Source organism: Calliphora vicina, chromosome 4 (genome assembly GCF_958450345.1).
Source record: "Calliphora vicina chromosome 4, idCalVici1.1, whole genome shotgun sequence".
NCBI lineage: Eukaryota > Metazoa > Arthropoda > Insecta > Diptera > Calliphoridae > Calliphora > Calliphora vicina.
Genome location: NC_088783.1, coordinates 85,458,497 through 86,035,212, shown reverse-complemented (window position 1 = coordinate 86,035,212; position 576,716 = coordinate 85,458,497). Strand labels below are relative to the sequence as shown.

Below are 576,716 nucleotides of genomic sequence, written 5' to 3'. Positions count from 1 at the left end.
ACGAGAACATGTTGAGAATAAAGAAAAAATCAAAAATAATAAGCGAAATATGTAATATAAAAAATTATTCTCTTCATCCGACACGCTCATCAACCTAACGCCTTGAAATATTTTTGTAAATGACTTCGTGATTGATGAAAAAACACCATACACTATCAAAAAGTGACATCAAGCATGCTAAAAATCAAAATGTTTTTGATTTTCCATCAAGCGTTGTCGGTGTCACACATACAAACACATTTTCACTAATACTACCATAGTGCTTGATGAGTATTTTCAAGGCGAATTAATACAAGGTGGAGTCAGTCAAACAGCTGATAATTTTTTTTTTCGCTTTTTGGTTCAAACAACTGTCAAAGCTTGTTTTTATATTTAAATATCTACATATTCTAAGATTATTAACAAAATATTTATTGTTTACATAAATAAGTAAAGCCCTCACTATTCAATTATCTACACAATATTAAGTTTAAATACTTATTTGTTTAATTTTTCATTTTGGTTTTTTGACATTTGTTAAGACCAATCGTTGTTTTTGTATAAATTCGCCTTGAGTATTTTGATAGTGTATGGTGCGCTTTATAATTTCGTGCGAAAGAAGTGCTGCGTATGTTATTTCGTGTGGAAAAATAAGGTTGCCTGATGTATTTCACATGTTTTCCACAATAAAAACAGAGTACAACTTTTGCGAAATTATTTCGCATATATTTCATTCCAAATATTTCGCATAAATATCATCCAAATATTGAACAGAGTACCTAGCTTTATGATAAAATTGTTAGTGCTTTTGTTTGACAATTTTGTCTTGACAACAAATAAAAAAAGATGTAAAGTGGTGGGAAAACGTAATTTTTCTGTTCAATATTGAGAATTCTGAAGTAAGTTTATTTTTGATTATTATTATACCCTTCACCAGGATGCACAGCTGATTTTTATTTATCTATTTTGAAAGTGCTTGTGTTTTGCCAAACTGAATTTATTTTGAAAAAATAAAAAATTTTATTTTCAAAGAAAAAAATTTTAAATCAAAAAACATGAATGAAAATGTGAATAAAAAGATTTCATATAATGAAATTTTTATAAAGCACTATTAAACCTTTGTTCTTTTTTAAAAATAATTTAAATTTAACGGCCGTTTTTTAGTTAATATGCAAAAATAAAATTTGTTTATTTTTTATTTGACAAATTCAATTTTGACAAAACCTATGCTCTTGTCTGCAAGAAATTTTGTGTTTGTTGTGTTTGTTGTCGAAACGCTCTCACCTTCCTTATTACATCATGCCCTTCACCTTCGTCAGAAGGTTTGTCATTCCGTTTGTAATTTCCACAATAACATTTTCCGACCCTATAAAGTATATTTATTCTGGATCCTTATAGATGGCTGAGTCGATTAAGCCATGTCTGCCTGTCTGTTGAAATCAATTTTCTGAAGACTCCAGATATCTTCGGGATCCAAATCTCCAATAATTCTGTCAGACATGCTTTCGAGGAGTTTCCTATTTAAAATCCACAAATGGCTGAGATATGAGGAAAAAACCAGGACAACCTCGATTTTTAACCTATATCTGGATTACTGTCATTAATGTAGACAATATGGATATCTAATGATAGATATTTCAAAGATCTTTTTCACCAAAAAAAATTTAAAAAACAAAATTTTTTTTTTAAATTTAAAAAATTTTAATTTTAAAATAACAATTCCAAAAATTTTTTTTTTTAAAAAATTAAAAAAACTGAAAAAAAATATTTAAAATTAGTATATTGAAGGGTATACAAGATTCGGCACAGCCGAATATAGCTCTCTTACTTGTTTTCTATTAATTTTGTTGACTTTTAATAACTGGAACAAAAAAACCGAATATTAATGAGAGTCACTGCACATTAATTTTTATATTTTTGATTTAAATACTTGTGCACGACGAAGTTATTTACAAGGTTTATTCATTTAATTCGCTGTAATTTAGTTTTCTTATATTTAAATTGCTACTTGTAGACATTTCGATGAATTTCCAACATTTTACTTGCGTGCAGGGCAAAGATCTTAACATCAAACATAAATATTTTTCTACGCATTAATTACTACGTTTATATGCACGGCTTATTCGCAAATAAAAATATTGCAATTAGAAAAAATTCCCGCATAAACAGTGACTTAATTTTTTATTTGCGAATAGCTAACTCACGAAAACAATTCCTGATTAACGACACTATTTGCAAATAAGATTTTAAACATTCCCATATGTTTTAACGTTTTTAGTTATTAAGACGTTTTTTTAACTATTTCATTGCATTTTTGCATTAATTTCATTGCAAGACAAACAAGAACTTTTATTTTCAATTTTGCATTTAAAAAAATAAAAAATGTATCATATTTTATTCAATAATAGAGCTACCAAATAATTAAATTTTACCATCCGGCATCTCATAAAAACAAGAATTTTCCGTAACCAATGTGACATATAAACAGTGAGTTAATTAATTGCAAATAGGCTCAAAATCGTTAAAATGTTTAAATTTAAAACATAAATAAAACAAGTAAGAGAGCTATATTCGGTGGTGCCGAATCTTATATACCCTTCACCAAATTATACTTCAAAATATTTTTAGTTAAACAAAATTGATTTTTTTCCAGTTTTTTTTTAATTTTGTGGAAAAAAATTTTTTCGCGTTAAAAAATATTTTTCCGATTTTGACCCATTGTAGGTACTATGGTCTTATATACGTCGTTGCAAAGATCTTTGAAATATCTATCATTAGATATCCATATTGTCTATATTAATGACTTAGTAATCCAGATATTCGTCAAAAATAGGTTCAAAATCGAGGTTGTCCTTGTTTTTTCCTTATATCTCAGCCGTTTGTGGACCGATTTTCTCGATTTTAAATAGCAACCGAGCCGTCCGAGAATTTCGGAGATATTGATGTATGTATCGTGTATGTAAGTTATTTGGGGACTTCGGAAAGTTGATTTCAACAGACAGACGGACATGGCTTAATCGACTCCTCTATCTATAAGGATCCAGAATATATATACAGAATAAAATGTAGAAATTACAAACGGAATGACAAACTTATACCCTTCTCACGAAGGTGAAAGGTATAAAAAACTTATTCATGTAATATTGTTACTTGCATATTTAACAGAACACAATTTCTGCAACCATTGGTATATTGAGAAAGTATAAATTAGGAAAAAGATAAGCTCCTATTTCATTTGTATTTCTTTAATTGGCCCAATAATATCTCATTATTTTTGTGTGACAATGTCTTCATTGGGAAGTTTTGTTCATGTGTGTTATTAATTTTGCGGTTGATTTTTGCTGCAGTGTTTCAGTCAGGCATCATTAAAACGTTTAAATTTACAACGGTTACTAATGGAATACATGGTTGCTATCGTATTTAGCTAACCAGTACTCGCTTCATTCATTTTGCATCACTAAAAATGAATTCAGTTTTGTGTTGGATTTCCATCTATTCTGTCGTTTGGTTTATTTTCCTCTTTTGTATTTGTTAAATAGAACTATAAACGGAATAAAATTAATTGATTTTAACAACCTAAATTAACTAAGAGTATTTATTTTAACATTTTTTAATTGGGATGGAATTTAAATACATTTAAAAAACGCAAACATGAATCGAAGAATTAAAAAATCACGATAAAATGAACTCTGGAAAAACGTAAATTGAAATAATGTTCGACATTGATGGTGCAAAGTATTTTTTCAATTATATGTTAACAAAAAATTGTGTTGGCGTTTCTAGTTAACAACAAAAAGGAGAAAAAAGACAACACCGTAATAATAGAAATATATGTATATAACATAAATTGCGTTTGTTTGTTATCTTGTGGAGTGATAAAAGTGGAATACAATATATAATCAAAACAAAAAATACCTCTAATAAATTTCAAATGTTTTTAATATTTGGCGTTTTATCGTCAAATTGCTATACGTAATACATCCGTTGGAATAAGAATAAAACACAAATTGATCATTTTAAAAAGAAGAATACGAATCTGTCTTCTTTTTATTTTTATTTATCAGAAAAATGCGCTGTGTGTAATTAATATTTGTTGGAGAAAATAAGAAGTCTTTCTATGTTTCGTGCTGCTGGTGTTTATTTTTTGGGTGCCTTGACACTTGATATGTACCGCAAGTGAAGTAAATTCTTGTTGGCGGTGGTTGTGCAGAGTGCAGTGCAGTTCCTAGTGAACTTTTTATATTCGTACGTCATTGTATAGGCAACAACAACAAAGAAATTAAAAAAAAACGGAATATTAACACATACAAAAACACATAAACAATAATAACAACGTCGAGGAGCAATGAAGTCGTCGGGGTAAGTGTCGTTATATGTATTAATACATTTTGTACTGGCATATGTAAATTAGGGACATAACTTTTAAACAATTTTGTGACAATGTTAAATTGGTCTATTATTTCCCTTGGTGAATACAATTTTAAAATTTAGTAAAATTGATTTTAGAAAGTGCATCTTTTGCGGATACTTTCCTTTCCAAAATAATTAATAGGTATAAATGTATTATTAATTTCAGTTATACCCTTAATCAGTGATGTTATATACTTTTTTAAGAAGTCTTTACGTAGCCCGAAAAAATCCCTATTTTTCCCTACGCGCTCAAAAGATTGTCTCTACAAAAATCCCTACAACTTTTAAATGATAATTCGTATATCAATGCAAATAATACCCTTTGTGTTTGATGTATTTTATATATATATATGGGGGATTTCACGTCAAGTGAACCAACTTTTGAAACCAAGGTTAGTCCTATAGGATAGTAGTTTAGACACAATTTTTCAACAATATCGGTCAAGAACTCTCTGAAAATTTGACATTTTGGCCATACAGGTGTTATTTCTCATCCCTGTAACTAATTACCTATTGTTCATTGCAAAATTTGTCCTAAATAATTTAGAACTATTTCTTCAATCTTTCGAAAAAAAATTAAAAAAAAAAAAATTTTTGATTTTTTTTTTTTTGCAAAATCAAAAACTTTTATGACTTTTTTTCTCAAAAGAAAGCCTTGGTATTTTCCTCGAATAGCTTTTTGGTCGCTTAGTGGGATGCGAGTTGGATATCTATCAAAATAAATGTTTTGTAACTCAAAACATACAAACGTACATACAGTGAGCCTCAAAAGTGATTAAACACCAAAAATTATTTGATTTTTTTTAAGATAATGAAAATCCTAAAATCTATCCATCGATTAAATTTTAAAAGTTTCGGTTTGATGCAGATTGAGTTGAATAATAGATTCAGTCCTGAAAAAAGAAGATTTAAGTCGGAATATAATGATTTTTATGATCTTAAAAAATCAAAAAATTCACTGGTCTTTTTGTTTTTGGTACTTTTGGGTTTCCTCAAAGCGTGTCGAGGAGTCTGAAGAATACGAAGAGTTCATTCTGCTGAATATATGTATTATATTATATACATATAAATATAAAAAAAAAATATTTTACAAATCTACTATAAAATCAAAGCTGAAATGGCGGCAAGCGATCATTCAAAGACAAAATTTGCTATTTTGTAATATTGCCGAATCAAGAATTTTATTAGTATGTAGGTAGTCACAGATAACAAAAGGGATGCGAAATTAATATATTTTTCCCACATTATTGAAAAGTCCCTACATTTTAATGATTTCAACAAATCTGTAATTTTTTCCCTACGGCCATTTTTTTAGCAGAAAATCCCTACGAATAGGGATTTTTCCCTACGTATAACATCACTGCCCTTAATGTACATGTATTCCATTTACAGATTTCAATGCGTTTTATTCATTGATTGGAGAATCTGAAAGGTTAAATTAATCCGGAATATTTGAACGCGCATAAATATGCATATATATACAGTGTTTGACAAAACAATGGAAACTTTTCCAAATATTCCATATGTAGCCCAAAATTTAAAAAAAAATTTTAAAATAAAAAAATTTTTTTTTATTATTTTACTTGTATAGTTTTATTTACTGTGACGGACAATACAATAGAATCACTACATATAAATTTAAGTAAATTATTAAAACTACAGAATTTAGTTCAAAAATTTAAATTATTTCAGTATGTATTAATGTCTATGGTGTACACAAAAAATAAATAAAACTTAAATAAAAAATTAACACATTCTTATGTTAAAAACTATGACAAATATAAAAAAACTAAATGAGATACGCGACATTAAAATAGAATCAATCAGTCTAATACTTATAAAAATTAAAGAACATCTTAAAAACGCATCGTTTTCCGAATACATATTTTGTTGCATAACCATTATTTTTGATAACAGCATCACATCTTTTTGGCATTGAATTTACCAATCGTTCGCATGTAGAACGAGGAATATCGTACCAAATTTCCTGGATTTTTTGCCATAATTCTTCATTGTTTTTTACTTTTTCAGGTCCAAGTTTATCTTTGACTATTTTCCATAGGTTTTCGATAGGATTTAAGTCTGGGGATTGCAAGGGCCACTCCATAATATCAATTTTGTTATCTGAAAACCACATTTTCGCAAGACCTGAAGTGTGCTTTGGGTCGTTATCTTGTTGGAATATCCATTTTAAGGGCATACTCCATTCTGCACGTGGCTTCATAACATTTTCCAAAATATTCACGTACAGGTGCTTATCCATATTTTCCTTAATCCAGTAAATTGGACCAACGCCATACCAAGAGAAGCATCCCCATATCATAATATTTCCACCACCATGTTTGAACGTTTTTGTTGTATACCGAGGATCTAATTCAGCATTTTTTGGACGTCTGACCCATGTTTTACCATCGCTACCAATCAAATTAATTTTTGTTTCATCCGTCCACAACACATTTCGCCACTTTTTTATATTTTCCGGGCCACACCAATCCTTATGTTCTTTGGCAAATTTCTTTCTTGCTGCCACATGCATTTTAGTGAGCATTGGAACTTTTCTTGAAGTTCTGCCATGCAGACCAGCATCAACTAATCTTCTTTGAACAGTTCTTGTGGATACTTCACAACCAACCTCCTTCCGGATTGCGTCAGCGGACTTAAATGGATCTCGTTTGGATATTATAACAATTAAATTATCTTCATGATGACTAGTTTTTCGTGGTTTTCCCATGGCGGCTTGCGGATGGATAACGCATTGAAAACAAATTTCTGGGATCGTCCTACTAATTTAGCAATTTCACGTTGAGATCGGCCGGAACAACTTAAATTTTTAATAATTTTCCTTTCTTCTTCAGTGCAATGTTTTGCGCGACCCATTTTTTGATAAATATTTTATTACCGATAGCTAATATTTAATAATTACTATTAAAATATTTTCTCATTAACAAAAAAATCCAAAAATGAAAAGTCAAAGCCAACTTTTAATTTAATTTTTTAAATGTGATTCTATTTATTGTCGCAATGTATTCAACAAAATTTACGTTTCATATCATTTAATTTGAAAAGTAACAATGTTATTAATATTGTAATAAGTTGTAATTGTAATTGACAAAATTCAAAGGCAAAATAAAAATAGAGTTTAATATATTATATATAAATCATAGTTTTATATGAAATATTGGTAGTGATTCTATTGTAATGTCCGTCACTGTATATAAATTAACTGAAAAACAAAACATAATTAATTATATTCTGAAAAAGGGAACACAATTAAAAATATTCACTATTTCGCTACTGACAAAACAATGGAAACTTTTAAACTTCTGCAAGAAAGAAGTGTAAAAAGAAAATAATATTTAAAAGAACGATGTAAAACGCATCCTGTTTACAGTTATTTTATTTTATTTTATTTTATTTTTAAATTCTGGTAATTTTTCACAATTTCTTTTTCTAAGTTTTTCGCATAATTGCTTTTTTTCAAAGTTAACGAAAATGGCTAAAGTTAAGATTTGTGAAGACTTAAAAAATAAAATAATTAACGATTTTAAAGCTGGTTTAAAACAAAAAAGTATCTGTGACAAATATTCAATAAATAAATAAATCAGCAGTTTCAAAAATTTCGTGAGACCGGTTCTGTAAAAATTCAACATTTAGGTGGAAGACCTCGTAAGACTACTCCTAGACAAGATAATTTAATAGCGACAGAGTTCAAGAAATTCCCAAAAATAACTCCTCGAGAGGTTGTTAATAGCCTAAAATTAGAAATAAGTACCCGAACAGTTAGTCACAGGGCAAATGAGGCTGGTCTTGGTTGCTATCGTCCTGTGAAAAAACCACTCATTTCTAAAAAGAACCGTTCTGCTCGTCTACAATTTGCCAGGGATCATTTAAGCTGGTCGATACAGAAATGGAATACTGTCCTCTTTTCCGACGAATCCAAATGCAATTTAAGAGGCAGTGATGGGAGAACATTTGTAAGACGACCAAAGGGAAAAAGATTAGATCCAAAGTACACAAATAAGACTGTAAATTTTGGCGGTAGCAATATTATGGTATGGGGATGTTTTTCAGGACAAGGTATGGGCCCAATTCATATTATAAAATATACCATGACAGGTATAGGATACAGAACCATATTAAACGATGTTATGTATCCATACGCTGAGGAAAATATGCCCCTAGTTTGGAGATTCCAACACGACAACGACCCGAAATACACCTCTGTGGTTACAATCCAACGAGGTACATGTTTTGAAGTGGCCTACCCAATCGCCAGATCTCAATCCCATAGAAAATACGGGAAATTGTAGATCGTAAAATAAGGACCCAAAATTACACCAGGAAGATTTATCGGAGGCGGTTATAAGGAAATGGCAAAATATTTCAAAGGAGACCATTGACTCTTTAATTGGTTCAATGCATCGTCGATGTGTAGCAAATATAAGGGATACCCAACAAAATATTGAGTTATTGCAAAGTTTAGACCATATTTGTTAAAATTATACCTAAGTTTCCATTGTTTTGTCAATGCCGTATTAAAGAAATCTTTTAATTTTTTTTTCTCATTTTTAGAATTTAATTAATTATGTCCTTTATTTTTTGTTAAATTATGTTAATAAAAGTATACAAATAAAAATGATAAAATTTTTTAAAAAATTATTTAGGCCACTAATGAAATATTTGGAAAAGTTTCCATTGTTTTGTCAACCACTGTATGTATGTATATACAGTGCTGGTCAAAATAATAACACCACATTAACTTTAAGTAATTATCATGGGATATATTTTAAGCTTTATTATAAAAATCTATATATGTACTACATAGATATCAAAGTCGAAAAATCCAAACTGGTTTTAATAAATAAAAAAAAACTATTTTATTTCTTTAATTAATTAATTTCTTTATAGAATGAAATACAGAATTTAATTTACAAATAAATAAACCTGCAATAACTAAAGTTGACTTAAATTTCCTTTAGTTAATTCGATTTAAACCAAATATGAATAATTTTCATAAGTTATAAAATATCTTCGTAGACAATATTGTTTGAGAATACGGTGGAACTGCCCTTACGAAGCATGCCCTGCTTCCCATCTTCATGAATCACTTTCACACTAACATCATGTGGTGGGGATCTTGCTCTAGAAAATGCAACATACATTTGGCCAATGAAACTGATTTAGGCTAGGTATCTGCCTTTTCTACTATGTCAATACTCAAGTATGTATAATGCTCGCCCTCTAAAAGTTTTAACACTTGCTCGATGATTTGACAAACGTCATCATTTCTAGGGCAAATAATGGCAGATTTTGAATAATATTTTACTGTAGAATAATTAAATTTTTCACCAAAAATGCTATTTACAATTGAGTCTTGAACCATAATTTTATTTGGAATTTCAATAATATATTCTCCAAACTCCGATGTTAGCTTTCCATTGTCCATTTTTAAAAGCCATTCACTGTATGTGGTGTCCACTGCTCGGAGGTTGATTTTAAAGTTTGACCAGCAGCTCTGTGAGTATGTGGCACCACAGGCAATTTCCAAAGGGATTTTGATTTTTCAGTAATGTATTTAAAAATTTAGCAACAGCATTAAGTGGGTGAGTGGGTGCCATTGTTGACCCGTCACATATTATAAGTTTGGCTTTTTTAATTTGTTGGGCATCTTTGAGGTTGAAGTCTCCGTTAGCGACGCTGGAAGGTATAATTGAGAGTTATAGATACGACCTCCTTTCAAAAGATTGACGATATTCCTGTCGATGCTACAGACAATTATGGTCCTTAAGAAAAATTTAGGAAATGTAAAAGTACCATACAAAACAAAAATCATTTTCCTTTAAAATATATGAATTTTTCAGTAGACAATCCCCATTCAGTGTTAAACCCCCATTAACACGAAGCCTGGTTATGTCTTAACTAATAGTTATATTGTCAGTTAAAAATATGTTTGTATGAAAACTGTCAGTTTAACTATTAGTTAACACATAACCAGACTTCGTGTTACTGGGGGTAAGTTATGAAATATTTTATTTGAAATGTTGAAATATTACATCAGTACATGATGTTTAGATTAGCGGAAGTTACTAAAACCACGTACTATTGAAATCAGTTGAAATAGTCACCTTTAACATGTGATAATACTAATATTTTTTATTTGTCATTACTGGGAACTTAAAGAAATAAAATATGTAATATCGCCGTGTCCACATACCCATATGAGTACGACTGATGAATGTCTTGCCAAGTTAGATGTTGTGTTCTCACCTGTCAGAGATTTTATTGCGGACTGATTGTCAGTATACATTCGAATATCCCTGCCTGATATCACGTTGTAACTGAGCCAGTTAGGTCCGTCCATTTGAGAAACCGAAGTTCCTTGATAGAAACGGCCTGGAGATGCAATAATCAATATGACCTGGAAGATTATACTGGCGTGATCCTTTTTAGCATATTTCCACGCACCAATCGCATTTAGCCTGAAGGCCGTAGTGAATGCCATTTTTCTGGCCAATAGATCCACAGGGATCCAGTTTAATACAGTGAATAGCGACGTTGTTGTAGTCGTTCTTATGGCTCCTGTTATCAGGTTTGCCGTTCTCCTTAAAAGTGGAATAGTGGAATAGTTTCCAGCCACCACGAAAACTCTTTCACTTTTCACAGATGTTGGCTTTTTTTTTTAATAATTATAGAATTTTATTAACCAAGCCCATTGGGAAAAATAAGGCTTACAAACTACTCACTACTTTATCTTCAGTAATGCATTATAAATACATTCAAAATATGTTGTCCGATTGCTACTTGCTTCAAATAAAGCTAATTCCCGTCTAAAAAACTATCAGCACTTGATTTTAAATGTTTAGCATTTTCTTTAGCAATCTGTTTGCATTATCTAATTTGTTTTTAAAATTTTGATCCATTTTAATTTCGGAAACATCATCATTCATCAACGCTTTGAACGGCCTATTTGTGGTCAAATAGGCGTTCATACATTTGCTGTCCACAAATTGTTAACATTGTCTATGTTATATTATAATTGAGCTGATTATGTTGTGAAGTTTTTAGGTAAATTATTAACGAAATAAGCTTGCTGCTATATCTTTAATTAACTTTAAATTTTATTGCATGTGCCTCCCAAGTACTGACTAGTGTTGTAGTTATTCGCTGGCCATTACGAGAACAAAATTTAAATTATTTAAATCCTAGAAAAGTTTGACCTATAATAAAAAAAAAACTGTATCGAAACAAAAATTGCCAAAGTTGCACTACGATTCTCACATACAAGTATAAAAAACACTTTTTGGTCAAATTATTAAAAAAAATTGTACTATTTGATGTCAGGCTCTTTAGATATACATATTTATAAAAAAAATAATAAAAATTAATTTAAAGGTTTTTACATGATATTATATAACCATATGAATATTATGGTGCTATTATTATGACCGTAGCGGTATGTACTAGCAGTAAGTATTTATACGAGTACATATCGTATTTATTTCCCCCTGTAAAACATAAAATCTGTAGTTAATTGGGGGTGTTGTTGTTTTGTTTTCATCACAGGACGTGAGTTGAAATTCACAGTGATATTTAAACTTGTTTTCTTCATGGATTCTCTGTTTTTTACCTTATAGCACTGATTTTCATTTGTTACCTACTAAATAATGAGCAATGTTGCTGACTTGGTTAAAAAGGTAAATTTTAAATCATGCTTTACTAAATTTAGAATTCAGGCAATTATTCTAACTCATTAACGTTTAATTTTAAATTTGATTTCATTTGATAATAAGGAATTAACACAATATTTAAAACAAGTCACTGATCAAATCATATTCCTTGAGTTATTTACAGACTACAATACTGTGTATTAATACTTTTCAAATTTAAATTATTGTTAAATACATCCCGTTTGTTAGGAAATCATTTTGAAATAGACAATTCTTGTTTGCACAGTAGCATTAAAAATATTTTTTTATTGATTATTGATGTTTTTCTTTACATTTATTGATTTCCTTTTTTATATTTATGAAATGTTTTAAAACATTTAAGATTTTTTTTTGTTTAGACGTTGAAATTGTATTATGATACACAAGTATTTACAAATATTTTACAAATACTCAGTATTGTCGTCTGTATATACCTTTTGCTGCAAACAAATAAACGTCTGACTTTTAAAGACCTACAGCATAAATTTCCATAAGAGTAAGTTAGTCTCTCGGTTTTAATTTTGAATAATGCTCAGGTCTTATATTAGTTGATTTGTAAATACAATTTTGAGATTCTTCGTCTTGAAGACGCATTTAAAATTTTGTTAAATTGCTGAATATTACTAATTGCAGCTTAAAAACAAATCTAGCATTAATTAAATTCAACTGTAAATACATAAATATATAAATAAAGTTCAACTGTAAATATTATGGGTTTTCCTTCAGTGATGGAAATTTTATACGTTTTTGATTTTTCTAGCGATACAATTAATTTGATCCAATATTTCATTATTCACACAAATTTTGCTAAATCAAAATTTCAGAACAATTCAATAAAAATTTGAACTTAATATTGAAAACATTGTTGGTTATGACTTATGACTTTCGCGCTACCTAATACTTAACAAAATATGTATAGGTATGTTATTAAAGGTATTGATATTAAATGGAACTGTTTGTTTTAGATATTGCAAGATAATTTGCAGCGTTCGATTTACAATAACCAAAATATATTTTTGTGTTTTAGCAACACAATCACCTCTGATGGAACCATATTGCGATTATTATTTCTGTTAAAATTGTTTTGGTTGTGCAAATGTCAGTTGCATTTATATTTCTTATATTTAGGCAATATTGATGATACTATTTCTCAGCATTTTTTTTTACCATTTTTGGTAAATAAATATTGTGAGAAGTTGTAAGAAGTCAAAATAAACGCAATTTGCTTCCAAATTCAAATCACCAATCCAAGTTACTACCAAATACTTTTTGGTCGTAAAAACCGCTAATGGTCAACACTGTGTATTGTTTACATGGTGTTGTGCGTTGCGTGCTCTGATTGGGTAAATAAAGGGTGGTCCAAATAAAGGTATATTTTTGAAATCTAATAGCTTTGTTAGAAAGCTGTACCATATCGCCTTCGCCTGTTCAATTTTCCAAGGCCTTTGATGAATTTCTAATTTGCTTAATTATCTGTATTCCCTAAGAAATCGAGTTTAGTTTTTTTTCATTTAATTTGGTCCACCCTATAAACTACATATTTTCGTTTTCAAATACGTTTTCAGCTTTTTCCGTTTCCAAGAATACTCTACTAAATCTTACGAATAGTGATGTTGATAGTATCATTGTTGTTGGTTTTATTTCTTTTCGCTTTATAATTTATTTTTTGTTATTTATTTTTGTTTTAAACACATTTTATGCGTATGTTTTGATTTTGGTTTGACCTCAGTTTCATTTCATTTCAATTTTTTGTTTTGTTTATCTTCTCCTTCTACCTTTGAAGTGAAGTAAATTGATAGGAGATGTCTGTCTGTCAGTCATTTGTTTATCTGTCACCTTAATAGCTTCTTAAGTGCCTTTTTGCATTAAAAATTTTAATTTAAAATAAAGTTTTTGTTGATTGGTGTGATGACTGGCTTTTAATAGTGTTTGTTTTTATGATCGCAAGCAAATCTTAAGCCAACTATATAAAAATTAGCAATAAAAACAAAATTAATAATAATAAATACTACTAAAAACAAATCTATGTATTTAAAATTAACAAAAATCCAAAAATTAAAAAAGAAATTCTGAGAAAACATTTAAATTTTTGTTAGTCTTATTGTGTCTTTGTTTGCTAAAAAATATGTGTTTGTTTTGAAATACTTAAGTTATATATTATTTATTTCAAATAATTAATTATTCATTTTTGTTATTTTTCGGTTAAGTTGTTGTTTCTTTTTTTTTGTAAAAATTTTTTTGTTTTATTTCATTCTTGGAATTGTTTTTTTTTTTAACAATTTATCAGATATAATTTATTGTTATACATATTTTTTTTCTTAAATTCCAAAAACATTATTGTTAAATTGATTAAATTTTTTTATTGATGACGTTGTTTGAGTGCTATTCCTACAAGAGATTCCTGTCATATAATGAGATCGTTTAAAGCAACCATTTTAATAAGAAACATTTACATTTTAAATTTGAAAATAAATCAAATAAATAAATTTTGTTTCGGATATTTGTACAATTGTATTTGTGTTTAACAATATTTTCATATTGAATTTTTCGTTCAGTACGTTTCGGCAGCTGATTTCAATTTAAACAAATTTTGATTTGTTTACTTGTTTGCCTTTTTGTTTATTTACGTTGGCTATTTTTGTTCAACTAATTAGAACTGCGGCATTAAAAGTAAATGTTTGTAGGTAAGGTTGTATACTTATTGAATCTACTACAAGTGTACGCCAATATGAATACACACATATGAATGTATGTATGTATGTATCTACTAAATAGTGTATAGCAGCTACCTAACTACCTACCTACTTACCTTTGTACATTTGTAAACAGCATGTGTTTTTAAGAAATAAATACTTTCAACAATAAACATGAGGAAAGATCGGCAAATCATGATTTGTTTAAAAACCTCAGTATAGTGCATGCTTTATTCATTCTATATTATTTAAAAGATTTGAAAATAATTCATAATACTTTATAATTTGTCGGTATTTCTTAATATTTTTGGAGTTGAATTTGTGTTACGAATAACCTGCAGTTTTATTGTTATTTATTCATCTCTTGCTAATCTATTATAAATGCCCAAAGAATATAATACAAATTTTACCTGCAATTTTCACGCCCTTTCTTAATTGACTAATTGCTTTACTTCCGTTTAAATATCGACAAGACTTAGAAACAAATTTTAAATCCTGACATTTAAAAACACCTCCTGTGACTTTGTTTTTAATAGAGAAAGTACCAAATATAATTAAATTTATAAAAATCCTGTAATGCTTTTCTGTAAGAAAAATTTTAATTCTTCAATACCTTATTTTAGTCTATTCTACGGAAGCACGCCTTGTTTTATTTATTTTTGGTTGGTGGAGAAGAAATTACTCTATGTTTTTGGTAAAAATAGATTTATAAATAGAAATCTATAAAAAAAACTGCCTATTCAAGCACATGAAGCAAAGCATACAATCTATAAACAAAATATTATATTATTCCGTTTGCTAGTATTATGGAAGATCAATCTACGACTAAAATTGCCAATTAAATTAATAATTATAATTGTTAATTTACTCTAATTTAAGTTTTAGTAAACAATTCATTAAAAAAATTTTCATACACAATAAATATAAAAAAATTAATCACACATTAGTCACACATTGACATTCATCAATAAAATAGTTTTGAACATAACGAACTTTTTTTAATAGAGGATAATGATAACACAAGGGAACAAAATCGAAAAATAACATTAAAGACTTTTTAAACCACTATACAATTTTGATGTACATATATACAAATATGGTCCATATTTTAAATTTTATGGAGAGCTTTTTTTAAAAATGTTTAAGTAAAATTATAATTTTTTTAGACGTTTCTCCACATAATTAATGGTAAATCAAAAAGGGTTATTATTAAAATAAACTTAGAAAAATTGAGATTTAAAAAACCTTTAATCCGTTTATATATTGCGTCGGCAATCAGTTTAAATAATATGGTTAATGGAAAACACTGCATTGCGGAGAAACGCGAAATAATCAAAAAAACTAATATCGGATGGAAAATCTTATTGAGAGTTTGGTCGATTGGTTGGATATTCTAACAAAATGATTCACAACGCAATTAATTGTAAAGAAAATGCTGAAAGACGTGTAAAAAACTAGTATTGACACTGCTTTGCGTCAAAAGATTGATCTGCTAGAGGAAAAAGGTTCCATTCAACGCTGCAACCGAGCTAAAAGACGTCCTTAATATAACTGTGACAGTAAAAACAGTTCGTACATGTCTCCGAGAACATAATTTAAAAGCGTGAAGTCCAAGAAAGGTCCCTCTTTAAAACGCAAGACATACCTATTTAAAAAAAAATTATCCATAGAATTGAAAAATTTTACCATTTTTGTACTTATAGGTAGCCAGGGTGCTTCAAATATATATAATTGTTATTCAGTATTATTTTTGCTGTTAAGCTGTGTAATCGTATGTCATATTGAAATTGAGGAGCTCCAGAATAAAAGGTACTTTTTCGCACATTTAAAATTTTTGGGAAAATGAGTTTTATTTATTTCGCCCCTTAAAAAACTGCATGATCCTGGAAATGGTAACAATTTTCTTACTTATCAAAAGATACATCTAACTGCCATAAGTCACCACATTAAATGTTAAGGATGTTTGATATAAAACCATTTTAATATCGGAAAATGAACTTTTTGTTAAAAAGTAATGAAACAAAAGTACGTTTTGTTAAAAACAAAATTAAAAAGTATGTTTTTTATGCGTTTTTTTAACGATAATATTTTAAATTAATGTTTTTAATCCTGATATAATACAAATATTATAAAAATACCAAAAAAAAAAAAACAATTTTTTATTTAAAAGATTTAACTAAAAAGGAACACATTCACCAAAAGCTTTGGTGAGCAATCGGTGTACTTCAGCGGCACTTTTTTTCAAATTAAAGAATTAAAGCAAAACTTCTCGCATATGACGATTCGTTGGTAAAAAAATTCGACATTTTCGAACCAAAAAAAAAATTTAGTTGTTTACACTATATTGTTCAATTCTTAAGTGAGAATAAATGACAGATGTGTACCCTTCATAATGACATATAAGTTATCAAAAGACACGCCATCTATTGTAAATCCCGCATTTACAAGTCATACACCCAATAGAAAAAATACCGGAATTTCTTGGGATTTTTTAAAAAAAAAATTTCAACGAATGTAGAGTCTTTTAGGGCGAGATCTTTGCGGCTTAAAAACCACCACTTTAAGGAAGGAGTTACTATTTATGTTGACAGTCAAACAGCACTGAAGGATTATGAAGTGGCATTTGATCAACTGCACTAAGTGTCCAAAAGCCAAAATTGCTGCAAACATTATTTCCCAGGCAGCTAGAATCGCAATTTGTGTAATTATGAAATGATAATATGAAAAGTTTTATGAAAACGAAAATGAAAAGTTATTTTTTATTTTACCGTTTCACAGAACTGTTGCTAAAATAAGCATTTTAAAAAATTTTAATTTTTATTCTCATAAATAATAAAGGAAATTATGAAAATTAATTGATCACCCGATTAAAGTTGTAGAATTGCCGTCTGGTACCTGTCATATTTAGTCTAAGCAAAAAAATACTAGAATTGATTAGTTAAAAATATATGTGGTTAGAATATAGTATTGGAATATTTTTTTTGTTAATTGATGATAGTTTTCTGCAAATTTAATTTATTTTTTATATTTTCTTCACATTTATTGTTTGCTTTATTTGTATTTACAAAGTTTTTCAAAGGTTTTAAAATTTTTATGAATATCGACCGTTAATCAAAAAAAATAATTTGTATTATTTGAAAATCTAAAGCTACGTATACACGATTGTCAAATTGTCAGGAACATGCTCAGAAAATGGTTAACACAACCATGAGAACTTATGTTGAAACATATTGGTGTTAACCATTTAATGAACATTTTATGGCAATATAGCTTAATACAATTTTGTTTAGACAATGAAATTGTATTATGCTCAGAGTACGAAAATAAACAAATCGAAACGTTTGCTATTGTTTTGTTTCGTTCTTTTCAATGAGTAAAACAAAAACCAAACATTAACAATGAGAATGATTTTGCCATTTTGTTTTGTATTGTTTTTGCTCGCGAGCGCAAACTGTACATTAATATAAACGTACGCAGCTAGAAAAGAGTAAGAACAATATTGAAACATTCTGATAAAAAACGTTTAACAAATGTTTGGTAATTTATTTACTCATTATAATAAAGAACAGAGTACAAAAAAAAACAAAACGAATAAAAAATACGTTTCAATATCTGTTTTGTACTCAAATGTACGATTGTAACGGTAAATTAAATAATGTAGATGAGTGAAAAGCTCATCGTTTCGTTTTCTCTCTTTGTCACTTGAAAAGTTTATGTTTTGTTTTTGCTCATGTACAATACAATTCAAAAATTTTGTAAACGTTTGCGAAATGTTTTGTTTGTTTTCATACTCTGATTATGCTACTTGAGTTTTTGACAAATATTAATATTAGTATTGTCGTCTGTAATATACCTTAAACATATATATTTTTTAATTTCTAATAAAATACTTTTATTTGTTTATTTTCAGTTCATCAATATGGCTGCTATTATCGATTGTTGTAATCAATTCACTACAATGCATTTATTGTGGCATAAACAATTCTCCCGGTGGTAAGTGTGAAATAAAAAATATCTTCCATATGTCGGATATTTACTCAAATATTTGCAACAGATAAGATTCGTATAACAAAGTACGCATTTTATTGTTTTCATTAAAATGTTTTTTTTATTGTGGGCAAATATGACTGTATAAAAATATAAAAGCACACATGAATGTTGCTTTTGCATAAACAAATACACAGATATGTACGAGAATGTATGGATCTATTTATTTTTGTATGTAGTATAGTAGGAATGGGTGAAAATAAATATGTATAATCGTAATAACAAAATAATAAAAATAAAAAATAAAACATTTTGTTTACTTGCGGTTTTTAACACCTTTGTTTGTATGCAGGGTACTAAAATGTATCTACGGTTATTGGACAATGTACAGATTCTCAACATACCATAACGAACATACATACTGATATTATGTCTCACATACTTACATACTTACTCACTCACTCGCTCACTTTCAGACTGGACTGGCTGACTGGACTGACTGACTGACTGACTAACTAACTAAATAACTGGCCATTTGTTTGCTTAAAGTTTTATTTATTTTTATTTGTTTGTTTGCACAATGTTTCACTTTGCATACATATGAATGAATTTCTGAAATATATTCAGCCATCATGTATCGTTGTATTATTATTTGCCAATATGAATATTGGATATTGTACTTATTGTGTGGTTATTTATCTACATTTTTTTCTCTTTCGTTTTGTGAGTGCAGAAACTTTACCAGCGCGACTTGAGATTGAAATCAACAGCAGTGCTAATATAACATGTCGTATGAATCCATCAAAGTTTGGCGGCAATGTCAATAGTTCTTCTCTGTATTTTGAACAAGAAGATACAAAATATGTAGTGCCCAATGTTAATATACACGTAAGTTAAACATTATATACATAAATTTACACATCCATTTATACTACCTATCACTATCTATCTATATTTATATCAAAGCTGTATTTTTCTTTATAATTAAACTGATAAGATTAAATAAAAATACCTATAAATATGAAATAAGTCAAATTAACACAATTAACACTGTACCTACAAACCACACTGTGAAAAATTGGAAATGGAGTTGCGATCAGACTTGAAGGGCATTTAATATTAACTGCCACTTTGTAATTTGTTACAGTTCACAACTCTTCCAAATATCGATTTGACAACATATATACCAAATATTTAAATTTCCTTTAATAACATTTTTTAAAATACTGAGGGTATACATTTCAAAAAAATGGAAAGTTACACTCTGATTTGTTTACACTTTTACACAACAAAAACATGAACAAAATTCCACCAAAAAAAAAACACAACTTTTTTTTTTGATGTTTTTCACTGTTTTTTCTATTATTGTGTTAAAATGTATATATTGTCACCTAAATGACGTAATATCACTTTTCATAAGTTTACAGGAGAAGCAAAAAACTGTATAAAATGGAAACTACTTGAGATTAACATGAAACTAGAAATACACATCTGCTCAAAATAATAGATACACCTAATTGGAAAAAATTTAAATGGCGGTAACATTGAAAATTTCCTCGCAAGCGTTAAGAATACATCATATTATTAAAATTTCTATCTGGCAATGTCATGTCAGTCAAAAATCTGGCAACTATTTGCTTTCATGTTGATTTTTAAAAACGAATTTATTTGAATTACAAACAATTTTTTGCTCATAAAAATAGATACACATCAGTAATTTGTTTATATACAATTTTTTTTTTGTGCAATTTTTTGTTCCTATTTACGTGAAACAGTAAGTATAATTTAAATTTTAGCAACAATTTTATAAAAAATAGGACTCTTTTGAAGAAAATGGGACGAAATCATCATTGTACCGAAGATGAGAAAAAAATTGTTCAAACGATTCATTACGGGAAATAGCAAAGAGCATAGGAAGATCTTTACATTTTGTCCAAAATGCTTTATCTAAAAAACAAAAAAGAGAAACTCGCGGTAGACCAAAGAAAACCAGTCCAGAAACAGATAGGCGGATCGTCCTTATGGTTAAAAAAGACCCTTTCATATCATCGAAAGCTATTTCTGCGGAGCTATGTAACGAAATCAGTCCACAAACAGTTCGTCGTCGTCTTTTACAAGCTAAATTGCCGGGAAGAATTGCCAGAAAAGTGCCACTAATGCGCCAAAAAAATATCAAGACAAGATTAGAATTTGCTAAAGAGCACTTACAATGGTCCGGGTGTGAAGGCGAAAAAAAATGGAGAAATATTTTATGGAGCGACGAAACAAAAATAAATTTGTTTGGAAACGACTGCCAAAGAAATGTACGCCGACCAAAAGGAAAAGAATTCCACGTTAAATTTACAAAAAAGACGGTAAAACATGGCGGGGGAAACATAATGGTTTGGGGTTGCTTTTCATGGAATGGTGTTGGTCCGATATTCCGAATAGAAGATACCATGAATGCTAGTGGGTATAGAGACATATTGGAAAACGTAATGCTTCCATATGCATCGGAAAATATGCCATTAATATGGACATTCCAGCAGGACAACGACCCAAAACATAGTTCAAGATTAGTTAAAAACTGGTTCTTGGAGAATAACGTACCTGTTTTAAGCTGGCCCAGCCAATCCCCTGATTTAAACCCAATAGAAAACTTGTGGAGTGAATTAAAGATAAGGCTTTCGAAGGAAGTTTTCAAAAATAAAGACGATTTATGGGAGAAAACGCAAAAAATATGGTACGAGATTCCATTGGAGAAGTGTCAGAACTTGATATCCAGTATGCCCAGAAGAGTGGAGAAAGTTTTACAAAACAAAGGTGGATATACTGGATACTAGCTTTACTTTAATAATAAACTAATTTTTTTAAGATAAAATTTATTAGCTTTTGTTTAATAAGAATTTTTAAAAATGTATATATTATTATGAGCACCAAATTTTCCGAAATTTAAGAAATTTAATTTACTTTATAATATTTATTATTAATTATGAAATATTTTGTTTTTGTTTTTTACTCTCCTTTTAACTATAAATAAAAATCGACTGAATTTTTTTTATAATTTTACAATATACCATTATTTTTTTTCGTTTTTAAAAAATAAATTTTGGTGTATCTATTATTTTGAGCAGATGTGTATATTTTAGATAAAAAAATGAGTTTTTTAAAGTACACTTACTTTTCTGAATGAAAAATGACGTATCATCAATATAAACTTGCATGGAAAAGTAAACATTTAAATAAAATTATTGTATATTTTTTATATTAAATAAAAACAGTTATAGGTTTTTATATTTTGTATTTTTTTAAACTTATTTTAATTACTATTTAAATTTTCATAAAGAATGTAGAAAAAATTAGGATACTACCAAAAATAAGTTAAAAACCTATTTATTTATTAATTAATCACTTAAAATGTATACTATCATAAAAGTAATGGCTGTCGGCTGTAAGAAAATATTTTAAATACTGAAAATGTGAATTCTTCTTGGAAATTTGTATGCTGCCGAATTTGTAGTAAAATTATAGTATTCCCCGTATTATGAACTGTATGATAGTTACAAAATTATAACAAAGCTGAACATTTTACAAATTTTGTATGAAAATTGTTATAAAATACATTGTAGTTATAAATTTGTCATTGTCATAATTTGAACACTTTGTCCAATTTGAATTAAATTTTATAAAAAAAATAATAAATAAATAAATTTATAATAAAAAAACATTAGCTATGTTCAATAACTAAAAGTTGTTACTAGTTAGTAACAATTGTTACTGGAAAAGCGTTCATTAACTCAAAAAACAAGTTCTATTTTGAACTCGTAATAGTTAGCAGCTTATATTTCATATGTTTTGTGTTATTGTTTATTTATTTTCAATTTTATTTTTGTGGTGAAAAAATATAAAAAAAGAATATTCAATAAAATTGAAGAAAATGTGAGTATTTATACATTTTAAAAGGAATAAAATATGAAAATTGTGTGTATAAAACAATTGTTACTGGAAAAGCGTTCATTTACTTTTTACTATTTTTGAGATTTTAAGAGAGTAATTTTGTAAATTTTGACTTTATTCTCTCGTTGCAAGTATTTACTGGGAAAGTAAATGAACAGACCTATTTTCAAAGCAAGCTTTTATTTAAATGCTTTAAAAAAAGAAAATATACTTTAAATTAAATCAAATTATTTATTATATACAATTTATTAAAAGCTGGTCGCTATTAGCTTTTATATCATATAAATCGTATAATGTAATAAATAGTTTGATTTAATTTTAAATTTTTTTTTCTCTTTAGAGCATTTGAATAAAAGCTTGCTTTAAAAATTATTTTTTATTAGTAATTTATTTTCTTCTTATGAGAACACCTTGAAAACATAAATTTCTGCAATTATTAATACCAGTTTTCTGAAACTTCTCATATCATATCATATCATAAAGTAAAACAAATTTTATCATCAAAACAGTATCAACTCAAAATATAACCAAATTTAAATAAAACTATTTGATTATTTTTAACTAGAATAAACGCTAAAATCAAAATAATACCTTTTTTATAAAAATACTTATTCGATGCATTTCTATTTCAATTTTTGTATTAACTCAAAATAATACCTTTTTGTTGATATAAAAGTAGTCACTATTAGGGTTCTTATACGGAAAAAATTTCCCGGGAATATTTTTTTAAAGAAATTTTCGTGATATCTTTTATTGATTTTATACCGATGAAATTTACGAGTGTGACAATACCGATCAAATGCCATTTGGTCTTTGAAGCAGAAATACATTGATTAACCGGTTTTCGTTTTCTATTATTGAATACTCTAATTGTGATGGTACAAAATTTTTATAAGAGTCGTAATTATGATTTTATAGTTATAGTCAAAGTATAACAAGTAGTCCAACTCCTTGACAGCAGTACCTAACTCTATACATGTGTTAGTGAAAAAGTACCTAAGTCTAAATATGTGTTAGTAACAAAAATGTATATGTGTTGGTGCCTTTTGAATTTTCACCAGAGACACAGAGTTCTAAAAAAATGTTTAAATTTTAATTTATTTAAATTTTGTTCTATTTTCAATACCAAAAATTGAAACTCTGTTCTATATTTTAAAATCTACCACAAACAAAATAAAACGTCAAAATTAATAAAAAAAATATTTTTTAGTTTGTGCGAAATGGACGTGCTTCGGAAAAGAAAAAGTGCTAAATGTGTTGAAAAAAATTATAAAATAATGTGTGTTAGTGAATTTACGTGTATCAAACTATATTTATTCGAAAATTTATAGTTAAAATTTCGAGACTTTTGATGTGTATAATTCTCTCACAAGGGTGTTGAATTTACACAGTACCCGTATATGTGAGAGTAATTTTAAAAAATAGAGAGTTGGACTACTTGGTATACTTTGGTTATAGTTATATTTTAAAATAATGTCGACTTTAATAAAAATATGTACGTATTTGTACATTCAATCTGATCGTTGGTTGTCTCTTATTTATATAATACTCAAATATTTTGTTTACTTTTTGTATTGAAAATTTTTAAAGTTAATTAAACTACACCATTTCCAATTGTATTTCAGAAGTTTCTAATTATATTTCAGAAAATTCCAATTCAATTTCAGAAATTTCCATTTATATTTCAGAAATTTCCAATTATATTTCAGAAATTTCTAATTATATTTCAGAACTTTCTAATTGTATTTCAGAATTTTCTAATTGTATTTCAGAATTTTCTAATTATATTTCAGAACTTTCTAATTGTATTTCAGAATTTTCTAATTGTATTTCAGAATTTTCCAATTGTATTTCAGAAATTTCCATTTGTATTTCAGAATTTTTAATTTATATTTAAAATGTTTCTAATTGTATTTCAGAATTTTCCAATTGTATTTCAGAATTTTCTATTTGTATTTCAGAAATATCCATTGGTATTGCTATTAGAATTTTCTGAAATACAAATGGATATTTCTGAAATACAATTGGAAAATTCTGAAATACAATTGGAAACTTTTTAAGTATAAAATAAAAATTCTGAAATACAAATGGAAATTTCTGAAATACAATTGGAAAATTCTGAAACACAATTGGAAATTTCTGAAATACAATTAGAAATTTCTGAAATATAAATGGAAAATTCTGAAATATAATTAGAAAATTCTTAAATATAATTAGAAATTTCTGAAATATAAATAGAAATTTCTGAAATTGAATTGGAATTTTCTGAAATATAATTAGAAATTTCTGAAATTCAATTGGAAATTTCTGAAATACAATTAGAAACTTCTGAAATACAATTGGAAATGGTGTAGTATGCAAATGAATATCATTTACATGTATGTAATTTTTCTTGTAAATCGTTAATATTTCTATGGTACAAATCATACAATTATACTAATTTTTTAAATAATTTTAGATTTTAAACGACACAACAATTGTCTTTATGTTACGAAATGCGACGGAACAAGATCGTTATTATATTTGTAAAATTGGCACGAAGGGCATTGGCATTACGCACGTATCAGTTGGTAAGTCTATTTCTTTTTGTTTGTTTGTTTTTTTTTTACTAACTTTTCACAACTAGAAAGTAATAAATTATGTCATCCTTTAATAATTCATGTCTATTTTGTTTATCCTTCTAAACTAATCACCCACATACGCTCACACAAACCTACAGTCCTTTATAAAGAATATATAAAATATGTACAGTGACTGACAAAAGTTGTCGGATTTTAATTTAATGAAAAGTCTTTAAGAGATATTGGGTAATTTGTAATAGCAGTTACAAGGTGTCAATATGTTAACATGTTTCAGAATAAGACATAATTGGCAGTTACTGTATGTGTGTTGTAGTAGATATAAAATTAACTAACAAGGTATTTATGGTACATTAAACATTTATTTTCATTATTCTATTTAACTTTTAGGTACTGCACCTCTAGATATAACGGATTTCAAATGTCGTGGCTATGATTATACATATATGGTGTGCAATTTTACCAAGCCACATAATGTATTACTAACACAATATAATTTAAGTTATACGGCACAATCACCGGTAAGTCTACATACGTCATTACGCATCAAACATTCTTACTTACATATATGCATACACATCCATATGTGTATGTATGTACATATGTTTGTATGTATCTACACGTTTATGTCATATTTATTATAGCATATACATATAATATTTCATTTAATATATGATATGTAATGACCTTTGCTCTTTGGAGAGTTAAAGGATACTTATTACTATAATTAGTTAAAGTTTGGTAGTTTATTATTAATTCGTATGATTTTATTTGGTTAACAAAAAAGTTGAATTCTAACTGGTTATTTTTATTTACAAACTAATAATTCTTGCAACAATTAATCAAATATTAATATTAAAGTAAACATTTTATCAATACATAATACACATTTCCAAGTTTGCATAGTAGTGGCCCATCAATTTGTTATATTTTCTTTCTATCACTCTCTCCTCTATCCTCTCTCCCTCTTTGGTTGTTTTTATTTTGCACTCATATCACACACAATTAATTTCTTTAATAATAATAGTAAAATAAACTAGAATAATAAAACGGGGTGTATTTGAATTGTTTACATACATTTTAGATATTTCTTTTTGTATACAATTGAATGAATTAAATGAGTATACAGTATACACAGTATATCGTACGCTAAAATGTGTAATGGTTATTTCACTATTTGAAGGGCATAAGCATAAATTATCTAAATAACTTTGAGCAGTATTCAGTAATCATAGCCACCAGGCATCAAACAAAATTGGTTATTTACCAAAAAAAACAATACGAATGCAAAGATCACACTATTTTTGGTAGATCACTGTAAGCGAATATGGGGTTTCGAGTTATTTGGGGCTGGTTTTTGAATTGAAGATTGGAGAATAATTAAGTTTCAGTTGGAGTTTATTTTCTAGTTAAAGCGGCCAATATTGGCGGGATAATTTCTACAATAAATCCGAAAGTGCAAACAGCTGATGATACAATATTTGCAACACAGACACAGGCAATTTGCTTGTTATTATTCATAAATAACTCACTGTTTCTATATCAAAATGTAACATTTTCTGACTTTGCAATGCGCTGTGTAGGGCAATACTACGAAGTTTAAACTAGAATGCAAAAACATCAAAATGTGTTATCTTTAGATTAGATTTATCAGATTATCAATTGGCATTTAATCTTCTAGTCAAAAACCCGCCTTAAAGCCTTGAAATTTTGCTTTGTTTTCTAACACTTATTAAACTCTTTATAATGTACATTTAATAGTATTTTGGAAATTGTTATTTAGAACATTTGCACCATTCTTTTCTCATTGTCATAAAGTTTAGAATCAGTTTATATTAAAATTTATTATTGCCCCATGATTCATTTCAAATGACGATATACTTTAAGTAGACGTATGCATACATCAGACATAAAGTGTAATTACATATTTATTTAAGCTATTGAAACTTTTTTTCATATTCTGGGCAAAGTAGAAAGAAAATTGTATAAATTTCTTTTCTACTTCCTGCTCAAATTAAATGCCTTTTAATTTTTCTATTCGGTCTAAAGAACAACAATAGAATAAGAAAATATAAGTATAAGTATAAATCATTTAATATTAAATGCTTTGGCAGTTTTATTTTTTTAGATATGACGTCGGAAATAATTTTTAGATGCATTTTGGAAAAGATTTCATTCTTTTAAAATAAAATTTAAAATGATTATTGGCGTTTTTAAACGTGCTTTTTTAATTTTTACAAAATTGTTAGTTAATACTTGTTAAAAAAAATTAAAGCTAAAATTTAACAAAATATTTTCCAACTTTGTTATCGCATTAAACCATTTTCTGAAAACAATAAAATTAAGTGTTAAATTCGTTTTGTTGTTCTTTGTTTTTTTTTTTTTTTTGATAAAGTATGAAATTATAATATAAAACACATTTTTGAATTTCAAAGAAATTTAATAAAACGAATCTTTTTAGTTATGGAATAATGCTAATAAATGACAACATACAATAAAATTGCTCCTACACACAATAATATTACACAGTACAACATTTTTCAGTTCATTGCTTTGGGACTCAATTCTGACAATTGCACGTGAAAGTAGCCCCAAAAATAAGAACTTCTGCATCATTAGTTTTGTCAAGTTGGCTGCCGTATTAATTTAATGGCCATACGAATTTTTTTTTCTCAAGGTGGATTTTTATCACTTTTTCTATATTTTAGCACGGTTATATCTCGTATACCGTACGGAATACCTCTTTTGTGGCTGAAGCAAAGTTGTAGATATTGAATAGTAGAAAAAAAGTACGGAACATACCTACCCGAAAAAGGTGCATCCAGTGCCTTAAAAATCGCAAAAATGCCCATTTTTTTAAATTTTTTACCAATTTTTCACCTTTTTTGCTCAATAACTGGATTACAAATCCAATTATGGACTGATCACCATGAAATTAGGTCGTGTGATTTGTGTCTATATAAATGTTATTTATCATGAATTTTGTATGTATACCATAATTTTTAACAGATTTATTCTCTTTAAAGTGATTTTCGGAAGCTGGTCTTATATGGGAGCTATGAATAATTATGGACCGATCATAATAAAATTTGTTGACATGAATTTTGTATATATAAAACTTATTTGGAGCGAAATTTGTGTATATACATATATAAATTAAACATTTATGACCGATAAAGTCCAATTTCGGCAGGGCATTTGTATGGGGGCTAGGTGAAATAATGAACCGATTTCAGCCAATTTCAACAGTTTTCGTCCTTGCGCCGAACAAATTATATGTACCGAATTTGTTTATGATCAGTCCATAATTAGTCATTGCTCACATATAAGACACGCTTCCGAAAATCACTTTAGAGTGCATAAATCTGTAAAAAATTATGGTATACATACAAAATTCATGATAAATAACTTCTATATAGACACAAATCACACGACCTAATTTCATGGTGATCAGTCCATAATTGGATTTGTAATCCAGTTATTGAGCAAAAAAGGTGAAAAATTGGTTAAAAAATTTAAAAAATGGGCATTTTGGCGATTTTTAAGGCACAGAATGCATCTTTTTCGGGTAGGTATGTTCCGTACTTTTTTTCTACTATTAAATATCTACAACTTTGCTTCAGCCACAAAAGCGATATTCCGTACGGTATACGAGATATAACCGTGCTAAAATATAGAAAAAGTGATAAAAATCCACCTTGAGGAAAAAAAATTCGTATGGCCATTAAATTAATACGGCAGCCAACTTGACAAAACTAATGATGCAGAAGTTCTTATTTTTGGGGCTACTTTCACGTGCAATTGTCAGAATTGAGTCCCAAAATCATGTGTTGTACTGTGTTATACAATTTCAATGGAATTGATAATTTTGGACAATAATCTAAATATTTATTATCGCTTATATTTGTATTGAAACAATATGAATGAATTCAAAGTTCCATATTTGTGCCATTGTTTTGAAAAAGAGTAAAAAAACAACTGTATTTTTTCCTATTCAATATTTAATGTATTTCAATAGGTAATAAACAGGGCAAATTTTAATATGCACAACAAAAATTAGCAAGAACAAAAAAGCTCAAAAAACTGGACGAAATGTACACAAACATGCAGAGAAAGTTTAAATAAATTAATTTAAGGTGTTTTTTCAGTTTTCAGAATGAAATTGTCTTTATTTGGCAAAAAAAAAAATTTGTTACAAAAAATACTTTTGCTTTGAACAGACAGACAAAACGAAACTTAAAGACAACTAGCTACTTCCGATACGGACCGAAAATATATTTGTTTATTTAATTATAAGTTATCTTAAATTTTAAAATTAGGATTACTTATTATTTACAAAGCAATGGCAACGAAGGTCTTCAGCTAGATTAACTGTATATATACAATATAGCAGGCGCTGATCCTGGAGGGTGGAAAAAGGATATTACACCCCCCCACAAAAAATTAAAAAGTTTTAATATAAAAAACGAAAAATGTAAAATAAATTTTAATTTATTTAACCCATTATTGCCTGACCCTCGAATCCGTTGTCCGATTTAGATGAAATTTTATACAGACAGTACTTAAGGCATTTATATTGCCGTGAATATTTTTAATTTTTTTTATCTGCCATACCAGAGCCTGCAGAGAATCGGTATTTTTCTACCCCTTCGGCATATATGGGTTCTAAAATGTATGTTTTTTTTAAATTAGCTACTTAGAAAAGGGATGATTACGTTGCAGATTTGAGAATACCTAGCTACAGGCGCGGATCCAGATGTGGGTAATAGGAATTCCCCCTCCCCCCACAACCAAAAATTGTTCATATAAAAAACGAAAAAAAGAGAAAAATGTAGAACAAATTTTAAATTCCAAAAACTAACCATACAAACTAACCATACTAATGAGAAGACTGGTAAGTCTGAGATGGAGTGTATTTAACCCTCCGTTACTCGCAACTGATCTGGTTGATATAGGCAAACATTTTTTTATTGTACATTTTTTTAACACATTATATAAAAAATATATGGGGTTATTGGGAACTTCTGCATCACTTTATTATTCATATTCAACTTTTCTATGACTATTATTAATTAAGACCATGGTAACTGGGCGAAAAAATTTTATTGAGGTTGTGTCAACCTTTCACCATCTAAATATTTTATATAGTCATGTATTCTCATACCTTTAAATGTTTTTATTATGATTTTCTGAAGAAAAAGCTAAATTTTTACTTGAAAAATTAAATTCATATTTCATATGTTTTAGAACCCACATATGCCGAAGTGGGTATTTTTATACCCAATCCACAAAAACATACTTGTAGCTTAGGAAAGTGGGTCTAATCACTTGGATATTTTGTTTACTTTATTTAATCCAAGAAAAAGATTTTTGATATCGCTCTCCTAGAATTTTTCTAAAATTGCTCTATTTTTGGGTATTTTTCTACCCATTCGGCCTTTAATGGGTTAATTAGTTATGGGGTCTAGCCGATATGCGTAATATGCTAATTTTGCAGGGTTCAGCAAAAATTCATGCTTTTCCTAAGGTAATATGTTTGATGTTTAACGTTAGCGACGTCTTCCAGTCCTTGCTTAATTTAAAGTGGATTTCATTATTGATCCATTTTGAACCCTACCACTATAGGGGATATGTTTATCCACGTGGTAAGGGCATGGTATATTTGCTGGGCAGCCCAGAATACAATAGGCTCACAAAAATATATTCGCACAAATTAAGCATTTCTAAATTGTTCAGTTTATTATTCATATAATCCTTATTCATACATTTTTCTAATAAAAAAATGGGACCAGTTCAGGATGTTATGAATCAAAACAATTTAGCAATTTCTTAAAATATTATACAATAGTTTTTTTTATTCACTATATATGTATAAACATAACGATCATTTGCGACAAGAGAGTCATAACTCAAAAAAACATTTTAATAAAGTAAAATTAATTGACTTTCATCTAAACCAATTAACCATATATAGAAACAATAGAGATTTTAGTAAATTAATTTTGCCAGAGGTATATTTGTTAGTACTCTCCGTTTAAAAATCGCATATTTTGAGTTGTGACCCTGCTGCTGGCAAATGAGCGAGATGTAACTAAATATGTATGTATTTATTTAATTAACTATTTATTAACTTGTATTAGTATTTTGTTTGTTTTCAAATTGTTATTAACTAATAAATATTTTTTCTTTTTTTTACATATTTTTTTTGGGACTTTTGTGCATGTATTAATCTTTACAAATTTCTTCCTCACTATCCTTCAACAACACCAACATCTTTTTTAATTGAAACTAATTTACTACTCATTTATACTCTACTATCTATCTGTTCTTAATTTGTAATCTAACTAACCAACAACCAACGTTTTGACATGGTGCTAATTACTAACTTATCCATAACAACAACAACAATAATCTAAAATTTGTTGTACTGCATTGCAAACCGTATTTTGATCTGCTACTGAAAAAAAAAACAAAAAAAAATAAATATTCAAATGAATGGAAATCATGTTATTTTTTTAAATCGTGTGTACACTATTGAAATCTTTGATAATTAACAAAACTAACACATTTGTTTTTGCTTGCTGCACATGCCTCGTTATTTTATCTATTTGCCACATTTATTTAAATTTAATTAAATGTATACAATCCGCACACTCACAACTCACTCGCTTCACTGCATACATACAAACAAACAAACCAAAGTAGTTTCGAACATTTATAAGGGACAAGAACGGAAAACGTCTTTACCGTACAATTTATTCACAGAATTACATACAAATATGTCACTTGGAGATTCAACAAAATCAAGGCATCTGCAATTTGACCATGGATAAAAATAACTATCGGCCAAATTATGAATTTTACAATTTCACACTGAGAGGCCAAAATGAAGTGGGATTAAATGAACAGAGTTTTTGGATAAATCATTACGAAAGTGGTAAGTAAAAAAGGTTATTTTTTTTTGTATGAAAATATGTATAAGGTTTCGATGTTTGCAAACTTAAATTAAAGTTTAGATTGTTTGAGGAGACCAAATCTGAATCTTTTAAACTACTACTTACTACGTGTGCAAAATGATGTATGACACAGGCTTTAAGAAAATTAAATTTGAGACCACCCGGTTAGATAGATTTGATGGGGTGTGTACTATAGGAAATACAATTCCAAGGTGTGTCAAAGTTGACCACCTGTATAATTTGTATGCAGTTGAATAAAATGGTATTGAAAATTTAACTATTTTTATAAAATCTGCTCCCCTTTACGATTAAGTAAATACTTTACGATTTGGGTATGGGGTACGGGAATTCCCGTAAAATCATTGTCGGGAATTCCCGAAAGAGAAATTGAAAAAAAACTTGACTTAAAAAAATTTCCCGGGAATTCCCAAACCCTAGAAACCATAGGTCTAAAATCAAATCCTATCTTGCGCATATCGTGTTTTGTCCAATGATATTTCAGTATTAATTTTTTTTTAATAGTTTTTTTATTGGATAAAAGACGAAATGCGCAATATAGGATTTGATTTTAGACCTATGGTTTCTTGGGGAAAATTTCTAAGAATTTTCCGTAGATTACGATTCTGCTATACGATTTTTTACTTTTTGATCGTCCATTCAAATCGACCCAGCCTAATATACATACATACATATATGATGATGAAGCGCTCGTTCCAAATTTAGAAATATTAGTATTTCTCTCAAAGGAAACATATCGAGCCCTTAGCGCCAAATTATCGTAAGCGACAAAACACAAATTTTACAGGAGAAGGTTTTTTTTGATTATTTTGAAATTTATACATAGAATTAAAAATGTTATGATGCGATATAATATAATTTTGTTCAAGCTATTTGTCTATTTTTCAAAAATATTTATAACTTTTGACAATTACAAATTCATGGAATACTTTATAGAAAAATATGACAAAAAAATGTTTTTTATTGAATTTTTGCATAGATACAAATATTTCGAATAGAAATTAAATTTTTATTTATGAATAGTTTTTAATGAAATTTCACAGTTATGTAGATTTTTCTATTGAAAATGGAAAAATAAAAATTAATTTTGAAATTTGTAATCAGGAATCCCGCAATTCCCAAAAAAGTGTTGAAAAATTCCAAAAATGGTAATTTTTAGTTTTTTGGCTATAATATCCATACCAGGGTCGGGGTTAACCGGACCCTTTACAAAATAATTAGAAACATATTGAGCCACCTATAATCGGTTACTATATTTTGATATCGGATACGCGATTTGAGAATTTTTGGCCTAAAGTTTTATTTTACATAAAAAATAGGTGTTTTTTGGAAGGACCTGGTCCCCTCGGTAACAACAATTTTGAAATTGGTTATCCTTTAAAATATTTTTTGAAGACTAAGCTTTCAGAAAGTAGAAATTCCTTATACATCTTCTTAGAAATTTTTTGCGATAACTTAAAGGAAAAAAAGTTATTTTTTCCCAAAAAAATAGCTAAAAATTGCTTTTTAAAAATTTTTTAAATTCAAATGCATATAACTTTGGAATTAGTCATTATTTTTAAACAGTTCTTTTTCCATTAGACACATGCGTGCGTTGTTAGTCCAATAAAGGAAACTGGAGAGAATCGGGAAATATTTGGATACGCTGTTATCAAAAAACTGGAGTAGGATGGGTAAAAATATTGAAAATTTATTTTTAAAATGTGAATTTCTTCTAAGCTATAATAGATACGACGAGGTTTTTTGTAGTGCTCGATGAGAAGATTCTACTTGTATAATGTTTTTGAAATCGGAACTCAAACCAAGAAATAATATCGTTTTAAAAATGTAACATACCCGAGGTGTCCTACTTTGAGGGCCCTTGGTCGCGCCCCTGGTGGACCCATGAGGTCCACGTTCAAAACTTAAGCTCGACAACACTTCCTTCTTTGCGCACGTGAAATTTCATTCAAACCAATCTAACCATTTAGAAGTTACAAATTTATTTCCCTCTTTTTTTCTATACCACTGTGTGTTGCTTACGATAAAATTTGTTTACTGTAAAATATAAACATTGACATACGATAAAATCTTACCCCCTATATTTTTGATTTTATTAACAATTTTGATATTCTGAGAACGCTAAAACATCAGTCGGTCCATAAAATTTTAATTTCTGCAATAAAACAAAAATTTTAAAAATGTCGCTTACGATAATTTGGCGCAAGGGCTCGATATGAAATATTGGTATTAAGTGAAAGGTCTTTGAAAGGCAGTTTCAATGCTGTCCACAGTGTGGTAGATCGCAAATCTAACTGGACAAAATTAATAAATCACGTTGGGTTCACTTCTCACTTATGAATTATATAAAAAATGTGTTCAAATATATAAACGATTATTAAAAACCAACTTTTTTTTGCGATGTATTTTAGGAGTTTTTACCCATTCTTCAAACATTTTCTTTAGTGAAAGAGTGGAGGACATACTGTAAAAGTGAAAAAAATTTATGGCGGTCGCAAGAATTCGCAAGATGTTTTTGATTTACCCTAAAGTGAACACTTGAAAGATTAACTTAAATATAGTTTTATACCGGAACTATCCAGAATAAATGGCTTAACCCTCTAACCGGCCAATTTTATTTTGAGGTAAACAAATATACCAGGTTATTGTTTGAATAAAAAAAAACAAAAGACAAGTGCACGTTCATATTTATCACAATAAGTAAATTGTTTGTCCCTTTACATATATTTACCGTTATAACGGAAGAAATAAGCAAATAAAGCAGCATTACATACATTTAACATACTCCGCCTAAAGGCAGCCTTGCCGGTTAGAGGGTTAAACTCTACTTGAAAAAAATAAATATTTTTTTTGTACTTTCTTTCATTGTGGAGGTCATACTAAAAAGGGAAACAAAAATTTATGGCGGTCGCAAAAATGCCCAAGATGTTTCTGATTTACCTTAAAGTGAACACTTGAAAGATTAACCCAAATATAGTTTTACACCGGAACTATCCGGTATAAATAGCTTTAACTCTACTTGAAAAAAGCTTTAACTCTACTTTTACATAAAATTACGTTTTGGGTCCCGGGAAATTAAATTTTTTTTCCCGGAAAAAAGGGAAATTTAAAACTAAAGGCATGTTTCACGATGTCGAAAGAAAACTGATTCGAACATATTCGTATGAAAACTATTCGAAAGAATTTAAAAAAACTGAGTGTTTTTCATACAAATTTGTTCGACTAATTTTTCTTTCGACATCGTGGAACAGGCAGTAATTAAAAAAAACTTGAATAGATTTATATATAACATCTTTGTTTGATGAAGGACTTATTCCAAATTTAGAAATATTAGTATTTATCGCAAAGGAATCATATGAAATATTGGTATTGTCGGGAAATTTAAATTTAATTAAAAAAAACTTGACTTGTAAAAATTTTTAAAAATAAATGGAAATTTAAAAAATGTATAAATTATTAAGGATACAGTAGAAGCATTAAGCCGTAATAAAACCATTTTGCTGATAGGTGATGCTATAATGAACAATCTTTATGAACAGCTGATATCTATAAATTCTACGAAAATAAATTCTCAAAAAATGGTCCAGCAAAAAAAAAAAAAAATTGAAGTTGTTCAAGAAGAATGGATATTTTCATGAGTTCTTTCATTCATAACCGAAAGAGTCAAAAGATATTTCCGTAGATATTCAATTTCGATCTACATTTCTGGATATGACAAAGTCTATAAGGCCAGGAATTTTCCTAGGATCAGTAGGCCTGTATGTATGTTGGCTGACCAGGGATACGACATCCAGGCTATTATTACTGTGTGTATGTGTGTTTCGCATTGTAATCACCACATCCCAGTAAACGATCTAGAATTTCAAATAATTCATCAAACTTGTCTTTAGTCATCGGAAAATGTGGAGGACAATATATTGAACGCACTGTCAAATTTCCAAATAAACAATTCAATGGAATGGAAGTTTCTTGCATATATTCCTTTGAAAATTCATATAGGGCATAATGTCTTAAACGGCATTTAATTAAGATACCAGTACCACCATGAGCTTTACCGTCGGGTGATTTGTGTTATGGAATGAAAATCCTGGGATATTAAAGTTGTATCTATCTGTAAAAAAAAACTTGACTAAAAAAAATTTCCCGGGAAATTTTAATTTTTTTCCGGGAATAAAGGGAAATTTAAATTTTATTTAAAAAAAATAAACTTGAATAAATTTATATATAACATCTTTGTTTGATGAAGGGCTTGTTCCATATTTAGAAATATTAGTATTTATATAAGGAGAAATGAAATATTAGTATTGTCGTGAATTCCCGGGAAATTAAATTATTTCCTGGGAAAAATGGGAATTATAATGTTAATTTTAAACAATTTCACTTAAACAAATTTCCCGATAAATTTAAATTTTTTTTTCCCGGGAATAAAGGGAAATTTAATATTAATATTAGTATAGATTTTAAATCCCATTAAGGATACAGTAGAAGCATTAAGCCGAAATAAAACCATTTTGATGATAGGTGATGCTATATTGAACACTCTTTATGAACAGCTGATAAATTCTAAGATTTCTCAAAAAATGGTCCATGCAATAAAATGTAAATGTAAGAAGAGTTTTAAGCGGGAATTAGCTTTATTTGAAGCAAGTAGCAATCGGACAAAAAATTTAGATTGTCTTTATAATGCTTTACGGTTGATAAAGCCAACATCAGTGAAAAGCTAAACCCTAGTTACGACCCCATTTTTCCAAATTCAATCTAGTTCGAATTTTATTGGAATTTTTCGAATAGAGCTATATGTTCAAGACAATACCATTACGATTATCAAGATAAACGTAATCATAAGCCATTGGCATATAATTCAATTTTAGATAAACATTGTGTGTCTTAAATATTTATGTAGTTAACATCAGATCGGGAAGAAAGTAGGTTTCTAAAAAGTCAAATAATATTCAAACTAGATTGAATTTCGAAAAACCCGTTTCATTGAAATGAGATTTATAACGTATTAATTTAAACCAATTTTTTTAAATTTATATATTAGCATTTTAGATATGGCATTAAAAGCGTCTTTCAAAGATAACAATATTTCATATAAATAAGTACCTTTTTTAAAATTTTAGAATGAATTACAATCGAATAAAAAGACAAATTTATATTCTACATTGCTTTATTATACAAACCATAGATAAATGCACATAGATCGGAAACTCTCCTGTTAATGACCTAACTCAGTTGTCAAATACCTATGTGTCTACCTTCTACAATTATTGTAGAAGGTAGACACACATATCAGCTAAAAAATATGCGTAAACAACAAAAAAAAAAGATTAGTTTTTCCGCTCTATGTGTATTTTTCTATGATACAAACAATGAAATAATCCATTTATTATTCAATACAATTTCTATAACTAACACGTTTTTAGTTATTCCACCTCGGCCTGAATATACTTTTGAAAAGATCACAAATAATACGATCATCATAAAATGGAATAATCCGAAATATAGTTTTTATGCCGCCAAAGGTTTAGAATATGAAATACGTTTAAGGCCCAAAGGCGCAACATGGGTATATCCACCTAATTATGAAATTCGCAATAATCGATCGGAGTACAAACTGATTGTGCGCAATTTGCCATTTGCCTATTTTTGGTACGACATCAGTGTACGTTTGCGTGTTAAAAAATCTGCCCGTAATGATGACAGCTATTGGAGTGAGCCGTATATACAAACATTTCAAACACTAGCCTGTCCCCCGGACACAGCACCAATTACAGATGTGGGCAGCTTCTACATAGATGCCAGTGAAACAAATGTGCGCCTTTATTGGCACCAGTTACCGATCTATAAGGAGAATGGCCCCGAATTTAAATATGTTATTAAAGAAGTAAAACGTGATGGAGTCATTGTGTAAGTATCACTGTTTCAATAACATCTTAGACATTACTAATTGTATGATTTTCAAAATGTCGTTGTGATAAAAAAATCTCATGTGTATTTCATAAATATGCATTTATAATTCCGACATTCTTATGTAATATTGGCATCGTATATAATTATGGCTTTGAATATTTGTAGTTCATTGGAACCTCTACACTTTGATCGTACATCGGCCACATTTCCCTGGCTTAGGCATCATAATTATACTTTTGTTATCAAGAGCAGCAACGCCGAGGGAGAATCTCCCAATAATAGTACCATTTTTATACCAGCCTGGTCAAAGCACCACGAACGTAACTTTTCTCCGAAGTGGATACGAAATATTTATCATGCAACAAATCGCACCTCTACGCTCTCTTGGAGTCCTCCGCACAATCAGCGACATTTGATTGATTACACTGTCTTTTGGTGTCAATCGAAACACGCCACTACCACTGAGTGTGAAGTAAGTTTTTAAATGCATACGTGTGTAAAGTGAGTTCTAATTAACCAATTATTCGAAATGCTTTTTAGGATACAGTTCTATTTCAACATGTAGGCAAGGAGTCAACACTTTTTAACATCTCCGCCCAGAAAGATGATGAAATTCCATTAAATTTCGCTGTGTCGGCCAATTATCGAGACTTTAATACTGGCATGCATTGGACAATGTGTTCGGCGGATGTTACGAGTGAACTGGTGAAATTGGAGCCTGAAATAATCGATAAAACAAGTCGTTCCATAACAGTACAATGGAGCACAGATCGAGTATGTTCGTCCCTTGTAGAGGGCTACCACTTGATTTATTGTCGAATTCAACATTCATCTGGAAGTCAAATATGTAAAAGAGAAGATGATTCTGATGAGAGTTGTCTCGAAGAATCCACAACATATACAATTTCAAATACGGCGAAAAAATATACAATAAAAGACTTGGAACCCTATTCCAGGTACAAGATACAAATTAACATGTTTTCCAAACTGAAATCGGGTAACCTAAGTGATGCCCAATGTATAAATACCCATGAAGATGGTAAGTTGTTCATGTTATTCCACATTAAGTCATTTCAAATTCGAATGAAATATTTCTTTTATGCAGCTCCATCAAAGCCACACAATTTGAGAGCCTACAATGTTACAAGTAATTCGGTAGTTTTAATCTGGTCGCAGCCTAAGAATCACAATGGATTATTAAGAAAATACAGAATAGCGTAAGTACCACAGGCATTTGTTTAACTAATTACATTTGTTTAACTTTTTACATTTGTTTTAGATATAACAATGAACATCATACCATTAATTGTCAAACGGACGAAGAAAAATGTGCTCCAAAGCAAATGGAATATAAACTAGAAAATCTAAGCAGTTATACCACCTATAAAATTTATATTATTGCATACACAACAGCACCATCCAATCATAGTAACGATATAACTATTACAACTCTCGTCGGAAGTAAGTGTTGTTAAAATTTTTATTATTTTTACTCTACAATAAAAAATATATTTGTTTTTGATTTTGCAGTTCCCTCCAATCCACGCAACGTTAAGACAAAAGATAACGACCAAAACATATTGCAGTGGACCAGGCCGGAAGTACCATCCGGACGTGTTGAGTTCTATGAAGTCGCCATAACGGAATGGTATAAGGATCAAATAAAAAGACAACATATAACCAGATTCATAGATGTCAATGAGTGCAAATTTCATTTGCCAGTTTGCATAGATGCCGACCATCGGTTCACAAAAGAAGTGCGGGCAGTGAATGTCGTGCCATTAACAGAAATTGATCACTACATATTTGCTACGAAAAATGTATCAAACGATGATGCCACCAATTATAATAAGGAAAACGAAGACTTGAGATGTGACGGCAAGACTTTGAGTGCACAACAACTAGCCAAAATCAATGAATACCAGGACAATCACAAGTATGTTCAGTACAAATCTGTGTGGGAGAAGGGTCCTGTCACTAACTGTTCAGATCCCAAATTGAGTCGTATTACGATGTTGGCTTTGTTGATTGTCGTTTCATCACTGGGAGTCATGGCTGCCTTTTATGTGGCTCGTAACAAATATCAGAAAATGGCAAATATTTCGTGTGCTCTTCCACCCGGCCTAGAGGCAATGGCCTATCCGATTAAAGACAATGGCGATGGCGGTGATGATTTTCGTCGCAGTAAAGATCCATTTTACAACAATGAAAGTCGTCGTTTACTCTCCTCTATAAGTCACGACTCTGGTTATGCCTGCCACAATGGTGACCATAATAATGGCGGTGTCAATGGTATTGCGGCGTGTTCGTTGGGCAAAAGTAGCGGTTACATTGGTTCCAATCATTCCACAGACTACTGTACCCAAGAGACATTTGTGGCCGCCGACAACTTAAGCGATGATAGTTGTGTCATTGATCAGACGCCAGTCGTCGATGATGCATACATGGTTATGGAACTATTGAAACCCAATAGCAACAAGTTGTCGGCATCATCGTCTACCACAACATTCGATAACCTTATATCACAGTCGGAGAGCAATGGCAACGCGTATGTGCAACCAAACTTCACGGCTATAGCAGCACTCAGTGGCACTAAAAATACTGTGCCACCCATGACAGCCACAAAATTGCCTACATCATTTATGCCCACCGACAATGGTTATATCAAACAAATACCAACGTCTATGCACACACAACTCTTACAGTCTGAGAATGGCTACATTAAGCCAAATAATCTTTTCAACTGGCCCATGGATAAAATGCCTCAACAAACAGCTGTGGCGCACGCAACGCATGCTTCGAACACTATGGCAGGTTTGCCAATAAACAGTTCGGGTTATGTGGCGCCACAATTACTGCAAAAGGTTTGTATTACAATTTGATTGTCAGTAGAGATAAGATAGTTGAAACTTTGTGAAGGCATTTCTTCAAGAAGTTTTATGTATGTGCATTGAAACGCAATATTCGTATGCATTTGATTTGGAAAAAATGAAGAAATCTGACATTTTTTTTATTATTTACATTTTCCAATTGCTATTTGTTTAGTTGTTACCAATATTTTAGCAATAAACATAGTATCACGAACGAGACAAAAAATAAAACTAGTTTTCGGCTGCCTCTAGAAAAATGCAAAAATCAGCGAATTGGAACAAAATTGATAAAAAAAAAATAATTAAAATTGTGTTAGAAACTTTAGTATGATTTGTCACGTGACATACTATTTTTTCGTCATGTTTGTAATACCGATTAGTCAAGTAAATACGACTCAAAATTTCATAAACAACAAAAAACTTCGTATTTTTATTATGGCAATACACCATTTCCCCACACACGTCGAACATATCACATTAAGCTTTCAGAATTTCAATAAATTCTGTTATGAATTGTTTACTGACAGATATCGAAAATAACTCGTCCATATAACAACCCAAATTGACCCAATATGAAGTAATGCGGTCTGAGTAACAGAAAAGAGAATTTTGTTTTAATTTGGTATAAATGTTTTGATATACTTATTTTATATATTTAGGCCTGACCTCTACGAAAAAAATTAATTATAAATCACTCATCTAGATTATTTGTGTATGTTTCTTGTCTGTTTCTCACAACCCCTAAACTATAATGTTTAGGGGTTGTATGTAGCATCCTAAAGCACGCTGTTTATAACACACTTTAGCCGAGTTCTCAGATATATGCTGTCCAAAGTTTAAACTCCCATTCAATGTGTCAACTAATTCTGCATTCACTCCACCAAAGGAAATACGTAAATTGTCTCGGTACCCATTACCCAATCCAAAAGTCAACGACTTTGTCTTCCCGGGATTAAATTTGAGTTTATTAATGGTGGTATCATATGAATAATATGCCTAAATCATTAACATAAAATATAAATAACAATAGAGACAATACAGTACATTCTAGAACTGACGATTCAACGGAATTGCTTCCTGTCAATGAGGTAGGAATACATGAGACGACATGCGATAGAGGAAAATCCAAATTGGGAATGCAACTTACCTATCAGTATATTATAATTAATTGTGTCAAATCCAGAGAAACTAGCGTTGAAATATCATTTTTTTTTTGGGAAATCGGAACACAAACGAAGAGACAGGATTGTTTTTAAAATGTTACTTACCGGAGTGTCCTACTTTGGGGATCCCTGAAGTTATAGATTTATTTCTCTTTTTTATACCCTTCACCTTGGTGAGAGTTTGTCATTCCGTTTGTAATTTCCACAATATAATTTTCCGACGCTATAAAGTATATATATTCTGGATCCTTATAGATAACTGAATCGATTAAGCCATGTCCATCTGTCTGTCTGTTTAAATCAACTTTCCGAAGCCCCCAAATATCTTACATACACGATTCATACATCAATATCTCCGGAATTCTTCCGGCTCGGTTGCTATTTAAAATCGAGCTTAAGAGCAAGAAATATTTTCATTCCATTTTTCACATGATAACTTAGATTAAATGAACATACATACAAATTTGGACAGTTTTATTTTATTTTCTGGCACGGTGGACCTTTCTGTGAAAATGCACATATTTGATATTCTTAATTACGTTTATTTATTTATATTATCATATTTATTTGCAGGCCCTAATACCAGCTGCGAACGGTTATACTTCATTAGAGGCCTTGGGCAAATCCATGAAACCAACACAACCGACAATGTCACAAACATTTATTAATCCAGAAGAGAGCGGTGTAGGTGGCGTTTTGAGCTCAAATATTCCACCAATATCGGGTTACGTAACACAAAAGGAATTATCGGCCTTTGGCCAACAACAAAAATTTAATTGAATCCCAAATTTAATTAAATTTTAAGTATATATTCTGTTTGTACAAAATGAGATTCTATAACGATTAAAAAACAAAACAAAAAACTAAATTAAATTAAAAAAACATATTACAGAAAGTTACTAAAACAAATGAAACCATTGCCCACATCAATTGGAATGAAAACCTTGTACAATCTAATCATTAATAAGACTCTACTACACATTTACATATATTTTATTTTATTTTTTTATAGATATATTTGTTTGCCCTGCAACTACCACATACTAGCTACTACTAAAATGTTTGTAATAACAATAATAATAAGAATAAATTAATTTTATATGCATTAAATGTTGTATTATTATAAATCTTGTAATTAGTATAATTTATTTTAATTTTTAATTATTGTGTATGTATTATTACAACAACTGAAACAAACAGAAAAGTGCCTTTTTAAATATATACATACACACTCACACACACACACACGCATGTAGTAAATATACTTTTATTAATTTATGATTTTTTTTGGTGTCAATTTTCTACATTGACACTGCTGCAACAAACACTGATACCATCAATTTTATTTTGTTTTAATTTTAAACTAGATTCTATTCTGGCTGCTACTCATTCATACATTCAACCATAGTCGTATCACTCATATCGCCCTTACACATGCCTCGTATTTCAATTTTTATTTAACCATAAGTTTGTTAATATTGTTGTGCTTTCATCACAGTAACTACTTTTTTTTTTTAAACACACATTTCTATTATTATTTAATTTTAAGTTTAACAAATCATTAAGAAAACAAATAGAATACGATAAGTGGAAAAGTATGTACGTACGTACATACATATTTATATGTATGTCGTATATCGTTAAATTGTATTCTGTAAATTAAACCTATGTTAGGTATTTTTGTAATTATTATATATTTCTTTTTTTTTAAATATTAAGTTGACAGTAGTAATTGTATTGTATTGTTAATTTTAACATTTAGCTTTAAAACACGCAAACAAATACACACATGTGAATATTTTGTGGCCTTAATAAGAAAAGATGACTTTTCTTTCTTGTGTAGCTTTCCTTTTGTAAAAAAAGAACAAAGTTTACTACAGTATTTTATGACTTTTGTAATAAATATTTGAGTGAAAAATATTTTAGCTTTACATCATCATCTATATAAGTAAAACGTACTTAAATAAACATTTTTAATTCTTGTATATTACGAGTGTATTTAATAAACAAAAATAACATTTTATCTTCAAAAAAAAAAAAAAAGAAAAACGAAAATGTATTTATTATTTTTACGAACAAATTTATTTGATAGAAAAAACAAGTAGTCCGTAATTCGACTCGGATAAAGTTTAATGTATCAATTATTGTCGACAATCTTTATTTTTATGAATAACATGCATCATGTCTAGCAGAACTGCAATTTGGACAGAGACTTTTGAGTCGTAAATTTTTTCCGCTGCACCAAGATCTCCCAACGATATATAGAATTATAAAGTTCTTGCATGTAAAAAAAATTGCTTCGGGTACAGATTCAGCTGCACAAGTTTCTACTTAATTTAAAGAATGGGCAGCGCATGGCACGTAATCTGCTAAAGGATTAATTATTTTAATTCGTGTCTGAATATATACCTGACATATTACTTGTATTATCCATTTTTTTCTAAAGATTTTAACACGGCATTTTCAATATATTTAGCTTTGTGACCAGTATTTGTTAAAAATTCAAAAAATCTTGCAACGGCTGATCGATATGTGCAATATCAGGTGTGGAATCTACAATGATAAAAAAAGTACTTAGTCAATTGCACTTTAGTATAAATGTGTTTTAATACTTTATCTCGAATCAAGATTATAATTTCTTTGTAGATTGTTTTAGATCCACTTCCCGGATGAGCATATCATTTGAAATGTTCAAATAAAAATGGATCAAATTCGGCAAGAAGCTCTACTGTTCCTAAGAAATTTCTATTTTGGAAATCACCAATTTGTTCCGAATGTCCTCTTACTGCGAGTGATTTAACAATTGCAACTATTCTGTATAAAATTTTTCTTCAATATTAAATTTCTTCATTGATCTGTTTTATTAGACGTTGATCAACACAGCCTTGAACTACTGATCGAACTTTAAGGTTATAATCATTAGTTTTATGAAAGTCTGAATTTTCGCGAGATTCAACACATGGCATGGAGCCGGTATTAACAAGCTCACTTGGGTCCATGCATTGGTACCTTTGTGATACCCTAAGGATCATGCTCAGGTCCTTCACATGTCAGAAATGGGTTCAGTGCCGAACCAACCTGACGCACAAATGAACGAATCTATCTTCATGACATCCACATCTCCAAAGACAGAGGAGATGTTCAACCGTTTCTTCCTCGTCTTCATCATTTCAACTTCTACAGAAGTCATTGTATGGAGTGTTCAGTAGCGTGTCCCAAAAAAAAATTTTGTTGGGGCTCAAGCATAATTTGAAAAGTATTTTTGAGATTTTTTTTAGATTTTTCGGAAGAGGTTTAGAGGTCGCTCAAGTCGAGTTTTTCCAAAAATCGGGTTCATCGGCCTTTTTTTTGAGTTTTCTTCATAAGTTTGTTAAGACCCACGATTTTCATTACTTTTGAGGACACAGTTTGAAAGAAAAATGTCCATGATTTATTTCTCTGTGCAAACATTTTTAGTTTTTGCAATGTATTGGCTTACTAAGGTGCCCTACATTACAATTTTTCGTAATTTTTCCATAAATTTTGTAAATAAGGCTTTATAACTTTTAAAATTATTATGAAAATGAAAAAAACTAACAATGCAGTTTGAAAGATCAATTAACTCTTAATAATTTAGGGACAACAATTTTCTTTAAACAGTTTTCTTTTAAAATGTACCAAAATTTTTTTAGAGATTTGTGCTTGTTAAAATGATTTTCAGAAGTGGGCTTTGTATGGGAGCTATGACTAATTATGGACCGATCGTTATAAAATTTGGTGACATGACTTTTGTATATATATAACATATTTGTATTGAATTTTATTTGAATACGAATATTTTTAAGAGATTTATGCTAGTTAAAGTGATTTATAACTATGACTAATTATGGACCGATCGCCACAAAATTTGGTAGGCGCGAGTTTAGCTTATATAAAACTTATTTGTACTCAATTTGGTTTAAATATCTTTATAACTAAGATATTTATGAAATTTTATCTATTTTTAGATAGGTCAATCGTATGAGGGCCAGTAGAAATAATGGACCGATTCGAACCAAATTCAATATGCTTCGTCCAATTGGCAATAGAAAAGCTTGAATCAAATTTTATCTTTGAAATTGCGAATTGTAGTTTGATTACACTATGGTGTTTTAGGGTATAAAAATCATTTTGTGTACACAAAAGTTTTCGTTTGCGTCATTTTCATACAAATTTTAAAAGTTATAAAGCCTTATTTACAAAATTTATGGACTATCAGCCTAGCCCGTGATAGTCCCGTAAGGGACATTGACCTATGATGGTCTAAAACGGTCCATTTGAGCCTCGATATCGAGCAATTTGTCAGGTTAGACCATTTGAGCTGAGCAACCTCAAATAATTTACGCTGTACGAGTGATTTACAGCAGGATAAACCGACCAGAAGATCGATTTCATCAACTTGCAGTATTGAAATGTACACCAGTGTGACCTGGCACCCAGAATAACTACAGGTTAGAATGTCTCGTCATCTCGTTAAGAGATACCCGGCATTCATGTACTAATCAGGATGTCGAGTAGACACCAGATAGGGATTTGATAGCAGGCTTACTGTCAGTACAGATTCGGATATTCACAACAAACAACCTCTTATACTTCATCCAGTGTACCGCCCTTTTGATCGATGAAATTTCAGCTGAAATTACACTGTAGCCTGAAGCACACCCCTTCTGAAAATGGGGAATATAGAATCCACCATCCACCACAACCGGAAACTTGGAGCCATCTTATAGGGACATTTTCGGAAATGCATCACTGCGCTGCATCTGTTGCGCATTACCTTCTAAAATGCAAAAGTTGGCAACACTGCAAATATCTTGAGTTCTAAAAGCAAAAGTGAAAAACAAGAATCACAAAAATGGTTGATGCATTGTCTGCGCATTAGCATTGATTTGCATCAGCATCGCAAACTAATCACAGATGCGCATCAAATGCAGCGCTGTGATGCCCTAGAAAAGGCCCTAGATGACAAGCGTGTCCGTAGGAGAAGGGATGGAGTGCTTCGTTGCGCACCCGTAATCATTAGTGCAGAGATCCGCAGGATTCTCTCAAGCATCCCACAGTATGTGGATAGATTAGTATGGGCTTTACCACCATGTCAAAAAGCCATTTCGCATTCCTAGGGCTTATTCTGCAGGTCTTCCCAATGTCCCTTCTGTAGGCATAAATAGAGATAGCCGCCTTGGACGCTCTCGCATGGATATTCGGGCTCCAGGATAGCTTAGAGTTTAGAATGATTCCTAGATACTTAGCACTATCCGGGAGCTTAAGATCCACTCCGTTAAGGCGCCTTCTTGGAAAAAGCACAAGCTCCGTTTTCCCAGGATTCACACCAAGTTCACTAGCATTACTCCACTGGCTGGGTGTACTAAATGAAGTTTGTAGGCATTGTGATAATGTGTCAAGATGTTTCCCAGAAACGGCTACAGACAGCAACATCATCAGCATATGCAACAGTTTTGCACTTCATGGAGTCTAATTTCATGAGCAGTATATTAATGGCAAGATTCCACAAGAGTGGCGATAAAACCCCTCCCTGTGGAGTGCCCCGGTTCGCTAATCTAAAGATAGAAGCAGTCTTCATAGAAGAAATGATGACCCTATTGGTCAGAAGTCTACTTATGAAGCAGATAGTAGACTGATCTATATCTAGACCGCCTAGAGCTGAAAGAATCGTCTCTGGCGTCACTTGGGTCTAGTATGAGAAGCCTTCCCTCCCTTAGCGATGATGGTTACAGTGCATCTGATTCAGGACTCCGGAATGTAAGACCAATCTATGCAGGCCGAGTATATAGTGAACACATTACACAGGGTATGATTAAATCCTTATTCCGTTGCAAATCAGCCGGAATGATACCATCAGGACCCGGAGATTTGTATGGGTCAAAGCTACGCAGGGCCCATTTCAATCTGTTCTCGTTTATAAGAATCCCCCTCGGATAGGGGGACACTGCCAGGGAAGTGTGCGTCTATCAAAACCTCTAAACAGACCCAGTTTTGTTGCCCAGTTTTTCTACCTCTGCAGATACTAGGTCTGCATGAATCTGAAATCGCTCTGTCGAACGCATTAGTCAATTTGTTGACCAAAATTTTGATATCTTTACGTTCCCTATTGATCGGAGGGTCGAGGAGAAGGCGATAGAGAATGCATGTTGCCCAACCCAATCAGTCCTTCTCCTATTTCAGATGGGCAAAGCCCCCTTTTCACGAACTTCATTAACAAAGTCTATGTACATATGACCAGAGAATGAAAGTCATTCGATACCCTCCATTCACTAATAAGATCTGAGTGCCTAGAACTAACTAGCGTTAAATCAATAACCTCCCTTCTGTTTGTAACTACAAAGGTTGTTTCTGAACCAGTATATGTATACATATGTTAATGCAAAAAAATAATTCGAAAATTGTCTCACCCCTCACATTGGTAACCGATTCAATACATGCATTTGAGTTTTTCCAATCATTAAATCCGCCGGTAAAAGCTTTAATTTCACCACTTTTACCAAATATCAAACAAGAAATACAAAATATAGTTTATTTCCTGAATAAATCAACCACTCAGGGTGTTGAATCTCTCCGTTGTTTAAAGTATGTACTATATTTATACACCATCTTTGAAACAATCTAATGGGTTCAGATTTTTTGCAATGAGAGAGTTCTACGTTTCCATTACACAATAGTCCAAATAATGGAAAGTTAGTGGAATTATGGTATACAAAAATTACCATAATTATGATTCATACCTGACTCATAAACATTTTCTTTCTTCTGAAGACATTATTTTCTTATTTTTCTGAACTGACTGTTTTAAGTTTTTGTGAATTAGGAATCTGCATAAAGGTGAATGAAATATAGGGAATTTTCGGAACTGCATCCCTGCGCTGCATCTGATGCGCAGTGCGTTCTAAAATGCAAAAGTTGACAACAGTGCAAATGTCCTGAGTTCTAAAAAGCAACAGTGAAACAGATGACGCGTAAAAAACCATCAAACAAGCATCACAAAAATGATGCATTTCCGAAAAGGCCAAGAAAAAGAAAAAAAATTCAACTTGAATGTTCTCACTTGCTTAAACTTTGGTTGAATTGCTCCGCTAACGAAGTAGCGGGTTAAAAGCTAGTTGTAGTAATAATCTTGCAATTTCAAATTGGATTAGGGTGTATTTTTTTGGAAATAGGAACACATGCGAAGAAACAGGATCGTCCAAATTCAAAACATAAAATCAAATTAACCGTTTAGAAGTTACAGATTTATTTCTCTCTTTTTGTAAATAAAGCCCTTTATGCTTAATTTGCAAAATTATACGTAATGTCGGGTCTCACATTTTTTTAAAAAATCGCCAAAAATTCATGTATTATCCGAATAAGCTTAAATTTAAAATATAAATTGTCCTTGAGAAGATCTACAAAAAACATGCATACACACATATTGTTACGAAATTGTACTTGAATTCAAATATAACGATTTTAAGGGCTGATTTAAAAGTAGCATAATGCTTTCAAATAACAGTGCTGTAATAGCAAACTGTAACATATCTGTGGGCATTATTAAATAAAAGCTTTCAGTTGACCATTGATCGTAAGTTGGCAACGCTGTTTGAATTCGAATATTCAGTTAAAGAACATTGTAGAAAGTACACCACAGATGGCGTATGATCTGGAATATTCGAACTTTGATAGTTAAAGAGCAATCTAGAGTGCAGATGGCAGTGTTATAAATAGTGGCAGAGGTTGCAGTCGTTAGTGAGTTTATCAGAGACGCTTTTTGAATAAACATCAACTGAGTGCCTTAAAGTGTGTTGTGTTTTTCAAGTAAATTCGTGTACATTATAAATTGTGTCTGTATTTCTGAGAATTTATAAACGTGTATAAAAAACATTGAGTGGCTATTTAATTCTGTTGTTGTTGTACATTTTAAATAAATAAAGAGTTGTTACAATTTTTAAACTACTAAACGGCTTTTATTTGCAATTAAAAGTATCCGGTTTTTTTAAAGGAAATAAACTAACGTTTTGAAAAGGTTAAAACGTAACAATTGGTGTCAGAAGTGGGATTGCATATTAATAAGCATGAAGTTTGAAGAACTAAAAGTTGAACAACTCAAGAAAGAATTGAGTAAGTTGGAGCTACCAACAGCAGGTAACAAGGCAGAATTGCAAAAAAGGTTAATAGATGAATTCAAGCGGCGTGATTTTGACATCGGTACTTACGAATTTGAGTACAAAGAAGAAGAGATATGTACCCGTTCAACAACGAGCAACATGGACTTAAAAACAATGTTTGCCGCCATGATGGAGAAAATGAACGAAAATTCGAAACAGCTTGCGGAGGTTAAAACTGAACTTCTAGATGAAGTTCAAGTCAACAACAAGAAACTTCTAGCTGAAATGGAAGCGAAATTTCAAGAATCATCTAGAGTCACAGATGAGAAAATTCAGGAAATGTCTGAAGCTTTTAACAGCAGAGTGGATGGTATTGACAAGAAGGTGTCAGATTTAGAAAATGGTGTTGATCAAAAACAGCATGACCTAGAAACAAAGGTTAATAATCTTCAATGCCAAGATGGACCGGTGCGAGTTATTTCAGAAACATCGAGTAGAATAAAGGCTCCTAGTTTTGATGGCACCACACCATTTAATGTGTTCAAGTTCCAGTTTGATACGGTTGCCATTAGAAACATGTGGAAATACGAAGAAAAAGCTATCGAATTGATTTTGGCCTTAAAAGGAAATACAGCGGTAGTTCTTGAAAGCGTGCCAGCTAGCAACAGAAATTGTTATGATGACATAATGGAGGCGCTACAACGTAAGTACGGTGGCGAACATAAAAAAGAATTATACCGAATGGAATTGCGTGGTAGAGTGCAGAAACCCAATGAGACGCTACAAGAATTTGCGTTGGAAATCGAGCGTTTGCTACAGCTTACTTACCCAGGGGAAAATAACCCATTTTTGGACCATATCAAGATAGAGGCATTCGTCAATGGCATTCGCGATCCTGAAATAAAACTTGCGGTTTGTGCTACACCTAAACCATCATTTGCTGAAACAGTCTCATTTGCACTGGCGCAAGAAACAGCGAAAATAATTTCAAAGCCGCAAATATGTAAGGTGCGCAATATCGAGGTTGTTGCTGAAGATGAGAGAAATATAGTCAGTGAAATAAAAGAGGCAGTTTTAGAGGCTTTAAATGAGAAGCAAGGTAGAGCTAAAATCAAATGCTATAACTGCGGAAAAACTGGTCATATTCAGCGAAACTGCAAAGCATCGAGAAAACGAGTCAGATCTGTTTCGCCACCAAGAAACGAGCAGCAGGCGAATCGTGGTTCATCACAAGAGTCACCTTTAAACTAAAACGAGCTAGCGCTATGGGGCAAGCACTAGCTCCCACATCTGAGGGCCCCACAATCTCCATATCCGTAATTCAGCAGAAAAATAGCAACCTTACTGCTTGTGGGTACATAAACGGTCAGAAGCACGTTTTTACTATAGACACTGGGGCATCACATTCTATCGTCAAGCCCGATTTAGTCAAAAACACAATTGAACCCTTACTTACCCTTACGTGGGGTAAGTAAGCATCAAATAAATACTGGCGAAGCGAGGCCCATAAAGCAGGCGCCCAGAAGTATTCCTCTAGCAAAACGAAGTGAGGTGAAGGAGTTGGTTAACGAAATGGAGCGGGATGGAGTAATCGAACCATCTTCAAGTCCTTGGAGCTCGCCTGTTGTGTTAGTTAAAAAGAAAGACGGCAGCACTAGGTTTTGCGTCGATTATAGAAAGCTGAACGACGTTACTAAAAAAGACAGCTACCCGCTACCAAGAATTGACGACACCCTGGACACATTAGCTGGAACAAAATGGTTCTCCACATTGGACTTGCAAAGTGGTTATTGGCAGGTAGATATTGCAGAAAAAGACAAAGAGAAAACTGCGTTTAGTGCTAGTGATGGATTATGGCAGTTTAATGTGATGCCCTTTGGACTCTGCAATGCTCCAGCCACATTCGAGCGTTTAATGGAACATGTGTTGAAAGGACTTCACTGGAAGACATGCTTGGTCTACCTCGATGACATAATTGTCATGGGGAAGTCTTTCGATGTACACTTGAAAAACCTTGAAGAAGTCCTTAAACCAATAGCAGCGGCTGGACTAAAACTTAGCGTAAAGAAATGTGCATTGTTTTCTAGGCCTTTGCACGTACTACCGACGATTTGTACCGAATTTTGCCAGTGTTGCCGCAAGCCTACATGAGCTATCGCAGAAGTCGCGATCGTTCCTGTGGAGTGAATCTCAAGAACAGGCATTGCTTCAGTTAAAGGAATTGTTGTGTACAGCACCAATTTTGGCATATCCCATCCCAGAGGCGAAGTTTGTGCTAGACAGCGATGCGAGTGGATACGGAATAGGCGGTGTGCTTTCGCAGGTGATCAACGGAAAAGGACATAGGCTACTACAGCCGAATACTTTCCAAGCCTGAGAGAAATTACTGCGTAACGCGGCGTGAACTCTTGGCAGTATTAGAGTGTGTGAAGCATTTCCACAAGTATTTGTATGGTCAGCACTTCCAACTGAGAACCGATCATTCTGCCCTCAGGTGGTTGTTGCAATTTAAACAACCTGAAGGGCAACTGGCTCGTTGGATTGAGCGGCTTCAGAGCTATGACTTTAGCATCGAGCACCGGAAGGGTTTGAAACACGGCAATGCAGACGCGCTCTCAAGACGGCCTTGCAACGTGGAATGCAAGCATTGCGCAAAAGCCGAGAGAAAGGAATGTGTCATTGACGTTCGACTAATGCATATAGAGTCCAGTGCAGATTGGTCTGTATTGCAGAGAAATGATCCCATAGCGGATTGCGATGGATGTAGCAGGCCCTTTCCCTGTCAGTGATACTGGAAACCGTTACGTTCTAGTGGTTATGGATTATTTCAGCAAATGGCCAGAGGTATATGCAATACCCAATCAGGAAGGTAAAACTGTTAAAAGCGTATTTGTGAACAACTGGGTGTGTAGCTATGGTGTTCCACTGGAGTTGCACTCGGATCAGGGTAGAAATTTTGAATCCGCCGTATTCAAGAAAATGTGCGATTTATACGGAATAAGAAAAACCAGAACAACGCCACTGCATCCTCAATCTGATGGCATGGCCGAAAGATTCAATCGCACCCTGGAGGAATATTTAAGAAAAGTGGTCAGTGCACACCAGAAGGACTGGGATGAACACATACCAAAGTTTCTATTGGCATACAAGTCAGCTGTTCATGACTCGACCTCTCGAACACCTGCAAAAATTGTCTTCGGGACAGAACTCAAGTTGCCTGGTGTTTTAGAATTCGGTATTAAGCCCTCATCAAATAATGAAAACACTTCCCAAGAGCAAGATGACCTTCACGAATTCGCACGCAGACGAATAAAAATGACCAGCGACAAAATGAAAGCCAGATACGATCGAGCAGCGAATTCTGAGGGATTTAATGAAGGCCAACTTGTACTGCTGTATAACCCACAACGCAAGAAAGGACTGTCTCCCAAGCTACAAACCCATTGGGATGGACCATACAAGGTGATTAAGAAATTAAACGATGTGGTGTACAGAATACAGAAAGAAATGAGGCCGAGATCTAAAATGAAGGTCGTACATCTAGAACGACTAGCCGCCTATGGGAGAAGTGAATCTATGCCTATTCGGGACGAACAGGCTTAAGCGGGGGGCAGTGTTACGAAATTGTACTTGAATTCAAATATAACGATTTTAAGGTCTGATTTAAAAGTAGCATAATGCTTTCAAATAACAGTGATGTAATAGCAAACTGTAACATATCTGTGGGCATTATTAAATAAAAGCTTTCAGTTAAAGAACATTGTAGAAAGTACACCACAGATGGCGTATGATCTAGAATATTCGAACTTTGACAGTTAAAGAGCAATCTAGAGTGCAGATGGCAGTGTTATAAATAGTGGCAGAGGTTGCAGTCGTTAGTGAGTTTATCAGAGACGCTTTTCGAATAAACATCAACTGAGTGCCTTAAAGTGTGTAGTGTTTTTCAAGTAAATTCGTGTACGTTATAAATTGTGTCTGTATTTCTGAGAATTTATAAACGTGTATAAAAACCATTGAGTGGCTATTTAATTCTGTTGTTGTTGTACATTTTAAATAAATAAAGAGTTGTTACAATTTTTAAACTACTAAACGGCTTTTATTTGCAATCAAACGTATCCGGTTTATTTAAAGGAAATAAACTAACGTTTTGAAAAGATTAAAACGTAACAATATGTAAGTTGTATCTTTTAGTTCAAGAGATATTTAGGTTTATTTATTTTTATTTATCTGTAGCAGAAAGATTACATTGCTTTGTGTTCATTACAAAACATCATAATACCCTCTCCACTATAGTGGTGAACATATTCTTTGAACTCGTTAATGTATTTCTCAATAAATACTATCTATGCTTAAGTTAAGTACCGTTTGAAAATAAATTACTGAGATACATATCTATATTTTCATTGTACTTTAGCTCATATAAAGGGTGTTACAATAGGGACTTCCGGACTTTCACAGTTATTAGCGACCATATTGTTGAAACTATGTCTGTCGAATTGGCTGTCATTCAGTTTGTTTTGCCAAATCAACATTGGATGGATATAGCTTTCAAAAACACGTGCAAAAGATAAAATTGTTTTATCAAAATGCGTGTTCGACCAGAACAACTCTTCGCCCATTTTACGGATAAATGGGTATCTCAACAAACAAAATTGTTCACATGAGACAAATATATCCTGAAAAAGTCGCTGCTTGATGTTGATTTTGGGCTGGCGGTATTATCGATCCATATTTCATTGAGAACGACGTTGGCCAGGCTATCAACGTTAACGGTGAGCGATATGGGATGATGGTTACCAACATTTTTTGGCCTGAACTGGACACCAGGGACTTGCAATGGGAAACCACATGTCTCTAGACTTTTTCTTGTGGAGTTTTCTTAAGTCGTAAAACTATGCAAATAAGCCACAAACCACAGTGGCTCTCAAAGCCAACATAACCCATGACATCCGTCAAATCAGAGTCATGAAAAATTGCACATTTCGGAGTTTCGCACGATGCTATATTTCATACATAATGTCATCGATAGTTCTTTATAACGAATAACACACATTTTGTTTTATTTAAATTTAAAGATAGGAAGCGATTAATGAAATACACTTTACATGTATACTTACATAACCGTGTTTGTATGTTTGTGTTTCTCAGGGAGTTAGTAATTAATTTTTAATTAATACTGTGGGAAATATATATGTACAATATACATTCGAATGCGAGTGAATGAAATGTATGCCTTCATTGAGCTCTTTAATAATTCCCTCTTCAATCAATATAAATTTACAAAATGAGTTAGAGAGTAGAGCGGCAACAGCATCAGTGTCTATAATTTTTGTTGGTTATGTTACAGATAGTGTTTGTGTTGACGTTGATATTGTTCTCGTGGTCATCATATTTATTATTTAGTTTGTGGATTTTAATAGTTTAGGCTTCAATTTACAACAGTGGTAAATTAAAAGGCAACCAATCACAAACTATTCTAGGACTAAACATTACACACTAAACACTATTTCTTTATTGCTGTAAGTACTGCTACACCAGCTACAACTTGCAGATACTTCGAAATTTTTAATAACAAATACAAATGGTGAATTTATGCCCCTTAGAATTTAGCATTTGAATGTTGCATAACAAATTGCTTACGGGGATGATGTGGCGGTGGCAGCTAAGAACTAATGTAAAAAGATACTATTGGAAGAACTAGACTTTGCGATAGAATGCCAACATTTTGGGTGTCGTCAATATTGATCTTTCTGTTGATTATGCAAAACCTGGGGCCAAATCACCGCATTCGAAATCGAGTACTTTGTCATCTAAATGTAGTTAATGTGGATCACGACAGTCGTTATCGAAACGTATTTACTCGAAGTTGTACTCGATTGGTAATCTCTTATCGAAAAGAAACAAACACTGCCGTTTTGTGGTAAAACTAAACAAATCAACCAAAACAATGAAGTAAATTAATAAATAAATAAAAATATACGTATTTTTCTGATATTTTCTCAAAATTAGTGTAAAAAATATATGTACATACATATTTTATTTAAAATTGTAAAATTTTGGGCCACAATTGTTTTGTATTTTGTTTATGTTTTTCACAACCTTGCACATGGTACTTTGTGCTAATCAAAGTAAAAAACATTTTGAAATTTGCCACTGGCCGATGATGAGGAATACAAAAAAACATTTGGATACATTTTTATTAAAAGTATTCTACATTTTTTTTCACAATTTAACAATTAATCACAAATTTATTTATTTTGTTTTTCTTATTGTCATATGCTTCAGCAATGTATAAAATAGTAGTAGGTAATATAAATTACGATCGACTACCGTGATCCAAAAAATTACGTCCATCGAAAATAGTCTCTATACGAACGTGCACTCGATATCGAATGCCGTGATTTGCCCCCTATGATTTCGCTGATGGTCGAAAGAAACTTTCCCTTGATCAGAATCACAACGTCGTGCGCATAGGCAACTATCTTCCAACCCTTAGATTCAAATATCTTGAGAATAGAGTTCACCGCTAGTAACCATAACAGGGGAGGCAATACTCCACCCAGAGCTGTACCCCTGTTAACCCGTCATCTAGTCCTATCATCCCCTAGGTTTGTGTTGATACAACTCACCAGGAAGTCCTTAATCCCGAGTTCAACTAACGACTCTCTTATTTCCTCTATCTTAATTTTAGTATATTCCCTATGCTCTAAGCCGTGATCAATGCAACCAACAACGTCATGCAGCGCACTTTCCACAGATTTACTCTTGAGGTAGACGTGCTGAGCGTTTCGAATTTGGCTGGCATCTATATTACTTCTAAGATAAAGATCTATCGCTCAAGAGTCTTCAACAGAATAAACTACAGGCTGATAAGTCTAAAATCCATTGGTTTCTAGTGACATGCCTTATACTCTTTGGGTATAAAGAATACCTTTATATTACATAGCATAGCCGGAAAAACCCCGTCCGGACCCGGTGACTTATACGGGTCGAAAATATTCACCGCCCATATTAATTGTTCGCCTGAGACTATTTCCTCAATACAACTAGAAATGTGACTGAAAAATGTGTGTGTAGGTGCAGTGTCCCCCTGCTCGTCGTCCCTAATTTCAGTTACTGTACAACCTGGAAAGTGTGTTTTCATAAGAACCTGGATAACTCATTGACGTTATCAACGGATTCGCAGTATGATACCCATGAATTCCATATTGCCCTCTTGAGATCTCCTTTATACTTATTGAAACATACTTTATAGTTGTTCCAGTAGCTCGAAAGTCCTGTGAGCTTAGCCTTCTTGAAGAAGATTACCAGTTTGACCAGTATCGCCAAAATGGTTTCCACAAGGTGGAACCCACACTGTAACTATTGACCTTAAGGGCAACTCGGAGGCGTGTATAACTTCCAGTTTTTAGTTTGGACTAAGTTCGGCAAGTTTGCCAATTGAGGTCCTTAAGAATTTGAAGGATTTATTATTGCCACAATTAACAATATTTACACTCTTAGCCCAATCAGCACCTCTGAAGGATACATCCTCCGAATTGCCACTATAAATGGCGATCTCGTCTTTCAACCAACTGCCATAGATCGGTACTGATCTTCCCATCAGAATCATTCCGATCAATGACTGCTGCCAGAAAATTACTATCCTGGCTCAGAGATTTCTTTACCTTCTTAGTTGATGAGGACGGTTGATCATCCCCAGATCTAGCTTTCTTAATAGTCTCCTTTTGGGAGCCTTTAAAAGTTCTAACAGGAACACTGTCAGCTTTGTTCCCTTTACGGAGTACCTTAGGGGAACTAGCCGGAAGTTTCCCAGCACTCTTCACGTCAGCATCTGCATGAAGAAGCAACTCCCCTGAAGAAGACCCACCCAAAACTACAGTTACAGGACCGTAAATTCTTTCGAATTTAGCTGCGTCATGCCGATACTTTTGGGGAAGATACTTATCCTTTGAGGTAAGTGAATCCAGATCTCTCTTCTCCTTAGCCAGATAAGCTACAAAATATTCAGATAAGTTACAAAATAAATGGCAGAGATATATGGATTTATTTTAAAGTATAATTTAGTGATTCGGCACAGCCGAATATCGCTCTCTTACTTGTTTGGTTTTGTTTTAAAAATTTATCAAAATTAAAACAGTGGAATAGAGAATGAGTAATCATATTAAACAATATCCATATATAACAAGTAAGAAAGTATGGTCGGTCAAGCCCTACACTAAGTAAAAGAGCAAAAACATTTTTCTTTTAAAATTTCAATAATTTATATTTTTGAGTGATTTTCGGAAGTGGGCCTTATATTTGGGCTATGACCAATTATGGACCGATCGTAAAAAAATTTGGTGACATGAATTTTGTATATATAAAACTTATTTGGAGCGCAATTTGTGGAGATACATTTATAAATTAAACATTTATGACCGATAAAGTCCCATTTCGGAAGGACATTTGTATGGCGGCTATGTGAAATAATGGATCGATTTCAGCCAGTTTCAATAGGCTTGGTTCTTGGGCCGAAATCGAAAATATCTTCAAAATTGCGACCTTTACTCTGCACACAAGGTTTACATGGACAGCCTGCCAGCCAACCAGACGGACATCGTTTAATCGACTCAGAAAGTGATTCTAAGTCGATCGGTATACTATCGGTATACTTTAAGGTGTTAGACTAATATTTTTGGGCGTTACAAACATCTGCACAAACGCATTATACCCTCTCCACTATGGTGGTGTAGGGTATAAAAATATGTATGCAAAAAATATTTTTCGTAAAAATTTAGACATATATTTGGCAAACAAAAAAATACATAATAAACTATCAATGAACAAAAAAATATTTTTTTTGTTAACTTGTTTAATTATTAAAATTTAAGTTTTATTTTAGAGTTTTTTGGTAATTATTTGAACTTTTTTATTTATATAATTTGAAAGTAAATTTAATTTGGCTCAAGTTCGTTTATTATAATTGCTTAAGTAATTTAAATTTCATAAAATCTATCTATATATATAAAAGTGAATGTGTGTCTGTATATATGTATGTTTATTAATATTAGTTTGGGATCTATAGACGGCTAAACGACTGAACCGATTTGCTTGAAATTTTTACAGTATATTTATGTATGTCTGGAAGGAGCTATAGGCTACTTTTTGTTTTGAAATTTTAAGTGGGCGTGGTACCTCCCATACAAAGTTAATTTTAAAAATCAAATATTTAGGAAACTATAATATCTATAGTCCTCAAATTTTGCATGAGCAATTCCACTGTTTGTTTAAATATTTAAGGTTATAAATAAGAAACAAATAATGTACTAATGTACTTATTAAAATAGAAACTAATTTTAGATAAATTAAATAAGTATATTGTAAATCATAAGATAATATAATAATAATTAATTTAAAAGGCAAACTGTAGATTTTAATAACTTAATAAATATATTTGTTTAACTCTAAACTTTTTATTTCATTACGATACGGGTAGCGAAGCACACCGGATTTTAGCTAGTAACTTATAATTGTTAACGTTTCTGTTAAATTCTGAAGATTTCAATATTGAAATCAAAAATTTGTATTTTCTTAATTAAAATTTTTTTTAGAAAAGCGGTAACGGTATTTATAGGTAACGCTATTTACGATTATATTGGTAACGGTATTTGTTGTTATTTCGATAACGATAGCTTAACAGTAACGGTAGTCGAGCTGAAATGGTATTTTAGGCGTATCGATAAATGTTATAGGTTATGTATACGTGTTAATACGAGATTTATTTTCTGTAAATGTGTATACTATGGGTTGATACTAGAGTTTTTCACGGGAATCCCCGGGACGAGAAATCCCGGGAAATATTTTCCTTAGATTTATGTGATGTTTTCTGAACTTGACTAAACGACGCTTTCAGATGATTCATACAACAATAAAGATTTAACCCTAATAGACCAACACCAAGTTCATTATTCAAATTATTCCAAAAACTCGTGAATGTTCAAGGCTGTCACATAATTCTATTCGGATCGAAAGAGGAAATATTTCAGTATTTCGCTTTTCACAAAGAGTAAAACGAAAAATTTTAGAATAAAACCGTCTTCCGTGGAATTGAGTTTTAATTAACATCATTACATAATTATTGATTTAATAGGCAAAACATTGCCAATTCAAACAAAAAAGAAATTAAATATTTATTTTTTGCGAATTAACATACATAATTAATTGGAATATAACGAAGGTATAACAAAATCTAATGGAAATTGAAGCCATTTCAAAACAAATAACAAATGGTGACAGATTTGTATATAAACAAAATTAGAATTACATAGAGTTTCAAAAAAACCGAAAAATTTCAAAACCGCGGTTTCGGTTTAAAAAAATTTAAAACCGATCGGTTTCGGTCGGATTTGTGATAATTATTAAATATCAAATGTTATAGTAACAAAATAAGTTGATAATATACGAAAAATTTAAAATTCAAATTAGACGGGTGTTCAAGAGGTTAAAGGAAAATTGGTACATTTTCTTTTTAATATATTAAATTTTAATTTTTTAATTTTTAATATATTAAATTAGTTAACTTATATACATTAGAGTTGGCCGATATGCTTCTCAGTAAAGAAATAATCAAGAAAAGGAGAACTTTTGGAAACTCTATGTAATTTTTTCGTTCTTCAAAATGGTACTTTTTGCATTTTCTATAAAAAAAATGAAAAATGAAAGCAAATTTTGAAATTTGTAATCAGGAATCCCGCAATTCCCAAAAAAGTATTGAAAAATTCCAAAAAAATTTTATCGTTTTTTGCCTATAATATCCATACCAGGGGCGGGGTTATCGGAACCCTTTACAAGATAATTAAGAACATATTGGGCCATCTAAAATAGGTTACTATATTTTGATATCGACTATGCGATTTGAGAATTTTTGCCCTAAAGTAGAATTTTACATAAAAAATATGCGTGTTTTGAATGGACCTGGTCCCCTCGGTATCAAAAACTATAATTTTTTTTTTCATTTAAATATTTTTTGTAAAGTTAGCTTTTCAAACAGTACAAATTCATTATACATCCCTTTAGAAATTTTTTAGATAACTTAAAAAGAATAAAAGAACTTTTTTCCAAAAAATAGCGAAAAATCGCATTTTTAAAATTTTTTAAATTCAAATGCATTTAACTTTGGATTCAGTCATGATTTTTAAACAATTCTTTCTCTATTTGATAAATACATCTGTTGTTAATTCTACAAGAGAAAAATGGTGAAAATCGAGAAATATTTGTAACCGTGGTCATCAAAAAACTGGAGTAGGGTGGGTAAAAATGTTGAAAATTTGATTTTAAAATGCGAATATCTCCTAATCTATAAGAGAGAATTGATAGCTACGAAGAGGTAAATGCGGCAAGAAGATTCTATCTGTGTAATTTTTTTGAAATCCGAACACAAACGAAGAAATAGGATCATTTTTAAAATTGAACATACCGGAGGTGTCCTATTTCATTCAAATCGGACTAAGGGTTTAGAAGTTACAGATTTATTTCCCTCTATTTTTTTTGCATTCTTTTTTTAAATTAAATAAATAAACAGTCATTTGAATTTTAATTGTCAGGAAATACTTGGATAAATCTTTCGATGAAAACGTTTGTTTTTCATTTCTAAATTTTTAATTTTTTTATTGAAGATATATTAAAAGTAAAAACCGAAGAATAATTGTCGTTTTCGGTTTCGATTAATACCGAACACGAAACTCTACAATTATATTTTAAAACCAAAGACATTTTTTAGTTCTTTAACGAAGTCTACACGCAGAGAAAAAATATAGTTGTGCATGTTTAATATAACAATTTCAATATTGTTAGAAGTTTTTTAACTATTTACATGATTGTGGTAACCATAATCTGGTTAATTTATGATTCACATGATTGTATCAACCATACATATGGTTATAGTAAACAAGTATATGTTTGTGAAAACCATATTTATGATGAATAATTTTATCATATTATGTTGTTCTCATAATATGCATAGGGTACCATAGGGTATAGAGTGGTTATAGAACCGGTTTTCGAATTATTCGAAAAACCGGTTATTTTCCAATTTTCCGGTTTTTTTAAACCGGTTTTTTCAAAATGACGGTTTTTGAGTTATTCCACAAACCGGTTTTTTTGTCTCGAATTATTCGACAAAATCGAATATTTTTTTTTTATTTATTTAAAGAATTTGCAATTACTTTTAATAATTAGCTATTACTTTAAACAAGACTTTTCTTCTTAATGTGTGTTATGATTTCATGTTGAATGTCATTAACAGGGAAACCGGAAATATGCTCTAAAAAAGCGTTTTAAGCGCTTTAAATATGCAGTGAAAACTTTAAAATATGCTCTTAAAATTTAAAAAATATGCTCTTAAAAAAACAAACTTTTACATAATTTTTAACCAAAAAATATATTTTTATTTAAAAAAATCAATACAGTTTATTTCTAAAAAGGTAAAGTAATATATAATAAACAAAAATAACATGAACTAAAACAAGTATAACAAAAAATAAATACAACATAAAAACTATAAGCTATGAAAGGCCTCGAGAGGTATTTTTTTGATGATATTTTATATAAATATAAAGTCACTTCTTCAATTAAGGTTATTATTGCAATAAATTACAAAATATTGACTAAAATTTTCAAATAAAAATCGTTGTCTATTGGATCTGAAAATGTTCTTTCGACATCAGCTGATGTTATAGGAGCAAATTTAAAAGACAATATTTCTTGAACACTTAGAACGGTTAAGTTTGAATTAGAACTAAAATTTACTAGTTCTAATGCAAATTATCTTATTCACCAAATTATACTTCAAAATAAAAAATTTTAATATTTTTAGGTGAACAAAAAAAATTGTTTTTTTTCAGTTTTTTCATATTTTAAAACAAAACAATTTTCGAATTGTTTTTTTTATTTTTTTTAAATTTAAAAAAAAAATGTTTTGTTTTTTAAATTTTTTTGGTGAAAAGCCATCTATTTTTTAATTTTGAATTTTAAACAAAGGAAGTAAAAACCTGTAACACAACAGCGAAAAATAAGACAAAATTTGTTTTTGATAAAGTCAAAATATGCTATTAAGCAGTAAAATATGCTCTAAAAACGAAAAAATATGACATAAATATGCTTTTAAAACAAATATTTGCATTTAAGGGTAAAATATGCAAAAATATGCACTAACAAATCGATGCCAAAATTCTTAAATAGTTCTGAAACGTGTAAATATCTTATCCATGTGCTTATTAGACTCACCAGAAAAAACATGCATTTGCATATTTTGGTTTCCCTGGTCATTAACAAGTTATACATCAAGGGTCATTGAGCGTCATTGTCATTATTTCTGGCTCGTTTTTGTTTTTTTCCATCGAAAATTTTGCTTCTCGTTAAATTGGTTGATATCATAAAGTCATTGATACTGTACCACTACCATTGTCACTACTGATTTTAATAGCAAGGTTTAATCGTTCCAGCTTCCTCAATTCAAAAATTGACACAAAAATTAAAAACCGGTTATTCGAACCGGTTTTTGATTGAAAAAATCAAAAACCGGTTTTTAAAAATTACGCTTTTTCGAATTATTCGTAAACCGGTTTTTGGAATATGTCGAATATTTGATCACTCTAATAGGGTATAAAAGACCCAGAACAAATGTGCTATTATTCTGCTCTAATTTGTGAGTATTTTATGTATGAGTTTATACTCGTTTAAACGAGTATAAATTGTTATACAATTTTATATTGTACAATTTATATGAACGGGAAATTAGTTTATAGACGTGTGTTAATTTGGGTCAATAACAATTCAATCTATTCCGTGTAAATTGTTATTTTTTCAATCTGCCATATGGCAATAAACAAACATAACCTCACAAATATGTTCACAGACACAATTCGACAAACACACTTTTCATATCCGCCTGCATATACGTACACACTTCTTCAAATTAACTTATATTTGTATGTTTTGTACTACCCAGCGGCAAAAGTTCTAGGGCTTCACTTTGTGGGCCATCTAAAAGATATATTTACGCATTCTAACAGATGCGATACTCAATCCACTCTTCCTTCTAGCAGTTAATGTGATAAATATGATGTTTTCCTAAAAATTCTGAATTCATTAAGAATATTTGCCCTAATAAACCATCAGCTGATCTTTAATTAGGCTTCCATTTACAGGTTTTTTTTTATCGATGTTCCTATGTAGACATTATATGCATTGCGTGGCAGGACCTTCTATCAGCCATCTAACAGAGGCAAGAATTCATGGGCTTGGCTCCTAGTGATACGCCGTATAAAATTGAAATGATTTTGCAATGAGTGTCCTCGTGTCTGTAAAATAAGGCCTTTAAGAAGGCCTCTTTACTGCAGATGTATAAAGTCTATGAGATGAGACTACTCTGTGGAGAAGAGTAAAATTGATTTGTAATTAAATTTACTCGTTTTCAGAAATAAACTAAAGCTAAAAGCTACAACTAAAAAGGTTTAACCCAAATTAAATATGTATGTATATACATTAGAGTGCTTAAATTCCGAATTTCTAGAATTGTTCTATGTATTGTAGAAAAACGTTCTGTAAAATATTAGGATGATGATGATGGATGGCGCAACTATTGTTGCATTTTAATGTAAAATAATTTTAAAGTTATTAAATATGAAATGACAAAAAATTAACATATTTTGATAAATATTCATCCGTATTTACTTGTATGTGAGTTTTTGTCTTCTTAGCATAACGCGCAGTGGTTTAGAAACGTTTTTTGGAAATAATTCGGTATCTCGAGTTGATTACATGTGTTTAGAAGAAAAATGAATTAATGTACAATTTTAACGGATAAAGATATTATAAACAAATTTGGAACGAATTTCAAATGTCCTTAAATCAATGGCATTATAATTTTTCCTAAAACGGAGAAAATTTGTTCCAAAAACTGAGTTTTTTTTTAGAAAAGTGCCAACTGTGAAGTTATATAACGTGTGATAGTAAAAAAACGTTGTAAGTATTTAAGAAACATGTAGAGTTATACAAATCTCCAATAGTTCCCGAGATACCGAACTATTTCACAAAAAAATGTTTCTAAACCACTGTGTAACGTTGTATAGTATGCCCAACAAATTTTGATTTTTTTTTAACTGCAGTTTCAAAACTGCTTTTTATGGAAATGGGGGTAGTGCACTAAATTTGCAGTTTCCACTAAAAGTTAGTGATAGTGCAACATTTTTCACTATCACTAATAGCTAAAAACTTGACAAATGCTTCTCTTCAATCGGATGCCAAGGCAGGCGACCAATTGAAGAAGAAAAGAAAAAAGAGGAAGAGTCAGAAAGACATCCTCAAATCCCGATACACCAAGGCGCGATTTATTCTTGACAAGATTGACAAGAATGCTGCCAGCGGTGCTCCCCATGAGCGTGATGAGGAAGATCGCGCCAAATACCAGGCTGTGGTAGACGAGTACCAAAAGTTTTTGGATGCCGTACCCAGCACATCAAAGGCAGCAGCCGAAGAAACAGAGAGGTCCAAGCGAAATCGCTCTCAGGCAGAGGGAGAAAAATCGCCTAAACGGAGAAAGGTTGCCGAAAAAAAAGCCGCTCCGGGACCTACATCCACCACGACTACTTCCGCCAGACGGCCTTTCAATGAGGTGGTTAAAGACCATCTTCTTATGGCTCTGGCGACCGAGAAAGACGGCATCATGAATCCTGCGGTAACAGAATGGGGTGCTATCGAGTCCAAATTAGCTGAACTCGTTATGGAACACTTGTTCGCTAATAGGACTGGTACGGCACCTCGCTTTGACTCTGGTGAAATCCACCGGGGCTACAGGGTGATCAAATGCATGGACGAGTTCTCAAAGGACTTTCTTAGCAAATGCATCGCTAAGATTAGCGACGCATGGGATGGTTTAAGCCTCAAACTGATCCCTGCTCAAGAAATTCCAATGAGACCGCGTGCACGTATTTGGTTACCGAAGATGGCAACCGATGCACATAAAATGTTGGAGTGTTTAAAGCTTCAAAACCCCAACATCCACATGGATGACTGGTCCATCATCCGTACTGAGCAAGGCGATGGCCATACATGCCTTATCCTCGCCATCACCGAATCTGGCTCAGTCGAGCTTGAGAAGGCGGGCCTTAAGCTGTTCTTCGGAGTGAGGGACGCTAAGGTTAAGGTGTTCCGGCCCTCAGGTACGGGTAGCGGTGAAGCGGATGAGGTTGAAGCAGCAAACTCTCTGCTCACAGAAATGAAGCTATCCGAACTCCCACCAAAAACCGACAATGGCGCTCAAGGTAGTGCAGATTAATCTGCAGCACTCGAAATGTGCTACAGATAACCTTCGGGTACTCTTAGCCGAAGAGGACCTGGACATTGGGCTGGTGCAGGAACCCTGGGCTTCAGACCTGGAAGTGAAGGGGTTCCCGGCCTCAGCATATAACATTCTCTATGCAAGAAACAATGGTAGGCCAAGATCATGTATTATTGCCAAAAAATCTATTAACATTTTTCTTTGTACGCAGCTTAGTTCAGAGGACCTTACAGTAGCAAAGGTCGAGCTACCGTGCAACAGAAGCCTCACGATCGCCTCTAGCTACATGGCACATGAGAAGACAGCTCCTCCAGTCGTAGTGAGTACTCTACTGTCCTCTGTTGGGGCATCGGATGACATTGTCCTGGGATGCGATGCCAATGCCAGGCATTCAATCTGGGGCAGCAGTGAAACAAATGAAAGGGGTGAGTCTTTACTTAATTTCATTAATTCCAACAAACTAAGCATATGCAATTCTGGTAACACGCCAACATTCATTTTTCCAAGTTCGGACAATTATAATGGATGGGAGGAAGTATTAGATATTACACTCATAAATGATAGGTCTAAGGTATCAGTAGATAGGTGGAGAGTATCCAATAAAAGGTCATTTTCTGATCACAACTGGATTCTCTTCGAAATTAGACTTCAGAACTCGACAGAGAAAATACAATTTAGGAACCCAAGAAGGACTGATTGGTTCAAATTTAATGGGATCCTCAAACACAAACTTAAGAATATGCCAGTTGTAGTAGATTCGATCACTGGTCTTGAAAAAATAGAGGATAACTTTAGTAAAACTGTAGTCAAAGCTTTCGAAGTTTCCTGTCCAGTCACTAAAAGCTTCCCTCCATGGTGGAATTCGGAGCTATCTAAACTACGTAGGGAAACTCGTAGGGCCTTTAACATTAGCTATAATAGTAAATCATGGCAACCCTATCGTGATCTATTGAAAACTTACAAAAAAGCTATAGCAGAATTCTAGCCAAGGGGCAATCCAATCCTACCTATATCAAAAGGATGGATGACTCCTGGTCCGAATCCTCAGCAGAGTCACTTGACATCCTATTGAATACTCACTTCCCGGGCTGCAAGGATGTTGCTACGGATATTGGGAATGAAGGTAGGGCTCCATCCAATATCGATAGTAACATCATCTCCTATGACAGGATATCATGGGCGATTGACAGTTTCGCACCATTCAAGTCACCTGGGCCAGATGGTATTTTGCCAAAGATGCTACAAAGCGCAAAAAGGCATATCATTCCCTGGCTTCATAGAATTTTTACGCTCTGTCTCTCCCTCAACCATGTTCCGACTAACTGGAGGAGAGTCAAGGTCGTTTTCATTCCAAAAATTGGCAAAAGAAGTCATGAGAAGGCGAAGGACTTTCGTCCAATTAGTCTTTCATCTTTCCAGCTTAAAACGTTGGAAAGACTCATTGACGCTCACATTAGGCATCGCCTAGAGGGTACAACATGGCTCTCTAATAGTCAGCATGCCTACCTTAAGGGTCGCTCTACAGAGACAGCTCTGCATGAGGTTGTAAGAGTTATAGAGAGATCTCTCGAATTTAAACAATATACAATGGCAGCCTTTCTAGATATAGAGGGTGCTTTCAATAATGTAACTACTCTTGCTATTCAGCAAGCTCTTGCTAGCCTAGATGTTGAAGAATATATCAATAACTGGCTAGTTACCATGTTGAAATCAAGAATAGTCACAGCAAATCTTGGTAATAGCGTTAAGTCCAAGCAAGTGGATAGAGGCACTCCTCAGGGTGGGGTAATCTCTCCACTACTGTGGCTTATCGTTATTAACTCGATTCTCATTGATCTAGACAGAAAAGGGATAAAAGTTGTCGCTTATGCGGACGATGTGGTGATACTCGTATCAGGTCTGTTTCCGGACGTGATCAGTGATATTATGTCCACTGCTTTAGGGTTGCTCGACAACTGGGCCACTGTTAGTGGTCTCGGAGTGAACCCAAGCAAAACAGAACTTGTACTTTTCACGACGAAGACCAAGATTCCAAGCTTCAAACTTCCACGGTTGAAAAACTGCGAAATCCCCCTTTCAAATAATGCGAAATATCTAGGTATTATACTGGACTCTAAATTGTCATGGAAGCTAAATACTCAACATAGGGTAAAAAGGGCTACGGTGGCCTATTACACCTGTCGTAAGATGTTTGGTAGAAAATGGGGACTTAGTCCCAACATAGTTAAATGGATGTATACGGCTATAGTACGTCCAATTCTTACTTACGGATCTCTTGTATGGTGGACTGCAACTAAAAGGAAGTATGTCGTAGACCAACTATACAAAGTCCAGAGATCAGCCTGTATTGGTATAACCGGCGCACTAAGAACTAGTCCTTCAGAGGCACTGAACACTATATTGCACCTTGTGCCAATAGACCTTCACATAATGGCCACCTCTGCCTGTAGCGCAGCGAGGCTTCAAGCATCTGGTTGGTGGAGATCGAGAACATATGGCCACGCGGGGATTTTGGGCCAGTTGCCTTCGATCGTTCTCCAACCATCTGACTATATTACTCCATACACAGATTTTGATAGGGTATTCAAGGTCTTTATTCCCTCCAGGAGTGAGTGGGGTAGGGGTAATCTTGTGCGCGAATATGACACTAGGATATATACAGATGGTTCTAAAATGAGCTGTGGTGTTGGTTCTGGCGTCTTCTGTGACGAACCTGAGATAGGCATTTCGTATCGTCTTCCGAATGAGTGTAGTGTCTTCCAGGCGGAGATTTTTGCAATCATGGCAGCTTGCAATACACTACATGATCATAATACCCGCGGCAATATAGGTATTTTTGTCGACAGTCAGGCGGCACTTCTCTCACTGAATGCCTATACAATTTCATCTTCACTAGTTAGGCAATGTAGGAATTCTCTGTCAAGGCTAGGTCGTCTATCTGACATTACTTTGGTTTGGGTACCTGCGCACAGGGACCACTACGGTAATGAACAGGCAGACGAACTAGCCAGAATGGGATCTGCCTTAGATATCTCCAATGCGGTCTCAGTAGCAATTCCACTGGGGACTATTAAAGGTATCATCCTCAGACATTTTCTTACAAGGGCTGAGAATAGATGGCGCAATTTAGACACATGTAGGGTAGCCAAGTTGATGTGGCCATCTTTTAATGAGAAACGCACTATGCAACTGATAACCAGGAATAGGAAGAATATATCAAGGTTGCTGGCAGTATTAACGGGACACTGGGCGTTAGGCAAGCACGCAAATCGCCTGGGACTCCCTTTTAACGACCATTGTCGCAGTTGTAAGGATAGGGAAAAAGAGGAAACGATTTTCCACCTCCTCTGCGAATGCCCAGCTCTGAGTGTCAAGAGACATAAATTCATGGGCAACTATACATTGACCAACCTTAGTGAGGTAGCCGGGTTTAAACTCAATGACCTACTGAGATATCTCACGGCTACAGGTTGGGTCTAGTAAGCACACTTTAGTTACATTGCTATGTAATCGTCATTACATCTGACGAGTGGTGTGGTCTCATCAAAACGGGGTCCCTTCGACTCTACTTGATTGTTCGCACGTAGTGAACTACCACGTAAACCATAACCATCACTAATAGCTATTTAGTGGTGAGTTGAAAAATAACAGCCTCACTAATAAGCAATAGTGATAGTGGTACAAGAAAGTTTTTGGAATTTTTTTTTCCACTAACAGGATAGTGGAAAAATATAACCATTCACTAATGATAATGGAACTCAAATACATATCATTATATTGAATTATTTTATAATTTTTTATTTTTTTAACTTATTTTATTCTTTAAGTTTATTTCTTAAAACATTAGGTTATATTGCGATATACATACGTTGTTAAATTATATTAATACAAATTAAAATTGCTAAGATTTTGATTCCTGAAATTTACTTTACTTAAAAATTTAAAGTTTTTATTTCATTTTTTTATACAATAAAAAATAATAAAATGAAAATATTTTGCATATATTTTCAATTTGTTTGGAATATTTCTATAAACACTATTTTTTGAGATTTTAGTGCAAATAATATAACTAAAGCTTTCATGTAGTGAATTTTCACTACCACTAAATTTTTTAGTGGTAGTTAAAATATTTTTCACTCTGATATATCAAAATGTGTTTTTTTTTCTTCAAGTGGCCTAAGAAACGTTAATGATCTGAGGAATTTTTAATAAAATTTTAAATTGCTCAACTCTTTATTTCAAGGTTGTCAACCGATACCGTTTCCTCTAATACCGGTTCATACCGGTATCAATACCGGTTCATACCGGTATCAATACCGGTTCATACCGGTATCAATACCGTTATCATAACGGTATCAATACCTTTATCATACCCTTATCAATTGCAAATCAATACCGGTATCATACCAGTTTCAATACCGATATTATGCCGGTTTCAATACCGATATTATACCGGCATTGTAATTAAATTTTGCAAAAATTGTTGAATTACATAGATAATTTAACAATAACGCTGCTTGTAGAAAATAGTACTTGAACCTTGACGAAATGGATGGGAAAATTATTACGATCTTACTTTTTTGATACTATTGGTCAATTCACAAGGTCACTTATCATGTCATAATGTCCTAATATTTAACATTGTATTAAAAATGGTTTTCAAGCATAATAATAAAATAATACTATTCTGTATGCTATGTTTATTGTGATGTCGTAACCAAAAAGCAGAGATCTGCGCCGAACGCCTAACTGGCATACCTAAACAGGGGCGGCAAGCGTTTTTTAGTTGTCAAAAATTCTCATGCCCATACAATTTGTATATAGCATACCGAAATAACGCGGCGGCAACGCTATGGCAACGCTTTGCAATTGGAAAATCCAATTTTGACAGCGCGTTTAATAGTGAAGTTAGTTGCAAAACACAACAAATGTAAACAAATAAATAAAGAAGGAGAAACAAATAAGCAAAAAAATATATATTTGTTATTAGAAAATGGAGGTAAGTGTAAATATTTAAAATAGTATACATATATCATTTTCTTTTATATTTATATATTTTATATTATCATAAATATGGTTATTGTCTAAAAAATCAGGGTTGTTATATTTATTTTTTTGATAACTCTGTTTTTATTGTTTGACGTAGCGTTGCCGCTTTTTTAGGTATGGCATTTCAGCGTTAAAGCTAAGCGCAAAAAAACGTTCCGTCTTACGATTTTGTTTAGGTAGGCCAGTAAGAGTCGGTCAAGCGGAGGCGTCGAGTCGTGAAATATTAGGACATTATGACCAAGGTCTATTAATAAGGTCTGTGCAACTCTACAACTCTACAACAATTCAAAAAGAAAACCAGGCATTTTGTTTGTGTAAAACTATACTGAACTTGTCAAAAACAGCTGACTATAAAACGAAAACAAACATACATAATAAGTATGTTCGCGTACTTTCCAGTAAAAATTATCCAGCAACTTTAATTTAGAGCGTAAAAATACATTTACTCTCAATTTAAAAAAATATCCAAAAAGTACGAGAACATCAATTTGTAAAAATAAGTTGTATTTTATGATAAATCAATTTAAAACGTTTGTTTTGTGTTATTTTACATATTTCCTTTGCAAGACTTGTAAATTGTGTTAATTTTCAACTCTTTTGTTTTGTTTACATTTCACTATAGTTCAAAGTATCACTTTTTCCGTGCGAAATTCAAATTTCGAAGCTGTTATTATTCATTATTTTTTGCTGTCAACCTGTTACTAAAACTCCAATGCAATCAAATTCGCAATTGGTTTTTGTAAAATACAAAATACTGCCTGACAGCACGCCTTCAAAGTCAAAGTTTCAATACATTTTTAAAAATTTGTGAATAGTATCAATAATATATTGTAACTTTTAACCGTTAATTGTGGAAAGTGTGTGAATAATTTAAATAACGTTTAAAATGGAAAACAACGAGACGTCTAAGTACTTAATTTTTCTTTCCTACATATTTGGAAACTATTTCTCTTTATATTAAAAATTACAATTTTTAAACATAACCTTAAAGTAATTTCTTTTGATTACAAAACTTTAACTTTATAGAAGCTTTTAAAAAATGTTAACGTTTGTTAAACTTGAAATAAAGAGAAATAAATATATTGAAATGTTGTGAATTCATTTCACTTTATTTCATGTTGCGCATTTTTGCGCTTTCTGAGTAATTTAATTTTAATTTTTTAAAGTAAAAAAATTAACTTTTTGAAATTTGGCTAAAAGAACGCCCAAAAGACACAAAGTATGATGCTATTATTAAATATATGTATATTGAGAAGAAAATTAGTGCTCCTGTTATTCCTAATTGTTGTAAGAAATTATTGGATGAAAAAGTCCGCCTTTTTGTCTACAATTATTTAAAAGTAAAATGTCAAAAATGCAGAAGATATGAAGATAATTTTCGAAATGAAAACACTATATGGCTTAAAGGTGATATATGCTTTCAGATTTGTATCTTTGGTTACCAATGACATCCACAAGGTATTAATACATACGAAGTAGATGATGGAAAACACAGACGGCTGGTGGGCCCATGCGGTCAAAATTCAAAATTTAAACTCGTCAACACTTCTCCTTTGCGCATGTCAAATTTTATTCAAATCGAACTAAGGATTTAGAAATACAAAATAAAAATAAATTTTTTCTAATCAAAAGCAATGAATTTACTTTATTTTTCTCCTGATGGGTTAATGGTCGACAAAGGGTTAATTTTTTCTTAAATTGGTTGAAAATATAAGTATTTCTACCTATGGTCCAATTTTGGTATCAAACAGTAGAATACTTTAATAGTTATTAATTTCGCACGGAAAAAGTGATACTTTGAACCAGTCATGCCCAAGCCCTATACTCTTGGTACACTTTTGTTTTTGTAATTGCTCTTAGCTATAGGCTGTGTGTTTTGTATACTCACTAGAGCACTCAGCACTAGCAATACAGAATACACAAACAATTTTGTCTAATTATTTATACCCTTCACCTTCGTGAGAAGGGTATATATAAGTTTGTCATTCCGTTTGTAATTTCTACATTTTTCATTTCCGACCCTATAAAGTATATACATTCTGGATCCTTATAGATAGCGGAGTCGATTAAGCCATGTCCGTCTGTCTGTTGAAATCAATTTTCTGAAGGCCCCAGATATCTCCGGGATCCAAATCTTCAACAATTCTGTCAGACATACTTTCGAGAATTTTGCTATTTAAAATCAGCAAAATTCGTCCATAAATAACGGAGATATGAGCAAAAATCCGAGACAATCTCTGAAAATTTCATCAAAAAACACAATGTATTGCATGCTTTGACAAAAAAGCAACAAAACGTATGTTTTTGGATGTGCATGCTTTGCGTATTTTGTTTCTTTTGGCGTTGTTGTTTTTTATACAATTAAACGTATGTTTGGATGTGTGTTGGTTTCATTGGCTTGCGTATTTTGTTTTTTCTTTTGGTGTTTTGTTTCGTTTGGGGTTGTTGTTGTTTTTTGTGTTCTTGATAAATTTAGGATGCTGTACGCTGAAAGTGGGCAATGTACATACATATATACTAATTATAAAAAATAATAATGCATCCACAACAAAGGTGAAGGGTATATAAGATTCGGCATAGCCGAATATAGCACTCTTACTTGTTTTTTTTGTCATTCTTCACTGAATACACGCATGTTGAATGCAACAACACTTTCGTATGCTTTGCTGGTAAACATTGACGACTGCGATCATCCATGTAGATTTTGTTTATTGTATGATATTTTAAAAATGTGTGTGTTGAAAGTGAGTTTTTTTTTCTTTCTTCTTTGTATGAATTGGTTTTAACAACAACAAATATTGAATAAAAAGTAGTTTTCCTTCCCTGTCGGACTTTTATGAGCTGACTCAAAATCAAGTTGACTTATTGCTAACTCATTTACAACTAACTTCTGAAGTAACTCAATATTGATGCAGAGATGAGCTATTTGTTTTTTAAAACATCTGACTTCTTTTCGATAAGTATTCAACTAACTTTTGACTCCCTCAAAGCTGATGCAGAAATCAACAAACATTAAAGAGAGTAGCGAGATTAAATAGCAACATAACTGCAAAATTGTGCATAGATGAGCTATTTTATTATAACAACTGACTTCATCTCGATAAGTATTAAGCTAACTTTTGACTCACTCAAAGCTGATGCAGAAATAAACAAGCATTAAAGAGAGTGAAAAGCAAATAAGAAAAAATAAGTTCTATATTTTTTTTCTTCATGATCATGACAGTTAAAACTGTATATATTTGTTTTGTTTATATTTTTAATCAGTTTGTCTAGAAATTTGAGGAAGACCACATACGCAAACGGTTTAAAAATGTCGATTTTTATTAATTTCAGCACATTTCTAATTACTTTGTCTGGTTTCTTCTACATTATCTCGAACTGCATCTATTAAATTATACGATAAGTAGAAAATTAACGTAGTCACTCGAAAGTAATATATAAAAAGAAGTGTACACTTTGATGTTAACACTAACTGCGGAAACGGGTTGACCGATTTCAACCAAAATTTCTGGGTACTTAGATTTTTCTATATATTCAGCAAAAAAATGAAAACCAACCAAATTAATATTAAAATATAAAATAAAACAATGATAAAAAAATTTCAGCTAACCACAAGCTAGCTCATTGTGAGTTAGCTTGTGGTTAGCTGAAACTTATGTAGAATGACTTATTTAAATTAACTATAAGTTAACTTGTAAAAGCTAATCATTAATTAGTCAGTTCATAGCTAACTTATAGTACCCTCATACTTTATGTGCCACAAGTTAACTCATAATGAGTTAGCTTGTGGTTAGCTGAAACTTATGCATAGTGAGTGAGTACTGACTCGCTGTGATGACACTACATGGAAAAACTGAATAGGGATTTACAAGGGAAATGAGCTAGTTTTTTAGTCACCTGTGACTCATTTCTGATTGGCCATTAGTTAGTTTTAAGTTAACTCAAAGTCCGACAGGACATTTAAATGTATTGGTGTTTACTCTTCCATAAGGAACTTGTGGGCACCCCTGCTTTGAACTATATTGCATTGTTTAAATTTAAAATTTTTTCAAGAATACGGGGGTAAATATTTATTTAACACCCACCTTAAAGTATATCGATCGACTCAGAATCACTTTCGATTAAAAGTCGATTAAACAGGTCGCATTTTTTAAAAAAATTTCGATAAAATTTGGTACATATAATTTTGTTCACGCAAGGAAACTTCAGTCAGTTTCGGCCCCCATACAGATGTCCTCCCAAAATTTAACTTTATCGGTCATAAATGTTTAATTTATATAGATATCTTGACAAATTTTTACTTACAAAAGAAGCATTTTAATATTTTTGGTATACACATAAAATTCAACACAAATAACTTTTATATAGACAAAAATCACACGACCTAAATTCATGGCGATCGGTCCATAATTAGTCATACTTCCCATATAATGTTTTTGCTCATTTACTTAGTGTATGGTATTATTTCTTACGTTCTTAATTGTTTTTAATGAATTAATAAACAAAAATATTAATTACATATACACGAAGTTGCGTCTTTTTAAAATTTCTGTGATTTCGAAGTTGCGTCGTTTGTCATTTGATATGCGTCGTCTTGGTTTCAGTTTGCGACCGCATGTCTTCGAAGTTGGGTCGTTTTTAAATTGAAGATAAATTAATAAAATATTTATTATACAAAAAAAAAAATCAATACAAATGTATGGACAATCGTGCGTTTTTTTAACTTTTTGTTAGGTTTGATGCATTTTATTTTAATACCGGTATAAATACCGATATATTAGTTTTATACCGGTATACCGATACCGATATAATTTAAATACCGTTACCGATACCGAAATAATAAAAAAATTAATACCTATATCGTTATTCGTTTTGGTTGCCAACCTTTCTTTATTTATTAAAATGTACAACAACAACAGTTTCAATAGTGACTATGTGTTTTTAATACACACACACACGTTTATAATGTACACACTTCAATTGCACTTTATAATGTACAAGACAGTTGATGTTAACTCCGACAGCGTCTATGATAAACTAACTGACTACTGCAACCACAATCTCTATTTATACACACTGCCATCTTCATCCAAGTAGCCTAGATTGTTCTTAAAGGTCAATAATCGTATATTCGAATTCTAGAGCTTTCGATGTTAATGTTAGCAGCTTAAAAGATTAGTGTTGCCATACTTACAAACAATGCTAATAACCGCATTCTATCAACATTATTGATAAGTAGAAGCAGGCATTCGTTACGGACCGTCAAATTCAAATCGCTATTGCAATTTAGTAACACACTATTTTTGTCGTTTATATGTATATTCATTAGAACACGTTTCGATTCTTTTACATTAAAATGCAAAAATAATTATTTATTTAAATTTGTCTACCTTGTAAATGCAACAGCGAACTTCAGATCCACAAATAAATTCTAGAGGGGAGACGACCTGTACCTTAATATTTTTTCGGACATAGAATCGTGGATTACTCTAATGTACATAATATTTATGTTACAGCCTCATCCTACTAACAAAAGCAAAAACAATAACATCATAAATATTACATATATTCACATTGCGTCTTTGAAAGTAATGGAATCTACAGGATTGTATTAAAACGGATACAAAGTATAAATACGACGACGTGTATCATATTTTTTCCATCATTGCCAGCATCAACGTCAGCATCTGTATCTGTAGCAGCGTGCTGCAGCAGTAGCATTATAAAGTAAATCTTGTTAAAAAGTTTCCTAACATGAAAAGTCCTGACAGTTGGTTGTATTTTAATTATTAAATTCCAAATTGTTGTTGTGGTTATTCCCTGGGGATCACATACACAGAAAAAAGAAGTTCACATTTGGAATGAATTTTGTAATAAATATTATTAATCGAACTTGACTTTTTTTCCCAAACTTTTTTCATTCAGTTTAAGAACATGTTCATAAATATTATAAAATTGTTCATGATGGAAATTTTTGCTTTTTTTGCATAAATTTAATAAATTGCATTATAATTGCATTGTCTAATGAATTAATTCAAAACTATTTGCATAATAGCCATATATTGGCCAATATTTTAAGATGAATCAACTTTATATGAAAATTAAAAATATCATTAAACATAATAAAATATAAATGAACATTAAGCATATCATCGCCTTAAAAAAATTTAATCAATTTCGCTGATATTTGCTCATTTTGTAGCTGAAAATCATAAAAATAAATAATAAAATTTCCAAGGAAAATTTCAAACATTTTTCAACAACATAAAAATATAGTAAATGAAATTGAAATTATGTATATTTTTCAAGCCTTATACCATAGAATAATATATACATAGAAGCGCTACTGAGAGGGAAAAAACCTAAGTCTGTTGTCAAAAACCTAAGTCGTGAGAATGTATTAGTACAAAGTTTTGAGATTGTGTTGGTGCCTTTTTAATTTTCACCAGACACACTGAGTTGTATAAAAATGTTAAAATTTAAATTTATGTAAATTTTCTTCTATTTTCAATACCAAAAATTTAAACTCTGTTCAATAAATTAAATTCCACCACAAATAAAATGAAGTGTCAAAAATTAATATAAAATATTTTTTTTTCGTTTGAGCAAAATTAACGTGTTTCGGAAATAAAATGTGCTGTAAATTGTTAAAAAAAATCATAAAATAGTGTATAGAAGCAGTGTTGCCAATTTAGCCCTTTTTGGGCTAAATTTAGCCCTTTTCAATCTTGTTTAGCCACAAAAAAATTAATTTAGCCTTTAGCCTTTTTTCTAGCCTTTTTTATTTTCATTTAGCCATATATATTTACTCTAATGAACTGAAATTTTTGCTGTTGAAAATTAGTAAAATCAGTTCAAAAAAATTGGCAGGGATATTATGTGAAAAATTAACTAAAAATGTTGAACCAGTAAACAATTTAAGCACATACAAATGGTTGGACCTTCCATACATTAAAAACATGCCATAACTAATATAGAGAAAATGGACGTTATTTAAATAAAAATTGTTAATAAATATGTTAATGTTTTACGCGCGAGTCTGGGCGTTTATAAAATCATATATACGGTTAAAGAGAATACTTTTAACTTTATCTGGGCGATGTATTGAAGTAAATATAGTACTTTAACAAATATTTTATAACACATGACATGTAGTATACCGTTTTCAAAGACTACAATCCAAACAATTTAGAAAGAAAAATTCAGTTCATTATCGATAATAATTTAGGTATGATCATTTTTATCTGATCAAATATAGAAAATTAACTTTTTCCAAATCTAAATTTAATATTTATGTTTACATATTTTGGCTACATTAGTTTTGATATGTTTACTAACTAATGGCAAAATTTATGTTTTTGCCAATGAAATGAGAGGCATATTTGCCATATATTCTCCATCGAAGTTATCACAAAGGATTATTTTATACATAATTTGTCTTTCATATTAATAAATTAGCTTAGGAGCATTTTGCAGGCCAGGTGACAAATACGAGGCTTTAAAAACATCGGCATATGATATACGTGTGGCCCCATATTAAGTTATTTTAAAGTTAAGGATCAACATACAGGAATAAATATTCTTATTTTCTTGCATTTGAACGTGTGTTATATTCATACATTTTTGTTTGTCTATTCGGCATAGCCAAATGTAACATTCTAAGTGGTTTTTTGTGTCAAATGTATGTATTTTTATAATTAAAAATTTTAGCCCTTTTTTAGCCTTTTTTTAGCCCTTTTTTAGCCTTTTTTTTCTAAGTATTTAGCCCTTTTTGCTCACCATGAATTGGCAACACTGTATAGAAGTGTAATAAAGTGGTTCGGTCTGTATTTAGTCGGAAAATCAAAGGTAAAATTTCAAGTATTTTAATGTGTTAATTTCTCTCACAAGTATGTTGAATTCACATATCACAAGTACGTGTGAAGAGAGGAATTATTGTTACTCTCAGCTTACTCTCAGTTGCGCCTCTAGTTGTACCCTATGGCTTGAAAAATATAATTTCATGTTCATTTATATTTTTTTGTTTTTAAAAAATGTTTGAAATTTTCCTTGGAAAATTTTTTATTTATATTTTTGATTTTCAGCCACACAATTAACAAATATGCGCGAAATTGATTAAACTTTTTTAAGGGGATGATATGCGTAATGTTTATGGATATTTTATTATGTTCAATGATATTTTTTAAGTTTCAGATATTGTTGATTCATCCTAAAATATTGGCCAATATATGGCTACTAAGCAAATATTTTTACATTAATTAATTAGATCATAGAATAAACACATAGAACGGAAGGAGAGAGTAATATTACTCTATTTTCACACGTACGGGTGATACAATAACAAAATACATGCAATACATTCTCATGAATTAGGTTTTTGACAACAAACTTAGGTTTTTGGCTCTCAGTTACCTATCTAGTTGTTGTCTATGAATTAGATAATGCAATTTATTATAAAATATTATTAAATTTATGAAAAAAAGCAAAAATTTCCGTCATGAACAATTTTATAATATTTATGAACATGTTCTTAAACTGAATGAAAAAAGTTTGGGAAAAAAAGTCAAGTTCGATTAATAATATTTATTACAAAATTCATTCCAATTATGAATTTCTTTTTTCTGTGTAGATTTAATTTGAAAACATAAAATATGAACAAAAGCTTACACACAAAAAAAAATCCATAGGTTATATTTCCTAAAAATATGGTATAAATTTAACTAAGCGCAAGGGTAGAATGGCATTTGCAAAGTTTCTTAGTTAATATAACTAAAATTTTAGATAATTTCATACATACCCTTTTGCACCAAAAATATTTTCAATTGACAATAAAATAAATAAAAACAACATCGAAGAAGATACCAAACATCAAATTACTAATTCCAATAGTTATATTAATATAGTTTTTTGGTAAAGTGTATAGTTTGAATTACCTATTGGCATAGATAATAAAACTTAGTTTTTCAGTCTCATATAAAAAGAAATTACCTATGCAAGCGTAGTTAATATAGCCTCGATTATTTTTTTGTGTGTAATATTTAAGAAATTATTTATAAATGTTATGAATTGAAATCAATGAAATCAAATCATAATATTTATATTGAAACTTTTTTCTGTGTAGAAAGAAACTTTTGTAGTTTTATTTCATTTTTTTTTTATCTATGTATGGATGTATGTAAGTATATTCCCAGCAGTTCTAGGAGACAGTCCCAAACTAGCAGGGGGTCAATTAACCCTTTTTGATTACAATGGGACTGTCTAATAGCTGGTCCAAAATAGGCAACGCATTGCATTCACATACTGGTTAAATAGCGTCAGTTACTTTACTAGCTATCTAACTGGTTACTTGATCAGCTACATAACTAGTTATCATCTAAGAAGACATATCACAGACAGTCTAATGAACTATTGCTTGTAAACAAACCTTCCTCCGACAACTCTCCAATAGATTGCTTCTGGTGGCTAAATTAAACGTTTAAAGTGACTTCACTATAGGTTACTATGAGACACTTTTGTGACTATTGACTTCACTCTATGTTACATAGGATATCTGTTTACTTAAGCAAAAATAAAAATAAACTGTATGAGAATTACATCAACACAATTTGTATAAAACCAGTTTGTAAGAATTACTCACAAAACGTTTAAAGTGACTATACTCTAGATTACTTAGAGACACTTAAGTGGCAATTGTTTTCACGTTAGATTACCTGGGATGTATAAAGTAACCAATTGTCTTCTCTCTGCACTACAAATGAACCAAAATATATATTGGAGTCAGCCAAGTGATAAGACATTAGTGACAATTACTGCCTATAAGGGCAGTTGATGAAAAAATTCAAGTATTTGTCTTAAATAGCCAGCTATTGTATAAATAGCCACCACTGTATACCAAGGTGGACCCTTAATATATGGAAAATTTGAAAATTCATCTATTTCAAAAACGAAGGGCAGTTTTGTGTGAGTTTAGGATAAAAAAAGTTGTCAAAAGTTTGAGTTCGATCGGTTTAAAATTGGCGTATAAAATTGGAAAATGGAATTTTGTAGGATACCGTTAACCTAATCACAGGTATGACCGAAATAAGTTTTTTTTTAACAGCAGTTTCAAAACTTCATTTTCAAATTTTTAAAAATTTTGTTAAAGAAATTTCAGAATTTTTTAATAATCACATTGTTATTTATTGAGAATATAATACCGAATAAAAATATGAAAAAAGGTGTCAATAACCTCAATACCTTTACTAAAAGCGGACAAAGCACAGTGGGGGAACTGAAAAAGGGTAAATAAATCCGTAACTTCGATACGAATAGACCGATTTTAATAAAAATTCCCATGGATATAGAAGTGGTGTTGATAAGTTTAAGTTTTGAATATAACACCAAGGGGCCACCGAGCCACAATGCTCCACATTGGGGCATCTCGGGTATATCAAAAATTAAAAATGATGCCAAATTTTTGTTTGCGATCTGATTTAAAAGATTTTTATATACATATATATGGAATCTACTATCTCTTATAGTTTACAAGTTATTCGCATTTGAAAAGTAAAATTTTATGTTTTTACCTAATCTGGTCTGATTTTTGCTAATATCGGATCGAATTCTTTCCCGATTTTCTTGAAATATATTTTTTTAATTAACAACAAAGGAAAAACTGTTTAAAAACCTTTACTGAGTCAAAAGTTATGTGCATGGTACAATCAGTTACCAGGTACAATTATTGGAGAGAGTTTCCAATGTTCATCCCTAAAACGTCAAACTATGTATTTAATCTCTTAACTTTTTTTAATTTGTTACCGCGATATTTTTTAAATTTGTTACGTTTTAATTGAAATTATAAACACTTATTAAAAAAAAATATAGTTTTTATTCAATTGTAAGTAAATTTTTGTAATAAAAATTTTAATTCAATTATTTATTTTTTTTTTGCCATTTCCTTTTTATACTTTTTTAATTTTTTCTTTGTTTGACGTTATAGGGAATGTATAATTGAGAACATACTTTCTAATAATTGTACCTTGCTTATTCTACAATGGTTATGTGTATTCGAACTTAAAAAAATAAAATGTCGTTTTTTCACCATTTTTTTCGAAAAAAGTTCTTACATTTATTTTAAATTATACAGAAAATAAGAAAAATATAAATAATGTATTTATATTTTTCTGAAAGATAACATCTCGGGAAATATTATAAAATCAAAATAATATCAAAGTTCGTATTAGTGCGTTGTCCAGAGCCTTTCGAAGTAGACCAATTTTTTATGTAAATTTCAACTTTAGACAACATGTTCTCTAATCGCATAGCTGCTTTTAGAAATCCCAATTTTGGGATTTTTGAAAAGTTTTTTGGGTATTGTGGGATTGTCATTCACAATTCACAAATGTCTTTTCCACTTTTAGTTTAGAAGATACATATTTATTACCAGATTTTGTGATCGAATCCACTGTGTGTTTCGTTTCGTTTGGTTCATTGTATACATTAGTTTACCTACCCACTATTAAACTGTATCTATTCGTATGCTTATTTGTGTATTTATACAAAGATACTACATAAACAGTAGATATTTTCGTTCGTTCATTAGTATAAATTTAAATGAAACTACATGACGTATACTTAATTTAGTTGCATGTATGAAGAAATATTATCACTCATACGTACGAGTATGTTTGAGTTTACATGAATTGTTCGTCTGGTTAAACAAACAAAAATAAACACCCACCTTCCCCCATATGTTATAACTTTGTTTTTAATGTTTTATGAAGAAATTGATTTGTTGGTTTCTACTTATTTCAAATACACACAGTCTCATAAACATGCATAAAAGTAAAAAATAATTTATCTTTTGATTCATATTCATAGAAATACAGATTCATGATGCTTGTACGAGAATGTTTGGTTGTTTGGTTATTTGTTTCACAAATGTTTCTTTACTTTCTGTCTTTAAAAACATTTTCAATTTTCATTTCGTATGTAAATTAAAATTCTCTCATATCTAGTACGCTGCGGGAAAAAGATGCAGTAAAGAGACCTTCCTAAATGCCTTATTTTGCAGACACAAGTACACCCAGCCGCATTGCAAAATCGTTTAAATTTTACACGGCGTGTCATTGTGAGCCAAGGCCTTTCATAATCTCTGCTGTTAGAGGGTTGAGTGAAGGCCTACTTAAGAAGACATATTAGAAGGTCTTCGTTAAAGGCCTATAAGGAGACCTGCCGCGTAATGTCTCATCGAATGTATACATATTAACAATGTGTCTGCATATTATATATGTTTGTACCTTCACGATTTAAGGGTTAGCGTTGTCCGCTTTTAGTAAAACTTCCAGAATATATTTAGAGTTATCTGGCTTATAATATTCTGTATAGTATTTACTTCAAATCGAAAAATTTAAATCGCAGGTACGGAAAAACTGTAGGACATATTGACATCAGTTTTCATATTTTTATTCCCTATTACATTCTCAATAAATCACTGTGTGATGATCAAATAATTCTGTAATTTGTTTAACAAAATTTTTAAAAATTTTAAAATGGAGTTTTGAAACTGCTGTTAAAAAAAATTAAATTTGTTTGGTCATACCTGCGAATAGGTTAACGTTATCCAACAAGACAAAAACTCATATACAAGGAACTATGGATATATTTTAAGTAAAAATTAGCGTTTATTTTAATATTTCTAAAAATATGTTAATTTTGTTCCTACATATCTTGTTCAAGTGGCCTGAGGCACGTTAATGGCCTGGGGAATTTTTAATAACTTTAACATTTTTTAACCAAATTTTGTATTTTATATCTCATTATAACGAAAATTACGTACACATTTCGATTCTTTTATACTGAATTGCAAAAGTATTTAATGGCAGCATTTTGACCAAAACTGAAAAAATTCAATTTTTTGCCCTTGTAAATGTTCTGACGAACTTTAACCCTCGTGCGGCACTCCAATTTTTAACCTTCGTTTTTGAAAAATTAAAAATAAATAAATCAGGTCCACCTTAATTAACATATGTATATTAAAAACCCTGAAAATGAAAGGCTAATTGAAGATCAGCTGAAGCAAGAAAATATTCTAAATGAATAAAACGCAGAGAAAAAATATAGTTGTGCACGTTTACAGTAACCATTTCAATATTGTTACAAGTTTTTTTTAACAATATTATGGTTACAGTAACTATTTACATGATTGTGGTAACCATAATATGGTTAATTTACTATTCATATGATTGTATAAACCATATATATGGTTACAGTAAACAAGTATATGTTTGTGACAACCATATTTATGATGAATAATTTTATCATAATATGTTGTTCTCACATTATGATATTCATAAGCCGAGAGCAACTTCATATACCCAGCAAAAACTTTGCTTACAAATAAGCTGAAAAATAAGGGGAATTTGACGATTAGACTACTTATTTTTCGGCGGAATAAGTACTTATTTTTGTTCGCGATGTCCCAAAAGTAAGCTATATTTTTTGGCCGGAAATAAGTTGTTTTGTTAGTAGAGTTATTTATAGAATTTTGTATTTGCTAGTCTGCTGTTCTACTCACTACACCACTGCTTAGTTATTTTATTGTGCATCAAATAATGGTTTTCACACAGTAATACAATATTATTTTGTATGTTTCTAAAAAAAACATGCAATAAAAAAAATGGGCAAATTGAAAAAAAGTAACTGATTATTTGTTTTATTTCTTTTTTTTGTTTTTTTAAACTTTACTACTTAAAATGTAAGTTATTAAAGAAGACATTAACTTTGTAAGCAAAGTTTTTGCTGGGATAGTAAGTCCTTCATCCAGTGTTGCCAATTTAGCACTTTTAGTGCTAAATTTTAAACTCATTTAGCACCAAAAAAAGTAATCTAGCACCTAGCACTTTTTTTTTAGCATTTTTAAATTTTTTTCTAGCATTTTTTTTTGGTACACAGAAAAAAGAAATTCATAATTGGAATGAATCTTGTAATAAATATTATTAATCGAACATAACTATTTTCCCAAATTATTTTCATTCAGAATAAGAACATGTTCATAAATATTATAAAATTGTACATGACGGAATTTTTTACGTAAATTGTATGCTATTTTATAATAAATTTGCTTTATAATTGTATTATTCGAATGAATTATTTAAAAAAAAAAAATGCATAATAGCCATATATTGGCCAATATTTTAAGATGAATTATAAATAACTGCAACTTAAAAAATATCATTAATCATAATAAAAAATCCATAAACATTAAGGCATTCCATCCTCGTTACTAAATTTAGTGAATTTCACGCATACATATTTTCTCATTAAAAAATCATAAAAAAATAAAAAATTTTCAAAGGAAAATTTCAAACATTTTTGAACAACATAAGAATATACATACATAACTAAAATTGAAATATTTTTCAAGCCTTTCTAGATTTTTATTTTGAAAACATAAAAAATGAAAAAAAAACATACAATTAAAGAAATTATTTATAAACGTTATGAATTGAAATCAATGAAATCATAATATTAATAATAATAATGAATAATAATATTTATGTTGAAACTTTTTTCTGTGTATTTTAATTATTTTTCCACAAAAATATGTTTTGTTATTTAAAAAGAAATAACTCTGTTAATTAACTTTCTTAAAAAAAAGATATTGGATAACAAAAATATAGATGTATTATACGACGATTTCGAAGATCAAATTTTGTACAGATGTAGTTTTGGTCATGAATTCGAAATGCATGTGGAAAAATTCAAAAACACAGGTAAAATTCGAAAAAAAAGTACAAGAAATTAGAAATAATTGCATCAACTTCGTTGTTGGATTAATAACCCAATTAAAACAAAGGTAAGCTAAATACATATAAAGATGCATAAAAAATACATAAACTAACCCATTCTTTATTTAAGATTACCAGACAATATAAAAGTTTTACAAAATATAGATTTTTTTCAGTCCAAAACGTTTTAAGTTCCCAAAAAGGCGAAATTTTATCAATTTTAAAATTATTTTGTATTAGCGAGGAACAAATTGGAAAAAATAATTGACCAATATTCGAACATTCAATATATAAAATGGATTAATAAAAACAACACAGTATATTTCTGGCAAGAGGTAAAAGCATATAGAGATGCCGGAGGGAACAAGATATTCGAGGAAATTGCCAATTTGGTTTTACAACTTCTCAGTCTTTCGTGGTCTACTGCAGACGTGGAACGTGTGTTCAGCCAAATAAACATCGTAAAGACAAATATAAGAAACCGATGACATCTACTGACAGTAAATTCTGTTTTAGCAATTAGGTAAGACTTTATTGTTAAATTTGGTTTCTTAATTTTATGATATAATTTAATAACATTTTAGATACGGATTAAAAGGATGCGGAAGTTACCAATATGATGTCCCAACGAATTATCTGAAATTAATTGGATCTAGTGAAAGTTATGATAATAATAATAATAATAATGATGATGATAATGACGATGATAAAGACTGGAATTTTTAAATTCATCAAATTATTTTCGTGATAAAATATGAATTTTTCATTTTTAAATTGTAATTTAAAGACTTTTTGTTTTTTAAGAATTTACTTCCGATTTTTGGCGAAACTATGAGAGGTATATATTAATATATAATTTGCATTAAACTATTCTAACTATTTCCTTTTGTGTTTATTTTAGCTACTTTAGTCAAAATGTGTACCTTTTTTTATGAGCTCGACGACATTTTTGGTAGCAGAATTGTTGAAGCGGCAATTATCGAAGATACGGTAGAACCTGATCCAATTGAGGAAATGTTCGAGGTTATTGAGGTAGATGCCGAAGAAAACTCGACGTCACAACCCAATGTTCAGCTTCCTAGTCCAGCTTCCACCAGCCGTAAGGGTATATATTCCCGGACTGCATTATCGGAAATATTGCAAATGCAGTCCGAAATGTTCAACTATAAAAAGGAGAAAGGTGGCCAAGAGCTCAAATTTAAAGAAAAAGAATTGGCACTGAAGGAAAGAGAAATTGATCTCAGAGAGAAGGAGCTCACAAGCAACGAACGATTAAAAATAATGGAGCTTGAAATGAAGGAGAGAATAGCAATGGAGGAGCTAAAGCACAAATATAAATAAAATTACAACAAATTACATATACATAGATGCTGTGAATTTTAATTTTAATTTTTTTTCGTTTTTTTGTTTTTTATTTATGTTGTTTTTTATTATTAAAAAATCTATCTATATATATATATGGGGGATTTCATGTCAAGTGAACCAACTTTTGAAATCGATGTCTTCCGATCGGGATGAAATTTGCACCAAGGTTAGCTCTATTGGATAGTAACTCAGACACAATTTTTCAACAACATCGGTCGAGAACTCTCTGAGTTATAGGGGGTAAAATTTTGACAATTTGGTCAAACAGGGGTTTTTTCTTATCCATGTAACTTATTACCTATTGTTCTTAGCAAAATGTGTTCCAAATAGTATAGATAGCTATTTCTTCGATCTTTCGAAAAAAAATATTTAAAAAAAAAAATAAAAAATTTTTAATATTTTTTTTCCGAAATCAAAAACTTTTTTGACTTTTTTTTAAAATACGCTATTTTTTTTTATTTTTTTTTTTCTTAAAATAAAGTTTAGATATTTTCCTTGAACACCTACTTGGTCGCTTAGTGGGATGCGAGTGGGATATCTATCAAAATAAATATTTTGTAACTCAAAACATAAAATTTTTGACTTTTTTTGCAAAATCCAAAACTTTGTTGACTTTTTTTTTTCAAAATGGACCCTTTTTTAATCTTTTTTTTTAGGTCAAACAAAAGCTTAGATATTATCCTTGAAGACCCTTTTGGTCGCTTAGTGGGATGCGAGTGGGATATCTATCAAAATAAATATTTTTTAACTCAAGACTTACAATTTTTGACTTTTTTTTTTGCAAATACGATTTTTTTTCCAAATGGGCCCTTTTTTTAAAATTTTTTTTGTAGTCAGAAGAAAGCTTAGGTCCATTCCTTTAAGATATTTTTAGTCCCTTAGTGGGATGCGAGTAGGATATCTATCAAAATAAATATTTTGTAACGCAAGACATACAATTTTTTAATTTTTTTTTGCAAAATCAAAATTTTTTTCCAATATGGGCCCTTTTTTAATTTTTTTTTTTTGCTCAAAAGAAAGCCTAGGTCCATTCCTTTAAGATATTTTTAGTCCCTTAGTGGGATGCGAGTGGGATATCTATCAAAATAAATATTTTGTAACGCAAGACATACAATTTTTTAATTTTTTTTTGCAAAATCGAAATTTTTTTCCAATATGAGACTTTTTTTTTTAAATTTTTTTTGCTCAAAAGAAAGCTTAGGTCTTTTCCTTTAAGACCTATTTTGTCACTTAGGAAGATGTGAGTAGGATATCTATTAAAATAAAAATGTTGTAACTCAAGACATTCAATTATTGACTTTTTTTTTGCAAATTCGAATTTTTTTTCAAAATGGGCCCTTTTTAAAAATTTTTTTTTTAGTCAAAAGAAAGCTTAGGTCCATTCCTTTAAGATATTTTAGGTCCCTTAGTGGGATACGAGTGGGATATCTATCAAAATAAATATTTTGTAACTCAAGATATACAATTTTTGATTTTTTGGCAAAATCAAAAACTTTTTTGACTTTTTTTTAAAATGGGCCCTTTTTGTAATTTTTTTTTTGCTATAAAGAAAGCTTAGGCCTATTCCTTTAAGATGGTTTTGATCGCTTAGTGGGATGCGAGTGGGATATATATCAAAATAAATGTTTTGTAACTCAAGACATACAATTTTTGTGTTAAAACATTTATTTTGATAGATATCCCACTCGCATCCCACTAAGGGACTAAAAATATCTTAAAGGAATGGACCTAGGCTTTCTTTTGAGCAAAAAAAAAAAATTAAAAAAGGGCCCATATTGGAAAAAAATTTTGATTTTGCAAAAAAAAATTAAAAAATTGTATGTCTTGCGTTACAAAATATTTATTTTGATAGATATCCTACTCGCATCCCACTAAGGGACTAAAAATATCTTAAAGGAATGGACCTAAGCTTTCTTCTGACTACAAAAAAAATTTTAAAAAAAGGGCCCATTTGGAAAAAAAATCGTATTTGCAAAAAAAAAAGTCAAAAATTGTAAGTCTTGAGTTAAAAAATATTTATTTTGATAGATATCCCACTCGCATCCCACTAAGCGACCAAAAGGGTCTTCAAGGATAATATCTAAGCTTTTGTTTGACCTAAAAAAAAAGATTAAAAAAGGGTCCATTTTGAAAAAAAAAAGTCAACAAAGTTTTTGATTTTGCAAAAAAAGTCAAAAATTTTATGTTTTGAGTTACAAAATATTTATTTTGATAGATATCCCACTCGCATCCCACTAAGCGACCAAGTAGGTGTTCAAGGAAAATATCTAAACTTTATTTTAAGAAAAAAAAAAAATAAAAAAAAATAGCGTATTTTAAAAAAAAGTCAAAAAAGTTTTTGATTTCGGAAAAAAAATATTAAAAATTTTTTATTTTTTTTTTTAAATATTTTTTTTCGAAAGATCGAAGAAATAGCTATCTATACTATTTGGAACACATTTTGCTAAGAACAATAGGTAATAAGTTACATGGATAAGAAAAAACCCCTGTTTGACCAAATTGTCAAAATTTTACCCCCTATAACTCAGAGAGTTCTCGACCGATGTTGTTGAAAAATTGTGTCTGAGTTACTATCCAATAGAGCTAACCTTGGTGCAAATTTCATCCCGATCGGAAGACATCGATTTCAAAAGTTGGTTCACTTGACATGAAATCCCCCATATATATATATATATATATATATATATATATGTATATTATAATTCCTTTTACCTAAAGTACAAATAATATTTAAGATATGCTGTGAATACTTATGTTTTTTTTTTTTGTTTTTTATTTAGTTTTTATGAATTTTAATAAAATACATTTTAATTTAATTAATACACCAATATTATACTACTTTTTGATAATTAAGTAAAAAGTTATGATACCCTACACCGAGTATATGATTATAAACAGTTTTCTTTTGGTATGAAACTTTTTGTGTTGAATATAATTTGAATACCAAATTTTTTTAAATATTTATGAAGTGATTTTCGGTAGTGGGCCTTATATGGGAGCTAGGTTGGATGATTTGAAACATATTTGTGTTGAATTTTATTTGAATACTGACATACAGTTGCGAGCTAAAAAAAATAATCGCACAGTGGTATAGAAAATCAAAAAAGGAAAATAAATCTGTAACTTCTAAACGGTTAGTCCGATTTGAAATTAATTTATATAAAACTTAATTGTGCTGAATTTGGTTGGTTATCTATATAACTAAGATATTTATGAGAGCTTAATTATTTTCAGATAGGGCAATATTATAAATAATTAACCGATTCTTTGTTTTCTTGTTTTTATTTTGTTTTTATGAATTTTAATAAAGAAAGTATACATTTTAATTTAATACATTCGTAAAAGAATTAAACATTTTGGATTTGAATGAATTGAAGTAAACCAGATCTAGTATTGCTTTCTGGAGGTAAGTTAATTTCTGGTATTAATATTTCACTTTTATTTTCGGCGTTGAAATCTATTAAAATGTTATGTAAAATGCCACAAACTATAATCCAGTCGTTGCATAGCATCTTATTTTTATCAGACATCATTCTTAATTTAAGTTCTTTTAAGCTGCTGAATTTCTCTTTTAAAATACCGAAACAGTTCTCAATACGTACTCGATATTTCGAAAAGTGTTTGTTGTATAACACTCTTTCCTCTTTAGTGTGCTCGATGCTATTAGTCCTAAATGGCGTTAACAGGAAGGATTTTAGTGGATAAGCGCTATCTCCAGCGATCCATTGAGGTGGTGATACGAAACGTTCATGATGCTTTGCTATTGGACAATTTAAAAATATTTTTGCGTCATGCACGCTGCCTGGATAACCTACTGTTAATTGCCTTATTCGCAATTTGTAGTCACACACCGCTTGCACCTTAATCGCATATTGGCGTTTCCGCGAAAAGAATAGCTCATGATTTTTCACAGGTGCTTCCGCTAATTTTATTTCCGAGCCTTCTATATACCCTATACATCCAGGCATTTCGTCTTTTGTTGCGTACAAAATTTCAGATCGTTCTCTTGAATTGGGCCAAAATAAAAATCGTTTTTTTAAGTTTAATATGGCTTTGAAAACGCGATCGGTCACAATTTGAATGGTGCCTCCATCACCCACACCAAAGAGAGTGGCTACTTTTCGAATTGATAGCCCATCACCATAGGAGCCTAATCGATAAAGTACAATTTTCAATTGCATTTCGACTGGAAGTTGTGCTGTACTTGAACTTGTCTTAAAGACCTCATCGTCTTTTATAAGGTCCAATATATAAAAAAACTCTTCTGGACGAACGCGAACCATTTGGTCAAATTCCTTTAGCACGTTTTGTTGCCACTTTTCTGACTTTGGCACTCCAAAATGAACACTTCTGCGGTTGCCTAGCAAATTAGCCATGTGCATTAGAAACATTTCAGTAGTTTCTTCTTCATTGTCCTCGTCACCTAGAAAAAGGGTCATTTAAATCGAAACAAATTTAAGATAATCTTTATTTACTTGAGTCAGCCATTACCACCTCGAAAATGTATTTTTCGCACAAACCGGATATTATTTTAGATTTCTCACTTGGCATTGTTAAAGAAAATTTTTGTTATTGTTTTATTTTGTATCTGTCTTTTATATCAGCTGATTTAGATTTGAAATAGCACACTTAGTTATGAGGGGTTGTTCACAACAGTCGTATTTTTTCTTGTTATTATTTTAGTACTTCTGAAATTAGGACACCTTGTGAATTAGCTTAATATATAAAATGGATTAATAAAAACAACACAGTAAGCTAATTCACAAGGTGTCCTAATTTCAGAAGTACTAAAATAATAACAAGAAAAAATACGACTGTTGTGAACAACCCCTCATAACTAAGTGTGCTATTTCAAATCTAAATCAGCTGATATAAAAGACAGATACAAAATAAAACAATAACAAAAATTTTCTTTAACAATGCCAAGTGAGAAATCTAAAATAATATCCGGTTTGTGCGAAAAATACATTTTCGAGGTGGTAATGGCTGACTCAAGTAAATAAAGATTATCTTAAATTTGTTTGCATATTATTCTGCAACCACTTTTACACTTTTACGAAAACAAATTTTGTTCAAAAAATAATTGTAAACAAAAACAGCTGATTATCAGAGACCTGTGTCGAACACTTTTATCGGTGGCGGCGGCTTGTGAAAAATGGTATGGCGGCTTTGCATAATTTTTCCAGACTATAACTTTTTGACTGCGATTCTCAGTGTCGGCTCCCGAATATTATCAGCGACTCGGCGGCTCGGCGTATGCGGCTATTAGGGTTCGGCGCAGGTCTCTGCTGGTTGGTTACGACAGCACAATAAACATAGCTAACAGAGTAGTAATAGTTTAGGACATTTTTTGCTTGAATGGCAACAATAACATTTTTAAACCATTGTGAAATATTAGAACATTAACACAATATGACATGATAAGAGACCTTGTGAATTGACCAAGTATATTTCTGGCAAGAGGTAAAAGCATATAGAGATGCCGGAGGGAACAAGATATTCGAGGAAATTGCCAATTTTGTTTTGAAACTTCTCAGTCTTCCGTGGTCTAATGCAGACGTTGAACGTGTGTTCAGCCAAATAAACATCGTAAAGACAAATATAAGAAACCGATGACATCTACAGACAGTAAATTCTGTTTTAGCAATTAGGTAAGGCTTTATTGTTAAATTTGGTTTCTTAATTTTATGATATAATTTAATAACATTTTAGATACGGATTAAAAGGATGCGGAAGTAACCAATATGATGTCCCAACGAATTATCTTAAATTAATTGGATCTAGTGAAAGTTATGATAATAATAATAATGATGATAAAGACTGGAATTTTTAAATTCATCAAATTATTTTCGTGATAAAATATGAATTTTTCATTTTTAAATTGTAATTTAAAGACTTTTTGTTTTTTAAGAATTTACTTCCGATTTTTGTTTTTAAAAATGAATTGAACATTTTATTTTCGACTTTTTTTGAGAAAAGTTGTATTTTCAATTTCTAAATTCATATTTAATTATGAAAATCAATTTTAATGAAATAAAGATCTCATAGTTTACTATAAAGCCAATTTTTTTTTATTTATTTTTGTTAGCACTTTTTTTAAATTTTTTAGCACTTTTTAGCATTTTTTCAAAATCTAGCATTTTTTCCCAATAAAACATTATTGGCAACACTGCCTTCATCATATAAATGGTTGTCACAAACATACATGTACTTGCTTACTGTAACCATATATATGATTGATACAATATTATCGTTACCACAATCATGTAAATAGTTACTGTGACTATAATATTGTTAAAAAACTTGTAACAATATTGAAATGGTTACTGTAAACGTTCACAACTATATTTTTTTCTGCGTGTAGTTTTATATATGAATAAAAAACTCTTTCACGCGAACTTCACAACATCAAATGTTATTAAAGACTAAATTATTTGGAAGATTTTGCACATTCTTCTTGTTTCAAGTAACAGTTTATAATAAAGAGAGCAAAATTAATAGTTTTATAGAGAGACAACATATATGTAGGAATAATTGCAAAACCAATCATGTTTGAATATTAAATAAAGGTTTGATAGACCTTATTTTGTAATGCAATTTTGTGTATGACATTTTTAATAATAGAAGCAGAGTAGAATGAGTATCTCATATTTTATAATGTGTAAACAGGTCTTTTAGAGGGCCTATAAAGTGAATACCTAGAATTGTTTCCCGCTGGTTACAGTTGTATATTGTTTCTGTGTGAGTGTGCGTAATTGCAAATGCGTCTGTAAGTGAATGTTTTCATTGTCAGTTCATTTTCAACGCCAATTTTCCCAAGTTTTATTTGTTTATATTTTTTCTTTTCTTGTGTGTGTGTGTGTGCGTTTTTTTTTGCATGTGACTAAAACAAATATTTAATGAAAACAATAGATTTACGATGCCATTAATTTTAATTTCATTGTTTGTGTGTGAAAAGTGGAGCCCCACCAAACTGCTGTTTTTCTGATTTTTAATGAAAGAATTATTTGGTAAATACGGAAAAGTTGAATGCGAAAACACAAAACAAGTCAATAGAATAACTGAACTTAATAACAATACGAGTTATGGATTAATAAAATGAATTTTTCGCATAAATTAACAGAAAGCGAATATGTACTTGGAAATATATTTATGAAGTTTTAATTGAATTAATTTCTGTTTGAAAATTATACAATATAAAGAATTTAATAATACAATGATCTTTAGCTGGAGTCAAATGCCAGTAAATACTCGTACTCATAGGTTTAAACAAAACTGTTTTTTACTTCAAATTTACTTCTGTTCAACTACTAATCAATATAGGATATTGATTCAATATCATAAATATGTTGATTGTGCGGCATTCCTGATGAAATTTTGCACAATAGAAAAATTTCATCAGACATGCGCACCCATTGAAGAACGCTATAAATTCAAAAGCATTTATTCACTTATCGCTGAAATATGCTGGACATTGTATGGTAATGAAGTGCAATTGCCTAGAGCTAAACAAATGTAACTAATGAATACTTCATTTTCAAATTTGCAATCGAAGGTAAAATAATAGAGATATTAGTGATTTTTTGATAAATTTGAACTATTTTTTTTTTCATGATAAATTTTTAGGGTACTTTAAAATAAAATTCTTTTGTTATGTCCTATTTCTGACTTTCTGGTTGAATTTTCCGTTTTGTTGTATTCAGGGACTTATAGTAAAATTTCACGGATAATGTTTTGCGGAACATTTTAACCCCTTAAATCCCTGTTTTAATGGTGTTTTTTGCACTTTTTTTTAAAAAAAAGGACAAAAAATATTTTACAAAAATGTTCTCCGTAACATTTTACATTAAGTTGCTCAACACATTTTATACCTAAAATGTAAGGGTCACGTGCAGGGCTGCCAGATGAATTTGGGAAAAAATCGTCAATATCCCGATAAAAAAGAAAAAAATCGTCATTTTGAATTTTAAAAATCGTCAAAAAAATCGGAAAATTAAAAAGGTCAAGATTTCTAACAGGAATTTTAAATTTCTACTTAAAAAGTGAACAAAAACATCACATTTATCAAAAAAATTTCTTAAAATTGAAGTTCATAAATAAGGGATCACTAAAATAAAAAAGTAAAGCTCAATTTAATTTAATAATATAAGATTTCATTCAGAAGTTTTTTAAATAAAACACATAAAATAGAATTTAATGTCTAAATCTTTATTATAACCCGAAAGAACAATCTCTGACATTACTTTTTAAAGATAATTTCATTAAAATATAGCACCACGCTGTAGGTGGTCAATTCGGAAGGTAATAATGCCTGAGATTAAAGCATAAATTCGAGCTTGGCGGCTTCAATTGTCAATTGGGTAATGTCATTATATTCTGAATAAATTTTGTCAAAATAGAAAAAGTTGCATTAGAATTTTTCCGTTTTATTTCAGTAATTAATTTAATTTATTTTATTGGTTTAAAATCTAAAAATTTAATTGACAAAATTCAAAATCTAAATATTCACCAACAAAATGAGAAAATTCTTTACCTATTTCATAAAATAGTACCATATTTTCATAATGCAGAAAATCGTAATTTTCGAGAAAGAAATCGTCAAATCGTCAAATTGCTATTTTTGAAACCAAAAATAAATCGTCAAATCTGGCAGCTATGGTCACGTGGTTTCTTATGCCGATTAACAATAAGAATGTGCCAGAGTTGGGAAAATTAACCCCAAATGAAATTCAGATGTAAACTTTCAAAACGCCGATACACGTGTCTTTTTTTGTCTCCTCTATCAAAATTTATTGGTCGGACCTTATAATTTTTGTGTTGTACAGTGTAATTATTATAATTTAATTAATATCGTGATGAAATTGGACACAAAATTGTTTTATATGAACCTAAATCTTTCTACCAATTTTTGTGAGGATCGGTCCATAATTGACCCCCATATAACCCCTTTATCAGACAAATAAATTATTGTCAATGAATAATTCATATATAATGATGTTAACATAAATTTCGACACGTTTTTACTTATTAACAATATAATAAATACATATCGCCACCTAATATGCAAAATGATATGTAATCAAAATATACAAAATTGTTTTTTTTATTGATTAAAATTCACTATATCATATTACACACATATGTATGTGTACAAAATTTTAAACTTCTACTATCAAAAATAACCAAGATGTAACCAAAGTATATTGATTCAACAGAATGTTTGATTATTCGATTAATCGCAAGTCATCCCTAATTATAACATCAAACTTGTGTTTTTAATACCAATTTAATATAGAATGAACTTATAAAGAAACAATTACCCATATTTACACCTTTTTACACTTAAAACTTAAAGAAGTTCTTTAACCATATACATTGAAGCATAATATGAGTTGAATTGTCCCAGCAATTCTATGAGACTGTCCCAAACTAGTGATTTGAATTATAATTTAGGGTGACAACTAGTTACATAACTAGCAACGTGACTAGTTATTTTGCGTTTCCTAAGCTGGGGGTCAATTGGCCCTTTTTGATTACAATGAGACTGTCTGATAGCTGATCAAAAGTATTCAGCGCATTAGATTCACATACTGGTTACATAGAGTCAGTTATCTTACTAGCTACCTAAATGGTTACTTGATCATCTCATAACATGTACGGGTGCCAATTTACTAAAATAATCGTTAAAATAGACAGTCCAATAACCAATTGTTTGTAAACAAACTTTCCTCCGACAACTCTCCAATAGATTACTAATGGTGTGTGAAATAACTATTTTCTAAAGTCCAGTACAAAATAAACGTTTAAAGTGACTACACTCTAAGTTACTTTGAGACACTAAAGTGACAATTGACTTAACGCTAGGTTACATGGGATGTATAAAGTAACCATTTGACTTCTCTTTGCACTACAAAGACAACATACGTGTCAAATAACCAAAATATATAAATTGGAGTCAGGATATAGGATATGTTGACTACTTCTTTACTGCTGGGGTGCTTGATTCCTTATTTGTATTTGTATAATACAATTTTCATTTCACAATGACCATTCGCTCTATATAAATAATTACTTGACCACATTTATATAAAAGCTGATTTCGGGGAAAGTATTCACACTTGATCCATGTGGGTGTATCATTATAAATATCTACACCACCTACATAATTTAAGTGCTATATACGACAGAGCAGTTACAATTACAATATACGAGTATAAATAATCAATTCGACATTGATTATATTCTCAGGAGACCATGTAAACATATTATTTATTTAAACACTTTCCCACTGTTGTTTTTATTCTCGCTCCACAATGACTTCATTTTTGCCACACAATTCCATTGAAGTGTGTGTGAACATGGCAATAAATTTACTTTAAGGAAACTTTTAACAAACAGACTGACAAAAATGTGCAACATAAACCCGATATAACATTCTCAAACATTCACATATTCAACTGTCACACACTAACATTAAGTTAAACAAATACCAGCCAGTATGTATATTAGACATGCCCTTAAAATATAGTTGTACATATTTACCATAACCATTTCAACATTTTTACAAAGTTTTAACAATATTATGGTTACTGTAATTATGTATATGATTGCATTAAGCGTAATATGTTTAAGTTTTCATACACATGATTGTAGCAGTTAAGTATTAAGTTTGTGGCAACCATTTTGATGATGTATTGTTTTCGGATTAAGATTATCATACTCTGAGAACAACATCTTATTATATAATGAATCATCATGAACATGATTGCTATAAACATATATTTATTTACTAAAATCATATATATGATTTCTACAATCATGTGAATGGTAACATATTATGGTTACCGCCATCATATAAATAATACAGTTATTTCTAAATATCTTGAAAACTATTATTATAGAATGCTCTTAGCATTCTACATAGTTTGGTTGAAAATGGTCGGAATATATGACTGATTGTATATAGGGGATGCTGTAGCAGCTATCAATATGACTATTTAGAACAGAAATAGGCGGAATACGAACGATGTTATGTAAATGTAAATGTTAAATTAAATTGTATTCAGCGATTCACTTTTGTAATATATATTTATTGGCTTTATATTACTTGGAATAAATAAATAAATTGACCGTCGCACAGTGGCGCCCATAGAAAACGTGAAGTGGCAAAAATCAAAAATTTCATGTGCTGCTTAAAAATATTGGATAAACCTATTTTGCAGTAATGGATATGTATTTCATCAAGACCAGAAAAATTATGTTTTTATAAAAAAGGGAAATTTCAGTTCAGCTTTTAGTATATAATTAAGATTCGAATTTAGAACCCTAACTTAATTTTCAATGAAATTGCTTAATAAAATGGATACTAGATTAGTAATTATAATTAATTTTGATTCCTGATTTGGTTTATTTAGAGAATGATTCAGTTGTTTGTTTTTAGCAAGAATTTAAAACAATTTAACATCTGTGAACTTATGATGAAATCCTTTGTTAAAATCTGTATGTATATGATATTTTATTTTTTTGATTAACAAAAAAATTAAAAATTTGTATGACCTTCACCATGAGTGGTAAAGTTATATAAGTATGTATGTATAATAAAGTATATAAAAAGTCTTTAGTAATGGTATATATGTAGAAATCCTTTAAGTAATTGTTTGTATGAACGATTTCAATATTTTATAATTACACTGTCCAACAGCATTTTTAGAACAGAATAGCGACCCTATAATTCTGAAAGGGAATGTTGAGTAGACCATTTTTGTAGAACAAATTTATAGTCCAGCTGGTCTGAATTTTTTTTACAGTGGGTCAAAGTTTTAATTTTTTGATCGAAGGGAGTATTATACTAACTGAAAAAATGTTGTAAGTTATTATCTGTGAGAATTTTTATGATCCGAGTTATATTATGGAATTTTATGGGGATCATTTTTGTGGAAGATCTTAACCATCTAACTCCTCTCTTTAGGGGTCAATTTGACCTTGTTTTTGAGAAAATAAAAAAGAATTCTCTCAGATAATAACTTACAACATTTTTTTCAGTTAGTATAATGCTCCCTTCGATCAATAAATTAAAACTGACCCACTGTAAAAAAAATTCAGACTATAAGTTTATTCTACAAAAATTATCTACTCAACATGCTCTTTCAGAATTATAGGGTCACTATTCTGTTCCAATCAAAAAGTCTCAATTTGTTGGACAGTATTATTATCCACAATATCTATAGCTATGTTCATCGGTTTATCCGTCTTGAAAAGAATAAATTATTTTTGCCATGAAATTTTTTTATAAAAACTTTGTTTCAAAATTTTATTTTTGGAAATTTATGTAATAAATAAAGATATTCGTAATTTCATCATCGAAAATGAAAAAAACAATTTATTGTTCTTTGTAAAAAAATGTTTATTACATAAAATTAATTTAAACTTTTATTTTTGATTTTTCCTATGCAAATTCTTCATATTTGTGTGCCTATTTTCCCGTTACTCTTTTAAAGAACTAAGCATGCAAATTAAATGGTGTAATTGATCCCTAGAAAAATCGTACTCTAGGGATCAAAGTAAGAAACTTTGTCCATGGAACCATACCTCTAAAATGAATTCTGATGTACCTTATTTTGGCCCAAAGGTCAAATTTTGAAAAATCTCACTTTGACCCATTTAAAGTGCCCTAATCGAGGGACCCCAGGGCGGTTCCAGGGGATATGCCACTAGCATGGGTGGGTCGGCCCTCCACCTTTATTAGGAAAAGCAGATGAATAATTAGACCGGACATGCAAATGGCACCGCATTGTGAATTTGTCGCATGATGGTCTGCGCTTTCTGAACTTCTTCTCTACTATACCAAACTTTATTTACTCTACTATACCAAATTTATTGTGCATTTGATGAATCAGCTGATTTTGTTTACATTCACTTATAAAAAATAAAGTATAAATATTTTGTGACAATTGTACGCATATGTTCCATTCAGAGGGTACTGTATTTTATAAATATAATATCGTACTTGAGATAAAACGGAAGTGAGGTACATGTAGAAATATGCTAAATTTGCGAATCATGAGACGCGTTATGTTTTCTTTTAATTTCTTACACTAAACTAAATATTTTTCCTTTACAATCCGTAATATTTAAATAAAAACAATATTTGGATGATTTTATTTTTAAAAATGTATTTATGTATACAAAAACTAAAAAATTAAATTTAAAATATATATTCGGTTTCAATAAACAATTTGATAATAGAAAAAAAAACAATCAGAGTCAAATTCATTTCATACTACATGCTAATTGGGAGCTTAGTATTCGCCGCAATTTTACCCTAAATATGTAATACCAATTAAATTAAAAAATTAAATATAGTCAGTTTAAACTATTATTTTTGCCCTTAAAATGTGTAATAAGCTCTAAATACTTTGACATAGTAACATTTTAGTGTTTTTTCTGTTCAAATCATCTTGAAAAAAAGTTTCAAGAGTTTTTGTTTTTTCACTCGTCGTTGGCATTCTCGTGGAATTGTCCATATGTGAAAATTGTGTAACTTTGGAACAGAATGATTGGATTGAATGGCATTGTATATGGAAATATAAGAAAAATCGTTCAAACTATGTTTACCATCGTTTGTTCCAACGATATAACTTTCATTAAAAATTTTTGGAATTTAAATTTATACAATATGAAAAACTTTTTTTTAAAGATTTTGTTGAATTTAATTTTATTTGATATTTTTATCAAATAGAAATTTACTGTATAAAATTGCCCAAAAAATGCAACAGTTCGGCATTTAAAATTACATTAAAATAAAAATAATAATGAGATTAAGTTAAAACATTTTATCATCAGGTTAAATGGCAAAAAAATACATAAAAACTAGACTTAATAAAATGTTGTTTAAAAAGCCAACTAGTTGTTTCTATTTTTTAACATTATTTAAAATATCTGTTGAAAACTTTGAAATTAACAATTAAATATTAATATTTTACTACAAGTTCATGATTTGCAAATTTAAATTTGAAGTTGATTTCAAATAATGATGAAATTAAAGTGAGAATCATTTAAAAACAACTTAAAAAAGTTTTTATTTTATCTTATTATGTCAATATGTTCTCTTACTATTATTTACAACGTTTTCACTCACATTATGAGAAAATGAATTTAAAATTGTCAAATATGTAATTAAATTAATGTTTACTAAACCACAAACTCACATTTTAAATTACACAATCTTTAACTCGTACGACTATATAAAGGGTATTTCAATAGGGACTTCCAAATTTTGCCAGTTGATAGTGGCCATATTGTTGAAGCTTATTTTATTTATTTTGTGTTGCCTAATCATCACGGTCGGTTATAGGGCACAACAACATGTGCAAAAGATACAATTGTTTTATCGAAAATGGGTGTTATGTTGGCACTATTTTCCGCGCGTTTCGCCCATTTTACAATTAGGCCCATTTCAACAAACAAAATTGACGAATTTAGTACGATACTAATCCACATGAGGTCCAAGAGACCTTATGTGTGACACGTGACTCATGCTACGTGTCACATATTTACTTGTGGAGTTTTATTAATTCGCATCTCTATGCGAAAAAGCCACAAACCACAGCGGCCCTAAATACCAATATAACCCATGACATCGCTGAAATTCAGCCTGATTTATGAGCCAGAGTCATGAAATATTGGATATTTCGGATACGCATCACCCAGCGAAGCCGCGGGGAATCGATAGGTCTTTCATACGAATAAAAAATGTCGATGATATCTCACACACATTTTGTTTTATTTAAATAAAAGGTAGCGCTTAATGAAAGACCCTTTACTTAGTAGTTGCAAAGTATCTTATAAAATAATGAAATGGAGGAAAGTTAAGTTAAATGTGTGGGAGAAAAAAGAAATATAAATTATTTCCTTATTTGCATATACATTTTTTATGTTCCTTTTAATGAAGGGTTTTCTTGAGAATTTATTGAGTTTAATATTCTTTTTGACTTCAATTAGAAAAGCTACTTCAGTAATATCGTAAAAGAAAATAGTAAATGAAACAATTATAAAACATCCAAAGTAAGAACGTGCCTCAGAAAAAATATTTTTAAATTACCTACAAATAATTAAAAACATGAAAATTTGTTAGTTAATAATTTGTCTTCTTTAAAAGATAAATGTTTAATTTTGTAAATTATTTGGTGTGGTGTGGCCCATGTCAGTTTTAGTAGTGGTTCTTCATTGGACACCGAAGAAAATAGGATACAGCCCAATTATGAATAAAAATTCCGGTGGCATGTCATAGTGTCCATTGACATAATGTCCATGGACATAATGACACTCCAAAAGTGTCATAGTGTCCATGGACATTATGTCATTTCGCGTAGTGTCATAATGTCCATGTGTAATGTGTCGTAAAGTCCATGGACATAATGACACTTTTGGAATGACATAATGTCCATGATACTTATTTAAAAAATAATTTAAGTATTTATGTTTTAATTTAACTTCTATCGAATTTACCATTGTAAATTTAAAGTAGTAATAAGATAGCTACGATTTTTAGTTATTATCTGAATTTTGTGGAGTTCAGACGTCACAAATTTAAGATTTAAAAAAGTTGAAGTGTTAAAGAAGTATAAATGGATAATGTAAAATATATAAGTTCAATCAAAAATTTAAGAACAGTCCAAAAAAAAATATTTTTTAATCATTTATTTACAAGAAAGACTTTATCTAGCGAAGCCGCCTGCCGCGTTCTATGGAGGACAAAGTCCTTAAGAGCGGCCGCAGGCCGCCACACAGAAAAACTTTATTTGCAAAAACTATTTGGTTTCACAGAAAAAGGGTTTTATTATTGGCGCTCTTAGGAACTTTTTCCTCCATGGAATGCGGCAGGCGCCTGAGTTTATCTAAAAATGGACATTATGATGAAAACATTTAAATGCAAATACGTACATATAGTATATTCTTAAAAATTACTTAATTAAGATGCTATTTAATTTTGCATTAAAAACTAATATTAGTAGATAGATATTTTCTTTAGCAGCAAAACACAATTTCAACCAAAATCTAATAAACTACCGTGAATGCATTTAATTAAGCTTGTTAGAATTGTGTTCTTCATTGTTCTTGTTCTGCGTTTCGAGAGTGATTTAGTTTGCAACATCTTGATTTTTCATAAACTTTTAATAATAAACACTTTAAAGCATTTGATGGCGTTTTAATGAAGGCTATAATTAAAGAATCATTTACACAATTTCCATACACACGACCAGGCTATTCATCTACTGGCTTTAGAAGAACTTGACAAAACATTGATTCTGAGCAGAAATATAAAAGAATAATTTAGTTACATAGTTTTACACTTTGTTAAAAGAAGGCCCTGAGAAAGGAGATATGTGCATTTTATGCATATAAAAATTGTGATACATTTATTGAAAAATTAGGAAGAAAACATTCAATAAATTAAACATGTAAAAGTGTTATATTCGGATGTCCCGAATCCAATATAATACGGAAGTGTACTTTATATGGGAGCTATAACTAATTATGGGCTGATCTTCTTAAAATGCGGTTCGACGATTTTTATGTACATGACGACTACTTGTTTTGAATTTTAATCTGATAACGATATTTAAGTGATTTTCGGATGCGGACTTTATATAGGGGCAGTGTTGCCAATTCATGGTGAACAAAAAGGTCTAAATACTTAGAAAAAAAGGCTAAAAAAGGGCTAAAAAAGGGCTAACATTTTTAATTAAAAAAATACATACATTTGACACAAAAAACAACTTAGAATGTTACATTTGGCTATGCCGAATAGACATACAAAAATGTATGAATATTACACACGTTCAAATGAAAGAAAATAAGAATATTTATTCCTGTATGTTGATCCTTAACTTTAAAATACCGTAATATGGGGCCACACGTATATCATATGCCGATGTTTTTAAAGCCTCGTATTTATCACCTGGCCTGTAAAATGCTCCTAGGCAAATTTTTATATATGAAAGACAAATTGTGTATAAAGTAATCCTTTGTGATAACTTCGATGGAGAATATTTTGATAAGTGAATATATGGCAAATATGCCTCTAATGTAACGCAGAAAAAAAAATATTCTAAAAATTATACACGTCGCCGGACAGAATTGATTTTCATTGGCAAAAACATAAATTTTGTCATTAGTTAGTAAACATATCAAAACTAAGATAGCCAAAATATGTAAACATAAATATTTAATTTAATTTTGGAAAAAAGTTAATTTTCTATATTTGATCAGATAAAAATGATCATAGCTAAATTATTATCGATAATGAACTGCATTTTTCTTTCTAAATTGGTTGGATTGTAGTCTTTGAAAACATGGCATGTGTTATAAAATATTTGTTAAAGTACTACATTTACGTCAATACATCGCCCAAATAAAGTTAAAAGTATTCTCTTTAACCCTATATATGATTTTAAAACATTAACATATTTATTAAACATTTTTATTCAAATAATGTCCATTTGCTCTATATTAGTTATGGCATTTTTTTTAATGTATGGAAGGTCGAACAATTTGTATGTGCTTAAATTGTTTACTTGTTCAACATTTTTAGTTAATTTTTGTCATAATATCCCTGCCAATTTTTTTGAACTGATTTTACTAATTTTCAATATTTCATTTTCATTAGAGTAAATATATATGGCTAAATGAAAATAAAAAAGGCTAAAAAAATGGCTAAAGGCTAAATCAATTTTTTTGTGGCTAAACAAGATTGAAAAGGGCTAAATTTAGCCCAAAAAGGGCTAAATTGGCAACACTGTATAGGGGTTATAGTCAAATATGGGCCTATTCAAAGAAAATATAATTTTGTTGTTTCTGTTTACGTGAAACATGATACTGTTAATCTAAAGGCATTTATGTACAATGGGAGAAATCATGTACCGATTCTTACCATTTTCTACAGAGGTTGCCATTTTATCATTGGAGTCACGCGTGAAAAATTTCAATGTAAGTACTACCTGCAATATATTTAAAGAAAATTGCAAGAAAGTTTTGAAACATACACACTTTTTTGGAGGTTGACTCACATTTCGGTCTATAACTCTGTTTTCACTTGACCGATACCAAACACTTCTGATCAACAAAACATATTTGAGGAAAATAATATTTCTCTAAGTCTTTCCCTGTAGGTCCTATCGTGCCTTCAGCAGACATGTAATTGAATAAGGACCCAGAATATACTAAGGTGGACCTTCAATGTATGGAATAATTAAAAACTCATCTGTTTCAAAAACGAAGGGCAGTTTTGTCTTAGGTTAGGATAAAAAAAAATTGTCAAAAGTTTGAGCTCGATCAGTTAAAAATTGGCTTGCCGCACGAGCGTTAAAGTTCGTGAGAAAATTTACAAGGGGAAAAATGCTATTTTTTTAGTCTTTGTAAAAACTTTGCCATTAGATATTTAAGAGCACTTTGGGCCCAAATTACCCTCAATTTTTAAAATCACGAAAAACACAGTTAAATTGAGAGTCATTTTGACAACTAGTACTCTTAAGGGTTGATTTCCATGTTTGCACTGTTATTGTAAATCACCTTGAGGTATATTTTTCGCAACTTTCATTAAAATCAGCACAAAAATATATAATATTTCGCTATCATTCATTTAGAAATTCCAAATATTGCAAAATTTTACCTTTGACCTTCACGATTTAAGGGTTAATGTTGTCCGGTTTTAGTAACACATTCAGAGTATATTTAAAATTATCTGGCGTTCGTAACTGTAAGGAAATTGGTATCATTCGCCAAAATTTAAGTCGCAGGTACGGAAAAACTAATCCTAATTATTAACTATAAATTTCGTGGATTCAAAATTTACAATAATATATTAACTCCATTTTCTCAATCTCTGGTTATTTTTTATCGTGACGATATATCGCGATATACTGACAGTTCTTATACAAAAAAATATCAATTTGAAGTATATCGTTACGAAAAACGATAACCAGATATATGGGAAAATGGGGGTAAGATATTTTTTTTTTAATACATTAGACTGCCTTTTTCTGCGGTCTTAGATAAATTTCAAAAGTTCTGCAATTGCCTATTTGCAAATATTTAATTAATCAAACTTTACAAAATAGCTTTCTCAATGTCTGGGTGATCGTTTTTCTTAAGAATTTACTTCCGGTTAATATATTTTGTTTGAAAAAACTGTTAGATTATGTTAACTCTTTGAGTTTTGGTGGTTAGTTTACTAACCACATTTTCGATAGTCTTTAAAACATAGTTTATTGGCGTCTATTGCCATTTTGCTAAACAATTATATTTTTTGAAGTCATCGTTTATGATTTTTTGCAAAACTTTTCTGTCATTTGAAAATATTGTAAAAATCAGTTTTTTAAGAGACTTTCACGCATTCAATAAAAAAAACACAGAGTGTTTATTGTTCATCGAATTCAGTGTTACTTTGATATTTTGGTTGTTTGATCAGAAAATTTTGTCAAAATATTCGATTTAAAAAAAATTTATACGAAACAAAATTTTTTATCATAGTTATTTTTAATGCCAAACTATCCACTTCACTCCATAAAAAACCTTGGAATGGGGTAGTTTTCTCATGTTTTGATTAATTTTTTCTTACTTTTTATAATAAACTAACCTTGATTAAAGTAAAAAAGCAATTGTTTTGATTTTAAACTTATACGCAAAAAAGCGTGGCTAAAAGAGTTAAGTAAATAATTCTTTTAAACTTCTGTTTGGTTTTGGACTCCGTACAGGTTGTTTGCAGGGTGGATGAGAGCTCATTTTATACATATTCCAATGTTTAACTTTTTGTGTGATTCTAGATTTTCCCTGCAGTTCATTGAACGATGTAGTTTCGACACTTCACTATTAAATTCAATAAAAATTTTTCAGAGAGCGGACTTGAAGTCATTACTAAGCCTTATTTGTGCTGCTATCTTTTTGTGGTCATTTTAGAGAATTTTGTTTTACTTGAATTTATTTTCAAAAACTTAAGACAGATATCTGACTATTGTCACAAAGTATACAGAGGCGTCAAATTTGACAGTTCAAAAACACTATAATCAGCTTTTTTTGAAATTGTTTCGATAGAAAGAAAAAACAAATTTGCGGTTTAATACAGACAGTGCGTTAAAAAAAACAACTATATAAATAAGCACAAAACCAAACCAGTTGAAATTGTTTCGAGCGAAAGAGACAAATATATTTTTTTTGCCGTGTCGCCTCTGTATACTTTGTGCTATTGTTTCTTACTGAATACACTGGTGAAATGTAGAGCAAATGATAACATTTGACTACCAATATAGCAGCCACTGGTTTACAATTGGCACTTTTCAAACTGCAGGGTTGGTTGAAAGGATGGTGAATATTAAACAATCATAGTTGAACAAACCATTTAAATTTAACTAAAATTAAGTTATAACTTATAAAAGAGCTTCATTGGATCTAGTAGAAAGTTGAACATGCTACGTGTATTTAAATAATTTGCAGAGGGACTGATCTATTTTAATCTCATCATGCATTCGATAATATGAAACCCTAATAAATAAACAGATCATTACGATAGATTTGCTTCCAAAATACCATATAAATAGATTATATAGTTTATTTGGTGACATCCATTCAATTACGTATTAATTTACATTAAGATGTTACAAACTAAATAGAGCATTTGTGAAAATGTACCTCTTCCATTGTGCTGGAGACAAATTGTTGGTTGTCACTTTTGTTTAATTGTCTTTTAAAACCATCAACTAACAACTAACTGACAAACACTAGTCCAATCTGACAGTCACTCTCACCGACAACAAACCAAACTGTAGCAATTACAATGACAATCAGGAGAACAATGACAAAATGACTACGTAGTTGATGATGATGATAATGATGATGTTGATGTTTATGCCATGACGACAATAGAGACTGTAATGACTGGAGTACAATAGCCACAAGAACTACAACAATTAAGACGTTTTCCATCTTATCTAAATTAATTTTATTTAAACACAAAACAAACTGTTTTAAAACTAGAACATTTCTTATAATTTATCCACTGTGATGGAATGGAAACTAAAGACAAGAGATGCAAACAAGTGGGAGTCGTATAGTTTGAAATTTCATTAAAATATTAGATGTTATTACAAATAATAACCAGAACAATAATTCATTGTAATATAAATTATTATATGAAGAAGGTATTCAAATAGATACTTATGAGAGAGAAAGAGAGTGGACACATACATATATTGTTGTGTGGTTTATTCTATTAAAATTTAGAACAAATAAAATAAAAAAGTTTGTATAATTATAAGCAAAAGCTTCAAGCATGTTAAGGAGTTTTGACTTTATTAGTTTGAGATAAACAATGCACAGTGGTATAAGAAAAAAAAAATGAGGGAAATAAATCTGTAACTTCTAAACCCCTATTCCGATTTGACATGCGAAAAGAGGAAGTGTTGTCAAGTTTATGTTTTGAATTTGGACCTCATGAGCCCACCAGGAGCAGGGCCAGGGGTCCCAAAAGTAGGACACCTCGGGTATGTTCAATTTTAAAAATGATCCTATTTCTTTGTTTGTGTTCCGATTTCAAAACAATTACATATATAGAATCTTCTCATCGAGCACTACATAAAACCTCGTCGTAGCTATCAATTATCTTAGGAGATATTCGCATTTGAAAATTAAATTTTCAACATTTTTACCCACCCTAATCCAGCGTTTCCAAATATTTCCCGATTTTCTCCATTTTTCTTTTATAGGATTAACAACAGATGTATATATCAAAAATCATGACTGAGTCCAAAGTTACATGCATTTGAATTTAAAAAAAATTAAAAAAGGCGACTTTTCGCCATTTTTTTGGGAAATAAGTACTTTTATTCTTTTAAAGTTATCTAAAAAATTTCTAAGAGGATGTATAAAGAATTTGTACTTTTTGAAAAGCTAACTTTACATCAAATATTTAAATGAAAAAAAAATTATAATTTTTGATACCGAGGGGACCATTTTTTATGTAAAATTCAACTTTAGGGCAAACATTCTCAAATCGTATAGTTGATATCAAAATATAGTAATCCATTTTAGATGGACCAATATTTTCTAAATTATTTTGTAAAAGGTTCCGATAACCCCTCCCTTGGTATGTATATTATAGCAAAAAAACGGAAATATCCGATTTTTGAATTTTTCAATACTTTTTTGGGAATTGCGGGATTCCTAACTACAAATTTCAAAATTTGTTTTTATTTTTCTATTTTCAATAAAAAATCTATATAAGTGTAAAATTTCATTAAAAAATATTCATAAATAAAAATTTTATTTCAATTTGAAAAATGTGTATTCTATGCAAAAACTCAATAAAAAGCATTTTTTGTCATATTTTTAAAAAAAGTATTCCATGAATTTTGTAATTGTCAAAAGTTATATACATTTTTGAAAAGTAGACAAATTCCATTGATATATAACATGTGTAGCTTGTGTTTTTTACGTGGCAAATTAATTAGGGAAAACTTAACAACTGGCTGAGAATTGTACGTACCATGTGCAACAAAAAACAAGTCCAGTGTCACGATGTTATCGACACTGCCATCAGCCCACCCAAATGGATTGTCTGCTTTTCAGCAATCCCCATTGGCAGTTCACTGGTCTGTGTGAGTGCCTCATAAATGTGTCCTCTTGGCTTACTTTTACTAGGCTAATACGTTACCTTATCTGTAGAAATTACCGCATCATAATTTTAGAATAATATTCAAATTCAAAATACATATTTATTTCATGAGAGGGGTAAACTAAACTACTCTAATTATCTTATGAATATAGACTTATTTCCTAATGGTAATGTACATTAGTATTAGTAAATGGATCTCTTAAATAATTAAGCTATTATTAATTGAGAGATATGAATAAATTTAAAAAAAATACAAAATAACCTCCAGAATGAAACGAGGCGAGAAATATTACCTAGGCTAATTGGTGTCTAAATCACGTTGTCTAGTACCAACGAGGTATTTGGGGCTTTAAAAAAATAAAAGGGGACCTAAATGAAAGAACTCGATAAAAAAGGTATACTATATAAGTGTTCCCAAAGGGGTGTTTGTTTAATTATGGGGGCAGGTGACCTAAAAACCAATTTCGCCGTAATGTGGCCTATTCTCAGGCATTAACCACATTTGCAAATAATGTGGCGAAAATAATACAAAAAATATACGAATATATAAGAATGTGGTAGGTTTTCCATGCCGTTGACAAAAAGTAACTATCAGGACGTTGTATCGCGTTCTGCTGGTTTCTGACCGAGGCAAGTCTCCTGACGCTGCTTTGGTGTTGTTTGTGAAGGCCAATAGGTGGCTGCACACAGATGCAGTTGTCTTACGCCTGGCGCAATTTGTAGAAGCAGCAAGGCGATTTAAATATGTATATCGGTTCTCTAACTTAGGAGGGAACGCCAATGATCTCCGGCGTCAAAATTTATACAAAATGTCTTCCTTTAAAAAGTTAAAACCCGGGACTAAATCATTGAAAACCACGCTGCAATAACTGTGAGCAGTTGTCCTATTTGTTTTCACCGGCTTATTTTACGCCAGAAACAGTTGTCTTAAGCACGTGTTTGTTTTACAACTTAACTTTTTAATCTAATCGTGTTTCTTAATTTTACACCTGAAACAGTTGTCTTACGCACATGTTAAACTCGTCTACCTTTCTAAAGTAGTAAAGGCCTAATTAGTTTGAACGTTCCGTAACGATTCAGCTGTTTTGTTTTTAGCTTAGGGAAAGTTGTGTATGTCGTTAGTTTTTCTGTAACGTTGCCGTTCTGTTGCGGATGAATCTGTTGAAAACAGAATCTTGTCCGCAACGTTAAGTGACAGCTATAACAGCTGATATCATATACAGACTAAAATGCTAACAATATGAAAGCAGTGGTGCCAACATTTTTTGAAAGGGAAATATTTATTTTTTACAAGAAAATAAAAAATAAAATGTTTTCAAAAAAACATTGAAATTTAATAATATAAATATAAATTTCAATGTTTTATGCAAAGTATAACAAGTAGTCCGACTCTCTATTTTATAAAATTACTCTCTCACATATACGGGTACGGTGTGAATTCAACACCCTTGTGAGAGAATTAAACACTTCAAAAAACTAAAATTTTTAACTTTGATTTTCCGACTAAATAGATACCGAACCACTTTATTTCACTTCTACACAATATTTGGCGAATTTTTTAAGTATTTTGCAGGTCACTTTTATTTCCGAAACCCGCTAATTTTGCTCAAATGAAAAAATTTTTTTTTAATTTTTGACACATAATTTTATTTGTGGTAGAATTTAATTTATAGAACAGAGTTTAAATTTTTGGTATTGGAAATAGAACAAAATTTAAATAAATTAAAATCTAAAATTTTTTATAGAACTCGTGTGTCTGGTGAAAATTAAAATGGCACCAACACATGTAAATTTTGTTACTAACACATGTTTAGAGTTAGGTACTGCTGTCAAAGAGTTGGACTACTTGGTATACTTTGGTTTTATGTATGTAAAAAAATTTGTTTAAATTATATCATTAACAAGCAATATATGTATGTATTTATAAAAATTTTCACAATAATATGTCGACGGTCTAAATACAAAAAACACTAAAAATAATAACAAAATCGCCAAGTTGGTTTTTTGGTTATTATTTTAAAAACAGCTGATACGATCTTACGGAAAAACTAATTACAATATAACAGCATTCAGAACGGCACAGAACAGAAACGTTACAGAACGCAAAGACTAATGGAGCCTTTATTCTTTTTCTTTTCCAGTGCAACTCACTCGAGATGTACTTTTCTTCTCGAACTTGTTCGAATTTTTTCTTTTCCCTCTTCTTTTTAAAACCTTTCTTCGAAATGTCAAACTAAAAGAGTTACCATACCAATAATTTTATGTACAGAAAAGAGGTTGCCACAGGGTAGCAAATAAAAAAGTCGTGAACATGTGAAAATCGCTAGTCAGAAAACATTGACATAACATAATTTAGTTGTCTAACTAACAAAAAAAGTACGCCCTGTATATTTTTAAAAAAGCAGACAAAAGTATGTCAAAATTTTAAAATTTAAATTTTCAAATGCCTATTACTCAGATATTATAAGAGATAAATAGTATCGAAAATATACATAAAAATCTTTGAAATCGGATAAGAAACAAAAAAATGGCACGTGTTTAAACATTTTAAATGTCGAAGGTACCCTACTTTGAGCCCCCATAGCGCCGCCACTGGAGCATTTGTAGGACCCATTTTAATAACTTAAACTCGAATAGACTGCATGGCTACGTCCACGTTAAATTTTATCTCGATCTGACCAGCCGTTTAGAAATGCCAGATTTATTTCCAAAATAAAAATCGATTCGACCCCACTGTGCATACATATATGTTAATAATTGCCGACACTTTTAATAGCACGATCTCTGAAGAATATTTTTGGCATATTTACTAATACAATTTCTGATTGGTAAAGAATTAGTTTATTAAGATATACAAACGAAATTACGATATAGCAAGAATATTCAAAAAACAATTTCCTAAAAAATGTATTGTCTTTCTCTTTACTGCTAGTTGAACAGAACAGATCAGTTGACAAATTATTAATGAAATCACATATTAGTTTATTAAGATATACAAAGAATTCAATACTTTAATAACAATATATACAGGATGGGCCAACTTGGACTGAATGATTGATATGAAATGCTTATAACTTTTTACAGTTTTTTTTTAATGAATACATCTGTTAGCATTATTGAGAACTACCTAAATAGCACTATCAGCTATAATTCCAAACCGTGCATATGAGAGGGTGTTTTTATTTTATTGCTGATGCACTGCTCTAGGATTTTGGTTACCACAAATTCGACAGTTCTGTTTATTAACATATCTAGTTATATGAAAATGAGGTTCATCGCTCATAATGAGATTGTTCAAAGCAAAATTATACAATTTTTACACGTTCCTGAGTTGAATATGATGACATTATAAAATGTTTTTAAATTTGTTATTATCTGTCAGTCAGTCAAAGATGGTCCACCCTGTATTTATAAATGTATCTTGTAACAATTTCATACTTTAAATACAAATATAAAGTTTGTATCTTTAATAAATGTTATTTGTGCATGTACTTACTTATTTAAGAATAGATGTATGTATGTTGTATGCGACTATGACACCGAATCTATGTAAATGACACTTTGTTGTTGCGGAAATAAAATGGAATGGAATTAAATTTAAATTGTTTATTGTATATTAATTTGTCTATTTGCATTTAAAGTATTTCGTAAAAGTGTTGTTGTTATTGAGGGTGTGACTGTATGAATTTCTTTTCAAACAGCTTCTTCTGGTTTTACATTTTAATGTTTGAATTTTAGCTTTTGTACAGGACTTCCATTATATTTACATAGTTTTGTGCATAAATTATATAAAATGTTTGTAACTTTGAACATAAATTAAAATATTTTGTCAAATTTGTTCAAAAAACACAACCGCATATTCCCACTTATAGAATTTGTTTTGGGAAATATTTTGTTGTTTCCATTTTGAAATATGTTTGAAGCTACATACACACATGGACAAAAGTTATCGTCATATCACTTATTTTTCGTTCGATGAACTACCACGTTCAGAAAAAAGTCAGAAAAAATTAATCATAAATAGTCCTTCATTTTACGACACATTTATTTAATTTTAGTAAAAACTAAATTTGCAAAATGTTTATATACTACTAAATAAATAGCTAAAATCAAATGTAGGTTGCATTTAGTGGGGACAAAAGTGTTCGTCACTTCACTTGTTAGTGATATTTTAAACGCTTTTATAAGTAGGCTTGTTTGTCAAATTCAAAATTAGTCTTCTAACTTTTAAGTTTCGTTAGATTGATCGTAAAAAAGAGCTTTAAGTCAAAAATGAGCCAAAAAAGAAAAGAAACATCAATCGAAGAGCGGAAAATTATAATAAATGCCCACAAGCAGCACAAATCAATTAAAGAAATATGCGAATTAGTGGGTCGGCCCCGAACTACCATTTGTAGCATTATAAGTCGCCACAAAAATGATCCGGAGTGTGAGAATCGTCCAAGAAGCGGCAGACCTCAAAAGTTGTCAGTTCGTGAAAAACGTGAAATAATAAAAATTATAAAAAAAGAACCTAAAACACCATCTTCGGAAATTGCAGCAATATTAAAGGAGTCCTCAGGAAACGAGGTACATCCTCGTACTATACGCAGAGCGCTTAATGTGGAGGGTTACAATGCCAGAGTTTGTCGAAAAAAGCCTTTAATAAGCAAGGTGAATCAAGAAAAGCGACTTTCTTTTGCTAAAGAATATTTAAATAAGAAAAACGAGTTTTGGGACAAAGTGATATTTTCTGATGAAAGCAAATTCTGTGTATATCGGTCGGATGGTCGCTCTTTAGTCTGGAGACGGGAAGGAACTGCTCTTCAAGATAAAAATATTCAAACTACAGTCAAACATGGGGGTGCTGGAGTAATGGTATGGGGCTGTATGTCTTCGGGTGGGGTCGGTGAACTTGTGTTCATAGAAAATATAATGGACAAACATGTCTATTTAAATATTTTAAAAGAAAATTTGGCAAAAAGCGCACGTAAACTTGGCATTGAATCAGATTATTATTTCCAGCAAGATAATGATCCGAAGCACACTGCCGATATAGTTCGCTTGTGGATCTTATACAATACCCCTCACACCTTAAAAACGCCTCCTCAGTCACCGGACCTTAATCCGATTGAACACCTTTGGGACCATTTAGACAAACGAATAAGAGAACACCATATAACATCAAAGAATAGACTTAAAGAAGTACTAAAAGAAGAATGGGTAAAAATTGCACCACAAGTTACTAAAAAATTAGTACATTCAATGCAAAACCGTCTACGAGAAGTGATTAAATCGAAAGGAAAGCAAACAAGATATTAACTCTAATGTTTTTTTATGCATAACTGCAATTGACGAACACTTTTGTCCCCATGAAATGCAACTATTTTTTGTTTTTAGTTATTTTTAATCGCCATAATCATTTATTTTAAGTTTTTATTCAATTAAAATGAAATAAATATGTTCTAAAATCATTCCCAGTTCTTAAATTTTGTGTTCGAATATTTTTCTGCACGTGGTGGACCTCCAAACATAAAATATGTTAGGTGACGATCACTTTTGTCCATGTGTGTACATACATAATTAAAATAAATATGCATGTATTCTGCAAAATTCAATCTTACCCAGACAGATAAATTGATAAAATATTTGAATCTATATTAAAATAATTAGTGAATGTATTTTGTCAACAAGAGATTTATTTTATTTCCATAAAATTGTTGTGTCATGGTGACAATTTTCCTCGAAGAATTTAGAAAATTAAAGCTACTTGAGAGAGAGAGAGACAGAGTGTAAAAATAATGGCAAAATGTTGATAATAGTGTGAACAACTTGAATAAGGAATACTTCGAAAAGTTTAACAAAATGTGGGTTATGAAATTCTTAAAGCATACGATTTTGCGATTCCAATGCAAAAATAAGTAATTAAATATCTTTCATACAACACAAAAGTTATGGGCCTTTCTTACAAAGTTCGTAATTTAGCAATAAAATGGTAGGAGATGGCAAAATTAATTAATTACACCAAATTTTATTGAATTGTATTTTGTTCAATTTGAGACACAATGTGAGAATTTATGAAACAGCATTTGGATACGAAAAATTGCATTAAAATTTGGTTGATCATTTTGTATAGTGTAATATTATACAAATGATTACGAAAATTACGGTACAAATAAAAAATGTATTTTTGTGATGAAAATCGGTTCAAACACTGTACGAATCGCTAATATGATTAATATAGAATTTGGTTTGAATGCGTCAAAATTACAGTTTAAAGAACAGTATATAAAATAAATTAATTGCACCTAATCAATGAAAATACGAATCATAGAATGTAAAGTTTGGAATTTGGGAGAAAAACCATATGACAACTAACTGGCATCAGGAAACAATTTCAGTATGTTTTCTTTAATAGAAAGTAAAAAAAATTGTTTTGAAAATTGTATTTTCAGACGAAAAAGTATTAAACTTTAACTGTTCAGATGTATTATTTATAGTGAATTTTCGGTGGCGGTTTCAAAATGATTTGGGTGGCTAAAGTGGAACCATAAAAATATTGTTTTCCTCAACAAGAATGAAATAGCTTCACCAAAAAAAAAATAATAATGATTTCTAGATCAAATAAATCTTGATTTATGCAATATGGCTTGTCTGTAATGGAATCGCCACACAGTGATACATATTTTGAGAAGGCGGCCAGAAGTAATTTTTGTTTATGGTCACCGATTTTAAAGTTATGTTAATTTTTATTTTAAATTTTTATTTGTTTATTGAATCTGCCTATATCATTAGGCCTAACAATAAGTGTTTAAATCTTATAGCTAAAATTAAAACTAATTGCTCTCTAAAGAGAGCATTGCTTGATGCATGGACCTCATCTTAGCGGGGTGGTAGATCTCCTCTACAAAGCCTTGATCTGGTTTGGCTCTGTGCGAGAAGCCGAGCAAGCGGATTTGGGAGGAATTGCAGTTTCAGTATATATTTATCGCGGACTTTCTTAAACTCATCCTTCACTAGTGGCATTTTCAAGTCCCTGTGTATGTTTTCATTTCTTATGTACCATGGTGCACTCTGTATAAGCTCAATACTGGAATTACTGGCCGTTCCCCACAATTGGATTCCATATGTCCAAATTGGTTTTAAAATGATTTTATACAGGGTGACTTTATAGTACAGGCTTAACTTTGATTGGTCACTTATTAACCAGTGAAGACTAGATGCTTTTAACTTCATGTGAAGTCTCTTGGTTTCTATATGACGGCGCCAACTAAGTCTTCTATCTACATAAGTGAATACCAAGGTATGTAACATAATCGGACTGAGGTATTAACATTGTTAAGTGTGACAGGTGGACAGCATCCCCTCTTCAGTGTGAACGTAATATGTTTGCTTTTTAACTCATTTACACTATTCTCCATTTGTTTAACCATGTTTCCACACATCTTAAGTTGCCATCTAGTATACTAGATGCTATATATGGGTTTTCATGCGAGCTAATAATTGCGGTGTCATCAGCAAATGTAGAAATAGTCAGTTCATCGCTCGTAGGCAAATCAGAGGTGTAAATCAAATAGAGGGTAGGTCCAAGAACACTTCCTTGTGGTACTCCTGCTCCAATCCTATATTCTCTTGTCACGTAATCGTTGTACTTAACTGTAAATATACGGTCCGATAGATAAGATTCCAATAGTTTATGAGTAGATGGTAGCAGCAAACATTTTATTTTATATACCAGGCATTTGTGCCATACTTTGTTGAGCGACATCCAAAAATAATGCTGAACAATATTTCTTTAATTCAAAGGATTTTGGCGTTCCCGGAAACCAAATTGATGAACTGGGATTATATTTTTCTCATTTAAAAATGGTATGATTTTCTTTTGGAACACTTTTTCGAACAGTTTCGATAAGCAAGGAAGCAAGCTTATTGGTATATAGGAGGATGATACGGTCAAGTCTTTACCTGGCTTTGGTATCATTATTATCTGAGAAGTTTTCCAATTTTTCGGAAAAACTCCATGTTTAGAGATCGCATTAAATATTGTAGACAGCTCAATTATTGCCACACTCGGTAAGTTTTTAATCATAGTAAGTGTAATAGAATCATTTCCATGTGATTTTTTTTAATATTATATTATCCTTGATTACTTCGTTAATGTCTTCTGGGCTTATAGATAATATGTCATCATTAGATAATGTTGACACAAGCTCTTCAAGTTCAAAAACAGTTGTTGGCGAGTTTGGTTGAAAGACTGTACTTAAGTGATCGGCAAATATTTTAGCCTTTTCCTCCGTGCTGCGAGCACAGGTACCGTCAGCTTTCCTTAAAGGGCTTTGCCCCTCTACCGGTGGCTTGATATTTTTCGTTGCCTTCCAAAGGAAAAAATTTGTGTGTTTGGTATTTGTCAAACTTTGAATGTAATTTCTATGTCTGCGATCCTCTTCTAATTGAAGGGCTTTTTTTCAGATTTTTACTAGCAGCAGGCAGCCTCTGCTTTGCAGCAGGTGATCTATTTTGTTGCCATTCTCTTCTGAGTTTTCTCTTTTCTAAAAGAAGTCGTTCAATATCTGAGTTTGAAATGTGCACATCAGTTTTAGGAAATATTTGACTCTTTGAATGATTTAGTGCCGATACAATTAATGACGTAAAGTCATTGACACTTTTATCTACATCAGGGAAGCACAAAAAGAGAAATTGTAGTTTGTGTGCATGTATGGGTTAAAAATAAAAAAATTCGCAACAACATCAAGCAACGGAATGAAATATTTGTATTTTTACTCTCTATTGTTTGCAACTAAATGAGTTATTTGTATTTTTTACGCTCTTGCTGTGTGTTTTGTTTACTTTCGGGTTGTGTACGTGTAAATTCACGAAAATGTTCGTAATCTCAACACTATGAACGCCTACCAATGATCTACATCTTTCTCACACTGAATACAAAGATCTGTGTGGATATGACTGCTTATATATTTTTTATATTTAAGCCAATTTGTTTTAAAGTAATATGTTTCAGTATGAAATTTTGAAATATTAGTCGTCCCGTATCAGGGAATGATCAGAAGATAAGGGAATGATCAGAAGATAAATGGTATGACATTTCTGTAGATATTGAATTTCGATTAAAATTTTTTGTTATGGCAAAGTCTATGAAATCAGGAATTTTTTAGGATCAGCAGGCCAGTATGTTGGTTGTCCAGGGGACACAAAATCCAGGCCATTTTTAAAATCAACTAATGCTTTATAAAGCTGTCTACCTCTGGGATTCATTAGTCGAGAGCCCCAGTAAGTGTGTTTAGCATTATAGTCGCCACATGCCAGAAAGCGACCTCCTAGCGTGCTAAAGAATTCTTCAAACTTCTCCTTGGCCATTGAAAAGCGTGGTGGGCAATAGATCGCGCTTATATTTAAATCTCAAGCAAAGCTTTCCAGATGAATGGATGTTGCCTGCATATAGTCTTTTGCGAATTCATCTAGGGGATAATGGTTTAAACGATTTCTAATTAAAATACCAGTGCCACCATGTGCCTTACCATCAGGATGATTTGTACAGTAGAATGTGTAACCCGAAATATAAAAGTTATACCTATTGGTAAGATGAGTTTCCGAAACCAATAGCACGTCGATGTTTTTATTCTGCATGAAGTGGGATACCTCTGATTTGTGTTGGTTTAGACCGTTTGCATTCCAGACACATAGTATCAAATAACTAATTTTTTTGTTAAGAGGATTTGTATCATTTGGTTCTGCGCTCTTAAAAGCTCTTGTATTGTGTTTTGCATGGATGACATAGAGTTTGTCATATTTTGATTAAGAGAGGTAATATTCTGGCTAAGCGCGTACTTAAGTGCTTCCAACCCTCCCGTATTTTGGATAACACCAGGTTGCTGGCAACCCGTTCTCAAACCATTGGCATAAGAACCTGCTACATTCTTAGGCTGATCAATTTGAGTGGATTGTGAATTTAATTGAGTTGAGGCTGCTTGTTTGTTGACTGGTGGATAGATGTTTTCAAATTTGTAGGCAGGTACTTCAGATGTTTTCCCTCTTATTAGCTTTTGCCTCTCTCTTAGTCTGTTCAATAACTCCTTATAAACTGGGCACCCGCGGTAGTTGGCTGAATGATCGCCACCACAGTTACCACATTTTCTTCTGAGACCATTCTTTAGGATATCACATTGTGATGAAGAATGAAGGTCTCCGCATGCCACACACACTGTTAGCAAGGTACAATAATTTTTAGTATGTCCAAACTCTTGAAAATTGCCACATTAAACAGGACGATTTCTTTTAAGAGGCTCATTATTCTACGATTTAACAGATATCGTGTTGAGTAAATTGTGTGAGTTTCATTTCCCCTCATGTTAATGATTTAAAAGATATGATATGAAATATGTACCAGTGAACCTCGAGAGCTAAACCATTACAACAATTATGGTATATCACTGCGAACAGGGTGATCCCAAATGGATTATCTCAGTATTTTGCTGAAATTAAAACTTTTCTTAGTAAATTTAAATTTTTAAATGACTGTAACTTAAAGATTTTGAAACAAAATAAATTTTGTGTACTTTGTATACGTTGTGTCTAGGGCTTTTATCCCGGGAATTCCCGGTACAAATTTCCCGGGAAATTTTTCCAATTTTTCGCTACACGATTCCCGGGATTTTTAGTCGGGAATATCGGGAATTAAAAACTGATGAAAATACATAGAAAACAAATTAGAACTCTATTTTTTTAACCAAAAAACTGTGAAATGTTTTTTATAGTTTTTTATTAATTAACTTCAAAATTAATTCAGTTTAAACAAAGGCTTTTGAATAAATCTAAAAAATAAAATATTAAGAATGGATTTATGAAATGAAATGTGCACAATTTATGAATACGAATGTTAAAAAAATAATTGTTCAATTCACAACTGACGTTGTACAGTCGTATGAGTTGTAAGTCGTCTGAATGTACAGTAGTTGTACAAATGTTGTTGATAATTTCTATATAAATGTTTTGTACAACACCTACAACATTTTTACATATGTTTTTCGAATGTTGTATGAAAATTTAAGTGTTACCAAAAGTTCATATTTATACATAAACAAAAAAATTCAAATATTTTAGTGCAAAATACAGCCAAACGGTAACACTGAAATCAGTAAATTTATTTTATTTATGAAAAACGATAATTTGTTTTAAATATTTGTCAATTGTTTGAATTTTTTACACAATGCACACATTAGTTCGCTTTCATTATTAATTTTACATATTAATAGATTTTGGAATGTCTTTTTTATCATCTTCATTTGGAATTGCCAAGGCTTGACAGGGTAAACTTACGACGTGACGAAATTTGTGTTCACAACCACCATAGTTGTAACATACAACGTACAATATACAACTAGGTTGTGAATTGGACAAATGTATTTGTATTAAGTTGTACAATATCTTTCTATATGTCGGAATAGAGCTACTTAATATTTCGAATAGGAAATATATAAAGAAAATATTAAATATCGCATATCTGAAGAACCATTATAGTGAGAGTCTTCTTAGTAGGAGCCATTGTTAAAGAACACTACACTGATAATCTAACAATAACGCGGATAGGCGCAAATATTAAATTTCGCATATCTAAAGAAGTGTTTTTATATGGAATTTGGCTATAATATTCCTAATTTACATTTACAAATACATATGGAGCTTTTCCGAGGATCGGTGCTTTGCGTTTTTTGGACTGTGTGCACAATGTCCGCTTAAATGAGCCAAATTTTTGTTTCCATAAAAGAAAAAAAATAGGGACGTTTTTTGGGGAAAAACGTCAAAAATATGGCCCTTTTTACATGTTTTAACTTTGGATGTGTGTAACTTTTTATAGGGACGAGATAACTTTTAGTAAGTTTTTTTTATTATTTACAGAATTTTATCGTCAAAACAGCTGATATTAAAAAAAATCGACCCTCCGTAGGCTCGTCATATTTATAAAACGAAAAACATATCGAGCAAAATTAAAAAAAGTAAACCTAAATATCAATATTAGTGGATATTTTGTCTTGAAGTAAATGTAGACCTTCTCAAGGACTATCTGCTCATTTGGATCATAAAAGGATTTTTGGCGATTTTTTTTATAAAATTTCAGCAACAAGTTTGTACCCAATAATGTCAGTACTTTTGGATAAACAGAATAGAAAGTAAGTAACTTATTAAGTAAGTTTATGCACTAAGTATATTACTAAGGCGATTACGATCAGCACCTTTGAGCTGCCCCCCTGAGCAGTAAACGCTTCTAGTGATTCGTTAATGGAGCAAAGGATAATGCCAGAAAGAGTATTACATATTAATTAAATATTCCAATTATTTTCAATACTGCTCTTACTGTTAAAAGACTTTAAGAAAATCTCCATTTAAAAAACTATCATGGTCCAGATGGCATACCAGAAATTTATACAATGCCGGTGAAGTTCTTTGTCGGAATGGTTGCTATGTAATGTAATTCCAATTTCTAAAAAGGCATAGGTTATAATCATGAACGTTATCGTCCAATTTCTTCTAGCTTTTCTGATGTTGCGGGGGTGGCATAAACCATAATCTTAATAAATAATTGGAGTCTAACGATTTACTTAACGAGAGATTCGTTATGATTTGTTGTGATTGATAACTCCTTAAACGAGTTTAGGATTAATTCAGGTGTATCTCTTATCTAAATGACGTTCTACGTCGAATTTCCAACCCTATATGTTTTTTGCAGATGACAGCAACATTTGCAATTTATATTCATTCAATTATGTATATGCAAAGCCTGTCGGAGATTATGGAAAAAAAAAGAAATCAGAAGATCTTGATGTTCTGGACATGGATATACTGTGGACTATACACTTGTTCAAGAGGCGCATTCAAGTGCTTCGGCGGATTTTTTATACGAGATACTTTACAGAAGAATTTGATGGTTCTTATCGATGACAAATCTATTGATCTGCTCAATCACCACACAATGTGGGTTGAGTTTTACTATCAAGTGACAACCAATACCGTGCAATGTGTTCTGCTGATATTAGACAAATTGTTACAGATATCTGTCCTTATGTGGAATAAACATCCTGCAGAAGTTTTTGCCTTCATTTTCAATTCATGGAAGATCAAATCGAATGTCCACAAACACTATTCATTCAATTCTTTTATATGATCCAACACAATGTACAGGGGTCATTCTCTGAGTTCTGGTCCAAGAAAAAAGTTTTTATTTCAAAATAGACGACTGAAACACTTTATTATGAACATATATTTCCTACTGGTAGGAGTTAAATCATGCATACATACGGACATTTTGATTTAAACTAAAATTACATCCTCCCCTGTGTATAATAATCTATGTATGTTTTTACATCATTTACAAATATGATTCATGTTTTTGGTTTGTGTTTTGTGTATAAAAATAAACTTTAACATTTAACACACGAATTCACAACAAAACATTCTCATATCCCTGTGAATTTAAACCGCAAACAGATTTTATTACACATTTTAAGCCTGAATGGTCCGCGATTCCAAATAGTGTTTTTTTTTTTACATGACAATTGTACACATGTGGACAAAGGTTGTAAATATTTCATAAATCTATGTACGTACATACGTATGCAGTCTACATATGTTAGAAAATATTTACAGATTTGTAAATAGTAGTAAGTCAATTAGGATGCTACTCAAATGACATACTAAAATTGTGAGATATATGACCATAAAATTTGTTTAAAGTATTCGTATTACATTTTGTTTAAGTTGTTATTGAAAGTTACGTTACGAATGAGTAAGTATTGTTAGATACTTTACTTTAAGAGGTGGGCATCGTTTCTCAGAATAATTCTAATTGTAACTACCTATGTCATATTTTATGTTAGTTTTTAAATTAAATCCTTTATTAAACCATAATTTACCCCAACCAGACCCGACGATGTTAAAATTTTATATATTTACAACAATAAATAATTTGGTTTCATTCATACATCATGTTAATAAATTGATGTTTCATGTTGAACTCAACCGACTAAATAAAAATATTTAAACCACTATTACAACATTTGTTATCATTATGATAATGATGTACATAAATAAGTACGATGCATGTTTTTTTAACAAAAGTCGATTAGGGGTCGTACCTAATTTAGAATTTGAGCAATTTTGTATCCAAATATTGAAATATTCGGGTTATTTTCAACTTGACTGCTACAATAATCAAGTTTTTGGTTCATTACAAAATATCGCCTAAATTTCCAAAAATAAAAATTTTATAAACATAAATTATTTTCTCCTCCTGTAAGAGAACCCCTTGCGGCAATTAATTGCCGTTAAGCGTCAAGTTATGTCATTTTGTCATTTGATTGATTATTAGAGCTTTGTTGTCAAGTTAGAAAATATCTCAAACATTTGGGCGCTTATTTATTTATATACTTAAGCTGGGTTTCCGCATATACCGTAATCGATGCCGATAACTGAAACTGAAAAACGTTGGTGTTCGTCACCGTCTCGTTTCTGAATTGTTTTCGTTGCGGCATAAAACAGAAATGAAATTATTTTTTAATTTTGGATGTCGCACATTAAATAGAATTTCATTATTTTTGACAAAATCTATTATTTTTTCCTCTTCCAATAAAAACAATTTATTTTTTATTCATTTTGAATTTCTTTAAATTTGAAATAAAAAAATAATTAAAATAATTTCGTTCCTATAGCACCGAAAACAACCTACTTGATGTTGTTTTCGTTACGGCTCCAAATGACAGGTTTTTCGTTACTGATCAGTGCCGTTTCGTTCCCAATTTTCGTTACCGATTTCTGGAACGAACTTTTTGTCGGTGCAAATGTATGGAATTTCGTTTTCGGTGCCGATTACGGTGTATGCGAAAACGTAGCTTTAGATATTGTTACGAAAGTGTACTTGAATTCAAATATAACGGATTTAACGACTGGTTTAATGTTGCATAATGTTCCTCAACTGTTATTAACATATCTGTGGGGATAATTAACATACATAGCTGTGGAACATAAAACGTTGAATAAAAGCTTTGAGTTGATCATTGATTGTAAGTATGGCAACACTAAATAACATCGAAAGCTCTAGAATTCGAATATACGAGTTTTGACGGTCAACAACAAACTAGACTACTCGAGTGCAGATGGCAGTGTTATAAATATTGACAGAGGTTATTAGTTAGTTTATTATAAGCGTTGTTAGAGTTACCATCAACTGTGTGCCTTAAAGTGTGCTGTATTTTCCAGAGTTGTTACAATTTTAAACTGCTAAACTGCTTTTAAGTATCCGGTTTATTTAAAGGAAATAAACCCCCGTATTTAATATTCATTATGTGTAATTAATTCAGTAAAATAATTTATACCTTTCAAATTAGCAGTTCCAATTTAAGAACAAATTAAATTTGTTTAAAATTTTGTGAGTTCATAGACATATCAATAAAGAATCGACCAAAACATGAATTTGTTGATTTGAATTTAAAAAAAAACTACAATGCGAGTTAGCTTTAATTAAACTTTGTTTTAGAAAAACTTTAAATTAAAGTTAAATTCAATTAAAAATATAGATTTTTATTGTTGTCTTATTTACACAAAATATGCCTGCATCTGTGTATGTGTTAAAAATTGTGTTCTTTTTGTAGTTTGATCCCAGTTTTTTCATGTAATTAAACACTCGTTGCAAAACAATGGCACGCAAAAATTGTGTTAAATATCAGTCAGTGTAATGAAGAATTTTGTTGTTGTATTTTATGTTTTAGTCAAGTATGTTTTTGACTTTTGAATGACAGAAACATAAAAATAGAAAAATGTCTTTAAAAACTACATTGTTTGTGTAAACACAAGTTTAATTTTCCATTTTCTTTTGTTGTTATTTAAAAATGTTCAAAGTGTGTTTTTACATAAACTATTTAAGTTGTACTGTAATGTTCAAAATAATAGTACTGATACCAGGAATAATTTTTATTTACATAAAATTATAGTTTCGAAAATCTAATGACTGTTCATAGGAGCATTTTACCAGAAAACCTGGTTATGCAAATAAAATTCAACATAAATCAGTAACATATATGTATACTAGGGTGGAGCGATAATGTATGAAATTTTGTTTTTTGTTTTTTATTTTCAACGGCATAGCGATATAAAGTTGCCTTTTAATGAGTAAGTTAAACGTACAAAAGATTGCTTACCTCCATTGATGTTTTGAGATGCCTCAACACAATTGAAGATCAGAAAAATTAGATATTTTTCATATTGTCATTAAACAACCTTTATAAACTTTAATTTATGTTGAATATAAATATTTTTATGTCAATGTAATTACATCCAATAATTAAAAAAAAACAAAATTTTTACTTAAAAAATTAAATTCATATTTTATATGTTTTACAACTAGGGTTTGGGGTCCGGGAATTCCCGGGACTAAATATGACATCTCTGTTTGATGAATGGCTTGTTCCAAATATTAGTGGAGGTTTTGAACCCCATTAAGGATACAGTATAAGCATTAAGCCGAAATGAAACAATTTTTCTGATAGGTGATGCTAATGAACACTCTTTATGAACAGCAGTTATCTAAAAATTCTACGATTTCTCAAAAAAATTTTCATTCAATTAAATTAAACCTAAAAACTTCAACATTATAAGACAAATTATAATATAAAAACACAATGTTAAACATTTATGGACAGCAAATATATGAACGCCTATTTGACCTTAATGTTTTCTCATATGTTCAAAGCGATGATGATGAGGTTTCCGAAATACAAATGGGGCTAAATTTTAAAAACCAATTGGAATATTCAATCAATATTGAAAAGGAAAGCCTTAAACATTTAAAATCAAATGCTGAAAGTTTTAAGCGGGAATTAGATTTATTTGAAGTAAGTAGCAATCGGAGAATACATTTTGATTGTGTTTATAATGCTTTAATAACGATAAAGCCAACACATGTTTATAGCGAAAGAGTTTTCTCGTCGAATTTTGATAAATCAATTTTTTTAAAAAATAGTTCTATGACGGACATATAATATTATTTCTATGATATAATAGCGGTATTCTCAATGTAGAGTACTTTCTAGAGCAGTTTAGCAGAAAACAAAATACATTAGAACTACTTTTTTAGTGCTTCACTCTTTTCAAACTATTGAATTTGATATTTTTGTTTTGGGAATGAATTTAATTTTATTTTATTTTATTTTAAAATATGTATGTATATTTTATATAAAAAAATATAACAGAAAAATCAAAAGAATGAAGCTAAAAATTGCATTAAAATTCCCATTAACATATTAATCGACACCGAATTATACAGATACATTCACAAATAATTGCTCTTTAATTTTATAGTAACAAGTGATCTCCAAATATTTTAACAAACATTTTTTTGGTTTCATGTGAGTACAATTGAATTGTAATGTATTGTTTATCTTGTTTTTAATAAAATTATACAATTTTACAACATAATTTTTCTTTTGTTACAATGATACCTAAGTCGGGAAAAGATCACAGTAAAGTAGAATCATATAGACCCATTAGCCTATTGTCAAATATATGAAAGCTATTCGAAAAACTGTTCATGCACAAGTTAAAGCCTATAGTGAATCATTTTGATTGTATTCCAACTCATCAATTTCGGATTTCAATTTTCACAGGTTGGTAGAAATCATATCCAAGACACTTGAAGAAAAAAAATATTGTTCTGCACTCTTCATCGACGTTTCGCAAGCCTTCGACAAAGTATGGCATGAAGGATTATCGATAAAAATAAAACAATATTTACCAGTGAACACACACAAGCTTCTGGAAAGTTATTTAAGTCATCGAAAGTTCGTTCTTACTTCATAAGTTCACCACAGCCTATTGAAGCAGGCGTACCCGAAGGAAGTATACTGTGTCCCTTCCTATATTTGCTATATACTTGTGATATGCCTACAAACAGTCGAACCCACATATCAACTTTTGCTGATGACACAGCTATACTAGCCATTCATGAAAACCCCCAAGAAGCATCTTTACTTTTACACGACCATATACTCGACATAGAAAGGTTGTTAAAACAATGGAGAATAAAAGTAAACGAGCAAAAATGTATACATCTTACATTCACATTGCGTAGAGAATCGTGCCCTCCAATCCTAATAAGTAATAATATAATACCTCAACAAACTGAAGTTAAATATCTAGGTCTGCATCTAGACCGACGTCTTACCTGGAAAAAGAATATAGATACGAAATTGACTCAAATGAAGTTAAAATTACTACAAATTTACTGGCTAATTGGTAAAAACTCGAGATTGAGTTTAGATTGCCAACTTTTGCTGTACAGCTCAATAATAAAACCCATATGGTGCTATGGAATTCAATTATGGGGCACGGCCTCAGCTTCTAATATTGAAAAAATTCAAAGATTTCAAAATAAAATATTGCGAATGATAACAGCAGCGCCTTGGTATGTGAGAAATATTAACATTCATAAGGACCTAGGTGTCTCCCTTGTAGCGTATGATTTGAGAGTACGTAATGTACTAGTCAAAAGAATGGGCCTTTTCGGAAATGCATCACTGCGCTGCATCTGATGCGCAGTACGTTCTAAAATGCAAAAGTTGCCAACACTGCAAATGTCTTGAGTTCTAAAAAGCAACAGTGAAACATATGATGCGCAAAAACCCATCAGACAAGCATCACCAAAATGGCTGATGCATTGTCTGCGCATCAGCATCGAAAACTAATCACAGATGCGCATCAAATGCAGCGCAGTGATGCATTTCCGAAAAGGCCCAATGTACTACCTTAGTTATTTAAGAGAACTTATTACAATCTATTCACATGTTCTCTTATAAGTTTGCCAGGCGAGTACACAGTGGTCATCGTGGGTCAGTAAATAGATATAAAAAAACAGACATTTTAAGAGCATATCGTAATTTTACTAAGAGATTATCACTATAATCTCTTTCGTGCACAGTGCAACAAATTTGTTCACTTCGGCCCAAATTATTAAAATTTAACAACTCATTATATCAAATTCAATCCTTACATAAATTTTATTTATTACAATCCATTATACAAAAAAAAAAACTTAAGAGTAAATATAAATTTTAGTTAATTAGATTTTTTTTTATAACATAAGGTTTATAAAATGTTAGATTTGTTTAAATTCAATTTTTATTATTTTAACTTACATACATTTATTCATTTAGTTTGTTGGTGTTGATTTTAAAAAAATTGTAGAATACAGCAATCATGAATGGACAAAATAATATCCCTTCGGTGCCCTGCAGTTTCTATATATATGCAAATATCCCTTTTTATTTTGTGTCCACCACCTTCGATTAGCTGATTGAATTTGTTGAGTTTAGGTAACTATAACTAACTATATCGATTAATATCTATAATCAACACCGAGTTTCCTGTTCAAAAATGGGAATATTACAATTAAATTTCTGTCATATGTATCACTGTTTTTACCTCGGCGATGATTATCAAATTTTTACAATTATAATTAATGATCTTATAATGATTGATCTTCTTTATGAGACAATATCTTATTGTGACAAAATTTAAAGATTTACTTATTTCAGTTAAGCACAGTTTTTGTTTTTTACAAGTCTCGCGTAGGTATTTAACGCGATCTGTTCAAACTTTTATTTGCAATTGATCTCACAAATTTTTGTTTTGTTATTTCAACATTATAATTTATACACAAGAAGAATAACGGAACAAAATATTTTAAATATTTATAATTAAATACGCATTACATTTTTTTCATCTTAGGTATGAATGATCTTCTCAATATGCAAATATATAAATATGTATGGTTGAGTGGAGAGCGGTAACAAGTATAACAATTAGCACACCACGAGAAATATGAATAAGGAATGTTTGAAATAAAATTACACTACACCCTGATGAAAAATTAAATAAAAAAACAAGCGGAGTCATATTTGAAAAAGTTAGAAGTTCACCCAAACCCACTTGCACGAACATTAATGAGAAGTAATGGCTACATCCGACTAAGAAGAAGGAATCCAACAGACCTGCGCTGATGATAGGATCTATAAATTAAACATAATTTTTCGTCCAACTGTGGTGGGACGTAAATAAAAAATAATATTTAGATTTAAGATTTGAACAAATTATTGATAGTTCACATTAGTTTGTGAAGATACATTAAATAAAATATGAAAAAAAAACTTATTTTTCTAGTTCAAAAAAAATTAAATTTTTCATTCCCGTTTCCCGGGAAATTAAATTATCCGGGAAACCCCAAACCCTATTTACAACCCAAATGTGCTGAAGTAGGCATTTTTATACCCAATCCACAAAATCGTACCTTGGGAAAGTATATATAACATCAACCAAATGAATTTTTTTTATATTTAGGAGTTAAAAAAGCAACTTTTAACAGGTATTACTAAGCGATTGCGAAAAAAAAAGAAAATTCGCTCCACCCTAATTTATACACATATATGTATGACGATCGGTCCCTAATTATTGTAGTAATAGCCCCCATATAAATTTTAAAAGAAAACTTTTTATACTCATATAATCGGTGTCGTTTAATAGATGTACAAGTTTTCACTGGTAAATGTTTCAAGATACTATTATAAATCGGTACTTGGTAAGGGGTATGATTATACTTTAATATACAAGGAATGATTATTTCGTGCTTTCTCCTTTATAACCAGTCATGAAATGATTTACATTATTTTCAAATCAGCAAAAGTGTGGACAAGAGAGCTACTGCTATTATTGCTAATGTAACTGTTTGTAGGATGTTACTTTTGTTTTATATTTTTTTATTGTAAAAAGTATTAAATTGTCTAAATGAAAATAAAGTTTATTTATGTAAAATGATTAGGATTAACCTAAATACAATATATAATGAACACACAAAAACACTTATACACATTTAAGAACCTATTAGCTACATGTAGCTAATAGTAAAATTGTATTTGACTTTTTATTACTTTTATGAAAGACGCATCTATATTTATTTATTTCGTTACGTTTCATTTCGGATGACTTTTTAAAAAGTTATTTTATAACAGTTATTTTGTAACTTTAAAAATAAAAATCCATCTAAAACAGTTATTATTCAACGTAAAAATAAAAGTTCGCATGAAACTCTTAAAAAAAGAGTTTTAAATAACCATCATAAAAAAAACTCATTTGAGGAGTTTTATTTTTCCCGTCAGAAAATAAAACTCATTTTATGTAAATTGACACCAAAAGCTTGCCGCTGGTCAGATTATTACAATTTGTAAAAATTGTTATTAAAATAAAATCAAGTGAGATTTTAATTTGTTTTTGTTTGATTCCTATTATCATATTGTTGTTGTTTTTCTTTTAAACAAATAAATTACTGAAAACATTATATCAGATAGACTCAATACAGAAATATACTGAAAAAAGTAGAAAATAAACGAAAAGAGTTTTATTTTCTGAGGGGAAAAATAAAACTCCTCAAGTGAGTTTTTTTTAAGATGGGAAAATAAAACTCCTCAAATGAGTTTTTTTTTAACTTCTACTTAAAACTCTTTTTTTAAAGTTTCATACGAACTTTTATTTGTATCATCATCATAATCATAGTCTGACAAATACTTCTGAGAAAAAAATCATAGTCTGACAAATATTTCTAACAAATAAAAAATAACAATTATTTATGACAAAAAAAATAAAATTCAGAAAATAACAATTATGTTGTGATTTTTATTATAAATTTCATAATTTTTACGGTCCCTGTTAGGATATCTTGAGGAATATCCTAAAATACCTTCCATAGTTTAAGATGATTTTATTTTACTTATATTTTTTATGAGAAACTTTAACTACCACCGATTAATTTTGTACGGTTAACTGTTAGAATAATTTGAAATTGCCGATTAACCGATTAACCGAAATTCCTTTTTTTTTGCACTTTAAACATTTTTTTTTGTATTTATTTTTCCGTTTCAATTCAAATACAAATTTCATATTAAAATTAGATTTTTTTTGAACATTGAACATCATTTTGAATAAACATGATTAGTGAGTATGTATAATAACTGACATATTTAATATACATGTATTTGAAACTTTGTATTTACATGTATAGACGAAACTTTTTTTTAAATTAGTCTTTTATCATAACTAAACGAAACTATTAAATTAATCAAAATCTAAAACTATCCAAAAAGGAATATTCTTTATCATGCTTTTGATTTCTTCAACATATACAATCAGCGAGAGTTTTTTCCGAGAAAAGTTTTGTTAAATCTAAAGAAAAAAATCGTTTAAATTATATTCTTTTTATAAAAGATTATTTCAGAAGATCTCACTAAGACCTTAAAAAACTCACATATCGCTCATTTGCTGCAACAACGTCATAATTAAAAAAAGTCGTTTCGAGAAAAACGTATTTGAATGTTTTATAACATTTTATTTCTTAAATAAATTTTCAACAAATCATGCGATTTCAGAAATATAAATAGTATATGTTAATATCTTTCTAATCTGTATTTAACCCAAATTTTTACTTATCAAATATACGAGAAAAAAAAACACTCATACAAAAAATTAAAAATTAAATTAAGAACAGCGCGTATTTTGTAGTACTCAGTTCATAAAACACGGATTTTGAGTTATGACGTTGTTGCAGCAAATAGGCGATATGTTTACAAAAATGATCTCAAATACCTTATTTGCTATTTTTAATGTTTTTGTACACAAAATTCGTTGTTGTATTTTCAATTTAAAATGAAAATAGAAATTATTCGGTTAATAGAATAATTTTAAATTAACCGATTATTAACCGAATAAATCTAAACCTCGATTAATTATTTGCTCGATTAACCGATTAAACCAGAAACCCGATTAATTGAATACCCTAGTAAATATACGACCAATTGGCTGACTTCACTCTTTAAAACACTCACCTGGCGTATGGTTTATTTCTATTTATTAGAAATTAGAAAAATAATCATACGCCACCTTTGAACAAAACATCAAAATATGAATGTTTGTACATAATTTTGCAAACATGTAAAGGCTGGGTTAGCCGACCGTTGATGTAATGTAACCGTAATGTTGACTTAACGTAACACTTTAGTGCGATTATAGAACATTAAAAACGTGTCATATGTTTTTGACATAAACAAACAAATTTAAACAGCTGTTTGAAAGTGTTATCAACACAATTGTTTTAAATACTGTTCAAGCGATTTTATAATTTTTTTCTGCGATTTAAAAAAAATGTATTCATCATCATTGTGAAGTGCTTCGAAGTGACTTCATATATGTTTATATTAACCCATTAGGAGACAATTATAAATATTATTTATTACCTTGTCATACAGACTTTATTTATTAAAGGTCCGATAACTTAAAAATTAATTAATATTGTACTTTATACTAAGGGCCATTATTACAACATGCCTTTATGTTCGTAATAGTAATAGTTAACTTTAAGGGTACCTTTTTCTATTGCTTAAAGTTTCACCTTCACTATGTCGAACATAAAGGCAAGTTGTAATAATGGCCCTAATTTGTTAATTTAATTTGTCTATACAAAATATTAATTTAATATTTTCAAACTTATTACTTTCGATTATTATTAGTATACATTTTATAAATGCTTGTGTGAACTAATTTGTATAATATGTAAATATTACCATAACAATAAAAAAATTTTGTTTTTAGTAAGAATTGTGCTAAATTTCCCAATTATTGATAAATTCACTGACATTTATTGTTGTGGGATATGCTAGTTCCTTTGTCCCCTTTTACAATGCAGAAATTGAAAGGCAGACATTTTTCTCATTCTCTTTGGAACTAACCTAAACCTGTGTAATACACACTGTACCTCTTCAACACCTCGCTTTCAAACTTCGTCTGTCTACCTTTCAATTTCTGCATTGTAAACGTAGACTATGCGCATTTCACTGGTTGCTTAAGCCAGATCATCAGGAAACCTTTTCCCAAAAGGCTTTAGAAAAACTAAAGATATTATACAAATCAAACTTAGAGTGAATGAGAATTGCAGACACTCAAGCTTTATTTGTAAAAATATCAAAGCTTAAACAAAAAATCAACAATAAACAGTGAGTTTATCTTTTCATACATTTTGTTTTTTATTTATGTATTTATATTATTGAAATATTTAAAACATTTTTAGAACATTGAAAATATTGTTAAGCGTTCTGAGCATAAGTATTTTTTTATACAAGACTTTTAAAATCAACAAGTTGACAACACCGTTAGTAAATGTCACGTTGAAACGTAAAGAAATTCTGTTTTTAACAGGTTCAGACGTTACAGTTACGTTACATTTTGTCACTATAACTGCTTTAACTACTTTACACACAATAGAAACGATCAGCTGTTCCGTTCCGTTAAGGTTACATTACATTACAGTCGGCTAAACCACCCTTAAGCATGTGCTCAGTTTTGGTTGCTTTGATTAAACTACATTCATAGCCATCTGTAACTGCATTTCTAGATAAATCCGTAATAAAATAAACTAAATTATTGTTCTATTTCGCAATTGAGAAATTTTTTCAAACATCCGTATTTAGAAACAAGATTCCTGTATTTTAGACACACTCACATTCTCTATCTTCATCCATAGCAATCATTATTTAGTAACAGACACTACAAATTAAGTTTTCTAAATATGTATTTGAAAATTAAATAATTTTCCATTTTACCAGTAAATATTTCGAAACCACACGAATACCAAAATAATATTAATGTTAGTAAACAGATAAATTTAATGTAAAATTAATTTGACAGATTGAATATTTCAGCATTCGAATTACTCGTACATACATACGTACTCTAAATACATTAATGAATGAATGAATGAAAATATTATGCATTATTGGTTTCATATTATATATTTTTTGGTTGTTGAATGAATAATGAAATTCAATTTCATGTTTTCGTTGTTGTTTTACTTTCGAATATTCAATGATATTTGCATTTCAAAATAGGAAATTATTACTTCCTTTTCATCTCATTTCTTAATCGAGAGGAAATTTACATAATTCTTCAAGGAATTATAACAACTAAATAATGAATAAATGAATGAATGAATGAATCAACAATGAATGATGGAAGCAAGAATGAGTGAATGTTTTGGGAATGTGTTCACGGTTGTAAACAAAAACGATGAGTATTAGAAAATTTACAAAAATATTTTACAAATTACACACAAACACATCAACCATAAACCATTATTTTTTGAAATGCTATTAATCTTAAACGTCAATCTTGATTTTAAACATTACATTCTATGCCCGCATTGTACTGGTGCGAATAAGTACAATTTATGTATGAACATATTTTCAGTTTGACTTTGGTTGCCTCCACAGCCACAGCAGGAGAGTACGGGATGGCCTTAGAAGAAATCACCATTTAATGAATAAATAACATTAAATAACTGACTGGGTGGCTGCCTCGCTCACTGACTGTGCCATGAATTCATGCATTTTTCGTTTTTTTTTTATTTTTCGGTTTATAAACATTGCTGATTAACAATCCTTGAAGATGGGAACCAAAGAAAACAAAAAAAAAAAAGAGGAAAGTGTAATACTGGCTGTGAAATAATGGCTGTCATTCTTTGGAACACACAATGTGGTGTGAATGAGAATAGCAAAAGGAGAAAGCAACAGAATGTTGGTGAAATGAATCAAGTAAAATATTTGATTTTGCCATCATCAATCCATTGGAATTCGATTAAGAAAATATGTACATAGGTTCGTTTAGACAAAAGAACAACTTTTATATTTTTCAGCCACTGCACAATGCCACTTTGGCCCGATTTTAAATTACAAAATCGAACAAGCTCCAAAAATTTGATATTTTTGAAAAATCTTTTTCTATTTTCTTTCAAAATATTATAGATACTACTATGAAATTTTGCACACTTTGTCCTTGTGATAAAATACCAAGCTCTATTGAAAAAGATAAGAATCGGTCCATGATTTCTCCCACCCCCATATAAATTTCTTCCAGGTATATGGCTCTATGATACATAAATTCTTGCAAGAATAAGTTCCATGTAAAAAAAAGCCCACACAAAAACCGTAAATTTCCTCAACAATTTCGAAAAATTTTCCCAAAAAATGCGAAAAAATGGCAAAAATTGATTCATGAATATTTTGGAAAAATACCTATTTTGAAAATTGATTTAGAGGGTTAATATATTCTACAATAATGTTCTCCGTAACTTTTTACATAAATTTGATGAACACATTTTATACCTAAAATGTAAGGATCACATGGTTTCTTATGCTGATTAACAATAAGAATGTGAAAGAGTTGGGAAAATTTAACCCCCCTCAAATGAAATTCAGATGTAAACTTTCAAAACGCCGATACACGTGTCTTTTTTTTTTGTCTCCTCTATCAAAATTTATTGGTCGGACCTCGTAATTTTGGAAAAAATTTGATTTTGTTGTATAGTGTAATTTGTATGTATGCAAGGGACTTGAAGTACGGACCAAGGTTGTACAATTTTTCCGAACTTAAAAGAATTTTCTGTCGATAGAAATATTTGGTGTTGAAAAAGGGCAAAATCGGTAGAACCTAAAAAATTTCCGAACAAAATGACCGTCTAATCTTTAAAAAACGAGGAGACCAAGAATCGCTAATAACAAATTTATTTATCCAAAAATATGTTGAATCGTTAAAGAGTTTTGGATCTAATATTTTCTAGTAATAGGCAATGTAAAACTAATCAAATCGTGTGAACCAAATATATTGCCCAGCCAAGATAGTCTTGGTCATTTCCTTTGCCAGAGAGGACATTCTGGATTTTCTACAAGTGGTGTTATTAAACCACATGAGATCCAACTCTCTCAGCGCCCATTTATCTATCATTTACAATTTCGTTTCACACGAAAATATTTATAGCCGAAGATATGAAAATTAATTCCAGGTTTTTTTTCGCTTCTGTATCGATGAGTAGTCTGAGAGAATAATAAAGGTGATGTTCATCAGAGAACATTCTCTTCGAGCCTTCAGTATAGATTGAGATCGCGTTTCCGAAGGACCAAATTCGAGGCACAATCATCCCTTGTAGGTATTCTAATGATAAATGTCCTATGTAGTCTATTCGTTGTTCCATTAATGACCTGTCTATATTTTGTTGGATGGTACCGTGACCAATACTAGCATGCCTCAGTTCGAATGACTCTTTGAGAAGAGTTATCAAAAAAACATTTGCTACACACAAAAAACTAAATTTTCGGAACGCTATATTTAGAAATAGTCAAACTGAATGCTACTAGGCGCATTTACTACACCCCTTTAAAGTTGCATTCAAATATTCAACATCTGAACGTTTATTTTGTTGTTTACTACGCGACGTTCAGCTCGTAATAGGCCAAGCAAACGTTTTTCTGAACATAACATATTAAAACCGAATCCTTTCTACTAGCGTTTGTTCAGATTTTTAGAATCAACTAAATAATTCTTCGCTGAACACTCATTTAGCATAACTGAATGCAAAATTCAGTAAAGTTCTTCATATATACGTTCAGCATAGTGGAATAGTTAAACTAAAAGCAACAACAAATTAAGTTTGACCGAATCTCATTTGTGCGTTGATTATTAAAGTGAGTAGTTCATATTTAGTTCATACATTAACATTGAGCTTTGTTAGAGCAGTTCAATTCCTATTGCCGGAGTTTGAAGGTAAATTGTATATATATGTAAATATACCTATGTAGTGAATATTTAATAATTATTGGATAATTGTTTATTATAGAAGCAGGCATCTACATCCATTAAAAAAAATTGGACCCAGAGCAGAATTTCAACGATACAACGCTACAACACCAATTGTGAATTGGGCAAATGTGTATTTTAAAAAATTGTGTTACTGAATGCAGTATAACTTTTTTGTCATCTGTACCGCAATTCTGTAACTTTTTAACGACAAAATTTTGTCGTTAAGTAATCAAAATTCGTTAGTTAACAATATTTATCGTTAAGAGATATTCCGAATTAAATTTTACCGATTATTTTCGTTAAAATTAGTCGGTAGATAACGAAATTTGTCGGTAGTTTAACGACAAATAAAACGTTCTAGTTAATCCATAACGATAATTGTTTATGAGTTAGTTTTGTGACATAAATATTAGAAATAAGTTGTTCTTTGAAAGTACGGTTGGTCAACTATTTTGTGTTTGTTAGGTACTGACTGATTTTAGTTTCAAATATAAAAATTAACATGCTTTAATTATCTTTTTAAGATAAATTTGGACATACATATATTTGATCAATTCACAAGGTCTCTTGTCCTAATATATAACACTCGGCGGCTCAGCTTAACCAACTCTTCGGCATTCGGAGCAGGTCTATGCTGGTTGGTTACGATAACACAACCAGCAATAAAAACCACTGTGAAATATTAGAACATTATGACAATATGACATGACAAGGGACCTTGTGAATTGACCAATTATAATAATTTTAGAAAATAGTATTCGAATTTTCAGAACAACTTTTATTTGGGGCATAATATCCATATTTAACACATTTCTGGAGTGTATAATGCATAGATGTTAAATAATGATTACCAATCATAATAATTAGTAATTAGATTATTTTTTTTCGAAAGGTGAAGTAATGATTTAATTACGATTATATTCAGATTCGCACGATTACTAATTGATTACGATTACAAATAATCAAAAAATAATCAAGATTACTTGCGATTACGAGAAAATAATCAAAAAATAATTCGACTATTTTCAAAGATTACTTTTGATTATTTTAGATTATTTTCCAAAAATTTTGTATCTACATCATTTTATTTTCAAAAATTTGCATTTACAACGTGAAAAAATAAAAAAATAACTGGCCGCCCACATTCGGGCTCGAACCGGGATTTCTAAAGCGATAGAGCAAGACACATACATTTGACCTATCGAAAGAATTCGTATTGTCAGAGTTATATTGTGGAAATTTCTGGGGATAATTTTTGTGGAAGATCTTAACTCTATCTCCTCCGTTAGCAAGATGTTTTGATTTTGTTCAGAATTTTGTAGCAAAACTAGCTTATATTTTTAAAAAAAATTTCAGCACTCCATAGGCTCACCATTCTTACCATTTCAACATAGTTTGTCATTTATAAATAGATGTTGAGCGAAACATGTAATGTTAACCAATTAAATATTGTTAACATCACACGTTTGGCTCAAAATATTTCCTTATTAACCTCAAGTGAAGAAACAGTGTATAAAAAAGCGTATACAAATATATTTAGACAAAGTTCAAAATTTTGCATATTAAAATGAGTTATATGACAAAATTTTAATATATATTTGCGATTAATAAATTTTCCTGATATGAGCCATAGTCACAAAATCAAGCAGTATGATTTCTGTCTACTTGAAACTAATTTCTGTGGAATTTTTTGATGTTTATATGCGTTAATGTATTTCTGGATTGCGGGACTTATATGGGAGCTATGACCTTTTGTGATTCGATTGTCATAAAATATTTTTACGTGATGTCTATCGAATTTCATCTTTACAATAAAATATGAGTATTCTAGTTATTATCGCAAGTGGAACGTGATTTCTAAGTATTTGAGGGCTAATTTTGTAGAATTTAATTTAAATAACTCTATTATCAAGAGTGGACCATATATGGGAGTTATGGAATTATGGACCGATATTTAAAAAGTTTGTAGTATGGTTATTGAATACAAATTACTGATCGGTGTAAAATTTTGGTTCAGTACATATTTTTTTTTTATATTTGTGTAGGTTAATGTATATTCCGGAAGTGATTCTTATATGGAGGCTATGACCAATTATGGGCCGATCATTATAAAATTTGGTATAGCGATTTTTATATATGTACTAGCTGACCCGGTGCGCTTCGCCACCCCAATTAGAAGAAAGAAATAGTACTATCAAGTCTCACTTTGTGAATCTAATTGTAAATGTCTAATTTCATATTTCTGGGTCCATTATTATAGAAAATGCAAAATGTGTTCCTAATTTAAAATTTTTAGGTTTATTATTATAAAATATTCAAAAAGTACCATTGCAATAAGGAAATAGTACCATTGATTATCACTTTTAAATTCGCATTCACTAATCCATAACCCGTCAAGTTTGAATTTTAGATTTGTATATCATTTCCTATATTATCAACTAATTTTGTTTCTATAATACTTAAGATTTAATAAATTATCACAAAACCGGAACCGATCGGTTTTTAATTTTTTAAAACCGAAACCGCGGTTTTGAAATTCTTCGATTTTTTGGAAACTCTAGGTCCATTATTATAGGAAATTCAAAAAAGTACCATTAGAATATATAAAAAGTACCAAAAATCCCCCACTTGTGGTTTCCCACTCACTCGGGTCAATATAAGCTTAATTTCATGGCTTTAGGTTCATTGGTGAAGAAATTACAAAAAGTACCATTCGAATAAAGAAAAAGTACCAAAAAGTCTCCCCTTAGAATTCTCACTCACTTAGGACCATGTATGCTTAATTTCATGTTTATAAGTCCATTGTTATAGAAAATTCAAAAAAGTACCATTAGAATATAGAAAAAGTACCAAAAAGCAGCCACTTGCGGATTCCCACTCACTCTGGTCCATATAACCTTTATTTCATGTTTCAAGGTTCATTGGTGAAGAAATTACAAAAAGTACCATTCGAATAAAGAAAAAGTACCAAAAAGTCGCCCCCTAGAATTCTAACTCACTTAGGACCATGTATGCTTAATTTCATGTTTTTAAGTCCATTGCTATAGAAAATTAAAAAAAGTATCATTAGAATAAACAAAAAGTACCATGAAGTATCCGCTTGAATTTTCAATCACTTAGGACCATATACGCTTAACTTCATATTTCTATGTCCATTATTACAGAAAATTCAAAAAGTACCATTAGAATATAGAAAAAGTACCAAAAAGCAGTCACTTGTAGATTCCCACTCACTCCGGTCTTAATTTCATGTTTTTAGGTTCATTGGTGAAGAAATTACAAAAAGTACCATTCGAATAAAGAAAAAGTACCAAAAAGTCTCCCCCTAGAATTCTCACTCACTTAGGACCATATATGCTTAATTTCATGTCTCTAAGTCCATTATTACAGAAAATTCAAAAAGTACCATTAGAATATAGGAAAAGTACCAAAAAGCACCCACTTGTAGTTGCCCACCCACTCGGTTCCATATAAGCTTTATTTCATGTTTCTAGGTTCATTGGTGAAGAAATTACAAAAAGTACCATTCCAATAAAGAAAAAGTACCAAAAAGTCTGCCCCTAGAATTCTCACTCACTTAGGACCATATATGTTTAATTTCATGTTTCTAAGTCCATTATTATAGAAATTGCAAAAAAGTACCATTAGAAGAACAAAAAAGTACCTATAGTACAGTTCACACATTTTGGTACCTAAATATTATCCCCTATTCCTAACACTAACTTCACTCAAATACATATCAGCTAACTTTAATGTCGATAACTGAAATAATTTAAAATGTTAAAAAAGTACCATTAGGAGAAAAGTACCAATTTCCCTTTTCTTACTTGAACACCCTTCAAGTTTGAAATTTAAAAATATTCCATTTTGCCAAAATTGTTTATGCTACAGGCATGTATCAAAATATTAAAATCTGTGTTAATGTGCCCAAGAATAAATATGTTTTAAAAAAAGTACCAAACTGTTTACCCGGATTTGGCCCAATATACACCTTGGTACTCGAGTTCCAAATAACACCCTGTCAGTTAATTTTTGTATGAATCCAGGAACCAACGTTAAAAAAATTATCAAAATTGGCTTAATAATTTCAAATATAATGTATTTTCCCGATTTTATCCCCTTTTTGGTACCTTTTTTATCCCCATTGAGGTGGTACAATTTCATTCAAATAAATTTCTGTAACGTGGTGGGAGCTCATAATAAAATATTCGTATGTCTATGTCAAATTATAGAAAAACATATTTTATGAAAAAGTACCAAAAATTAACACAATTTTTATCCCTTAAAGGTTCGAATTTCCAAAAAGTACCAAACTTATATTTTTTATTTTTTGTTAGTTAAAGAATACGATTTAAAATTTGTTTCTATGTTTATTGGTTTAAAAGATACATAGGGTGCAAAAAAAGTACCAAAATACAGTTTTTACCCGTTTTCTCCCCTAAAAGTTTCGAATTTCCAAAAAGTACGAAACACCTGTCAGCTTATTTTTTAAATGGAGTAACATGCTATTTTAAGTTTTTTTGTATCTTTATTAGTTTTGAAGATATAAGGTTACCGAATTTACCCCTTTTTAACCATTTTTTACCCCCTAAACGTTCGAATTTCCAAAAATCCCTTCTTATCGGATCGTTTTGGGGAGGGAGGAACCCACAGTTAAAATTTCGTGATTCTAGCTTCAGCCGTTTGGGCTGTGCGATGATGAATCAGTCAGTCAGTCAGTCAGTCAGTCAGTAACGTTACTCTTTTATATATATAGATATTTAAATTTTTTGTTTCGAATTTTAACTTGATAACCATATTTTGAACAAATCTATGCATGTTTAGGTGATTTTCTGAAATGAACTTTATATGTGAGCGAGCTATGGCCATATTAATAAATTTTAAACAAAAATCTATGAGTTTTTTTTATCTTTTGGCTCATGCTGACCCAACGGTTCCAGGCCCCTTTCGGTTCCTTGCAGGTCATCCACAATATTAAAATTTTGTAAATAACTTCCTGAAGTCCTTATTTTCAATATTTCATAAAAAATATAAAACTTTTTTAACGATTTAAAGCCTTAGTGAACAAGGGGTTAAGTTATACTTTGGTGAAGTATATATAAGATTCGGCACTGCCGAATATACCTCTCCTACTTCTTTTTTACTGATATTCGCTGGGCGAGAAATACTAAAAATGGTGTAATGAAAAGTTTAATGTATTTTTCCCTTTTTTTGAGTCGGGAATTACAAAAATTGTTATTGTTTGTGTTATATTAAAATTATATAGGTATATTTTTTTTATGAAAAAATATACATATAATTTTGTTTTATTTGTTTAGAATGAAACATTTTTGAAAATAAAATGATTTAAATGCAAAATTTTTAATTAAAAGTAATCATTGAAAATAATCGGATTATTTTTAGATTACTTTTTATTATTTTTGATTATTTTCTCGTAATCGCAAGTAATCTTGATTATTTTTTGATTATTTGTAATCGTAATCAATTAGTAATCAGAGATTGTTCTGAAGAGAATTATATAATTAATTAAATTATTTTTGAAAAATAATCTAATTGATTACTAATCGTAATCCAAAATTAACAGCTATGGTATAATGTTTATCCCTATATTCAAATTTCCTAGTGAGCATTTTAAATCAAATTTGGAGATGTAAAGCGAGTATAAACTTATACAAGGCCGTATTCTAAGAACGAAATTCATTGGAACTTGTCGACTGCCCTTATAACAACACATATCTAAATTCTGAATCAATGATCACTTGTGGTAGCTTAGACATATGGATTATGTTCCTTTGTTTTCAGTAGGTTTCGCGAACATATTTGGGTGAGCTGATAATTGATTTTTATATATAAATGCGATTATTTATTCACACGACTACGAATTTATCTGCAAACACGAAAAAATAGTGAATATTTTTATGATTTTTTAATTTTAAAAATATTGACATTTATATTTTTAACTATATTCGTCGTTAAAATGTATTACCGAGAGATATCGTTAACTTCAAATAGTGAATATTAAATTCGTTAAAGCAACCGATATTTTTCGTTACTTAACGACATTGGTAGGAAAGTATAAAAAGTTACAGAATTGCGGTACTGAGTACAGAGACGAAATAATAAATATAATTCTGGCAAACTCCATCATTAACGGAAAAATGTTAACATCATCTGATTTTAAGGTAATTGTCGATGACATATACACGGAATTTCCTCAGGAAGAGTAGGTTTCTGTGAGTTTGTAGAAATAGTTGTTTATGTATGAATAATGCTTGTAGAATATGTTGAATAAATTGTTTAATATTAAAAAAAAAACATTTAAAAATCTTTTATTTAATTTTCTTAACGCAACTGGTAAAATAATAAGCTTACCTTCAGTAATGAAGAAATTGAACGCATCGGATAAAAACTAAACTATCGTTCAGTATTGCGAAAATTAAACGAATATAGTTAAAACCTGAACGCCCTTTTACTTTAGCACAAGCTGAAATCTATATAGTAAAAAGCTGAACGTTTTATTCGGTTTCCTAATAAATATTCCGAAAAACTATACGTTTGTTCAGTTTTTTACTATTTAATTTTTTCTGTGTAAAAGATATCGAGGGGAGTTATATCTAGCATCATCTCTAGACTGGCCTGAGGAGTGGAATTCATAGAGCCAGCTTGCTAGTCTCTGTACCTTGCTTAGAATGTCAACCGCTCTCCAACGCTCTACTACTTTGATGCCTATCGTACTGAGCCTGAAAAGGATTTCATTTAGGACAAGATTCCACAGAAGTAGAGAAATGACACCACTTATGTGTCACAACTTACCATATCCTACCAGTATCCATATTCGATATTATGGACCTGCTCCAATATATAGTTCCTACCCAGTTCCTTATCCTCTGTTTAACGCCTAATTTAAGAATGATAAATTAAAGATTACGTCTTGCGCATGATTTCCTATTAGATGGCATAGTTGTTCCTTTTAAAGAGTCGTCTGGTCTGTTTCATATGGACAATTCCACGAGAATGACAATCGCGACTGAAAAAATAAAAACACTAAACTGTTACTATGTGAGAATATTTAGAGCTTATTACAACATTTAACCCCAAGTGCTATTAAGGGTTAATTTTAATTTTTGTGCTGTTATTATACTAGACATCATGTTATACTTTTCTTGAGTTTCATCAAAATCGGACCAAAAATATATAACATTTCGCTATTTTTCCATGAGAAATTCCAAATATTGAAAAATTTGACTTTTGACCTTCTCGTTTTAAGGGTTGACGTTTTCCGATTTTAGTAAAACTTTCAGACTATATTTAAAATTACATGGACTATAATATTCTGAATAGCTTTAACTTAAAAATCATAACAGTAAGGAAATTCGATTCATTCGCAAAATTGCATTTTTTCCCCTTGTAAATGCACCACAAAACTAAATCGCAAGTCGCCACGGGTTACAATCATGATAGACAGACAAAATTTCATATTTAACTATAGTTTTATATATATAAAAAAACTAGAGGGTATGCGTTCCGAAATTCAAAAAAAAAAAATTTTTGGGACACTCTTGTGTTCATATATTAGGGTGTTCATATTATAGTGTTCATATTCATGTTCATCGCGAGTGCACTGTATTTATCTATAAAAGGGCTATAACCAAATTTTGGATAGTTTTGGAATAAAAACCTCACCCACAAAAACGGTTTTATAAAGTCAAAAATTTCTCAAATTTGTATTACTTTTTTTTATTCTAAAACAGCGGATTCTTTACCGTTACCACAAATTTTAAATATAGATTCGAGCCAGGTTGATATATTTTTTGGATAAAAAAAATTATCTCCAACTTCACCGCGTTTTGTGGATGAACTTTTTTTGACATTTTTTTAAATACCTTTTTTTTAAATAATTAACATAGTCTATTCGACTATGCTAGGGCCATTTTGAAATTTGGAAACAAATTAAAAAGGTTATAGCCCTAATCTACAAAGACTATATTCACAACCTTGACAGTCATAAAAGTGTGTGTGTGTGTGTGTATGTATTTAGTGGTATTCCTATCAAACAGACATTCTTAAAATAATTGAGTTTTGAAAACTTTTAAATATGTCTAATATTTGCAGTCACAATTAAATTGTTAATTTACCGCCATTCGTTTGAAATGACATTTAAATTCAACTTTATTTCACATCTTATTTGTTGAAATTAGAAATAACTTATAGTTGGAGAAAAGTAAGGAAACGCCAAAAACAATAACAAAAATTAATGGAAATAGAGAAACTATTATTTCTTTCGAAATATTTGTATACTTAAGTATTTTTATTAGAGTATGTTGGTAGTTTTATATGAATGAGTAGTAAGTAACTATGAAATATTTACATATATGTATTTAGGAACTAGTGAACTATTAAAGTAATTTAGTTTATTTAACACATTGTTTTTTCTATTTAATTTCTTATTATTCTTAATGTCAAAATAATTTAACAAACATGTGAAATATATGGTTAAATCGCAAAATATTTTCACTAGCTAATTTTAATAAATTATGTTTACACTATTACTCTAACACTTTGATCACTAATGCATTGAACACATTGAATACAGAAGGCTACACGACTACACGAACACAAATTCTGCTGGCTGGAGTTGTAGTCGTGTGACAGCTACTGAATTATTTTAAAGACAGCTGATTTATAATTCAGTGGTGCCACTTCAATAAAAAATAACCGTACAAAATTCCAAAGTAATTATGATTTAAACAATTATTTTGAGTAAAAATATATATATGGTTATAATTAATTATGTACCTGTTATTAATTTACATAATATGGTTATCAAAAACTTCTCTTAATTAAGTAAAAAAAGATATTTTTTTAAGCACTAATATGATTTACATGTTTTATTGTATTAGCAACAGTATTTTTGTTTTGTAGTTGACAAAAATAGAAATTAGCCTAATTCGGCTACAGCGGCAAAAACAATAGTGTGGCCGTGTAGCTGTGCTGTCGTCAAAAGAATCGTCTTCCTATAAACGTGTGTATTCTAATTTTGACAGATTGTAGTTGGTAGCCTGCTGTCTTCAATGTGTTCAATGCATAAGTTTTGAAAAGTCGTTGGATTAAAAGGTTGAGACGAACAAAAATCTCGACAATCTTTACTGTATTATGCCCGCGTATTTGAATATTTTAGTACACCTAAGAGAACCATATAAATTACAATACGACAAGTGTATGTTCCATCAACCATCTAAGAGTTTGATTTTTTTACAAAATTACACTTTTGGCCAGGAAATTAACGTGTCATCGAATTGTGGCTCAGAATGGTTATTCATTGCCTTAAACTCTGTAACTTTTGTACCGATTGAGATTTAAATATTGTTAGGTGACTCCTGCTACGTTTTCCATTCATTATTTTGGTTCTTTAGTTACTCATATGCGAGTATCGCAGAATTATTTAATCAATATTTAAGTTCTAGGCACATCCAAAGAGCCGTTTAAAGTTGGCAAATGTATGTGAAAATCGTTTGTTTTTATGAGTTTTATACAAAAAATCAAAGCCTTCCCTTCTTGTTATTCTTTGTTTATCATAATACATATGGGGGATTTCACGTCAAGTGAACTAACTTTTAAAATCTAGGTTAGTAATTCCGACACAATTTTTCAACAAGATCTCTGAGTTAGAGGGTGGTCAAAATTTGACATTTTGGCCAAACATGTGATTTTTCTCATCCATGTAACTTATTACCTATTGTTCTTAGCAAAATGTGTCCAAAATAGTTTAGATAGGTTTGGTTTTGGTTTAACTACATACACACTTTTATTTTTGAAGGGAAAATGGTTTATCTACAATGTATTTGCGAGATTTTCATAGCTGTCGTATATTTAAAATCCGTAAGAACGTAATTATTTTTAAACGAATTCAACTTTTCTGATAAATATTAATACGCATATTTGAAATATGTTTTCAAAATATTTCTATCTTCACACAGTTTAACGGAAAAAATGTTCGATAATTGGGATGGGAGTTTATTACTTTCGCAAAAAAAATCGGAACCATTTTCTCGCAAATGCCTTGTCTAATTACTAGGGTATTCAATCGATTAACCGTTAATCGGTTAACCGATTAATTTTGGACGGTTAACTGTTCGAATAATTTAAAATTGCCGATTTTCGAATAACAAATAAACCGATTAATTTGTGTCGATGAACCGATTAACCGAAATTCATTTTTTTTGCACTTTAACATATTTTTTTGCATTTATTTTTCCATTTCCATTTCAATTTCAATTCAAATACAAATTTCAAATTAATATTATATATTTTTTCGAACATCCAAGAAAAATTTTTAGTGAGAATAACAACTGACATATTTAATTTACATGTATTTGAAAGTTTGTTTGCATTTACATGTACAGAACTTAACGAAACTAAACGAAAATATCAAAAGTATTCAATATATAAAACAATCCAAAAAGGACACCAATGGTATAACGAAATATTTGATATGCTAGAAAAAACTAAAAAAAAACTGAGATATTGGATATTCTTTATCATGCATTCGATTTCTCCAACATCTACAACCAGCGCGACAGTTTTTTCCAAGTAGTTTTATTAAATCTAAAGAAAAAAATCGTTTAAAAGGAAAAAATTAAATTATATTCTTTTTTTAAAAGATTATTTCAGAAGATCTCACTAAAATTCTAAAAAAATCAAATGTGTATACAAAAAGGATCTCAATTATCATATTTGATATTATTTTTTGGTTGAATTGTTATGTTTTGTTTGTTTTTTATGTTTTTGTACACAAAACTCGTGGTTTTATTTTCAATTTAAAATTAAAATATACATTATTCGATTAATAATAGAACCCGATTAATTATTTGCTCGATTAACCGATTAAACCAGAAACCCGATTAATTGAATACCCTACTAATTACTCAATAGAAAACAAAAAAATTATTGATCAAAAATATCTGGAAAAGGGACACACTCAAATGGAATGTGACAGAGCACATGCAAAAATTGAAAAAAGTTGAAGGACCAATCCATATTCCTCATGATTATATCAATATAACGAATGAGGAGCGTAAAATTTTAATATTTACCGAATGGCAGGGTAAAATACAAAGTCAGTTTTAATACTGAGTACAAAAATCTTCCAGTACGAATGAAAAAATACCCAGGATATATACTATATCCACAATCACTTCACCAAGAATATCTTCCAATATCCACCAGTAAATGGAAACATCTACAGGAATTGAAATCTGTGATTCTGCCACAGCTTATCATTCTGTCTATGATAATCTTCATTCAAAATAAATGTAATTTATTTAATAAATATTAATAAAAATCCTAACACTAACCACATACATAGATAATTATTTGGACCTGAAGTAAGTTCTTCTTCTATTTTTCTTAATCCTCAAATTATTTAAAAGTGAAAAACAACAGTATTTAAACTTAAATTTTTTTTCAAACAAAATTGTTTTTCTACTCATTTTAATGCGAATAAAGGGTTTTATTTTATAATTTATATTTTAGGGAATTAGTAGAAGTAGTCAATCATATTGTGGAAGATCGATTTGTTAAATACTCACTAGTTAGGGAATTTTAACAGTTTTTTCTTCTCCTGAACAATTAGGTTTTTGAAGATAAACCATTTTGGATAAATGCCGTCGATATATTTTTCAATTTTAATTGTGATGTGATGGATATTTATATTTGAAATTTGAAATTGTTTAATTTGATCAACAAATGAAAAGTCATTTTAAATGATTTTTTTTTTTGAAATGAATAAAAAAATAAAAAGTTTTTTAAGAAATGAAGATTTGAACTAAATTAACTTTTAAACTATTTAAGATAATTTCATATAATTATTTTCATATCCAAAATACTTATTAAACAAATTTTGGGATTTTACCATATATGGAGTTGGCAATATTATTATACATATGTATATATTTGAGTCTATATATAGTATTTTTATGCATAATATATGTATACTCGTACTACCAAGTATAATTTTTTTCATTTAAAATACGTACTCGTATTATTTTTGAACAATGCCCTAAAGGGTGACAGGTTTCGACTTTGTTGTGGCTTTTGTTAAAATAATCGACAAGTGAAACAAAACCCTTGAGTGCATTTTGCAAAGAAAAGAAAATCTAATTTGTTTTATTGCTTGTGTTTTTTTTTATTTTATTATTTTCCGCCTTTTGTTTTTGTTATTTCGATTACAACCACTTCCGTTGACTTTAACTCAATTTATATGGTTGGCATCATAAATGTGCGCAGAGACGGATGGCCCGGTCCTTTGAAACTTATTAAAACTTAAGAATATTCAGTTAAATATACATAAAAACTAGTTTTTAACAATTTGAAAAGGAGACACAAATATAAGAGACAAGCATTACAACCAGGGCAACCAAAAATATGCAATATCATATTTTTTGGTGTGCATCTTAGAAACATAAATAATAGTTGGTTATTTATTCGTTTCAGATAATTTTAAGAATTTTGGCATCGATTTGTTAGTGCATATTATGCTCTCGACAGTATAGCATATTTTGCATAGTTTACTCATAAATGTATATTTTTGTGGCATATTTTCTATTTTTTATAATTTTTTTTCTAATGTAATTTATTGTTTGCATTGCAATTTTTCTTTTCTACGTTTTACTATTGTGGGCCTTAATAAACCCAACTTCTTAAGTATATAACAAAATTTTGAAAATTTAAATTAGCAACGAAACATTCTGAAATTAAATGTTAGAAAATAGGCTACGAAAAGTTGTTTTTAATAAATAATATTAACATTATATCAAATGTAATAAAATAATATGTATTTTAAAGCTCTATGTAGAATAATAACAAAGGAAAATTTAGTTTCAGTAGGAGCCAATTTATGGATTAATTGCTTATAATATTAAAAATTTGTAACCAAATAATCAAGCCATTATCAATTCAAAATATTGGTTATCAGTTAAATGGTTCTAAAGTTAATTACATTTTAGTTTTTAAAAAAGCATCACTAAATTTTGCTGATTTAGATAGAGTTTTTCTTTATATACAAATATTTATTAAATTTGTAATAGAGTTATTCATTTTAAAATAGAAGTAAACAGATATTAATTTATTGCAAAAGTAACATGAATTGAATCAAACTATTTTCACGTAGTGCCAAAGTCACTAAAATCGAAATTTAATCCTATAATAGCCAACATTAAATTATGAGTTCAGTACTCTATCTACTTTTTATTTATTTTTTAATAAATCTTTGAATTTCTAACAAAATCTTACTATTTTCAAGTGTATTTTTTATGCGCATAAAACACTTTTTTAGAGAATATTTTTGGTTGCCCTGATTATAACAAACATTTTCAGAAATGTTAACATAAATCAAACTAAACTTTATTGTAACATGAAACATTCTTTGTACTATTTTAAGAGTCGCCAATCATTTAAATGTGCGCTGGTACTGAAAAATATAACGACGATGCACAGTGCAGCCAAAAGTAAAAAAAAATATGGGGGTTTTTTGGGGTCCTGATTACGAAGCGCACAATGGTACTGAAGTAAATACCGCGAAGTTTTGAGGAACAATTATTGCAGGCTACCTGTGCAATGCACAGTTTGGATTTTCGGACATTTACATATCTCTTTGTTACAATTTACTATTTGTAAATTTACATTAAGATTTTAATTTTACTTATTGTACTTATCTTTAGCTGTATAATCTATTTTGTTGCATTTGATTTGCTTGATTCGGGTGAAGGCCTCATTCAAACTGAAATTATGAAGCGTATTTGAGGCAAGGGATCTTACTATAAACATTTTTCATCTCCTATGGCATTCTTTTAGCCAACCCAATGACAAAAAACCCTTTTGGTAGCACAAAGGGGCCTTTGGCAGCACTGTGCGATGCAACAAATATTGTGAATTTATTCATAAATGTGTTTATTTTGTTTATACGTCCTTGCATTTCTTAGTTTTTTGTTGTTGTTTATTTTTATTTTTTGTTATTGTTTATGAAGTACGAGTATGAAATAACAATTGGCAAACTAGCAACAATTTTAAGTTGATTAAACTTATAACTTTGTTTTGTTTCATTGAAATGGTGATACAGAAATACGAGTAGCACTAATACTTTTTCATAATAAAAGTAAAATTATGAACATTTATTATGTTGCACTATAGGTTAAAGACCTGTTTTGTTGGTCATATATATATTTGGTAATTTATAAATTTTTGGGCCGATTTTAATGAAACTTAAGAAAAATATAACATGAAGTCTAGTATTTACAATAACAGCACAAAAATGGAAATTAACCCTTAAGAGCACTTGGGGTCAAAATGACTGTGTTTTTCGTGATTTTAAAAGTTCAGGGTCATTTGGACCCCAAGTGCTATTAAGGGTTAATTTTATTTTTGTGCTGTTATTATAAATACTAGACTTTATGTTTTTCTTAAGTTTCATTAAAATTGGTCCAAAAATATATAACATTTTGCTATCTTTCCATAAGAAATTCCAAATATTGAAAAAATTTACCTTTGACCTTCACGATTTAAGGGTTAACGTTTTTCCGATTTTAGTAAAACTTTCAGACTATATTTATAATTACCTTATAATTACTATAGCTTATAGATAGCTTTTACTTAAAATTCATAACGATAAGAAAATTTGGGCTCATTCGCCAAAAAATTAGTTTTTCTCGAAAATCGCAAAATTTAAATAGCAGGTAACTATAGGAGGTTTTTTCATACTTTTTCATATTTTTATTTCCTATTATGTTCTCAATAAATCCCAATGTGATGATAAAAAAATTCTGAAATTTGTTTAACAAAATTTTTAAAAATTTTAAATTGAAGTTTTGAAACTGTCGTTAAAAATATTTTTTTTGGTTTATCCTATAAAGATAAAAACTCATATACAAGTAAATATAGATATATTTTAAGTAAGAATAAACTTTTGTTTTAATATTTTTCAAAACTTTATCAAAACTTTTTACCAATATAAGGAACTGCCATTCGGACACTAGCTGGGGTATGATGATATTATTTCCCCTGGGGGACATAATAGCTTAAATAGCTGGCCACTACTGTAGGTATTTATGTACCACAGAGCCATATTACGGGAAGGAATTTGCATGGAGGCTATGAGAAATCATGGATAGATTTAAACAATGTATATTTTCAACTTTAAAAATGTGATAAACAAGTTAATTTATTTACATATTTACACATTTACTTACATATTTGTATCTTTACAACTTGTGTATGGCCATAGTGCTTTACCATAATTCACAGGAAATATTTCCTCCTTAAAATTAGTACATATTGTATAATTTGTATTGGATTATTATTTATATGTTTTTTCCGACTGAACTTGCATCGTTGAGCTCTACAGGGTATTGAACAAATATTTTGTATTCATTGCTGACTGTTTATAAATAACAACGTTTTAATTTTTGGTTTGTTGTTCTTAAAACCTGTATTTGGTATAATAATCAGGACAACCAAAAATATGCTCTAAAAAAAGTGTTGCAATTTTCTTTTAATTTTTTACGTATTTTTACTATTTGTTAAATTTTAATATTTGTGTGTGTATATTTTTAATTTAATTGAAATATATGTAAACTAAGAACCCTTAATGCCCGTAATTTCAACAAATAGATAAATGGCAGTGCTTAGTTACTTATGGAGTAAAAATATTTGGTCATTTTTACCCATAGATATTGATTTGAAATTAATTTCAAGTTACCTTTTAGGTAAATTTAACCGCTTGGTATTTTACACAGTAGATATCTATTTGTTGAAGTTACGGGCATAAGTCAACGAAAATTCTATGAAGATAAGTCGATTATGGGTACTCTATTTTAGTATTTAAGTAGCTTAGACCAATTATCAAAATAGTAAAATATAGAAATGAAAAATTACAATACAAACAATAATATTATATCAGGAAAATAAAATAATGAAAAATAAAAGAAAATATGCAACAAATATATGCAGTTATGTTTTAAATATGCAAAAATATGCTATAAAATATGCAGTAAAGAGCAAAATATGCAAAAATATGCACTAACAAATCGATGCCAAAATTCTTAAAATTGTCTGAAACGGATATATAACTAACTCATATGTTTATACGACGCCCAGCAAAAAATATGATATTGCATATTTTTGGTTGCCCTGATAATAATAATTGTAGTGTCATATTTATATTATGTATTTTATTGATATGTTGGTATATGGGGTATTACCCCACCAAACCAAAGCAGTGCTATTGATAATAAAATGAAAAACAAATTTAACTTAATAGTTTACGCATGTTTTCTTTTTATAGGTATTTCCTCATATCTATGCAATTTATTTACAGATTTATTATATTTCTGGATATCTTATCTGGGCGTTTCTAGAGGGCATATTTTTTTAGAGACACTACTATCTACACTGTATATTAAATAATAACACAGAATTTGCGAGTTATCCCTCCGAAGCACAGTGGTCCAAATGCTCAATCTAGCCGGAAAAAAGTCTTTTGAAAAGCCGTATCGACATAAAACTTTGTACGTTTACATATACATATATTTCATCAGTATAAACTATATTTTATGAAAAATTTAAACAGTGATTTTTACTCTTACCTTTCTTATATTAATTATATCAAAAAATGTTTGTTTAATTGTTCTTATTATTTTTTGACGACAATTTCACTTGTACTATTAAATGTCGCTTGAGATATTAATTTTTTAACAAAGTAGCGATTACAGGTAGGCCTCCATTTACGCGGTTTGTTGGGCCCAAAAAAATAGCGTGTAAATCAAATTCGAGTAAAACGAGGTTCTAATTTAGAACGAAATGCTTTTGTGGGGGTAATAATTTTTTATTTCGCGTAAAACAATACATCAGTCACATAACAAAAAAGAAATTGGGACCTAAAAATCGCGTTAAATAGAAAACACAAATGTCCATACATACATATCGTCACCTTAAATGAAAGCGAACGTAACTACACAAAAATTGCCAAGAATATTCTATTATTATTGATTTTGTAACGTATCCTGTAAAAACAATAAAAATGTAGTTACGTTCCTTTGCATTTAAGGCGACGATATATACTTTAAGTAAACTTATTTTATTTGTACTTCTAAAAACATACTTAAAACAAAAGTAAAGTAAAAAAACTCAACTAAAAAAATTATTTCTTATCGAAAATTAAGGAAAAAATTTCAATTAAAAAAACAAAATATTCTAATACATAAAAGAGATCAAAACATAACATAAAATTCATAAAAATTAACGAATTAAAAGAAATCTGTTATTCGCTTGTGTTTTTTTCATTTCCTGTTGTTTGTTGCCGCATTATATAAAAATCGTGTAAAAAAAGTTGCGTAATTGTAAAAATGGTTGATAATTTGAGTTCGCGTTATATCGAATTCGCGTAAATAAAGTACCGCGTAAATGGAAGCTTATCTGTACTTGTTTTTGAAGCAATGTACCAATGCTTTAAAGAAAAAAATATGCCGTTATGTACTATGGAAACTTGTCAACATATTACCATACAAATAATTTGCTTTTGAAACATTTAAAAAAGTGACTTTTTTCCGGCTAGATTGAGCATTTGGACCACTGTGCGAAGTGATATGTCAGTATTAAATAATACATTTTGGTTCAAAATTTCTAAACTAAAAGAGTTTCCAGCTTAAAAATGTGTACAAATATATAAACGACTTTGGTTGTTAGCATATAAATTAATAAATAAATTAATGCAATGGTTTTTAATTTATATTCATAAAAGTATATATCAATTAGCAAAGCCCTTTTTTATATTTATACAAATTATCCGGTTGGATACTCTTTTAGTTTATGAGTTATGCACCAAATTGTAGTATAAATCATTTTTGTATATAAAATGTAGGCAGCATAGAACCACACCCAGTTCAAAAGTGACACAACTCAAAATTTTATTTTTTCAGAAATCGATAATAAATATATACCAATTGAAACATAATGAATGATATTAGTGTTATTTTAAGCCACAGTTACCAACAACAGAATACACTGATATCTTTTGTATAGATAAACAAGTGTATTGTGCATAGTTTTAAAATTCATTTTTCGTTTTTATATAACCCAACAAATTAATTTTGAGTTTTGGGTGTGCAATATGTCAACATTCTTTCTCTATTGACGATTGCACTAGTTAAAATGTCGACAACTTTCCTTTAAGTGTCAGTAGAGATACGTTAGAGACAACAGTTCTAGTTTATTTCTGGTGACATTGTTTATTGATGGTTGTTTTGATTAATCTGACATTCTTCCTTCTAGTCTTTGGATTAGGTCTGCTGTGTCCCTCCTTCTTAATCGATTGTGACCACGGTTAACTAATTCACCCAGTGGCTTTGGGTGAATTTCAAGTTTTTTTAAATACTTTTCTACATTTCTACACCAGAGGGCAACTGTGACCATTCCTAACCCTATAACCCGCAAGAGTGCCTCAAGGCATGCATTACAAAACACCAATTATAGCAAAAAGTAATTATATTTTTTTTTAAATTTAATTGTGACTTTAGTTACAGGTTTGTTAACATTTCCCTCGAAGGACGAAATGCATTCCGACTTTTAGTTTTTGTTCTGTCAGCTGTTTTGTGAGTGATGTCATCATTTTAGCACTTGAAATTTTGTGTGTTATTCATCGTTATTTTCATGTGTCAAATTAATGTTGCACGGTGTAAAAAATGATTCCATTTAAGCATGTCAAATGTTTTGTTTAACTAAACTTTTCAAAAATAGAAAGAAAAAAACAGAAAAATTATAAAAAATTGTTTACTTTGATTTCGTCTCACTAAACTCACATATTAGTTGGGAAAATTATTATTAAATAATTGTATTGTATTGTATATAAAAATAATAAATATTTACGTGTTTGTATGTCATTTAACTTAACAATTTTGAATAATTGGTAAAGTTAAAGGGAGTCGTCATCATTGAATTTGCCATGAAAATTATAGGGAATCACACAACATCAATAATTGTGGACGTGGTGGTATGCACCCTGAACTAGTTCATTACCTTAATTAAGGAACTTGAGCAAGTTCTATAAATAACTGTAAACCGTAAACAATAAATTTGGTCTCATTTCTAAGGAAGTATTTTTTTTTATTTGAATGTGCATTAGGGTGGCCCTTATTTTGCACTTTTTCGGTTTTTGATGCTCCCATGTCCAAAAATTGTTCCGTCATCAAAAAAATAAAATGTTTCAGGAATCAAAGTGCAGATTGAAAACATTAGAAAAAAAGAAGCAGCAAATTTAGAATATTGTAGTTTTGAATTTAATAAATTACCACAAAATTTGAGAAGTATTCACAGAATTTTGTTGTTAAAATCAAACTTGAAAAATTATTTGTTACAATATCTTGAATTAATTTTCATTTATTAATTTCATTCCAATCGCCTTAATAACGTTAATTTTTTTTAAAGAAATTTCATAAAATTACTTTCGATTCTAATAAACGATAAATGAGGATTAAAAATGCACATTTTAAACTGTAATGGGTTAGCGTGTACACTTTTTGGAAAATGTCAGATTTCGAGGAAATTTAGAATTTGGTCACAAATACATTACAATGATTCTTAAAAAATCATTTTCTAATATTTAATTTCAGATTGTTTCCTTATGTTGCAATATTAATCAAAAGTAAAAAAATACTTTTCAAAACAATTTCGAACACACATAAAGGGTGTTCCAATATGGACTTCCGAATTTTGACAGTTGATAGCTGCCATTTTGTTGAAGCTACATCTGTCTAATTGACGGTCATTCATTCAGTTTATTTTACTCAATCACCATAGAGTTCAACAACACGTGCAAATATCCCATTTTACGGATGAATGTCACGAAACCAATCCACGTGACACATAGAGAAACAACAAGAGCGGAAACTAGAAAAAAACTCAAACCAAAATTTTACTCAAAATAATCACACATACGAGTGTTGTTATTGTTTTCATATTATTTTATTTACTAATACATTCTCACCACTAAGGTTTTTGACAACTGAGTTAGGTCTTTGACAGGAGAGTTTCCGCACTATGTATATTTCTCTATGACGTGACATCCAAGTGAGTCCAACAAGTGATGTGCATTTAAATTAAACAAAATTTAAAAAGTATTTTATTTTTTTGAAAAAAGTACTTCTATTAATTTTTAGTTATACAGAAAAGAAAAACAAAATAAATAATGTGTTTATATTTTTCTCAAAGGCTACATATTGGGAAGTACTATAAAATTTCAAAATTTGTATAGCTGCGAGTTCTAGAGCCTTCCGAAGTAGATCTATTTTTTATGTAAATTTGCTCTAATCGCATAGCTGATTATAAAAAATGAAAACCACTTTTGTATGACCCAATATGTTCTTAAATATCTTCAAAAGTGACAAATAGTGAAAAATTTCAATAAAAACGATTCATAAACATAACAATAATTGCATTTTAAAAATTAAAATTTTCCAAAAAATCATCTACCATTTTTTTTTTTGTAAAAAGTCTTCTAAAAATTTGTTAATTCTTAAAATTGTAATACATTTCAGAAAAGCAGACACAATTTCCTATATGCTGATATATAAAATGTATATCTTATGTTGTCTAGAAGTTTCATTAATGACTTCAAAATATACAACTCATAGTTCTCCGATTTTTTGATAATGCAATAGTCGGTAATGCAGTGTACAAAAATATATATCAAACCGGCCCATAAAAAAGTATTGAAGGAGATGTGTCACAAAAACTGGTGGGTATATAACGTATTAAGAAAATTTTCATAAAGTTTAAAGTACAAATTTTAAAGTTCGCTTTTTTTTACTTGATATAATTGTATTGCTTCATGTAGTTTAAGAAAGTTCCTGAAAATATAATCCTTTTTTAACCGCTTTACATACAAAATTATTTTTTTTCTTACTAATTTTTCTGGACTCCTATTACCACCAGCATGAATACATTTGAATTCGTATTAAAAAAGCCAATCAATCAAAAAATTCAATAATAATATCCTCCGCTAGCTATCCTTTGTCCAGAATCTTATTTAATTTAATTTATCTTTCACAATACATACAATTACATACCTCAAAAAATAAAACTTCTATTTTATTGCACTAAAATTCTTTATTAACACACATTTCAATACAATTTTTTATTTTGTACACCCAAATCAACTTCATAGTTTTTTTCACATTTTTCTGCTCAATGACTATATGCGGCAAAACAAAACCATATATGCGGCGGAAATATTTTAAAAATAAACATTTTCGCTTTAAACATTTTTAACTTTGCACAATTTCGTATTTTACATTTTTCAACTTCGTATGGTTTGGCAGTCTACTTTTAGCGTCTTCCATATTTTCATTGTTTGAATTTTTCACTGCGCATATCGTTTGCAGTTTATGGTTTTCACGCTGCAATTTGTTTGCATGTATGATGTTTTTGTATATTATACACAAGCAATTTCATTTGTTTTTGCTAACCAAAAATATACATATATTTAGGCAGCAAAAGTTTTAAAAATGAAAAATTTTCATTTTGTCTTCTAGCTGCAACGTAAAATATTTTGTAAGGCAAAATATTTTTGGAAAAACTGAGACAATTATTTCTACCATGAAGCTTATGCATATATGGATTTGGAAAATAGTATTTATATTTTTAGTATGTATACAATGAAATATTATCTTGTTAAATATTTGTTGCAGTTTTCATGTAAAATTATGAATTTTTTTGCAATTTTTTGACTAATATAGTAGTAATTTTAAACTCTGGTTGAATCATCTTTGGGTAAATTACAATACACAGAATAACAATTCTTTTCAACATTTATTTTGTATTTTTAAATAATGTTATTTTGAGCGAGACTCCAATCATCAAATATAATTTGTAGCCTCTAAACCTTAACCGATTTTGCTCAAATTTTCAGTAAGTGCAAAATAAGGGCCACCCTAATGTGCATGTAAAAGTTTTAATAGTTGCTGAAATAGTAGGTAGGTAGTTAGTAAGTATGTAGTATAATTCATGAACAAATATGTAGTACTTACATACATCATACATACATATGTATGTATGTATGAAATATTTCACATTTATTTTGCACTTTCGCTTTATTTCATCACTCATTGTTTGTTTATTTTATTTTTGTTTCTGTTTTGCTTTCTTTTTGTTTTAGTTGTATTAATTGTTTTAATAACATCAAGGCCGCAGTTGCCATAAAATGCAGCAAAATTGTCACGAGAAATAATGGTTTGTTTGTTTGTATTTTCATTACAATAATATTATTATCAAAACTCACGAAATGTTTATGAAAATTTGCAAAACAAAAACTTTTCTTTATTTTTTTGCATGTGTGTGAGTTAGTTAGTTACCCAGCAGTTCTAGGAGACAGTACCGAACTAGTGATTTTACCCATCATTTAGGGTGGGAGCTAGTTACTTCAATAGCCACGTGTCTAGTCATTTTACCACGGGCATGTCCTAGGCAAGGGGTCAATTTCCTCTTTTTGATTACAATGGGACTGTCTAATAGCTAGTACAAAGTAGGCAACGCATTGGATTCACATACTGGTTACATAGCGTCAGTTACCTTGCTAGCTTTGTAACTGGTTACTTGATCAGCTACTTGACTAGTTATTTTAACACGTGCTAGTTATTTTAACTAAGCAGGGGGTCAACTGACCCTTTTGATTACAATGTGACTATCGGATAGCTGATCAAAAGTAGTCAACGCTTCTGGTGGGTAAAATAAAGTGCAGTACAAAAAAAAGTTTGATGTGACTTCACCATTGGTTACTAAGGGACACTAAAGTGACTATTGACTTCATGCTATGTTACATGGGATATCAGTATACTTCAGCAAAAATAAAAATAAACTGTATCAGAATTATATCAACACAATTTGTAAAAAACCAGTTTGTACAAATTACTCACAAAGCGTTTAAAGATACATCACTCTAGATTACTTAGAGACACTTAAGTGACAATTGTCTTCACGCTAGATTACTTGGGATGCATAAAGTAACCAATTGTCTTCTCTCTGCACTACAAAGTGCACACACGTGTCAAATGACCAAAATATATAAAATGGAGTCAGCCAAGTGATAAGACATTTGTGACAATTACTGTCTTTAAGGGATACATTGACTACTTGCTTAACTGCTGGGTAGTGTATGGGTTGCGAATGAATAGGCGCTTATACAAACACAGATGCAAATTACAACCCAGCAAATATTTTCTGTCGAAATTGTCACTGTAATGTAAAGCGGTTCGAGGAAAAACACTGACTGCATTTCACCTTGTATTCTAACAGGGTGGTCACAAATTTCATTGTCTTACGATTCGTTCATACATCATTTCGCAAACGGACCAGTAGTTTAGAAGATCTGCGATGATACCTAACTGCTAAGATATCTTAACTAACAATATATACCATTTTTCTGAAAAAAATGTGTTCTTTTCAAATAATATGCTACAAGTTTTTTGAATGATTTTGAATTCATAAATTTGACTAGGAGAAAATAAACAGTCAAAAGCGGCGACGGACAACAAATACTACCGATTCTTTCGCGAGCACAGCACAAGAAATATGGCCAGATATTGTACTAATGAAGACCTACTTTTTTGCGAACTTCATATCCTTATATGTCCAATATTCGATTGCACTAAATTGCTTTATTTTGTTGTATTTTAACAATTTAACTGGCAAAGTTAATGCATTTTCGTTAAATAACTGAACAATTAATATACCATACGATTAGTGCTGTCCAACATAAACAAAAACTTATACCCGCAATTTCAACAAATAGATATCTACGGTGTAAAATACCCAGCAGATAAATTTACCTAAAAGGTAAATTGACATTAATTTAAAATCAAAAAAAGAAATACCAAATATACTTACTCCATAAGCAACTAAGCACTGATAGATATCTATTTGTTGAAATTACGGGCATTAATCGTAAACCGTAAATGGAATATAACTCACATACACACTGTTCGTATGTGGTATAAAATGCCTTCATCTATTTTGTCTGCAATTTACAATATGAGACAATTCATCAAACATATCTGAATTTCCTGAAACAATTGTCATGCTTTCCATCGGAACCATAAAAAGTTCAAAAATTTTTAAAAATTATTTTAATCTTTAAACAGTCCACGTCGATGTTTAAGTTAAATTGTTTACTGTGTTTTTTTTTTATTTGTACCAAAAGTATGCTTTAATTCTCACCCAATAAATTATAAAGGTGTTCGTTCCATTCCAAACCACCACATACCCCCATGGATAGTTTCTCAAAATAAAACCAATGCGAATTTGAATCAAGAAATATATTTACAATTTGTTTTCATAAAATTGTTGTTGTTTTAGTATATTTATTTTTGTTTTGTAATTCAAGGACGTAAAGAGCGAAATACAAAACGATTCGGATAGATGTTGAGATAAAAATAATAAACTACAATTTTAATGGTTATAAATCACATTTGCCAAAACGCGGCCAAATTTTGTAAATTTCCAAAAACAAATTTGTTTTAGAATTTTCTGGCTAATGAAGAATAAACTTTATATTTTAATATTTAAAAATACTTATTAAAGTTATACTTATTATATATTTATACTCTTGGTGGCATCGGTTATAGAAAAGTCTTAAAAAACATATATTACTGGAATTAACAAAGCATAATGGAAATATTTGCTTCTATTTAATATGTACTAAGTATTTCTAATTTAAATAATGGCCAGAAAATTTCATATTCTCAATAATTATAATTTTCCATTTAATTTCAGAAATTTCCATTTATAGTTCAAGTTCTACACCATTTCCAATTGTATTTCAGAAGTTTGTAATTATATTTCAGAAATTTCCAATTGAATTTCAGAAATTTCCAATTATATTTTAGAATTTTCTAATAATTCTATTTCTAATTTTCTAAATTTTGAAAATACATAATTCAATATTATTTAACACATGTCATTTTTTTGGAACAAGGACAAAATTTATGGTTCATTTTTTCATCTACCCCCATTGAAATGTCATCTCGAACGAGGACGATAACAACTCTAAATATCATAAACACAATCAGCCAAAGCTTTTGAAAATCACTTTATCACAAAATCCAATAAATAAAAAAAAAAATAAAAAATAATGATATATCACTACGTCCAAGTTTCGTGATCCTGGGGCAAGCTGATTGTGGTATTATGATTTAAAAAAAATATTTTTGCTATATTTTTGACTTTAAAAAAGGACTTTACGAAATTCTTGAACTCCACCAATCATATCGAGGTATAACCTATATAATATATTTGTAATTACATTTTAAAGATGATCAGGGATCGATCCGATCAAAAATATAGAAACTTTGTTTTATTTAAAATAATTCTGATAAATTCGAATGATTTTATATTCACCCTTATCGTGGTTGGCGTAAACATCTTACGCTTACGACAGTTTCGTAATAGATTAAAGATAAAATGCAAACAGTTTCTTTAATCTATTATTAAACTGTCGTATGCGTAAGACGTTTACGACAACCACGATAAGGTTGATTATTCCAGAAATATATAAAGCATCTTAAGACATTTTCTTCAAAAGAAAGAAGTAAGGTGATATAAAGAGAAATAAAGTGAAAACCCATTCAAAAAAAGGGACTACATTTTAACAGAGACCCTTTGTACCTGTGATGGTGACGGTCATGCCCTACTGCCAATCACAGCTATTGCCGAAGCTTCAATAGTTGGAACATCACCAGTGTTGCCAATTCATGGTGAACAAAAATGGCTAAATACTTAGAAAAAAAGGCTAAAAAAGGGCTAAAAAGTGGCTAAAAAAGGGCTAACATTTTTAATTAAAAAAATACATACATTTGACACAAAAAACAACTTAGAATGTTACATTTGGCTATGCCGAATAAACAAACAAAAATGTATGAATATAACACACGTTCAAATGCAAGAAAATAAGAATATTTATTCCTGTATGTTGATCCTTAACTTTAAAATAACTTAATATGGGGCCACACGTATATCATATGCCGATGTTTTTAAAGCATCGTATTTATCACCTGGCCTGCAAAATGCTCCTAGGCAAATTTTTCTACATGAAAGATAAATTATGTATAAAGTAATCCTTTGTGATAACTTCGATGGAGAATATTTTGATAAGTGAATATATGGAAAATATGCCTCTCATGTAATTGCAGCAAAAAAAAATTTCTAAAAATTATACACGTCGCCGGACAGAATTGATTTTCATTGGCAAAAACATAAATTTTGCCATTAGTTAGTAAACATATCAAAACTAAGATAGCCAAAATATGTAAACATAAATATTTAATTTAATTTTGGAAAAAAGTTAATTTACTATATTTTTGATCAGATAAAAATAATTATCGATTATGAACTGAATTTTTCTTTCTAAATTTGTTGGATTGTAGTCTTTGAAAACGGTATACTACATGACATGTGTTATAAAATATTTGTTAAAGTACTATATTTACGTCAATACATCGCCCAGATAAAGTTAAAAGTATTCTCTTTAACCCTATATATGATTTTATAAACGCACGGACCGCGCGTAAAACATTAACATATTTATTAACAATTTTTATTCAAATAACGTCCATTTTCTCTATATTAGTTATGGCATTTTTTAATGTATGGAAGGTCCAACAATTTGTATGTGCTTAAATTGTTTACTGGTTCAACATTTTTAGTTAATTTTCGTCATAATATCCCTGCCAATTTTTTTGAATTGATTTTACTAATTTTCAACAGCAAACATTTCAGATCATATAATTTTCATTAGAGTAAATATATATGGCTAAATGAAAATAAACAAGTAAGAGTGCTATATTCGGCTATGCCGAATCTTATATACCCTTCACCTTTGTTGTGGATGCATTATTATTTTTTATAAATAGTATATAGGTATGTATATACATTGGCCACTTTCAGCTTACAGCATCCTAAATTTATCAAGAACACAAAAAACAACAACAACGCCAAACGAAACAGAACACCAAAAGAAAAAACAAAAACAAAATACGCAAGGCAATGAAACCAACACACATCCAAACATACGTTTAATTGTATAAAAAACAACAACAACGCCAAAAGAAACAAAACACAAAAGAAAAACAAAATACGCAAAGCATGCACATTCAAACATACGATTTGTTGTTTTTTTTATCAAAAAAACCAACACACAACCAAACAAAAGTTTAGTTGTATAAAAAACAACAACAACGCCAAAAGAAACAAAACACAAAAAAAAACAAAATACGCCAAACTTGCATACGTTTTATTGTTTTTTTGTCAAAAAAACCAACACACAACCAAACAAACGGTTAGTTGTATAAAAAACAACAACAACGCCAAAGCAACAACCATACGTTTTGTTGCTTTTTTGTCAAAGCATGCAATACATTGTGTTTTTTGATGAAATTTTCAGAGGTTGTCTCGGATTTTTGCTCATATCTCCGTTATTTATGGACGGATTTTGCTGATTTTAAATAGCAAAATTCTCGAAAGTATGTCTGACAGAATTGTTGAAGATTTGGATCCCGGAGATATCTGGGGCCTTCAGAAAGTTGATTTCAACAGACAGACAGACGGACAGACAGACAGACAGACAGACAGACAGACAGACAGACAGACAGACAGACAGACAGACAGACAGACAGACAGACAGACAGACAGACAGACAGACAGACAGACAGACAGACAGACAGACAGACAGACAGACAGACAGACAGACAGACAGACAGACAGACAGACAGACAGACAGACAGACAGACAGACAGACAGACAGACAGACAGACAGACAGACAGACAGACAGACAGACAGACAGACAGACAGACAGACAGACAGACAGACAGACAGACAGACAGACAGACAGACAGACAGACAGACAGACATACAGACATACAGACATACAGACATACAGACATACAGACATACAGACATACAGACATACAGACATACAGACAGACAGACAGACAGACAGACAGACAGACAGACAGACAGACAGACAGACAGACAGACAGACAGACAGACAGACAGACAGACAGACAGACAGACAGACAGACAGACAGACAGACAGACAGACAGACAGACAGACAGACAGACAGACAGACAGACAGACAGACAGACAGACAGACAGACAGACAGACAGACAGACAGACAGACAGACAGACAGACAGACAGACAGACAGACAGACAGACAGACAGACAGACAGACAGACAGACAGACAGACAGACAGACAGACAGACAGACAGACAGACAGACAGACAGACAGACAGACAGACAGACAGACAGACAGACAGACAGACAGACAGACAGACAGACAGACAGACAGACAGACAGACAGACAGACAGACAGACAGACAGACAGACAGACAGACAGACAGACAGACAGACAGACAGACAGACAGACAGACAGACAGACAGACAGACAGACAGACAGACAGACAGACAGACAGACAGACAGACAGACAGACAGACAGACAGACAGACAGACAGACAGACAGACAGACAGACAGACAGACAGACAGACAGACAGACAGACAGACAGACAGACAGACAGACAGACAGACAGACAGACAGACAGACAGACAGACAGACAGACAGACAGACAGACAGACAGACAGACAGACAGACAGACAGACAGACAGACAGACAGACAGACAGACAGACAGACAGACAGACAGACAGACAGACAGACAGACAGACAGACAGACAGACAGACAGACAGACAGACAGACAGACAGACAGACAGACAGACAGACAGACAGACAGACAGACAGACAGACAGACAGACAGACAGACAGACAGACAGACAGACAGACAGACAGACAGACAGACAGACAGACAGACAGACAGACAGACAGACAGACAGACAGACAGACAGACAGACAGACAGACAGACAGACAGACAGACAGACAGACAGACAGACAGACAGACAGACAGACAGACAGACAGACAGACAGACAGACAGACAGACAGACAGACAGACAGACAGACAGACAGACAGACAGACAGACAGACAGACAGACAGACAGACAGACAGACAGACAGACAGACAGACAGACAGACAGACAGACAGACAGACAGACAGACAGACAGACAGACAGACAGACAGACAGACAGACAGACAGACAGACAGACAGACAGACAGACAGACAGACAGACAGACAGACAGACAGACAGACAGACAGACAGACAGACAGACAGACAGACAGACAGACAGACAGACAGACAGACAGACAGACAGACAGACAGACAGACAGACAGACAGACAGACAGACAGACAGACAGACAGACAGACAGACAGACAGACAGACAGACAGACAGACAGACAGACAGACAGACAGACAGACAGACAGACAGACAGACAGACAGACAGACAGACAGACAGACAGACAGACAGACAGACAGACAGACAGACAGACAGACAGACAGACAGACAGACAGACAGACAGACAGACAGACAGACAGACAGACAGACAGACAGACAGACAGACAGACAGACAGACAGACAGACAGACAGACAGACAGACAGACAGACAGACAGACAGACAGACAGACAGACAGACAGACAGACAGACAGACAGACAGACAGACAGACAGACAGACAGACAGACAGACAGACAGACAGACAGACAGACAGACAGACAGACAGACAGACAGACAGACAGACAGACAGACAGACAGACAGACAGACAGACAGACAGACAGACAGACAGACAGACAGACAGACAGACAGACAGACAGACAGACAGACAGACAGACAGACAGACAGACAGACAGACAGACAGACAGACAGACAGACAGACAGACAGACAGACAGACAGACAGACAGACAGACAGACAGACAGACAGACAGACAGACAGACAGACAGACAGACAGACAGACAGACAGACAGACAGACAGACAGACAGACAGACAGACAGACAGACAGACAGACAGACAGACAGACAGACAGACAGACAGACAGACAGACAGACAGACAGACAGACAGACAGACAGACAGACAGACAGACAGACAGACAGACAGACAGACAGACAGACAGACAGACAGACAGACAGACAGACAGACAGACAGACAGACAGACAGACAGACAGACAGACAGACAGACAGACAGACAGACAGACAGACAGACAGACAGACAGACAGACAGACAGACAGACAGACAGACAGACAGACAGACAGACAGACAGACAGACAGACAGACAGACAGACAGACAGACAGACAGACAGACAGACAGACAGACAGACAGACAGACAGACAGACAGACAGACAGACAGACAGACAGACAGACAGACAGACAGACAGACAGACAGACAGACAGACAGACAGACAGACAGACAGACAGACAGACAGACAGACAGACAGACAGACAGACAGACAGACAGACAGACAGACAGACAGACAGACAGACAGACAGACAGACAGACAGACAGACAGACAGACATACAGACAGACGGACGGACATGGCTTAATCGACTCCGCTATCTATAAGGATCCAGAATATATATACTTTATAGGGTCGGAAATGAAAATCAGTATTTATGGTACTATACCTTAACTTACAAATGCAAATAGGATTGTAATCTACATTCATTACATTCTAATTTGCAAGTCGTTATAGGCGTATCATCAAGTTCGCTTAAAACACCGCTTTTAATGTAAACTAAATAGTATCTAGTGGCACATAATGATATTGCGGCTTACATTCTAAGCAATAGCACATCGATTAGGCAGCCCATGACACTTTTATGTTAAATCTAAGTGGGAAAATAAGCGAAAGAATCACTAATGACTGCTGCGAAATACTGTTTAGATAAGCGGTTACGTAATGTGAATTTTTACCGCTGGGCAGATAAGCTAGAAATATCTGGGTTCCGCTCCTGCGATAGATGGTTTGTGCTGTTCAGAAGTGGTGATTTTGACACGGAAGGTAAATATTGCCTATGCCAGACAAAAAAGTTTGAAGAAAAAGAATTGGAGGTAGTACTCCATGAAGATTGTTGTCAAACTCAACAAGAGCTTGCAAAATCATTGGAAGCTACTTAAGCAGCAATTTTAAAACGTTTGCAAGCAGCATTGGGAAATTGGATACCATACGAATTGAAGCTGAGAGACCTTGAAAGACGATTTTGTATGTCTGCAATGCTGCTTGAAAGCTATAATTTTTGTACAAAATTGGAAAAAATACCGCAAAAACCTCAATATTTACATATTTACAAAAACAAAAAACTCCAATCTTACAAATATATTCATAAAAAATTTAATAAAAACAAGTAAGAGAGCTATATTCGGCTGTGCCGAATCTTATATACCCTTCACCAAATTATACTTCAAAATAAAAATTTTAAATATTTTTAGGTAAACAAAATTTATTTTTTGGCAGTTTTTTTCATTTTTTTAAATTTTTTTTTAATTTAAAAAATTCCTTTTTTTAATATTAGCGAAAAAAAATTTTTGGTGAAAAAAAAATCGGGTTAAAAACTATTTTTCCGATTTTGACCTATTGTAGGTCCAACTTACTATGGTATTATATACGTCATTGAAAGGTCTTTGAAATATTTATCATTAGGTATCCATATTGTCTACATTAATGACTTAGTAATCCAGATATAGTTCAAAAATAGGTAAAAAATTGAGGTTGTCCTGGTTTTTTCCTCATCTCAGCCATTTGTGGACCGATTTTGCAGATTTTAAATAGCAAACTTCTCGGAAGCATGTCTGACAGAATTATTGAAGTTTTGGATCCCGAATATATCTGGGGTCTTCAGAAAATTGATTTCAACAGACAGATAGACAGACATGGCTTAATCGACTCCGCTATCTATAAGGATCCAAAATATATATACTTTTTAGGGTCGGAAATGAGACTTATATATACCCTTCTCACGAAGGTGAAGGGTATAATAAAAAATCACGATTATTAGAAGAAAAAAAGACTTTTAAAGGCCATACCAAACCATGTAAAGGAAAATCTTTTTATAAAAGTTATTTTGAGTGATAAATATAATTTGTTTAACTAAATATAAATGACAATTTGGATAATTAGAATATGTAGGCGAGTTATTTTCGGACTCTTCATTTTTCCCGGTATAATTAAAATTAAATAAGTTGTGTGTATTGAAAATGTTTTATTTTATATTTAACTTGAATATATATAATAAGTAGTACTGCCCTTAAAAAATAACTTACATTTTCTAAAAGAGCTTTAAACTTAAGCAATTTTTTGTAATATTTAAGCTGGGAATTGTTGTATTTGTTTAAGTTAAAATGGATTAAAATATCAGCAAATGTACACATGAGTATTGTACTCAGATAATAAATAAATCATACATTATTGACTGTAAAAAAACAATATCAATTTGTAATTTGAAAATACGCGACATAGAAAATAAATGTGTTTTATAAATACGAGTTTCTAGTAAGTATGTGATGTTTTCGATATAAATAAATACGATACATTATTATCTTTATACATATTTAACATTCCCATTAACTGATATACGTATGTACATGTGTATCTACATATCTATCTATCTATACATTCACACAAAGATACTAATATAGAAATTAAATGTACTAAATCATTTTGAAAAACAAAGAGCACTCTTTAACCTTTGAAGCAAAATAAGTAATAAATGTATTGAACAGAAAAACAAACAAAAAAGTGTTTAATGTACCACGTTCATACACAAGAGTGTTGTGCGTTGTGAAGGGAACAACACGTATCGAATGGATAATATTTTTATGCAGTACGTATTAATGGAGGCGAGGCTACTGACACATTACATTGGTTAATAAAGGCAAACAGGCAGATCTAACAGATACATCTATCCATACAGACAAAAAAAAAACAAACTGATAGAAAAATTTGCCAATATTAATTTAACGTGTTGGACCATAATGGATATTCAATGTAAAAAAACAACACAAATACAGAAGAGAATGAAAATATTTTATTAACTTTCCGGAATGAATATATATCTATACAGCGGAGTTATTAGAAATAGCACTAGGCATAATTAATATACGAATTTTGCCACCATTAATCATAAAATCATTAGACTTTTCTGTACCGCATCGTTCTGTTGGCTTTCTATAATAAATAAAAATACATATTTAAATAGTCCACAGTGGGGCAGAATCATAATTGTTTGGAAATAAATCTAAACGGCTGGTCCGATCGTGATAAAATTTGACTTGGGCGTAAAAAAGGAGTATTCGAGTTTAAGTTATTAAAATGGATCCTACAAACCCTCCAGAAGCGGTGCTATGTAGGGTACCTTCGACATGTAAAATGTTTAAACACGTGCTCTCCGAAAGAGTTGTTCGACTTTTTTTGCCTTACCAAAATCTGTTAGACCTGTGCCGAATCTTGTACACCCACCATCAATATGTGATCGTTCACAATATAGAGGAAATATTACATGCTAATTAACGCCATATGGGCAATTCCACGAGAATGACAACCACGACTGAAAAACAAAAACCCTTGAAACTTTTTTTAAGATGATTTGAATAGGAGAAAACACTAAAATGTTTTCAATTTAATTGGTATGTTTTAGGCTAAAATTGTGTCGAAAACTAAGTTCCCAATTAGCATGTACTAGGAAATATTGGTGCCGTTTTGATAAGCTTAAAATGCCTTTTCATCGTGCATGTTTAAAAAAACTAAAATTCTTTTTTTATTTTTTTACGATATTTGCGCCCCCTGTTGTGGGTTTTTGGAACTATTTTTAAGGATTCAAAGAACATCAATTGTATTAATTTTAGATGCAGAATCGACTGGTGAAATCATATTATCAATATATTCAACCGTTTTAGCTCTACAGAAAAATGTGCTCAAAACGCGCATCTTTAGGTGCGTTGGACCACCACAAGGAGTGAAAATTTTCCAAAAAAAGAACGCCATTATTTTTACTTACGCAAAAACCTTCAGAAAAATTACGATACCCGCAAATCAAATTCTTGAAATTAACTCTAAAGTTTATTGTTTTATTGATTGAACGATATGTATACTGTTTTACTGTAAGAGAAAAATCTGTCACATACGATATGTCACGTACGATATTAAATTTTATTTATTATAAAATCATTCAATTGTTTTTTTTTTTATTTAAATAAGACTTATTGTAAAGGAAAAATGTTTTGTTTAGTTTAAGAAATTAAAAGAAAACTTAACTCCTCTCACGATTCGCAAATTTTTGCATATTTCTACATGTACCTCAAAATTACTTCCGTTTTATGTCACTTATTTCGCTCGATATTTTGGACAACAATGTTTCGAAAGAACTTATTATTTTTTGTAAATATAGTACCCTCTGAATGGAACATAAAAACCAATTTAGTTTTCAGATACTCTTATTTTTGCAGAATCTATTCCACACTATAGGCGTACAAATGTCACGTGCCACAGTGGTTTAGAAACTTTTTTTTGGAAATAATTCGGTATCTTGGGAACTATTGGATATATTGTTACGAAATTTCACACGGTTTGAGCTAAGGTGTTTTCGAGTTGATTTACGTTTGTTCAGCTTCCTAGCGTAAATGGGAACCAGTACGTAGTCCCTCAAATTTTTTCACCTCGGATCTAAATTTTTTTATAAAAATTGCCAAAAATCCATTTATGATCCGAATGAGCTGAATTTTGAATATAAATAGTCCTTGAGAAGATCTACAAAAATACGCTTACAAGTGTAGGTTATTTCTATTAGTTGAAATTTTTTTTCTACAAAAGAAAAAATATATGGGCTTTTTTGGGAAAAAACGTAAAAAATACGGCCCTTTTTACAGGGAAGAGATAACTGTTAGAAAGTTTTTTTATTTTATTTAGAATTTTATCGCCGATATAGCTGATATTTTAAAAATAAATTTCGACCATCCGTAGGCCCGCCATATCTAAAAAACCATAAAAAGATCGACCAAAATTAAAAAAAATAAACCTGAATATCTCTTCAACTAATAGAGATAACCTACACTTGTAAGGTATTTTTTGTAGATCTTTTCAAGGACTATTTATATTCAAAATTCTCATTCAGATCATAAATGGATAAACCTCAGCTCAAACCATGTGAAATTTCGTAACAATATATCAAATAGTTCCCAAGATACCGAATTATTTTCAAAAAAAAAAGTTTCTAAATCACTGTGCGTGCGATGACATGGAATTGCCCATATACATAAATACATATGGACATAGTTTTTCTAAATAAAATCAAAGCTCTGATTTACAATTTTTTAAAGTTTTTTATACATTTAGTTAAATTTAATAGCATTTCGATTTGTCTTCGATATTTATACATAAATTTAAAGAAAAATGTTGCTATTTTACAACTGACACTTGTTTCGAGATAACATTCACTGTTATATATTGTATGTTAGACCGGACAATTTTTAGCAACTTTTTTTATACTCTTTACTGATTTTAATATATTGATAATGTCATTCCGTTTGTAACACGTATAAAAGTATATTCTGGGTTCTTATAAAATTCTAATACGATCTAGCAATATCCGTCCGTCCATTTGTAAGACACGATAGGGTCTATAGCGAAGGACATAGGGGGATAAAATGTTTCCAATAAGTTTCCATCGTAGACATGTCCATCCATGGGTCTGTTGTTGGCGCGATAGGGCCTATAGAGAGGGACCTATGGAGATGAAAAAATGTAGAACAGAATGTAGGGCCGTCTGACGTTTTTAAATAATTAAAGCACAATAGGGCCTAAATGGGTAGACCTAGAAAACCGAAATTTCACACAAATATTACCTCTTGATGGAATTTAGGGTACCAAAAGGGGACAAAAATAGAACAGAACAAAATGCCAGTCCAAGCTATCAATTAGTCTATTGATGATACGATATGAACTACACATCTGGCATAAATGTGCACAAAATACACGTATTCTCCATTTGTTTAACCATGTTTCCACACATCTTAAATAGCCATCTAGTATACTAGATGCTATATATGGGTTTTCATGCGAGCTAATAATTGCGGTGTCATCAGCAAATGTAGAAATAGTCAGTTCATCGCTCGTAGGCAAATCAGAGGTGTAAATCAAATAGAGGGTCGGTTCAAGAACACTTCCTTGTGGTACTCCTGCTCCAATCCTATATTCTCTTGTCACGTAGTCGTTGTACTTAACTGTAAATATACGGATAGATAAGATTCCAATAGTTTATGAGTAGATGGTGGCAGCAAACATTTTATTTTATATACCAGGCCTTTGTGCCATACTTTGTCGAAGGCTTGAGCTACATATAGCTGAACAATATTTCTTTAATTCAAAGGATTTTCTTATCTCCCCGGTTATACGATTAACTTGTTCGATTGTTCCGTGGCGTTCCCGGAAATCAAATTGATGAACTGGGATTATATTTTTCTCATTTAAAAATGGTATGATTTTCTTTTGGAACACTTTCGATAAGCTAGGATGCAAGCTTATTGCTCTATAGGAGGATGGTACGGTGAAGTCTTTACCTGGCTTTGGTATCATTATTATCTGAGAAGTTTTCCAATTTGTCGGAAAAACTCCATGTTTAAATATCGCATTAAATATTGTAGACAGCACAATTATTGCCACACTCGGTAGTTAATAATAGTAGGTGTAACAGAATCATTTCCAGGTGATTTTTTTAATATTATTGATTACTTCGTTAATGTCTTCTGGGCTTATAGCTAATATATCATCATTAGATAATGTTGACACAGGTGTCTCTTCAAGTTCAAAAACAGTTGTTGGCGAGTTCGGTTGAAAGACTGTACTTAAGTGATCGGCAAATATTTTAGCCTTTTCCTCCGTGCTGCGAGCCCAGGTGCCGTCAGCTTTCCTTAAAGGGCTTTGCCCCTCTACCGGGGCAATAGAAAACGAAATAATACACTTCAAATACATCTTTTTAATAATCATCATCATCACCGGGCCACAAAACGATTTTAATGAAATACTCAGGCGGCAAATTGTCTCACTCGTAATCGAAATAAATTTCGAACGCAATCATTATAATTCTCTATAAATTTTATTCGATATCAAATAAGAGAATACCAAAAATTAAAAAACGCACATTCGAATAAGTATACGATCGTGTTCGACTGCTGTAATTTTTATATGTTTGATTTGTTACAAAATCACATGGTTTTAACAAAAAGCAGCAAAAGCGCCACAAAATATGGAAACAGCGTCAAAAAATAACCTTTTTCGTTATATCTTTGGCATTTACAGTCTTAAAGTTTTTGTCTCGAGAAGACCAATATTTTTCTCTAAGGGCCATTGACCTCAAGTATCTCATAAAGGATAGACCTAAGCTTTCTTTTGAGCAAAAAAAAAAAATTTAAAAAGGGCCCATGTTGGAAAAAAGCCAAAAAAAATTTTTAAATTTTTTTTATTTTTTTTTAAATATTTTTTTTCGAAAGATTGAAGAAATAGCTATCTAAACTATTTGGGACACATTTTGCTAAGAACAATAGGTAATAAGTTACATGGATGAGAAAAAACATATGATTGGCCAAAATGTAAAATTTTGACCCCCTATAACTCATAGAGTTCTTGACCTTGACTTGGTTCACTTGACATGAAATCCACCATATATATACATACATATATAACTTATTTATGTTAAATTTGATTGGAATACCAACATTTTTAAGAAATTTATGCTAGTTAAAGTGATTTTCAGAAGTGGGGTTTAAATGGGATCTATGACTAATTACACTATATGCTAGTTGAAAAAACGTAAATCAAAAACGGTTTAGTTTATGGAATAAACTGAAAAAACCGAAATTCCACAATAAAATTTACCGCTTAACATTTTTTTTAATCTGCGCAGTGATTTTAGAAATATAATTTTTGTTTGGCAAAAAAAAAAATTTTGTTCTGGGAATATTTCGAAATTTTTGTTTTTAAAACGGCATAAAAAATTGGAAAATGCAACTACGCACTTAATTTTTTTCATGTTAAGTCTGACTTAAACGTAATTTTATTGCGGATTTTCGGATTTTTCAGTTTATTCAATAAACTAAACCTTTTTTGAGTTACTCGAATATATGTTGTGCAACCTCCTCCATTTTCGAAATAATGGTATATCTCGAAAATACGAGCTAACCTAAAAAAACGGTTAGCACCACTGAATTCAGCGTAGTCGAATTAGTTTAAACCGCTGGGTGCCCCTCTTGACAGAAAAAAAAAGTGTCAATTTCATGCACAGTGTTATCAAGCGATCTTTACAAAATGTGGTGGTGCGAGTTCGGCTTACATAAAACTTATTTGTGCTGAATTTCGTTTGGATATCTATATAAGTAAGATATTTATGAGAGCTTAACTATTTTCAGATAGGGCAATTATATGGGGGCTAGGAGAAATAATTGTCCGATTCTAACAAAATTCAATAGACTTCATTCTTGGAGCAATAGAAAAGCTTGTACCAAATTTTGTCGAATTATCTTTGACAAAAAGACACGATTTCGTTACATCATACTTATACTTCCGACGGTAAATGCAGACTTTTCTGTGGAGGTAATATCGAATTACTTCGTTAGCAAAAGTTTAGTGATTTGTTGAGAGCTAAAATTTTCTGACATTAGGGCTGTACATTAGGGTTGTAGGAAGAAAGATCTGGTGGATAAATATTAGAACGGTATACTTGAAGACAATGGCCGTTAGAGCAAAACATTGGTCTTCCTGAGACAAAAACATTGATATATCCCACTTTAAGATCCGACTGTAAATGCCAAAGATATAACGAAAAATGTAAAAAGGCGAAACCACGTCCCCCAAATTAAATAAAAAAAAAATTTTCGAAATTGTCTTGCAGAACTGCATTTTATTAGGGGGTGTACGGCCAATTTTGTTTTTGAGGTACGGTCTAGTGTACATGCCTAAGTGTTAATGATATAATCGTAAGTTTTGTCCAAAACTACATAGACTTTTACTATGTTCATTAGGATGGCGCCAAAAAAAGGTTTACTTCATTTTAAATCACCATTTTCAGGTTTATAAAATACCTTAATTAATAATAAAACTAGCATTTCTAAACGGCAGGTCCGATCGGGATAAAATTTCACGTGGAATGGCGTGGTTGCTATTTAAAATCGAGAAAATCGATACAAAAATTGATGAGATTTATATTTTTCTCAAAAATTTTGTTTTTTACCAAACATTTGATCTCACGAATTATTTTTTAACAACCAAAGTATACTTTGTTGAAGGCATATATGTAAGATTCGACACAGTTGAATATAATATATAACATATTATGTAGCACACTTACTTGTTAAACATAAACATATTTTTATAGGAATTTATTTGAATTTATTAGTTTATTATTCAGTACATACAAGAAAACATACAATACAAATATTGGTTCAAATTAGAGTTCATAATTTCCCCGACTTTTTCTATTGTCCCGGAAATTTTTTAATAACACAAAATTTCAATTTGTATTAAGTCCACCACAAAGAAAATAGTTTTGGTTGTGATTACTGAATTTGTTGCTAAACAAAAAATTTTGTAGAAATGCCCTAATCAACCACAACAGGTTGAAAATTTTAGTTGCTACGACTGTTATAGACAATTTCGGTTTAAATTCGGACTTCAAGAGTTTCGGTAGAATTAAATGTGGATTATTTTATATTGTATAGAATATCCCTTATTTTTAACAAACTTAAATAAACTTTATGGTATAATTTATTTTGCTGAATAGCACCGTATTTTGAAAATGTTTAACTGAAATATGTTTAATCCATATATTGCTTTTAATATACTCTGACGGATACTGTTCCTTCCAAGATAATTTATTTTCAGAACTAAAATTACAATTCATTTGATACATTAACAATTTCTCCATAAATTTTTTGATTTGAATTATTAAATATCAATAAATTTGGAATTTTCTTTCAAATCCAAAAAATGAAATTGTAGAATTTAAATTTTCTACTCTATCTACACTTGTGAAATTTCTATTTTGCAGAATAGAAATTAACGAAATTTACCAGTATTTGTTTGAGTATTTTCTATGGAATTTACATGCGAAATATAAATTTCTTGTAGCAAAAAAAAAATCAAAAATTTCCAAATACTTGAATTCACATGTTTGCAAGTTAAAAGAGAGCATTATTTATTCGACATTGTAATGGCTAAATTACGTGCATAATTCTTTGGTGTATAAATATTCACACTGTGTCATAACAATAGGTACATTACTATCATTGGTATTTGTTGAATATACTTCAAATGATACTTTCAATCACTTTATAAGTTTGTATTTTTTATTAATTTTTGTTAACAGTGGGCTAAAATAACCCAGCGATGAAATGAAGTATTAAGCAGGCCTTCTGGAGGGACTTATTTATCAGACACAAGGCCTTATTCCCCCATTCCATACTCATACATTTTTTACACTAGCCAGCCAAGGCCTTCTGCTTTAACTTCTTCAACAGGCCTGGTAGTAGGCCTTCTTTGCGGGCCTTTTATCAGGCCTTTTGTAAATTATTTGAATAACTGTCATTTCTAATTCTTACCTTTAGAAATGAAACAATTTAAAAATTATTTTATTTTTCTATAATAAAAACTTTAATAATGATCACGTAAAAAATTCAAGCAAAACTATTTTAAGTTTACTTTTTTTTATACCCTTCACCATGAGTGGCAAGGGTATATATAAGTTTGTCATTCCGTTTGTAATTTCTACATTTCTCATTTCTCACGACCCCACAAAGTATATATATTCTGGATCGTTATAGATAGCGAAGTCGATATAGCCATTTCCGTCTGTCCGTCTGTATGTTGAAGTCAACTTTCCGTGGCCCATAAATAACTTACAAACATGAGTCGCTATTTAAAATCGAGAAAATCGGACCACAAATGGTTCAGATATAAAGAAAAAATCGGGACAACCTCGATTTTTGGCCTATTTTTGATTTATATCTGGATTACTAATATAGACAATATGAATATCTAATGATAGATATTTTAAAGTCCATTGCAACGATGTATATAAGGCTATAGTAATGTGGATCTATAATGGGTCAAAATCGGGAAAATTATATTTTAACCCGAATTTTTTTACCAAACAAATTTTTTTGTCATACATTTTTTTCACAAATAAATTTTAAAGAAAAATTAAAATATTAAAAGAAAAAAATTTTGGAAAAAATATTTTTTTTTTAATTTTCAAAACAATTTTGAAAAAAAAATTAATTTTGTTTACCCTTAAATATTTAAAATTTGTATTTTAAAGTATAATTTGGTGAAGGGTATATAAGATTCGGTACAGCCGATAATACATAGGTTTCTTATTTGTATCTTTTCACTTTTTTTGTAATTGTTGTTTTTTTGTCTTTAGAATGTGATTTTTTTATAACGGTATTTTGTGCCTGTATGTACTACGTTTGTAGCAACAAGAAGATAGTAGTTAGACCTTCCATAAGGTCTTCCTGAGAAGGCAAGCGAGCATGAATACTGGATCTAAAAAAGGTCTTACAGAAGCATTATAGCTAATGGCCTCAAAAAGTTCGCCGCTAGGAAAGTTTGCTACTCCTTCGAGTAGTGGTTTATTGCCATTACATGAAAAGCAACATCAACCGGATAAATTTTAAAGATTCGGAATTTTAGAGGATTTAATGGTCCAATGGAGCTGTAAGGATTTTAGTAGGGATGTAGCATACACTATAATTCTTAATTAAAGGAAGATGGTAACTTTTTGTGTCTTGACAACTACTAAGTATATTTTGTAGTTTTAACAAAATCACAAAAATCTAGTTCTCTTCTGTCGACATAATGGCTTCCATACAATTTACTTCCTAAACCCGCGTTTATTTACCTTACGAAATTGCATGGCTCGAATGTTTACAAAAGTATAAGAGAAATTATTAATGTTGATATTCAACAGCAATATCACTGCTCGGTCTACTGTAAATAATTGCAGATATATGATCGAAAACTTAGCCGAAGCCTGTGCGTGTGAATTAGTTCATTTAATTATAGTACATATGTATATTACAGGTAATTATTACTCTATTTGTATCGAAAATGTATTTATCACTATCACTATTTGCATGTGTGTAGTTTTATTAAAACACATGTTCATAAGAATGTTTCACAAACATTTGTTTGACCATATATTACAAAAAGTTTTGTTGGAATTTCGTAATACATATGAACATAGAAATGGACGTAAGTAATGTACAACAAGTAAATAGATTATGTGAACATATTTTGTAAAAAAAAAAATTTAGTTATTTTTTTTATTAACTCACATAAATAAATAAATCTTTAAGACGAAGGAATAAGTCAAAAGTTTGAAAAACATTTTATTTCCCACTTACTCCTTTACACTAGTTGTATCTTTATATTTTTGTCTGTATATTTGCTTTCCTGCTGTTTCCTTATCTTAATTTGATTTTTAGCATAAATATTTTAGTCAATTTAACTCTTTATTCAAGACAAAGGAGTGTAAAAATAAATAAATATAAAAGAAACTTTAAATATGAGTATTATCTAGAAGCAAAACTAATGGTATGCATGATTTTTTTTTATATGCCTGAAGATATGCTACTTTTTTCATATACAAATTTATACTCACCACCCAGCAGTTTTTCAAATAATCAATCTCTTATATCTTATAGACAGTTATTTTCAATTACTTGGCGTATGTGCTCTTTGTAGTCAATTGGTTACTTTATATATCCCATGTAATCTAGCGTGAAGTTAATTATCACTTTAGCGTTTTTAAGTAAATTAGAGTGTAGTATGTACCTACTTTTTTGTACTGTATTTTACAAAGCAATTATTTTACCCACCAGATGTAATCTATTGGACAGTCAGTTGTCACTTAGTATCCTTTTGTAATCTGAAGTATAGTATGTTTAAATTTATTACATATTTTCATTCTACTTTAGTGATAAGTTTGTTTACTCACTACAAAAAATATAAAGCTGGGTGTATTAACATTTTACTGTCCCTTGTTAGACCAATCTGTAGTCATTTCAAAGGCCTAATTATTTTACATATGTGTAATGGTAGCTTAAGCTTGACAAAGGAATATCCAAGACGTAAATATAAGGAAAGACCTAAACTAATATTCACTTTATCAACATTTGACAAACTAGGGTCGGTGGGACCCATCTATACGACTAGCTTCAGTGAGTGGGGAGGTTCTTGACCCAGTTCATACAAATTTTTCGCCACCTAGAATTTATTACAGAGTCCCGAATTGAAAATACAAAAAAAAAAAACAAAATAAATGGTCCAGTAAACTAAAACTATTCCCCAAAATAACAAAAAAAAATGTGAAGATCTATTTCGGTATTGAAATTTATGTTAAAACTAGTTAATATGACATTAGTCCATGGAAAGATGTTATTTCCTTGAGGCTCATAACCCACCTCAACCTTTGTTCTTCCTTGCCCTATATTTATCACGAAGAACCCGAAAACGAAAATCTTTTCTCGAACTATAAGGAAAAGTCTAATGGATTTTATTCACACATTATTTTCTTTATTTAATAATTCATTCATAAATCTATATCATAATTCCTCATGACTCTAATCAAATAAAATTTTATGTATTTTAGTATATAATTTCCAAAAAAATAATCAAGAATTGCAAATATTGCTATAAAAAAATAAACTATGAACTAACATGCATAATTAATATTTTAAACATAATTATTTTTGTTTTTAAATTATTCTTCACAAACTCTATTATATTATTTTAAGTTAAATATTTATTTTAATATTTTATTTTGTGTAATTCGTACAGTTTTGGAAAATTAAGTGATACGTGACAACAAGCTAAATTTATTTTAACGACACATGTAGGGTGTCGGTATCTAAAAATCTAATTTATTTTTTTTTTCGAATTTCTAAAGAAACTTCTCTTACATGGGAATATCGGTTTTTTCTTCTTCTTTTTTCAGATTTTTTTGTTCTTTTGTTTTCTTTTTGCTAAATTCTTTTATATTTTATAAATTATTTTGATTTGCACACATTTTTTAATTATTTTAATTTTTTTCACTTCTTTTTCTTATTCTTTACAGTGGTTTTAATTTAACTATTGTGCTATTTTAATTTATTTCAAGGCAAAAATTTAATGTATTTTGTATTTTTTTCAATTTAAAATTTTTTCTACAATATTTCTTTAATATTTTCTTTAAATGTAAACCATTGTAACACTTCACTATGTATACCGGTTGTGCTCGATGTATAAATTTTTCTTTTAAACAATTTGGACTATTTTGTAAGACGTTAACCCACTGTACGAATCACAAAAAATATAATTGGTAATGATAGTTACAAGATTAATAAATTAAAAAAAAATTAAAATCTTTCACTAAAATCTTCTTAATATTATTTATTCTTTGTTACATTTTTTTTCTTTTTGTTAAATATATTTTTTTTTTACTATTTAGTATTTTATCATTTATCTTTCTTCTGAATTTTCAAATTACACTAAATTCTTTGTTCAAACTTCACTTGTAATAAGCTAATTTTTATGTCGAATGATCTTAAGTTCCAAATCCGTTGTATACCGTGCCGTTCCGAGTTTTTTTTTAAATTCTGCTCTCCTTTTGTGTTTCATTTACCCTTTCCATGACATTCTTCTTCTAGGTCTCGGGTATAAAATTGTCACGAAAAAAAAACAAGTTCCAGGAAGAATTTCTTGAATTTATTAAATTTGGATCAAGATACTGCTTAACCCTTGGTGGTAAGACAAAACCTACACAATAGGGATTCCCAATAAAATTAGTTGGAGCAATGATTTAAATTAATAGAAATTACCCACCGTGCCAAAATTAATGTGTTAAGTAAAATCGGCAGCAACGTTTTCGACCTGAACAAAAGATGTTACATATGCACAAAGAAGCTTAACCACACCACAGGGAACCAGTTTATCAGTTGTAAATTTGTTACGACACTATCCTATCCCGGAAAGAAGCCGTCAAATTGAATTTGGTGTAAATTGTGTGGTAGTAGCAAATAAAATCTGTGCACAATTTAGTAAAAATTGGATGAAAGGATACTAAAAAAATGTATTAGAACCAAATTATGTTTTTCTATAAAACAGAATTACCTTTAAACAAAGATTAACTGTTGCGAGCTAAGCTGTGGATGTCAGGCTAATCAAAAACGGAAAGGAAGATCGTTTCCTTTCAAAGATACTACTTAGCCTTTATGAGAATTTGCCTTAGCAACAAAAATGACAATTTAGTGATTGTCATTTACATATGTTCAACATATTTAGATACTTGCAACTAACTTGGCTCCACTGTTCGTTACGAATTTCGACCAGTTAAAACAAATTAACGTACAATTCAAACAAATATACTATTTTATATATTTGATGAAACATTTTTTTTTTTATGGAAGTTGCAAACATATTTCTGCTGAATTATGCTGTAGTATTAATTTCTGTAAAAGATTTATACACGCTAAATTTCTAATTTAATAAATATTAGCTTAATATTAAATTGATTTCCGAGATATGATTATGGATCGATGCTCAAAACAGTTTGTGTTATTTTTAATACTTACGCAAGCTAGAAAAATCACGAAGCTTAAATGTAAATTTCAATGCTAAAATGTAAACAAAAAGGCTGAATTATCCTCTAAAGGACAATTATCAACACTGATGATTGCACTCATGAATATTTAACAATAATATTAGAAATATGGCCATTTCGACTATTAAGTGCACTGACTAACAATTACGACACTCATATGTAGCACGTCTATGCGTACAACATATTTAAAACTAAAAACATAGATACCTAGATATGAATATTGTATTCAACATGTATGTATATGAATCTACAACATACATCTGTTAAATATTTGCAAAGATTCAAATATGGATGTATATCCCAGCAAAAGCTAGTTTAGCGAATAATATACAGTAGGACAGTGATATTATAATCAAATAGTAAGAGATAACACTTTATATATACTCACAATTTTATATACTCACCATAAATATAATGCGGGTACCGATTTTTGTGTATTTTGTAAAAAAAAAACCTTTATCTGGTTCAAACCGATATTTTCTATTTCATATTTGTGGAGGTGGCTACAGTGTTGCCAATTCTTGGTGAACAACGAAGGCTAAATTCTTTGCAAAAAATAAGGCAAAAAATTGCAAAAAAAAAAAATGGTTAACATTTTTTAATTTAAAACAAGTAAGAGAGATATATTCGGATGTGCCGAATATTATATACCCTTCACCAAATTATACTTCATAATACAAATTTGAAATAATTTTAGGTAAACAAAATTTATTTTTTTCCAAAGTTGTTTTTTTAATATTTTTTGAATTGTTATTTAAATTTTTTTTTAAATTTAAAATTTTTTTTGAAAGCATGTCTGACACAATTATTGAAGATTTGGATCCCGAAGATATCTGGGGTCTTCAGAAAATTGATTTCAACAGACAGACAGACGGACATGGCTTAATCGACTCCGCTATCTATAAGGATCCAGAATATATATACTTTATAGGGTCGGAAAATTATATTGTTGAAATTACAAACGGAATGACAAACTTATATGTATATACCCTAGGGTTCCTACGCGGGAAAAATTTCCCGGGAATATTTTTTTGATAATTTTCGGGAAATGTTTGTCGGGAATTTTCGGGAATTTCTTCATAAGTTTTCTTCTAAAAGTTACAATTTTCAGATTCGTTTCGATGGCCAAATATGTTGCTAATTGAATCATTTCATTATATCCATAGATTTTTTCGGTTCTAGCAACAGAGTCAGTTGGCAAAGAAGTATTACGGTTGAAATAACCGAATTTTTTTTCACTCAACTCAAGCCACAGCAGAAAAATTTGGTTATTAAGAATGAATCTTATTCAAAGTTTATACTCTTAAAGGAATTATTAAGATGCCTAACTTTTAGGGATGTTCAATGAATATTATTCATATTTAGAGAAAGTAATAACTATAATAGTGCTTAAAATTTGTTTATCTACAACCAGATATGAAAAATGTCTCTAACTACGCATGTTTTATAGATTTAACATAGTCGAAATTCTTAAGTTTTTTAATTAAACAAAGAATTTATTGATTTTATACTGATTAAAACTACGACTGTGGCAATACCGATAAAATGCCAATATTAAATTAGAAACCCTATGCTGGACCAACATGGTAAGTACAACCAAATATAGTTATTTTATACTTCCTTTAAAACGCTGGTACAATTATAAGTCAATTTATTTGAAAAAAAATTTCTGGTTTTTGGTTTAATTTACTGTTAAAAATTTGAATGAAACGATTTTTTAACTTCCTCCCGGGAAAGAAAAAAGTCGGGGAAATTAGGAACCCTAATATACCCTTCTCACGAAGCTTCGTGAGGTGAAGGGTATAAACACATATTTTATACAAAGTCATACTTAACAACATGGCGATGCATCGTAATGATACAAATTTTTACTTGTAAAATAACATCATACCATCTGATTTAATGTTTTCACTAGTTTTTAAAAATTATTTAAAATGTGATTAAATGGCGTTCAAAATATTAAATTTTACATTTGAATCTTTTGGGCGGATTCAGATCTTGAATAGCTGCAATTTTACAGTATCAAAATCGTGGATTATATGAAGTACAAAGTTGGCAAAAATTAACAATCTAATGTAAAATTCATTGGTTTTTAAAATTTGAACTACTTCAGGTCTCCATTCTTCTACTTATTTTTCCACACTTTTTTCCTGGGCATATTTGGCTGTGTCGAATGGACAAACAAAAATTAATGAATATAACACAGTGCCGATGTTTGTAAAACCTCGTATTTAACAAAATACAAATTTTGTATATGAAAGCAATAGAAATTTTCAAATAATCGTTTGCGACATGGCTCTCATATAGTTCAGTAAAATAAGTTTTCTAAAAAAGACAGTCATCGCTGGAATGCTTCATTGTTGCAAATAATAAAAAAATCGAATACAAATTTGAAAGATATAATTTGAGAACTAGTGGCTAATGGCTCAAGTCATTTTTTTCCCGCTAAATAAGATTGAAAAAGGCTAAATTTATCAACAAAATGGCTAAATTGCCTACACTGATAACGTGAGTTATATTCGCGTTTAATGTATTTTCCAGATGTGGACCTTATAGGGGAGCTATGTATAATTATGGATCGATTGAATACTTATCCACCGGTTTCGGTTTTTTTAACTTTTCGGTTTTTTGATAAACCGGTTTATGTAAGACAGGTTTTAATTAAATATATTTTGTAAAGCTCATTCAAACATATTTATGAAAAACTTTGATACTATTTTTAAAAATATTGATTTATTTTATAGAAAATTATAGCATTTGACAATATTTCGTAAAAGATATAAAATAATTGCATAAAGATAGAGCCTTAAGATTTCAAAAATGCTAAATTTCCGAAGATTTAGTTTACAATTCTTAACACATTTTCTATTAGCGTCCACAAATAAAAATAAATTTAAGGAGACCTTTTTCATATTAAATAAAAATTTAATTAAACCGATTAACCGGTTTTTTTGAAGACAAAAACCGAAACCGTTCAATCGGCTTTTTTAAAAGACAATAATCAACACCGGTTTTTTCAGTTAAACCGGAAACCAGTTTTTTTAAATTTGCCGGTTTTTTGGACACTCGATATTAAATGTTAACAAATAAATATACTTATGCGAAAACAGCAGGCTTTAATTATTTGGTAGTTTTTTTTTAATTATTTCGTAATTACTCTACTCAATTCGTATTAATTGAAGAACAATTTAGTTGTTTTTGCTGGGATATGCATGTGTATTTAACAAATCGTGTTAATCGCTTTAAGTGGTCCATTCTAGCACACAATACAAGTCGTTGGTTGATATGAGCAGTTGGCATGAATATAATGTCCCATGATGTTAAACAAACCAATTAAAACTTATTTTTTTTTTTTGTATTTTAGATGAATTTCAACTGGACTAAAAGTAATCATTTAAATAAATCCATTGCAAGTTTCCTCTTTATTTGTTTTTATAACCACACCACAACAGTGGAAAGGGTATTATGCACAATTATATTTAACAAATCGGTATATAGATAAAAGTCATATATATATATAAGAAAAACGTTATGCACAATTTAGTAAATATCGGACTACAATTGACGATAGCTCCCATATATGGCCCACTTCACTGAATTACTTTATCGAATAAACTATCATATTGTTACGAATTTGCAATAGCGATTTGAATTTAACGGTCCGTAACGACTGTTTGCGATATTTTATAAACATGTCCATCAGTAGAAGCTTCTACTTATCAACAATGTTGATAGCATGCAGTTATTAGTAATAACTGCATTCATTCCATGGCAGAAGTAACAATGTACAATTATTAGAAAGTATTGTTATGAAATTGCAATAGCGATTTGAATTTAACGGTCTATAACGACTGCCTGCAAAATGTATCATGTTTATATGCATGTCCATCTGTAGAAGCAACTAATTATCAACAATGTTGATAGCATACAGTTATTAGCATTGTTTGTAAGTATGGCAACACTAAATGTTTAAGCTGCATCGAAAGCTCTAGAATGCGAATATACCAGTTTTGTACTTTAAGATACCAAAGATGACGTTGTCTATAAATAGTTGCAGAGGTTGTCAGTTAGTCAGTTTATCATAAACGCTATTAGAGTAAACATCAACTGCTTTACCAGTGTATACTTGTAAAGTGTGTAATTTAAATGTGTGTATTTTTACGAATTATAAACGTGTATAAAAGCCCTGCGTTACTACTATTTAAACTGTTGTTGTATAAATTTAAATAAAAACAAGTAAGAGAGATATATTTGGCTGTGCCGAAACTTATATACCCTTCACCAAATTGTACTTCAAATTACAAATTTTAAATATTTTTAGGTAAATAAAAATTTTTTTTCCAAAGTTGTTTTTTTAAGTTTTTTGAATATTATACACATATACCCTTCTCACAAAGATGAAGGGTATACAAAGAGTTGCTACAAATTTTCAACTACTAAACTGCTTTTATTTAAAGGAAAAAAAATATGTTTTTGAAAGGAAAAAAGGTATGTTCTTAATTATAATTTCCCTAAAATGTCAATGTATGTAGTTTGTTTATAACTAAAGGTATTTATAGACGGCAATACTGAGTATTAATATTTGTCAAAAATTCAAGTATCATAATACAATTTCATCGTCTAAACAAAATTTGTATTAGATTTTCAAAAAATACGAATGATTTTTTTGATTTACGGACGGTATTCAAAATTTGTTTAAAACAATTCAAAAGGGTATTTATAAATACAAATAAGGCAAACAAAAATGACAAGAAAATATAAAATAAAAATAAAGTTTTCTGAAAAATATCAATGAACAAAGAAATTAAATATTTGTAATACTATCGTGTAAAAAATAAATGTTTTTTCGAAACCATTTTTTGAAATACCGAATGATTTGAATAATATTTTAAATTTGAAAAGTGCTAATACTCACTATTGCCGTCTATAAATACGTTAAAGAAAACTGAAAAAGCAATTAAAGCAAACGTAAAAAAATAAAATATTTTTCATATACTTTCAATGTAAACAATTGGGGAATTCAAACGGTCTGTTATTAGGTCGTATTGTCATAATGTCGTAAAATATTTTTATAGTTTAAACAAATTCTTGTTGTGCTGCAAACAAAAAAGTGTTATTTTATGACAAACCAATAAACATAGTTCTTGTCGCCAATTGGGACCGAAAATACGCATCGCAAACCGAAGCACCATTTACCAAACACTAGTATTGATTAACTACGCAAATCGAAGTACTAACGATGAAGAAAACGACGAAAATCGAAGTACTGTAAATGTTTATAAAAATAATGTTTGTAAATGTTATTTGGATCAAAACTATGTGCATTTTGTGAAATGTCCAACAGATAAAATAAAAAGATTTGAGTGATGTAATGTTATCTAAAAACATAATCTAATATGTTATTTAGCTTCGTTTCTGTAATTTGATATAACAAGGTAACTAAATGACAACTCTACATAATAATTCTACCTGTTTGATAGTACCATGGTTTCATTCAATGAACAAAAAAAAATTTTTTTTTGCAAGCTTGTGTAATTATTACTTAAGGTAGGGTCACACATGGCAAATATTTGCTCAAAAAGCGTAACCACTTTATTTATTTAGTTTACAAACCGGTTTTTCTTCGAAATCTCGGTTTTTTGCGAACCGGTTAATTTAAAATGTTGATTTTCGGTTAACCGGTATATCCGGTTTTTATCACTCGGTTAACCGGTTTTTAAAATTTAGGTCTAAAATTAAGAAATATCATGGTTTTGTACATTTTTTATATTCATTGTATACACATTATTGGTCTGATTTGAAACCTAAACTGTTGATTTACAATACAAATCTATTTAGATTGATATTTTTAAGAATTACAATGATTCTAAACTTTTTCGGAATAAATTGCGTATTAAAAAATTAATATTTGAAACTATTAAAAATTAAATTCCGCATAATTCTAGAAGTTAAGTTAAATCTTAATAATGATTCATTATAAACTTAGTGATGATTTTACCAAACGTTATATTGAATTTGATGTGCATATCTTCGTTCAATCAATTTGACTTCATTAGTGAATTTTGTTCTTAAAATTTTATTATATTAATCATTTCGTTAGCTTAGTGTACAAAGTCATTTTTAGAAATATTACAGGAGAGACAAAAAACGTTCTAAAATCCATAATTTTAAATATTTATGAAATCTGATAATGACAAATAAGCACAGATAAGAAGAAGTGCGTTTGCATCTTATAGGTCCTTTTTTGGGACTTGTAACATTTTCTGTTTTATATCAAAAAGTCGTGGTGATAATAAATTTCAAAATTATCAAATATTTAATTAAAAAATTGATTTACATTTTTTAGTTAAAATTTAATGAATAAACCAATAATTAAAACAAGTATTATATATTTAGTAACATATTTATACTCAATTCCATTTGATTGAGATAATAATTTTGAAATTTGTACACAATAAAATGGACTTAGCACTTTTGTATATTTATAGTCATTTCAAATTAAACAAATTTTAATGCTGTATATACTTTATTGGACATTTTATGTTTTCTACACATATATGACGGTTAACCGGTTTTTTCGATGTCGGTTAACCGAAAAACTGGTTTTCTAAAAAGGCCAATTTTCTTTCTGTTAACCGACAAACCGGTTTTTTATAAACACTAGTTTTGAATCATCCTAAGTAAAATAAGTTTTTCAAATAAATAAAAGAATGCAAATGTATTTTATTTAGTGGTTAAGTCTTTTTCGTCAAATATTTGTCATGTGTGACCCTACCTTTATACTTGTAATAGGTATGGTCGGACAGACTACTTTTCCAAATATACTTGTTTTTCCTTTTTTTATTCGTTTGAATTTAGTTACATTGCAATGCATTGCACGTTGGGGCAGACATATGGAGACGGTTCGCGATAATTCGAAAATGAAAACTGTTTTTTTATGGGAAAAAATTATATCGGCGGAAAGCTGACATTTTTCTCTATATGAAACCGTAATCTGATTTTTTCAGTCGGATTTCAATGAACCGTTATGTTTTCTCAAAGTTAAGAAAAAATTGTCTTGAAATAGTTTTTATTAATATACTTTTTTCATACACCTGAAATTAATGCAAATTTATGTATTAAAACCAGGAAAAAAATAAAATTTGCTTCTATTCCAATACAAAAATATGTCGCGAATAAACAAATAACTTTTTGGAATTAATTGAGAAGAATACTTGGTCAGAATCATAATTTAAAGAAAATATATTAATTTTTGGATTTTTTATTATTATTTAAAAGTTTAGAAGTAAAAAAGTATGAAATTCTGCCGAATTCTCCATAAATTTGTTATACAAAATACTCGGTGAAATGTTTTGAAATAGATTATTGTTTTAAAGGTTGCCACAAGTTGTCATTCCATACTGAAATTTAATTATATAAAGTTTAATAGTTTATATAAAATAAACAAATGGAGGTATTATATCATATAAGAAAGTTCTTTATAAATAAAAACCTTTGCAGTTATTCAGAATAAAGATTACAAATTTTCTTTTCGCCAGAGTTGCCGAATATGTTCGAATAAAAAATATTGAAATATCTAGCAAAATCATTTAGTTTTTGGGTTTTTGCATTCAATTTTAATATTAAACAAAGATACCATGCAGTTAATTGATATATTTTCTTTAAATATTTAAAAAATAATCGAAATAATGCACCAATAGTGCTCAACAAAAATATGTAGGTAATATATTCGTATTTCAAGGTCGATTTTTTTAGAAATTATGTTTTAATTGTTTGAACTATCCCAAGAAGTAAAAGAGTTTTTAGCAATACCATGTGAAATAACATCTGATTTTGAAAGTGATTCGTGTGATTCAGCAAATGCTGATAATAGCTCTGATGAAAATTCCTCCTGAATAATAAACTACAATTTACATCCAACATTTTTTTACATTATATTAGCAATTTAAATATTTCTTGACGAAATTGTTTTAATAAATATTTTTTTGTCTAAAAACATAAAATATTTACTATTATATAAAAAAATATACAATTATTTAAATGTGTATAAAATATTTTTGTAATTTTACTTTAATTTTTTTTTACATATTGAAAATCTATACAAAATTACCTTTGCAGTGATACCAATAATTCATACCAAACCTCTGCTGTTTAATTATCGCCATGAACCATATAGGTTTGCCCCAATGTGCATTGTTTGTAGAATTCTTTTTTGACAAGAAACATTTTGCAGTTACATATTACATACAATAATGATAAATATTTTTATTTAAAACAATTCAATACTATGCTTTTTTTGTTTTCCTTATAAATCATATACATATATTTTTGTACGAGTATTATTGAAAACAAAAATGTATCCATTTATTTGTATTTATATATTGGGATTTTCAAACTCATTATCCAATTGATTCGATTGCTATTGTTTATAGTCAAATCAAAATGACACCTTTTTATGACTTAACAATAAAAACTGGATTTACTATTTTATTTAAATATTATTTTAAGGTTTCATATTGTTAAAATAAATAAATTCATTTGTACAAATGTACATTAGACCTGCTCTTAAAGAATGTTGTACATATGTCTTGGATGAGTCTAATTTTGTTATTCAGTGTCAAAACAAGTACCAACGTTTACACAATTTAACATCTTTCAATAGATTTCCGGCACGTGTTCTCTCTTTCCAATTGGCCTTAAACAAAGCAAATCAATTTTTAAAAGGACCTGTCTAATGTAGATACAGTAGATCAGAGATATACACATTGACACAGAAAAAAGCTGAACATAAACAGCATGTATTCACACAACTCTACTATCAATTATTTATGTTCATATGAATGTATTCCATATGTGTGTCAATGTCCCTGGAAGCTTAATTTTAATTGAAAATATCCTAAAGGAATACAAACACAGAAAAAAGGCAAAAGTAAAATGTGCATGAAATGAATTCCATAACCACAATTAAATCTTCCAAAAACAGAACAACAAAAAATAAATTTTGTTTAATTGAAACTTTTTTGATTCTACTGATACAATCAAATGTAGATAAAATGTTTGAAAAGCTAAATAAGACAAGCAATTAGAACATTTAATTTAATTTATTGGTATTGTAAAAAAATATATACATTTTTTTTTAATTACATTGCTGCATATCATCAAACTATTATAGAATTTTTATCAAATTTTTATTAAAACTATTCTGTTTGAATCAATGTGAATTAAATGTTTTTATAGTGTTAAGGCCTTATTTATAATAAATGTTTAAATTTATCACAGGTTTATAAAACAAATTTTGCATAAACATTTTATTTTATTTTATAAACCTTTCATAAATTTAAAAATTTATTATCAATAAAAAGCCTTTAAAGTTTAGATTAGAAATTCAATTTCGATAAACCGATAAATTATAAATTTTTAAATTGATTCTGAAAACACAATATTGAACATAAATATTAAATAAATAAACACAAATAAACCACTATTATTATCGTAGAAAAATTCATCATCCTGAAAAAGATTCCAGAAATTTAAAAATAACACTTCTTATACAGTAAAACCGCCATTTCGATTTTTATACCCTACACCACCATAGTGGGGAGGGTATAATACGTTTGTGCAGATGTTTGTAACGCCAAAAAATATTAGTTTATTACCTTAAAATATACCGATCGAGTCGATTGAACGATGTCCGCAGTGTTGCCAGTTTAGCCTTTTTTAGGCTAAATTTAGCCTTTTTATTTACTAATTCGACTAATGATCGTTCGATTAATCGAATAATTTCTTACGAATAATTATTCGAACAATTTAAAAATGGCCATTTTCGAATAACGAATAATTCGAAAAATTTTATGTAGAATAATCGAATAAAACGAATAAATGTTCATATGTATTTAAATTTATTAAATTGCTTAACAGTTTTCATAATTCCAAATTTAAATAAGTAAAAATGACTCACAAAAATTGTATTGTTTTTGAAATTCAACAAATAACTAAACACAAAGGGACTTTCGGTCACTGTAGATGAGCGTTCCGATAGCTCCTTCTATAAACATATAAATATTACTGCAAGAATTTACATTTCTAAAAACAAATCTTTCAAATGTTTAACTTAGGACTTGAACCAATGAAAATAAAAGGTACGGAATAAAATATTTGTTTTTAGCTGGCGAAATATTAGAAGAATCGCAATTAATAATCAAAATATTAACTTAGATTAAAGTGGAGTTGAATGTGATGGAGAATGTGATTTTGAAACGGTCGCCGAAAGTGATATTGAGGATGACATTTATAATGATTACATTGAAATAGATGAAGGCCATGATCTTAAAATATATGTATGTATATAAGTGATGTTATTACCGCGTTCGTAGATGTTGCAAAATATTTAATAAATTGAATGATAAACACAAATATTGCAAACTAACGTTTTGTTGCAAGAAAAGCATGGAGTTCGTCTTATACATGATTTTGAACATCGTTGAACATCTTTGTCTAACATGGTAAAAAACTTTTTGCGTATTGCACTGTCTGACTTAAAATTAGCCACGTAATTCCCTAAGACAACTTGATTAAGCTAAGATTCGGAACTCTGATAGCACTTGAGGATATAATACAATTTGTTATAAATAATTTAGATAAAGTGAATAATTCCTTTACTAAAGAATTAGTTACTCATTTTAAATTCCGAATTAATGAATGACATAAAAAAGTTCTTAATACGTTTATATTGTACTTGAATTCAGGATCATGTCCAACTAGCTCAAATTTTTTAAAGTTTCATAGTCAATTGTTTTGTAGATTGTTCGGGAGTTAATCTGATCAGAATATTTTTGATGAAAATTTAATGATGGACTTTGTTTTCGAATGTTTTTTAACATTATCAATACTTGAATTGTTAACTTTAATATTATTTTTTGTTTTTCTTTAACAATAAAATATTAAAAAACCGACATCAGAACTTCATTCTTCATTCTTTTTAAAAAAAATTTAAATTATTCGAATAATTCGATTAATTTTACACGTGTGATCGAATTATTCGAACAAGTTAAAATCTCTTATTCGAATTATTCGTTTTATTCGAACAAGAGAAAAATCGAATAATTCGAATACCCTACTCTTTAGCCTCGAAATTTTGGTTTTAGCTTCGTGACTTTTTTCTAAACCAAAATTTCGAGACAAAAGAGTAAATAAAAAGGCTAAATTTATATTTGTGAGCCATTTTCATTGTAATTCATTACTGTTTGTTTACATATTTGTTAAAAGAACAAATAACAATTGCTTGAAAGCTAAAATGTCTAGCAAAATCTCTTTCAAGACAATATTGTTATTACACATTATATTCATCGTTTTCAGTGTTGCCAAAACGGCGGTTTTTCAGCTAGATCTGGAGGTATTTTTTCGTCGTTAGCGGGTATTTTTCGGAAAAAACCGCTAAGTGGTTTTTCTAGCTGCAAAATATTTTCAGTTGGCTGTTTTTTATATCCTTTATATGTATGCCTTAATGACTTAACATAAAGACAGTTCCAAATCGAATGTATTGAAAATTACATTAAGGCCAGGTAACTTATCAAAATATTTAACATAGTTAAGGCTAATCAATGTTTAAATATATTTTTTGAAAAAAAATATTTAGCCTTAACTATGTTTAAAATTTTGATAAGTTACCCGCCCTAAGCCCCGAAATACGAAAATACAAATGCAATGGAAATATGTCTGAAAAGTAATCAGAAATAAGACAACGACGTGTTGTACATTTTTGTATATCGCTTTTGAAGCAATTGATTCTAAGGAAATAGTTTTTACTTTTTGCTTCTAAAAACCGATACTTTTTGTCAAAAATAGATAGTTTTTCAATAAATAATGTATTTCAATTAATAAAAAGATGTTATTCCGTATTTGGAACAATTTGGATGTTGTCCAGACAATTTTCAATAACATCTACATACATTATTAGCTGGACAAATCTTTCAAAATACTACATCGTTTTGGTTTAAGCTTTTGCAGTATCAGGATTCCGCAGAAAATAATATTTTCAAAGAATAACTGATATTACTTTGCAAATTATTTGTATGCCATGGTCAAATGCGGAAGTTGAGCGAGTTTTTAGACAGCTTAATATTGTAAAATCAAACTTAAGAATTTGTTTGCAAAATATATGTATTTTAATTTTTATTAAAAATTGCATTCGTCGGCATAAAAAGTGCTGCTATGATTATGAAGTCTCAAGAATGTTTTTAAATTTAATTGGTACCTCAGAAATATACTCAAAACTATAATTCTAATGGATTGATCTTAATTAATTTTAGTATATAACATTTTGGCACACATTTTAATTTAAAATTTAATTATTTTTGTTTTTAAAGCAGTTTTGCTTCATAAATCATTAAATAAAAATTTAGCGATTTTTATCAGTGGTTTTATTTAAAGATTTAGTGGTTTCTGGCGTTATTTTAAGTGCAATCTGGTGGGATATGGTCTTAAAGTTTTGGCAACACTGATCGTTATATAATGAGCAAGAGCCCCATAAACTCATAAAGGCTTGTGATACTTAATCACTGTCAATAGCCGTTAAACGTATTGTGGATCTATGATTCGACTTAAAAGCCCATTTTGGTTTAATGTGGTCAAACCAGCAATTATATAAAGCCAATTCAGCGGATTCAAATTTCTTCTATATAGTATGTGTTTTGAAATTGTAATACAATGCAAGGAATTTGATCCATTATCGCCCCCAATTGAAAATTGTTTAATGTTTTCGCCACATTTTTCATACAAGTTTGATTTAGAAAGTGGAGGAGGTTGCACTACATATATTCGGGTAACTCAAAAACGGATTAGTTTATTGAATAAACTGAAAAATCCGTAATTCCGCAATAAAATTACCTTTAAGTAAAGCCCAACATTTTTTGCACAGTCGTTTTAGAAATATTTCCAATTTCTTTCCGCATTTTCCAATTTTGTTATGCCGTTTTAAAAAACAAAAATTTTGAAATTTTGCAGATTAAAAAAATTTTAAGCATTACTTAAAGGTTTTTTATTGCGTAATTTCGGTTTTTTCAGTTTATCCTATAAACTAAACCGTTTTTGAGTTACGCGAATATATGTATATTGTGCAACCTCCTCCATTTTCGAAATAACGGCATATCTCGAAAACAAGAGCTAACCTAAAAAAACGGTTAGAACTACTGAACTCAGCGTACTCGAATTAGTACCTTTTTAATTTTATTTTTTGAATTTATGAATGCATTTTGTAATTTTTTATTTAAAAATAAATATAAACCTAAATTCTTAATTTATAATATTTTAGCTTTTTTTTTGGCATTTTTTTTAAAGCGTTTTAGCTTTTTCTGGCCTTTTTTGAAGTCAATATAGCTTCTTTTTTTGGCAGCTCCTGGCAACACTGGATGTCTGTCTGGCTGTCCACGTAAAGCTTGTGCGCAGAGTACAAGCTTCGATCAAATTTGGTACATATTATTTTTTCGGCCCAAGGACCAAGCCTATTGAAACTGGCTGAAATCGGTCCATTATTTCACCTAGCCCACATACAAATTTACTCCCGAAATTGGACTTTATCGGTCATAAATGTGTGCCGAGCCACAATGCCCCAAAATATAAAATTATGCCAAATTTTTGTTGTCGATTCGATTTGAAATATTTCTTATACTAGGAATCTACTAGAAGAGATCTACAGAAAACATATATATACAGAAAACATATATATATAGTATATATAAATATGTAGAGATTTTTCCAATAATAAAAAAATGATTTTTTTAACACTTTGAAGCTGTACCAAAAATACTATTTTTGCAAGTATAAAAAAGTAACGGTTTTATTACAAACATATTTTTGAAATATAATTTACAACAATATAGTTTAATACTACTCAGAGTGCATTTAATTGCTTCTCCTTCCCTTTTATATCTTGTTTTTACAATATCAAACCATTTCCTTTTTCTCTTACTTATATTAAGTTCCAAATCTAGAACTATAATAAGTTTCTTAAGTTGGTTACTATTTCTATGTCAATTTTTAAGCAATTTCAATAAATGAAAGTTTGTTTTACTCAGAAGGTGGTAACCATTTTTATACCCTACACCACCATAGTGTCTGTCTGTCCGTCCATGTAAGCCTTGTAATCAAAGTACAGGTCGCAATTTCAATGATAATTTGGTACAAGCTTTCCTTTTATCCCAAGGACGAAGCCTATTGAATTTGGTCCATTATTTCTCGTAGCCCCCATACGATTGCCCTATCTGAAAATAATTAAGCTCTCATAAATATCTTATTTATATTGTTATGCAAACCAAATTCAGCACAAATAAGTTTTATATAAGCCTAACTCGCACCACCAAATTTTGATGATCGGTCCATAATTAGTCACAGCCATAGATGGGCACTTTGCAGTGCCCTGATTACTGAAAATAATTTCAGTAATCAGTAAATTTTACTGAATACTGAAAAAAAATCAGTAATCAATAAATTTTACTGTTTACTGATAAGAATGCAGTATCCGGACGTTTTCACTAGATACTAGAAAAAGGTAGGTACCATAGATGGGCCCTTTGAAGTACCATTATCTACTAAGTACTTGCCTTAAATGACATTTCCGTGTTAAAATTAACATCAATTGAAGTTTTTTTTTTAATTTTTTATGAAAATCTCAAGATATTGCAATGTAATTTACTAATTACTGATTTTTTTTCAGTATTCAGTAAATTTTACTGATTACTGAATTTTTTTCAGTAATCAGTAAAATTTACTGAGTACTGATTTTATATTTCAGTAATCAGTAAAAATTTACTGGTAATGAAAATTATATTTCATTACCAGTAAGCATTTACTGATTACTGAAACGCTTACTGCAGTAAAAAAGTAATGCAGTATGCCCATGTATGGTCACAGCTCCCATATAAGGCCCACTTTCGAAAATCACTTTAAACAGCATAAATCTCTTAAAAATGTTGGTATTCCAATAAAATTTAACACAAATAAGTTGTATATATACAAAAGTCATTTCAACAAATTTTGTAACTATATGTCCATAATTAGTCATAGCTCCCACTTCCGAAAATCATTATTACGAGTATAGATTTCTTAAAAATGTTGGTATTCAAATAAAATTCAACACAAATAAGCTTCATATATATAGAAGACATGCCACCTAATTTTAAAAGAAAACTGCTCTCTTCTCAGTGTAGGGTATCAAATGGTCGGGCTTTACTGACTACACTTTCTTACTTGTTTTTAGGTTAGCTCTTGTTTTCGAGATATACCGTTATTTGGATGAAGTTGCACAACATATATTAGCGCAACTCAAAAGCAGTTCCACAATAAAATTACCTTTAAGAAAGGCTAACACTTTTTTTTATCTGCACAGTCGGTTTAGAAATATATTGTGCATTTTGCTCAAAAAAAAATATTTTTTTATCTAAATTTCGAAATATGTATTTGTTTTTTAAAACGTCATGAAAAATTGGAAAATGCAGCTATGCTATTATTTATTCTACATTTTCTAAATCGATCTAAGCACGAAATATTCAAATAAATGTTCGGGTTGTAGTAAATTTATTTGTAAGCATCATTCCGAAACATTTTTTTCAGTTTTTGTAAAAATTTTGCCATACAAAAATTACTTTAGCAATTTAATTTAAAAGAAGAGAAATGTGTACATAATTGTCGTTCTAATGAGATATAAAAGAAAAAAAAATTGGTTGACGTGTCTCAGGCCACTAGAAAACCAAATGTAGGAACAAAATTAACTTATTTTGAGAAATATTGAAATCAAAGCTCATTTTTACTTTAAATATATCCATATTTACTTGTATATGAGTATTTGTCTTCGTAGGATACCGAATACAGATACAGATTGTGATTTATTGATGATTTATATACTAGGGAATAAAAATATAAAAAAATGTATGACAATACCCACCATAATTTTTCCGCACCTGCGATTTAAATTTTGCGATTTTCGAGAAAAACTAATTATTTGGCTATATATTGGCGAATGAGCTCAATTTCCTTACTGTTATGAATTTTAATTAAAGCATATTCAGAATATTATAGTCCAGATAATTTTAAATATACTCTGAAAGTTTTACTAAAATTGGAATAAATTGTGAAGGTCAAAGGTAAAATTTTTCAATATTTAGTATTTCTAATGAAAGATAGCCAAATGTTAAATATTTTAGGGCCAATTTTGATGAAAGTTAAGAAAAATATAACATGAAGTCTTAATAGTCCTTATTAGCACTTGGGTTTAAAATGACACTCAACTTTTAAAATCATAAAAAATCATGTCAATTTCAATAGTGCTGATCAAAATTTGATTTTTAAAGTAATCAAACTTAAAAATATTGTATTGTGTTTTAGAAAGTAGTAAGTTAACCCATTTTAAAAAATTTTCACAATTTTGACCACACAATTTTTAAACGGCAAAATATTGTATTTATAACTGACTTTTGACTTAATAACTTAATTAATATTTTATTGAGGATTTTTAAAGAATAAAATTAATTTTAATTAAAACCTTTAGTGTACGTTTGAATTATTAAATAAAAAATAAAAATAAAACAGAAATTACTACGTTTATAAATTTATTTAGCTATTCACATCAGAATCAGAAATGGTTCATACGAATTTATAACAAATCTACCATTCCGATTTTTAAACAAACTTTCCAATTGATTGAAATTTTTTTTTAATAATTAATAGATCTCACCAATTGTCAATAAATATGTACATTAAAAAATATACATACATATAATGGCTTAATTAAATAAAATGAAAAAATAATAAAATAATTAAGTTTCCTGGATGAATTGATACATTCACATGTACACAAAATCGTTACCCGGATACTAGCAGCTGGTGGCAAAGCTGGCGACAGCTCCAGTGACAATTTTCAGATTTATATCTGTAAAAACAATTAAAGTATTTAATACATTTCATTATTTTCTGTTTTTTTTTTGTTTTTTTTTTTATTCAATGTTTATAATTAAGGTCCCACAATTTATGTCTTTTTAATTAATTGGTAAATTGAATATTGTGAAGCGATAACGCAGAGAAAAGCTCAATTACAATTTATTAAAATATAAATACAGCAACAATAAAACTGAGCAGAAAAAACATCGAAGGAATGAACAATAATACAAAACGATGCATTCATGCATCACATTCGCATACAAACACGTGCACATGTACTTTTAAATATATAAACCCCAATTTGAAAGAAATTCATTCAAATAAATACAAATGGGACCCAGCAGTTTTACAAGTAGTCGATGCATCCCTTATAGTCAATAATTTTCACTAATGTTTGATCTCTCGGCTGACTTCAATTTATATATGTAATTTATTTGTAGTGCAATACTTCCCATGAAATCTAGCCTTAAGTCAGTCGTCCCTTTAGTGTCTCTAAGTAATCTGAGGTGAAGTCACTTTAAAGTTTTATTTTGTATTGCACTTTAGAAAGTAGTTTTTTTATTTTCATACCACTTTAGGTACCAGCCATTTTACTCTCTCACTTTACAGTCCTTTGTTAAACCAAGCTTTAGTCATATCGAAAGTTTAGTTTTATCTCTATTTAAGGTCGATCTACTTCAATTACAACTAGTAATCTCTGGTCGAGTCAATTTTTATATTATTGTCTTTTAAAAGTGACTTTGAAAATAATTTTGTGTTATACTCTAGAAACTAGTTGCTTTACATAAAAATTACTAGTTATGTAGCCAGTAGGGTATTCAATCGATTAACCGTTAATCGGTTAACCGATTAATTTTGGTCGGTTAACTGTTCGAATAATTTAAAATTGACGATTTTCAAATAACAAATAAAGCAAAAGGAACAAAACAAAGAAAACTAAAAATATAACTCAGAAATTGGATATTTTTTATCATGCCTTACGTTCGATTTCTACAATCAGTGAGAGAGTTTTGTCAAGTCAAGTTTTATTAAAAAGTAAAAAAAAAAATATAAATATTGTTTTATTGTATTGTCATGTTTTGTTTGGTTTTTATGTGTTTGTTTTTTTATTAACAAAATGCTTATAAAAGTAAACAAAATTCGTGTTTTTCCTTTCAATATAAAATTAAAATGCAAATTATTCGGTTAATCGAATAATTTAAAATTAACCGATTAAATCTAAACCCGATTAATTATTTTCTCGATTAACCGATTAAACCAGGAACCCGATTAATTGAATACCTTAGTAGCTAGACAAGGATCCAGATAGGTAGCTAGTAATGCCTGGCTTGAACCATCTATCAGACAGTCTTTTTGAAATCTATATAGGGCATGCACATGTTTAAATAACTAGACACGTAGCTAATTATGTAACTAGTGGTGACCCTAAATTATAGGGACAGTCACACATAACTGCTGGGGAGTGAGTTAAACACATACACACACTGATACATACACATTTATACTCACAAAAAATGTCTTAAACAATACAAATACAAGTGCAGTAAAGTTCAGTTATAACGAACTTCTTAACGATGAATTCACAGTTATTATGATGTTACCCCCTGTCTATACTTGACAAATATTCATCATAACAATAAATGACATTTGTTGTCATGACAAAGTTGTCTAAGCAAAAACACTAATAATTTTATCATAACGAAGCAATAATACTAATAAATGGAGACTATACCTGATAATTTTTTTTATCAAGACAACCATTTTGAAGTTTATCATGTTAATGTTAGCGGACAGTATTTAGGGCCATTATTACAACTTGTCGTTATAGTTAATGGTAACTTTAAGCAATAGAAAAATGTACCCTTAAAGTTAACTATAACGCCAAGTTGTAATAATGGCCCTTAATCTATTATTGATAAATGCAATCATTTACTGTTCTGCAATAAACGACGCAAGTTCTGCAAAAAAAATATTCCTGACAAAAAATTGTTTTTTCATCCACTGATGGACATACCTACATCGAATATAACTTTCACATGGACCCGAAATATATATGTATGTATATGATATGAGGTCTACAACCAATATCCAATGTTGGAGAGTATAAAACTCAAAAGTAACACTTTTTAAAGAAAATAAAAAATTCAATGGTCGAATATGCAAGGTTCAGCAAAAAACATATTTATACCCTTCGCCATGAGTGGCAAGGGTTTGTCAGTCCGTTTGTAATTTCTACATTTTTCATTTGCTACCCCACAAAGTATATATGTATGTATATTCGGGATCCTTATAGATAGCGAAGTCGACATAGCCATGTCGTCTGTATGTTGAAATATATTTTTTAAACCGAATTTTTTTTAACAAAAAAATTTTTTTTTCTTAAATTCTTTTTCCAAATTAAATATATATTAAAAATTAGAAAAAAAATTGAAAAAAACTTTTTTAAAAATATAAGTATAATTTGGTGAAGGGTATATAAGATTCGGCACAGCCGTATATAGCTCTCTTACTTGTTTTATTTTAAACTTACCTATTAGAGTATCCAAAACCGAAACCGAAAACCGGTCAACCGGTTTTTTCATTTTTGTAAACTCCATCGGTTTCGGGTTTTTTAACTTTTCGGTTTTTTGACAAACCGGTTTTTGTAAGACGGTTAACCGGTTTTAATTAAATATATTTTCTAAAGCTCATTCAAACATATTTATGAAAAACTTTGATATCATTTTTAAAAATATTGATTTATTTTATAGAAAATTGTAGCATTTTACAACATTTCGTAAAAGATATAAAATAATTGCATAAAGATTTCAAAAATGCTAAATTTCGATTAAATAAAAATGTAATATAAACCGGTTAGCCGGTTTTTTTTGAAGACAAAAACCGAAACCGCTTAACCGGTTTTTTAAAATAATCGAAACCGGTTTTTTCAAAAACACACTTTTTCGGTTAAACCGGAAACCGGTTTTCTAAATTTGCCGGTTTTTTGGACACTCTATTACCTATCAAGCAAAAGTCCTTATTTCAACTATGACAAATTATAGACCGATCGCCATGAAATTAGATCGTGTGATTTTGTCTATATGAAAGTTATTTTTGTTGAATTTTATGTTGATAATAAAATGTTTAAGATATTTATAAAATTACTTGACATGACTTCCGTATATATAAAACTTATTTGGAGATAAATTTGTGTAGATGAAATGATGGACCGAATTAAGCTAGTTTGAATAAGCATCGTTCTTTGTAAATTCGACGATATATCACAAAACTACCTTTTGTGGTATACAAGACTTTAAGGTTATTTTATGATATTAGCATTACTCATAAAATGGAGAGAATATTATGGAATGCCATACCATGGTATCATAGAATTCTTCATAACCGCATTTCACTGTATATGTATACTTTTCAATTTTATATAAACACACACACAAACATACATATATTCATCATTGAGGGTATGACGGGTTTCTAGTGTGTTTTGTATAATAACGGGTTTAATTCAAACACATTAAATTGAAATTCTATATAAAATTGAAAAAAATCACCCCTTTTGAGCAGTGAAAAATCAAATAAAAAAATGAAGTGTGCACTTCTTATCAAAGTTAATTAAATTTATCAACAATTATTTAGATTTGTATGTGAATATTGTAAGATAGTTTTCATTTCATTTCATTGTAATTGTTATTTTAGGTTTTCAATGCAAGAAGAGCTTAGTTTTCTTTAAACTAAATAATGTAACATATTCAATTTCGAATAATAATCGACAGTTGTTGTATTGTAATATTAATGATTAACTATACTCATGGAGGAGTAAACAATTTATTTTACTTTTATGTCACTTATTTCTCGAGGTACGAAAAACGGCAGCACAAATTCTATGTGTAAGGCATAGTTGCCAGAGGAATTAGGTGCAAATCATAAAATTTTGGGTAAACAAGTAAGAGAGCTATATTCGGCTGTGCCGAATCTTATATACCCTTCACCAAATTATACTTCAAAATACAAATTTTAAATATTTTTAGGTAAACAAAATTTTTTTTTTTCCAAAGTTGTTTTTTTTATTTTTTTGTAAATTTTTTTTTTCGAATTGTTTTTAAATTTAAAAAAATTTTTGTTTTTTCGGGTTAAAAAATATTTTTTCCGATTTTGACCCATTGTAGGTCCAACTTATTATGTCTTATATATGTACGTCGTTGCAAAGGTATTCGAAATATCTATCATTAGATATCCAAATTGTCTATATTAAAGACATAGTAATCCAGATATAGGTCAAAAATCGAGGTTGTCCTGGTTTTTTCTCATATCTCAGCCATTTGAGGACCGATAGGAAACTTCTCGAAAGCATGTCTGACAGAATTGTTGAAGATTTGGATCCTGAAGATATCTGGGGTATTCAGAAAATTGAATTCAACAGACAGACGGACATGGCTTAATCGACTCCGCTATCTATTAGGATCCAGAATATATATACTTTATAGGGTCGGAAAATTATATTGTGGAAATTACAAACTTATATATACACTTCTCACGAAGGTGAAGGGTATAAAAATCGTCAAAATTACTTTTAAAAATTGTTAATTAATCATAAAAGTAAAAACACTATTTATACCCTACACCACCGTGGTGGTGAGGGTACAATGTGATTGTGCAGATTTTTGTAACGTCCAAAAATATGAGTCTAACACCCACATTAAAGTATGTATACCGATCGACTTAAAATCACTTTCTGAGTCGATTAAACGATGTCCGTCCGTCCGTCTGTCCATGTAAACCTTGTGCGCAAAGTACAGGTCGCAATTTGGAAAATATTTCAATAAAATTTGGTACATATAATTTTCACCTAGCCCCCATACAAATGCCCTATTGAAATTGGACTTTATCGGTCATAAATGTTTAATTTATATAGATATCTACACAAGTTTTGCTTCTAATTAGTTTTATATATTCGGAATTCATGTCACTAAATTTTATTATGATCGATCCATAATTAGTCATTAGTCTTCTAAAAGTGTTGGTATTAGAGATGCCAAACGGGGAATCCCGTTCCCGAAAATCCCGGGGTTTTCGGGATTTCTTAAATCCCGAAGCCCGGGGTTTTTTAATTTTAAATCCCGGGATTTTCGGGATTTTCAAAATCCCGTATTTCATAAATAAATAGGGGAAATTGTCTTTTTTGTGTTCCATTTTCATGCATTTTTACATTCTACATTCCCGAATATCGCAAAGAGCTCAACTCCTGCTACAACATAGTGAATAAAGGAAAGCCGTATTTTTGGTTTTCCTTGAGTGGGGCTCTGGAAAATCAATTCTTTACTTTTTTTTTGTAAGTTATCTAAGAAAACTCATTTCCATTGATCAAAGCCTAAAAGATACGGAAACTAAAAAGTTAGCTAGTCAATTGTTTTGTAGACTGTTCGGGAGGGAATCTGATCAGAATATTTCTGATGAAAATTTTATGATGGAATTTGTTTTCGAATGTCTTTTAACGTTATCAATACTTGAATTGTTAACTTTAACTTAATTTTTTGTGTGATCGAATTATTCGAACTCTCTTATTCGCTTTATTCGAACAAGAGAAAAATCGAATAATTTGAATTCCCTAGTACATACTTTAGTGTTATTTCTTCCTATATAATGTACTCATACAAGTATTTTTTATTTCAATGAAATATGATGTATTTATGAATTATATTTGATTTGTTTGTATGTATGTATGCTTTTTAGTGTCTAATAAAAATTAATTGCTAAATAAAAAAATTATTTCCAATTGTAAAGACATTTACAATTTAGATTTCCCGAAAATCTTGAAACCCCGGGTCGGGATTTCGGGATTCTTTACCAAATCCCGAACCCCGGGATTTTCAAAAATCAGTCCCGTTTAGCATCTCTAGTTGGTATACACATAAAATTCAACATAAATAATTTTCATGGTGATTAATCCATAATTGGTCGTAGCTCCCATATAAGACACACTTCCGAAAATCTCCCACGAATATAAAATATTGAAATTTGAAAAAAACATGTTTTTGCTCATTTACATAGTGTCGGTCAATCCCGACCATACTTTCATACTTGTTTTAATATTTGAATATACATTTTTGATGACATTTTCTTTCACTGAAGTATTTTTTTAATTTACATTTAAATGTGAAAGTATACTGAAATTTTATTCGTTGAAAATGGTAAGAATCGGTCCGTGATTTCAACTAACCCCATACACATTTCTTCTCGCTATATGGATTTATGGTACATTAATGTCTATAGTCAGATAGTGCGTTAAAACAAACAACTATATAAATAAGCACAAACCCAAGCCATTTGAAATTGTTTCGAGCGAAATAGACAAATATATTTTTTTTGCCGTGTCGTGTATACTTTGTGACTGAGACAGCGACGAATGAACAGCTAAGCGGATGTATTACTATTTTTTATTTTATTTTAAATTTTTGTTCATGATCACTGAAACAAATATTTGGATTGTTTAATATATTTCGAACTTTAAAAAATTATTGCAAATTTATCTGGTTTTTCACCTCAATTTACTTCTGCGAAAAATTTTTTTCAGATTTGAAATGATTTTAATCAAAACAACGTAATAAAATAAGAAACAAAAATATTTTACATATTTTAAATATTTACAAATTTTAAATATTTAATATCGAACTCTCCATTACTGAGCTATGATAATATGTCGCTGACAATTTGTTGACTTGATTATTATTAACAAATAAAGCCTTAATAATATTGGCATCTTTTATTTCGACTTTTTGACTTTTTCCGTTTTTTAAAAAGTCGACTTTTCGAACTTTCGACTTTTTTCGTTTTTTAAAAAGTCGACTTTTCGAACTTTAGACTTTTTAGTTAAATCGACTTTTTTAGACTATTTTCGACTTTTTTAGACTATTTTCGACTTTTTTAAGACTATTTTCGACTTTCCGACTTTTTTCAACTTTTTACCATTTCTTGTAACAAATACATAGTTTCTACATTTACTGATGCGCCTTTTGTAATGTTTAGCAATAAAAATGAAATTTATCAAGGCGATAATAGTTAGAAGAATGTTGTGTAGAAAAAAACTTTAATTTATAAACATTTATTATTTATATTAGCGTACACTACAAAAAATGCAAGTGTACCAAATTGCAATAGTTTTAGTATAATGTTGCAATTAAATATTTTTTTAACAATCGAAAAAGTCGACTTTTATCGACTATTCGACTTTTATCGACTATTTTCCACTTTTATCGACTATTCGACTTTTTTCGACTATTTTCGACTTTTATCGACTATTCGACTTTTGAGATAACATAATCGATTGTTCGACTTTTTCCCGACCAAAAGGTCGATTACGACTTTTTTCAGCAAAAAGTCGATTGTTCGAACATCGAACAATCGACTTATAGAACCCTAATACTGACAACAAAGCAATTTAAACGAAGTATGAAAACTCTGTCTATAGTAGTTCTCAAAATACTCGATAATGATAATGTTGTTGTTATTCGCAACTATGCACAATGACAACAAAATAACTCACGCAAAGTTTTGAGAATGCCACTATTATTCTTCTCCAGATATTGGATAATAAATATTTAATTTGTATGGGAAGGATACTTTTCTCCGAGCACCTTAATTGTTGGAATAACAGGACACCGGTATCAACGGAATTTACACAACGTTTAACGACTCTTATACTATGTTCACATTTGCAGAGTTAATCATCTAAAACGTGATTAAGAGTTTTATCGTAGGATTTTTATATTATATAAAAAAAACAAAGTTATTTATTTTATTATTTTATTAATTTATATTTTTATTTTAAATTTGTGTTAAAGATGTGTTCAAGATCAATCCTCAAATCCAACTACACATCAATTCTTATAATTAAGTGTTTTATAATAAGCTTTTACAAGAATAGAAAACGGTAATAAATACCGATCATGATCATGCATGTTTAATTATTTCTTTAGTGATAAACAAGTGCATAGTAACAAAAATATTGCATAGACAAATAGGCAAAACAATAATGAGCATGCACAATCATGTTTACTTAAAATTATATATGCTGTGCATATGTAAGTAAGTAGACATATATGCAAACCAAGAATGAACATGCACGATCATGTTTACTTAATTTTAGATATGCTGTGCGTATGTAAGTAAGTAGTGATATATGTATATCAGTTAATTATAGAAGAGAACAAAATAAAATTGAGCATGCAGAATCATGATTACTTATTTAATATACGCATTATGTGTATATAAATAGGTAGGCAAGATTGTGCATGTTTGATCTATTATTGCATCAGCTAGTAACAAGAAAACAAAACAAAATTGGGCATGCAGAATCATGAGTACTTATTTTATATATGTATGTACGTATGTATATATATTTAAGTGAGTATGAATATTATATAGACTTACGTACTAACAATATAGTGGGGGTATTTATACTGGATAAATTAATATACTTATACATACATATAAATATATATACATATGTAACTCCCCCAACGTTTGATTGACGCTCCGAGGAAAACAATTTAGAAATAACAATATTACAGCATATGTACTACGTACATGAAGACATACATAATTAATTACTTACATTACATTTAATATTATTATTTTTACATTTAGAATTATTATTATTATTTTTTTTTTATATATATGTACATACTAGGGATGCCAATCCCGAAATCCCGATCCCGAAAATCCCGGGATTTTTCGGGATCGGGATTTCCCGAATCCCGGGATTTGTGAAAAAGAATCCCGGGATTTTTCGGGATTAACAAATCCCGAAATATTATGAGATTTTTGATATTTTAGGAAGATTTTTGAAGCACCCAAAATACTTAGAAAGCTAAATTTCAGCATATTTTTTATAATACTAATCTCGCTTCAAATCCAAACGCAGACAGATTTTTTCATTTGAATCGGAGAGCAGCACGTCTCCCTTGCATTAACAGGCTTTTACACAATTTACACTTTTACGAAATGTATCTTCAAGTTATTTTCTAAAGGGGACTAGGGGCAAATGTAGCCCGATTTCCGCAGTACTTTACAGTATAATTTCAGAGTATTTACAACTTATTTTGTGCAAAATTTTATAAGGATTGCCGCATAATCAAGATATTTATGACTGCTCAAACAGTACTCCGGGGGACAATTGTATGGAGCTAGGGGAAATCATGGACCATTTTATTTTAATTTAACGCATTAGTTTTTGATTTGTTATGTTTTTACTTAAATATATTAATGATATAATAGTTTTTATTGTTGAATTTGATGTTTTTGAAGTTTAACTAAAATCCCGAAGTCCCGAAAAATCCTGAAATCCCGAAAAATCCCGGGATCCCGAAAAATCCCGGGGTCCCGAAAAATCCCGGGATCCCGGGATTTACATTTCTAAAATCCCGAATCCCGGGATTTGTAAAACCCAGTCCCGTTTGGCATCCCTAGTACATACATATATTTTTTTTGTTTTGCAAAATAAAATGTAAATTAGCAACAAGGATATTTAAATATTATTTATTAAGTATTAAACAATCTTTAGAAAAGTAATTAAAAATAATCATACATATATTTTTGCTCTTTATAACTTAAAATAACTTAGTAAATAATTACAAGGCTTATGTATATAATGAGTGTATTAAATAATTTTAAGTTCTAGCGTGTTTTCTTCCTTTTAATATGTGATTTGTAATACTTGTGACCTGTTTGAGTTATAACATGGTCACTGTCTAATTGATCTACTTTAATCTTTCGAAATTTTGCATGGTTTTTACCACCTCTTTCACATTTAAGATAAACATCACCAGTTTGAACATCGCATTCTTCCCGATTAGAATTTAAATTAGCAATCGACTTTTCCTTCAATTTTCTAATTTTCTCCTTAATTTTTGGAAAATCTTCAGCCTTTATTAGACCGTTTTGGAAATCGATAGGTTTACATCCTATTGTAGAGTGTATTGTGCTATTGTAAAACATAATTACCTTATTAATCTTTTCCTCGACAGTGTCAATGTCCCTTTCAGGGTCGTGTCTTAGTAGGCGAATATGTTCGTTTATCGTATTATGAAGACGTTCTACGTCTGCATTAGAGGTGTGGTTATTATTAGAAGTAAAATGTATTTCAATATTTCTTTGTCTCAAAAATTCTAAAAGTGGCAATGCTTTAAATCCCAATTCATTATCGGTTATAATTTTCCCAATATTGCCTACGATACTAAGATATTGAATAAGTGCCCTTTTAAATTCAACCCACGTCCTGTTTTGAATTCTTATTGCCTGTGCGAATTTAGAAAATTTATCTATAATGGTCAAAAATAGCGTTTTTCCCAAACTATAAAATACATCTATATGTACAATTTGGCCAGGCCTGTCAGGTGTTTCAGTTATTTTATAATGTTGTTTTATAGGGTTGCGGTCATATTTTTCTATATTACAGATGTGACAACTGTTAATAAACTGTTGAATTCTGACCTTTAAATTTGGATTATATATCTTACGCCGTAGTTGCTCAAAGTTTTCACTTATACCTCTATGATTATTTCTTTCATGTTCGCTTTTAATATACTCATAAAGATTATTTTCATCTACAACATCGTTAAGGAAATTGTCGCATTTCACAATTTTAAGATGGGGGTTTCCTGAAAAATATTTTAAAAAGGTTTCCCTAAAAATTTCATACAGAGAACTATCACTGATAAAAACAGCATTAACTCCTGTGGGGTGAAAATAGTTCTTAATTATAGCTATCATATCACTCTCGTTGAAACTACTTGCGGTTATAATTTTTCTCGAGTTCTTAAATATTGACTTGTTTATTATTTTTAACGAACCGTTATTTGACTTTTCAATAATAATTTGGTTTTTATATACATTTAGTGGAGAATTGCTTGTTGATATTATGCTTTGTTGTGGTTGTTGAATTAAGTTTATCTGATGTTCTATGCGTGATAATGCGTCTGCATTACCATTATTTATGCCACGTTTGTATACAATTTCGTAATCGTATTCTTCCAATTTAAGTCGCCATCTTATTAATTTAGAGTTGGGTTCCTTAATTGAAACTAGCCATTGCAGAGGTTGATGATCTGTCTTGATAAGAAATTTCCTCCCAAAAAGATAAGGCCGAAAATACGTTACGGCCCATACTACTGCTAGCAGTTCCTTTTCGACTGTGCTATAATTTATTTCGTGTTGATTGAGCGTTCTGCTTGCATAACATATGGGGTGGTTGTCTTGTGAGAGTACGGCACCCAGCGCAAAATTACTTGCATCCGTGTTTAAAACAAATTGTTTTTTAAAATCGGGATGTGCTAATATGGGGTCGTTAACCAAAAGCATTTTCAAAGTTCTAAAGCATTCCACGTACTCTGTATCATCTAAATTAATTTTAGCATCCTTCTTTAAATATTTTGTCATTGGCCTTGCTATCTTAGAGTAATCCTTTATAAATTTCCGATAATACCCACTGAGTCCTAAAAATTGTTTAATTTGTTTCTGTGTTTTAGGTAATGGATAATTTACTACACACTCGACCTTCTTAGGGTTCGGTTTTATACCATTTCGGGTGACAACGTGACCTAGAAATTCAGTCTCTTGCTTTAAAAACTCGCACTTATCTATCTGAATTTTCAAATTTGCTTCCTTAAGTCTTCCAAGTACTTGTCGTAGTGCATTAATATGTTCCTGAAGGGACGTGGAATAGACGATTATGTCATCCAGGTAAACCAGACAAACCTTATTTACAAGATCACCTAAAATGCTATTCATAAGCCTCTGAAATGTAGCCGGTGCAGTTTTAAGTCCGAAAGGCATTCTGAGGAATTCATAGTGGCCCCCTTCAACTGAGAACGCGGTCTTGTGGACATCCCTTTCATCGATTTCTACTTGGTGAAAACCCTTAGCTAGATCTAAAGTCGTAAAGTACATACATCTACCAAGTTTGTCTAAAATTTCCTCTATGTTTGGAATAGGGAAACGATCATCCACAGTGTTCTCATTTAGTTTCCTGTAATCCACTACTAATCGCCATTTTTTCAAGCCACTGGCGTCATCCTTTTTTGGCACAATCCATATAGGAGCGGAATACGGGGATTTTGAAGATCTTATTATTCCGGATTCTAACATCTCCTGAATTTGTCTTTTCACCTCATCCTTGTGTATATAAGGGTATCTATAAGCTCTCGAAAAAACTGGTAGTTCGTCCTTGGTAATAATCCGGTGTTTAATAGCATTCGTGAATGATAAATTCGAATTAGGTTCATAAAACAGTTCGCTAAAATTATTTAAAATATTTCTCAAATTATGCTTTTCTTCGAAATTTAAATGATCCGTTTTAATTTTGTCAAATAATGGAATTTCACGATTATCTTCTTGCATTACATTGTCGTTCACTAAATAATAATTGTCGGGAGTAACTGGCCAAGAATTTTCCTTAGTTAGGTAGATTATATCCGGGCATTTGGCAAGTGTCTTTATATCGACCTTAAAATTTTGCGCATTATAAACACCCTCGTTTGCAATAACTTCCCCAGCACTGTTGCAATGTTGCTTAATGTGTATTAATCCGCACTCAACATGAGTAACGAGTTTTACGTGGTTAAATTTTGGAAATATCAAAGGTACTATTCTATTGTTTATTATCAATAGATTTTTATCATAATCTACAATTGCGTTGTAAGTCCGTAAAATGTCGTTACCTATAATTCCGTCATACTCCTCATGAAATTTGCACTCTATCAAACACATTCTCTCAGTACTATCTCCCAATTCCGAGAACAACGGTACTCGATATATGGTGTCCGACAATATCGTATTCTGCAAGGTCCTTAGTGTTAAGGTCTTTGACCTTATTTTCCATTTTGGATCACATAGCCCAGGATTCACAATTGAGTGAGAGGCTCCTGTGTCCACTAAAAATTTAAGTTTATTCTTCAGTATTATATACGGTAGCTCTCCGGAGAGGCCGGAAAATGAAAATTTTGTGCCGTATGGTTCTCATCCGTATTTAAGTTTGAATTTAGTTGTTCTGTGTTATGAAATTGGCCTGAAAAATTCAGGGTTTCCCGTGGCATCAAAGATGCATTATTCCAAGAACTTTGAATTCCACCAGATTGTCTTAAATTCTCTAAAGGACGTTCGCAATAACGGTCTTTAGAAATTGGATTTGAAAAATTGGGACAAAACTGTGGTGTATTAACTAAAGGGTTAAAATTATGAACCATATTAATATCCATTGGTTCAGGGATCTGTTGTCGAAAGTATGAATTCCTGTCCTGAAAAGGTTTCGAAAAGTTCTGCCCATTGTTATTAGGGTTAGAAAAATTGTTGCCATAGATTTGACCATTATTATTATTATTGCCGAAGCCATTTCGGTTATTATAATCAAAATTAGTATTCCGGGGTTTGAAGCCGTAACTATCATTAGATCTGGTAAAATTATTCCTGTTATGTGGACCATTATCATAACGGATTTCATTCCTATAAAAGCTAGAATTTGGATTAGCGCGTTTGCCCCTATTATCCGTATTAGACCGATTTATATTCCTATTTTCTAAATTACGAGGTTCATTAGCAACCCTATAATTACCGTATCCTGATGCAAAAATAATATTCATGGCCTCCTCTAGAGTCTGGGGATTTCTACACGCCAATATTGTTCTCATCGGTTCTGGAATTTTTTGTCTAAAAATATTGAGAGCAGTTCTCATATTATTGCAAGCAATTTGCTCGCTATTCAAATTTATTCCCAAATCCGATACAGTTTTATTATTAAGGCTTCGAAGCCTGTCTTTAATTTCGTTATAAAAATCCACAGTATTTGTTCTGAAAATTGTGGATCGAAGCTTATCGTACAGTATTTCCACACTCTGATGTTCACCGAAGTAATTAATTAAAACTGTTTTAATTTCAGACCACGATTGAGCATGAAAATTTATCTCAAGAGCCTCTTTGGCTTTACCTCTGAATTTGCTTTTAATTAAATCTATGAATAATAATTGAGAAGGATTATCATATTGAAGGAAAAGCGGGTTGATTCTATCAACGAGAGAAATAAATGTGTACAAATCTTGTTTTTCGCCTGAAAATTCCGGTAATCGTTCAATTAATGTAAGAGGGTTAAGGGTAATTGGAACAAATGCAACGTTTTCCTGAGCCATTTTGTATATAATAAAAAAAATATATATTTTTAGGAAGAAACTGTATTATTATATACTATATATTGAACTTAATTATATTTAAGTTTTACGAATTATTTGAAATTACAAATTTGGTAAAAAGAAAAAATTTTTTTTCAATAATTATTTTAAGACTTTAATAATATACATACATATATACGAAATATACAATATAATACAATACTTAACAATAAACAATTTTAAATGATGATATTTCTTCTGCAACGATGGCCTTTATTTTACTGTACAATTTAAATCTGTATACGGTTTCTTGGTAGTATTATGCAGCTTCTGAATTTGTATAATTTATTATGTTGTTTATTTTTTTTGTTGCGTAAATTTTTTTTTTCAATTTCAAAATGTTTTATTTTTAAGTTTATTTATGAATTTAATTTATTTATTTTTTTTATAACGGTCAATTTTCATAAAAAATTAGAGATTACAACAAAAATTTAATTTTTTTTTAATTTTATTTTTAATGTTTAAGTTTATTATTTTTCAACATTTACTTGAAAAAATTCTCACTAAAAAAATATACTGTTTTTATGTTTATTATTTTTTTTAATGTTTTATTATACCAACATAATTTGCACTTATGTTGTTTTTTGTTGCGTAAAGTTTTTTCTTTTGAACTTCAAAATATTTTATTTTTAAGTTTATTTATTATTTTTTTTTTTACAGTAAATTTTCTTTTGATACGATATTTTCAAAAAATTAGAGATTACAAAAATAAAATTTATAGTTTATAAAAATAGTTTTTTTTTTTTTTTTTAATTTTGTTGTTTAAGTTTACTATTTTTCGAAATTCTCACTAAAAATATACTATTTTTTATGTTTATAGTTTTTTAATGTTTTATTACACAAACATAATTTGCACTTATGTAAGAATATTTTTTTTTTAGTTTTCAATTAAAATTTTTTTATGATTGCCCACAAGGACATTAAAATGTCAAATATCCTTTGCATATAATTTGCACTTATAGCAAGGATTATTTGGGCAATCCTACCGACTGCGCCAGTTTTATCGTAGGATTTTTATATTATATAAAAAAAACAAAGTTATTTATTTTATTATTTTATTAATTTATATTTTTATTTTAAATTTGTGTTAAAGATGTGTTCAAGATCAATCCTCAAATCCAACTACACATCAATTCTTATAATTAAGTGTTTTATAATAAGCTTTTACAAGAATAGAAAACGGTAATAAATACCGATCATGATCATGCATGTTTAATTATTTCTTTAGTGATAAACAAGTGCATAGTAACAAAAATATTGCATAGACAAATAGGCAAAACAATAATGAGCATGCACAATCATGTTTACTTAAAATTATATATGCTGTGCATATGTAAGTAAGTAGACATATATGCAAACCAAGAATGAACATGCACGATCATGTTTACTTTATTTTTAGATATGCTGTGCGTATGTAAGTAAGTAGTGATATATGTATATCAGTTAATTATAGAAGAGAACAAAATAAAATTGAGCATGCAGAATCATGATTACTTATTTAATATACGCATTATGTGTATATAAATAGGTAGGCAAGATTGTGCATGTTTGATCTATTATTGCATCAGCTAGTAACAAGAAAACAAAACAAAATTGGGCATGCAGAATCATGAGTACTTATTTTATATATGTATGTACGTATGTATATATATTTAAGTGAGTATGAATATTATATAGACTTACGTACTAACAATATAGTGGGGGTATTTATACTGGATAAATTAATATACTTATACATACATATAAATATATATACATATGTAACTATTAAGCTCTAATCACTTCAAATTCAAGATGATTATCCATACATTTAAATGATTTGTTAATCACTTCAAATTGACATGATTAAAACTTAATCACTTCATTAATCGCACAGAATCACCTGAACATACTTCAAACTGACTATGATGTAGTGTAGTACCGATAAATAAATTTTGACAGATGTTTTTTTTTCTTAAAAAACTTTAAATAATTCATCAATGCATTGATTGAACATTGCAATGTTCACAATTTCATAATTAAAAAGTTTAAAATAATCTGCTGATATCTATTATCCTATTAAAATATCCTATTTAATGCCTTATAGAAATATAAATTTGTTTGTTTTTTTTATTTGTCAACTTAATCATTTTAGTGTCAACTTAATCATCTAAAATGTAATGTGAACGGCTTTGATTAACTTAATCAAAATTTTGCTTAAACGCGTTTAAAAGCCAAAGTGTGAACATATCATTACAATTGGTAACAAGGTTTGCTTAACTATATTAATTCTCAAGATATCCAATTATAGCTATTTTCATTATATTATAGGGATCATTCTCACTACACAATGGTTTATAATGGCTGGTTTTCGAGTTGATTTTCAGTTGTTCAGCTTCCTAGATGTAATGGGGGCCAATGCGTGACCCTCAAATGTTAGACCCGATAACATTTCTTAAAAAAATCGACAAAAATTCATTTATGATCTGAATGAGTTGAAATTTAAAATATAAATAGTCCTTCAGAACTCTTTACTTACAAATGTAAAAATATATTTTTACATGTCGTCGTCCCGAAATTATCTTCACGTATATCACAAAATCAAAAAAAAAATGAGTTAACACCATTTTCTGGGTTAAAATTCTTAGATCTGTCGATCTGTTCAATCGACAGGTTTATATCTCTTATAATTTCAAAGATATTGTGAACCAATTTTATTGTATATCCATTTTTGCTAAAAATTTAATGTGTTATGATACCGTATGGGCCATTTTTATAGATATACAATAAAAAGTGTATGATATTTTGTAAATATAAAAATCTTATGTTATCTTCACGTACAAATATTTAACAAGTTTTTAAAAAAGAAAAAATTTAATTATAATAGGCATTTCGAATTCGTTATTTTTATATATAGGGTGTCTCAGTAAGAATTAAATTTTTGATTTTAAAATAAAAACATATATTTTCTGAGATAGTTGTGATTTTTTATTGCATTGTGAGGACGACATGTTCTGATTAACTACGGAATAAAATATCTTTCAAATGACCACACGGATCTGATGGAAAGATATACGTACATATGTATATGCTTTGAATATCTTTCATTTTGTCTAGAGAAATATTTATTCATGTGCATGAATAAAATTGCCAAACTCTCTTTCTAGCTAGTATTTTAAAGCTGGATGATGGAAATTCGTCTTCATTTATAGATGTTTTATAGAGTAGAGAAAATAAATTGAATTTATTATATTTTATTACTTTAATTTTGGTAAATGGAACTTCTTTAAAATTATATTGGTTTGCTAGTAACGAATAAACTATCAAATGGTCGGAAGCATTTCCATAATTTTTAAAATGAACTTTTTGGATTGAATGTGTTATCGAATCTAAAATGATAATGACTTATTTTAATTTTAGGAATCTTTCTATTGCACTATGTACAGTGTAAATCTCATGAATTTGAGAATGTCCTGGCTCTGAACATTTTTGAACAGTTGTTTTCAAGTTACTTCTTTTATACAAAATGTCAAGGAAAGTAGACGATACTATTTTATTTCTATTTTGTGGTACACAGGAGTCGCTCCAAAGAATCATATGCTCAATATTATAAAATCTTGCCAAACATTTTCCAAAATTTTAATAATAAAGGGTGTTTGTTAAGCCCGCCAGAACTTGCGAAAGAATTAACTGTCTAATGAACTGTCCCGCTGTTCTCACTTTTTGACATTTAGGATCAGTATACTCTGGAAAATCATTACAAATAGATTGATGCTTGAACAACGCTACCAAATTATCCATTCACGCAACTTATTGTGGACTGTTTTATCGCAAAATTACATTTAGCGATGAGGCTCAATTTTGGCTTAACGGGTTTGTTAATAAACAAAATTGACGCATATGGAGTAAGACCAATCCACAACAAACTTCATTACATCCAGAAAAATTCACCGTTTGGCGCGGTTTACATGCTGGTGGCATCATCGTATCCTATTGCTTCAGAAATGAAGCCAGAGTTCACGTTGCGGTCAATGTAGATCGTTACAGAACCATGATCAATGATTTTTTGTTTGAAAATATGGCTTACATTTAGCCGAGCGATATGTGGTTTCAAAGGAGGCGATACGTGTCATACCGCAACCATCGATTTATTGAAATGAACCTGTATATTGGCCTCCAAGGACGAGCGATTTGACATTTTCGATTATTAGCTCTAGGTCCACGTGAAGTCACTGGATTATGCAGATAAACCAGCAACAATTGAAACCATCAATTCAATTCAAAAGTGGTCCAAAATTGGACGTCCATAATGCGTTTCATCAAAAATAGCCATGGTGGCGTATTCCCGAAATCATTTTCCAATGTCAATACCATGTTTTTTGAATAATAATTTTTTTTGATTAAAATTTACTTTTTTGTGGAATTTTTTACAATTTCTATCCGACTTAAACATTTCCACAAAAATAAAGATTGGTGGTTTGTTTAATTTACTTAATACATACGTTAATTTGGCATACTGAAAGTATAACTCATATACGTGAAGATAATTTTGGAGAAAAAAATTAGAGCAGTTTTTATCAGTACATTTTCACGTATGTGCCATAAATTAATAAATATTTCGTAAAAAGTGGCGTATACAACAAAATGGTAAATTTTTTTTGGAGCTAAAAATGCCAATAACTTGGAAAATTTCCTCCATGACTTTTACATTTTTACACTAATCGATGTAGAATTTCAAACACTACATAATACAGAAATAACGAATCACTTTTTAGACTCAATTTTATTTTTATATAAATGGTTAAAACTTTAAATTCAATTTCCCAAAATAAAAATTTTTTGGACTTACGTGAAGATAACTTCGGAGTGACGGTGTGTAGGCTATCTCTTTTACTTGAAGATATATTTAGGTTTATTTATTTATTTTTTTAAATTTTGCTCGATCTTTTTTTTTCGTAGGTTTTGACGTTTCAAAAAAGCCAACATCAGTTTTCTAGGGCAGTTATCATGGAATAAGAAAGATATAACAATTTTTGATAGCAAATTTAGTATGTGTTAATGTTAATTCTGAGACAAGTATAAAACTTTGTATATTGCAAATAACAAAGTTTTATACTTGTCTCAGAATTAACATTAACACATACTAAATTTGCTATCAAAAATTGTTATATCTTTCTTATTCCATGATAACTGCCCTAGAAAACTGATGTTGGCTTTTTTGAAACGTCAAAAATGTCACTTCTGTGTAACAAAAAATAGCAAAAATGTGTATTCAATTACGAAAATTATGTATTCAATAATTTTGTATTTAAAGTTCAACCCATAACGAAAATTGTGTATTCAATTATCAAAATTATTAAATTCAAAACTCAATAGAAAATATCGGAAAATTTAGTTTTTGAGCACATGAATACTTGATAATTGAAACCAGTTCAATATGTGACAAATATTTGAATTGAAACGGTTTAAGAAATAGTTTTTTCTGTACATGCATACAATTTGTGTACAATTCAACAATTTATGTCATTTTATTGACTTTTCGACTGGCCCAAGTGTAAATAAAAGGAGTATTCTGCATTTACTAAACCAATTTATTAAACTATTATTATTATTATTTTTTTGAATTAATATTTAATAACTTAGCTATTCTGTAAGAAATTGTTAATTCATTGACGAATTAAATAAAATAAAAAAATTATATAATTTCAGTTGTGCTGCTAGGAAACCATGGATGGATTTTTAATTTTTCTTGAATTCAACTATATTTCCAGCTAAATCTTTTATTCAGTAATGAGTTAACTCTTTGCGGTTTGGTGGTTAGTTTACTAACCACATTTTCCATAGTCTTTAAAACATAGTTTATTGGCATTTATTGCCATTTAGCTAAACAATTATATTTTTCGAAGTCATCGTTTATGAGTTTTGCAAAACTTTGCCAGCTGGGTGCACAGAGGGATGGCTTCTTACATTTTTGTGCAAATATTATAAGGAGTGGAGTATTGAAATTTGGCACCGAGAATTATATGGACAAATTAAGAAAAAAAATGAAATTTTATCAAAATCGTCCACGCCCAACGCCCAACGCCCACTGCCCATACAATCCAAATTGATTTTTTCGCATAACATTTTTTCTATTCAATTTGGAACATACATCTTTTGAAATAATAAAAGAACGCATGCCGAATTTCAATAAAATCATACATGAATAAGAATTTTTTGGATATTTCGTTTACTATTCGACAAAAAATTTTAAGTTTTCATCCTGTTCCGAAAACTTCCAAGAACTCTGGTTAGATAAATATATTAATTTGAAAATATTGTAAAAATATCAATAAAAAAAGCACAGTGTTTATTGTTCATCGAATTCAGAGTTACTTTGATATTTCGGTTGTTTGGTCAGAAAATTTAGTCAAAAATATTCGATTTCAAAAAAATTTATACGAAACAAAAATTTGTATCATAGTTATTTTTAATGCCAACCGCCGGTGGTTAGTAAACTAATCACTTCACTCCACAAAAAACCTTGGAATGGGGTAGTTTTTTTACGTTTCGATTTATTTTTTCTTACTTTTTATAATAAACTAACCTTGATTAAAGTAAAAATTCAATTGTTTTGATTTTGAACTTATGCACAAAAAAGCGTGGCTGAAAGAGTTAAAAGACTAATATTCTGGCACTTCACTCCTTAGTAGGGTATTCATTCGAGTAATGATCGTTCGATTAATCGAATAATTATCCAAACAATTTCAAAATTACCATTTTCGAACAATTGTATGTAGAAGAATCGAATAAAACGAATAAATTTACATATATTTTTAAATTTATTAAATTGCTTAAAATTGATCATAATTCTATATTGAAATTGGACAAATAACTAAAAGGGAGTCTTTCGATCACTGTATATGAGTGTACTGTCTGACTTCAAATTAGACATGTTCACTGACAATGATATCAAACTTTGGACAGATTTGTATAATTCCCTAAGACCACTTGATTAAGCAAAGATTCGGTAACGTTGATAGAGCTTGAGAGTATAATACAATTTGTTGTAAATAATTTAAAAATAGTGAATAATTAATTTACTAAAGAATTAGTTAATCATTTTAAAACCCGAATTAATGATCGACATAAAAAAGTTCTTAATACGTTCATATTGTTCTTGAATTCAGGATCATGGCCAACTTGCTCAAATTTGTTAAAGCATAGCTCCAAAATGGAAACTAAAGAGTTTGCTAGTCAATTGTTTGGTAGATTGTGATCTGATCAGAATATTTCTGTTGAAAATTTAATGATGGATTTTGTTTTGGAATGTTTTTTAACATTATCAATACTTGAATTGTTAACTTTAACGTTATTTTTTGTTTTTAACAATAAAATATTAAAAAACCTACATCAAAACTTCATTATTTACTTTTTTAAACAAATTTAAATCATTCGAATAATTCGATTAATTTTAAAAGTGTGATCGAATTATTCGTTGTATTCGAACGAGATAAAAATCGAATAATTTGAATACCCTACTGCTTAGACATTATAACTGTAACCCGTCGATATCATTAGAGGCAAGTACATACCACAACATTCATTCCTTTGCTTAAATCTAAACTAGATACAAATAACGACTCAAATAAAGAACTCGCAGAAGCAGCAAATGTGCTCATGTCAATGACAAATAAATAATAAATAAATCATTATTCGTCTACTTCTAGGTAATCCAGACGGTATATTGTAGTCATTGAAAAGTATTTTATTTAGTAATTGCAAGTTCTTGCTGTTTTATTAATGCACATCGTTTGAGTTAAAACTTTTACTCTCCACAAATGGTACGAAATTGTTTCAGTTTCATACAAACAATAGTTTCAAGATGCTTTTATTCTCAGTACCTTTGAAATATCAAAGCACTGTTGCATCCCTTCAGTTCAAACAATATGGACAATAAACAAAGAAATATTTAACATCTGCTGCTTAAAAGATCCTTAAAGTAATAATTACTTTTGAAACGAAATACTGCACGATTATAATTATGATTAAAACTCATAAATATTTAATTAACATGTATGAGAGTTGCATGTGTGTGTGTGTGTGAGTACATGTATTTGAATTATGTTGTTGTTGTTGTGGTTGGGTTTCCTTTGAGTGGCTGAGTGGCTGAGTGTGTGTGTTTGTTAGGTTTGGTTTTTAATACACTTACAATGCGAGTTAGTGCATTTTTTGTTTCATTTGCTGAAATAAATATTTTGTAATCCCTTCTGGCTTGAGAGAATAAAGAGTAGAACAAGTATTAGTGAAGTCGTAACTACAATGAAGCAGTAATGTTGCGTCACGTGTTGCACGTCCCTACATTATGGGATTTCATTTATTTGTAATTTTTAACCCCTTTTCATGTGCATTTTGTGGCAAGTAAGTAGAATTGTTGTAACTTGTAAGTGTGAGTGTATGAAAGCATAGTGTGTAATTGTGCACACAATGCTGGTTGCCTGCAACAAAATCAGGCATCACACGTGCCATAATAACCATCTAACCAACACACATTTGCCATGGACACAGTACGATAGTAAACGGTTCTAAATTCTACAATACCACCAGAAGACGCTTTTTGGCATCAAGAGTCGAGTGTTTTGTTGATCTTGTGTTCCTACTTAATGCTCCTCGTGCATTCTATACGTTTCATTTGAATCCTTTGTTTTTGTTGGTCCACAATTATCGATATGTTTGATTAAGTAGACAAATGGATGTATTTGTTTGTTTGTTTGCCCAGTGGTGCAGATGTGTGGGTGTGCATGAGTTAGTGTGTGTGTTTGGAGTCTGTGGCAAACTGAAAAGCTCGGGGCTGCTATTATTTGTACTTTAATCTTTTATTCCAGCAGTTGTCAAGCTAAATATAGCACATTGGTTTAACAAGTGAGTTTGTTTTAGAACAATTTACGAGTTTTCTAAAAAGATAGAAATAGAGTTTTAAGATCACTTAAAAATGGACTGTGGAAAAAACACTCTTTTATCTGATTTTTGAAAAAAATATTGAGCATTTAATATAGTATCCTTATAGACAAATACTCGAACATTTATCTGATAAATTGATGTAAGATGGGATAAATTCATACGCAAAGAAAAACAAGCAAGAAAGTATAGTCGGTCAAGCCGATCATATGATACCCTGCACCGAGAAGATGATTATATGAGAACTATGACTAATTATGAACCATAAAACTAGGTGGCATGTCTTCTGTACTACTAATAAATTTGCATGTAAATTTCCTACATTAATAGTAGGAAACTTTTCTCCTTCTATAACACGGTGCTACGATGGTAAACAACTTGGAAAACGACCTAGCGTGGGTTATAGGGCTTGCTGAGTGCATTACAAATTATGTCAAAAAATTTCAGAAACACTTCCAAATTCAGAAGTTATTCTAAAAAAAACAGTTTTCAGTGATGTTCGTCAACTTATCGATCTGCAACTCTGTCAGTTTTTGTCTGACTTCAAATTTTTACATTTATAAGTTATAAGTATTGTTTTTGTTAAGAATATCTAAAAGAAAAACAAAATTTATCAACTTTTTTTATTTTAGTCGCTTTTCATTGTTTATTTTGATATGGAAGCTTATAAAAATTTAGACCAGTGTATAAAGAAAATTTAGTTCTTAACAAAACATGGTTTTAATTATTCAAATCGGATGAAAATTGTAAAAGTTATTCAACTTTTCATTAATACCTTTTTTAGTATTTTCTCCCCCACCCCATATGAATTAAAGAAAAACAAAAAACTATAGAAAAAAAAATATTTTACAATTTTTAATTTACATGATAATTGTTGTCGAACCTTTTTCGAAAAAGTTTAATAACTTTTGCAAGAATAAACCGATTTTAACAACTAATATCTTGTTTTTGTAAAAACTGTTGAATTGATCGATAAATATTTTATTATTTGTCCTTGAAGAACTTTATTATTTGTCTCAAAGAATTATACAAAGGATAAATAACAAAATAATTATCGATAAATTCAACAGTTTTTGCGAATTATGTTGTTTTTTCAAAAACAAATCAACAACAACTCCAAATAACTTTATTTGTTTTTTTATGATAACTCGGAAACTAATATTCGTAAGAAGAAGCAGATTAGTGTAAACGGATCGTTTTGAAAAGTTAGTTTTATTATAAAAAAACTAAGATATTTTCTTTCGACTTAAGAAGTTTTGTCCAAACTCTACAGATATATTTACGTTTCTCTGAAAGATAACTTAATAGGAAATATTAAAAAAGAATTTAAACATTGTTGTTACTGCAAGCTGGAATCAAACAATTAAATTTAGTTTTGTATGCATACGTGTGTTCTGAATTATTTAGCAAAGAACATTAATAGATGCACTTTTGTGTTTGTTTTGTTAATATTGACAAAAGTATCAAAAAATCAAATTTTTTTATTAAATCTTTTATATATTTTTCAAAAGGAGATACAATTTTCTACACTTTCTTGCTTTGTCTTAAAGTTTGTACTAGTCTCATTAATGGCTTTAAAATACACCTTGTTATTTTATGTGTGGTAATGCAGTAGTCGGTAATGCAGTCCAGATAATTATATAACAAAACGTTTTTATCTTTTATGGTGTTTTATTTCTTTTAAATAAGCCGGATACAAATAAAAGCAGTTTAAAATTGTAACAACTCTCTATTTATTCAAATTTACACTAAAACTGATGAAATAGTCAATATGTGCTCTTATACAACAACAGCGTTTATGATAAACTAAACACCGACTGCAACCGTTGCCACTGTCTATACATAGCGCCATCTTCCTTCCAGTAGCTGCATGAATTATCTGAACGGAAAACTAGAATGTTCTATTTCTAGGGCTTTAGCAGCTTCAATGTTAATGTTAGTGGCTTTAATATTTAGTATAATACTTATAAACAATGCTATAACTGCGTGCTATCAACATTGTTGATATGTAGAAGCTTCTACTGGTGGACATGTTTATAAACATAATGAATGTTGCAGGCAGTCGTTACAGACCGTTAAATTCAAATTGATAGAGCAATTTCGTAACAATATCTAAAATCACTTGAAATATGCTATAACTATATTTGATGTTTGCAAAATATTTATGAAATTGAAGTAGGAGTTAATACACCATGTTTTTGCTAAATAATTCACCACCACTACGAACATATAAAAGTGTTTTTTATTTAACAAAAAAAAGGGGAAGGAAGAGTGATTCGAATCAGTATTTTAGCCATTTTTAGTTTATTATTGAATTTATGTTTTCATTTTCCAAATTTTCTTGTAACTATTAAATATTAATAGATAGTAAGAAATTTTGTTTTTTATTTCAGTTCTCGTTGTTGTGAATTTTAACTAAAACATTTTCTGCAAATTACGACTATAAGTTTTTCCTTTGGCATTGATTTCATAATAATGACTATTTTAAAGTCTTTCCAGTTTTTGTGCAAAATAAGGGAATCAATTCAATTTTTTTAGACAATTTTCATTTTACTTAAGTTTTTGCCTGCACTACAGGCACTTTTAGCGTTGCTCCATTGATGGGGTTTTGTCCTTTATCGACTTCAAATTATCTTTTTCATCGAGGTCAGTTCCAAAGAAATTCTTCTTTTCCGTTTTTTTTTTTTTTCGTAAAAAAATGTTCATTTATTTGCCGTTGATTTTTATTGAGAACAACAGCTTGTTATTTCCGCTATTATTTTTGTATATTGCTAATAATATACAACAACAACTAGAGTAGCAACGGCAACAACAGCAACAACATTTTCATTATTCGCTTCAATTTGTTGAGTATTTTGTTTTTTGTTGGTCATTGTGTATTTTTATCCATAAGATAGGAAGGAGTGCTGTGCCCGTTCTTACCAAATATTGTTTATGATGATTATAATATCGATGTTGATGATGTTGTTTGTTGTCGTTTACGATGAGTTCTGTATTAAATGAATCTTATTATAGTTTTTTTTGCTGCTGATGATGTTCACAAGTGTTTGAAATTGTCAGCAATTATGTATTAAGAAGTAATATTTCGAAATATTCAACTACCTATTGATTATGAGAAGAGTATGAGTTTTAATATACAAACATAATCGAATATTCGAAGTACTTCAGTCCAAATTGACCATAAACATGTTCTCAATACACTTTTGTAGATGTTAATACATATTTGTAAATATGTATACTTATATTCGTATTATAGCCTTGAAATTTTGTCTTATGTTGAGAGTAGCACTGGACATTTTCTTACAACAGGTTAAAGTGTATCCATATACATATGTATGTAAACCTACGGTGACCATCCGTTCCGTATATGTGTATTTATAATGTAGTTAATAAATGGGAAATTCCATATCATCGTATGTGATATTTGTACGCCTATAGAGTGCAATAGATTTTGCAAAAATAAGAGTATCTGAAAAATAATTTGGTCTTTATGTTCCATTCAGAGGGTACTATATTTTAAAATAATAAAAAGTTCATTCGAAACATTGTTGTCCAAAATATCGAGTGAAATAAGGGTATATCGTACGTGAAATAAAACGGACGTCATTTGAGGTACATGTAGAAATATGCGAAAATTTTCGAATCGTGAGAGGCGTTATGTTTTCTTTTAATTTCTTACACTAAACGAAATATTTTTCCTTTACAATCCATTATATTTAAATAAAAACAATCTTTGGATGATTTTATAATAAATAAAATTTATTATAAAATCTTATAATAAAACAATAAATATTCTGTAAATATATGTATGTATACAAAAACTAAAAAAATTAATAGAAAATATACAGTGCTTCTCAAACTTTAACATATCTGTGGGTGTCATTAACATAGCTGTGGAACGCACTACATTGAATAAAAGCATTGAGTTGAGCATTGTTGGTAAGTATGGCAACACTAAATGATTAATGATTAATATCGAAAGCTCTAGAATTCGAATATTCTAGTTGGAAGATTATTGTAGAAATAGAGCGGTAATGCAGTGATGCATTTAAGTGTGCTGTTTATTCTTATACGTTATAAAGTGTGTAATTGAAATAAATGTGTATAAAAACTAGGGTATTCAATTAATCGGGTTTCTGGTTTAATCGGTTAATCGAGCAAATAATTAATCGAGGTTTAGATTTAATCGGTTAATAATCGGTTAATTTAAAATTATTCGATTAACCGAATAATTTATATTTTCATTTCAAATTGAAAATACAACAACGAATTTTGTTTACAAAAACATAAAAAAATAAGGTATTTGAGATCATTTTTGTAAACATATCGCCTATTTGCTGCAACAACATCATTACTCAAAATCCGTGTTTATTGAACTGAGTAATACAAAATATGCGCTGTTCTATAATCTTTCATATAGTTTTATCAGTTTTCAAAAAAATAAATTATTTTTTGTGTGAGGGTGTTTTTTTGTTGTAAACATTGTAAAAATTCATGTTTTCTCGTATATTTGATAAGTAAAAATATGGGTTAAATACAGGTTACCCCCAGTAACACGAAGTCTGGTTATGTTTTAACTAATAGTTATACTGACAGTTTTCATATAAAATATCTAATTTTAATTTGAAATTTGTATTTGAATTCAAATGGAGAAATAAATACAAAAAAAAAATTTAAAGTGCAAAAAAAAGGAATTTCGGTTAATCGACACAAATTAATCGGTTTATTTGTTATTTGAAAATCGGCAATTTCAAATTATTCGAACAGTTAACCGTCCAAAATTAATCGGTTAACCGATTAACGGTTAATCGATTGAATACCCTAATAAAAACACATAAACGGTATCCACAATCTTGTGAAAATGTTTTAGTAACATTGCAAATGAAAAATTTTACAGTAATCCAATAACAAAATACACACAAAAACCTATACAATATTGCATTTGCAATGATGCTAGACAATTTCCACAAGATTGTGAATACTGCTATAGTGACTATTTAAACTGTTGTTGTTGTACATTTGAATAAATAAAGAGTTGTTACAAATTTTAATCTACTAAACAGCTTTTATTTGCTATCAAAAGTATCCTGTTTATTTAAAGGAAATAAACCACCGTTATTAAAAGGTAAAAACGTAACAATATATAAATGTCTTTGTAAGTTTGTTTGATTATTTGTTTGACAATCACAAATATAGTAACCTATTTTAGATGGCACAATATGTTCTTAATTATTTTGTAAAGGGTTCCGATAAACCCGCCCTGGTATGGATATTATAGCCAAAAAACGAAAAAATCCAATTTTTGGGATTTTTCAAGATTTTTTTGGGAATTGCGGGATACTTGATAACAACTTTCAAAATTTGTTTTTATTTGTCCATTTTAAATAGAAGATCTACATATCTGTGAAATTTCATTAAAAAATATTCATAAATAAAAATTTTATTTCAATTTGTATCTATGCAAAGCATTTTTTGTCATATTTTTCAAAAAAATATTCCATGAATTTTTTAATTGTCAAAAGCTATATACATTTTTGAAAAGTAGACAACATCCTCCATCCATTGATATATAACGTGTCAACCTTATGTTTTTTACGTGTCAAATAAATTAGGGAAAACTTAACAACTCGCTGTAGTGCTCGACGAGGAGATTCTATATGTGTAATATTTTTTAAATCGGAACACAAACGAAGAAATAGTATCATTTTAAAAATTGAACATACCCGAGGTGTCCAAATTCAAAACATAAACTCGACTTCACTTCCTCTTTGCGCATGTGAAATTTCATTCAAATCGGCGTAAGGGTTTGGAAGTTACAGATTTATTTCCATCTTTTTTTATTCTCATACCATCAATCGTTTCAAAAGTTACAGAGTCATTGCCATTGAAACACAATTCTGAGCAACCATGCAAGAATAAAACATGTATTTTAAATGCGTCCTTGATTCAAATAATAAGCAAAACTTTAAAGATATAATTTGAGTAAATATACATATATACAAAGAACATAGTCAGTTTTAAATATCTGAATAACTATAATTGAGAGATTCTTCAAACTTTGTCCGAAACATGGCGGGTTACTAATAGTGGATATGGAACTTCACATACAAAATAAATGGATATTATTAAATATCTGGTGAACTGTATTAGAGAAAGTCGTCAAACTTTGAAGAATTTATTTCGTTACCATAGTTACATACACAGAGAAAACAGATTCGTGATAGCAACCGAATTTGTTGCCAATCGAATGATTCGGTTGCACACATAGAATTTTTCAGTTCTAACAACAGAAAGTCAGTTGATAAAAAAGAATTTCAGTTGAGGCAACCAAACTTTAGTTGCCCCTTCCAAAATATTGTAGCCACAACTGTAAAATTCGGTCACTAAGACAGAATCATTCGATTGGCAACAAATTCGGTTGCTATCACAAATCTGTTTTCTCTGTGTAGTTGTCTGAAAATGTGCAGGATTGTATTACATAATTATTTTCGAATATTTGGAGAACAATAATTGAGAAAGACTTAAGATTAGTACCACTGTACGAAGTGTAGCTAAAAATGGACGAGATCGGAGAAGTGGGTGTATTACCTCCATTATTTTTTCTGAGTCAATTTATTATATTTTAGAAGGTATCGGCTTATAAATAAAATAGTTATAATTGAATATTTGGATATATACATAATAGCACTGTCCAACAAATTGAGACTTTTTGATTGGAACAGAATAGCGACTCTATAATTCTGAAAGGGCATGTTGAATAGATCATTTTACTTATAGTCCAGCGGGTCTGAATTTTTTTTTACAGTGGGTCTTCCATAAACACAATATAACTCTGACAATAAGAATTTTCTCAGATATTAACTTACAACATTTTTTTCAGTTAGTATAATGCTACCTTCGATCAAAAAATTAAAACCTTGACCCACTGTAAAAAAAATCCAGACCAGCTGGACCATAAGTTTGTTCTACAAAAATTATCTACTCAACCCTTTCAGGGCCGCTAGTCTGTTCCAAAAATGCTGTTGGACAGTGTAGTTAAAGTAATGCTTCAAATGAGTTATTTTGTTACCATTGTACATAAAAGATATAAAAGTCGGTCTGATCAGAACAATGGAGTGGGAAAACTATAATAGTGCAATTCTGAATACTTTGCATGTGCTATCTTGGTACCATTGACATATTGCAAACGGGTGGTATCAGAACATATAAAGTACATAAATGGTTATTTTTGAATATCTAAGGAACTGTTATAGCTAGAGTATTTTAACTTTTCATAAGTTATTTTCCTACCATGGCACTATAGGTTAAATGACTACTTTTTCTGTGCTAAACTAATAACGACTACAAAATCATGGTATTTAAACCAAAACCTTAAAGAATTTCAAAAGTAAGAATAATTCTATTAAAAAAATGGAATTTAACCCACTAACGACCAAAAATTAACCCATTTGCAATCATTAATGCAAACTAATACATTAATTTATTTTAATTATATTAAAACTTTTAGTAATTGCTTAAATCTAATTCATTTTGTAAATTTAAATCAAAAAGGTCCTCTTCGCTTTCATTAATTTCATTGTCTTTGTGGCTAAAGTGAAATTCTTCCATGGCGCACTGGTCGATATCATAGACTAAAAATAAAAAAACAAAGTGAAAAGTTTGTCACCAAATGTGTCATCACTATTTCTTATAAAAACAAGGTTTTAAAATTTATAGTTGTCTTTGTTTTATTCCAACTATACTCTTCACGAATAGCTTCAAAAGTGAGAGCATGTTGACAGTTGGTTTTTGCAGAGTGAAAAAGTGGAAAATTAAGCGCAACTTTAAATTAATTAAAACCATATAAAAAAATGTTTTTTTGAAATAAATCAAAATGAATATTGAATTGGAAGGTATTAACTTAATTTTAAGATAATTACAATGTGTATTTTTTATAAAATTAATATTTGCCCAGTGTAATTTTTAGTGTTCGTTCGACCATATATTTCAATTTCAACTAGAGTTTTAGTTGTGTTCCCCCCTGATGTCTCCAATGGGATTTTTTCTGGTTTATTAGTTAATATTCCAAGATTCTAAAATTGGAAATTTCAGCTGCATCCTTTTGCATCTCTTTGATTTATGTCCCATACACCAAAGCGGCCTCGTTGTTTTCGATGTCCAACTTTGAATTTTTGTGAGGTGTTTTGTTAATTTATGTTCGCGTTCTTTGTTATTGTTATGCATGTAAAGAATTGTGTTTGTTTTTTTCTTTTTCACGGACTTTTAATATTTTTACTTTATGAATTTGGTCCTTATTATAAATACTTTTTGCAATAGTCACATCTTATAATTGCAAACTTTCGCGCTCACATATTTTTGATATTTGGTGCTTAAAATGCTGAAAAAGCTCGAAAAGTGAAGGATGTCGTGAAAAACTATATTAAAAATGAGGGCTACACATTTGAAGAAAGTAATTTAGAAACACGCTCAAATTATAATTGCAAAAAAATTTCAAAATTTTGGCAAAAATGCAATCGTATAAAAACAAAAGTTCAAAATACATATTCTGATTTTCTTGCCTAAAAGGAGTCGATTTTATTAAACTCACATGAGCGGGCGGACCACACCCAGATTTAGTTTGCAATTTTTTTAGTAAGAATTCTTACTGATTTTTAATTTTTTATCAATTTTAAAAAGTTTATAGTTTCACTTATATGGGGAGTGGGTGTGGCAGTTGTACAATTACGCCCGTTTTTGAAAAAAAATTTGTGTAATATCCTTATTATATATTGTACCAAAAATTATAAATGTACTATTATTTATTACCGAGATATGGAATTTTGATTAACTAGAATGTCATAACCTCGCACTGAGCGTTGTGGTGAATTTGGATGCTAAGGTATGGTAGGGGTGGGTATGAGTCATCAAACACTCCCATTTTATCATTAAACAGTTCTGACATATTTATAAAGCCGTGACCGAAATTACAAGTTGATACCTACACTGGAAGTATTTTTGGCCGCCGACTCCATACAGCACCGACCACTGTGCATGGGTTCACTGCATTGTAAGTAATTTGACTAAAAATATGCTGGATCGAAACTTAACCATAAGAAAAGTATCAACATTTTTTAAAATCGCGGGATATTTTTTTATACTTTCAATAGTATAGTATGCAATTTAATACAAACAATAAATTCCATTATTAATTATATTCATTTATTTGTTTATACAAAATCCTTTCACATTTTTTTATTTCACTACTATAAGGGTAGTGAAGCGCATCGGGTCAAGCTAGTGAAATAATATCAACTTTACGATACGTATACCTTATAGCAAGACAAATTGTTTTTTAGTTATTTATAAAGTAAAATTTACATTTTCCAAAAGCGAATGCATTTTAAGTTTGTCAAGAACTATCATTACATTTTTCCCGAATGTAATGATAGTTCACAAGTCGAAATTCAGAATAAGTATGGTTCACAAATCCATACTTATAGAGATGTACATAAATAGTAAATGCTAATTACAAAAAAGCATACAAATTACCCACACTCCAAATATTTTGCTGGATCCGCACTTGGTTATATAAACATATATTGTCAATTTTTGTGCATGAATGAGCTATACAATGGTGTGGCGAAATATTGAAAATAAAAATTAATTAAAAATTGTTTATACAAAAGGAACCTCAAGTTCAATAAATAAATTATTTATAAATTTGCTAATAAAGAAATATTTTAAAAGCGGAAAGATTGTTATCCGCTATTAGCAAAAAATCAGACATGGTTAAGTCCAAACTATGTATTAGATTCAATCTTTAATTGTACATCAAAAACATAAAATTTTAATCGTTTTCAATTAAAAATTATTCATTTATTATTTTTGGAAATTCCAACCTGTGAGATTTAATTTTATTTTATTAAATTTGTTTAGAATTAATTCTCATAATTACTGCATTTCTGTAAGGCTTATTTTGAAAAGTATGTATAAAAATATACCTTAATTAATACGATTATTTTGATTGAGTTAGTATAATGAAATTAACGACATTATTTTATTTGAATCACAATAAAATTTAAATAAAAATGCTTACAGTTTTGCATGTTTTAAAGTAATAAGTTCATGCAATTGTGTTATGTATATGTAGGTAGGTATATTATGCACTTTTTGTTTACAACATTTGCTGCAATATTTACGATTCTACCAAAATTGTTACATTCGCTTGTTTTCGCTTTAATGTTAAATACACTTTAATGTTAAATAACATTTTACTAAACTGCAAACGATATAAACAAAAAAACCTATTGCATACTTTTAGTCAGTGTCATATTAACACACTCGCTTTACAAACAATGTTAGTTGCTGTGTGATTTAACATTATTGCACAACTGTTAAATAAAAGCAAACCTAGTTGCTCTCATTTTATCACAGCTAAGAGAGAGTAAGAGAACACTGGAGCTAAATATCATTGCCAGATGGAAAAAAATATACAAAGGTTTTATTTAAAAATGCAAAATTTTCTCTCAAATTACTCTTTATTAAATTGAATTTCTCATATTTGGAAAACAGTTTGCTCTTTTAGTGTTGCTTTAATAAACAGCTAGTGTGGCTGACTAAATGCCTGCCTGCCTGCTTGCCGCTTGATAACTTTTATAACAAACGTCAGTTGTTTTGTAAACACCGGTCGTGTTGGTTGAATGATAAAACGGAAAAACACAAATCGTGCGTTGTCTTAGCGGTGCTTATAATTTAGTTTTATTTGAATTACTTGAGATTGAGTTGAGTGTGATTGTTTAATAAAATACTTCACCACTACACCAACAACAAGACTCACGAACGAAAAACGTGCGCGTCTAAAGCAACAACTACAAACTGAGGTTTGTTTGAAAGTGTACAGATGGATAGATTTTGTTGTTAAATTAAGAAGTGTGAGCATTAAAAAAAATGTTTATTGTTGCAATTCCAACAATATTCTTATTTACAACAACTGCACTTTTACTCCAATTTTAAATAATAAAAACAAAAACAAGTTTCAATTGAATTGATAATAAAATGCATGCGTTGTAGAGTTTATTTAAGTGCATGCACAAGCAAGTTTTATTGTTTTAATTAAATAAAATAAAATATATAATATATGTAATACATAATAATAATATTCAATTAAAATTACAACAAACTAAACTAGTTTATGAGTGTTTTTTTTTAAAAAAAAGAAAAATTATGAATAAATTTTAATTAAAAATAATTAAATTAATGTGCTTTTTAATATAACAAAAAAAAGAATAGAAAAAATATAAATAATAAACAACAATAATAAATAATAAACAAACAAACAACAACAAAAAGTGTAGTGAAACAAAAAGGTAAAAAATTGTTCAACAAATAATTCTACTAATACTAATTCTAATACCTAATATGAAAGTGTGTGTTTGTCTGCATATAAAAATAAAAATGCACAATAGGTGCATTCGTGTATGTGTGAGTGAGTGCTAAATGTTTAAATAGTGCATTTAATAAGGCGTGCTGCTGCTGCATGCTGCATGCTGTTGCATACAACCAACTTCACCGTCAGTCACTCAGTCATTCTATTTTTATTATAAGTGATCTTGAGTAACCGGTTTTCTTTTTGTATAATTTTTTCTTCTCCTCCTCCTCCATCGCCTTCTTCCCAACAAAAACCGATATAACAACCAACAACAAAGCTGGACCAGTCACTTTGTTTTCTTTTTCTCTACAATACTTTATTTACCAGCATTTAGTTGTGATGTTTGAATAATAAAACACAAAAAATAAAAAAATAAAAACACACCGAGATCATTTGTTGATTTTTAGTGTTTGAATACTGGTTATTATTGCTGATATTGCTGCTGCTGCTGTTCCTGTGGCTGTTGCTGCGGTATTTAAAACCAGTTTCTATTAATTGTTTGTAACTATTGTGCAATTGCAAAATTTCGTTAACTATATACATATGTATGTATGTACATTCAAGCCGCTCTGAACCAAAAATATTTTACTATTTTTATATGTCTCTTTTAACCCTTTAACGTGTCAGACAATAATTTTAGTAAGGCTTAATTGAGGGAGTAATGTAGAAAGGATGATATGTTGTTAGGTGCATTTGTTAAATTGAAAATTTTGTTAGATCGAAATTTCTTTTTTAAATAAATTTTAAGCAGTTGTAGTTTTTACTAATGGCGGTATCCATATCAAAACGGACAGAAAACTGTTTTTTCGGATTCGACATCTTGGATTTTAATGGAATTTACCTTATTTGCTCTGATTGAGAGTGATATGGAATGGATAACGGTTTAAAAAATGATTTTACCATTTTACCAAAAATATTCAACGCTTTATTTGAATGATGACAATGTTCAGGCATCACTTTGTAACGAAAAAAAGGTTTAATTTTCTTTGTTGCAAATTCATTAGCACAAAGTAAAATTGTTATTCTATCCTTCGATAGTTTTTTCCTAGAGCACTAGTTTCTATCGCGTGAATAAACGTTTAGACCATTGAAAATAACATCAGGAGTTAGCTTTTTTGCAACTTTTTTGAAGGGCTCCACTATCGGATCCGCACGATTATTATGCTCTCTCGATACTTTATAAAGTCTAAAGGTAGGATTACTACTTTATGCACCAATCGTGTAATTTCACCATTTATTGGTTCACACGGCAACTTTCGACAATATTTTATTTTTTAAAAACAAACACAAACTGCGATTCCCGCCCAGAGTCTCTGGCGGGAATCGAACCCGCAACCTTCAGATTAATAGTGCAGCACACTATCGAAATGCAATTCTGGTACGGCAACCGTGTAACTACTCGATAGACAATAAAATGTTTTAATTGCGGCAATATTTATTGGTTTCTTGATCTGCAATCGATGTGGGCATTACGCCCCAATATTTATTTTTCATTAGTCGTGGAATGGTATATCTGTAAGACCGGGTAACTTATTAAATTTTAAACATAGTTTAGGTTAAGATAAAATGAATTTAGTTTGTATAAGAAAATTATATTTAAATACTGATTAAGCCTAAGTAAAATTAATTTTAATTGTTGTAAATATATTAATTATTATATACTTGTAGTGTAAATATAGAGCTTGATGATTGTGTAATAGAAATAAATAATCTGGACACAAACTCCTTTGCCCACAAGGAAAAAAACATGGAAGTGTGAGTTCATCTTGGGCCTACAGTACAGGAAATGATTTGATAATGGTTGTAAGCACCCATGTGTTTGGGAGTACTCTTGCTTAGACTAAAAAGACCGATGCAAGCGAGAGCAGGCATGACGCGAAATCGAAACAAAATGTTGGGGACAAATGTAAAAACTACTTTTCAAAATGTAAAAAAACAAAGAGTTCTTTTTCTTTTAAGAAGAAATCTTTTTCACTTCATTTAAATCATTTTTTTTATGTATTTATAAGTATTTTGTGGTATTTATGCCGCATACCATAGCAATCATATAACTGGAATTCGGCAATTATTGCCCCTAATCGTTGTGCGTCAATCTAAGGTACCAAATTTATCAAATTTTAGGCAATCATGTAACTGCAAGAGAATTTGATTTGACAATAATAATTGTTACAAATTGGTGCATTGTGGCAATCGTATAACGCTAGCTTTACAACGTATCTTTTTTGAATATATGTAGATAATCAGCCATCACTTGCATGGAGAGTAAGTCTTTGTGTATTTCAAATGGCACTCTATCTAGCTTTGGTACCGGTATTTCGCGAATTACGCAAGTAATGTTGGCTTGCAAGTCTTGAATCGTAGCTTTCTTGGACTTTTGAAATCACATAACCCCCAAAAAATACATATATGTTATCATATGATCACGGCGGTCAGTTGACAAGACCGGAACGTGAAAAGCTGCAAACCAAAATTATTTCTCAGTAAAGCCATCTTTTTGCGCGATGCGTTTCTTACATTTCTCACAGAACGCTGATTTTCGTATTGCGTTTATGAATAAAAATAACTTCACAGTATGACACCTATTTGGCGTGATTTATGAAAATATTTACATATTTTAGTCAATCTGTGAAATATCGACGAAATTAACCTATACTAAGAATAAAATTACATTTAATTAATTACAAATTTAAGTATTTTGAATATGCACATACAGTCAGAGTCAAAATTTAGTATACAACATGCATTTTCATCTATGAAGCTAAATATTTTAATTAGAGAACGAAATATATATTATCAAAATCCGAAAATAGAATGCCCCACTCTTCAGTTAGATCTGTTCGAAGTTCGTCCTTAGATGAAATGCTTCGTTTTCTAATATTTCGGTCTAAAATTTCCCATTGGGTTAAGGTCTGGAGACTGTGGAGGTGAATTTAACTGCTTAGGCACTTTATACAATAGCCACTCCTTAACAATTCTGGACGTGTGCTTTGGGTCATTGTCTTGCTTTATGACCCATGGAGTTACAGACCTAAATTTTCTGCACTTACTATCAAATTGTCCTTTAAAATTTTTAAGTAGTCTCGGCTGTTCATTGTACTTTCAATAAATACAAAATTTCCAGGTCCTGCAGCTGACATACAGACCCAAACCGCCATGCTTTACGATAACACTAAGGTTTTGTAAACTTTGTTGAAACCTACTGAAATTCTCCAGATTTTTGGGTCAAAATCGAGAGGTAAAGTCTGGAGAAAAAGTAATAGTGAGCTGCTTTCACAAAACCTTAGTGCTACAATTTTAAAGTAAGTGCAGAAAAAGCGTGTTGTGTACTAAATTTTTACTCTGACTATATATGTATTTAGATAGATGAAGCAAAAGTACCCTTTCAACTAATCTAGAAAGTAGTTCGTTTTGAAAAATTGGTACAAATTCCAACAATTGATATTTATTTAAATAAAACCACCCCACAAAAACGTCTTTGGGATCTTGGTGGACAATTCACGTCACCTCCTAGATAATCATACTCTTAAATCTGGCAGAATGTTTATTGTGGAGTTCTTTGTATAGCAAATAACGCTGGAAGCACATTTCGTCTATGTCCATATCATTCAATTAAAAAGAAATTGGTTATCAGTGATTTGTAGTGCTCTCCGCTAATACTTTTGATGTCACCGGCCCAAAACTTCCAAACCTCGAGTAAGTTGGCGTCGTCCCAGATACAGAAACTTTCTTTAAACCTGTTAATTATTTTCTAACAAAATTTACAATGCTGTGATAAATGGTTTTTTAACATTATTAATTAATTTATTGGACAATCATTATTCTAATAAATGTTTATTTTAAAATAAAAAACTTTATTCATCCAATGAAAATAGATTGTTGTGTGCAAGCCTAGTGCTAAAATAGCAAATAAAAAAAGTTTTTCTATTTGTTTAATTAATTTTTTATGTACAAAATCTTTAACTGGTCAAAGTCTAAAATCGTTTTGCAACTCTTCACTTCCGAGTCAAATACCCTTAGCCTCGTTTGGCAACTCTAATTGTTGTTCTTCTGTCTTGTTTGTTTGTTTTCTTTTCTTAAATTTTGGATGCTAAATAATAGTATGGTTAAGCCAAAATACGAGTATAAACTTAATTTATAAATTCAGCCGTTTATTTATTTGTTGTAGGTACTCGTATCATATATTCTTTGTTTTGTTTTAGTTTCTTGCATTCTCTTTATCTCAGGGGATTCAATGTAGAGATTTAAATAACAAAATATCTACTTTGAAGACTCTAAAATGAGCGGAGAAGGGAAGTAAAAGGAAGAAGACAAAAACATTAAAAAGAAGAGGAATGAATACCTCTTGATTTATGCCTGATGGTGAATTGGTAGTCATCCAATAAGCGAAAACAAAAACAACAACAACAATGTAACAGCCAGGCAACAATAACAAGAAATAATAAATAGTTTATTTTTGTATTTTATCCTCAATTCTTCTTTGTATTTGAAATTCTGAAACTGACAACTGCATGCGAATGAACGAATCAACAAACACACAGTCAGTCAGTCAGCAACTGCAAAATACCTACTAAACACAAAGTAACCACCAAAAACCATCCAAAATACAGTCAAACTCGGACTTGTCATATAATATCTGGCCATTTAGGTAGAAGCTGTACTTGCTGCACGTTTCTCAAAAGACTTTACTCATTTCTACTTATTTACATAATGAAATCCTTAAACTAATGTTTTATTCCATTATTTTAAACATTTGAGGAATACATTTTTGAAAACAACAAAGCAAGTGCATTTTCTGGGGTCTCGTCTTCAAACTCAAACAAACAAACAAATATTCGGAAAACAACTACAACAACGAACGCTGTTGTCTGCGAGTAATATTTAATATTTCTGATATTGTTGTTGCTGTTATCATAATTTTATTTTATCTCTCCCTCTCTCTTATTTTTTTTTACTTTTAGTGATTCATCATTGATATTTTGTGAAAAAACAACAACAAAATTTAACTGAACAAAATAATAAAATTAAATAACCAGAAGAAGAATCAGAATAAGCTAAAGAAAGAAAACAAGAAGAAAAAGTAAACAAATAAAAAAAGTGTAATAAAATACATTAAGAAAAGTGTAGAATTATCAAGTGTAACAACATCTGAAACAAAGTGAACAAAATAATTTTATTAAAACTAAAACGAAAAATAATAAACAAAAAAAAAAAACAGCATTTGCTCTGGATTAAATTACATTAAAAATAAAACCTAGAGAAAAATTCAATCTACTCCTGGATATTTGATAGTGTCGTGTCCAACGTGCGTATTGGATTAAAATTTCGGATACCAAGAAACAAACTGCTCAAAATATTTAAGGTAAGTCTGTGTGAAAGATTGAGGTCGGTCGCCTTAATAAAATCTACAATAAATATTTAATAGCTTTTGATTTTGTTTTTCGATTCCATTATTTCAAGACACAATTATTAATGCGTTTTTTTTTTGTTTGGTTTCTCAATCATTTTTAAATCCCAACTGGTTTGAATTTAATTTTTTATGCACATTGACATTTTTTTGCTGTTGTTGTTGTTATTCTTATAAATATGTTTGTTAGTATCTTAGATTAGAAGTTCATCAAGGAAATTTTTTTGTGAACTTAAACAAAATAAATAAATTAATAAGTATTAAAATGATTGGTTGAAAATATCAAGCTTGTTATTGTGTTTTAAATTATTAATTTATCATAAGCTTATGTAAACAAAGAAAACAGTGCTGATTTTAATAATAGAAACACTCATAGATTTTGTTGTCAACCGAAGAGTTTAATTCTTGGAGACGAAGGATAATTATCAAAAACCTTATTCATGCAATACCAATGTAGATGTTAGTCATTTGCGTAATTAATTCACAGCAATCTGTATCGTGTATCTTGTATTAATTACACTTTTTGTTTATTTGTTTGTGAACACCCAGTGTAGATTGTATGATTGAATTTTGTATTTTAAACGTCAAAAACCGAATAAGAAAAATGAAAGCAGTACAGAAGTAGATTTTCTAGAAATAAAATCAAAAAATTAACTGACAAAATTACATTAATTAATATGTTTTGTGAAAAAGTTTTAGTACTTTTATTATTCTCAAAAACTGTCATTCACTTAAATCAATACAACTTTTTAAGATTTTTATATGAAAACTTCCAACAACAAGCTTACACTACTGTATTTCAATACAATCACATCGGTTCTAGAATACAGTCCCGAACTGGTGATTTTACCCATCATTTAGGGTGTCAACTAGTTACTTAACTAGCTACGTGACTAGTTATTTTAACACGTGCATGTCCTAAGTTGGGGGTCAATTGACCCTTTTTGATTACAATGAGACTGTCTGATAGCTGGTCCAAAGTAATCAACGCTTGTAAACTAACCTTCTTCCGACAACTCTCCAATAGATTGCTTCTGGTGGGTAAAATAACTACTTTCTAAAATTAAACTGTATGATAATTACATATGTATATCAACACAACCCAGTTTGTACAAATTACTCAAAAAGCTTTTATAGTGACTACACTCTAGATAACTTAGAGACACTTAAGTGGCAATTGTCTTCACGCTAGATTACCTGGGATGTATAAAGTAACCAATTGTCTTTTCTCTGCGCTACAAAAAGGACATACGTGTCAAAAGACTCAAAATATATAAATTGGAGTCAGCCAAGTGATAGGACATTAGTAACAATAACTGTCTATAAGGGATACATTGAATACTGGCTGGGACTCGATAAAAGGATACAAGAGGTTCTGAGAATTATGCAAATGTGTTTTGTTGATGTACCATACATATTAGAGTGACAGCCGATTTTTTTTTTTTAGATTTCAAAGAGTGCCGGGTGGAATATTGTGACACTAGGCCTAAATGTTAAGTGCTGAAAATTTGAGCCAAATCAGGCAACGATTTCTGGACGCGCATCGAGGTCAAAGTTCAGATATATGCAAAATTATACTATTTATATGGAATAAATAGGTGAAACTCGTAAAATTTCTGCATTGTTTTCTAGAAATGTATAGATTTATTTATATTAATGAATATTACATTAAAAAATTTTTTTGGAAGTTAACCCTGCATCTCCTTTGGGTCAAAATGACCCAAAAACTGTATTATCGCCAAAATTCGGAAAAAATGCAAATTTTTCAGATATTTTAAAAATTTTGCTATTAAATAAATACTTTTGTAATTGAATGCAAAAGAATCGAAATGTGTACGTAATTATCGTTGTAATGAGATATAAATGACAAAATTTGGTTAAAAAATGTTAAAGTTATTACAAATTCGCCAGACCATTAACGTGTTTCAGGCCACTTGAACAAAAAATTTAGGAAAAAAAATTAACATATTTCGAGAAAAATTAAAATAAAAGCTAATTTTTATTTAAAATATATCCGTATTTACTTGTGTATGAGTTTTTGTCTTCGTAGGATACCGTTAACCTATTCGCAGGTATGGCCAAAAAAAAATATTTTTTTTAACGGCTATTTCAAATCTCCATTTTCAAATTTTTAAAAATTTTGTTAAACAAATTTCAGAATTTTTTGATCATCACATTGGGATTTATTGAGATCAAAATAGGGAATAAAAATATGAAAAAATGATGTCAATACCTCTTACAGTTTTTCCGTACCTGCGATTTAAATGTTGCGATTTTCAAGGAAAACTAATTTTTTGTCCATATTTAGGCGAATGAGCCCAATTTCCTTAATGTTATAAATTTTAAGTAAAACCTATTCATAATATTATAGTCCTTGTAATTTTAAATATGTTCTGAAAGTTTTACTAAAATCGGAAAACGATAACCTTTGAATCGTGAAGGTCAAAGGTCAAATTTTTCAATATTTGGAATTTCTAATGAAAAGATAGCGAAATGTTATATATTTTTGGGCCGATTTTAATGCAACTTAAGGAAAATATAACATAAAGTCCAGAATTTAAAATAGCATCACAAAAATGGAAATTAACCCTTAGCAGCACTTGGGGTCCAAATTACCCTCAATTTTTAAAATCACGAAAAACACAACCATTTGACCCCAAGTCCTCTTAAAGGTTAAAATTCATTTTTGCACTGTTTTTGTAAATGCTAGACCCCCATTATATATTTTCCTCAAGTTTCATGAAAATCGGCACAAAAATATATAACAGTTCGCTATCTTTTCATTAGAAATTCCAAATATTGAAAAATTTGGCCTTTGACCTTCACGATTCAAAGGTTATCGTTTTCCGATTTTAGTAAAACTTTCAGAACATATTTAAAATTACAAGGACTATAATATTATGAATAGGTTTTACTTAAAATTTATAACAGTAAGGAAATTGGACTCATTCGCCTAAATATGGACAAAAAATTAGTTTTTCTTGAAAAACGCAAAATTTAAATCGCATGTACGGAAAAACTGTAAGAGGTATTGATATAATTTTTTCATATTTTTATTCCCTATTTTGATCTCAATAAACCCCAATGTGCTGATCGAAAAAATCTGAAATTTGTTTAACAAAATTTTTAAAAATTTGAAAATGGAGTTTTGAAACAGCCGTTAAAAAAAATTATTTTTTTTGGCCATACCTGCGAATAGGTTAACGGTATCCTACGAAGACAAAAACTCGTATACAAGTAAATATGGACATATTTTAAGTAAAAATGAACTTTTATTTTAATTTTTCTCGAAATATCTTAATTTTTTTCCTACATTTTTTGTTCAAGTGGCCTGAAACACGTTAATGGTCTGCCGAATTTGTAATAACTTTAAAATTTTTTAATCAAATTTTGTCATTTATATCTCATTACAACGATAATTACGTACATATTTCGATTCTTTTGCATTCAATTGCAAAAGTATTTATTTAGTAGCAAAATTTTTTCAAAAACTGAAAAATTTGCATTTTTCTCTAATTTTGGCGATAATACAGTTTTTGGGTCATTTTGAACCAAAGGAGATACAGGGTTAATTTCCAAAAAAAATTTTTAATGTAATATTCATTAATATAAATAAATCTACACATTTCTAGAAAACAATGCAGAAAATTAACGAGTTTCACCTATTTATTCCATACTAACAGTAAAATTTTGCATATATCTGAACTTTGACCTCGATGCGCGTCCAGAAATCGTTGCCCGATTTGGCTCAAATTTTCAGCACTTAACAATTAGGCCTAGTGTCACAATATTCCACCCGGCACTCTTCAAAATTTTAACAAAAATTTTTTTCCATACAACTGATTGTCACTCTAATACATATGTATATGTTTGACAAAATAGAGTGTCTCATCTCTATATAAAAATCTCTTTGGTTTAATTATTCTGAAGAAATACAGACTTGTTTGGAATCTGCTAAATATGAGTTGCAATAATAACCAATATTATTAAAAAAAGAACTAAGGTTGTTATAAACTTTGATTATTTTATCATTAAAATCACATGAAATAAGTTATAAAACTGCATAAATAGATTTCAAAAATATTTAAAACAAAGAATTTCAGATTCAAATGTGATCACGTTTGCACATACATATCTTCGATGAATCAAACAAATTTCAATAGGAAACAGTTTTTTTCAACTTTTCTAGATTCGTTTCAGATTTAAAAACTATGTAAACATTCATAGAATTCATGTAGTATGAAATATAACCCACGAAAAGCAATTCTATGTAGATTAAATTAAAGCAAATATAGCTATTGAATTGTATTTATTAAAGAACTTTAAACTTAATTATACAGAAATTCCTAAAAATTACTATTTAAACATGATAATAATAGCATTGGTATTAATTAGCAAATTTGCGGCAAAATTATTACATGAATAAAATTTAATGATAACTGAACAAAATAGTGAAAACAATAGAATTGTTGAAATGCATGTGTTTTCAGTGGCTTAATTAGTAACAATAGGAATTATTAAATAAAATTTTGTTAAATAACGATCTAAATGTTATACGCATGTAATTTTCTTAAACAATAACATTTTACATAAAAGCCAATTTGTTGGTTTCCATTGTGTTATAATAATTTTACTTGTAAATATAAAAAAAATTTGGAAATTTAAACAATTTTTTTTACTACTTGTGAAAGTAAAAAGTAAGTTTTTTTTTATTATTAAAAAATATTAAAAATTTAAGAAAAATGAAAGCAAAATATCAGCAAATTGTCTTTTCTGGTTTGACACTAAATAACTACTTTATTTTCATAAAAAATTTATGAAACATTTTGCTCAACTTTTGCTGGTGTGAACTAAACTTAATAAATGTTTTCAATTTCAATCTTAAAATTTGTCCATACTAAGGATTTCTTATTTTTATTTTACTTAAATGTTTTTGAAATAAGAAATCTGTATCTATTTTGATATGACCACATCAATTTAAAACTGTGACTGCTTAAAGTTTTTCGAACTGTGTGTGTGTGTTTTTTTAGCATTTATAAGAAAACTTTTCAAATTATGGTTTTTTGCCTTTGAATTTTTGAATGAAAAAGATATGAGTTTTTATAGAAACTGTTTTGTTTTTTTCTTCTTTTTGTTAAATTTTTAAACATGAAAACTACCTCATACCTGATAACTATTCCTTTCATTTGAATAATGTCATACAAATATCTATTGAATACAAGTACAAGTTTTAGTGTGTATTCTATGCAGAATACAGAATATATTTTAATTTCACTTTCTGGGTTTGTTTTGAAAAATAAACTTATGTTCCCCCTCTTTTAATATTTAATAGAATATTGAATATTTGAGTAGTGGGGAGAATAATATAGAGTTTCATTTTAATGATGATTTACAAAATATATTTTAGCAGCCACACACACAAACTAATCTTCAACTTAATCTTGCACAAATCAAACAACCATCGAACCATTAATAAATATTTTTCAACTTAAAAAAAACCTAATGTTTGAAATATGTACTCTCCCTTTCTTCCTGGTTTCCTTTCCTTCCTTCCTTAGCTGTTTGCATAATCCAAATGATGATGAAGTTTTCATAATATATTCAAAATACATATTTGATTTAAAATCTATAAAAAAAAACTGTAAAAATACTCGTATTATAATAACGTAAGAAAGAAAACAAAAACCACATACAAGCAAATGTTGTGTATTTATAAAACATATAAAAAACATGGGAAGGAAACAAACAAAAAATTATAGAATACGAATAAAATATAAAAATATCAACAAAAAAATTTGTATAAATATAGTAACAACAAAAACAAGAAGATAATAATACATAATAATAATAATAATATTAAAAAAAAACCGGCATATAGAAATAATCAATCAATGTCAATGTTTAATATTAATAGACCAGAAATGTTGTTTTATTGCTCAAATATGGTAAAATGAAATGAAAAATCGAAAAAACATGAACACAAATTATAAAGATTTTAATCTTACCGACTATGTACTGGGAGCAAACCTACAACAACTGGAAAATATAAATGAGATTTAAGGGCTTAACTAGGGGTAGACCAAATTAGTAAGATGAAAAAAAAACAAAACAAATCAAATCATAAAAATAAAATAACTACAGAACATAAACACTGTGAATACTGATTAGATTTGATAGAAATGACGAAACAACTACATAAATTCGAATAAATAAATATTTCATAACATTTAATGAACTTGTACATGTAATCGTAACACAGCAACTCACTATTCGTATCTGTTGTTGTTCTTACATACTACGAATATTGGTTTGTTTAATCGCATTAATAATTCAAAGTGTATTACAATTAACCCATTTAAATGTATCCTATTAAACACCCTCTTTCCATCAAATTCAAGATATTTTGATTAATTGTATTTAGCTTTCATTTAAGTTAGAAACATGTATTTAATACATTTCTCTTTTATGTTTGTAATACATACAATATAATTTCAAATGCGTACATTTAACAATCAGGAAATTGACAAAAAAAATGTATTTCACAACTTATAATTACTTAAAAATGTATGAAAAATTTACATTTTCCTCCTCCTCGACACAGGAAATTGTGCTTTTATGACAAAACACTGTATTTCGAAATTCAAAACTAGCTCATTTTTTGGTAGTGGTTTTGGAATAATTGAGAGAGCATAATTGTATGCATGAAGATTTGTGGAAATATAATAGCTGGATATTATTTGGAGGCCATTTTAACTCTTTGCGGTTTAGTGTTTACTTTAAAATATAGTTTATTGACATATATTTGCATTTTGCTAAACAATTAAATTTTTTGAAGTCATCGTTTATGTTTTTTGCAAAACTTTGACGCCAGGATACTTTGATTAGATAAATATATTAATTTGAAAATATTGTAAACCGCAGTGTTTATTATTAAAAACTAGTTGATCGCCCCGGCTTCGCCCGGTAGCTATTTACTAATTTCTCCAACCCACATACACCTGCCTGTTTTTATTTATTTGCAAATAAAATATCTAAATTTGTACTTTAGGGGGCTTTTTTATTACAGTTGACTGGACCAAAAAAAAAATTACGAGTTTTACCCGGAATTTTTTAATTTTATTTTCTTTACAAACCATCTCCTGAAAATTTCGAATCGAATAAAAAAAATCAGCCAAGTCGCTCCAGCCGTTCTCACGTGATGCCATTACATACAGGGACAATTTAATTTTTATATATATAGACGAATTCAGTGTTACTTTCCTATTTCGATTGTTTGGTCAGAAAATTTAGTCAAAAATATTCGATTTCAAAAAAAATTTATACGAAACAAACATTTTTATTATAGTTATTTTTAAGGCCAACCGCCACGGTGGTTAGTAAACTAACCACTTCACTTTTTTATTACCTAGATTATAGTAAAAATGCAATTGTTTTGATTTTAAACTTATACACGTAAAACCTTGACTGAAATAGTTAAAAGGATTTGAAAAAATTCAATTAAAAGTAATTTAAAGCCGGTTAAAGAATTTTGAGGAAACTTTGTTTTTGGTCACAAAATTGTTAAAATTATTTAATCTTAAAAAATCATTTAGTTGCCTATTTTGCAAAGGCCTCTTCAGCAATAAATAACTTAGATTGCAATTTAGATTTACGTAGAGAGAATATTGCTTTGGAGAAGATGTTTTGCGGAACCATGCCCTTAAAAGGAGCGGATACAAAATGTTTAAATTTATATTTTTGGAATTATTAAAGAAAAGGTTGGACCTGGTAGGCTGAGATTTTATTAAGGTGCTTTCGTAAAAAGTAACTCAATGAAATGAGCAAGCTTTATTAGATTGATAAACAAATCAGAGATTTCTAGCTTTTAAAGAAAATGAACTATGAGATCTGCGCAAATTTGTTAGATATTTTTAACAAAAAAATATGAGCAAAATTTTGCTGTACTTCTCGCTCTCGCCTCATGAAAACGAAACGATCAATAGAAAATCTGTTTTACATCGAATTAGAGAAAGGTGTTAGCTATTGTAAAAAATACATTTCGGCCAACAAAATTTGAGATTAGAGTATTAAATTTGACTTGAATATTGCTTCAAAAGATCTCATTGAATCCATGCTATGTATCTTAAGGTAGATATACGTAACCACTAATTAAAATATATTTAAATTCTTTTATTTATTTCAAAATCTTATTTTACTTAGGATGATTCAAAAGATACAATTTAGTTTTATTTTATTTGATGCTGCTTGACCTTACAAAAGAATTGTAAGAGTAAACACGTCAAACAAATTTCCCATGTGTGACCCTACCTTTAGATGGGTCTGTAAGAGTAGGCGTGGCAGAATATTTCAAAAAGAATTTAATTCTCGCTGCTTTAATCGATATAGGCAACTGAAGGTCATATTGCAGTAATAAAAATCCCCTTAAGAAATAAAACTTTGAATACTCTTTGTTAAGTAAAAGAAATATTATTATTATTTACTTGTTAATCGTTGGAGCATTGTTTAAATATTTATTTAAGTAAAGGTGAGTAAACTTACTCTGAAAAATGTCTTAGTATGTGTAGCGGTCTTCTTGGAACCAACCGTTAGAGTTATGAGTTTATTGCATTTAATTCCATTACTGCTGATTGCAGTGTAAAATTCAGTTTGTTTTTTATCTTTGGCGGGCATTAACTGACAATTTACTTAAAAAAAACAGTTTGTTTCTTTATTTACTTATTTAGCGTTCCATATTTATATTTTTATGACAACATTAAGAAGAATAAATACATAGTATGTATGTAAGTGAGTATTTATGCGATAACGACGATTATTTATTGGAATACAAACCGTGAAATTGTATTGTGTAGCTAAATTGATGTATTAAGTCTGGGTGACACAGGTTAATTTGGTACTCTATGTAACTGTGGCAATATTTTAAAATAATTTATGAAAATCTATTTTCACATATCAACATCATTTGTTAAGTGAAACTTGAATTACTTCCTCAGATATATAGAGTTATGGGTATGGAACATTTTATTATGTCGTATTTCTTAAACGTACTTCTAATTCATGAAAAATGCACAAGCTGATTTTAAAACCTTCATAACTTTAGCTAGAACATTAATTTTGCAATATTTGAACCACCAAAATCGAAATAGGCTAAAATACCGATAAATTTATAATAAAAAAAACGTTACCTCAAAAATTATGTTACAGAAATAATCCAAATTCTAATTAACGTTACCATGTAACCGTTTTGAATCGTTATTTAACCTTGGTAAATAAAGTGTCTTCCAATAGGAACTCCCGAATTTTGACACTTGATAGCGGCCATATTGTGGAATTGGCTGTCATTTATTCAGTTTTGTTTGTCAAATCACCTTGGATCGATATAGCGTTCAACAACACGTTCATTGATAAAATTGTTTTGTCAAATTAGGTATTCTGCTCGGATAACGTTAACGCGAGCTTCGCCCATTTTACGGTCACCATAAACGTCCTACGGAGAGTCCACTGGTTTAGTAAACCACGCATCAATACTCGTACGACTACGAAATGAAAGATTTTGACAATTTTCACAGATTTCTTTCACAACGAAGTTGACCTGGCTATCACAGCCAACGGCGAGCGCTATAGGTCGACGATTACCTACTTATGTTGGCCTCAATTGGATTATAAGGACACCATCATGCCATATTCTCATCGCACGTGGAGGTGTTGAGAACTAGCCACCGAGATCATGCGATTTACCACATTCGACTTTTTCTTGTGGGGTTTTCTTAACTAACAGGTCTATGCGAATAAGTCACAAACCACAGCGGTCCTCAAAGCTGACATAACCTACAGCGTTGCCACTCATAAAATATTTTTCCTACCAAATTTCTGATTAAAAACTACCAAAACCTACCAAATTTTAAATATTTGAGAAATGCTATATGAATTCGTTTCAAAATTAATAGTTAAATTAATTTTGTTTTACTCTCTAAGGCAAAGATGTAGCTAGCTCTTGTCATAAGGAACACAAATTATGAACATTTAAAATCAAAAAAATCTTCAAGATCAAAATCGCAAAAAACTTAAAAAAATCGATTTTTTTTACCTTTTTAATAATATGTGTTATAACTTTGAAAGATACAGAATATGTAAATTAAATGTATAAGACGTAAAATATTATTAGAAAATAAACTTTCACCTGACTAAACTAAAAATTTAAGATAATTCTGTCTTCATATTTTATAAATAATTTTATTATTTTGGATTAACATAGTGTTTGTTGTATGATTTTAAAAATACTTATTCAAAAAACCTACCAAAATGCGACAAAAATTGAAACAAACCAACCAAACTACCAGTCAATTTGTTAACTTAAAACTACCAATTTTGGTCCAATTGGACCAAAGCGGCAACGCTGATAACCTATGACATCTGTCAAATTGAGCCTGATTTGTTCGCCAGAGTCATGGAAATTGGACATTTCGGTGATATCTCTCACTAACTTTGTTTTATTTAAATTTAAAGATAGGATGCGCTTATTGAACGACCCTTTAAAAGGTGTGTTCGTTTGCTTGCTAGCTTTTGCTTTTTCTTTAGAAGCATAGGAAAGTTTCTATATAAAAAGTAAACAATATATTGGAAAATGTTATAACTATTTAGTTGGAAAACATTTTTTTCTTTGAAATACCACATTATGAAGCATGAAAGTAGGAATATTCAATAATTTCAAAGATTGTGATAGACTTTGCAATCTATTTCCAATAAATATGTATGTGATTGTTTACCCTCATGATTATTTAGTAATAATAATAGGGGCTATATATCTAAATCTAGTTTGTTTGCACCACCCTTTAAATTAACGGCCAAACACTTAAATTCACCCAACTCCAACCAGGTGTAGGGTAAATACAAAAAAAAAAATAACAACTTCAACATTAAATTCTTATCGGTTGTTTCGTTTAATTTTCACTACAATTTACACTAAATAGACAGTTAAGCAAACAAACACACAGCGCAAATGTTTTTTTAACTAACGAAAATGTGGAGGGGAAAAACAACTAAAATGAACAAACGACAAATATTCAGGTAAATTGATAAAATATCGTATATTGACATTTACTCATTCATTTATTCCCTTTGCTGTTATGTAGTTTAAAAAAAAGAAAAATAAAAACATTCACTCTCTATCGAAAATTACTTCTTATCATTTTCCGTTACCAAAATGTCTGACATTACGACGGCACACAAAATGAAATTATGACACGACAAAGGTTTACCAACATCATCAGTGTTAAACTCACACACACAAACACACACACACATAAACAATGACAACAAATATTAACACACCATACCTCCCTTCCCCCCACCAATCAAACCAATATGACTTACAACAACAATATCGTGAAATAGTTGTTGTTTGTACTAAACTCTCGTTGTACTCATACGTAAAGTTTGTTGTTTTTGGAAACTTTGTATTGATTTTTATATTATCACAACTTCAGAAAATATGTAACAACACAAAGAACAACTTGAAGAGATATAATAACAAAAAAACAACAACAACAAAGTTTATTGAACAACATACTAATGCCCTGCCAGCAATTGGAAGATATATTTTCGATACATACACCGAAATGTGTCTACTTTGTTACGAAAAAATTGTTATTCTAAAAATGTATAAGGTCAAATTACATTATTATCGAATTTTTAACACTAAAACTTTTCATTGTTCGACAGTTTACATTTTAAAATAAAGAAGAAGAATTTGTAAATTTATGAATTTTAAAGTCATCGGTTGTCTAACATAAACAATTTATGTGTTGAAGCAAAAAAAATATTTATAATATTTTATTAATTAATTAGTGTTAAATTTCAATTATATAGGTTTTTATTCTCAATTTAAAGGTTTTTCGATTCAAATTATTTTTTTTTTACAAATAAAGCCATATTTTTCAAAATAAATTAAATTTTATCCGAAACAAATTAAATAATTTTCAACAAAAAATCCAGTTTTTTCATGTTAAATTTAATTACCCTCATTTTAAATTAAAATTCACTTCAAATTATATTTTTCTTTATAGGCTGCTTTAAAAAATCCTTAGTTCGTTTTAAAAGCTTTTACAGTACCGAAATAAATTTTGTTCCTGACTTTATTTTAAAGAATTTTATAATTTTCAAACGAAATTCTTTGAACATTTAATATTAATATTTTCACATATTTCTTTGAAAAATTATTCAATATATTAGCTAAATCAAACATCACAGGTGCTTGGCTGATCCTTGACAATGCACAGTGGTTTAGAAACGTTTTTTTTTTTTGGAAATAATTCGTTATCACGAGAACTATTTGAGATATTGCTACGAAAATGGTTCGAGCTGAGGTGTTATCGTGTTGATTTTCGTTTGTTCAACTTCCTAGCGCTAATGGGGGCCAGTGTCCCCTCAAAGTTGGTCACCTCGGGTCTCAAATTTTTTTTTAAAAAAAATTATAACATCTACAAAAAATACGCTTACAAGTGTAGGTTATCTCTATTAGTTGAAGAGATATTCAGCCAGCTTTATTGATTTATTTTTTTTTAAATATTGCTCGATATTTTTATGGTTTTTTAGATACGGCGGGATTATGGAGGATCGAAATTTATTTTTAAAATATCAGCTAAATTGGCGATAAAATTCTAAATAAAATAAAAACAACTTGCTATCAGCTACCTCGTCCCTATAAAACGTTATACGCTTCCAAAGTTTAAACATGTAAAATGGGCCGTATTGTGAAAAGTAAAATTTGGCACACTTAACCTATCAAACTTGGCCAATTTAAAAAGAAAAATTCGGTTTGATTAAAAAATTCTAAAAAGTCAAAGCATCGATTCACGAAAAAGCTCCATATTTGTATATGTAAATAACGTCACAGTAGGAACTTTTTTAAAAAAACACAGTTTTTGGAACACATTTTCCCCGTTTTAGGAATTTCGGTATTTAAAAATAAAAAATGTCAAAAATTATAATGCCATTGATTTAAGGACATTCGAGTCTATATAAGTTCTAAATTTTGTTATGATATCTTTATCCGTTAAAATTGTACATTAATTCAAATTTTATATTTTTCTACATGGAAAGTCACCATATTATAATTTTTTAAGTTTTTAAGGTAAATGGCGTCACTTAAAATTTATAAAATTATTTAATTTTACTAAAATATCAATCTTCAAGTCCTAGGGTTTTTATCAATATCAAATACTTATATAAAAAGCCTTTATTTACTCCTCAGAAGTTCCACAAACCCCCTTGCCCCCTTTGACAAATTTGTACGTTTTTTCAAACATGTTGAAACAATGTGATACTCCGATATATAATAATACGACACTATAAGATGAAAAGAAATAGTGAAACATATTATGCCGATTTGATTAGTTTCAGCTTCAAGATTTTTCGATTGAAATTGTTTGCTGGGTGGAAGTATACTAAAAATAAGAAGAAGACTAAAGACAAGAAGAAAAGAAATATAATAAAGAACGTATTGACATCATGATTTCAATAGACTTCAATAATGCTGGCTGGCTGGTGTTGCCGTTTATATATTGTATTTTGCAGAAATGAAATTGAACAATTTTTTATGACTTCGCGAGCAATCAAAGTGATGGGGAGTCGCTCACACACTCCCACAGCAATAAGCTCACAAAAAACACACCTCTTTACGTTATGACTGTACACAAACAGATACTAACAATCATATACAGAGTGGTCCAAATACAGGTATGTTTCAGAATCATTTTTGATTTTGGGACTCAATGCTTTCTTCTGCTCAAAATATTGACTATAACTCCGAAATTAAATGCTTTAGGCTAATAAATATTGCTACTTCCAAATTGGTAAAACCGTGCATGCTGTTAGTGAAAGACGATCGTGAGACCAGCTGGATAACTTTCGTAATGAAGAGACATTCTAGCTCTATACTGCCACTAAGGTACAGGGCTATGAATGGTTGAGACCTGATTTCAGTAAGATTTAGCAACATGTTACACATGGTAAACATTATAATCATACCCAATAAGCATTTTTATTGGAATTCATGTTGAAAGCAAGTGTAATTCAAGTCTTGAATTATAGTCAAGCAATTGAATTACAGTTTTATTACACTTTATTTCAGTAGCATTATCCAGTATGTTTTTTGTTTGAAAAATATTTAATTTTTCAAATTAATTAATTTGCATTCTGGTCAAATTCCAACAAAATGTTCAAGTGCTTGAATTTTTGGGGCTATTGTGCTTATTGGGTAACGTCACAAATTCGTCACAAATTAAAACAGTTTAGAAATTACACAAAATTTGCAAAATTATAGAAATAGATAAAAACGCCCACGAACTTAACCAGTTACAAGCCATACATTAAAATACTTTTTGAAGAATAAATATGATAGGATGCTATATTCGTCTGAGCCGAATCTTAAAAATCCTCCAGCAACAATAATCACAGTTACAACAACACAGTATGATAACTTAACAAAGTTGAAAACTGTTTTGGGAAAAATTCATAAATTTTTTGAGGTTGTTTCACATTTTGTTTCATTCTGTTTACCATACTGCACCGATTTTGTTGATTTTCAATACCAAAATGCTTAGGACAATGATAAACATTTTTGTGTGAATCTTATTAATTTTGATTGGTTAGTTTAGACGCGAGCATGTTTTACACATACAAACAGATTCTTTAGAATATCAGACTTAGATGAATATTTATTAGTGTTTCACTTACATAGAATGACTCATTCATCACTTAGATGGTGCTCCTCACATCAAATAGACACGTTATGAGACTAAATTTGTACATTGCAATGTTGTCAAAATGAATGAAGACGTTTCTATTCCTTTGTTCACATGTAAAAAAAACATAAAAAACATTTTAAATAAAATATAAATTCAAGAGGAGTGTTACAGACCACAAATTCTGCAACAACAAATTGTGACAATTTCACACATTATTGCGTTAAACAAGGAAGACGTAACGAAAGACTGACAACTAAGCAATTCAACAGAAATATTTGAAAATAAAATGCAAAAGGACAAGAACACAACGATGACGATATAAAAGTCAGAAAAATAAGAAAATTGTAACAAATTGTGTTAATGTTGTGCTCACATTGTGTTAAACAAAATCAATCATTGCTCAACGTAGGTTAATGGAAATGTACTTTTTTGGTACTATTTGAACCTGTAAAACAACAAAACCATCATAAGTTTATTCAGATGAGTTTCTCATAGATTTAACTCAACTTTTTTAATTAATAACACTATTCTCATATAGCAATTCTCTCCATAAAGTTCATTTAATCTTTAAACTATTTTCCTTTTCCTTTTGCTTTTTTATTTTCGTTTTGTTTTAAATTTCTTTGTTGTCTGGAAATTCATTTTGATATTAGATTTCTTTATTTAATATTTATACAATAATTTATTAACAATTTCTTTTATGCAAGTTTGGAAAAGGTTTATAGGAGGTATTTTTTTTTTTAACTTCAAACAAATTGATTTGAACTTTTTTCTTTTTTTGAAAAGAAAGTTTTAAATATGTTAGTAAGAACTTTTATTAAGTAGTCAATATGAAAATTAAAGAAATAAAAAAACAAAAAAAGAAATCAATTCACCTGTGACAAATTTCCTAGACTTTAATGAAATTTTTTATTTTTTTGTTTTCGTTTTTGTGGATTGTAGGTAAAAAGTTGTTACGATTTTTTTCTGTTCACATTTGATTGATTTGATATGAAATCTCTAGACATTTCTAATAAACTTTCTTTGTTATGAACACGTGTGATAACAAAGTCAAATAATCTTCTGCCTAAAAATCAATGCTGGAAAACGTCTTGTCTTAAATATTAAGTAAGAGAAAAAAAGAAAGAAACACACATTATATTAAATTAATGGAAACAGAATGTGTTTGTAAGTAGTTTTGTTTTTTTCCCAAAAAAAACTCTATGCATTAGTAAACATTTTAAGAGACTTTTGACATTTTAAATATCTCAGTCTAGTAAATAATCCCTTTATCGATTCCATCTAAAACCACTTATTTTGTTTTTTAATCTGTAGCCAAACAAGAGATTTCAAAAGTTTTCTTATATATTAATGCGATTTCTTTTTAAAGTCGAGGTGATAATGTTAAATTTAAACAATATTCAATAATATTATTATGTGATATTTAAACAAACCTTAATTATCAACCGAAATGTGTGCTTGTACTGATTTTTGTTTGCTTATGGCGGTGTGTTTAAAAAAAAAACATTTTCACATGAGAATATTAAACTGTTTTCAAGTTATTGGCGTTAAAATAAAACAAATAACTGAAAGAAAATATTTTAATGAAATTTACCACACATATTACGGTTCCTCTTTCTTTCTTACGGAACTCTTTCCTCAAATCAATAACTTTTTCATCAGAAACCCTTTCCATTTTAAAAACATCGCTATTTGAAAATTGAAAAATTTGTTAAAATTGTGTAAAATTATATACACATAATTGCCCATAACTACTCAAAGACCAGCATAATTTTTGACTCCATTTTAAAGCCAAAGATATTGTCCTTAAAATGGTGTGAATAAAATTTTTTACTTCCAAAAGGTTAAAGGTCAATATTCAGAGTATTTATTTCAATGTAAAAAATATCAAAGATCGCGGTGTTAAAATTTCAAAAAGAACATGGTATGAGGACATATAAACTCTCTACTATATTCATGCAAAATAATTTCGATGGAGACTCGATTAGTTCAGGAGTTATAAAGAAAAATATTTTTACATCGGAATGAGTTTCCATTGAAAAATGCAATGATATGAGAAACGTATTGGATATATTATGTATGTGGTAAATTTCATTAAAATCGGAGATGGTAAAACCGACTGCTGTCCGTTTTCACATGGATCTTGCCATGTATTATTACAAAATTGTTTTTTTAAATTTATTAGTGAAAAAAAAATTTATGACAAAAATCCATTTATACACAAAATTTACAAAAAATATTTTTCCCGATTTTGACCCATTGTAGTTCCAACTTACTATAGCCTTATGTACATCGTTGCAATGGACTTTGAAATATCTATCATTAGATATCCATATTGCCTATATTAAAGACTTAGTAATCAAAAATAGGCCAAAAATCGAAGTTGTTCCGGTTTTTCCTTACATCTCAGCCATTTGTGGGCCGATATTCTCGATTTTAAAGGCAACCAAACCGGTAGATTTTCCGATATATTGATGTATCAATCATGTTTGTAAGTTATTTGGGGGCTACGGAAAGTTGATTTTAACATACTGACGGACATGCCTATATCGACTCCGCTATCTATATCGATCCAGAATATATATTCTTTGTGGGGTCTTGCCAATCATGGTGAAGGGTATAAATAAATATATAAAATTTGTTTAAGGTTGTCTCTTTTTTTTGTTTTTTTTTCATTTTTTCTATTAATCTGAGTTTGCTAATTTTGAATAACAAACTGCTTAGACCAATTGTAAACATGAACATGTTTTACACAAACATACATGGAATTTAACAAGGATAAATAATACTTATATACAATAATTTGTGGGGACTTACATCAATATTTTTCAGTAATGCATACAGAATTACACTCTTATATATGCCCACATTCACCACGAGTGGTGGTGCAGAAGATAATGGGAAACGATACATTTGTAAACGCTGTGCGTTTTAGTTTTTATTGTGTCAATAACAATTAACTGCATGCATTTTGACCCAGTAAACATTCTAGTTTTTATATTTTGCCCGCAAATATAACTTTCTTTCTTAACATGTTTTGCTGGGTTACTTTTACAATACCTACCACACAGCACCACAAAATGCATCTGCTATTTTTAATTACAGCAGGACACACGTCTCTACCTACAGCGTTATAAAACAGCTGTTTTTGCTAACAAATAAAACACACAAAATAAAAGATCATTTAAAACGAGATAATCAAATGGCTGCAGAACAACATTTTTCATACGTTTTTACAGACCAGAGATAAACCATTAAAAATCGAAATGAATTTATTGATAAAACTCGCAACGTGAATAGATAAAATATGTATGTTTATTGAATGAAATAAATTGTACCGGCAACAAACTAAATTATTGAATTATTACGTTAAACTACCTGAATTTAAAATATTTTTATTTTTTCACAAAAACAAACTGTCGCCTCCATATCATACATACATGACGAAAACTGAATTTCAAGTTCCATTCCTCCCTGGAAAATGAAAAACAGAATTAAAATTTGTGTCCAAAAAACAAATAAATAAATATAGATGGATGGATGAATGAATGAATGAATGGTTACAGGCAAACTAATAAAACAAATAGAAAAACAATAACAAACCCAGTAAAGGCCATAAAATACAATTTTCTGTGGCGGTTTTTCTGTGCTGTTGGTGGTGGCAGCCAGCGTCAGTGACCATGGCGGTACTGTTTTGGTAAAAACAAAATAAATTACTCGGTACTTTTCCATTTTACTATTTCACTCGGAATGAAAAGACACAATTAAATTTATAAATCAAATTGTACCGAAAAAAAACATCGATTAAGCTAGAAAAACAATTTCTGTTCTATGGTTTTAGTGTGCTTTTATCCATCTAAATATTACGACTGAAAAGAAAAAATTCAGTCAAGTGACGATGGCAGTCATACAGTCAGTCACTGCTGAAGAGTATTAAACCAAAACTGAAAAATATTCTTCATATACAAACAGAAATGTTTGAAAAGTATTATAAACACTCGAATGGGGGGAGGCAGTTGGTTTGCTGGCTGTTCTAAGGTAAATGCAGTACTTTAAAATTGTGTTGACATTTCTGAATGCAATTTACTTACTTTGGATTCTATAAGCTTGATGTGATGCTGGAAAATACTTAAGAAAAGTTTTATTTTGAATTATCATTTAAATATTACCACAACAGATTTAGTCCAATAGCAAAACAAAACGTACAGGAGGACATCAGCTTTCAGAAAATTAAATTTGTGACCACTTTGTAAACATAACGCACAGTGGTTTAGAAACGTTTTTTTTTTAAATAATTCGGTATATCGGGAACTATTGGAGATATTGTTACGAAATTTCACTGAAGTGTTTTGGAGTGGATTTAATTAGTTCAGCTTCATAGCGCATGACCCAAGTTGGTCACCTCGGGTCTCCATTTATGAACCGAATGAGCTGAAATTTAAAATATAAATAGTCCTTTAGAAGATCTATAATTTTGTTCGATCTTTTTATGATTTTTTAGATACGGCGGGCTTACTTACTTCAGGATCAAAATTTATTTTTAAAATATCTGCTATATATTAAATAAAATAAGAAAAACTTGCTAACAATTATTCAAAGTTTTATTTTTTTATGGAATTTTTTTTTTCATGGAATATCATCATATTTTATTTTTTTTAGTTTTAAATTTCGTAACAATATCTCCAATAGTTCCCGAGATACCGACTTATTTCCAAAAAACAACTCTGCAACATAAGATACAGGGTATCAAAGTCGACTTTGAATACAGACAATTTATTTTCTCTAAGTTATCTCTTATAGTTTTTCTAAAAATATTCTCTTATTTCAACAAACTCCAATCTAATATCTCAAGACTTTTTTCCAATATAATAATCCGACTAGGTGTGAAAAATAATCTAAATTAAAAATTTCGAAATGAGTATGAAAAAATTCATTAATTTTGATAAGAAAGCTTTTTTGCTTGCTGGCTGTTCTTTACAATAGAGGAGGCATTTCAGAAACATAAAACTCTTTAACATAGGTTTTTATTTGCAAAAGTTACAAGGCTGGTGGGAACCTGCAAAAACAATATTCTGAAAGTCCAGCTCCTCTCCATTTTAAGGGTCATGTTTCAAAGATAACTGAACATCAACCACTTCTTGCAAACATCTTTAAAAATGTTTGCAAAGTTTACAAGGTCAGCAATATTTTTCACAATTGCTCCAATTTATTTTGCGATTGGCCCGGCCGCATTGTTGGAACCAGCGAGAACTGGAAAGAGCGAGAACTAGAAATAAACTCCAACAAAAATGTTATTCAAAATAATCACACATACGAGTGTTGTTTTTGTTTTCACAGAGATTTTTTTACTAATGAATTCTCACAAATTAAGTTTTTGACAACTGAGTTAGGTCTTTGACAGTAGAGTTTCTGATCTATGTTTTTTGTCTACGACTGGAACTTCTATCATGTGTTTTTAGTTTTACCATCTTAAATTTTTCCAAAGAAACTAGTTTTCAACTGAAGTGACAAAATGAAAATTTTATATCTTTAAATGCTGGAATATTGTATAAAGTGGAACTTGAATGAATGAATATTTGAAAATTGTATTGAACCAAATACAATAATAAAACGGCAGCATATATAAAGTGGAGAAAATACAATACTAAAATAAAAACAGCAACAACAGTAACAATAATAACAATTGCAATAACAGTGTACTACGAAAAGCTATAAAAAAGATCCACTAGATAAAACATGTTTCTAAAGCATACAACCAGACAGACATTCATTCATTCACCAACAAACACATTGAACACCCAGATTCAAACTGACATGTTTGTTCGTATCTATGTATGGATGTTTAGAGTATGTGAATAAAAAAAAGGAGTTCAAATACGGTTTGTTATAAATCTCTAGTACTTTTGCAAATTTTATGAGTGAGTATACAAGTACCAATCATTCATACAGCCAAACATATTTACATCCATACACAGATTTCATTTTGAGAACAAACTGAGAGATACTTACACACAAATGCCAACAAACCAGCAGACATGAATACACACTAGGGTGGACCCAAAATTGTTCTTTGTCATTGAAAAAACATCCATATGCTGAAAATTTGAGCAAAATCAGATAACGTTTAGAGGTTGCAAATTTTGTTTAAAGTTTCGTGTTTTGGATCAAAATCGAAAGTCGCAAAACTGAAAAATAAGGGCCACCCTATGTGTATTTAAGGATTTGGATGGATGTATCCTTAAACTATGTGTACCACTTAGTTTTAGATGGATAAATAAGTCTGGTTTTATATGATGTAGCAGCATGTGACATTTAAACTCATGCACACAATCAGACAGCCACACAGCCACAGTTATTATAAAGTCCAGGTCATTTCCCGTATGTAGATTGTCAAAATTTCCTGTCATTTCTGTCTTCTTCTGTTTGCTTTTATGCCCAATATTTTTTTGGAGTACTTAGTATGTGTGTCTACCATGTTGTTTGTTGGTTTTGACAAATACTCGTGCATTAGATTTCAAATCGACCAACAATTTTTGTTAAGATAAATGTGGGTGATTTAGGAGATAACCCAGTACAATTATTTCATTTTTTTTTCTCTTGTTCATAAACAATAATGACTGTAAGTTAAATTCTCAGTAATTTTTATTACAAAATGTCAGTTAATGAATCTACATTAGACCGGCTCGACCTCTCAACATAATGTTTTCAGACACCCCTACTAAATTGAGTTTAATTAATTTTAAGTTTTAGAACTCACCCTTAAGTTCAAAATTTGGAGCGACTTCTCCAAGTTTTTGCGGCACAGCTAGGCGACATCGAACATTAAATCAATGCAAGAGTGAGACCCAAACCTTCAAAGGCAGAGAAAAAGAACTGAAAAATTATCTTCATTTTTATGGTCATTTAAAAGGCATTTCGAAATGTTATAAAAATCAGATTTTCTTTTGTTTTCTTGAGCCAATCTAATGTAGTACATGTATTAATATCCGCGTGTGTCTGTATATTTTTGTTTAATTTATTTATGTGAATAAATATAATGGGGGTTTGTTTTCTATTTTATAAATCAAAAAACTAATAAATTAAATTTATACAAAATGACATTCTTGTTCTGTTGCTTGATAGAATTCACATTTGGGTGTGAACATAATCAAATTACAATTTTGTAAAATCCTGTTGAGAAGTGGTAACACACAGCAGATTGTAGTTATTTGATTAGATTTGAATATTACTCCGTCATTTGTAATTTTATTGCTTGCTGGCAATCTCATTAACGCCCACTGCTGCTTGCTATTTGTCAGTGATACAAAACACATACAAAACGATTTAATAGGGGGGAAATGATTGGTTTCGAGACAACCACATTTACAGGAAGGCCCTAAATACTTTTGAGGGGTTTACTCCAGCTCAGACTGACCTTTGTTTTTCTTAATTGTTTTAATATACAATAGAAAATACATTTTAAACTAAATTCGAAGTATTTATTTTTAGACTCTTTACCATGAGTGGTATTCCATTTGTAATTTCTACATTTTTCATTTGCGACCCCACAAAGTATATATATTCTGAATCGTTATAGATAGTGGAGTCGATATAGCCATGTCCGTATGTCCGTTTGTATGTTGCCATCAACTTTCCTTAGCTCCAAATAACTTACTTACATGATTCATATATCAATATATCGGGAATTCTACCGGTTCGGTCCAAATATAAGGAAAAAACCAGGACAACCTCGATTTTTATATATATATGGATTAATAAGTTATTAATATAGAAAAGATCTTGTGACAATCCCTGAATGCGGTTGTGCGAATAGAGTCGATTTCAACGCACGCAAGACACAATGTTGTATGTTAACACACAAGCGCGCAACAGATCATGTTGCTCCATCTGTTTTCACGGGTGGTGTAAATATTAAGGAATCAGAAGCTCCTGATGTTCTAGGCATGAGTACTCAGTGCGATGTCCGCTGGAAAAAACACATTTTTCGAGTGTCGAAAGAAGCATTCAAGTGCCTTGGTTTTCTAAAACGGTGTAAGAATTACTTCACTCCAACTGATCTCCTTACTATTTCACTGTTCTACCGATACTACAATGGTATGTGCTCTGCAGAAATTAGGGAACTTGTTCCCGAAACCCGTAGCTTTTTACGCAACACACGTTCTTCGGCAAGTGCACACCAATTCGTTGTCGACTGGACAGTGGATCGCACAACACATTACAGAGAAAATTCGTTCTTTAGCCGTACTGTTTGTATGTGGAATAAGCTTCCTCCTGAAGTCTTTCCTGTCACTTTCAATATAGGAAAATTCAAATTCAAATGGATATCCAATAATAGATATTTCAAAGACCTTTGCAATGGCGTATATATATAAGGCCAAAGTAAGGCGTACCTACAATGCACAGTGGGGGGAATCAAATTTTTTTGGAAATAAATCTGGCATTTCTAAACGCAGATTCGATCTGGATAAAATTTTACGCGGGTGTAGCCAAGAAATATTACACTTTAAGTTATTAAAATGGGACCAGGGGCGGCGTTATGGGTGCTCAAAGTAGGGTACCTTCGACATGTAAAATTGTTAAACACTTGCCATTTTGTCATACCTTGGTTCGCTATTTTAAAAATATAGGTCGCACTTTTAGACCGAACGGTCTCGAATTTTTTGTTAGTTAGACAACTAAATAATCAATAATATACATACGACTTCAGAGTATTATCGATTATACACACAGTTACTAAAGTATATCGATTTTTTGGACTTTTTTTAAAAAATCTATATATTTAAACATACAAGGCCTGACTCATTCATTCATTCACTCATTCACTGGCTCATCAGTCATGAGTGAGTGAGTGAATGATTTTTTAAAAAAAGCCCAAAATGTCGATCGTACGTATACTTTAGTAACTGTGTGTATATCCAAAAATAAACGATTTTCAATTGGGCGAAGAGGTGACTTAACTCTTTTCTTATTAAAGAAAATTCTGCCCCACTGTGCAATGGGTCAAAACCGGGAAAATTATTTTTTTATGCCGATTTTTTTTAAATTAAAAACATAAAATTTTTTCTCTAATAAACTAAAAATATTATTTTTTTTAAATTTTGAAACATATTTGTTTTAAAAAATATTTAAAATACTTATTTTAAACTTACATTTGGTGAAGGGTAGTAAGATTCGCCACAGCCGAATATAGCACTGTTACTTGTTTTTGTTATATTAAGTGGTGTTGCTGCTTCAAAGGAACTACAATGAATTTAAATTACATGAAGCCATTTCTGCTGTTACAACATTATCATGAATTTTAATTACAGTTTAAACAGTTTCACAATTTGAATAATTTCGATTGGAAAATATCTTTAATATTCCCATTCACTTCCGACGGTTAGGTGTTTTTCTTTTTATTACCACTAAACAATTTACTAATTATTACGATAATTTAATGCAATGAAAATATTTCAATATGTAAAGCATAATCGAATATATAATTCCACCTCTGCTGTATAATTGCTCACATTGATTTCATATTAGCTCGCAGTGAAACCAAGTTAAAATTCATATTCATCATTTTCATTTATAATTCAATAATATTTTATGTTAATTTCATTCAAATTGCCACCAGCAGCCGTGTTGAATGCACGTGCCACTTACCTGATTTGCTACTTAAATTCAAAAACAACAGCACAGCAACAGCAATAACCAAAAATTGTAATAATATGAAAAAATATTCAATGAATTTATAGCTGCATACAGATGAGTATGTGAGTTAGTCGTAAAATTTACATTTACATGAATAAACCCATCCCCTCCCATCCGATCCATTCCACCCATCCATCTCTAAAATGTTTTATAATCCCTACAAAGGAACCTAAATTATTTCTGCCATTTTATGGTTTTTTACTTATTTACACCACCACCACCACCACCAACAACAACAACAAGAATAACAACAATATTAAGTTTTATCTGGATACATATGTTGTATTTGTTGTTCTTATTGTGGTTTTATGTTGTTGTTGTTTATTTTAGTAATAATGCTTTATGACTTGAGTGGTAAAAAAAAACTTTATTGTTTTCATTTGGATGTGTAATTCTGCTCACTCCTTGACAAGGAAACGTTAACAACAAGGAGGATGGATGATGAAGGAGAAGGAGACAGATAAAGAAATAAAAGCTTAACATAAGTAAAGTAAAGAACAACATCAGCGACATACTATTAAAAAGGAGCAGATCAAGCAACATTCATGTCACAAAGTATAAATCATCTAGAGATACAAATATCAGAAATAAATATGAAAGGAAACAAAAAATGAAGACAAAAGACACAGACAAAGTCAAACTCTGCCATGGATGACTTCATATTTTTGCCATATTTTTATTACCAAAAAAAAAAGAAAAGAAGCAAAGAAAAAAAAAATACTTTCAATTCTTAAAATTACCAGAAGATGAAAATCACTTGGAGATTGAACATGATGACGATTGATTGTCTTCTCTACTCCATTGAATTGTGTGCAAAAGCACGAAATCGAAAGTAAAATCCACAAAACACACATTCAATAAATCGTCAGATGAAAAAAAACACCATGAAAAATATTATTTCAAACAATAAAACGAATAAAATAATACAAAAAAACCATGATGAAATAATAACATTAAATGTGTGGAGAAAAGCATATAAAATGGATTTACATTGTAGCTGATGACTACAACGAGTGTCATTCACACATAAAGAAAAGAACCGAAACAAGAACAGAAAATAATACAATAAAATAATATCTACCAAATCCTCTATTGATATTTTTCCAACATTATAATCCAAAATGTTGTACAACTCGCACTCGTATTTAAGAGTTATAGACTAAATGGCTGCTGCCTGGAAGAAGACATACTGAATGACATAAAGACAAGTGGAACAACCAAAAAAATATAAATAGAATATATTTAAAGGGTTAGGGAAAATTATTAATGCCAATTTCACCAGTGAACCAAGGGACAAAATAAACCCTGTGAATAAAGGGAGAATAAAAAAAACAAACTAATTTCAGCTACTTGTTTGGTTTAGGCAGCTAAAACTACTAAGATTCAGTACAGGGCTTTTAAAGTATTTGTTCACTAGTGTTGATATTACACTAGTGTTGTCATTCGAATATAAAAAAATAAGATTTATATTCGAATGAATAACATTTTTCTATTTAGGATTAGGTGAGGTTAGGTTCCATGGGCAGCTACTGTTCAAGCAGTTCACTTGGGTACATTCAAAACTGATCCCATTATGATACCCAAGGGGTCAACAGCAGGGTATTTATTATACGTCCGTTGTCTCCAAGTTAAACCAACCAGATTCCTTGATGAAGGAGCAGATTCGTCTAAGACTTATCCTTGATAGCTCATCCGAGAATGCGTTCCCTCTGATTTATCAGAGCAGCAGAGTAGGTGAGACACAGTATCCTCCTCAGTTCCTACAGTAGTCTTTGTACCGTAGGCCCAGTCTTCTAGAATGTGTCCCAATTATAAGTAGATTCGTCCTGCTGGTATCATATACGGGCCAAGTAGACGTTGTTATAACACAGGAAGGCTCGTTGGTCCACCTGTTTTGTGCAGTCTGGGAAATACCAGAAAAGTGGTCGATCTCCTCATCATTCATCATCGCACCCCTTTTGGCCAATTGATCTGCTATACAATTACCCTGATTTTCATCGTGTCCAGGAATCCAGGAATCTCATTTAGGGATATCCGGCAGTCTCGGTTAACCTAGATGTGGTAAAGACACCCGCTATTCCGAAAGGTAATGCAGTCATGGACCATGCCATTGTTAAACAAGAGTTTGTAATTCAATGACATATTTTCGTGTTTACACGATTGCAAAACTGATGGTCAATGGAGTAGTTTCAACACTAAATCGCTGGGTTTTATGGTGCTGCCCTAGGACATCTTAATGTTAAATTAGTTGTACCATGTTTTTTCAATACATTTGAGTTACCTTTGGACTAGTCCTAGTCCCTTAAGGGCTATATTTTACCTGTATATATGAACTAGTCGTATTATCTGCCGGGATAATACTCTGTACAATTAAATTATAAGTTCAAATATTGCAAATGATAAGCTTTTGAGCTGCATTGTCAATACAAAATTATTATTTTTAGTTCTTTATCTTTATATTATGATTGTTGCTGTTGTTGAGTTATTATCATAACAACAAGTTTGGATTACAAAGATAACAGGAAAATGTATCCAGTATAAAATATTGACTAAATATCATATTATTTATACACAATATTAATGTGTATTGGGATGGTCCTAAAAAATCTGGTCAATGTTGCAAATTAAAATTATTTTGGAAAAATTATGAAAAAAAAATCTGAAAAACTAAAAAGGGCGCTATTTCTTCTTATGATCTTGCTGCTAAGGCTAGAACAATAGATATTTGAAAAACATATCGCACATTTTATTTTTGGGTTCATACTAATGTGTAGCTATGTTTGTGCTTATATCAGCCTGATGATGTTACAGTAAATAAAACATCAAATCAATTGACAAAAATGTTAAGAGTCATTAAATGACATAATAAATATTTATAATGGTTTCAAATTTTCCAAAGGAAAACACTCATCTCACTCTCTGTAATATAAAGTACATATACAATATATGTATGTATGTATGAAAATCACAATAATAAATATAATAAAATGTTATCAATACAAGTAGGAGTACCCAGCAGCTCTGCAGTGACTACCAAATGTATACCTTTTAGATAGTAATCTCTACTAATGCCTAATTTGGCACGTAAATGCTCTATGTAATGCAAAGATAAGACAGTTGGTTACTTTATATATCCCCGGTAATCTAGCGTGAAGTCAATCATGACTTTAGTATCTCTATATTAAATCTTACGTTTGGGCTGTACTTTAGAAATTAGTTAGTTTTTCTATTTGAGAGTCAATTGTCACTATGAGTCCTTTTGTAATAAGGATTTCAGTCTCTTTAAAATATGTATGGTCAATTGACTTAGTGGTAGCCCCAATTAAAAGTAAAATCACTAATTCGGAACACTTAACCAGATCTGCTGGGTACGTAAATATTTATGTTCGAGTAGTGTGTGTGTAAGTGAATGAGTAAATAAAATGTAAATGGATGAAATTATGTAGAGATGACAGACTGACTGGCTGACTGAGTGTGTAAAAACATAAATTGATACATGAATATGTAATTGAAACTTTGGGAATATAAACAAATATGTTCCCCTATACTCCGCCCCTTCAGCATCTCTTTTTATTTTGATTATTTTTATTTTAATTGATCACAAATATAATAAAGTAATTTAAAATATTCCAAAAATATTTACATACATACACAGTGACATATGTATATTTAAATTATTTATGTAAATCTCAACTTTGTTTAAATGTAAAATCATAACAAAATAAATTATTATACAAACACATACAGTATAAAAATCAAATATGTTGATACACATTCGACTACGAAAACAATGTATGCAGCATATAAAAATTTAATTTATGATTGATAACAGATTGCAACAATATGTCCGGTAACTATGGATAAATACACTCACAAAATCATAGTGTATAGAGTAAATAAAAACTGTAATTTTCAAAATATTTACAGAATTGTGTCAAAAATCTGTTTGTAATGAATTAATTCTTTGGAGAATGATTAATTGAGGGAAATACAAAGTTCATTTCAATGAAATGTGAGAAAATTTACATAAATATTAAAAGACAACTTAACTCATTTAACTATTTAGCAAAAGGTTGTTCTAAATGCACTTGATCTATTACAAAACAAATAAGCAACTTTTGATTGTATTCAATATATTAATTGATCTCTTTGCGTATTAGAACCGGTTCCATTCTGGGTTAAATTGTTTGTTTGGTCTTTCACTGATATCTCGATATACATATAATGGATGCTTTAAGGTACTGAGTTTTTGGAAGTAATTCAGCTATTTACATATGTACCGATTTTCATTTGTGTATAACAGTATTTTCTATAGAAAAATATATGTATAACATTTTTTTTGTATAGGAAGTTTTATGTATAACAGTTTGCCTATACAACATTTTATGTATAACAGTTTTTTCTATAGATTATTTTGTATATAATTTTGTTCGATATAAAATTTCGTGTATAACAGTTTTTTTATAGACAATTTTGTGTATAACAGTTTTTTCTATAGGTTCGTTTTCGTGTATAACTGTTTTTTCTATAGGAAATTTTATGTATAACTGTTTTTCTATAGAACATTTAATGTATAACAGTTTTTATATAGACAATTTTGCGTGTAATTTTTTTCTATAGAAAATTTCATGTGTAACACGTTTTTCTGTGGACAATTTCGTGTATAACAGTTTTTTCTATAGGTATAACAGTTTTTCTATAGAACATTTTGTGTATAACAGTTTTATCTACAGAAAATTTCGTGTTTAACTGTTTATAGAAATTTACGTGTATAACAGTTTATTTTATAGAAAATTTTGTATATAACAATTTTTTCTATGAACAAAATTTCATGTATAACAGTTTTTTTATAGAAAATTTTGTGTATAAAAGTATGTATTTGCAATGGACAATTATTTGTATAACAGTTTTTGTCTATATTAAGTTTATGTATAACAGTTTTTCCATAGAAAATTTCGTGTATAACAGTTCTTTTTTTATAGAAAATTTTGTGTATAACAATTTGTATTTATATAACAAATTTTCTGCTTATAGATCTTGAATTTGTGTAAAATACTCGTTACACTCTAAATAAATATTTTTAAATTCAATTTGTTTTGGCATCAAGAAGAGAAATTAAGTGAAACATGTAAATGTTTACAATACAAATAAAATTCTTTGATGGATTTATTATTTTTCTTGTTATTTCGAAAATAAATATATCTAAAGAATAAGGACTGGCATTTTTAAAATGAAATCAATTAATTTTACAAGTAAAAGAACACTTTTCTTGAATGTTCAAGAAAAATATAAAAATAATCGAAAATAATAATACATTTCATGTTCACTTTCAGTTTCTTTTGAGTTTGAATGTGGATTTGAAATGTCTGTCAGGTCTTTATGGCTGTCTGTCTGTCTGTTTATGCTGCAAGTACTTTTAGTCAAAATCCACTTGAAATAGAAATGAAATTAATTTTGTTTTCTTAACAAAATATTGGAATAAAAAAATCATTTATATATATTTTTTTGTTGATGTTACTGTTGAGGGTGGGTGGTGGTGGTGGTGGTGTATAGATTGTATTGGAGTGGGTTGCAACAATCTCTTGACAGTTATTCCAAGTGAAATGTTGTTTTTTTTTCGTTTTGTTGCTATTGCGAGTTTGTCAGATTTCTTTTGCTCGCACTCTAACTCAGTTGGTAAGATGCAATAGATGATTTTGCAGTCTAGACTTCAGACACATTAAAGCGCACACAAAGAGCAACAACAATAAATGATTTCATCTAAAATCTTCTCATATATGTAAGGACGCTGCTGCTGCTGGCTGCTACTGATGTTTTGAGAGAAATGGAAAAAAGTTTGACTGACAAAAGAAGATTTTTGTTTGAAATGTCTTTATCTTAAAATACTTCTAAGAGACTTTTCGTTCAGTAGTCAGTACTTAAGAGGTTTGTATTTCGTTATTGCTTATGACTCAATGTACTTAAGAAGCGAGCGATTTTTCAAAAGAAATTGCTGGATTTATTATTTGTATAGTTTTGTGTGAGAGATTTTAAGATTGTACTTACTTTAATTTCTACAATAACACTGATTTCCAGATATTAAGAGGATTCCTACAAATGGAATGGCACAACAAATGGGACACAGTTTAAGGTTCAAAACCAACCACTACACAGTTTCAATTAATTGTAGATTGTTAGTAAAGGTTTACGTTGCAGAGTAAAAAAACAAATTACAACCAAGATTTAATACGAAACACACAACCAAAAGATTTCCTGTGTATTTAGTTATTTTCTTTCCTTAGAATGACAATTTGAAAAGCTGCCTTTGAAAAATAGAAAATATTAAAAGCACAGCATAAAAACGTTAACGTTAAGCTGTATAAAATTAAATTCAAAGCACTTAAATTTGTTTACCTGTCAGCAGTAGTAGTAGTAACAGACAAAGTCGGTTCTTTACTTGTGTTAGTTACTTTTAGCCGGAAATTATAAATTCCATTAAACATATTTAAAATGGCCAAAATTGCTTTAAATATCTAGTACGTAAGTATATGGAGTGTTTTGTGTGTCCAAATAAGCAACGAAGAAGAAATTTCAATCTACCGCAATTCTACCCCACTACCGCAAATTAAATGTTAGAGATTTTGATGATACATTTACTTGATTGAAACATTTTCATGTTGGTTTTTGTTTTGGTTTATTTTCTGCCAAATAAGCACTTAGAACGATTAAAGCATGAAATTATATTTAATCACATATAATTAGCTGAGCAAATAATCCCATAAAACACACAACAAAATTTAAATAACAACGAACCCAAACCCAACCGAATCGAGGAAATAAAAAGTAAAATAAATACTCGAACAATTTCCTTAATTCTAAAAAAGAATATTATGCAAACAACAACAGAAAAAAATTGCTTACACCAACAGAAAAAAGGGCCAACAAAAGAATAGAATTTTTTTTAGAACAGTTACCTCGCCCTCCTCCTCTCCCACCTCTACAAAAAAAGAACTTAATCTATAACAGAAGTAGGATATACAAATCACAAACAAATTTATATGTCTATGCAACAACAACAAATCAGGAACTGGCAGTAAAGGCCTCTTTAGAGTAAACAACGAAAAAAGAATTCAAATTCATAAACAAATTTCATAAATAACCGACATCATCATACAAAGCTGAAGAATAAACAATTATACTGGCCATTAACGAATGAATGAAAAAATATCAAAAAATAAAGGAAAGAAAAGGAAAGGAATTTCCTTAACATTCAAGATCAACAACAATTACAAATACACAATAAATGTTAATATGAAAACAAAAACTATTGTTACTGCCATTTTATATAATTGCAACACTTTTGATATGTATTACAATAATGTGCCCAACTAATAATTAATTTTGTTTCTCTTTTTAGGTAATTTATGGTGAAATTTTCCAAAAATGTTACTTAGCTTTTTGCATAACATCTTATGACATGAAATATACACAAATCAGGTAAAGTTCTTTTTCTTTTAACAGTTTCAATTCATAGTCGTACTTCTCTGACTTAACGAATGGCAGGATTTGTTAATTCCGAAAGCTCGCAAAATACATAGAAAGCTAAATATCAGCATAGTGTTAAATTTTTTATCCTTTTTGTTGGTTTATTTACTTTAAATAAACCGTATTACTTTAATTGCAAATAAAAGCGATCAGTAGTTTAAAAATTTTAACAACTCTTTATTTATTTAAATTAACACAACAATTTAAATAGTTAATCTCTTTTAATACACATACATACTTATATTAAACACTTTAAAAACATACTGGTAATACAGTTGCTGTTAAGTCTAACAGCGCTCTATACCGATATACTGACTGACTGCAACGTGCTGTTACTATTTATATACACAGTTTGCGTTTTTGATCCCAGCTTTCGGATTTTAAATAGGTCACATTCCGAAGGGCGACATATTCGAAAAATAGGACATTTTTTATATCAAAATATTCTCCGTAAAGATAAAATATAAAATTGTTATATGTTCTTAAAGAAAGTTTATTAATAAAAAAAGAGTTCCTTTTCGCCCAAAAAACAGCAAAAATCAACTATTTTTTGAATATTTAAATAGAAAATCGTTTATTTTTAGATCCATAATTGGTTTTACTCTGAAATCGTTTGTATGTAATTCGTTAGTTGTCTAACTAACAACAGAAATTCGAGTTCATTCGGTGGAAAAGTACGACCTAAATTTTTAAAAAAGCTAAATTTTAAAACTTCAATTTTGAAATGCCTATAGCACGTGTTTAAAAAATTTACATGTCGAAGGTACCCCATTTTGAGCAATCCTCTATATCCTCAATACCTTTTTATTCTAATTCAGCTTCTTAAAAATTTTGATAAATAAGCTTATTTATCAAAATTACATCATCATCCGAACCCGCTCGCAAGGCTACTTACAGTAACTCAAGACAGCTCAAGGCTGCGTAGAGCTGATTTACCACTCATCTAATTTTCCAAATATGATTCTCCACTGAGAGAACAATTGTAAGGCCTAGAAATTAAAGGCAGGAATAATATTATAATAAACGTAAAAAAAAGCTTCTTTAAACATGACTTTTTTAAAGTTCATGCATTTTTGTTATTTATAATAATAATATAGACTTACAGCATATCGTCACCTTAAATGCAAACGGACGTAACTACACAAAAACTCAAAATCGAGTTTTGGATTGATAATGGTTCTTTTTCAAACCACATGCTTAAATTTGTAGACCACTGCGATCAAAAATTACAACTTTATTAAAGAAATCCAAACGGACATTTGACTTTATTATTATTGATTGTATAATGTTTTTTGCTTCTCCTGTAAAAAAATAAAAGTGTAGTTACGTTCGTTTCCATTTAGGGTGATGATATGTAAATTTGTTCTTCCAGTTTTGGGAACACTTTGAGGATATATCGATTTTTTTTTATTCCCACTACCATTTATATTTATACAACCAAAATGTATATATTTTGTGGATCTTCATGAAACTCTAAGATTCATCCATTTGTCATCAAATCAATGTTTAGTGTAAAATCAGAAATGTATGATACTGAAAAAGAGTTTAATTACGACAAGTCCAACCATGTTTGTACAACACCAATTAAATATACTTGATGGGTGAATGGTATAATAACAAGCTTTTTATTTAGCTAAAATCAATATTTTATGGTCACTGGCCAAACAATTTATAACTGGATTTTAGATCCATCAAAATTCTTCTAATTAATTGAGGGCCATCAGTGCAAAAGTGGTGTAACCCTAAATTTTTCATATCCCGACTTATCTACGGAACATTAATAGATAAAATATTCAAATGGTTACAAGGTTACATAATTCAATTTCTTTAAAGTCAAATCCATCTAAAAAAAAATCATTGCATGGATTCCTTTATAATAATGTTTGTATTAAACATTACCTATCTGCAGTCTTTTGTATGGAGGCAAGGAAGCTTTTATATTTAGAAACCTTCAAATGAAGAATATACCAATTCATTTAAAAGTATTGATCACAACTAAAATTCAAATTGAGTTATGACTTTCACAAAATCCCCTTTTTACGAGTTATCAACATATGAGCATAATTTTTATAGCATTTTTGTATATTATCAAATGTTTCTTGTTTCAATAATTTCATAATATTTATTGGAAACTCTACTTTAATTTCATAAAACCTAACATTTATTGAATTTCAGTAACGAATAATATTGTGCCAATGGCCTAAAATTAAGTGAAATGTGTCATTTGAGGGTTAAAAATTATACAGTCGTTTCATTGTTGCTGCTGTCGTTGCTACTGCTACTGGAATACAAAATAATAATAAAAACAATATTTATGCGTTTGATATCATTGTTGTTGCTGCTATTTGAATATTTTTGTTTTTGTACAACAAAATAAAATTAGATTTTATTGCCATCATTTGTAGACCATCAAACTCTACATGTTGGGAAACAAAGTATGAGAGTCAAATTTGTATGCGTTTAAGAATGCGGCTCCAAAGCGCTCTATTCATAGTCCACACATTACGGGGCAAATATGTTTTATGCCTTCTATATATGTGTGTTAATATATATCTATGTGAATGTGCTTGAATGTATGTGTTTTTATATTTAAATTGTAACTACTTAAACTAAACCAAAATATGGAAATGAAGTGCTGTTTTTTCTGTGTCGTTTCTACTATATTAGAGTTGTGTTTGTTTTACAAATGTCTGTTATTGTTGTTGTTGCTGTTGTTTTGAGCTGCTCTATTTCTCTCTATAATAACAATGTTGGCTGCCACTTATGGGTCTATGGCGTTTCGGTAAATATACGAAAATTATGCGATGCTAATGTTTTTCTTTTTTTTTTGGTTTTGTTTGAGAGTGTTTGTTGGTGATTGTTTTTCCAAAAAAAAAAAAAACCCAAATTACACCTGATACTTGGTTTACGGCAACAATGTTTTAAAAATTAAAATTGTAAATTTGAAATCACTACACTACATTGTAAAATGTGAAATAAGTACTTCAAGTTATCTGTTAAATTTTAAATAATTTTTGATTCATTTTGTCAGTGTAAATTGCCAATCAAGTGGCAAGTTTGGTGTGTGAATACAAATTTGTATGCAATCGAAAAGAAATTGTATAATTTTATGTTGATGATGACAACGACTACAATAATGCTGGCGATGACTATGACGATGAGGACAAATGAGAATGACAGCGACGACACTCAATGCATTTTCATTTTCATTTCCCATTCAATAACATCATCATGTAAATGGGGAATAAAGAGTGTGTGAGTGTAGAAGTATAAGTGCTCATGTCATTGTATGCGTGACAATGGTGTCATATTGATGACACACACACACACGTACATACTTAAAACTTCCTCATGTGCATACATTTCACTTGATTGTAAAGTCGTTTAAATCGTCCTCACTGTATAAATAACTGCAAATTTACATTGAATGTATGTTTGGATATAAGATGGCTTGCCGCTTTCACTGTCTGTCTGTCAGTCTGCCTGCCTGTCTATCCTGTACTTTGACAAAATTGTACATTTTTTTGTGTGTCTCAATACAAAACCAGGGGCTGTTTGGAATTCCGTTTAATTTCTTACCATTTCTTTGCTTCTCAATTGCAGGAAGGGGTAGTTTAGCTTTGTGCCTTAGAATTTCTTTCTTCTTAAGGCTTTATTATGTGCATTAGGGCTTTTAATAACCACCATAACCACCACCCATCCCATACTCTTACTACCACCACCCACCCCATTTAGAAATCCATGAAATTCCATAAAAAAGTTTTTTTTCTTTAAGATTTTTTTCCTGTATTATCGTTCTTTCGTTCTTAAATTCTTTTTTCTGCTTAATAGAAAAGAAAATAAGCTTGAGCCTGCTGGCAGGGTGTTTTGTCTACTTCTTATGTGGGGTCGGGGTGGGGGTTCTGTTGTTGGCATTAGGGGTGGGTGTTGGTAATTTGTTTAATGCCAAATGGGGATTCTTAAATACATTGCATATGTTTGATTGTATCTCATCAAACCTCCCTGTATATTTGTCTGTTTTTGTTGTTTTTATTATTCAATTCTTTTTTTTCTGTATTTTTTTATTTTTGGAATTCTAGATATTTTGCTGTTTTTTTTATCTTTTACATTTTAAATAACAAAAATTGTACGCTTTCTTAAGTTTTCATAGAGAAAACAATTTAAATTGTTGTTTAAACACAATAGAATTGGGTGGGGGTAAAAGGAACTTTGAATTGCATTCACTTGTTAGAGGAGTTTGGAAGCAATAACCCAGTATGCAACATTTCGAGTCAGTTCTTTTTATCGAACTTATTTCGAATTAAAATCGAAAATATGAATTTATTATGATGCTCTATCCAATCTACATTTTTTAGAATATCGTATTTTAATATTTTATAGAAATGGCGAATAATGTTCGAGTTTTTTTTAATATCAAATTTTATTTTTGCACAAATTGACAAATTCATATACATACATATTATTCTTTTGTCAATTTGTGAGAAAATAAAATTTTATTTCATATACTATCAATAACATTTTCATAAAAATATAGTTTAACACGAAAAATGGATCAAAGATGTCTTAAAAGAAAAGCGCAGCCTATTATTGATGTTGTTTTTGACAATTCGAATCTCATAATCAGCAAACATCAGAAATATGTGCAAAGTTTATTGCATTTGAAAATGAAAACACATCTAACGCAACATTATTGGATAATAATAAAGGTATTGAATATGCATTATTTTAAGAAGAAATTGCTCGATGGTATAAAGTATACGAAATTGTTCATATATTTAATCGAAATCGAATCAATTTAGAACATTTTTAATACCGAAAAAGGTATAGTATATCGATAAAAATTAGAATCAGAATAATAAATAATTTTCGACTCTTTATCGCTCTGCACTCTACTTAGGAAAACACGCACATTCTCGACATTATATCGAAGTCGATATCGATAAAATTTTACGAAAAAATGATTCATTTTCGACATAACTTCGAATCATTTTGCATACTGGGAAGTGAAAGTATTTTTTCTTTATATATAAGAACGAGCAATTTCGTAGAATAAACACAATCAAATAATCTGCTTTTTATTTAACAATAATTTCTAATAACTTATTAGGTCAATTAAATATCCTTGATATAAAGTCGGCTCATATTTGCAAAAGTTACAAGACCGGAAATTGTGTTTTTTAAACAAACTGGGAAGCCTTTCGATTTGTCTGCAGAAACACCCAGAGTCTTTGGCGTGAACTGATGTTGACTGATAGTCCAGTTTTGTAGTTTTGAAATTACATATTTGTTACCATTTATTTTGTGATCTTCGCCAATGCACCTTGTGAGAGAGCTAGAAAATCTCATTCTCTATCTAAACTATAGATCAGAGGTGCGCAAAAATAAATTTTCTCACCAATACACTTACTCGCACTTACTCAATTTCCTTGCTTTAAAACCACATGATTTTTTAACTACTTGTGTAGACATCTCCTACATTGCTCCATTGCGAAGCAATAATAACGATAAATGCTTCGGCTCTCAGTCGACTAATGATTCAATAAATAATTTTTATGAAAATAAACTATATATAAACTCTAATTCGGTTATATAAATGCTTCAGATCACTGTCGTCTAACTACTGGTTTGGACTATGGTATTGCTGCTGAAAAGTACAAGTTCTGTATTACTATTATTTTGTTATAATTCTAACTTTTGGACAGCATATACTTACATATGTAGGATCGGGTTAGGTTATGTATTCAGACAGCCGTCTGAGGAAAAATACAAGATAATGAAAAAAGAGAAGGTTGAGTAATAGTGAAGTTAGCAGGAGAAATAATGTAGGTAGAAATTGGAGGAGTAAGAAGAGAGGAAAATTTAAGAATTCTTTCCAGATAACCCGGAGAGATTAATAAAGGATCGCTCAAGTAAAAACCTGGCACGTAGATTACCCAGTGCCGGACAATTACAAAAGAAGTGTAAGATGGTCTCTTCCTACTCCTCATTCTGACAACTTCTGCAGAAGTCATGGTGAGGCAGCCAAAGTCTTGCAGCATGGATACCGAAAGAGCAATGCCCGGTGATCATCGCCATCATATTGTTAAGTCGTATTCGTTGTAAGCGAAGTAGATACGACGTGCGTTTACAGTCCAATGCAGGCCATATCATTCTCGTAATGGCACAGGTGGATTCATTGTCCCACCTTGTTTGCACAAGTTCGTAGTATGCATTGTTTATCCGCTGCTTACAAGTCGACATTGGAATGCCACATAGGAAGTATATTTCTTCTTCCGACATCCCTGTGTTATCCCTGTGTCCACGTACTCAAGTGAGTACAACTGTTGAATGTCTCACCATTTCAAGGATGCTCGGCATTCCTGGACTGTATTTGATGTTGTATAAACACCTATCAGGGATTTGATTGCGGCTTTACTGTCAGCATATATACGAATATCTCTATCAGATATCCTGTAATATCTGAGCCAGTTCTCATAATGGCTAATACCTCGGCCTGAAAAATTCAGGAATATAGAAACCTCCGCCCTGATTGGATCCATCCGTATAGATGGATAGCCTCATTGAATAAAGGGAGGGACTATCAACAGGTTCTATACTGGATGGGATTGAGAAATCGAAGTTCCTCAAGATAAACATGTAAAAATGTTGAAATATATTTGTACATATTTTCATTCATGGGGTGCATACAAACAGCCAAACATACATATGGATGAATGAATGTATGAATACAAAAAAAAAAAAAAAAACAACAGCAATAAAATAATATGAAATTGTAATTGTTGTTTTATATAAACAACAAACATATGTATGTTGTACTTCCTAAAAATGAATGTATCCCAGTATCTATGTGTAGCATGTTTACAATTATATGCATGAATGTATGTATCTATACATCCATTTCATTACAGCATGTATTCATTACTCGTATCTTCAACATGTAGAGGTTTGTTATACTTTTTCTTTTATATTTAATTTTGCTATTTGTATGTTTGGAACACATTCTATTCTATGATGATGGTATGAACTCTCTTTCTCTTATTCATACGGAAAAATGTTCAAGTTGTAAAGCAATTTAAAGCTTTATTATGTTTTAATGAACATGCGAATGGAATATTTTGTTCTTGAGTTTGTACTTCAAGCTTCTGCATCTGATTGTGCTGCTACTGTTTGTGGCTGCTGTTGCTTTTAGATTTCTATGATCTTTTCATACGATACAAGTTCGTATCTCTTTAAATTGAATTAAACATTTTCATTTCGCTTTTATTCTTTCATATTTTCTACGATTTTTTTTGCAGCTTTTTCTTTTTTTTTCTTCTCTTTTTTAATTTAGTTCATTATTCTTTGTAAAAAAAACATCATTATTTGCAGATGGTTTGAATGAAATTGAAACTGTTTTTCAGAGAAGGTGGTGTATGTTGCGACTTTGTGGTTTTTGAAAGAATGTATTCTTTCTAATAACGATTAGTTTATATTTATTCATTGCTAGAATAAAGAAAAATGTTATGTTTTTTATTCATACTTTAATGATTTTGATCAATATTAGAAATGAAAAAGTCCAAAGGCATAATACGATCGATGCATACTTTGATTACGACAGCGGTTCGACTCTTATCAACAAAATATAAATTGTTAACACACAAAATTTCACGTGATAAAATTCACAAAACAGCTGACGAGAAAAATGTTAACAGAACTGTAAAATTTAAAAAAAAAATATAATTACTATTTTGTAATGAAGATTTGATCTTTAATCAAATTTAACAATTATTCAAATTTCATTTTCGCAAAGAATACCCACATTCGAAACTCTGCTCTGTAGGGAAGGTAGTAGTATCTGTGAAAATAAAAGTGTTTGAAGTGTGCATATGACTGTGGGTCTGTGTTTTTGTCTGTGCAAATGAGTGAATGAATGAAACGTAAAGTTAGACGTGTTTAATAGACACATATTTCTGCTTAGTTAAATTACATCAGTATTAAATGTCAACTGAGTTTATTTATTTTATACATACATACGTACTATTTATAGAATATACTCTATGCGAACCAGTTAAACCATGAAAAATAAGAACATTTTTGTTGAAACATTAAATTGAGTTAACAATTTTTAATTATTCAACATTCATACATTCCGTATTCCAATTGATCACAACTAAAAGTCATTAACAACAATGATTCATTAGATATGTACAAAAATATGTATGTTAAATATAACGGTTTCGTTTTTGAGTAATTTTTTGTTGGAATGGAGACAACCCATACCATCAAGACCTAACCGTCTGGTTCTTTAAACTAAAACATCATAAAACGGCTACAAAGTAGCAAAACTATTTAATTAATTTTTCAACTGAAAATTCTTTTCATCTTTTATTGGTTGTAACTTTGATTACGTAAAATATAGAATGGCTTCTTAAACAAAAACTTAGATATTTTTAACACAAAGAGAAATGTAGTAGGTGCAAATTTGATCAAATGCTTTAAATGTTGTAAGTTGTAATTGCTTTTCGTTAATTTGTTTTTCAAGTATTCAATACTCAAAATTCATACTTATTTTCTTTCTTTATGATTTCCCTGGAGTTTATTTTAAAAATTAAACAATCACAAACCCAGCAACTGTAAAGGTGGAAAAATTTACAGATTTATTTATTTGCGCGTCAAGCGTAAAGTTTTCATTGCTTTAATGGCTTAAATGCAAAAGTTTTATAAAAAGTTTCCAGAAGTTTCTGTTTGTAGTTTCGTTTTATTTAAGAGTTTTATTTAAAATTTAGTAATGTTAATTAATAATAAGAATAATGTCATTATTATTTGTGAAATAGTTTAGTGACATATTGTTCTAAACATATATCTTTATGATTGCATATTTCAATATTGGAAAAAGTTGCCTTAACTTATTTTAATTTCGAATCATCATTAAATTTTTGAATATTTCAGTAAAATATTCACACTAAAATTAGTCCAAGTGCATAAAATGGTTAATTTAATTTTATGTTTTTTTTCAAACACATAATTAAATGTTAATTTTTCAAACATTTCAATTGGTGTTTGTAAGCGTGTTTTAAAAATTAGTCTTACTTTGCAGCCAACCATATTAAAAGGCTATTTTTGAATAAAATTTCAGACCTTAATTACTTTTGTGGCCGCCATTTAAAAATCCTTAAGAACAATTTCTACATTTTTAGAGTTTCTTTACAAAATTAGAAAAATATTCAAGATTTCAGTCTTGCCTTTTCTGATCGCTGCGCTGATGGGATTGGTTAAAGGTTATTCTAGTTAGGCAAAAATCATTATCCTATCACAGCTTTTATGAATATGCTTTTTTTTGATGGAAAAAGCATCGGTATCAACAATTTTCATTTAAAATATTTTGTGTAAAGTTAGCTTTTCAAAAAGTATGAATTCCTTATACATCTTCGTAGAAATTTTTTCGAAATTTTTTACCAAAAAAAACTAGCGAAAAATCGCTTTTTTAAAAAAATTTAAATTCAAATGAAATAACTTTGGATTCAGTAATGATTTTTAAACAATTATTTCTTTATTTGATACATACATTTGTCGTTAGTCCAACAAAGAAAAATCCAAAAACATTTGGAGTAGGGTGGGTAAAAATTTAGATTTGAAAATTAAATTTTCAAATGCGAATATTTCCTAAGCTGTAAGAGATAATTGATGGCTACGACGAGATTTTAAAAATTTAACATACCCGACTTGAGATACAAATTCAAAACTAAAACTCGACAACACTTCCTCTTTGCGCATTTGAAATTTCATTTGGATGCGGATTGGGATGGTGATAATTCAAAATTTTGAAATAAGTATGAAAAATGCATACATTTTAAGAAATATTAAGCTTATTTTTTTTTTAAATTTTCTCTGATGATTTTAAAACAAAATTGTAATATTGTTAAGAACTAACTTCAAAAATTACTAACAGTACAATTTTCAATCATTAAATGTGCACCCAACTTCAATGGCAATGGTCTAAAATAGTGATTTTTTGATTAAAAAATTCTAAACAGTTGCCACTTATGACATATATTTCAACCTAAAATTATGAATGTACTTTATGGTCTACTTGTCCATGCTATTATTTAAATTATGTATATGCAAGCATATACATTCCACTGTATGCAAGCATAACTTTCTTTAGAAATCTTAATGAAACAAAATTAGAATAAATAATAATTTTATCTTAAATGTTAAAGATACTTTTCGGGCAACTACTTATGGACGCAATAAAAAACAAACTTTATGCTATAAATATATTTCTACAAGTGAAAAACAGAGAAGAGCGCAACAAGGAAAAGCTCTACTACCACTTAAATAAAATACTAATATGGCAACTAAATATTTAAAGTAAGAAAAATAAAATCTGTGGCGTTTACGGCATCATCACATGGAAGATTCTCGAACAAATGCAAAGAAAATATTTTGGAATAAAAGAAAAAAAACACATTAAACATCATGTATCACTGCACTTATTGCTCGTAAATATACAAACATTTCACATTTCACTTGCAGTGAATGGGATGGAATGAGATGAAATGGGAGGATGAATGTGTATCTAAAGTGTGAGTTTATTTAAAACAAATAAAATCTGGAAAACACTTAATAAAGAGAAATAAACAAACAAACAAACTAACAAACGAACAAATAAACATGTATAAATTGTAGTTTGAAATAATGTGAAAATAAATAACGACAACATTAAGAGAATATACATATTTCAAAAGAAAAGAAAACTAAATACTCTCACTTACTCGTACATTTTGAAAAGTCTTTAAGGACTTTAAAGTGTAAATAAGTATGTATGTAGATATCTGTATGAATTTCGTATTGGAGTTTTAATGAGGTGCTGGCAGAAATAAAACACATTTTTAAATGAGACATCATAAATATCGAAATAAAATTGAAACAAAATACCAACAACCTCACTCACTCCCTCACTTTTGAGAAATGTTTCAGATGTAATGATTGCATGCATAAATAAAAATGAAAATAAAATAAGAAGACAGTTTAGCGGGTAAAAGATATAAAATATTCTCATCTAAACAAATTTGTTTATTTCATATTAAAAGTGTGGATAAATCGTAAAGAGACCTTTTCTTTATTTTTTTTTGCTCCTCCCTCTTCACACCAAGCGTGGGAATTAAAGGGAATTGTTTGTTTGTTTCTGGAAATGAAAAACAAAACCATAAATTGACAAATGTTTCTAAATTATATTCACTTTTCTGGTTGCTATTTGTTTTTATTTATTTATTTTTTTGGAGCTTGGAGGGAGAAAAGAAAAGCATTTACACATTTACTTTCCATTTATTATCCGGGGAATATTTAAACATTAAACAAGAAGAACTTATCAAGTCAAGAAAATCTCTCAGACAGAACGAACGAAATAAAGAAACCAGCTAAGAAAACAAGTCATTTTTAAAATTTACTCGTACCTTAATTTCTTCATTTGTTCATTTTTCTTTTTGCCAAATTAGTGCAAACGATGAAGGTAAATACTTATCTCAAGTTTTTATATTTTTTTGTTTGTTTGTTTCCTGTGTAACACTTTTCAAAAAGTTTTTTTTTATATTGCTTAATTTTTTGTTGCTTTGTTTAACCCCAAATAACAATGATGTAAATTCAAATGAAACATTGGTTTTACACAGTAATGGTTTTGAGTACGACTTATATTGAATTCAGATAAATATTAGAGACCATTTCCATTGCATCGACTCTGAACGTCATAATAATACAATCGAAAGATAACCAAAAGACTGATACTTAGATAAATTACACAAAGCCGAAACTGTTACCGCAGCAGTTGTTCGCTTCTGGATGACTAGATCGGCTAGATTTCCTAGTAGACACAATGGGACTCGCGGATAAATTATCCATGTTGACGACTCAAGGATAGCTCAGCTGAATAGCGATATCACATCTTGGTAAATGATATGATGTCGCTAATTTGAAAAACTGCAACATCAGTTGAGGAGTTGGCAAGTTGTGGTCTACTGTTCTATGCCTCTCTAACCGGACGATTAAATATAAAAGGGTCCTGATTAAGATTATGAATGTTGTACGCAATCCTTGCAGTTTCGAAAACATCACAGATTTACAAGGTAATTAATATGGCAGATTCCACCAATGTAGGCAAACCATTCAAGGCTATTGAAGTTGACCACGTATCCATCCTGATAACACCATAGTGAGTAGCTAGTTGAGCAGCGAAGAGTCATCCCGATAATCAAACATGATATCAGCAGTCGCGAAGACTCTTCTCTTACCCCAGCTAACCAATCACCTACAAAATGATTTTCACCACTCATATCTTACAGGGTTTATACCTGCAGAGGACCTGTGAAAGGTACTTTTTGCGCTAGATTTGTCGAAATATACAATTTCTTCATTGTGCGTACTCAACACCTGAACGAAGTAGGTATAACTTAATATTGATGTAGTAGTTTGTTGGGTCCGAAATCCAACTGTGAAGAAGAACCATGATTCTCAAAGAAATTAAAAGAAACCTTGTTGGCAAGTCCATCAGTTAAATGATACCTAGTGGGAAATAAGTCAAACTGCTGACTTAAAAACTGCCACAGGCTGCATGCAATTGCCTTGGAACACCATTATGTTACAGTCATGAAACATAGTGTCATGTTGACAAATTAGTTCTTCCTGGGATGTCATTGGAGGACACAATATTAAACAGTTGGAGTTCTCTCTGAGACATACCAGAAAGTACCTGTGTATGCCAGGATAACATACAGATATATGCGCTGGATCCATTGTGTGTCACATTGATCGTGTCGTCAATAATTTATGCTCAGCTTCCCTGCTTCACTTCCTCAAATGGATTTATGGACTAACCCAGTAGAAGTAGAATAATTTCTCAATGCGGAACCTCGGATTAGTCGCATAACTATTTGGAACATGAACTCAAAACCTAATCGGCAATAACACGTGAAATTTATGTTCCCATGAAATATACTACATTTCCCTCGAAGGGAAAATTGCTATCTTGATATTCCCATGATATTTTCATTCACAATAGTTTGTTTTGTTAAATAATCTAAATATCCATCTAAATATTTCCCATGTTGGGGAATTTTTTCACGTGAACAAAGTTTATGAACGACAAATGGGAAAAGGGATGTTCTTCCCTTTGTGTGAAAAATAGATTCGCGACAGGGCTGAATAATTACTGGCGATATAGCGATAGTTTTCCATTCGACATGTTTCTTTCTACATACAGGTACTGTCAGTAATAGTTTTACATATTTCAATTTACTATTAATTCCTTATTCATGTGGTTAAGAGTGTATCTGTATGACTTACCTGTTTTAAACTTTTCTAAAAGAAAAACAAAAAAGAAAACTTTGTAATTCTTTCCTACATGGACAGTAACAAAGAAATACACACACAAACAATAAAATTTTATTGTTAGAGTTTCGAATGTTACTAAATTCATTTATAAATTTGATATTTATGCTGATGTTATTGTTGTTTTAGTTTCTGGGTGTATAATTTTCCAAATCTAACTAAACAAACTTTCAAAAAGTTTATGTTTTTTTTGTTGTAATTTTCTCACAACATTTCGACGAATACACAATCGCACTCCAATCGACGGACCGACAATTTTCTTTAACAAAAAACCACACTTACATAAACGTATTATCATGATCATGAACCATCAATTGTCTGTTACGAACGCCAAAGCATCAGAAGACCAAGACCAAGCTCTAAACAAGATGGAGAGATCCCATTTAGATGATGACCTTTTACATACAAAAAGCCACAACGTTTTCCAAAAAGTAAAAACTAAAAAATAAGAAAAATTACCTCAAAGTATAAATAATATCTATTTATGTTGAAAAATAAAAAAACAAAAGAAAAAAAAAACTATAAGCAATTCATTTAAAAGAGGCTTTCTCCACTTGTGTGTGCCTGTGTCGGTCGGGTGTGTGAGAGTGTTTCTTTTTTGTTCGGTCGTTTGTTCATCTTCTTTAAAACCAAAATGAATAATGGCATAATTGTATCATGACCATCAATCTAACGAAGCAACCAACCATCCATCCATCCAAAAAAACCATTGAAATATCCATAAAATACATTTAGATATTGTTTTGTGGTCGTTGTTACTATTACTGCTGCTGCTGCTGTTGTTTTACATAAAACTTACTGGCGCTTTTTTGCCACAGACAGTTAGTTGTAACTATTTGTATTTATATCTGTTTGTTGCCAATGCTGTAAAACTACATGAATATTTGAATTCACACAAATACACAATAGTGAACATAAAGGGAAATGGAAGGATTGAAAAGGCCTTCCACAGGGCCAAGTAAATAGTAAAAAGTAGTAACAATTTGTGCAGGCATCGATTGCAAGACAAACGATTTCTGCACTTCCATTCATTAAAAAGAGGATTTTGTAAAATTCATTTTATTAGGCCTTCTAAAGAAAAGGTAAGAATTGCAAAATTTTAAAGATCTAGAGCAAAGCCTTTAAACTAAAGGCCTTGCCATTTTTTCAGCTGTTCGGTGCTACAAGTTGTAGTGCATATAAAACCCATCAGAAATAACCAAAAAATAATAAAATTAAAACAAAAAGTATCAGCAAACAACAGAGAAAAGCTTTCGTCCAAATAATAATGACCATTCAAGTAAAATGACCAACAATTGAAATTAGAAAAAAAAAGAAATTCAACTCTCCATTATTTTTAAGCTTTTTGTTGTAGTTTTAGTTATTTTGTTTGGTAAATTCACATAATTTTATTTAGTTTTTTGTTGGCCACAAGTAGCTTTATTTTTTGACTAATATTCAAGGGTTTTTAACAACGACGACAACCGCACAACAAACAGGAATAAATTTTCCTTAAATTAAAACAACATTTCAAACACTCAGATGGACAGACTGACCTAAAATGTTGGTGAAATTTTTGATTAGTTTTCATTATTTTATGACTCGTTTCATTATTATTATCAACATTATTATTTTTTAGTTTTTTTTTTTCTGTAAAAAGAACCCTAGAACTAATTTTAGTTCTGTTTTTTTTAATATGATTTATGATTTCCATGTTGTTGTTGTTAAGTTGTAGTTTTTCAACTCTTGACTTTTGTTGGTTATTTCCCCACTTCATTAATTTACATTTAAAGATGTCATGCACAGAGTTTTACTTTGTTTTTTGGATGAAATGGAACGATTTTGTTTTTACAACATATATGTAACAATTATTAATGGCAATTGTTATGTGGTTTCAAACAAACATTTTAAACAAATGCTGAACATTTTAAACAAAAACTGAACAAATGCTGAATTACATTGTAGTTTTTAGGAAGCAATTGTACCAAAACTAGGGTTCAAACTCGGAAATATTTTTTAGAAGTTTCCGTGAAGTTTCGTGGACTTTTATACGTTATCTTCTTAAGGTTACAATTGGTCGATTCACAAGGTCTCCCATCATGTCATATTGTCATAATGCCCTAATATTTCATGACTCGGCAGCTCAGCTTAAACGACTCTTTGGCGTTCGGAGCAGATCTCTGGTGGTTGGTGAGCGAGAGAGAACTCCACTGAAAGAAAAGTTTAGTGAACTGAAAAAAGATGTCAGTATTTATCAGGCTTTATTTGTTAACAAGCAAGTCAAATTGCCTGCGACATATTATCATAGCTTAATAATTGATAGTTCGATATTAATGATTTTCGGCAAATTTGTATTAATAGAAATTTTTGCTTATTTTGTTACTTTTTTTTTTATTAAATCATTTAAAATCTGAAACAAATTATGCAAAGAAGTAAATTGAGGGAAAACAACACTTGATTTTTAAAAGTTCAAAATGTATTAAACAATCCAAATATTTCATTCAGAGTTCATGAACAAATAGCAATACGAATACACATGCCAAGCGGGTGGCATGTGTATTCGTCGCTGTCTCAGTGACGACTAAACAAAAGATAATAGGAATATGTTAGTTGCTTTTTTGTATTTTTCATGCATTCTGACCATCTAAATGACCTAGATAGTTTTTAATATTAATCTAGAAGTATAGCAGTTTTACTTGGTTTGATTAGGTTTGATCTATTTCTGTAAATTTATGCGGAACATCGGTTTCGGCAACGATCTGAGAAAATGTCATCGATCGGACACTAAATATTGTATCCAAGGCAGCGAGTTTTAAGTTTTTATTTCCATTAAATTAAATTTCACTGTACAAAAATGTTTATTAAGTATACTACATACACACTTGTATTTAATATTTATTTCAATATCAAATACTTTGTTCGTTTTTTCTTTGTTGTGAAACTGGTAAAATCTTTAGGGATCCATTGTATCTGTAATATCATGTTGTTTATATTTTATTTTTGGCTTTTTGGTCAGAATTTAGGGTTAAAGTTTAAACATGGATTTTAGCTGGTTTTGTGTTTTTCTGAGTTGCAACCAATTTACATAGATATGTTCGTAGTTTATATTGCACGTGAGCCCTCGCTCATGTTGAGCATGAAAATGGAAAATAATTTTTACAGTTTTAATTCCTACCAGGATTTACTCATATCAATATAGATTAATAAAGCAGAATTTTTGGAAAACACCACAAAACCAAAATTAAGCAAATAATATTTTTATTTCAACTAAAGATTATTTATTTTTTTTAAATTCAAAACAATTTGTATTACTAAAGAAAGGAAAAGGAAAAACAAAACAAAAATCTGTGTAGTAAATTGTTGGAAATTAAGAAATTAAATTTATATTAATTTACGTTTTGTTTTATTTAGAACAAAATGTTTTTCGCTTAAATTTATCTTGGAAGTAAATCAAATGACCAACCTCCAACCATCTTCTAGGCCATTTCTTCTTAATTATGGCCAAATTATATTTGACCTTCTTTTGTTACATTTCATGCTGGTGAAGTTTGTTGAGTTTGAGTTTGTGTGTGTTCCAGTAATTAGCGGTCCCAGACCTAGTTAACGATTTTTGCTTGCTTTCGTGCTGGACTTTTAAAAGACCAGAACATGCATTTCACAAATACCTACAATAAATTTCTAGTTAATGGAGTTTTTTCTTTTGCTTTCGTTGTGTTTTTAGGTAGTTAATGCAAAAAGTAATTTATGGATTTCAACATGAATTTTATTTTAGTTTTGTTCTTTGTTTTTTTTTTGCAGAGTTTGAAAGTTAAGCAAAATTTGTTTAAACCAAAAACAAAATCTAAACAAAAATCCAAATGTTATTTTGTAACATTGCAAATTTCTAAAACTAATTTTTTAGAAATAAATAATTCTTTTTTTTTAATATGTAATTAACATTAACACTGCTATAACATCCTGCAGCAAGAAAAATTTTATATGTTTCCATATCAAAAGGATTTTATTTTTTAATACTAGCATTAAATGTAGAAACATTTTAGGAAATTATCAAATATTTACCTGAGCTATATAAGCGTCTGGCTGACTACATGCTATTTTAAAACACGACATCGACATCTTTAATTTCGTTGTAAAATTAGTGGAAAATTACAAACAAAACCCTTAAATTGAAAATTACGACAAGAGTGTCAATGTCATAAAGTTAGTTTTTTGACAAAATACAAAGTTTTGTGTATTTTTAAGGGAAAACAAACTTACGAAAACCATACAAAATAAGACAAAAAACCCCTGTAAATACATGTAGCATGTTTACAAAGTATTACAATGTAAAATAGAAAAACATCCACATATGTAGATATATAAATACATATTTTACTTCACCTGCATATAAGTACATATACCCACCTGACCAGAGCTATTTAAAGTTTTATCTCTACCTAACTTTATGTGAACGTTTCTCTTACAAATTTTCGAGATCGACTAACGTCATCTATTTGAAAAATATTCACAAGTTACTAAGTTTATAGGCCCAATAACGAATTCTTAGCAATATCAATGGAGATTTGTAAACTTTTACAGAGTTTGCCTTTCAACAAATTAAACTGTGCAACATTTTAAGCGACATTTTCAAATTTATTTTTTTATTGCTAAAATTAAAATTTTATGGACCGGCTGATGTTTTAGCGTTTCAGAATATCAAAATTGTTAATAACTTTAAAATTATAGGGTGTAAGATTTTATCGTAAGTCAATGTTTACATTTTACAGTAAACGAATTTTATCGTAAGCGACACATAGTGGTATAGAAAAAAAGAAGAAAATAAATCTGTAACTTCTAAATGGTTTGATTGGTTTGAATGAAATTTCACATGCGCAAAGAAGAAGTATTCTCGAGTTTAAGTTCTGAACGTGGACCTCAGTTGTCCACCAGGGCCGCAACCAAGGCTCCTCGAATTCGGACACCTCGGGTATATTACATTTTTAAAATGATCCTATTTCTAAGTTTGTGCTCCGATTTCAAACATAAAATCTTTTCATCGAGTGCTACAAAAGATCTAGTCGTAGCTATCAATTGTCTCTTATAGCTTACCCAACCTACTCCAGTTTTTTGATAACAGCGTATCCAAATATTTTCCGATTTTCTCCAGTTTTCCTTCATTGGACTAACAACATACGTATGTCTCAAATAAGGAAATGACTGTTTAAAAATAATGACTAAGTCCGAAGTTATATGTATTTGAATTTAGAAAATTTTGAAAAGCCGATTTTTCGCAAATCTTTTGGGAAAAAATAACTTTTTTTCCTTTTAAGTTATCGCAAAAAATAAGAGGATGTATAAGAAATTTATACTTTCTGAAAGCTAAGTTTTCATAAAATATTTTGAATGAAAAAAAATTAGAAATTTTTGTTACCGAGGGGACCAGGTCCCTTCAAAAAATACCTATTTTTTTTATGTAAAATTAAACTTTAGGCCAAAAATTCTCAAATCACATATTCGATATCAAAATATAATAACCGAATTTAGATGACCCAATATGCTTTTAATTATTTTGTAAAGGATTCCGATAACTCCGACCCTGGTGTGGATATTATAGCCAAAAAACTAAAAATTTCAACTTTTGGGATTTTTCAACACTTTTTTGGGAATTGCGGGATTGCTGATAATAAATTTCAAAATTCGTTTTTATTTTTCCATTTTAAATAGAAAATTTTACATAACTGTGAAATTATATTAAAAACTATTCATATATAAATATTTTATTTCAATTTGAAAAATTTGTATCTATGCAAAAATATTTTTTGTCATATTTTTCAATTAAGTATTCCATGAATTTTTAATTGTCAAAAGTTATAAATATTTTTGAAAAATAGACAAATAGCTTGAACGAAATTATAATATATCGCATCATAAAATTTTTAATTCTATGTAAAAATTTCAAAATAATCGAAAAAACCTGCTCCTGTAAAATTTGTGTTTTGTCGCTTACGATAATTTGGCGCTAAGGGCTCGATATGAAGACTTTTGGAAAAACACACGGTCATGACAGTATAGGTTTGACACTACTACCAAAGGGTGGTAAAACCCTATACTCAGTTTGGCGATTTTCGGGACCAATTATTATTTATGGTCATTCAAAGATTCTGAAATTCAGTGGGGCCTCAAAAAAAGGTGTCATCAGTTTTTGGCCAACAGCTAATTAAGACTTGGTGATACCGCTTAATTATATATGGCAATAATATAGCTAATAGTCCACCAAACAAATTTTGTATACATGTTTTGGCAAGCGGTATCACGAAGTCTGAATTAGCTGTTGGCCAAAAGCTTATGTGACACCTTTTTTGAGGCCCCACTGAATTTCAGAATCTTTGGAGGACCATAAAAAAAATTGGTCCCGAAAATCGCCAAACTGAGTACCCTTTGGTAGTAGAGCCGAACATATACTGTCATGACCATGTGTTTTTTGCACTCTTGCACTGTGTTATCATAAATTGTTTTGAATTTTGAACATTCATATTTTTATAAATGCTCGATAATTTTTTTAAGCGAATAAATTTTCCAATGTTTGGTGGGCTGGGTAAACGTATGTATTTGTTGTAAATTTATACTTGAAACTTGTTACAAGATACATTGCATGTAATTGAAATGTACAGGTATCACGACAACTCCATAAATATCAGAGCAACATACTCATACTCACACTCATGTCATCACATCATCTATGTGTGTATGGATGTATGCATGTAGTATATTAGATACTTCAGACCTCTGACCATGAAGAGGTCAAATTTGTAACGAAAACAAAAATAAAACAAAGGACAATGACATTTCATTTGACAATTTGAAGTTTTTGAAATTTATTTTAATAGAATATTTTTTATTTTATTTTTTTTAAACAAATATTTGTTGTTGTTTCGGTGTTAAATGTTGACAACATTAAAATTAAAAAAAAATACAGAAAACTGTCATGGTTTCTGACCTTTAACTGAAGCATTACAACGAGATGGTGGTGTCTCTTAGACACAGGAAGTCAGGTGTTTTCTTTGTAAATTGTTCAACTTGTTTTTCTTAATATGAAATCATTGCACCATGGCACATTAGCAGAATAAATCTTGATACAAATAGTTATATAAATTTGTTTATAGAGTTTCCACTACAGAACAATAAACTTGCGATTTTGTTTTATTTTTAACGTTTTATTTACTCAATAATCTGCCTTATTTTCCTAGGCCTAATTAAAATCAAATGCTCTCTGAATAAATCTTTGGAAGTTTTGCTATTCTTCGTTTTAATGCCACTCCATCCCACTGTGTTTCGTTAATGACTTTCGCTCCACTCAAGTTAAGCTTAAAATAGTATAAAAGGTTTTTGCTACATTTTATGTCTCTGTAACAGTAGATATTTATGTGCTGGCTTCACTTATATAGAAAAAAAATTCAGTAGAAATTACAACAGCATTTGGTACATAAATCTTTTAAATAAAACTTTAGAAAAAGTACTTAAATATTTACACCTAAGGCGCTTCTAGCGGGAAATTGTGTAATTGTTGATTTAATTAACAAACTTTCTACGCAGATTACAGAAAACTTTATCATTAATTTTATGCCGAAACCATCATAGTAAGGAGAGTATTTAACTCCCAACACTCAGAATCACTTCGTGAGTCGATGAAGCTAAAACATTATTCGATTACTTAAACCTTATCAACTGGCATCTTTCATTTACACATAAACATTGGTCCATAATTTTCCATATAAGGTTCAGTCCCGACAATTTTAAAACGTTATTCGATTTTGCTTAAGCTTTCAGTATTTAATTTCTCCAGCATAATGATGGAGAACAATTTTAGTACTTGGCACCGGAAATCGAAAAGCGCCCAATATAAGGACCGTCCTAATACACTCTAGCATACTATAACTTTTCTTACATTATGATGTGTGCATATCTTCATTATCTATCAGCAATACATTTCACTTCACATATACAATAGGATGGCCCTTATTTTGCACTTTTTCGTATATCCCAAGGTATAAAATTCTTCTTTGTAATCTAAAACTAAATGCCAAAAGTTTTAGCGAAATCGGATAACGTTAAAAAAATAGTTTTTTTTTTGTAATTCATTGTGCCATAGAAGTTTAAATATTAAAATGTTCTAACATCGCCAACAATTTCGTTATTATCACAAATCCCAAATATTTGAAACATTTGTCCAATTCACAACCTAGTTGTATGTTGTACGTTGTATGTTACAACTATTGTGGTTGTGAACACAAATTTCGCCAAGTCGTAAGCTTACCCTGCCAAGCCTTGACAATTCCAAACGAAGATGATAAAAAAAACATTCCGAAATCTATTAATATGTAAAATTAATAATAGTGTGCATTGTGTAAAAAATGCAAACAATTGACAAATATTTTAAACAAATTATCGTTTTTTCAGTGTTACCGTTTGGCTGTTATTTTGCACTAAAATGTTCTAATTTTTTTGTTTATGTATAAATATGAACTTTTGGTAACACTTAAATTTTCATACAACATTCGAAAAACATATGTAAAAATGTTGTAGGTGTTGTACAAAACATTTATATAGAAATTATCAACAACATTTGTACAACTATTGTACATTCAGATGACTTACAACTCATACGACTGTACAACGTCAGTTGTGAATTGAACAATTATTTTAAACGACATTTCAAAAAATTACTAAAAATAGTTTTCGTTTTTAATAAAAGCTAAATGAGCTAATTGTAACGGTTGTACCTATTCTGTGTTAGCTTAATTAAATAAAAGTTTTAAGTTGATCATTGTATAGAACTTTCATGAAGCTACTGGAAGGAAGATGGCGCTGTGTATAAATAGTGGCAGAGGTTGCAGTCGGTGGTTGATTGATCATAGGCGCCAACAACTTTTTTTATTAATGCATTTTAGATATTATATCGATTTTAACAAAAAAGAATCCTTATTGTACGAATAGCTTTTACGTGGAATATTTTGTTCGTTATTAAAATTATTGAATTCAAAAGGTCCATCCTAATGTACACACATACCTACATTAAATTATCATCAGCTGTTGTTTGTGTTTCGAATTTTAAGTGTATGTGATGTAAAATATGAAGAGAAATATTTTATCTATATTTGCACATTGTATGTAGAAAGATGGATAGGAGTAAGTAGATGTAAATATGAAGTACAACTACAATTTACTTGTGAAATACTAAAGCTACCAAATGTCCCAACAAAAACTTTGCTTCCATAACTGCATTTACTTCTTATAAACATTACAGCCAGCATTACCTTGTATCCTATCTATAACTACATCTCAAAAATACATAGGCGCTTTAGTCAACATCTAGGTTTATTTCTACCTAGATGTTCTATTTGTTTCTGTGAAATATCCTTTTATCATTTTGTAGAAAAGAAAACGGAAGCAATGGTTCTAATCAGAGTTCAAAATCACAGTTTGGAAGTGTACATCGCTTTCAAAATATTTTCTTGTAAGTCAAATTCATCGTAAGGATTTAATCAAATTATTACTAGTTAATAGTTGGCGTTATTTGTTAAACTTTTTGCTGGGTTATAAGTATTTACTCAGCTATAATACATCAACAGGAATCTCTTGTAAATACCTGGTTTTAATAGAAATTTATAACAAACAATGGTGATGAAAATAATGAGACATTTGGCAGATGTTGTTGTTTTGTGTTAAATTGTATCCTTTTGTTTTTACTAAACATTTTGTAATGAAATAAAGTTTATTCTATGAATAATTAATATAAATTTAATATGTATTTAACTTTTACATTTGTAGCTCAAAACACACAATCCTTTAACTTTTAGTTAACATTTCTAAAAATCCAAAACACTTTTGATTCTTTGAATTCAAATAAAAAAAGAGTTTAATGTTATAAAAACCAAACAGAAAAGAAACTCAATTAAATATTCATTATTATTATTATTGTTAACAAAAAACACTTGAAAGAAATGTTTTTTGTTTAAGGGGAGAGTAAGTTTATAATAAAAACATTGTTAAAAAAAACTATATACTTATGTATTTAAAAAGACATATTTAGTTTAGATTTGGTTTTTGTGAGTTTTATTTGTGTGTTTTAACCTTTAATTAAATGTAATTTGTTGTCATTTGTATTCAAAACAATCACACATAAATACTGAGGTTTAATTTCCTACAGTTCAGAATGTAATTATTTCTATAAACACTATTGGGTAACCTAGAAAGTTAGTGCCTTGTAAATGGAGAGTTTAGTTGACCAGTAATTACACAGGTCAACATCAAAAAAGGCTTCACTAACCACTATATAGATTTGATGCATCATGGTTACCGAAGTACAAAAATGGATTTCATAGAATTTTTCAATTCTATGGATAGATTTTTAAAAAAAATTTTTTTTTCTAAAATTAAGAATTTTTTTTAGATGTTTCTCCACATAATTTATGATGTTAAATTTTACATAACCTTTAATCCGTTTAAATCGGCTTAAAAATATATTTTTTGCGAGAAAATAGATAATTTTTTTGTTTTAAAAAAAATCATGAAAAATCGAAATTGTACTTTGTCGCAAATCTGCATATAATAGCAACAAAATGAGATATCGAACACAAGTATCGATTGATTCTTTTTTATTTATTCACAATTAAGTGAATTAGCTCATTTTTACAAAATTTTACTTTTTTGTTTGATATACATAAAATTGAGTAGTTCATGTTCTTCTTTCGATTGATTGAATTTTGAAAACACTTTCCCCAAACTATGTGCAGATTTTCACGTATATATTGCGTTTCAATCGGCTCAGTAGTTTCGGAGTTATAATAACAAATTGAAGCAAAAAATATATTTGTTATGTGAAAATATCAAATTTTTTTGTTTTAAAAAAAATCATGAAAAATCTAAAATGGCAGAAATTGTTTAGATTTATTACTTCGTCACAAAGCCACATGTAAATTAATGCATATACTAAACTAGTTTTGACTTCGTTTAAGCAAGTTTAATTTTGTCTGATTTAACTTATTGCGATATGATGAAGGAGGCATTCATATTTTAAATAAACTTTTAAAATGACATTAATTTTAAAGAAGTTTCAATGTTGATTTAGATACGAAATTAATTTGTTTAATATTTATTTGCCTAATTAGTGTTATAACATAAAAACTGTGAGCTAAACTCTGTTCAACGAAGTTTAGTTAAACTTTGTTTAAAATAGTTTAAAGATTTTTTTATTAATAAAACGAAGTATAATTAAAATAAAATCAATTTTAAACATGTTTAGCTAATCTTAAGTTATTTTATCTATACCGATATTTAAATTTTTTGGATATAATTAATGCCTTATTGTTCTGGATAAGAATTTGATACTAAATTCGGTTTAAAGTATTATAGTTTAGCTAAACTTTGTTTTGCTTGATAAATACAACTTTTATATAATTTGAAAGTAAATTACAATTTGGCAGGTTTGAAAATACATTCCAATTTGCCAATTATCTAAAATTAAATTTCAGTGGTATTTTTGAATTATTACAGAGTAATTATAATAAATGAATTTAAGCCAAATTAAAAATTTACTTTCAAATTATATAAAATAAAAAGTTCTAATAATTACCAAAAAATCTCTAAATTAAAATCAAATATTTTTGATATTTATTGAATAATTATTGCTTAATACTTCTAAATAAAAATTGATTACTAAACTCGGTTAAATGTCGTTTAGCTAAACTTTGTTTTAACGAGTTTAATGAAAATTTAAATTTTGAATTTTTTTATAAATGTTAAGGTAGTGTCAAGTGTAGTCCCTTATCTATTTGTGGCAATGAATCGAATCAGTTATATTGTTTTGAAGTTTATTTCAATATCTACACTTACACTGGACTCCTAAACTAAACGGCCTTGTGTTATTTAGAGGCTCACATGCCCATGCACGTACATAACTGTGTACTTATTTTCAAGAACATCTTTTTTACTTACAATGTCATTTCACTCTATTATGTATGGAATTTTTATAAAATTTATACAAAAATTCTGTATCTGTAACTGAGTGAGTGTAAGTATAATGTAGTTGTTTTTTTTTATTACAACTTGTGTCGTATGCATTTCCGTCTCTTGTTAAATTTAATTCATCCGAATTAAAAAACAAAACAAACAAAAATGTGTAGGAAAAAGAAAACGAATCAAAATTTAAAAAAAAAAAAACTGAAAAAAAATGTAAAGAAATTATTTGAGCAAGAAAACTAGAAAAAGTGTGTCAGATCGTTCTACACTACACTACATTTACTTTAAATGTTAAAAATTGCACAATGTCGTAGAGTGTGTGTGTGTTTGTTTGTAATGCAATTTGTGCAAAATTCTTCAACATACTTACTTTCTTACATATTTATACTTACATACTTAATTTACAATTAATCATTACGATTTGCATTCATTTTGTTTCGAAAGAAAAACAAAAAAAAAACACGAAACTTTATTCTTTCTTTTTTTACTGATTTTCTTTTTGCACAGCGCATTAATTTTCAGCTGGTGCAGCACGAAACTTTAAACTGCAAAATTATTTAATCAAAAATTTATATTCGCAGTCGTGCATTAAATAAAAAATGAAGCAGAAAAAAAACGCTGAAAAACTGAAATGAATTCAGTAAAATAAGAATAATTTTATAATTATGTAGGTCATTGTGATTAAGTGTTGTATGTAAATTTTAACGAGAAAAACACAAAATTTACTTGTTACTTGGAGTTGGAGTTTGAGTATGCAGCAGTAGTATATTTTTGTGGTTGGTTTTAAATTAAGTAAATCACTGGGAAAAATAAAACAAATATATACATGCATGCATACATACATTAATTTAACAATGTAAATTTAATAATATGAAATTGTGTAATAATGTGTAATAATGTGTTTAATTTTTATCTTTTTTCGTTTGTTTTTTTTTTTATTTCTTCAATGGCTTCCCTGCTGGTTATTGCGGCAATCAGTTGATGCAGTTTTCATATTGATACACTTGAGTAGTAATCTGATGTCAATTCTCAAGGTGGCAACGAATTTTATCATCTTAACGTAGTGCGGTAATCGAATTTGTAATAGAAAATTTATTTTTGCGGTTTTATTTGATATCAAATAATTGCAAGAACTGTTTTAAATTTAACCGCTTTTGTGCTTCATTGACGTTTAAATTTGGTTTTTATTAAACTCTTAAATTGTTTGATCTAGATAGTTTTTTAAAGCTATAATTGGAAAATCATTTATTTTGTTTATTTAAAGCAAATGTTGTCAATATATTGTTTTGTGGAAGTTATTCAAAATATGCTTTATAGTATCGATAACTGATACATGTAAAAAATGTTGCTACAAGACTACCGCCTCCTAGATCTAGTTAAAATTACTGGTCCTTCTGAAGGCTCTCATAACAAAAAACAAATCGCCTATATCTCGAAATCGTGGTACTTTTTTTTTAAATAATACATATGTTGTTAAAACAATTGTTCTTTTTAGAAATTGTTACAAATAATTAGAAAATAATTCAGTAGCTGGTAAAAAACATTATAATATAGAATCTACACAATTTAGTTTAAATATTGGATGGTGGGTGACTCCCAGGCTTGGTCATCACTCATAATTTAAAAAAAAATACCAAAAATTGATTTATTTTCGGGTTGTTAAATTTTGGAGAGAATGTACTGTGTGGGATATATCTTTCAGTTCAAGATATATTAAATTAGTAATATTGTTTAATTGAAATTGGAAACCAAATTTGCTTCTGATTTGATTGCTTCCAACTTATTTTATCGAAGTTTTTAGTACATGTCTCAACCTTGGCAAGTATTTTTTCTTATCCATGTAACTTATTACCTATTGTTCTTAGCAAAATGTGTCCCAAATATTTTGATAGCTATTTCTTCAATCTATCGAAAAGAAAAGCTTGAATTTTTTTATTTCCAAAATCAAAAACTTTTTTTCTCAAAAGTAAGCTTAGCCGATTTCAAAAGTTGGTACACTTGACATGAAATCCCTCATATTATAACTTATTTGTATTGAATACTAGTTAAAGTGATTTTTGGAAGTGCGCCTTACATGAAGTGATCCTGAGCAGATATATATTGGTGGTTGTTGGGACAATATTTTTGCACGTTTTGAGCGGAATAACGGAGCTAATCAAATAGTGGGAACCCATGTCAAAAAACGATTCAAGATCGAATAAAAAAATAGCCATGTTATATGCATTTTAGCAGACAATATATTCATAACCTGTTTTATTATGTTCAACACTTAAATTTTTGTTAAACTTCTGGTCCGATTTCTTTAAAATTCAGAATTTTCAATAGAGGAGGTGTTGGATTTTCAGATTATTGAACTTTATTATCTTGTGAACTTTCTCATTACATTTTGAATATTGACCACAATAAATAAAGTAGTTTTAGCCTTAGCATATATATTTTTTTGTTCAAACAATTGTGTGTAAGAAATACCTATAAAAATAATTCTCTTTTGAAAAACAAACCACATGAAAAGGAAATTATGTAGATTTTCTGATTTTTATTTCTTTGTAGTGGTTTTAAGGATTAAATTTAAAACAAAGAAATATTAATGATTTTCTTCAGCTGCTAAATAAATACTTAATACATAATACGTATAATATTTGTTCATTAAAAATAAGAAATTTATACATAAAGTGACGTCGGTTTTGGTAGAGAGAGAGTGGTAAAACATACATCATCATGCGAGCACTAAAAGAGGCGTAACTATGTGGAGTATTTTTATTTGTATTTTGCTGCCATGAACAGGCATTTCAAATTTATGACTTTAATATGAAGTGGTATTGGTTTCCATTCTTTTTTTTTAGTTAGTTTTTCTTTAGAATTTCTCTGTTTTATATTTTGGTGGTATTAAACAGTATTATCCTTATGCATACATACAAACATAAATATTCACCCATCCATCTAAGGATGTATATATGGATGTGTACTATGTATCGATTGTGCTTGTATGCGTGTAGATTTTGCTGTATATTTTTTCTGCTTCCTTTTTTTGTTGTACAACATGTATAAATTTCAATTTTCATTAAATCTAAATTTTCATTAAATTGAAACATAAATCGTTTTGGATAAATATTAAAAAAAAGATAGAACAACAGAAGCATGTTGCTTCATCTTCTTGAGTTTCCTATTTTTCATCCTCCAAAACACTAGAAGCAACAATAACCGCTACAAAAACAAAAGTTATAACAACAAAAAAGATATATAAAATAAAACCATACAATATTTTCTTGAAAAATAAAAAAAAAACAAACACCCAGCAAATAAAGAAACTAGAAAATATAAAAATAATAATAAAAAGCAATATACTTATACTTGCTCGGTTCATAAGTATATATTTTATAGCGGTCCAAATATTACTTAAGGGAATATATTCAGACAAACACACTGCACGAGTTCCCACTACTTTAGTGGTGCTCGGAAACAAGTTCCTTTAGCTGAAGCAATACAACAAGCAAAGAGAGGAATTACTTGTGGAACAGACAAAAAAATAAAATAAATGAAATGAAAAACCTTTAAAATGGTTTCAAGTGGTTACCTAAAGATAATAAGATAATTGGATACAACTTGAGCCAGCAGCCAAATCAAACCAAACCAAACCCAGCCCGCCCAGCTACCATGAAAAATTATTACAAATGGAAAAAGCATACAAATATGAATAAGAAAACTTGCAGAAAAGAAGAGCCAAAATAAGGAAAGGAAACAAGCATTTTTCCCTTTTTAACAATTTTATTATGCATAAAAAACATTTAACAAATGTATAAAAGTTTATTTAATAAGTTTTAAAATAAAAATAACATCTAAATATACTGAATGTTTATAAATACATATGTATGTACATTTATTAGGGTGGTTTCTTCTCACTATTATTTCCTTGAGAATTTCAGTCAATTTTGGATATTTTAAACATCAAATTAACTTAAAAAAAATTTTGTAAGTTAATGTCTGAGAGAATTCTTATTGTCAGAGTTATATTGTGGAATTTTATGGGGATCATTTTTGTGGAAGAATTTAACCTTCAATCTCCTCTCTTTAGAGAGAGATCAAAAAAAGTCCTTTCAAAAAGGACATTTAAGGATCAAAATGTTCTACGAACATTTTTGCCGGAAAATTTGAGTGGGAGTCACCAAAGATACAAAAGTTCAAATTTTGGATGCGTGTAACTTTTTATAGGGATGAGATAACTGTTAGCAAGTTATTTTCTATTGTATTCGAAATTTTATCGCAGATATAGATGATATTTAAAAAAAAATGTCCAACCTCCGTAGGCCGAGCAGAATTAAAAAAATAAATAAACCTAAATATATCTTGAACTAAAAGAGATAACTTACATATGTATGTATGCATGTTTTTTGTAGATTTCCTTAATGACTATTTATATTTTAAATTTCAGCTCATTCGGATCATACTTGGATTTTTGGAGATATTTTTAAAAAAATGTGAGCCCCGATATGTCATGTAATTTTGCTAATTAAGCGTAAAGCGCTCTATTTACAACTTTTGTATCTTTGGTAACTCCCACTTAAATTTTCCGTCAAAAATTTTCGTAGAACATTTTGATCCTTAAATGTCCTTTTTGAAAGGACCCCTAAAGAGATGAGATAGGGGGTTTTGTTTCACAAAAATTATTCCCATAAAATTCCACAATATAACTCTGACAACAGGAATTCTCTCAGGTATAAACTTACAACATTTTTTTCATTAAGTAATTAATGCTCCCAAAAACAATAAAACTTTGACCCATTGTAAAACAAATTCAAACCAGTTGTACTATAAGTTTGTTCTACAAAAATGATCTACCCAACATGCCCTTTCAGAATTATAGGGTCGCTATTCTGTTCCGAAAATGCTGTTGGACAGTGTAATTAAAATTCAGCAAAAAAATTTTATTCTATAAGAAAATTTCAAAAACTTTAAATTTTTGGGAAAAATTGAAAAGGTATTAATATTCTTGGACTTACAGGGAAATTTCTGATATGAAATTGAAAGCGCATTTGAAAGGCCTTCCACATGACAACAAAATTTCCTTTGTAATCTTAAAAAATATCCTTTTTTCCTTTGATACAAAGGAAAAATACTGACGCCAGGATAAACACTGAGAAACGGTATCTAAGAATGAATTAACTCTTATTTTAAAAAGGGAGCACATCCAAAATGTTTTTGGGTCCACCCTAATCCATTCTTATACTTAAAAGTAAAAATACAACAGACACATTTATTTTTCCCCCAAAAAGGAAAAAAAATTAAAAAAAATATATAGATTTTACAGCATTCAAAGAGTTGAGTTAGTCATCCTTTTTCCATTCTTTTTTGGTGGCAAACAATATCCTTTTTTGTTGTTGGTGCTGAAAAAAAAGTGTAAGGAAACAAATTGTAACCCAGGGTTTCATTTCATTTTGTTTTTGTTTTTTTTTTTTTTTAATTTTATTATTTTTATACTACAATACTAATATTTTGTTTCTTTTCTTCATCATTTATGGTTTTATGTTTTTTTGTAAGAGTTTTATGTTTATGATTTATTTTGTTGTTGTCGTTGTTGTTGCTGTTTATTTTTGATGGTAAATACGTCGGAACGACAAGTAATAATTTAGTTCCTTAACAATTCTCGTTAAATGACAAATAAGCTTTTTGTATGACTGTCTTACAGGACAATAACATGCTAAACTGTTATAATTTCGACAGTAAAGTAAAAGCCATCCAACCCCTGTCCCTGCAATAAGTTTGTGGTTCTTGTGTGTCACCAGTTTTACCGTCACTTTTCCACCATCAATTTATGACACAAAAAATAAGCTTTCTTCTGTATTTTTTTTATTTATTTATTTAAATTATTCATTGGAGAGACCCTTGTTAAGTCATTTTATAGACTTGTTCAAAATACTTGCACTAGTAAAATTTTAAAAGGCTTTTAATAATCTCAAGCATTTTGTATTTACAGGTCATTAATCAAATCATTTGGAAGTGTAATATAATGAAATAAAATAAGATACAATCTTGTAGTTGTTTTTGAATTTTTAAATTTGTATGAGTGACAATTAATTAAATTGTGTAAGCATTATTTGGCTTATAATTTATCTATTTTTTTTATTTTATAATCATAAAGTTGTCAATTCATAATGAAACAAATGCTTTTTGCAACAGAGTTTATTAAATTTTAATTTATAAATTCGTATTCGTAACACAAATCTCTATAAAATTTCTAAAATGAGCAATTAATCTTTTTTTAATGCTTCATTTTCTATAGTTTTTCGGTTATTCCAATTGTATTTTAGAATTTTCAAATATATTCTGAACTATTTATTGTATTTAACACATTTTCAATATAAATCTAAACTTTTCTAACAACACTGTTCAAGAAATTAAGACTTTTTGATTGAAACTGAATAGCGACCCTATTAATTCTGAAAGGGCATGTTGTGCAGAACATTTTTGTAGAAAAAACTTATAGTCCAGCTGAATTTTGTTTTTACAGTTTTAATGTTTTGTTCGAAGGGAGCATTATACTAAATGAAAAAAAATGTAAGTTAATGTCTGAGAGAATTCTTATTGTCAGAGTTATATTGCGGAATTTTATGGGGATCTTTTTTTTGGAAGATCTTAACCCTCTAGCTACTCTCTTTAGGGGTCAATTTTACCCTTTTTTCTAAAAATCAAAAAAGTCCTTTCAATACATATAAGGATTAAAATATTCTACGAACATTTTTGCCGAAAAGGGGTGGTCACCAAAGATACCAAAGTTTTTAAAAAAAATCGCTAAAAATCTATTTATGATCCGAATGAGCTGAAATTTAAAATGTAAATAGTCCTTGAGAAGATCCACAAAAAACATGCATACCTACGTATGTAAGTTATCAACTAACTGTCGTAACTGAAACGCGAATATTCCTCGCACATGTCAAAATCCATTACATTCGGAATAACCAGTTAGTAAACGCTAATTTATTCCCATAGTAGTATGTACTAGGCAAAGAAAAATTGCTGAAGAATCAATTCTTGAATGATGACAAGCCTATATAATAACTTTAGTTATACTCCAATAGTGTGGAAACACATACATTTTATGTTTTTCTAAATAAAATTAAAGATAAGTTTAAACTATTTGCTCATGTATCCAAATTAAAAAAAATAAGAAAAAGATTCCATTTTAAAATGATTTTTTATTTGCACTTAAGAATATATGCCTGACAGCAGATATGAGAGCAATACAATTTTTGCCATATTTAATGGCCACTTGACAAAATGACTTCCTCTATTATTTAGACAAATAAATCAATATTAAAATCACTTTCTATTAAAAGCAAATATTATGTTAAAATCGGTTTTAAAATCTGGCACAAAATATATGCAAAAACCTTAATAAAATGCTTAAGTGGTGTTAGAAAACATATTATCTATATATATATAGGAGCTTAATAAATATCCTTCCGTTACTGAGAAGAACAAAAACAGTTACTTTGTCTTGTCTTGTAAATCCTTTCAATTGAGTGTTTGGTTTGTGTTTTCGTTGTTATTTTACTGCAAAATAACCCTTCAATATAATACTAGTTAAAGACTTCTCCTTGAAGTGACAATTTGTATTTGTGTATTTTGCTTTCGAATGCTTTTAATCCCACAACCATCCCCCATTCGTTGTTTTGTATGTATTTACATGATTATTATCTAGGAATTTGAATTTGTAAGTATTTCGTTAAATGGGTTTTAATACCCGGTATCCATATGTCCATATTTTAGGTTCAGCTTGTTATGGTTGTTACACTTATTGTTGTTAATGCTGTTGCTGTTTGTTTTGTGATTCCTGGCAATGCCATTAATGGTTTACAAAACTTAGAGAAAAAGAACTGAAAAATGTGAAAAATTACATGTTAATAAACATTTTAAACCCTTTTTTTGGTGTCGCCCGCAGTTCCATTGAAATTGCCCGGGGTTCTTTTAAATTTCTATGAAAAATTATTATTTATTTGAAAATGACACAAAACCAAAAGAAACAGACAGACACGCTTACTAAAATCGAGTGACAATAACAATATTAACATCAGTGTTGGACAAGTTGATACTATCGTACTTTCTTGGATACTTTTTTATATTAAAAGGTACCGGTTGTCTATTATTCGAGTTTTGTTTTAATCGAATAAAACATGCAAACATTATGCATTATTCGAGTGATTGATTTATTTTTCGTAATTTCCTCGACTATTCGAACGATAAACCTAATAAAAAATATTTAATGCCAGAAAATTAAGTAACAAAAATATTAATTTTCACCAGACACACAGAGTTCCATATATAAATTTCAAGACTTTGTGTGCTTAATTCTCTCACACACGAAACCCGTATAATTGAAAGAGTAATTTAAAAAATAGAGAGTCAGACTACTTGTTATACTTTGGTAGATACTATAACTTACCTAGGTATTTAGTGGACAAAAAAGGTGGGGGGTATATTGTTTTTTTCATTGCGTTAGAAACATATCAAAATATTGGTCGTATAACAAGAACATTCTGGGTCATTATAAGATTCTAAGATGATCTAGCTATGTCCGTCCGTCTGTCTGTATGTGAAATACACGATAAAGCACAAACGAAATATACTCTCTCTGTTGAGAAGGTATGTTTGGTGTTGAACATGGGCAATATCAGTCCATGATTCATCTATCCCCTATGCATAAGTCACCCTGGAATACTGTTTGAACAGTCATAAATATGTTGTTTATGTGACAAGACTGATAATATGCTGTACAAACTAGTTCTAAGTAATCTGAAATTATATTGTAAAGTATGACGAAATTCGGGCAACATTTGTCCCTAATCTCCGTACATGGCCCCCCTCAGAAAATGTCTTCAGCAGTCCTAATTGACTGATAATTAATATCGTGATGAAATTGAGCATAAACCAGTTTTGTATGAACCTAAATCTTACGACCAACTCTTGTGAAGATCGATCCACAATTGACCCAAGTGAGTGAAGATAAATATGCCGAGTTAAATATGTTTCGACGTAAAACTTTACGTCATTACATATTTGCAAATATGTTTCGGCGTAACGCCTTACGTTATTACATATTTATAAATTCGTTTTTAGTATTTGCAGTGATGTTCAAAAATAAAAATGAAGATGTATTGGTGAGAGAGCTACCCAGCAAACATAATGTCAAACACTTAAAATAAGAACAAAATAAAGAATGTTTAGATTTAGAATTTTTGCTAGATATAACCAATTTATTAAATGAATGTAATTTAAATTTTAAGGAAATAAAAGAATACACATTATAGACCGAAATTCTCTAAAATTTTTTATTTATTTCTGACTTTGTTGTTTTGTGTTTAATTGTAATTGAAACGCGTGTGTTTGCTATGCTTCGTCCAAAAACCAACCAACAACAATGCTTAATGAATTTCTGAAAAAATGAGACATTTGTTACGCTCATTTAAAGAGAATAAGAATATGTGTGTTTTTACTCAGCGCGAAAGCACAATGAAATGAACATCATTGGTATTTGTGACATATTTGCCAATTTTGGACATATTCACAAATATGTTTTGTTTTTTGTGACATATTTGCAATACTTACATACACTCATATTTAAAAACTATTTAATACATATTTTTTAAAAATAGCTTGTGGACAAACTATGATAGATGACAGGATGGGACATACCTCATTATAAAGGGAAATGAACCAGCATTAGTCACCAACATAGCTCTTTTTCCAAAATTTCGTCTGACTATTTTTAATATTTTTTTGAAAATTTTAATTTTTCAATGTTGATCCTCGGAAGAATTTTCGACAATTGTGGACAAACTAAGATAGATGCCAGGATGGGACATACCTCATTTTAAAGGGAAATGAACCTGCATTATTCACCAACATAGCTCTTTTTCCAAAATTTCGTCTGACTATTTTTAATATTTTTTTGAAAATTTTAATTTTTCAATGTTGATCCTCGGAAGAATTTTCGACAATTGTGGACAAACTAAGATAGATGCCAGGATGGGACATACCTCATTTTAAAGGGAAATGAACCTGCATTAGTCACCAACATAGCTCTTTTTCCAAAATTTCGTCTGACTATTTTTAATATTTTTTTGAAAATTTTAATTTTTCAATGTTGATCCTCGGAAGAATTTTCGACAATTGTGAACAAACTAAGATAGATGCCAGGATGGGACATACCTCATTTTAAAGGGAAATGAACCTGCATTATTCACCAACATAGCTCTTTTTCCAAAATTTCGTCTGACTATTTTTAATATTTTTTTGAAAATTTTAATTTTTCAATGTTGATCCTCGGAAGAATTTTCGACAATTGTGGACAAACTAAGATAGATGCCAGGATGGGACATACCTCATTTTAAAGGAAAATGAACCTGCATTAGTCACCAACATAGCTCTTTTTCCAAAATTTCGTCTGACTATTTTTAATATTTTTTTGAAAATTTTAATTTTTCAATGGTGATCCTTGGAACCATTTTCGACAATTCTGGACAAACTAAGATAGATGCCAGGGTGGAACATACCTCATTTTAAAGGGAAATGAACCTGCATTATTCACCAACATAGCTCTTTTTCCAAAATTTCGTCTGACTATTTTTAATATTTTTTTGAAAATTTTCATTTTTCAATGTTGATCCTTGGAACCATTTTCGACAATTCTGGACAAACTAAGATAGATGCCAGGGTGGGACATACCTCATTTTAAAGGGAAATGAACCTGCATTATTCACCAACATAGCTCTTTTTCCAAAATTTCGTCTGACTATTTTTAATATTTTTTTGAAAATTTTAATTTTTCAATGTTGATCCTCGGAAGAATTTTCGACAATTGTGGACAAACTAAGATAGATGCCAGGATGGGACATACCTCATTTTAAAGGGAAATGAACCTGCATTAGTCACCAACATAGCTCTTTTTCCAAAATTTCGTCTGACTATTTTTAATATTTTTTTGAAAATTTTCATTTTTCAATGTTGATCCTTGGAAAAATTTTCGACAATTCTGGACAAACTAAGATAGATGCCAGGATGGGACATACCTCATTTTAAAGGGAAATGAACCTGCATTATTCACCAACATAGCTCTTTTTCCAAAATTTCGTCTGACTATTTTTAATATTTTTTTGAAAATTTTAATTTTTCAATGTTGATCCTCGGAAGAATTTTCGACAATTGTGGACAAACTAAGATAGATGCCAAGATGGGACATACCTCATTTTAAAGGGAAATGAACCTGCATTATTCACCAACATAGCTCTTTTTCCAAAATTTCGTCTGACTATTTTTAATATTTTTTTGAAAATTTTAATTTTTCAATGTTGATCCTCGGAAGAATTTTCGACAATTGTGGACAAACTAAGATAGATGCCAGGATGGGACATACCTCATTTTAAAGGGAAATGAACCTGCATTATTCACCAACATAGCTCTTTTTCCAAAATTTCGTCTGACTATTTTTAATATTTTTTTGAAAATTTTAATTTTTCAATGTTGATCCTCGGAAGAATTTTCGACAATTGTGAACAAACTAAGATAGATGCCAGGATGGGACATACCTCATTTTAAAGGGAAATGAACCTGCATTATTCACCAACATAGCTCTTTTTCCAAAATTTCGTCTGACTATTTTTAATATTTTTTTGAAAATTTTAATTTTTCAATGTTGATCCTCGGAAGAATTTTCGACAATTGTGGACAAACTAAGATAGATGCCAGGATGGGACATACCTCATTTTAAAGGGAAATGAACCTGCATTAGTCACCAACATAGCTCTTTTGCCAAAATTTCGTCTGACTATTTTTAATATTTTTTTGAAAATTTTCATTTTTCAATGTTGATCCTTGGAACCATTTTCGACAATTCTGGACAAACTAAGATAGATGCCAGGGTGGAACATACCTCATTTTAAAGGGAAATGAACCTGCATTATTCACCAACATAGCTCTTTTTCCAAAATTTCGTCTGACTATTTTTAATATTTTTTTGAAAATTTTCATTTTTCAATGTTGATCCTTGGAACCATTTTCGACAATTCTGGACAAACTAAGATAGATGCCAGGGTGGGACATACCTCATTTTAAAGGGAAATGAACCTGCATTATTCACCAACATAGCTCTTTTTCCAAAATTTCGTCTGACTATTTTTAATATTTTTTGGAAAATTTTAATTTTTCAATGTTGATCCTCGGAAGAATTTTCGACAATTGTGAACAAACTAAGATAGATGCCAGGATGGGACATACCTCATTTTAAAGGGAAATGAACCTGCATTATTCACCAACATAGCTCTTTTTCCAAAATTTCGTCTGACTATTTTTAATATTTTTTTGAAAATTTTCATTTTTCAATGTTGATCCTTGGAACCATTTTCGACAATTCTGGACAAACTAAGATAGATGCCAGGGTGGGACATACCTCATTTTAAAGGGAAATGAACCAGCATTATTTACCAACATAGCTCTTTTTCCAAAATTTCGTCTGACTATTTTTAATATTTTTTTGAAAATTTTAATTTTTCAATGTTGATCCTCGGAAGATTTTTCGACAATTCTGGACAAACTAAGATAGATACCAGGGTGGGACATACCTCATTTTAAAGGGAAATGAATTAGAAATATTTTTGAGAGCATAATTCAATATAAAATTATTAAAAATTATCATCAACAAATTGATGGTATATTTCACTATTAATTGTACATTGAAAAATCTTTTTTTACATAAATCCCAAGATAAACTTCCTCTCTCTTTTCTATATTTAAAAATTGTGGTTAGCGATTTTACAAAATAAAGCGTCAAGCGTCAAATCACTAAATTTTCTCTAAAAAAATCGTCAAATTCACACCTAACACCACTCTTGTGCACACAAAACAATCAAAACAAAAATATTTCTAATTCATTTCCCTTTAAAATGAGGTATGTCCCACCCTGGTATCTATCTTAGTTTGTCCAGAATTGTCGAAAATTCTTCCGAGGATCAACATTGAAAAATTAAAATTTTCAAAAAAATATTAAAAATAGTCAGACGAAATTTTGGAAAAAGAGCTATGTTGGTGACTAATGCAGGTTCATTTCCCTTTAAAATGAGGTATGTCCCATCCTGGCATCTATCTTAGTTTGTCCACAATTGTCGAAAATTCTTCCGAGGATCAACATTGAAAAATTAAAATTTTCAAAAAAATATTAAAAATAGTCAGACGAAATTTTGGAAAAAGAGCTATGTTGGTGAATAATGCAGGTTCATTTCCCTTTAAAATGAGGTATGTCCCATCCTGGCATCTATCTTAGTTTGTTCACAATTGTCGAAAATTCTTCCGAGGATCAACATTGAAAAATTAAAATTTTCAAAAAAATATTAAAAATAGTCAGACGAAATTTTGGAAAAAGAGCTATGTTGGTGAATAATGCAGGTTCATTTCCCTTTAAAATGAGGTATGTCCCATCCTGGCATCTATCTTAGTTTGTCCACAATTGTCGAAAATTCTTCCGAGGATCAACATTGAAAAATTAAAATTTTCAAAAAAATATTAAAAATAGTCAGACGAAATTTTGGAAAAAGAGCTATGTTGGTGAATAATGCAGGTTCATTTCCCTTTAAAATGAGGTATGTCCCACCCTGGCATCTATCTTAGTTTGTCCAGAATTGTCGAAAATGGTTCCAAGGATCAACATTGAAAAATGAAAATTTTCAAAAAAATATTAAAAATAGTCAGACGAAATTTTGGAAAAAGAGCTATGTTGGTGAATAATGCAGGTTCATTTCCCTTTAAAATGAGGTATGTTCCACCCTGGCATCTATCTTAGTTTGTCCAGAATTGTCGAAAATGGTTCCAAGGATCACCATTGAAAAATTAAAATTTTCAAAAAAATATTAAAAATAGTCAGACGAAATTTTGGAAAAAGAGCTATGTTGGTGACTAATGCAGGTTCATTTCCCTTTAAAATGAGGTATGTCCCATCCTGGCATCTATCTTAGTTTGTCCACAATTGTCGAAAATTCTTCCGAGGATCAACATTGAAAAATTAAAATTTTCAAAAAAATATTAAAAATAGTCAGACGAAATTTTGGAAAAAGAGCTATGTTGGTGAATAATGCAGGTTCATTTCCCTTTAAAATGAGGTATGTCCCATCCTGGCATCTATCTTAGTTTGTTCACAATTGTCGAAAATTCTTCCGAGGATCAACATTGAAAAATTAAAATTTTCAAAAAAATATTAAAAATAGTCAGACGAAATTTTGGAAAAAGAGCTATGTTGGTGAATAATGCAGGTTTATTTCCCTTTAAAATGAGGTATGTCCCATCCTGGCATCTATCTTAGTTTGTTCACAATTGTCGAAAATTCTTCCGAGGATCAACATTGAAAAATTAAAATTTTCAAAAAAATATTAAAAATAGTCAGACGAAATTTTGGAAAAAGAGCTATGTTGGTGAATAATGCAGGTTCATTTCCCTTTAAAATGAGGTATGTCCCATCCTGGCATCTATCTTAGTTTGTCCACAATTGTCGAAAATTCTTCCGAGGATCAACATTGAAAAATTAAAATTTTCAAAAAAATATTAAAAATAGTCAGACGAAATTTTGGAAAAAGAGCTATGTTGGTGACTAATGCAGGTTCATTTCCCTTTAAAATGAGGTATGTCCCATCCTGGCATCTATCTTAGTTTGTCCACAATTGTCGAAAATTCTTCCGAGATCAACATTGAAAAATTAGAATTTTCAAAAAAATATTAAAAATAGTCAGACGAAATTTTGGAAAAAGAGCTATGTTGGTGAATAATGCTGGTTCATTTGCCTTTAAAATCAGGTATGTCCCATCCTGGCATCTGTCTTAGTTTGTCCAGAATTGTCGAAAATTGTTCCAAGGATCAACATTGAAAAATGAAAATTTTCAAAAAAATATTAAAAATAGTCAGACGAAATTTTGGAAAAAGAGCTATGTTGGCTACTAATGCTGGTTCATTTCCCTTTAAAATGAGGTATGTCCCATCCTGTCATCTATCATAGTTTGTCCACAAGCTATTTTTAAAAAATATGTATTAAATAGTTTTTAAATATGAGTGTATGTAAGTATTGCAAATATGTCACAAAAAACAAAACATATTTGTGAATATGTCCTAAATTGGCAAATATGTCACAAATACTAAATACGAATTTATAAATATGCAATAACGTAAGGCGTTACGCTGAAACATATTTGCAAATATGTAATGACGTAAAGTTTTACGTCGAAACATATTTAACTCGGCATATTTATCTTCACTCACTTAATTGACCCTACTCCACATATAACCATTACATCAGAAAACTATTTTATTTTCATATAATGATGGTGGGCAGGCGCGGATCCAGATCAACAATTTTGGAGGGGGGGAGGTGTATTTGAAATTAAAATTTGTTCTACTTTTTTCTTTTTTATCCCTTTTTTAAATGAAAAGTTTCACCCCCTCTGAATCCGCGTCTGATGGTAGCTATACTATATTCAGCACAGCCGAATATAACATTCTTACTTGTTGTTTTTGAGTTAAGTTTCATAATGTTTCTTGATATGTTTATACAAAATCAATTGGAAAATTATATTGAAAGTTGTTTCTAATAAAATTTCCAATGTAAGCAACTTGTTATAGCATTAGAAACTATTGACCTTGCTTCATTGAGATATTTTTCTCTAAAATTGTTTAATCGGTACCGAATGCCGTTGTGCCGTCGCACGGTGGCTCAGAACTTAATTCCATCGGCCAAAAAAAAGTCCAATTTTATCAAAAATGCCATTAAAATTTTTGTAAATTTGATCAGAAGTAGTCTTTAAGAACTGGAATGATGTGTCACTGTACCGTTTATACCTGCTGCGTTATTAAATGTTTTCTCAGCTTCTATATTTTAGTCAAATTTTAATTTCAGTGCAATAGAAGTCCTTAGGGTCAACTTTAGCTTTAAATTTCTCAACAACTGCTGAACTAATGGAATTAAAACTGTAGAAAAATTTAAGAGAATATATGTCCATCAAAATTTCTAAAATATCTCCATCGGTTCAAAAGTTACAGAGTTTTGGCCGATGAAAACCGATGATGAGCCGCTGTGCGTTGCAATTCTTTATATTCTTTTAAACAATTCTCTGTATTTTATATATTATTTTATTCTAAAGAAATTCCTGTTAATAACAAACAGTATTTTCTTTAGAAAATTATGAGTATAACAGTGTTTTCTATAGATCTTCTTGTGTATAACAGTATTTTTATAGAAGATTTTGAACACAAAACTACTCTAATATGAAAATAATAGAATATTATCAATTTTAGTACTGTGAGATGGAAAAATGTACTTTTTGAATATTATTTTGATGCCGAATAATAATATGATTTTCCATCCCTCATTAACATAGTATAAGTGTGAGTAAATATAAGAGAGGGTTTATAATTTAAGGACGTGTGTTGTTTGTTAGTGTCATTTCTCCTTCGTTATAATGAATGAATGAATGGATGACCTTTTAATAAGGGTTGTGTGTGTTTTAACAGGCTGTCACTGCTGCCAGTGAAATTTGTGTTTTAGTGATTTCTAATGTCAGGAAACTGTTACTTTGCCGAACTTTAAATCAAATACATAATTGTGGTTTCTAATGATGGCTGACAAGAGTTAATTTGCATAAAGTAAATTTGATCCCCTTGTGTGTTAAATAAATCCTTAACACCTTCATACTTTACACACATCGCATGTGTATTTTAAACTATTTTATCTACTAACCAACATATTATAAGTTTATCTGGTAAAATATTTACACTCCTTTTAGATATAAGTATTTGTGAAACCTCTAATACCGCCACTTTAACTGTTTAATGTTCTAACAGGTCTTTAATTTTTAGTTTTTATTTATGGATTGTTGTATTTTTGGACTTGAGCTCTTTTAACTCGTATAGTATTGCATATTTAATATAAAACTTGTTACAAACAAATTTTTCTGAGAATGCTTTTTCATCCTGTTTTTTATTATTCCTAGATTGTATTATAAATTTATTACAATATTTTTTTTTTAATTTTTTTCTGTTTTATTTTGCAGTTTATTACATATTTTTCTCGTTGTTGTCATAAAATATTAAATAAAGAAACAAAAAATCCACAACAGCAAAAAACCTTTTTCATTACATTTCACCTGCTGTGTTGGCTTGATTGTTATAAATTTATTTACATATTTTTTTCCTTAAAATTTTCCAATAAAATTTTTTTCTTTGCTGATTTTTTTTGAAACAAAATCAACCTTAATTTGTTGTTTGTTAATGCTTTTGTTCCTTGAAAAGAAATAAATTCAATAATATTGAAAAATTTTACTTTTATTTTTTTGTTGTTGAAATTATAACTTAATAAATAAAAAAACAATTTAAATTTCATACACATTAAATAATTCACATTCATTATTATACATATGTTTTTTTTCTTCTGTTTACTTTTAGGTGTGTATCAAATTATGAAAATAATAAAGAATAATCTGAATGTATACCGGGGTTGATGTGTGTCAGTCAGTCAGTCAGAAAGTCAAGACAGTAAGTAAAAATATTAAATATTTATCAATAATTTTTGCAATACAAAAATTCCAGACATGATGATGCTTATATTTATAGAAAATATATTGTTACAAGTTTTATGCAACAATTAAAGACATTAAATCTTACAAAATTATTTGTTGCTTAGAAATAATACGCACTTGGTAGCAAATTATGCCTTCTGCAAGATAAAACAGACATTTATTACCCATTTTCGAAATTGCCCAGCAGTACTGGCTAAGTGCCCTGAACTAGTGATTGTATCTATCATTGTTGAACCTACATGGATTACAAAGACTAACCTCCGGATTGCGAAAGGACACTTAGTAACAATTGACTCTTAAATAGATTACACCTGGTGGGTAAAATAACCAGTTTCTATAGTAAATAAAAAAATTAAAGTCTACCAAGAGCCACTAAAGTGACAATTGATTACAGATTACCTGTAATGTGTAAAGTAATCAATTGACTTATCTTTGCATTGCAAGACAATAGCGAGAATTATTGTTTCAAACGACATACATTTGCTCCTTTGGTGGTCAATGCAAAACTGCTGAGAACAAACAGGTCTATCATATTAAATATACAAACGGGAGCAATTAAGTACATCCTACTGACTTTCTCAGTTAGTTAACAGAATTGAAATGATTAATAAACATTTTGCTATGAAATTAAGTTCTTGTCATAAATTAAATGCAAACATTAGAAATTTGAGATTGATGTTTTCAACAACATCCCACATTTATTTATTTATTTTTGTATTTGTTTTTATAAATATTTATTTACATAAATTCTTAAATGTGTTTGTAAGGATGTATTCAAATAAATATGTATGTATTTGTGACCTTAATTTTTAATTACACATTTTAATACCACAAACTAACAAATATGAATGATTCTGATATTGATAATAATACTAATAATAAGTACTAACAACAATGATAATATTACAAACAAATAATTTTGACATGTTTTGTTTTGTTGGACGACAATTCCATTCTGTGTTTAATAATGTCATTCATTCATTCGTTCATGCACATGGTGACAATAATACTCATTAGTTATCAAGCTGAATTTTATTTAAATAAATACTACATTTTCCATTAATTATCAAACAAATATGTAGAACTGAAACCAAATATTCATTATTATGAGTATTTAAACAAAATAGTAGAGAAATCTTATATACCCTTTTATTACTGGGAGAGGTCAAAGTAATCTAGAACATTGATCCAAATGTATTGTGTTTGAGTTTAGTAGAAAATTTTTGAAATTGACAACATGAAATATGACACGAAAATGCATAATAAGATCTTTAATAGATCTCCTAAATCTCTTAAGATCCATGTTTCTACTATCTACTAAGGTGCTTTTGAGACTTCACTACTCTTTAGAGGCCGAAATTCAAAACAAAAACTCAATTATAGCTCTTGTATTTTATTAACATCGGACTTTGCGTTTAGAAATTACGTATTCATTTTCTATTTTGTATTTTCTCATTTGAAGTAAATTATTGGGTGTATGAAATAAATTTCGGGATTTACTTATATGTCATTATGAAGGGTACTTATCTGTTATTTATTCTTAGTTATTGAAAATTATGGTGCAAACAACTAAGTTTGTTTTTGCTTCGAAAATGTCGTATTTTGTGCCAACAAAGCGTCATATGCGGGAAGTTTTGCTTTACTTATTTCATTTGAAAAAGTGCCGCTGAAGCACACCGTTTGCTCATCCAAGTTTATGGAGAATGTATTCCATCGGTTTCAACGTGCGTTTTTGTGGTTCAGAAGTGGTGATTTTCACACGAAAGACAAAGATCGCCCAGTCCAGCCAAAAGAGTTTGAAGACAAAGATTTGGAGGCATTACTCCACGAAACTCAACAAGAGCTTGCTAAATCATTGGGAGCTACTCAAGCAGTAATATCAAAACGTTTCTGAGCAGCAGGATTCACCCAAAAGCAGGGAAATTGGGTACCATGCGAATTGAAGCCTTGAAAGATGACTTTGCATGACTGAAATGATGCTTGAACGCTATAAAAGAAAATCAGTTTTGCACCAAAAGCCAAATATTCATGGCGCTAAGGTAATTCTCTGTATTTGGTGGAAGCAATAAGGTCCTATCTATTATGAGCTGCTGAAATCTGACCAGATCAGCACCTGTTCCGAATGCAACTGATTCGTCTAAAGCGAGCATCGGGCGTAAAACGCCCAGAATATGCAGCCAGATATGAAACCGCTCGGCCACATGTTGCAAAACCTTTTAGAAACTATTTAGAATGAAGTGGTTGGAAAGTTTCGCCTCACCCATCTTATAGTCCAGACCTTGCCCGTCCGACTACTATTTGTTTCGATTGATTCAGAACGCTCTATCTGGGATACGCTTCAATTCAGAAAAGTTATTTTTTTGACTCGGAATCCATATGTTGCCAGAAAGATGGAAAAAAATAGCTAACAATGACCAATACTTTGAATAAATTTATACTCAGTATGCTCTATTTACTAAACTATTTTTAATGGGATTGGGATCAATTTCAACTAATTACTTTAAATAATGCTATGCACAAATTAAAAAAAAAACTTAAAATGTTTGCCAAACATTACAAAATTTTGAATATTTTTTAACTTATACAAATTCTCGATATTAAAAGCTCCATTCATAGACATTTTATGTATATTTTCCATTACGAGAAATATGAAGAAAACAATTTTTAGCCTTTAATTCAATTCTGAAGATACTGACGCCAGGACAACAATTTTGTAAAATTGTCTTCACAAAAAAACTAAACTTTCATTTTAGTTATGAACATCGACAACATATATGAGGCCATCACCGAAAAAATGGTGTAAGCCAAAATTTTTTTTTGGCTGCTGTTCTGGTGTTACATACAGTTTTTACACTCCAATATCATTACAAAATTGGGGTAACCAACCTTTTGGTATTCATAAGCAGAAAATGAGCTGAAAAATTGTTATTGCACGGAGCATAATATAGCAAAGTAATGTAGCAAAAGTGGTGTAAGTTGAATATACCACTAAATAAATAGTTTAGCGTTACACCACTTTTGTACTGATAGCCTCATATTTCCTCCATAAAATTGTTTAATATACAACTGCATTTGTTATTTCATTTTTTCGATAAATACTCTTAATTTCTAATAATTCAGAAACAAAAAGTGTGAATAATTTGCACATATTTCCCATGAATGGAATTTGAAATGAATTTAACTAAGTTTAATAAATGTTGTCTGTTTATGCACTTATAATATAACCTTAAGAAATTCTAGTTCATTTTCAATAAAATCAAATTCTTGCAGACAAATACTTTTGTTATTATTACTCAAATAACTTATTTGAGAATTTCGTTTAAATACAAATAACAAAAACAACATTTAAACATAAAATTTCTTTCAGTTTCCGATTAAATGGAATTGATTATAGAATTTGTTTTTATTTTATCTTAATTAATTTCAAATATTTACACAAGTACCGGGATCTGTATAGAACATTCAATTAAAAATTTCAATTGATTTGGTAGTTATTGCAAGGTATATATTTATACCATACATAAGTTGTACACATACGTCATTGCCACAAGTAGCTCTACAATTGAAATAAATTATTTTGTTTAATTGATATTTTTTATTTAAAAAAAAAGAAAGAAAAACAAAAGTCATTTAAGTTTAAATGATTTATTTTTGAAACTTCATCTATTTAACACTTTAGTATTCAGTAAATATTTATGTAGCATCATGAGCAATATTAGTGCTTTAGTTTTTTTTTCGTTTTCTTTTCCATTCTAGTCAATCAATTTAAATGAAAGAGAAGAAGAATCTTAAAATTGTCACATTTAAATTCTATTGTTCGTATTGTTCTCGATCACTTGTCAACATAAAATTGACATTTTTATAGGTTTTTAATGTATTTTTGTTTTAGTTTTTTTTATCGACTTTCTTACTTGCCTCATGTTGCCACGATACTCATCTTACTCTTACTCTCACTCTTATGTACTGTTATTATATTGCCATAAAATGAAAATAAATGAACATTTATTTATTTATTATTTATTTCTGCCTTTTGTTATTTTTTGTTGACTCATACTCTCACATTAAAATCAAAATCAAAGTCAACATCATCAACATTAACATCAACAGCGTCTCTGAAATCTTCTCAGATTTCCTCATATACTAGTTAGTTCTTCCACAGGCGGATGTGATTTTTTTTTAGCACTTGACTATGAAAATGCAATAGAATGAATGTGTGTTTCTTTTCTCCTCGTTTTGGGTTCATTTTTCAAAATCATGCTAAGACCGTGAGGATGATGATGATGGTGATGATTTTCTGTTTAATATACTACTAAATTTTATGGAAATCATTATATACTCGTACTTTTCATTATTTATTTATTTATCTTTATTTTTTATTTTCCCCTCGTGTGTTCGTGTGTTCGACTAAGTTTTATGACCATGAGATATCAAAATCAATTCAGTCTGCTTTAAGTGCAGGTATCTTTTTCCACACCTGTTACTGGCTTAAGTTTCTGGCTGAACTTTTGATTTAAGAGTTGGCTTGTGTTGTGTGTTGGTAGTGCCAGACATGACATGACAGCGTGACAAAACAGTTTACGTGATTATTTGCATTTTAATTTGATCAAAATTGTTGTATTTTTATTTAGAACAAATAATTATTTGTTGATTTAATTGGATGACTGTTTTTTAGGTAAAATATATTTATTTTACGTTTGTGAAAATCTGGATGTTTTCTCGACAAACAATTGCTCATTATTTATATAATCCCCACATTACGCCCTTGCATTATGTAACCCTTCACTAATAAACTTCTGATGGTTTACACAGGTCAACAGCAAATCTATAGATTTGATGCATCATGACTAAATAAATACAAAAATGGTCAAAGTTGTCAATTCTATGGATAGATTTGTTTTTAAAAAATTTTAAGTAACTAAAATTGTTAATTTTGTTAGACGTTTCTCCACATAATTAATGATAACTCAAAAAGGGTTAGTTCGATATTAAACTTAGAAATATTGAAATTTATATAGCCTTGCGTTTTAATCGGTTCAGTAGTTTCGGAGTTGTAATAACAAATTGAAGCGAAAAATATATTTTTTACGTGAAAATAGCAAATTTTTTTATTTTAAAAAGTCATGCAAAATAGAAGACGATTTAAATTGTTTTTTGGTTTTTTGTTTGATATACTTTAAATTGAGTAGTTAGGCCTCACGATGTCTAAAGAAAAATTATTCGTACAAATTTTTATGAAAACTATTCGAAAGAATTTTAAAAACTGAGTGTTTTTCATACAATACTTATTTTTCTTTCGACATCGTGGAATAGGAATAGATGGAATAGATTGATTGAATTTTGAAAATATTTTCCCCAAGCTATGTAGAAATTTTCACACATATATTGCGTTTCATTTCGGCTCAGTAGTTTCAGAGTATACTTTATACGTGAAAAAAATGTGTTCGTTTTTGCAATTAGGAAAGAATTCATGCTTTTTTAGTCTGGTGGACAGTGAATAGAACAACACCTCGTTCGTTATCCGGGGAATAAACCTATTGAAGTTTTGCTGTCATACTCAATGTAAGAAAATTCAAATCGAATGCCCACAAACTCTAACTTCTCTAGCCATTCTCGGATATCCTATTTGGATAGATCCTATACAATTTACTGTATGGGACCAAGACAAATAAAATGTTTTCTTCACAAAAAATTAATTAAATTTCGATCTACATTTCTGTGGTGGTTTAGAAAAGCTAGGTAACTCCATATTTTGAAAACACAAGAAAAACACATTTAAAGTTTGAAACATATTTCAGTAATTATTTAATATGTTATTATGCATGCGCATTAAACAAAACATAATTTTAAATAATGTTAAAGATTTCTGGTTCCATTGAACTCATTTTTAGACATTAGAACCGAAATCGATGTCAGTTACCTTGTTTTTTTTTCTCGAAAAATGGAGTTACCTAGTTTTTCCAAAAAAAAACAATTTTTTTAATCTATTTTTATATTTTACGGAATTAAGGCAACTTTAGTAATTATTTGTGGTAAAACATTGACTATTTGACTCAGTACGTTAATTTATCTGTTTTTTAAAAATGGAGTTACATAGTTTTTCAAAATTTGAACCCAAAGACCGGAATTTGCTCTGTTTCGCTCTTTCTCTCTTAGTTTTCTCCATTTTGTCAACAAGCGGAGATACCTAGTTTTTCCAAACCACCACAGATTTATAAAAGTTTCAATAAGTACCTATTAAAACGTGTTCACACTCAAGTCAAAAATTAAACTAGTCATTTCTTAACAATTGTACGAACTGCTCTACCGCCATCACAAAGTCACGTGTTTAATAGTGACCTCAAAGCGCAAGTGCTGCCTAAAAATCTTTTGTAATTGAGGTCAATTTGTTGTGACAGTTTTGACAGGCATCTGGAATATTCAAAGAATTTTTGGTCAAATATTTAACCCCAACCTTTCCATTCGTAATCATTTGAAATTTCATGTTCTATTCTATTGGTATAAATTTACAATATTACAGCCAATCCATAGGATAATTTTTTTCTCAGCAAAAAGAAAAAAATCATGTTTTTAACTTTTACGATAAACGTGTAAAATTGTTTAACATTCGATGAATGAATAAAGCGATGGACGGATGATTGGATGCATGATTTTGCTTTACAGTTCATTGTTCCATAGCTGATGTAAATTTCCAGGTAAAGTGACTGCTATTGACGTTAATCTCATTTAAATACTTGCACTGTTACAAACATTACAGAGAGAGAGAGGGAGACATTGAGAGTAAACAAGTATAAATACATTTTTTTTTAAAGTAAAGTAAATTAAATATATTTTATATATTGTTTTGTTATGCTTCCGTTATGGTGTTTTTCAAGTCATTTTTTAAATTTAATTTAATTGAAGATTAAGATTTTTTTGGAGATTTTAATGGTGTAGTACGTGACTGATACGACTATTACGCACAGCCATTTATTTATCTATGCATCCGTCCAACGAATAGACTGATCTGGTCTGGTCTATTCATGTTTCCAAAGCATACATACAGCAGTTGATTATAGTTTATATTTGGTACTTAACTAACTACATGATGATGTTGATGTTTTAGTCAAGTGTTATATTTTTAATTTGTATAATTTATTATGTGTTTTTATATTTATTTTTGTTTATGTTTTTCATTTTCATTAAATGTTTAATTGATGAAACGTTTAACGGAAATCCATTTAAATTCAATCTACAATTTATGTTTGTAATTAATACAACATGACACTTGTGCACCATCATTATTATTATGTTTATTTTTGTTTTTGTTTCAGTTTCTGTTTTAATGTTCATCCGTAAGTATTCCAATTGAAATCATTCATTCGTTCACTCGTTCATTCATTCATTCACTCATTTAGTTATTCATTACAGTATTCAAAAGATAAATTGACACACATTCTCCTCGTGAGCGTGCTCACAAATACATTTCCGAAAATAACAATTAAATGTGAAAAACAATACAACAAATAATTATAATTATTTTTAATTTCCATGTGAAAGCATGACATGTGTAGGTGAATTTTTCATGACAACTTAGATTCATTTTAATAATTAAAATACCTTTTTTAGGATTTAGTTTTATGCAGGGACATAACTGTTATAACCAATATTGGAAAAAATCCTGAAATAATTGTTTATCAAGAATTTTTTAAAAATGGTCCCTGAATAACAGTTAAAAATAACCAATATTATTTTGGTCTTTGGTAACCATTATAAACGATTTTTATTTTATTTGGTCTTCAATAACCATTATGAAATATTTTTATTTTTTTAGGTCTTTAATAACCATTATAAAAGATTTTTATTTTTTTTGGTCTTAAATAACCATTATAAAATATTTTTATTTTTTTAGGTCTTTGATAACTATTATTAAAGATTTTTATTTTTTTTGGTCTTCCGTAAACATTATGAGTACCAACAAAGTTTTTTGGTCGCATGGACCTGGTTTTCTTGTATTTTAAAATAGACAGAGAAAGATAAATTGGTTCAGAATTTCATAAGAATCAAGAATATTTATGATTAAAAACAGTTTTCTTTTAAAATGTGCAATATGTGGGAGCTATGACTAATTATGGACCAATCGGCATAAAATGATGTGACATGTCTTCTGTATATATGAAAGTTATTTGTGCTAAATTTTATTTTAATACCAACTTTTTTAAGAAATCTATACTCGTTAAAATGCTTTTCGGAAGTGGGCCTTGTATGGGAGCTATGACTAATTATGGACCAATCGTCACAAAATTTAGTAGTGAGAGTTCGGCTTATATAAAACTTATTTGTGCTGAATTTGGTTTTGATATCTATATAACTAAGATATTTATGAGGGTTTATCTATTTTCAGATAGGACAATCGTATGGGGGCTAGGATAAATAATAGACCGATTCTAACCAAATTCAATAGACTTCGTCCTTGGGGCGCTATACGCTATATCACTATGGTGGTGTAGGGTATAAATATTTGTAATGGCTGTAGTCTATCGAAGACCAAAAAAATAAAAATTTTTTATAATGGTTATCAAAGACCAAAAAATTAAAAATCATTCATAATGGTTATTGAAGACCAAAAAAAATAAAAATCTTTCATAATGGTTATCAGAGACCGAAATAAATAAAAATCTTTCATTATGATTATTGAAGACCAAAAAAAATAAAAATCTTTCATAACGGTTATCAAAGACCTAAAAAAATTAAAATTTTTCATAATGGTTATCATAGACTAAAATTTGTTTGAGTTATTTATAATTGTTATTATGGGACCTATTTTTTTGCAGTTATTTTTTCTATAACCAATTTCTTATTTAAAAAAAAATAACAGTTATTTCGGGTCCCTGGTTTTATGTATTAATGAAATGTTTAATTGCATAAATACCTACAAATTTAACAAATATTTGATTTATTTCTTGATAAGGAAAGAGATGGACTCAGGTATTTTCCTAGCAAAATGTTGAGATATTTCACATCATTAAAGTCTCATTTCACATGCAAAAATACTGAACGTGATGGATATTGTGAAGTTTAAGACAACGATTGAAATCTGAACTACTTATGCGTAGAAAAAGGATGGAAAATTAAAGTTGTGTTCGATATCAAAATAATAAGGTTATTCATTTAAAAAAAATGGAAAATTACACTCTGATTTTTTACACTTTTACACAACAAAAACATGAACAAAATTCCACAAAAAATACAAAAGTTTTTTTGATTTTTTTCTTGTTTTTGTTTTGAAAAAGTGTAAAAAAATCAGAGTGCAATTTTCCATTTTTTTTTAAATATTTAAATAGTACTTAATTCTACCTGTGAATACTAAAATTCAAATTTTAATAATTTTCATAAACATGTATTTTTCCCAAAATCGAAAACTTTTTTATTTTCTTTTTCAAAATGGGCCATTTTTCTCTCAAAAGAAAGCTTAGCTCTATTCCTTTAACAGCTTTTTGGTATTATTAACTCAAAAATTGTATGACTTGAGTTAGAACAAAAATTTGTTTTGATTTTGGAAAAAAAAATGTCAAATATTTTTGGATAATGGATAATTTGATAGTTCCGCTGGAATCACCTAGCTTTCTATCCCCGCTCGCAGTTTTTAATATTAAATCTTCAAAAAAACAATAGAAAATACAATTAATTGATTTTTTATTTGTTTGTTTTTTATATTTTTCATACAAAAACTTATAATTTATTTATTTTTTATATTTTTTGACATTTTCAATCTCTTGACAAATAACAAATATTGTCTTTGTTGTATTTGTTGCCGAGACGCTCTCACCTGATTAATAGGCCTTGGAAAAAGCAATCTAAACTATTTGGGACACATTTTGGTATGAAAAATAGGTAATAAGTTGCATGGATGAGAAAAAACACCTGTTTGGCTAAAATGTCTAACTCAAAGAGTTCTCGACTGATTAATATCCAATAGGACTAACCTTGGATCGAGAGACATCAATTTCAAAAGTTGGTTGGTTCACTTGACATTTCTATTGAATTAAATTTTTTGAAGTCATCGTTTATGTACAGGGTGTCCGCCGGTAAGGTACACTACTTTGTTTGTTTATAATTTGTGATTAAATGAAAGAGAATGGATCTAATATTAATAAATGTTTTATTTAATATCGGCAATTTTGTATGGAATACAATATGAGGTAAATTTTCGCCTCTGTTAGCCTCACACGAGCCCTTTTGAGCATATTTTTCATTACATTCTCACACATTTCACGCGGTATTTCATTAATTTCGTTACGAATATTTTGCTTGAGTTGCTCAAGCTTTTCTGGTTTGTTTGCATAAACCTTGCTTTTCAGATATCCCCACAAAAAGAAGTCCAGAGCAGTAAAATCGGCGACCTTGGAGGCCAATTACTATCCAATAGGGCAAATTTCTTCCCGGTCGTGAGACATCAATTTCAAAAGTTGGTTCACTTGAGAATAAATCCACGATATGTATAAAAATACCATTACAAACTACTTTTTATATAGAAAATACTATTATACACTCGATTTTCTAATACTTCAGCTATAGCAACAAATAATTTTGAGTCTATAGATTTGTTTAAATTTGTAAATACTAATAATAATAAGTGCTTCTATATTACCTAGTAAACAAAACATTGCTCGACTTCTTCCAGGTAATGCAGACAGTATATAGTAGCCATTAAAAGCTTTGTCATTCAGTAATTGCAAGTCATTATCAAGTTTTTGCTGCGTTAGTTCCCTGTTCACAATTTTTTATTATTTAGTGTGATAAACACTTAAGTAAGTTTAAGAAAAAATTACCAAGTTCATAATATTTGTTAATTTTTGACCCAGTCTAATTACCTATACTATTTGAAAAACCAAAAAAAAAATACCTCAAACTATAAATTTAAATTCCTTGTTTGTGGTTAAAATATCAAAGTTTCTCTACAATCTGACCATTTATAAGTCAGTCAGTTTAAAACGAAAAACATTTCAAAAAATGTTTTTGTTTTTAATCTTTCTTTTTGAAATGTTGGTTGTTTGTTTTCTTGACTGCAAAATGTTCGTTTATAGCTTTATACACCTTTTAAACGCAAAAACCGTTATTTCAGTATGAATTTCGTTTTCGCCAACCTCCCCAGGCCAGTCACGATTTTTAGCCATTTTTTTGTGTACACTTGAGTTCAGAGGTTTTTGTTTGAATAGTTTTTGCTACTTTGTTTTACAAACAAAAAAAATGTTTGTTAAGAGCACTATTTGCTGCCACAAAAAAAAAAAAAAAAACCAAATGAGTCAACCGGCGTCATTGTTGTAATAAATAAAATGCGATTGTGGTTGTTGTTGTATTGTAGTACCTTAAATATGTGGGTGAGTTGTTTGTTAAACTTTCAAAAATATTTAAGTTTTTGTTTAAATAATTCTCAAAATATTTGTCTATCATTTGAACGAAAGAAACTTTGGAGAGGAGAAAGGTAATACCCAGAGATTTGGAAGTCTACGAACTGACTACAAGTACATACTACTGTACTACTACATACGAGTAGGAAATTCAAAAGTCAATGGGGGTTTGAAAATAACAACTGCAACAACAATAACAACGTCAAAAACACTTGAGCAGCAGCATCACCAGCTCATAGAACTTGGAAAGTTAATGGCAACAAACCAACAACAAAATACATACAAACATACATATTTATGAAAAGTTTTGTAACATGATGTTTTAGACGTTAATATGTGCATATGGCTGAACTTTTTTATTTTATTTTAATATAGTATGCATTATTTGATTAGGGGGACAGTGGGACTAGAATTATAATGGGCCCCTGGTGGGCCCATGAGGTCCAGATTCAAAACATAAAGTCGACAATACTTCCTCTTTGCTCGTGTGAAATTTCATTCAAACTGGACTAACCGTATAGAAGTTACAGATTTATTTCCCTTTTTTTATACCACTGTGCGCCGCTAATCTCGTGCCATACGAACTTTATCGAGAATAATGGACTTGGGGCACAATACTAAATGCGATCTGAATAATTTTGTATTATCCCAATAAATTAAGCTTGACCTACCCATGACCCTTGCAGGAAAAAAGTTTTTGAATTCTGGGGAATTTTTTAATAGTAAATTAAACCAAAAACCACTAAAATTGACCATACAATGTTGGTCTAACGTTTTGAAGGCTTTATAACACCGTCCGACAAATAGAGAAAAAATTCGTTAGAAACGAACAGGATGATATACGTCTGAAACTATAAATTTAATGAAGAAAAACTGTGTTTTCAGTTTTTCATTTCGTGATCCTGTGTCCTTTTTTAAGGACTTCAAAGTTTCAAAGAAGTACATTTTTCAAAAAATATTTAAAAATACTCCTGCTATTCTAACAATTACAAATTGTATGTCAAAAGAACAAGAAGAGTTGTAAAATATTTTGTATTATCTTTATTTTATCCTGTAAGGATCAAAAGATGTCAAAAATGTCCTTTAAAATGTTTATCCTTTAATATCCTTTAAGATTGCCAATAAATTCCTCTTAAAAAAATTTCATTCTTTATATATAAAAAGGTCAAATTAAAATATAAAAAAAAATTTATTAGTATACAAAAAAGTTTTATTAAGAAAAGTGAATGTTTATAAACTACACCACCATGGTGGGTTATGGCTGTAGTTTGCAACATACAAAAATATTGTCCCAACACCCACCTTAAAGTATACCAATCTGCTCAGGATCACTTTCTGAGTCGACTAAGCGATGTGCGTCCGTCTGTCCGTCCGTCCGTCCACCCATGTAAACTTTGAAATCAAACTACAGGTCGCAGGTTTAAAGATAATTCGACAAAATTTCTCACAAACCTTTATATTGCCCCAAGGACAAAGGCTATTGAATTTGGTTAGACTCAGCCCATTAATTACCCTAGCCCCCATACAATTGCCCTATTTGAAAATAGTTAAGCTCTCATAAATATCTTAATTATAAACATATTCAAATAAAATTCCGCACAATTAAGTTTTATGTAAGCCGAACTCTCACGGTCAAATTTCGTGACGATCGGTCAACAATATTCCATAGCTCCCGTATAAGCAACATTCTCGAAAAAGTTATTAATATACATAAATCTCTGAAATATGTCAGTATCCAAACAAAATATGTTTCATATATTCGCAATTCATCCCACCACATTTTGTGACGATTGGTCCATAATTAGTCATAGCTCCCATATAAGGCCCACTACCGAAAATGTGTGTATTCAAATAAGATTCAACACAAATAAGTTTCATATCAAAAGAAAACTCTTTATAATCATATACCCGGTGTAGATTATCATAAGGTAGGGCTTGCCCGACTATACCATTTTACTTGTTTATTAAAAAGTCTTCTTCGTTGCTTTTCACAACGGATTTTGTTTTATATTTTTATCGAATGAAATATTAAAATAAAATATAAAAAATCAAATAATTCAAATTTAAAATATTTTTTAACACTTACTTACCCCCAGTAACACGAAGTCTGGTTATGTTTTAACTAATAGTTATACTGACAGTTTTCATACAAAAATAATTTTAACCTACAGTATAACTACCCAGTAAGCACCAAACCCCCAAAAATTCAAGCACTTGAACATTTTGTTGGAATTCGACTTGAATGCAAATGTAAGTATGTTTTAAACTTGACAAATATTTGAAAAATTAAATATTTTTCAAACAAAAAACATATGGCTTGAATTTATGTTTCCTTTTTACTGGAGAATGCTATTGAATTAAAGTGTAATACAACTGTAATTCAATTGCTTGACTATAATTCAAGGCTTGAATTACACTTGCTTTCAACTTCAATTCCAGTAAAAATGCTTATTGGGTATTAGTTAAGGCATAACCAGACTTCGTGTTAATGGGGTTTAGTAGTTAAGATAGAAGTTTTGGCATGTGGTATTCAATATTTGGATCATTAACTCACTATTTTTTTAAAAATAAATTATTGGAAAATCTGTTGATCCTTACAGGATAAAATAAAAATAATACGAAATATTTTACAACTCTTCTTGATCATTTGACACCAAATTTGACATAGTACGATGACCAGAAGTATTTTGAAACATTTTTTTTAAAATGTACTCCTCTGAAAATTTGAAGTCCTTTTAAAAGGAAACAGGATCACGAAATAAAAAACTGAAAACGCAGTTTTTCTCCATTTAATTTATTGTTTCAGACGTACAGTGGTGGCCAGGAATTTAAGACAAAAATTGTTTGCTAAATTCCATGTAATTGTCAATAATTTTTTCAAATATTTCCACAAATATGTATGCATGAGGACTGTTTTAGCACACAAGTGTGTTTTATTCGACTGTGTCAATTCATACATATTCACCATGAACACATACAATTTTTCTACAACTTGACCAACAATTTTTTTTTTTTTTAAATAAACTTATTTTCCCACCTTTATATCATTATAATTTTATTATAAAATATTCGGACCAAATTTCGTATTTTTAGTTCCATTAGTTTCGGTCATATCATGTTATTAACAGCGGATGTTCGCTGAGGTGGGTCAACGTATTTCCACATATCTTTGTCCATATATGTTTTACCGATTTTTCCAAACATTTTTCAGAAACTAGAAACATTAATAATAAATTGCATACCCTTAGAGGTCCTTTTATTTTGGCTCTACCGCACTTAAAATTCAATTGAACATAAAATTTCAATTCTATTCATTACACTGTGCACGAAATTGACAACGGTCATAACCGTTTTTTTAGGTTAGCTCGTATTTTCGAGATATACCGATATTTCGAAAATGGAGGAGGTTGTATCACATATATTCGCATAACTCAAAAACGGTTTAGTTTATTGAATAAACTGAAAAACCCGAAAGTTCGGAATTAAATTATCTTTAAGTTAGGCTTAACAACTCTTTAATCTTTGCAGTCGATGGATATAATGAAATTGTTGTAAAAACGACATAAATTTCCCAGGCAATTTTTAAAAACGAACTATCGGGAAATCTTGGGAACAATTTTTACATGTGTTTTGTTATTGTAACTCAAATTTTAACAAAAACAAAACTCATGCAAAATGTACATTCAAAATTCATGCTTGTTCGCACATACAATTTTCTGAAAATAAGCGATTTTACTTAATTGTGAATAAATTCGAAAATTCTCCATCGATTTGTATGATCGATATCTCATTTCGTTCCTATTATCTGTGGCTTTACAATTTCTGCCGTTTTTGATTTTTCATGATTTTTTTAAAACAAAAAAAATTGATATTTTCACATAAAAAATATATTTTTTGCTTCAATTTGTTATTATAACTCTGAAACTACTTAGCCGATAAAAACGCAATATATACGTGAAAATGTGTACATAGCTTGGGGAAAATGTTTTCAAAATTCAATCATTCAAAAGAAGAACATTAACTATTAAATTTAATGTATATCAAACAAAAAACTAAAATTTTGTGAAAATGAGCGAATTCACTTAATTGTGAATAAATTCGAAAAGAATCAATCGAATATTACGATCGATATATCATTTAGTTGCTATTATATTTGGGTTTGCGATAAAGTAATAAACCTTAACAATTTGTATCGTGTTCTATTTTTCAAGAGTTTTTTAAAACACAAAAATTTGATATTTCCACATAAAAAATATATTTTTTGCTTAAATTTGTTATTATAACTCCGAAACTATTGAGCGGATTAAAACGCAATATATAAATGAAAACGCTCCATTTGAAATGAATTTGGTAGTATATCCATCTTTCAGTCGTGGATGTACATACGACTATGAAAGACAATTTGTTTGAATTACAAACGTTTCCTTAGTCATATGACGTACACTGTGTTTGGCCCATAACTTTGTATGTTGACATTACTGTTTGTTATAGTGGCAGTAAATTCTTCTCTATGATTTCTATATGTTTTGTTGTTTTGTTTCTTTGAAGTTCAGGGGCCTTTTGTATTTATAATTTTCGTTGTGTTTCTGTTTTGTTTTTTTCTATTTTTATATGAAGCCTTAAAAATGTCAGATACAAACAAAGATTATGCATAAATATGACAAGTACAAAAGGATGAGAGGCAGGCGCATATGTGTGCCATTATTTAAAGATCGGATGGCAGTCAGGCAACCAGACTGACAAGCAGCCAGCAAGCGAGCCATACATAGCTAGAGAGGGTACCGTATAGTTGTTAGGACAGACCGATTGTAAGTCATACAGTCGAAACTATGAGATAGAAATAAAGGAAATAATGAAAATTCAGTTTCAAGTATTCAGTTGAAGTTGAAGTGCTACATACATTTGAACTTTGTTCTTTAAAGAGGTAAATATGTATGTTGGAGCAAAAAGAAGTAATATATTTTTATAAAAAAAAACTCATACATAAATATGAATACTGTGTATGTAAGTGGCATGTTATGGATATTTTATGTAGCTTGGAGGTATTCATCTACACTACTACTATTCGTTTTTTGTAAAAACAACATGAATTTTTTATGTTGAAAAAAAAACAAGAGATATTAATAGAAAACTAAAAATGATCAAGGAAACAAAAACAAACACTGAACAACTTTTATGTTGAAATCTAAAAGCTTCCGTATAATTTTCTCGTTAATTATTTTTTGCTCCAATTAAACAAAATACAACAAAACTCTTGTTATTTAAATATACGAAGAAAGTGCATTATAATTTTATTACTTACTTAGCATCTGTTTGTAAAGAGTTTTTAGATACAGGAATAGCTTCCTTTATTTCTAAAAGAAAAAGTTTAACAAATTGCAAATAGTTTAATAATTATTGTAATTATTTTTATAAAATTCCTGGAATATCAAGTGCGCACTTATTTTATTCTTAAACTGTTCAAAAGAAATCTTTCTATAATAATCTGTTTAGTTTAAGGAAAAAGAAATAAATTTATAACTAAATACAAGTAATTTTGCAAATCAAAAATGTTGCATTTTTTCTGCCATCTTTTTCAAAAAAACGCATGTATGTTTAGTATTGGGAGTTGAACCTGGACGTACATATAGGTTGTCAAACTAAACTTATTTTCAAGAAATATCAGAACAGCTCAATAAATAATATAATTTAAATTCAAATAATTATAATTCTCTCAAAATATTATTTTGAATACATGTCTTGTGGAAGTTCCATCACAACCCATTTCACTATTTTATTAGAAAAATACTTTTGCTATCTACCAATATTTAAGGTACTTTTCGTATTTCCATTTTATTGTTTTGATTGCAATTACAACAACAATTATTCTGTTTTATTACGTCATTGTTTTATTAGAACAAATACTTACCTTCCAAAATATACTCACCCATATTTATGGATATGTTCATAGTATTACTTTATAGAAGATAATGATGATGATAATTATTACTTTTGTTGTTCCATTTATTATAGAAAAATTAGTTTGAAAATGAAATTTCCATTGTTTATGCCAAATCCAAATTATTCATGTTCGTATGTGTATAAAAAGCGTAGGGTAGAGATTTTTTGTATATATAAAGGTATCTGTGAATTTCATTTGCTGCATGTTTGATGTAATTTTAAAGCAATTTTAGATTCTTATCTAACTGCCACATACACAGAGAAAATAATTTGATTTTCCATCAAATGTTTTTCACCATCTGTGATATAATGCAAATCTAGTGATCTATCTTCGAGGGCCAAAACCAAGGGATTGTAGGTCCCTTTCAAACCACCGAAACTGAAAGTGTAAAAGTTTTCATGGATAGCAAACTACTTTATTATGAAACTCAACTTCGGTAGGACCCTTCCAATAGAGACCCGATATAGGAATGTCTGTAGTTTTTCTGTTAGACTACATTAAGGTTATGTTAGTGGAGTCGAACACACTAGTAAGTACGAGTATTTACGACTTTCGGCGGTCTTAAACGCTTCAGTATCTGAAAGGTCAAATCTAAGCTGGTACATCACTGTTAGACAGCCCTGTGCGGCTTAGAGGAACACTATGTAGTGAGACTCTCTTGGGTACCAGTACACTGGAATATTTTTTCTCCATCTCCACCTTACACGATTTGTTGCAGTAGTTATCGCGTCTTCCCATGTAAGATTGCACTGTCCTAGTTCTTGGAGTATCGTTCGTCTCCATGTATTCTTTGGCCGACCACGTTTCAGCGCCTGTACTGCCTAGATAGCAGATGCTTTCTACGTATTCAACTGATTGGCCTTCTAGCTTGATGTGATCGGTGCTAACGTTGTTGATTCTCATAGCTTTGTTTTTCTTGATATTTATCTCAAATCCAACATTGCGAGCTAATCTTTCCAAATCTTCTACTTCTTGTGCGAGAGTAGACAAATATCGTCCGCATAATCCAAATCCTCGAATTGACGTCAGACTTCGCTCATGACCTCGCTAGTGCTGCAGCACTATGGTGAACAGCAGGGGTGATAGGGGACATCCTTATTTTACTCCAGCGTTTGAGTGAAATGGCTGACTTATATTGCCGTTGTGAAAGCTGATAGTTCTGCACTCTCGTACATAGATCTGATGATTCGAGTTATTTTATGTGGCACTCCTTTTCTTCTCAATGCTTTCCATATGGCAGTCAGTCTGATGGTATCGAAGGCTTTCTTGAAATCTACGAACAGTAGGTACAAGGGAGTACGCCATTCTAGAGATGTTCTATTGTAATGCATAGAGTGTTGGCCTGGTCTACGCAACTCCTGTTTGGCCGGCACACCTGCTGTTCATCACGTAGAATGTTCTTCATTTTAATTTGAAGGCTTCCGTGTATTATAACTGCTAGTATCTTGTACATGGTGTTAAGCACAGTAATTCTTCTCCAGTTGTTGCAATGTTTCAAGTCTCCACTTTTCGGTAACTTAACGATGATGCCATTCTTTCAAGTAGGAGGTAGCCTTTCTTCCTCCCAGACTGATGTGATTGAATATTGAGGTTAACAAAATTTCGGAAGAGCAAGATATTGAACTAAGGAACGAATTGATGAAACCACTACCATAGGATTTTATTGGAGAAAAACCTGTTCAAATCCAGAATGCTACTGGATCTGGACAAAAGTACAATAGTATTACGTTCATCTAGGTATAGTTATGGGTATTTGAAGCTAGGTCTAAAACGAAGAAATGTACATTATCTGTTACTGATCGGGACTCCAACGCCTTAGCTAGGTCGACAGTTTCGCAATGGATTATAAGATATCGGTGGTTGTAAGCTCTTTGATATATTTTGATTCATTAGGGAAATAAATCAGGCACATTCACGTTGAACCCATTCATACATCCTAGATTAGTTAAAAAAAAGTAGTGACTGAATTCACATAAATCGATGTGGTACATTATGATTCCATCTGTCCTTTTACTTGGTCATCCATGAACCTTTTCATTCGTTAAGATAATTTTAACGAAATTTCAAATTCTACTTCTTATACCTGTCTTTGGATTTTTTTTTTGCTGGCTAAACATTATATAGCATAATATGGTAACCAAAGTCTAGGATTTGGGCTAAGGTCTAGATTTAAGTTGACTCTGTGGGAAAATGTTCTTTCTAAATAATTTTTCCAAGTGCATTGAATGTCTGCCTACATAAGTAAGATGTTGAATAACAATTATAATTTTATGTATATTAGAAAGTGTATTTGTGTGTGAATGTGAGTTAAGTTACTTTTAATGTTCCCCTATTTTGAACATTTTCAGTAAAAACAACAACAACAACATCAGCAAATGCATTTTCCATTTCATTATAAATATTCATACAACTACATAAATGAATGAATAATGGGAAACACACACTCTCACTCTTTCTCTCATGTAATACTTACACATATGTATGTATCTATGTATTCCCACAAATACATACATATGTATAAGTAGAATATATCTATGTGTATGTACGTTCATAAATGTGCATTTTTAGATGATGAATTAATGAAAATAATAAAACACGAACAAAATATAAATAAAATGGAAGAAAACAAAACAACTAGCATAGCAAACTTTTTAGTTAAAATGTTAAATTATTTCTAATGTTAAATACTCGTACAATATATTCGCAGCAGTTTTTACTTCGCAGCTTCAACACAAGTAGCAAAACTGTATTCAGCAGCATCATCAGCAGTACGTTACTAATGATGATGCCAGAGTAGTTTTGAAAACAACAGCTAAGGAAAAAAAATCCTCTTTCGTCTGCATTTTGCATTTGTACCGGATGTAAACGTAATTTACATTCATTAAATAAAACAAAAATACACACTGCAGAAATATTAAAAATTAAAAAAAAAAAATAAAAAAATTTAGAAACACCCAGAAGACGAAGATGAAATTTTGATCTAAACAAAAATGCATTCATTGAAGAGGAACAAAATATAAACCACAAAAGTAAGAGTTTCGAAATAGTTGGGGGATAGATTTGTTCAATTTTTATAAATCTACATTTAAAATATGTATAAAAATACTGGCAAATTTAGCAAAAGTTTTTATAGTACTTATGTATGTAAATTGCAAGTTAAGAAAATATTTCACTTTTGATTAGGGGTTATTTAGTTAATAAATTAGAAGGATGGTGATAGTGGTGCTATGTACTTATGTATTCATGATTTATCTTGGTTTTGAAAACTGAAACAGTTCAACAGTGTTTTGTGGAGAAGGACCGGGCCAATGACTTTTGAAGAAATAATTTAAAAGTCAATTAAAGTTCATGTACTAAATGCCATTAGTACGTAACACAAAAATAATTGGGGGATTCAAACTGTCTCCTATTAAGTCGTAGTGTCATAATGTCATAAAATATTTTTTTAGTTTAAATAAATTTTTGTTGGGTTTCAAACAAAAAAGTCATAAAATAACACTTTTTTTGTTTGCAGCACAACAAGAATTTGTTTAAACTAAAAAAATATTTTACGACATTATGACAATACGACTTAATAGCAGACCGTTTGAATCCCCCAAATGTCTTGTGACGATAGAAAATTATACTAATTTCTTAAAAAGTTTATTTTCTAAACATATTCTTTATTTTGCACAGTCATTCTTAGGGATCCCATTACCATTGCGTTCGATTCTTCCCCGACAACCATCACCAAACAGCAGCCCCACAGAACAAATATAAGATAGGACAATTAAGTCTACGCTCTGTAACGAGCCGATTGTCACTTGACCAACGATTGTCACCTCAGCGACAGCTGTACCTATAGTACATCGCTGGTAGGGATGCCAATCCCGAAATCCCGATCCCGAAAATCCCGGGATTTTTCGGGATCGGGATTTCCCGAATCCCGGGATTTGTGAAAAAGAATCCCGGGATTTTTCGGGATTAACGAATCCCGGAATATTACAAGATTTTTGATATTTTCAGGAAGATTTTTCAAGCTTCTAAAATACCTAGAAAGCTAAATTTCAGCATACTTATAATTCTAATCTCGCCGAATCTTGTATACCCACCATCAATGGAGACTTGATTGGCATTTATGAATGAATGACTTATATCGATATTTATGTTAATATCATTATATACAAATTATTTATTGACAATAAAATATTTTGGACTGGACCTCACAAAAGTTGGTAGATGGGTTTATTTTCATATACAACTTGTTTATGACCAATTTCATCACGATATTAATTATTATAAGCCAATTTGGACTAGGGACAAATGTAGCCCGATTTCCGCAATACTTTACAGTATAATTTCGGAGTACTTAGAACTTATTTTGTGCACAATTTTTTAAGGATTGGCGTATATTCAACATATTAATGACTGCTCAAACAATATTCCGGGAGACAATTGTATGGGGCTAGGGGAAATCATGGACCATTTTCAATACCAGCTGGCTTCTTTCGTCTGTGCCCTATCGTGTTTTTAACAGACAGGCCGACATTTTTTGTAATATAATAAAACAATACTTTTTATTTTTAATATTAATATAGGGATGGAGCAAACATTTTCGGCAAAAATTGTGCAGTTTCAATTGCAAATAACTTTTAAACTTCATTACCAATTTTAACACGATTGGTCTCATAGTAAGAGCAATGAACGCTTTCCTAAAAATCCTCTTGCTATGAATATGGCATATGTACTCAATACAAAAGTTATAAAATTTTAAATTTTGTTATGGATTTATCACGGTTAAATTTATTTTAATTCAATGCATTAGTTTTTGCTTTGTTATATTGTTTCTTATTCATATTAACGAAATAAATAGTTTTTATTGTTGAATTTGATGTTTTTGACGTTTAACTAAAATCCCGAAGTCCCGAAAAATCCCGAAATCCCGAAAAATCCCGGGATCCCGAAAAATCCCGGGGTCCCGAAAAATCCCGGGATCCCGGGATTTACATTTCAAAAATCCCGAATCCCGGGATTTGTAAAACCCAGTCCCGTTTGGCATCCCTAATCGCTGGCCATTGAATTCGTTTTAATTTAAAAATATTGTAACATTTTTTCACTTTAGAAATGCATCTTTTGGGTGTCTGAAGCTCGAACAGTTGAGAAAAACTTTCTTATTTAAAAAAATAAACTTTACTGTTTCTTTTCATGAAATTATTCACTTTTTGTACACATTTCTTAATATAAATATAGAATTGATGGTCTAATCAAATTCCAAATATGAAAAATGACAAAATTTTTTCAACATTTTTGTTAACATTTTAAGTTTGTCATTGCGCTTGTAATTTCTACATTTTTCATTTGCGACCCCACAAAGTATATTCTGGATCGTTATAGATAGCGAAATCGATATCCATGTCCACCTGTTCGTCTGTATGTTGAAATCAACGTTTTACTCAATTTAATTTTTTTTTCATAAATTGTTTTTCCATCATTTTAAGTACTGTGAATTTATTGGTGCTTTCGTAAACCAGAAATGGTCGGACTAACTTGAGGTAGAATGCACTTGATGATCACTGTTATGAGAATCGGAAATTCTATAATTTTTTTGTAGTTGTTTGTGTTAAATACTGAATAGAGTCTTCTCAGCTTCTATTCCTTACTTTATTTCGCCTTTAGCAAAATATTTTGTTAAAAAAAGATTATTTTAAACAAATATGTAAATAGACCAAGATTTTTTATTTTAAATATAGTTTTTTAAAAAATGCATAAATTGTAATCAATTAGACAAATTCACCTGAAAAGCTGTGATAATCTCTTCATTTTGCAATTATGATTTTATCTTAGTTTTATTTGTTTTTAAATTATAAACAAAAATCTAAATATGTATAATACAGTTTATTACAAATACAATATTTATGTATGGAAGTGTTTGAAAAATGCATATGTGTAAATTCATAAATTTATGTTCATTAAGGGCTTTTAATCTCTAATAAAAATACATATATTGATTTTTACTGACAAGTTTAGACAAATACAAACAAATCTACATGCAAATGTTTTATAGTCTAATGACTTTTAATTTGTTTTATTATTGATAATTTCAGCATAATTGTATTTGAAATCCTTACATACGTTTATTATTTCTCTTAATTAAAGAAATTCTCATATTTACCAAACCATATATTAATTCATATTGGATTTGTAAACCAAAAATTTCTAATCCTCTTAAGTATTTTGCTCATTTAGTATTAAATATGTGTAAAGTAAATGGCAAAATATGAAGATGTCAGTCAGTCAGTTAGCAATTAACGATTATTAAAATTATTACCGCAACAAAAATTACATATAATCTTTGAAAGTTCAATGAACAGTTCTTTCGACTCTGGCTGGCATCAACATCTTCGACTCTTTAGTTGGCTTAAGTTCGTTTCATTTCAATAAGATTTAATAACTTTTCAGACAATAGTCTTGTCATTTAATGATTTTTTTTTCAATTATTAACACAAATATAGAAAGAGATAATATGAGCGAAAAGCCATGAACATCCACCACAACTTTGCAATAAAAGTCTAATCAAAATTAAATATAGAATGCTAAAGTACCAGTATTTATGATATTTATAGAATAAATGCCAACTGCTGCAACACTCATCCCTTTTATAACAAAATAAAAATTTGTATTTTTCAATACTTTTGCTTTATAGAAAAAAAATGAAAAATTCACTTGTCATGTCTAACCAGTATCACCTGTACCACAACAGTATTAAATGCAGTTTTATCTAAAATTGCTGTTAGAATGAATAGCGGAAAAATGGAACCGTTTTCAATTTTTATTTATTACTCACGGATTAAATGATTAGAAATGTTAAAAACTGTATTTGTTGTGTTTTTGATGGAATTTTGTTATTGTTTTTATTCAGTTTTATGCCATTGTTGTTGTTTTAATTTAGTTTAGTTTATAAAATCACTTGTGTTGATTGAGTGAGTCAGAGTGAGAAAGAGAGAGAGAGGAGAGGGGTTATCAATAGGTATTTTTTTATTTATAACAACAACAAAAATTTCACAAAATAAAATGTATACAATAAAAGAACAACAATAATGAAAATAATCATCTTTTAAATAAAATAAAAAGATAATGACAATTGATTGAAATGAAAATTCCACACATTTTAAATATTTTCAAATAAATATTATGTGTGTGTGTGTGCTCTTTTCATTAAAACAGTTATGAGTATAAAAATAGCAAAAAGTTTCATCTATTTTCATGGTTAAGTGTTATTTTTTATTCCCTTCACCATGGACATATGTGGCAAAGATATGTAAAGTTTTCATTTTGTTTGTAATTTCTACATTATTCATTTCCGACCTCATAAAGTATTTATATTCTGGAACGATATAGATAGCCGAGTCGATATATCCATTTCCGTCTGTATGTTGAAATCAACTTTTTGAAGCCCCTAAATAACTTACATGCATACATCCAAATATCCGCTGTAGACCCGGTTAGAAAATGTTATTCTCTAAAATTGTTGTAATAACTCATAAAGTCGTAGGACGCATAATAACCCAGATATAGCAAATAATCAATATGTGTGACTTTTGACCTCCAAGTAGCGGACACGGTACTTTTAACACCTTATTTCCAAAATAACAACGAAATTTCTAATTTCACTAAATTTCATTACACAGTAAAATCACTATCAACAATTAAAAAAAGCAAAACAAATTCAACATTTATAAGAAAATTTCCAATGTGTTCATTATTTTAAACATTCAAAAACAATAGTGTAAATTAATTTAGTCTCCACTAAATTAATTAAATTTATATAATAAAGTGTCTGACTAAAACTCGATTAAAAAGCAATATTTATTGACAATTTTTTTTAAACTAAATTACAATTCTCAATTACTTTGTGTGTATGCAGCAAGAGCAAGAGTATCGTTGTGAAATTGTAGTCTTTTGTAGATGATACCCGGGTTATTAAATGACATTTGAGACATTTTTTAACAATTTTACTTGTTTGTTTTTTTACAAAGTAATAATAATGTACCAAACTACATCTTCACATTTATATACATTTCTTTTGTATATTAGGGTGACACTTATTTTGCATATTTACAAATTTCGATGCTGCCAATCTCTAAAATCTATCCGACATCTAATAACCAAATAAAGAAAATTTTAGCAAAATTGGAACTTTTATAGGTTGCACATTTTATTGGAAGTTTCGAGTAAAAAAAAATTGCAATAAAAAATTTATTTTGTATTTCATTTACCCATAGACGTATAAATATAAACAATTTCTGACATCCATAACCCATAATAATTTCATTACCGAATAAATCATGTAATTTCATACATATCTAAAAATACCAAATTCTATATTTTAAAATTTTTTTTTTTCGATATCACATTTCGTTCCTATTACATTTAGATTTGTGATAAAGTAATAAATCTGAACAGTTTTTGCCGTTTTCGATTTTTCATGAGTTTTTTAAAACAAAAAAATGGCTATTTTCACGTAAAAAATATATTTTTTGCTTAAATTTGTTATTATAACTCCGAAACTACTGAGCCGATTAAAACGCAATATATAAATGAAAATTTGTACATGGCATGGGGAAAATGTTTTCAAAATTCATTCAATCGACAGCAGAACATTAACTCATTTTTAGGTTTTCAAATAAAAAAATAAACTTTTTGAAAATGAGCGAATTCACTTAATTGTGAATAAATTCGAAAAGAATCAATCGATTTTCTCATTTTGTTCCCATTATATGTGGATTTGCGATAAAGTAATAAATCTGAACAATTTTTGCCGTTTTCGATTTTTCATGATTTTTTTAAAACAAAAAAAATTTGCTATTTTCACGTAAAAATTTATTTTTTGCTTCAATTTGTTATTATAAGTCCGAAACTACTGAGCCGATTAAAACGCAATAAACGGATTAATGGTTATGTAAATATCTACATTTCTAAGTTTACTTCAATAATGTCGGACTAACTCTTTTTGAGTTATCATTAATTATGTGGAGAAACGTCTAAAAAAATTTATAATTTTACTTAAAAAGTTTTTTAAATAAAAATCTCTCCATTGGAACCACAATACATCAAAATTGTGGTTTAAAAAGCCTTTACAATTTTTTCGATTTTGTTGCCTTGTTAATTATAGGTTAATAGTGATGTCAGGCAATTTGTATATATATAGATATCTATGGTTATATGTACTTTTGTCAACATTTAATTTTTTTAAAGTACTTTGACCTAAAACTCGAATGTTTAGATGACGGACAACAACTTTATAACTTGTCAACATCAAAAATCCTAAAAGTACAAAATAAGGGCCAACCTAATGTATATGATCATGTGTGAGTTAGTATCTATGTATGTTTCTATCGTTTAATGAAGTGTAAGTAAGTTGTGGGGTATTGATGTCGTCTAGTTGGAGCCTGTCTGTCGTTGACGCCTTTTATTGTCGTCTCCGTAGTTGCTGTTGTTGTTGTAGTTACACTATTGCTGTTGTTTATCAACTGTTTTTGTACTAAAAACAGTTTATACTTTAATTTACTAATACTTCTACAAAGTATCGATGAATCATTGTGTGTGTAAGTGAGAGAGAAACTTAACTACAAAAAAAGTATAAAAAAAACTGAAATATAACTTTGTTTTGTTTCTATAATATTTGAACAATGCAACTATAAAGACAATTTGATTCATCCTAGACGACAATATTAAATTTATTTTTTGATATTTTGCCTGTGGGAAAATATATATTTTTTATACCCTTCAGCTTCGTGAGAAGGGTATATATAAGTTTGTCATTCCGTTTGTAATTTCTACATTTTTCATTTCCGACCCTATAAAGTATATATATTCTGGATCCTTATAGATAGCGGAGTCGATTAAGCCATGTCCGTCTGTCTGTCTGTCTGTCTGTCCGTCTGTCCGTCTGTCTGTTGAAATCAATTTTCTGAAGGCCCCAGATATCTCCGGGATCCAAATCTTCAACAATTCTGTCAGACATACTTTCGAGAATTTTGCTATTTAAAATCAGCAAAATCCGTCCATAAATAACGGAGATATGAGCAAAAATCCGAGACAACCTCTGAAAATTTCATCAAAAAACACAATGTATTGCATGCTTTGACAAAAAAGCAACAAATCGTATGGTTTGATGTGCAAGCATTGCGTATTTTGTTTTTTTTTTTGTGTTTTGTTTCTTTTGGCGTTGTTGTTGTTTTTTATACAACTAAACGTTTGTTTGGTTGTGTGTTGGTTTTTTTGACAAAAAATCAACAAATCGTATGTTTGAATGTGCATGCTTTGCGTATTTTGTTTTTCTTATGTGTTTTGTTTCTTTTGGCGTTGTTGTTGTTTTTATACAATTAAACGTATGTTTGGATGTGTGTTGGTTTCATTGCCTTGCGTATTTTGTTTTTGTTTTTCTTTTTGGTGTTCTGTTTCGTTTGGCGTTGTTTTTTGTGTTCTTGATAAATTTAGGATGCTGTAAGCTGAAAGTGGGCAATGTTCATACATACCTACATACTAATTATAAAAAATAATAATGTATCCACAACAAAGGTGAAGGGTATATAAGATTCGGCATAGCCGAATATAGCACTCTTACTTGTTTTTAATTTACGTGGACCATCAGTAATGTAGTTTCAAAACATACCAGATATATAAGATGAAATACATTCATTGAAAATTGGTTCTAATAGAATGAAATAAAACTCTGTCACTAAAGATGAAAATAAGAAACTCTAACTAATAATAAACTGTAAGTTCCATATTTAAGATTTCAAAAGCCTTTTTTAAATTGCCCTCGTTTGAGTACAAAGCAATGAAATATTTGCTAAACAAAACTACGGCACGCTTCTCGGTGTAATATAGTTTTTTTTACGTTTAGAGTTGCTTGAGATTAAAAATCTCGCGTTTCTGCTGCCTCCACTATGTAGTTACGGAATACGGAATAAAACTGCATAAAGAAACTGAACAATAGACAGACACAGACACCACAACTATCAGATTAGATATCCGCTTTTCACAATTGTAAACGAGTATATACACACACACATCCATACATACAGTGGTGGCCATATAATTAAAACATTCGTAATGATAGTACATTATTCATTTTATTTTCAAAATTAAAAAAGCTAACAAAATTTATTTTTCAGTTCCTAAATCTAAAACTTAAACAGTTTCCAGTATACTTATTAAATAGATAATTAAAAATTCTGTAAAGAAAAAATATTAAAAAATTGATTTATTGGGTTGGCCATATAATTAAAACATTTTCTATTTTATTTTAACTAGAATATTTTTTTGATTTTTTTGTACTTACCATCAATATTTCGTAGGGTAACCTTTGTTTTTAATAACATTTACACATCTGTTTGGCAAACTCTCAACTAAGTGCCTGCAGAGAGATTGAGGAATAGCCTTCCAACACATTTCGATGTTTTGCCACAATTCATCAGCATTTTTGGGATTTTTGCCTTCCATCCTCTTTTCAACTTCACTCCACAAGTTCTCAATTGGATTGAGATCAGGGGATTGTGCTGGCCATTTTAAAACATTTATGTTTTGTTCCTCTAAGCAGCTCTTCACAAGCCGTGAAGTGTGCTTAGGGTCATTGTCGTGCATGAAGTGCCACATTAATGGTAAATTTTCGTCCGCATATGGTATCATTGTATTTTCTATAATGTTTTTGTAAACATGTTGATCCATTCTTGAACTGATCCTCAAAATTGGTCCAATACCATGCCATGAAAATGCACCCCACACCATAATGTTGCCGCCACCATGCTTAATTGTTTTGATGGTATATCTGGGATTGTGTTGTTGGTTAACTGGACGCCATACATAGCGTTTTCCATCTGATCCCCATCGGCAAAATTTGGATTCGTCGCTCCATAAAATATTTTTCCAAAAACTCATTGGTTTCTTAATATTTTCTTTGGCAAAATTCAATCTGGATTTCAAATTTTTTTTGGAGACGAAAGGTTTTCGTTGTGCGATGCATCCACGTAAGGAAGCTTCATTAAGCCGCCGTCTAATAGTTCTAGATGATATGTCAATACCATGTGATAACTCTAATTCAACTTTTAGCTTCTGAGAGCTTTTAAATGGGTCAGCTTTAGAGGCTCTTACGACTATTTCATCTTCCCTGGCTGTGGTTTTACGGGGTTTGGGAGCTCTAGGTACATTATTTGTGGTTTCAAATGTATCAAAATGTTTCACTGCATTATAAATTTTTCCTCTAGAGCAACCAAGTAACTGGGAAATTTCATTTACTGTCTTCCCGGAGCCTCTGAGATTAAGTATTACCTTCCTTTCTTCTTCGGAACAACTTGGTCCTTTTCCCATACCTGATGATAAATTTTTGTATACATTTCTGCTGATATCATTTAAAACATACTTACCAATAAATTTGCAAAAATCAAACAAAATTAAATATTAAAAATATGTTATTAAAATAGCAAAACTATAAATGTTTTAATTATGTGTCCACTTTAAAAACAACACTTTCACTAAATAATTACTTCTTCTGTAAGAAAACTGAATAGAAAAGGAAAATAAAGAAGGAATCAAGTGTAAAAGAGATCAAATTTATCTTTCCAGTGGAAAAGTCCCGTTAAAATATCAAGAGATAAATATAAAAACCGAAAAAATGAGAGATCATATGTATGTTTTAATTACATGTCCACCACTGTATGTATGTGTAAAAGGAATCGTGCTATTGGTCAATTTACATTCATAATCAAAGGAAGGATCAGATAAACCAAATACATTCATACTTAAACACACACATCCATAAACACTCTCTTGCAAATGACGTCGCTATTTAAACATGAATATTACTTACGATGTGTCTGTGTATTTTTGAAATTTATTAGCAATAAATTAAAATTAATTATACATATTTTTAGTTTTGTTATTTGTTTTTTTTTTCTATCTTTTGTAATTGACGCGCCTCTTTGTTTTATTTATTATTAAATTATTTTTAATGGATTTCTGGTGATTAAAGGGGTTATCAACACATTTTCATTTAACAAGCTGCTCATTACAAGACAATTCTTTTATATTTAAAAGTATTTTTTAAAATAAAACTTTTTCTGTTTTTGAATGGAATTGATTATAAATTTAAAACTTGTATTTTTAGTTTTAAATCAATTATTGTTTTGGAAATTCTATTTATACAAAAAATACTTGATAAAAGAAAATCAAATTTAATAAATTTAATCTAAATAAGTCAAGGTAAAAAATATTTGTTTTTCATAAAATTTTTATTAATGAAAACATTTAAACATTTTTCTACAAAATTTATTTGGGCCAAAAATAAAGTGTATTTGAAATTAGATTTGTTGTTTGTCAAATGCACCATAGTTAGTGCTTAAGAACTTGATAAAGTTTTCTTTTAATAATAATTTTATTATTATTTACTTTAAAACTTTATTAGCACTAAGGCAGTACTTCTTAACGTGGAAATATGCAAGTGAAATGAAGAAATTAAATTTATTTGCAGGGACGAACAATGAGTATTGAGCAAATTAGTGAGGTTTTCGAAAACATGTTACATAGAACATAGAATCAAATTCGTTTTCTCCTGTGAGTGTTAAACTGCTGCAGAATTGACTCTGAAGCACGAGATACGAATTTTTCATATTGAAATTAAATTACAGTTATATAGATTTTTCTATTCAAAATGAAAAAATTACAAATTTGGAAATTAGTAATCAGGAAACCCACAATTCATAAAAAAGTGTTGAAAAATCCTAAAAATGGGATTTTTAGTTTTTTTTAGCTATAATATCCATACCAGGGGCGGGGTTATTGGAACCTTTTTCAAAATAATTAAGAACATATTTGGCCATCTAAAGTGGGTTACTATATTTTTATAATTTTTGCAAGGAAGTTGAATTTTACATAAAAATTAGGCGTTTTTTGGATGGACCTGGTCCCGTCGCTATCAACAATTTTCGAATTAAGAATATTTAATGTAATGTTAGCTTTCCAAAAAGTATAAATTCATAATACATCTTCTTAGACATTTTTTAGATAACTTAAAAAGAGGTGTCCTAATTTGGGGTCCCCTGGCCGTAACCCTGGTAGGTCCATGAGGTTCAAGTTCAAAACTTAAACTCAATAACACTTCCTCTTTGCTCACGTTAAAATTCATTCAAATCGGAATAAGGATTTAGAAGTTACAGATTTATTTACATCTTTTTTTCTATACCATTATGGATCAGTTTATAATCATCTTCTTGGTCTAGGGTATCATATGGTAGAGCTTGACCGTCTATACTTTCTTACTTGTTGGTAATTGCTGCCATTATATGTTGAATAACGCTTGAACGATCAAAAATACTCTGGAATCTTAATAAAATATGTTGCTATTTAGTCTGTATTATACATCCTTCCCCGCAAATCTCTTTAAAGCTTATACATTTTTTTAGAAATATTGGTATTATGATCTACAAATTATACAAACAGACATTTCATAAGGATCGGTTCATAATTGATCTTAGCATCAATGTAATGCCTTCTCAGAAACAAATATATATTATTTCAAATTTTCCAAGGATAGGTCAACAATTAATCCTAACCCCCATACAACGTTTTCTCCCTATAATCGAGGTAAAATTTTACAGCTGTAACTAGCTGTAATTGGTGTGTTGAATTCTGCAAGAATTCATCGTTGATATAAGTAGGTGTTGAGTATCATATGCACATATTAGGGAGAAAATATTGCATTTGAACTGATGTTTGAAACGCAAAAATATGCCTATCGACACAGAATAATTTTCTAAGTTGATCCCATATAAAGTTCACTTACGAAAGCCACTTCAACTAGCATTAATTTCTTTATGATGTTGGTATACAAATAAATTGCATATGTGTCAGAAATCACCTTACATAAATTGCTCCATAATTGTTCGTTGATCCCATATAAGGTACAGTTCTGAAAATCACTCACGAAAAACAATTATTGAAATTTTAAAAGAAAAAAATTATTTTTATGGTCGGCCTTGACCGAATATACTTCCTAACATGTTTTTATTAAGCAAGGTGAAGAATTTTCACAATTTTAGGGCCTCATTTTATAATACAAAACGAATAGCATTTGAAATTGTTTGTGGAAAAGACTCAACCTTTCAGTATTGCTCATACAAAGGTACATATGTATATTTAATAGAATATTTTTTGTGTAATTCTTCAGTTAGAAGTCTTTATTATGTAAACTGTAATTTTAATAACATTTTTGATAAGTACTCGTATTTACTTTTTTTTACCATTTATTTATAATTGATCCATAACTACAGGTAAATTATTCTAGAATGTCCAAATTATTTGCAAAACAACATTTTTAAAAAAGTTTTTAATGTTTTTGTTTCGTAATATTCAGCTATAACTAATATTTGTTTTCAACAATATGCAAACTTAATGTAGGGAAAATTAAAGAAACACCCTAAACTAATTACTCCCGGAAGTGTTTTGTTATACAGCTAAAACTAAAACTACCGCTATAAAGAATAAAAATATATATTTAACCAAAAATATATTCAACAACCGAAAAAAAACATGTTTGTATGATGATAGATCCTTAAATGCAGGGCTATTTCACCTGTACTTTCATAAACTAGAGTATAGGAGTATGTTTGGTTATACACGGACGGTATATTAACCCAAAAATTTCGGTCTATCCACATAATCCTAAAGAATATTCAACTACATTCAAACACACACTCATATGCCGACATTCATACACCATTTTAGTATGAATGAATGAACGAACGAACGAACGTGCAGTTTATCTTTAATTACAACGTGTGAAAATTATTATAAATTCCACACACTTAAACAAACTGTGACGACCTAATTTTCATACAAACATACTACAAATACTGTTTTTTTATACAGTTTTTTCTCTTTTTATATTCTATTATCCTTTTTTTTGTTAAATATCAGTAGGACACAATGCAGGTGTATGTATGTATGTGTGTTTGTGTATCCTAGTTTTAGGAGTGTATTTTATTTTCAATTCATTCCTACACTGGGTCCGTGTGTGTGTGTGTTTCAGCGAGTATCCATACTGTTTTTAGCTTAATTTGCAGGTTCTTTTTCTATTGTTATGGCCCAGACAAGTTACGTGTGTCTTAAATACATGTTACACCAACACCATTACAAATCTTTGCATTCACCTGTATCAGTATCTGCATGTGTGTGTGTTTACGTTTAAGTACTTTTTATATACGAATGGTACGTACGTATGGATGTAAAATGCATTTGTTCTTGTAAGTGTGTGCAGGTGTAAGTATTTGTTGTATTCGAGTATAAAGTTTTGTTACTGTGAAATAAAAAAAAATATAAAACTCGTAGAACTTACAAATACAGAATATAAACACACCTTTTTATGGGACACGTAATTGCAATATACAGCACCACCTGGTTGCATGCAGGAGGCAAAGAGAGAAAGACGCTTTTAGTCATCGTCAGAAGTTGTGCGAAACACAGCCAGTTTTCATTACACACCCTCAAATCCATTTCTGACTGGCTACAAACATAGAAGAATAAGTTAAAACTCAGCACAATGGGTCAAGATTTTTTCACATTTGACAAGAAAAATCTCAAATATAAAAATATCCCTAATTACACTGTTCAACGAATTGATACTTTTTGATTGGAACAGAATAGCGACGCTATAATTCTAAAAGGGCATGTTGAGTAAATCATTTTTGTAGAATAAACTTATAGTCCAGCTGGTATCTAAAAAACGAAAAAAAATAAATAAACCTAAATACCTCTTGATCTAAAAGAGATAACTTACATACGTTTGCATTTCTTTTTAAGGACTATTTATATTTTAAATTTCAGATCATTCGAATCATAAATGGATTTTTGGCGATGTGAAACCCAAGGCGGAGTGTAATTTTGCTAATCAAGCGTAAAGAGCTTTATTTACAACTTTGGTATCTTTGGGACCCCCACTGAAATTTTCCGGCAAACATTTTCGTAGAATATTTTAATCCTTAAATGACCTTTTGAAAGGCCTTTTTTTATTTTATCTTGACCCCTATTGAGAGGAGCTAGAGGGTTACGCTCTTCCACAAAAATAATTCCCATACAATTCCACACTACAACTCTAACAATAAGAATTCTCTCAGACATTAACTTACAACATTTTCTCATTACGTTTAATGCTCCCTTCAATCAAAAAATTAAAACTTTAAAAACAAAACTGGTCTATAAGTTTATTCTTTAAAATTGATCTTCCACATGCCTTTTGAGAATTATAGGGTCGCTATTCTGTTCCAAAAATGCAGTTGGACAGTGTTATTTAGAGGAACTAATTTATATTTTATTTTGTTTATGTTTCTTAATAAATTTGTTACAAAATATCAATTATTTCAATCCATTTTACCTCAATTGCAATATCTAAAATATTACAAGTTCGATTGAATGTAAATTTATATCCATGTTTAATTGAACTGTCTCTTTTACAAAAAGGTTTAAACTGGAACCGATCCCTATCCCTCACGAATCCTTCACATGACTAGTTATGTGTTAGTTCCATTTCCCTAGGATAGCATCTGAAGATACGGCTATAACATAGAGTCCGTGCTCTTAATGTAATGAAAGAATGACTTATTTTACATTCTTCATAAATTTACAAACTTTCCAGCGCTTTTAAATCTGCTTACCTCCTCAACTCCTTCAGATATTAGTTTCATTCCAAGCCATGGTGCAATTTTGATAAGACGTTTAAACCGTTATAACGGCGCTGTTATGTATACAATATATTTTTTTATACATTTTACGTTGCACTTTGGCGGTAAATGTTCTTTTCAAATCTTTGTTTTCCTACAACTATTTTAACTTTATTCTATGGACTAGATACTTTTATATGCAGATATACTATGTGTGTGAATGTGCAGACTCACAGATGTACAAACATATATAAACTTAATAAGTATCTTTATATATATTAGTTAGTTATTTTTAAAAGCATTTCATTTTTAGTTTTAGTTTCTTTTTTATTTTTTTAAATTATAGAAAAGAAGCTTAGCTCTCTCCTTTTTTTGTATATACATATGAACATACCTAGGTAGATACGTAGATACATACATACATATGTATGTATATTAGGGTGATAACATCTCGCAATTTTTATAAATATCCATATCACGTTAGCAAGGCTCTGAAATAAGCTTAAAAATATTTCGAGTATATAAAAAAAGTTCGCCATAAATTAGTTAAAATGGGGCAGAATCAACATTTTTATATATAAAAAAAGTTCGCCATAAATTAGTTAAATTAATATTTTGCTCCATACTGTATAGAGGGGCAGAATCAAACTTTTTTGGAAATAAATATGGCATTTCTAAACGGCTCGTGAGCGTAGCCAAGAAGTATTCGAGTTTAAGTTATTAAAATAGTCCCTACAAATTATCCAGGGGCGGCGTTATGGGGGCTTAAATTAGGGTACCTTCCTCATGTAAAATTTCTCGAATTCTCGATTTCTTTTTTGATAGTTACACAACTAAATTACCAGTAATATAAAAAAGATTTAAGAGCAATATCTATTATGGATAAAAAACGATTTTCTATTTAAAAATTCAAAAAATGTTTTTTTGGCGAAAACTTTTTTTAAGAACATATAACAATTTTATATTTTTTTGTAGGGTATCTGTAGAGTATATTTACGGAGAATGTTGTGGTATAAAAAACATGTCCAATTTTTCTAATATGTCGCCCCTACGACCTTCGGAATTTGACCTATTTTTTATCAAAATTTCTAAAATCATGTTCTAAAATCCCAAAGCTGCGATCAGTAAACGGAAAGCAGCTTTGGAAACCTTAATGTGTTCCCTATTTATCGCCAAAGTATTTTCCCAGCCCCGAAGAAAATGTGGACCCTATAGGCAAATTGTAAAAAATACCATTTTTGGGATTTTCGCTCCAATTTTTAGGAATTGCCGGATTCCCTTTGATCTTTTGACAAGTTTTTTTACACTTTGTTATTTAGAATGACAAATATTAAAAAACATTTGGTACAATATCGGACCATCATATATGGAAAAAATTAGAGTTTTCGAACGGAAATGCCTTAGAGCATGCCCTTCACTTTTCAAGTCACCTGATAGTGACTTTAAAAAATACATCTCTAACAGGAGGCTTTATGATGTTTCAAAAATAATGCAAGTTAAATAACTTTGTTATGGCTCCCTAATATGTCAGTGATGAATACATCGAGGTAACTCTAAAAAACGGGTATGTGCCACCGGAAGCATTTTTATACCTAGATAAACAAGGATATATTCGAAATAATTTGGGTATTCCGGTATTATACCACATTTATAGACGAGCCAATGTCAAGGCAATAAACTGTAAACAAATTACAGATGAGAATAAAAGATACGACACAACCCTCTACTTGAGGGATAAAAACATGTTGCCAAACTTAAATATTAAAAAATACTGGTGGCTAGACCAATATGGTAGCTAAAATTTTTCTTTTACCCCTTAACTTTTTCTCATTTTATTTACTTTAAATACTAAAGTGGTTTTTTCAATTGTTTTTCCTACATTAAATCTTGCAAATTCAATGTACATATGTATTATTAATACTTGTAAGTTAACTTATCAATATTCCTAATAAGAACTTAAATATTTTTGATTATAAATATACTAGAGTGCTCGAACACGGGACAGGGTATACTATGTTATATTAACTATTATTTGTTTATTTATGGTGCTAAAAAAAAATGTATCCCCAAAGAATTTTCCCAGCTCCGAAGGAAATACGGATCCTATTGGCAAAATTGTAAAAATACCATTTTTGGGATTTTCACTCCAATTTTTGGAAATTGCGAGATTCACAATTTCATTGAGTTTTGTTAATAAATAAAGATTTTATTACATATTTATTGAGTTTCTAAACCTAAAATTTGTATCCAAATTTTAATAGGATTGCAAATATTAGGAACAATTTTATCCACATTTATTCCGAACTATTTTTTTTTATTTATATAAGTTAATTTTTGGTCTTACAAAACCAAATTTCAAGCCAATATCTCAATTAGATTTAAAAATATGTCACTTTAAATCTCCATCCTTCAAAAATATTAATTTTTTTTTTCATATTGAAAAATTTGTATATGTAAATTTTCTTAATATATTATTCAACAACAAGTCAATGGTCCTGTCCTAGTCACATTAAAATATAAAAAGTGGTATGTTTTTGAAGGACGGAGTTTTAATATTTTTCATATTTTTGAATCTAATTGACTTTCCAAAAAAAAAATATAAAAATCTTTGAAATCGGATGGGATTGGAAACAAAAAAAATTGCAAGTATTTACAAATTTTACATTGTTAAGTTATCCTATTTTGAGCCCCCATAGCGCCACCCCTACAGCATTTGTAGGGGCCATTTTGATAACTTAATACGAATACTCCCTGTCTACGCCCCGATCGGACTAGTTCGTTTAGAAATGCCAGATTTATTTCCAAAAAATGTTGGTTTTGCCCCATTATGTATTGTATATTATTTGCAATTTTATTTTATTATCTTTAATTGAAAATCGTTTCTAATCTTTCTTTCGTAAAATTTTTATTGAATCGTAAATTTTAGATAAATGATGTTTTATTTCAACATTTTCACTACTCCATATGTTCCATTCTCTTAAATTTAAGATAATTTACAGCAAAATTTAGCTGAAATCCGATTTTATTGTATAATTTAAATTGTGACAGACTATTATTTCTAGTAATTTTCTTACCAATATTCAATGATATTCCGATATTTTGGTTTTTCACTGAAATCTATTATTTTTTTAATCGAAGTATAATAATTTTGGTTATTATTTAAAACTGTTTATATAAAAGTATTTTAAAAATAGCTTTCGCTGATATAGGATTTTATTATCAAAACAATATTGATGCTGATAATGTATTTTGAAGCACAAAAAAAGTTATATCCCTAATGTACATATATGCATTTAAACATAAGTGTGTTGGTGAAAATGTGAGTGTAAGTGTGCATGTGTGTGTTTGTGTGTATGTAAATGTATGTTATCTAAATAATTTCGTTTTATCCTTTTCATTCTAAGTCGTGTGATTATGTTTTTTTTGTATCTAAGTGTATGTAGGACTTCTTAAGTTGTTACAGTTTTGTGGCTTTATTTTCTGTCATTTTCACATTCCCAGCCTTTGTTTAGGCACTTTGTTTAGTACACCTTTTCTGAAACAGAAACTCACATACTGATATACAAATAAATATACAAACATTTACACACTAGTATGTCATTATTAATACTTAGTTTAGTTTAATTCTTTTTAGTTTTTATTTTTTATTTTTAGTTTTTAGTTCGTTTTTTGTTTGTCTCGTCATACAAAGTAATTTCACTCAAGTTGGGACTAAATTTAACTCAAAAGTGTTTTCCTTTCTTGTCCCCTCCCCCCCTTCCTTTAAATTTGTCTTCTATTGTTAGACATTTCTTTAGGTGTGTGTATGCGTATCTTATTATTTTTTTTGTTCCTTTAGCTTTCACTCTAAGGATTTTGTAGTAGTTGTGCGTGCATTTAGAAACGTTTTAGCGATAAGCAAGGTTTTTCGTGTTTAAGGATTTTTTTGTATGAAATTTCTTCTCTTTTTCCCTTTCTTAAGGAAAAATACAAACGGGCTGCAGGTTATAGGCTACAATAGAGAGGAATAGAATTTTGGTCACGTCCTAAAAATAACAATGTTTTCCATTTATATACTGCCATCAAACACATTTACAAGTACGTTGTATGTATTTGTTTTTAGAGAGTGTTTTTCTTACTAAAATTGTAATAGAAGTTGATTTTATTTCTGCCATGTTTTAAATGTATTTGTATTTTGTTTCTTTGTTTTATTGCAATAAAACAATCATCAATTAAATGTTAGTTGTTGTTGTTGTTACAAATGTATTCTAATAACAATTTAACATGCAACATTCATACATAAAAAACTTGCAATTGTATTAAATGTATTATTACTTATAATTGTGGTATGGTAGGGTTAAAATTTCGTTTTAGTTAGTGGCTTATTTTGCTGTACTAGACTTGTCAGCTGCCAACAATTTTCGATTTTAATAATTCTTTTACTAGACTCTTTCAACACCCTATACAAATGAAAAAACTGCAATTTAAAAATGTACCTTTGTACATCACAAGAGGAAAGGTAATCGACTCATTTTGGTTCCTCAGGTGAAGCTACCGGATATAGATCTAACGTTTTTTTTATAAATCGAACCTGTCGCTTTAATATGGCGTTGGCTTACTAAAGGTTAAATTGATAAATCTTAGATATTCTATGGCAGGCCACGGAACTAATTCAATGGAAGTTATTCTATTATGAAGTAATTAATAATATTGTGTATCTAGTTTGCTTAAAATTCATAGATAAATTGTCAACATTTTGTCACAACTGGACAAGCTACGCGAAAATTTACACGAAATTCCAGCTGCTAGTACTCTATAGCTTACCAACCCTATAATTGTTCCCAAACAATTTAAATATTGTCCACTTTCCGTTACCAACAACATTTAGCAACAACTCTTTCCATCACCAGCTTGCACATTGAGAACCAATAAATATTTCTTTTAATTCTTAGAATTTTGACTGCGTTACAATTTCTAAAAATTAAGGCATTCAATGAAAATTATACATATCACATGTTAAAAACAAATAAACAAATTTTATTTGATGGAACACCATCATCAAAACAATTTTGATTATGTGCACATGCAAGGATTTAACAGACGGTACTTGAAATACCTATAACACACAAGTAATTTCATGGTCATTAGGAAAAAAAAAGAAAAACTAATTTGGACAGAGGGCAGTTTGACTGCACCATAATATTGTATGATTTATGCACTTAATGTGAACTGGACTTTGGCCTTTATGCATCCCCTATTTTAATGTTAAAGTAGTCTTTAATACAGAATTTACTGTTTATACTATTTATAGATTTAAATCTGATGGTCTAATACGGATGTCTGTCCATATTAATCTTGTGATCAAAGTGCCGCTCCTAATTTAGAAGATAATTTAGTAAATTTTGATACATTTCATTGTTTTGGACGAAGCCTATTGAAATTAATTGAAATCGCACGCTTTTTTTTTCTTTTGGAAATAATTCGGTATCTAAGAAAATTGTGGAGATATCGTAACGAAATTTAATACGGTTAGAGCTGAGGTGCTTTCTTGTTGATTTACAATTGCGCAGCTTCGTAGGCGGATTGGTGGCCCTTCAAAGCTGGTCACCTCGGGTCTCACATTTTTTTTTATAAATCGCCAAAAATCCATTTATAATTTTAAACATGTACTCAAATTATTAGAACAAGTTGAAATCTCTTATTAGAAGTATTCGTTTTATTCGAACAAAAGAGACAAATTTGGTAAAATCTCTACACAAAGAAGTGCTGATTGTCATTTTCTGTCTGGATAGATTTATTTTGATTCAAATTCATCTATTTTATGAACTTTATTTGATACCAAATTTAAGTCTTTCTACTACAAAGTAGTCATATAAAATGTCAATCATTTTAAATTGTAAGTTCTTTTGAGCATCAAGTATAAAAAGTACTCAATACTGAAATACTTAATACTTTTTCATCAACACTATTTATATACTGCATACATTTTTCACATTGTTTCATTATGCTGAATTAAATTTCATCGTACTTGTTTGTTCGTCCCTACCAATTTAAGTACATAAATATGTATCTGCTCATATACATTTTAAGGGATTTAATATGGAACGAACAAAAAATGATACAATGTTATCAGAGCATAAAGGCAGGTCATTTGTCCAGCCATGGCAATAATTATTTTTAATGCTGTCGTCAATGTTTAATGACAACTGGAGGATAAAAATAAAAACACCTGTCATGTTACGACAATTTTTATGACTTTCAATCTATTTAACGCTTAAAACGCCACCAATAATTTTCAATTATTGACTGTAGTTTTTTTTTGTTTTTGGTACTTTGCACATTTTATTGCATTCTTATGACCATTTTCCACTGTTTTTTTACGCTCTGGCTTTTATGGAACGTTCTTTTGTCTGTCAAGGGTCATTGGGTGCTTAATCAAAGTTCGTTACGGAAAAACTTTAACGCATTTGTTACAGCTACGAGCAAACATTGTTGTTTCTTCTTCAATTTTCATTCTTCTTATTATTATTTTTTTGTTTGGTTTGTCATTATCATTATTATTTTTAATGTTTAACATTGAATAATTTTCTTCTTTTTTTTTTGTAATATTATTAAGTATTTTTTCATTTGTTTTCGGTTTGCTTAATGGTTAAAAGAGCAAACGTTGGAGAAATGAATGAATTGAACGAATAAGCAAACAAACAGTAAAGGAATGTAAGACTCGTAAGTATGTAGAACGAGTATAAAACCTATTTAACCTACTGATTAATGTTAGTGGCGCTGGTGATGGGACTGGCGATGATTGTAAATGTTTGTTAAATGACTGATGACATTTATGTACGATGAATTTATGGCGTATGTATACGTGCACAACTGTATATTGGTCATAGTCGCTGACAATGATAATGATGAATATAAAGACGATGTTGAACTACATAACGAGCTGAAAAGGTCAACATTTACAGTGTGGATTGAACAGAAAGACAAGACAATACGAGACAGAAATAGTAAATATGAATACAATTTGCCTATGGGTCAATTGAGTTTAATTGTCAAGTACATTGCAACATATTGTACATCGTCATTTACAGATTTCAAAAGGTATTAAATCTGAATGAAACACATTTTAGTATTTTAATATAAAATTATGGAACCATTTAGAACTATGTGTTATATAATCGCAGATTAGTTCACTATCTGTCTGAATACTGCATTTGCTATAATTCCCCCTTTAAAAAGTTAAGTAAACTTAAGAAAATTCGTACCAAATGTCAAAGGTTACTTGAAAATTTCAACTTCCAAAAGGATCTAGTAATCACTAGCTAAGTGTCTCTGGTTAAGTTTAAATCATATTTATTTCATGCTCTCCTGTCATTTAATTAGACAACAATCGGTTATTCTCTGAAGGGAAGAACATTTCTTTAACAAAAAACTAACGGCCAGTTTCTCGATATCGAACGAATGTTTTTGTTCGCTTTCTAAGCGAAAGAAGCAGTTTAAAAACTTATTTTTGTTAATATAAAGTAAAATTTAGTATGTAAGGAGTGAGATCGAAAAATTCTTAACACACGTTTTTCATTACATTTTTTAACCCAAGTATTATTTGAATTTTTTTTTGATCAAGTTACCTTTGAAAAACATGTCAGTTATTATGTGTAATGTCAATTATATTAATTTTTTTGTTAATCTGATTAAAATGAGTGACCAGAAAAAAGTGCGTACTGAAATTATTAAATATTTTCAACAAAACCCAACTTGGTCTTACAAAAAGTTGGCCAAGCATACAAAGGTCTGCCGTCAAACTGTTTCCAATGTTATTAAACAGTACCGGGAGAACTTGTCAGTTGATAGAAAACCTGGTTCAGGTAGAAGGAATGGTCCACATGATGTTTCTAAAGCCAAAAAAATAGAACGCATTTTCAAAAGAGCTCCCAACACATCCGGTAGGAAAGCAGCCCGGTTAGCTCAGTGCTCGGACTATTTGGTACGAAAAGTTAAAGCTAATGCAGGTTTAAAAACATACAAGGCTCAAAAAGTTCCTGACAGGAACGCTACTAAAAATTTAGAGGCCAAAAACAGAGCACGGAAATTGAAGTCAAGTTTTATAAAAAAATATTCTTGCTGCATAATGGATGACGAAACGTATGTTCTGGCAGATTTTTCGCAACTTCCAGGTCAAAAATTTTATGTTGCTGATGCTCGAGGGAATGTTGAAGAAAAGTTTAGGACCCAAACGCAGACAAAATTTCCCAGAAAGTTCTTGGTATGGCAAGCAATATGCAGTTGCGGCAAAAGAAGCCACTCATTTGTTACAACGGGCTCTATAAATACCGAAATTTACATCAAGGAATGTTTACAAAAAAGGCTGCTTCCATTCATAAGACTTCATAATGTGTCCACTTATTTTTGGCCTGACTTGGCATCCTGTCACTATGGCAAACAAGCCCTTGAGTGGTACAAGAACAATAATGTGGTATTTGTACCAAGAGAGGCAAATCCTCCAAACTGCCCGGAGCTAAGGCCAGTGGAGAGATATTGGGCTCTTGTTAAAAGAGAATTGAAGAGTACAAAAAAGGTGTCCAAAAGTGTGGTAGATTTTAAACGGAGATGGACTACATGTTCGAGCAAAGTGACAGAAAGCACTATAAAAACGTTAATGGAAGGGTTTCCGAAAAAGGTTCAAAATTTCATCACTAGTGATTAAAACTATAAAAATAATTTTTTTTGTAAATTGTAATAATAATTTCAATCAAATAAAAAAAAAATTAAAGCTGTAAGTTTAGTGGTTTCTTTTTTATAAACATATATGTATGTTAAGAATTTTTCGATCTCACTCCTTATGTGCTAAATTCCCAGTTTAATTTTTGATAAATTCTCTGAAATTTAATGTTTAGGCTAATTCTCGACTACAATTGGATAGCTTTTTCTCGATTCGTAATGTACCAATCGCAATATTTTATTTTTTTTCACAATAAAATCAAAACAAGTATGAGATCCATATTCGGCTTTGCCGAATCTTTTATACCCTTCACCAAATTATACTCCAAAATAAAAATTTTAAATATTTTTAGGAAACAAAATTTATTTTTTTTTGCAGTTTTTTAATTTTTTGGGAAAAAAAATTTTCGATTTGTTTTTTTAATTTTTTTTTTAATATTTAGCGAACAAAAGCTTTTGGTGAAAAAAATGGGTTAAAAAATATTTTTCTGATTTTGACCCATTGTATGTCCAACATACTATGGTTTTATATACGTTATTGCAAAGGTCTTTGAAATATCTATCATTAGATATCCATATTGTCTATATGAATGACTTAGTAATCCAGATATAGGTCAAAAATAGGTCAAACATCGATGTTGTCCTGGTTTTTTCCTCATATCTCAGCCATTTGTGGACCGATTTTGCTGATTTTAAATAGAAAACTTCTCGAAAGCATGTCTGACGGAATTTTTGATGATTTGGATCCCGAAGATATCTGGGGTCTTCAGAAAATTGATTTCAACAGACAGATGGACATGGCTTAATCGACTCCGCTATCTATAAGGATCCAGAATATATATATATTTTATAGGTTCGGAAATGAATAATGTAGAAATTACAAATGGAATGACAAACTTAAATATACCCTTCTCACGAAGATGAAGGGTATAAAAAAGCGGGTTGCCAGTTTAATTTGGATGCATGATTTAATTTTCATTCCACTTAAAATTTTTGGTTTTTCTATTTCCAACAAAATTTTGCTGTTTTGATTTCTGCTTAGTCGAACTTAGGTTTGGATATATTTAAAATTTAAATACTTTTCGTTTAAGTTCAAAATCGGATAATGTACACGATTTTGTGGATTGAAAATCATTCAAACATGTGCTCATAATTTCAAGATTCTAGGTTCATTATTATCGAAAATTGTAATAAAGAACCGTAAAAAACAATATTATGTACTATTATTGTCATCCATTCAGGATCATTAAATGTTCCTAATGATAATTCGAATCATTAGGTCTCCATTTTTTGGTAAATTTAATTTCTAAATAGTAAGCCAAAAAAAATTTACACTTATATCAAGTTAAATAAAACTTTCTATATAAAAATTTTCAAAAATACTTAACTTTATTCAAATATTGTACAAATTCATTAAACTTTAAGATATTGACATGCTATTTATAAATATTTATAAATTAATAACCTCTTTTTCCGGAAATTCTCCCATTAAAGATTTTGTAGTTGCTTCGTTACCTTTTTGGACGAGTGGCCCACTTACGTTTAAAATGGGACATTTCCTGGGATACCTTTCCTGTGTTTTTTAATTCTTTTTTTTACAAGAGCTCAATACATTTCCCCAGGCCGAAGATCTGTAGTTGGGTGGATTTGCAAGAAGCTTTTTTCAATAGTGACATGATACCAAATCGGGCCAGAAATATAAAGGCACTCTGTGCTGTTTTATGAAATGTAAAAGCCGCTTTTGTAGACACTCCGTAATATCGTGACATATATCACAAATGATTGGCTTCTTTTAAAACCTTAACCCGAATTTTTTTTTATAAAATTTGCTTCTAAGTTCTTTAACGCATATCGATTTGGAACTTTCTGAACTTTATACGACTTCAACAAATGACATTTTTCTAGAATATTCTATGATGAACTTTGTGATAATGAGTTGAAGGAAGACATGGTAATAGACGAAACTAAAGACATTACTGAAACGAGTCTTTAATCAGAACTTAACGATACTATTAAAGTATTCAAAATCTAAAAAAATATGCTTAGAAAAAACTAAAAAAAGAACTGAGCTTCTTTTGTAATATAAGTGTTGCTTTTCGAAAGCGTTGTATATGGTTACTAAATTTACTTTTAATTATTTTTGGGGGGTAAGACGAATCTATTGCTTTATGCGATTAGGCTGAGAGCTGATGAATTAGTCAGTCAGCCGGTCATAAGAATTAAAAATTGTAAGTGTTTAGAAAAATAATATGAGAGCCTTTCAAAAAAATAATTCGCAAAATTCATTGCCAACATGTTTGCATGAATAGAACACGTCATATGTAAAAGATTTTACTCTTTTAAAACACTTATTTAATATTTTCTTTAATAAGACTTAACATGGGTGCATATTTGATGCACGATTTTGAAAAAAGTCTTGGAAATTGTTCCTCAATTTAAAACTTTTAAATTTACCAGAGTCATCATTAGTGACTCCACACAACAACATTGTAAGAAAATTGTTTATTTATTTAGTACAACATGTGGTTTATGTACATTTCTAGTATATTTTCGTTTATCTTGTAAATAGTTTTCATAACAACATCAGCAACAACAACAACAACACTAATAATGTTACAAAAGCTACAATTGTGTAAATTTAAAAAGTTATGGACTGGATGTAGGACTGACTCCCTGCTATACTTAGGTACACTCTAACTCTGCACATAAACATCAATTATTAAATGGTTTTTCAATTGCATGTCGAGTGAATGTTGCCTTTAAGGGGGAGAGTATGAAGTACAATTTTCCATTGTAAAATATATATGAAGGAAAAACCCCACCTATTTCTTCGTATTTCTCACACATTTACTGCTGCCATATTGTTTGGTGACAATTAGTTTTAATTAAAATTAATTAAGAACATTATTATTTAATAAGACTTGGACATGTTTGTATTGTGATTTAAACAAATGTGTACAATATTTGTTATTATTTTAAGCCAAAAAAAAAGTGATTGTATATTGTAGAATTTATTAATAATTTGCTGTTTTTTTTTCTCTCTCTCTTTTCATTTTACTTGCAGTTTATATGTTGCAACATATGGTTAGACATGAAGAAACATCATTTGGCAGCAGTATAAATTTTGGTTTTTTGCTGTAAGTATTTGAGTATTATTTTTATTTATTCTATATTATTTATTATACGATACATACGGTGTAACATGTTAAAAAGTATATCATGAACTTTTTATAACATTTTAAAAATAAATACATAAATTATGGAATTTTTATTTATTTTTGCAACAGAATATGAAAAATATAATATAATGAAGAGTCATCATCATAGTCATCACAACTCTTTCATAATTTATCAAATGTTGCAATAATAATAATAAAAAATAAAACAGAAACCGAAACCGAACCAACTTGCATTTATTTTTTATCATTTGAAGTGTTTGTTTTTATCATTGTGCCCCACCCACCACATGACGCGCGTATGAATTCACGACTATAAACTACTGCCTGCAATGATCATCACGATTATTGTTATAACCTGCATAAAGTCCTTGTATATCCTTTCAGTTATTTTTGTTTATTCACATTTTGTTCTTTTTTTTTACAAAAAATAAAAATAAATCTACACTGATGACATTTGTCAGTAACAAATTGCAGTTTCATTTTGTCTTTTGTGTTTGTTTCTGTTCGTTGTACCCATATTTAGTGAGTGTCTTATCATTCTTAATGCTCCTTACACCAGGCATTAGTGTCACAAAGGACCATAAAGCAACACAATTTGTTAGAGACTTGGAAACAGAGTCACAGCTTAAAGACCTTTTAGTTCACCTCCTAAGGGACTTACGGCCTAGATTTAACTAGATTTTCTTACAGCATTTTGTGGCATTTGATTTCTAATGAAGCAGAACCAAACATGATTTTTTGTAGCCTCAAATTGAGGTTGAAGCCTGTTGGTGGTTGGTGATTGCTCAAGACACCAAACAATTTCTTAGATAAAATTACTCTCAATAAATGAAATTGCAACATGCAACAGTTTGAGTTCAATTCATTTGGTGGCAAACTAAACTGTAGGGATCCCAATTGTCATGAATTTGCTGTATTTTATTTTATCTTTTGTGGGTTTATGTTTGCCTTCACACAGTTGCTGTTTAAATAATTTATTTGCAATAAGTGCAAACTTGTACCAACATGTTTCTGCAACATGGGGTTCGCTGTTTTGTTTGTTGTGTGTTCAAACATTTACAAAAAGTCAGTTTTATCATCACTTCGCCATGGTGCTGCTGCAAAACTACATTTTTATATATTTTTTTTTGCTCATTTCAATATCCTTTTTATGCATTTCATACATACATATGTATGTATTCGTGTGCATTTGTATTTGTATTTTTTTAAATGTCATTTACTCACGTATTCATGTATATTTATGGTCACTTTTCATGATTATTTGTAAAATTGCAAAATGATACAAAGAGGAAAAAAAAACTGCAATACCAATCCGAAACTCGCACCAACAAACAAATATTTGGTGAAATTTTTTAATGCACTTATTCTTTGGATACAACTATGACAGCCATGCAAATATTGATTGAAATATTGTTGTTTTTTGTTGCTGCTGTTGTGTTTTTCAATTTGTTAAATGAATCTTAATATTGGCTGGGGTTTTTTCTTATTTTTATTTTCTGTTTTTTTGTTGCTACGGGTACAATATGCAAATGAAAGGTTTACAAAAAGGCTTTGTGGTGTGTACTGATTTAATTTCAGCATGAAATTAACTTTTTGTTATTAAAATTTGTACGAATAATGCTTTACAGTTATACTAAGTCACATATAATCAATTAAGTCTCATAACAGAATTAAGAGAATAATCTCAATTAAATCTTCTTTTACTGGTAATAAAATAAAACCAGAACAGAACTATGTATGCTCACAGGAACAATAAGTCCCAGTAAAAACTTTCATTACCAAGTAATGGGTTAAAATAATAATATAATAACTTTTCACTACTTACACAATATCAAGTACTTAACAGACTAAAATAACTGGTCACAAGATAAGAACATACAGTTGCCGTTATCAGTAAAAACGAAATGGGATCAGTTAGTACTGTCCCCTGGTCTGGGGACTGCTGATTTTGAAATTTAGGATAACATATAGAGACGAGGGAAAAAAAGGAAACTGTCCCCTTTCCTTTGGTACAAAGAGAACTACTTATGCGCTATAGTGGCTATTGTGAATAATAAGAATAATTGAAACCGATTATGACCTATTGGCTAGGATTCTTTACTTAAATGAATAAAATAAAATAAAATATTCTATGTTTTACAGTTATTCGTTTGTGAATTAAGGTTCCCATGCAGATCTCTATATACACAGAAAAAAGTTTCAACATAAATATTATGATTCGAATTCATTGATTTCAATTCATAACATTTATAAATAATTTCTTAAATAGTATGATTTTTTTAATATTTTATGTTTTGAAATAAAATCTAGAAGGCTTGAAAAATATAATTTCAATTTCATTTTTATTTTTATGTTGTTCAAAAATGTTTGAAATTTTTCATGGAAAATTTTTAGTTTTTTTATGATTTTCAGCAACAAAATGATATAAAAAGCGCGAAAATGATTAAATTGATTTAAGAGGATGAAATGCTTTTATATTTATGAATGTTTTATTATGTTTAATGATAATTTTTAAGTTTCAGATATTCTCCTTTTTATCTTAAAATATTGGCCAATATATGGCTATTATGCAAATATTCTTGCACTAATTCATTATATAATACAATTATAATGCAATTTATTAAAAAAATTAAGTAAAAAAAGCAAAAATTTCCGTCATGTACAATTTTATAATATTTATGAACATGTTCTTATTTTGAATGAAATAAGTTTGGGAAAAAAAGTCAAGTTCGATTAATAATATTTATTACAAAATTCATTCCAATTATGAATTTTTTTTCTGTGTATATAATAAATACATATATATAATAAAATAGCTACTTATAAAGGGTTTTCAAATAAGAGCCAGCGATTATTCACCGCGTCTAAATGATTAAATTTCACTGCTGGCGGCTCTATAACCCGTAGAGGCAGTCGATACCTCGCCATGAACAAGTACTTCGTAAATGTACTTTTTGGATCAATTACAACTAATATATTGTGGGCCAAATTGAAAGATGTGGACGATATTTAACATGAAAAATTTGTGGTTATGGTTATTGGAATTGGCTACCAAGATCCTTCGATTTGACACCGCTAGACGTTTTCTTATGAAATTTTCTCAAAGGTGTATGACCCAATCGACAAATATCCTCAAACTAAACATAAATTTCTAATCATTTTTTAGTATGAAAAGTGCATTATTTTTGAAGGACGGATTTTTAAAGTGGCATTTTTTTGAATTTAATTGACATATTGACTTGAAATTTGTTTTGTAGGACCAAAAATTTACTTATCTAAACCAAAAATAAATGTGGATCAAATTGTTACTAATATTTGCAATCCTATTAAAATTTTCATACAAATTTTAGTTTTAGAAACTCAATAAATATTTAATATGTTATAAAATCTTTATTTATTAACAAAACTCAATGAAAGTGTAAAAAAAACTTGTCAAAAGGTCAAAGGGAATCCCACTATTCCTAAAAATTGGAGCAAAAATCCCAAAAATTTTATTTTTTACAATTTTGATCATAGGGTCTACATTTCTTTCAAGACTGGGAAAATACTTTGGGGATGAATAGGTAACATATCAGGGTTTCCAATGCTGCTCTCAGTTTTCTGATTCCAGCTTTGGGATTTTAGAACATGTGGTCCAAAGATGAAATTTTTAAAAAAAATGGGTCAAAATCCGAAGGGCGTAAGGGGCGACATATTCGAAAAATAGGACATGTTTTTTATTCCAAAATGTTCTACGTAAAGAAAACCATAAAATTGTTATATGTTCTTAAATAAAGTTTTTTTTTAATATCAAAAGAGTTAGTTGAAAATCGTTTATTTTTGGATCCATAATTAATATTTCTCTGAAATCTTTTGTATATTATTCAAAATAACGCCCTATCTTTTTACAAAAGCGGACCAAGGTATGGCAAAATTTTAAAATTTCGATTTTGAAATGCCTATAACTAAATTAAAAAAAATAAATAGCACACGCGACTATGTTTTTCAAGACCTAGCCGAGCACTTTCCAAAAATATAAAAATCTTTAAAATCGAAAGGGAAACAAAAATGGCACGTGTTTAAAAATTTAACAAATTTTATCCCGATCGAACCAGTCGTTTAGAAATGCCAGATTTATTTCCACACAAATTTTGATTCTGCCCGACTGTGTGCTGGTAGTATTTGGTATTCACTGAATAGGAACTTAATCAGTAATGGCATGTCATTACTTTGTTTTAGCTGGGATAATCTTATGGTAATGCACAAAGGATGATCGTTTTGTTCGCGATGTCTGGACTGAAAACATTTTTTTTTTTTGCCTTTATCATTAAATAATTTCATAAAAATATATTTTCAGACAGATTATTAAGAAAACTTTACTTTATTTTTGAACATTAAATATCATTAATTAAAAAAATAGCAGTTTCTTGTAAAATTTGCCATGTTGACCTTTTTTGGCTCGCTGTTACACTAGGATTTTAATTAGAAAAAAGTGAAAACTTTCCTAAAATTCATTTGGGACACATCTGCAATTATATTAAAATAAATTAGAATAGAAACATCAGCTTCGTTCGCTTAAACATCTGCAATGGAATTTAATCAGATTTCTTGCTGACAATCGTCACTTGTGATAAATGTATGTACGACTAAAATGGTTTGTGAGATTCTAGAAAACATAAAATGTAGACATCATGGCAGACATATTAATTTAAATACAATAAATTTTATGAATTTACATACAAAAATAGAATTTAACCAAAAACACACAATAAAAAAGCCACAAAACTCAAGGGAAAAAAATAATATTTTGATTTATGGGGTCGATGCATGGGTTGGTGGATTGTCGGAAAAACCAACAGAAGAAATGGAAAAAAAATTACATTTAATTTAGAACTCACTTGTATAAATTTTAATGAAATGCATTTCAAAATGTTTAAGCGGACGGGACGACGATGATGATGGTGATTTAGCTGCTGTATAAAAGTAGTTTTTTATTTAACATAAATTTTGTCAGGCATAGTTGAAATAGTTGTTAAAATACATACATATAATAAATGTAAGTAAATACTATATAAATAAAAGTTGTATCTACATATTTCAGTTGAGATACTAGCTCCTGCTCCACCAACAACAACAACTACGACCGAAATAAATCTAACATGGCGATGGCGAAAACAATTTAAAATGTACATATTTTGTTTTGCTTTTCTGCTTTTATGGCAGCTAAAAATAAAAAAAAATATCCTTTTTGGGTTGATAATTTAAAACATTTAGCTTTCATTCTCTGGCATTTTTTTCTCGATTTGACTTAAATATAAAACCTTGAATTATTAAAACTAAAATAAAGTAAAGAAGAAAATGAAAAAGAAATGTATTCATGATTTTTTGCTTTTGTAGGAGAAATACAATAAGAAAAGCCAAACATGAGAATGAGAAGGAAATAAAATATAGTGGCACAAGTTTTCAAAATTCTTGAATAAGTTTAATAATAAAAATCTGAAATTTATAACGGTATTTATCAAACAAGTATAACAAATATTTGTATAAGTGTGTATCTATGTATGTATATTGAATTAGGCACATACCAACCAATACTTTCTGCCACCACACCGCTCACAATCAAAGATAAAGTTGAAGAGAAGAGGCAGAAAATGAAAACAATACGAAGTTTTGTATAATTTCATAAATAGTTCAGGGGTTCTTAAATATGTTTGTTTCTTTGAACCCCTATTTACAAGACCCCAAAATCGATTAAACCAGATTGTATTTATTCCCTGGAGCATGAAAATTCTTATACAACATCAGTCAATATAGCTATTGTACCAGAAAGATATTGTAACGTTTTTACCTGTTAAAAACGGTGGTTTATTTCCTTTAAAAAATACTTTTGATTCCAGTTTAGTAACTAGTTTAAAATTTGTAAAAACTTTTTATTTATTCAAATGTGCACAACAACAGTTTAACAGTTTTAGTCACTATATGTGTTTTAATACACTGTACAGCAGTTAATCTATCTTTACTTAAAGATGCTTCAAATTAGACTGACTGGTGGATGTTCTCACTGCCGTCTTATATACACTGAATTACCATCCAGAGCTTTCCAGCTCCATCTATCGATGATTCTAGAAAGTTATATTTGTACAATGATCAACTCAAGGTTTTTATTCAATGTTGTGTTTTTCACAGCTATGTTAATTATATCCACAGATATGTTATTAAAGAGGAAATCTTTTCAGACGACACCAAGGTTTGTAGGACAAAAATGTGAACAGTAGAAGATAATGATAGACATTTAATGCGCTATTAAGTGAAGAATATGCACTGCGAATTGCAATGAAATCTGAGGATGGGTCGAAAGTCTATAAAATGAACTTAAATATCAGAGGTATAGAAGCAAAGTCACCAATCTCCATTATCTCCAAGCAAAGACAGTAATATCCACTGGAGATGGTATATTTTGCCATATTTTCCAAAAATCTCTCAATTTCTGCAAACTACTTTTGCTAATTATTTATTGAGTTTTGAATGAAGTTTTGTTTCAATTCCAAAAAAAAAACTCTATACTAAAATATTTATATAATATTAACAATAATATTAATTTTTATATATTTTGTTCATGTTAAAATTCAATAACTTTAATTGAAACTAAACTTTTTAATGTATTATTAATTTTAGAAGAAAACTAAACTATCTCAATGTCTATTTGATTAAAGCAAATACAGCACAATCTGCAAAATATCTTCTCGTGTTTGTCGAAAAAGCTCCATATGAATTTGACTCAAACTTACTTCATATCTTCATTTAATTCAAATATACCATTATTACAACTTGCCGTTACAGTTACAGGTAACTTTAAGCAATAGAAAAGGTACCCTTAAAGGTAACTTTAACTATAACGACAAGTTGTAATAATGGCCCCTAGTTACATAACATATAACATAATAAACACGAGAATCTTACAGATACAGATATTTGTTGTTTATTACAGTAACTGAAAAAGTGGAGATCGCAGACATTTCTTCTATATCCCTCATTGATGATTTTTTTCTACAACTAAAGCTTTTTAAAAGAAAGCAAATTATGGCCTAAACTCTTTTATTCTCTTACAATGATAGTTTGATTAATTTTAGCGTTCTTACAGTCATAAAAACTACAATAGCTTTACAGTATTTGTTACGACACGTGTCCGATTAAACTACTTAAATTAAAATGAACTGAATGAGAGTTACAAGAGCTCAGTTAACTCCAGTTTGTGCATATTACTCAAGTTTATATATGTACAAATTTATCGGGGTAACGAAATCACATGGTTCTCTGATTAATTTCAAAATCAGAGGATTTGTAAATATAAACCTCGATTGGCTTCCCTTCTTTAAATACTTCAAACAGCAGTGTCCTATCGAAGGCCCTTTTTTACGTCAATTTTTGTCAACATTTTTTTTATTAAATTTTTTGTTAAATTCATAAAAAACTTTTAAGATGAATTTAAAATAAAAAAAAAAATCTTAAATAAGAAAAATAAAAAATTCATATATTTTGCCATTAAAATTAATACAAAAAAACATATCAAATTTTAAATCTTTTGTATATTGAAATAAAACAATATTGTGACTTCGGCAAAATTAAGGCCCAACAGAATCCGAACCGGTGGAACACTAAAAAATCTATTATTAGAAAGAAGAAAAGTAAAATAAAAAAAAATGCTACTAATAAATATAATTTAATAAATTTCCCCTAAACTAAAGAAAATATGTGATTCAGTGTTTTTGCCCTTTTTCCAAATTGTTCACTAAAAAATTAAGTTGTCCTTGAAATAATGCCGTAGAGAACTACTGTCAGCTACATTAGGAGGCTCCCATTTATAAACAACCAAATAAAAAGTAACAGTTTATTTTAAATATACAGTGGTGGCCACCAATTTAAGACAAATACTTGCATTTTTTTCATCAACTGAATTTTAAGTGCGATAGAGCCAAAATAAAAGGACATCTAAGGGTATGAAATTTATTATTAATGTTTCTAGTTTCTGGAAAATGTTTGGAAAAATCGGTAAAACATATATGGACAAAGATATGTGGAAATACGTTGACCCACCTCAGCGAACATCCGCTGTTAATAACATGATATGACCGAAACTAATGGAACTAAAAATACGAAATTTGGTCTGAATATTTTATAATAATAAAAATATAATGATATAAATGTGAGAAAATATGTTTATTTAAAAAAAAAATTGTTGGTCAAGCTGTAGAAAAAGTTTATGTGTTCGTGGTGAATATGTATGAATTAACACAGTCGAATAAAATACACTTGTGTGTTAAAACAGTCCTCATGCATACATATGTGTGGAAATATTTGAACAAATAATTGACAATCACGTGGAATTTAGCAAACTATTTTTGTCTTAAATTCGTGGCCACCACTGTATATAAAAGAGTAACGTTACTGACTGACTGACTGATTCATCATCGCACAGCCCAAACGGCTGAAGCTAGAATCACGAAATTTTAACTGTGGGTTCCTCCCTCCCCAAAACGATCCGATAAGAAGGGATTTTTGGAAATTCGAACGTTTAGGGGGTAAAAAAGGGTAAAAACGGGTAAATTCGGTAACCTTATATCTTCAAAACTAATAAAGATACAAAAAAACTTAAAGTTGCATGTTACTCCATTTAAAAAATAAGCTGACAGGTGTTTCGTACTTTTTGGAAATTCGAAACTTTTAGGGGAGAAAACGGGTAAAAACTGTATTTTGGTACTTTTTTTGCACCCTATGTATCTTTTAAACCAATAAACATAGAAACAAATTTTAAATCGTATTCTTTAACTAACAAAAAATAAAAAATATAAGTTTGGTACTTTTTGGAAATTCGAACCTTTAAGGGATAAAAATTGTGTTAATTTTTGGTACTTTTTCATAAAATATGTTTTTCTATAATTTGACATAGACATACGAATATTTTATTATGAGCTCCCACCACGTTACAGAAATTTATTTCAATGAAATTGTACCACCTCAATGGGGATAAAAAAGGTACCAAAAAGGGGATAAAATCGGTAAAATACATTATATTTGAAATTATTAAGCCAATTTTGATAATTTTTTTTAACGTTGGTTCCTGGATTCATACAAAAATTAACTAACAGGGTGTTATTTGGAACTCGAGTACCAAGGTGTATATTGGGCCAAATCCGGGTAAACAGTTTGGTACTTTTTTTAAAACATATTTATTCTTGGGCACATTAACACAGATTTTAATATTTTGATACATGCCTGTAGCATAAACAATTTTGGCAAAATGGAATATTTTTAAATTTCAAACTTGAGGGGTGTTCAAGTAAGAAAAGGGAAATTGGTACTTTTCTCCTAATGGTACTTTTTTAAAATTTAAATTATTTCCGTTATCGACATTAAAGTTAGCTGATATGTATTTGAGTGAAGTTAGTGTTAGGAATAGGGGATAATATTTAGGTACCAAAATGTGTGAACTGTACTATAGGTACTTTTTTGTTCATCTATGGTACTTTTTGAAATTTCTATAATAATGGACTTAGAAACATGAAATTAAACATATATGGTCCTAAGTGAGTGAGAATTCTAGGGGGAGACTTTTTGGTACTTTTTCTTTATTGGAATGGTACTTTTTGTAATTTCTTCACCAATGAACCTAGAAACATGAAATAAAGCTTATATATAAACCGAGTGAGTGGGAAACCACAAGTATGGGTTTTTTGGTACTTTTTCTATATTCTAATGGTACTTTTTTGAATTTTCTATAACTATGGACTTAGAAACATGAAATTAAGCATATATGGTCCTAAGTAAGTGATAATTCTAGGGGGAGACTTTTTGGTACTTTTTCATTATTCGATTGGTACTTTTTGTAATTTCTTCACCAATGAACCTAGAAACATGAAATAAAGCTTATATGAACCCGAGTGACTGGAAAACCACAAGTGTATACTTTTTAGTACTTTTTCTTATTCTAATGGTACTTTTTTGAATTTTCTTTAACAATGGACTTAGAGACATGAAATTAAGCATATATGGTCCTAAGTGAGTGAGAATTCTAGGGGGAGACTTTTTGGTACTTTTTCTTTATTCGAATGGTACTTTTTGTAATTTCTTCACCAATGAACCTAGAATCATGAAATAAAGCTTATATGAACCCGAGTGACTGGAAAACCACAAGTGTATACTTTTTAGTACTTTTTCTATATTCTAATGGTACTTTTTGAATTTTCTATAATATAATGGACCAAGAAATATGAAATTAAGCGTATATGGTCCTAAGTGATTGAAAATTCAAGCGGATACCTCATGGTACCTTTTGTTTATTCTAATGGTACTTTTTTTTAATTTTCTATAGCAATGGACTTAAAAACATGAAATTAAGCATACTGCATGGTCCTAAGTGAGTTAGAATTCTAGGGGAGACTTTTTGGTACTTTTTCTTTATTCGAATGGTACTTTTTGTAATTTCTTCACCAATGAACCTTGAAATATGAAATAAAGGTTATATGGACCAGAGTGAGTGGGAATCCGCAAGTGGCTGCTTTTTGGTACTTTTTCTATATTCTAATGGTACTTTTTTGAATTTTCCATAACAATGGACTTAGAAACACGAAATTAAATATATATGGTCCTAAGTGAGTGAGAAGTCTAGGGGGAGACTTTTTGGTACTTATTCTTTATTCAAATGGTACTTTTTGTAATTTCTTCACCAATGAACCTAGAAACATTAAATAAAGATTATACGGACCCGAGTGGGTGAGCAACTACAAGTGGGTGCTTTTTGGTACTTTTTCTATATTCTAATGTTACTTTTTGAATTTTCTATAACATAATGGACCTAGAAATATGAAATTGAGCGTATATGGTCCTAAGTGATTGAAAATTCAAGCGGATACCTCATGGTACCTTTTGTTTTTTCTAATGGTACTTTTTTTTAATTTTCTATAGCAATGGACTTAAAACATGAAATTAAGCATACTGCATGGTCCTAAGTGAGTTAGAATTCTAGGGGAGACTTTTTGGTACTTTTTCTTTATTCGAATGGTACTTTTTGTAATTTCTTCACCAATGAACCTAAAAACATGAAATTAAGCTTATATGGACCGGAGTGAGTGGGAAACCACAAGTGGGGGATTTTTGGTACTTTTTATATATAATAATGGTACTTTTTTGAATTTACTATAATAATGGACCTAGAGTTTCCAAAAAATCGAAGAATTTCAAAACCGCGGTTTCGGTTTTAAAAAATTAAAATCCGATCGGTTTCGGTTTTGTGATAATTTATTAAATCTTAAGTATTATAGAAACAACATTAGTTGATAATATAGGAAATGATATACAAATCTAAAATTCAAACTTGACGGGTTAGGGTTTAGTGAATGCGAATTTAAAAGTGATAATCAATGGTACTATTTCCTTATTGCAATGGTACTTTTTGAATATTTTATAATAATAAACATAAAAATTTTAAATTAGGAACACATTTTGCATTTTCTATAATAATGGACCCAGAAATATGAAATTAGACATTTACAATTAGATTCACAAACGGAGACTTAATAGTACTATTTCTTTCTTCTAATTGGGGTGGCGAAGCGCACCGGGTCTGCTAGTTTTAAATAAAGACTTCATATCTGTAAATCAGTGGTTGGCACTCATAGTCATCAAGGCATGAACGCGATTTAATATTCAGAAGTATACAACACAAATGTGAACAAAAATCATAACAAGCTAAACAAATTGGAGAATATTTCATATTTGTCCTTCGAGATATCGAAAACTTTTCATTACCTCCTATAAATGGAGCCCTCCTAATGTTCTGACACCAATTGCAATTGAGGTTTTGTGCCAGTTATTTTTTCGCTACAAAATGTTCGTTTTTATTTCGATATAAATTTCTCCTCTATTGACTTTTGTTCTTCAGTTCAGGCCTTTTTGGTTGTTGCTACCAAAACCAAACTACAGGAAAAAAACATTCATTTTTAAGTTTAAATTTCAGTTCGTATTTGTGTTTGTTGTATTAAGATACTATTTTTTTTGTTCGTGGTTATAAACTGTTGTTATAATTTTATCTGCGTTGCAGTATCTTTTTGCCTCATTCTGTTGAATGCTGAGTGTGAGTATGTTTGTAGCACCAATGAGTACAATATTGAGTTGTTTCGTTCGTTCGTTTATTTGCTTTGTAATCTTGTCGATGCTTGGTTTTCTTGTTGTTTTCTTTCTACTTTTTATTTGGCTTAAATTTGTATATTTGCTTTCAACATTGTTTCTATAGGTCATGTATCTGTAGCTGTGTGTACATGTTTATTTTAGAACATGTTTATGTGTTAAATGAACCAAAAATGTTGGCCAAAAAAAAATATTTATGGAATTTTAATTGCCCTAAAGCATTTGGGACCTTCTTGCTTGTTTGCTTGTTGGTGGGTATCATGTCCAACATTCACGGGGTTTTAAAGATAAAACTTAAATAGTCATATTTATTCATAACAACTACTCTCACTCTCCATTACGAAGAAAAGGCAACCAAAAAAACAGCTAAAATAGCAAAAAGAAAAATATTTAATTAGTTTTAGGAAGCAGCGGATAAAAAATTAAACCATTTAATGTTGTTTGCTTTGTTTATTTTTTTTTGCAGCATTTGCAAAAATAAATGTACTTAATTAATTAATTAACACATACACAAGTACTACTCGCAAATAGACAGTCAGACATTTAATATTCATTTATTTATGGCGCAAAAGTATTCATGCATTCATATTTAAATAATTGTTAATATTTAATTAAAATTTACGTTTATGAAAGCAATTTTTGCTTACAGAGAATTATTTTTAGCTGCAGCTAAAGGTAAGAAAGGGAAGCAAATAATTTATAATCATTTTTTAACTTCAATTAAAATGTTTAAGTTGCATATTTTTAGGAGAAAAGGTTTTAATACTAAATTTTAAATTGCACATTCAATTACAACATCTATGCAGGATAGTTTTTTAAATACACAAACTTAATTATTCATTGAATTAAACAGATTTAAGTATTTTTTGTTTTCCAAATATAACAATTTTTAGCAAAATAAGTTTAATGAAAATAGTTTGGACAATCTTGTAAACTAGTGCTAGCGATTGCATACATTAAGGAGTTAAAAGAACAATAAAACAGTTCTAATTAATAATCCTAATGCATTAAACACATTCAAGACAACAGGCTACACGACTACACGAACACAAATTCTGCTGGTTACAGTTGTAGTCGTATGGCAGCTACTGAATTATTTTAAAGACGACAGCTACAAAGTAAACAGCTGATTAATAATTCAGTGGTGCCACTTTAATAAAAAATAACCGTACAAAATTCCAAAGTAATTAAGACTGAAACAATTATTTTGAGTAAAAATATATATATGGTTATAATTAATTATGTACCTGTTATTAATTTATTTCAATATGGTTATCAGAAACTTCTCTTAATTAAGTAAAAAAAATATATTTTTTAAGCACTAATTTGATTTACATTTTTTTTATTATATTAGCAACACTATTTCTGTTTTGTAGTTGACAAAAATAGAAATTAGCCTAATTCGGCTACATCGGCATGAGTAGTCGTGTGGCCGTGTAGCTGTGCTGTCGTTAAAATAATCGTCTCCATATAAACGTGTGCATTTTATTTTTGACAGATTGAAGTTGGTAGCCTGCTGTCTTGAATGTGTTTAATGCATAAGAATGAGTTAAAGAACTGCAGTTTTGACTTCTAACTGATAGAAACGTATTCCTGTGTCCACCCATACACAGGTCAATAACCACTATATAGATTTGATATCTCTTGGCTACCTAAGTACAAATATGGACCACATTTTTATTTTTTTTATTTATTTATTCATTCAGTCATTCAGTCCTAGCCAATAGGCCATAATCGGTTCCAATTATACTACTCACAAAATTTTAAATTCTATGGAGAGGTATTTTTTAAAAAAATTGTTAAGTAAAATTGTGAATGTTTTTTAGACGTTCCTCCACATAATTAATGATAACTCAAAAACGTTTAGTCCCATATTATTCAAATAATCTTAGAAAAATTTAAATTTACATAGCCTTTAATCCGTTATAGGTTATTGTTATTGTAACAAAAAGAAAACACCTGTAAAATTTCCACTGAAAGTAAACGCACATACAATTTTATGAAAATGAGCGAATTCACTTAATTGTGAATAAATTCGAAAATAATCCATCGATTTCTATAATCGATATCTCATTTTGTTGCTATATGGCTTTGCGATAAAGCAATAAATCTGACCAATTTCTGCCTTTTTCGATTTTTCATGATTTTTTAAAACAAAAAATTAGCTATTTTCACGTCAAAAATATATTTTTTTCTTAAATTTGTTATTATAACTCCGAAACTACTGAGCCGATTAAAACGCAATATATAAATAAAAATTTGTACATAGCATGGGGAAAATGATTTCAAAACTCAATCAATCGAAAGAAGAACACTAACTACTCAATTTTATGTTTATCAAACAAAAAACAAAAATTTTGTGAAAATTAACGAATTCACTTAATTGTGAATAAATTCGAAAAGATTTAATAGATTTTTATGACCGATATCTCATTTGGTTGCTATAATATGTGGCTTTGCGATAAAGTAATAATCTTGAATAATTTCTTCCGTTTTCGATTTTTAATGATTTTTTTAAAATAAAAAAATTTGCGTAAAAAATATATTTTTTGCTTCAATTTGTTGATATAACTCCGAAAATAATGAGCCGATTAAAACGCAATATATAAACGGATTAAAGGTTATATACATTTAAATGTTTCTAAGTTTATTTTAATACTATCGAACTAACCGTTTATAAGTAATCAAGTCTGGAGAAACGTCTAAAAAAAATTCAAAATTTTACTTAATTTTTTTTTTAAAAAAACCTCTCCATAGAATATAAAATTTGGACCATATTTGTACTACAGGAACCACAATACATCAAAATTGTGTAGTGGTTTAAAAAACCTCTAATTTTTTTCGATTTTGTTGCCCTGTTTTATTTATCTATAGTTTTCCCGCTTAATATTCGTTTCGATTTCAAGGAAATGACAATAAATTTCGATTAAGGAGACTTGTGGACGGGGCACAGCCATTAAAATCGGCATTAAACATGTGTTGCAAATTGCTGTCTTTATTGACAATTGTAGTGGATGTTGCTGTTTTTCCATAGATTCTTTCATAAGAGTTTCTGCTTTTGTTTTATTTGTAGTTGTAGCTGTATTAGCAATTTACGATCGAAAATGTTTCTAAAAATGCCATTTAATTAATACAAACACGAAAATGCACGTGCCACAATACTCACACACACTCGCACTCATACCCATTGTAGATACATTGAATTTATTATAAAATATGGTTCATAAATAATAAATCATTAAATTTAACACAATATTGTGTTTTACTAACCAAAATTTGCAAAAAGCCCTATGAGCCATTTTTGATTTTGCAAAGTTTGAGAGATATTCCCAAATATCTCTACTGATTTCGCAATTGTCACAAATAGTTTCTTAAATCTTCTGAAAAATAAAAAAAAAAATAAAAAAAAACACTTAAGCCATTTTGCAGGCCATACTACAAATTATTACCTGAACTATACGTACACGAGCGCACCAACACTATCCTATAGTTAGTCAGTCAGTCATTTTCATTCAACGCACTTTAAATGAAACGTAAAGAACGCACAACATTCATTTTATTGACTACGTGAATTTTGTCGAACGTAAAGTGTAGTTTATTCATAAAAAGTTTCATTTCATTTTAATGAAACCCATAGAAAATATAAACCGCCGTCGCGCATTCTACCATTAAAACGTATTTTGAATTTTTATATTCGTGTTGCGTGTGATTTATTTAACTCTAGTCCTCTAACCCTACTCAAAAATAAAAAAAGAACATTTCCCTATACGATATATTCTCGGAAAAAGCTACAGTGAAACAGCATTTGCAGTTGAACTTTATGTTAAACTATTTAGTAGGGAATTCCGGCCATGTCAATCATTTTCTGCGTCCTCTTTTCGTAATTAACAATTTGTGCGTGGCTTAATCTTTAACTCATTAACATGATTCCGTTGCGACTTGAAATCCCAACAGATTTTGTGGCATGTTTCGTTACAATAATTGGGCAAGAAGTTTTTTTAAATGTCATTAAGAGCAAAAAAAATAATCATAATTGTTGAATTTATAATTGCGTTACTTTCCTTAGCTGACTAACATAATTTGTAGGGAAAGAAAGTTTCATTTAAGTAATATGAAAAATGTTTGATTTAGTAGAGAATCGGTTATACTAAATGGTTTGAAATTGATCTTGCTAAACCAATCTTATTGAAGAATGATATACTTTCTCAAATGCCCCGAACCATTTGTACACTATTCGTAAAATACGATTTACTTTCCCATTTGTAAATTTTAATATTGTAGTATACAAGATACTAAGAGCACAATTAACATTAACTCCAATTCTACATGAACGATGCCTCCAACAACAAGTCAAATGAAAAAATTGTAGAATTTGGGACGATAAAAATCCATATGAGATCAAAGAGCGTCTAATACTTCCCGAAATAGTCAATGTTTGTTGTGAATTTTGGGCTGGCAACTTCATCGGTCCATATTTCTTTGGGAACGACGTTGGTTAGGCCATTGACATTGACTTGACATTCTGCACGAGAAATTTGAGGCTGTGGTCATCTCACGTGGAGGTGATGTGAACTGCCTACCGAGATTGTGATTGACCCCGTTAGACTTTTTCTTGTGGGGTTTTCTTAAGTCGCAGGTCTATGCAAATTAGAATGCACGCCATTCAGCGAAGTAGCGGCGGACATTTGCCTGACATAGGCCTTTTAAACGAATAAAAATCGTCGATGATATCTCACACACACGCACTTACTCAAAGACCCTTTAGCTGCGGATTTAATAAAGTTTTATATGGAACACTATAACATTGATTCTTTAATGCTGGATTCTAAATATAAAAAAAAATAAAATTGTAAAGAAATTTAATTTTCAGGCCATAATTCTTTTCGAAAACCACCAACGCCGCACGTAGCGTTTGTCCAGTCATTATCCGCTATAATTGTGAAGCATTATTTTCATATGTAGCTTTAATTGTGCATTTAATTTAGATAAGCTTTTAAATTTTGCCAACAATTTTCTATGCAAACATGGTCAGGCATGCACTCACTCCTCCTTACATAGATACCTATACAGTATACATATGAATGCAAATATTGTGGCCGCACATACATATGTATGTGTGTCAACTTCCTAGCGGGAAAAATATGCAGTAAAGAGGCCTTCCTAAAGGCTTTATTACGCAGACAGAAGGACACCCAGCCACATTGTAAAGGAGACAAGGCCTTGCATACAAGCTTCTGTTAGATGGCTGATAGATTGCCTACTTAAGAAGGCTTCCGTTGAAGGAGTGTCACGTAATGCCTCATAGAATGTCTACACAGATATTTCTATTAAAAACCCTGAAAATTAAAGCCTAATTAAAGGTTTGCAGGGATATCGAAAGCTAAAATTTCAATTGTGTTGTTGAGCGAAAAAAAACCCGACTGAAAAAAAGTGAACTAAAAAAAGATATCAGTTATCAGGCTTCAATTGTTAACAAAAACGAAGTCAACAATCTTAATCAAATTGTCTGCGACATATTATCATAGCTCATTAATTGAGAGTTCGATATTAATAATTTTTGGCAAATTGGTTTTTTTTTTTTTTTTAAAAAAAAGAGAAGTAACACTCAGGCAATTAATATGCCTATATTAAATGTGTTACTTTCTTTGGAAAGGGGAGAAGAAAAGGTAGTGTAGAAGAAAAGGTGGTGAAAAGAGGAGAAAAGCTTTTATTGACAACTCTGCAATTGCGCGTTATGTTTTTTATTAGTGCAGGTTGCAGCGCCTCTGGTGGTGAGATGGCGCCTTAGTCATGCCAATAACCTGTATTTAATTATTTTACTTCGGTTGCTTTTTAGTGTTATACCACCGAAGGAGGCCGCTGTGATAAATATTAGTTATTAGTAAACTAATAATTATTATAAACTGATGATTGATTGGCAGCGGCTGGGAATCGAACCCAGGCCACAAATACCATATCATGCTTAATTATCAAACGCGCTAGCCAATTAAGCTCACAGCACCCTCACAATTTGTTCACAGAAGTAACTTGTGGGAAAAAAGCAGACATTTCAATAATTTTTTAAAGTTTGAAATATATTAAACAATCTAGAACATCTTCTGAGAGAAAGGCGAGTGTAATGAATATCGAATCATATAGAATGTGAAAACATGTATTTTAAAAGGCCTACAAAGTGTAGCCCTAGCAATTATCACCGCCGTGTTACATAAATTAAATTAAAAAAAAAAGAAAAACGAGTAAATGTGTGTAAGTGTGCTAGTGTATTATTAATATCCACTAATAACTGCCACTAACAATCGTATTAAGAATTTATAATTTACTTTAAAAACGCACGCATTAAATGAATTCGTACACCATGTGTGACCAGTGCAGCTAGACGCAAGTGCACATACGTTGTTATCACATTTAAATGATGTTTTCAAATACCTTAATAATGTGGGCAAAAAAAGGCGCCGTATTTGCAAACACAAAAAAAAATAGCAAAATGAAATAAATTGTAAGCAACTATAATGGGGATTAAATTATTGTTGGCTTTTGTTGCCAATTTCAATATTTCAAGCTTAGAGAGTCAATTAATTAATGTTTGCAAAATAACAAATGCTGAATAGAAAATACACTCACGTACAAACTTCCATAATAAATAATAAATATCAAATTTACAGCTTCCTTTAATTAATTGAAGGATTTATAAACGAGCGAGAGTATTTTACTTGTTGGTTATCGATGGACTCATAATAAATACTTAGTAGAGAAGTCAAAGTATTGAAATAAGATTCCAATTTCTGTTCACAATGTGTCCTTGCTATCTCAAATATGTTAATGTTTCTTTTTTTTTTGTTTTTCTTTGGTGTTCAATTCTTATTAAAGATTAACAACAACTTCGTAGTATATAAAAGATAAAGGATAGTATTTCTTAATGTTGGTGTAAATAAAAAATTAAATAAACATGATAATTGACATGGGTTCAGTTTTTTGCTTTTTGTTTAATGTCAAAATGAATTTTAGTTTTTTTTCTTTTACACACTGTGACATTTTATTTGAATGTGCTACTATTAACTTATGTACAATTTGACCTCTTTATTATAATTTTGTTATTCCTTAAATGAAATGCTTTATAAAGCTGTAATAGAGTTTCAGTACTTTTAAGAATTTAGTAGAAATTATTGTAATAATAAACTTTTTAGTTGCTTATATTAAGCTTTTTTTTCGTAATTTTAAGATTTCATACGTATTTTCTGTATATGCAATTGATTTTCTCCGACTTTCCAAATTATTTGATTAGCAAATAAGGTTTGTACATAATTTTCAAAATATTTAATCGTTCTATTCCATCTGAATCCTATTCAAATTCATATTTATATGTCCATTATTAGAGAAAATTCAAAAATTAAAATTATAAAAGAAAAAAATCTCCACTTCTCGGGTCATATAAGCTTTATTTTACGTTTCTAGGTTTATTGGTGAAGAAGATACAAAAAGTACCATTCGAATGAAGCAAAGTAACAAAAAGTCTCTCCCTAGAATTCTTACTCATTTAGGACCATATATGCTTAATTTCATATTTCTATTATTTAAGAAAATTCAAAAAATACCATTAGAAAAATATTCCAGATTCATTATTATAAATTTATTCAAAAGGTACCATTAGAATAAAAAAAAAGTACCATAAAGTCTCCCTCTTGGATTCTTATTCACTCAGAACTATACTTAATTTTATATTTCTATGTCCATTTTTAAAGAAAAATTTAAAAAGTACATTTTGATACCTAAATATCATCCCCTATTCCAAACTCTAACTTCACTCAGATACATAACAGCTAACTTTAATTTAGATAAGTTGAATAATTTAAAATATTAAAAAAAGTACCTTAAGGAGAAAAGTACCAATTTCCCTTTTCCTTCTTTAACACCTCTCAAGTTTGAATTTTATAAAATACTCCATTTTTCCAAAATTGTTTTTGCTACACTTTGGCACTCGAGTTCCAAATAACACTCTGCTGGTTAATATTTGTATGAATCCAGGAACCAATGTTGATAACCAATGCTTAATAATTTCAAATTAAATGTGTTTTCCATTTTTTAACTCCTTTTCGGTACCTTTTAATCCCGCTTGCGTTGGTAAAATTTTACTCAAATAAATTTCTGTATCGTGGTGGAAGCTCATCATAAAATGTTCGCATTTATAGAAAAAACTTATTTTATAAAAAAAGTACCAAAAATAAACACAATTTTTATCCCTTAAGTGTTTGAATTTCGCAAAAAGTACCAAATTCTTTTTTTTTTATTTTTTCATATGTAAAGAATGCGATTTAATTGTTTGAAACATACATAAGGTGCTAAAAAAGTACCAAAATACAGTTTTTACCCCTTTTCTCCCCTAAAAGTTTCGAATTTCGAAAAAGTACCAAATACCTGTCAGCTTTTTTTTAAAGGGGAGTAACATGCGATTTTAAGTTTTTATGTATCTTTATTAGTAGTGAAGATATAAGTTTACCGAATTTACCCATTTTTAGCCAATACACCTTCGAGTTTCCAAAAATCTCTTCTTAGTGGATCTTTTTTAGGTAGGAGGAACCCACAGTTAAAATTTCATGATTCAAGTTTCAATCTTTTGGGCTGTGCAATGATGAATCAGTCAGTAACTACACTTTTCATATTTATAGATTAGCTTTTCTTTCTAAAAAGATATTTCTCCAATTCCCCCAACCATTGCATGTAAAGGGAAATGTAAGAAAATTTTATTTTTTCAATTTGCTAAATTTTCTAATGCAATACTATTTTAACCAACTTTTTTCTGTATATACTATGTTTTCTTTTCTATTTGTTTGCAACACATTTCAAAAATTCAGAGCCGATGCAGCCGGAGTTAAAATAAGTAAATTGGACTCAAGCTTTGATGGTTCCACACTCCTCGAAAACAGCACCCTAATTTACATACATATGTTTATTTATTTCCGATTATTTCAAATTTGTTTGCTGGGTTTTTACATTAAAAGTCTTACATATTTTTATAAACATTTTCTTTGGCAATTACTTGACATCATCTGTTATTGATTAGTGTACTGGTATATAAAAACATAAATTTATTTTAAAGATTTCAAAAAATCTGTTTTAAAAAGCAACATGTAAAACACACTCATTACACTTATCACAGCAATAAAAAATTACTTCATACCTACATATTGTTTTCATATTCAAGTTTTAAATCTTGTAGTAAGTCGATAGTTTATTTATAATTGAAAATTTTGTTTTACCTTAAACAAATATTTACTTACTTATATTTATTTACGTAATATAAAATATTTCTTTGGCCCTTAAATATAAATAAAACAGAATCATATCAAATTTATTTGCAGTAAACTTACTAAAAAAAACACATATAATTGGATTAAGTATCTGACAATAAAGTTTAAATAAAAAAAACAGAAACTGAGATAAAAATCTTTTATTATTTGTTGGAAAATATAAATCCAATAACAATTTATCTAATATTCTTACATACAACTAAATATACGTACCTCTACATTAAACCTGTTCATTGTTGTGAGGGAAATTTTAAAAATTACTTTTTTTTTAATCCGACATTGCTAAATATTTATGACCAAAACAAGCAGTGCAGAATCTCCAAACTGTTTTTATTTTTCCAAAGTTAAATCATAAAATTATACAGAATCTTTGTAAGATAGTAGATTGCATTAGTTTAATGTAAGCAAGAAATTAATCACGTCCTGGCACTTTTGTGGCAGTTTTGAAGGTTTTATTTAAAGCTCTTATTTGAATTTGATGGTTTTCTATTTATCGGGTTTTAATTTAAAATAATCCAAAAAATCAAAATTCGATTCAGTTAAGAAGAACTTTATTTTATAAAAAAATATTCTGTGATGTTTCTTTTCATGAAATTGCTCATATTATTTTTTATAATTTATTGTCAAATTTGCAATTTCCAGTAGATTAATTCACAACTACTGAAATTGTTTTAGAAAGCCTCCATATTATATTTATTTCCTTTCATTGCCATCTGTGGTAAAATGTGACAAATTAGTTATTCTCGATGCAATTAGAATAATTAAAGATATGTAGTTCTTTTGTTGACATTTTGAAATAACTAAATGCCAGATTTTGAAATTGTTTTTTAAAGTTAAGATCAAAATTGTTGTTGCAATTCTTTCCACATACTTGTTTCAAAATGATATCGTTTGTTAAAAGTTGGGTCATATTTAATGAAATCGGAAACAGAATTTTTCCCTGATTTCTTACAACCTCTTTTATTGAAGTTTCGAGTATATGTTAAATAGTTACAATTTTGACTTGCGAATAGAAGACATAAAGATATTTCACGAATAGCCCGATTTTAATAATATAGATAACACAGGGCAACAAAATCGAAAAAATTTAGAGGCCTTTTAAACCTAATTTTGATGTATTGTGGTTCCAGTAGTACAAATTTTAAATTCTATGGAGAATTTTTTTTTAATTTTTTTTTTTTGTAAAATTTTGAATTTCCACATAATTTATGATAACTCAAAAAGGGTTAGTCCGATATTATTCAAATAAATTTAGAAAAGTTTATATTTACATAACCTTTAATCCGTTAATATATTGCGGCTCAGTAGTTTCGGAGTTATAATAACAAATTTAAGCAAAAAATATATTTTTTCCGTGAAAAAAGCAATTTTTTTTGTTTTAAAAAATCATGAAAAATCGAAAACGGCTGAAATTGTTCAAATTTATTGCTTAATCGAAAAGCCACATGTAATTGGAATAAAATGAGATATCGATCATAAAAAGCGATGGATTATTTCGAATTTATTTCGAATTAAGTGAATTCGCTCATTTTCAGAAAATTGTATGTTCTTACAAGCGAGTAAATTGAGTGTAAATATTACATGTGTTTTGTTATTGTAACGAAAATTGTAACAAAAACTTACACTTATCATTAAAATCGAACTATTGCTGATAAAAATACAACTTTTTGGGCTATTGAAAAGTGGTAAACTGGATACGCTGCTCGTTGTAATTATGTTTTTAATGGGAACATGTACCGGAAATAGATTCAAAGTTGGATAATTTGATAGTATTTTAGATTATAAAATGTTAGAAAAAAAGAAAAATATATGCAATAACAATTTGTAAAATTTATGATCCTTAAAGACCAATTGGGGACGGGATAACAAATGGGGGTACCTCGGGTATATGTAAAATACCCGATTTGAATGATTGCACTCTATATTAAATCAATAGATGAGATCTACAAATAATTTTTGGGAAATACGATTAACAACAAATTTATAAATTTAAAAAAAAAAATTAATTAATAATCATTACTGTTATTTGCATTTAAAATCGAAATTGGAAAAAACTGATATTTCTTCGGCATGTATTTGAAAGTTTTTCAATTTATAATTAGCTGCGAAGTTTGCACTAAATTTATTTATGTAAAACCCAACAAATTGATCGGGAACCATGTGAATTTAAGGGCAGGTCTAATACACATACTTGTAATATGTTGTTTGTTCCCTTATTAAAAAGTGTTTTAAAAAGCCAATTAAAATTTATGAATAGATAAACAATGTGAGAGGAGAGAAAAACACAGGATCACATAAAAAAACATGGATACTTTAGCACACACACACACATACATATTTACACACAATACTTATAAAGAGGTACGTACATACATATTTAGATAGATGCAGTTAGAAAAGCCATAAATATGAAAATCATACTACACGTAAATACATGCTACGTATGTATCTGTATCTTTATGTGCGGGTAAATATTGCTATTACGATTTTGCCAGCCTTATAGGGAGATAAATAAGTTAACAAGCCAACAAACAAGAAGTAATACTTGTAGCTGAATTGAAGAAACAAACAAAAAAATTTATTATTTCAACTCTTAAGATGGGGACAAAGCAAAAAATATCTACAACAAAAATAATACAAAAAATAAAAAAAAAATAACGCAAACATTCAATTCTACACACACAAAAGAGCACAAAATAAAGATTTATGTTTGCAATTCTTGTAAATGAAAATAGAAGAGGAAGAAAAACGACGACGGCAAAGATTAAAATGACAAAAAATGGCATCAGTAACAAACAAACAAAAAAATAAATAAAGAACATTAAAGAAAACTACAGAAAACTTCAATAGAGTCATGAGATTTTTATGGAAACATCCAACCAACGTTAGAGCTCACAAGTATGAATGCTAGAAGATGAGCAGAGCCACAAAAATAAAATGAAAGGAAACATAGAATCATGAACATGTCGCAATACATGCATGTTTAAAATTCAGAAAAACTAAAGAGAAATATCAGGACTTTTTAAAGTTTAAAAGAATGACGAAAAAAAGGCCAAATCTTTATAGATAATGATGATGTTGTTGGTGTCGGTCGCTTTTTTGCTGCTGCTGCTACTGTTACTGCTTTAGCTGATACTGTTGCACTGCTGTGGTAGACTTATTGTATCTACTAATAAGGATTAGAAACAAAAACTGTCACGACAAATAATTTCCAAACCCGGGCAACAAAAACTAAAACACCATCGTCTTACAAACATGGGGACCAAAAACACTTTTAACATGTTGCCAGTTGTGATCATAAAAATAGCACAGTACATAAGTCTTTAATTGCAGAGCACAACTTTAAAACTACTATTTCGATCTAGGTTAATTTCCACTTAGCAGACTGTAATTTCAATTCCTGTTGCGCTACAGGCTTCCTCAGCAATATTTTGTTATTCAATGTCTGTTGTAAACATCCATTTAACACATTTCATTTAATTGTTTACAAGAGAAGACATTGGGCACTTGTCGATTTCTGAGGAATCCTGTAGTGGTACAAAAAATTCATAGCAGTGTCTAAACGCCTGAAAGTTTGAAAAAATTTGGACTATACGTTCGCCTCCCCGAAATATAACCAATAAGGCCCACTAGGTTAGGTTCTCAGCCAGCCTCATAGTGGAAAGTGAGAGATTCACTAGGGTCCAGGCAATAGGTCCCTTTGTGTTACCTGAAAATAAAGATAGAAAAGAGTTACAGATAGAAATGAAAAAAAGGGAACAGTCAGATAAAGTTAAGTTAAGTTTTTTTTGGGAAATTTTTGATACCGAGGGGACCAGGTCCACCCAAAAAACCCTATTTTTTATGTAAAATTAAATTTTAGGGAAAAAATTCTCAAATTGCATAGTCGATATCAAAATATAGTAACACATTTTAAATGGCCAAATACGATCATAATTATTCTGTAAAGGCTTCTGATACCCCGACCATGGATATTATAGCCTAAAAACTAAAAAATCCATTTTTGTAATTTTTCAAATTTTTTTTTTGGGAATTGCGGGATTTATGATAACAAATTTTAAAATATGTTTTTATTTTTCCATTTTTAATAGAAAAATCTATATAACTGTACAATTTATTAAAAAAATAATCATAAATAAAAATTTAATTTCAATTTGAAAAATTTCTATCTTTGCAAAAACTCAATAAAAAAATGTTTGTCATATTTTTCAAAAAAGTATTCCATGAATTTTTTAAAAGTAATATATTATTTTTAGTAAAAATAGGATCGTTTTAAAAATGTAACATACCTATGGTGTCCTACTTTGGGACCTCCTGGCCGCGACCTTGGAGGGCCCATGAGGTCCAACTTCAAAACTTAGACTCTACAACACTTCCTCTTTCGGAATAACCATTTAGAAGTTTTTTTCTATACAAACGACAGTGTTATGGTGTGAAATTCGAAACTGTAAGGTATCAAAATGACAACAGATATTGTCAAATTGACAATGGCACGGTGTAATTTCTTCGTTGTGAAATTTACACTGTTTGTATACGATTTAATTTTATTCACTTGGTGTACGAATCTGAATACATTTTTCAGTATTTGAGGCAACCGTCTGATTGTAACATGAGGAATAGAACCAAACTATATGATGCAAATGAACAGTGCTATTGGTATAATCGCATCTGTCTGACCATTTTTGTATAAAAACAATGCTTAATACTAACGAGATAATGTTAAAACATTAGAAAAAAATCGTCTAAATGACAAAAAATAAAAAAGACGGAATTCAGACGAAGCGACACACATGCATACGTGCAAATAAGTTTGTACACTACATATGTATAATAGTATATGAACAATATTTAGACATAACTACAATTTGAAAATATGTTTGTGCAACATCGTACCTTATGTTGGCTTGATGGCCATATGTACACATACAAGATCGAGCAAAAATCTGTACAAATAAAAATCCTTCTAAGCAGTGTTTTGTTGACTTCAAAGTTTACTGATGCCAATTTTGCGATAACGAGAGAGATACAACGACTTGAAAACAAAAGCAACAACTTAAGTCTGCATATGGAAAATCTTGTTTGTATCTAAATAAATTCCAAAATAGGAGCTACAAAATTACAACCACAACCAGCAGAGCCCCAACCGACGTACGTACATACATGCAACATGGGTACTTGTAGCAATACAGGCAATAGAATCCGCAAAAAAAGTACCAAACATGGTTAGAAAGAATCTCGACACATGTGTATACAAATAATTTAATATTTTTTGTGAGGTTTTTTTGTGTGGTTTAAGTTTTGAAAAACAACAACAACAGCAACAAAAATCATTTACCATTTAGGCCAAACATTCTTGTTTTTTTCATAGCTGTATGTAAGTATGTATCTTCTTGTCCATGTAAATCTTTTTACTGTACAATACATAAACAAATGTACATCCATACATATATGCTTTTAAGATTGCATATATGCTTTTACATGCATATGTAGATGTTTGTACATTTATTTGTGTTGCATGCATGTGTTTGCTGTATATAATAAACCAATGTTTTGCCGCATAAATAAACATTTACTCAGACTTATATTTCTTCATACATACCCAGGGCATAAATACATATTTAGGAAAAGAAATAAAATATTTTTATTTATTTAATTTTTTGCCATTTTGTTTTTTAACAATGTCGACTTTTACTCATGCATCCAGTGCTGGCTGCAGCAGGCAACAAACATTAAATGTCATGATTTTGTTTTTGTTTTCATTTATTTTGCACAAATTTATTCTTTAACATTTACTTACTTAGTTTTATTTATTTTATGTGTACGAATACATTTGTGTGCAAGTGTACATCCACTAAACATAATTCTACAGAATTGTGTGAATAGTTGTGTGTTTGTTGGTGAGTGAGTGAGTGCACGAATACCACGCACTGAATTTGCTGCACAAATGCACTCACTCGTACGTGAACGGTTCGGTTGGAGTAAAAGCCATTGTGGGCTCAAAGTCAAGTTAATGACCTTTGAGGCAAAAAACGCAGAGAGACACAAAACGGCAACATCAGTTGAATTTTAGATTTGTTTGTGTGCGTTTCGTTTTTCGGTGGAAATGAAGAAGAGTCATGATCTTAAAATAAATACAATTTTACCAAAAATAAGCAAAATGCCTTTAAACATGTCTACATAGGTTGTTTGGGAAGTTTTGTTGGTACATAACCATGATCCTAAAACAATTTATGTTTTAGCCCTATATTTATCACACATTCCTTTATTTTTTTCTTGATATACATATAGATGCACAGAAAATCGCACTTAGAAATGGTGATGATACGAGTACTTGTGTTGTTAGCCAGCTAATTTTATTTTAACAGTATGTTTTTGGTTTTCATGAATTATGTGGCATAAAATTTCTTAAGTTCTGCAGCATTTTGGAAAAAATTTAACTTAATCTTGATATTCGTTTCATATGAAATACATTTCAAAAATATTCTAAGCATTTGAAAGCAATCAAAAGAATTTCAACTGTGTTCTTTATTGTAAAAATAAAAATGACACTACCTTTAGAGTTTTGTTCAGATAAAATTTACATTCTTCCTTCACGTTTTTGGCTCAGGTCTGTTGTATATATACCGGCCTGTCACACGGAATGGTTTCAATTCCTGATACCTTCAGATTCCGTGTAATTTATTAATTCCAAAAATATTTAGTAATTCTTTATTTCTGATAAAAACAAAAGCGAAGGTTTTGGTACAGAAATTGATTAAAAATTTTAGAAAAACAAATAGTTACAATTAAATATCAATTTCACTTTGAAAAGTGAAAGTGGTTTCTTTCCGAAAGGAATTTTCGTTTTAATTTTTCTGAAGAAGCTAAATACGGAATTAATTCCACTTTGGATCGGAATGGAATTATATGATAGGCCTGATAGTGGGCTAGCTGATTTCGATGGCTTTTAAATATTTGTTTATTGTTAATTGATTTTTTAAGGTAATGAAAATCAAAACCAGTCAAATTTTCAAATTTTTACTAGTCTGTAATGCCCAAGAGTGCCTGAAGGCACTCATCAATATATCACGTCTCTAAGGAGTAGCTTCCCTTTTCTACATAAATCTTGACTCCAATATATAAAATATAAGTATACTTTTTTTTAAAAAAATTATGATTGCAATCGGGAAACTTTAAAACACTTTAATTAACACAACATGGACTTCCCACATTTTTTTAATTTTAATTTTGTTTATGCACTTTGTTTGTAAAAGGTGCATTACATAAAAAAGAAGAGAGCTTTTAAGAGGTTTCAAGGCCTATTAAAATATTTAATTACGTTACAAGAATTTTTGAAATAAAAAATCAGTTATATTTGACTGCACATTTATAATGATTATCTTATGAGCATGAATTGTTAGACATCATGTCGAATGATAAATGTGGGTTTAAGCAATCAATATTGAGTATACGTAGTTTTGAACTGGAAAGAGGCTCGTAAAATCCACAATTTCTTCAAGATTGTTCAAATAAATGCCACTTATGGACTAACTAACATCCATATATTATCTATGGTGCTGATAATTTTACTTTGTTTTTTCTATCACCAAAAGCTGTACGTGCTGTACTGAGTTACACTGTTTTTATACCCTTCACCTTCGTGAGAAAGGTATATATAAGTTTGTCATTCCGTTTGTAATTTCTACATTTTTCATTTCCGACCCTATAAAGTATATATATTCTGGATCCTTATAGATAGCGGAGTCGATTAAGCCATGTCCGTCTGTCTGTTGAAATCAATTTTCTGAAGACCCCAGATATCTTCAGGATCCAAATCTTCATATATAAGACCATAGTAAGTTGGACCTACATTGGGTCAAAATCGGAAAAACATTTTTAACCCGAATTTTTTTTTTCAAAAAAAAAAAATAAATTTAAAAAAACAAAAAAAAAAATTTTTAATTTAAAAAAAAAAATTAAAATAATCGAAAAAATTTTTTTCCAAAAAATGAAAAAAACGATTGGAAAAAAATTAAATTTTGTTTACCTAAAAATATTTAAAATTTTGAAGTATAATTTGGTGAAGGGTATATAAGATTCGGCCGAATATAGCACTCTTACTTGTTTTTTGAATTTGTTGTAACTCAGATTTTCCAGATATTTATTTAATGAATAAACCTTTAGACAACCTTTTAAGTATGTATTTTTGTACAATCTTTAAGTTTTGTTATCAATTGGGGGATCTGTGCAATTGCCAATCTCTTCGAATTGTTCGATCTGCAAAATAAATTCTATTAAAAATATAGCATTTCTTTTATCGAAATTCATAAGAGAGACATCATTATTTTCTATGGATTTTATAGGCAATTTAATAAAATTTGTCTTTGAATTTTCGAAGTTGTGCTTCTAATTTCTTTCAGCACTTCTCATAACAATTCCTACTGCAAAAAGCATTTTAAATTCTTTGGTATATTTTTATACTTCTTAAAAATATATTTCCTGGTTCCAACAGCAAAAAAAATAATAAAAAAAATACAAATATTGCAACACAACAATATGTATTTATGAAAAGCTGCTGCTGCTTCCATTCAACCAAAATATTTAATAGAAATTGCAATTGTGCAACTCAAGTACACGTACATACAGCAACAGTATACGAGTGCAAGCAACAGAACTTCTGTGTAGAGCTGAGATAAGAAAGAAAAAATATACACAAGTAAAAAAATATGAAGCTCGAGAAACATAAATTGTTGTTTGCAATGGCGTACAATCTTACCAAAGAGGAATGCAAAAGAACGATTAAGATCGAAGAACTAAAAATAAAATGGTAAAATATATAAAAATTTAAACTTTAGACCCGGTATTGAAAGGGTTATATGTCAGACATTACCAAAATACATCCAAGTAATGCAGACGGTAGTCATTGAATAGTAAGATGTTCAGTAATTGCATGTCATAACAAGTTTTTGATGAGTATTTTTAAGCTTCAGAGCCAATGGGGTACTGTTTGGCATTATCGCATTGTTGCAGTTTCAAAACATCCTATTGTACATGTTTGTTTTTGTGATTTTATATTGTGTTTTTATACGAATGCTTCGGATTCTGGGAGCTATGAAAGCAAAACACTGATTTATTATGTTACTGATATACAAATGTTGAGATTAAACTGTCTTTAAATTGTGAATTACCAACGTTTAAACCTTTATTGAGTCATTAGTCATCAGCCAAAAACAAGTGTTTTTAAATTATGTGGGGAAACTCCCTCAGTCCTCTCACTTGACAGACATGATATTGCAATTTGTCACTTTATTAACCTTCAATTGTCAATTTCAACTGAGCCTAAGGTTGGACAACGTCTACCAAAGTTCAGCGTTTTATTTCTTTTTAAATTTTATTTTTATCCTTACACATAAATTCATATACAGAGAGCCTCAAAAGTGAGTAAACATCACAAATTATTTGATTTTTTTTAAGATAATGAAAATCATAAAAATCTATCCACCGATTAAAATTTAAAAGTTTCGTTTTCTTGGAGCTTTGGCTGAATAATAGATTCGATTCTGAAAAAAAGATTTAAGTCGGACTATAAAGATTTTCATGATCTTAAAAAATCCAAAAAAAAACTCTGGTGTTTACTCATGTTTGAGGCTCTCTGTACATACATACGCATTTACATGTGTATGTGGAGTATGGTTTTTTTTTATTTATTTTTTAAATGTGTAAAAATAATATTGTGGTATTTTTCCTTTTTTAAAAATACATACACTCTGACTTAAGAGCAGAACAAAAATTTACAAGATTTATGTTGTCGTGAAGATATTTTTATGGTGCATAAAAATTTTTGTTTTAAGATCATCTTTCTTACAATTGAATGATTTTCGAATATTTTATGGATTTTTATACATTTTATCAACGCATTAAATTATATTTTCGCTACGCTTGTGATATTAACATCGATACAATAAATAAATAAATTATTTGCCTTGCAAAATTGGATTAAAGTATTATTAAATTTAAATGAAATTTAAACTCAAACAGAAAACTATATATGCACAATATATGCACATAACTATATACATATGTATATAATACTAAATACATTTACATTCATTCATTCTAAACCACATACCCAGCAGTTAAGCAAGTAGTCAATGTAACCCTTATAGACAGTAATTGTCACTAATGTCTCATCATATGGCTGACTCCAGTTTATATATTTTGGGTCATTTGACACGTATGTGTTTTTTGTAGTGCAGAGAGAAGACAATTGGTTACTTTACACATACCAGGTAATCTAGCGTGAAGACAATTGTCACTTAAGTGTCCTAAGTAGTCTAGAGCGTAGTCACTTTAAACGTTTTGTGAGTAATTCGTACAAACTGGTTTTATACAAATTGAGTTGATATAATTCTCATATAGTTTATTTTTATTTTTGCTTAAGTACACTGATAGTCACTTTAGTGTCTCTTAGTAACCTTTAAATTTTATTTTGTACTGCACTTTAGAAAGTAGTTATTTTACCCACCAGAAGTAATCTATTGGAGAGTTGTCAGATGAAGTTTATTACAAACTGGCTATTTGTGGTCAATCAACACCCGTACTTGTTAAAATAACTAGTTTTGTAGCTGATGAAGTAACTAGTGAGGTAGCTAGTAAGGTAACTAATGCTGTGCATCCAGTATGTGAATCCAATGCATTGACTACTTTGAGTCAGCTATCAGATGAGTCTCATTGTAATTAAAAAGGGTCAATTTACCCTCGTCTTAGGACCTGTACGTGTTAAAATAACTGGTCATGAGCTATTGAAGTAACTAGTTCCCACCATAAATGATGGGTAGAATCACTAGTTTGGGACTGTCTCCTAGAACTGCTGGGTAGTGATTGTCTGTGTGTGTATGTGTGATAATTAATTAACTAACTTTATTATTATCGTGAGTTGTTTTTATAAAATAAATGTTTATTTTTTTTATTTGTTTGTATGAGTGAGTGTAAATTTGTTTTCAATTTAGTTAATTTTGTTTTGTTTTGTGTTTTTTTTTTGTAAATAAGAAAACAACACCAAACATTTGCATGTTTCACGCAAAATATGTCATGTTATTCGCAACTGAATGTCAGTTTTATTTTGAAGTAAAATACAAAAATAAATTGTTAAATGGAGCAAAAAACTAACCGACTAAATAACCAACTAATATTATGTAATGCCTTGTAAAATTGTTTAATCATAAATAAATTACACGAAGGTCATTTGTATGAAAATATAAATTAGAATATCAACAAGATATAACAAACTAGCGACAAAGACAAATAGCGCTTTTAGTAAATTATAACTTACTCGGTTGGCAATTTCCCCTCCAGAAACCTGATGACACTCCTTGGATATCATGTTCAATCGATCACAAAATCAGCAGGTTTTACGGAAATGTCATAGGTTTCTCACTACTAGAGATAAGGTTCACATTTCATTAAAATTTTCTTAAATTTGTTTAAAGAATAAGACAATAATATATTTTTGTTGCTGTCAAATTAATTCATGCTTCCCCATAATAAACATTAACAGAGTTTTAAGCCTTCATAAATAAATGAGAATGAAATTCTATATGATGATGAAATTATATTTAATAAATTCGATTTTATTGACCTTTAAAAATATATTTAATACCCTCCAAATCCAATCGTATCTTTAAATTACGTAGGAGATAAAAAGTAATTTGTCCTTGACTTTGTCTACAATAAACGAAAGTCACCACGACCACGTATAAATCATAAATAATACATGAGCTCGTTAAGAGCTCTTCATAAATTTCTAATTTAAAATATTAAAAATTTAATAAAACTTTAATGATTCTTATTAACTTACAGGAACAGAAGGTTTCATTTGAAAAAAAACATTCTAGGCATACAATAAAATGTATATGTAAATAAATATTAGGCATAAAATAATTATGGTAAACAATTTTAACGAGAATTATTAATAAATCCTACAAACGGGCAGACATACTCACAAACTCCCATAAAATTATTTATGAACAAAATATTGTTGCAAAATGTTACAAATTAATAAATTTGTCACTCTTAGCAATATTTTCATGAAACTTTTGTTTAGAATTTAACAAACGAAATTAAAATTGACTAAAAGTTTATTCAGTTTTTATGCATAAATTTAACACTTCGTTAAATGTCAGTTCAGTTCAATTCAGTTTCGTTTACAATGCCACACAGTGGGTCAATTAAAAACAAAAATGGTATTAAATCGGTAATTTCTAAACGCATAATCTGTCTTTATAATTATTCTCTTGTCTATTGAAGAAATATAGTTGAGTTTAGGTGTTGAATTAAGACCTTATAGACCAATTAGAGCGGCGTCATAAGGCACCAAATATGGACGCCAATACCCCGGTTTGCGTCGCTAATTGGGACTGGAGAAACGCGACACAAACCGAAGCAATAGACTTGAACTGGAAATCCTGTTTTTACTGTTTTAGCTTTATACAAATATTTTCACATTAACGACACAAACTGACGCAACTTCGAAATCACAGAAATTTTAAAAAGACGCAACTTCGAAGCAACGCAAATCGGGGTATTGTTAATATGCAACATTTTAAACACTGTCAATTTTCTCAACAATTGAAATTATATTGAAATCGGTTTCCTTTTAGAAATTACAGATTTTTAGCCATTTTTTCAATGCCCCCACTGTACGCCAGTACAAACAAAATTTTTCAAAAACAAACAATTTTAAAATTTCTAGCTGAATGTAGATGTAAGTGTAAGTGTTGTAAACCGACATGTATGTAAATGTTAAAAATTTTGCTGAACTTAAATCAGTCTACAACCAAATTTGCAAAAAGGGGAAAAAATTAACAAAACCGGGAAACAGGGTAAATGAAAAACAAACAAATAAACATGAAAATATTCTATGTCTGCCATTGAAAAATGTGTCTAAAATGTCTGACTTGACATGAAGGCAGGTCGTTATAGACCTGAATGTAAAACATAACGTATTCGCATAACACACATAAACACAATCGCATACAAATGAATAGACAAACAGAAATTACACTGAACAAATATAAAAGGACCATTTAGTCAAAGGCATTCGTGCTACAGTTGCAACACTTGTATTTACTCGTACACAGCACAACACAACACCACATCATGTTGAATGCAATCCTGTTGTATGTAATCTATACTGTGCAGCTAAATATACACACATGCACTTATTTGCACATGGGAAATGAAAAATTAGTTGAATGAAAAAATAATTATTTACATAAATAAGTCGACAAAAATATGAGCCATTCTGGAAAAGTGTGTTTGCTTTGTTAGAATAAGACGCACATGTTCGGGTTAAAGGAAATTTTTGGGCGATTTTAAGAATTTAGTGATCGCTATAGTGATGACCGTAGAAGTCCACCCTGTCCAATTATTTTAACAAAGTTGCAATTAATTGATATTTTAATAGAAGTTAAACATTTATAAACCCATATATACTTTTGAATATAATTTATAAACTAATATTTACTCACTTCATTTTATATCAGTCGACTTGAATAACTTTCAACTTTGAGAAATATACCCTTTAATTTACTTGCTCTGAAGTAATATGATAACGATCTCTCCACCTTGTCTACCTTTCAGTCTAGAATGGGGCTGATTGTCAAGTAAATAAAAATGTTATGTGTAGTCGGGTGTATGTAAGTACAATATATCTCTTGTTAGTCATATTATTTACTCGAATATGCATACAGTTGCAGTATTTGTGCTTTTTATTAGTATTATTTTTACCTACAAATAATAATAATAATAACAGTAGCAACAATAAATATAAAAAGAGGGATAAAATGCATTAGTACACGTACTTCATATCAACATTTTTTCTTTCTTTTTTTAAAAAAAAAAAAAATATAAAATACAAGTACAAATATACACAAAAATAATAGGGAATGTTGTTTGTATAATAAATTCATTTAAAACCTAAACAAGATCAGTGAATACGTCAGATGTCAGACACAGTCAGACACACAAAAGTTCACACACCCTTAAATTCAAATGCATCATTTGTACACTTGTCATTGTTTTGAAGTTTCAAATGATAGAGGAGACCCACAATCACAAAGGGCCAACAACGAACACACCCAGTGAATACGAGCAGAGTATTCAAATCCACTGACGGTATTAGGTAAAGTACATTCATATCGACACCTAAAATGCCAAACAACATATCATCAAAAAATCACATGTGTACAAATTCTACTAACAAAAACATCCAAAATTTAAAATAACTTATTAACATGTGCATGAATTTCTTAAACAAAATAGTGTATACCCTTTAAGTAATTCATTAATAAATAAATAATATTTTAGGGTCAATTTCAAATGTAATTTCAGTAATGCTACCCTTGCAGACCCGATTCAAGACCTTCCAGTATTCTTCAATTAGGTCATCATTCTGAGGAGAACAGAGAACATCATGCAACAGAACACCTTGTTGCTGATGGGCAGAAATACAACAAAATTGTAGAAGAGTTAACAAATGTTTGGTTGCTTCAATCGAAATTATTCTATATGAATTGACTTTCTGTTGATAGAACCGAAAAATTCTATGTGTGCAACCGAATCATTCGATTGGCAACAAATTCGGTTGCTGCTATGAATCTGTTTTCTCAGTGCAGGTATTGAAGAGCCATGGATATTTGGTCTCGTAAACGTTTTGAAATTGCTCAATGATTTAATGCCAACAATTCTTGTGGTCCAAAATTTGTTGGCTGGCGTGGACGATCTTTGTCTTCCGTGTCAAAATCATCACTTCACCATAAGCTTTGGTGAACAATCGGTGTGCTTCAGCGGCACTTTTATTTCTTCTCTAGACTTATAAAAAGTGATGGCATGTTATTTTGCATTTCAGGTGACGATATGTTGAGCGTAACTACTGGATATTTAGCCTGTTTACAAATGTCCGTAATGTTACGAGCATGGAAATTGTAAGGAACACACATTTTACTCGTACTTATTTGCCTAATTGTCTGCTTATTTTCACTGCATTTTTGTTTAGAGATCTTGTGTACTTGGCCAATGGCTATCTTATGGCTTATTGTTGTAGTTTAAACAGTAAATATCTAAAGGTATGTTTTTAACACCCATTAGCTCTTTCCCATTTATACTGCTATATTCTCATTTATGAGGATTAAATTTATCCATTTAGTTTGCATTATGCATTAATTGTACTGTATTTGTTGTTTAAATCCTTTAGTATTAAAAACACAGAGAGAGAGATAGAGAGAGATAAAGAGCATTTAAGATTATTGAGTGTATGATAATTAAAAATTCTATACATGTTTAGTATAACAATATGCCAAAAATAATAATAATAATAATATGTACCCAGTATGCAACATTTCGAGTCAGTTCTTTTTATCGAACTTATTTCGAATTAAAATCGAAAATATGAATCTATTATGATGCTCTATCCAATCTACATTTTTTAGAATATCGTATTTTAATATTTTATAGAAATGGCGAATAATGTTCGAGTTTTTTTTAATGTCAAATTTTATTTTTGCACAAATAGACAAATTCATATACATACATATTATTCTTTTGTCAATTTGTGAGAAAATAAAATTTTATTTCTTATCCTATCAATAACATATTCATAAAAATATAGTTTAACACGAAAAATGGATCAAAGACGTCTTAAAAGAAAAGCGCAGCCAATTATTGATGTTGTTTTTGACAATTCGAATCTCATAATCAGCAAACATCAGAAATATGTGCAGAGTTTGACCCCTTTCACACTAGGCAATTTAGTTGCGCAAGTCTCTTGCCCAACAACATAACAGCAAGCTAAATTTTCTTCTCCTTAACCCGACATTACCTCTGGCATCTACAAACACAAGATACTTGCGCAACTAAATTGCCTAGTGTGAAAGGTGTCTTTATTGCATTTGAAAATGAAAACACATCTAACGCAACATTATTGGATAATAATAAAGGTATTGAATATGCATTATTTCAAGAAGAAATTGCTCGATGGTATAAAGTATACGAAATTGTTCATATATTTAATCGAAATCGAATCAATTTAGAACATTTTTAATGCCGAAAAAGGTATAGTATATCGATAAAAATTAGAATCAGAATAATAAATAATTTTCGACTCTTTATCGCTCTGCACTCTACTTAGGAAAACACGCACATTCTCGACATTATATCGAAGTCGATATCGATAAAATTTTACGAAAAAATGATTCATTTTCGACATAACTTCGAATCATTTTGCATACTGGGTAAGTATTAATAACAACATGTTAAATATGTTTATAAATACGTACATTAGACCCGTCCTCAAAATTAGATTTTATTTTATTATTTTGGTCTTTAGTAGCTAAAACTAACTGATGCAAAATTTTACGAAAAACCCGTGTCCGTAGTTGATTGAAATTAGTAAAATTGGGTAAACAATGCTACTTTTTTCCATTTCTATTGTACAAAAATGTTGCTGTTTAAATAATATTGTTACGCTTCTACCTTTTAAAAATGGTGGTTTAAGTATGTACTCTTTATTTATTTATTAGATATACACAAGAACAATTTAAATAGTCACTCTATGTTTTAATATAGTACATACTTATATTGCACAGTTTATAATGTACAAAAATACACTGGCAATGCAGTTGATGTTAATTCTAACAGCGCCTATGATCAACTGACTGCAACCGCTGCCACTATTTATACACAGCGCCATTTTCCTTCCAGTAGCTTCATGAAATTATTTCTACAATGATCAACTAAAGCTTTTATTCAATGTTTTATGCTCCACAGATATGTTAATAATTTGCACAGTTATATACAATTAGAATTATTCAGTAATAGGAATGATGAGATACATGATGCAAATTCAAACCAGCTGCTAGAAACGATATCTATTATATATTTTTACCCAATTTGATAGATTTGCGTCACGGGTTTTAGTTGTCCGATTTGCCCCAAATTGTTTAGAAGTTAGTTTTAGATACTAACGAACAAAATAATATTTATCCAAAGTAAATATATTTTTGTAAGGGCCAGTCTAATGTACAAATCCAAATTCATATTTATTAATATTACATGCAGGGATGGAAAATTAAGTACAGTTGAACTGTTTTTTAGTGAAATTTGACATCCACAAATACTGCAGTTCGACAATAAGTTCTTTTTCTCAATTATAAACTTTTTGCAGGTATTGTTCAATAGAAAAATAAATAAAGTATTTTGTAAATCAATTAACAACATACTTTTATAATTGATTTATGATATTTTTGATTTTTTTAGCCTTTAAATGAGTTGTTTAACCTCTTAAGAAACATATTCTCTAATAGGATCTAAGACATTTTTCCAACTTAAATTAATATCAACTTGAATTACAATAATATTTAATTCATATGTTTGTAATGTAAAGACAATTTCAAACACTCATTCCACTTTTTCGATCTTAAATAAGTAAAAGTTTGATTTGCGTTCATATCGTTTTAAAATTAAAATTCTCCATGCCTGCTATAAATATTGCAAACATGTAGTACTCGTATTATAATAATGAAATTTCTTATAGAATTTTATATTCGTAATAAAATTTAAAACTAACAGCAGAACATTCATACGTATTCTATATTTATACGATGGAGTGCAAATTGAGACGTAGAGCGTTCTTCTTTGCCACTAGGATGAAACCTATTGAAAACTTGTTGAAATCAGTCAGCTGATCCCCATACATCATACAATCAATACTTAATTGACCCTAGTGCACCTATTAAATCCTACTATAGATAATCAGTTCAACAATCATAATTATCTTGATATCGAGATAAAATTCTAGAAAAATTGGATCGATTATAACATAAACCACTGTATAAAATTCTGTATGGTTTGGTATTTAATTGGTCGTAGCCACTCGTATAATGTTTTCACTTCATTTTGAGGATAACGTTTTTAAAGGAGACAGCAAATTGAAATCAAAACACAATCTTAATTAACTATAAAAGTGTTGGCTAGCTTTTCCGATGAATCATTATTTAATACCTAGTAAAGTGTTGCCCTTTGGCAATTAAGTTTATCAAATGCTTTTGTCAAATTTAATCCTACTTGCGGTTACAAATTATACATAAAAGCAGCAAAAGCCTTTGTTTTGTCATGATATCACGTATTAATGCAGCTTTAATTTAATATCAAAGATTTAAATTTGTTAAATAGAGATTTGTAAATACTTTTCTACACAGAGAAAACAGATTCGTGATAGCAACCGAATTTTTTGCCAATCGAATGATTCTGTCTTAGTGACCGAATTTTACAGTTGTGACTACAATATTTTGTAAGGGGTAACTGAAGTTTGGTTGCCTCAACTGAAATTCTTCTTTATCAACTGACTTTCTGTTGTTAGAACTGAAAAATTCTATGTGTGCAACCGAATCATTCGATTGACAACAAATTCGGTTGCTATCACGAATCTTTATTCTCTGTATATGTACTTTCATTATATGAGGAGCCGCAGAACAAAAGGTACTTTTTTGGTATTTTTATAATATTTGGGTTGAAATCTTTTAGAAACAATCAAGTCAGCAAAATTTTTTTACTAAGTACAAAACTAGTATAAAACGAAAACAAAAATTATTTCATTTCAATGTGTAATTTGTTCATTTAAAATATTATCGTTAAAATAAAACGCATAAAAAACATACTTTTTAATATAGTTTTTAACAAGACGTACTTTTTTTCATTAATTTCCTTTTTCCGATATTAAAATTGTTTTATATCAAACATCCTTAACATTTAATGTGGTGGCTTATCACAGATATATCTATTGATAAGTAATAAAATTTGTTACCATTTCCAGGTTCATGCTGTTTTTTAAGGGGCGAAATAAATAAAACTCATTTTCCCAAAAATTAGAAATGTGCGAAAAAGTACCTTTTGTTCTGCGGCTCCTCATATGTAGCATAATATACATGTGTACATATGTCCAAGAACTTTATAACATTGAAACAAGATTAGTTACGAACAAAATGGCCTGAAATGTTTAAATTTAATAAATAATTAGCCAGCACCTAATTAAAATAGTTTTAAATATTAAATTTACAAATATTTATTGCATAATACTCTATTTAACTATAACAATTTATTTTAAAGGGCTCCACATAAATCCCTAAAATAAAAGCAATTATTTCAATTAAATGGCCATTGAAATTTTCGCACAATTTAATATTTTATTTGATTCTCTTTTTTTTATGAATTTCACACTTATTTAAGCAAAAAACATTTAATTCTTTTTTACTAATTGCATTTTTTTCTCTTCTCTTTTTACAGATTATAGAAAATTTCCCACAAAGTTTTCAATTTCGTTCAGGATAAAATTTTCATTTACAACTTGCCACATTTAAGTCTTCCTTCACATATTCACAACAACAAAAACAAACATCATTACAAAGGCAAAAAAGGAACAAACACACATAGAAACAAAAACAGCAAATAATGTATTTAATTGAATGTAAGTAAAAAGTTTTTTTTATTACTTATTTCTCTCTAAATTTTATTGCTTCTAAATTTTGCAAGAACTTTAAACAGGACGATTAATTGAAAAGTGTAAGCGAGAGAGTGAGAGAGAGAATATGCATGGATGAGTGTTTTTTTAGTATAAAAGATTAATTAAATTTAATTAATTGCCATCAATCATTCGAATGTTTTGACTTATATTTTAGGTGCGAGATGTTTTTGAAATGTTCCGGCAAAGGAATGCAAACAAATGTATTTGTTTTTATTTTTATTCCTCTTGTGGAAAAGTTTTATGTGATTTGACGTTTGTTTGCTTGCAAGTAGACTTAACTAAAGTTTAAGCCAAAATTTGCTTAAACTAAAAAAAGTTGTTTGTATATTTGTGAGTCTTACGTTGACTGACAGACTCACACAGAAGCAAATAAGTCTTAGGAACAAAATAATATTAAAGTTTTATTATAACTATTTAGTTAGTTTCCTACTTTGTTGGCACTTAAATCATTTGGCTTGGCTCTTAATTGAAATGAAACTAAAAGAAACTCTTAAATACTCTTCATTTATAAGAATTTCTTTTTTTTTCAAACTTCAAGTGATGATATTAATGAAGCCATGTGTTTGCTGTTATTCATTTTAATAATGATTATTTTCACCTAAATATTTATATAAGTATTTATTTATTTATAAAACTTTAAATTACACTCGAAAATAATACTATTGTAAAATATTTAAAACTTAAAAGTATGTGTTTGTGAGTACAACTGAGTGAGTGAGTTGAGTATGTGCTTGAAAAGGCCACATTAATAAAAATCTCAAGTATTTAAATATTTACAGTATACAAAAGTATTTTTCTTAACTTTGAAAACTTTATTTCTATATGGAGAAATTCCCCCTGCAATTTGTCTGTAGGATAAATAAACATAAAATTAAATGTTTTTTTTTTATTTTTTTAAGTATAGTTTTTCACAAACTGTTTGAAATTTTTATGCACTGTGCTTTCGAAATTGAAAGTTCACATAAATATACAGTTTTTACAAACATCTCATCTGACATGTATCAAGAAAAAGAAAACAGCTCTGAACAAGAAGCAGATGAAAAGAAGAACAAGAGCAATATACACACACTTGACGTTCCATCATAATACAAACTCTTTTACCCATTTAGCTTTAAAGGAGTGCATTCTTAACATTCATCACCTTTTCAGCACTTCGCAAATAGAATCATTAGGGTTTTTATACCCTATACCCCATAGTGGGATATTATGCATTTATGCATAATATCGATCGACTTAGAATAACTTTCTGAATCGATTAAACGATGTCCGTTCGTCCGTCTTGCTGGTTGTCTGTCCATGTAAACCTTGTGCGCAAAGTACAGGTCGCAATTTTGAAGATATTCTCAAGGCCCAAGGACGATGCCTATTGAAACTGGCGGAAATCGGTCCATTATTTCACGTAGCCCCCATACAAATGTCCTCCCAAAATTGGACTTTATCGGTCATAAATGTTTAATTTATATATGTATCTCCACAAATTTCGCTCCAAATAAGTTTTATGTATACAAAAGTTATGTCACCAAATTTTGTTACGATCGGTCCATAATTAGTCATATCTCCCATATAGACCCGCTTCCGAAAATCACTTTAACGTGCATAAATCTCTTAAAAAATATTTGAGATTTATGCACGCAAAATTCACCATAAATAACTTTCATATAGACATAAATCACACGATATAATTTCATGGTAATCGGTCCATAATTGGTCATAGCTCCCATATAAGGCTCACTTCCGAAAATCACTCACGTGGTCGGGCCAGACCTACCATACTTTCTTAATTGTTTTTTTTTTGTATTTTTAGTCAATTTCACATTCGTTTACACATAATGAAATCCTAATTTATCTTTCAAACATATGTTATATTTAAAACAAAATGATATAAAAGTAAAAAATCCGATTCTCCCAACCAAAATTCCAGACCAAATGTAAAGAAAACAAACATAAATAGTTTTGGGTTTTTATGTATGTTTGATTGTTTTGGTTAAGCCAGGGCAAAATCATGCCCGCAGTATCTAAAATATATTTCAGCCGATCAGTATCAAACGAAAACTTAACGATTTCATTCCTTAACATTTTTTCTACAAACCCAATGGGGTGAATTAAAAGTTCCTATATATTTCGTATGTGTGCATGTACCTGTTTATTTTATAGAGTAGAACCTGCCTGGTTTTTGACCCACATGTGCGTTGGTTGTATCGAAAACTTCCTTCATTCACATTTCATGTACATAATGTTTTACTTTTTTTTTCTTCTTTCTAAAGGCAACAAGTGAAAGAAATTGCACTTTTTTCCATTATTTTACTGTTGATCTTAAATAAAAGAAAACCATTCAGGCTCTCATACATATACCTATGTATACATACATATATGTAGCATGTGATTAGGGTTCCTAATAGGGAACAATTTCCCGGGATTTTCGGGAATTTCTTTATCAGCTCAATTATGAATAAAAAATTCCCCGGGAGTTTTTTCACATTGAATTTGAATAGGAAAAATGAGAAATGGGAAAAAACTCCCGGGAAATTTTTTATTCATAATTGGGCTGTATAAGTTTTCTTCTTTCTTCCGCACAGATTCGTTGTTTTTTGATGCCAATCGAATGATTTGATTTTATTGTTACGTTTTTACCTTTTAAAAACGGTGGTTTATTTCCATAAATAAACCGGATACTTTTCATTGCAAATAAAAGCAGTTTAGTAGCTTAAAATTTTAACGACTCTTTATTTATTAAAATGTAGAACAACAACAGTTTAAATAGTCAGTATTTGTTTATAATTCACAATCTATACAGCACACTGTAAGACAGTTGATTTATCTTTACTTAACGATGCTTCAAATTAGACTCACTGGTTGGTGTTCTTACGGCCAATTTGTATACGCTGCATTACCATCTAGATGCTTCTTTTTTTTAATATATCCCGTGAATGAAAAAACTCCGGGAAATAAGAAACCCTAGTCGTGATATAAACCCAAACCAACATGAGCATATTCGCCTACACACGCTCACATGTCATTCATATTTCTTCCTCTCTAGTGCTGCTGTTAAAGGTAAACAAGGTGTAATTTAAAATTTTCAATTTTCTTTCCCGTTTTGTTTCCATTACATCAGACAAAAGACATTTAAAAAATAAACAAAATTGCTTAGGTTTTTAAGATGTTTTTCTTGTTTAGCAGTGAACAAGTAACATGCTGTGTAATTTTAGGTTCCCTGGAAAGTAAAATTTCCACAAACTCACATTATTTTTCCATTTAAAATAAAATATAAAAAATTTAAGCCGATTGTGTTGGCTTGTTTTTTTTTTTCAATCAAATAGTTAAGCTTTTTTACTTTCATGGATGATTCCTGTTGTGTAATAAAATGTGATTTTGAAATTGATTGATTTGACACAAAACATTTTATCACAGACATAGACATATTTTCATTTTTTAGAGATAAAGTTGGCTCAATCTGATAATACTTTGTATTAAATACACTTAGTTTCACTTTTAGTTAGTAACTTTAAAGCTTTAAAAGTAAATATGTATAGGTGAATTGTTGTTTAATTTAAAATAATTTTGGGATTAAAATATTACTCTGAAACTAAATTTGGAATTTATGTTTGTATAGCTATTTGCCAAACTTAAAAAAATAATCGAAATTTAATTATTCAAATATTGTTTAGCACCATAATTAAAAGCTCATTAAAATTTGACAACATACTTTACGCTAATTTCCTTTTCAAAATTCCTTAAACGGCAAGTAAATGGCCAAAAATAAGTGTCGTTTTCAATTGGAATTCGTTTCTAATAAATCTGGATATGGTGTGGTTTTATTTTGTGTTACACGTTTGTAATGGAACTTTTTTAAAAATTCATATCTTTTTAATTGCTTTTAATTTACTATTCACAAGTTGTTTAATCTCTGGCAAATATCAACAACAGCATTCAATTAACCTTATTTGTTGTAAGAGGCAAAATAAAACAAAAATGTTTTTAATTTTTTTTTTTTATTTTTGTTTTGTTTGTTCTTTAATAGTAAAGGAACTTTGTTAAACTTTTATTATATTGCTGTTGTTGTATTAGAAACCATAAAAATAACTAAACTGAAACTTCTTTAAATATTTAATAGTTCTTTCTTCCTTTTATATGTCTGTCGGCAATTGCTGCCGCATGATAGAGAAATTGTGTTTCCCTTGTAAATCGTCAAGTTTTGGTAGAAACTAGAAAAGATGGATTGTATAGAAAGCTGGAATGTTTAGTTTAAATATTTTACAGTTACGAATAGCTGTTGAGAATAGTTTACGGTGTTGTCAAAACGTAGTCAGTCTCTTGTAAAATAAAAAAATAAAGGAAATGCCCTCTTTTTTAACATTAGGTTTCGTTATACCATCAAATATTAACTATTACAGTTTTAGGAGTTAAAGCGCTATTAAATCGCTTTAATGATAATTAAAGTGTTAATATTATTTTAAGGAGCTCATTCATAAGACAAGTTGTATGTCATCTGATTTTACCATAGTTGTACATTAGGGTTTTTCTTTATTTTCACTTCTTGGATTTACAATGTTGCCATGCGCAGAAAAAAAATATAGTTGTGCATGTTTACTGTAATCATTTCAACATTGTTACAAGTTTTTTAGCAATATTATAGTCATAGTAACTATTTACAGGATTGTGGTAACCATAGTATGGTTAATTTACGATTCACATGATTGTATCAACCATATATGTATATGGTTACAGTAAACACTTATATGTTTGTGACAACCATTTTAATGATAAATGACTTGCTCTCGGCTAATGTATATCATAATCTGAGAACAACATATTATGATAAAAAGATTCATATACAAATGGTTGTGACAAACATATATTTATTTACTGCAACTATATACATGATTGATACAATCATGTGAATAGTAACTAAACCATATTATGGTTACCACAATCATATAAATAATTACTGTTACTATAATATGGAAATGGTTATTTTAAATATGTAAAACTATATTTTTACTCTGCGTGCAGGTTCTAATATTTGTCTAAAATACAAATCCTTAATATTTGATGTTTCTAGTTATGAGTCAAAGTAGCAATATTTTCAAAGATAAATAAATATTAAAAAACCATAAACTGAAACTACATTATATGAAATGTAAAAATTTACTGCCATCGATTACATCGACATCTCATATCTCAAATCCTAAATCTTAATTTTTTTTAAAACGAAATTTCAAAAAATTAAAAATATTGTTTCCGACTCTAATAAAATAAAAAAAAAATAATGTTTCGGGTGGAAATATTACGGGTTAGCGTTGTGAAAATATCTTACAATGTTGTCATATCTGGCTATGTCAGTTCAGACGATTGTAAGAAAACCTTACAATTTCATAGCCAGACAATTGTCAGACAATACATTTTTTGCCAACAAAAATTGTCAGCACTTACGGTTGTCAGTTTTTTGTGTGGCAAAAATTGACAGATAAATTCTGCAAAAAATAAAGTAACATTTATTGGGATTGAAAAATTTCGTATATTAACATTATTAATGGTCTTTAAGTGCTTTAAAAGCTATAAAATATATTTGTTATTGTCCGATAGAATACAAAAATTGTTCTTAACAAACACATTTTTTTTTATTTTTTATAATTTTTATGACTAAATTTTACCCCAGATCTGAAATTATATATTAGAAAACAGGCTACGAAATGTATTTTTAAGATTTAATTTTAACTTATTCGTTACCAAAAGAAAATTTACTTGATAATTTCATTTAGCATTTATTAGAATTGAAAATAATATTTGAAATATCGTTCAAAATTTTTTTTGAAAAAGTAAAATTTTTTATGTTTTTTTTTTTGGTATCAAGTTACAATGCAATATCGATGACAGAAAGTGTTTATATTTTAGTAAATTAAATTCAAGAACTATGTATGTATCCCTAACTGGATTTTTTTCCAACATTTAATTTTTAAAGTTGTTTGGAAAATATCGCCTGAAACTTCAAATAAAATGTTGAGTCTCTAAACGTTATCCGATTTTGTTCATAATTTCAGTGTTTGATTTTTAGAAGACGGAAAACAATTTCAGATATTGCGAGCATTGAAAAGCCACCCAAATATATACAATGGAAATATGAGCCAAGTTTTACAGAAGATTTTCTACAGAAAATATTGTTACACTGAAGGTTTTATTTTGAAGCGATTTTTACATTGACCATTTTCTATAGAAAATACTGTAATACTGAATTTTTTCAATAGAAAAGTCTGTTATACTGAAGATTTTTTCAAGAAAATATTGTTATACTGAAGACTGGTTTTCTGAAAATTTTATATTAAAAAGTCTGTTATACAAATGATTTTTTATAGAAATTACTTTCTGGAGAAATTAATTTTATATAGAAAAATACTGAAGATTTTCTGTAGTAAAGTCTGTTATACTGACGAAAATATTCTTATGCACAATGATTTTTAAAGAAAAGACTGTTATACTGAAGATTGTAATGTGTTTGAAAGCATCAAATGATTCACGGTACTTTTGAATATGCTATAGTATCAAATAAAGCATGATCGTATGAACTTTTCTAGGTAGTTGCATTTGATGTTCGTTCTTGTTTTCAATATCACAATAGCAACTGTGTCAAAGTTCATGATTAGGCCATTTCTGAAAACTCTTGTGTTAGTTAAGTTGTATCTTTGAACACAATTCCTCTTTTATTCTATTAAATGGTGGCACTGCTTTGTCTCTCTCTGTTGATACAGTTTGTTATCACAAGCAATTTGTTTAACACCTAATCTACAAATGGCTTTCAGTCTGTCATTTGCTCCCTTCCCTTCATGTTTTATTCACTTAATTTCCCTGTTTACAAACTCAAAACGATTGGGGCGACAAAATTTGTTTGTGCATCTCAACCAAAATCTTTTAACTTGTACATATTAAAAAAAAAGTTACCCCAACTTAAGTTAAGAAAACGAAAAAAATATACTTTTTTATTTTTCAATATCCAAATCTTAATTGAAAAAAGTTTTTTTATTTTCAATAAACTTGAGTGCTACATTTTAGAGTCTATAAACTTTTGATAACATTTTAAAAAACTTTTCTGTTTCTGCCACTGTTTCCACTTTTATTTATTTGTCCAGTCAGGGGAAAAAATATTTAAATATTTCATATATATGCCATCAATTGCCTGGCCATTCATTCATTCCCCCACTTGCTGGCTGGTGTTGGCTGCTTCCCCACGATCTGCTAATATGAACTAAAATCACGAAACCCTGCTCAACTGCTCTTTTTTTCTAGAGTTTGGAGTACGGTGGGTAAAGAGTGGGTTTGTTTATTTGCCACCAAGTATTAAATAGTTAAAATTTAAAATGACTACTTAAGATTCACGACACGTTTAACCATTTTTTTATGTTGGTGTTTTATCATTTTCAATTCACGTGTTTAAAGCTCATTTTGGTTGGTATTTTTTTACTCTATACTCGTATTTATTTGTTTTTGAATACGAGTCAAGTGTGTGTTGAAGTTTGCCCGGGGGAATCCATTAAATCACCAGGCCGTGTTGGTTTTCGTATGGAAATAAATTTGAAATTACATGTTTTCTTAGAATTTGTTGGACGTTTTTTTTTTTATTTTCAAATCAAATTCAAGGTTATTCTTTTGTTCTTTTGTTGTATCAGTTTTTCTGGTGGTTTGTGTTCAAACATGATCTATGCCAACAGTCAGGCAGTCAGCCAGTTTGTCAAAGTCTCTTGGGCATTTGCCACAAGTTACCAATATTACAGCAATAACAAGAACAAAAAACATGTGGCATTGCTTAGAGGTATGGCGAAAGAAAGTCATCAAAATAAAATGTAACCAAATGTTAAATTTTCTCAAAGTCCTCTTTTTAATTTTTATAGGAAAAATAACATTTTAAATAGCAAATAATTTAATCGCCTTTAAAATTTAATAGAAAAAAGTCTCCGTTATAGATGACGGTTGTTTGAAAGCAAAATTAAGCTGAAACTGAAACCAGCTATAAATTATTTACCATTATTAAACAAAAGACCGACACAAAATGTAGTTTATTTAGTTTAGTTTACAGAGATGTGTATTGAAATGTTGCAAGGAGGCAAGTCGAAAAACGAAGCATACATTCCAGATGAGAAACCACTGATTTTGTGCTTAACAAGGGATCGCCTAAACTACTATTGACAGGTCAGGTCTACTTTAAAATGTAAGGCTTTTTTTCAATCTTTCTTTCTGCTTTTTTTATGAGGTATTTAGTTTTTGGGGCCAGTTTTTCTTTTTCTCTTTTCCTTTGGGTTGTGATGTTTGTCTGTATTTAGTAGTTGTGCCACATTCATGTTTAGTGACCCAAAAATTACAACCTTTAGATAAGAGAGTCAAAAAAATAAAAAAATCTCTACAATATTTTTGTTGTAATTGAAGTTGCTGTTGCGTTGCGTGTATAAAATGGGGGGTTGGGGAGGATGGGAGATGTGGAATTAAAAGAAAAGATTGTTGTGTTTAGATTCTGGCGGCAGTAGTCTTTTCACAGTCATGACTGTCATCTACAGAGGATTACGGCATAAATAGTGTGGCAACTACAACCAACACTACTACAACACTAAATCAAGGAAAACACATTAAACCCGCAAAAAAACTCTGGTGGCTTTACTGCAAACACAACAAAATTGACAGGCATCACAGAATGAACACGAAAAAAAAGCACAGAAAAACTAAATAAAATAAAAATAAAAAATACACAACAGATTGGCAAAGAAAAAAATGGAATGTGTGTGTGAATGTACTACTGACAAAAAGTGGCCGTTATTTAAGAGGACTAAAGGAAATTAAATGAAAGCAACTACAACATCAGCAACAGCAATAACAACAACAATAATAAAGGTATCAACAGCAACAGCCATCGAACTAACATCTACAGCGGCAATAACATAAAAGGAAGTGATGATAATTTTATATATTTTTCCTTTATTTTTGTTCCTGCTAGCAAAACTCATTCGCTGGGTCCAGCACCGCCGCCACCATTACAAATATTGTAGATTTTACACCCACTTTCGGCTGAAAAAAAAATAAAATCAAAATGGAAAGCATAGGAAAAAAATTAAAAATGACAGCATCAGATACAACAGAAAGTAGCAAACACCAAAAAGAATAAAATACACTAAGTATACACCTATGACTCTTGCAACACTCAAGTCTGTCCTGAAAAAAGTTGTATGGGTTGAAATTGGATTTATATTTCTAATTAAGCCGTCTTTTTAAATACAAATCTTTAAAGTAAATTTCAATATCGTCCCAATAAGAGTAACACAGGTCAAGCACATAAAATTTTGTGAAAATGAGCGAATGCACTTAATTGTGAATAAATTGGAAAAGAATGCATTGATTTTTATGATCATTATCTCATTTTGTTTCTATTACATCTGGATTTGCGATAAAGTAATAAATCTTAACAATTTTTGACGTTTTCGATTTTTCATGATTTTTTTAAAACAAAAATATTTCTATATTCACATAAAAAATATATTTTTGCTTCATAAAATAACTAACTATATGAAAATTTGTACAATTCAATCGATCGAAGGATGAACAATTTTATGTATTTAAACAAAAAACAAAAATTTTGTGAAAATGAACGAATTCACTTAATTGTGAATAAATTCGAAAAGGATCAATCGATTTTTTTGATCGATATCTGATTTTGTTGCTATTATATGTGGCTTTGCGATAAAGCAATAAACCTAAACAATTTCTGCCTTTTTCGATTTTTCATGATTTTTTTAAAACTAAAAAAATGCTATTTTCACATAAAAAATATATTTTTTGCTTCAATTTGTTATTATAACTCCGAAACTACTGAGCCAATTGAACGTATTATTAACGTATTAAAGTTTAGGTAAATTTAAATGTTTGGCTGTTGTGTATAAGTTTATTTTAATAATATCGGAATATTAGAATTTATTGGTTTTAGATATAATGTGCTTTAAAAAACTACACAGAAAAAAAAAATTCATAATTGGAATGAATTTTGTAATAAATATTATTAATCGAACTTGACTTTTTTTTCCCAAACTTATTTCATTCAAAATAAGAACATGTTCATAAATATTATAAAATTTTACATGACGTAAATTTTTGCTTTTTTTACTTAATTTTTTTAATAAATTGCATTATAATTGTATTATATAATGAATTAGTGCAAGAATATTTGCATAATAGCCATACATTGGCCAATATTTTAAGATAAAATGGAGAATATCTGAAACTTAAAAATTATCATTAAACATAATAAAACATTCATAAATATAAAAGCATTTCATCCTCTTAAATCAATTTAATCATTTTCGCGCTTTTTATATCATTTTGTAGCTGAAAATCATAAAAAAACTAAAAATTTTCCATGAAAAATTTCAAACATTTTTGAACAACATAAAAATAAAAATGAAATTAAAATTATATTTTTCAAGCCTTCTAGATTTTATTTCAAAACATAAAATATTAAAAAAATCATACTATTTAAGAAATTATTTATAAATGTTATGAATTGAAATCAATGAATTCGAATCATAATATTTATGTTGAAACTTTTTTCTGTGTACCAAAATACAGTTTTAAGCGTGCTCATATTGAAATATTTACATGTCTATATTTTATGATGAAAGTGCCAAAAATATAAAAAATTTGTACTGCTTAAAAGTCCCAATTTTCAAAAAGCACCAAAAATATATGTATTTAGAATTTATTGCTTTAAAATATAATGTGCTTTAAAAAAAAGTACCAAAAAACAGTTTTTAGTCCTTTTTATTCCCTAAACATTTCTAATCACAAAAAAAATGTCATTCCAAAGATGCGTTTTACCAGGTTTTTATCCATAAATATTCGAACTTGTACAATAACATCATATATCTGAAGAAGAATTTTAACAAGATCTAAAGAATTAATGTATCAATTTTTTAACTTGCTTCAGGTCTCTTAAGGTAACGGCTTTGGTTTGTTTATAATCGATATTATAAGTTACTGGCAACCTGCAGCAATTGCTCTGGCGTTTTTTGAAAGCGTTTTCCAACAAGTTGAATTTATCACGCAATGACTTTAATATTAATTACTTTTTTTGGAACTGATTAAATCTCTTAATAAGCGTGAAATAATTACAAACCAAATGCATAAAAAATACATGAAGTTGTAGGAGGAGGAATGGGTGTAAATAGTGTAAACGGTTGTAATGTGCAGCATGTAGTAGTACGTGAGCCTGCCTGTGTAATTGTGTAAGACTCGTCGTATAGCGAATGAATAAACCTACTTAATGGTAGGCAGCTGTCAATAACAGTTTAAATTGCACTAAATACGGGGAATTAAAAAATAAATTGAAAATTGTACGCTGATATAACAATCAATATTGGATAAAGTGTTCAATATGAACGTATGAATGAGTGAATGAATGAAAATTTCAAGCAGCCATTATTCAGTCATCCATCCAAATCACCACCAGCCATCATCACCAGTTTACTTAGCCATTTGTTTGCCCACACACACACACAATCACACATACATATACACTCAAACTCACACGCACACACACATAATCAAAACAATGAAAATGTTTAATAAAAACATGTCCCTTTTAATTTTCTCGTTAAACGTATTTTGAGTTTAAAATAAGTTTAATGGCGTTTAGCTGTCGCTACTGCTGTTTTCAAATTTAAGAAAATTTATACTTATTTTGCTTTTCGACCCGTATTTAGACAAACAAACCTTCATTTTTTATTATTATTATATTTTAGTTTTTTTTTTCGTTTGGAGCACAATACACTCGCATACAATAAAAACAATTGCAACCAAATACAATCAGCTAAACGAACGAACATAAATGAGGCGAAGAAATGAAAAAAAATTAATTTAAAACCATAAATTCATATCACGATGTGGCGTCATGTCTCTAGTGGTTTCAAAATCTGTGCAAATTCTCGTATTAATGCCGTTTTTATGCCATGTTATACAAACAAACGTTTTCTGGTACTACTGGATTTATAAGTAAATAAGCACACACACACACATGCACATTAACACTCATATCAATTAGGGTGACCCCGAAAAAAAAGCCGGAACATCCATCGCATCTAAAATAAAAGATTAATTCATTCTAAGATTCGAAAATGTTTGTCCTGACTAAAGTATTTGGAGATCTACAAGCGCAAAAGTGGTGTAAACTATTTACTTAGGGGTACCACTTTTGCTTTATTACTTTGTTATATTAAGCTCTGTGCAAAAACGAATTTTTCAGCTCCATCTGCTTTTGAATATCAAAAGGTAACTTACTCCACTTTATATTGATAGTTGGTAATGTAAGGAATGTATATATGTAACACCAGAACAGCAACCAACAAAAATTTTGGGTTACACCACTTTTGCACTGATGGGCTCATTTAGTCGTAAAGCAATATATTTTCTATTATTTTATAATACAATTTTTTTAAACTAATAATTGTTCTTCTTAGAAAACGATGGATATATTAATTCTTATACATTGGGATTAATACATCTTTAACGCCTTAATCTTTAGAGCCTCCAAAATGTTGATCGTGCTGTAAAGTAGCATCCAACATTAATTTTCATATCGTAATAAATTACTGTTAAGAGCAGTAACTTTGTATGTGAAGTTACAAAATCTAACCTTTACGAAATCTCATATTACTTAATCAAAATTACAATAAAAAAAAAAATTAATATTTTTGATACAATTAATGAAAAATCTCTAAACTTTTTTGGAGCAAAATATTTTGAAATGATAATTTTTAAATGCTGATAGAGAAATTAAGAAGACTAACTGCAATTGTCTCGATGTTGAAAGAAGTTAATGAAAAATTGATCACCAAAAATAATATTTTTATTAAAAATTGGTATAATATGCAAAATATGCATTATCAATAAAATATAAAAAAATATGCCCTAACAAATCGATGCAGAATGTGTGATTCGGATAGATAACACAGGTCAACAGCAAAAAAAGACTTCACTAACCACTATATAGATTTGATACATTATGGTTACCTAAGTACAAAAATGGTAAATTTTTTTAATTCTATGATAGATTTTTAAAAAAAAAATTTTTTTTATAAAATTGTGAATTTTTTCAGATGTTTCTCCACATAATTTATGATAACTCAAAATTAAGAAAAGTTAAAATTTGCATAACCTTTAATCTGTTTATATAATACGTTTTAATACGGCTTAGTAGTTTCGCAGTTATAAGCAAAAAATATATTTTTTACGTGAAAACGAAAACGTCAGATTTATTACTTTGTCGCAAAGCTGCATGTAATAGAAACAAAAAAAGATATCAAATATAAAAATCGATTGATCCTTTTCGAATTTATTCACAATTAACTGAGTTCGCTCATTTTCACAAAATTTAACTTTTTTGTTTGATATACATAAAATTGAGTAGTTGATGTTCTTATTTCGATTGATAGAATTTTGAAAACATTTTCCCCATGCTATGTACAAATTTTCACATATATATTGCGTTTTAATCGGCTCAGTAGTTTCGGAGTTATAATAACGAATTTAAGCAAAAAATATATTTTTTATGTGAAAATATCAAATTTTTTTGTTTTAAAAAAATTTTGAAAAATCGAAAACGGCAGAAATTTTTCCGATTTATTACTTTATCACAAAGCCACATGTATTAGGAACAAAATGAGATATTGATCATACAAATCGATGGATTATTTTCATATTTATTCACAATTAAGTGAATTCGCATATTTTCAAAAAATTGTATGTGCGTATGTGTTTCGAAAAATTTAAATAAAATGCAATTTCGAGAAACGGATTTAAAAAAACTTAAAAAATGTTGCCAATAATTACAAAACTTTGAATATTTTTCGACTATAGCGAGAATTCAGATATGACATTGAAAGCGTCTACATGATATCAATATTTCATATTTTAAAAAATTACCTTTTTATCCTTGATCCAGCTCAGCAAATACTGACGCTCAAACAAAAATTTTCAGAAATGCTTTCTCAAACCAGCTAAACTTTTATTTTAGTTGGAAACATGCGCCTTATTGTTCCTCCATAGAAACGGGCCGCCCTAATATGCATAGAAGAAATGTTTAGTATGTGTTACAATATGCTTTCAGTTCGAGTGTATGCATGTTGATATGTTCGTATGTATATGATTTTGCAATAATACTCAAATATTGTGGCAAGTATGTATTTTACATATGGGTGTCTTCACACCAAATTTCCATACGATCTGTTACATGAGCACTGAGCATTAAAAAATTCCAAATATTTCAACAGTTTAATTTTTATAACAATTTCAAATGCACGTGTTTGAGGTCCTTTTCATAGTGAAAAAGACTGGAATAGAATTTAAATTAAGTTGGTATGTATAATGAAAATCATGTAAATATTTGAGTTTTTTTTATGATTGCCTAGGGGAAGTTGTTTGTTGCTTCCTACATTCATGGTCATGTAAATTCTAGGGCTTAGAAATCACATTTAAATATTTTCTAAACATTTTAAGAAATGAAAATTTTATTTTAGAACACATGCCAATTAAATATCCCAAATACACTCAAACGCCTTGTAAGAGGCATAACGAAAATTGTATGGCTTATGAATGATTTAAATTATGATTATGTGACTTTTTGTATATCTAGGATACGCTTAAAGTATGTTTATCTTCATACATGTTTAGAATAATAATTCCTTTAACATATTGTTACTCTCTTTATTAAACTTAATCCAATATTTTATAAATATATTAAAGTTTAATGAATCCAATGAATTATTATCATACAATTTATGACAGTTATTCCGTAGTTTTGATATGATCTTGAAATTTTCAGCTGTCAGGAAAATATTGTAATAATTTCAATATTTTTGAACATTTATAAGGTGAATGTCAAAATTATGACATCGTGCGACAAACAATATTAGACACGAACAGAATGATATACGTCTGAAACAATAAATTAAATAGAGAAAAACTGCATTTTCAGTTTTTCATTTCGTGATCCTGTTTCCTTTTAAGAGGACTTCAAATTTTCAGAGGAGTACATTTTTAAAAAAAAATTAAATCATCCTACTATGCCAAATTTGGTGTCAAATGATAAAGAAGAGTTGTAAAATATTTCGTATTATTTTTATTTTATCCTGTAAGCATCAAAAGATTTCAAAAATGTCCTTTCAAATTTTTATCCTGGAATATCCTTTTAGATTTCCAATAATTGTTTTTTTCAAAAAAATAGTGAATATTGAAATTTCATCAATAATCAATTGATACAAGTACTATTCACTAAAATACTCGTTGCTCAGATAAGAATTCTTTGATTACTGTCAGTTCAATTTATAAACCGAAATATGAAAAATTTGCATTTAAAGTGCTTCAAAATTATAAGGTCAGTGGTAGCAAATCAGCGAACAATGCACAGTGAAGCAGAATCAAAATACTTTGGAAATAAATCTGCCATTAAAAACAAAAACTAATAAAGGTCATACCAAATAAAAATCATTTTATAGCTTTTATTTTAGAGTTGTTATATGGACGAGTTATTTTCGATCTCTGCATTCAGTACATATTTTAAGTGGCGTACATTTCTACATCGTCGACGTTTTCTTAATTCCTGTGTTAGAACTCGATCCCTCTGCAGTAATAGATGAAGCTAAACTCATACGCTGTTTTTATGGTCTAAATTTTGTGAGATGCTTGTTTACTTGAAGTTTTGGTTCTATAATGTTTCATCAATTAATGTCAAAACTGTCCCCTGTTCAAGGTTACTGCAGCACGTGCCAGTTTTTCAAATGGAAAACTCTATAAGCATGAATTCAAAGTACGCAAAGTACAAAGTACTTTAAGCTTTTCAACAAATTCTTATTCGTTTTCTCATATTTATTATTACATATATATACATATATTTTTTTGTATTATTTTTTCTTTTATTTTGAATTATTTATGCTGCCACAACTGCATGCATACTAGGCCAAGAACTTCATTCATATATTGTATATAAAAAAAATGAAATAAACATAAATGTTTGCTGTATATTATTTCTATTTTTTTTGTTTGTATGTATAAATTTGAATAAATCAATTGTGAATAATAACAACAACAGCAGAAACAGCAACAACATTTTATATTCCAATTCTCCAAACACGCATTGTTGTCGTCGACGTCCTCATACATAGAGTCAGTCAGTCAGTAGTGGAAACAATAAAACAACAACAACCAGAATGTACCCAGTAGTTAAGCAAGTAGTCAATGTATCCCTTATAGACAGTAATTGTCACTAATATCTGATCACTTGGCTGACTTCAGTTTATATATTTTGGGTTATTTGGTTACTTTATACATCCCAGGTAATCCACCGTGAAGACAATTGTCACTTAAGTGTCTCTAATTAATCAGGAATGTAGTCACTTTAAACGTTTTGTGAGTACACAATTCGTAAAAACTTCTTTTATACAAATTGTTTCGATATAATTCTCATACAGTTTATTTTTATTCTTGCTTAAGTATACTAATATCTAGAGTTTCCAAAAAACCGAAGAATTTCAAAACCGCGGTTTCGGTTTTAAGAAATTGAAAACCGATCAGTTTCGGTCGGTTTTGTGATAATTTATGAAATATCAAGTGTTATAGAAACAAAATACGTTGATAATATAGGAAAAGCTAACAAATTTAAAACTCAAACTTGAGGGTGTTCAAGAGGATAAGGTACATTTTCTTTTAATGGTACTTTTTTTAATATATTAAATTAGTTAGATTATATACATTAAAGATGAATAATATACTTCTCAGTAAAGAAATAATCTAGAATAGGTGGCTCAATGGTATTATGATACCAAAAGAGGAGTACTAAACCAAACTAAAGTGTACTTTTTCGTTCTTCAAAATGGTACTTTTTGAATTTTCTATAATATTGAACCAATAATCAAGAAATTACTTTGATTTCAAACTTGACGGGGGTTCAGTTGTGAAAAATTGGTACTTTAAATTCTAATTGTACGTTTTATTATATTAAATTATTTTACTTGTGTACATAATAGTTGGCAATAGTACTATTTCTTTATTGTAATAGTACTTTTGGAATATTATATAACAATAAACATAAAAATTAGACACACATGATTCTGAATAAGTTAGAATTCGCAAAAGGTGTCTTTAGTGGTACATTTCTTTTGCATTTTCAATGGTAATGGGCCCAGAAATATGAAATTAGGCATTCATGAAGCTGAGTATGAATACAAAATGTGGGTCTTTATGGTACTTTTTTAATTCTAATAGTACGTTTCGAATCAGCTAGAAACCACATTACAATGAACCAATAAACCTGAATTAGTTTCTATCTCTTTCTCTATAGAGACATGTTATCCTGAATTAGTATTAATTCACAAAGGGAAACTTAATAGTACTATTTCGTTCTTCAAATTGGGGTGGTGAAGCGCTCCGGGTCAGCCAGTATTCTATACTTTTATTACATGGCAAATATTTGCTCAAAAAAACGTAACCACTTTTTTTCGTACAAATTTGTTTGACGTGTTTTCTCTTACAAGTGTTTTATAAGATCAAACAGCATCAAATAAAATAAAACTATTTTTTTTTGTTTTGAGTCATCCTAAGTAAAATATGTTTTTGAAATAAATAAAAGAATTCAAATGTATTTTATTTAGTGGTTACGTCTTTTTCGTGAAATATTTGTAATGGGTAGGGTCACACATGACACATATCATTGTTAAAATCACTTTGCATTAATTTTTTTAATTAAATAAATAAACAGTCATTTGAATTTTAATTGCCAGGAAATACTTGGATGAATCTTTCGATGAAAAAGTTTGTTTCTCATTTCTAAATTTTTAATTTTTCTACTAAAAATAGATTAAAAGTAAAAACCGAAGAATAATTGTCGGTTTCGGGTTTGGGCCTTGAAAAACAGCAGTTTCGGTTTCGATTAAAATCGAACATGAAACTCTACTAATATCCCATGTAACATAGCATGAAGTCAATAGTCACTTTAGTGACTCTTAGTAACCTATAGTGAAGTCACTTTAAACGTTTATTTTATTTTGTACTGCATTTTAGAAAAAAATCCATTGGAGAGTTGTCGGATGAAGGTTTGTTTACAAGCAATACTTTATTAGACTGTCTATATGATATGACTTTTTAGCTGACTATTTGAGGGCATTTAGCACCCGTGCTAATTACAATAACTAGTTATGTAGCTGATCAAGTAACCAGTTACAAAGCTAGTAAGGTAACTGACGCTATTTAATCATTATGTGAATCCAATGCGTTGACTACTTTGGACCAGCTATTAGACAGGAATCAATTGACCCCCTGCTTAGGACATCCACATGTTAAAATAACTAGTCATGTAGCTATTGAAGTAACTAGTTTCCAGCCTAAATGATGGATAAAATGACTAGTTCGGGACTGTCTCCTGAAACAGCTGGGTAGTGAAAAAACCAACAAACCAAAAAATATAAAAAAAAACAATTGGACGGGTATAAAATATACAAATGTTGCATAAATGTACTTTGTACTTGAAGTACTTACTGACTCGTACTCCTACAAACAATATATGTGATAATAATTCTATGCCTACTGCCTACGAAACGACACCAGCAAAAAAATCGTCATCACCAAACATACAATTGAATGAATGTGTCGAACGTTCTTTAGGTTCATCCATACGTATGTACGTACGACCGTCTCTCAGTCCGTCTGTCAGTTTTTTTTATATTGGTTTGTAGTGCACGTTCAATATCTATAAATCAATATTATTACTTGTTCCTTTTCTTTCCGTTACTTTATTGCTAGTGTAGCTGTTGTTTCCTTTTGGAAAATTACATGTACATACATACAGAACACACACAAGTAAACTTACAGTAGTATGTGTTATTGCTTCTTCTCATTTTAGTTTTTGTTCTTTTTACCAACAAGTTTTTCCTTCCTTTGTTTAGTTTAGATTTCTCTTTATGTGTGTTTCGAATCAAATTTGAACTTGATGTTGTCTTTTGTTCTAGCTGCAACTAAAACCGCTAGTGTGTGTGAGTGTAGGTGTATTTGTGTGAAGTATGTTTGCAATATCCTGTTTGTATTTCATTATTGTACATGTTTGCTATACCCAGTAAACACAGAGGTTTGACTTCAAATTAAAAACGATTTGTAATCAAGCCATTCTCAAACGTTTGGCATTCAAGAAAGATTTGATTCAATAATAGTTTTCTCAAAAACATAAATCTTTTTCTCAGTTTTTTGTTTGTTTCAGTCTTAATTTGAAGAACGAATGAATGAAAAACATTTCCAATATTACATTTTCTGTTTGCTGGTCTCAAACATACTGCCACAATTATGTTTGTTCGAAACATTTGTATTAACGTGAGTGTGTTTTTGTAGAATGTTAGCAATTGTATGTGTTTGTGTTCATAATACCTTTCTTTAACACTTTCACTTGAACAAGAACAAAATCAAATGATTTATGTGAAGGTCATTTGAAATGAATAATGCTAAATATAAAACATAAAAGCTTTTAATTTTCTAAAAAGATTTTTTTTTGTGTGTTTTTATTTGAGAATTTAATAAATTTACTTTTTGTTTTCATTCTCACTTTACCTTCATTTTGCTCTTTTGTTTGTTTGAAAACAAACCTAAAAAAATAAATACATTTTTCAAGTTTATTCAACAGTTTTTTGTTTGTTAATGGTCAGTTATAATGTTTTTTTTTTAATTAAATGAGGTTTAACTTAACCCACAGCTTCATGAGTTTAAAACACTTTAGAATGTGTAAAATATCTTTTTTCGTGAAAATTAGTCCTTTGGGTATTTTTGTAAAGATTCAGCAGACTTGTGAGCCAAATTTATTAAAGTTTCCCAATTTAAGGTGGCCGTGAATTAACTACATCCTATAATACAATAATGTTCATGTAAATTTTGTATATTTTTTAGGATTTACTTATAAAAATCTTAATTTTATTTTATTAACGGGATTATATTTTTACATCCCACACTCAAATGTATTTAACTCCTTTACTAAATATTGCAAAGATTTGGTGGTTTATTTCCTTTTAAATAAACCGGTTACTTTTGATTGCAAATAAAAGCAGTTTAGTAGTTTAAAATTGTAACAACTCTTTATTTATTCAAATGTACAATACCAACAGTTTAAATGTCACTCAGTGTTCTTATACAAATACACGTTTTTTAATTCACAGAAGCACACACTTAAATTACACACAAATTAGACTGACTGGTGTTCTCACGGCGAATTTATATACACTGCATTACCATCTAGATGCTTCTTGAAATCTTTATTTCTACAACGATCTTCAAACTGGTATATTCGAATTCTAGAGCTTTCGATGTTAATGTTTGGATCTTAATTATTTAGTGTTGCCATAGTTAAAAAAATGCTCAACTCAAAGCTTTTATTCAATGGTGTATGTTCAATAATATCCACAGATATATTAACTGCTGTTAACATTAAATAGAAAGTTTGAGAAATATTATGAAATTTTAAACCAGCTGTTAAAACCGTTATATTTGAATTCAAGTACAATTTCGTAGCAATATGTGTAACTATAAGTTCTACTGCACACGAATTGTATTCCAATTCCCTTGGTTTAAATCCCCTTACACTGTGTGGTAGTTGAAAATTAATCTGATTTATTTTGGCTTTAAAAACTAACTTCAATGTAAATATTGTACAATAATAAGTAATAACGAAAAATGCTCCAATTTACAAACATTTTCACTCAGAAACATTGACAGGAAATTTATTGCAATAATTTGTATGAAAATCATCCAATTTTCAAATAACTTCAAATAAATTGTTGAGTATTTTTGTGTTGAATGTGTCTATGTAAATTTCCTTTTCCCTATCGTGAATCAATATATCACATGAATTATGTTCCCTTTTCCCCATTTTTCGATCATCAACTTTGTTCACGTGAAAAAATTCCCCATATGTTGTGAAATTTTTAGATTGAATTTTGTAAACAATAAACAGTAGTTACGAACAAAATCAACCATTGTGAATGAAAATTTCATGGAAATATCACGATAGCAATTATCCCTTTATGGGAAATGGGAACATGAATTTCACATGGTATTGTCGATAGGGGTGATAATTCTTATCGAACTTACCTATATTTTGTATTTCTTTGAGTGTACGATAACTAGGACTTGTTTATGGCTTAATGTCTGTTATATTTTTAAATTTCAAATATAAATCATGTCAGACAGCAATTTACACCAAAATAATAAAATAAAAACTAGGTTCTCTGGTTCCACCAACAATTTCATTGTCGACACCATCATCATGGTAGTAGTCGTCATTATTGTCAAGTATGAAAATAGTAGCAAATGGTACCATTTTGGGAAACATATTATACACGTTTATAACTTAAAACAGACTCGCAAATACACTCACTGACACACACACATACACACTCATACATTTACACGTACAGTAGTCAGTAGAGCCTGACTAGTGCTGCTGTTACTATTACACGTTTGTTGGAGTAGGTGAAAATAACAGTGTGATTAGTGGTAAATCACCCAGGAGTATTTTATCATAAATCACATTCGCAAACAGTCACATACATATACAATTTATATACAATGTTTACACCTACATACGTATATACATATACATACCTATACATATAGATATTTAGTATATATGTATGTATATAAACATACATTCCCATCCATTTGCACATACATACATACATTCATATGCATAAATATTTTATGTTGAATGGTATTGGTATTTTTTCATTCTCATACTCATTTAATATTTGGTTTTATGTTTTCGTGTCACAATTTATACACAGACTCCTCTTTGTTCTCCTTCCTTTCTTTTGGAAATATAATGTTGAGAAGACATGTTACGAGGACATCAGCAGGTTTCTTATTTTTATTGAATTTTTCTGTTCTTCTTATGACTTTTCTTTTAAAGAGAAAAACTCTATTCATTGGATGTGGAGCATACACACATGAGGTCCTGTTGTCTCGTTCTAAATGATAAATCATAACAGGAGTGATAAATATCTATAAATGTTTCTTAATGTAATCAGTTATTTGACATTGTATAGCAATCAATACATAATTTATGTATTTGTTTTGTGCCACAGGCTGTCCAATACTGTGAGGAGTTTGGCTAGACCATCGTAACAGTTGCCTAAAATTAATCACATACAAGGTCCCTCAGAGAGCATGACCAAAGTTTTGAGAAGCAAATAAAATTAAGTGTATAAATTTCAGTAAAATGCAGTAATATGTGAAAATATTGCAAACACTATGGAAATTTAATGACAAAAAGCCACTATTATTAATTAATTTAGGGTATTATGTAATTAAATTACAATTTGAAATTAATAAACTTTTAAAAGCTAAAACAATGTGATCTTATTTATCGAAATTCTAAAGAAATTTTAAAAACTTGTTTTATTTACCTCCTATTTCTTTGAAATTCAGAATATCTGTTTTTAAGACAAATTAGCAATATCGAATAAGTTTCCAACGATCCATTTAATTTTAATATAATTCGAAGTTTTGATATGTCCGTCCGCCCGTCTGACTGCTGAAAACCCGATAGGGACCAAACGAAGGAGGTTGATGGCTGAAATTTTCCACAAATACTATCCGTTGATAAGGTTTGTTTGGTATTAAATGGACTATATCGGTCCATGATTTCACCTAGCCCCCATACAAATGTCCACCCGGAATACTGTTTGAGCAGTCATAATTATGTATGTTGATTATGCGGCAATCCTGATAGAATTCTTGCTCAAAGTAGTTCTAAGTACTCCGAAAATCGGGACACATATTTTATTTTTCTGGGGTTATGGGGTTACATGGGAAAAAGTATGACAATATCTTTTATAATTTTTCCTTACATGCGATTTAACTTTTGCGATTTTCGAGAAAAACAATTTTTTTGGCCATATTTTAGAGAATGAGCCCAATTTCCTTACTGTTATGAATTTTAAGTAAAACCTTTTCAGAATATTATAGTCCATGTAATTTTAAATATAGTCTGAATGGTTTACTAAAATCGGACCCTTAAACCCTTAAATCGTGAAGATCAAATATCAAATTTTTCATTACTAGGAATTTCTCATGGAAAGATAGCAAAATGTTATATATTTTTGGGCCGATTTTGATGAATCTTTACCCCATAACCTCAGAAAAATATTTCATTTTCACAAATTAGTGGTGGGTATACAAAATTCGGCACATCGGAATATAACACTCTTACTTATTAAGGTCTATTAAAATTTTGTTCCTTGCTATATTTTTCCAACCTCTAATATTGGATATGATTAAAGTTTTTATCATTATTTTAGTTTTATTTTAGTAGCCCGAGGATTTGTTGAGGATAAAAGACATTGTTTGGGTTAGGTTAGGTTAGGTTTTCCAGGCAGCCACGAAATGAGGAAGAGAGAAGAGCAGCTCACATGGGTCCAGCAATGGTCCTTTTGTGTTACCTGAAAGTAGAAGAAAGCAGAAGAAAGAGGGACAGATATAAGTGAAAAAGGGAGAAGAAGAAGATTGAAGAAGTTAAGAAGGAGATGTATGAAGAAAAAGAGAGGGAGGAGATCTTGAAGAATTTACGTGCCAATGAGTCGGCGGTTATTGGGTCACTCTAAAGTGATCCCCGTGTCTGGTCTTTTCAACCAATTACTCCTACCTATAAAGGCTCTAATGCCCTCAAGCCTCATATTCGAGAGCTCAGAAAGACTATCTAGGGAACGATGCCCCAGAAACCTTAGGCGTAGATCTCCTAATGCCGGACAATGACAAAGAAGTTGAAAAATAGTTTCATCCTCCTCCTCGTTTTGACAACTTCTGCAGAAGTCGTGGTACGGCAAACCAAGTTTCCTAGCGTGGTTACCAAAGGTGCAGTGTCCAGTTATGACCGCCACTACACCACTCAATTGTGAGCGTGTAAAGCCAAGAAGATGAATTGTCCGTCCCCGATTTAGTCGGGGCCATATCGTCCTGGTTATAGTGCATGTGGGTTCACAGTCCCATCTTGCCTGAGCGAAGTTACTAATTTGTAGCTTGCATTTGGATAACGGAATTGTTTGGGTTAAAAATATTTTATTTGTTTGAACTATTAATTTATTAATCACAATGGGCCTTATAACCTACCTAATCTTAAGTAACGTACGATTCATAGAAATTATACTCTGCATTACATTATACTTTGATTCCTAGAAGCTCCTCTTAGATAGAATGTATTAGGAATAATTCAGTTTGCTTTAGAAAATTCACTCCAACAGCAGAAATGTTGGATTTGTTATCCCTTAATGCAATTACAAGGGATAAAAAATCGTTAATTGGTGCTAAGATCTGAACTAGCTACACTGAATCCAATTGACTAACAACACACATACTTATTCTTATTCTCTTTTAATTAGTCGCCACTGAGACAGCGACGAATGCACATGCTAAGCGGATGTATTGTTATGTTTTCATTGCCACTGAACGAAATATTTGGATTGTTTAATATTTTTCGAACTTTAAAAAATCATTGAAGTATTTTTTCGTTTTCTTCCCTCAATTTATTTCTGTGTACAATTTTTTCAGTTTTGTACTCCCAACATTTTTTTGAATTCTTGTTTCTTAAATAAATACATTATTTCAATTAATTGAAAGAAAGAATTATTTACAAATTTATTTCTATATTGAGCGTTAACCCATTTACGTTATGCAAACATAAAGCTCATTTTTTATTATTATGTACTTGCTGTACACAAAATCAAGTACTCGTCTTTGTTAATTTACCAACAGTTGTTTAAATCATATTCTTTTGTAATTTAATACCTGGTAGTTTCATTTTCCGTAAGTGTTCCACCTCTATATAACAGATTTTCAAATGAGTAAAGATTTAAAGTTAAAATTTCATATGCAAAACTTACGATTCTCATTAACAGCAATCAAGAGTAGAGTGTGTGTGTTCAGCCTGCTTACGTTTAATGTTTTCGGCTTGATGTAACATTCTAATTGTACACACAAATTTGCAACAACAGCATCTGGCATGCCACATCAGCTGTTTTGCTTCTTTCTTTCTTTTTTTTTCTTTTTGCTTTTCATGTGCTGATTAATACTCATACTGCATGAAGTTTATGTAGAAACATGCAAGTATGAATTTTAACCGGAAGTTAAAACAACATCATAAACACATGTATTCGTATGTGTACATTTGTCGGTAGGCATGTGTGTGCAGGAATGTATGTGCGAGTCTTATTAGTCTTTATAATGAGTGTTCTTTTACTTACATATTGTATGTATAGCGTACAATTTTATAAAGCATCTGCTGTATGTTTTTTCCTGCTGCTCACTAGAGATGAGCGATATTTCCATACCTGTGATTTAATCACTGTGATTGAAAAATCACTGGTAACAACAGTTACTGAATATTGCAAGTAACAGGTACATTTAAGTCGTTCTTTTATATTTTTCAACATTCACTGGTAACGTTTTAGAAAAATCACTGGAACAACTATAGTAACAGGTACTTTTAATATCGTTCTTTTACATTTTTCAACATACTGTAAAATGTCGTTCTTTTATATTATTCAACATTCACTGGTAACGTTTTAAAAAAAAATCACTGCTAACAAATGGAGAAACAGGTACATATTTTAATGTCGTTCTTTTACGTATTTCAACAAACTGTAAAATGTCGTTCTTTATATTTTTCAACATTCACTGGAAACAACTGTTAGAGCATAATTTTATATATCTCCAATACAGTGTATCAAATAAAATGTTAAGTAACATATCAGTTAGTTAGCTTAATTTTGTTATTTTCCTATGTTTTTGGTTAACATAAGAACAGATTTAAGAATGAAAATAATACATAATGATTCTTCTTAACATAATTATTATTTTGCTTAACATAAACCAAACGTGATCGCAGTCACTGTTTAAAAGAACAGTGATTTACAAATCACGTTCACTGAGAACGACGTTCTTCAAAAATCACGGGATCGCTCATCTCTACTGCTCACCTTTGTGCCAACTAAGCAACCAAAAAAAATGAAAAGGGAGATGAATGAATGTGTAAATATAAGAAATAAAAATCATTACAGACATTCTCCTCTACAAAATACAATAAATATTTGGCCTTTAAGGCCAACATACTCCATCCTCTGCTCCTGTCTGCAGTACATAAATGGCAGGTGCTAAGATTTGGTTAGGCAGCTTATAGGAATTTAAATCACATTGTTTGCTTTCATCTGGTTTATGTTTTTGGTTTAATTTACAAAAGTAACAATAAACGAAATCACATTTAATGGCTTGAAAATGAAAAAAACGAACAATTTTCATCAAGGTCTTTGTTTGATATGGTTCTGTTTCTGTGTTTTTTTATTTTTTCTCTTTTTGTGAAATGTGTATAAATTATTGATAAAAAAAATAACTTGGAAAATATTAATAAAATTGCATTGGAAAAATACAGCACAACACAATATATCAAATGAAAATTGTATATAAATCATCTCGTACTACAAATACGACCATAAATATATAGACATTTATGCTATTTTCATTCTCCCTCATCTATTTTTGCAATGTTGTATGGTAGAGTTATTTTGTTTTATTTTATTTTATATTTCGGGGAAAAAACCATTTATTTTTATTAAATAAAACAACAACAAATACTGAATCAGACCCACAAACAAATTTTTGTAAATGACTGTTGATTTATAGATTTTTTTTAGCGCAAAACTACAGTCAAATCTCAATGGTATTAGAAATATTTTACACTTTAAGTTGAGTTTTATAACATATCATGATAACCCTAAAATACCGTTACAGCTAAGCTACCGTTACCGAAATTATTGAAATTACCGTACCTGTTATTTACCTGTAAGCAACACGAAAAGTTAGTAAACACCAGTGATTTTTTTAAGATCATCATTATAGTCCGACTTAAATCTTTTTTTATAACCGAATCTATTATTCAGCCCAATCTCCAACAAACAGCTACTTTTAAATTTTAATCGATGGAGAGATTTTAGGATTTTCATTATCTTACAAAAAATCTAATAATTTGTGGTGTTTACTCACTTTTGGGGCTGTGTGTACATTAGAGAGCTCCGAGGTTGTATGGACGAAACAAAATTTCAAGGTAAAGGCCGTCTAGCCCACTAGAATTGTTCTATTTATTGTAAAATATTGTTGTATAAAATATTAGGATGGTAGCGCAACGACGCTGAAATTTTTAAGTTGAAAAAATGCAAGTTTGTCAGTTTTTTTAAATTTTCTACTAAATAATTACTTTAGCAATTTAATTTAAAAGAATCGAAATGTGTACGTGGACGTCGTTCTAATGAGATATAAAATACAAAAATTTGTTGATATTTTGATGACATTTTATATAAATATAAAGTAACTTCTTCAATTAAGGTTATTATTGCAATAAATTACAAAATATTGACTTAAATTTTCAAATAAAAATCGTTGTCTATTGGATCTGAAAACATTTTTATACATAGAAAATATTCTTTCGACATCAACTGATGTAATAGGAGCAAATTTAAAAGATAATATTTCTTTAACACTTAGAACGGTTAAGTTTGAATTGGAACTCAAATTTTATATTTAGATGTCGCTATTATTAAAATAGTGCTTATTTTATATTAAAAAAAGCCATCTATTTTTCAATTTTGAATCAGTTTTGTAACACAACAGCGAAAAATAAGTAAGACAAAATTTGTTTTTGATAAAGTCAAAATATGCTATTAAACAGTAAAATATGCTCTAAAAATGCAAAAATATGACATAAATATGCACTAACAAATCGATGCCAAAATTCTTAAATAGTTCTGAAACGTGTAAATATCTTATCCATGTGCTCATTGGAATTTCTCATGGAAAGATAGCCAAATGTTATATATATTTTTGGACATATTTTGATGAAACTTAAGAAAAACAAGTAAGAGAGCTATATTCGGATGTGCCGAATCTTATACACCCTTCATCAAATTATACTTTAAAATAAATTTTTTTTAAATATTTTTAGGTAAACAAAATTTAATTTTTTTTTTAATTTTTTTTAAAAAAAGTTTTTTCCAAATTTTTTAAAAAAATTATTTTTTTTTTTTTTTGGAAAAAAAATGTATGACAATCCAGATATAGATCAAAAATAGGTCAAAAATCTTGGTTTTTTCCTCATATCTCAGCCATTTGTGGACCGATTTTGCTGATTTTAAATAGCAAAATTCTCGAAAGCATGTCTGACAGAATTATTGAAGATTTGGATCCCGAAGATATCTGGGGTCTTCAGAAAATTGATTTCAACAGACAGACGGACATGGCTTAATCGACTCCGCTATCTATAAGGATCCAGAATATATATACTTTATAGGGTCGGCAATGAAAAATGTAGAAATTACAAACGGAATGACAAACTTATATATACCCTTCTCACGAAAGTGAAGGGTATAATAAAGAAAAAGGTCTAGATTTACAATAATAGCACAAAAATTAAAATTAACCCTTACTAGAACATGGGGTTAAAATGATCCTCAACTTTTAAATACATAGAACAATTCTAGAGGGGGGAGGTCAAAATTCTCAATTTTATTTTCCTTGCCATTCACCTTGCCACTCATGGTGAAGGGTCTACAATTTTAAAACATAATCGAAAATCATAATCAATGTTTGGTCAGATTGTAACAGAGAATAAAAGTTAATTCATATTAATACAATCCATGTTCCATGTATTTCTTTGCCGAACACTGGTCTAGGACCAAGGTTTTTATCAATTTGAAACTGGTAAATATAATTTATAAAATTAAATATAGCTGGTATTTAATTATGTGTCAACTGCTTCAGCTGAAAATGTCTTTTAGGGATTACGGCGGTAATTATGTTAGCAAACCAATAAAAAAATGTTTAATTATTTTGCAAAGTGTTTTTATGATTTCCAGTCTCTACTGTATGTGTTAAAACTTTTTTATACGTTGCACAACAACAAAACTTCTGTCAATATTTATAAAAAATAAATGAAATTGTTTAAATGTTTCCAAGAAAAATTAAAAACAAATATGAAACATTGTTGCTAACAAAACAAAACGATAACAATTGGTCAAAAGGTGTGTAAATGAAAAAATCACATTCTAAGGCAATGGATTTATTCAAAATGTAAAATAAAATATTGATTTTTAAGCTAAAAAAAATTAGTGTCCGACCGAAGGCAATATTCGGCTAAATTTTGTATTAACTACATAAAAAACAAATTAGATTTGTTTTCAAATTTTCGGATTAATTCAATAAATATTAATTTTATATTTAGAGCAAAGTGTTATCTATATATTTTGATAATATTAGCAAACTAAAAATCTTTTTGGCCAAATGCCAACCGATTCAATGCATATTTGGCCAAATCCCGTTTAATCGGTCGGACACTATAATGTTATGGGATACATACGTTAAAACACATATACACATCAAATACTCTTACACCTTTAAATGCATAAATAAATACGACAGCCGGACGAGAAAATATTCACCAATATAGCAACAATGTAATTGCAATTGTAACAGCAAATAAATACAATATTGCAACTAAATATTCACAGAATGTTAACATTCAATTGAGTTATAAATATGTTATAAATATTTAAAAAAAAAATAAAAGCAAACATAAAAAACATATGTATGTAGTATTCAAATTGCTGGAAAGAATCTAAAATTATAAAAACTTAAACAGTTTTTTTTTGCCAGTGTATATATTAAACAGACCATTTCTTTTGAATAGATTTTCTGTTATTTCTCTTCATGCTACATTTGCTGCCGATGATGACAAGTAGTAAACAAGCATTGAAATTGAACCGTTTTTTCTATTTTCCCATTTAGTTTATTTCATTTTCAAAAGACTTCTAGACAAGAGAGTGCAAGTATTGAATAATCTTATTAAACTTGTATGTGTGAGAGCCGGCATACAAACAAAACTTCTATAAATTTCTAAAGGATAAATTTGCACATGAAATTGTTGTTGTTGCTGCCAAATATTTTTTGGATGCTAACATTAAACAGAGTTATCAAATTTCATGAAAAATATAAAGAAAAGCAAAAAAATATATGCTTTTTAACGTATTCATTTTACTGGCCCTTAACATAACTATAATTACTATTTTCCAGTGACTTGTTGATAATAGTTTTATACCCACATTATAATTACGTACAAGGTAGTATTTTCCTCTTGGACACCTGGTGTAAAAACAAAAATCTATTTATTACTCGTAGATATGTTTAAATTAATGTACTTATGTGTTCATTATACAATTTTTAAGTAGAACACAACTCACTCTCTCACACACCATATTTTGCACACCAAAAACCTAAACAAAATTAAAAAAAAAAACATAAAATGTTTAACAAACTGGATATTGCGTGTATAGAAATGCAATTCATTTAGAGTTTAATAACAGTAGTTGTATACAGTAAAATTTAGTTATAACGAACTGCATTTTATTGTCCCAATTTTCTTATTTCAATCGATCTCTGGAAAAAATGCGTCTGGATAAATTTGAAATACATACAGAGAAATTTAAATAATTTGAATTTGAAAATCCGACAATCCGGTCTGCATTTCCCATCTAATTTCGAATTATATAATTCGAACTTGAAAAATACAGTTCGAATTATGCGTTTTACCATTGCTTTGCACAGTGGGGGGGGGGAGTCGATCGTAAAATAAATGGTAATAAATATGTAACTTCTAAACTACTGGTCAAGTTTTTTGTTTCGAAACTTCGCACGTTATTAGAGGAGGAGTTTGATTTTCAAAATCAAATATAGGCGGCGCACACTGGGTCTAGTTACGCATCTAATGTGACAGGCAAATAATCTGGGGGCTAATTCACGAATGAAATGTATAGAAATTTATAATGATTGTGTTCAATAGCTACACTCTAATAAATTTTCATGTAAATTTCCTACATTAATAGTAGGAAATTTTTCTCCTTCTATAATTAGGGTAAAAATACATGTTGTGTGTAAATTCAAATATTTTTTTTATAATAAATCAGGGACCCGAAATAACTGTTATTTTTTTTTAAATAAGCAATTGGTTATAGAAAAAATAACTGCAAACAAATAGGTCCCGTAATAACAATTATAAATAACTCAAAAAAGTTTTAGTCTTTGATAACCATTATGAAAAATTTAATTTTTTTTAGGTCTTTGATAACCATTATGAAAGATTTTTATTTTTTTTGGTCTTCAATAATCATAATGAAAGATTTTTATTTATTTCGGTCTCTGATAACCATTATGAAAGATTTTTATTTTTTTTGGTCTTCAATAACCATTATGAATGATTTTTATTTTTTTGGTCTTTGATAACCATTATAAAAAAATTTAATTTTTTTGGTCTTCGATAGACTACAGCCATTACAAATATTTATACCCTACACCACCATAGTGATATAGCGTATAGTGCCCCAAGGACGAAGTCTATTGAATTTGGTTAAAATCGGTCTATTATTTCTCCTAGCCCCCAAACGATTGTCCTATCTGAAAATAGATAATCCCTCATAAATATCTTAGTTATATAGATATCCAAACCAAATTCAGTACAAATAAGTTTTATATAAGCCGAACTCTCACTACTAAATTTTGTGACGATTGATCCATAATTAGTCATAGCTCCCATACAAGTCCCACTTCCGAAAAGCATTTTAACGAGTATAGATTTCTTAAAAAAGTTGGTATTCAAATAAAATTTAGCACAAATAACTTTCATATATACAGAAGACATGTCACTTAATTTTATGCCGATTGGTCCATAATTAGCCATAGCTCCCACATATTGCACATTTTAAAAGAAAACTGTTTATAGTCATAAATATTCTTGATTCTTATGAAATTCTGAACCAATTTATCTTTCTCTGTCTATTTTAAAATACAAGAAAACCAGGTCCATGCGACCAAAAAACTTTGTTGGTACTCATAATGTTTACGGAAGACCAAAAAAAATAAAAATCTTTTATAATAGTTATCAAAGACCTAAAAAAATTAAAATATTTTATAATGGTTATTGAAGACCAAAAAAAATAAAAATCTTTTATAATGGTTATTAAAGACCTAAAAAAATAAAAATCTATCATAATGGTTATTGAAGACCAAATAAAATAAAAATCGTTTATAATGGTTACCAAAGACCAAAATAATATTGGTTATTTTTAACTGTTATTCAGGGACCATTTTTCAAAAATTCTTGATAAACAATTATTTCAGGATTTTTTCCAATATTGGTTATAACAGTTACGTCCCTGTAATAAATGATTTTTGTTTTTTTTAGAAATAAAATTTTGACAATTTGTATATTAAACGTTTGAATTACTTTACACACGTTATGTGTAAAACTTCAATTTATGCACAATATATATAATTTTAAATATAAAATGCTTATTATATTATAAAAATTTAAAATAAAACATTTTGTTTGTATTTTTGCTGAAAAAAGTATGTAATTGATTTTGATAAACATATTGTGTAAGTTTACATGAAAACTTACTTACTTTATAGTAGTAGATTTACATGCATTTTTTAGAGTGTAGTATTTTCTCGAATGCAAATAACCGTTCACATTTTATTTCGCATGTGAATGCGAGAATTTGTCTGCTGGTATTTTCTGGACACTACGAATTCTGCTGATTTTAACAGCTCCCGCGGAGTTCGTTAAAACCGAGTTTTACTGTAGAGGTTTTATTTTTTTGCTGGTATTATTGTTTTTATCGCCAAGGGATGTTGCGCCATGGTCTTACCGTATTATACCCACTTGGCATACCCATCCTTCCATGCATTCACATCAACCAGCCAACCATTAATTCATTCATATTTTCAACTGCATTCTTTCTCCACCCTGTGCGCATTTTCCTGTTTTTATTTTACGACGAATGCAACACAATCATATCGGAATTTTGTTATCATGCCGTGAGGGAGTTTAATGTTGCCGTTGTTGCTATTGTTGTTGTAGTTATTATTATGTAACTACGCACATACAAACAATACAAACTATAAATGTTGCACACTCCAATAAGCATGCAGCAATATACAATTTAATAGATACACTCTCATTCACACACATATATTTAGATTACAATATGTACTTACATTCATACAGGAGGGAGGGCACCATTTGCATGGAGACAAAAATATTATTTAAGATACAATTTCATAAACTTTTTTTCTAACGTTAGCCGTTAGTAAGTTGGAAAGGATGACATAGCATAATAAAGTCAATTAGATCTTCGCATTGGAACGATCCAAGCTGTAGCAACTGGAAGTTTTTTTCTCCAAAGATGAGTTATTAACAATAGTAGAACAGTTTTTAGCATTTTCCACATGACTATTCAATGAGTAATTAAATAAATAAATAGTTTGTTCCTTTTAAAAGAAATAAGAGAAAAAACTTGTTCCCCTTTTTAATACAGGAATTTGTACAATTGTTACAAAAAACACATTTTTTGGTGGCAGCCTAATAAACATTAATATATATGTATATGAATGTATGTATTATGTACACATGCTCATGTTTTGGATTTTATATGGTCATTTCATTGCATTTTCTTATCATTTTATATACAAACTCACAAACATCCATACACAGTACATCAGTAAGCACTTTTGCCATTTTTATGCTTGATTTATGTTCATGTAAATATCCATTAGATATGGGCGATTGAAAATGCCAAAATATATAAACACACTCATGTTCATACTATGAGGTACATTGTTTTATTTCCTAATTCAAATAAATAAAGTTTCAGGCATAAAAAACAGGCAAGTGTTAGGGTTCTATAAATCGATTGTTCGAACAATCGACTTTTTGCTGAAAAAAGTCGAAATCGACTTTTTGGTCGGAAAAAAGTCGAACAATCGATTATGTTATCTCAAAAGTCGAATAGTCGATAAAAGTCGAATAGTCGATAAAAGTCGACTTTTTAGATAGTTAAAAAAAATATTTAATTGCAACATTATACTAAAACTATTGAAATTTTTTACACTTTTTGTAGTGTGTGCTAATATAAATAATAAATAAATGTTTATAAATTAAAGCTTTTTTCTACACAACATTCTTCTAACTATTATTGCCTTGATAAATTTCATTTTTATTGCCAAACATTACAAAAGGCGCATCAATAAATGTAGAAACTATGTATTTTTTACAAGAAATGGTAAAAAGTTGCAAAAAGTCGAAAATAGTCGAAAAAAGTCGACTTTTTGTTTCAGCTATAGAACCCTAGCAAGTGTATGTGGGTTGGAGAAACTTGAAGAACTAACATTAGTAAATGCTACCGGACAAAGCCGGGGCGGTCAACTAGTATTGAATAATTTAATGTGCAGCTTATCATATTTGTTACGATATGCTTTCTTTTATACAAATATTAATTTAAAGACATGCAAAACTCTTAATTTATATCAACAATAAACCAAAAATTAGTACAAAAACTAAAAATTGGATATTTAAAAATACACACACACAAACATCCACATATTATATGTATGTGGAGTACCAGGAGAGCTCCTTATCTGCAAATGCATTCATATACTCCTGCTTGCGTGTATGCTTTAGGGTGCCACCCATAAAAGATGTCGATGTTCCTAACTTTTAAAAAAAATATTCTAGGGTTAGATTTTGGAATGCAGCCCATCAATATCTTGGTAATGACAAACCATTACTGGCTGACGTACTTACTTTGTAATAAGTTCTATGTACCGTAAGTGTTACTCACAAATATTTTATAATCTGAAGTTTAAGTACTAAACTTCAGATTATAAAGAGAGACCTTGAAAGACGATTTTGTATTTCAGAAATACTGCTTGAACGCGATGAAAAATGTATCCATTACGATAACCCGAAGCGTATTGGAAGCACGACCAACCAGCCAAATCGACAGCAAAGCCAAATATCCATAGCGGTAAGGTCCTATCTATTATGAGCTGCTGAAATCTGATCTGTTTTAAAAAACTCATGAAAAATCCAAAACACCAGAAATTGTTCAGGTTTATTGCTTTATCAATATCTCATTTTGTTGCTTTGCGATAAATCAATGGCAATTTCTGGCGTTTTAAATTTTTCAGGAGATTTTTAAAATAAAAAAAATTTGCTATTTTCACGTAAAAAATATATTTTTTGCTTCAATTTGTTATTATAACTCCGAGATTTGAATAATAGCGGACCAACGGTTTTTGAGTTAATTTTTTTGAACATTTTGACTCCATTTAAACGAGCCCACCCTAGTACCGATGTGTATATACAAAAGTTTGAGTGTGTTTGCTTGTGAGTATCTTCTCGACATTTATCTATTTGAATAAACTCATAAATGCATGCATACATTTTCATAAATTCTCATACAATTTCTAAATGAAAAAGACAAATAATCGCATAATTGTATTAGTAAAAGTATATCTTCGTATGTGGGAGTAACATACATATTTCCTTAAATTTCCGATTATAATTTCAAGATACAGCTAAATAATATCCGTTAAGTTTGTATGAAATATAATTATGTATATAAAATATTTAATCAAGCAATGTCCATGTATTTGTATTGAGTTATTTATTGTAATAAATAAATATTTATAATCTAAGGCATTGATTGGTTATTTCGTATTGTTTCGGTTACTATTATAATTGATTAAAAATAAAGTGGATGCTATTACAACTAAATATAAACTAAATAAAAATAGACACAATAATTTATTCGAAATTGTCACGTGATCATTCACGTTTGATCCTTCTTTGACACATGTCGAAATTTAATCACAAATTTGTTAATGTCACTGCTGCTTTTGTATTCAATGATATGTGTCATATTTAAGCAATTCTGTAATAATTCCGAACAATTTGAAGGCTGGAAGCTTTGATGGCAGGGATAGAAGGATGGTTTTGCATCTACGCAAGTTACTTTCGTGGTTGAATCAGTAATACTCTGCAACTTTGAAGATTCTGTACTTGAGTCAGTAGTGTGGTCTGTTAACGTCACAAGGTTTGAGTTAGAAGATGTTGTGGCAACATCAACATGCAAATCCTCCGATAGAATCGATACTGTTTCCATTGGCAGGCTTGTTGAGATTTCAGAATTAAGATCTATATTATCTGATTCTATAGTTGATGTTACAACTGAAGACATTGTGGTCACAGCGGAATTACTTTCTGCATTCACAGTGGATGAGGTATCAGTTGTAAATATTTCTTTATTTGTGACTAAATTTTTAATAGTTGTAGTAGATTGTGACAATAAGGTAGAATCCATAACTAATGATTTGGTTGTTGATGTTTTTTCATGTGCACTTTTCGAACTGTTTGGTGGCTCTTCTGTTCCTTGCGTAATTGCTTTTTTTGTTGTGTCGACATCTAAAGATTGATGGGAATATGAAAATGTTGTTGTTTCCAATAACAAATCAGATTTAGTGTAAATACTTACTGCGCTCACGGCAGATGTGTCACAGTCTCTTTCGTACGATTTGTTACATTCTTTATCCGCATTTTTTGATGTTGAATCACAATTGCTCGAGTTGTCACAACTTTTTTCATCGCTCTCTGATGACTTGTCACAATTCTTTGATTTGTCACAACTTTTTTCTTCACTCTCTGATGATTTATCACAATTCCTTGATTTATCACAATTTGTTTCTACGCTTTCTGATGACTTGTCACAATTCTTTGATTTGCCACAACTTTTCTCTTCACTTTCAGATGATTTCTCACAATCTCTCGATTTGTCGCAACTTTTTTCATCGCTCTCTGACTTGTCACAATTTTTCGATTTGCCACAACTTTTTTCTTCACTCTCTGATGATTTATCACAATTCGTCGATTTGTCACAACTTTTTTCATCGCTCTCTGATGACTTGTCACAATTCTTTGATTTGTCACAACTTTTTTCTTCACTCTCTGATGATTTATCACAATTCGACGATTTGTCGCAATTTTTTTCATCGCTCTCTGATGACTTGTCACAATTTTTCGCTATGCTACAACTTGTGTCAACACTCTCAGATGATTTGTCACAATTCTTTGATTTGTCACAACTTTTTTCTTCACTCTCTGATGATTTATCACAATTCCTTGATTTATCACAATTTCTTTCTACGCTTTCTGATGACTTGTCACAATTGTTTGATTTGCTACATTTTCTCTCTTCACTCTCAGATGATTTCTCACAATCTCTCGATTTGTTGCAACTTTTTTCATCGATATCTGATGACTTTTCACAATTTTCCGATTTGCCACAACTTTTATCCTCATTTTCTGCTGACATATCACAATTTTTCGATTTGTCACAACTTTTTTCTAAGCTTTGTGATGAACTGTCACAATTCTCTGATTTGTGACAACTTTTTTCATCACTTTCTGACGACTTTTCACAATTTTTCGATTTTTCACAATCTTTTTGTTCACTCTCTAATGATTTGTCACAATTTGTTGATTTGTCACAATCTTTATTCTCAATATCTGACGATGTGTCGCACTTCTTAGATCTGTCACAATCACTTTCTTCATTTTCCGATGATTTTCCACAAATTTCATCACAGTATTTCTCTTCACTTTCGGACGATGAATCGCAATCCTTTGAGACTTTACAATCGTCAGCGCTTGTCGTACTGACATGAGTATCTGTTGATAATGTTGTCGTTTCATGCTTCGATGTCAACCACAAATCCGTAGTCGTAGATATTTCGGACTGAGTACTTTCTCCATCACCAAAACTTGTGGTGCTGAGAGGACTATCTGTTGACAATGTTGTGTCATGATCCGTTGTGGACCACAAATTCGTAGAGTCCTTTGTCGTAGATATTTCGGGCTGAGTACTTTCTCCATCACCAGGACTTGTGGTACTAGGAGCAGTATCTGTTGACAATGATGTAATGTCATGATCCGTTGTTGACCACAAATCTGTAGAGTCCTTTGTCGTAGATATTTGAGTACTTTCTCCATCACCAAGACTTGTGGTCCTGAGAGGAGTATCTGTTGGCAATGATGTTATGTCATGATCCGTAGTTGACCACAAATCAGTAGAGTCCTTTGTCGTAGATATTTCGGACTGAGTACTTTCTCCATCACCAGGACTTGTGGTAATGAGAGGAGTATCTGTCGACAATGATGTTATGTCATGATCCGTTGTGGACCACAAATCTGTAGAGTCCTTTGTCGTAGATATCTCGGACTGAGTACTTTCTCCATCACCAGGACTTGTGATACTAGGAGGAGTATCTGTTGACAATGATGTTATGTCATGATCCGTTGTGGACCACAAATCTGTAGAGTCCTTTGTCGTAGATATTTCGGTCTGAGTACTTTCTTCATCACCAGGACTTGTGGTACTAGGAGGAGTATCTGTTGACAATGATGTTATATCGTGGTCAGTTGTGGACCACAGATCGCTAGAGTCCTTTGTCGTAGATGCCTCGGACTGAGTACTTTCTCCATCACCAGGAGTTGTGGTGCTGACAGGAGTATCTGTTGACAATGATGTTATGTCATGATCCGTTGTTGACCACAAATCTGTAGTGTCCTTTGTCGTAGATATTTCGGACTGAGTACTTTCTCCATCACCAGGACTTGTGGTACTAGGAGGAGTATCTGTTGACAATGATGTTATGTCATAATCCGTTGTGGACCACAAATCTGTAGAGTCCTTTATCGTAGATATTTCGGTCTGAGTACTTTCTCCATCACCAGGGCTTGTGGTACTAACAGGATTATCTGTCGACAATGATGTTATGACATGATCCGTTGTGGACCATAAATCTGTAGAGTCCTTTGTCGTAGATATTTCGGACTGGGTACTTTCTCCATCACCAAGGCTTGTGGTACTAACAGGATTATCTGTCGACAATGATGTTATGTCAATAGAGTCCTTTGTCGTAGATATTTCGGACTGAGTACTTTCTCCATCACCAGGACTTGTGGTACTAGGAGGAGTATCTGTTGACAATGATGTAATGTCATGATCCTTTGTGGACCACAAATCTGTAGAGTCCTTTGTCGTAGATATTTCGGACAGAGTACTTTCTCCATCACCAGGACTTGTGGTGCTGAGAGGAGTATCTGTTGACAATGATGTTATGTCATGATGCTTTGTGGACCACAAATCTTTAGAGTCCTTTGTCGTAGATAATTCGAACTGAGTACTTTCTCCATCACCATGACCTGTGGTGCTGAGAGGAGTATCTGTTGACAATGATGTTATGGCATGATCCGTTGTTGACCACAAATCTGTAGTGTCCTTTGTCGTAGGTATTTCGGACTTAGTACTTTCTCCATCACCAGGATTTGTGGTACTAACAGGATTATCTGTCGACAATGATGTTATGTCATGATCCGTTGTTGACCACAAATCTATAGAGTCCTTTGTCGTAGATAATTCGAACTGAGTACTTTCTCCATCACCAGGACTTGTGGTGTTGAGAGGAGTATCTGTTGACAATGATGTTATGTCATGAACCGTTGTGGACCACAAATCTGTAGAGTCCTTTGTCGTAAATATTTCGGACTGAGTAGTTGCTCCATCACCGGGAATTGTGGTGCTGACAGGAGTATCTGTTGGAAATGATATTATGTCATGATCTGTTGTTGACCACAAATCTGTAGAGTCCATTGTCGTAGATATTTCGGGCTGAGTACTTTCTTCATCACCAGGACTTGTGGTACTAACAAGATTATCTGTCGACAATGATGTTATGTCATGATCCGTTGTGGACCACAAATCTGTAGAGTCCTTTGTCGTAGATAATTCGAACTGAGTACTTTCTCCATCACCAGGAGTTGTGGTGCTGACAGGAGTATCTGTTGACAGTGATGTTATGTCATGATCCGTTGTTGACCACAAATCTGTAGTCTCCTTTGTCGTAGGTATTTCGGACTGAGTACTTTCTCCATCACCATGACCTGTGGTGCTGAGAGGAGTATCTGTTGACAATGATGTTATGTCATGATCCGTTGTGGACCACAGATCGGTAGAGTCCTTTGTCGTAGATATTTCGGACAGAGTACTTTCTCCATCGGCAGGACTTGTGGTGCTGAGAGGAGTATCTGTTGACAATAATGTTATGTCATGATCTGTTGTTGACCACAAATCTGTAGAGTCCATTGTCGTAGATATTTCGGACTTTGTACTTTCTCCATCAACAGGGCTTGTGGTACTGAGAGGAGCATCTGTTGACAGTGATGTTATGTCATGATTCGTTGTTGACCACAAAAATGTAGAGTCCTTTGTCGTAGATATTTCGGACTGAGTACTTTCTCCATCACCAGGAGTTGTGGTACTAACAGGATTATCTGTTGACAATGGTGTTATGTCATGATCCGTTGTGGACCACAAATCTGTAGAGTCCTTTGTCGTAGATATTTCGGACTGAGTACTTTCTCCATCACCAGGAGTTGTGGTGCTGATAGGAGTATCTGTTGACAGTGATGTTATGTCATGATCCGTTGTTGACCACAAATCTGTAGTGTCCTTTGTCGTAGATATTTCGGACTGAGTACTTTCTCCATCACCGGGGATTGTGGTGCTGACAGGAGTATCTGTTGGCAATGATTTTATATCGTGGTCAGTTGTGGACCACAGATCGGTAGAGTCCTTTGTCGTAGATGCCTCGGACTGAGTGCTTTCTCCATCACCAGAACTTGTGGTGCTGACAGGAGTGTCTGTTGACAGTGATGTTATGTCATGATCCGTTGTTGACCACAAATCTGTAGTGTCCTTTGTCGTAGGTATTTCGGACTGAGTACTTTCTCCATCACCATGACCTGTGGTGCTGAGAGGAGTATCTGTTGACAATGATGTTATGTCATGATCCGTTGTGGACCACCGATCGGTAGAATCCTTTGTCGTAGATATTTCGGACTGAGTACTTTCACCATCACCAGGACTTGTGGTGCTGAGAGGAGTATCTGTTGACAATGATGTTATGTCATGATCCGTTGTGGACCACAAATCTGTAGAGTCCTTTGTCGTAGATATTTCGGACTGAGTACTTTCTCCATCACCAGGACTTGTGGTACTAACAGGATTATCTGTTGACAATGATGTTATGTCATGATCCGTTGTGGACCACAAATCTGTAGAATCCTTTGTCGTAGATATTTCGGACTGAGTACTTTCACCATCACCAGGACTTGTGGTGCTGAGAGGAGTATCTGTTGACAATGATGTTATGTCATGATCCGTTGTGGACCACAAATCTGTAAAGTCCTTTGTCGTAGATATTTCGGACTGAGTACTTTCTCCATCACCAGGACTTGTGGTACTAACAGGATTATCTGTTGACAATGATGTTATGTCATGATCCGTTGTGGACCACCGATCGGTAGAATCCTTTGTCGTAGATATTTCGGACTGAGTACTTTCACCATCACCAGGACTTGTGGTGCTGAGAGGAGTATCTGTTGACATTGATGTTATGTCATGATCCGTTGTGGACCACAAATCTGTAGGGTCCTTTGTCGCAGAGATTTCGGACTGAGTACTTTCTCCATCACCACGACTTGTGGTAATGAGAGGAGTATCTGTTGACAATGATGTTATGTCATGATCCGTTGTGGACCACAAATCTGTAGAGTCCTTTGTCGTAGATATTTCGGACTGAGTACTTTCTCCATCACCAGGGCTTGTGGTACTAACAGGATTATCTGTCGACACTGATGTTATGTCATAATCCGTTGTGGACCACAAATCTGTAGAGTCCTTTGTCGTAGATATTTCGGACTGAGTACTTTCTCCATCACCAGGACTTGCGGTACTAGGAGGCGTATCTGTTGACAATGATGTAATGTCATGATCCGTTGTGGACCACAAATCTGTAGAGTCCTTTGTCGTAGATATTTCGGACTGAGTACTTTCTCCATCACCAGGACTTGTGGTAATGAGAGGAGTATCTGTCGACAATGATGTTATGTCATGATCCGTTGTGGACCACAAATCTGCAGAGTCCTTTGTCGTAGATATTTGAGTACTTTCTGCATCACCAAGACTTGTGGTCCTGAGAGGAGTATCTGTTGGCAATGATGTTATGTCATGATCCGTTGTGGACCACAAATCTGTAGAGTCCTTTGTCGTAGATATTTCGGACTGAGTACTTTCTCCATCACCAGGGCTTGTGGTACTAACAGGATTATCTGTCGACACTGATGTTATGTCACCGGGGATTGTGGTGCTGACAGGAGTATCTGTTGGCAATGATGTTATATCGTGGTCAGTTGTGGACCACAGATCGGTAGAGTCCTTTGTCGTAGATGCCTCGGACTGAGTGCTTTCTCCATCACCAGGACTTGTGGTGCTGACAGGAGTGTCTGTTGACAGTGATGTTATGTCATGATCCGTTGTTGACCACAAATCTGTAGTGTCCTTTGTCGTAGGTATTTCGGACTGAGTACTTTCTCCATCACCATGACCTGTGGTGCTGAGAGGAGTATCTGTTGACAATGATGTTATGTCATGATCCGTTGTGGACCACCGATCGGTAGAATCCTTTGTCGTAGATATTTCGGACTGAGTACTTTCACCATCACCAGGACTTGTGGTGCTGAGAGGAGTATCTGTTGACAATGATGTTATGTCATGATCCGTTGTGGACCACAAATCTGTAGAGTCCTTTGTCGTAGATATTTCGGACTGAGTACTTTCTCCATCACCAGGACTTGTGGTACTAACAGGATTATCTGTTGACAATGATGTTATGTCATGATCCGTTGTGGACCACAAATCTGTAGAGTCCTTTGTCGTAGATATTTCGGACTGAGTACTTTCTCCATCACCAGGACTTGTGATACTAGGAGGAGTATCCGTTGACAATGGTGTTATGTCATGATCCGTTGTTGACCACAAATCTGTAGAGTCCTTTGTCGTAGATATTTCGGACTGAGTACTTTCTCCATCACCATGGCTTGTGGTACTAACAGGATTATATGTTGACAATGATGTAATGATATGATCCGTTGTTGACCACAAATATGTAGAGTCCTTTGTCGTAGATATTTCGGACTGAGTACTTTGTCCATCACCAGGAATTGTTGTACTGACAGGAGTATCTGTTGACATTGATGTTATGTCATGATCCGTTGTGGACCACAAATCTGTAGGGTCCTTTGTCGTAGATATTTCGGACTGAGTACTTTCTCCATCACTAGGACTTGTGGTAATGAGAGGAGTATCTGTCGACAATGATGTTATGACATGATCCGTTGTTGACCACAAATCTGTAGAGTACTTTGTCGTAGATATTTCGGACTGAGTACTTTCTCCATCACCAGGACTTGTGGTACTAGGAGGAGTATCTGTTGACAATGATGTTATGTCATAATCGGTTGTGGACCACAAATCTGTAGAGTCCTTTGTGGTAGATATTTCGGTCTGAGTACTTTCTCCATCACCAGGGCTTGTGGTACTAACAGGATTATCTGTCGACAATGATGTTATGACATGATCCGTTGTGGACCATAAATCTGTAGAGTCCTTTGTCGTAGATATTTCGGACTGGGTACTTTCTCCATCACCAGGGCTTGTGGTACTAACAGGATTATCTGTCGACAATGATGTTATGTCAATAGAGTCCTTTGTTGTAGATATTTCGGACTGAGTACTCTCTCCATCACCAGGACTTGTGGTACTAGCAGGAGTATCTGTTGACAATGATGTAATGTCATGATCCTTTGTGGACCACAAATCTGTAGAGTCCTTTGTCGTAGATATTTCGGACAGAGTACTTTCTCCATCACCAGGACTTGTGGTGCTGAGAGGAGTATCTGTTGACAATGATGTTATGTCATGATCCGTTGTCGACCACAAATCTGTAGAGTCCTTTGTCGTAGATATTTCGGACTGAGTACTTTCTCCATCACCAGTACTTGTGGTACTAACAGAATTATCTGTTGACAATGATGTAATGTCATGATCCTTTGTGGACCACAAATCTGTAGAGTCCTTTGTCGTAGATATTTCGGACTGAGTACTTTCTCCATCACCAGTACTTGTGGTACTAACAGGAGTATCTGTTGACAATGATGTAATGTCATGATCCTTTGTGGACCACAAATCTGTAGAGTCCTTTGTCGTAGATATTTCTGACCGAGTACTTTCTTCATCACCAGGACTTGTGGTACTGAGAGGATTATCTGTTGACAATGATGTAATGTCATGATCCGTTGTTGACCACAAATCTGTAAAGTCCTTTGTCGTAGATATTTCGGACTGAGTACTTTGTCCATCACCAGGAGTTGTTGTACTGACAGGAGTATCTGTTGACATTGATGTTATGTCATGATCCGTTGTGGACCACAAATCTGTAGGGTCCTTTGTCGCAGAGATTTCGGACTGAGTACTTTCTCCATCACCACGACTTGTGGTAATGAGAGGAGTATCTGCTGACATTGATGTTATGTCATGATCCGTTGTTGACCACAAATCTGTAGAGTCTTTTGTCGTAGATATTTCTGACCGAGTACTTTCTTCATCACCAGGACTTGTGGTACTGAGAGGATTATCTGTTGACAATGATGTTATGTCATGATCCGTTGTTGACCACAAATCTGTAGAGTCTTTTGTCGTAGATATTTCGGACTGAGTACTTTCTCCATCACCAGGAATTGTTGTACTGAGAGGAGTATCTGTTGACAATGATGTTATGTCATGATCCGTTGTTGACCACAAATCTGTAGAGTCCTTTGTCGTAGATATTTCGGACTGAGTACTTTCTCCATCACCAGGACTTGTGGTTCTGAGAGGAGTATTTGTTGACAATGATGTAATGTCATGATCTGTTGTTGACCACAAATCTGTAGAGTCCTTTGTCGCAGATATTTCGGACTGAGTACTTTCACCATCACCGGGGATTGTGGTGCTGACAGGAGTATCTGTTGGCAATGATGTTATATCGTGGTCAGTTGTGGACCACAGATCGCTAGAGTCCTTTGTCGTAGATGCCTCGGACTGAGTACTTTCTCCATCACCAGGAGTTGTGGTGCTGACAGGAGTATCTGTTGACAATGATGTTATGTCATGATCCGTTGTTGACCACAAATCTGTAGTGTCCTTTGTCGTAGATATTTCGGACTGAGTACTTTCTCCATCACCAGGAGTTGTGGTGCTGACAGGAGTATCTGTTGACAGTGATGTTATGTCATGATCCGTTGTTGACCACAAATCTGTAGTGTCCTTCGTCGTAGATATTTCGGACTGAGTACTTTCTCCATCACCGGGGATTGTGGTGCTGACAGGAGTATCTGTTGGCAATGATGTTATATCGTGGTCAGTTGTGGACCACAGATCGGTAGAGTCCTTTGTCGTAGATGCCTCGGACTGAGTGCTTTCTCCATCACCAGGACTTGTGGTGCTGACAGGAGTGTCTGTTGACAGTGATGTTATGTCATGATCCGTTGTTGACCACAAATCTGTAGTGTCCTTTGTCGTAGGTATTTCGGACTGAGTACTTTCTCCATCACCATGACCTGTGGTGCTGAGAGGAGTATCTGTTGACAATGATGTAATGATATGATCCGTTGTTGACCACAAATATGTAGCGTCCTTTGTCGTAGATATTTCGGACTGAGTACTTTGTCCATCACCAGGAGTTGTTGTACTGACAGGAGTATCTGTTGACATTGATGTTATGTCATGATCCGTTGTGGACCACAAATCTGTAGGGTCCTTTGTCGTAGATATTTCGGACTGAGTACTTTCTCCATCACTAGGACTTGTGGTAATGAGAGGAGTATCTGTCGACAATGATGTTATGTCATGATCCGTTGTTGACCACAAATCTGTAGAGTACTTTGTCGTAGATATTTCGGACTGAGTACTTTCTCCATCATCAGGACTTGTGGTACTAGGAGGATTATCTGTTGACAATGATGTTATGTCATAATCCGTTGTGGACCACAAATCTGTAGAGTCCTTTGTCGTAGATATTTCGGTCTGAGTACTTTCTCCATCACCAGGGCTTGTGGTACTAACAGGATTATCTGTCGACAATGATGTTATGACATGATCCGTTGTGGACCATAAATCTGTAGAGTCCTTTGTCGTAGATATTTCGGACTGGATACTTTCTCCATCACCAGGGCTTGTGGTACTAACAGGATTATCTGTCGACAATGATGTAATGTCATGATCCTTTGTGGACCACAAATCTGTAGAGTCCTTTGTCGTAGATATTTCGGACAGAGTACTTTCTCCATCACCAGGACTTGTGGTGCTGAGAGGAGTATCTGTTGACAATGATGTTATGTCATGATCCGTTGTCGACCACAAATCTGTAGAGTCCTTTGTCGTAGATAATTCGAACTGAGTACTTTCTCCATCACCATGACCTGTGGTGCTGAGAGGAGTATCTGTTGACAATGATGTTATGGCATGATCCGTTGTTGACCACAAATCTGTAGTGTCCTTTGTCGTAGGTATTTCGGACTGAGTACTTTCTCCATCACCAGGATTTGTGGTACTAACAGGATTATCTGTCGACAATGATGTGATGTCATGATCCGTTGTTGACCACAAATCTATAGAGTCCTTTGTCGTAGATAATTCGAACTGAGTACTTTCTCCATCACCAGGACTTGTGGTGTTGAGAGGAGTATCTGTTGACAATGATGTTATGTCATGATCCGTTGTGGACCACAAATCTGTAGAGTCCTTTGTCGTAGATAATTCGAACTGAGTACTTTCTCCATCACCAGGAGTTGTGGTGCTGACAGGAGTATCTGTTGTCAGTGATGTTATGTCACGATCCGTTGTTGACCACAAATCTGTAGTGTCCTTTGTCGTAGGTATTTCGGACTGAGTACTTTCTCCATCACCATGACCTGTGGTGCTGAGAGGAGTATCTGTTGACAATGATGTTATGTCATGATCCGTTGTGGACCACAGATCGGTAGAGTCCTTTGTCGTAGATATTTCGGACAGAGTACTTTCTCCATCGGCAGGACTTGTGGTGCTGAGAGGAGTATCTGTTGACAATGATGTTATGTCATGATCTGTTGTTGACCACAAATCTGTAGAGTCCATTGTCGTAGATATTTCGGACTTTGTACTTTCTCCATCAACAGGGCTTGTGGTACTGAGAGGAGCATCTGTTGACAGTGATGTTATGTCATGATTCGTTGTTGACCACAAAAATGTAGAGTCCTTTGTCGTAGACATTTCGGACTGAGTACTTTCTCCATCACCAGGACTTGTGGTACTAACAGGATTATCTGTTGACAATGATGTTATGTCATGATCCGTTGTGGACCACAAATCTGTAGAGTCCTTTGTCGTAGATATTTCGGACAGAGTACTTTCTCCATCACCAGGAGTTGTGGTGCTGACAGGAGTATCTGTTGACAGTGATGGTATGTCATGATCCGTTGTTGACCACAAATCTGTAGTGTACTTTGTCGTAGATATTTCGGACTGAGTACTTTCTCCATCACCGGGGATTGTGGTGCTGACAGGAGTATCTGTTGGCAATGATGTTATATCGTGGTCAGTTGTGGACCACAGATCGGTAGAGTCCTTTGTCGTAGATGCCTCGGACTGAGTGCTTTCTCCATCACCGGGACTTGTGGTGCTGACAGGAGTGTCTGTTGACAGTGATGTTATGTCATGATCCGTTGTTGACCACAAATCTGTAGTGTCCTTTGTCGTAGGTATTTCGGACTGAGTACTTTCTCCATCACCATGACCTGTGGTGCTGAGAGGAGTATCTGTTGACAATGATGTTATGTCATGATCCGTTGTAGACCACCGATCGGTAGAATCCTTTGTCGTAGATAATTCGGACTGAGTACTTTCACCATCACCAGGACTTGTGGTGCTGAGAGGAGTATCTGTTGACAATGATGTTATGTCATGATCCGTTGTGGACCACAAATCTGTAGAGTCCTTTGTCGTAGATATTTCGGACTGAGTACTTTCTCCATCACCAGGACTTGTGACACTAGGAGGAGTATACGTTGAGAATGGTGTTATGTCATGATCCGTTGTGGACCACAAATCTGTAGAGTCCTTTGTCGTAGATATTACGGACAGAGTACTTTCTCCATCGCCAGGACTTGTGGTACTAACAGGAGTATCTGTTGACATTGATGTTATGTCATGATCCGTTGTGGACCACAAATCTGTAGGGTCCTCTGTCGTAGAGATTTCGGACTGAGTACTTTCTCCATCACCACGACTTGTGGTAATGAGAGGAGTATCTGTTGACATTGATGTTATGTCATGATCCGTTGTTGACCACAAATCTGTAGAGTCTTTTGTCGTAGATATTTCTGACCGAGTACTTTCATCATCACCAGGGCTTGTGATGCTGACAGGAGTATCTGTTGACAATGATGTTATGTCCTGAACCGTTGTTGACCACAAATCTGTGGAGCTTGTGGTTTTGGCTGAAGTATCTGTTGCCAATGTTGTTGTTTCATGCTCTGTTGTTGACCACGGTTTTGTAGAGTCCATTGTCGTTGATATTTCGGAATGAGTAGTATCTCGAACATCAGTGATTGTTGTGCTGATATGAGAATCTGGTGACAATGAAATTGTATCATGTTCGGTTGACGATGATAGAACTGTGGATTCTTTTGTCGAAATTGAGGCGGCTGTTGTTGTTTTAACTGTTGAGTTGTAATGACAATTGATTTCTTCACTTCCTGATTGGGAATCACATTCTTTTTCTTTGCTGTTTATAGACGTATCACATGATTTGGATTTTTCACAATCGCTTTCGTTACTTTCTGCGGAAGAGTCGCAACTCTCTGAGGAGCTACAATCGTTTTCTTCACTCTCTGATGATGAATCACAACTTTTTGAATTTGTACAATTTTTTTCATTACTCTCTGATGATGAGTTACAATTTTTTGAATTTGTACAATCTTTTTCTTCACTCTCAGATGATGAGTTACAACTGCTGGAATCATTGCAATTTATTTCTTTACTGTCTGGGAATATATTGCAGCTTCCCGATGGCTCGCACTCGTGCTCCTTACTCTCTGAAGATTTGTCACATTTACCTGAATTTTTACAGTCTTGTTCTGGTGAAGTAGTAGTTTCTGTTGGGAAAATTGTACTCAGAAGGGCTTCAGATGGGAAAGTGGTATTTTCGTCAACGGTCTCTGAATCTGTAATTTGAGTTCCTGGCAATAAAGTTGAATATGTTGAGGACATTTCAGTTGAAATATTTAAACTTTGTTCGTCTGTAGTGAAAGGTCCAAATGTTACTTTTCTTGCAGTTGTATATGATTCTTCTGTAGTGTCGCCGCCTCCTTTTTGACCACCAGAATCTTCATGGCATTCATCCTGTTTTGGCTTAGGTGTGGTACAAGTTTGGTGAATCTCAGTGCGCGTTTCATTGGTACAAGGATGTCGTATATTGATTATTAATTGATTTGGTTTGTTTCCTTGATATATGTGTATGTATGGTTTACCATAGTAAGTTAAGGCGGTTGTCATTACTGCCAGAACACTCAACACAAGTATGAATTTTTGCATTTTAGTTTAAGTTTTTATTGATATAGTCTACATCACAAACTTTTTTTACTTTGATTCAATATTCAATTTAATTACTTAGTTTTTGGTTTAATTTTTAAATTATTTAAAATAATTTATTTTTATTTTGTTCGCTTTGGTCTTTTAACCGATGTCGCTTTGAATATAACACGTCGACTACTAGAGGTCTGGGTAAACTGTTTAGCTTATTTAAAAGCTTCCGTTCGATAAAAGGAAATTCTTTTCAAGTTTTAGTGTTCATCGTGTAAAATATGTGCAACTATTTATATTTTGATTTTAAGTTTGTTTTAGTTTAGTCGCATTTGTAAATTAATACTATGACTATTTGCTTTATATATGTATATTGCTATTGCCCTAGCTAACCTGTGAGAGAATGTCACATTTAATTAAATATAAACTTATTAATATTGATTATGTAATTTAATAACTAATTTCTGTTGTGTTTTAATACCGCCTACATTATAAATATGTGATTGTGCATACAGTGGCGAACATAACAATTGAATCAAATGCACCCTACTGAGTTGCTCTGATATTATCCTAAAGAAAACATGAAATTTGATTTTTATTAAAGCGAGTACTATTTAGTGACTTATTTGTAATTTTTAAGCAGAAATACATGTATTTAAGAAACAATTTTTTAGTTGATGAAATACTAAAAATGTTTCATTAGCAGTCAGTAAAAATAACACTAAAGAAATAATTTGTAACGTAATGGACTGTAATTATGGTTGCAAAGTAATGCATTCAATAAGTGATTGCCTTTAAAATTAGTAAAGTTTTTGATGAGCAATTTTGATTGCCACTTTTGTTATTATAATTATTTAAACTAGTGTTGTACAATACCGATACTTTTATTTAAACAGTAAAATATAAACAAAAATTCTAACTTTTTATATAAAATTATTAAAAATACCATTTTTGTTATATACAGACAGCCTCAAAATTGAGCAAACAAAACAAATTATTTGATTTTATTAAGATAATGAAAATCCTAAAATCTATCCATCGATTAAAATATTGAAGGTTCGGTTTATTGGAAATTGGGCTAAAAAAATATTTAAGTCGGACTATAATGATTTTCATGATCTTAAAAAAATCAATAAAATCGCTAGTGTTTACTCACTTTTGAGGCTCTCTGTATTTTAAATATGAATATTTCTTTAAATTAATTGGGAAATATCTCCATATCTATTACATAATATTTTTTTATTAAAAACATTTCAATTTTTTTCAACTTTTATAGTTGAATTTTTAAGCAAATATCGTATTTCTGTTTAAAAATTCAAATCTAAAAGTTTCGAGTACTCAAAAATCACAAATACTCAATACATTAGCTGTACAAATACGGGTCAAGTTTGTTGTGGAATATATACATTTTTTTCAATAATAGTCAATTTATACGCATCCAGACATTTTGAAGTTTTTCTAAATAATATAGAATTTTATAAAATGTGATACAATTTCAAATAATTACAACGTCTTAGTCACGTTATTAAATGTTAAGCTAATGTTTAGTTCGTCGATTAAAAAAATAAAACTTAACGCAGTATGTGTTCGAAACAACGTTTTGCGTATCAAAATACTTTTTGGAATTATTTTATATCTAAAAAAAACGAAAAATAATTCGTACTTCCGTTGCAACGTTGAATAAAGAGGTGTTTGTTAAAGTTGGGTCTACATTATATCACAAGTAATTAGATTTGTCAAAGATTTACCAAAAAAAATAAATAAAAACATAATATACATGACCAAAATCTATTTTCGAATTTCGATAAAAATATTTTTAAATTAAAGTTTTTATAGAAAGTCTGAAATTTTTTTTGTAATTTTTAAATTTTTTGAAAGCGTTTTTAACCAAATTTGTATTACAATAGAATTAACTTAAAGCTTTAATTTTGATTTTCCTATGCATATCCATGCTTTTCTTTGCATATTTTCCAGTTCTTTTGAGATTATTTGCTTTCTTATTTTCAATTTAAATGTTGTGGATATTTAAACTTGCCCTGTTCATGTAAAATGTGCAAACTCTAAACTTGTTCGACATGTAGTACGTATTTATCCAAGCCATTATATAGAGCTGTATGCATATTTAGTTGTGAGCTGAGCATCCCTGTATGTCTATAAATGTATGGCTGTTCAAATATTTCAAGTGTTTATATTGTGTATGAAAATTGAATTCGTTTTTTCAATATTTTGTACGAAGAACACATAAAAAACACAAAAACAACGTTCTTAATTGAATTTATTGACCCCAATTGATAATCTGCTTGAAAAAGCAAAACCGATAAAAAAATATATCGGACAATTATTAAAAAATAAAACACTGTAAAGCTTTTTATTCTATTTGATGGACCATACACTGAAAGTAATTAACTTCAATAATGTGTAGCCTCATATAACTACACATACATACATCGGATTATATGCATACATTGGAATATACACATAAATGTATCGTAGTAAAATAATGAAGACACAAAAATGCCCACAAAAATGCTGACCATTTTCATTTTCTATTTTTATTTTTCCATTTTTATTTGACAAGTAGAAAATGCACTTTTTAAGGTAAACTTTTTCATTTAATTCATAAAAAACAGAAATTGTGAATGCAAAATCCTTTTTGCATCAACAAGTTTAGTTTAATAATCATATTCAATCAATATGACAAATAATTTCTCATAGTTGTAACAATACTTCCGATTATAATTTTTGTTTATGTTTTATATTTCAAATCTTGAGTTAACTGCAAATGGAGGTTCCAAAGAGCGGAAAGTGGAAGAAAACTCAAACCTAAACGAGTAAGAAAGATATATTCGGCAGTGCCGAATCTTATATACCCTTCACCAAATTATACTTCAAAATACAAATTTTAAATATTTTAAGGTAAACAAAATTAATTTTTTTTCCAAAGTAGTTTTTTTATTTTTGTAAAACAAATTTTTCGAATTGTTATTTTAAATTAATTTTTTTTTTTTTGGTGGAAAAAATTTCGAGTTAAAAAATATTTTTTCGATTTAATATGATCTTATATACGTCGTTGTAAAGGTCTTTGACTTAGTAATCCAGATATATGTAGGTAAAAAATCGAGGTTGTCCTGCTTTTTTCCTCATATCTTAGCCATTTGTGGACCGATTTTGCTGATTTTAAATAGGTAACTTCTCGAAAGCATGTCTGACAGAATTATTGAAGATTTGGATCCAAAAGATATCTGGGGTCTTCAGAAAATTGATTTCAACAGACAGACGGACAGACAGATAGACAGTCGACTCCGCTATCTATCCAGAATATATATATACTTTATAGGATCGGAAAATTATATTGTGGAAATTACAAACGGAATGACAAACTTATATATACCCTTCTCACGAAAGTGAAGGGTATATAAATCACACAAAATAATTAAAAACATTGTACTCTTAATAAATCTTAAAAAACATTTCCAAAAATATATTGTGTAATGTGTTCGTGATCCTGTCTAGTGGCTAAATTAAAAATAATATTGTTTTAAACGATAATAGTGTTAAATAACTAAATAATTAATTGCAAAATAATTTTAATGGAAATTTATAATTATTTCTTAATATCAGCCTTTTATTTACTGAATGAAGCATTAATTTAATATTTTTATTTAACAAATAAAAAAATTAATTTATGGATTTAATGATGTTTAAAAAGTATTCTGTTTTTATTATTTATTTTTAATATTTTATTTTGATTTATTTACAAGGATTTTCTATTTGATATAAAGTGATTGAATTTGTTTTCAATGTATTTAATTTAAAATAATCCAAATTCCTTTTTAACATTTAGAAATGCCTGCAGTTTTTTTTTATATTGCAAACTAAATACTCAAATAGTTTATTTCTACACACAAAAAAAAGAGATTTGCTTTCACTGCTAAATTTTAAAATCCTTAAGGAAAATATATTTCTTGTTGTTTTAAATGCTTCACTCATCTATTATCTTACAACACTTTAAATACATTTAACTATTTAGTGAATGGAGTGCGCTTCTTATGTTGTTTTTTTTTCTAAACAGGAACAGGAAAAACGCCAGCCAGCAGCTGTTTGCTTTTGGCTGAGAAAGAATGAATGTTGAATCATGAGTTTATTTTTTGTAGACTTTTCTGTTTGAAATACTTAATTTGTTTTTTTTTCATTCTTTTTTTACAAATTGATGATGCAAATTTAAAACAATTTCGATTGATGTCAGCACTTATTAAATGTTTTTCTTTTTTTTCGCTTTTCTTTTCAGTAAGTATCTCAAGAGGAAATGAGTGCAAATATAAGATGTAAGTACTGAAACGAGAAATTATTTTAACAATTTGAATGTAAATAAATTTTAGTAGAGAAAAAAATATTTTTTTATGAAGCACTGTAGTGCCGCAAATGGTTCACAGCATGGATTTTAAAGTCTTTAGACTAACAGCGAAATCTTCGAATATTGTAATTTACAAACACATTGTTTCTTTTAAAATCTGTTTTTTTATTAACGTTTGAAACCAGGACTTCTATATTTGGACCAGATTTAAAAATAAAGTGGGAAATTAATTAGAAGATTAATTTCCTAATAGCCAAAAAGGATTAAAGAGTAGATTTTTGACCGCTTTTATGCTGCAATTTTAATAAATAGTTTTGGGTTGAGTAGAGGCTACTAGCCTCTAGCTCTTTATTACTATCTATAAGCAATTGGAGGTTAAATGTGTCGGTATATATCTCGAATGTAATATAAGTTCCATATAGTAACCGTATAGAAACCGAAGCCGCGGTTTTTCAAGGCCTACAACCGAAACCGACAATTATTCTTCGGTTTTAACTTTTAATCTATTTTCAGTAGAATAATTCAAAATTTAGAAATGAAAAACATACTTGTTAATCCAATGATTCATCAAATTTCTCCAAAAACAAATCGATGTAAAAATATTCATTCTTTTTATATACCTTTAGGAGAAAGAAATAGTAATATTAAGTCTCCCTTTCTGAATTATTACTAATTCAGGATAACAAGTCTCTAGATTCATGTTTATTGGTTCATTATAATGTGTATTCTAGCTCATTCGAAACTAATAGTTTTTGTTACTTTCATATCATTAAGCCTCCGTTAATTGATAACAATAAAAGCAAGGCGTGTTTGAAATACTAAATTAAAAGTATTTAAAAGAATAATAAAAACAAAATTGCAGAAAAATATATTTTTATTAAAAAATAGTTTAAAAAAATTGCGACACAACAGATGTGAACAAAATACAAGAAGGAATAATTAATAACACTAGTACAAAATTTTAATACTCGTATATAACTGATATGAAATTTTTAAATAATGAACATAAAACAAATAAATGAAATATGAAAAAAAGAAGTTAGTAAGTAAATGCAATCCAATTATTTCGTTAAAAACTAAAAGTATGTAATTCATTTTATGCAATAATTTCGAAAAATTCGCACCACACCCTTAATAAATGTAAAAAACAAAAAAACGCGACTGAATGAATGAATAACTAAATAGCACAGACAACAATCACTAGAGAAATTACAAATAATGGCATGGAAGTTATTGAACAAATATAAATTAGTATTTAATTTGTCCGCACTCAAGTATGACTCTGGAGGCAAATAATTGTGATGAGAAAAACAAAAAGAATTAAATAACAAGTTGCACGAGAAAACGATAAAAGAACGCAAGAACAGCGAACAGCGAACACAATAAAAATTAAGACTCAGACTTTATGTGAATTATGGTACGGTCACACAAGCCAAATATTTGAAGAAAAAATACGTATAAACGCATTTTGTGTATTTAGTAAAGTTTTTCATTAAATATTTAATTTTATTGCATTTGATGCTGTTTGCTGTTACAAAATACTTGTAAGTGTTACCAAACCACGGTTACGTTTTTTAAGTAAATATTTGCCTAGTGTGACTGTAACTTTAGACAAAGAAATCATTGGGCACGTATACAGTTGTTCACAATATTCAACATACATACATATATTTTCGGTACAAACTACCTATAATAAATCTCTTAATATTTTCTTTCTTCCTGCTAAATAAAGAAAACTTAATATTTGGTAAACCTAATGTAGTGCTAGGAATCTAAAGTGAAAATCATATTAATTCCACTTAATGTAACTTTAAATTTCTTCCATAATATATTAGTTTTCAATGACCGTAAAACAGCGTTCTAAATTGTAAGAGAGTTATTTGTGTAAACGTTTAATTTATGAGGTGACTGTTTGGACAGAAGAGCACAATGAAATAAATACGAATGTTAGTTTTATTGAAGAATGTGGAGGAAAAAAATCTTAAGGAACCCAAGTTTTGCAGACAATAAAAACCAATAAAAAGAATAAACTTTCAGAAAAATACAAAAAAAAAACAAACAAGTAAGAGTACTATATTCGGCCGTGCCGAATCTTAAATACCCTCCACCTAAATATGATGGTATAAAAGCTGAAATAATATAACAATTGTTAGAAAGACTAGTTTACGCAGAAGATATTTTATTTCAAATGTACAAAAAATTTTATCTAATTCAGCAATTTATAACTGAAATTCCTATTAAAACGTTTGACACAGTTAATTATTGTCTTTTAATTGAGAAATTGTCGTCTAAACTTAATTTTTCTAAATCTTCGTGTAAATTATTATTTTCTTACATAGGTAACCGTTAACAGTTTGTTGGAACTGGGTTAAACGAGCTACAATATCTGATTGTCAAAGTGGCGCACAGTGGTATGAGAAAAAAAAGAGGGAAATAAATCTGTAACTTCTAAACCCTTAGTCCGATTTTAATGAAACTTCACATGCGCAAAGGGGAAGTGTTGTCGAGTTTAAGTCTGGACCTCATGAAATGAAATTTTACAATTTATATACTTAATAATTAGTTAATACGTTTGGATCAACATTTTTCCCTTTTAACATCAAGTGAAGAAACAGAGTATAAAACAAGTAAGAGTACTATATTCGGCCGTGCCGAATCTTAAATACCCTCCACCTAAATATGATGGTATAAAAGCTGAAATAATATAACAATTGTTAGAAAGACTAGTTTACGCAGAAGATATTTTATTTCAAATGTACAAAAAATTTTATCTAATTCAGCAATTTATAACTGAAATTCCTATTAAAACGTTTGACACAGTTAATTATTGTCTTTTAATTGAGAAATTGTCGTCTAAACTTAATTTTTCTAAATCTTCGTGTAAATTATTATTTTCTTACATAGGTAACCGTTAACAGTTTGTTGGAACTGGGTTAAACGAGCTACAATATCTGATTGTCAAAGTGGCGCACAGTGGTATGAGAAAAAAAAGAGGGAAATAAATCTGTAACTTCTAAACCCTTAGTCCGATTTTAATGAAACTTCACATGCGCAAAGGGGAAGTGTTGTCGAGTTTAAGTCTGGACCTCATGAAATGAAATTTTACAATTTATATACTTAATAATTAGTTAATACGTTTGGATCAACATTTTTCCCTTTTAACATCAAGTGAAGAAACAGAGTATAAAAAAAGGGTATACAAATATATTTAGACAAATTTCAAAACATTTGGTTGTGGGACTTTTGCGGGAGCTATGACCTATTATGATTCGATTGTCATAAAATATTTTTACGTGATTTTTATGTATTTATATATGAGCTATGGACCAATATTCACAAAATTCAGTACTATGATTTTTGAATACAAATTACTGATCTGTGTACTATTTTGGTTCAATATATGGATGCTATGACCTATTATGATCCTAAGTAAGACCAATTATGGGCCTATCATCATAAAATTTGGTACATTGATTTTTGTATATATTGAATAAATTTGTTTTGAATTTCAACCTGATAACTATATTTGTAAGAAATTTATGAGGATATTAGTGATTTTCGGGAGTGGACCTTATATGGGAGCTATGGTTAAATATGGACCGATATTCACAAAATCCAGAAGTATGATTACTGGATTCAAATTACTGGATCTGTGCGTAATTTCATTTTGATATCGATATGTTTTTAATACTTTTTAAGGTTAATATCTTTTTTCGGAAATGGGCCTTATAGGGGAGCTATGACCAATTATCGGCCAATCTGCATAAAATTTGGAACAGTGATATCTATATATATGAGTATAATTTGTGTGGAATTTTAGCATGATAAATGTATTTATAAGAGATTTATGAGTACTTAACTGATTTTTGGAAGTGGACCTTATATGGGAGCTATGGTCAAATATGGACCGATATTCACAAAATCCAGTAGTATGATTTCTAAATATAAACTATGGATGTGTGTGAAATTTTGTTTTGATATTGATATTTTTGGATATTTATGTAGGTTATTGTGTTTTTCGGAAGTGGTCCTTATATGGGAGCTATAACCAATTATCGGCCGATCTTCATAGAATTAGGTACAGCGATTTTGGTATATATGGGGATTATTCATGTCGAATTTCAACTTGATAGCGATATTTATAAGATATTTATGCTTATTTAAGAGATTTTCGGAAGTGTACTTTATATGGGGGCTATGGTCAAATATGGGCCGATCCACGAAAAATTTTGTAATATAATTTCTTTTACCACGAAACTTATTTTTGCTGAATTTCATGTGGATATTCCTATTTTGTAGGCATTTATAGACCATAGAACCATATTTCGGGAAGAAATTTGTATGGGGGCTAGGAGAAATCATGGACCGATTCTTATAATTTTCACCAGAGTTACTCCTTTTATCATAAAAGTAACGAGTGCAAAATTTTATGATATTAGCTGCAATATATTTACAAAAAATGTCCAAAAATATGTGAAAATTATCAAATTTTTTTTGAGGTTGTCCCACATTTTCATTCATAACTTTGGTTCCACTGTACCGATTTCGCTGATTTTCAATACCAAACTGCTTAGGACAATAATAAACACTTTTCTTGCAACTCTACTAAGTTTGTTTGCGTATTTTGGACGTGAGCGTGTTTTACACAGACGGACAGACGGACAGACGGACAGACGGACAGACAGACGGACATGGCTCAATCGACTTAGAATTTCATAAGGATCAATAATATATATACTTTGTTGGGTCTCAGATGAATATTTCTCAATGTTACACACGGAATGACAAACTTATATATACCCTCATTCACCACTTATGGTGGTGGAGGGTATAAAAAGGGTATACAAATATATTTAGACAAATTTCAAAACATTTGGTTGTGGGACTTTTGCGGGAGCTATGACCTATTATGATTCGATTGTCATAAAATATTTTTACGTGATTTTTATGTATTTATATATGAGCTATGGACCAATATTCACAAAATTCAGTACTATGATTTTTGAATACAAATTACTGATCTGTGTACTATTTTGGTTCAATATATGGATGCTATGACCTATTATGATCCTAAGTAAGACCAATTATGGGCCTATCATCATAAAATTTGGTACATTGATTTTTGTATATATTGAATAAATTTGTTTTGAATTTCAACCTGATAACTATATTTGTAAGAAATTTATGAGGATATTAGTGATTTTCGGGAGTGGACCTTATATGGGAGCTATGGTTAAATATGGACCGATATTCACAAAATCCAGAAGTATGATTACTGGATTCAAATTACTGGATCTGTGCGTAATTTCATTTTGATATCGATATGTTTTTAATACTTTTTAAGGTTAATATCTTTTTTCGGAAATGGGCCTTATAGGGGAGCTATGACCAATTATCGGCCAATCTGCATAAAATTTGGAACAGTGATATCTATATATATGAGTATAATTTGTGTGGAATTTTAGCATGATAAATGTATTTATAAGAGATTTATGAGTACTTAACTGATTTTTGGAAGTGGACCTTATATGGGAGCTATGGTCAAATATGGACCGATATTCACAAAATCCAGTAGTATGATTTCTAAATATAAACTATGGATGTGTGTGAAATTTTGTTTTGATATTGATATTTTTGGATATTTATGTAGGTTATTGTGTTTTTCGGAAGTGGTCCTTATATGGGAGCTATAACCAATTATCGGCCGATCTTCATAGAATTAGGTACAGCGATTTTGGTATATATGGGGATTATTCATGTCGAATTTCAACTTGATAGCGATATTTATAAGATATTTATGCTTATTTAAGAGATTTTCGGAAGTGTACTTTATATGGGGGCTATGGTCAAATATGGGCCGATCCACGAAAAATTTTGTAATATAATTTCTTTTACCACGAAACTTATTTTTGCTGAATTTCATGTGGATATTCCTATTTTGTAGGCATTTATAGACCATAGAACCATATTTCGGGAAGAAATTTGTATGGGGGCTAGGAGAAATCATGGACCGATTCTTATAATTTTCACCAGAGTTACTCCTTTTATCATAAAAGTAACGAGTGCAAAATTTTATGATATTAGCTGCAATATATTTACAAAAAATGTCCAAAAATATGTGAAAATTATCAAATTTTTTTTGAGGTTGTCCCACATTTTCATTCATAACTTTGGTTCCACTGTACCGATTTCGCTGATTTTCAATACCAAACTGCTTAGGACAATAATAAACACTTTTCTTGCAACTCTACTAAGTTTGTTTGCGTATTTTGGACGTGAGCGTGTTTTACACAGACGGACAGACGGACAGACGGACAGACGGACAGACAGACGGACATGGCTCAATCGACTTAGAATTTCATAAGGATCAATAATATATATACTTTGTTGGGTCTCAGATGAATATTTCTCAATGTTACACACGGAATGACAAACTTATATATACCCTCATTCACCACTTATGGTGGTGGAGGGTATAAAAAGGGTATACAAATATATTTAGACAAATTTCAAAACATTTGGTTGTGGGACTTTTGCGGGAGCTATGACCTATTATGATTCGATTGTCATAAAATATTTTTACGTGATTTTTATGTATTTATATATGAGCTATGGACCAATATTCACAAAATTCAGTACTATGATTTTTGAATACAAATTACTGATCTGTGTACTATTTTGGTTCAATATATGGATGCTATGACCTATTATGATCCTAAGTAAGACCAATTATGGGCCTATCATCATAAAATTTGGTACATTGATTTTTGTATATATTGAATAAATTTGTTTTGAATTTCAACCTGATAACTATATTTGTAAGAAATTTATGAGGATATTAGTGATTTTCGGGAGTGGACCTTATATGGGAGCTATGGTTAAATATGGACCGATATTCACAAAATCCAGAAGTATGATTACTGGATTCAAATTACTGGATCTGTGCGTAATTTCATTTTGATATCGATATGTTTTTAATACTTTTTAAGGTTAATATCTTTTTTCGGAAATGGGCCTTATAGGGGAGCTATGACCAATTATCGGCCAATCTGCATAAAATTTGGAACAGTGATATCTATATATATGAGTATAATTTGTGTGGAATTTTAGCATGATAAATGTATTTATAAGAGATTTATGAGTACTTAACTGATTTTTGGAAGTGGACCTTATATGGGAGCTATGGTCAAATATGGACCGATATTCACAAAATCCAGTAGTATGATTTCTAAATATAAACTATGGATGTGTGTGAAATTTTGTTTTGATATTGATATTTTTGGATATTTATGTAGGTTATTGTGTTTTTCGGAAGTGGTCCTTATATGGGAGCTATAACCAATTATCGGCCGATCTTCATAGAATTAGGTACAGCGATTTTGGTATATATGGGGATTATTCATGTCGAATTTCAACTTGATAGCGATATTTATAAGATATTTATGCTTATTTAAGAGATTTTCGGAAGTGTACTTTATATGGGGGCTATGGTCAAATATGGGCCGATCCACGAAAAATTTTGTAATATAATTTCTTTTACCACGAAACTTATTTTTGCTGAATTTCATGTGGATATTCCTATTTTGTAGGCATTTATAGACCATAGAACCATATTTCGGGAAGAAATTTGTATGGGGGCTAGGAGAAATCATGGACCGATTCTTATAATTTTCACCAGAGTTACTCCTTTTATCATAAAAGTAACGAGTGCAAAATTTTATGATATTAGCTGCAATATATTTACAAAAAATGTCCAAAAATATGTGAAAATTATCAAATTTTTTTTGAGGTTGTCCCACATTTTCATTCATAACTTTGGTTCCACTGTACCGATTTCGCTGATTTTCAATACCAAACTGCTTAGGACAATAATAAACACTTTTCTTGCAACTCTACTAAGTTTGTTTGCGTATTTTGGACGTGAGCGTGTTTTACACAGACGGACAGACGGACAGACGGACAGACGGACAGACAGACGGACATGGCTCAATCGACTTAGAATTTCATAAGGATCAATAATATATATACTTTGTTGGGTCTCAGATGAATATTTCTCAATGTTACACACGGAATGACAAACTTATATATACCCTCATTCACCACTTATGGTGGTGGAGGGTATAAAAAGATGTGAAAAAGATGTTTGTTTTCAAGAATTTGTTTTGTAAGTATAGAAAAGGAAATAAACAAACAATGGCATCAATGAATGACAAAAGTTTTAGGAAAAATGAAGAATGGAACAAAAACTAAACCAAATTAATATTAGTTCGAGTCGATCATATAAAATACTACGCAATTTAATTAAGATTTATTACTCCATATACAAAATTAGATATTTTCCTCCATATTTATAATAAATTTTTAAAACAAAATTTCCGTACAAAATTTGTTTAATTAACTTTAAAATCACATTTTATTTTCACTTTTAACATATTTCATTGAGAATTTAAAGACATCTTCAACAGCAATGTCAATGCACTTTAAAAGTTTCCCCCTTAAGCCGAGCAAGTGTCAAATAATTAACAGCTCCATTTAAGCGTATTGTAGGGCATAAAAACAACCATGAAAATCAAGAATAATGAACAAAAAATTAAGTATTATTTTTTTTCGTTCTTGTCCAAATTTAAAATGCACAAAACATTCCTACTCACTCGTACAACAATAAGAAATTGTATGGGAAACTGACAAATTAAGTGCTGTTTTTGTAGCCGTACGAAGAAAGATACGAAACGAACGAAATTCAATGATAAAAGCAGCTACAGAATAAAATAAATGAAGGCTGTACAAAAAAATATTTTGCTCGTACAATCACACAAAATAAATATTATTTTCTGTCACATCACTTTACTATATCCACACATACACTTCATTTTGGTAGATTTAAAATATAGTGTCTTAAACTTCGATGAATGATAAATATTTAATTATTTACAGTGAACAAAGACTGAGTCTGTTAGGAACAAAACTTAAAATATTTAAGAGCTCTTAGTGATGATAACCGACTGGTTATCGATAATTTTATTTTTTAAATTCATGAAAATAAATTTTGTTATTTTCATAATTTTATTATTTAATGAACTGAAAATTAATATTTCATGTGGACGCTATTATTGAATGGCGCAATATTTGGGGATTTTCATTCATAAAAATGGTTGCCACAAACATATATTTAATATATGGTAGCTACAATCATGTAAATGTAAACTTAAAAATATCATGTTTACCGCAATCATATACATAATTACAGTATTCATAATATTGTTAAAAAAACTTGCAAAAATTTTGAAATGGTTATGGTACAACTAAGGACTGAGATCGAAAAAATCTTAACATACATAAATGTTAATTAAAAAGAAATCACTAATCTTACAGTTTTGATTTTTTTTTTATTTGATTGAAATTATTTTTACAATTTAAAAAAAAAAATATTATTTATTACTAGTGATGAATTTATATACCCCTTCTGGAAACCCTCCAGGTTTTTATAGTGCTTTCTGTCACATTGTTCGAACAGGGTATTCCGTTTATCGTTTTATCTCCGTTTAAAATCTACCACACTTTTGGACATCTTTTTTGTGCTCTTTAATTCTCTTTTAACAAGAGCCCAATATCTCGCTGACCTTAGCTCCAGGCATTATTGTTCTTGTACCACCCAAGACTTTGCTTATCATAGTGACAGGATGCCAAATCAGGCCAAAAATAAATGGACACATTAAGAAGTCTTATGAATGGAAGCATTCTCCTTTGTCACAAATGTTTGGCTTCTTTTGCCGCAACTGCATATTGCTTACCATGCCAAAAACTATTTGGGAAAATGTTCTGCTTTTGGATCCTAAACTTTTCTACAACATTCCCTTGAGCATCAGCAACCTAAAACTATTGACCCGGAAGCTGTGAAAAATTGTCCATACTTACGTGACTTCAATTTCCGTGCACTGTCTTTGGCCTTAAATTTTTAGCAGTGTTCCAGTAAGGAACTTTTTGAGCCTTGTATGTTTTTAAACCTGTATTGGCTTTAACCTTTCGTACCAAATAGTCCGAGTACTGAGCTAACAGGACTGCTATTCTAGCGTATGTGTTGCGAGCTGTTTGAAAATACTTTATATTTATTGGCTCCCTTCTACATGAGCCAGGTTTTCTATCAACGGACAAGTTCTCCCGATACTGTTTATTAACATTGGAATCAGTTTGACGGCAGACCTTTGATTGTTTGGCCAACTTTTTGTTGGCCAAAAATTTTATAATTTTAGTACGACGTTTTTTCTCGTCACTCATTTAAATCAGATTAACAGCAAATGAACATAATTGACATTAAACATAATAACTGACATGCTTTACAAAGGTAACTTGATCAAAACACAAATCAAATAATACTTGGGTTAAAAGTTTTAATGTAAAACGTGTGTTTTTCGATCTCAGTAATTGTATTTTTTATCTGGGTATAGTATTAGATGAGTATTATGAAAAACGGATTTTCCAGAAAATACAACTTTTCTTTATCGACTATGGTGTAGCCGGCGTTGAACTTAACAACCTTTCTGGACATAGTATATTTACGGTATTCGCAAATTTAGATGGTAAAACTAAATGAAAAAGGCACAAACGATACTTACTAACTCCAAATCGATATATCTCGATTCGTAGACCTGACCCAGCGAAACGCCGGGACTATATAACTTTTTTTTGACCAATATAACTTTTCCCGGTGGGCAGAATTCCCGCCGATCACTGACCCCTACCATAGTGTTATCAACAAACAGGTTCCCCTTTTAAGGGTAGCCCCGATAGACCAGTCGCTAGTGTGCTGGACTATTAATCAGAGGGTTGCGGATTCGATTCTTGCCAGAGACTCTGGGTGTATCTGCAAACAAGCAAAACGCTTCGGAGTTGTGTTTATAAAAAAAAAATCATTTCTTGGCCAACTTTATTTATATTTATGTTTTTTGTTGTTGTTGTTGTTGTGTCCAATTTCCTTAGATATTTTTTTAATGATTAAAACTAGATATATGCGCAATAAAGTCTATTAAAACTCATTAGTTGTGGGTTTGGGATGCATTTTGAGCAGTCAGTTTGAGATATTCATCGAAATTGATAAGAGAAATATCGACGTATGGCGGAATATTTTTCACACAATCATATCCCAACATTTTTAATGCACAGTTAGGCTACGGATTTTTCACTTCATGCAACATATTTGTTTAAGATCTTGTGGAAATAAATGAATAAAAACTTTTATTAATAAATAAATAAATAAATCTCCATTAATATTGGTTTAAATAAAAAGAAACAGAATTGCTTCCTAAAATAGACATTAAAAAATACAAGACACGATCTAGATGTAAAGTGTTTATATCTATATTATTTTTCTGCGATTTATATATGACATTAATACAATGTTAACTATAAAAGTCATGAGCGCTATAAAGTATTTTGCAAGTAGCAATTTAATCAAAATCAATACAATTTTCGATAACAAGGAAGTTCCAACAATATTTCGAAAGATGCTTGTTTGTATGTACGTACAACACTTTATCTTGAAATAAAGCCGAACTCATAGAACCTGACGTCATGTACTTTTGTTCGCCACAATTTTTGTTGCATCAGTTGAAAGTATTCGCACGAAATCGCTGCAAAATGTTCTACTTAATTTTACAACACTGTTATTGCTTTTTTTTGTTGGTATACGTACCCTGTTCGTGCGGATGTATCTGTAATTTGTAGTAAAAATAAAAAAAATATAAAAAAACGGAATAAAGTTTAAAAGCAAAAATACTAAAGAGACGAGACAAGGCGAGACGAGACGAGAGAAAAACACAAAGCAAGGAAGAAGTAAAAAAGTTAATGATAAACAACGTATAATAATCTGAATGCAGCACGTGTAACCAATAAATAAAATCAACAACCAGAAAATAAAAATAAAAAATAAATTCAAAAAGTTACTTACTCTTCATGATTTACAATGTTGTCATTGTTGCTGTTGTCTTTGTTGTTTAAAAAGTAGATTGGTTTCAAGTGGATTGGTATGGCAGCATATTCATCATATCCATTCGTTTCGTTTTGTTTCTTTGGCTGGTGAAAAAAACCAATTTAACATTTTATCAAAAGAAAAACACCACATAAGTATTTTCAGTATTTTTTGGTTATATTAAAACATTCACTCACTTACAAACCCACCCACTGGCAGACTCACGCACACCAAACAATGAAATAACTAAAAGAAAAACAAGCCAAAAGAAAATTTCTTAAGAAACCTTTGCTGCTGCACTGAGAGTTGAATCTACGTGCAACATGAAATAAGAAAACAAAGACATTTTATTGCCTGCATCTTCCAAGATTTTACTGGTCTTTTATGTGGGAGTGTGTGTTGGTGCGTTGCTATGAAAATGTGTGAAAAATTTGTATGGAAATTGTTGTTAAAAAGTGTATAAACAATGGCTCTTTATTGTTTATAAGTTTTTTAAACAATAAACTATACATGCACTTTGTCAATACAAAGAGCAATAGCAACTACCAGCCACAGCAATAGCAATAGCGGCATTAATGACTTGCAATCACTGATGCAAATTTAGCGATTTTTGTAGTGCTTCCATTGATGCCACAAAGTGAATTCTATTCGACTGTGACACATCTTGTATATCCTTTTCCTCGCTTATACATAGTCGTTTTCCCGCATCAGTTTAATGGATATCACCATTGTATCTGGATTTCCTATATTTTGCAAAATCATTCGATAAACCACTCCGCAATTTGGAACTCAATGGAGAGCAATTAACATTAACACATCAACACCACTTGTCGAATCTCCTACATAATCCCACAAGTGTGAAAATCCAGAAGAGTGAATCCCTTTGTATTAAACACACGCAAATGACATTCCTAAACAGGCTATATATTGGAATCCGCAAGGTAGTCGGCGTATTATACAAGATTACACTTTATCGAGCATTGCAGGAGTACAAGGAATTAAGCATCTCAGCCACAACTACTATTCAGAAATTGAGAGCCTCCTTATCATCAACGACCTTCATTTTTCCTTGACTATGTACTAATACAGTTGACATCACTGTTTGCAAGATGCACAGAATCAGCGTTGGAAAACAGTTCATGAAAATAATGTTCTTGTTTGGCTTTTGCATTAAAACTAAATGAGCTTGTGCATGTGTTTACTTTGCTTATTGAGCACATATTTCTCAAAAGATTTTGATTAAAGAACAAAAAAAAAAACAATAAAGAAAAAGAAAAATCTGTAAACAAACACTCACATGCAACAACTGTTAATTTTGAAATGAAAAAATGAAAGAAATTAAGCGCATTGCGTCTCCTTGAGATGTGATTAAAACATTGAAAGTTCTGTGAGTGATGGCGCCCACCATTACAACTTTTAAGAATATTAATTAAATACATGAACAATTGATTGTCGGACTGTTGAATCTTTTCTCGTTTTTATTGTTACTCATGCTTTTGTAGCCACCAGACAGGCTATTGGATTTGTCCCTTAAGTTCGAGATTTTAAGATTCAGTTTCTTTTGGGGCAGCAGTAACATGTTAAACATGTTACTGCAAGATATTTCGCATTCGATGAAATGTATTTTGGATTACGGCAATGTTTTCATGTCCAAATCAGTGTTTGCAATCTCATCTCTAATTCGATATAAGCAGCTTCCTTTCGAGTGAAGTGATCCTTAAGTTTTGTGAGTCTAGTTCACACAATAACTTCCGGTTCAGAATATCCTTTGTTCTCTTTAGGTTTAGGTTATGTCGTACGTGACATAAAACGGAAGTAATTTTGAGATACATGTAGAAATATGCGAGTCGTTTGAGGTGTTATGTTTTCTTTTAATTTCTTACACTAAACCAAATATTTTTCTTTTACAATCCATCATATTTAAATAAAAACAATCTTTGGATGATTTTATAATAAATAAAATTTAATATCGTACGCGACATATCGTTCATGACAAATGTTTCTCATATAGTAAATCAATATATATTCTGTAAATATAGATATCTATACTAAAACTAAAAAATAAATAGAAAATATATATTCGGTTTCAATAAACAAGTTGATAATAGCAAAAAACCATCAAAGTTAATTTCATTTCATACTACATGCTAATTCGGAGCTTAGTTTTCGCCGCAATTTTAGCCTAAAACATTAAAAAACTAAATATAGTCAGTTTAAACTATTATTTTTTGCATTAAAAATGTTGTAATAAGCTCTAAATAATTACATAGTAACATTTTAGTGTTGTCTCCTATTCAAATCATCTTGAAAAAAAACTTTCAAGGGTTTCGTGGTTGTCAATGTCGTGGAATTGCCCATATGAGATTATCAGCCCATATGAGATTATCATCACTAAAATATGCGCTTATAATATGCACTATAAAGATAGAAAATATGCACTAAAAATGGCAAAAATATGCAATAAAAACTATTTTTTCATAGATAGTTATATAGTTTCCTATATACAGGCTTTCAAGGTCAGTGATTTGATGTAAATAAAAGATTATTTATATCATTTTCAATATAATCCGACGTTTCGTTGGTATTATTTCCAACTTCTTCAGGGATTGAATTTTATTTTAATCTGGTAACATTATAAATATACAAAAGGAAAATTCTGGTCAATAACAACAATAATTATAATCTACATATTCAACAAATTTACTTACATATAATCTTTTTTGTCAAGTTTACATCATTTATAAAATATATCACAGTTTTTTGTATAAGTAGACAACACAACACAAAACTTAAAAATATTAAAATAAATGTATGCAAAAATAAATAAAATATCACAGTAAATTTGTCTTATTCGATCACAGTTGTTGTTATTACTAAAATATTGCAATGGTGTAGATTGCATTTGTATTATCTTTATCCTCTTTTGTATTTATTGCACTTTCTGATTTTTGCTGTATTCTCAAGCTCTCCAACGTATATCTCTTATTTTCCCTTTTTTCCTTATCTAAAATCTTCACTCTTTCAAAGTTTGGTTTGTGTCCGTTTTCAATGCAGTGTTGTGATAGTGCAGTTGATTGTTTTTCTCTCTTTATGTCCGCCTTATGTTCATCTATTCTCACGCCTAAATTTCTCTTTGTTGTGCCAATGTACACTTTCCCACAGACCTCACTGTCTCCGCCATCACATTCAATTTGATACACTACATCACCTTGTTCTCTGCACTCAATCTTCGTCTTTGTTTGTGTAAATAAGCTGTGTATTGTTCTGTTTGGTTTATGTGCAAATATTATTTGTTGGTCTTTTATCATCTCTCTCAATTTGTTGTTCTCAGTTAGTCTTGGGATAAAAGGTATACTGTAATATTTGGCGTTGCCAGATGTGTCCTCTTTGTCATTTTCCCGTGAAGAATTATCATTACTCCCATTTTTAACCTTAATTATCAGTTTATCCACTAGATCATTTGGAAAGTCATTTTTCTTCAGTATAATCTTAATTTTCGCCATATTTCCTATTTCAAATTGTCGGTCACTCATCTTCATAACTTTGTTAATTAGATTCATCGCTGTATTCATCTTTTGTCTCATGGGTTGTGTTGAGTGGAAATTCAATAATCGTCCAGATGCAATTGGTTTCATATACCAATCTGTTATTATCCTCTGGTTATTCCTATGTATTCTCATATCAAGGTATGGTATAGAGTTGTCCGTTTCTCTCTCCAGCGTAAATTTCAACTTGTTGTGATATGAGTTAAATGTTTTTAGTATCATGTCCTCATCCTCATATTTTATTATAGCAAATAAATCATCGACATATTTTGTGATGAGTTTTATTTTAATATTTCTCTCCTGTAGCTCCGCTAATGTTTGATCCAGTAGGCAGTCCAATATTATATCAGCAACTGTCGGTGATAAAGGGTTTCCCATTGGCATACCATATGTCTGGTGGTATAATTTGTCGTCATGTACAAAATAATTATTGTCATTCAAGCAGAATTGAAGTATCTTCAGAAATTGTGTTCTTGGTATTTTGGTGTGATTCTGTAGTGAACTCCATTTTGCCATAATATTGCTTATAGCTAGGTGTATAGGTATGTTTGTAAATAACGATACCACGTCCAAAGATATAAGGATCTCATCTTCGTCCAATGTAAGTGTATCCAGTTTCATCTTTAATTCCAGGGAGTTCCTTATATTATATTTTTCCTGTATAATGTTCTTCAATATCTTCCCAATATGTTTCGATAATTCGTAACAGGGTACTCCTACCGATGATGATATTGGACGAAGTGGATTGTTAAGTTTATGGATTTTAGGAAGTCCATAAAGCCTGGGGGCCGTTGCTGCGTTTGATGTTAATACTCTCTTATCATAAATACTTATATATTCTTTCTTATATAGGTCCATAATAAGATTGTTGTTTGCCCTCTGTAATTTTTGTGTCGGGTCTATCAAAATTCGTTTGTATGTGTTTCTATCTTTCAATAACTCATCCATTCTCTCGTAGTAGTCCTTTTTGTACATTAAAACTGTCTTGTTTCCCTTGTCTGCTTTAGTTATGATTATCTTATCCTTATATCGTTTCAAGAATCTTCTTGTATCGTCATAAATGTTTAGTATGAATTTATCTTTGTCATTATTCTTCATTGTTCTTCGGTGCGTCATAATTCTGTTTGCTATCTTAGATCTGATGATATCCTTTTCTCTATCATCCGTGAGGGTTTGTACCCATTGTTCCAAATCTGCTATCAATCCGATCGTAGAAAAATTCCCGTTACTGATTGGTAAAGCAAATTTTGAACCTAGAGAAAGAATCCATTTGCTATCATCGGGAATATTTATTGTCGTATTATTAACAAACCATTCAGGGTTGAATGTTATGTTATATTCCATAAATTTTCTCTTCTTCAAATTTTCAATCTTGGACAAATGTGATCCCTTATTCTCCATGGTGATATTTCTATATCTAGATTGTTGTCCCATCATAAAGGATTCGTATTCATTCCCACTTATGGATCGTGTAATTAGTTTTTATTTGAAATACATATTTAATACAAGAATAATATAAATTTCAAAGAGTGCCAGGTGGAATATTGTGACACTAGGCCTAAAAGTTAAGTGCTGAAAATTCGGAAAACGATTTCGGGACGCGCAAATGAATTCAAAAGAATCGAAATGTGTACGTAATTGTACTGGATTCTTTTCCTTTAAAAACGCTTTTCTCCATTCGAAATTAATAGATCTATATCTTCAAATTGAGATCTAATTTCTTCGGCTACTCGACGTAAACCATGTGATAAACATGTTTTATGAATAAGTTTTGAATAAAATACCTTTAGACTATTTGCTGCTACAAAAATATATCAAAAGAAAATTAAATAAAATGGAAAAATATGCTAAATATATGCATGTAAAGAAAAATATGCAAAAATATGCAACAACAAATCGATGCCATTTTGTTGCAAATTCTTCGATTCGGAAAGATAAATTGTCAAAAGTGATTTTGAGTTACTGACTGCAAACATGCATTTGCATCACTATGTGCCCTGGTCATCACTATGTGAATGTACCAATGATACATTGACTATTTCAAATCAAAGTAAAAACAATTAAAATAACAGTTATATCCATGTAGGTGGCCGATCTCAAGGAAATTTCATTTCGATACCAACATTCAATAGATATATATTAAAGAGATTCTCCTGAGAAGATTTTTTATTGAAACTAAAAGCAATTTTTATCCGACTCTTTCCAAGTTTTATAGTATGATTTATGTTTATGCTCACATAACTTATTTATGTTGAATTTTATGTAGCTACCAAATATTTAAGCAGTCCATACTATTAAGTTGCTAAAATCCTTTATTACTTTTACTTTATAAAATTAATGTTGCTATTGCTAAACATAATTTAAATATTTAATTATACAACTTTTGCTACTAGTTATGTATAAATATTTTCACAACAACCAACCAACACCTCTTTCGAACTAAACATTTTAATAACATTTACTTAATTGCGTTAATTTTGCATTCCCAAGGATCTACTACGAGTGCATGTCTACTTTAGCAACAAATTGTACTTTAATTTAAATATTTCAACTCAATTAAAAATATAATTCCTTCTTTTTATGTTTTTTTTTACATCACATTTTTGTTCTGGGTTTTGTAAAAGTTGCAAAAAGTTCAAGGAAAGCTTTAATCCTTTTGTTGGGTTGCATTAACTACGAGGAGAGTGTGTTTGTGTGATGCACATTATGTGTAATTTATGAGCTACAAACACCCTTAGTGTCCGGAAAATGCAATTTAATTTAACGCTTTGATGCACATATTTTTTTTACTTTTTTTATACATATTTTTCTCTTACTTTTATTTCTTGTTTTTCCTGCTTTTAGGTTCATTCATTTGTGTGAGATGTGTTTATTCTTTTGGGAGTTTCCTTAATTCAACCAGACTAACAACGAAAGCAAAAACTCTAAACAAACAGAAAAATTACATAATGGCAATTATACAATATTTTATAGGAAAAACAACCTAAAAACACAGCTCAAGTCTAGACTTAATATTTAGGGAATTTACTCAAATAAAGTATTTGTAACTGATGATAAATATGACAAAAGCATTGTTATCATTTGCACAGGAATTAAATATATAAAACAAATAACCATGTACAACCAAACTATTTAATTGGAAAGTTTTCAAAAGCATTATTATTTACTGGTTTTAAATTTACATTCTAAGCAGCAAACATTTCTATTAAATTTTAATCATATCTCCAATTTGCTCAAGTATTGAATGGATTTTGCTTTCTTTTTTTTTTTTTTGTTATAAATAAGCAAACAAATTTGTCTCAGCTATATGTAACGTAACGTACCGTATCTTTTATATTTTGTAACATGGGAATGTAATTTATATTGTAATCGTCTATTTGAATCCACTTTTGTATATTAGTTTTTTTTAACTTTCTCCTCTTTTGTTGTGTTCTGCCAATTCATTTCCGGTTTTATTTAACAATCAATATTTGAATAAGTTCCAAAAACTAAAAAGCAATTGCAAATATCTATCTACATGACTTTAATATTGCACGAACATTTTTCAATAGCTTTAAGCATTTTACATTTATGCTATACATATAAATATTTTTACATGTGGATCCATAATAAAATAACCATGAACTACATGAAGCTACCACCACCTTTAAGCACCTCTGGCCACCTTTCTCAAACAAGACGGCCAACCACCAACCAACGAACCATCAATGTAGCGCCAAATAACTTTATTGGTAAAAAATAATATAGAAAAATAACAAGAATATCTCACAATTTATTGAAAGCATTACTGCAGCAACACTATTTACGTACAACATATATAGAAATGGTAGTGGTGATGATGGCAGTGGCAGTAGCAACATCAATGTTATTGTTGCAGCAACACAAATACACCAATTTACAAAAATAAAGACACAATTTCACAAACAGAAAAATCGAAATCGTATTGTAAACAGTAGTGTGACACACAATGAATGATTGAATGAATGAAATGAATAAATGAAGCAATTTGTTTGATAATCTCCCTTCTAACCAACCCAACAAATGCATCATTTGATCCCTGTTTCTACTAAACTATTTCCAATTTTTTTAAATGAAACAAATACCGAAAAATAATCCAACAAAAATGCAACTGAAAAATTAAAATAAAAGAGAAAACAAATTGATACAGAGTTAAAACAAATAAATGGAAAAATACTCACTTACAAGTCCTTATACTTATACACATACATAGATAGATACATATGGGCAATTCCATGATAATGTCAACCACGACTGAAAAAACAAAAACCCTTGAAACATTTTTAAAGATGATTTGAATAGGAAAAATACTAATATTTTACTTTGTGAAGGTGTTTAGGGCTTATTACAAATTTTTTAAGAGCAAATATATAACTTTAATTTTTTAATTTAATTAGCCTAGATGGTGTCGATAACAACTAAGTGCCTAACTAGTATATAGTATGAAATGAATTTGACTCTGATTGTTTTTTTCTATTATTATCTTGTTTTTTTTTGAAACCAAATATATATTTTCTATTTGTTTTCTAGTTTTTGTATACAAACCTATACAGAATCTTATATATAAATAGCCCACACGTTTTTTTCTGGTACACTTTTAAGTATGTTATTGTCCAAAAATATTGATGAAACACATATGGTTTAAAAGGTTTTTTTCTCTAGATGTGCACAATATAAAAAAATATTTAAAAATTCTTTCCATAAAAGTGGTAAAAAGCGTTTTAAAAGTGGTCGGATTTCGGCCACCAGGCGATCCTAGTATATATTAAATTGCTATAAGTGAAAAATCTGTCGCGTACGGTATGTCACGTACTATATTAAATTTTATTTATTATAAAGTCATCCAAAGATTGTTTGTATTTGAATATGACAGATTATAAAACAAACATATTTGGTTTATTCGCATTTTTTACATGTACCTCATTTTTTACATGTACCGTTTTATGTCACGTACGATATAAATTCCCTTATTTCGGTCGATATTGAACAACATAAAGACCAACTTATTTTGTAGATACTCTTATTTTTGCAAAACCTATTTCACTCTATAGGCGTACGATTACATGGGATTGCCCATATGCATTTCTGTGCATTAGGGTTCTGCAATTTGCATGGAGATAATTTTTTCGGCCCAACGAGGATGTCTATTGAAACTGACTATAATCGGTCCATTATTTCACCATACATATGTCCTCCCGAAATTGGACCTTATCGGTCGTAAATGTTTAACACAAGTTTCGCTCCAAATAAGGTTTATATATACCGAATTCATGTCACCAAATTTTATTATGATCGGTCCATAATTAATCATAGCTCGCATATAAGACCCGCTTCCGTAAATCACTTTAACGTTCATATATCTCATACAAATGTTGGTATACACATAAAATTCAACATAAATAACTTTCATATATACATAAACTACGACCTAATTTCATGGTGATCGGTCAATAATTGGTCATAGCTCCCATATAAGGCCCACTTCGAAAATCACTCACGAATATAAATTATTGAATTTTTAAAAGAAAAATGTTACTCAGTGTAGGGTATTATATGGTCGGGCTTGACCGAAGATACTTTCTTACTTGTTTGCTAAGGAAATTTGAAGATATTTATGGGAAAATGCATTTCGATAATAATAAAAAAAAACATATGGAAAAATCGTACGTTTGCGACTAGTACGTTCGTGACCGGTACTTAAGCCAATTCAACAAAACCCAACAGAGATATTTTATATTGTGTAAATACCTAATGGAGGCCTACATTAATACACTTTTAAAATAAATTAATCGCTTTTAAATATTACGTTCCTTTTCGCTGATTTTTGCAAAGTTGACTTCTATTTTGCGTACGTTACCACATGTTTATAACTATCATTATGAAAAGTTAAAGTCGATGAAATCCATCTTTTGCACTAAACATAGAGCTACTAAAATGCTATCGAATCGGAAAAAAATGCTAAGACAAGTTGTTTTTTATATATTCTTTGGTCATCAAAAACGTACGTTCGTGACCTCAGCAAATACCCATATATATGTTCCCGTCGTTCCTGCAAGGAGCTTAGAGCCTCAATAAAATTTTTAAACATCTCTCTATTTTGTGCCTTCACTTCTCCCCAACTCTTGGCACTGATATTAACTTCGACCTGAATCTGCCTTCTCCATGTATGAGCTTGGCGTCCCATTTTTCTGTTCCCTTCCAGCCTATGGCAGTTCTAGTGATGTCGTTAGGCTGCCTTCTAAGGGTGTGGCCGATCCAGGATTTGTTGTTTTTTTTCCAAAAGCGTATGATTATATATGGTTCTCGGCCAGAATACACGTAGCATCTTGCAAAGACAGCAGTTCATGAATACTTGCATTTTTCGTATATCACGAGTGGCAGTGTTCCAAATTTCGCAGCCGTACAGAAGGGTAGATTTTACATTGGCATTTAAGACTGCATTTTTCGTATGCTGCCTTCTGCAATAGAAATAATACTCCCAAGATAGCAGTATTGGCTGAAATCTTCTATTTCGCTTGCACCAATCGCAAATAAATTCCGGGAGTTTGCATTAATATGTAAAGCTTTTGTCTTCATGAACATATACAGACATATAATAATTTAATAATTAGCTGGGTAATTATTAGGTCGTAACTACAATTTGCTAGCAATAATTTGGTAAATATGCCAATATATTTTAGTTCTGTTCAGTTTCTGAATATTATGATTAAAGGATCAGTCTAATTTACAAACATATCAAAATAGAAATGTAAAACAGTTTTTCATCATTTGTTTGTTATATTTTAAATGTTGTACCAGAAAACATTGTAGTCATACCACAGAATAGTGGTCAATATGTATGTATGTTTGTATGTATCATAATTGCAGCTTTTGAGATATTCATCTTGATGTATTTGATGTTGAAGTAAAAGCATTTATTACGTTACTAATGTCATGCAAACAAAGTAAAATAATACATACATACTGCTATAAATTGAAAGGAAAATAAAATGGTTGCAATTTATATCTTAATCAACAATTTCAACAAATAATTAAGTGGAACCAAAAACACAATTTCAATAAAAAAAATTAATTTTTGAACCTCAACTCTTCTAAGTTAGAAAATTTTTTGGTAAATAAGTTTTCCTAAAAAAAATCCATATGTGTCATACTACAACGTAAACCTTTGGGACAGACCAAAAAATCCAAGTGTTATAAAAAACTTTTTAGACTTTTTTCACCATATTTTGGAGAATTAGACCAATTTCTTTTCTTTTGAGCATTTTCAAGAATATTAAAATCCAGATAATATAAATATTCTCGGAAAGATTTACTGAAACCGTACATCAACCGTTTAGGTAAAATTTTAAAACGTTTTTTTTATGAAAGTATAGCGAAATATTTTAGAAATTGTTATGAAAGTTGAGAAAAGTGTGAAATTTGTAATAACAGCATAGAAAAATGAACCCTAAAAAGAACTGTTATTTTCAATAAAGGTAAAATCATATACCTATACATAAACCTAAAGTAAACTTCAAAATTTTATTTTGTGTATAAAGGTTTTCACTAACAACTACATTTATAGTTAACTATCCTAGTTTTTTTCGTACCTCATACACTTTTAATTCCTTCATCAATGGTTTTCGATTTTAAAAATTTATTTTTAATCACCAACATTAAGTACTATTTCAAATGAAATTTCATATTCTCAGCAGAAATTCATTTGTTTATTTTAATTTTTATTTTTTCATTTTCTACCATTGAGCTAGTTGTAGCTCATCTACTAACAAAACAACTAAAAACATTTGTAAAAAATTACAATTTTTTTTTTAAAATAGCTAATTTTCTCTCTTCTGTTTAGCCCCGCAATATTTTTGCGGTCAGTTTGGTGTAACTATGGAATAGTTTTTATTCCATAAATACTCCTACTTTCGTATATACACGTATGGAAAATATAAAACAGAATTTTTTATCAACTTCAGGGATGCTTCATTCGTTTTATCGTTTTGCTTTTGGTTGTTATTTGAGTTTCCTTGTGTTTACGGATAAAAAAAACAAAACCACTCGCTGTTTTCCATCCACCATTACATTATCATATTACATTTCTGCTATTTGTTTACTTTTTATTTTTTTCTCTCTGGATGGATTTTTGCCATGGCGGTGATGGTGATACATCCACAACAGTGTAATATTTAGTCAGTTGGTTTTCCCTTTAACTATATTTACAAATATACAATAGTCCGGACCTTGAAAGGTTGATTTGGTAAAATTTTGTTCTTTAGTGTCTTAATCTTATTAATCCAAAATTTTAAGCAATTGGCTAACAAGAATCTGCACCGCAAATCGATTAAAATTTTCTTGTTATACGATTGTCCTTGATTCGGAAAAAAATTATTTTTCAAGGGCTGGACTAATGTAAATATTTGTTGTTTGCTCCCAAACTGCAGTATTTGTTTGCTTTCATTCATGAGTTTTGGATTATGGGAAATGGATTCTTGTTTTTCATTTTCTTACTGCTATATTTATGTAGAGTATTCATGATTATTATTTTTATTTTTTAAATACCGATTTTAGATAAAATAAAACTTTAAAATTTTTAGTTTATTATACATAGAACTATTACTTAAAAGTAAATAAATAAGTAATACTTATACTTAAATATAAATTCGAAGAGGAATCAGCCAATCAATAAGTAAAATAAGTATTAGTTGTTTAAACAGGTTAACCGACTCAAAAACCAATTCGAATCTACCTGAACAAATTTATTAAAATCTGCGTCATCAGGGTTTTGTCAGGTCTTTGTCCTGTTTTAGTCCTACAATGTTGTGTCTCAAATAAAAACGATTTAAAAAAATTAATTTTATGTAGCTTACCAAAACAATAGACTAAAAAATCTCATCTCTCCTCGTCCATCGTGTTATATTATTTTCAATTTTAAAGGAAACGATTTTGTACAAAATGTATGAAAAAAATCTATTTAAATAAATTTCACTGTAAATAACATGATTTTTTGATAAACTATTTATTAATTTTTATAGTTGGTGAGAGTTTGTCATTCCGTTTGTAATTTCCACAATATAATTTTCCGACCCAATAAAGTATGTATATTCTCGATCCTTATAAATAGCGGTTGAAATCAATTTTCTGAAGATCCCAAATATCTTCGGGATCCAAATCTTCAATAATTCTGTCAGACATGCTTTCGAGAAGTTTCCTATTTAGCAAAATCGGTCCACAAATGGCTGAGATATGAGGAAAAAACCAGGACAACCTCGGTTTTTGACCTATATCTGGATTACTATGTCATTAATATAGACAATATGGATATCTAATGATAAATATTTCAAAGACCTTTGCAACGACGTATATAAGACCATATTAAGTTGGACCTACAATGGGTCATAATCGGAAAAAATATTTTTAACCCAAATTTTTTATTACACCAAAAAAAATTTAAAAAACCAAACATTTTTTTTTTAATTTAAATTAAAAAAAAATTTAAAATTTAAAAAAAATATTTAAAATAACAATTCGATAAAAACAACTTTGAAAAAAAAAATATTGTTTACCTAAAAATATTTAAAATTTGTATTTTGAAGTATAATTTGGTGAAGGGTATATAAGATTCGTCACTGCCGAATATAGCTCTCTTACTTGTTTCTGGTAATTTTGCCCCCAAATGCATAAATGAGTTAATTTCCATATTTTTCCAATAAATATAAAAGTTTTTGCTGTATTGTAATGAGGAATTCCAAATATTCATCATTTTTAAACCTCATCTAGCCCTTGTGTGGAAAAACACACACAAAATTAATCTTTTTCAGGGATAAATTTAGCACATAAAACGGATTTATTTATTTAACGCTTTTTGCTGCATTGTAATAAGGAATTCCAAATATTCGAAATTTTGAACCCTCGTCGTCTAGCCCTTGTGTGGAAAAACACACACAAAATTAATTTTATTTACACATTTAAAAAAAAATTTCCTCGCTTTTCCTGCCGGATCAAGGAAACATGAAAATAGTATTGCAGTTTCTTTTACATTAACCTTTATATAGTTTAACTGTAGAAATTACTACAAACTACGACTATGATAAACTGCGAAAATTAATATTTCGTTTGAAAAAACTAATCCTAAAAGAGATGTCATGATCTCTGTTGCTGTTTACGATTATTTTTTTAACCCTTATAAAAATATTTTAACATTCCTATACTGAAAAATATAAGATATTTCCATGATATTGTTAACTATCAGCGACTATTACTATAATTTTCGTATTATGAAAATATGAGACTCTGCCACTGCCACTGAGTATGACTAAACCGCTCTATTATTTTCACAAAATATTTATGCAGTATTTAACAATGTGTAAATGACCGTTTAGATATTTATGGTCGATTTACATTTAATGGTCAATATAAGGCCAACAAAACTGATAATAATAAAAATGTTGTCTTTATTAGTGGCATTAACGTATAAATAAATGAATGAATGGTTTTGCATCTATTCAGACTCGTATCTAGAATGTTTTGTTTTTTTATGAGTGTTATTAAGATACAGAGAGAACTGGTAAACAGATGTTCAATGAAATGAAATGGAAATTGTTGTATCATATTTTCAATGTTAAATTGTGGTTGTATTTTATACATTTAATAAATAAATATCTTAAATATCGTGTGTGCTAATTATTATAATAAATAAATTTGTATAATCATCTGTAATACGTATGTATCCTTTTGTGTATGGTTTTCAGTATAATGAATAAAAGAGATAATATAGCAAAATATTACATTAGTCTTTCATTTTATAATTAACTACGACAAAAACTTGTCTCTCTTCTATTCTATGCCGTAACTATTTAATCTAATAATAATAATAATAAGTTACTATATAGAAAGACAGTAGCAGATTCTAAATTGCTACTACATACTAACACTATCTTTTGTTTCAAGTTTTTAATCACTCTTCCACTTAGAGTTTGACAAGTAAATTGTATAGAATCATAAACAGAATTCCATTTGCTTGTACGAAATTATTGTGATGCACTTTGCAGAAAATACTATACAACAACTAAAAAATAATACAATAATGACAAAGTAAAAATTAAACGAAAATTAAAATACAAAAAATAAAAAGCTCTTTGAACATTTAAACCGAACAACAAGTTACAAAAACATTGCCGCAAGTCAATTAAGAAAACACAGAAAATCACTTTATAAACGCAAATTATATATAAGTAGTTATAAAAAAAGAACGACTAAATGAGAAATTCTAACAAAGGAATAAGAGTGGAAAATATATAAAACTCCATGCAACTCAAAGGGGCAACAGAAAACAGTATGGCTTTAACTAGAAGTGCAAACAATTGATGGTCAAATTTAGGTGGACTTTAAAATGGACATATAAATACAATAGGAAATACTAAATTCATACTCTGCATTCTTAATTTCATTTATTTAATGGTAGATTCTTGTCAAAACCAAATTAAAATTTAATTAATTCTAATAGACTTTCCCCCATATGCATAAATAGTTTATAAATTTATCAAAGGTTTATGAAACAGATTTTGTATGGAAATTTCGTATGTCTTTACCCAAATTAAGATATTATATCACTGAAATAAATTAATAATTTGAATTTAATCGAAAGTTCCCCTGATGTCATTGCTTGTTAGCCCTAAAAAAGTGCATAAAAATAAGAAATTTTTAAGAAAAATTAATAAATAATTAAAAGGACTTCAATTGAAACGCGACAATCTAGCCCGTTTTTTCTAAACAGCGCTGACTTTTTTTCTCAAGAGAAAGCTTAGATATTTTCCTTGAAGACCTGTTTGGTATCTTAATGGGATTAGAGTGGGATATCTACCCAAATAAATGTTTTGTTACTCCAGACATAAAATTCTTGACTTTTTGTTTTGCAAAATCTAAAATTTTTTTCAAGATGGGTGTTTTGTAACTCAAGATACACATTTTTTGATTGTTTTGGCAAAATCAAAAACTTCTTGACTTTATTTTTTAAAATGGGACCTTTTTTTATTTTTTTTTGCTCAAAAGAAAGCTTAGGTCTATTCCTTTAAGAGCTTTTTGGTCGCTTTGTGGAATTTTTGAGTTACAAAAATAAATGTTTTGTAACTCAAAAAAAATTTTTTTGAGTTAATTTTTTTTCGAAACATTGAAGAAATAGCTATCTGAACTATTTGGAACACATTTTGCTAAGAACAATAGTTAATAAATTACATTGATAAAAAAAAACACCCGTTTGGCCAAAATGTCAAATTTTGACCCCGTCTAACTCAGAGAGTTCTTGACCGTTATTGTTGAAATATTGAGTCTGAATTACTTGGTGCAAATTTCAGAAGACATCGATTTCAAAAGTTGGTTCACTCGTCATGAAATCGCCCATATACAAAATATATACAAGTTTTCTTTATATTTTCATAATATATCATAAATAATGGTCCCCAAAACATCGGGTACAACCTGCAATTCTAAACGAAACAATAATGCAGTATATGAATAGATTGTTTGCATTTGCAGTTGGGAGAGTTTTGCTGGAGTTATAATTTTGTGATACAGGAACAAAAATTTTAAAAAAATAATAAAAAAAACGAAATCATAATAATAATAAATACATAAACAGCAAGACCAACTTAATTATATTGCAACGATAATAAAAAACGGCGACAATATTAAACAAAAACCAAAACAAAAAAAAGACAAACAATACATTTTGCCGGCGAGAGCTAAAACAAAAGTAAAATAAAGGAATAAACTTGAAAATACAATAAACAAACTGAAAGATACACAAACAAACATTAATACGAAAGCATACAAATCGTTATAGAGACATTTAAAAATCTTTTTAATTAAAAACAATATTCAGTCGTAAAAAACAAAATAAACGAAAAAGGAAACGGAAACTCCAATGGGTTTCAGCAAAAGGATTCGAAAACAAAAGAAGTTTCGAATAGAAATAAACGTATCGTTGCATAGTAGTAGAAGTAAAATGGATAAACGAACCAACAAACTAAAAAATAGTTTCTAACACTCTTTCAATTAAAATACTCCAAGTGGAAAATCACCACGAAATTCAAAATGCCATAAAAAAAGGAAAATAAAGCAACAAAAAATTAAAAAAAAAGTAGAAAAATAATAATGGCAAGCAAGAATATTTATGTAGAATAAAAAAATAAAAATAATTATTATTGCCATTGACTGTTTTAAATGATATTTTATAACAAACAACAATAAATGAGAAAGAAATTGCACTCGTAATAATAAACTCATTTCTTTTTTGTTCAATTGTATTGTTTTAGTTTGTATTTATTTCTTTCATTCATTCTTGTACGAGTATTAATCCCATTGAAAACAAATTGTAATTTAATAACATTTTTATAGTTTTGAACACGCGCTGTAAGTTTATTATTTATATCATTTATTTATTTTTTCTTTGCTGTGTTTATTCAGTGTGTAAATCTGTAAGTACGTCAGTCAGTGAGTTTTTTTTTTTTTTGTTTGGTCTTCACCCTCATTGTGAAGTAAAATGCTGCAAATGACTGTGGCAGCAGAAGCAACATCATCAGCAGCAGCAGCAACAGCAAGCAAATCGCATAACGATGACGACAAAACAAACAACCGAGTTTTCTGCATGACTTCCATCAACAAGTCCGTCCGTTCGTCCGTCCCTCCATTCGTTCGTTGCATTGTTGGCTGGTGTAAAATTAATTCAATGCAATTGTACATTGATAATGCTCGTAAATGATAAATGAATCAGTGAATGGTTGGAATTTGAAGATTCATAGGTCGACATGCTTTTATAAAATCAATAATGGCCATTGCAGTTTCAGTTTCAATTTTTATTTTTATTTTTGTGACCCCATGACAAACTCTAACTAGATACATTATATACATTTGCATAGAGAAAATCTCAACTAATAATGAATATAATGATGTTGACAAAGATGATGATGACGATGGTAGATAAAACGCAACCAAGCAGTAAACCAAAGAATCAACCAACCGACCAAGTACAACATTCCCCCTTATTTAGTCAGTCAGCCAGCCAGCCATTTATTCATTTTGCTTGGGTATTTCTGTGTGTGAGTATTTTTCATTTCACTCTTTAAACTTTCTATAAATCTGAGTGTATTGTGGAGAATGAGATCAGTTAAATTAATGCAGGAATATTCTTCCAATATTCTTCCATTTTTTCTTAATTATTCCAAAAATTATATATCCCATGTTAAGCTTTTAGAAAATATTAAAAATTTGTACTTTTCCAGGGGCTAAGATTTGTATATGAAATTCAAAATTTCCGCAAAATTCAATTTAAAATTTACCTATTTTTCGACACTTAGACTTAGGTAACTTATTAATTTTTAACACCGCGCTCTTTGATATTTTTTGCATATATAATCCGTATATTGACGTTTAACCTTTTGGAAGTAAATAATTTAATTCACAACATTTTAAGGACAATATCTGTGGCTTTAAAATGGAGTCAAAAAATATGCTGGTCTTTGAGTAGTTTTAAAGTTATAGGCAATTATTTGTATATAATTTTGGACAATATTAACAAATTTTTAAATCGCGATATTTTTATATCGGAATGAGCTTCCATTGAAAATGTCACTGATATGAGAAACATATTGGATATATTATGCATGTGGTAAATTTCATTAAAATTGGAGATGGTAAATCCGACTTTTATTAGTGAACTTAAATTTTTAGATTTTTTTGCCTAAAAACTCCTAAAACAATACCAAGTTTAAAAATATATATGTTTAATGGAAAATAATACTTAATTTACACATCCTGCCATATATCCTTTTTTTGAAAAATTAATTTTTTGAAAATTGTTCTTAATACAATTCGTAAAATACTTTGAAATGTAATTGTGTGCGAAATTTGGTTAAATTTTCCAAAAATATTATAATCCTTTAAATGGTGAACTTAAATTTTTACATTTTTTTTCCCTAAAAACTCATAAAACGTTATCAAGTATAAAAATATATATGTTTGATGGAAAATAAAATTTAATTTACACAACCTGAAAATTTTTCATACTACAATTCGTAAAATACTTTGAAATGTAATTGTATGTGAAATTTGGTTAAATTTTTTAAAAGTAGCATATATCCTTTCAATGGTGAAGTGAAATTTTTTTGTATATTTAGACAAAAATTGTGATATTGTATACTACATTTTTATACCGCAGGGTCTAGGGAAACACCTATTAGCATATTTTATTAACAGGACAAGTGAATAAAATCAAACATATATTGTGGCCGATATTATGAAAAAACTAAGCCAGTGTAGGCGAATATGACAAACTTTCGACAAACCAAATTTTTGCATTTCTGAGGTGACATACTTTGAGACCCCACAGCGCTTACCAAGGTATATTAAGGGTCCATCGACATAAAACACTACTATGTATATATAATATTTCATGCCAATCGGATCATCCAGTTAGAAATGGCAAATTTATTTCGAAAATATTTTGATTCTGCCCCATATTCCGTAGGTTTGATATTCCGTTTGTAATTTCTACAATGTTTATTTGCGAACATTCTGGATCCTTATTAAGTTGATATTATTTATTATCCTTATTTCCAGAGACCGACCGGCTTAGGTATCAGCCTAATACCAATATTTGTTCGTTCAGAAAACATTTCAGTTCAAGATGAAAAATCAAGATTAAAGAAGTATACAATCTAAGGTTGTTAAGGGTAGAACTGAACATTATCTAAAACTAAAATAACAATATTTTTCGGAAATTAATAGTTTCGGTTTTTTTTTTAGAATGGAAAAAGATTTTAATTTAACTCAATCCTTAATACATATTTGACTTTATATAAAAGATGATAAAGAAGAGCAGCAAAAATGAAAAGAAAAAAATGTAATAATCTATTGATACTTGTGAAATTGTAAACGTTTTACAAATTCAAATGTACACTAAGACACTAAGCAAAGATATTGCTGCTGCAGATGTTGTTGTTGCTGCAGAAAAACTTTTAAATACTGATTGGTGGTGTCTGTCGATGTACAAGAACTGTTCAATGCAGCGCAACGACCTTTTTTCATTTGCATGTATCTTTGTTGCACTGATCTCGATAATTGAAATACAAAACTTTTGTGCAGCTTAATGTCGTCATGTGGCAAAAGCAGTTGCCACAGTAGACAGCACCCATTAGCATACACATACAAATAGAAATAAAAAATAATAAAAATGGAAGGGAAGCACTGGAGGTTACATGATAATTGCATTGAATATTCAGCAAACATCATCAACATTGTCAACTTTTGCTTTAGACTTTTCATTGGAACAAACCCCCCAACCCCCTCACTTACCATTTATACCAGTTTGAGCAGAAATGTATGCATCCAAATATATGTTTGTATACCCACTGTAAAAGTACATCATTATGTTGTAGTTTAGAATTTCACTGAATTGCTCCATTGCGTTTTTTGCAATTTCTCGTTGTTTTTTCTGGTGTATTTATTTTAGTTTTTTCCTTTTAAATATCTTCTTCTTCTATGTATGCAAGTTTATTGCTGTTATTGTCGTTTTTCTATTTTATTATTATTATTTGTTTGTAATTTTGATATTGTTATTGCTGCGGCTGTTGCTCGTTGCTGCTGTTGATGGTTGCAATGTAATGTGATGATAATGCAACCAACCACAAATATCCTTGTGCGCATTTAGATGCTGATTATGTTACAATTTGCATCAAAGTAAACGACTTTTCTTTTCATTTTGTTTTTCTTTATTTCATCTTAATGTTGTTGTGGTTGTTTTTGCTGCTATAAATATGCAAATAACAATAGTTTATTCAATAAATAAACAAATAATAAGAATAAAAATATTTAAATCTACTACTACACCATTTCAGAAGAAGAATTTTCTAATTGTGTTTCAGAACAAATTATATTTCAGAAATATGTAATTCTATTTCCAATTGTTTTTCAGAAACTTCCAATTATATTTGAGAAATGTCTAATTCTATTTCAGACATTTCTAATTGAAATTTAAAATTTTCTATTGTTTTTCAGAATTTTCTATTTGTAGTTCCCAAATTTCCATTGTATTTCAGAATTTTCCAATTATATTTTAGACATTTTTATTAGAATATTCAGAAGGACAATTGGAAATTTCTGAATATAATTAGAAAAGTTTTAAATAAAATAAACTAAATTCTGAACACATATGGAAGATTCTGAAATAAAAATAAAAATTCTGAAATACAATTACAAATTTCTGAAAAATAATTGGAAATTTCTGAAATAGAATTAGAATGTGTTTTAAATTTATTTAGAATTAATGGAAATGGTGTAGAATATTGGAGTTTTAAAAAAAGGATGATTTTTTGACTTTTCTACTTTGTCTTATTATTTATAATTTTATTCAATAAAATGTAAAAATAATAATTTCAAATAATTGAATTTCTCGTAAACCAATCGCTGTGAATAACCATAAAGTGTATGCGATTTGCAAAACTACTGATCCGATTGCAAAATGATGTATGAACGAATTGTAGGAGATAGGCTTTAAAAAATTATATATGTCTTTTTTACCTTAACTTTATTTTGGGTTTTACAAATAACTTTGGTAATGGATGTCCAAATATTTTTTTAAAAAAATATCCTCCTATTTCTAATAAATTACACAATAATATGAAAATTATACTAAAATTTTAAAAATGATCATAATACCTGAAACTGACATTTTTTATGAGCTCTCAAATCCAAAAAAAATAAATATTGTTACGAAATTGCACTTTCAATGTTAATGTTAAGGTCTGTAACGACTGCTTGCAATATTCATTATGTTTATAAACATGTCCATCAATAGACGTTTCTAGTTATCAACAATGTTGATAGCACAAACTTATTAGCATTGTTTGTAAGTATGGCAACATTAAATGTATAAGCTGCTAACATGAACTTTGAACATTCAAGTTTTGAACATGTATACCATTCATGAAGCTACAGGAAGGAAGATGGCGGTGTGTATAAGTAGTGGCTAATAGTTAATTTATCATTGGCGCTGTTAGATTTAACATCAACTGCATTATAAAGTGCAACTTAAGTGTGTGTATTATTGTGAATTAGTTTTGTTTTTTTACTCGAAATCAAAATCAACTAGGTCAGATATCGTATCTAATATACCTACAGATCCAATTATATTTAAATCAATAAATTGATAGACTTACTATTAGTAATTGTGTCGCAGCTTCCGTAAGATTATTGTATAGGTACAACAGTTCAGAAAACCAGAAACTTCATTATTCTTGTCCCAATTCTAAGTATGACAAAAACATACAGATTAATATTTAGGACTTCTCTTTAATAATTTTCGTTATTTAACCTAAATATGTCTATATGTACTTATATTTTCTATTTCTTTCATTTAAATTGCCTTAAGGGAAACATTTATTTCTTATGAAAAATTAAATTTAGTAATAATCTGATACAGTATTCATTATGCTGTGGAATTATTAAAATTCTTTCGGGTAATTACTCTACTGGAATTATTTTTATATCTTTACATCACAACAACAAACGAAATACATACATATTCAAAACTAACTAAAATACGTTGTTAAAATTGTAAACATGACATAATTTGGAAATCTATGACAAATTAAGTCGTAAAGAGTTGCAGATTAAAATGACCTCCCGCATATTAAGACGAGAAAAAATGGCAAAAACCGTAAGAAAAATTAATGAAAAAGGCAAAACAACCAGGCCATTTGCCAAAGGTTGTACATTTGATTAAGAAAACAAATAGAAACATAAATAATACGGTCATTGTTAACAAGAAACGAATGAATGAATGGATAGAAAGCACAAAAATAGGAGCACAAATAGCCAAAAGTAATAAACAACAAAACTTTTCTCGAATTCGCCTATATTTTACATACAGACACATTTTTTTTGTTACACAATCACATAAATGCAAACAGTCCTAAGTACTCATATAATAAACAATTCAACAACAACAAAAAACAAATAAACAAACAAAAAAAGTCGTACAGAAATAAATAACGTCTAAAGGATTTAACGTTAAAATACTTATTTAAGTACAGTTGGAAAACACGAAGAAAAATTAACAGATGGTTGGCTGGCTGGCTGTTTGTTGTGGGTAAATGAAAAGGGTTTATTTTCGAAATAACTTTGTCAAAAATTAAGACGTACTTAATGTCAGATAAAGAAAATGAGCGAAGAAAAGCCGCAAAAATGTAAAGAAAAACACAACACAACTCAGCCAATTTGCTATTTGCTTTAACACCAAAAAACAAATGGCCAAGAAGATATAAAGGGCTTTTAAAATATAATTTCTTGTGCTTCCAACAGATTTACATATAAATTTCATAAACATTTCTTATATTTTCGTATGGCATTTTGAGTTGGGTAAAGTGTTTGCAACATCCAATATCTTGATTTTGTGTTTTTGTTAATATAAAATGTATTTTCCACTCGAGTTCGATCGTGACTGTCATGAAAGACGGACGTTTAGCGGAGATCAACTTAATATTTCGTTTACGCGAGTTACAATTTTTGAGAAGCTTATTGATTACTTCTTTATTTTCTACATTAATTTGTTTTTGTTTCAAAAAACAAAAAAAAAAAGAATAAGTCTGTTTAAAAACAATATTTAAATTAAACAATGAGTGAGCCTTTGGCTTCAAACTCAACCATAAATAATGACAAAAACAATATAAACAAGTGCACAACATTAAATACTGAGAAAAAAACTCTTAAAAGAAAAAACACCATGAATAGTGAAACAATTTCTAAACAATCTCGCAATAATTTCTTTGCAATTCTTGATAACGATAAAGATTGTGATGATGAATATATTAAAAAATTCGAAAGGCATGTGTCTAACAAAAACAATGCAACTGCACCACAAACCGGTTTGCCAAATACTATATTAATTGAACAAAAAAATTCAAGTAACGAAAAAACACCAAACAAACCAAAAAACAACAAAATACCACCACTCAACATATTTGATGTGGATTCCAATGAACTGATTGAATTTATATCAATTGGTCTTAAAATCAATGAATTTAAAATAAAAGAGTTTAAAAATAAAAAAATAGCTCTGTTCATGGCTTCCATGACCGATTATAATAAAGTTAAAGCTTACTTACAAAAAACCAAAACTAATTTCTTTACATTCACACCTAAAGATAATAAAACAAAAACTTATTTATTGAAAGGTTTAAGTGGTAATACTGAGCCTGCAACTATACTAAATGAACTAAAAAAATTCGAAAATGAAAACTTAAAATTTGTGAAAGTGAGCCAGTTCTCAACTAAAGATTCAATAAAAAACGGCATAGAACTACCTATATTTTTAGTGCAAATAAGCACTGAAAGTAATGTTAATGATCTAAAAAACATTAAGGGTCTACTTTATCGATGCATTCGTTGGGAGGCCCTAAGAAAACCTGAGATACCGCAATGTAGAAACTGCCAAGGCTTTTTCCATAGCGCATCGAACTGTTTTTTACCTTCAAGATGCGTTAAATGTAAAGATCAACACGAAATTGGAAAATGTTCCTTAAAAGAAATTCCAGAATCCGAAAGAGAAAAAATATTTTGCGTGCTGTGCAATAAGTATGGACACCCAGCATCATACAAGGGATGCGAAAAATACAAAGCGCTCCAGCAGAAACTTAGAAGCAGAAAACAAGCGCTGAATGAGAGAAGAATCAATAAACCTACACAATCGTATAATATAAACCCAAATGTCTCTTTTGCCAATGTTTTGAAAAATGATATTCACCATAATGAAAATAACACTAACCCGATAAATCTAGCATTAGAAGAATTTAAAAAATCAATGCAGAACCTTACTAACCAAATAATAAATTTACAAAAACAAATTCACTTACAAGCATCGAGAATAGATACCATATTCTCGATGTTAGAAAATTAAATCTTTAAAAATGGGTGAAACAATTGAAAAAAACCTAAAAATAATCGAAATTAATGTTAATTCTTTAATAGGACTAAGCAGAAGATACGATTTGAATCAGTTTATCAATTTACACAACCCTGACTTAGTCCTATTAAATGAAACGAAATTAAATGCCAGGCACAAAGTAAATTTTAAAGAATATAATATTATAAGAAATGATAGAGTGAACGCACAAAGAGGTGGGGGAACGGCAATATTGATTAGAAATGATATTAAATACAAAAAATTCTACAATAATTTTAATAATTCATTAAAAAATCTTGAAACATGTATAATTAAAATTCCATTAGTGGCAAATAAAATTTTAATTATTATATCGGTCTACTATCCTTCTGGCAATAACAACAACTCCTTCAAAAACGAAATTCATAAGCTTTTTCAACTATTAGATTTACAGAACCCTAATAATTTTTATATATTATCGGGTGATCTAAATTGTAAGCACACTGACTGGGGAAATGATACATGTAATACAAAAGGAAATATGTTAAGACAGTGGCTACTAGATAATGGAATGCATTTCAGATGCAGTTTTTTTTTGCTTCTACTGAACCTTCATTCCCAAGAGCTGCGTCCTATTTGGACATATGTATCGCAGATTCACGTTTAGATATACATAGGGAAAACAACACACTTAATTGTTTAAAAACACTGGACTATGACAGTGATCATAAAGCATTGCAAATCATAGTACTAAATAATGATAATGACCATCCCCTTATATTTTTTAAAGATTCACCAAACCTTAAACGAAATTTTAAAAAAATAAATTTTAGAAAATTTAGAAACAGCCTGATAACTGATTATAACACCGATAATAACGTCCCAAACGATAGAAATCTCTCTAACGCTGAGATTGACCACTTCTTACTGAAATTGGAAAAATCTATAAATACTGCTATTGAGAAATCGGTGCCAAAATTTAAAGTTGCGGACCCATTTGCAAAATTTTCGAATTCAATAATAAGGAAATTAAATCTAGAAAAAAGTAAAATTTTAAATAAAATAAAACAATACAATAGATTAGAACTTTATTTAACACCAACAGAACTAAATTTACTAAAATCGCAACTGAAATTGGTAAGAAAACTAATTAAAGATAATTTCACACTTACGATCAACAACAATTTCCGGGTGCGGCTGACCAACATGGACACCCGCAATCCTTCAAACACATTCAACGAAGTTAAAAAACAATTCAGAGTGTCACAATCGTTATGTATAGATACCTTGAAAATAAGTCAAGACGACCAGGATTGGTTTAGATATACTGGAATAGATATAGGTTCATTAGAAAAGGAAATAGATAGTAACAAGCTCATAATTAGGGATCAGGATGAAATACTTAACTCAATTGGAACTTACTTTGAATCAGTTCATTCTCATAAAGAGATTGAAGATGATAATACTACTCACATAGACGTTGATAGATTTTTTCGCACATTTTTAGAGGAAAAAAATGTGTATGAAAGAAATAACACAACGATTACTACATTTAGTTCAACCAGAAAGGCAAACGATTTAGATGAACAGTACTTTATATCCAAAAAGTCAATCCTGTATATATTTAACAATTTACGGAAAAAATTGTCTTATGGTATAGATAATATTCCTAATTTTATACTTAAGAACATTCCAAACGAAATAATATTTGAATACTGTACACTATTTAACAACATATTAAACAACTCACACTTTCCTCATGCATGGAAAACAGCCCTAACAGTAATTTTGCCAAAGAAAAATAAAGATACTAGTAACCCTAAAAATCTTCGACCAATAAGTCTGCTTCCAAACATTAGTAAAGTATTCGAAATGTGTGTATACAATAATTTAGTAAAATTCTGCGAAAATAATAATCTAATTGATGATCGGCAGTTCGGGTTCAAATTTCAGCATTCCACTGTACATGCGGCTCACTATCTTGTATCAAATATTCATTGGAATTGGAATAAATCCCTATGTACAGGTGCTTGCCTCATAGATTTTGAAAAAGCTTTTGACAATATATGGATTCCAGGATTAATATATAAACTTACGAAATATAGAATGCCTTTTCATCAGGTTATTTTAATACACAATATGCTTAGTAACAAAAATTTTCATATATCAAATAATAACCTAATAAATAGAAGAAAATTCAATATTGTAAATGGACTACAACAAGGAACAGTAAACGCTCCAATTCTTTTCAATTTATATATTCTGGATCTTCTGAAACAAGTTAACAGTAACATTGTTGCATTTGCCGATGATATTATAATCTTTCATTCTGACGATACAATTTTAAAAATCAATGGAAAGTTACAAGACTTGTTTCGAATAGTAGAAAATTATGCCAATAACTGGAAAATGAAAATAAATATTGACAAATGCGAGACTATTTTATTCCGCCCACCTGTTGGAAAGTGCAATCATAATATAAGAAAACACTGGAAAGAATTTGAGGTTAAAACAGGCTCTAATATTAACATTGTAAATAAACAAATGGTAAAATATTTAGGTATTTATCTTGATAAATTTCTATATTACAACAAACATATAGATTTACAAATAACAAAGGCAAGAAAAGCATTTTTTATGTACAGAAAAATATTTTATTCTAAATATATAAACCCTTCGGTTAAAATAATATTATACAAATCCTTAATTAGACCATTACTAACATATGGCTGCCAAATTTGGTACAATATCGGACCATCATATATGGAAAAAATGAGAGTTTTCGAACGGAAATGCCTTAGAGCATGCACTTCACTTTTCAAGTCACCTGATAGTGACTTTAAAAAATACATCTCTAACAGGAGGCTTTATGATGTTTCAAAAATAAGCAGAATAGATAATTTCATAATTCATCTAATAAGAAACCATATTTTAAAAACCGCCGAATGCAAGTTAAATAACCTTGTTATGGCTCCCTACTATGTCAGTGATGAATACATCGAGGTAACTCTAAAAAACGGGTATGTGCCACCGGAAGCATTTTTATACTTAGATAAACAAGGATATATTCAAAATAATTTGGGTATTCCGGTATTATACCACATTTATAGACGAGCCAATGTCAAGGCAATAAACTGCAAACAAATTACAGATGATAATAAAAGATACGACACAACCCTCTACTTGAGGGATAAAAACATGTTGCCAAACTTAAATATTAAAAAATATTGGTGGCTAGGCCGATATGGTAGCTAAAATTTTTCTTTTACCCCTTAACTTTTTCTCATTTTATTTACTCTAAATACTAAAGTGGTCTTTTTCAATTGTTTTTCCTACAATAAATCTTGCAAATTCGATGTACATATGTATTATTAATACTTGTAAGTTAACTTATCAATATTCCTAAAAAGAACTTAAATTTTTTTTGATTGTAAATATACTAGAGTGCTCGAACACGGGACAGGGTATACTATGTTATATTAACTACTATTTGTTTATTTATGGTGCTACATTATAAAAATTGTTTTGTCAAATAAACGTTTTAAAAAAAAAAAAAATGTATTTTCCACTCATTTAGTAAAACAAGATAAATAAATCATTTCAAGTCTTTTCAAATCATAATAAAGTGTGGACCGATTTCCAAGAACAAGGACAAGGACACTTTATATTAAAATGTAACTTTTTTTGATCTTGATTTCGCAACTTATTCGGTAAATATTGTTTTGAGTAAAAGTTGTTTTGCATTTAAATGAAATATATTTTTTTACGATTAATGCTAAATAAGATTTAGTTATTACAAGTAGTCATAAACAATGTTTGTGCTCTCTTTGTGGCTGACTGCAATTTATATAATTTTGGATCAATTGAAACGTATGTGCTCTTTGTAGTGCAAAGGGAAGTTAAATGGTTACTTCATACATTCCAGGTTATCTAATGTGAAGTCAATTGTAACCTTATTGTTTCTAAGTAATCTAGAGTGTAGTCACTTTAAACATTAATTTTGAACTGCACTTTAGAGAATCGTAATTTTTCCCACCAGAAGTAATATATTGCAGAGTCAGTTGTCACTTAAGGTAGGGCCACACATGACAAATATTTGACGTAAACACTAAATAAAATATATTTGAATTCTTTTATTTATTTCCAAAACATATTTTACTTTGGATGACTCAAAACAAACAATTTAGTTTTATGGAAAGTTACATGGAAAGTGTAGAGTACAACAAGAATACTTTTTGAAATATGCCAAACACCTCCAAAATCTTGAATTACGGATTTTCGTAGCTCTATTGTCTTATATGTTAAGTTTATTAGCGATTTAGAAAGAACCAAATGAGACTTTTCTATTAATATATGGGCAATTCCACAAGAATGACTACTACGACTGAAAACCTAAAAACGCTTGAAACTTTTAATTTAATTGGTATATTTTAGGCTAAAATTGCGGTTAAAACTAAGCTCCAGATTAGCATATAGTATGAAATGAATTTGACTCTGATTGTTTTTCGGCTATTATAAAATTGTTTATTGAAACCGAATGTATATTTTCTATTAATTTTTTTAATTTTTGTATACATATATTTATAGAATATATATTGTTTTATAATAAGAGAAAATTCTGTCACGTACGATATGTCACGTACGATATTAAATTTTATTTATTATAAAATCATCCAAAGATTGTTTTTATTTAAATATGACGGATTGTAAAGGAAAAATATTTCATTTAGTGTATGAAATTAAAAGAAAGCATAACGCCTCTCACGATTCGAAAATTTTCGCATATTTCTGCATGTACCTCAAAATGACTTCCGTTTTATGTCACGTACTATATAACCTTATTTCACTGATATTTTAGACAACAATGATTCGAAAGAACTTTTTATTATTTTAAAAAATAGTACCCTCTGAATGGAACATAAAGTCCAAATTATTTTTCAGATACTCTTATTTTTGCAGAATCTATTCCACTCTATAGGCGTCACATACGATTATATGGAATTTCCCAAGTATAATATTTATGAAACCTTGAGAAATCTGTGTTTATTTTTCCAGCAAACTTTTTTTTATTTCTTATGAATTGCATAAATACATCTCCATATACGGAAAATGGTGAACAATTTAAATAAGCATAGGTAGGGACTATACAAGATTCGTCTCTGCTGAATATTTTCATATTTTCGTAACAACATATTTTCACATTTTCTTCCTTTTGGTTCCTGTTGTGCAACCGAAATGATGAATTTACTAACGTAAAACTCTTTTTGCTTTCCTTTTTATTCTCGTTATTACTAATATTTTGAATGTCATTAATATTCTTTTCTCTTTTTTTATTATTTGTAGATACTACCCCAACAATAACAAGAACAGCTACTAAGACGAGTGTTAATGTATTTGTGGCTGTATGTGTTGAATATTACAACAATGATATTATGCTAATTACCAGCTGTAAATCCACAAACAAATGCTGACATTTAAAGGAGTGTCAACATCGCCAACACCAAGCACAAAAACAAAGCAACAACCAAAACTACAGAGGCAACAGCAACTAACAGCAATAAGAACATCAAGCAAACGAACGACGAACAAGGACATTAATTAATAACAAGTAAACGACACGAATCCCAACACTACAAGCAACGTCGCAAAAAAAAAAAACCCATCAACATCATCATCGTTCAAGACTTCAACGTTGACGTTGTCGTCGACATCGACTTCGACAACATCATCACTTCAGTACATGGTTGTTGGTTTTGCTTTATAACCATTGAACATTCCACAGGAATTAACAAGTTGGGTGGGAATTCAACAAGACCAACGTAACAAAACAAAAAGCAAGTGTACAACACGTACTCAGCCACCCCGTAGTTGGCCCAAATTAAGGCCATTTTACAGGCACTGGTGAGGAACGAGAAAAGAGCAGCAGTCAACTTAAAGCAGCAATAACAACAGCTACAAGAAGAAAATTAAAAATAAAAAAGCAATTAATGTCTGCCTAAACAATTTCAATTAAACAACAACATAATTGCAATCACTCAGTATCAGTACTACGCACTCGAAATAATCACCTACATCAACATCATCATTTAGAAACTGGCAATCACGACGCCCCACTACCCACATATTCCATTATGATTCCAACAGAAATCAGAAGACTCTCCTCCCCCTTTTACAGTAAAAAGACAAACAAAATGACAACACACTGCCTGCGCGACTGGCTAACAAAGGTAATATTTGCCACAAGTCTTCTCCTGCTCTTAAATGTACAGTCGACAGCGGGGAATTCCGACTGGATGCAGAGTTGCAGCATGTGCCATTGCCACTGGAATTCTGGCAAAAAGACAGCCGACTGTAAGAGCCGACAAATCTCTACCATACCCAACGACTTGAGCAACGAATTGCAGGTTATCGATCTGTCAAACAACATGATACCCGAACTGAGAAGAGAAGAATTTATGGAAGCGAGTTTGCAAAATTTACACAAGATCTTCTTAAGAAATTGTACCATACAGGAGCTTAATCGTGATGCCCTTAAAGGTCTTGCCATCCTCATCGAATTGGATTTATCGCATAACTTCATTAAAGAACTGCACGTGGGCACATTCAATGGGCTAGTTAAACTGCGCAATCTGGTAATGAACAACAATCAAATCGAAGTGCTGGAAAATCATTTATTTGCCGATTTGCATTTTCTGTCGCGGGTAGAATTTAAAAACAACAAACTGAAACGCATCGATATTCATGCTTTTGGACAGCTGCCAGTACTTTCAGCTGTCTATTTAGAATCAAATAATCTCACAGTCCTGAGAAAGGAAACCTTTCAGCGTACACCGAAATTGGTTCATTTATCACTGGCCTCAAACCCGTGGAATTGCACATGTGAGTTGCAGGAGTTTCGTGACTTTGCCATTGCTCATCGTCTCTATACCCCACCCACAGATTGCAATGAGCCCAAGCAGTTGAAGGGAAAATTGTGGAATGAAATACCATCGGAAAACTTTGCCTGCATGCCTAGAATTTTGGGTTCAGTTAGATCCTATGTCGAGGCTCAATCGGACAACATAACGCTACCCTGTCGCATAGAAGGCTCACCCCGACCCAATGTTACCTGGCTGTACAACAAACGTCCCATAAATCCCAATGATCCTCGCTTTCGTATACTCAATTCGATCGAACAACAACGCTCCGAAAGTACCAATATGCTCAATTCTGAATTGCGTATCTTTGGCGTACGTTCCACCGACAAGGGCTCCTACACATGTATAGCCGACAATCGTGGTGGCAAGGCCGAAGCAGAATTCCTTCTACTCATCAATGGCGACAACTACAGTGCTCTAGATGGCACAGGAGGTGCTACTCCCTTTGGTGGTATGGGCACCACCACCTCCGATAGAGAGACAAATATATTACTCATCATTTGCCTTATTGTTACCACCCTTTTGTTGCTACTCATCGTCGTTGTGCTGGTTATATGCTGGTATTGTCGTCGTATTAAAACGTATCAGAAGGATAGTACAATGCTAAGTGAAAACGGTTTAATCTCCTCAAAATTGGACAAAACTCATAATGGTTCGATGCTAGAAGGTTCCGTCATCATGGAAATGCAAAAAAGCCTATTGACAGAAGTTAATCCCGTTGAAAAGCCGCCACGTCGTACCGAATTGGAAAGCATTGATGGCGTTGGCAGTAGTACCGATGATGGGCATGAGATTAAAAAGACTTTGTTGGATGAAACACAATTTGGTAAGTAAAACTCTCATACAACCAGTGATACACGAGCACGCACACAAGAAAATTGGTTGCATAAGCAAGAAAAAGTGGAGGAAGTATGACAAGCACTAGGCAGAATGGCAACAATACAAAGATTATGTTAAAATTTTGCTGTTATTGTCAGTGTCATCACCGTAGTCGCCATCGTTTATTGTGTATAGTTAAATGGAAAAGATGCGCTAAAGCTGCTTTAATTTTAACCGGATACAAAATTAATATAATTCGTAAGCTAAAGAACTAACACAGAGTTAGGGATTTCGTCAGAAAGAGCATGAACCATGTGTAGCTATATGAATGACGATTTATTTAAATTTAGCTGTGCATTTAGAGAACGTTTTTGTTTTTGTGACAAAATCAATATGGATTATTTTTATTTCCCAGCAACAACTTGGTACTGAATTATAATTTCTAATTAACCTTCATTTCATGACGTGGGCATTACATAGAAGTAGTCAAATAATTACGTATTTATTTACTGACGTATAAGTGCTTATTCGCAAATCTGCGATGACGAATATATTAGTGTTATATTTTGCTGAAAAATGTCAAAATCTACGTTTAGACGCAAACAATTCGAACAATCGATTAGGTTTTATTCCAAAAAAGTCTAATGTAAATTCGTTTAATATTTTATATATTTAAATCTTGACAATGCCTTGATACATTTCATTTTTATTGCTAAACATTGAAAAATGCGTCTCAATAAATGTAGAAACCATGTATTTTTTATGGTAAAATGTTTAAAATATTCGAAAAGTCGAAATAGCAGATCTAAATAAAAAGTTGCTTGGTAATGCAGTGCATTGCTGGGTATCTCATAATATAAACTTGTCTTGTATAATAATAATAACTTGTATAATATTTAGTAATAAATGCTTATTGATCATATTGTTTCTGCATACATAGTCTGATAATATCATAAGTACTGTAAAGTTCTCTTCAACTTTCGGTCACAAAATTGTATGCGTTTTTCAATTTAAGTTTACAAATTTGTATTTGACCTACATCTACTTTTTAACATCAATAAATATTTGGTACTTAATTTTATATAAATTTCAAATACAGACTTTCTAACAAATACTCCAGGACACATAAAACTAGGGTTCTCAATCGGGAAAATATTCCGGGAATTTCTTTATAAGTTTTCTGCTTAAAGTTGCAGTATTATTTGTGAAATAACACAGATTCATTGAGATTTGTTGTCAATCAAATGATTCGATTACATACATAGGTATTTTGGATACCATCAACAGAAAATCTGTCAATCAGAAGATTTACGATTTAAATAACCAATTGTTTGTCACCCTGACAAAAAATTTGAGCCACAGTAGACAAATTCGGTAATTTCGACTAAATCACTTGATTAGCAATAAGAACTAAAACAGTTTTCTAAGCATTTTTAAAACCGAAAAAAAAAATTTAAATTGTTTCTAAAGATATTCATACTGGTTTAAATTTGTTTATATACATTCAGTTTTGAAAAACCTTTCTATCGACACAAATTGCGTATTTATTCCAGATTAGGCTTAGTCGTATCTCATAATATTACACATTAAGTATTGAATTTTTACTGGTTTTTGACTTAATTCAGTAATAAAAAATTCTCGGGAATTTGTTTAATATTTCCCGAAAATGAAAGACTACCGGGAAATTAGAAACCCTACATAAAATCCAAAATAACTAAATGACTGTAGTTTCTGAACAGATAAAGTATTTCCACTTATTAAATTGTCCAAAATTGTTGAGGCTGTTTATGTACGTAAATGTACTTCATGTGAATGTACATCTAACTAAGTATTTTGCTTAACATATTGACAACGTGTCAATACATTTGCTTCTCTAAGGGAAGAAGAACTCTACATGTATGAATCTGCAAATGTTCTTGGTGTACATTGATTTCAACTTAATTAAAGAGTCAAAATGTACAAATCAATAGTTACACCATTTATAACATCCAACAAAAATTTAGCAATAACTTGCAATTACTCAATAATTTTCTTTTCAATGACTGCTACCTAACATTTGCATTAGTTAGAATTACAGTGCACTCGCGATAACAGTATTTTGATAATAATTATATTTTAATCAGATCTGAATTTGATTTGGTCACATTAATATTAATTTTCATTTTATTTGCTCAAATAAGTTGTGTATAAACAAAAGTTACTCTATCAAAATTTTCGGAGTTCGGTCTGTACTAAAGTCCAGGTCATCATCCCGAAATCAGTTTCTTGTCCAAATTTGGTGGTCCAAAATCGATCACAGTTCCGATGAATTCCACACCCGACAACTACTAACTTCTGTGTAGTCAATTGTGAAACAATAAAACTACAAAACCGAATATATTACTGCTGAAATAAGCATTAGTAAACCGAAATAAGTTATTACTTATTAGGTGCGAAAACATGTATTCTACTATAAAAGTACTGATTATTCTCTGAATTTATTGCAAATAAGCAATTAAACTGGAATAAGTTGTCAATTCTCATTAATTTACATTTGCTGATGGAAACAGTTTATATCTATAAAAGTTATTTCTGGAAAACATAAATAACTCTGCATAGATGTAAATAATTTTATGCTACAAAGCTGCACTGCACATCCAAATAGAGAATTTTCCATCACTTCTAGACATATTCTGCATGCAGAGAAACTTTACAAATATAACATGTTTTGTAATTAAGACAGAAGCTAAAAGAGGAAATAGTTAAAGAGGAAGTCGGAGATCTGTAAATTGTATGTCAAAATATGCCAATATCATGAGAAAACTTGTAAATATGCACATGTAAAACAACAACTGTAGTAAGAAAGAAAACAAATAGAAATAAACAAAATAAACCACATGTAAACACTTTGCACAAACCCCCTCTCCCTCTATCTCCCTCTCTCTCTGTCACACCCTCTCTTCAAAACATGAAAAACAAAACTTTCCCAACTCAAGAAATAAATATTTTGCATGAGTGTAATTGTATGTGTGCGTGTTTACATAAATGAAGTACGCAAAAAGTTTTGGTAGTTGTTGCTGAACTGAATGTCAAATGAAACTCAATGACAGTTAAAACTTAGAGCCAGCAATCAAAAACACTGACAGAAAACTATGACAAACATTTTTGATAAACTTATTTTGCTATAAATGTAATAACCAGGCAAGCCTGTAATTTCAATGAACTTCCACTACAACAATTACTTTACATTTTCCAAAGGATAAAAAGAATAAAGTCAATTATACATCTAAACCAGACTCGTATCCAAAGGGTGTGAAATAGGATTCCAAAACCTACCACCCCCCCCCCCAAAACAGTAAAGTATTCATATAAAAACAATGTAGAACAAATTTTAATTTCCCCCCCAAATGGTTGACCTGGATCCGCGCCTGATCCAAACTGTATATAATTTAACTGCAACATTTTTGGTGACACTCTAAATTTACATAGTCCTAATATCCTGAAATATGTCTGATCATACATTTACCAGTGTACTTCTCCAATAAAATTAGCTGATTTTTTTTTAGAAAATAAGTGCTGCATATAATTTAATCCTCCTAAACCTCCTTAAATCAACAAAATATGTTTTAACTTTTGTCGATTCGATTCTTATACGAAAGTATTTCTAGTTTTAAATGTCAAAATATTTGATAAGCCATTTAATAGAATTGTTGTCATAAACAAACTTCATAATTGGGTGTAAGTAAGTACTAGGGTTTGGGGTTTCCCGGATAATTTTATTTCCCGGGAACTTCTTTTCAACTATCAAAATGAGTAAAAAAGAATATTATTTTACAAAATTGTTTCATTTTATTAAAAGAAAATGAAAAACAATACATTACAATTCAATTCTACTAATATAAAACAAAAAAATGTTGTATAAAATATTTGGAGATCATTTGTGACTATAAAATTAAATATTAGCGATATTCATGATGTAGAGCTCTTGTCCTGGTAATAGAGCAAAAGAGCAATTAAGAGTCACAAAATTTTATAAATTGTGAATGTACCTTTATAATTCACTGTTCAATCAATATTTTAATTGCATTTGTAATGCAGTTTTTAGCTTCATTCTTTTAACTTGTCTGTTATACATATTTTTTATTATATTTTTTTATAAAATATATTTTAATTCATTTCCAAAACAAAAATTACATCATATAGTTTAAAAAGTGTAAATAAGTAAAAAAATAGTTCTAATGTATTTTGTTTTTGGTTTCAGCTAAACTGCTCTTTTGCTACTTTGCTAGAGAAAGTACTCTACATTGTGAATACAGCTATTATTTCATATAAATTATGTTATATGTTCGTCATTTGACGATTTCTTCCGAGAAAACTCTTTCGCTTTAAACTGATGGTGGCTTTATCGTTAATAAAGCATTTTAAAAACAATCTAAATTTTTTCTCCGATTGCTACTTGCTTCAAAAGCTAATGTTTAGGATTTTCTTTTTCAATATTGATTGAATAATCTAATTTGTTTTTAAAATTTTGCTCCATTTGTATTTGTATTTGTATCATCATCGCTTTGAACTGATAAGGGAACATTGCGGTCAAATAGGCGTATGTGCGAACATTGTCTTTTTGTATTATAATTTAGCTTATTATGTTGTGAAGTTATTAGGAAATTTACATAAGTCTGCTGTTATATGGTTTATTAACTTTAAATTTTATTGCAAGAACCATTTTTTGAGAAATCGTATAATTTTAAGATAACAGCTTTTCATAAAGAGAGTTCATCATAGCAAAATGTCGGCTTAATGCTTCTACTGTATCCTTAATGGGGTTTAAAACCTCCACTAATATTTGGAACAAGCCATTCATCAAACAGAGATGTTATATTTAAATGTATTAAGCTATTTTTAATTATATTAAATTTCCCGTTTTTCCCGGGAAAAAAATTAAAATTTCAGCAATATTTTTTTCCCGGCCGGGAATTCCCGGACCCCAAACCCTATTAAGTACGCTTACATTTACAGCAATAAATACACAAATAACAGGATTAACCCGTACATATTCATATCTCGGTTTGTTTAAAACATAAAATCCTATATCATAATCCTAAAAATAATTTTAACATCTTCTACTGAGTACATACAGTGGGTAGAAGGGTAACCATTCGTCATAGGGCCGCATCTATCATAAGGTTCTATAGCTGAAACAAAAAGTCGACTTTTCGACCTTTCGACTATTTCGATAAAAAAAAATAAGTAATTTATGATCACTTTTATATATTATTTTTGTTTAAAATCTTTAATTCATATAAACGCAATAAAAAGGATATCTATTATTTTTGTTTTATTTTTCTGTCCAATCCCCTAACGTACATATTTACCCCATGGGTGGGACGGTATCGCCGTTTTTAATCACTGTAGAAATGTTTAAAAATAATTTATAATAAGAAGAGTTTGAAAAGCTTACGTATTTTAATTAAGAACATGTTTAAAAATATATTTCTTTATTTTTTAAAAGAGTGCGTAAAATTTGTGTAAATGGTCCCATCATATTATCATTTATTCTTTTTTAAGTTATCAGTTCTGTAGATTTTAGATATATTATTTGTGTGCAACAAAAAGTTTTCCATAAAATAAATAAAAAGTAATGGAGAAAATTATTTTATACCAAAGTGATGAGAAACAACTAGAAGCGCCAACGTTCCAGCAAAAGCTTAGTAATGACTTAGCAATTTCTGAAAAAATAAAAAAATTCTCATATGACCACTTCACACCATCTGTATTACTTATGGCGTTTTATTTTCTAACACAAAATGTTGCCAACATATTTTGTACCATTTGTACCATACCCTCATAATGTGTTAAATTTTTAACGCTCACAGTTGATCAAAAACCATTACCATTTATGGAATTTTCTTTTATCAATAAACTTTTAATCAATAAATTCAAAAACTATTTCATCAATTCAAACGAACTTCAAAAACAATAAAAAGAAAAGCTGTTTAAAAAGTGGGGCCTAACCCTTTGATAGTATTGAGGGTGAAACTTGTAGCATATTTTTGGGGTTTTAGGGCAACATTATTTGAAGAAACACGTTGTACGCTCATCAAACTAAATTTTGTTCAGAAAATAACACAAAGAAGGGTAAAATCATCATTTATGCTTTACCTGATAAAATAATTATAATCTGATATACATATAAGTACTTGTTTTTGAAATTCAGAATTTTTTATAAAATAATAAAATTCGTTCAGCCTTTGAATTTATTTAAAATATTAATTGTCTACATTAAATATATTTTTTTAACTCATATTACTCTTATTATCAAAATGTATATTTATATCTTTACCCAAATTTATACCGACAGTTTTCATATAAAAACAAGTAAGAAAGTATGGTCGGTCAAGCCCGACCATATAATACCCTACACCAAGTAAATGAGTAAAAATATTTTTCTTTTAAAATATCAATAATTTATATTTTTGAGTGATTTTCGGAAGTGGGCCTTATATGGGAGCTATGACCAATTATGGACCGATCACCATAAAATTAGGTCGTGTGATTTATGTCTATGTTAAAGTTAACTATGTTGAATTTTGTGTGTATACCAACATTTTTAAGCGATTTATGCACGTTAAAGTGATTTTCGGAAGCGGGTCTATATGGGAGCTATGATTAATTATGGACCGATCGTAACAAAATTTGGTGACATGAATTTTGTATATATAAAACTTATTTGGAGTGAAATTTGTGTAGATACATAGATAAATTAAACGTTTATGACCGATAAAGTACAATTTCGAGGGGACATTTGTATGGGGGCTAGGTGAAATAATGGACCGATTTCAGCCAGTTTCAATAGGCTTGGTCCTTGGGCCGAAAAAGTAATACGTACCAAATTTGATCGAAATATCTTCAAAATTACGACCTGTACTCTGCGCACAAGGTTTACATGGACAGCCAGCCAGCCAGCCAGCCAACCAGACGGACGGACGGACATCGTTTAATCGACTCAGAAAGTGATTCTAAGCCGATCGGTATACTTTAAGGTGGGTGTTAGACTAATATTTTTGTGCGTTACAAACATCTGCACAAACGCATAATACCCTCCCCACTATGGTGGTGTAGGGTATAATTAATATCATTATTCAAAGACATTTTGTAATACATTTATTGTTAATAACACATTTAAGTCCCATATTTAAGAGTCTGGCGATATCGATTTCCATCACATACCTGATAGTAATTATGTTACTCACACTGCTTAGAATCCTTATTCTATGTTCGTTTCAGAGTTTCAACAAGTTGTTGTATTGAATAAGAACCTGATTTTACTCAATTATTAGACTTCTTTCGCTCAATTTTGAATTTAAATTCAACCGTGGAAACTCAATTAAAAAACAGAACGTACAAACTCAACAATCTCGCCAGTAGTCAATCAAAAAACCACTTTGTTTAAACTTTGTTAAAATGCAATCAAGTGTAAATAGTTTTCACACTTGTATAGACAGTTGAGAAGTACATTTCAGGCACTGCTTTGCACCTTTTCTTCGACTATACATATATACTCGTTCATATGTAGGTATACGCACCTCATCCTTATTTTCTTAATTTTAACAGAGTTTTCCAAGTTTTCCGTATTTTTCTACTTCTCACATATTTTTTTTTTGTATTTTGCGTTGTTGCACCACGTTGCTTTAAAAGGCAAATATAAAATTCTTTAATTTAACCGTTTAAATGAACATCATGTTACACTCAATAGGAATACGAGTAACAGTCAACAGCAACGTCAAGAAAAACGGCTCACAACTACAGCTACATATATAGATTTAAAAAGAAAACGGTAGAACAGCAACAGCTACAGAAATGCCCCCAGGGTTACAAGACTAGAGAGCAAAGCATCTCAAAGAACTCGAACAAAAATTGTTTATTCAGCAAACGAGCGAAAATGAAAATCAACAACAAAATAACGAAGAATATACAGAAAAAAGCCATCTGATAAAATAAACAAAAAAAAGGTTAAAACGATTTCATACGTAAACAGCAGACACAATGGACTTTTTTTCCTTACCACGAAAGAAGACACAATAGTCATGACTTCAATGATGTTATTACTTTATAAAGAAAATAAATACATATAGTGTATCTATATTAGATTGCGTCAAGATGTTATGGCCGAAAAATACTTGTTCTTTTTTAAAAACACGTTCTGCAAAGTCTGAAGTCTTAAGATGCATTTACAGGGGAGACAATTTATTTTTTTCAGTTCTTAAAAAATGTAGCCATTAAGAAATTATTTTTATAATTTAATGTATATGAACCGTAATGTATGACCTTTATTTTGCTCTTTTCCGATTTTCAATACACACACGGCCTAAAATTGTTCTCTGTCATATAAAAATCAAATGTTGAAAATTTTAGCAAAATCTGAAAACGTTTAGAAGGTTGCAATAATATAAAAACAAGTAAGAGATCTATATATGGCTGTGACGAATCTTATATACCTTTCACCAAGTTATAATTCAAAATAAAAATTTTAAATATTTTTAGGTTAACAAAATTTATTTGCTTTTTTCAAAGTAGTTTTTTTAATTTTCTGGAAATAAAAATTTATTTTATTTTTTCCGATTTTGACCCATTGTAGGTCCAACTTAGTTATGTCTTTGAAATATCTATCATTAGATAGCCATATTGTCTATATTAATGACTAAGTAATCTACTTAGTAAAATAGGTCAAAAATCGAGGTTTTTTCCTTATATCTCAGCAATTTGTATACCGATTTTCTGTTTGTTTTCCGATTTTAAATAGCAACAGAGTCGGAAGAATTCCGGAGATATTGATGTATAATCGTTGATTTCAACAGACAGACTGACGGATATGGCTTAATCGACTCCGCTATCGATAAGGATCCAGAATATATATACTTTATAGGGTCGGAAAATTATATTGAGAAAACACAGAGAAAACAGATTAGTAGTTGCAACCGAATCGAAGCAATCGTAGCCAATCGAATGATTCTGCCTTAGTGACCGAATTTTAGAATTCTGGCTAAAATATTTTAGAAGGGGTACCTAAAGTTTGTTGCTTCAACCGAAATTCTTCTTTATCAACTGACTTTCTGTGGATAGAACCGAAAAATTCTGTTTATACAACCAAATCATTCGAAGGGAAACAAATTCGGTTGCTACTACGAATTTATTTTCTCTGTATACCCTTCTCACAAAGTTGAAGGATATAATAAATGTTTTTTTTTTGTGTTTAATTTAGAGATTAGTGTTTAATTATATAGAAACAATGACATCGATTGTAATTTTTTACTGCAGATGTCTAAGTTTGATGTCTTGGACAGTTTTAACAGGATAATAATAATGTTATAAAAATTGTAAATTTTAATTAAATTAGCAATCCAAAGAAGCAATTTAAAATAAATGTTAGAAAATATGCTATAAAACAAAGTTATTGACAAATATATATTTATGATATAGGGGTAGGTATATGGAGGGTAGGGTCAATGATGTATAGATCCCTGATAAAAAGATTTTGGTTATAAAACTTGTTTATGTCCAATTTCATCACGATATTAATTACTAGAAGACAATTATTAACGTTCAAGTCATTTTCAAAGGGGTATCTTGTATGGGGACTAGGGTAAAGTGTTGCCCGATTTTCGCCACACTTTACAGTATAATTTCAGAGTACTTAGAATTAATTTGTTCCAAATTTTATTACGATTTCCGCATAATCAACATATTTATGGGTACTTAAACAGTATTCTGGGTAGACATTTGTATGGGGGATATGTGAAATAATAGGCCGATATTGCCCAAACCTTATCAACCGAGATTATTTGTGGACAATTTCAGAAAGCTATCTCTTGTCGTTTGGGCCCTATCGTATTTTAAACAGACAGACAGAGGGACGGACATAGCTAGATTGTCTAAGAATCTTATGAGGACCCAAAATATATATACATTTTGGTTCTACGACCAATATTTTGATATCTTTTTTATGGTGGTTATAAAAATTACTCAACATAATCATGCCTACGAGTTTTCTTTTGTCTTTATAATACATTCTCGGCACATAGTTTTTTGACAACTGAGTTAGATCTTTGTATATGTATGTATGGATAAATTAAATACAAAAACTATTTTGACTTTTTTTCAACATTTTATTTAAAATTTTTTTGGCCCAAAACACGAAACTTTAATCTGCTGCTTTAACCAATTAGAATTTACGTACGACTTTTGGGACAGTAACTTTAATATAATACTGTCCCAAATTTGTGTTGTCAAATGTGATCGTGTAAAGTGGCTTAAAACGTTATCCGGTTTTGCTCATATTTTGATCATTTGTCTTTTAGATTACGAAACACAATTGTATACCTTGGGAAAACCGCAAAAGTACAAAATAAATGCCACCTAATACGGAATTATCGTCCCTACAAGATAGGAAAAATTAAAATTGGTTGAAGGCTGTAAAATCTATTACAAATTCTTTAGTTCATTAAGGAGTCCGAATCGAATCGAAATTCGGATAAAAATGTATTGATTTTTTAATACTTTTATTTAATTAAAACCGCATTTAAATAAGAATACCCGCCCCTATGTGCAATGTCCGGTTTATAATATCAGATATACATACATACGTATTTGTTTTAACTTGTTTATCAATTTATCATAGTTACTGTTTCAAGAAATTAATAAATTTATCATTTGTTTCAACATTTAAACACGTACGTACCTACATACATACGTATTTGGTTCAATGACACGAAAAATAAATATGGAAACAATATTCTGACCTCAGTTATCTGTGAAAATTGTTATATGGCAATATTTTTAGTAGTAGAATTTTTCTCTTGCTTATTTAATGTATTGCAAAATACATAAATACATACATATTTATGTACATATTTTCTCACAACTTAAAATGTATTTTGTTTCATGTCTTTTATTTTGTTTTTTTATTATTTTTTTGCAGGCAATCACCATCATCCGCGAGACGATGAAACTCATTCTGTGGCCATGTCAGATACAATAACACCACGTACCCGTCACACATACATCGACGATACGTACGGCACAAGTTTGCCACCCGATTTATTAGCATTTCCAGCCCGTGTGCCACCCATGTCACCCTCCATGCAGTCGTCACAGTCGAACATACCCGATCAGGTAATCTACGGCATACGCTCGCCACCACTCACCAGTCCCGTATATGCTCACATGACTCCCCACGGCATTTATGGTACCACCACTATTGCGGCAGCTACTCCAAATGGATTTATGACGTTGCAACATCCCAAATCACGTAACTTAGCACTTATTGCCGCTGCAAATAGCAGACAACAACAATCACCGTTTGTGCCAGCACCAGTTGTGTATTCGCCTGCAGCTACGGCATCGGTTGTTATGAAACAGGGTTACATGACAATACCACGTAAACCGCGAGTGCCTAGCTGGGCACCCTCCTCCTCCAATACGCACTCGACACAGCTAAGTGAATTTCAATCACCCACCTCCCCCAATCCCAGTGAATCGGGTACAGCAACTACGGGCGAACTAACGGTTGAGCCTGTTTATGATAATTTGGGATTGCGAACAACCGCTGGCGGTAGCTCGACTCTTAATTTGAATAAGAGTCATTTGCAAGAACCACCAGTACGTTATACAATGCGTGATCGTCCGCTGCCGGCTACGCCCAGTCTCACATCGGTCAATTCAAATCAAGCCCAGCAGCAGCAACAACAACAACAACAGCAGCAGCAGCAACATTCAATGTATCAGCTGCAGCAGCAGCCGCAACAGCAGCAACAACAACCTCAGCAACAGCATTCAGCCAACAACATGTCGAATAATGCGAATAAAATCTACGAACCCCTACACGAGCTGGTCAATCAACTGCATCAGTCAACGACATCCGATACAGAGCCATTGTATGGCACGGCACGACACCACTCTGGCCTGACCATTGTGCCCAGCAGCAGTAACATCAACAACAACACAAGTGTTAACAACAACACCTCCTCCTCCGTCACCAACTCACCCTCGAAGAGTGGCAACAGCAGCGCAGAACCCAAGCTGACGAAAATACCACCAAGACCACCACCCAAGCCCAAAAAGAAAATGTCCGTAACAACAACACGCAGCGGCCACGGCAGCACAAGTCAACTGTTTGACGACGAAGGTGAAGATGGCACCGAAGTTTAGTTGATAATTCAAGCACCAGACGATGCTGGTGGTGTTAGCAGTGATGGCGATGGTGTATCTAATGGTTGCGTCATTGTTGTCGCCTCCTCTACTTCATCTTCTGCGTCTTGTTAGCTTGTAAAAACGTAATGCCTTCCTTTCCAAATCTAATGTAACGGTTAAAAACAAACAAAAAGAAAACATGAAAAGTGACTTAAAAAAATATGAAAGACCACCAATTGTTTTTCTACCCAGCATGAACATATTCGCTCGTTTTGTTCCTAGGATCTTTATTCTTATTTACTTTTTATCCAAAAAAGTGCACTTTATTAACTCACCGCTACAACTTGAATTGCATTTTACAACAGTAGTAGGGCAATAATTATTAGAAAATGTTTGATAACCATCTCAGCACCAACCATTATTCTTCGTAACCCCAAACAAGCAAACCAGCAAACCAACCACACCACCAACACCCATCAATGCCACCTTCAATTTAACTTCATACATGAATCACATTGAAAAAGTTACACCTATAAATATATACATACATACATATATATAGTTATAGTATACCTGCAATATAAGATTCGCTTTTTTATGAACAGAACTGAAATTATTTGGACTTTTCTTCTGTTTCTTGTGTTTTTGTTTTGATTTGATTTCCCTATCCCAGCCATACAACGACAGCGATCAGACTCTGAGTCTATACTTTGTTTATTTACATATGCAAAATACTATTTGAATATTCCAATCAATTGCCAATTTAATTCTCACAGTGTAACATCTACATAAACGTACGTACTAGGGTATCCAAATTATGCGTTTTTTCGTTTGTTCGAATAAACATAGTAAGAGATTTTAACTTGTTCGAATAATTCGGTCACACATTTAAAATTAATCGAATTATTGGAATAATAGATAGCTTTTAAATGATGTAAGAGATTCGATCTTTCTTCAAGTCGCTTAAAGCCACCATCATTTATATTCGTTTTAAGATAATTTTGTTCATCTGTTTCATCGTATCAATGTCAAACTCAATATCACTTCCTCAACATTTTCAATATTATATTTATTATCACTTTCTTCTGAGCTAATATTTTGATGATAATTATTAGTTTAAACATAAAAGGTATCAATAAATCAAATATTCTGTTTCGAAATCCATTCCAAAATCAGTCAGTCTTCTCTTTAATAAATAACTAAAATTTATTTTTAGAATTATAATTTATATAAAATGACTGCACGATTTCAGAAACGATATATAGTAATCTTTTCATTCAAAATAAAACTTTCAAATATAATTTCAAATTGTAAATTCTTTCTCAGCATTTTTAATACAATAATAATAATTTACACACACAGATAACATTTACATAAATGGAATGAATTGATTTGAAATCACAGTGAAAAATTATGAAGAAGTTTATAAAATGTATGGGTTTTTTTCAAAAAAATGGAAAATTACACTCTGATTTTTTACACTTTTACAATTTGAAACAAATCTAGAAGTTTTGAAGAAAATTATTTAAAATTTCATTTATGATTTTGTTTTGTATAAACAAAATCGTAGTCTGCTTTTACACTGGCCAAGTTTACTTGAAGCAAGTCTCTTCGATTCCTTTTTAAACTTGTTCGTCTGTTTACACACGGCAAGGCTGTGTGCAATTTTGTATGTCAAAACCTAATAGACGTCATAGTGAAAATGAGAAAACATAAGAGAATTGAAGAGACTTGCCAGTACAAGCGAGTGTGTACCCCTCTTCTTTCTTCTTGCCTCTCTCTCCTATAAACACAGACTTGCGGCAAGAAAACTTGCCCTGTTTTAAAAGCAGACATACTTAAAATTAAAAGGTTTATAGAATGAATTTGAAAGTCCAATTCATAGAAATTCATTACAGATTTGTACATTTTTTCTGTGTAAATATCTGCTTATTAAAAATGTCAGACATTATTAATTATTTAAATTTAGAATTATGAAAAAAATTGTGATAAAAATTATAAATTAAAACAAATAGTTTTATTCGTTTATCTACATAAACTTATTATTTGAATTAATCGTTATTATGGTGATTTCTAAATTCCAAAAATTATTCGTCAGAAACTGTTCGATTATTCGAACGATCATTATTGGAATGGATACCCTAGTACATACATATGCATGTATTTGGCCGTTGTTTATTCTCTTGTATTGTAATTTGATTGCGGGCGGAAAACCAAAAACAAATTTTTGCTGTGCTAAAGGGAAAAACTCACCGTTATTTTATTCGTTTCTTTTGTGTGTCGTACTCTCGCTGTGTCCCGACGTTATGTTTGAATTCGAGTGATTGAGTGTTGTATGTTGGAAAATATTCAATTTTAACTTCCTTCTTTATTTTTTTTTTTCATACATATTTGTTTAAAGTTATTTTATCAATATTAAATTTTATTTTATTTCTACAATTTTAACTTTTTACACAGTTCCATTGATGGAAGTAATGTGTAGGGTTTCTATTCTTTTAAAATTTTATCATTTTATTAGATCCAACAACGATTTTAACAATGCATAATGGCTAACAATTTGCAGTAAAAAACATTTTGATGTTTTATGCATTTTATGAATTTATTAATAACCAAAATATTTGGCACCCAAAATGACTAATTAAGTTTTATTTTTAAATTAGTTAAAGCTTGTTTTGAAAAGGCTTTATTATTTCAGACTTGGCAAATAAAAAAAGTTGTCCTAGACAAATGAAACTTATTCTACTATTGGACATTTCATCAATTAACTTCCAATATATTCGAAATTTATTTCCAAATTTCTAAAACATCGTCATATAGGAATACTTCCCATTGTCAATAATTCGCTAGTATCCTTTTGATTAAAAATGCTATAAAACTGCTAAAACCAAAATTATATTTTAAAACTATTTCAGTAAATATTTTTATTAAATTTATTTATTTTGGCTGATTACCGCAAAAGTTTCCAAAATATAAATTTTTCTCATATTAATAAAGTATGAGTTAATATTATTTGAATAATATTACTCATACGTTAATATGGTTATTGCAAAAATAATAACTGTAATTAGCATTTTTTAAAATACATTTTTCTCAATTTTTATAAAAATCTTAAATCAAGTTCATGTTAGTTCATAGTTTGATTATTAATGCCTTACTAAATTGTTTTTTTAACCAAGAGTTTGCAATTTTAAGAAGCTCAATTCCTGAAGAAAATGATGTGTTTGAATTTAAATTTTTCTTAATTTTTATTTCGAATTTACGAAATTTTTCTTTATTTACATGAAAACCCTTATTTATCCTGTGTAACAACCATGTAAAACTCAATGATTTAATAGTTTGTTATTGTGAAAGAGAAATTGAGTGTAAAAACTATTAAAGTTTTCATTGTTGAAAATAAATTGATGTATTTTATTATTAATAAAAAAAATTATGCAGTCAAATTCTAGCGCTTCAAAATTATGAAAGTTCACAACAAAAATTGTAAAATTTTTAAATGCATTTCATAGAAAAGTCTGAATATTGTATTAGTCATTTTGGAATTGGATGAACGATTTTGAGTTATTTCGGTAACAACATATTAAAGGTAACGGTATATCAAGTAAAAATATGATTTTCGAATCATATTTATTATATTACACGGGACGACAAAATATTTTTTACATTTTATTTTGAAAAGAGTTATTACAGTTTATTCGATAAAGGTATTTTAGGTGTACTGACTTTGTATAACTGTAGCCAAACTTGAACCTAAATAAAAAAATATTTCGTTTTCAATATAATTTATAAAGACACACTATTGTTCTGTGTAGTTATGGCTTACGCCTTGTTATTGACAACATTTTTCCACATTATTCGATTTAAAATTATTAAGGGTACTCATTTAAACGCTTAAGTTTCCCATTTGTGCAAATGGGCAAATTTGCGCGACATGTTTCATGAACCCACCTTTTCAATTTTGTGCAAGTTTATACAGAAAATTTATATTTGTCAAATAAAAATACATAAATTCAACAAAAGCTTTAATAATTTTTTTCAAATTGTATAAATTTTAATTTTAAAATGTTGAATGAAAGTTAAATCGTTGGAACAAAGGGTGGTATACATAGTTTGGAGGACTTTGTTTATGTTCTAGCTGTTGGTTAATGTTTTCATACACAATGTCATTTAATACAATCATTCTGTTCCAAAGTTACACAATTTTCACATGCACAAAATTTTTATATTTTATTTGATTTTTATTTCTTATAAATAAAAGTAAACAAAAGCAGCTGATTCATCAAATGCACAATAAATTCAAGTTTGCGAGTCTAAATTGTCGCGCAAACTTATCGGATTTGTGCAAACGAATTTCCATACATTTTTTGACATTTCATTTGCGAGAGTGTAAACATGCACAGATTGCACAGTTTGCGAGGCTTTTAAGCGTTTACATGAGGACCCTTATTGTTTTTTATTTTTTGTATACACAAATTATGATCTCATTTTAAAATATTTTTCCAACAACACCCAGCACTCCAGCAACAAAAAACATAACGACGATTTATTTGCCAGACTTGTGTGCCAAATGACTGATGTAGTTTTTACTAAAACAATAATAATAAAAAATTACAAAAAAATAAACAAAACAAAAAAACTAATTTATAAAAAGAAAATGACTTATTAAGCCGCAATGTAAACTTTTGTAATTAAAATATTGAAAAACTTAAAATAAAAATTTAAAATAAATTGAGAAAAACCTCCTCTCAATGATCTTCATTATAAAGTATAAAAAACAAAACAAAAAATAAATTGGAAAAGTTTTTGTTTTTAAAATTATGTTCAAATTTATTACAATATTTTAATAATTTTTATATATTTTGTTTTTTTTAATAGTTTTAGTTAGGATCATGTACAAAATATAAACAAATAAACAAAACTATTTGACAAGCAACTGTATAAATGAACAAGAAAACAACAAATAAAGAAGATAAAATCAAGGAGAATAAATTTAAATTTAATTATATTTACATTTACATTTAGAAAGCATTAAAGCCAGATATGATAATATCGAATTTGTATTATAGTAAATCATATTTACGAAAAACAGAATTGAAAAATTGATAATATTGTTAAAATGAAAAATTATTATTAATAAAACAAAAAGGAAAACCATTTGTAATAAGCTTTTATTATACAATTTATAAATATTTTTTATTAAACTTAAAATTAATATAGAAATGGCAAAAGAATATTACAAGAACACAAACGAGTTATTGGGTTTTGTTGGTTAGATTATGTCTATAAGATGAAGCATGTATTTAAAATATATTTAGAATAAATTTATTAAAACTTATTGTAATTGAGCTGAGTCTATGCACTACTAACCCTCCCTCCCTCATAAAAAAACACATCCAATAAATGTGTGCTTAAATTGTAAATTAAATAAATTTGAATGGGGGGTGCTATAATCACACACTTACACTTTATTTAACTCTTCCTCTGGCCTATGGGCCAGTGAATGAATAACTTAACAGGCGCTACAATAAAACCGGAATTTAATAATTTTCCTTTAGTTGGGTTTATTTTTTTAGTATTGTCATCTATATTAAATATGTACTAGTATATATACAATATGAAACTATAAAGAAACATACAAAAATTTTAACTTTATTCTTATTTTTCCAACATTAATCTGTTTATATAATTTGTTAAGTAAAAAATAAATGACCTTTAAAAAGTATTCATTATATCAAATATTAATTTTAAGTTTTTTTTATGCATATTTTTAATTTAGTACCTTTTCTCTATAAACATTTCAATTTAATCATTCAATGTGGAACAAAATAAGTAGTGGAGCCAGGCTAGAAGCATTGAACTAAACAGAATCATTGTACCACAATAAGTATAGAAAATTGTAAAAATAGCTACTGTATTTCTGTACAAAATGTTGTGTATAACAATATTTTTTATAGAAAATGCGTAAAACTGCTTTTTCTATAGAAAATATTGTGTATAATAGTTTTTTTCTAAAGAAAATTTGGTATATAACAGTTTTTCTTATAGATAACTTGGTGTATAACAGTTTTTAACAGTAGAAACATGGTGTATAATAGTTTTTTCTAAAGAAAATTCTATGTATAACAGTTTTTCCTATAGATAACTGTATAACAGTTTTTCCAGTAGGTGTATAACAGTTTTTCCTTTAGAAACTTGCTGAATAACAGTTTTTTCAGTAGAAAACTTTTGGGAAAACTTGGTGTATAACATTTTTTTTGTAGGAAACTTGGTGTATAACAGTTTTTTCTAAAGAAAATTTGGTGTATAACTGTTTTTCGATAGAAAACATTGTGTATTCCACTTTTTTTGGGAAAACTTGGTGTATAACATTTTTTTCTGTAGGAAACTTGGTGTATAACAATTTTTTTCTAAAGAAAATTTGGTGTATAAGAGTTTTTTCAATGGATAACTTGGTGTATAACAGTTTTTCTTTTAGAAAATTTGGTGTATAACAGTTTTTCGGTAGAAAACATTGTGTATTCCACTTTTTTTGGGAAAACTTGGTGTATAACTATTTTTTTAGTAAAAAACTTGGTGTATAACTGTTTTTTTTTCTGTAGACAACATGGTGTATAACAGTTTTATCTATAGAATGCTTGGTATAACAGTTTTTTATTGAAAATTTTTCGTATAACAGTTGTTACTAAACAATTTTTTATATAACAATTGTAGTTCAGCTCATTACTTAAACAAATGAAAAGGTTCAATAAATCGAAAAACATTGAATATTATTTTTAAAAAAATTGCCTAAAAAATTCAACGAATTATTTTGTTAATTTCTTTTTATTTTATTGTAAATTAATAATTTTGTAAGTAAGATTTTCTATTTTTTCTATTCTAAGATTTATTTTATTGAAAATATTATTAAAAAAAGTTAAACAAATATAAATTTTGTTTAATATTCATTGTATGTATTTGTAAATTAATATGTGTATGTAAACATTTATGTGTAAGGCCTTAGATAGTTTAAATCTTAAGTGGTACTTTTTAGTCTTTAGAGTCTATTAATAAGAACAAAATAAAATCAATAAATAAATATATATATATTTTTATATTTTACAAATTATTATTACAATTATTATAATTTTATTGGAAACAATTAAACTATAAACCGTTGTTACATAAAACGAAAACTAATTAAACGAGTACAATTAAAACATTTTTTTTTATAAGTTTTACATATTTTTTGATTTAATTTTAAACTTTACAATAATTTAAAATTTACTAATTAGTTTAAGTTTTACGTTTAGATTTTTTTTCACTTACAATTTGAGTAAATACAAACAATTAAAAACCTTTTTTCAGCGTTTTAAACGTTTTAATAAATGAATAATTTTATTTAAATTTTTATTATCCCTTCTTTATCCTTTCAATGGAATTCAACAAAGACAGACATAAATTTGTATTTATTTAGCAATTAATTTGCATATTTACTTATTCGCAATGTAAATTATTTTGAAATGTTTTATTGTTTGCCCAGAGATCAAAAATGTCATAATGATTTCTATTTATTGTTAATAAATTCACTTTCATTGATTCGTGATTGCATTTAATAATTATAACAATTGTTTTGTTGTAATAATTTCCTAAATTTGTAATTAACTAAAACCAACAGCAACAACAACAATAATTAAAATACTAATTACATGCATTTTTTATAAACCAATAAATAGTAAATTAACATTTTCAAATTTATTTATCAAATTATTAATTGTTTTTTTATTTATTTAGATTTTTTTTGTTTGAGCAATTTTATCAATTTATTTCAAATGCAACAAATTGTGGTAATAATAATTAATAGAAAGTTGTAAAAATAAATTTAATATTATCATTATATTATTAGTAATAATTATAATTATAATAATAGTAATTCTATAAATATACATTATATTGATAAATATAAATAATTATATATTTAAAAAAAAAATTATTAAACATAAAGAAAAACAATCTAAATATTTAATAAATGTATAAAAGAACTTTTTTTTATTAAAAATTAAACAAAAATCAACTGTGTTTTTATTCAAAGTAGAGTTCATTGAATCAGCAATGTATTGGATTTTGCCATTATTCATACTAAATGTGTACACTGAACCATTAAAGTTTAAGTACACCTAATATTAAGAAAAACAAACATATTTATGTATTCTTTTCCTTACCACGACTGAAAACCTAAAAACCCTTTAAACTTTTTTCATGATGATTTGAATAGGAGAAAACACTAAAATATTACTATGTATAAGTATTTAGAGCTTATTACAACATTTTATTGACAAAAATAATAGTTTAAACTGACTATATTTATTTTTTTAATTTAATTAATTTTAATTTAAATGGCGTGAAACTAAGCTCCGAATTAGCATGTAGTGTGAAATGAATTGTTTATTTGCTATTATAAAATTGTTTACTGAAACCCATGGTACAATCAGTTACCAGGTACAATTATTAGAGAGAGTTTCCTTTGTTCACCCCTAAAACGTCAAACTATGTATTTAATCACTTAACTTTTTTTTAATTTGTTACCGCGATATTTTTTAAATTTGTTACGTTTTAACTGAAATTATACACACTTATTAAAAAATATAGTTTTTCTTCAATTGTTAGTAAATTTTTGTAATAAAAATTTAAATTCAATTATTTTTTTTTGGCATTCCCTTTTTATATTTTTTATTTTCTTTAGTTTGACGTTATAGGGAATGTATAATTGAGAACATACTTTCTAATAATTGTACCTTGCTAATTCTACAATGACTGAAACCAAATGTATATTTTCTAATAATTTTTTTAGTTTTTGTATACATATACATATTTCCAGAATATATATTGTTTTATTATAAGAGAGAAATCTGTCACGTACGGTATGTACGTACGATGTTAAATTTTATTTATTATAAAATCATCCAAAGACTGTTTTTATTTAAATATGACGGATTTTAAAGGACAAATATTTCGTTTAGTGTAAGAAATTAAAAGAAAACATAACGCCTCTCACGATTCGAAAATTTTCACATATTTCAACATGTACCTCAAAATGACTTCCTTTTTATGTCACGTACGATACCCTTATTTCGCTCGATATTTTGGACAACAATGTCTTGAAAGAACTTTTTATTATTTTAAAATATAGTACCCTCTGAATTGAACATAAAGACAAAATTATTTTGCAGATACTCTTATTTTTGAAAAATCTATTCCACTTCATAGGCGTACAAATGTCACGTACGATGATATGGTTTTGCCCATATGTAAATTTTTTCTATAATAAAGTTGTATATCTTTGGCATTTAATTGGTTAGGTTTTCAGAATATATATCTAATGAAAGCCTGATTGATATCTAAGAAATATTGTACATATGTATATTGTACAACATATATTTTTAAAAAAGAGGACCAATATGGCAAAATTTTAAAATATCAATTTTGAAATGCCTATAACTCGGAAATTATAAGAGATAAATAGCACACATCAGCACGTTTTTCAAGATCTAGCCAAACTCAGATGGGAAACAAAAAATGGAAAGTGTTTAAAAATTTCACAAGTCGATGGTACCCTACTTTGAGCCTCCATAGCACCGCCCCTAGAGCTTTTGTAGGGCGCATTTTAAAACCTTTAATCCGAATAATCCTTGGCTACGCCCATGCCAGGCGTTTAGAAATGCCAGATTTTTTTCCAAAAAATGTTGATTCCGCCCCACAGTGTAGTGATGGAAAACAGTGAGCAAAACGATGTGATTAAAACTGCAACAAAAGTACAATTTTAACAAATTTTATTAATGTATTTTTTTATTTATTTATGAAATTGAAGAATATTTACAAATAATCAACTTTAAGGCCCAACTATAATATGCATACACTAGTTTAAAGGTCCAACTATAATATGCATACACTAGCTTAAGTCAGCTTAAGCAACTGTGCGAATACATATAAAATGTATGTGACAAACTATAATGTACTTAAGAGAGTTTCGTTAAGTTTCGTCAAATTTTATTTGCTTAAGCAAAGACCGAAGCTCTGAAAAGGATGAAGAAAATTAATTTATTTTCATAAAATAATAAGAAATACGTATTTTTTTAATTACGTGTTGCACATAAATGTGCAAATGGGGCTAAATTGTTTTAAATGCACATAAGTACATTATGGCCACCTAAAAGTTTCTTCGGATTTTCTTAAGCATTTGACAGTCTTTTCGTTCGGTTTTGACATTAACTTAAGCTAGCTTATGCATATAATAGTTGGCCCTTTAGTCATTTTATCATTTTAACTAAAACTGCAGATTTTCTTAACAGAATGCTATTATTATTTACATCAAAATCTTTATTTTAAAATTTCATATTTTCAATTTTTATATAAGAAGAGGTAAGCAAAAATGAAAAAAAATGATAATTTCGCATTCGAAATCTGAATTTGTAATGCTATGAATAAAAAACCATCGAACAAAATGGCTTTCTACTGCATGTACTTGGGTTCAAATCCATTAAGAACTGCTTGAGTTAGAGGCAAATTATTAAAGCAAGATTTTTTTAATTTTTTGGAAAAAAGGAATTTTGCTGTAAGAACGGAAAAACGATTTTAGAGACCACTTCCCTCTTTAGAAAACAATGTATATGCGGTCAAAATAATAGCACCACGACATTCATATTGCTATATAATAAATAATATTACGTAAAAACTGTTAAATGAATTTTTGTTGTTTTTGTATACCTTAAAAATAATTTTGAAAATTAGATGCAAATTTTAAAGAAAAACTACATAATTTATAAACACCTAAAAAAATAACCAGTCAAAAAATAGCACCAAGATAGAAATCGATTAAAATAAACGAAAATTGACCAGGACAAAATTTAATTTAGTAACAATTATTACGGTTTGTACGTTCTGTGTTATTTGGCAAAAAAGAGACCAAACACCTCCTTCCTACCCATAAAGATTTTCAAAATTTTGTATCGAACTTGTATGCCAAATATATTTTTTCATTCCCCAAAATAAATTCTTAAATATTTTTGGTTTCCTTTTACCCTTTTTGTGACTTTTGGCCATCTATTTTTAATAAAAAAATCTGCCTCTTTGAAAGATAAGATGAAGTTTTGTTTAAATTGGATTCGGAGGACATAATGCGTAATGCGACTTCGGTAATTTTACCATTAATAGAGGATGTTATATTGTTATTGGTGAAACTTTTCTAGGATTTAAATAAATTAAATTTTGTTACTAAAAAAATTAGAAAAGTAAAATTTATTTTTTTTTTAATTTTATTCATTTCGATAAAATAAATTCAAATTACATATAATATTATTGTGATTTTTTAAAACGATAACATGAATATTCCTTCCCCCAATTTTTGCTGGAGGTAAAATTTTTAAAAAGACATGGTTCCAAACGAAAAATTTTGCAAAAAGACATGCCACTGTTCGATGGTGCTATTATTCTGACTGCACAAAATCTGTCAAATAATTGATTGAAATGTTAATATTTCGTAAAGAAAACTTTACTCATATAGGAAATCGAGATTAATTAACGATCTTATATGTTGTTAATTGCTTTAAGGTTCTATGGTGCTATTATTTTGACAGGCACTGTGATAAAAATAAGTAAGAGAGCTATATTCGGCTGTGCCGAGTCTTATATAGCCTTCACCAAATTATACTTCAAAATAAAAATTTTAAATATTTTTAGGTAAACAAAATTTATTTGTTTTTTTTCATTCTTTGGAATAAAAATTCTTTCGAATTGTTTTTTTAAATTTTAGAAATTTTGTTTTGGTTTTTCGTTTTTTTTAATATTTAGCAAAAAAAAGTTTGACCCATTGTATTTCCAACTTACTATGGTCTTATATACGTTGTTGCAAAGGTCTTTGAAATACATATCTATCATTAGTTATCCATATTGTCTATATTAATGACTTAGTAATCCAGATATAGGTCAAAAATCGAGTTTGACCTGGTTTTTTCCTTATATCTCAGCCATTTGTGTACCGATTTTCTCGAATTTAAATAGCAACCAAGCCGGAAGAATTCCGGAAATATTGATGTATGAATCGTGTATAGAAGTTATTTGGGGGCTTGTTGATTTCAACAAACTGACAGACAGACAGACGGCCATGGCTTAATCCAGACTATACAGTGGTGGCCAACTATTTAAGACAAATACTTGATTTTTTTTCATCAACTGAATTTTAAGTGCGACAGAGCCATAACAAAAGGGCCTAAGGGTATGAAATTTATTATTAATATTTATAGTTTCTCAAAAATGTTTTGAAAAATCGGTACAACATACATATATGGACAAATACGTTGACCCACCTCAGCGAACATCCGCTGTTAATAACATGATATTACCGAAACTAATGGAACTAAAAATACGAAATTTGGTCCGAATATTTTATAATAATAAAAATATAATGATATAAATGTTAGAAAATATGTTTATTTAAAAAAAAAAATGTTTGCTCATGTTGTAGAAAAATCTTATGTGTTTGTGGTGAATATATATGAATTGACAGAGTTGAATAAAATTCACTTAAGGAAATATTTGAAAAAATAATTTACAATCACATGGAATTTAGCAAACAACTTTTGTCTTAATTACCACCACCGTATACACATAAAAATGGTTTTGCTCATTGGGCAACATAGAGACGAGACGTAATTGTCAAAAACCTAAGTCTGTTGTCAAAAACCTATCTCTCGCAACAACAAAATACATGCTAGTCAATGTATTTTGTTGTTGTATCAAACATATTTTTTGTTGTATTTTTGTTTGACAAATCGTAGTGTCTCGTCTCTATGTATAATTCTCTATGGTTTTGTTCATGTCTTATTGAGCACCGGATGAAGTTACCAGTTTGATAACTTAATGCCATGTTCAAAGGTACATCTGGCAATACCAAACTATACAACACATAAAATTCAACAAACAATGCATTAAATTTATTAGCATAACTTTAGGATGGTTTTTTAAATAATCTGCTATGGTAACAGATTAATGTTAAATTTGTATGTAAAATGTCAAACCGTAATACAAGATATATTAATGGGATTGAGACTGAAAAAAAATTAGAATTTCTTTCAGGGATGGAAAATTATTTTTTTTGTTGGTAATAAAATAATATTGAAATATTTTTTTCCGTTTCAGTGTACTACAATTTAATTATTTTTCATATAAGCGTACTTATATATAATCTATACAAACTACAGCTTAAAAAAGAGTTTCTATGAAAATATTGTTTTACACAATAGTCCAGTTCACAATCTTGTGTATTTACATTGCAAATTTATGCAATGGTGTATTTCTGTGCATTTTGTTAGTGTAAAGTTAAAATGCAATGCAATACCATTTACACAAGATTGTGAATTAGGCTAATGTATTTTACAAAAATTGTTGTTATACACAAGATTTCCTATGGTAAATACTGTGTATAACTAAAGAACTTATTTAAAATAATTTTTTTAAATTTATCAAATGTTTCTCAAAGAAATATTAAATGAATATGGATCCAAATACTTTGGATTTTATTAAAATTCAACCACAAAATAAAAAGTATTGTAATTGTCACGCCCTTGTATCAGGATTCAGCATGACTCTCTGTTTTTCAATATGGCGAAATTTAAAGAAAGCGACATGAACGGACATGCTTTTATCGAACAGCAAATACTTTTGACTCTTTAGGAAAGTGCATATTTGTCTATAAATAAACTGAAATGGGTAGCGGGAGCAGTTCTGTTAGGCATTTTTGGGAAAATTCGTCAAAATTATGAAAAATCGTCAAATTCGTAAGTATATTAATATTATTCAGTACAGTGTTTTTGTTACTAACATTTTAATAATATTAGCTATGTTCAATAACTAAAAGTTGTTACTAGTTAGTAACAATTGTTACTGGAAAAGCGTTCATTAACTCAAAAAACTTGCAAGTAGAGAAAAATTCAAGAGCGTACAAATTTTAGAGAGTGCTCTCTCGTTGCTTATATTTCATATTTCATATGTTTTGTGTTATTGTTTATTTATTTTCAATTTTATTTTTGTGGTGAAAAAATATAAAAAAAAGAATTTTCAATAAAATTGAAGAAAATTTGAGTATTTATACATACATTTTAAAAGGAATAAAATATGAAAATTGTGTGTATAAAACAATTGTTGTTTTTGAGATTTTAAGAGAGTAATTTTGTAAATTTTGATTTTATTCTATCGTTGCAAGTATTTACTGGGAAGTAAATGAACAGACCTATTCACATAAAAACTATTTTTGAAATAGTAAGGTTATTCATTTCAAAAAAATGGAAAATTACACTCTGATTTTTTTTACACTTTTACACTACAAACACAAGAAAAAAATCAAAAAATATTTTTTTAGTTTTTGTGGATTTTTGTTAATTTTTTGTTGTTTAAAAGTGTAAAAAAATCAGAGTCTAATTTTCCCTTTTTTTGAAATGAATAACCTTACTATTAAAATAAAAAAATCTTCAAGGGTTCTTGTCTCAAAGAATTTCTTGTCTTAAGGTAGGGTCACACATGACAAATATTTGACGAAAAAGTAAAAATAAAATACATTTGAATTCTTTATTTATTTATTTCACAAACTTATTTTACTTAGGATGATTCAAAACTAAAAATTTAATTTTATTTTATTTGATGCTGTTAGATCTTACAAAACACTTGTAAGAGTAAACACGTCAAACAGATTTGTGCTAAAAAGGAGTGGTTACGCTTTTTTGAGTAAATATTTGTCGTGTGTGATCCTACCTTTAGTTTTATTTAACTAAAAATACTGATGAATTTTGTTCAACTATTAGGTCATTTACAAAATCACATAAATTAGGAAACGCTGGTTTATTGTTTGATTTGACCTTTTTCCAGAAAATATTAAAATCGAAAGAACTTGCACTTATAAGCAAAGACTCGATGGAATTAATTCTTAATTCAATTTTCGAAATCAAATTAAACTGTATCTCGTAACCATTCCAGCAATGAATTCATAGACTTAATTCATTTCTCCTTCAAATGTATTGAAATCATTCCTATGAGAATCAATTCCTTATGGAATCATTAAAATGTTCCTTAATTCAAATCCATTACAAAATTTAATTTGAATGATTAAATTTTTCTTCAACTAGATTTTTTTTACAAGTTAATTAATGAATTAATTTAACTATTAAAGAATTCTATTTAAATAAAAGCCTTTGAAAGAAGCTAAAGCTCACACTAAATTAATTCTAAGCTCTGGGCCAAATTACCGCATTCGATGTCGAGTAAAATGCATTGTAATTTTGTTATTTGCGATTATGGCATTCGATATCGAGCAGAACTTCGATATCAAAATTATTTTTCGATACAATAACTCACGAATGCGATAATTTGCCCCTAATTATAAGCCAGTAGCTTAGTTGTATATAGAGATGCCAAACGGGGAATCCCTTTTCCGAAAATCCCGAAGCCCGGGATTTTTTAATTTTAAATACCGGGATTTTCGGGGTTTTCCAAATCCCGTTTTTCATAAATAAATAGTTAAAATTGTAATTTGTGTGTGCCTTTTTCATGCATTTTGACATTCTACATGCCCATTTGACATTCTACATGTTAAGCTCAACTCCTGCTACAACATAGTTAATAAAGGAAAGCGGTATTTTTGGTTTTCCTTGAGTGGGGCTCTGGAAAATCAACTTTTTAACTTTTTTTTTTAAGTTATCTAACAAAACTCAATTTAAATCCTCTTCAAACGAAATTGATTTTATCTCAGATGAGGAGCTCGAACAAATATTTCAATTGCTCAAACAATAACGAAACCAAGTTATAATGTAGATTTGCAACATGCAAAAGAAATAGATCACTTTATTTCTGAAGGAACATGAGGAAAATACTTGCAGATTTGTTATAAGTATTTGCAAATGGTTTTGCCAATGTGAAAGATGTTTTTCGGCAGCAGCATATGTCGGAAACAAAATTCGTTCCAGAATGGAAGACGAAACCATAGATGCAATAGTATGCTTTTTAGTGTCTAATAAAAATTAATTGCTAAATAAAAAAATGTACTTTCAATTGTAAAGACATAATTATGTACGTTTCTTTCTTATAATATCGGGATTTGAAATTACCCGAAAATCCCTTTTCTTTACCAAATCCCGATCCCCGGGATTTTAAAAAATCAGTCCCGATTAGCATCTCTAGTTGTATATCAACTGATTTTTAGTTTCTCAGCGAATTTAGAAAGAAGAAACTGAGGCCTATCGAATGGTATATATGCTATTTAGGTTACCTTGAGAAATCTTAATGTATTCCTCAAGCAAAAACATTTTTTTATTGTACTCGACAACACATACCAGATTTTAAATTTCAATTGTACATTGAGAAATCTTTAGTTTTACATAAATTCAAGAAAAACTTCCTCTCTTTTTTATATATTTATTTTAATTTCTAAAATAAAATTTTGGTGGAAAAATCGTCGGCAAGTTAACGAATTTACAAAAGAAATCGTCAAACGTCAAATCACTAAATTTACTCAAAAAAATCGTCAAAATGACGTAAAATCGTCACACCTAACACCACTGAGCAGGAGTACAACGTTATTTTTGATTATGAAATAAAATCATTTACAGCTCTGATAATTACACATGACTTTTAAACAAAGCATTGTTCGATATTTCATATGCATTTGCTTTATTGGTGAGAGAGCTACCCAGCAAACATAATGTTAAACACTTAAAATAAGAAAAAAAGTTTAGATTTAGAACAAAGTATATTTATACAAGTATATGCAAGTGATCAGCTGTTCATTTTTTGTTTCATTGTAAATAATTGTGAGATTGTCAAAATTGTTTACTTTTTTTATACCCTTCAGCTTCGTGAGAAGGGTATATATAAGTTTGTCATTCCGTTTGTAATTTCTACATTTTTCATTTCATATATATTCTGGATCCTTATAGATAGCGGAGTCGATTAAGCCATGTCCGTCTGTCTGTCTGTCCGTCTGTCTGTCTGTCCGTCTGTCTGTTGAAATCAATTTTCTGAAGGCCCCAGATATCTCCGGGATCCAAATCTTCAACAATTCTGTCAGACATACTTTCGAGAATTTTGCTATTTAAAATCAGCAAAATCGGTCCATAAATAACGGAGATATGAGCAAAAATCCGAGACAACCTCTGAAAATTTCATCAAAAAACACAATGTATTGCATGCTTTGACAAAAAAACAACAAAACGTATGTTTAGATGTGCAAGCTTTGTGTATTTTGTTTTTCTTTTGTGTTTTGTTTCTTTTGGCGTTGTTGTTGTTTTTTATACAACTAAAGTTTAGTTTGGTTGTGTGTTGGTTTTTTTGACAAAAAAGCAACAAATCGTATGTTTGGATGTGCATGCTTTGCGTTTTTTTGTTTTTCTTTTGTGTTTTGTTTCTTTTGGCGTTGTTGTTGTTTTTTATACAATTAAACGTATGTTTGGATGTGTGTTGGTTTCATTGCCTTGCGTATTTTGTTTTTGTTTTTTCTTTTGGTGTTTTGTTTCGCTTGGCGTTGTTGTTGTTTTTTGTGTTCTTGATAAATTTAGGATGCTGTACGCTGAAAGTGGGCAATGTACATACATACCTATATACTAATTATAAAAAATAATAATGCATCCACAACAAAGGTGAAGGGTATATAAGATTCGGCATAGCCGAATATAGCACTCTTACTTGTTGTATTTGAAATTATTAATATAAAAAAGTAATTTTGAAAAATTTTAATAGAATATCAATTGGAAAAATGTGTTTTTGTTCATTGTACCAGTGGCAGTGGTGACTTATTCTATGTGCAAAAATACCCGATTAAATGGGCAACGTGAATGAAATTTGTGGCAAAAATTGTCAACAGTTTTTGACAATCAACAAAATTAATGCTGTTTTTTATTGTTCATTTGTTGTAGAGTTGCATGTACTTGTATAAATACACTTTGATTTAGAATAGTGCTATCGTAATGACCGGTAGATATGAAGGTTTCTCAGTTAAAAATTTTCACTGTATTATCCATCAGGCAGCTCTTGAATCAAAATTAATTTCAGAACATTATGCTATGAAATCAGCAAAGCGCATAATGTTTTTTTAAAAACAAGAAAGGCTACATATCGTGACCTTCAGTTCACTGAAGTGCGATGGCTTAGCCGTGGTGATTGCCTAAATTGACTATTTGACATAAGAAAAGAGGTTTTAGAGCTAGAAAGTATAGATATGTGCGAAGTAGAATTATTAAAAGATTATGAATTCACCTTAGATTTAGCATTTTTGTCAGATATATCAAACTTTTTAAATGAATTTAATTTAAAACTTCAAGGAAAAGATAAAAGTATATTTGATATATCTGAAATTCTTTTGAATTTCAAAACAAAATTATTTTTGCTGCTATCAGAAGTTCGATTTAATGATTTTTCTAGTTTTAATAAAACTTCTCTTGTATATAACAAACAAAATTATACAAAAATTATACCATGTTTCATTCCTTATTATAATTTTTAAAATCGCTTTGAGGATTTTAAATTAAACATTCCATATTAATACTTGCATGACAATTGCGAATTAATAAAATATTTTTTAAATTCAAGGAGGTCATTTTGTTGCGCTGCTTGGAACAAATGTTTTTCATGTCTGAAAAATTTGTTCACATAAGAAAGTTGAGGAAAAATATGATAAATATTTTAAATGCATTTTTTTCAGCTGGGGACATATCGCACTATCTAAATTTTTCCAAAACTCAATAGTATCAATTTTATCGCAAGCTTTTACCTCGGATCTAAGTATTATTATCTCTGTTTGAATTTCTAAATCGAACTTGCTTATATCACAACTTAAAGGGTTCTTTAATACGTCAAGCAAAGGCTGTATGTATTCAAAATCATTAAAGCGGTCTTGAAAATTATAAAAAATGGTTTCTAATAATGATACATGGTCAAATTATTTCTACACAACGAAGTTCACAAACGTCATTAATGTCGGTACTTTCATCTAGACAGATTGAAAAAAATTCGCAATTTTTCAATAATAATACATTCTAAAGATATTCCTAGATACATTCTAAAGATATTCCGAACTACAGTAAAGCGGGACAAAGGAATGGATTTAATAAAATCTGGACTGTAGTTTAGTTTCTCGAAAGTCTTTATAAGAATTTCTTTAATGAATATTCCATCTGACTACATTTAAACTGACTAAGCCTGATACCCAGCAAAAAATGGTGCTTCCTCGGAAGCAAGTTTGTAAGGCAGAGAGCACTTGTATACTGCTACCACTTCGCATGAAAGATTACATGATTTTTATATGGGATTCCTCGCGTAGAGGCTCTGCATAAGGAATCCAAACTAAGCATATTTCACAGCTTTAAAATTAACCTGATTTCATCGAATTAAATATGTGCAAATAATTGTGCATTTCAGAATTGATTATATCAGGTGCTCGCGGAAGCAAGATCTAGTTGCCTTTTATAATTCATGCCTTACAAGAAGGGATATTATCACGCCTATGCATTAAAGAAGGCATTCCAGTAATGCTTCATTAAGCCATTTTCATCCAAAAAAAAATGACAAACTGATAAAAGTTTATATATAAAAATAATTTTATTTTTATCAACATGTAAATTATATAAATAAGAACTAAAAAAGAGATCATTTATAAAACTTATTATATTGATAAATTTCACACTAAAAACTAAAATAATGATTATTCATGTTTCATTAAGGATATAAAATAATACTGACATAAAAGTTTATTGTAAATATTTTCATTTTAATAATTATGAGTTTTTAAAAAAGTAAAGTGCAAAAATAAATATAAAATAATATATTATAATTATAAATATTTTTACAAAATATTTGGTCTGTTCAATAATAAAAAAAAACTTTACAAATTATTGAAAATTGAAAAAAAAAACAAAAAAAAGGTTTTTTAAAAAAAAATTATATTTCGTACAACAATAAGAATAAAAAATGAGTTATTAAAAAAAAATATTTCATACAACAATAAGAATAAAAACTAATTTATTTCAAAAAAGAAAATTCATAAAATTTAAGATGAAAAATAGTTAGAAATCCATTAAATGTAATACATTTTCGTTTGTATTCAAATCATTTAAACTATTTTCTAGAGTTGGGTTTACTAGCTCAGTAAAGTGAGCGCTCTTTTCAGCTCAGCTCACTCAAATGAACTATGTCGCTCTTTTAGCTCATTAGTTCAATATGTTGTATAATGAATATCTCAATTTATGAGTTGCTTGTAGTGAATTAAATCAAATATTTTTGTTGTTAGCTATAAAAACACACATTCTTTTGACAATTAGAGATTTATGGATTTGAAATAACTGATAATTTAAATTTTAATTTTAAAAAATAAAAACTTATTTTATGTATGTATATTAATACCCTACACTAAGTAAAAGACCAAAAACATTTTTCTTTTAAAATTTAAACAATTTATATTCGTGATTTATTTTTGAAATGGGCCTTATATTATGGACCGATTTATGTCTATATGAAAGTTAACTATGTTAAATTTTGTGTGTATACCAACATTTTTAAGCGATTTATGCACGCTAAAGTGATTTTCGGAAGCGGGTCTTTATGGGAGCTATGACTAATTATGAACCGATCGTAACAAAATTTGGTGGCATGAATTTTGTATATATAAAACTTATTTGGAGCAGAATTTGTGGAGATACATATATAAATTAAACATTTATGACCGATAAAGTCCAATTTCGGGAAGACATTTGTATGGGGGCTAGGTGAAATAATGGACCGATTTCAGCCAGTTTCAATAGGCTTGGTCCTTGTGCCGAAAAAATAATATTTTCCAAATTTGACCGAAATATCTTCAAAATTGCGACCTGTACTCTGTGCACAAGGTTTACTCGACTCAGAAATTGATTCTAAGTCGATCGGTATACTTTAAGGTGGGTGTTAGACTAATATTTTTGGACGTTACAAACATCTGCACAAACGCATTATACCCTCCCCACTATGGTGGTGTAGGGTATAAAAACGGCCCTTTTTACATATTCCAACTTTGGATGCGTGTAACTTAGGGATGAGATCACTGTTAGCAAGTTGTTTTTATTTTATTAAGCATTCTATCGCCAATATAGCTGATATTTAAAAAAAAAATAAGCCCGCTATATCTAAAAAACAAAAATAGATCGAGCAAAATTAAAAAAAATAAATAAATAAACCCAAATATCTCTTCAACCAAAAGTGATAACCTACATATGTAAGGGTATTTTTTGTAGATTTTCTAAAGGGTTATTTACATTTTAAATTTCAGCTTTCAGCATTCGAATCATAAATGGATTTTTGACGAAAACAAGTATGTATGCGATAAATTAAATTAATTAAATTAATATAAAGTAAATTAAATTTATAAGTTTTGGGTAGTCTAAGAGTCTTTTTTTATTTTGTCTTCCATCAACGTTAAATTCTAGTAGCATATATTTATCAAAAATGGCTGTTAGCATTTTCTTAACCCTTTAATGCATATTGTTGCCAATTGTCTACATTCCAGTTCCACTTAATTTTAGACGAATATAAGCTTGATACTAATTCAGATTCTAATTCCGCAAAATCAAATGGAGTACGAAAAGTTTCAGCTAACGAAATTCTAAATCAAACTAAAGCTAAAGGAAATATAATAAATAAAAATCAACTAAATATTTGATACTTTATAGAAAAATAAAAGTAAAAATCATGCATTTAAGGGTTAATACCATTTCTTCCCACTATTTTTTTAATTGTGTGAGTCTGAAATAAAAAATAATGAAAAATTAAAAATTTAGGTGTATTAATAAATATAAGTTTAGTTTTATTACCATTGCTTCCATATTTTCAGCAGAAATTTCTATTTCTATATCGTCCATTTCCGATTTAGATTTAAGGGGAAATATGTCCAAATATTTTGAGGCTACTGCAGTGGAGGTTAAATCTGATTTTATTAAGACATGCATTTCAGACAATAGATCTACAATTATTTTGTTTTGTCCAGAAAATGTTTCATTTAATTCCTTAATCTCTTTAGCCATGTCGCTGTTTACTAATTATATTAAAATACATAAAATATATAATTTTATGGGTTTTTTTATAGTTTTACTTAACAAGTTTATACCTTTTTGAAATTCTTCTATACTTTTTTGGAGTTTTTCCAATTTTGATACAGTTTCAATGGATGTTGATGGAATTGTTTTAGTAGAAGATTCCTTCACAGATCTAGAGCGTGCCATTTTGTAAAAAAAAAAATATTCTAAAAATGCAAAATGTTAATTACTGTTTTTACAATTTATTATTATTTATTTCTAAAGGGCCAACAAATGTTTGTATGGACCCTCTTAATCTAATAATTAAGAGCAATGACAAAATGAAATAAGTAAATGGCTACTTTCATATGGCAAACAAATTAGTTTGCCGCATATTTCTTGAAGTTTAAAAGTTTCTTCTCTATATACATTTAAATTAATAACGAATATGCCAAGATCCTTCGATCGTATGGGTTCTGAAAATATATCTTCACTGTTAAAGCTGTAATTTTGACAGGAGTATCTTGAAGTTTTATAGTAAAATACAAATTTTCTGATTTGTAAAATATTACGTTTCTCATTTTACTAAGTTTGATTCCATTTTTGACCGGTTTTTTTATCAATGGTATTTTGGAAAAAATATTAAACATTTGTTGCTCAATGTGTTGAGACTTTTTAATTGATATTTTTAAAGAGGTCATAGCATTTTCAAATGGATAACAGCATATCTATTTATATATATTTGAAAGATTTATATTTGAAAGATTTCCATATTCTAGTGCAAACTCTTTTAGGTGTAGAAGATTATGCACATTATGGGTAATGCTTGTTTCTCCATAATAATATGAAAATTGTTCCACAAATTGTTTTAAAATTTCATGAGCTAGATGTATTTCACTTTGACTAATATTATTTCGAATTCAAATGCAATAAGCACACGATAAAAGCAAAGTGTTTGAAAAAGTTTTCACTTGTAATTTTTTTAATTACAATGAGCCCAGTATAAAGTACAAATTGGCGAAATTCGACAGCATTCCACTTTTTTATTTCTTCAAAAGAACGAGGCTTCCTAGCAAACTCGCGGGGTATAAATGGATATAGAGATATCATTAGTGATGACATTGATTGTTTCGTTTGAACTGATAGTCGTTCGTTTGTCTTTGATGTTAGCAGTCTTAAGAGTATTCTTTTCATAATTCCTAAATCTATCAAATGCATGATATCAATGGGAAATTGCGTTATCATTTTTACGTCTAAACTTTCTAGAGACATTTGCATATTTAACAAGTAAGAGTGCTATATTCGGCTGTGCCGAATCTTGTATACCCTTCACCAAATTATACTTCAAAATTTTAAATATTTTTAGGTAAACAAAATTTAATTTTTTTTTAGTTTTTTTTTTCATTTTTTGGAAAAAAATTTATTTTAAATTTTTTTTTTTTAAATTTAAATTTTTTTTTTTTTAAATTTTAAAAAATTTTTTTTTTGAAAAAAAAAATTCGGGTTAAAAATTTTTTTTCCCGATTTTGACCCATTGTAGGTCCAACTTAATATGGTCTTATATACGTCGTTGCAAATGTCTTTGAAATATCTATCATTAGATATCCATATTGTCTATATTAATGTCTTAGTAATCCAGATATAGGTCAAAAATTGGTCAAAAATCGAGGTTGTCTTGGTTTTTTCCTCATATCTCAGCCATTTGTGGACCGATTTTGCTGAAAATTCTCGAAAGCATGTCTGACAGAATTATTGAAGATTTGGATCCCGAAGATATCTGGGGTCTTCAGAAAACTGATTTCAACAGACAGACAGACGGACAGACAGACAGACAGACAGACAGACAGACAGACAGACAGACAGACAGACAGACAGACAGACAGACAGACAGACAGACAGACAGACAGACAGACAGACAGACAGACAGACAGACAGACAGACAGACAGACAGACAGACAGACAGACAGACAGACAGACAGACAGACAGACAGACAGACAGACAGACAGACAGACAGACAGACAGACAGACAGACAGACAGACAGACAGACAGACAGACAGACAGACAGACAGACAGACAGACAGACAGACAGACAGACAGACAGACAGACAGACAGACGGACATGGCTTAATCGACTCCGCTATCTATAAGGATCCAGAATATATATACTTTATAGGGTCGGAAATGAAAAATGTAGAAATTACAAACGGAATGACAAACTTATATATACCCTTCTCACGAAGCTGAAGGGTATAAAAATATTGGTTTTTGAAAATCTTGATCACGTCTGTATTTAAAATCGTCATCAGTACGTAATTTACCCACAAATTTACTAAAAGTTGTCATATGTGAGATACTTATTCCTTTCTGGTCACATTTGCTGCAACCATTTAAGGCATTGTGACCTCTTATCCCACACACATAAGAGCGGGCTGGCGTATCACAAACAAATGCACGGATAATTATGTCCAATTTACGTTCTTCGACTAGAAACCCATTTTCTTTCATATCTTTAATTTCATAAACTAAGTCATGTAAATATAAATCAATATCTATTGGTTTTTTTTCGCCAACATAACTTCCTATCAAAAAAAAGTTTAGCGTTGGTAAATATACAATGCGTCCTAATATTGGCCATAAACCCCTATCCTTGCTTTTGAATATGGGCAGACCGTCGATTCCAATGTCTAAAACTAAATGATTGACATTGTCGTCTTTTATGACATCAATAATTTTATTCAGATTATGTTTAATTCCTATATGAAAATAGGTACCGGGAGCTAAAGTCCGTTTAGAAACATGCTGTTGTTTTCCAGTTAAAGTGATAACACTTAAAGGTATTTCAGAATGCCTTTTATTTAATATTTTTAATAAAGATGTAGTGCATTCATATGAGGGTCTGTATTTTAAATACCATTCTTTTAATTCATCCTTTAATTCCTTTACATTCATATCACTATTATCCCGAATTTCTTGCAGAGACAAGTCTTCAACATTTGAACGCGATTCAAACTCATTACCATCATTTCTTCCCATGAAAGATACTCTAAGTAGGGCCAATGCATTTTTCTTTTTTTCTTTTTTATTAATCTGTTGATTTGACTTCGACCTACCATAATTTCTTTTTAATATTTTTTTTAAATTTATACATAAACTTAATTTTATATGCATGTGTGCAAATGCGTATGTATGTTTTAAAACCGTTATAATTTTTTTTATTTTAACACGTTCACCTTTATGCGCTTACTCACTTGATTTAAGGCTGGGTTAGCCGACCGTTGATGTAATGTAACCGTAATGTTGACTTAACGTAACACTTTAGTGCAATTATAGAACATTAAAAACGTGTTATATGATTTTGACATAAACAAACAAATTTAAACAGCTGTTTGAAAGTGTTATCAACACAATTGTTTTAAATACTGTTCAAGCGATTTTATAATTTTTTTCTGCGATTTTAAAAAAAAAAATTATTAAACTTTTTTGGTAATAGTATTAAAAAACCGTATTTTTTTACACATAATGTATTCATCATCATTGTGAAGTGCTTCTAAGTGACTTCATATACAGACTTTATTTATTAAAGGTCCGATAACTTAAAAATTAATTAATTAAATTGCCTTTATGTTCGTAATAGTAATAGTTAACTTTAAGGGTACCTTTTTCTATTGCTTAAAGTTTCACCTTCACTATTTCGAACATAAAGGCAAGTTGTAATAATTTAATATTTTCAAACTTATTACTTTCGACTATTATTAGTATACATTTTATAAATGCCTGTATGAACTAATTTGTATAATAAGTAATACACACTGTACCTCTTCAAACCCTCGCCATCAAGCTTCGTATGTCTGCCTTTCAATTTCTGCATTGTAAAAGTGGACTATGCGCATTTCACTGGTTACTTAGGCCAGATCATCAGGAAACCTTTTCCCAAAAGGCTTTAGAAAAACTAAAGATATTATACAAATCAAACTATAGAGTGAATGAGAATTACAGACACTCAAGCTTTATTTGTAAAAATATCAAAGCTTAAACAAAACATCAACAATAAACAGTGAGTTTATCTTTTCTTACATTTTGTTTTTTATTTATGTATTTATATCATTGAAATATTTAAAACATTGAAAATATTGTTAAGCGTTCTGAGCATAAGTATTTTTCATACAAGACTTTTAAAATCAACAAGTTGGCAACACCGTTAGTAAATGTCACGTAGAAACGTAAAGAAATTCTGTTTTTCACAGGTTCAGACGTTACAGTTAAGTTACATTTTGTCACTATAACTGCTTTAACTACTTTACACACAATAGAAAGGATCAGCTGTTCCGTTCCGTTAAGGTTACACTACATTACAGTCGGCTAATCCACCCTTTAAAGAACGACACATCAGAACTAAATGTAATTTTAATAAATATTGCATCATCTTAATCTTCGTTTTAGTTGAATTATCCGTCGTGTATAATCGAGAAATCATTATTATAATATTCGCCTTACTTTAGTGCTTCTGCGCAGCAGTATGATCTATGGAAAAGCACTATTTTTACTATCATTTACAATATTTTTTTTATTTATGGTATCAAAAAATCATTTCGCCTTCTGCTTCCATGAAGCACTAAAAATAAATATTTAAAAAAGAGAAAATACGCAGAAAATGATTTCTCTCTCAACACAGTTCTTGTGGATTTTACCATTAGAAATATGTTTGTAGTATTGTTTTATGTATTCTGAAAAAGTTTCGAAATTTATAAAAACTGATATTTATATTTAATACCATACAAATTTAATAAATTTTAAGCACAATTAAATTTGAGTATTATAAAATTACTATTTTATTTTTAACAATTCTTTAAAATTCATAAATAGTTTAAATTTTTTAAGATTGTATATTTATAATTTTAAAAAAATTTTAATAGTAATTTTCTTATATTATTATTACAATATATACATTATCACAATTAGATGAAAATTATTTAATTGTTATGGAAATATTTTATAAATGTCAATACTAGAAAATATCAAAACTTAATTATAGATTTTAGAGCAGCTGAGAAACAATAAAATCTTACAGCCTAACAAGAAGCGCTGATTTTTCCTAAGTTCTTCACCACCTATACGAATAGCTTAATGTATGCCTTCCAAAATCATTTTTGTAAGGCAATAATTTTAGGATGCAATTAATGTAGCAGTAGAAGATGCAGTAATCATATTTATTGCTTCCAAATCCAGAATATTTTATGCTGGGTATTGTATTTTTTAGTGTCCGATCTTCTGAATTATTGTCAATTTCATTAAGCCATTGTTTTAATTTTATAAAAAAAACTCATCTTCTTTTCATTAAGAAGCTCCTCCTTCTCTTTGCAATTAATTTTATTAATGAATAAAAATGCCTTTTCAAAACGTTTTCATTTCCAGCCTTAAATGTTTTGTAACATAAAAGGCATTGCATTTTATGAAAAGCATCATTTATCATAAAATACTTTTCACATCTCATTTTGTGAACGTTTATGCTTTAATTTATTTCGAACTGTTTATTTGTGTTCAATTGTAATTGAAACGCGTGTGTTTGCTGTGCTTCGTCCAAAAACAACCAACAACAATGCTTAACAAATTTCTGAAAAAAAATGACGATAGTCCGTCGCAAGGCGAATTCATGCAAGGTGGTGTCAGTTCTACAAAAACAACGATTGGTCTTAACAAATGTCAAAAAATCAAAATGAAAAATTAAACAAATAAGTATTTAAACTTAATATAGTGTAGATAATTGAATAGTGAGGTCTTTAATTACACTAGTTTACAAGGTTTTTGCTCATGAATTGAAACATATGGGGATGTATGTATATAGGTCTTCCAACTTCGGAAAAAATATTTTAAAAAATCCTGGACGTCAAACTTTTGAGATATTTCTTAAAAACGAAACATATAAAAATGTACATTAAATTAGGACAAAAAAATTAAAAGTGATGTGTTTTAGTCTTTTGTTTATAATTATTTTCATTTGTCTCCCTCACGAGACTCCAACAGTAGTCTCCTAGCATATTCTGATTCCAAAAACCTTGATAATTAATATCGAAAAACTTCAAATCTTGATGGGAATGCTCTCCATGTTCGTCACTCAAGTGTCCGAGGTTTTCCGGGATAAAATCCACATGAGAATGTAAATAGTGAATTTTGAGGGACATATTTACGCCCATCAGTTCAAAATTATGTAATAAATTCGCAACAATATCACTGTAATTTTGACTTTTATTATTCCCCAAATATTCTTGAACAACAGGTTTAAAAGAATTCCATGCTGCTTTTTCAACATCGGTTAATAGACACTCAAATTTGGTATCACCCAAAATTTTTCTTATTTGAGGACCCACAAATATCCCTTCTTTTAATTTAGCCAAAGAAAGACTCGGGAACACACTGCATAAATATTGAAATGCTGGTTTTGTCTTATCTAAAGCTTTTACGAAATTTTTTAAAGTAAATAAGCATTTTGCAGTGTTTGTGTTATAGGAAAACCTCGATTTGACTGAATAATTTTTCCGAAAATAAAACAAAAATGGTCTGGGTTTATTTTACATTTTCTATAAGATATTTTAAAATAGTTTTTACTTTAGAGTTTTGTACTTAATAGCGATTTATTAACGTTTATCTACAGGAAAGATGTCCTTTTAAACAGTATTTATTTTTTTCTCGTTAATTTTTGTTGGAATTTGTCAAAATAATACAAGTCTGAAAGTATCTGGTAGCTTCTCCAGAGTGTTGAGTACCCAAAAACGATGTAAATACTTAAATACCACAATTAGGTACACTACAGTATGCATTAGTAGTACTCAGGGCAGGTGAAAAATAAAAACCCATATATCTCAAAATGTTGACGTATAGGTGGGAAACAAAAAATTTTCAATTAACTAGCGTCCGTAGCTCTTCTCAAAAATATAAGTTTCATTCCATGAGCAAACAAAAATGTTTGATTTGTAAACTAGTGTTATTTATGTAAACAATAAATTTTTTGTTAATAAGCTTAGAATATGTAGATATTTAAATATAAAAACAAGCTGTTTGACTGGCTCCACCTTGTATAAATTCGCCTTGGTCCGTCGCATGTGTTTTCATCGAGTGCTAAACCACAAAGTATACAGAGGCGACACGACAAAAAAATATATTTGTCTCTTTCGCTCGAAACAATTTCAACTGGTTTGGTTTTGTGCTTATTTATATAGTTGTTTGTTTTAACGCACTATCTGTTTTAAACCGCAAATTTGTTTTCTCTTTCTATCGAAACAATTTAAAAAAAAGCTGAAAAGTGTTTTTGAACAGTCAAATTTGACGCCTCTGTATACTTTGTGGCTAAACGATAATTTTTTCGGCCCAATACGAAGTCTATTAAAACTGGCCGAAATCGGTCCATTATTTCACCTAGCCCCCATACAAATGTCCTCCGAAATTGGACTTTATCAGTCATAAATATTTTATTTATGTAGGTATCTACACAAGATTCGCTCCAAATAAGTTTTATATATACCGAATTCATGTCAACAAATTTTATTATGATCGGTCCATAATTAGTCATTGTTCCCATATAAGACCCGCTTCCGTAAATCACTTTAACATTCATAAATGTCATAAAAACTATGGTAACACATAAAATTCAACATTAATGACTTTCATATAGACTAAACTGTGACCTAATTTCATTGTGCTCGTTCAATAATTGGTCATAGCTCCCATAGAAGGCCCACTTCGAAAATCACTCACAAATATAAATTATTGAATTTTTAAAAGAAAAATGTTACTTAGTGTAGGGTATTATTGACCGACGATACTTTCTGACTTATTTGTTAAGGAAATTCAAAGATATTTTTGGAAAAATGCATGGTGGTAATAATAAAAAACATATGGAAAAATCGTTCGTTCGCGAACAGGTAATTAAGCCAATTAAACAAAAACCAATAGAGATATTTTATTGTGTAAGTACCGAATAGAGACCTAGATTAATACACTTTTAGAATAAATTACGTTCGTTACCACATGTTTATAAATATCACATGTTTATAACTATCATTATGAAAACTTAAATTCGATGAAATCCATCTTTTGTAATAAACATAGGGCGACCAAAATGCTATCGAATCGCAAAAAAAATCCTAGAAAAGTTTTGTTTTCTATATTCTTTGGACATCAAAAGCGTACGAGCGTACGTTCGTGACCCCAGGAAATGACCATATTTAATTATTTATTTATTGGTAAAACCGAAAAAGATCTATAGTATTTCTAGTAGGCTTTTTTGTGCTTACATAAATTTAACATAAACGTGAAATTATTGTTTTCAACCGCTGATTTACTGTACAGTGTCAAATATGTACTTCTAAAAATTGAAAAATATTCTATATAGTGAACAAAAATAAATAGATTTTCTAACTAAATTTTCAATATATAACTTACATAAAATTCAACGAATTTTAATTTTTTACACATTCATTAATATTTATGCTAAAAAATCGAATACATATTTATAAATACCATACAAGTTGCTAAAACATGAAAATTATTTCATAATTTTTCCCACATGAATTACAAATTATTTACAAACATACATTCTATAAATTATAAATTACATAATAAGAATATGAGTGTGTATCCATTCTAACAGTGCTTAGGAAACACATGTAATTAGTTTACGAGCAGATATTTGAAATAAAACCTTAAATGTTTTGAATTATGTATAAAAAAACTAAAAAAACGACCGCATCAAAGCACTTAAAACTTTTTAATGTTTGTTTAATGTTTTATACCTGTTTTGCTGACAAAATTAAACAAAAATTTCGTTAAACGTGAAAAAAATTATGTATTTTCTTTGTTAAAACGTTAGTTAACTATGTACCTATATGTATTAGCGAATATTATGTACCATGCAGCCCTTGGAACATGTTCTGAATTGAAGAATGTTAACTGGCGACTTTACATGTGAGCCTATTAATCCGTAGCCTTTGCATGAACATATACTACACCATTTCGTAATGTATTGCTTTACAGTCATTTCTAATTATATTTCAGCAATTTACATTTGAATTTCAGATATTTCAAATTTTATTTCAGAATTTTCTAATTGTATTTCAAAGAAATTTCCATTCGTATTTATATTTCAGAAGTTTCAACTTGTATTTCTTTTAAAATTTTCGGAAATTCAATTGTAAAATATTAATAAGAATTTCAAATATAGAGTAGAACAAATAATAGCTCTGTAGCCAGTTGATTGTAGCATTTGACTAGATAATGAAAGGTTATGAGTTCTACCCCGATATCTGATAATAAATTTTTCTCTTTTTTTCGTAAATGCCAAATACTAGTACCATTTATTTAATATTGTAGTGTCAATAAACTTGCGCGTGGTATGAAATTTCACTAGTAGTAGTTCTTAGTGGCTAACGAATTCGAAGTGGCGGAACTAGTTAAATATTAAAACTGCAAGGTATGTATGTGAACATACACATTCATATGTTTGCATGTACATATGTATACATATATAAGCAGTAGGGGTGTAACCAGACTTTCAACAAAAAATTCACATGCTCGGAACCATTATCTAAAATATTAAGTAAATAAATATTTTATATAAAGAAATTTATTTTGTTTTAGCGTTTAGTATGTTTGATATTCCTTTAACATCCCTATGGCCAAATATTTTACTTATTTGCTAATTAAATTCTAGTATACTAGCAGAATATAATTTAAGAGTTTTTTTAAACATGTATATTAAAGTCAAAGAATATAATATAAACATTTATTTTTTCTATAAACTTGTAAAACATGAATAAATTTGCCCTGGTAGTTAAAAATACCAGTGTTTAAAAAGCTACGATAACTAACAAATTTTTAACTGTTGCTACAACTACTGCTTCAGAAAAGTGTATGTAGCGGTAGCATTTGTCTTTTTTCGTTTTCTTGTTTTTTTAAAACTTCTGCTACCTTCAAAATATAAAACTCTTAACAGAGCAGTAGTAATAAAACATGAATTGTAAATGGAGTAGTAGCATAAAAATACAAATCATTGCTACTGCTCTATATCGAGTTTTAATTTTTAAGGTAGCAGTTGATGCAGCAGTTAAGGTAGCAATAAGAGTAGTCAAAAAAGAAAATCTTCAGTCATAACACCAAAATTGACAGAATTAAACACTGTGTGTTGTTTTTGTTTTGAGAGAGTTTGAAAGAATTATTCGATTTTATTCGTCTCAGATGTTCGTGTTGCTAACAGAAAGATCGTGTTTTCTGTGTGTATAACAAAAAACCCGAACTTTTGTTTACAACACGACCAACATACACAAATATACATTCACAACAACAACACATAATATAATTTTTTGGCTGAATATTTTTATTTTTGACTTATTTTATTGCTACCTCAACTGCTACTTAGCTGCTACTTCAACTGCTACTTAACTGCTACTTCTTCTACTACCTCAACTGCTACTTCTATTACTACTAAATTTTAAAAGTAGCGGAATTAATAAAAAACTAATGACTGCTACATCAAAACTTTTTCTTTTTTAAGGTAGCAATAGAAAATAAATTACTCTGCTACTTTTAAATTTTTCTTTTATTAGTACTACTACAACTACTGCTACCAAAATGTGAAGGTAGCAGTAGTAATTATTGACTCCGAGTTTTTATTAATTTTTTAACTAGACTACTTTCGTTTTTTCGTTGCTACTGCTACTTGTAGTCTAGTTTTTTAAACACTGAAAAATACAACATATTAGAATTTGTATATGTTCATATTTGTTTTAAAAAGCTATGCCCTAATGTGCATAATAAACTCACTATATACATATTTTTAACATGTGTATTTATGTACTTAAAAAGTTTTTATTATACGTCATGTTTGCATCTTTAACCCATGAATAGAGAACAACTATAATTCTAGTTCATAAACAATCCTAAAAATTCATTGAAAACTCTACAGACATCATTTCTACGATTCGAACACAGAAAAAAGTATAGCTTAAATGTTTTCAATTAATTTATTATTTGGTTTTAATTTAAACTTTAATATTTTTGTGAAATTAATTTATTTATTTAATTGATTGTATGATTTTTTGATAAATTAAAAAATTCTGATGTGTTTTAAGAAATTAAAATAGGATAAGAAGAAATGTTATGAAAATTTGTATACATATATGTATGTATTTTATAAGTCAAATATCCTCAATTTGGATTATTTTGAGACCCATTAAATCAAATTATGGAAAGTGAAAATCGTGTTCTTCTATATATTATGTTGTTAAGAACGAACATTTTAGTTTAGACATAAATGTAGGTAATTTTTAAGACATTTTGGTTATATTTATAAGGATGTATGTACATTAGACCGCACTTAAAAAAAAATTTCCCCCTATACCCCCTAATACAATAAAGTTCTGCAAGGCTGTTACGAAATTTTTTTTATTTTTTATGCCGAACGTATTTTTTTTCTTAATTGAATCTTTCTTTTTATAAATTTACAATAAGCATTCAAATCTTAACCTAAACTAAAACTAAAGTTGTTATTGCCGCTGCAATGTCCAACATGAGTGCTCGTTTAATGATTATCTGGCCAGATCCAGTGTTTCCAATCGCCTCAGTCGTCTATGACGCTCAAATGACCGCAACTCCCTGACAAGGGGTTTGGATGATCCATTAGTTTTGAAATATATTTTAGACTTGAGAATTTGATCTCCTCGCGTATTATGGGGACATTGAGATCCCTAATGATATTACTATTGCGAATGTACCATGGGGCACCTGTTATTATCCTTAACAGTGCTGACAGCTTTCTTTGTAACGTTAGATGAGGAGGCTGTTCCCCATAGCTGAATGCCGTGTAGCCATATCGGTTTTATAATTGTTTTGTACAAAAGCACTTTGTATTCCAAGTCTACAGCAGACCGTGGGCCAATTAATCAGTACAATTGAACTGACTTTAATTTTATTTGCGTAACCTTGGCTTCAATACGGTGGGACCATGTTAAACGGCGATCAAGATGGATACCGAGATATCTCACATGGCTCTGTTCTGGGATTTTGATATCATTTATCTGTATGGAAGGTCAACTTTCTCGTCTTAAAGTAAATGTAACGTGAATACATTTTGTTTCATTGACCTAAATTTTCCATTTGTCCAGCCATTTTTTCCAAATCGCCGATGTGAGACTGGAGTTGTTCAGAAGCTATTGCGGGGTTTTTATGTGTACTTAAAAAAGCGGTATCATCCGCAAATGTAGATGTGTGAGTCAGTGCACTCGTAGGCAGTATATAAAATATATAGGAACGGCCCTAGAATACTTCCCTGTGGTAAATCAGCGGATATTTTTCGACGTCTTTCTTGTATGTAATTTTTAAGCAGTTTATTTACACAGAAAGAATTATATTTCAATTCAAACATTTATCCCATATTGAACTGTTTCAATTATTTCATAATTAAATCAAGTATTCATTTGCTCAAAAACAAAATTTCTTGATATTTTCTATTGAATTTTGAGTTTTGAATTTGATTATTTTGACAATTGAATATACAATTTTCGTTATTGGTTGAATTTCAAATACAAAAATTATTGAATAGATAATTTTCGTAATTGAAACACAAAAAATAACAAAAATGTGTTTTCAATTACGAATATTTTCCTCAAGTTTCACTAAACTCGGCTCAAAATATATAACATTTCGCTGGCTTTTCATTAGAAAATCCAAATATTGAAAAATTTGACCTTTGACCTTCACGATTTAAAGGTTAACGTTGTCCGATTTTAGTAAAACTTTCAGACTATATTTAAAATTACCAGGGCTATAATATTATGAATAGATATTACTTAAAATTTATAACAGTAAGGAAATTGGGCTCATTCGCCAAAATATGGACAACAAATTAGTTTTTCTTGAAAATCGAAAAATTTTAATCGCAGGTACGGAAAAACTTTAAGAGGTATTGGCATAATTTTTTCATTTCATATTTTTATTCCCTATTACGATCTCAATAAATCCTAATGTGATGACCGAAAAATTCTGAAATTTTTTTAAAAAAATTTTTAATATTTTAAAAATGGAGATTCGAAACAGCCGTTAAAAATATTTTTTTTGGCCATACCCGCGAATATACACAAGTAAATACGGATATATTTTAAATAAAAATTAGCTTTTATTTTAATTTGCTCGAAATATGTTCATTTATTTTTCTCACCTATTTATTCCATATAAATAGTAAAATTTTGCATATATCTGAACTTTGACCTCGATGCGCGTTCAGAAATCGTTGTCCAATTTGGCTCAAATTTTCAGCACTTAACTGTTAGGGCTAGTGTCACAATATTCCCGGCACTCTTAAAAATTTTAACAAAATTTTTTTTCCATACAACTGATTGTCACTATTCAAAAATTTAAAAATCGCGAGAGCCGTTTTTTTTTCTTTTCCATAATTTCTTCCACTAAACCAAATATTTTTCCTTTGCAATCCGTTATATTTAAATAAAAGCAATCCTTGGATGATTTTATAAATTATAAAATTTGTAAGTAAATTTTTAAATAGGCTGAAGTTCATTTATTATAATTAAGCTGTAATAATTCAAAGAATATCACTGAAAATTAATTTTAGACAATTGGCAAATTGGAATGCATTTTTTAAACTGCCAAGGGCGTAACAATTTTATTGTCAAGGTCTATTGTAAATATCATCTATTTAACTTACTATTATTAGGAATTAGAATATGGGAAGTGAAATTCATATATATTTTATTTGTAAGTTAGACGAAATTTTACTTATTTTTATGATATATTCAGTTTCAAAAAATAATGTGATAATAGTAAAATAACAATCAGAGTCAAATTCATTTAATGCTACATGCTAATTAGCCTAAAACATACTATTTATTGAAATTAGTAGAAGAAGTATTTTAACAGATATAGATATTTACTGTCTAAAAGACTCAGCAGATAACTTTACCTAAAAGGTAACTTGACATTAAGTTCAAATCAATATCTACGGGTAAAAATTACCAAATATGTTTTACTCCATAAGTATAGCACTGATTGATATATATTTGTTGAAATTACGGACATTAGTCGAAGGCTTTGGTCAGATAATATTTTTTGTTTGTAAAAATTTACTGATGAAAACTGATGGTAAAGATTTCTCCAGATATATATAAATTTAGCAATATCGCCCCAACCGAATTAATAATATGAGGACGTAGTTGTTTTACTTAGTTATATGTATACGTTTTACCTAGTTATAATAGGAAATTGTCAAAAATAATAACGGGTTAAACTTTTTAGTTGACTATGTATTTATATAATACAGTGTCATTCAATAAAACAACTAATCGACGACATAACTTTGAGTAAAACATAAAGCAAAATATCTTTCAATAAGAAATTTGATATATTCCAACAATTATAATGGAATAACGTTTATTTCGATTATTTCAGTAATTACTTATTCAGTCATTCTTTGTTTTTAATTACCCAGCAAAAAATATTTTGAATTTGGAAGCCGTAGCACTAACGATTGTATTGAAATATTACACGATTTTTGTTCGTGATTCATCGCCTAGAAGATAAGAATTAATGCTTACAGATATCAGTAGGCAGATATTCGCCTTACATAACTGCATTTGTTCAAAATTTTCTAAGGTAAATATTTGAGATATTTATTAAGAAATAAAATTGGAACAAAAAATGGGAAAAGGTTTCTTGATGATCTGGCCTAAGCAACCAGTGAAATGCGCATAGGAACTAGCTTATCCCCCAACAATAAATTTCAGTGAATTTATTAATAAAATTGGAAATATAGCATAAATTTTACTAAAATATTAATTTGAATGCATCTCATAATTAATTTTTGCAAATGATTGAAATTAACCATAAAACCAGTTCTATCGTAAAGCTAAGATGTCAAGCAATTATTATTTGCAGAAATTATAGTTATTATGTCAAGTATTCGAAAATGGCGACAGAACACACTATTTTCGACTTTAAAAATTTGGGGTGTTAAAATTATACTTTTTTTTTGGGATTATTATACATTGTTGGAAAGGGTATCTTGTCCAGATTCTATCATTGTAATGAGTTTTGTATATATTTTTAGCAGATTTGAAATTTATTCATTTAAAATATATAATGTTTTTAGGCTTATCTACTCAAATTTGACTAGGATTTTAACTATTGGAGCCGTTTGCCGCCGATCTAGTTTTAACAGAGAATTAAAGTTTAACTTATTATCTAAAATATATATCAAAATTAGCTGCCTTCTGGTGCCTATAAACAAATGGCATGCAAAAATGTTAAGCAACTCAGAAATTTAAAAAAAAAAATTATCAACTTTTTTTTTTCATTTGGTTATTTTGCTATTAAAGCTTATAAAAATTTATAACTGTATATAAAGTAAATTTAGTTCTTAACAAAACAGTGTTTTGATTTTAATCGGATGAAAATTTTTAAAGTTATTCAACTTTTCATTAACACCTTTTATGGTATTTTCTCCCTCAGCGCATATGAATAAAAAAAACATAAAAACTAAACTAACAAATTCGATTTTTATGATTAAAAATACAGATAGCTTAAAGTATCACCTATTTAATAAGATTTTCAAGAGTTACATATTTCAAGAGTTACATATTTTTGATACGAAAATTACCAAAATGTTCAACTGTGCGACTGAAAATTCCGTTCAAATCCGGCATAAATGTGGTAATAAATCTATTGCTCTATTCTAAACTTCTTGTCCGATTGCAAAATTATGAGATGCATGGTGTCAAATTTGACCACCTTTAGTTTACAAAGATTTGTAAAGCACGAAACTTGCACAAATACGGACAGATATGAAATTAAACTCGTTTTTTCTTATACTTTAAAAGATATTTAAGTTTCAATTTTGTAATTTTCTTGCGTTATAGTTATCACCGCTGAAAAACATAAGCAGTTTAATAACATTTTATTCAACTGAATTAAAATTATACTAGAATTTATTTTTTCAAAGTTATTATTTATAATTGCAAATTTTAAAATGAATACGATATATTTTATTGTTCATTAAAAACATAATTAAACTTAATACGATATTTTAAATGGACATGTTTAAATAAGCTGTCTACACAAATCGATACGTTAAAATTGTAATTTATATTTTGGGATGCAAAAAATACTTAGCAGTAGTTTGCTTAGATTTTTTTTGAAAAAAATTGAGACCCGAGGTGACCACATTTGAGGGGCTACGCACTGGCCCCTATTAACGCTAAAAAGCTCAACAAACGCAAATCAACTCGAAAACACCTCAGCTCCAAACATGTGATATTTCGTCGCAATATCTCTAATAGTTCCCGAGATACCGAATTATTATGTATAAGAAATTCGGTTGCACACATAGAATTTTCGTGTTCTATCAACAGAAATTCAGTTGAAAAAGAAGCAACCAAACTTTTGTTACTCCTTCTAAAATTTTGTAGCCACAACTGTAAAATTCGGTCCATTGGCAACAACTTCGGTTGCTATCACGAATCTGTATTCTCAGTCTAATTATAATATTTGTTTCTCTGAATAAAAACACGTTATTATCAAAATAAGTATTCGTCAAATTTTTTGGCGTCAGCACAGGTCCTTAATTTTTCGAAAACGACATTGGTGTGGCAATCACCGTCAATGATGAGAGCATGAATGGTAATACATGACACACAGCGAACGCAACAATGAAGGTGACTTAAGTTTTTGTCATTTCATTAAAATAAGAATGATTTTCATACATATAAAAGATTACTTCAAAATTAATTAAAAACTTGAAAACTTATACTATAATATAAATATTAGATATTTTGAAGTATATTCAAATTATATTATTTTATTTTATTTGCCACTGTAATTACGTATATTTGCTCAAATATATACAGTGGGGAACTCAAATGAGTACATGTTTCTATTTTGTGCACTTCTTATGGAATAAAAATAAAACTAAAAAAGCAAATCCAAAAATTTTTTCTGTCATTTATTTTATGTTTAATATGTAACAAAATGAATTACAATTCAAAACAAAAAACATCCAGTTCTGTACTCAATTTTGCACCCCACAATAACTTTAGGGAAGAATTGCATTTTTTAAAAAAAAATTTCAAAATCCATTATTACGTAAATAAAATTTTACACTCATTTTCTATAAATTTTTCATTAAATTTTTTTGGAATACTCTCTCTCTCGTGCTCAATCCGCTGTTAAAGCTCGTACAAATTGGTAGGAGTTAATCGGTATTGTTTCAACCGCCAATTCACGATTCACTAAAAATTCTCAATAGGATTGAACTCAGGACATTGAGCTGATAACTGCATTAATAAGAAATTTTTCTAAGAACACAATTCTTTACGATTTTTGACGTGTGTATTGGGTCACCATCCTATTGAAAAATTACGGTAATGATATGGGGTTGCTTTATATGGTGCCACCTTGGTCCAATGCAAAGAATCAATGAAATAATGGGAAATCTGCGTATTTTGCAGACTCACCATACCGATTTTGTAGTCTCATCATCACATTTTTCTATATATAAGAGAGAAAATCCTGCAGAAGAAGTAATTTTTCAATAGGATGGTGACCCAATGCACACGTCAAAAATCGTAAAGAATTGGATTTGCTTTATTAGTTTTATTTTTATTCCATAAGAAGTGCACAAAATAGAAACATGTACTCATTTGAGCTCCCCACTGTAGGTAGATAGATGTAATATGTTTGTATATACTTCAAAAAGTATGTGAAAACATTGTTCAAGTTGCAGCAAAAAACACTATCATCGCACTGGAGTTTATTTAAAAGTTCACATGACAAAGATTTGCGAGAATTGATATGAAAAGAGCGCTAAACTAGTAAAGTATAATTTAATTCCATTTTTTTTTATGTAGAGTAGATGAAATAAATCTTTCTTAAAAAAATAGTCCACTTTCATATCAGATGAATACAAATTATAATTCTTATTAAAAAAAGTCTTAATGTTTTGCTAAATTGCGAATGAAAATGGCAAAAAATAAATAATGAAAGGGATATTATGTGGCTCTATATCGGGAAATATACTTATTTCAAGCGTTTAAAATGAACATAAAAATTTTAATCTAGTAATGTTAAATACTTATAAGTGGGTAGAGAAAATATGACTATAATGCCCGTAATTTCAACTAAGAGATATTTACTGTGTAAAATACCTACCAGATAACTTTACCTAACAGCTAATATGAGATTAATTTCAAATTAATATCTTCGGGTACAAATTACTAAATATGTTTTATTTGAGGAGCCGCAGAATAAAAGGTACTTTTTTGAAAATTTAAAAATTTTGGGAAATTGATTTTTTCTAGAAAATTTCAACAAAATATTATAAAAATACCAAAAAATCAATTTGTAAAAAAATTCGAAAAAGTACCTTCATTTACAATAACATTATTTAAAATTTTCTAGATTAAACCTTTTGTGTACGTAAATTAAACTGTATATTGAAAATAAAGTAAACATTTTAATATAAAAATTAAAATTTTTAGCAATAAATATGTATTTTATAATTCATTACTTCAGATTTGATGGTGGTTGTTCGTATATAAAACAATTTTCCAACCCATAAAATTATTTTTTTTATAAAGTTTCGTTGCAATATGAAAATTATAATAATAATAATAATATATAAAAATTACAAATATTGTGCCTGATACTTGACGTCAAATAAAAACATAATGAATATTACAGTTGTTTTCTATTTTAAATTATGGCAGTTATGTATGACTGTGTGTTTTTGTATAATATTACACCGTGTAACAGACATTTTTATTCATGGATAATTGGTAGACTTGTTAAACTGAAAACCATGTATTTGTAAATTTAAAATATAAAAAGGCCCAAATATTTTTTCTTTTGATCCGGAAAGATAACTTAATGCAAAAGCGTATAAAATAAGATTTGGCTTACTTAAGCAAACATAGTCCCAGAACTATCCAAACTTGCCCAAGTTTTTTTTTACTATCACGCGGTAAATAACTGCAGAATGGGAACTTTTATAAAACACTGAGTTTTAGAACACATTTTCCTAGTTTTAGGAATTTCGGTATTTGAAAACAATTCCAGAGCTTTCCAAATTAGACCTATTTTTCAAAATTTCAACTTAATGATAAATTTTCTCTAATTGTTTTCAAAAAATAGAAACCTCTTTTTTATGTTCTTAAATATTTATTAGTTACTTATTTATAGTAACTAAAAATTAAATTTTTGGGATTTTTCATTATAAACGATTTTTCATTATAAACGAATCATAAAATTTGAACTCAGCTACGCCTCCTCTATAGTCATGGAAAATTTTATTAGAATCGGACAATCGGTTTAGAAGTTACATATTTATTTCCACTTTTATATCCTTTCATTTCCTCCACTGTGTATTGTTCTTTCAACAGACTGACATCATTTTTTTATAGCATTTACCACCATAGTGGAGAGGGTATTATGCGTTTGTGCTGATGTTTGTAACGCCCATATATATTAGCAGGCGCGGATCCATCCAAAGATTTTTTTGGGGGGGAGGAAATTTTATTTTTTAGAAAACATATTTTTTCCATCAAAATTATGTTTATTGAATGTAATTTGTCTTCGATTTTTTATCATATTTACATATAATACATTTATACATTTTATGTTTACTTGTATGTATTTCATTCAAAACAATATTATTTATTTAAAAAAATCCTTCTTCTCATCCAAAACATTTTTTTCATACATTTTAAAGATATTTGCACTTTTAAGTCTTCACTATAAGCCATCAACCTAACTACAAAAGCCTGAAAGTCGATTTTAAGTCCTTAAAGTTGACTATTATTTTAAATTTCGTACCATAAAACAAATTTCAATTACTTAAAAAAAAAACTTTTATGTACACATTCAGCTGTAGTATTACTCACTGACATTGAAATAAGTATTTTTAATATTTTATGGAGGTTGGGGTAAATCACATTCTAAAAATGCCTTTAAATTTTCACATGTAATATTTCTGCATTTTTGTTGCTCTTTGTTGCTCTTTTTGCGTTTTAAACAAATTTTCCAATTTCATCAATAGTTTGATCAGCGACATTATATGAAAAGTTTTATTATATTTTTTTGAAGAAGCTTGGGTATATCAAAAATATTTAAAATATCTTCAGAATAATGAATATTTAAATCCTTCAATACTGAGACCAACAATGCAGTTTTGTATGGGCTGATTGTGCTGAAATATTTTCTTTACAACTGGGATTTAGAACGACTCACAAATTGATTTCCACTATCAAAAATACTACAATATTAAAATACATCTCGGCTTCATCTCTTTTATTTTGCAATGTTAACTTAAGTAATTTAATTATATTTGAAGCTTTATACAAGTCCAAATCGCTTTTTTGCAAAATTACACTTAAAGGCCCTATTAATGTAAGACTGTCACAAACCATCATTTTGAATGTACTTTACGAATTTATTAATGAAAGTGTTTGTGATGACAAGTCTCTGTCTTTTTACCAGTGCTTTCAATATTAGTCCTATATTATTATTCATTTTGTTTTATTATTTTAAAATTTTGTTTTGAAAATGTATGAGCTTTTTGTTTTTAATTTTTTACATTAAGGGTACTCATTTAAACGCTTAAGTTTCCCATTTGTGCAAGTGTGCAAATTTGCGCGATGTGTTTCATGAACCCACCTTTACAATTTTGTGCAAGTTTATACAGAAAATTTATATGTATTTGAAAAATGTCAAATAAAAATAAATTCAACAACATTTTTTTTTCAAATTGTATAAATTTAAATTTTAAAAATGTTGAATGAAAGTTAAATCTTTGGAACAAATGATGGTATACATAATGTGGCAGATTCTGTTTATGTTCCAGCTGTTGGTTAATTTTTTCATACACAATGCCATTTAATCCAATTCTGTTCCATTCTGTTCCAAAGTTACACAATTTTCACATGCAAAAAAATTTTTGTATTTTATTTGATGTTTATTTCTTATAAATAAAAGTAAACAAAAGCAGCTGATTCATCAAATGCACAATAAATTCAAGTTTGCGAGTCTAAATTGTCGCGCAAACTTATCGAAGTTGTGCAAACGAATTTCCATACATTTTTTGACAGTTCATTTGCGCAGATTGCACAGTTTGCGAGACATTTAAGCGTTTACATGAGGACCCTTATTATTTTTATTACTTATTGTACATTATTTTTATTATTTAAAAACAGTTTGAAACTAATTTTAAAACATTTTTTTTCTTTTATACCAAAGCTCAATATTGTGGGATGGCTGTGTTGCATTTAGTGTCTTTTTTTGGGGCCTTATTTTCTAAACATAGCTCAAATGAAAATTTATATGGAAAAACAAAACATTAAACATTCAAAAATTGGTTTTCAATACAAATAAAAAATTAAATGAAATGCCAGGATTTGTGTGTATTCTTAACCTTTTCGTGAAAGCAAAATCAAATTTTCTTATTTTTTAATATTTAGTTTTTGGTGTCGGGATTTAGAAAATAAGCTCTTAGTTTTTATTAAAAACGAGTTGAAAGAAATATATTTTAATAGGATCACTAATTATGTCCTTGTAACTCCTAATCTAATTAACCGATTTGTGCTGAAGATAATAACAAAACACAAATGTATATGGATATTATTTCTCTAGCCAAATTTCAATTTAAAATTTTTGCAAATTCCGACTTGAATTCTTAGCAATCTTTTGCACGTAAATAGAAATATGTAGAATCATGAGATGTGTAGCAAAAGTAATATATCTAGAAGTTTTCAAATATTTCTTGTAAAATTTTTTAAAAGCTTTACATGGAACGACTGAACAATATCCAAACTATCAGTTATGGTTAGATTTCAGACATGTAAAATAAAAAAATAAAAATTTGGTTTACATTTAACAGTTTTAACGTTTTTTTCTTCTGAGAACTCACTGTATTTAAAAAAAAAAAATTTAGAAAATTATGAATAATCAATATTTCACAAAATTCCAATTTTGCATTTTCTAAAACTTTCAACAAACAAGTGTTTTAATTATAAACAATTGTTTAATTTGTATTACGAATTAAAACAAAAAATACATTTTTATTTTAAAATTTTTAAAATTGATTATTACTCCTTTATTTTCTTTGTTCGGTTTATTATTTATTGTTTTCGGGGGAAATTTCCTTTTTCCCCCCCGGGGTCTGAGCCTGTATATTAGTGTAACAAAGTATACCGATCGACTTAAGATTCGATTATATTGTTTTCGGGGGAAATTTCCTTTTTCCCCCTGGGTCTGAGCCTGTATATTAGTGTAACAAAGTATACCGATCGACTTAAGATTCGATTTAAGTTGTTCCACGAATAAATTTAATATCCAAGTAAATCACACAAAAATTTTGTGCGGATCGATTCATAATTAATCATAGCACCCATATATAACGAGCATAAATCTCTATAACGAGCATAAATCTCATAAAAATGTTGAAATCCAAATAAAATTTAATAGAAAGTTGTTTCATATAGAGATACGAAAATGAATTTAACGATCATGAAACTCTTAAAATGTTGGGTTGTTAATAAAATTCAACATAAATAATTCACACGATCGGAACATAATTGAAATTTCAAAAGATAAATGTTTTTGCTATTTACTCAGTGTAGGGTATTATATGGTCGAGAGCGACCGCCTATACTTTCTTACTTCTTGTATATGTATATAAATGTTGCATTTTTTGAGTCTCTATAAAAATTTAAAATTCTAACAAGTATTTAATTCAAATTCTACTAGCACCATCCACTGCTTAATGTTTATTATCGTGACATACGAAATATAATGAAAAACATGTTAAATGATTTTGTAAATGTTTTGCACTCATGTAATTTGAATTGCATTTGTAGCAAGTAAGTAAACACACTCGTTCACACATTTCAACAACATAAACTTTCATATTTTCAATTTAATTTTCTTTTCGTTTTATTTAAGATGGAATTTTATAATTTTGTTGTATGCTGTTGCTGTTCTTTTTCTATTGCTGTTTTAAGAGTTCCCTTAAGGCCAAAATGTAACTATTAAATATGTAAATGTAAACTACAAGTATGTATCCAATTTCATAAATAAAAGAGAGAGAAAGAAATCCTTTCAAAACTCGTTATAGTGTGGCAGATATGTACCTACATACAACGCAACAACAATTTAAAGTAGTGTTAGTAATTTTTAATGATTTTGATTACTCGATTTCATATGGTTATTCGGTACTGCTCTAAATTTTTAACGAATATAAATATGGGGCATTTCACGTCAAGTGAACCAAATTTTGAAATCGATGTCTTCCGATCGCGATGAAATTTGCACCAATGTTAGTTCTATTGGATAGTAATTCGGAGACCATTTTTCAACAAGATCGGTCAAGAACTAGGAGGTCAAAATTTGTCCTTTTGGCCACACAGGTGCTTTTTTTATCCATATAACTTATTACCTATTGTTCTTAGCAAAATGTGTCCCAAATAGTTTAGATAGCTATTTATGCAATCTTTCGAAAAAAAAAATTAAAAAAATTTAATAAAATATTTTTGACTTTTTTTTTTTCAAAATGGGCCCTTTTTTTTTTTTTTTTTTAAGAAAGCTTAGGTCTTTTCCTAAGCGACCTATATGGTCACTTAGTGGGATGCGAGTGGGATATCTATCAAAAAAATATTTTGTAACTCAAGATTTAAAATTTTTTGCAAAATCAAAAACTTTGTTGACTTTTTTTAAAAAAATGGACCCATTTTTTTTGCTCAGATGAAAGCTTATGTGTTTTCCTTTAACACCCTTTTTGTCGCTTAGTGGGATGCGAGTGGGATATCTATAAAAAAATGTTTTTGCAGAAAACTTTTTTAATTTGAGTCTTCCATCGACAAGCGGTATGAAAGCATGGTATTGAGCAGTGCCATCGATTGTTACCGCAGCATCGAATCTGCTCTTTAGTGTTTTCAATGTTTCCTCATGATCCTCTTTGCTACTAAAAACTATTTTAGTTTCTTTACAATAATTCTTTGCCCAATGGAATAAAGCAGTCGCATCTAAGATGCGATCTTGATGAGAGCACTGGAGGCTATACTTCGCTGCATTTCTTTTGAGGTTTGCTCCAATACCATCACATGCTCCTTTACCATGAGCAGTAGGATGAAAATGCCACTCAGCTGGCATTCCAAAATCTTTTTCATGAGCTGTAAGATTTGCGAAGCTACTTTTGTTTTTAAAATGTTGACGAGCTCCGTCCGAAACGTAGTATACCTTTTCTACTGTAAATTTTGATTTTAGATAATTTAGTATTATCTTCTGGTACTCATAAACTGCAACGGTGTCATGTTTTAAATCGTCGGATATGATTGCCATACTTTTGTGTTCCAGGTTTTCTTCTTTCATGTAGTAAATAACTACTGTGAATATAGTTGCTTGGTCGTTATTGAAGTGGAATGCTTGTATGGAATCCTGAAGAACATATTTATAGTTCTCTGCGAAATCAAATGAAATAATGAATTCACCAGACTTCAAATGTGTTTTCAAGTCCTTGAAGAATGACCACTGCTCTTTGACTAAAAAGTCATGGGTTCTCAAATTTAGCAATCCTCTACACAGTTCTTCCACAAAATCATCCACATTTAAAATTATGGTTTTCAGTGTGCATCTTTCAGTCTGAAGCCAAGATTCAAATTTTAACTCCTCAATACATTCTCGATCAAAAGAGTTGATTAAATTTTCTTTGATGGATGTGGTTTCCGGGCAATTCGAACATTCACCTAAGTGGCAAGAAGTTGTAGCATTAGGGCACATAGTCAATTTAAGGCAATCGCGGTAATGGTGTAAATCTTCTGATGAATCATCTTTTAAGTAATTTAAGTTGATTTCCTTCAACATCAATTTAACATTTTCATGGTAAATACAAACACATACTGTGTGAGTTCCGCTGCTTCCTGCCAAAACGCAATGTTTTGGCCTCAGTTGTGTAAATTTTGTGAATCCAATTTTGACATCCTCGTATTCAGATTGAAATGTTGCGAATAATTCATTCAGGTTACAGAGAACCATTCTCTTCTGCATTTGAACTTTCTTGCCATCGATTCGTACAGACATCCAGTCTTTCATCCTGGCATCAGGCGACTCATATCATCTCGCTGATAAAACTGAGTTATTAGATATTTAGTATCGCACTCCAAAGTTTTTCCCTTCTTTTTGTTTGGGAGTGTGAGAATCCCATGCTCAGCAACCAATTGTTTAGCAATTCTTGCTTTTCGTTGAGACGTTCCAAACTCAGTCATTGTTTTTGCAGAACTCCATGTTCTTGGAGCAAGCGTGAAGAAGGGCTTACATACTAAAGTACCTAGTTTAACCAAATGTTACAAATAATAATAAAAATAAACCACCATATAAATAACCTACCTGTCAACTTCTACCTCTCCACCCACTTCTTAAAGTCAAATGTCATAAAATAATAAATAAACTGGTACTTCGGAGAAGGGCCATAAAATATTTCCACTTGATTCCAAAAATTTGTTTCTGGGGCACCTGATATTTTAACAATGAAAATCACGTGCGCTGAAAACTACCTCTAGGATTGACTAAAAAAGCCGCAAGATACAAAACTCAGACAAATTTTGGGGGTGGAAAATTAATAGCGGTCGGCCTCATATTGCACCCCTCCAGTGGCTATTATCGGTCAGTTGTTGTGGTTTTTATTTTTAAGGTTTTAGAAACACTTACACACAAATATGAAAAAAATCAATTTAAAAACATTTGTCTTGAGTTACAAAACATTTATTTTGATAGATATCCCACTCGCATCCCACTAAGCGACCAAAAAGGTTTTAAAGGAAAAGACCTAAGCTTTCTTTTGAGAAAAAAAAATTAATAAAAAAAGAGTCCATTTTGGAAAAAAAAAAGTCAAAAAGGTTTTTGATTTTTCAAAAAAAAGTAAAAAATTGTATGTCTTGAGTTACAAAACATTTTTTTTATAGATATCCCACTCGCATTCCACTAAGCGACAAAAAGGGTGTTAAAGGAAAACACATAAGCTTTCTTCTGAGCAAAAAAAAATTAAAAAATGGGTCCATTTTTTTAAAAAAAGTCAACAAAGTTTTTGATTTTGCAAAAAAATTCAAAAATTTTAAATCTTGAGTTACAAAATATTTTTTTTGATAGATATCCCACTCGCATCCCACTAAGCTACCATATAGGTCGCTTAGGAAAAGACCTAAGCTTTCTTAAAAAAAATAAAAAAAAAAATAAAAATGGCCCATTTTGAAAAAAAAAGTCAAAAATATTTTTGATTTAAAAAAAAAAATCTAAAATATTTTATTAAATTTTTTTAATTTTTTTTTTCGAAAGATTGCATAAATATCTATCTAAACTATTTGGGACACATTTTGCTAAGAACAATAGGTAATAAGTTATATGGTTAAAAAAAAACACCTGTTTGGCCAAAATGTCAAATTTTGACCTCCTATAACTCAGAGAGTTCTTGACCGATCTTGTTGAAAAATGGTGTCCGAATTACTATCCAATAGAACTAACATTGGTGCAAATTTCATCGCGATCGGAAGACATCGATTTCAAAAGTTGGTTCACTTGACGTGAAATGCCCCATATATTTAATGAATCTATTGGTCAATTCACAAGGTCTCCTATCTTGGCATATTGTCATAATATCTTAATATTTCACGACTCGGCGGCTCGGCTTAACTGACTCTCAGGCGTTCTGCGCAGGTCTCTGCTGGTTGGTTACACTAACACAATAAACATAGCATAGTAGAATTATTATAGGACACTTTTAGCTTGAAAGTCTTGATTCTATGACAAACATTCCCAAAATATCTATAGTGGAAACTCTTTGAGGAGTTTACTTTGATAAACATTTAGATGTATTTTCTATAGAAACTGATCAACGATTTGTTAGAGCCTAGCAACAGATGTAGGGTATATTAAATTCGACTAATTTTATTGCAGAATAAATTTCATGTTCCCATTTTTACGTTAACCAAAATATGACTTTTGAAACAAGTCTATGTATGTAAGTTTTTAAGTTTATGTTCTTGTTCATGCACTTGTTAAACAAAATATATAAATAAAATACAATATTTGCCGGAATTTCTTAGTATTTTAAAGCATGTATTATTTGGAGAACAATAAAAAACAATATTTTAAATAACAAATTTGCCATTGTTCAGAACGAAATATTTATTTATTTTACAAACATTACATGACTGAAATTTCCAAGAACGAATGAATACAAAGTTCTTGCAAATTTCAAACATGAAATTTATGTAATCGTAATTTTTGGTTTTTAAGATTTGTGGGTACGCGTACTTGTTTTAAATCAAAAACTAATGTAGTGTTGTCTTGATATTATTAACTTCATAAATTTTTTATTTTATATATGTATATCGGTTCTTATGTTAGCGGATATTTTTAAAATAAATTAATATTGAAGATATTCTTGGCAAATGGGAATGTTCAAGACTTATTTGTTTTTGCGCAAGCTAATTTATAAAGAATTTTCAATTCATTAGTTTATTTTTATTGGTAACTTAGAAACTAAGTGAAAAATCATAATGAAAAGCGTCAAAAGAAACAATAGCAAATAACACAATATTTCTTAAAATGAGTTTAAATTCACTGAGAATAATTTAATCAACGTGTTTAAATTATTTACATGTTTGTAGATTCACTGCTTTTAAAAAACCAAAACGTACTTACAGAGGAGGTAAATTGCCAAAAAATGTCCGTTCGTTTTTCCCTATACTTGAAATTATTAAAATTTAAAAGTGAATAACTATCTTTTTTTACAAAAAAATGATGCTTTATTTATTACACCTTAAACACTAAAGAAAAAAAAATATCAAACCAATATCATATTAGAAATATATTAACATCTACTATTTATATTTCTGAAATCGCATGATTTGTTGAAAATTTATTAATAAAATAGTAAAATGTCATAAAATATTCATAGACGTTTTTCTCGAAACGACTTCTTTTGAATTATGCCGTTGTTGCTGCAAATGAGCGATGTGTGAGTTTTTTAGGGTTTTAGTGAGATCTTCTGAAGTAATCTTTTATAAAAAGAATATAATTTAAAGATTTTTTTCTTTAGATTTAATAAAACTTGTCTTGGAAAAATACTCTCTCGCTGATTGTAGAGAATATTTCTTTTTGGATTGTTTTAGATTTTCATTAATTTAATAGTTTCGTTTATTTATGATAAAAGAATCATTTCAAAAAAAGTTTCGCCTATATATGTAAATACAAACAAAGTTTCAAATACATGTAAATTAATTATGTCAGTTGTTATACATACTCACTAATCATGTTTATTGGATGTTCAAAAAATATCTAATTTTAATTTGAAATTTGAATTGAAACGGAAAAATAAATACAAAAGTGCAAAAAAAAGGAATTTCGGTTAAGCGGCACAAATTAATCGATTTATTTATTATTTGGAAATGGGCAGTTTCAAATTATTCGAACAGTTAACCGATTTCAGCATTTGATTTTAAATGTTTAGGATTTTCTTTTTCAATATTGATTGAATAATCTAATTCGTTTTTAAAATTTTGCTCCATTTGTATTTCGGAAACATCATCTGGTTAAAGTATAAAATGTATGTTAGCTCACACTTGCCACAAAATATCTCATTGAAAAATGAATATGAGATACAATCCGCTGTCGATATATTTACAGACATTTTAACAAACGCCGTTAAAGTGTCCACGCCCCCAGTCACCCTGGGGAATTGCAGACATTCAAAATGGCCTAAAAACATTGAGTCTCTTATCAAAGAAAAGAGAACACTCAGACGTCAATGGCAACAATCGCGATCTCCGAACGTAAAGGCTAAACTTAATCAGTGCCAAAGAAGACTTCACGTCGCCTTAAAGATTAATAAAGAATATAACCTGAGAAATTATCTTAAAAACTTAGACCCTACTAAGAACACAGAATATAGTCTCTGGAGAGCTGTGAAAAATATGCAATGCCCTATTGTATATGAGTCGCCCATACGACTTCAGAGCGGAGAATGGGCAAAAAATACTTCAGAAAGAATCGAAGCATTTGCCAATCATTTGGAGAATGTATTTACTAGGGTATTCAATTAATCGGGTTTCTGGTTTAATCGGTTAATCGAGCAAATAATTAATCGGGGTTTAGATTTAATCGGTTAATAATCGGTTAATTTTAAATTATTCGATTAACCGAATAATTTCTATTTAAATGTTAAACTGAAACTAAATCACGAATTTTGTGTACTTATTGAAGTATTTTATTAATAAAAAGAACAAAAACATAAAAAATAAACAAAACATAACAATTCAACCAAAAAGTAAATAATTTTCTTTAGTTTTAATAAAATTCGACTTGGAAAAAACTCTCTCGCTGATTGTAGAGTTGGAGAGTAAGACATTGGAGAGTAAGACATGATAAATAATATCCAATTTGTCAGTTATTTTTTTAGTTTTTTCTAAGCATATGAAATCCACCATTATTCCATTGGAGTCCTTTTTAGACTTTTTAGATTTTAAATACTTTTAATAATTTCGATAAGTTCTGATAAAAACTCGTTTCAGTAGTATCTCCAGTTTCGTCTATTATCATGTTCTCATCCGAGAATTACATGTAAATTAATATATCAGTTATTATACTCACTAAATATATTTCTTGAATGTTCGAAAAAATATGTAATTTTACTTTCACATTTGTATTTGAATTAAAATGGAAAATTAAGAATCAAAAAAATATGTTAAAGTGCAAAAAAAAGAAATTTCGGTTAATCGGTTAACCGACACAAATTAATCGGTTTATTCGTTATTTGAAAATCGGCAATTTTGAATTATTCGAACAGTTAACCGACCAAAATTAATCGGTTAACCGATTAACGGTAAACCGATTGAATACCCTAGTATTTACCCCAAATGATACAAATTCATATATTAGAGATAATGTCATAAATAATGTGGTGCCAGCCCCACTAAAATTCCGGTTCTCTGCCGTGAGGAAGAAAAGTTGTTACTGAAGAGACTTGTAGTGCACCTTGACGAAAATTGCATTATTCCTGACCATCAATTTGGTTTCAGAAGGAAACATAGTACTATCGAACAGGTACATCGGATAACTACACTTATTCGGAAAACCTACAAGAGCAAGCAGTATTGTTCAGCATTATTTATTGACATATCTCAAGCCTTCGATAAAGTCTGGCACGATGGACTAATACACAAAATTACTAGATTACTACCTGCGAACGTACATAAACTGCTTAAAAATTACATACAAGAAAGATTTTTCCAAATCAGATCAAAGGATGTGATCTCAACACGTCGAAAAATATCCGCTGGTGTACCACAGGGAAGTATTCTAGGACCGTTCCTATATATTTTATATACTGCAGATATGCCTGACCCACACATCTACATTTGCGGATGATACCGCTTTTTTAAGAACACATGAAAACCCCGTAATAGCTTCTGAACAACTCCAGTCTCACATCGGCGATTTGGAAAAATGGCTGGACAAATGGAAAATTAAGGTCAATGCAACAAAATGTATTCACGTTACATTTACTTTAAGACGAGAAAGTTGACCTTCCATACAGATAAATGATATCAAAATCCCAGAACAGAGCCATGTGAGATATCTCGGTATCCATCTTGATCGCCGTTTAACATGGTCCCACCATATTGAAGCCAAGGTTACGCAAATAAAATTAAAGTCAGTCCAACTGTACTGGTTAATTGACCCACGGTCTGCTCTAGACTTGGAATACAAAGTGCTTTTGTACAAAACAATTATAAAACCGATATGGCTACACGGCATTCAGCTATGGGGAACAGCCTCCTCATCTAACGTTGAAAAATTACAAAGAAAGCTGTCAGCACTGTTAAGGACAATAACAGGTGCCCCATGGTACATTCGCAATAGTAATATCCATAGGGATCTCAATGTCCCCATAATACGCGAGGAGATCAAACTCTCCAGTCTAAAATACATTTCAAAACTAATGGATCATCCAAACCCCTTTACCAGGGAGTTGCTCTCATTTGAGGGTCATAGACGACTCAGGCGATTGGAAACACTGGATCTGGCCAGATAATCATTTAACGAGCACTCATGATGGATATTGCAGCGGCAATAACAACTTTAGTTTTAGTTTAGGTTAAGATTTGAATACTTATTTGTAATTTTTTGAAAGGAAAGATTCAATAAAGAAAAAAGATACTGAAAAAAAAACATCATCATCATTGCTTTGAACTGATGAGGGAACATTGTTGTATGTATGAACATTGTCTTTTTGTATTATAATTTAGCTTATTATGTTGTGAAGTTATTAGGAAATTTACATAAGTCTGCTGTTATATTGTTTATTAACTTTACATTTTATTGCATGAACCATTTTTTGAGAAATCGTAGAATTTTTAGATAAGAGCTTAATGTCGGCTTAATGCTTCAACTCTATCCTTAATGGGGTTTAAAACCTCCATTGATATTTGGAACAAGCCATTCATCAAACAGAGATGTTATATTTAAATGTACACTAATACCCCGGTTTGCGTCGCTAATTGGGCCTGGAGAAACGCGACGCAAATCGAAATGACGCAAAACGAAGCACGATTTTCCATACATTTGTATTGATTTAATTGGTTCCTAGATTCATAAAAAAAAGATAGATTTTTCAATACAAAAATGTTCAATTAACGACGCAAACCAAAGTACTAAGTCCCGGTCCACACTGTGAAACATTTGCTGCAAAACATTTGAGTTTGTTGATGAAAGTGGAAAGAGGAATGAAAAAGGGAACTTTGTTTCATGCACATGAAGTTTTTGTCGAGTATGTCATCCACATTTATCCGTTCGTATTCGTACTGTACAGAATTGTCAAAAACTGAAAAGCAAAAACTTCACTGTGTGAACACGAATGCAATTTCGAAAGAGAATTTAATAATGTTTTGCAGCAAATGTTTCACAGTGTGGACCGGGACTAACGACGCAACTTCGAAGCCATGCGACGCAAACTCGAAATCACAGAAATTTTAAAAGGCGCAACTTCGAAACCGACGCAGAACCAAGCGACGCAATCCAGGGTATTAGTGTATTAATGTATTTTTAATTAATTTCCCGTTTTTCCCGGAAAAAAATTTAAATTTCCGGCAATAATTTTACGGGAATTCCAGGACCCCAAGCCCTACATATAACTCAAGTTCCAAAATGCATATTTTGTAGGTATTTATGTCTGGATCTCTTACAGATGTGGTTAGGTTTTTTTATAAAAATATCTAAAGGGGTCATATTGAAGCTACGAGGCTGCTAATTGACATAGCTAAGACGATTCCGTATCTTATAATTTCGACTGTTTGATGAGCTGTGTTACATGGTGTGCCATCCTGATGAAACCAAAGATTATCCAAGTTCATATTTTCCATTTCAAATAAGTCCATAATCATGGCTCTGTAGCGCTTACCATTGACCGAAATGGCGTTTACAGCAGTTGAACACTTTCGACCAAAGCAGCCACATTCTCGTCGTTATGCACCATATGACGACGGGACCATGAATGTTGTCCACTACCAGGCCAGCTCCACGAACTTATATTTTTATTGGAACGAATCATGGACTATTTAATTGGAATTCAATTTGAAGAGTAAGAGAAATCTCAAATCATAGCCATAAGGATATTTTTCGATATATGGGCACATGTAAAGCATAACAATTGGTTCATGATAATTCTAATTAGGATGAGTTTCCAAACATATACTTTTATACATACTTATCAACAAATCAATGAGGCGTACGGAACATCAGGTGAACAAATCTTTTTCACATTACTGAATTTATTTACAATTTATTGAGTGTTATCATATCTTTTATAAAATTTTAATTTACTATGGTAATCCTTTAACAAAGTCCATTTTAATGTGGGTATTAAAGAGAAAAAATCTTTCAATTTGTATTCGCACCGGCTTTCTTTCAATTAAACTCGTTTGGTTTTATTAGCTTTTTTATTCTAATTCAAAGAGTTGTTTTTATCCTCTTTTTTACGAGCGAGGCAACAATACTTTAGTATCTTGTTCTTCATTTCTTGTTCTTTGTATCTTCCAATTTAGAATCTTATAAAATTTAATGTTTTAATGCAACAACAAAATCTTCTGCGGCACCGTGGTTTAAAATCATTTTTATTTTGTCAGATATCAAAAAAGTAAATATTTTAAGAAATTGTAGGCAATAATAATCACCAAATAAATCATGGCCCAGTTTAAATTAAAATAAATATGCAACTTATCTACAGTGGGCCAATTGGATAAGAAATTATCAATATATAGGATTGTAATAATCTATTAAACCTATTCATAGATGCTAATTTTTTTTTTGTAATTTCTGCCAAAAAATTGATTTTAGACCATAGTGCACTGGTGGAAGAGAAAAAGAAATGTTTTTAAAAGAAAAACCGTGAATACTAAAAGAAAACTTTTTCCTTTCTAGCAATGCTGTTGTTGTTCATGTTTTTGTTGCTAAACATATGTTTGGCTATAAACTAAAAACGGCTCAAGACATAAAAGGAAAAGCAGAAGAGAGGAATATAAATGAATGTCCCGACAGTTTTACAAGTAGTAAATGTATCCCTTAGAGACAGCAATTGTCACTAATGGGTCATTTTGGGCCATTTGACACATATATGCTCTTTGTAGTGTAGAGAGAAGTCAATTACTAGTAATCAAGCATGAATTCAATTATAACTTTACTGTCTCTAAGCATCTATTGTAGTGTAGTCACTTTAAAGTTTAAACGTTTATTTTGTACTAAACTTTAGACAGGAGTTATTTTACCACCCAAAAGCAGCAATCTATTGGAGAGTAGTCGGAGGAAGGATGTTTTATAGGCAATCGGATATTGAAGATGTAATTTTAATTGACTATTTGTTATTGCTTTCGCTTAGCACCCGTACATGTTAAAAAAAAATAGTTATATAGCTAATCAAGTAACTAGTTAGGAAGCTAGTAAGGTAATTGAATCTATATAACCGGTATAAGAATCCAATGCATTGACTACTTCGGACCAGCTATTAGACAGTCCATTAGTGAGCTATGTCACTGTTGCTTAAGACATGCTAAAATTACTGACTACGTAATTATTTTTGTAACTAGTGGTCACCCTAAATGATATGTAAAATCAGAAGTTTGCGACAGTCACCCAGAAATGCTGGGATGTACAAGGAAATTGTACCAGTATGTAGAGAAAGCATGTAAGTATACGTTTATGCATATACAGTATGAATAAACTTTTTCTTAATAAGTACCTTTTCTGCTTTTTACCGAAAACCGTTTCTTGATAGAAACACAAAAAAAAATACTGAGAAACAGGGGCAAAATAAAAAAGTTTGTGTTTCTGTTACACTCTTGTGAAAGTGAGTGGTGAAGTATTAAGAACAATTTTTTCCCTAAAATATATACTTAGTTGGCTTCATAAATAAGTTTATATAAATTAGTCTACTAAATTTTAGGCAGAACAGTCCATATTTGATCATAGCTTTCTTATATTAAACAATTCTACTGCAAAAACTTTGAGGATAGTGTCACGCAAATATTAACTGATGGATCAAGATCACAAGATAAGATCGGTTGTGGTATTTTTTCGCACCAGCTGAATCTGATACTGCCCCTTAGACTACTAGACTACGGTATCATATTTTATTTTAGAATAAAAATAATGGCTATAAAAGTAGCTGCGGAGTATCAAAACAAAGCGACCATTTGATCCCAAGATAGTGTGTACACCACATCGAAAATGGTGCCAGGTGTCCCTAAAGGAGTTAGCGAGACTTTCATCTGATACCCTCCTATAGGTTCCTGGATACGGGAACTTTGAAGGTAATGACAGGGTTTTTACACTTTCGAAAGCCTGCACCCACTTGCAAGGAGACCAGAAAATGTTGGTGCAATAAAGAAATGCATAGAACATGATTTACGATATATTTTTTATTCGACTAAATAAAATTTTTTCAATTTAAAATAAAAAATTATTCGATAAAAAATTGTCGATTAATCGAATTGTGGAATTAATTTATTTTCAAGTTAAAATTAAATAGAATAGTAAATATTAATATCTAAATAAAAATTAGGAGAAAAATATATCAAAGAAACAAGACTGATCTATATAAAATTATAAAATATATAAAATTTTTAAACACGTGCAATTTTTTGGTTTCCCATCCGATTTCAAAGTTTTTTATATTTCTGGAAAGCGCTCGGCTAGGTCTTGCACACATCTCTTATAATTTCCGCGTTATAGGCATTTCAAAATTGAAATTTAAAAACTTTGCCATACCTTGGTCCATTTTTTTTAAAAATATATGTCGGACTTTAAAACTTCGTCCATCAAAAATATTGCACTTTTTCATACTAAAAAATTTGTATAAATTTTCTTAATATTTTATTCAACACAAGTTGTTGGTTCTGACTCAGTCACATGAAGAAAATTTATACAAATTATTTAGTAAGAAAAAGTGCATTATTTTTGATGGACGAAGTTTTAAAGTGGCATATTTTTGAATCTAATTGAAAAAAAATCTTTATTTATTAACAATAATCAATGAAATTTTCAAAATTTTTTAAAATTGTCATTCTAAATAACAAAATGTAAAAAACCTGTCAAAAGGTCAAAGGGAATAACGCAATTCCTAAAAATTGGAGCGAAAATTCCAAAAATGGTATTTTTTACAATTTTGCCCATGGGATCCTCATTTCCTTCTGGGCTAGGAAAATACTTTGTAGATAAATAAAGAACACATCAGGGTTTCTAAAACTGCTTCCGGATTTTTTATCCCCGCTTTGGGATTTTAGAACATGTGGCCCAAAGTTGAAATTTTGATAAAAAATAGGTCACATTCCGAAGGGCTCCCCTACGCCCTACTCGAAAAATATTACATGTTTTTTATACCAATATGTTTTTCGTTAATATACCTTATAGAAAAATATAAAATTGTTATATGTTCTTAAAGAAAGTTTATTTTTAATAAGAAAAGATTTAAGTCACCTTTTCTCCCAAAAAACAGCAATAATCAACTATTTTTTGAATATTTAAATTGAAAATTGTTTATTTTTGGATGTGTAATTGATATTGCTCTAAAATCGTTTGTATGTTATTCGTAATATAGTTGTCTAACAAACAGAAAAAAATCGAGTCAATTCGGTCCAAAAAGCCGAACTATATTTTTAAAAAACCGGACCAAGGTGTGGCAAAATTTTAAAATTTAAATTTTGAAATGCATATAAAGCGGAAATTATAAGAGATAAATAGCACACGCAGGCATGTTTTTTCAAGACCGAGCGCTTTCCAAAATTATAAAAAAACTTTGAAATCGGATGGGAAACAAGAAAATTGCAGGTGATTAAACATTTTACATGTCGAAGGTACCAAAACTGAAACATTTACAAATTTCAAAAATATTTAAAATCGAGGATTTTAGAACATATTTGTCTCTCCTGTAATATTTAAATAATAAATAAATATTTTTCAATAGTGACTTTGTACTAGGGTTCCTAATTTCCCGGACTTTTTTCATTCCCGCTCTAAAATCGTTTTTCCCGGGAATTTTGTAACACTAAATTAAACCAAAAACCAGAAATTTAATAAATTGACTTCTAATTGTACCAGGGTTTTAAAAGAAGTATAAAATAACTATATTTGGTTGTACAATGTTGGTCCAGCCTTTATAAGGGTTTCTAATTTAATTTGATCGGTATTGTCACAGTCGTAGTTTTAATCAGTATAAAATCAATAAATTCGTTGTTTAATTAAAAAATTTAAGAATTTCGACCATATTAAATCTATAAAACATGCGTAGTTAGAGACATTTTTCATATCTGATTGTAGATAAACAAATCTGAACCACTATTATTGTTATTATTTCCTCTAAATATGAATAATATTCATTGAATCTTCCTAAAAGTTGTAATGTTGGGCATCGTAATAATTCCTTTAAGAGCATAAACTTTATATTAGAATCATTCTTAATAACCAAATTTTTCTTCTGTGGCTTGAGTTGAGTGAAAAAAATTTGGTTATTTCAACCGTAATACTTCTTTGCCAACTAATTATCTGTTGTTAGAACCGAAATATCTATAGATATTATCCATATATGGATATAATAGAATGATTCAATTAGCAACAAATTTAGCCATCGAAACGAATCGGAAAATTGTAACTTTTAGAAGAAATCTTATGAAGAAATTTCCGAAAATTCCCGACAAACATTTCCCGAAAATTAACAAAAAAATATTCCCGGGAATTGCCGGGAAATTTTTCCCTCGTAGGAACCCTACTTTGAACACTAAACTAACGAAATAATTAATTAAATTTTAATTTAATGAAGTCAAATTTATTGAAAGAGGTATGTATATCAAATGTATATCATGTAAAATCATCACTAAATTTTTAATGCATCATTAATTAGAATTATGCGGAATTTAATTTTCAAATCAGACCAAATATTTGATATAATTTGAATACAATGTTTTTATAAGTTCATTTTTCATTAATTTTGGAAAATTGGAATGTATTTATAGCATTAAATTCAAAAGTATTCTTATGTGAATTCACAGTTAATAATATATTATTTAGACCCCTAACTGAAAACAAAAGTATTTAATGATTTATCAACATGTATGTATATCAAATATCCGTTATTAAACAATTGAAAATTTTATTACAAACGACTTTCTACATTCATTGTCCAATCGACTTTGGATTAACACATCGATATCAGAACATTATGAAACTTAATTCAAAAACGAAAAACTTGTGACTACTAAATACATGAGATAGGTTAAAGCATCTGTAATATAATTTGCAATTAATATAAACAATTTTTAATATAAATTATTATATATTTTGGTCAAACGCCTTAGAAATTGACTAATAGCCTTACACGAATTTAAAAATATTTTGGAATCTAAAGTTTTTCAAACATCAATTATTTGATAAAATGAAATTGTTATTATTTACATCAATGTACATTAGAGTGTCCCTTAAATGACGTAACAGTGCAAGTAATTGAACACATTTATACGTTTGCACTAACGCAATCACTATGCATTTGTAAATTTACACAATTGTGTTAATACAAAAGTATGAATGTGTTGAGTTTTTGCAACTGTTACTTGCATTTGTAAAAGCTAGGTTAGAATTAAATGTTTGAAATGTTGAAAAGATAACCGCTGAAAGCTTCCGTAATGACCTAAAATACCACAAAAAAAAAAATGTTTACCTTGTTCTATGAAGGACACCCCGTGCCGACTTTCGATTTAGTTTTGAGATGCATTTACTAGGAAAAAATGCATTTTTTTTTAAAAAATAACTATTTTTATTTTGTTTTTTTTTTTAATTTTGCCATTAAATAATTTACTTTTTTCTAAAAGAATCGAAATGTGTACGTAATTGTCGTTCTAATAAGATATAAAAGACAAAAATTGGTTAACGAATGTCAAAGTTATTAAAAATTCGCCAAGCCATTAACGTGTCTCAGGCCACTAGAACAAGTAATGTAGTAACAAAATTGACATATTTTGAGAAATATTAAAACAAAAGTTTATTTTTACTTAAAATATATCCATATTTACTTGTATATGAGTTTTTAATAACTTTGACATTTTTTAACCAATTTTTGTCTTTTATATCTCATTAGAACGACAATTACGTACACATTTCCATTCTTTTAAATTAAATTGCAAAAGTAATTACTTAATAGCAAAATTTTTACAAAAACTGAAAAAATTGCTTTTTTCTTCTTGTAAATCCACCTCAAAACTAAATCACAAGTCGGCACGGGTTGTAATCATGATAGAAAGACAAAATTTTATATTTAACTATAGTTTTATATAGATATTTAAAAAAATCGAGGGTACCCGTTGCAAATATAAGGGACACTCTAATATACATATTAATAATTTTGTATAATTTGCATTCATTATTAACAAACAAATTATTAAAAATGATCTAAATATATTTTATTAAATTATTCGAATATGATTTACTCGTTGTACTCGATTAAAATAAAACTCGAATAATTGACATCCCTTGTGTACATGGTAAAAGCTTGAGAATTCCTCTGCAGAAGCTGTAATGACGAGGTGGTAGATGAGACCTGATACGTAGAATTCTTGGACAACAAATACTTATCGACAAAACCAAGAGTTGATAGCCAATAAACATAGGACCAATGGCTCTTATAAAGGTACCTACGCTTGGACGAAAGTGAGCTCTGCTTCGGGCAGATGCAATTTAACCTAACATAATACGCACAGCGGTTTAGAAACTTTTTGAGTCAAATTCCTTGACATTTTGTAGGCCCGAGGTGAGTTTCTTTGCAAGGCAGTATACTAGCCTACATTCTAACTACGAGCCCATGGAAAACACCTCAGCTATGATTGTTCAAAATTGAATTAAGATATCTCGAATCTTTCACGGGCTACCCAATTACAAAATAAAGAGTTTCTAAACCACTGTGCTACGACACGATATGGTAACTGATCAGGTGACTGGTGGGTATTTCGTAATTTTCATCCACCATCACATTTCATCAAAAAATCAATCAACTGATAGTTGTTTTATTAAAAAATTCAAGCAATATTTATTAAGAAAGAAAACTAAAATGAAGAAATAGTAATTTTATAAAAAATTTCTGAAAACAAGGTTGAATAATTTCATTCAACAATATGGCGATATACAGCATGTAGTATGTACATTTTACGAAAGCACTTATTTTATTTCTGGAATACATATCTTTATAATGAATTGAGTAGCTCAGATTCTCAAGTACATCACCCAAAATACAAAGCAGCACAACAACGCGTAACTTTTGTTTAATTTAGAGATTTAACCAAAGTCGTTGTCGCTGTTATTTCCTACTTGTATTTATTATGTCTTCATTAATATTCACTCATTACAGTCATTATTTGAACGTAACAGTATTTAAAACAAACTTACGAATGTTTCTATGTAAGTTTAGCATCCTGTAACTTGATACTCATGTGTTTTGTAGCAAGTACGAATGAATGTTTGTAGTTGTATGCAACAAGGATGTTGTTTGTATGAACACAACATATAACTATTAAAACTTTCATCTACAACACAGCACAACACAAAGTACAAGACGACAAAGAGAAGGGAAAAAAGAGCGCCACTTTTTAGCATTTTATTACTTTTTCTATTAGTTGCATACAGGGTGTTGTTGTTTGTGTTTCTTTGCGTTTTCAGCGCTACTTGTAGTGAAACTTAATAAGGAAAAAGTTTAAGGACATAAAGAAATTGGCAGAGTGTGTTTTCAGAAAAACTACAGTGCTGTAGTCAACATGACCAATAAAAACATTTTTGAAAGTTAAATTAGTGTTAAAGAAATAAAATTACAAGAAAAACTTGAAAATGTTTCGGGAGGAAAAAAAACTTTTTAATTAACGCTACTTTGTAAATTTATGCAAAAAACAACACAACTTAGCAACACATTAAAGTACATTTTTAAAATTGCATGCTTCTTTCAGTTTCTTATACAATAAATTCTTTTTTGCCCTGTCCGTCTGTATAAAATTTTCGTTTTAGTTGTGTTTAATTGTTAGTTGTGCAATTTCGATATTCTAATAAAAACTAATTACAAAACAATTTGTTCTCTTTGTATGTTTTGAAAAGATTACAAAATAAATTAACAGCCAGTTTACGGATTCCATATAAAATATTTATTTAAAAAATTAGCATCAAAATTACGCAGAATTTTCTAAACGAATATCAAATGCTTGTAATCCGTATGTATTTGAAAATTCAAATGCATTTTTAAATCAAATTTGTTTAAAGATTTCCTGCTCGGCCTTGTTGTGTTTCTACATTAACCCAACGAAAAAACAAAAAAATAGTTAAAAATATGCCTAGTATTTTGTTTGATAAAGAAATAATTAAGACCAGCCTGCTAATTA

General features: G+C 29.9%; 5 protein-coding genes and 1 long non-coding RNA gene across 11 annotated transcripts; 2 read left to right on the top strand and 4 right to left on the bottom strand.

Annotated features, from left to right (window-relative positions):
- Positions 1–3,466: 3,466 nt before the first annotated feature.
- On the top strand, positions 3,467–44,265 carry LOC135956407 (cytokine receptor-like). 4 transcript variants are annotated; one of them, XM_065506891.1, is made up of 13 exons: positions 3,467–4,338; positions 18,699–18,781; positions 19,509–19,663; positions 25,170–25,281; positions 25,681–25,811; positions 32,056–32,227; positions 37,691–38,174; positions 38,343–38,649; positions 38,718–39,216; positions 39,283–39,394; positions 39,457–39,638; positions 39,708–41,041; positions 42,784–44,265. In XM_065506891.1, the coding sequence occupies exons 1-13, from the start codon at positions 4,325–4,327 to the stop codon at positions 42,988–42,990; spliced, it is 3,792 nt and encodes a 1,263-aa protein (XP_065362963.1). In that variant the 5' UTR covers positions 3,467–4,324; the 3' UTR covers positions 42,991–44,265. The 4 variants fall into 4 exon arrangements, with proteins under 4 accessions (XP_065362963.1, XP_065362962.1, XP_065362964.1 ...); XM_065506890.1 differs by having other exon boundaries at positions 31,996–32,227; XM_065506892.1 differs by lacking the exons at positions 3,467–4,338; positions 18,699–18,781; positions 25,681–25,811 and having other exon boundaries at positions 19,525–19,663.
- Positions 44,266–91,174: 46,909 nt separating this feature from the next.
- LOC135958537 (putative nuclease HARBI1) lies at positions 91,175–92,378 on the bottom strand. The gene is made up of 2 exons (XM_065509439.1): positions 92,303–92,378; positions 91,175–92,250 (listed from the first exon to the last, which is right to left on the bottom strand). The coding sequence occupies exons 1-2, from the start codon at positions 92,376–92,378 to the stop codon at positions 91,175–91,177; spliced, it is 1,152 nt and encodes a 383-aa protein (XP_065365511.1).
- Positions 92,379–129,645: 37,267 nt separating this feature from the next.
- Positions 129,646–130,379, bottom strand: LOC135958882 (uncharacterized). The gene is made up of 2 exons (XR_010576466.1): positions 129,952–130,379; positions 129,646–129,893 (listed from the first exon to the last, which is right to left on the bottom strand). It is a non-coding gene; the product is annotated as an uncharacterized LOC135958882 (long non-coding RNA).
- Positions 130,380–235,190: 104,811 nt separating this feature from the next.
- On the top strand, positions 235,191–514,242 carry kek5 (kekkon 5). 3 transcript variants are annotated; one of them, XM_065510035.1, is made up of 7 exons: positions 235,193–235,212; positions 240,233–240,633; positions 362,360–362,432; positions 403,259–403,439; positions 457,263–457,299; positions 499,117–501,516; positions 512,464–514,242. In XM_065510035.1, exons 6-7 carry the CDS (start codon positions 499,905–499,907, stop codon positions 513,690–513,692), a joined length of 2,841 nt encoding a protein of 946 aa, XP_065366107.1. In that variant the 5' UTR covers positions 235,193–235,212; positions 240,233–240,633; positions 362,360–362,432; positions 403,259–403,439; positions 457,263–457,299; positions 499,117–499,904; the 3' UTR covers positions 513,693–514,242. The 3 variants fall into 3 exon arrangements, with proteins under 3 accessions (XP_065366109.1, XP_065366107.1, XP_065366108.1); XM_065510036.1 differs by lacking the exon at positions 235,193–235,212 and adding an exon at positions 235,278–235,416; XM_065510037.1 differs by lacking the exon at positions 403,259–403,439 and having other exon boundaries at positions 235,191–235,212.
- On the bottom strand, positions 439,250–452,947 carry LOC135958536 (mucin-17-like). Its single transcript, XM_065509438.1, has one exon. It carries the CDS (start codon positions 452,945–452,947, stop codon positions 439,250–439,252), a length of 13,698 nt encoding a protein of 4,565 aa, XP_065365510.1.
- Positions 514,243–535,406: 21,164 nt separating the features above from the next.
- On the bottom strand, positions 535,407–535,996 carry LOC135958535 (uncharacterized). Its single transcript, XM_065509437.1, has 3 exons — positions 535,816–535,996; positions 535,523–535,743; positions 535,407–535,454 (listed from the first exon to the last, which is right to left on the bottom strand). The coding sequence occupies exons 1-3, from the start codon at positions 535,928–535,930 to the stop codon at positions 535,407–535,409; spliced, it is 384 nt and encodes a 127-aa protein (XP_065365509.1). The 5' UTR covers positions 535,931–535,996.
- Positions 535,997–576,716: the final 40,720 nt, after the last annotated feature.

What these genes read in the sequence shown, in the direction of transcription:
- kek5 (XM_065510037.1), top strand. Translation starts at nt 499,905, where the DNA reads ATGATTCCAACAGAAATCAGAAGACTCTCCTCCCCCTTTTACAGTAAA. An exon ending in GTTGGATGAAACACAATTTG is followed by an intron (nt 501,517 to 512,463) that starts GTAAGTAAAACT and finishes ATTTTTTTGCAG; the next exon opens with GCAATCACCATCATCCGCGA.
- LOC135958535 (XM_065509437.1), bottom strand. Translation starts at nt 535,930, where the DNA reads ATGGCACGCTCTAGATCTGTGAAGGAATCTTCTACTAAAACAATTCCA. An exon ending in TATAGAAGAATTTCAAAAAG is followed by an intron (nt 535,744 to 535,815) that starts GTATAAACTTGT and finishes TAATATAATTAG; the next exon opens with TAAACAGCGACATGGCTAAA. An exon ending in CTGAAAATATGGAAGCAATG is followed by an intron (nt 535,455 to 535,522) that starts GTAATAAAACTA and finishes TTTTTATTTCAG; the next exon opens with ACTCACACAATTAAAAAAAT.
- LOC135958536 (XM_065509438.1), bottom strand. Translation starts at nt 452,947, where the DNA reads ATGACAACCGCCTTAACTTACTATGGTAAACCATACATACACATATAT.
- LOC135958537 (XM_065509439.1), bottom strand. Translation starts at nt 92,378, where the DNA reads ATGCCAAGTGAGAAATCTAAAATAATATCCGGTTTGTGCGAAAAATAC. An exon ending in GGTGGTAATGGCTGACTCAA is followed by an intron (nt 92,251 to 92,302) that starts GTAAATAAAGAT and finishes CCCTTTTTCTAG; the next exon opens with GTGACGAGGACAATGAAGAA.
- LOC135956407 (XM_065506890.1), top strand. An exon ending in CATTACGCACGTATCAGTTG is followed by an intron (nt 25,282 to 25,680) that starts GTAAGTCTATTT and finishes TTTAACTTTTAG; the next exon opens with GTACTGCACCTCTAGATATA. An exon ending in GTTATACGGCACAATCACCG is followed by an intron (nt 25,812 to 31,995) that starts GTAAGTCTACAT and finishes AAACCAAAGTAG; the next exon opens with TTTCGAACATTTATAAGGGA.